Below are 576,716 nucleotides of genomic sequence, written 5' to 3'. Positions count from 1 at the left end.
TGAATGCTTTGGGTATTTTTTATTTTTAATCTTTTTTTATTTTTTAGAAAAACAATAAATTAAAACATTTATAAACTGATCATATGCTCTTTACATCAGTGTAGAAAACCTACAATTAACAAGTGTTTCCAGATAAACAGAATCACAGAATCACATAATCACAGACTGGTCGAAGCTGGAAGGGACTCCTGGAGGTCATCTGTTCCAATTGCCTTGCAGTCTGCAGCAGACTGCCCACATCTAGATGGCTTTGGAATATCTTGAAGAAGTGGAATTCCACCACCTCCATAAACCTCTGTGCCTGTGCTCAGTCACCTTCACAGTAAAAAAAAAAAAGTTTTCTGATATTTAGAGGGAAACTCTTGTATTTCAGGTTTTGTTTGGTTTTCCCATTGCCTCTTGTCCTATCACTGGTCACCTGTGACTCTGTCCTCCTCGTATTTTCCCTTCAGGTATTTCTATACCTTAATGAGATCCCCATGACCCCTTTTTTTCTAGGCTACATGGTTCCAGCTCTGTCAGTCTCTCACACTCTTCACCTTGATCATCATTGTGGCTCTTTGTTAGACTGTCTCTAGTTGTCCATGTCTCTGTTGTACTGGTGAGTCCAGAAGGAGAGACAGTACTCAAACTGTGACCTTACCAGTTCTGAGTGGAGAGGTAGGATCTACTTCCCCTACCTATGGGAAATACTTAGTCCAATGCAGTTCAGGATACCTTGAGCTTTCACAGCAGCAAGGGCAGACTGCTGGCTCATATTTAACTCAGTGTCCACCATTCTGAGTCCTTTTCTGCCTAACTGCTTACCAGTTGCCCCCAGCAATGGCTTTGTTCCTCCCTAGGTGCAGGACTTTGCACTTCTCCTTGTTGAATGTCATGAACTTCCTGTCAGTCCATTTCTCCAGCCTGCCATATCTCTTCTGGATGGCAGTGTTACCCTCTGGTACATCAGCCACTCCTCTGAGTTTTGTGTCATCAACAAACTTGCTGAGAGCACATCATCCAGCCAACTGGGTAATCACACAGCTTTGAAGAGTTCTGTGAGAAGAGATGAAGGAACATGTACTCTGGGTCCCATGGCAGAGTGCTCACTGTGAAAATCAGTGGATATAGTCAAGGGGTTTTTTTTGTTGTTTGTTTGTTTGTTTGTTTGTTTGTTTTTTCTCTCTCTTTATAAATGCCATAGATATTAAGTTGCAGATCATGTCAATGAGCTTCCTGGCCCAGTGGGTAATTTTGTATGTGATGCAAAATTTAGTAGATTGTAGAGCAGGAATGGATCCAGGGTTAAAATATTTTCAGGGTTATAATGATATATCAAAAAAAGTGCAAATGTTGTTTTCCATGGTAAATAGAGAGGCATACACACACAATTGCTTTTCATTCTGGGCAAAACACTAGAAAGCAGATAAACTGTTCCTCCCAGATTAGAAATAAGTGCATGCCATTCATTTATTGGGCTTTATTCAAAGGCATATAGCTAGTCATATGCCAGGAAAGAGAAGCTTAAGTCTGTTCAGACAAAAAAAGAAGCTGAATGCTTCTGCATTTCAGGAAGACCTGGAGCTGCGAGACTGTTACAATGGAAGGGACCACTGTTCTTAAAAATAAATAAATAAATAAAAGAAATAGTCAATGTTTAAAAGAATAGCCTGATTTCAGGAAAAGAATTAAGGCTCTTGGATGCCCACAATTATGTGCGGTATGCCGCAGGCTAATACGAGTCTCAACCTCTCTACTTAGAATCACCTAAAAGATGCAGGGCCCTGCCAGTCAGCGCTGAATACACTGAATTTCATAGATGACCCAGTGAGTATAGGCAGCACTGAAGATTTCTTAGCCATACAGATGAGGCCAGACATCTAACTTCCTTTGCAGACTTGATCAAAATTAATTATTTTCCATTCAGGAGCTCCTTTCAGAGCCACAGGTGCTCCTTACACCTGAAAAGTTATAGATGTCATCAAGAGAGTTGTGTAACAAGATAAAAAAACCTCAGGCCTTCAAATGACTCACATTTTTGTTCCCCTTTTTTGTTTCAAGGGTTCATCTTATTCATGTAATTAATTACTGGGGATTTGCCTTAAAAGAAATTAATAAATATTTGAAAATATCTTTCACCTTCTATATTTAGTTTTGCAGCTCTTGTGAACAGAAGTATTTTTAATGAGGAAAATGGGAGGATATGAGAGATGTATTATTCTCATTTCTTATAATTAATTCAATATGGATTTTCATGAGAGACATTAACAGTTTACCCCAATTCCTTGTGCAAACATGTGTTGACATGCCCTTGGGATACAGAATGCACTTACTCACAGACAGGAAAAAAATCTCATCTGGTTTATGAGATGCTCAAAATTCCAGATGGAAAAATATTTTTTCCTTGAAACTTGGCTCACTTGGAGGCATGAAACTTTGTACACCTTAAACATGCTTCTGCTGTCAAGCTTTTCCTGCCTGCAGATATTTAGGGAGGAGGGTTAGAAATTTATAATGGTGAAGGAGATGTGACTTTTGAATCTCTCTCTTGGTGCATAGGCATCTGATGCTGATAGAAGTTCTCTAAAAAGAGTGCAGCAGCAGTTTTCAGTAAATGACAAAAGTACAGTTTCACAGGCACACACAAGTGACTGTACAGAATTGACAATTTAACAACATCCCATCCCATTAAATGAGCTTCTGTAACTGGACACATATGTATTCTTGTCCTATCATGACTGCGCTATTAAAGCATATGAGTTTAATCCAATTTACTGAAAATTTGGCTAAAATATTTTACCTAGAAATTGGAGCATACTGAGAACACGCACAGTATGTTATAGTAGCTAATGGAGATAACTTGTGAAGTTGTCATATCTTAACGTATTCAATTAGTGCTCTTCTTCAGAGATGAGAATTCATATTTAGCCATGAGTTTTGCAAAGTATGTGGGGCTGCAGTTGTTTATTCCAGTGTAAGACTAATGAGTTTCATGCACAGCAGACTGAAAGAAACACCAAGTGTTGGTGGCATTATTTTCTAGCCTTCCAGAATCTGTCCAGCCATTCACAGTTACTTGTGACCTAAAAAATTAGCCCAAAGCACCACTGAATCAGTAGTGTCATTTTTCAACCTGTTCCCACTGTTGCCTGGGGTTGTCTCTGGAATGTCAAGGCCTTTTTCCCTCTGGCCTTGCAATTTGTGTCATCAGTGACATCTATGCAAAGGGAAATCCATCAGTCTCTTAGTGAATAACTCAGTACAATCAACAAGACATTTTGACTTAATCCTCTGATACCATTTTCTTACTTGCATCATAGGAAGGGTAAATGTGGAGATGTAGCTCAAACCATAGAGAGGGTGGTACTCACTCCCTCTGCCTTTATAGGGTGCAGGCTGTCTTCTTTCAGGATTTATCAAACTCCCCCTTCTTCTAGAACTTGCCGATCTTAAATAGGAAAAACAGCAGCTAAAGAGATTCAAGTCAGTTTGTTCTCATTTTGCATGCCTCATGTTAGGACTCTGTAGTGCTCTCTAGCTAGAAATGTAAGCTGGAGAGTAAAAGAAGACTTTCTATGGAAACTAAGAAAAAAGCTGTTAATAACTTTTTTTATTATCTTAAGGTCTGTGTGTAGTTGCAATTCTTCATCCTTGATCTTGGTTTAAACAAAAATAAAATTAAAAAGAATAAGCTCTTTTTCTTTAGAAAAAAAGAGACATTATATACCATTTATAATGCTTATACAGTGTATGAAAGTAAATTTGAAAGGGAGTGAAGGAGACTTTAACAATGCAGAACAGCTGAAGAAAAATATAACAATTCCTTGAGTGAATTATTGGATGATATTTAATAGCAGGGAGTTTGCTATAGTACACATTTATCCCCTGATAATTCTTCACTTCTGACTGTGAATGTTTGATAATCTCTGAAACTTCTAATCTGCAAGATCAGAATCCATAAAGAATGACCAAAAAACTTTACAATCAATTATAGTTACTGCCACAGAGCCATTAGTGAGCAGTTGAAAAAAGTTTGACCTTTTTAACTTCAAAGTCATGCCAGAAGGAAATATATATATATATACACCGAACCTCAATCTACTTGGAATTTAAAATAAAATTTTAACACTTTTTAAACTGAAGTTTATTGCTTGAACATTTTTTTTTTTTTTTTCCAAACAATCATGTTAACTTGAAGCCTACAACCAGAAATACTTAGTTTAATTGAAGAATGGCTGAATGAATTCTAGCAAGATGTTGGATGGTAGGAGGAAAGAGAATCTTTACCCTATGTTTTCAAATCCTGTCTAAAGTCACTTACCTCTGTCACTTTTCCCAAACTCACATTTAATCTTGCAAAACTTTCCTTGAGTTGATTGCTTTTCAGAGCATTCCTTCATTTATTTTATTTGCTTTCTTCTCCATTAAATGAATTGCTTTTGTTTTCTTGGTTTTAGTTTCATGATCTATGTTTGACCACATCAAAGTAACATGCTCTTCATGAGGCTCTGACAGTACAGATTATGCCTGAATAAAAACAATTTCTATGTGCAAGGAAGTGTCACTAAGATTCAAATGTGAAAAGGAAAACCCCTGTGAATGATGAAATTATGTTAAGTAATGATATTAAAGGCACTGGGGACTGGGGAAAGAGCTGTGAAAAAAAAAGGCAGATTAAAATATCCATTCTGATATAAAGTAGCTTCTGATATAGACACAAGGACAAAAAATGGGAGATCCAGATGTGATGAACAAACTGGTCACAAATCCTTTATAAATTTGAGGGGATCTGGCATTTGATGACTTACAAGCAAGTGGATCTAGTCTCAGGTTATAAACCTGAGTTATCAAGTTGGAGCAAATTACCCTGTATTTTACAGTAGCAAGTATTTACTGTTTTGGCTCTGTAACAGTGAAAATGGTGGAAAGGACCTTCTCTGTAGAAGATTTCAGAAAATAAATCTAGAGTCAGTAGACTGCAATTACTCCTACAGTTACTGTTCTCTGACTCGCTTTTCCACTTACACAATGCAGAGCCCTACTGGAGGTCGCAGCAAGGTATTATCAAAGGATTTAAGTTTAAGACTTTACTATGAGAACTGAAGTTTCAGTATTCAAGGATTTAGATAGAAGCATAATCTATGACTTCCTCAAAATGAGGATGCTACAAAACTATATGGTAAATTTATTTTAGCTAATTAATTTTTTTGTTGTTGTCTACCTTTGTTATATATTAATTGACAAACATCTAAATATAATTTTAAATAACCTATTTTTGAACAGAAATGCCAGTTTCACATGCAAACCTGGGCCATAATAAAGGACAACTTAAGATACTGAAAATTATTGGGAGATAGGCATTTACATAATGGCAGTAACTGGAGCTAGATGACTTTCTCCACGTCAAACAAGAGACCTATAGCAAGCAAATTAAAACCTTTATTTTTGAGGTCTCAGATGAGCATCACAAGAATCTTGATTCCACAGTGTGCAGGTACATCTAAACACAGCATCCCAGTACCTGGCTTAGAAACCCTCAGCTGTGGAGCATTTCATTTCACCTGTTAGCTGTCATAGTGAAAAGATTTGATTTTTTTCTCAGTCTTATTCTGGGAACTGGAAGTCTCATAAACTGACACTATGTGCTACCATGATTTGATTGTACCAATACTATACTCACTTCATTGTTACAAAGGACTCCGGTTTACTGTAGCTTGATACGGATACACACCAGAAAGATGATGGACATTTTGTCCAACACACTTCATTGCCTCGATTTGTATTCTGGCAGAGAATAAGCAAGAAACTGGAGCTGGAGGAAAAAGGACAAAGATAGAACAAAAGCTAACCCCTGGCCACCTTCCTGACAAGATGAGATAATCATGCTGTTCACAAGAAGAGCTTTTCAAATGAACAATAATTTAAGTGCATTTCCTCCTTGGAGTCACCCTGGCATACTGAAATATTTAACTTTAAGAAGAATGAGACATTAAAGGACACTCATTAGAAAATGTGTCTCTTGATGGATAATTTAAATGACAATGTAAAGTCAGGCATTTGAAGCAGAAAGGTCTTGTCAACATAATGTTTTTCACAGCTGCAATAACAGTGGAAACTGTTTTCTGGTAGCTGCAGAAACTTGTTTGCCAACAGTTTCAAATTTGGTTGATCAAATTCTCTGTGGAATGGCTGTTTTTAAGGAAAATATCCAGTCCTTCAGTTTAACAGGATCTGCACCCATTTGCAGGTATGCTGTACAGAAAGATATGTGTTAGGAAAAGAATAAAAACTTTGCCAGTGAGTTAGAGCTGTATTTTCATGAAATGATGCTCCATGGGATATAGACTGGATCAAAAAGAATAAAGTTATTCTTTAGAGCTTGCTGGTGCTACTAACACTTGATAATATGTTTAGTTCAATAGAGATTAAAGAGTTCCTTCTTTCAATTAAAAAAAAAAAAAAAGTAATAAACCCAAGGTTTATGTGGGATAACAGGTTTTTGTATAACAACTTTTTTGAAATATCTTTTAAGGTGGTAATATTTATTTCATCTGTAATTCTTGAAAATAAAAATTGTTTTATATGAGAAGGTTAAGTGAAAAAATAACATTCACAATGAATTTCATAGCTTATGTTTATATTATCATAGAATAATAGAATAATAGAATAATAGAATGTGTGGGGTTGGAAGGGACCTTTAAAAGTCATCTAGTCCAGCCCCTCCTGCAGTGCACAAGGACTTTTTAACTAGCTTAGATTGTTCAGAGCCCTGTCAAACCTGATCTTGAATGTTTCCAGAGAGGGTGCCTCCTCCACCTCTCTGGACTACCTGTTCCAGTATTTCACCACCTTCATGGTAAAGAATATCTTTCTAATGTCTAATCTAAATCTAACCTGCTCTAGTTTAAGATCACTGCCCCCTGTCCTATAGCAATACTGTCTTGTGAACAATCCCTCCCCAGCCCTCTGATCATTTTTGTGGCCCTTCTCTGGAGTCATTCCAACAGGTCCATGTCTCTCGTATTGAGAGCCTCAGAGCCAGACACAGTGCTTATATTAAAATAAGTAAAAGAAAAAATGGATTTATTCATGAGTATTCAATGACTCTTTAAATTGTAACAATAACATCTTTAAATCTGTTTGCATTTCAGATTAACTAAGCTCAGAAAATTTCTATGCCTCATTCCGAACATACTTTAACATGTTGAATTCCAAAGCTTAAAGTTGGTTTTAAAAATAAGATACAAGTTTGGGAAAAAAAAGAGGCTGACTAAATAGAAGAGAGAACTAAACAAATGAACAAACAAACAAACAAACAAAAGGAATAAGAAATGTGGAAGGAGTTTTTTTAAATACCTGCAGTTAAACTAATTTCATAAAACCTAAGTCAAAAGAAATATGCAGAGATACTTACTAGATGGGAGAGAAGACCAAACAAAAGAAAAACAACCTGCCAGAAAAAAAAAAATAATTAAAAAAATTGTTCCTAAATTATGTTGAAATGACTACTAGCACAGATACATAAAGAGCCAGCTTTAACATGTCAGCTGAACTGGAGAAAAATAAAGTCAAATAAGCCCTTCTATATCTGAGCAGAAAAATCTGAAACACTGTGCTAAGAATTTTTTCTTGAATTATTTTGAAATAAAAAGCAATAAATTCTGGGATTAAAAAATGAAATAAAATATGAGAACACTAGTGCTAATAAAATTTACAAACTTAAAAAAAGGATTTCTCCACCCCTTTAAATATCCTACAATAAACACTTAAAAACCTTGTTTCTTAAACCAAAAATAATGTGCTTTCATTTATCATTCTCACAATGTAAAACTCGTTGTTTCAGAAACTACACTCTTTGCTTCTGATAAGGTTATACTATTCCTTTGCAGCTCAAGTCTTACCTGAGGCCCACAGTAATGCTTATTACATATAGAGAGAAAGAATGAGTGAATCATCTCAGTGTATGCCTGAATGAACTAGCTCAAGCCTTTAGACAAACTTTCCTATACATTTCAAGCCACTGATTTTCTCCTTACTGAAACTTTTACAGTTCCAAATTCCAGCAAGCAGAAAATTTTAAAAGATGCTCTCCCAACTTGAAAACTGGACCATCTATATTTACTGCACTACCTTGATTTTTCCATGTAAACACATTTGCAAGAAAAAATGCCAAATGGTTCTTTAACTTAGCTGAAAAGACTAGAAGATGAACCAAAGGTAAAGCCAGGTAAATTCAAATAAAAAATAAGCATAAATTTTAAATTAATAAAGATAACTATCTCCAAAAATAGCTTATTCACCACTTTTTCAGGCCTTGAACCAATACTGCCTTTCAGGATAATATGCTTGAATCAAAGTCTTGTTATCAGGTTCAACACTGGAGTCAAGGGTGAAATTATCTGGCTGGTGCTACACAGAAGGTTAAGCTAGACTGCTGTAATTTATTTTGATGCAGATGATGACTGGATCAACTAAGAGAGGTGTTATACTGTATGAACTATTCAAATAGAGTATAACTGGTCATAAACATGGTAGTTGCAACCCTGACTGTGGTGACCATGAGGTAGTACTGAGGGGCACAGTGAGTTAATAGAAATGTAAAGATCCTGTGTTGCAGTACAGCAGGTTTCAGTTTGTTTGGAGGATTGATAGATAGGAACACTGTAGTAGAATAGAATAGAATAGAATAGAATAGAATAGAATAGAATAGAATAGAATAGAATAGAATAGAATAGAATAGAATAGAATAGAATGAGGATCATCAAGGACAGCCCCCTCAAAGCACTGGTTGCATAAAGAAGATTGTGGCCAGCAGGTCAAGGGAGGTCATTCTCCACATCTATCTGCCCTGGTGAGGCTGCAGCTGGAATACTCTATCCACTTTTGGGTTCCACAGTTCAAGAGATACAGGGAGCTACTGGAGAGAGTCCAGAGGAGGGTGACAAAGATGACTCGGGGATTGGAGCACCTCTCTTATGAGGAAATAGCTGGGACTCTTTAGCCTGGAGATGAGAAGGCTGAAGGGAGACCTTATCAATGTGTACAAGTATCTAATGGTGGGTGCAAGGAAAATGGAGACAGGCTCCTCTCAGTAGTTCTCAGTGTCAGAACAAGGGTCAGCAGTACAAGTTGGAATATAGGAAAATCCATTTAAATATGAGGAAAAACTTATTTACAGTGAGAGGTGATGGAGCACTGGAACAGGCTGCCTAGGGAGGTTGTGGAGTCTCCGTCTCTGGAGACATTCAAAACATGCCTGCATTCTGTCCTGTGCAAAGTGTTCTAGGTTATCCTACTTCAGTGAGAGAGTTGGAGTAGATGATCTCTAGAGGTCCCTTCTAACTCCAGCAATTCTGTGATTCTGTGGTTCTGTGAATTATCCATCTTGATCTACACAAAAACAGGCAGGCATGGCTGTAGCTCAGCTCAATGTGGAACTATAAGTAATATAAAGAAATACTGCCCAGGCATCTGAAGATTGAATTAAGAAGGCTGGATGCCTGCTAGAGTTAAAAATGGCGAAGGATCTCGAGGCCAACACTGTCAGCAAGTGAAAGGAATACTATCAATAAGAGAAAGGAATACTATGAGCAAGAAGAAGTCCACAGGAAAATGTGGACCTGCCGCTGACCATGGCAGGTGTTCTTGTGCTAAGACTACTGGATAAGCTTAGGTACACAATGTTTGCCTGAGTTGTTATTGGCAAAGACTACTCACAATTATTCCAGGTTTCTGTGGTTATTAGTAAAGTTTAGGAGAGAGAATTACTACCCACAGTAAAGTAGAGCTGAGATAGAAGCAAATTAAACAAATGGGTCACATAAAAGTCTATGAATTGTGACTGGATACATTAAAAGGGGCTGAGGGGACCTGGTTGATACTATTAGAAAGCTGCTCTCTAGCATCTTTCTTTTCTTTCAGATTATGGCTATGACTGGAAAAAGGCTAATGTCATACCTTTGAAAAGTGCAAGAAAGAGTACTCAAGGAACTGTAGCTTCACCTTCACCACAGGAAAAACTATAGAGCAAAATCCTCACAGAAACTACAGACAGTGATTTCAAGGACAAGAAGGTGATTGGGAGCAGCTAGCACATATCTATGATGGGCAAATCATGCTTGACCAACTTGATTGCTTTTTATGATGAAATTACTGGCTCCCTGGTCAAGAGGAGAGCAGTGAATGCTATTTACCTTATAGCAAAGCTTTTGAAATAATTTCACTAAGTTTCTCATTTAAATAATTTCCTTCTAACCAAATTACAAAATTATAGGTTGGATAGTTTCATTCCAAAGTGGGTGAAAAACTGACCAGACTATGGGAGATCAAAGACTGGTTGTCAAAAGTCTGAATTCTGACAGGCAGACAGAGGTGGACTTCCTCAGGGATTGATACTGGCAGTTTAACACCTTTGTAAGCAGTCTGAACTATAGGATAGACTGTGTGTCCTCATCAGAGTAACTGCTTAAACCACTGTTAGCTAGGTAGCAGTTCTGCTGTTACTCTCTACATGGCACTCATGATGTGCAATTAGAGTCTTGTGTTCAATTTTGGCCTTTCAGTACAAAAAAATAAAAAAAAAGTCGGTTCAGAAGATGACCAAAAAAGTTACAAGTTACTGCACATATATTAGTCTGGAAAAGAGAAGGCTAAGGGGGACTGTTATTCCAGCCTTCAGCTGCAGCCATGATATAGGTTATAGCAGCATATGTTTCCCAAAGATGCAGAGAGAAAAGACAAAAGGTAATGGCAATGGTCCTTATTTGCAGCAAGGGACATTGTCATTGGACAGAAAAAATAAAAATAAATAATTATAATAAAGTTGCTAAATACTGCAGCAGGTTGCTAAGAGAAGTGAGAAGGATTTTCATTCTTGATCACCTTCAAAATTTGTCCAGAAGAGAGGCTGAGTGATTTGATCTTCAATGGTTACTTCTAACCTATTTTTTTATACAATTCTGTGATATTTTTTTACTTTAAAATCCATGAATCTATGTATGTTTCTGATGGAATAACTGGGAGTTCTCCTAGTGAGACAGGAGCTAACAAGGAGAGGTGCTGTGTTGCATCTTGTTCTCACCATCAAGGAGGTGGGGAATTTGAAGTTCAAGGGTAGCCTTAGCTGCAGCGACCATGAGATGGTAGAGTTCAAGATCCTTAGGACATAGAGAAGCCAGAGGCCCTCAATGACTTTTTTTTGCTTCAGTCTTCACCAGTAAGTGCTCAAGCCACATCACTCAAGTCTCATAAGGGAAAACAGGAACTGGGAGTATGAATACCACCTGCAATAGTAGCAGAATAGAGTTGAGAAAATCTAAGGAATATAAAGGTGCACAAGTCCATGAGGCTTCTGAAGTAACTGGTGTATGATACTGCTAAACCACTCTTCATAATTTTTGAGAAGCTGTGGCAGTCTGGTGAAGTTTTCTTCAATGGAAAGAAGAGAAACAAATCCCCTTTTTTAAAAAGGAAATAAAAAAAAAATATGCAGAGAACTACAGGCCAGTCAGTGTCACTTCTGTGCCTTTCAAGATCATGGAGAAGTTCCACCCAGAAACTATGCTAAGGCACATGGAAATAAAAGGAAGTTTTTGGTGACAACTAAGATGACTTCTCCAAGAGCAAATTGTGCTTGAAAAATTTTGGTCGCCTTCTATGATGGGGCTACACTGTTGGTGGTTAAGTGAAGAGTGACTGACATCATCTACCTGGACTTGTGCAAAGCGTTCAGCACTGTCCTTCACAACATCTTTGTTTCTAAATTGGAGAGACAGGAATTTGACAGATAGACCACTTGAAGGATAAGGAATTAGCTGAGTGGTCACACTCAAAGAGTTGTGGTCAATGTTCACATGTTCAGTATTGAGACCGGCACTGTTTAACATTTTTTGGTGACATGGATAGTGGGACTGAGTGCACCCTCATCAAGTTTGCCAACTACACCAGACTGTGTGGTGTGGTCAACACACTGAAAGAGAGCTATGCCATCCAGAGGGACCTTGACAAGCTGGGCTCGTGCAAACTTTATGACGTTCAACAAGCCAAGTGCAAGGTCTTGCTCCTGGGTTAGGGTAATCCCAAGCACAGATACAGGCTGGGCAGAGAATGCATTGAGACTAGTCCTGAAGAAAAGGACTTACGGGTTTTGGTTGATGAGGACCTCACCATGAGCCAGCAGTGTGTGCCTGCAGCCCAGAAAGCCACCATGTCCTGGGCTGCATCAAAAGAAGTGTGGCCAGCACAGTGAGAGAGGGGATTCTTGCCATCTATTCTGCTGTTGTGAGACCCCTCCTGCAGTACAGTGTCCATCTCTGGAGTGTGCTATACAAGAAGGACATGGAACTGTTAGGGGAAGTCCAGATGAGAGCCCTGAAGATGATCAGAGGCTGGAGCACCTCTGCTTTGGAGGCAGGCAGAGACAGTTGAGGTTGTGTTCAGGAACACCTTATAGTATCTTCCAGTACATGAAAGAATGTTACAAGAAAGTTCGGCAGGGATTTTTTACAATGGTATATAATGATAGGACAATGGGGAATGTTTTCAAGATGAAAGAGTATGCATTAGGAAGAAACTCTTTCCTGTGAGGGTGGTGAGACATTGGGACAGGTTGTCCAGGGAAGTTGTGGATTCCCCCTCCCCGGAAATGTTCAAGACCAGGTTGGGTGAGGATTTGACCGACTTGGTCAAGTGGAAGGTGTACCTCCCCATGCAGTTTTTGGACCAGATGGCCCTTCCAACCCAAATGATTCTCTAAGTACTAACATTAAAAGCATGAGTCTCTATTCGGGATGTCATGAAGAGGTGTGCATTCTTCAAGGACTTCTTCTTACCTGGGAGTGATTTGAGTAAATATGTTTTTCACTGCTGTGCCTTAAAAAAATTTCAAAAGAATTTTTTTAGTAATGAAGCTAGATCCTTACTCTCTCTCCTTTGTCTTTGTTTTTTTGGCCACCAGTTAGTTAATATTGAATTCTTTAATAAAGAAGAAAATATTTAAAATTTGAGACTACATTACTCTCCTTGTGCATGTTGTTAGTTTGTTTTGTGTTTTGTTGTTTTGTTTTGGTTGGTTGGTTGTTTTCTTCCTCAGGAATACTGACTACATCTCAGAAGACAGACACAAAGGGAATCTTCAACCAAATCTCTGTATTACTGTCCTAAGAAAATTCAGTAAATATAAATCTCATTCTACATCTTGCTGATCCTATTGACTTTTTGGGTTTGAGAGTTCCTATTACAGCTGATATAAATCTAGTCACCAGAGTCAGAGAAGTCTGGAGAGATTCTCAAAAAACTGAATATGGACTTCTGCTTTTCCAGTGATGACTGGATGATGCAGAAAAATGCCATCATTTAAACCCATACTCATCCAGAGGGGAACAAGTGCCTTGTGAACATTTTTTCAGAAATCTAAAATAGCATAAAATTATTAGATATGTACATTTAGGCAGCTGTATCTAACCTTCAACCTGTAAGCTGGAACCCTACTTAGCATGCAATGTTCATTTATTTATTGAACTTTCCCACATTCTGTAATAATAATGTTAAGTATGGACCACAAGTTTCCATTACTACATAAGCAGTACAATCCCATGAAAACAGTTTGTAATAGAAGTATTCCACTATTTAGACAATCATACACTTTAGATGTGAATGACAGAACACCAGAATGGGAATTAGGAGATCTGGATTGTATTTATGGCTGTGATGCAACCTGTGGTATGATCCCTGATAAGGCACAAAACTTTTTTTTTTTTTTTAATTCTATTTCTTTATCCATATTTACCTGTCTACTTCATTCAGAAGACAAGCTTCTTATGCTGAGAATCTCCCTTGTTAATATTCTTCAATGCCTATTTAGATAGCTTATTAACTACTTTATTTTAATTATGTTAATGTTAAGAAATAATACCTGTGAACAGAGAGGTATTATGCTGTACATAGCCTATATAAATCTGAGACAGAGATAGGGCTTTTCATTTAGTTATGAGATGTAGGAATACAGAGAAAACTGAGAATAAAAGGGAATATTGTATTTCCAACTATAGTCTCAGAAATTACTAATACATCAATTAATTTTAGAATATACTGCAGTGATTGTAGTGAGCTTAATAGTCAGGTCAGGAAAAAGGAGATAATTTCACTTTGATTACAGTTTACTGATGAAGCCAGGGCCAACTAGGAAATTTTAACTGTATCTGAATTTCAAATGTCTCTAAATTTTAGATTTGATTCTACATAACATAAGCTTCAGCATGACCCCACCCTTAGTTTTATATTATCAAGCATTCTTTTGATTGGATTTTTTATTCCTATGTTGTTATGGGTATTTATGTAAGAAGAAAGTATACAGTGAATGAAAATCACGACCTAAGCATAAATATCTTGTATCTGAACCAATATTTATTTTACTTCAGGGCAAATGGCAGCCCAATATATGAAGAAAAGCATGAGTAGATCTAAAAGAAGCCAATGAAGTAAGCCAATGGAGCTCATTTTAAAAATCAGAAAAATTTGCCTAATTTTATCAACCCAATTTTCTGTTCAATTCGAGATAGCATATTACTAGGCTTTCACTTCTGGAAATACAAGATCTATTCCCTATGAAGTAGACCACACATTAAATATATATAATTAATCTTTCAGCCTTCTTCCTATTCTGCTCATCATAAAAACAACAGTACCCAGTCCAGTCTGAAAATGAAAACTATAATTCAAAAATAGCACTGAGTAGAGGGGTTGCAGATCAGGACTGATTTATATGGATTGATGTAAATAGACCTTCATCAGGTCCTGATTCAGCAAAGCACTTGAACATATGCAGAGCACTTAGTACTTGATCAGTCCCAATGTTTTTTCTGAAGTAGAGCTTTAGCTGCATTATAGCTGGTTCAGATCAGTTATGTTAGTCTCTTAGTAGCAAGAAAAGAGCCATTCATAAACATTAGCTGAAGTTTGCTCTTGTGCAGAAGTTGGACAGCAACTTTTGAAGTGCAAAACCAGAATGTAGACTCTAAATACATAATGGCTGATGAACAGAGGCTGTTGATAGGCTATTTTCTAAAAGGGATAAAATTGCAACATGTCAGGCAGTGCACTCTGCTAATCTGTCTGGCACTAGAAGTTAAAACAAACAAACAAACAAACAAACAAAAACAAATAAGAAATTATCATACTACAAGTGAAAGGAAAGAAAAAAAAAACCAACAACTCAAGAGATGAGATGCTCAATCAGAGCAATGTTTTTTGTTTAGGATTTTTGTTGGTTGGTTGGTTTTCCTCTAGAAAATTATTTTTTCATCATGTATCAGATTTCCCATATACCTACTGCCACAGGACCAAAATTTTCGAAAGCTCTCAAACAGTGGTGGAGTGGTGAGAGGTATTATCAGTTGAAATTTGGGATGAACACAGTATGTAGGTGTACCCAAAGTTATCATAGAATCAGAGAATGCTAGATAGGAAGGGACCTTAAGGATCATCTGGTCCAACCTTTCTAGGTACTACTATATTTTATATGAGATGGTTCAGCATGCTGTCAAACTGAGTCTTAAAACTGTCCAAGATGGGGCAATCCACCACTTTCCTTGGGAGATTATTCCCACATCTGATTGTCCTCATGATGAAAAGTTTTTCTCGGGAACCCAAGTGGAATCTCCCCAGGAGTAACTTTTACCCATTACGTCTTGTCTTTTCCATGTGACTCCTTGTAAACAGGGAGTCTCCAGCTTCTTGGTAACCACCCTTTATGTACTGGTACATGGTAATAGGGTATGGTCTCCCTGGAACCTTCTTTTATCAAGGCTGAACAAACCCAGTTGTCTCAGCCTCTCCTCATATGGCAGGTCCTCCAGTCCTCTGATCATCCTTGTGGCCCTTCCCTGGACCTTGTGCAGCTTGACTGGATCTATTTTGTATAGTGGGGACCAAAACTGATACTGAACCAGAGTTTTCCACAGTGTCACATGATGTCATTAGGATTATTAAGGAGATTAGTGAAAAGTAGTTCAGAATGGCTGTTTCTATATGGTAAGTGCCCTGGCCATATAGGTATTGATGACCTAGAGCTAGGCAGCTTTAATTCCTACATAGCACAACTAGTGTGTGAGCTACAAGCTACAAAGATGTTTCTTAAATTTCTTCTTCCAAAATGTTAATGCATTTATGACTTGTTTTTAAGGTTCTGAGAATGATTCCATAAAATATGCACAATCTTCCACATGGCTAAAGTGGGCATCTGAGACCCCTGGCTGTGGGGTGCATCACAATTGCATCTCTTTAGTAATGAAGACACAGATTCCCTCCTGCTTCTGCCAACCCTAAACATATGCACACAGTTAAGCGTTCTGCTGAACCCAGCCTGGAGCTAGGTTCTGAGAAGTACAGCAGGAGCTGGCTCTGCAGGTAACATGAACAATGAAGCTCACAGGTTCTCAGTAGTAATGTGCCATGAATACTGTCATTTGTTGGACAGCTGTGCAACAAATGTTAGCAGTGAAATCTTGGGATGTCTAAACGCACTGACTTACCTAGAGCTAACTGGTACATTTGATCAGTGCTGAACTGGATTGTGAACCTGTAACTAGACAACACAGGCAGCTGGTAGGGTTTGATAGCCACAGGATCTAATCATTAATTCTGGTGCATCTAGGATGCTGAAGCTGAGTTGCAAGGAGTGAGCTTTCTTTGTACTATTAAAAATTTTTAACTTTCAAAAAAGAGAGGCCGTATCCATACTACTTACTGGAATCTGTTTCTTGTCCAAGGTCTTCCCATTGTCAGGGAGAATGCTAATGGAGATACAACAAATCCATGAAAGAGAGAACATTACCAATTTAATAGTACAGAAAATTGAGTATTTGTGCTTGGGAAAATTCCCTGGAACAGTTTAATTTGCTAGTATAGATGTAATCAAAGTGGATGTATATAGAAGCCTTACTTGGATCACTAAAATTTCCACACAGTACTTCAGCTTTCTTGTCACTTTAGTCCTTCTTCTCTGCACACAGATCATGATGAAGAACAAACCTGTTGCTACCTTTATTGTTAACTCAAAGACAAATTCACCTCACGGTGAATACATTGGTCAGGAGCTAGGTCACTTGCTAGTATCTGTCTCAAGGTAGGTATTTAGCTATCTAAAATTAGACTAATTACTTGCTAAAATTCCTACCTCTCACCACAGATTCTAAGGAGGGGTTAAGATAATGAGCTTGCATATACACATTATTTTAATTTTGGTGAATGAAATTCAATCTACTGTGCTTAACTAGTATTGCTTTTTATCTTCTCTGTTGTTTTGGCAATGTGTCCCAGTCAGGGAAAATCTCTAAAGTGGACTCCAGCATTGCTGCTGCCAGATAGGATTAGTGAAAGTAGAGCTCCAGGATCTGAGTGACAGATATTCTACAGGCAGAAACAATACCATATACTGCACTTGGCTGAGATGGAGTTAATTTTCTTCAAAATTGCTTGTATGTTGCTGGTTTAGGTTTGTGGTCAAAATGACACTGATAACATACCAATGTTTTATACATTGGTGAACAGTACTTGCACAATGTCAAGGTCTTCTGGGTTTCTCATTCTACCTATCCAGTAAATTGATGGGTGGCATACAGGAGTCTGGGAGGGAACTCAACGAGGCAGATGACCCAAACTAACCAGAAAGGTATTCCACGCCATGTAAGACTATGCTCAGCAATAAAAAAGAGACTTGGGAGGTTTGAACAGGCCATCTTTTGCATGGGAACTGGCTGGACTTTGGTCTAAAGACTAACTGTCTTGCATCCCTTGCTTTGTTCTGTTTCCTTTTCTTTTCTTTCCTTTCTCCTTCCACTTCTCCACTTATTAAACTATTTTTATATTAACCCACGAGATTTCTTACTTTTACTCTTCCTTTCCTCTTGCTTCATCTTACTGAGAATTGGAAGGACTAATTGAGAGATGCTTAGCTGCCTGCTAGGGTTAATGCACAGCAGCCTGGAAGTGCTGAATTCTTAAACACCTTGGGCAGTATGGGCATTCCTTCTTGCACACCACATCTTGCACAACCATGACTTCTCAATAACTTAATGACATACTCCACTCTCACAATCTTCAGGTTCTCCCACAAATTTTGGTTATGGTGCAACTAGTTCCTATTTATGCCTTTCCTGTATTTAGCCTTTTATTGTAGATTATGTTCATGAACATACCAGATAATTATCCTCTCTTTACTCGTTCCATCCTTCCTTTCTATCTTTTTTTCTGTTTCCTTTTTTTTTTTTTTTTTTCTTCCTAAAGGGATGCTTGAATAGAACTATCTGGTTTGGAAGATGAGGCTGACTGATTACTGTAATTCATAGGGCCTTAATTAGCTGCACAAACCATTAGCTACAATTAGACTATTATAAAACACTTGATGCGCTGTGTCAACCATGGGGGCTCATTTATTCTTGTGGCAGGGAAGGGAGGGGGGAAAGGGAAAAGAGAGCACTGTACAGCCGAGCGTGCTAATAAAGAATGATTTTTGATTTAAGATGTTGCTGATAGTGCCTCAAAATTAATCTCAATAGCTGTCTAATTTGTGTCGGTGGATGGTATATTTATTGTAAAATGACACCAAAGCTAAATGAGTTACCTGAAGCAGGACTGCTAATGTCAGCGCCTGGAGACGCAACTCCATATGCCGTAATACAGCAAGGCACTGAGGCTGAATACTCCCAGTGGAGCACTTTGCTTCATCTGTCTCTGAAAATGCAGCAACCTGACTTCCACTTTATGATCCTTAAATAATAATAATAAAAAAAAAATAGATACGAGAAACAAATTCCAGAACAGCTTTCAAAGGTTAGGGGGCTTACAAGGGCATGGTAGAGCTGAAAACCTTATTTAAATTGGTTTGGGTGTTAGCATATGTAAAAGTGGAAACTATGAGATTCGTCTTTAAAGTGAAAAGAGAGGAAATAATACAGATGAGAAGGATTTTTTTTTTTTAACAGATTTAGCCCAGTGATAATATAAGAATGACATTCTTTAACTTAGAAAATGCCTTTTTTGTTTGTTTTCCTACTGTATTTTCTAATTATATTTTATTGATCTAACTTTCTTTCTTCAAATTGCTGGAAATACTTTTATAGATTTTTTACATTTTTATTCTTACCCTTGATTAATTTCCTGGTTAGTCCCTTTGCAACAGAAAGTGATGAACTTTAAAAAGGAGAGAATGGCTCAATAACACTTGGTCTTTTCTGTACCATGTATAAAAGTACAAAAGCACATAGAGGAAGAAAGCAGAATCTTTACCTAGTATGTTAGATTGGGACTCAGAGACCTGAAACCTGTTCCTGTTGTGTCTTACATGACCTTGGGCAAATCCTTTTCTCTGTGCTTTTATTCAGTGTGGAAGCAGTCATACTTTCTCTCCTATTATTGCTTTGGTGGATCAAGGTCTGAGCTGTCTGGGGCAAGGATTGCCTATTGGTTTGGGAAAATAGAGCACTTTGCATCTGGGACCAAACATTTAGAAACTCTAAATCTTCTTGGGGAAAAAAAAAATAATAAATAGAATTAAGAAATAATGCTAATAAGATGGAGTTGTTACACTGCATACACTGTGATTAACTAACTGATGATTTTCATTGATGCTGCAGCTGCCAATACATATTGTACTATCCTCAGCCATTAATATCTCTGCAGAAACAGACCTCAGATTGTCCAGCTCCAAAATTATAACCCTGTGTTGTTGGAGCCAAAGAAAGGCAAGTCACTGGTAATTGCAGTTTCGTGTCCTGTTTCTCACTTAGGATGCTAAGCACTATTTCTCCTCCAGGAATCAGAGACAAAGAATTGGGGCATGAACCTCATCTCTCTACTTACACATGAAATGCAAATGTGAGGTGACAGATAAGTCTTACTTACCTCTGATGTAAAGGTGACACCCACCATTTCCGACTTCTGGAAGCCCCCTAGAACAGTCTGAGACATCTTAAACTCTCTCTCTGTGTCTGGCCTGATTGTTCAAGGGCTGAGCAAGCATCGCTGAGTGCATCTGGCAAGTGGCAGCCCTAAGCTCTCTCCCTTTATTGCAGTAACGGAAAACAAGTTTTCTTCTCTCTCTGTCTAACTGTCGAAGAACAATATCAACATCATTTTAACATTACAGATTAAATGAATGTATACATTGTATACAGTAATCAACATGGCAATTTTCATTAAAACAAACAAATGAACAATCAAACAAATTCTCACAAGATAAACCATACATCCTACATGCATATGTGAGTGCATGTACACATATGCATACATGCATATAGTAGATATATACTTCTGTGTGGGTGTAGGCATTTATAATGAAAATTTTCATGTAAGTAATAAATTATCTTTCATCCAAAACTCTGTGAAAAAAACTGTTACACATTTCTGTCTATCTGTTCAAAATACAATAATTTATATATGAGCATAGAGCTCTGGTAAAGTTTAATGTCAGAGATAATTCAGTAATTAGTAGTTAATTGTTAAAGGGAACTTATTTAGATAGGGTTGCCATATTATAATTATGGTGGAAGATGAAAAAGGATTTTCTGGGTGATGAAGGAAGAATCAGTCAAGGATGACCAAGAGCTCAGTTCAATCTAGTAGCATGATTGCAATTAACAATCCTACTCCACTGGGATTTGAGGAAATACCCTAAACCACAAACAAAAACAAACAAACAAACAAACAAATCCAAACCACACAAAAAAACCTGAAACCAAAACCAAAAAAACCCACCAAAAACCAAAGGTTAAGTCCTGCTGCAGGTTGATGGGAAGGGACAGCTGGTATTTGCAAAAGGAAGAAATTAAGGCTTTTACTTTAGAACTAATTATCAACATCTCTTCAAAAGAATCTACAGTCTACACAAATGACTGCAGGGATATTAGAAATAAATTGACTTGCAGTTCTTTATTAGACAATGTCAGGAAACAGCCTGGAAGAAATAGGTGTGGTGGGTGGCTTCTCTGACAAAAAAAAAAAATAACTCCCATATGATAGAAAAGTATATTAAAGGTCTGTGGACTTATGAAATTTATTACGCATTTATTCAGTGATTATAGAAGAATCACTATTCAAGCAGCAGTTTGCTCAGTTTTCAAGAAGTCACCTTCTAATAATGGTGACAGAAGCTGTGGTTGCCTCAGGAGATGTCCCTTGGGGAGTTTTTCTCACGACCCCCAACACGAGGTTCTTAGGCAGATTACCAGTCCAGGAGGATGGCTTTCTGCTCTTAACAGTAACAGAAAACTAGGAAAAGTCAGAAACAATTTTAACCTACTATTTTTCATCCCCACATTAAATAACCAAATAGCTTATCTGAATATTTATATGACTCTCCATGATTTTTTGACTTTTGAATTTCCATTTCTGAAGCAGTGATTATTTGGCATGGATAACCCCTTCAACACAGTTTTTTACATTTTCCCTCTGTTCTTCATTCATCTCAAAGCGTATGCAGGCCTTCTATAACTTTGTTATGGCTATGGTACATTGACATGAAAAGGAGATGAAGGATTTCAGGACAATGTTTTCAAAGGCTCAAATGGAAGACTGGTTGAGATTCTTATTAAGGATTGTGTGCTGAGGGCCTTCAAAATCTTGCGTTTAATTTCCTGGCTTCTGGAGTTAGTATCACCCTACTTTCCATTTTCTTTCCTTTTTTTTTTTTTTTTCCTCCTAGCTTCCCATTCAATAGTTTAAACTTACGCTGTTTTGTTTGTTTGGTTGGTTTGGTCTTGGTTTTTTGGCTGTTTTTTTTTAGTATCCTTGAGATGTCAAAGTCATGTTGTTTACAATATTACTTAGTTTTTCATCTCTAGTTCCTTCTTGAACCAATTCCTGCTTGTTGCCTAAACTTGCAGATGTTTAATACAGATACTGCAAAAAAGCGAAGAGTTCTCAACTTCCAACAGTACAGATTTTAAAGTCATAAACTCTTCAGCTTCTGAGCAAAGAACGGAACACTCACACAAAGAGAGAAGGTAGGAGGGGGAAAGATGGAGACAGAAAAGTAGCACCTTTTTTATCTACTAGGCTTGGCTTAGATCTCATAAGATTTCCTTAATGTAATGTTGTAATTTTGTCCTGTTCCAAAGGAAAAAAAAAAAGCCCTCTCAGATAAAAATTTATCACAGTCAAAATAAAAAATGTAACGGATGAGCATAAAATATTTAACAGCAACAGTTAATAATGTATACAATAAAATATTGTACTAATATATTGACAAATACAGCAATAAAGTATTAATGTGATTATACTTCATCAGTGCAACAGCAATTCCTTTTTGCCTTTCAAACAGGTTGAATAAAGCCTTTTCCCCCAATCAACAATATCACCATAATCCTTTTAAAACAAACAAACAAACAAACAGAATAGAATTTAAAATAAAGATCCAAAACCTAATATAGCTATGACATGTTACACACATACAACATAAAGTAGTGGTAAATTATTCTTGGTTTTTGCCAGGGTAAATTAAATTAGAGCTTAATCCATAGCAACATAATTAAGAAGATACTGAACTGTAGTTCTTGTATATTTATTTTCCCCATGACTGTGAAAAAGACAGGTCACCATTTTTCAGATATTATCTGAAGCACTGGAAGAAGAAGGGTCCAACCCATAAATCTGACCCACTGTCAGTGTATGGCCAATTCCTTGCAGAAATGTCTGAAGGCAGCCACATACCTGAGATGGTCATGTTCAGGAAGGCTAGGCTCCCTTAAGATTACTGTTTCTTCAGTCCTACTTAGGATTGAGAAGATCCTGGTATGCTGTTTCAGATGGATGAACTAAATGGAATCTGGCATCGCAGCTGCAGGTATATGTGTGTTGTGGTGTGCATAACATACTTTTACTCATTCTAAAACTCAACTTGGCTTTCCAATATAGAAGGCCAGTTTTCAACCTGTATTTTATTAATATGTAGGAAAAAATTGCATTACCCCATGCTTTGTGGAAAAGACACATCAGAAATGGTCCTGAATGGTATATAATTTAAATTTGTGTTTCTGAAACCCCCGTGGCTGTTCAAACAATACAAAAGCTTCGCATAGCAAAAATGTTAGTCTTCTCTTGAAGTTTGTGAGACATGTTTGGTTAACATTTTTAGTGGCTTTTAGGTGTATTTGGAATTAATCCCTTGCATCTGTTAGTCATCTTTTTCAGATTTATTGACTTGATGATGTTCTGGGTTAGCAAAGAGGGTCTCTTACTTGTGCATGCTACTTATATCTGTGTGCATACTTGTAAAATGAAGAGGTGGCTACAGTAAAAACTGTATTTGCTATGAATTTGTTATGAAATTCTAGTTCAACATGAGTAATAGCAGCCTGATCTGCAGAGATACAGCTATTAAATCTGCTCCTGCACAACCCAGGAAAGAAAGCAGAATTCTTGTAGCTAAATGTAGACATCAACACTATAGATCTTCTATTTTAGCTACTCACTCAGTTTATACTCAGTGAAGACCAATGGACACGTCCATGTCACAATTCATCTGATATCATTTAAATGTCTCCTTTTGCATAAGATGAATTGCATCCTAGAAGTGCATACTGACCTTAAGGTGATATCTACTTTGTAGATATCTACAATTAATCATGTGAATTCCTCTGTAGGTGGAAAGTTATGTGGAAAGATGATGGAAAGCAAAAGCTAATCCTGGAAGTCACTCTCCCTTCCTTATTTTAAAGTTACTATAGACCTGCTGCTCCCTAAGGAAGAAAGCTTGCCCTCATAATTACAGCAGAGAACTCCTTTCATATGTATAGAAGACCATTTTAGTGGAAAAAAATAAATATTGTGAGACAGAACAAACACAGGAAACAAGACAAACTAAATTGATACTGATTTATATTGGTTTTACTCTTCTTCTGCTTGACATTGGCTGCTGGAATTTAGGTGTGATAGCAGATCTTTGGCCAAAATAACCAGAACTGGAAATTGTCTCAAATTACTTCTGTATTTCATAACACGGGAGATTTGTTCCACTTTTCTTTCACTGGAACCCTCAGAGAGAGGCAGGTTCATAAAACCTGACATTTTCTAACTCTGCCTCTTACAGAAACCTGCTATCAATGAATACCAGCAGTCATCGAGTTGGAAGTCTTTAGTGGCTTCTGATGTTGTGTGGGTAGCTTTCATGCATTATACATATATAGAAGTATTTGTATGTTGTTGCCTTTGCAGGTTCAGCGTGAAGACCTGGGTCAGTCTCTACGCAATGCCTTGGCTCAAAGTCTGGAGTTCTGCTGTTCATTTCCTAACTAACCAGAAGTTTCACAGGTTGTTCAAAGACCTTCTGCCTTATATTTCCAGCTTGTGTTCACATCCTCATTCAGGATGGAAAGAAAAAAATCTAGCTACAAAATCAAACTGAGAGAACATGTATACGAAGCAGAAAATACTGTCAGTGAGAATGAGAATATTCATTTTAGAGTGTAAAACCAGAAGGTTTTGACAATTTTGAATTTTCCATCCATATTGCCAAGAAGTGAAATGTCAAAATTGCCTTAAAAATAGTTGTTTCTTGAGCATGCTTCTGGTTTTAATGAATCAACATTTCAGTTGTCTGAGTTTTGTTGTTGGGTTTTGGTTTTTTGGATTTTTTGGGTTTACTTGTCAAACCATCTCTAACTCAGAATTAAAGGCTGTCCCACAGGACAAGGTAACAAAAGGATAAGAATCTTACTGGCTTCTGTACTTGCAGAAATAATTTTTATGTATCCCAAGCATGATAAAAAATATTGGCTACATTTGTTCGGTTCTATCAGGTAGATATGAATATGTGCAGTTTCTTTAAAGCATTTGATTATTTACTCAGGAGACCAGAACAGCTGTTCAGCCAGGTAAATACATTTTGAGGTAGCTGTTTAAAATGTGTATTATGTTAGATCTATTTCCACTTAAAGGTATTTTTTTATAATGCAAATTCTTTTAAAAGGCAATATCTATTACCTTCAAAACCATTCTCTTCTATCTTGTAAACATAGATTTGAGGGTCATGCTTTGCATAATAAAATGGTGCCAGCAAGATTCTTTGAGTTGCTCTTGCTTGATCTTGTGAGCCAGATTCTGATGCACTGATTTGTAAGAGGAACAACAGCCGTAACTGATTCTAATTTTACATACACAGCAAAGCAGTTTCCTGCACAGTTATGTAAAATACATTTTTGCATTAGCATAAGTAACATGAGTAGACATCTGGTACTTGAACCCTTATTTCAGAAAATGGTAGTGTGTGCTGAAACACTGGTCTATGTCTCAGCATTTAGTCTGCCTTCCAAGTAGAAAATTCAGAAAATGATTCCTTAATCAAAGCAAACTTTTACTACCTGTGGTAGAGCTGGGAATGGCTTCAGATCTAGGCATCTTCCATTTTGTGTTCATAGATCTACTAGGAACTTTTTGACTCTGCTTAGATGAGTTAGATTATCAAAAATGTTAGTAAGTTTGGCTTTTGAAGTAATTTTTTTCTTAATCGATTTGAAAAAAACACATTCTAAAATTTACCTTTCCTAAGTTACTTTCCTGTTAATTTTCTTTCTATAACCATAGGAATCAGTATTAAAACTTATACAACATTTTTAGGAGTAACAGTATTGTACTGTCGGTAGTCAAAGGTAAAGATTTATAGCAAAATAAATCAGCTTTGTTATACCAACAAATATTTTTCTCCTCCAGATCTCATGTGCTCAAATAATTATTGTTGATGTATTTTTTTCTTCTGAGTTTTTCTAGTAATTTTTTTTCAGTTTTCTTTTCCTACAATTCTCACCTCTCTAGTCCCAGTCATTTTCGTCTTACATTTACTTTATTAGATGTTGCACAAAAGGGTTTCCAAAAGGAGGAATCCAAAAGAGATTCACCTTGGAAGCACTAGTAACCTGATTCTGAATTTATACATTCATTATCAGATTAATTTGATGTATTAGAAGCTGTTGGAGTGATTAACCATTTTACACTAAACCAACCTTTGTAAGAAGAGAGAGTGTAATACAAGGATAAGGATACTTATTTAGGTGTGTTGCAGGTGATTGCTGAATAAAGTACTTTGATAGTTACCATGGGCAGAATTCCCAGAAACTATTTAATTTTAAAACTGTATGGAAAAGGTCTCAGAAAAATTGATTACCACTGGTTCTTGTTTTGACTAAATTAGAAGGGCTTTGTAGATAGCAGATAAAGCTGATGTAACTCCAGTAATGCTAGAGATGGTATCTGATATATATATGTTTTGATTGATGTAAGCATGTGTTTGTGACCGAGTAGGTGGATGTCAACAGATAAAAAAATTAAAATTGCTGAACTCTATAGTTAAAAATATTTTAAAATTAAAAAATATATATCTCCCTGATGCTATTCCACTTTTTCTAACCTCTCTCAGAATGTCTGCCTAAAAGCTGACCAATGATTGAGACATTCCTCTTTCCATTTGAACAACCTTAATAATAACTGAAATAGTGTATTTTATCATTCTCCTTGCACTTTCTCTCTTTTTTCTCTTGGGTTACTTGGAGAAGTTAAATGATCCAACAACTTTGTCTTTTGTCACCTGGGAGAGCTGCAAATTTTATTTGGTGGAATCAAGGTAATGGAAAGATAGTATAAGTGAAACACCAGGGTAAATTGATACTCCCCAAATATGTTATGTTCATATTGGCTTTCCCAAGCTATCAGTCTTTTCTCAAATAACAGGTATCTGATCAAGAAATCATTGCTTATCTACAGTGGGTGCAGTTTAAAACTTTCTGGTTTTTCAACAACATTCTGCTAAATCACTTAATGTGAGTTTGATCATTTGTTGTGATTTAACATGCTTTACAACTATGTAAACCATCCCATTACATTAGATCACAAAATTGGTCATTGTTATCCAGGCTTCTGTCTTTGACTTTAGCCTGTATCTGATGCTTCAGTAGAAAAGTTAAGAAACTGGTGGCTTTTTAATTATATAGCTGTGTGTTTCTGAGTTGTATTTCTTCTGAATCCCATCAGACAGAGATGCATTAGGCATTGAAATATAATAGTCTATCAAATTTGAAAATATATTTAGCTGTCCAAGCTTCCATTAATCTGAATAGAAGATTTAGTATGAAAATAGTTATGTGTGTAAGATCTTTTGTGGAATCTCTATTGCCACCACCTTCCTGACCCATTTTAATTTGAGTTTACTTAGTCCCTTTCTATATAAAATATCTAAAGGATCTGTTAGGTGAGGTCTACAAAACCTTGTTTCAGTTATATAAAAGACTACTGTCTTTTGCTGTCTTCTCCTTTAGCTGTCTTCCCGATTCCTAGACCTATCATAAAACTGGCAAAAGGCTTTATATGATTGTCAGCATTTGACTCAGGTCCGACAACAATGCTCTCAATCCCCTCCCACTCCCACCCAGGTAGGGAAGGAGAGAGAGAAAAAGAGAGAGACTTGGCTGGATTGAAAACTAAACTACACAGCTTTAATTAAACACTAATTATATAAGAAAATATCTACAATTATATACAGATATGCTCAGGTATGTGCAAGAGCCTCTCACCTCCCTCCACCCCCAGCATCTCCCACCACACTCCTCTGAGCTGGAGCAGTTCCAAGAAATCCTGGAGCTGCTGCTGGAGAAAGCGGAGAGTGGTGAGGGTCAGGAGAGCTCGAGCCTAAGGGTCGAAGCTGATGGATGGACGGAGTCCTCCCCGGACACCGGCCACAGACAGAAGAGAAGGGAAGAAGAAGAAGGAAGGAAGTTGTCTTCTGTAATCTCTGACCTTCCTCTGAGTTTACATAGATACATGGAATGGAATATCTCTGGCCAGTTTTGCTGTCTGTCTAACTCAGCCTCCTACGGCGGGGGTCATAGATCTCCCCGTAGTGTCTGAGCCGGCACAGTGAAGGTGCGATCTTGAAGACCCAGCAGTTAGAAAATGTCTTATCAGCCTAGCTAGAACAGAATGTTGCTAGATAAAAGAAAGCTCACTGAAGTAAAAAAAAATCAGTAAAAAGGAAAATTGGCTTAATCCTGGCTCAAACCAGGACAATGATTAAACAAAGCTCTATCATCAGGAAAACTAGCATCTTCATTTCAATTAGAAATACAACTTCCAATCTGGAACACCTCAGGGAAGAGTATTTTCTTTCACTAACAGCTCCAGGGTGATGTGACTCCCAGAACAGGGGTAAGGTGAACTACCAAGCAGGGCCATGCCATAAATACCAAGAAATTTGGCTGAGATAATTCGTCAGAATCCTAAGCCTTTTACAAAGTTTTGCTTCCCCAGCTATCTTGAGACAATGAGTGTCACAGAAGAGCTACCATTAGTTTTAAAATAAACATGTATAAGTACCTATATCTAGAGAGATTTTCTTCAAAATCCTTTCCTACGTAGGTATGGAAATCATAACAATACTCTTGAAATATTTTTTTTTTATGTCTAGAAAGTTGAATGAAAAGTACAGTGTTTACCTTACAAGAAAAAGAACACAAATTTGTAAACTTGAATTAATAAAAAAAAAATTAAAATAAGAGCAGAATCTTGTGGCTGATTTTTTGGTTTGGTTTTGTATATCTGTTGTTTGTCAGGTTTTTTTAAGGATTGAGTATAATTATGTTCAATATTATTTTTAAATACTCATGTTTTATTGTTCCTTATTTCTAGTGTTTTAAAATGCCTGTCACAAATTCTTAAATTCCTGTCCTTTAAAATGTTTATAATTTAAAAGAAAGTCATTCAAGATTGTTAAGACACAGTCTCTTAATTTGGGCAAGAACTGCTTTTGCAGAAACAAGAGCACTTTTTTATTATTTTTCCTTTTTAATTTTTTTTTCATACCAGAAGAATTCAGAATTAGACAATCACAAGTTAAAAGTATATTTTAAATCCAGCTACAGAAACTTGAGTGATCTATATAATTTCAATTCTTCCTGTGAATTTGTCCTTTGCTTTCATTTTTCTTATTTACATATAGCCTACTTTCAGAGCAGAGACCTTTTAAACACATCAATAGGTCAATAAATCTATGCTTTTAATAGGGATGTACTTTTGTTCATTCTTTGTTTTGGAGTATTCCATTATACACTGTCCTACATGACTATCCACTGCTGAACATGAAATGTTTACATCTAATTGATTCGTTCTTTCAACATATTTGATTATCAGAAAGTACAAAAAAGGATGTTTTCAAGTTTATAAAGGCATATGTTGACCTTTCTTTGTGAATGTAAACTCCTAATTATATTCCCCTTAAGGCCTCCAGTCAAGATCATCCAGTCAAGACGTCTTTGATTTTTTTTCAAGAGAATACATGTGGCTAAAAAGTCCTAGCTGTTAGTAACACAGCAATGCACATTACTGTATTTCTAAAACACCACTGAGTATTTGAAAGCTTCCATAAGTGAAAATCATAGTAATCTTTAGTACCTTGGACTGAAATAAGGAAATCAGTATTTGAATCATTTCATGTTGGATTTCAGTAAGCAAACCTACAAAATCAGATTCTAAACTCTGAAGCTGTACAAGTCCTAATCCTTTTCTAATTAGGGACAAAAAGCAAGCCAACAGACAATTCCTCTTTCCCCAGTTTGGGACAATAATTTGTTTTGCCTGCTGCATTGCAGGTCTTCTTAGCTGGGCTGACTTCCTCTCTCTCTCTCTCTCTCTACTTCTTTCAGTGTTCTGGCTGCTTGTACTACTAAAAGCTGGACAATTAAAAGCTGAGAAGCACTGTGCTGTAGCACGGTGGAACTTAATCCAGCCAAAGGAGTTCTGACGTCTTTTGTATCCTTGCCCAGTTTCTCTCACAGTGCCATATTTTTTGTTCTGGGATGCTTTTCCTCAGTCAACCTATTCTAGGTTTGTTTGTAAGGTTATCATCAAGTGGGCTCCCTTGTCCAAAGGACTTTCTCAAAAGTGGATATTACAATTCAGCATACAGTTATGAACAAAATTATGCTCATTTAAAAAAAAAGAAAAAAGAAAAAAAAACGAAAAAAACCCCCATCTGAACAAAGAAAGTCTTGGTAGAAAGGTCAGTTGGGTAAAGGGACAGTTGTTGAGAAAAAAAAAAAGACACTCAACTAAGCTGAAAGTGTTTAGGTCTAATAAAATATTAGTAGGCAATGCTCTTCAAAAGTCATTTTCTGATGCTTTTGGAGTAGAAGATGGAGACTGACAAGCTTTTAATGACTATATCTGTGTACAGGTGCGAAGGGACTTAAAAAAGACATTCAATTTAAAAGGACAAGTAATAATTTGGGTATTTCTTCAGCTCTGTTACTAGGGTAAATGTCTACATTTGGTGTGGAAACGCCAGTATCTTCATTTCACAGATGAGGAATAGATATGTGGTGTATGTGAGTTATCCACTGAAAGTTGCAAGGAAAGGTCTTTATATAAAGCCAGTGCTCAGATCACAGGATCTTATGTTTTCTCCTTTCCTAAGGGAAGTCAAACAGAAGTTTCAAATTGTAAATTGTAGAATGAGATGATGACTTCTTTACATTTGCTGCTGATATCCCTGTTGATGCAACTTAGCATCCTGTTGGCTTTCTTTGCCAGTGAAGCAACTGTTCATTCATTGCACTTGTCCATCAGGATCTCCAGGTCCCTTTCCCTAGAGGGGCTATTCAGCCAAGTATATCCCAGCCAGATTATGTTTTCCCAAGTGCAAGACCTTACACTTTTCCCCTCTGAGTTTCATAAGGCTCTTGTTAGCCCATTAGTCCAGCCTGTCCAGGTCTTCCTGGAGTATGGCTCTCCCTTCCAATGTGTTCACTTCCCCACTCAACATGGTGTCATCTGCAGACGTCATCAGGGTGAAGCTGATTCCATCTTCCAGATGACTTATGAAGACATAAACAGTGCTGGGCCCAATATCAATCCCTTGTGACTCGTTGCCAATTTTAAAAGGAAGTATTTATCACCACTCTCTGGGTGAAGCCTGTCAGTCAACTCCCCATTCACCACACAGGCCACTTTTCTAAACCACAATGCATATTTTTCTTGAAGAGGATGGAGAAAGACATCAAAGCATTGGAGAAATCCAGGTATAGGATGTCCACTGCTCGTCCGCATCAACCAAACAGGTTACTTTATTGTAGAAGGCAATCAGGGTTGTCAAGCACAATTTATTCCTGGTGAACCTGTGCTGGCTTTTCCCAATCATATGCTTCATTTGACTTTTGACAGTCCTCAGGACAATTCATTCCATAACTTTTGCATGGACTGAAGCAAGGCTGATGGGAGTATAATTACCTGGGTCTTTCTTTGAACCCTTCTTTTAAATAGGGGTGACATTAGCCTTCTTCCAGTCTCCTAGGACTTCCCTGATCTTGACTTCTCGGAGATTACAGAGAGCAGCCTTGCAATGACAAGGTGGAAATGTCAGCACGATATTCCCTTTACTGTGCTGTGCAGGGCTCAATGCTTCTCTATATAGACTGCAGAAAGTTTCTTTGTATATGAAAATGTCAGCAAATGTAAAATGTATGCAGAATTAGAAACCATGTTGATGAGAACAGAAAATGTGGTTGAGCATGGCTACAGCTTCCAAATCCACTCTGCGCTCATAAATTTAGTATTGCTATTTTTAAAGGTTGTTTATGCTCACACATTTTTTTTTAATTGGAACTTGACCAGATTGTGCATATTTTATGATGCCGTCACTTTCCAGAATATCATTCACAGTTTCTTTTTTTCTAACATTTACAAAATTTAATGACTTTCCTACTATAAAAGATACAGGCATCTGCATTTTTTTGAAATACAATCAGTTTAAGCTGTTTAAAACCAGGAGGGGGGAACATCCTGCTTGATAGTTTACCAATAAAAATGAGGAAAGATAAAATCAACAACAGGAAGAGACACCCTGTACTTCCAGCCTAAGAATTCTGCAGAACAGAATTCCCTGTGCTTTTCTGCTTTGAATGAAAATGCAGACATAAGAAAAAAGGATACAGCAGGCTAAAATTTTTCCAGTGAAAATGCCTTTACTTAAAAAAAATATTTAATTGAGCCCCATTATTCAAAACTCTTGGATTTGGTGAGTTTGGACAAGTTTTAGCTCTTCCCAGTTACAGAAAGAGGTAGTTCAGGCACTTACTAAAATGTAGATCTCCAGTCTGTCAGCGATTATTGAAGGGAAAGTTTTTATTCTTAGTGGAAAGGAAAGGATGACCCCTCTCGATGCATTTCCTTCCTCATTTCCTTCCTTCCTTACAGAAGTCCCAGAAATACTAAGGAGATATTTTGACTATAAAAAGAAATTTCAATCCTTTTCTGCAAATACCTTGAGCCTGAATTTTTGTTTTCTGCTGTTTCCAATGTTGTCAAGGATGTGGCAGTGAAGAACGAACTTTATTTACATAAATATAAACATTAAACATATATGAAGAAGACATTCCATAATGTGTCTTTTTTTCTCCTGTCATTTTTAACTCCATTTATGTTAACTGGGCATATTTCCTTGGTTTCTTGATTTAACAGCAACATTAAAAATAATTTTAAAAAGTACTAAAAAAATAATAAAATTAGACTAAGATTAAAATCCAATGAAGTAGCTGCTGGGAGTTGGTAGGATGTTACATAAGTGTCTGGTCAGATTTTCAGTTGATACACAACTGGTAGCAATTGGAATTTGATTTGGGTTGTAAATGGTCATTTATTCTTTTCCAGAGTATGTTAGTACCTCACCTCTGAAAAAAACTAAGCTGAAATACATGCAGTCTATAATTCAACACTTCTTTATAAATAATTTTGGCTGGCCCAGATTTTTATGCTCTGGCAAATCAGCTATTAATTAGAGAACTATTTGTCTCTCCTCTTGCCAAATAAAGTCAGTACATGCTTCACATTTCGTATCCATAGTGGATGAGAAGGACAAAGACAAAAACAAAGAAGTATGGACTGCTGAATACAAGCTGTTCTTAAGAAGATGAAAAATTACATCTTTTCAGCTTTCCCCAGACCTTTCTTTTAATTTTATTCCCTTTAACCTCATCACTTAACATACCATTTTGTCTTTCTATCCCCCTCTTAAATTGAAAGGATAAAAAAAGTCAGAGAACACAGCTAACCAAAAGATTTGTGTATATAACTAAATAAATGAAGATTCCAAAGAGAGCATGATAGGAAACACTGCAGCTCTCAGTGGTGCAGTGTTTTGCTGCCTCCTCACTTGATGAGAGAAATCACATTTTGAAGAATACTTTCCATACTAGACATTTTTCTTCCTATCCTCTTCATTCCTGCCACCTGCTTCAGGAAATATATATTTTCCACACACTGCTGAAATGAACTAATCTATTTTCACTATGTGTCCTTTTTGGCAAAATATCTACAGTATTTTCTTTCATAAAGACAAATTCTGTTCTTTTGGTATTTTTCCCCTTCCTTTTTCTTTTTTATTAATAATAATAATAAAAAAAAATGATCACTTGTTTCTTCCTCAGGAAAAAAAAAAATACAGGAGGGGAAAAAAGAAAAAAAAAAGAAAAAGAGAGAACAAGAAAAAGAACAAGGAAAAAATAAATTAAAAAACAACTGTACTGAAGCCTTGAGAAATTAAAAATCTACATCTAGGACCCAAACTGTCTTGAGATGGCATAGCTTCATTGAAAATCTATCTGTAATTTTTTTTTTTTTTTTTTGTCTTTTGCCCTGGCATTTCTGCAGATAATAATATGAAGGAAGAACTGCTATTTTTTTGTCATTTGGACTGAAACTGTCAATACTGTGTCAACTTGGAAAGATGAATTATTCCATTCAGCTTCCACTGAAGGTGCCTAAGTAAAACTAGGTCCATAGGAGACCTGATTTCCCAAACAAAACTACATTTCTTACCAATACAGAATGCATTTTTCAATAGGATTGTTACTATAATTTTTGTATCAGCCTGTGCACTTATATAGTCATCTTTACAAGAATTCATTGGGTTTTTTTCTGAGTATTTTTCTTTGTTTGTTTTTGGTTTTGTTTTGTTTGTTTGTGGTTTTGTTTGTTTCTTTGTTTGTTTTTGTTGTTTGTTTTTTGTTGTTGTTGTTGTTGTTGTTGTGCTTTTTTTTGTTTTTTGGTTGGTTGGTTTGTTGTTGTTGTTTTAAATTAGAGTTCCCAGCATAGGATCTAATTTTCCAGTACATGCGGTATGATTTGTTCATTGCTATTTTTTTTTTCTAATCCTGATTTCCCTATGCTCTAGATTATTTTTGGTGTCCTTTCCGCTCATTACTGGTCTTGCGTGACAGAAGACACCTAGTCTTGTGACACTTGTTTGATTTTCAGCTCTTTCCTATACTTTATGAGTTTCCTCTGAACATCTAAACCATATTTACTAAGGTCAATATTTAAAAGATCCATATATGAGGGTTTTGCTGTTGTTGTGGTGGTGATATTTTGAATATTATTATATTTTTATTTGTAGGGGGTTTTGTTTGTTTTGTTGCTGTGTTTTTTTTGTTAGGTTTGGGTTTTGTTTGTTTGTTTGTTAATTTAGCTATTCATATTCTGAAAAAGGAAATCAAGGTCTAGGAAGTCTTCTTGTCTAGTCCTGTTTTGCATAGTTCTCCCAAGGTACAAAAAGGGTCTCCAGTTCCTGTGTTCTGTTTGACTCATTACCTCTCTGTGAATGTTTCAAAATCTCCAACATTCATGTCAGGGTTTAAAAGACTCCTGTGTCACGTCCTGAGCTATTTTATTTGTTCATTATTAATCTGTGGATATTTAATATTTATTTTCAAAGGCTTGCACCTAGTATACTCTGTGTCAATACAGAGAAGACACAATAGGTGGAATTTGTTGTGGTCTGAAAATAGGCATGTGAAGGACAAAAAGGTGTAAGCTTTTCATTACTCAAGGAGAAATTGCATGCCATAATTACACTAAGCACGTCACCTGACATTAAAATGTCACATATATTAGCACAGAACCCAGAAAAGGAACTTCAATTAAGTTCTGGACTCATGATTTCATCTTTCAAGGACTAAACTGCCATATACTTGGGACTGTCATACAGTATTTCTTCAGTCTCCAGCTTTCTACTGTGTCACCGTTTGACTCAGGTCCGACAACAATGCTCTCGATCCCCTCTGCCGGCTCAGACGCTATGGGGAGATCTCTGACCCCCCCCGTGGGAGGCTGAGTTAGACAGACAGCAAAATTGGCTTAATCCTGGCTCAAACCAGGACATACTGGTGCCAGGACTTGATCTTGGGCAATTTCAGAAGCAAAAGTGAAGATTTCATCTTATTAACATTTTTTTCTCCTACCTTTATCTTAATTTAAGTCCTTCATTTTCTTCAAGCTTTCATTTGTTTTCTTTGTCCTCAAGTCAGCAACAGAGGGAAGACATAATTTGTAAATGTTTCTTGAATCTCTTTCTAAATATGTGGGTTCTCATAAGATGTTTCTGTTAAAATAGAAGCAGGGCAGACCAGCTTAGAAGATAAAAAAGCCCAAAGGCATAGGTATCTGTGTGGAATGGTCAACTGCTACAAGCCTGAATCTGTGATTTAATACATTTGAGTTAGGCATCTTTTTGAAAAAGCACTGGCAATACTTAATGTCTGAGCTGGATCCCGTTTAATACTTGCAGACAACTCTTCAGACAGCATTCATCTTCCTCTGCAGGATGCCAGTAAAACAGATAGACAGTCTCACTTCTAATGTAAAAGAACTACCTATTTGTTTTTACTGATGCCTTCAGATAGACAGATATTTCAATACTAGAATTTTCCCAGAGAAAAGGGCTACGGAAAAAAAATATGATTTTGTCCATCACTGAGCTTAATACTGTTTGGTCATGACTTTTGGTCATTACCAATGTCTGAGTACTTTCCATAGAAGAATAAAGATGCCAAGGGAACTTGAGGGTACTAATGCTTCTTCATTTGTTGACAAGTACAGTTACTCTGAAACCTTTTTGATGGATTAGAGTTGGTTACAGTTGTGGCTAGAATTTTGTATCTACATTTACAACGTATTTTTATTGGTTTCATTTTTTGGGGGTAGGACAGTTTCAAATGTTAAAGATGATGCTGTAGTACAGCTCTGTGAAGGCTACAATCAGGAACACATGTACCTGAAGGATCAAATTCTGTCTTTCGTTGTTGATGTGTTAAATAGAGAGGAGGAGACGAAGAACTCTGAATCTGATACGTTCCAACAATACAGGGAGAAACAAAGGTAAAGAGTCGCTGAGATGTAAGTGAGCATTCTCAATATACTGCACAAAGTTCACCTATGGACAGGAAAAGTTGGTTATCCTTGTTGGTTAAAAAGTAGTAAAAGTTGGAAGTAATGCTTTTAAAACTAATATTAGAGAAGTAAAGTATAAATAATTTCCATAAGCCAATTTTAACCCTGAGTCACGTACTAGATATTATCACTTCTGTTTGTCCAATGGTGGTATAAACACTAAAGCTGCAACACACACACACACACACACACGCACACAAAATTAAAAAAAAAAAAAAAAAAAAAAAAAAAGATTAAACAAAGCACAAAGTTCAACATGTCTAACATGAAACTCCTACTTAAGTTGAATTTTCTTCCTTGGAAATTAAGGGTGATGAAAACAGAAATAAGATCATAAAGGCAACGAGATTTGAAAAATCTGGGAATCTCTGTGTCCTTTCTATAAAAATAAAATCTGCGAAGTCATCCACAAAAACAACAAGGCTACAGAGATAGTGGATGGTGGCAGAGCAACTGACGTCATCTACCTGGATTTGTCTCACATGACATCCTGGTCTCCAAAGTGACAAGGCATGGATTTGACAGATGGACCACTCAGTGGAAAAGAGATTGGCTGGATGGCCACACCCAGAGAGTCGTGGACAATGGCTCAATGTCCAAATGGAGGCAGATGAAGAGTGGTGTCCCTCAGGGGTCAGTATTGGGACCAGTGCTGTTCAACATTTTTGTTGGAGACAAGTAGAGTGAGATCGAGTGTATCCTCAGCAAGTTTGCCCAGAAAGCCAATTGTACCCTGGTGTCCTACTTTAAGCCAGGATGAAACCATGGCTCAAACCAGGACACCTGGGCTGCATCAAAAGAAGCATGGCCAGCCAGTTGACAGAGGTGATTTTCCCCCTCTACTCGAGACCCCACCTGGAGTATTGTGTCCTGTTCTGGAGTCCTCAACATAAGAAGGACATAGAACTCCTTGAGTGTGTCCAGAGGAGAGCCACGAAGATGACCAGAAGGCCGGAGCACCTCCCCTGTGAAGATAGGCAGAGGAGGTTAGGGGTTTTTCAGCCTAGAGAAGAGGAGGCTCCATGATGACCTTATAGCAATCTTCCAATATCTGAAGGAAGCCTACAAGAAAGCTGGGGTAGGGCTTTTTATACAAGTGTGTAGTGAGAGGACAAGGGGCAGTGGTTGGAAGCTTAAAGAGGGGAGATTCAGGTTGGACATCAGGAAAAAGTTATTTCCTGTGAGGGTGGAGAGATGCTGGCATAGGTTGCCCAGGGAGGCTGTGGATGCCTCTTCCCTGGAAGTCTTCAAGGCCAGGATTAGATGGGCCCTTGAGCAACCTGTTCTAGTGGGAGGTGTCTCTGCCCACGCAGGGTGGTTGGAACTAGGTGATCTTTAAGGTCCTTTCCAGCCCAAACTATTCTATGATACCAAGCTGTGTGGTGTGGTGGTGTGATTGACACTCAAAAGGGAAGGGACACCATCCAGAGGGACCTTGACAGGCTGGAGAGGTGGGTCAGTGTCATCCTCGTGAAGTTCAACAAGGCCAAGTGCAGAGTCCTGCACCTGGATTGGCACAAGCCCAGGAACAAATACAGTCTAGGGGAAGAATGGCTGGAGAGCAGTCCTGAGGAAAAGGACTTGGGTGTGGTAGTTGATGAGAAGCTCGACATGAGTTGCCAGTGTGTGCTGGAGCCTAGAGAGCAACTGCATCCTGGGCTGCATCAAAAGAAGAGTGGCCAGCAGGGCCAGGGAGGTGATTCTGCCCCTCTACTCTGCTCTGGTGAGACCCCACCTGGAATACTGAGTACAGTTATGGTGCCCTCAGCACAAGAAAGATATGGACTTGCTGAAAAGGGTCTAGAGGAGAGCCACCAAGATGATCAAAGGCCTGGAGAAGCTCTGCTATGAAGACAGGCTGAGAGAGTTGGGGCTGTTCATCCTAGAGAAAAGAAGGCTCTGGGAGACCTTATAATGGCCTTCCAGTACTTGAAAAGGGCCTACAAGAAAGCTGGGGAGGGGCTTTTCTTAGAGAAGATAGTAATAGGACATGGGGTAATGGTTTTAAACTGAGAGAGGGAAGATTTAGGTTAGATATTAGGAAGAAATTGTCCACTCCAAAGGTGGTGAGGAACCGGAATGGGTTGCCCAGGGAGGTTTTTGATGCCCCATCCCTGGAGGTTTATAAGGACAGGCTGGACGAGTTTTTGTGCAACCTGGTCTAGTGGTAGGGTTCCCTGCTCATGGCAGGGGGTTGGAACTTGATGATCTTTCAGGTCCCTTCCAACCTTAATTATTCTATGATTCTATGATTCTATATTTGGCAGGTGTTGTAGGTTATTAATATCTTCCATTATCCAATGTAATTCACACCAGACTTCAATGCTACACAATTCATGTCCTTCTGAATGGACAAATGTCTCCCCCAAAATTTTCAATTGCTATTTGCTGTTGCTCATTTTTTGAAGGGTTTAGAAGGATCATTTTAAGTAAGCTTGGGAGTAAAAAAGAAAAATACTGATGCAGAGACTTTAATCTGCTGTGGATAACTTATGTATCTCAAGGTCCATATTTTAAATGAATGTTCACTGCACCAGTAAACTTGGGCATTTACAGTATACATCAAAAATAGAAACTTTGTTCAGTCTGAGAAGACAAAGATTTCCAGGGCAGAGTGTAAAATTACAGAATTCCATTGATTTCCATGAAGATGCAGCAATTTACATCTGCTGGGACCATGGCCCACTATCTCCTCAACAAAAAATAAAGTCAAACTGTGAATATGGAAAAGAAAGAATTGCCTAACTTATTTTGACTTTGAGAAGGTTACAGGCAAGGTTGACAGTGTCAATGCATACAGCATGATTTATCTAGAGTTTCATAAAGCCCTCAATAAAGTTCCACATGACAGGCATCTGTTTAAGTTAGCTACAGGGATCCAGTATAAGACAGGGAAGGGACTAAAGAAAAAGTTAAAAAAACAGAACACAAGGGCTACCTGCATGATGAGATGGACTCTTTCCTTGACAGGGTTGATAACAACAATGTTTTTGGAAAAAATGTCTTAGTTCCTGTAGTTGCAGAAAACATCTGTAAATATTTATTACAAAAGGATAAAGAAGAGAAAAAAAAAATAAAAAAAAAAAGAAGAAAGGCAAAGGGACAATGCTAAAAAAAAACTGAGCAAGATTATTTTCTATTTAAACTGTCTCTAGACATGCTATTGTTTCACAGATTATTGCAGCATGTGATCAAGAAGGGCAGTAGCAAATAAACACTTGCAGTGAAGTAGGAAACCAGTTCACCATCAGCTGAGTTGAGCGCAGCTGCTTAAATGTAGCTAAACCACAATCCGTTCCAAGTTAAGAGCTTGTTATAGTGGAGGGAGGGGGATACAATCAGGCTGGATCAGTAGGGTGAGCAGACTCCCCTTTGATCTTCCTTCTGCTTTCATGCATGTATAAAAAATGCAAATAAAATAGATCCACAGTTTTCTCTAAATTAAAGGAATCCTCCCCCCCCTCAAATTATCAAGTCATATTTTTTTTTCCATGTGCTTTCAAGCAAATTAAAACAGCTTGGGAAAAAAAAAAAAAAAAAAAAAAAAAGGAAAGAAAAAAAAAAACTTAAATACATCAAATGCATAAAAGTAGGAGTTCTGCATAATCAGCTTCCAAGAGTTCTTAAATCTCTCTATATAAACTGTTTAAAAGTAAATTAAAATTATTCCTTAATGAAATACAAATCTGAAGTCACTTGAATAACTAATCGTTTTATGACCCATGCAGTGAATTTTTAATGCCTGCCTCTACCTGATTATTTCAGATATGTCTGTGTTGTAAATTAAAAGCTACATAAATCATTAATGTGTTGATACAGATCAGTGAGCTGACTACACTGTATCTGATTCCTCAGGACATGTAGTGTCTGATTCACCTCACTCCAGCTTTATGGAGTTCAGATTTATTCCACATTTGTTCTTGGTTAAAACCTTATTTGAAGAATTTGGATGAACTTCATGTACAATTTACAACACTGTTGTTACCCACACCTTATAGACCTACAGTTTAAGAAAAAGTCTCCCACAGGGAAAGAGGCTATTATTTCTATGACAATTACTGTGTACTTGCAGAAAGTATTTTATCCATGGTACTCAAGTTGCTTTGCAACCATTAATTAAGTCTTACAGTTCACAAATCCCTTTGAGGTAGCTAACTAGTAGGATTTGTATCTACAACCTGATAAAGAAGGACAGAGCCGTTGACCACTTGAAATAGGAATAGATTTGGGAATAGAAACCAGGTGTCCTTACTTTTAATCGCATACTTCAATGACTAGAAAACAACAACAACAACAAACAGACAACAAACAACTCCCATAAGAATAAAAAGTACATTTTAAAAACATAATCTGAGTCACTGAACTCAAGAAGAAAAAATGAGAATTTTAAAATATTTAAAACTCATAGACTATTTAAGTTGGCACATTGTCAGAATTTGCTGGAAGGATAAAAACAAACTCATATATCTTTTTGCCTTTGCTGGACCAGTAACAGGGATTTGCCCTGTTTTACCTGGCCCATGATTCTCTTGCATTAATGAGTAATCAGATAGGTCCACAACTGCTGCAGTGGAAGTGCTGGTGCTGTTGTTTTGCTTTAACTGCTGCCACAATTGGTTGCCTTGAACTGTAAAAGCATAGTTTCTGAGTCATCTTTGCTTGTTTTTTTTTCTCTGATCTTTCTTTCCAACACCCATAAATGAACTTTGTTTCTTGACAAAAGTATTCCATTTGCTGAGTACAGTTGAAGAGCCATAGTTTAACTGAAAAACTGATGTTAGTATTCAGGTGCATTTTTGCCTTTTATCAGCTTGTGCCTCTGGGCTAAATTAGAGCCCAATATAATTAATGCTTGTGATGGAATAGGGCGTGCTATCGAACAATCCCATTGACGTGAGGGAGAGCATTTACTTGTGATCTTACTGCCAGATGAAGTTTTTACAAGAACAAACCCCTTGTCATTGAACTACATTCTGATTTTTACGGCAAAATAAATGAAAGTAAGTAATTTTACACCATATGAAGATATGGCTCATGAACAGTAAAAGATGCAGTCATACAGAAAATCCCACTCACATCATCTTTTGGCCTTTATACTGATAATTTAAAAATAAGGAGAGTATTTGTAGTAGAGAAGATGCCGCAGATATTTTAGTATGGATGAAAGGATGAAAACTGCAATAAGGTCAAAATATATTTACTCTCACACCTGGGTAAATCCAGAATTACTTCACTGGAATCAACAGCGTTACCTTGGACTTGAAGAGAATTATTGAGACTGGAATCAGCTCCATTATATTATCAATATGGAAACCTGCAATTACCTCTCTAAAAGATAACAAAGGGCCTGTCAATCCTCTTTCTTTATCCTTGTTTGATCTGGATTGTTGATATGCTGTTTTTTGCAGCATCTGATGTATGTTAATTTACGGAGCATGTTTGCAAGTTCTGTTGATAAGGACTAATTTATTTTTATTTGGTTCCTTGTAAACTGACCAAGGGGGAAACCAGTTTCTCTTTAACCCTTTTTACACAGGGGTTAATTTACACCTTCTTAATGATGGTATTGTAATAAAAAGCAAGCCATAGAGACTTGCAGACAGAATAAAGACTCCTTCATGTGTTTAAAGCAGAGGTTGTAAAGTATACCTTGACAGCTTATTTTTTGCCTAAATTAGTATCAGTGGTCTCCCAACCATTTAGTTTCATATAACTGTATGTGTCAGGTAATTATGCTGAAGTCCATAATACAAGTGTCCACTGATTTTCACAGAATGAATGAATTACTTTTAAAACCAGGAGGGATACTTACATGGTCTGCTTTCACCCCCTGGATAAAGTTAATTGTGGATTTTTACCCAGTGATCCTTGCAATGGGGAAAGCATGTTCAGCTTGGATTTATAAGTGAGTGCAGTCAAGCTGTGCAATACATGGTACAACCAAGACTTGTCTCAGCAAGAGCGCTTAGTAAAAACAGTATTAATTGTTCTGGCAGTCAATGGCTAGTGGAGCTCATTTAGTAAATACCATTAAAAATTTAATCTGTACTTCAGAATTTAAATACAAACAGACCAAAGTTTGAGTCTTATTACAAACTGGCCTGAAGCTAATATTCTGAACACATGTATGTGCTATCAAACTAGAAAATATTAAATTATTTTTATATTATACCTTTATATATATAATTTATTTTTCTTGGCATCCATTTTTCACTTTCTTCCTTTTTGTTTGGTTGATTTTTTGGGGTTGTTTGTTTTGTTGTTGTTCTTGATTTTTGTTGTGGATTTTTGGGGGTTTGTTTTGTGTGTGTGTGGTTGGGTTTTTTTAGGGGGTTTTTGGGGTTTTTTGAGGGGAAGGTTGGTTGTTTATTTTGGTTTGGGATTTTTTTTTTTTTTTTTTTCAGTTATTGGTATTGGTGCTATGTCTTCTTCTGGTCTAGAATATCTCAAACTCTTTTACAGTTCACCTCAAGACCCACAACTTTTTTTCTCTCCTGTCTATTTTTTATTGTGTTGGTTTGGTTTTTGGGAGGAAACAACATGCTTGATTTGTGGTTAGATATTTTTCTTAGTCACCTTCATCGTGTTTGTGTTCTTCCTAGTGTACTCTTTCAGGTGACAAATTTTTTCCAAGGACAGAGTGAAGTGGAGCTAATGATGTTTTCTTTTCTGTGGATTTGTGTCTAGCATTTGATTGACATTAATATCTAAAAGTAATGTATTTCGGTTCAAACTCTTGTTCTGATTGGAGTATTTACAAGATATCTCACATGTAGATTTCCTGATGTATCTGGTCTTCCTTGCTGGGAATTGCAGTTGAGACTGCCTTGTGTGTCTGCTGGTTCATTTTTATAAAACTTAAGCCCTCCTAATCATCTCCTTGCAGAGAACCTCTTCATTGCTTATAGAAGGAGCCTATGATGAGCAGGGAATTGAGTTAAAAATTTAAAGTTAGATAGGATGAATCCAAATCTCCCATTAATTAGTTAATGTAAAGAATGGAGATAATAGTGCTTCTCTTGGTCCCCAACAGGTGCAATGGTGGTAGGAGTTAAAGAACAGGAGTAAAGTTTTTAATTGATCTTATAGTTTTATTACCTGTATCTCTAGGGAATCCATCATCAAAACTAAAGAAACTTTATTTTATGCTAACATGAGTAACACCAAAAGGAGGAGAGTTTCCTAAGAAACTCATGACTCACATCCACACTCTCATCAGAAATTATATTTTTGGAGCAACATATTTACACTCCATATGTGCTTTCTCCCAGTTATATATGCGCATATATATTTTAAAAAAAAAATATTAAAAGAAAGATAGGACACTTTTCAAATAGTCTGCTTAATATCAGCTTCTAATTTACTTCTGACAAGGTTATTTTGCAATGTTTCCAGTGAAGATTGGAAGCAAGAGTGATTTATTTATTTTGTTGGTGTTTTGTTATGTTTTTTTTTGTTGTTTGATTTGGTTTATTTCTTTGTCCATTTGTTTGTGTGAATGATTTTTTGATATTTTTTTTTTTTGGGGGGGGGAGGTTGTTTTGTTTTGTTTGGTTGGTTGTTGGTTGGTTGTTGGTTGCTTTTTCCTTTTTACTATGTTTTTTTTCTTTTTATTTTTTGGAATAATCTAGATGTCCACAAGGATTTTCTCTCCCCTTCCACACACACACATACAGTTGCCCCAGGCACCAAGCTCTTATTCAATGGGAACATTCTGTAGTGCTTTCTTCCAGAGTGTAGCACTGGCAGTGCTATTAGAAGCAACATCACATAATGTTCTCTCACACAAGAAAGTGGCATTGAGGATCCTACAAAAGCAGAGCTGTATGTTTAAATGAGAGTTTTAAGAAAACAACTCTTGACAGAAATACATATTTCACAATACTAACAGAAACTTTGAAATTTTTTGTGTTGGTGACACAAATGCCATGATTTTTTTTTTTTTATATATTTTATTCACTCCATGTAAGCTAGAAACTTTCTGTGAATAAGACCAGTATTAATTCCCTCTTGAATTCAAAAGCCTTTCAAATGCATCTTTATGGTAATTTCAAGCATGTTTGTTGCTCGTACTACAGCATCTTCTTGGTGTTTTAAGGCCTTGATCTTGACAGATATCGTTGTAGCTCCATTGGAACAATTTGATTCCAGTTACAGAGTGAGCATCCACTCAATAGTACTTTTGAAAGCTCCTGGTGGATATTGGTGAAGTCTTTTATCAAACTTTTTGGGATAAGTGGCTGTTGGGGGAAATTTCTAAAAGGTGAATTTCCAACCCTAATTCCCCTTGACTTTTACTGAATGTCAATGGGACTTCAAGTCATAAATTAGGAAATAATTAGATGCTGAAATAAAATAAAAGACAGCTAGTGATATTCTGGAGGGAAAAAAAAAAAAAAAAAAAAAAAAGACTAAAGAAAGGAAGAAAGAGAGAGAAAAAAAAAATGAGAAAGAGAGAAAGAGTCAAGATCTTTCTGGATGGCAACCCTTCCCACCAGTGTGCTGCCCACACCACATCATTTGGTGTCATCAGCAAACTTTCTGAGGGAGCACTAAACGCCACTCTCCATGTCACCAACAAAGATGTTGAACAGCACTAGTCCTAGTACTGACCCTTGAGGAACACCACTTATTGCTGCTCTCTACATGGACATCAAGTCATTGACCACAACTCTTCAAATGCAACCATCCAGTTAAATCCTTCTTCACTGAGTGGTCCATTCATAAAATCCATATCTTTACCATATCTTTATTTAGTTACCAGGATCTTGTATGGCACAGTGTTGAATGCTTTGCACAAGTTCAGGTAGATTATGTCAGTTGTTCTTCCCTTTTCTGCTGACACTGTGGTCCCATCCTGAAAAATAAATTTGTCAAGCATGATTTGCCCCTAGTGAAGCCATGCTGGTTGCCACCAACCACCTCCTCATTTTCCTTGTGCCTTTAGTAGGGCCTTCAGAAAGATATATTCACTGAACTTGCCGGACACAGAGGTGAGACTGACCGGCCTGTAGATCCCTGGGTCTTTCTTTTTTCCCTTTTGGAAAATGAGGTCCACATTTTCACCTTTTCCAGACAGTGGGAACTTCACCAGACTGTCACAACTTCTCAAATATGATGGAAAGCTTCTTTGCAGCTTCATCTACCAGTTCCATCAGATGCCAAGGATGGATCTCATCAGGTCCCATGAGCTTGTGCACTTGATGGTCTTGAACCTGCTCTTCTCCTATAGTGTGCTGAGACTCAGACACTTTCTTAGACACTTTCTCAGACTCTAATCAGTGTGCCAGATATGAATGTCTATCTCAGATGAGTCAATCATGGCTTTCGGATGTTCAATAAAATTCCCCAGTCTTTCAGTTATGATTTATTTATACCCTGAGATACTCAGGTGTTCAAGATATATCGGGGCACAGAATAAACATATATTATCTGAAGCGGAGTTTTATCATGTTCTGGACTGGTTGGTTGACATGATTGCCTTCTCAGAAAAAGAAAGTCACAACAGTTATCTACTTATTCCTGTAGCTGCTTTGGCTAGGGGTTTTTCATTTTTTCCTGACCTATTGAATGCTGCAGTATGTTTTTTTAGAAACAGCCATCTGCCATATGTTTTCAAATGCCAGGACAGAGTTTCCGATCCAGCTGATGCAGATAAAGGAAGCTGAGAAGTTGTTGTCTTGATCAGAATCCAAACAGAGTGTCTGTTCTGGGACCTGGGTCAAGGGAACATGTCATGAGTTTATGGTCAAGACTACCTGAAAAGGCAGCTTTGTGAACAAACTGAATCATCCCGTGGAGAAAACAGAGAGCGCTCCCTTTAGTGAAGCATTCCATGAGAATTGTCGTGTCTGAATGGATAAAATATTCCAGCATGGATTGAGCTGTGACAAGACAACCTTTGACACAATATTGTGATCTGTGCAGAAGATCACCCAGAGCTACCTTCAGCTCCACAGTTGAGTTCAGGGGGTTCATACAGCACTAACAGAAGTAGTATGGCCAGTATGAGAAGAGGTGGCCTTTTCCTCAGAATGGCCATCCCCTTAACCACATGTAGTCCTGATTAGCAGTCCCTCCAAGGACCCTGTCCCACCATACAGTACCTCTTTTCTCGGCTGGGTGTAAGAGGTGGACAAATCTAAGCACCTGAATAGGCTGGTTTGGAGGCATTGTAGAAAGGAGGGAGAGAGATGTGAAACTGTGGTAGGGAGCACTGAAGACAGTTACAGGCTGGTGTTGGAGAGTCTTGGTGATGCTGTGCAGTGGTTGAGGTAATACGACTCCTCTATGTCTCTTCCTGGAGACTGAATATTGGTAGGGTAGACCAGTCTAATCCAGTAGATTATTTATATGTGTATAGATTGTTTACAATAATGCATTTGTAATTGCATTTCCACATATATTTTTTTGCATAATTTCACTTTTAAAAATTATTACAAAAATAATTTGAAAAGTTTTGTGTGAAATGCTAATTGAAATCTATTAAATTTTCTAAATATTTCACAAAACTTTTTTTTATTAGTTCAATATTTCCATTTCAAGATAGTACATTATCTATGGCATATGATTTTATTAATATCAGTGGTTGTAAACAGACTTAATTCTTCTTCATATGATTCAGAAGCTTTTATGTGCCGCATTTCTAAAACAAATTCAGATTCTGTCAAGGTGAGATAATATTTATTATGTTTCTACTATTAGATATGAATGACTTCTTAACAATTGTAAGCAATCAGGAAGATGAATTTCAGTTAAATTTTGTAAAAAATTACTGTCTTTCTAATTTAGGTGGGATTCCTGAAGAAATTTAAATTATAACTAATCAGGATCAGTAACAAAGAAATGGTAAAACAAATTTGAATTCTAAAGGGAATACAAATAATAATAATTATAATAATTATAATAACAACAACAATAATAAAAAAAAATAATAATAATAATAATAATAATAATAATAATAATAATAATAATAATAATATAAACTGCTGAATAAAATCCCTGATATTTAAGCACTAAATCTTGCCATAGAATGTTCAACATTGAGATAATTAAATGTAACATCAGTATATAGTCTAAATGAAAACCAAGATGTACAATGGCAACACATCTTTGTTCACAGTATTTGTTTCTCTCTTTCTTTCTTTTATGTTAGATGTGTGTTTGCCATGCTCTTTTTTCAAAGCCCTTCAAGTAAAGGGAAAGCTTTAACAATTTAAATAAATTTTAGACTAAGCTTTGATGAGGATAAGTGTCAAATTTATCTTTACAGGCTCAGTAAGTGGAAAAAAATCTAGAAAAAAAATGTGAGTAGGTTTATGTTCTTAAATATTAGATTGTAAACCTCTTAATCACCCTTACAGTAACTTCTTAGAAAAGAATACAGAAGTGCAAATAAGGAATTGATAGTTCATCCTTGTGGTTATTTTTTAGAATTACTTAATATTAAGTACGACTCCTCACAATAATGTTAACTGTTATATACAATGATTTAGATGACTAAAATAGCAAAGATGTGTCTTTAATATTCTACTTAAAATTCAGCAACAGTGGTAAATGTTAAAAGTATGAAATATACTTGAAGCTAGCATACAAATACTCAGAATTCAGTACTGTCTATGATAGACTTCATATCAATAGCATTTTCTTATAGCTACATAAAAAAATGTTTGTCAGCTCTGAATGGAGGTTTTGTTACTTGTTTTCTGATCTGTTGGGTATAAAGTATGCTCTTGCGAAGAGGAGCAGAAGCTGATTTGATTTGTGCTCTCAAGGGAAGCAGACGGATTGTGTATCTTTCATCCTAGTGGCTAGAATATGTCCCGTTTTTCTAGTGCCTTGACTTTGGGTTGTACTTAGTGAACAAACCACAAATGGCATGGTGACAATGACGACTGATATGAGTTCAAAGGCATGCATGTTGTCCTGATCTTTAGCCCTTAGAGAGCCTCTTTTATGTGGAAAAATCCTAACTGGTTGGTCAGAAATCAGAAGCATTTTTCAGTTTCCAGTTGTTGTTTATTAGTTACTGCTTAGAATAGAAACCTGTGTGTAGAGCTGCAGGGGCATGTTAACGCTCTGCAGACACAATGAGTACGGAGTATTCCAGTCAGCTAATAAATGTATTCAGATATTTATTCATTTAGCATATCTTCTTCCAATAAGATAACAACAAATAGCAAAAGGCTGGATAGTCTTAAAAAGGTTCTGACATGGTTTTCTTGACAGTAGAAAGTTAAATGACATCTAAGTAACATTTATTTTTCTTCATTTTGAAAAAAAAATAAATAAAATTAAAAACCCCAGGTAAAGATTATTCAATTTTGAATACATATTTCTTGTCTTTTTTCAAAGTGCTTTTAGTAACAACATTCATTTATTTTGTGTGTGCTTTTCAGTTTTATTTTTTTTTAAACAGAAGCACAGAATCATCAAGGTTGGAAAAAGCCTTCAAGATCTTCAAGTCTAACCACTCACCCTAAAATCACTAAGCACTAAACCATTTTTCAAAGCATCGCATGCACCCATTTTTTTAACAACTCCAGGAATGGTGCCTCCACTACCTCTCTGGGCAGCCTGTTCCAATGCCTCACCACTCTTTCTGGGAATAAATTTTTCCTAATATCCAATTTGAACCTCCCCTGGTGCAGCTTGACCTAATTTCCTGTTGTCTTATTGTTAGTCACTAGGAAGAAGAGGCCAACTCATGCCTCACTACAGACTCCTTTCAGGTAATTGTAGAGGGTGATGAGGTTGCTCCTCAGCCTCCTCTTCTCCAGGCTGAACAGCCCCAGCTGCCTCAACCTCTTCTCATAAGACCTGTTCTCAAGACACTTAAGCAGTCCAGTTGCCCTTCTCTGCACTCTCTCCAGCAACTCCTTGCTATACTTCAGCACCCAAAACTGCACACAGTGCTCAAGGTGTGGCCTCACCAAGGACAAGTAAAGGGGCAGGATCACCTCCTTGGTCCTGCTGGTCAGACTACTCCTGATGTAGGCCAGGATGGTGTTGGCCTTCTTGGCCACCTGGGCACACAGCTGGTTCAGCTTCATGCAGCTGTCAGTCAACACCCCCAGGTCCCTCTCTGCTGGGCAACTCTCCAGCCACTCCTCCTCAAGCCTGCAGCACTGCTGGGGCTTGCTGTGGCCAAAGAGCAGAACCTGACATTTTGCCTTATTGAAACTCCTTCAACTGGCCTTGGCCCATTGATTGATAATGTGATTATGCAATACAAAGGACAACTATTTTACGTTTTAGTGGAGCCATTGTTTTGTGAAAAATATGTCAAGGAAAAATGCTTGTTGGAAATGAAAATGTTTGCCAATTGAAATAGCAGATTTCATATTTTTTTTTTTTTTTTTCAAAATCTACTTAAGAAAACTAATAACATAACAAAAAAAAAGTTTAAAAGAAGATTTGATTTTGCTTTATTTCTTGTTTGAAAAATTGAAAAGTATACAGTTGGCATTTCCTGATCCATGTCAAAATTTCTGATCCTTTATACACTTATGTAGTGATGGTAATTTATTAATTTAAGCTGCATAGTTTTTATAGCCTTCTGGTTTATCACAGGAGAAGAGTATGTGTGTGAGTTGGAGACTGGTAGGAATAAAAAACAATAGAACATTTACTTCTACTCAGAAAAATGTGTAATATTCTCAAGAAGCAGCAAGTGAACATCATCTGGAAAATATGTAAAGGAAGTCAGGGTTTTATTTATCTTTCTGCTTTCTTGTCCCCTTTCCCACTTTCTAATCTTTTATCCAACGTGTTGTTCTTGAATGTACTATAAAATTTAAGCACTTTTAAAATCTCCAGAAAACTGTATGCATTAGTACACTTAAACCACTGAAAGGGAGAAGACCTTCAGAGGAAATATCTTTTCTGGACTAAGAAGCACTATCGGGAAACCACAGACAAACAAAATAATTACTCAATAGATTTGCAATTGGGACAAATAAGCTAGATGTTTGATAAATAAGTTGTAACAGAAGTTCAGAGAAGCAGAAATATCTTCTTTTAAGTGGTTTCAAATCTGATCTTGGAAAAACATTTTTATCTTTTTGTTTCCCCCCAAAAAAATGGTGTACCAAAATTTTGTATACTATAGATAAAATACAAATATTCTTAATGGGTAAATTTTGTGCTAATGCCAGTAACAAGTTAGTCCCCACTAACTTGTTACCACTTGGAAGTGCCATAATCCACAAATTGTTAGAAAAGTTCAGTTTTTATTCATAATAATTGAAATATTATTGATTTTTGTTACATGATTTTGTATGTAACTGTGTTCAGTTTTGCGCACCCCAATAGTGGAAAGATATTGAGGTGCTGCAGTGGGTCCAAAGAAAGGCAACAAAGCTGGTGAAGGGTCTGGAAAACAGATCTTATGAAGAGCAACTAAGAGAACTGGGGCTGTTTAGACTGAAGAAGAGGAGGCTGAAGGAAGACCCTTACCCTTAAAGGAGGTTGTTAGTTCTTAAAGTGGGATGTTAGTCTCTTCTCACTAGTAACCAGTGATAGAAGGAGAAGAAATGGCTTCAAGTTATGCCAGGGAAGCTTTAGGTTGGATGTTGTCAATTTTTTTTTTACAGAAATGTTTATTAAGTACTGTAATGGGGCTTCCCAGGGAAATGGTTGAATCACCATTCCTGAATGTCTTTAAAAATCATATGGATACAGTACTCAGGGATACAGTTTAGCAATGGGCCAGTAAGGCTAGGTTTGTACAGTTAGATTAGAGGTTAAACTGGATGATCTTGCAGGTCTTTTTCAACCTGAACAATTCTATAATTCTACGGCTTTAACTCTCAGTGATCTTGGTGATTTCCTGTCTCCTATAACATCCTCATTAGGAAACTGAGGAAGAGTGGGCTTGATGAGTGGACAGTGTGGTAGAATGAGAGCTGGCTGTTTGACAGATCTCAGAGGGTGGTGATCAACAGATAAGGGTTGAGTTGGAGGCCAGTAACCAATGGTGTCCCCCAGGGATCAATACTCCATCTGGTCTTGATCAGCATGTTCATTAGTGACCTGGATGAGGGGAGAGACTATATCCCCAGCAAGTTTGCTGATGATACAAAACTGAGAGGGGTAGTGACATTCCACAGGCTGTTCAGCATAACCTGGACAGGCTGAAGAGAAGAAGAACCTGCTGGGCAGAGAAGAACCTCATGAGGTTCAATAAGAGCAAGTGTAGGATCCTGCATGTGGGAAGGAAGAACCCCAGGTACCAATATAGGTTAGGGACCTTCTGGAAAGTAGTTCAGAAGAGAAAGATCTAAGAAGTCTTGATAGACAGTAAATTATCCATGAGTCAGCACTGAGCCCTTGCTGCCAAGAAGGCCAGTGGAATCCTTTCGTAAAGAAGAGTGTGGCCAGAAGGTCGAGGGAGGTAATTCTCCCTCTCTGCTCTGTCCTGGTGAGGCCACAGCTGGAATACTGCATCCAGTTCTGAGTTCCACGGTTCAAGAGAGACAGGGAGCTACTGAAGAATGTCCAGAGGAAGGTGACAAAGATGACTGGGGCACTGGAGCACCTTTCTTATGAGGAAAGGCTGAAAGAGCTGGGACTCTTTAGCCTGGAGATGAGAAGGCTGAAGGGAGACCTTATCAATGTATACAAGTATCTAATGGTGGGTGCAAGGAAGATGGAGACAGGCTCCTCTCAGTAGTTCCCAGTGTCAGAACAAAAGTACAAGTGAGCACAAGTGGGAACACAGGAAGTTCCATTTAAATATGAGATAAAAACTTCTTTATAGTGAGAGGTGACAGAGCACTGGAACAGGCTGCCCAGGGAGGTTGTGGAGTCTTCATCTCTGGAGATATTCAAAACACACCTGGATGCAGTCCTGTGTAAAGCGTTCTAGGTTATCCTACTTCAGTGGGAGAGTTGGACTAGATGATTTCTAGAGGTCCCTTCCAACTCCAGCAATTCCGTGATTCGGTGATTCTCTGATCTCAGTCTCTAATTAAATAAATTATTGCAATTTGGGAGAATAACAACTGTTCTGGTAGCTGAAAGCCTGAAAATTACAAAAAAAATATTTACACTCACCCTAGATGACTTTAAAGGATGTTACTGAGTTGTCTAAATATAAATCTAAATGTCATAGTCAACGGAGAGAGACTACTATGTCTCTATATTGATTTTTCCTATCATCTTAAATGTAGTTTTGCAGTTGTTTAACCCTCAGTGGCCACAATCAAGGAGACCCACAAAAATTATGCTCTGAACTTAAACTTCTTTTAGGTGCATAATGTTAGATAGGGTGAATTTGGATTCATTTCTGCCATTCAGTACCTTACTCATAATGACATTATCCAGGTAGTTCAGCAGGTGGTGGATGTAAAAAGTTTTTCCTTTTGTCATTCATTCTTCAGAGAAATAAAAATACATAATTTTGGAGGATGACTGGATTTATACGTTCTGCCAAAATCAAACAAACAAAAAAAAACGATTAAAAATTTTTAGAATTTCACCATATTATATATATGCAGACAATTCTAATATACTCTTTGCCCCCTGTACCAAGTTTGAGATGCTTCTTCTTGTACAATGAGGTTACACAAGTTTTGCTACACTTCTTTTTTTAAAATGTGGAGATAGCAAAATGTCAACCATTTGATTATAAAGAACTTGCCTTGGCTTCTCTTTCAAATTTTGTCTAATATTAGATAAAGCACATGACATGTTCAGATAGTGGCACAGGGTATTATGGCAGGATGTTATAGTGAACAAATGTAATTTTTTATTATCTGACCAACCTTGAGATAACTGGGACTTTCTGAATAAACTTTTCTTAAAAAAAAAAAAAAAAAAAAAAAAAAAAAAAGACGAGAGTGGTAGGAGAAATTGCATGGACCACTTTAAAATCTAATTCAAAAAAGGTCCCTGTGATTCATCCTTTCCAGCTCCAAGGCAAACGCTGAGATTGGTAGCACATTCATAATTCAACATGGTTAAATGCCAAGGGCCAAACAGAGAGCACCCTCACAGCCAGTACAAGCAGAATGACATTCATGGTTGATTCAGCTCCTTGCAGCAAGCTGTGTAATTGGAAAAGCCAAGGGAAATGACCTCAGTCTCTGTGCCCTGCTGATGTCAAAATACATTTGTGTCATTCTGACAAGTGGCCAGTTTGGAGGCTTCCTTAGAATAGGAGGCTGAAAGGAAAGGTAAGAGCTTATGAGTACCTGAAATAACTACAACACAGGTAGGGTATATACTATAGAGTAGATGCTTTGTAATATTTGTATCTGGGTTTTGAAAAGGATTGAGCAAAACAGGCTCAGAATAGGACACTTGTTTGGCATAATTTGCTTTCTCAGTTACACCAGATGATAGCCACCAATGTGCTTAATGACAGTTGCTGTACTTAATAAACATGTAGACAGTTACGTAAAGCTGATCAGTGTGATCAATAAAAATGGAAGGGATAATTCAAGATGCTGACACTACATTCAGTTATAAAGATTATGACCTGTAGTTGATGTGGACTGGGAGGAAGAGAAAATTATAGTAGGATAGGAGTGGGGGCAGAATCAGAAGTTCTGTATCAATTGGGACATTCAGATCCCTTTGAGGGGTGGAGAAGTGTCTCTGAATAAAGACCACCTATGGCAGGTATTTCTCCTGTCAGATCACAAAATATAATTTAGCTAAGTAGTGTTCAACCAGGGCTATAAAAGTAGGTAGTGTTACCTACTTAGCAGTAGTGCATTACACAGAAAACATTTTTAAGAATTAATACATGCACACCATCTTGCTCAGACGGATTTTTCCATCTGTTAAAATAAGAAAATGAACAGTGGCGAACAAATGAAGAAATTGGTTTCCATTCATTTCTTCTGAGCTATGTACTGTCACTTCTGCAGTGAACTCTGGAATGAGGGTCAGCTGCATTTATACACCACTTAAACTGTTCACATATTTTTTGAGGGAGAAGAGGATATCTAGCAAATTATCTGTGTTCTTTAGTATGTCCCTGCCATTCAGTATCAGTTCTTTCAGAAATTTATTACAAAATGCTTCCCTTACATGTAAAGGGAGTACATTCTTTTTACTGAGCTAGTCTCACTCTCAGTACATGAAAAATACAATATTTTTATTGATATTTTGTTTGATTTATTATAAGTTTGACTGTATGAAGAGCATGCAGACACTATAATTTTAGTATAATAATTGCAGATGTATGGTCTGCTGCTTAATTTACTTACATAATTTTTAACACTGATTGGAAACATGAAATGTTTAATATTTGTTCAGATTATTTCCCATCTCTCCTATATTAATTCAGGTGGATTATTTTTGCTTGTGCCATTAGTCAGAAATATAGAACTGAAAAAGTGTTTCACATTCTCTAAGTCCCTCATTAGAAATAATTTCCCTAAATAACTAAAGTAACATGTTTTCCATATTAAGCTACAGAGCCTTGACAAAACACATATAATTTCTGACAAATATCACTTTTTCTCTTTCACATAAATATTTAAGTTCACGTTATTATTTAATCTTCATCCTCAATAATGCTTGACCTGAATAATTTTTCTGCTTTGCTGTTAGTAACATCTGACAAGTCTTCATTTGTGTGTGCCTGAAGAGATATCTGATAGTAATAGTTGTTCAGTATTTTGTTTGTTGCTGTAATCGTTTTCTCATGTTTGTCTATATTTGCTTGCAAATATTTGGTGACTAATTAATGTCACATCTTTGACCTATGTTTTTCCTTCAGGCACGTCATGCACATATTCCTGCTGCCTGAATTATGATGGCCTAAGGAAATTGCAATTGAGTTGACAGCTATTCTCTATGCAGTGTGATGCTAAAAGATTAACTCCGCTCCAAGAAGTTATAAAATATGGAGATGAAATTCTGAAAGTTGCTGAAAAAAGATATTGTTCTGTTTTGGTTAATTTTGGTTTTGCCTTTTTCTATGCCAGAAGTTCAGAAAAGAGTTAAGATTTCTCTTCACTTTAAGAAAAACTGAGTTTTCCTCCCTAAGGGTGAAGACTTAGACCTGTTCGTGGACAGAATATTCCATAGGAGTAATGGTTAGAGTAGACTTGGGATTGGGAGTAAGGGAGAGCTCTGAAGAATTAAATACACTTAATAATTGCTTGTAGTGTCTTTTTCTGGCTTTAAAACTTGTGCTTTGGATCTCGACTGGTGTAAACTGAAACAATTGAATTTTAGCAAAACTAATGATTATACCAGCTGAATCCTATGATGTTTACACATTCTTGATAAGGACTACCCAAGGATAAGTTTTTGTGACCTTTAATTTTGCTAGATAAAATGTGAATCATAGAAAGCTCTGAGACAGTGAAAAAAGTGAGGTGGACCATAAAGTGGAAGAAGTGGGCATCCTGTAAATTTGTTATACCGACTACCATGTCTAACAAACCTTCATACTCTCACTGACATTTCTTAATCTCCTGTCTTTTTGTGTGCATGTGCATATCTGCCTGAACACACACGTGCATGTGGGCACACACACACACACATATGTATTCATCTGTGTGTACATTTCTATCTAATAAAATATTTCTGATGGGAGTTGCAGCATCTTCATGAGAAATTTAGCACCTAAGTTTGTGTGAAACATCAATTTATGGGGCATCTAATTCCTATAGATGCCTTTAAAAATCTAACTCTTCACTGGTTGAATGTGTAATTCACTACATATTTGCTCAGCTCTACTCTTAATAATGCTACTTAGCAGTAGCTGAACAGTATTTTTTATCTTCAAAGTGATTTTCATGTGTTAACTAATTCATTAGCCTTCTAGATCACAACGGTAAGTCTTCCATGATATGCAGTTTACCTTTTCTTTTTACTCCAGTTCTTTCCATGGCTTTCACAGTTACATTCCTTCAGACTTCCGTTAAGAGCTCCTTCATTCTCTCTTACTCTCATTCTTATGGCCAAATTCATCCCTGAGATAACAATACTGAAACTGACTTGAGTGAAGTTACACCATGGGTGTATCTGGTCTTTGGTGATGACAACATTCTTCAATTATAATTCTTGTAGGTGTTTATCCTGCTCTCCACCCACAGCCATCATTTGGCCAAGCTATACATATTTACTGTTGTTCTTTTTCTTCTTTCTGCATAAATCAATACCTCCAGCCCCTCAACCATGTTGGCTGATCTTGTCTTTATTAGCTCCAATTTGCTGACAATTATTTAGTGCTTAATAGCTTTTCTGAATAACTTTAAGTCAAGAATGACACACGGCAGGGGAACTGCAAAATTGTGAAATAATTGCAAGTGCTGGTGGTGCTCTGGAGAGGGGGACATTTTGCTATTGCCAGCTATATTGTTTTCTTAGTTCTGCTTAGATAGCAAGAAACAAAAGGCAAATATAATTTCTACTAAATATTTTCATTCAAAGACAAACAGAAAGAAAAATAACTTTTTTCCCCTAAAATAAATTTCAGAAATATAAGAATAAATATTTTTTTATTTGTTTATGAAAACCACTTATATGTATTCTATGAAACCACAGATTCCATAATTTTGGGGGAGTGAGAAATAGAAAATATTAATTTCCCTTGAACAGTTTTATATCAGATACATCAGTTTCTGATTTATTCTATTTTTCATGGAAATGCAGATAAATAAATTGATAAATTACATTTTAAATTACACTTGTCTACATTTCTATGTGTTCTCCTTATTTCATACAATACTTATCTGTCATCTCCTCACTCTCAGTTTTTTCCTATTATCTTTGTCTCCGTTAATCCAATAGAAATATTTCTAAAAGCTGATTGCTTTTCTTGTCTGACTCTGCTTCCAAACCATTTTACTAAGCCACATTTTACTTTTCTTCTCAAGGATATTACCTCATCTTTACCTTTTTCCTTCCCATCTTTGCCCTTCCTTACCTCATCCCTTCTCCCCCTGATCACTCCATCACCTGAAACAGTGACCTGAGACCCATGCTCCCTCTTAGCTTCTCAGGACCTTGACTGAGGCACATTTCGTCCCACAAAATGCAGGTTTCCACAATGGGAGGACCATGTTCTAGTACCACACCACAGTAAGATGAAACATCTCCCTTAACTCAGCCTATAATTGGGCAATAATTACCCAGGCAAAAAATGGCACTATAATTACTTATGGTTCTTGTAGACCTGTGTACTTTTACATCATACATAAGAATGGGAGTACAGGAAAGAGGAAAATTGAGAACACCTCTAAGGGAAGCTCTAGAAATAATTAATCATGTATAGCTTGATGTTTGTGTTACAATATAATTGTTCTGGTTACTAATAAAGAGAAACTGAGGGACTAAATTTAAGTTACAGAAAAATTAGTTTTTTTGTCATGAGCATAACTTTCTTTCTGTATGTGTATATGTGTTTCAGAATGTAGGGCAGAGTGTGTGTGGGGTGCATTACATTGTTTTAAAAGTGCGTGAGTTTGAATAGATTTCTTACACAAAGAATGCTGAATTGAAAAATATGTTCCTCCAAAGAAAACCAGGAGGACTGGCAGGTCTATCATATTGATAAATATGATACATGAACAATATTTTATCTACATACTAAAGTATTTACTTGAAATTGAATCTATGTGCTTAGACTACATGGTCTTCTTTTCTGTAATCTTGAGTTGTGTGAAGAATTTTTTTGATTATTTGCAAAACAGTGTGTTTGCAATAACAACTGGTATGGTACTACTTATGCATGAGAAAATTCAGTCATGACTCAACTTGTTTGGGTTGTTAATAACTTCTAAGTTAAAAATCCCAGTAGGATCAGATAGAAAACCTAAGTAGAAACTCATATTAATGTTGTTATTAATATTATTAAACTGAAAGTTTAAAGGCAGAACAGAAATTATTACACATACATTTAAAATATATGTCCCTCTGCAATATTTTATATTTACAAAGATGTCTATGATACCTGTATCCAGGAGGAATGTAAGTAGGGAAACTTTAATTTAATGTGAGCTGAAGCAAAATTCTGAAGATTTTATATAAAAGCCATTTCAGTCAATTAAGTATAAAGCTTTTGACTTGAGCCTAAACAACAGGATTTAAAATGAGTAACTTTGGAAAATGTTACTAAAACTTCTCGTATGATCTTGAACACAAAGGCAGTTTTCTAGATTTTGAAGATGTTCATATATACAGTCACTGGCATTATTAACGGATTTATTTTTTTTTATGTTTGGCTGATTTAATAAATGATATTCTGAACGAGACTTATTTCTGCAATCTGCACAGGATCTTTAGCTGAGAAAGATCCCTATATTGCTAAATGTACACTAAGAGGACCAAAGAAAAACAGCAATATTTTTTTTTTCTGCTTTTTATATACTTTCTTTGAGCATCAGCTATTGATCACAACTGGAAACAGGATGATGGGCTAATATGTTATATTACATTGTCCAGAAAGTCACCTCTAGGAGATTTTTTTTAATTATATTTTTTACCATGGTTTGGCTGGAGCAAGCCCAGAATAAGGGGGAAAAGTCAGTGCATTCATTAATTGGCTGTTACTAGAAATAACTGAGTGTTTGAAGAGAGGGGTAGACTGGTTCTGTAGAAACATGCTTTGCTAGTTTGATTTGTTGGCCAAGGTGCAGTATACAGTACTGAAACTGGTCTCTGCAAGGTGGAAATTAAAAGAGAAAGAAAGAAGTGGAAGGGAGAGTAGGACTCCAAGACTGATTACTGCTGCATAAGCATTTTGTCATAAGCAAAAAAGGAAGGCAGACCAGATAGGGGCCTTTAACAGTGACAAAGATAAAGAGGCTAAAGTTTAAAAGCACAGAAGTTTAACTGCCAGTGTTTATTTATAGCTTTGCACATACAAAGGCACTGCTATTCCAGGGAAACGGCACTATTTTTTATATGTGTCAGTTTTGAATAGTCCAGACACAGTAAAAGTAAAATAAAGTGAACCGCATGTGTTAAGGAACAAATTTAAATAGCAATGGCTCTGAGAATAAAGTATACATTAAAATAAGGGAAGAGGCTATAGCTCATTTAATTTGCAGAATAAATCTCTGACAAAGATTCCTGGCTTGGGTACAGAGATTTTATTAAAAGTTGAGAAAAAGATATAAGCCCCAGTCTAATATAATATATATGTTTCTATGCATGTGTGTAAAAATACCGGTGCTTATCTATCCCAGTACCTATCCATCAGTAATACGTGCATATTCAGAAACATACATGTTTATATTATTCGTTAATATACAAAACCTTACCTACTACTTATATCAATACTTTATTTGGTATTACATTCTCTGAGGAGAGAATTTTCCTTGTTTGTATACATTGCACATAAGCAACACGGAGTGATGATTGGTTGTATAACCATAAAGAAGTTGTACCTCCATGGCACCTTATTTCCTACAGACAGTATCACAGCTGTACAACAAATGCCAGTTCTTCAGCCTCTGATACACCTTTTTTTTACTCATTATATGCCACATAAATTAAAAAGGAAGAAAAAAGTGGATTAAACAGAAAAAATATTTTAAAAAATTCTAGAACTACATTGGAGTGTGTTTTAATTGCCTCTATATTTATAGAGATCACTTTCTAGCTAACCAACTCTAAATAATTTTAGCTGAATGAACTCTTTACTAGGATAAACTGTTTCGTTGTTTTTTATTATTAATTTTGTTTGATTGTTTTTGTTGTTTTGGTTTGGTTTTCAACATGAAAGTAACAAAGTCTGGAAAAAAAAAATTCAACTGATCCTCCTCATAATTTTTATCCTTCCTTATCTATTAACTAGTCCCTTTGACTTCAGTGGTTCTGCTCATAAAGTAAGAAGCAACCAGGTATTAACAAGGGTACATTAATAATTAATAATTATCTAAATTACTAAGGATCTCAATTTTACTTAGAATAGATTAGATTGTTTCTAAGATTATGTACTTATGAAGAAGCCAACAACACTGTAAGAACTCCCAAGACTAATCTATTTAAATCTTGGATATCTCACTTAGTACTTAATGGGCTAATCTGTGGTTTTCTACCTTCCTAGTGAGAGCAGCTAAACATTCACTTGTTACTCTCTCATTTTCCATCAGACATTATTATATGGGCACTAATTTGCTACATGTATGAAGCTTAACTCCTCTCTCCTGGGAAGAAATGGAAATAAATGAAATCACAGAGATTCAGAAAGACTTCAGCCCTTCTGGGCTATTTCTATAGTAGTTCACTGTGCATTCATCTTCCACTTTGCTTAGGACTCATTCCAAATTCAATCTGTAGCCTTTTACGTGTTTCTATAGCATTGTATTGGCACAGTTAAGTATTTAACAGCACCTTTTTCCCCCCATGGTGACTTGCAGCATCTTGCTGCAAAATGTATTTTGGGGATGAGATTGTGTTTGCCAGCTATTCTGGGGTGACTTTGCAAAGGTCAATTAAATTATTTTCAGTTTGTTCTAGTCAAAATTTGACACAATCACACAGGGGCAAATAAAAACCATGTGGATTATACTGACATTATAATAGTGATTTTTCCTTCCTGTTTATATAAAAATATGTGCATGTGTGTGGCTGTGTGTGCATTTCTCTCCTCCTCATCACTCTTAAAATCTCACCACAGCACGTCATAACTGAAGGGAGTAGACTGTTATCTCATGACCTGAAGGCATTAGCCAAATTATCATGGATCAGACATCCGCAAAACACAAAATGAGGTTTCATTTGACATAGACATTTACATCAAACATATACAGAATAATTATTTCCACTGGAGCATTGATGAAACAACCAATGGCAATTTAATGAGAATACTGTCTGTCCTTGTAAGTTATATTCCCCTTCAGTTGCAAAGGTGCTAGCCAAGCGCACTGTATCACTCAGTCTTGTCAGAGTAGATGTTCTGTCACTGATTAAAGAGCTGGATGTCCTCTTTAGTCACAAAAACATTTCATGGAATAACCTTGTTTCTATCTTAATGGATTCTCGCAGTGTAATGAAAGGCTCCAAACTGGACTTGAAGAAACCCTCAGAGAGACAGAGTGTCACTTCTCACTTAGTCACTGCTGGCAATTGCTGCCACTCTGCTCATAGCACACCTGAGAAGAGATGTACAAGTCATTTAAAAGGCACATTCCATCAAATGCATAACGGGTAAGAAAAGCATCAGAAGACTTTTTGCTTCCTCACCCCTCCACAGCTTCCTAAATTTTCAGATTTCTCAGATTTGTCATAGCTAAACTAAGGGGTCAGGTATAAGAAGGAATATTTGATGACATTCTATGAGCTGTGTGTGACATGCTGGTGGCACCTTGGTAATCTCTGCCAGGCACATGATTTCCCAGGGTTTTTGAGGAGGACAGAGGGAAAAGGAGAGGAGAACTGACAGTGCAGTTTTGTTCCACATCTGCTGCCAATATTAAGGAGCCACTAATTCACAAACTATATGGTAAGCACATTTAACTGTTCTAGCATTTTTCTCATGCTTCATGAAAACAGAGATAATAACTGGTAAACCAACTGTAAAATTAAAAGAACTAGATGTTGCCAATAAAGACCATAATTTCAGGAAAATAAATTTGTTTCTTGGAAGCTGCTCTCTAACGTACGTTTTAGGTGCCCACAAGAAAAAACAATTCAACCGGAGAGTAAATTGATCTTGCTCCACTGGTTTATATGAACAGAGCAAAAATATACAACAACAGGTTATCACTTAATAAGTCTTTGTTTCCCTAATATTGAATCAATAGCAGGATCACTTGGAGTCATCAAATCTTGAAGTGCAATGTAAAAAGTAATTCAAGGACACACACCCACAGACACACACACACACACGTAGGCACACTCACTACTGAAGGAATAAATACTTCCAAGACAAAATATTATTCTTCTAAACATAAGAAACAGTAGCTTAATATATTATCACAGAACTCATGGTACAAATAATCTGCTAGTATAACTCTTCTTGTTTCTGCAGGAGAACTGGTTGTATATGCAGCTAGAACTGGGTGTTAAAACACACTGGATGCCAGGTATGTGCAAGCTGAGCTCTTTTACCTTGTATCCAGTGATGGGACTCATGGGGATAGTTCAAAGCTGCACCAGGGGAAGTTTAGACTGGACATCAGGAAACATTTCTATACCCATAGGGTGGTCAAACACTGAAATAGGCTTCACAGAGAAGTGGTTGATGCCCTGTACCTTTCAGCATTTAAGGTCTTTGGGTAATGTCCTTCTGGTCAGCCCTGAACTGGTCAAATTTTTGGAATGGATTATCATTGTATGTCCCTTCCAACAGAAATTTCTATTCTATTCTATTCTATTCTATTCTATTCTATTCTATTCTATTCTATTCTATTCCATTCTATCCTATTCTATTCTATATTCTATTCTATTCTATTCTATTCAAGATAAGCACCAAACATTATGTAGTTGGGCTTAAAATCAGGAAATGTCGATATTGGATATGTTATTTTTACATCAGCCCCTGTTTGAGGCTTTTTCCCTTAGGAGAGAGAGGAGAGGCAGACTGCTCAGTTGGTCACTGACTAAACTGCAGTTTGTAGAAACATCCTTATCCTGAAATGTAGTCAGGCTCCATCAACATACCAGATGTTTTCAGGACCTAAACTACTGTATATGGTTTTCCTTTACTTTCACTAAAGAGAAATAGGCAGGTCTGCAGCAATTCTCATATGATCTAATTTAGATGACTGCAGTAGGATAAGCTAAATAGTACCTAAAATGATCTTATTTCTTCCTTTTGGCAATAAAATGCACCTAAGATGCTTAGCACAAAGACAGCTATCTACATTAAATAGATGCATCCTATGAAGGATTGGTATAAACCACAGACATGTTCATACACATATGGCCCATTAGAATGGGTTAAAGTACAATTTCTGGTATGCAAGAAGGAAATACATCTAGAAGAAAATCAAAGTACTTTAGTTTCCTTATTTGAAAGGCTAACTTTCTTGGGAAAGAGCCTCTCACTTAAATTGTGAAATTGCTCAAAGCAAGCTACAAAATATTAATATTCCCTCCTTTCCATGAAAACACAGTCTGAATACCTCTCCTAGGATGCCCTTCGTCTGTATGCATAAAGAAAAAAAAATAATTCATAAACTCTCTTATATCTCATTACCAGCTGCATCAATGTTAGCAATTCAGAGAATGAGAATATTTTTATTGTAAGAACCTAATCTAGACAAATGAATAAGATAATTTATTCTCCTACTGCTGACCTGTGAAAAAGCTCATCACTGTGAGCTGCAGATGACATCCAGTTGGTTATTGTTCCATACTAGGTAGTACTTAGTAGGTACTAAGACAGTGAATTGATTTAATGCTTCCACTACTAAACATAGCACCAGCTGCATTGTCATATCTATGGTCAAATTTCAGCTCCTGTTGAGAGAAAATAAGAAAAAGAAGTAGGGAAAAAAAGAAAAAAAAAAAAAAAAGAAAAAAAAAAGTTATATTTCAGGGGCATGATTTAATTGGAAAGCTGTATTTCCACTATAGTAGTTATTAAGTTTTTCTATTGACACCAGAGCTATGAAATATAGCTTACTCAAGGGGTAGGAAAATATAGGAGTATATTTTCCTGACAACTGACACATGGCCTGCTGTCTCTTTAAAGGGCTATTGGCTATCCACTCTGCTTCCTGGCTCCTGAAGGCCACCCTGGGTCTCAGCAGCAATGGGTGAGTTTCTGCAAAGTTTGGCTGCTAAACATAGAACATGGCAGCTAGGAAACAAGACTGGAAATCACAGATGATTGTTTCTGCTCACTGGGTTTTAAGCATCACCTGGTTTGGTTTGACATAAATCAAGGCCTCAATGTTTCTTAGTCTAGAAGGAAGCAAAAAAGACTGCAATCCACTTACACCAAAGCAATTTTTTATTCTTCTTTTTTTTTTTTTCCCCCTTTTTTCCTTTACAATTTCAAATAAGAGTCAGTGCTGGTTCTGATCCACATTGGTGAAAAAAGATGTCAGCTCTAAGTTTTCATCAAAACTACTTGCTTTATTCTCTCAGATACACTAGATTTAAGGATTAAAAAAAAACCAAAACCAAAAACAAAACCCTGATAATTCTAAAAGGATAGCATTCATGTTATGGCTTATATATTCTGGAACTGTAAATATTTCAGGAATCTTTTTCAACTGCCACGACTCTCTTACAACAGTCACTCCAGAGGAGAAGCAACTGAGTTTAAAAAGTCACTTTGTATGAGCTCTACACAGAGATAGATATGATCTAATCTTTCAGATATTCTGATCACCATCATTCATTCAGAAAAAAAAGATTAGTAATTAGTTTGTCTGCTTATAACGTGCATTGACAAAATTATGTGTGTGTGTGCGTGTGTGTAAGAAGCTTCCAATATCTCAAAAAAAGGGTGATGCTACCCTGTCTGGAAAGGCAACACCAGCCAGATTAAAAGATCTGTGATAAACACATTTATCCACCAGAGGATGCCTGGACAAGCTCTTCTCAGTAGAAAACCGGTTCTTCTTACACTGAAAACTTCAGTGACTGATTCTCAAAAGCACAAGTGTGTACTTAGGTTCCTAATTTGTGTGCCCCATTGTCGTTATCAGGACTGCCAGTAAAGCAGCAGCAAATGGGCAGCTATGTGCACCCACAGGCATTTTAGAAGGCACTTAGGAGATTTCCTGGTGCAACTGATGCCAGGCACACAAGGAGTTCTGAACCATGGGTCCAAAAAGCAAACAGTGAAATGAGGTGAGATGTGCTTTCACATTAAATGGATTCTTTACTGAGGCAAGAAGCTTAAGCACAAGTTTAGCAGCTGTTTGCACATAAAACAGCTCTGTTTTCCATGAGTTCCCTGCTCCTTACCTGGCTCTGCAGTTTTATTCATACAGCTCAGCCTCAACCAACAAAGGGCTCTAGATAACAGTGGGAGCTGCTTGCTCAGGAGAGAGGGACTTGGGAAACTGATTTTTGCAGGATTTAAGGTTACACTTACAGAAACTGCTGCAGTGATGAGCTGTACCATTTGTTTGGTACAAATCCCCATGACTTTATAGCTCTGTTTGAGCAATGTGGATTCACAGGAGCTCTGGCTTGTCAGGGTTAAGAAATAAGGCTCAGAACTTTTACCAAGCTGGCATTCTGCTGCTTTGCCAGAGTCAGTGCTTAAAGTACATACTAAGCAAAAAAAAAGATGATAAGCAGTCCAGAAATTTTACCCGTCTGTAACAGCTCTCCACATTTAGAATATTTTCACCTTAAACAACTGTACATTAACACGTGTGACTGCTATTGCTGATTCAATCAGCCTTTGCACACCATAAAACTTATTTGCTCATCCTCTGGTGTTGCTGAGAAGTTACTGTAAAATAAAAGAAACATGGAAAAACAAACAAACAAACCCCAACCACAACAAAAACCCACATCATAAAATTCCAAGCTGCAATAGATACTTTAAAGAAATTTGTACAATTATTTCTATTATTTGTGCCCAGTTCTGTATATTACCAAATGTTTAACGGGATAATGTTCAACAGTGGTAGATATTGAATTTACAATTGAACACAAAGTGGATGAGTCTATTATAAAGCTTGTCCAGGGAATGCATTTATGAGACATCCTCTTAATCAGGCAAAGAGAGGGGGCATGTTTGTCCTTTCTTTGTTGCATTGTGAATTAGTGTTACACTGAAAGACTGGCTTGTATCCAAGAAACAACAGATGTGGGTTGATAGAATATTTTTCCTTGTCTTTCACTTAAAATAGGTCAGTTTCCGAAATGTAATTATAAAAAGATCATCAGAATTGTTTTTTTTTAACAATTAAAATAATTATCAGTATAAGCTCAGAAGACTTCCCCTTCATCTCGCTATATCTTTCTTGGCACTGGCTCAATGCCACAGCTTTTAAAAGTGGGTTTTTTTTGCATGGATTGGAAAGCTCCTCATCCTTCCTTCCTTCCTTCCTTCCTTCCTTCCTTCCTTCCTTCCTTCCTTCCTTCCTTCCTTCCTTCCTTCCTTCCTTCCTTCCTTCCTTCCTTCCTTCCTTCCTTCCTTCCTTCCTTCCTTCCTTCCTTCCTTCCTTCCTTCCTTCCTTCCTTCCTTCCTTCCTTCCTTCCTTCCTTCCTTCCTTCCTTCCTTCCTTCCTTCCTTCCTTCCTTCCTTCCTTCCCTCCTTCCTTCCCTCCTTCCCTCCTTCCCTCCTTCCTCCCTCTCTGACTCTCTGACTCTATCTCTGACTCTTTTCTTTCTTCTTCTCCCTCTCTCTCTTCCTCTTCCTCTCTCTCTTCTTCTTGCTCTCTTCTTCTCCCTCTCTTTCTCTCTTTCTTTCTGTTTCTCTCTCCCTTTCTCTCTTTCTTACCTCTCCGTCACTCACCAATGTGGCAGATCAAGGTTAAGTTTTCCGTCTATATTTAGGACCATAACAAACTTGCCCATGTTATGGTCTTGATCTGTGAAAGTAAAGGTAAGTGACCATCTCGGGGAATTTATTTCATTGTCATTGGTGAAAGAAGGATTTTTTTTTCCAGATTTTTATTGTCATTTAGCTCTTTAACTTGAACTGGAGATACATACATTGCCTTATATTGGTTTGTGAATTAAATAAAAGTGAGGAAAGACACCTGACACAGCTCAGTTAATGTATTGATTTGGAGAATAAGAGACCACAATCAATTAAGAAGATAAAACATGTGACCAGCAATTTGTCTTGGTTCTGAACCAGTTAAAAGGGAGGTCAGCTCAGGAAGCCTTCATATGCTATTATATGTATTATTATATAAACATATGTTTAAATAGAAATTAATAGCCCCCATCTGCTTATCTTTAGAGTAGTTGTAGCAAAAATATCGTGTACCAGACACATAAATTATTATTACCAGTATCCATTTGTCAACGTTAAAAACAGAACATAAAATTAACCGAAAACCTTACAAGCCTAGTACAATGAAGAAAATGTTTGTATTTATATAACAGAACTAAAAGCTATATGAAGTTTAACAGGTCTCTTGATGTGGGTGTTTGAGGTCCAGTTCAGAATGTCACAAAAAGAATGTTCATGTAGACATTTAAAAATATTCCCGTCTTAACCGATGTTTGTGATAGTTGTGATTTCTAGACAGTGTCCTGTCCAAGTTCTCGATATGTCAAAAACTCTGTATAGCCTAACACTTGAAGTAAGGGAAGAGGCACAAATGAAAAAAGGAAGGGAGGGAGGGAGAGAGTGAGACATGAAGGCAGGCAGGCGGGAAGGCAGGCAGAAAGGTAGGAAGGAAAGGAGGGAGGTGACATAGGTTTGTTTCACAACTCATGACCTATTAGGCAAGGAAAAAAACTTCAAAGGCATTTGTATCATGACAGATGCAAATCTGAGAATGCTTGAAAAAAACAGTCAGACTGAACACTATCAGACAAAAGTGAAAGAGAAAAATGAAAAAGTAGCTTAAAGAATGGGCTCAGAATCCGGAAAGTTTTAGAATGTTAAATTCTCATTGAAATATGGGCTCTGGGTATCCCCATACCTTCACTGAAGTATTTGCTGTCATGAACACTCTCTGTTTTAAAATTAAATATAGATAAATGTAATTTTCTCTTGTGAAGTGGAACATAGAATCACTGTATCTTAAAGCTATGAAGGAGAGTAGCAGGAGGGGAAAGAATTGAACTGTAGCCAATAACAATGATGTTTTCAAGCTCTGAAGAAAGCTTTAAGATATATCTTCTCTCAACAGTCTTCTCTGTCATACAACCAGTGAGGATAATCAGAATTATTGTTCTTTAGTATATAGCATTTTTTTCTCCCAAGTGATCCTTAGGCATATAGAAGACATTGCCATGCCCACTCAACACACACACAGTCCTTACAACAGTCCATCATATAGGTCTTCCTCTTCTGCCATGTTTCAAAGAAACTGCCAGTCACTTGTGACTTAGTCCATGTCTTAGACACCTGGAGTAAGGAAAGATGCTGTTTCTGTGTTACAGAAGCAAAGGTCTCCACATTAAATTTTAGTATAAATGCCAGTCAGGATTTTCCCAGACTTTCCATAATAACTTTTTTTTTTTTTCTTGGTTGGTGTCTGTTATAAACCATGCATGTCTATGTTTTTCTAATAGTTGTATGCAGTATTTAGACGGCAGCATGATTGCTATGAACCCTAGGTACCTAATTTTTCATTACTGCAGTGTTAAGTGTCACAACATCCATTTTGGGAGGACATCTTAGTTTCAGATGTAATTCATGCTGCACTGGGAATTAAGAGCCGAGAGGGTTTTTAAAATCTGGTTTTAATATGCAGAAAAAAGGTGGATGTTTCCTTTTTCAGTGTTGCAGTGTTGATCTATCAGCCCCTTTTCTACCTGGTGAAAACTGTACACACATATGGGGAGAAAGAGCTAAGGGGATATTTGTTTACTAGTGCTTCAGATACAAATTTTACTTAAAAAAAAAAACAAACAAACAACAAACAAACAAACAAAACCACAAAAAAACCCCATATTTACATGACATTACAAAGTATTTCTGAAGTCTGTAGTAGATTTCAGGCTGTGGAGGAGGGTAGCCCAGGGGAAAACTTGTTACTTTATATCCTTCCTGAAGCATAAAATTCACAAAAATTCAATAGTGCTGTCAAATGCCAAATAGGCAGGTCGATATGTTAAACAGGAAGTAGTGACACTTTTAAAGAAATAGACCAAAGCTTACAGCCAGCCTGAGATATAAACTCTAATGATTTCACACCTTCATTCTTAGCCCACATGTGGAATAGCACTCTGACAAAGTAATGGATACTGCAAAATTTACAGCCCTCTCTGATGGGATATTCAGGTATACATTTCCATACTTCAGTTCTTTCACTCTGTTGTTATACTTGTTATGTTCATTTCAGTCTTATTAGAGATGAATGAAAAGCTAAAACCCTTTCTGACCCTACATCAGGGACGTGAATAGGCTAGGCAAGTTTCCTGAATTTTGAAATCAGAATCAGATGGCCAGCTCTACCTGTTTTTTCTCCTAAGTCATATATGAAAAATGTCTTTTTTTTTTTTTTTTTTTTTTTTTTTTTTTCTCCCCCCAGCATTCTTAAATTAACCACTTTTGGCCCAAACGTGAAATTCACAAAGTATCTCTATCCCCAGAATTCTTTTCATTCAGAAGGAATTCAGTAATTCTGAAAAGTTTAAAGTCTAAAGACTTATTTGAACATTTAAAATATAATAAAATATGCAGAATGAAGATACGAAAGCTTCTCTTTTTTTGCTCATTCCAGTCTTATATTTTGTTTATAGGTTATGCAAGTTATGGTTACAGTTATGGCAATGCAAGTACTGTCTCTTACAATGTTTATAGAGTGCAGGTCTGTAGGTTGAAATAGAAACAAGCAACTATTCCAAAGTACTGAAACATAAAATGAGACTATTCTTTGTAAAGACTTTGCCAGCCCAGTGCACTACAGAATATTAGGGGTTGGAAGGGACCCCTGAAGATCATCGAGTCCAACCCACCTGCCAGAGCAGGATCAAAAAAAAAAAAAAAAAAAGGAAAATTAAAACCCAACTAAATTAGGGCAGATCACTCAGAAAGGCATCCAAACAGGTCTTGAAAGTCTCCAGAGAAGGTGACTCCACCACCTGTCTGGGGAACCTGTTCCAGTGCTCTGTAAACCTCACAGTAAAGAAGTTCTTCCTGTGCTTGAGTTTGAATCCGTTGCTCCTCATCCTGTCACAGGACACAAGTGAAAAGAGCTTGTCACTGCCTTCCTGATGATCCTTCTCCATGGAGCTCTCTAGCAGATCACCTCCTAGCCTGTATTAGTGCATTTTGTTGTTCCTTCCCAAGTGCAGGAGTCTGATTTACAGATCCTCATTAGGTTCCTCTTTGCCCAGCTCTCCAGCCTGTCCAAATCTTGCTGAATGGCTGAATGGCTGCACAGCCATCAGGTGAATCAACCAATTCTCCCTGCTTCATGTCATCAGTAAGCTTGCTGAGAAGACACTGTCCTGTCATCAAGGTCATTGATAAAGATGTTAAACAGGACTGGACCCAGCTCTCATACCTGAGGGACTCTGCTAGTTACAGGTCTCCAGCTGGACTCTGCACCATTGACCACCACTTTCTGGGCTTTATTGTGTAGCCAATTCTTAATCCATCTCACTATCCATTCTTTTATCCCATATATTCTGACCTTGTTCACAGGGATGTTATAGGAGACTGTGTCAAAAGTCTTGCTAAGGTCAAGGTAGACCACATCCACTGGTCTCCCTGCATCTATCCATTTAGTCACAACATCATAGAAGGCTATCAGATTAGTCAAGCATGATTTATAAATAAACTCAGAAACAGCTCCATCCCAATCTCAAAGCTTTTAGATGGGGCACAAATCATCTGTACGAGACCAGTCTAAATATAGGCATGAATTGAAAACATGTAACTGTGTTCTGGGTTATTACTCCTTAGCCCTGCAGCTGATTTTTGCAGTAAAATGGAAACCATATGATCCCTTCCTCCATGTTCCATGGATGAGGTTAATTTTCCAAATGTGTAATATGCTACACTAGTGCTTTTCTTGAAAGGATGCTGCTAAACTAGATTGTAGCACCCCAGATATTTGGTAGACTAATAAGCCTCATCATATACCAGGTGTATAGTGCATTGATGCAGATTAACAATATAAAAAGTTAAGCTATGTTTTATCCTAACATTATTCTTCATGATAATGAAATGTCGAACCACTAAGGCACCATGGTTAGAGGGTTAGTACTGTAGATTGTAATGACAAAAGGAATTAGATGGGTTTTCTATGTTAAATCAATCATTAAGTGGTGGTATAATTATTTGCTGTTGGTAAAGATCCTTTTTCCCCCTATTGTAAAATTGACAGTTTACAAAAGTAATTGCACTGTTTTCATTGCAGCAGGGCTCCTTAAGATTAGAGTTTGGGAGGAAAGATTTGGCACTTCTAATCCTTTTGACATTTCAGGAGGAATGCATGAGTAATATTGCATAGCCATGTAATTAATCAGCCTGGGTATTTGTGGTCTACAAAACGTGTATTTCTACTTCCATTAAGATAGGAAGGGTGAACGGTGGGTGGGACAGTTTCTACTTTCTGCCCTTCCACTCTTTTAATTACAGTGAGACATTGTCTCCAATAATTTCCTTTGTCATGTTTGTGTGTGCCTTGCATGCTATGATCATGGTTAAAGAACTTACAATTGAAATATTTTAAATTGGAATAGAGGAGCCTTATAGTTAATAAACTTAGGTTTTATCTGTGAAATACCAATAATCACAAAGAATTTATAGAAACTAGATTTGTTTTTTATTTTTCCTATGATTTTTTAATTTTCTCTTGTTTGTGGCTGTATTTAGGAATAAAACAAGCCTGACGGTAGAGAAATACTGTGGCTTCTTTGGGGGTCAAGGGTGTTAGATAAATATTTTGTTTCTTCCTTTTGAGGTAAGGTAAAACTATCTTTTTTAAGTTATACAAGGGCATGAACACTCTTTTCTCTTTCCCTTTCCCTTTCCCTTACCCTTTTCTTTTTCCTTTCCCTTTTTCTTTCCGTTTTCCCTTCCCTATTTCTTCTGCTTTACATAAATTTATCTCAGTGATGAAACTGGCTATTAAAAGGTGGGAATGACTGAAAATACTTTGAGTTGCAAAGACAATGATACATTTCCCCCCAGATGAAGCAGTATTCCTTACCTGTTACTTCAGCTAATGTGTGGGAGATTATAAACTTTTCAGGTTAGGAAATCCCACCCCACAGGACAGTCCATCTGCCTTCTGAGGAATGAGTAAAGTCCACCAAGTATTGCACATTTCTACCAGTCCTAAAGACATGTTAACACTATTTTTTTGAGTCTGCTAGTACATAAGGTGTCACTATACTGCCTTTAAGACTGTACTTTCATTCTCAAGCTCCTATCAGGAATGAATACTTTTGACCAAAGTAGACTTCCTCAAGTTGGTAAGAAAATCTGAATTACAGCACTGACTAGTTTGATAATAATATTTCATTTTATATGACAGTTGTGGACAATTCTGGAGTCTCTTTCATAGGAGAGAAGCATAAATAACAGAATCACAAAATCACAGACTTACCAAGTCTGGAAAAGACCTTTAAGATCATCAAGTCCAGCTTATGACCAACACCACCACAACAGCCAGACCATTGCACTAAGTGCCACATCCAGTCTTTCTCTGAACACATCCAGGGATGGTGCCTGCACCACTTCCCTGGGAAGTCCATTCCAATGTCTAATCATCTCCTCTGTGAGGAAGTGCTTCCTAAATCCAACCTAAACCTTCCCTGGAGCAGCTTGAGGCCATGTCCTCTTGTCTTGTTGCTAGTTGCCTGGAAAAAGAGCCCAGCCCCCATCTGACTATAACCTCACTTCAGGTAGTTGAAGAGAGTGAGATGGTCCCCCCTGAGTCTCCTCCTCTCCAGGCTAAACAGCCTCCAGCTCCCTCAACCTATCCCTACAAGACTTTCCTTCTAGTGCCTTCACCAGCTTTGTTGCTCTCCTCTGGACCTGCTCCAGCACCTCAATCCCCTCCTTGAAGTGAGGGGACCAGAACTGGACAAGGTGAGGCCTCACCAGTGCTTTGTAAAGGGGAAGAATTACAGCCCTATTCCTGCTGGCCACATTGTTCCTGATACAAGCCAGGTTGCCATTGGCCTTGCGGACCACCTGGGCGCATTGCTGGCTCATGTTCACCTGGTTGTCAACCAGTACTCCCAGGTCCCTCTCTGCTGGGCTGCTATCCTGCCACTCTTCCCCCAGCCTGTAGTGCTGTCTGGGCTTATTGTGACCAAAGTGCAGGAGCCTGCACTTGGTCTTGTTGAATTTCATGCCATTGGCCTCAGCCCCTAAACCCAGCCTGTCCAGGTCCTCCTACATCTTCTTTTTACCCTCCAACAGATCGATACCCTCCCCATCTTGGTGTCATCTGTGAACTTATTGAGGGTGGACTCAATCCCCACATCCAGGTTGTCAATAAAGATGTTGAATAGGACTACACCCAGTACTGATGCCTGGGGGACACCGCTGGTCACCAGACGCCAGCTGGATGCAGCTCCATTCACCATCACTCTCTGGGCCCAGTCATCAAACCAGTTTTTGACCCATTGAAGGGTGCACCAGTTCAAGCCGTAGATTGCTAACTTCTCCAGGAGGATGCTGTGGGAGACTGTGTCAAAGGCCTAGTGGAAGCTGAGGTAGAACACATCCACAGCCTTTCCCTTATCCTCTAGGTGGGTCACCCAGTCATAGAAGGAGATGAGATCAGTGGGGCAGGACTTTTGTTTCCTAAACTCATGTTGGCTGGACCTGATCCCCTGGTTGTCTTCTACATGCAGCTTGACAGCACTCAGGATGATCTGTTTCATAATCTCACCAGGCACTGAGGTCAGGCTGACAGGCTTATAGTTCCCTGGATCCTGTTTCAGGCCCTTCTTGTGGATGGGCATCACACTGACCAACCTCCAGTCATCTAGGAACTCCCCAGTCAGCCAGGACTGGTGGTAAATGATTGAGAGCGGCTTAGCCAGTTCTTCCACCAGCTCCCTCAGCACCCTAGGATGAATCCCATCCAGACCCACAGACTGGTTTGGATCTAAGTGGCACAGCAGGTTCCTAACTACTTCCTCCTGGACTACAGGAGGGGGATTCTGCTCCCCATCCCTGTCTAACAACTCAGGAGCCCAGTTGCCCTGAGGGTAGCTATTCTTTTTTGGTAAAACACTGAGGCAAAGGTGTTAAGCACTTCAGCCTTTTCTTTGTCCTCTATTACTAAGTTCCCCCCCTCATCCAATAAGGAATGAAATATTGGAACTATTCTCCTGTGACTTCATTTTTCCCCTTGAATGTGCTGTTAGATATGGAGTCAAGAGTGAAGATGCATTGATCCACGGAAGTGGATAAGAATATGATTAAATGTGATTTAGGGATCAAAAGAAGCTCATAGTAAAAGGTTAGTATATGGACAGCCACAGCAGCAGGAGATACAAAGGCAAGTACATATGCAGCAGGCAGAACATTGAAGATCTGTCGTGTTAAAAAAAAAAATTAAAACACAAACAAAAACAACTGTAAAATTCTTCCGTCTTTTAAAACACTGAAAGAAGAAAATCTGGTTCAACTGTAAGTTGTCTGTGTTTACCAGACTATTATGGTGCTGTTGAAGTAGAGATCTGAACCAATCTCACAATTTGCAGACACCAAAAGATGCAAATATTCCATCTGCTTCTGCTTCCATACAGTGTTTCTCTGAGAAGTATTTCACCCTTTGATTAGCAAGTCCTGTTTTCCATTTGAAATTGCAATTGTTGGTTGGTTAATTTTCTGCAGAATTAGTGTGCTGAACTCGCTTATTGAACAGTTGGGTAAATGAACACCAGAGCAGACACAAAGAGAATGGAAGGAAAGCAGTGATAGAAGAGGAGGTAAAGCAGAACCAAACTATTTTGAACACAGCGAGTTAGGCTGTCTTAGTATTATCTGAGTGCACCTTTAAATATCAGAGAATACAGTCAGCTTCAATCTTGTTATTATGGTTTGGGGGACACTGGCACAGTGTGGACATCTATAGAGAGAGAGGGTCCTTAGGACCCTGAAAGACTGGAAGGGTCAGTATTCCTGACCACTTCCTGTCACAACCTATAAAAGCCAGGATAGCTGGAAGCTGGCCCCTTCTCCCTTCCTGCTCCTTTCTCCCTGATGGGCTTGCTGCTTATTCCTTTGGTTTCCCACATGCTTGCTCCAGAATCCAGCTGCATTGGGTACTGTGCGGAGCTGTGGACCTTTCCCCTGCAGCTGCCCTGCCTTTCCCATATCCCTGCCATCATAGAGATTGGTTTTGTATATATATATACTTACCTGATCTTCCCCCATGTTTTACCCTTTTATCTTGTGTTATAGTAAATTTGTTCCTAGTTTCAATTTCCAAAGTTTAAGTCTCTCTTTCTTAGTCTCCTAGTATCTTCCCTTGGGAGGTTGGAGGGCTGGTAATAAAGAGTAATTCTGTTGTCTGTTTTTTGGGATTCGCCTTTAATATATAAACCAGGACACTTGTAGTTCTGGCAGGAATCACAGAATCATAGAACTATTCAGGTTGAAAAAGACCCTTGGGACCACTGAGTCCAACTATCATCCCTACTCTACAAAGTTCTCCCTTAAACCATATCCAACAACACCACATCCAAATGACCCTTAAACACATCCAGGGATGGTGACTCAACCACCTCCCTGGGCAGCCTATTCCAGTGTCTAACCATTCTTTCTGTGAATTTTTTTTCCTAATGTGCAGTCTAAACCTCCCGTTGCAGCTTGAAGTAATTCCCTCTTGTTCTGTCGCTAATTATCTGTGAGAAGAGACCAGCACCAACCTCTCTAAAATGACCTTTCAGGTAGTTGTAGAGACTGATGAGGTCTCCCCTCAGCCTCCTCTTTCTCAAACTAAACATTCCCAGCTCCTTCAAGCAGTCTTCATATTTTTTCTAGGCCGTTCATCAGCTTTGCTGCCCTCCTGTGTACTTGCTCCAGCACCTTGATATCTCTCTTGCATTAAGGTGCCCAAAATGGGACACAACACTCCAGGTGTGGCCTCACCAGTGCTGAGTACAGGGGGAAAATCACCTCTCTACTTCTGCTGGTCACTCTATTTATAATACAGGCCAGGATGCCGTTGGGTTTCCTTGCCACCTGGGCACACTGCTGGCTCATATTCAGCTGCTTGTCAATTAGAACCCCCAGGTCCTTTTCTGCCACACAGCTTTCCAACCACACTTCCCCAAGCCTGCAGCGTTGCATGGGGTTGTTGCGGCCCAAGTGCAGGACCCAGCACTTGGCCTTGTTGAAGCCCAGACCATTAACATGAGCTCAACGATCTAATCTATCCAAGTCTCTCTGTAGAGCCTCCCTATCCTCATGCACATCAACACTTCTGCCTAGCTTGGAGTCATCTGCAAATTTACTGATAATACAGGCGATGTCCTTATCAAGATCATCAATAAAATGTTAAACAGGCCCACACTTTGGGCCTGTCTGTCCAGCCAGTGCTTGATCCAACAGATCATATGCTCATTGAGGCCATGAGCAGCCATTTTTTTTTATGAGAGTTCTATGAGGAACTGTGTCAAATTTTATGGGGGTCCAGTTAGACAATATGCACAGCCTTTCCCTTGTCCAGTAGTTGGGTCATCAGGTTATATAAGGAGATCAGACTCATCAGGCAGGACCTGCCTTTCATATACCCATGCTGACTGGGCCTGATCCCCTGGTTATCCTCTATATGTCTTCTAATAACACTCAAGATGATCTGATCCATGACCTTCCCTGGTATCGAGGTCAGAATGACAGGTCAATAGTTTCCTGGATCCTCCTTTCTGCCTTTCTTATAGATGGGTGTTACATTTGCTGCCCTCCAGTCCATTGGGACCCCCCCAGTTAGCCAGGACTTGAGGTAAATAATGGAAAGTGGCCTGGCGATCACATCTGCCAACTCTTTCAGCACCCTTGGATGTAGCCCATCCAGTCCCATAGACCGGTGTGTGTCTAAGTGGTGTAGCAAGTCTCTGACCACTTCCTCTTTAATTGTGATTACCTCATTCTGTAAATTTGCGTTCTACAAAATTCTGCAAAGGACTTGTGGAGAGCTAGGAATAACTAGATGATTGTCATTCAGAATGTGACCCTTGTATAAATCACTAATTTTATTTCCATCTGGATTTGAAAAGATGGGTTACTTGCATTAATATTACCTGATCTAGTGGACCAGATAATCTTAACAAAATTCACCTTGTATGAAGTTACATATTAATCTAAGGAGAAATAATTCAGATGACCCATATTGGCTCTATTAGACTGGTCCATATGTAAGCTCCATAGGCTTAAGAGGAGTCAAGCAGCAAGCATAGTGTATTTCTTCACAAGGTCCAAGTTTCTCCAAAGGCAAGTAATAGAGTACAATGCAATGACTCCATTCATTTCTGAAATCTCTAGGAATAGACTCACCAGGAAACTAAGGACTAGTCTACAAAGCACACATATTCCTATTCCTTACAGCATGGTGCTGGCTGTGCACAATCTCTCCTGCTGACACCAGGACTCCGTCAACCTTTGTTCTCATCTCCAGCTACATATGTTCGGATTTCATCCTAAAGAATCATCAGATTGCTAAAAGACCTCTGCTACTACTGTCAGAGATGATAAAGAAGAAAATGTGTAGAAGTCAGCTTCAGCTGACAATGTCCAGCATCTTCACCATTGGTGGGTGGTAGATCACAAGTTACTCTAAGTTTTATTTAAATGTGTGTCTATAAAGCATTATTTTCCATGAATGAGAATGCCAATTTTTGGTGAAGTTAGCACTATATTCACACAACAATTAAAATTCTCCAGGTCCATCCATAGCATTAAATTAAATTATTTCCAAGACTGTTCTCTGTAATTGAGGCTGTTGTATTAAACTTGGTTTAGGGATGGATTTAGGAGAGAATGACAGTTAACCTGAGGTGAGGTTCTGCAATGTTGAGTCCAGCTCTTTAGAAGCGTAGGTGGTGGTTTTCCAGTGTCCAGAGACATCCTTTAATTTACTAGTATGAGCAGAAAGGACAGTATTCACCAGGCCTACTGGTAGTGTGTAAATGGGAGAAAGGAGTATGAAGATAAATAATCTGATTTGCCCTCCAGAGATAGTTAACTCTTTCAGTTATAGGCTTTACTTTAAACTAACTCAACACAATAGTCATTGTAAATAACCATACATACATAGTAGTTTCCTAGTAGAAATGTCAATGCATCTACTAGAGAAACTAAAAAAGGGCTTGAGAATCTTGTGCTTTCTCAAAGTAATAAATCAGTATAGCTGCTAAAGATAAATAAATATGAAAATAAATTTTTTATTTAACATTTACACTATTTTAACTCTTAAATAAATAATGGTTATGAAGGGTATTAATGAAAGATGGTACAAATATAAATTATTAGTATTGTTCTGCAATAACACCACAGCTCTATCAAGAAAGGGCATAAAAAATTGGAACAAGCTTTGATGAAAACTACTCATAATCCTCAGAAAAAAACGATGCATTGATGTGTTACTACAGCTGAGCAATTTTCTTGGTTTGTTTGTGGTTTTAGGTTTGTTTTGATTTTGGTTTTTTTTTTTGGTTGTTGGTAGTTTTGTTTTAATGCCGATTAGTAATTAGTTTTTCTCCTTTAAAGAAGATAAGGTCTGCTTTGCATAAAAATGAATCATGAACAATTTCCAAAGTACTGAATAATTCTTTTTCTTAGTATCCTTCAATAAATAACCTGTGTTAGGATTTTCAGAAGAGACTTGATCAAAAAGGTAATTTGGTGACTATAGTTAGTTAACTTCTTATGGGATTTTGGGTTAGTTATTTGTTGGAGACTGAGGGAAGAATTTCACACAATTTCTAGCTAAAGTTAGGAGCCAAGAAATGTCCTGAGGCCAATAGTGAAAAATGTTTAACCTCAGGGCATATCAGTATAGCAGTTAGGCAGCAGTGAGGCTCTGTACTTAGGTATTTTGTTTTGACAAGCTCAATATCTACACAAAAAGTTCATCTTTGAGATCCTGGAATAAAAGGAAAACTCTGGAGTGAGGAAAACAGAATCCCTCTCTTGTCCCTGAAATTAGTGCATTGCATATGCATGTGTCTATAGTGAAATTCTTCACAAATTAACTGAGATCAGCTGGGATTTTGATTTGTCAGATTTAATCAAATATATATATATATATGTATATATATATATGTAATTGACATCAGCAACCAGATGGTTGTGAAAAACATTAAAAAGTGAGAAAGTTTTCTGTCAAAAATACATCAGTCCTTGGAGTAAAAATGCCAATGTACAGAATATGGGGTAATTTTGTTAATCCAAGGTAGAAAAGATGGGACAGTCTACCTTCTGACTTGGAAAGATTTCCTGCTAGTCAAGTTCACCTAAAGGACTTGATGGACTAAATGTATCCTCATCCTAGGGTATGCCTGGTGATATTTACAAATGCCCACCAGAGTTCAGAATGAGGTAGAACCATCCAACTCATTTTCATCTGTGACTTACTGGTATAATAAGCATGAGTTTGAATGGAGGTCTTGGAAATACAGTAGATAGTTTTTTACTTTCTGTTCTCTGTCACATCTGTTTTGTGACCTATAGCCTCCACTCCTCTGTTCTATTCTCAGACCAGTGCTCTTAACTATTATATTTTTTTCCCTTTACCACTTTCACTGGAAACTATAATAGGAACTTATTCTGAGATCTGCATGATCTAAGGAGGTCTTGGAAAATACAGAGAGGCACACACATACGTGTGTAGTGTTGAGGGAGGTTGCAGAACAGAAAGTAAAGTCATATCTGCATTCCTTGTATGCTTTCAATTTGATTTGATGAAGAATTATCAAGGAAAGTTATCCAACCTGTATTATGCAGGAGGAGTTACACAAGGTCCTTTTTGGACTCAAAATCTTTGAATCTATATCAGCAATGGAAAGCACATAAGAAACAACCTTCCCAGATTCAATGTGCTTCAGTCAAGAATTTCTTACTTAAGTACCCATTTAACAAGAAAAGGATTATAACCAATAATCTCAACATCACCTTAATGTATTTTAAAGGCAAGCAAGGTCATTTTTGATGATTCATCAGTTCACAGAAAGCATTTGAGATTTTTAGTTTGGGGTTTCTGTTATTTTTTAATTATTATTATTTTATTTTTGTGTATATTAAAACGTGGATTGAAAACAATTATTTTTAAAATGAACTGGGAAAAATTTCATGTCAAGGAGTATCCTGTCAAAGTTTTATATTTCTGTGCTGAAAGAACATCAGAACATAAAGAGATGATTGCTAGGACACCATTCTCTTGCTTTTACTCTCCTGCTTGACAATATCTGTAATTTATTTGAAAAAGCAGAAGAAACAGGTGGACTGAGCAATGCGTCCTTCAGATGTAACCTTAGTAGATACTTAATTCTTAGTTTGTTGACCAAAACAGAGTGGGTCAAATGCCCTTGTCTGGACTAAGCTATCTGAAATAAAGTGTATACTGTGATGACTTGGGACAGAGTAGCCTGAGGTCTTAGTATGACTGAGGGAAGGGTTCCTGGAGGTAGTAGGAGTTAGAACTTCACTGGAGGAAAGCAGAGAGAGAAGAATGTTGTTGTTCATTTCCTACCTCCTGGGCATAGACTGCAGGTGAGAAAATGGGATGGAGGAAGCCCTTGTACCCCATGGCTGATTTCATACCTTTCTTTTCCTCGTAGGCACAGGAGGTGCCTTGAAGAAATTCTACTGCTGATCACAGAGCTTAATGGATCTCAAAGAAAGAGCTACACTTTGTTGCATGTTTCATCTCAGCTTTCCTCCTCATGCATATATTAACCTTGTTTCAACGTTCCAGTGAAGTGTGAAGCATCTGGCTCTGCTGTCTAGGAAAGAAAAATCAACACACACACACACAAAACAACAAAACCAAAACCAAAAGCAACAAAACAAACCAAACCCAAACAAACCAAACCACAACACAACCCAAAAACAAACAATAAAATAAAAACACACAAAAAAAGAATACAAACAAAATTTGAGACAGTTTTCTTTATAGCCCAGTTTCCAAAATAATTGAAAATATGAACTAGTCCACCTCAGTTGGGCAGGGACCAGGGCTTACTCCCTGACATACATCACTAAATCAGTAAAAGAATGTTCTTTATCTCCTTCTCTGTTTGTCTTGTTCAAGGCCATGGTTTTGTTGCCTAAATCAATCAGCTGCCTTTCTCACCTACATTCTATGCTTGAAGTTATAGTTACCTGTACTTTTTTTCCGCAGAAAAGGTGTTTCCTGACATTAATAGGAATTATTCTTCTATACGGGGATGATTTATTACAGTATATTATAGAAGTCTATAGTATAATATATTATTCCTAGAATAATATTAATGTGTTTAAGCCTGAACATGTTACTAGACTGTCAACCTCACCCAAACACAGCAGAATGCATTAATAACTAGCCTCAAATATTAATATCCCTTAATCTTCTCTTTGTTGTTTTTTTTAAGCCCCTTCATAAGGACAGAAAGTCAATACTTAAGATAGGTATTGTGTGGGGCTGGAAAACCTAACTTGTAATTGAAAATGTCTTGAAGTACCCAGGGTACAAAAATTAGAGAAAATATGAAGGGTCTTCTACGGCATTCCACCTGGAATTCTGCTGCCTCTGATACTTTGGAAACATGTCAGGAATTCTGCCTATTATGTGCAGAGTTATGGAGACAGACTATTCTCCTTTCTTGCTCCTCTCATCACCTGAAAAGGAAAACTTACTGTCTTATATTCTTACGCAAGCCCTTAGTTTGGAAACAACTCAAGAGTAATCATAAGTGGGCTGATCATATAAAAATCTCTTCTATGCTTTCCTTATTAGAACAGGTTTTCATTTCTGTTTTATCCCCCAAACCATGTCCACAGTCACACATTTGTTTAAAATAATAATAATAAAAAAACCACACCAAAAACCTAATTGCAGTGTGTCTGTATCTGCTCTTTTTAAACATTTCCAGTGTCTTCCTATCAGTCTGTATGTCGGAGTCATATTCCTGATCCACACTTTCAAACTTGTATTCTTAATGTATTGCCCAATATAACATGCTGCAATTAGAATTTGTAATTATGGAAATTTTGAAGGTGACTTATTTCACCAACCCCCTCAAAAGTTGTGCATGTAAGCAAAACCAAAATGGAAGATGATCATACACTGGGGCATGATCACAGAGCAGGAGGGTCAGCAACCTACCAAAAATACTCTCTTCCCTACATTTTACCTTATCATTCCAAAATAGTGCTGGTGTACAAAATAGTTTTGTGTCTACCCATCTCCCTTTTTAATGAAATGTAATTACTGTGAGGTCTTTTTATTCCAAAGGGAAAATTCATTTATATAGAAAAGGAAAATCAAGATCTAGAAGACAAGTCAAGACACAGAAACCTGTAATTTCACAAAAACATAGAATCGTCACAGTTGGAAAATACTTTTAAGATCACCAAGTCCATCTGTCCACCTAGAAGGAGGAAAAAAACCCAACACAGTCCCCCAAAAAAACCCTCAACACAACCAACCAACCTACAATACAACACCCACAATGCCCACTAGAGTGTGTCCTGAAGTGCCTGCCATGTCTACATGTTTTTTTAAATATCTCCAGGGATCGTGGCTGTGACACCTCTCTGGCAACCTGTTCCAGTGCCTGACTACACTTTTGGCAAAGAAACAACATAGAAAAGAGACTACCATAAATGAGATAGTGATTTCTGAGATCAAAGATACTCTACATCAGTATCCTGCAGAGCAGGAACCTTGCTCCAAGAGAGACCAGTAGAAGATATTTAGAGAAAGAATGAGACAGATAGAACCACTATAGAGTGATTTCTCACAGATACAATTCCCAGCTCTTGGAAGCTCATGTTATTGGCACTTTCTGAACTGAAACTAAAATTCATTACACAGTATTTAATAGCCTCCCATGGACCAGCTCCTTTTGAATTTTTCTACTACCTTTTTTAATCCACCTGGGGCATCAAAACATCCTGTGGTGATGAGAAACCCAGTTTAATTGCCTTGTGTCAAAATGGCGTTCATGTCTTTTGATTATTTTTTTTGTCCAAGAACCTCTTAGATACCCCCCTGATTTAAACACATCCATTCTCCATCAACAGCATCAGAATTTACTTGGTTTTCATTTGTGCAGGGTGTATTTTGGACCTATGAACAGTGGAACAAACCCTCGAGATAAGTAACAGCTGAGGCAGCTGCTTGAGTGGATCCATCATTATCACTTGAATACTTTCTGTGGATAAACAGAGGCCTTCAGTCCCTGGGGCTGTTAATCTGACACCTTTCATGGAGAACTAAAATAATTCACTTAAAATTAAAAACAATGCACAGCTGTTTCAATGGATAAGTCATGCCATTTGCATGAGGATAATAGATAATCAATACACAATGGTGACACAAATTAAATGTGGATTAAACAGTCATTGTTCCACAGCTATGCTCTGTGTGATTTTTTCAGATATCATGTAATAGTCCTGTATTTTTTATTATTGCTTTAAAAAAAAATGCATCTTCTGGTTTTGGAAGATGCTGCTTCTTTATCAGCCACACTGATACAAAGTAAACAAATGAAAGTGTTAATTTCCCCCACTTGTCTACCATATCAAAGGTCACCTTTTGAAGAGTAGTAGACATTATACAGGGAAAATATCTCTTCTTACAGTCCTCAGATATTCTTGTGCAAGAGATTATGAGGATGGGACTGGATGAGTTTGTTGAATTTTAAAATTATTTCCAATAGGCCTTCTCTGTAGTTAATAGGGAGATATAGACACTTATCCTAAGAATAAGATTTAAAGCATAAAGGATGAATCATTCCCTAAAGACTTCTGTCTTTCCACTATGTATTGAGCCAAGACAAACTGCTTAGATTAGGTGTCCAAAATCTAGTTGGATACAATGATGTGAAATGAATCTTTCTCCTATTTGTTCTAACAGAATTGTCTAGTAATATTCAGATTTTTAAAATAAATAAATCAATAAAAATATTCTTATTTTCAGGATATCCATCTAATTATAATTAAATACTTCAGCATTGTTAATGTATATAAACATTACATGTTAACATATTTAAACAGATTTATGTTAAAGATCAGGAGGAAATTCTTTAGTATGAGTGTAGTAAGACAATGGAACAGGTTGCCAAGAAAATCTGTGGAAGCTCCAGCCCCGGAAGCATCCAAAGACAGGTTGGATGGGACTATGAGCAGCCTGATCTACAGGGAGGTGTTCCTGTGCAAGGGAGTTGGAACTCGGTGATCTTTAAAGTCCCTTCCAACTCTAACCATTCTATGATTCTATAAACTCAGAACATTTAGCCAAAATTAGGAAACACAGTTACTTCCAATGCAGATGAGTAACCTCAGTGATTTAAACAAAGTTACATAACTACTTTGAAGCAGAATATTTGGATTCATAAAAGTTTAAGCTTAGATCATTCTTCTCTTTAATCCAGTGGAGTTTAGGCACTGAACTCCTATAGTCTCCTCAGAAAGAATTATATTGCAGTGGCCAAAGTTTCACCAAGTCTCAGTGACAAGGAACGTCTAATAGAGGCAGCTGAAGGAAAAATTATGCACAGGACCAAAGGTGGAATTCATACTCTGAATAGAGCTCTTAATCATTTCAGATGAGTCAACCAAAAACCATAATTAATAACAAAAAGTAATAATGAACTTCTGCCTAATATACACTACTTAACTAACCTCAATTCAAATCACTGACCTAGAAGCATTAAACTTCTTTTCCTATTACTAATCAAATGAGAGAAACATCTAGTGCTCAGAATTTTTTTAATTTTTTTTCATTTTTTTCACTGAGACAATTTAAGCTCTTTTCAGTCTGTGTAGTGTTTTTTCACAGGCAGAGCTGATGGTAAAAAAGCACTTGTTTTTGTTTGTCAGTACATTTGGTGAAAGAAAAAAAGGCAGAAAGTGTTAAAAAATCAGAATTATTTTAGTCATAGTTCTTAAATTCTTAAGAAATATTCATCCATTTCACAGAGTTCTTTATCTTGTAACAAGAAATATTAGAAAATTCCATTCCCTTATATTAAACCCTGTCATTTTTGTTTCAAAATGGGACTTTTCTTGCAAAGAGTAATTAAGCATTGTATTTTATTATGGTGATAGGTCTGTTGAGTTCAGGACTTGTCCTTCAGTCAGGTTAGAATGCATTTATTCCATTAATCCCTGCTGCTCATGAGTACTTGAACATCAGCATTTGCAAAAGAAGACAGCCAGAGATTGAGACAAACCTCAGATTTGACATTAGATTTTAGAAACTATTTAGATTTTCATTAGCACTGTTTTTTTCTTTAAGTCATTAGTGTAATTTGCACCAAACTCTTGGGGAACAGAGGAAGGCCCAGACTGTGTACTTCTTAATGCCTCACCAGAACTCTTTCAAAAATATATGTTCTTGCTTGGCTTTCTGGTTTGCCTGTTTGATCTATGTTGTAATGTGACTTGGTTTCCCCTGCACTGCTCGTTGCCATCTCAGCTGTTCACCATTCGCCAGGAATTTTGCTTTCAAACTGGCTGCTTACTAATATTGCCTTTTTATAGTATATTTATCTGGATGTTTACTGGCAGAGGTGGGGAAAAATGCCAGTTATGTAAGTGCGAAAACCTGCTAAAAAATTGAAAATAACATCTACAATCTGGAAGATTTAAATGAGTCAGACGTTAGGACAGACATTTAAACTGAAACCCTGATGATATATTTGAATCCAACAAATGCTTGCACATGCACATAATCCTTGGGTAATCAGTGGAGAAATACTCACATGACTTAAGCTGTTCACAGGTATGAGACTATGCGTGACTGCTCCCCCAAGTGGGAATATTACAATTTCTGCAAGTGACGTTGCAAGCACAGGTTCTTACTGAGGGTCACTTGCTATTAACTGAAAAACCAATTGTAAGACACATCCTGCATAGCACACACCATCAGCTAAGCACAATTTCACTGTGATAAATTAGAAGTAGCCAAATAGCAAGGTTTTATACTAAGCATCTGTCAGAATTTCAGCTACATAGAAAATCAGGGTTAAGATCAACACCCATATATTAATATAGGGCCTAAAAATAAAATAAAATAAAATAAAATAAAATAAAATAAAATAAAATAAAATAAAATAAAATAAAATAAAATAAAATAAAGTAAAATAAAATAAAATAAAATAAAGTAAAATAAAATAAAATAAAATAAAATAAAATAAAATAAAATAAAATAAAATAAAATAAAATAAAATAAAATAATGATGTTTGGCTGTAGCAGCAAGCTAATTAGAAGTATTTATTGTAAGAAAATATCTGCAAGTTAAATTTGTTTTCAGCTTAAATCTTACCATTTCCGAGTATAGAAATGATATGTTAAGCAAGTTACTCTCCCTCTCAATATGATAGCAACTAAAGTGGCTTAAAATTAGATTCATTTATAAAGATGGACACCATTAATATCACCCCCTGCATGACAGTAATTCACTTCATTCTGGTTTGTCTGCACAGTGGTAGGGGCTCTGGTCCTTATGTTCAGATCAGAGTCCTAATTAATTATTCATTATAGACTACATTTTTTTCATTTAAGACAAAATGTCAAGCATTCATGCCTGATATTAAACTTGTTTACCATTGGACTATTGTTTTATTAATAAACACTCCCATACATGTCAGCACTAACTAGAGGGTCAAAAACAGAGCTGAGTTGAAACTCAATCCTTACTTACCAATTTCTTTGTACTTTTTGGAAGAAAAACTGCTAGTGCAACAGTCTTTACATTAGAGACAACCCCTCTGATTTCAAGAGGAACAATAAAATCTTGTGAGATTCTTTATTCTACTTTTCACATGACTTTACCTGAAATTTCAGGTTAAAAATCCTATTAGAACTTTGTGACGTCAAATAAAATTCTATGGTGGATATCTGGATTTAGTTTAATTTCAATTTTGTGCTCACAAACACCAAGCTGCGTTTCTGATACAGTTAATAAAGTCCCCCAATCAAGAAGTCTAAAGAACATTTCTCCACTTGGAGTCAGAATACTGATTTGGGAGCACCATGCAATAACCCTTAGCTTGGCCAAGCAGAAAAGCTGTGTTGTCTTGAATTTTCCAGCATGCATGGAAGGTATAGCTTTCCTGTGAGCTCCTTTTCCTGAAAAAATCAATATGAACAGTGAGGCTCTGCCTTCCAAAGATCTCATAGTCTTGGGGAACAGCTTTTCCAGAGGTAGAAGCAAGAAGCCACAGGTGCAAGTAATCTTACCTAACTTTGGAAATGCATAAAGTATATTCATAATGATGTTGCTTCAAAAAGCAAATGGAAAAAAAAAAAAGACCTCTACAGGAGAACAGTTCTTACCATTTTATATCTGTATCTTATAATGAGATGAATCAAGGAATAACCTAGCTACTCAAATATAAGATTATAATGTAATTAAGGGTGCTGTTGGATATCTGAGTCATTGTGAGAAGGAATAGCCCTTATATGGCAAAATCTGCCCCCCGATTTCTTTAAGCTATCTTTAGGAAATTCCTTGGGAACTCCAGGAGGCAAGACAGGATTGTCTCATATTTCACTCATTCTCTTAACTCAGTTCTGAATGGGCTGAGACCTATCAAGGTTATCAAGCTTTATTTTTCAGTGTTGTGGCACCGCTTGCTTCATTCTTAATTTAAAATAAAACTAGAAAGACAAGAAATGTCAAAAAACTCTCCAGTCAGCCTGAGCTATTTTCCTGAGTACTCCACAACACATTTCAGTCAAAAAAAGTACATTAGCACAGAACCAGGATTTATATGAAGTGAACCTAGTTTTTTTTTTTTAATTAAATAGTCTGGGGTGCACAGATGAGTGGTATTGTCAGGCAAAAAGACATTAATGGATGTCTAGTGGTCAGGTGAGGAGGAGGTGGCCTCTGAATCTGGATAATACGTGCTACAACTGAAGTGCTGTCAGACACTATGGGAGACATTGAGTTGAATGAGCAGATATCCATCATATAGATACCTCTAACCTAGTTACCCGAGAGCCCCTTTGCAGTCAAGAGGATGATTTTTTTCACCCTAAGATATGTACGTAAAGCATACTTTTTAAATAGCTTCCTGAAATCTCCTAGCACTCTCTGTGGAGTAAAAGAGAGTCCAGGGTGATGTGTGTCACGCCTTAGGTTGGGCAACCCAAGGAGATTCAGATTGGACCCCCTTGCTTTCTAAACTCCTCAGAGAGGAACCAAGGTGCAGCGGGATCCAGCCTTAGTCTCAGACCTGGCACTTCCAGGGACAGTGATTAAAATGTTACAGTCCGAGGAAATGCTCAACAGTGCAGTACACCTCGATCGGGTTAATGTGAAACAACACTCAAGAACTGTATTTTAATATTAGCTTTAATTAGAACTATAGAAGGAATACTGATACTTCAATTATTATCTCAGGCTGCATAATCATAAAGGCTGATTGCTTAGATCAAAAAAGTCACAATACATACATGTTCAAGCCACACAACTGCAGAAAAATAATCATGGCTAGTCCTTGAATTATTTAGTGAATTCAGGAAGGAAGTTAAGGAGATAGATAGTATAAAATAACCAGTGGATCCACCGTTGGGCCAGCCAATGGGTCAAAGTCGGTGTCATTGAGGCTCCCAAAGCCCACCATTGCAGCCCCCTCTTTTATAGTGCACCCAGTCCTGTCCCGTGTCTTGAGGGGTAGTCTCTCACCTATGTTCAAAGCGGAATGACCCACTGCATTTCTCCCATCGACAGTTAGTAGGATGAATCCGAGACTGTTACTCAGTTCCCTGGAGTGACAACTAGGGGGGACATACAAATTTGCCTCTTAATGTAGGTTGAATAGTGGGGTGAGCAGCAGGGTAACAAAGCTAGAAGGAAAAGAATAGTAATAGAAATGCTTTTATATTACACTGAGTTCAATACACTGAACACGCAGTGCTGTTTGCTACAAAGTCCAGCATGAGCAGGAAACCAGTGTACAGCAAGGTTGAAAATCAAAGCATAGAACCAGTTTAACAATGGTGTACCAATGAGAGATTCAAAAGTTTGTTCAGGAAACCACAGTTAATGCTTTTTTCTTCTGTGGGAAGAGATGTGGTCCATGGATCAGGAGAGCTGATGGGTTCTGCCCATATGAAAATTAGGCTATTAAACTCTTTGCAAATGGCAGGGACTTAACCTCTTTTGTTTCTCATTTTCCTCCTGCGTGAAAGAGTTACCATTCTGAACAGTTCTGTGCTTCTTTTTATAATTGCTTTTTTTTTTTTTTTAAGTGTCATATTTATTTAAAGGGAAAAAAAGGAAACTAGAAAATGACATCTAAAAAGTCAAACCGCATCATGGTAAAAATTATTCCAAATAGAAGTTAAATCCAGGAAATAATTTTGAACACAGTCAGGAGAAATGAGAATGTCAAATATTTTCCTGATTTTCAAAAAGAGCCATGAGACATCACAGATACCAGCTATAAAAACCAGCAAAACAATGTTATATCTCAACTTCTGTAAACTAATAGCATTTAAATCATACATCTTGGAATTAATTCTTTTACTGAACTTAAATGTGATTCAAATTTGTATGTCTTTCATTTGAAGCAACATGCCCTGCAGTGATGACTATCTATATATTCTAAAATGGGCTTCTTTCAATGTCAAGATAAATAGACAGCTATTGCATAACCAAAAAACCACATTTATTTCCTGTTGCTTCAGATAATATATTTAGAAATCTGATGCTTACATGGAAGTCTTTAACATGATTCTAGAAGAGGAAATATCTGTCCAAGATTTTTAGGAACAAATTCTTCCAGATTGTTTCTTTAATTCCCTTTACAAAAGAAGTACATAATTTCTAGTTTAGTTCCCTAGAAGTACTGAAAATCTGTAAAGGCACTTTTTGATTTTTTCAAGTACTTGAAAAAATACCAGGGTTTGGGGTTTTTTGTGGGTTTTTTTGTGTTTTGTTCTGTTTTTAAATAGCCACTATTAATCTAAAGTTCTTTAACATCAGCAGTTACAAATGACAAAATTCTGCATAAGGTCTGTTGAAAATCGAAGAAATAAAAAAAGTAAAAAAAAAAAAAAGCATAAACTTCCAATAAGAATGTGTCTTTTCAGTTAAATGTGTTCCTTAGATGAGTTGTTTCAGAACCCTGGTTCTTCTTGAAACAGTTGAATATGTGGAGCTCAGTTTATAGCTCACTCTTTATTGCCCAGTTAAGATCTGATAGTGGAAGGCCTCCTGTACAATGGCAGCAGAGAAATTTTTTTTGTCCTTCATCTGTTCCTTTAAACATGGGAGTAAGAAGGAAAATTTCCAGGCTATTCATTTATAACAGGCAGAATGAGCTAGAAAAATGTCCTAGTTATTGCAAACCTGTGAGAAAAGGATATGGTTTGAATATGACTGAATAAAAATGAGGGCACACAAACGCGGTGAAGAGAAGAGATGTTAGAGTGCTTAGCAATAATGGTTACAGTCTCATTTTCTGACAAACTGGTATAGAATATAATCACAATGTGAGCTCCATAATTAAAGCAAAGATAGCAGTGACATTTTTATTGTATATTTCAACTGCTGAATAACTTCCTTTAAAAAAAAAAAAAAAATCCTCATACAGAAACTATTCATTTTTGAAGGCTGGAACAACCCAGCTAGTGGAACTCTTAATTGCATGCAGTTCTGAGCCAAGAAAAACTCCAATTCAGTGAGTCTGTTTTGTTAAGTAGCAATGGTGAAACGCAGAGGTTTGGTTTTGAAGTGTGAATGTTTAACTACAAAAAAATGCATCCTTAAAAGTGCATTCAGAACATCAGGCACTGTCCCTTGTTGTGAATGGAATTTAGTTCCACCTTTAGCCAAAACATACTGTGTTTTGCTGTCTTTTCAAAACAAAATTAAATGTCCAATTTTGATAATGATGTAATCCTGAGAAGAGAAAAATATGGAGACATCATTTAACCAGAAGTCAAAGCAAGAATAACTAAAACTCAATCATCTCCATTTAGAAGTTGAAGAGTTCTTTGACTGTTCTACTAATTTATTCCAGTGTATGCCTTTCTAAATACTGAATTTAATCTCCTGCTCTGTCATTAATTCTTATTCTGCCTTTAGTAGACATGATAATAGCTAGTTTGTTCCTTTTTGCAGAAATATTTTTGTAAACTTGAAGACTTTCGATATATTCAGTGCATTGCATTTCTATGCTACCAATCATAGTGTTTTTACTTACTTTTCTCTGCTCACCTTGACCACATGACTATTCAAACAATTTTATCTTTTTTGGTGTTTGCATTAAAGAGTCATTTTTTTAAGATAAACCTGACACAAAAAAGATAGTCAATGCTAAGAGGTAAATACTGAAAGGCACAGATTTCTGACAGCAATATCACATCAAGGCATTTCACTGAAGAGTGAATGAATGAAGAATGAAGAAGCATGAGCAAAGACAGATTAAATGGCCTACATGGCATTATATGGAAAAGATGTAATAGAAGTGGAGAAAAGAAGCCCAGGCTTCTAAATATCAGACTCTCATAACAATGATTCATGTAAAATTTTCACTGACTCGTCACACATTGCTGAAACTTGATGAAGAGATCTCCAGGTTTTCTAAGCTCTAGTGGTTTGGAAACACCCTGAAAAAGACTTAAAATATCTTTTTTTTCCTTTTTTTTTTTTTTTTTATTGTCAGCTCAGCTGACAAGAAAAAGAAATTAATTACTCTACCAGAAAGTTTAACAAAGTTCTTTTCCTTCCAAAAGTAACTTCAGATTTTCTGTAGTAGATTTTTTTTTGTTTCTGATATTTCAGCTAGTTCTTATTTTATCTCAACTGGTTTTTCCTTTCTTAAAAAGCCTTGAGAAAACTCCCAATAAAATAATAAATCTATCACATGAATTGATTTACTGCACAGCAAGATCATGCTCTTAAAGATGTCTCTATTATAGGAAAATTAATTTCCCAAGCTACTTAACACAGTTTTAGTAAAAGCCTTCCACCCCAGGGAGTGCAGTGAGCAGCAGTACCTGTGCAGGCACAGTAGGATTTTTATCAGTCTGTACTTCGTTTACATTTTGTAGGGAATATCATTGGGTTGCAGAATGGAAAATAAAAATGCTTCCTTCTCAGAACTCTCCCACCCACAATTTCACTTTTTTTCTGTTCATGTTGCACAAAGTTAAATACTGCAGTGCAAGAGTAACAGCTTTCACTAATTTCTTTACTGTTTTTTGTTTGTTTGTTTGTGGGTTTCATTTTGTTTTGTTTTGTTTTTTTAATACAATCCAAACTTAGGCACTTTGTCTTCTTTGTCAGGCTTTCTGTATCAGGTGATCCCACAGGAGAAACAGTGTCACATATTCATAGAATGAATCACTGGTTGGAGAGAACTTCTGGAGGTCATTTAGTCCATAATTCCAGGCAGACTCTACTAGTCATCACTAGGTGAGAGAAAATGGGGCTATGTGGAGAATCCACAGCCTCTCTGGGTGACATGTTACAGTAATTAAGTTTTTTCTTAATCTCCAGTCTGAACATCCCAAATCAGCAGTCATTATGTCTTGATACATCACCTGCTGGAAAAAGCTTGACCATTTAATCTTTCTGTCCATCAAGCAGTTGCAGAGCATGGTTAGGTCAACTGCTACTTATATCTTTACCAGAAGAGTTGTGAAACAAGGTAATAAATTATCATTCATCACAAATCACAATTAAAAAAAAAAATACAATAAAATAATTTAAACATCTGCTATGGGAAAAAGTATATCACAACTGTAAGAAACTGATAGCAACTGCAACAGTCTTCATGGAGGCATGCTGACTCCTCTTGACCGGTCTCTATTTTCTATCTGAGTAAAATGTCTCTTTTTTTCCAAGATGCAATGAGAAACCTCAGGAGATCAAACCTCTTTCAGGACCTTTTCTAGTTGAGATGGAACTAGCTTAAATATAAACTATGGCAATTTCATAAATATTTCTGACAGTGTACAGCTTTTTCACACAATTTAGCTGGCATTTTACATTTGGCCAGCTCAGGAGCTGTCACTTGCAGATTCCAAAGTCCAAATTTAATGACTTTTTTTTTTTTTTTTTTTTAATAATCAATGACCTTAATCTTGAAAAGAGCCTGAACCCTTCAGTAATGGGTTTATCAAGGGAAATTCCATGGTCCATTTGTGTGCATTCAGACCAGTGCTAGTTGAGGAAAATTAGTAACCTTAAGTTTTGTGAAATGCTTAAATCATAGCTCTCACATGGATAGCCAGTGACATGCACATTGCCACTGGTCTACTACTGCCCACTTATCAGAGCCGTACCATGGATTCATCAGAATGATTTTTCAAGAAGCTATTAGCAGCCAGAAAAGATCTGTTGTTGGTGGGTAGCGGAAAATTTATCTTCAGAATGTCAACAACATGTTTTGTGTAATGATTTTAAAATATGGTCGGTGCTTTTTTGCTTTATGTTAATCCATATAAAATTAATAAGATATATTTCCACTGCTATTAAATTAGTGGTGCAGTTCACCTAATAAAATATGGTTTGCTGTCTTGGTTTTATAAGCAAAGTAAAAAACCACAGTTTTCCAAAGCAGATTGGTACAGTTGTAGAAAATTCTTTACAAGTTTCTGCTTGGATTCTTGTTGAAAATAATAAGGCACAGATTATTTCTAGATTAAAGACCATATGTTGGCCAATAGAAATTTTGAAAAACACTATAGTTTTCTTAGTTGCATTCAAGTGCTATTTTCATATTCTCCCGTACCAGCGCAAAATATAAACTTGTCAGTTATGGTGGGAAGAAGGAATAGATACACATAATGTGCAAAAAAATACGGAACTTTGTTAATCTGCTGTGATTTATTTAATTCTTGATCAGTTCTTATAACTCCCCCTTCCTCCACTTCTGAAACAGAAGAAGGTATTTCCTCTCGCTTGTTGTTTCTGCTGATTTTTCCACGTGTGCATTTAGGTTTTCCAGACAAAATGCAATGAATTAAAAAAGTAGAGGAGGAAAAAATATATTCTGATTTTTCATAAAAAATAGAAGTAAATCTATTGGGGTGAATTAAAAAAAAAAAAAAAAAAAAAAAAAAAGGAAAAAAGCATCCACATTTTCTACAAAGCTAAGATCTCCTTACAAAAGGAACCACAAAGAGCCAACTTGTGTCTACTTGGAAGTTTTACTATTTTTAAGAAAGTAGCTAGAAAAAGTAAATAATTCAAAATACATAGTGTCAACACATTGTCTGAGCTTTGTCTAGATTGAAATTAAAAAACTCAATAGCTTTCACAGCTATGTTCTTGGTTAGTCTTCTGAAAGTATATGTAAGAAAATGAAAGTAGTATTTTATTTCTTGCTAGTGTAAACACAATCAGCTTTCATGTGCTGAATCAAAAAATACCAGGGTAGACCAAACTTTAGCCATCTTTAAGTTAGGGACATTGTCTAAGTTCACAGTCTTCTGTCTTTTCCTGGTAAACGGAAAGCAATAGCTGTCTAAGGAGTATTTTATCACCTTCAAATATATGTGTTAATGATACTTCATATAAATCATGTTCTTAAGCACCCTCAACTGTGAACCCATGTTTTTTAGACAAGCATAGTTTAGCTTGGACATAGTTAACTCAGAGTTGTGTGAGGACAGGAAAAAAAAAAAAAGTATACTCTCTTTAACGTTTTTAAAATAGGTATATTCTTAAAATCCTTTGCAGTCTCCTAGGGGATTTAAAGGTTTTCAGTGGAATTCTTTACTGATACAATTGCAGTTAATCAACTCTTTAAACTAGTTTTGTGGAATTAACTGAAGCAGGTTTTGCTTTTTTTGCTGTTTTGTTTGTTTGTTTGTTTAGTTGACCCTATTTCAGCCAACAAATGGGAACATTTTCATCTTTCTCCAAAGTTTCTTTGAAAAATCTGAGTATCATCTAAAAGGTTGTGGTTTTTTTGTTTTGTTTTCTTTTGTTTGCTTGTTTTTTGTTTGTTTTTTTTTTTTTTTTACTAGCATTATGACAAGTGGGATCATCTGCAAAAAAGAAAAGTTGTGTGGTATAAAGAAGTTATTTTAAAATGACAACTTTTAGTTCAGGTTGAAAATGGACAGCATGAGGACAATCTACATTATCTTTTTCCTTTGGCTCACTCACCTCAATACCTTTTTCCTCAATCAGAATTTTGTGCAGTTGAGAAATTAAATTTAACTTGAATTGGTTTGGTAATTTAAGATTTTTTCCTTAAGATAAGTGTCAGTTTGCAGACTGGCTTTTCTTAGGCTTCAGAGCTTAGAAACAACTTCTTACATGGTGATAAAATCAAGTCTCCCATGATCATCACAATATAGAATACCTCCTTGTAATGATTTCTACATTTCTACAGCAACTTAAATAGCAGAGCAACGTCTTTAATCAGAAAACCCTTTAGCTTGCGACACTGGACTTCTCTGAAATATGGAGATATGATGACACAACTTTTTTAGAAAAAGTAAGGTTTTACTTAGTTTAATAAGGTACTGTACATGCATTTTAACAATTAGATTATTAGATAAGACTAGAATCAAGAGTTTCTACACATCTTGTAGGTATTTAATGTGGGCTAGATGGCTAACTAGATTTATGTGACTCTGGGCAACACAAAAAACCCATCTAGATTCATAATAGATACCAGTCAGAGAAGGAAAAAAATTAGTATTTAGGCTAAGATATTAGGGGACCTGTGTTTTGTTGATTGTTTTTTTTTGTTGCTGTTGCAAAAGCATGGCTGTTTTGTGTAACAATAATAGTATTTAAAGACATTTTATCCAGGCTAATAATATAATTCCAAATTCCTTTCCCAATAATTTGAAACTTAAATCTCTTTTCAGGACTGAGAATGACAAAATTATTTTAATGTAAATGAGGTTTATGAATAATGTTTATTTAGGTATACAATCCATAGAGTGCTGAGATGTATAGAAGGCAGCTGCCATACCAGAAACTCTGTAAGAATAGGAAATCACAGCTCTGTCATTGCCTGCTTTGCAAATAGCTTCTCAGTGCTGCTAAATCTGGTACTAAATGGCACCCAGACTGCACCAATATGAACATCCGCCAACAGCATTTCCCTTAAAAAACATTGCTGTTTCAGGCAACCTTACATTATGCTACATGCAAGATGGGTATGCGATGAAAGTACTTAATTAAACATCAGGAAATAAGATCATTACAGCACCACTTACCACCTGAATGGTGTGTTTGGATTAAATACCTATTTGTCAATAAAGCCAAGGTAAAAGATCAGGCCTTTTTTTTACAGATAGAGCTCAGTTTTCAGAAGGAGTATTCAAAGGACAGCTGTAGTACTCCTCAACACAGACCCTGAGGAGGAAAGAAAATGTATGGATTTTGACAAGAACAGAGTCAGTTTGCAAAAGGACCTTGCAAGTATCTTTTACTGGTTCTTTCCTTTGTGGATTCTGTTTTCAATTTTGTAAAGAGATATCTTAACCTGACCCTTACTGGAGTAAACTGGACTTACTATTCTTACTAAATCTTGTAAGTAATAAAAAGTGATCTCAAATTTATCTTTAAAAACATTAAGGACTCATATTCTTAGGAATCAGTGAACTGTGAAAATCTTTTTAAAAGTATGTCTTGAGATGCTTTAGTTCTTTTGTATGTATTACCACGCTATTATTTGGAAAGAAGGAAGTGAGAGGAAAATTAGGAGCTGGTAATAGTTACATATATTATAACCACTAACAAGACATTTAAAGATCTATATTCCTGTTTTTCGGTTCTGTGTAGAAAACATAAGCGAAGATTTGTTTTATGTTGTCCCCTTGAAACTTAGATCCATCAAGAAGATTTTCATTGATTTCATTCTCTTTGCACTTTACCACAGTCAGCTGTATTGATAGAACAGCTGTGTATAGCTTCAAATAACTCCTGCAATAAAACAAAAGAAATACTTTTTTGCTCCATCTAATTCTTCTCTCCCCATTTATGATTCTCAAAAGGTACACCTGGCTTCTATAAGGTGATCTGGGTGTTTTGAAGGGAAAGCTCCAATTATCAGGCAGGGAACGAGCAGTGGCGGCAATAAAGTGGATTAGTGAAAGAGTTAATACACTGTTTTTTTCCCCAAATAAAACAAATCGAATGGTAGAAAATTCATTCCTGCTTGTGAATATAGGTGCTGGACTCATTTAAGTTATAGATTATAAATTTGAAATTTCTTCAGGGTTTGCTAGCACCTGAATGTAACACAGGAACTGGAGGCAGAAAGAGGAGGCTGGAGGACATGCTGCAGCTGTAGCAATCACATTTCACAGCTTCAGAAGAGCAGCTCAGGTCTGGAAGCACTGGTATAATTATAACACAAAAAGGATCTGGACACAGGTTAATGAAAAATATTAATTCACCAGCCTGAGTCTCACTAAGTCACAATATCCACACAGTTTGGTATTTTGTTATGTGGACATACACTACACAAACTCCAGTGGATACACAGGCAATCAGTGGAGGTGTCATGATTTCCATAATGCACATACAAGAGAAGTAGCTCAAATACTTTCCTGGAAAATTATTTCAATGTGATATGTTAAAATGTATGTAAATCCTGTCCTTGTGAAAATGGTCCATTTCCTGAGATATTGTAGGATGGGATTATTACTGTAGAAAGTTTCTTGGCTCTAAAACTAATGTCAGGTTCTCTTGGTTTAAGTTCTCCTGGTCAAGTTCTCAAGTTTCTTAATGTCAAGTTAGATGTCTGTGAGGACACTTTTTTGTGTATTTGGTCATATAGAAATCCTGAGTGCATAACTCTGAGGCTTAAGCAGTAGAACACTGGGAACATGATACTGGATTTCACGCTGAAGCAATGCCTGATCACCTTTAAGAAACATCCTTATGTGATTTCAGAAATGTTTACCATTTGCTTTCCATAAAATATATGCATTTTCATTTATCTCACAGGCACTACTCAATCAAATCTACCCTCTTCCAGCTTAAAACCATTGATCCTTGTCCTATCACTAAATGCTCCTGAAAAAGTCCCTCCCTGGCTTTCCTGTAGCCCCCTTCAGGTACTGAAAGGCTTCTATAGCATTTACTCAGAGCCTTCTCTTCTCCAGGCTGAACAACCCTGGTACATAATGAACTGAATTTCTGTAGTCCTGAGAATATTGTGTATTTTCCACAAATTAATAACAGATCTTAGTGAGCCTTTGGTAAATATACCATTTATTAATCTAAGCTTGGTTTTGGAAGACTGCTTTCAAACATTCATTAAATCAAGCAGAAAACAAAACTATTGGTCAAAATTCTTCAGGTTTCTATTAAGTATTACCTATATCTTTGTGAAGAAATCCCAGATACTTCAAAATTTCACAAAAGAAAACAAATTTCAGAACATATTTAACATGCCTGACATTTTGTAGAGACAATACATTGCTAGCTTACTATTCATATACTCATTCCTATTTTTATGATAAAGGCTCAGTTGTCACATTAAGGAACAATATTTTGCCACAACTTAGCTGAATGCTGCACAATATGAATAGCAAATTGTTGCAAAGAACTATTAATATGCAAACCCTAGATGAAAAAATGCATCTAATTACTCACTGTAATAAGTAAAAGACTGACTTGGATGCATGATTGATTTGTGACTTTTTCACACGTACAAAATCTTTGTATCATAACATGGACATTCAAGTACTCAGATTCTATAAGACTGTGTAGACTGAATACAGAGATGAATAAAGAGGATATGAAAAAATCATTAAAATATTCTGGTTTACATATTTAAGAATCTCTATTGTTTTCTCAGTGTCATTTATGAATAATGAAAATCTGAATGACCATTCCTCTCAAAATATTATAGTGGGTGTGATTTGTGAAGACACCTTCAGAAAAGAGCAGAAAGGAATATTTCATCTACTCTGTCATTGCACTATATTTTCTTTTCCTCAAGGAAATGCAATAATAGTTATCACACTTAGCATGAAAGTGACCATGCTAATGAGATGATGTCATGTTTGTAATAAGATCATTATTCCAAGGACTATGTTAATTCATTCAACAAGCCCTCTGAGAACAGTGTGTGGTGGTTGCCCTCTTGGTTGGTACAGCAGCAATTTAACCAGGGACAGCCAAAGCTGAACACCTGACTTGTTCCTTTGTGACCTGGAGTTGCACTGCTGTGGATATAACAAGCAAGTCCCATGTAGGTCACTGGAGAGTGGGGTCTGTAACTAGAACTGAATGAGCATTTGCTTTTTCTACCCACGAAGGACTTCTAATATTTCAAAAAATAAATGTACGACAAGCAACAGGAGAAACCAAAACCTAAAAAAGAAAAAGGGTAAAAAAAAGTACGTGGAAAAAAAACAAAACAAGTCCCCTGAAGTAAACTTTTTGAGAGGTCTGTATTTTTTTATAGCATTTTTGCCTCTTTTTAAGTTTAACAAATGATAAATGCATACAAAAGAATATGCATATATGAAGATACTGTGGGCATCATCTTATTAAATAAGTTGAAAAATGTTCTTCTTGCAATTTCAATTTTATTTACTCCAACAAGATCTGGAAAAAAGTCTCAAGAAAACTAGAAACAGATTTATTCTGAAAAGAAGCATAATTCATAATTAATGAAACACATTTATTTAAAAATAACCTGACCAGCTCTACCTGTAAAACACACTCATCAGTGAGTTACTTAGCTAGCAATAATTTAATCCTAAAAAAAAATTATTAGATACTTTCTGAGATTTTTTCTGCCACTGACTCAGGCTTGGCACATCATGCTGTCCCAGAGTAAGTTCTGCTTCTTCTGCCTCTTTATGCAGGGTTATTGTCCTTCTGATTGATCTGTTATTCTTCCCCATGCCACTAGCCAGTAAAGAGGAGCAAGCTCCTTCATAACATCACTGAGTAAGTTGACACTTGACAGCAAATATCAAACTTTAGATACTTAACTTTGTGCTTAGTGATCTAATGTTACAGCCAACTGAGCTGCCAAAGTTAGGAGTACAGTTGTTCTCCTTAGCCAGTGACAACAGAGAAATTCCTCCAGAAGGTCATCACCCTGCATACCTTCAGCACAGGAGGCAATGAACAGCACATGGAAGTGTTTTTTTGGTTGGTTGTTTTTTTTGTTTGTTTGGGTTTTTTGTTTGTTTGTTTGTTTGTTTGGTTTGTTTGTTTGTTTTGTTTGTTTGTTTGTTGTTTGTTTTTTAAAAAACTAGGAGGAGTTACTGTAACTAGGCAAGCTTAAATTTCTAATTCTGAGGGAGCAGTATGGATGAGATTAAGTCAATGCCTTTAATTCTGCATTAACAAGAAAATCCTATCATGTTCTACAAACTGGAAGCTTGTATTATAAAGACAGGCTGAGAGAACTGGAGTTGTTCAGCCTGGAGCAGAGAAGGCTCCGGGAAGACTGTATAGTGCCTTCCAGTACCCAAAGGGTCTATAGGAAAGCTGGAGAGGGGCTTTTTACAAGGGTTTGTAGTGAGAAGACTAGGGGGAATGGCTTTAAATTAGAAGAGTAGAGATTTAGGCTAGATATTAGAAAGAAATCCTGCAGTGTGAGGATAAAAAGACACTGGAGCAAGTTGCCCAGGGGAGTTCTGGATGCCCCCTCCCTAGAGGCCAAGTTGAACAGAGATTTTGAGCAATCTGGTCTACAGAATCATCAGAGTTGGAAAGGACCTCTAGAGATTTTCCAGTCCAACTCTCCTGCTAAATCAAGATATGCCAGAGCATATTATTCAGGACTGAATCAAGGTGGGTTTTGGTTACCTCCAGAAAAGAGGGCACCACAACCTCCATTGATAGCCTGTTCCAGTGCTCTGTCACCCTCATAGTAAAGAAGATTTTCCCTCATATTTAAATGGAATTTTATTTTATGTTTCAGCTTGTGCCCATTGCCCCTTCTCCTGTCACTGGGACCTACTGAAAAGAGTCTGGTTCTATCCTCCTTGCACCCACCCTTTAGACACTTAGACGTATTAACAAGGTCTCAGCCTTCTAGTGGTAGGTGTCCTTAACCATTGCAGGGGGCTTGGAAGGAGACGATCTTTAACACCCCCTCCAACCCAGACATTCTGTGATTCTGTGATTCTATGATTCTACGATTATTAAGTTAATAGAATACTGTAAATAAAATATTAACAGGACAATTGACTGCAAAAGATCTTAATCTGTGATAAACACAAAAGCATCACAAGACATGGATGGAAAAAAGAAACTAAGAATTTCACATTCCACAATATTGGTTGCAAGAACAGCTTACTTCCCTGTTAGGAAAAAAACAACAATGGCTAGAGATCATCAGTAGGGAGGAAAGTAAGATTAAAATTGAAAAGCAAGGGGTCAAGCAAAGGCTTCACAAACTGAAAGAGCTTGAGAATCCTATCTAATGAAAACAACTCCTGTGAGGCTTAGGGTTGCATGGAATCAGGTCATGGAATCAAGGAATCAAGTGGAACTTTATTTTAGTTCTATCTGCCTGCTAAATATATTAATATATATAATTAAAGATGTATGTATGTATATAATTTTGAAGCAGGAACTTCCTGTATTGATTTGAAAAATATTTGTGGACAGTTATGGATGAAAATTGGAGGATAAGTAAAATCAGAGGGACCATAAAAATTTCATAAAAATTTTTTTGACAAAGGGATTGTGCTCAATCACCACAAGTAAGTCAGCACCTCAGAACCTTAACACAGTAGAACCTTATGTTGAGAACCTCAACATAAAACAAACTAACAAACCTAAATCAACAAAAATATACTTCTCACTTGAAGCAAAATGAGCTAGCAAAGGTAGCAGTTTTTACCTATATTAGCCCACAAATTTTCCTTTTATGTATTTTTTTCAATTATTTTCCTCTCTGATTTTTTGCTTTAGTGTTTTTGCTCCCCTCACCCTTCCCCAGCTTCTGTTCTACTTATTTAATTGTGACGCTTTGTTTCTTCATTCTAAATACAATAATACATCTTCATTCTAAATACAAGAAAAGTGTAAACCAGCATTTCCCTAGTGTAGAGGTGTGACTGCATGAATGGAGACTTTCAAGTTGTATTTAATAGACTGAATCTTAAATAAGGATAAAGGATAAGGAACGCAATACTGACTTACATCACCTGAGTCTCTAACCGCAAAGCTGAACAATGAGTAATTCTTTAAACTTTTGCACACTTATCTGAATTGAACATGTTACCATTAATTTGAGGACTTTAAATATAAAATACCTGTCAATACCTCTGAAACCAAGTCACAAGCCAGAGGATGCTTGGAACCCCATTAATTTGATGTCAAGAAACACTGTTTTATTCCCTGATCTGAAAAAATGATTAGTGGAAGTGTCTTCCTGATGTGGAAGACAGAAATCAAGGGCTTCTGAGCTGTGAAGGACCAGACCTTTCCGCACATGAATATAATATGATGCCATGAGGGCGGTAGCTAGCTGCTAGCTACTAGCTAGAGAGGGTCAGTGGCAGGAAAATCACAACAATGTTGCAAACCGCAAGTCCGCCTGGTAACAGCAGTGGTGGGAAAAAGTCCCTGCCTGATTGGCTGAGAAGCCCCAGAAACAAGAGACTGGCCAATTGGGAGGAAAGGAGACCCATAAAAGAGACAGCATGTCGCTTTGGGGCACGCTTTTGGACGGGCAGTGAAGCTGGTGCTGCTTGCTCTTGGGGGGTGACCTGCGCCTTGGGGGTGCTGGCCAGCCAGAGGTCCCTGCTCCTGTTTCGGCTCCCGCTTTACCTGCTAGTTCCTGCAGCCCGGCTCCCGGCTAATCCTTGCAGACCCAGCTCGTCCCGGCTCGCCTGCAGCTTTTGCAGACCCGGCTCCCAGCCTGCCAGTGGTCCTGCCAGCCTGCCTGCGGTACCTGCCTGCTGCTACTCACCTGCTGTACCTGCCTGCTGCTGAGCACGTGCAGTGAGACTTTTTCCTGCCACCCATGGTTCTAAGACCGGGTTGCAGGGGAAGTCATCTGCAGCTACTATAAAAGTACCTAGACCATCTCAGGAACAAAGCAAGGGATTGTATTCTGGGTATAATTCTCTCCCTGAGGTGTTCCTGTCTCACTTACGTGCACACAAACCGCGACCCTATACGGGACAAGCGTCGGGCATATCCCTCTTTCCTCTTCCCCTCTGTGTGATGATAATAATTAATCTGGGTGTGTAATAAGATTTACCTATATATAAGTATTACAGCATATGTAAGTTCTTGATATTCGGTGTTTTAAAGATACTTTACAGATCTATGTCTTTCAATTACCCTGAGTCTCCTGCCCCAAATTGTTTTATTTTTTCCCCTCAATAAACCGTGTATTCATAAATTCTAATTGGGGATTGGCTGCTGTTACTGGAAACACTAGTGAGCATTGAACAAGTGTCTCCCCTGAAAACTCAGTGCTGAAGTTCACTGCTCCTCTGTGAGAGGCGAGCGCTGCATGCAGACCTCTCGGCAGATCCCAATAAGTTAAATTCACTCCAAAGAGGAAATATAATAGGTCGCAGATTGCGACATGAGTGAAGAAAATAAAGCTGATTTTAGGAACAGCTTTATAACTATTTGAACTGAAAAAATGATGAACTGGGACCTCTGGTGCTGGAACTTCTTTGCTTTGCTAAAAACCCAATTCTTTTTAGAGGAAAGGAAAAGCTCCTTCCATGGGACAGGGGCAAAGCAACACATATGGGAGGTTCATTGTACAAGAGAGACATTACAGGAAAGAGCAAGGCCACAAATACTGGACCATACAGCATGATAAAAGGAGAACATATAAATAAAGCGCAGACTGCTGAAGGCAAAAGCTATGAACTAAGAAAAAACCCTCAATAAAATTACTAATTGACTTTGATAATAAAGGGAAGGAAAGAATACACCCATTTTGCAAGTATGAGTTACACTTTATTGGCTGCATTTAACAAAAAGATTCTTGTCCCAATTACATACTTTAAAAATTAATTGTGCACACCCAGTTTCTTATCCCACCGCTGTCACTGTATTGCACCTCTGTCACTCATGCATTGTTGCATGAGGCACCTGTTTGCAATTAAATGTCCCTTTTATCAAGGGCTTTAAGGTAACTTGTTTATAAATTTTAATAAAAGCTCTGAGAAGAACATGAAACAAACAAACCCCAGTCCTGGTGTTGGATTTTTGTTTGTTTGTTTAGTTTTATTTCTTTTTTGTTTGTTTGTTTGTTTTGTTGCGGGTTTTGTTTGTTTGTTTTTTGTTTTGTCTCTCATTTTTTAGTAATCTTTCTCTGTTTTAATAAAAAAAAAATCTACATTGAGAGTGGAGTCTTGGCAGTATGCAGTTAAACAAACAGAAGCAAAGACTTTTTGGAGAGAAAATTAACTGATGAAAATTTCTGTGGCAAAGTGTATGGCATAGAAGATACAGATTCTGGTCTCTGTGGTGTGACTTTATTAAATTTACTTGAGGAAAGACAGGAGTTCTTCCATCCAGGTTAAATAGGGCTCATTAGTTCTTGTACAAAAATGCAAACTCATGGCTATAGCGCTCCAGAGGGAAGTTGACTATAATCAAACCATCCATGTGGGCTGGTTTATACGGGCAGTGTTCAGTAAGTCCACATATACCCATGGCTGTAAAAATAGTTACTTATGTGGACTTTTGGGGTGGGACTCAGCTCCAGATTAGGACACCAACATAAGGTATCTGTGTGAGGAGTTTCCAAAGTCCATGATGTTCACAGATCTTCCAGTGAACTGGACACAATATTCCAGATGCGGACTCACCAAGATAGAATAGAGGGGGAGGACAACCTCTCTTGACCTACAACCCACACCCTTTCTAATACACCCCAGGATACTATTGGCCTTCTTGGCCACAAGGGCACATTGCTGGCTCATGGTCATCCTTTTGTCCACCATGACCCCCAGGTCCCTACACTGCTCTCCAGCACATCAGTCTGCAACTTGTACTGGTACATGGGGTTGTTCTTCCCCAGACGCAAAGCTCTACACTTGCCCTTGTTGAATTTCATCAAGTTTCTCCCCGCCCAACTCTCCAGCCTGTCCAGGTCTTGCTGAATGGCGGCACAGCCTTCTGGTGTGTCAGCCACTCCTCCCAGGTAAGTGTCATCAGCAAGCTTGCTGAGGGTACACTCTGTTCCCTCAGCCAGGTCGTTGATGAAAATATTGAATAGTACCGGTCCCAGTACCAACCCCTGAGGGACTCCACTAGTCACAGACCTCCAACTAGATTTTGTAACATTGACCACAACTCTCTGACTTCTTCCTTTCAACCAGTTCATGATCCACCTCACTGACTAACCCATCAAGAGCACACTTCCTCAGGTTATCTACAAGGAAGCTGTGGGAGACAGTGTCAGTTGCTTTACTGAAATCAAGATAAACCGCATCTACCAGCCTACAATCATCTACCCACCTAATTACTTCCTCATAGAAGGCTATAAGGTTGGTCAAACATGACTTTCCCTTGGTAAAACCATGTTGACTGCTCTTAATGACCCCCTCATCCTTGATATGCCTAGAGATAGTGTCAAGAACAAGTTGTTTCAACACCTTTCCAGGGATGGAGGTGATACTAACTGGTCTACAGTTACCCGGGTCCTCCTTCTTGCCCTTCTGTAGACTGGAGTGACATTTGTTATCCTCCAGTTATCCTCTCCTGTTGCCCACGACTTACTGAAGATGGTGGAGAGTGGCCTAGCAATGACCTCTGGCAGCTCCCTCAGCACCCATGGGTGTATTCCATCTGGACCCATCAATTTATGGATGTCTAGATTGCTTAAGTGATCCTTAACCCAGTCCTCATCTACAAAAGCAAACTCCTCCTTTATTCTGATGGAAGGAAGGAAGGAAGGAAGGAAGGAAGGAAGGAAGGAAGGAAGGAAGGAAGGAAGGAAGGAAGGAAGGAAGGAAGGAAGGAAGGAAGGAAGGAAGGAAGGAAGGAAGGAAGGAAGGAAGGAAGGAAGGAAGGAAGGAAGGAAGGAAGGAAGGAAGGAAGGAAGGAAGGAAGGGTAGAAACTTATTATTGGAACATAGGTATTTTATTAAAGATAAGTCAGCTCATTGAGTAATGGAACGGTCAAGAGAATTAATAAAGATTGATAAAAATCAAGGAAAGTTGGATATAAAACTGTCTCTTTGATTTAGTCAGGCTTTTAAGACTTCTTTTTCCCAACCCTTAGAAATATATAAATAAATATGGCAAAAATGCGGTACATTTTTACACTGGAAAAAAATAACAACTGAGATTCCAAATGTGATCTGGTTCAGGTGTTCAGTGAGAAAGGAAACAGAGGGCTGTTTCTTAAGGAATCATATGGATTATATAAGGATATGTCCTCAGACAAGTGTTAGAAAGGAAAAAAAACTACAACCCATAAAGAAAAGATCCATAATTTAGTGCTATTTTCTAGACTGATCAAAAGGAAAAGAGGCTGTGTAGAGTTTCACTGATTTCAATAAATGATTACAGAGCATGGGCTTCATTCAGGACCCAGGGAGTGATCCATAGCCTGTATTCTGCAGGAGGTCACAATGGAGATTAAAATGACCTTTCGTAGCCTCAAAATATATGAAGCCAGTTCTGCATCTGGGGTTCCAACAGAAACTACTTGACAATATGGAGTCTTTGGGGTAAGCTTACCTATGGTTGATATATCTTTCTACTTACTTATTTCCATAGAGTCCCCCACCACATTACTCACACAAAATAACTTTCTTGCTTGTGACATTCAAAATTTTTACAGAAAAAGGACCAATGGGTATACAAAATCACAACTGCCTCCAGGCTGGAAGTTAGAAAAAGTTTTGAAACTACTGAGCAATACAGTTTCTACAGCAACTTTCCAACAAAAATGAAGGGATATGAATGAATTTGAGGATGGAATTTCTGAAATCCATGGACAAGACTGAAAATAAAATATCTGCAGTAGAAGGTAACTGAAATAAGCAGTTGAGAAGATTTGTTCAAGCTTGTTGCATTTGTTCCTAAATCCTTGGAAATTACATTATAGATTTTCCAGGGTCACTTTATGGCTGAGACCCTGGAAACTAAGGTGAGCTGAATTCTGGAAGCACTGCCTTAATACCTGCGTATCAAAACACCTGGTGAAAGAGAGAAAGTGAGAGCTACAAGAGTTGTTTTGAAAAGGAAATCCCCACTTCAATAATTGTGTCCACTTTCCTCCCTCTCTTTCAAATTAGCTGTCTTCGTGGCCCTTTTTTTGCATGACACGCACTCACTGAGTGTCACCATTTGACTCAGGTCCGACAAAAATGCTCTCGAAACTAAACTACACAGCTTTAAATAAACTCTAATGATATAAGAAAATATATACAATTATATACAAATATGTTCAGGTATGAGTCTCCCCAGCACTCTCCTGAGCTGGAACAGTTCCAAGAAATCCCGGAGCTGCTGCTGGAGAAAGAAGAGAGTTTTGAAGGTCAGGAGAGCTCAAGCCTAAGGGTCGACAGTGATGGATGGACGGAGTCCTCCTTGAATGCCGGCCATGGTTGGATGAGAAGGGAAGAAGGAGCAGGAAGGAAGTTGTCTTCTGTGATCTCTGACCTTCCTCTGAGCTTACGTAGGTATATGGAATGGAATATCTCTGGCCAATTTTGCTGTCTGTCTAATTCAGCCTCCTACGAGGGGTCATAGATCTCCCCGTAGTGTCTGAGCCAGCAGAGTGAAGGTGCGACCTTGAAGCCCCAGCAGTTACAAAAACATTCCTCTCTTATCAGCTTTAGTAAGAACAGAGTATTGCTAGTTAAAAGAAAGCTCACTGAAGGGAAAAAAAAAAATCAGCAAAAAGAAAATTGGCTTAATCCTGGCTCAAACCAGGACACTGAGCTATCCACATCAGCCTCAATTTCTGTACTGAATCCACTTGTGTACTTTCACATTGGGGTAGACCAAGAGAATATTGGCATAGAGAGGGTTAATCCTGAAAGACTACAAGGGGAAAAAAAGACTGTGTAGAGCGGGAAATTAGTCAGCAGAGACCTGACAAAGTGGTTCCTACACATGCTGTTCTGTCAGGCTGCACAGCTTCTTCTGCTTCAGAGGTAATTACATAGATTTTCTGTCTTGTACTTGCAAAAACACAGCACAGCACTCCACCACTGCTTGTAGCTCAGTGCTTCAGGGCTCCAGCTGCATGGGGCTGGAAAATGTTTACACAATTTCTTTTAAGATTTTTAAATCACAATAAAGGATGTGGGTAACTCTTCATCTGAGGGGGGAATATAAGAGTCCCCTCTGAAGCTGGACTTGGGTGGAGAGAAAGACTTCCTTGTGAGGAGATACAATTACATCTTTCTCATTCAGATGGCTTCTACTATACTGTAAATCATCCTCTTTTCCAAATTTTTAAACTAGAAAGGAACTCAAAAGGATTTTGGACATGATGTAGATTTCAGATTCTCACTGTTTCAGACACAGAAACTCACTGTCAGTTTTAATAAGCAGTTTTCTGGGTGCTGTTGAGAAATCTGTTAATTCCTTTTAATTTGACAAGCACACACATATACATTCAGCATACAGACAATGTGTCTATCAGTAAAAATAATGCATGTGAATATGTATATTCCTCTTTCATTACTAGGATGTGCTTGAATAAATGCTTGGTAAATGAAGTACTGATACGGGTATTTAAAATAATATATAAATTGAAACAGAAGTATTCAAACCAGTATTTACAGCATGTATTTTCATTAGGGTTTGCGACAAATGGAATGTCCAAATTGTTTTAAAAAGACATTTCTATACTCAAGTATAAACATGAACATACTTATAGTGGTGTCATTTTCACTGGCAAATATGATACAGCAGCTTCTACATGCTCATCTCTATAGAGAAGACATGAGACAATTATGGAAGACATACCTTGAGATGGGAGAAATTCTCTTCTATTGCCTATGACTCACGGTTGACCAATCTCTACCTAAAAGTTTCCAGTGCTTCTCTATCTTCACAAATTCCTGTTGTTTTTACTACAGCTTTTTTTCAGTTAGCAAATGTAATTTGCTCTTACCTAAAAGGCAGAAGTCCCTTGTGCTGTGGCACCATCTTCAGAATAGCTGAACTACCCCTCACTCTTCCCTTATCTTTCTCTTTCTTTCTCTGCACAATCACTGGATTATTCAAGTCAAGATACTTGCCAGATTTTCCAGGCATCTAACAACTCTTGAGATCCTCAGGAAACTCCCTTAAAACCAGATTCCCATGCTGCAACACTTACATGAAGCAGATAAATAGAAGTATACCTTCATAAGATTACAGACAAAGGTAATTTTAAGTTTGTTTCAATTGTTTTATTCTGTTTAATATCTGCAACCCCATATGTTCTATAATTCTATGATTCCAGGGTTCTATTAATAAAAAGGAAAAATACAGTTATTTTGTGGCAATGGTTCATTTCTTGTGTGAACACAGCAGTAGATTATTGTAGATTTTTCTACATTGATACTTATATTTGATCTTCAACCCTAGAGGAGATAATATGAAACTAAAGGCATTACAAATGCCTGAAACAATGAAACCATAATGTGAATCATGTAGGACCTTGGCTTTGTATTTCAGTACTTGGTATGTTTTCTTTTTTACTTTCTTTGTGATGTTTTTGTTTTGTTTTGTTTTGTTTTGTTTTGAATTTCTATTACTTTTTTCTTCATCAGTATCATGACTTATGTATCCTTCTTATATTCCTTCAATCTGTCCTTTCCAATGGCAAACAGTTCCTTTTCCTTAGTGGCAGATATGTAACTCCTAAATGATTTCTCTTCTCCTTGTGACCTTGCTACAGCCTGGGAGAGAAGGAAAAAAATAAAGAGGTAAAGCAAAAAAAAAAAAATAGGAAAAGGGAAGAAGACAAAGAGAAACTCTACTAAGTGAGAAAGGTGATGGCAGACCTATCTAGAAAATGTTAGCTGATTTGAACAGGAATGGTACGAGGCATGAGGGAGGATCAAAGCATGGTTTAATGATTGCATTTCAGGATGAGTTTTTATCCAAGTTTCGTATTTTCAGGAGCTATTTCTCACCTTTTTTTTTCAGGTACACAGATTGTTCTGTGGGGGCAGAAGGCGAGAAGCTGACAGCATAACTCCTCTGGTAAATAGGAAACAATTTCTTTAACCAATAAGAGTTTATGTTGTGTCTATGTCATCCCAATGAACTTGTGTAGTAGATACTTTGAATGAGTAAATGTGCTCATCTTATTGCTTAGAAATAAAGACAACTCTACTAGATTAAATGAATTTGCATTCTGACTGATTAATAATTCCCTCTAAAATGAGATGAAGGTTGGTTTGCATTGGGTTTTATTTTCTTTGGTTGGTTGGTTGGTTTGGTTTGGTTTTTTGTGTGTGGAAACCATTTATTAGGGAGATTAGACATCATCTACCTGGACTTCTCCAAGGCTTTTGATGCAGTCCCCAGCTGCCTCCTCCTGGAGAAACTGACTCATTAGGGCCTTGAAAAATGGCCTGTGTGGTGGGTGGGGAACTGTCTGACAGACCATACCCAGAGGGTGATAGTAAATAGTTCCTCTTCAAACTGGCAGCTGGTCACAAGTGGAGTCCCCCTAGCATTGGGCCAAATACTGTTCAACATCTTCATAAGTGACCTGGATGTTGGGATCAAAAGCACCCTGATGAAGTTTGCCGATGACACCAAGATAAGTGGAAACGCTGACACTCAGGTGGGAGGGCCACCCTCCAGGATGACCTAGACAGGCGGGACAAGTGGGCTAGCAGGAATCTTATGAAGTTCAATGGGGAGAAGTGCAAAGTCTTGCATCTGGAAACACATAACCCAGGAGTACAGTTCACAATGGGATCCACCTGGCTGGAGAGCAGTTCTGTGGAAGGGGACCTGGAAGTCTTGGTTGACAACAGGCTCAACATGAGTGAACAGTGTGCTGCAGTGGCAAAGAAAGCCAACAGGCTTCTGGGCTGCATGAACTGTTGGCATCACAAGCAGAGATAAAGAAGTCATCATCCTGCTCTATTTGTTGCTTGTCAGACCACACCTGGAGTACTGTGTTCAGTTGTGGTCCCCGCTCTACAAAAAGGATGTGGCCAAGCTGGAGAGAGTCCAGAGAAGGGCCATGGTTAGAGGGTTATAGGACCTGCCATATGAGGAGAGGCTGAGACAACTGGGTTTGTTCAGCCTTGGGAAAAGAAGGCTTCAGGGGGACCATATTACAGTGTCTCAGTACTTAAAGGGTAGCTGCAAAGAAGATGGAGGCTCCCCATTTACAAGGAGTCACATGGAAAAGACAAAAGGTAATGAGTGCAAGTTTTTTCTTGGGAGATTCTGATTAGACTCAAGAAGTAAATTTTTCATCATGAGGACAGTCAAACATAGGAATAGTCTCCCAAGGGAAGTGGTAGATTCCCCCACATTGGACAGTTTTAAATCTCAGTTTGGCAGGGTGCTGAGCCATCTCATATGAACTATACTATTACCTAGAAAGTTAGACCAGATGGTACTTGAGATTCCTTCCAACATGGCATTCTATGATTCTATGATTCACTATGGATGGAGATAATAAGTGCACATAGATTCAGTTCCTACAACATGTGAAGCAATCATAATTCATGATAATGAATACAAATGTCTAAGTGAGGACAATGTGTTGCCTCATTAACTAAAAAAATAAAACCCAAGGAAAAAGGTTAGAAGAAAAAGCAGTTTAATGGAAATACAGTCTTTGTTATTCCATTAAAAATTATAATGTTCAGGCTATAACTCTCAGAGCTCAACTCCCTTTTACCCCCCAAAAATAATAATAAAATCAGTGGACATAGCTCCTTTAAGAGCCTGCAGGAAACGTAAGTGGCAAACACAGAGTCATAGGGGAAGAAAGTTCAAGCAAAAGTTATTATTCCTCCTCTCTTTGTGAGTTTAGGTCTAGATTGAATTGTGCTGTGTTTAAAGTTTTGTGTTAGAGGATATTAGACGTGTGCTTTTACTCCTTGTCAATAAGGTTAGTTTTTATTGTTAGAGTGCAAACCTTCTCTCTCTGTATTTCAGACCTTTTATATCTGCATAGTTCTTTGGTTTAATCATTTTGCTTTCATCAGGAAAGTATTCAAAACATGATCTGAGCAATGCATGTTTATTTGCTGAAAGCATATTGTCATGCAATGGGAGTTTAGAAGTGGTTGTCCCAGCCATGACTGGCAAAATTCTATGCACTTCTTTCTTGAACTATCTGTAATAATTTCCATCATAAGTTTTGGACAGGAGGTAGAATTCTGTGGCTTTGAAAATGTTCTCTGCAATATTTTAGAGGGGCTTTTTTTCACAAGCTTTGAGAGTTTCTCTTCATGAAAGCCAGTATCACAGATATTAGAAATCAGATTTTATTCACAAACTCAGCCATGGTTTGCTTGTTAGATACCTTTCTACCAGACTTTTACATTAGATTGTTTTTGAGATCTTGAAAAACAGACATTAGTTTAACCAAGATCTCAGTACTCCTCGCAGAAGACGGTTAACATCACTCAAGCCATCAACACAATTGCTATTAATTGGCTCCCTTGACATAGTTCAGAAGTGCAAGGGTCATAAATATCATGAGTCTCTTGAAAGATTTATAATCTGATGGGAAAATAACACCTTCTCAGCAAGCAGTCCAAAAATCTTCTTACTGTTTTTTTTTTGTTTTTTCTTCCTTTTTTTTTTTTTTAAGTTTTATATTGAAGTAATACAAAATATAATTAGCTATTGTCTAGGGGCTTGTTTCATAGAACTATAGAATCACAGATTCATTTAGGTTGGAAGGGACCTGAAAGATCATCAAGTTCCAACCCCCCTGCCATGAGCAGGGAACCCTACCACTAGACCAGGCTGCACAAAACCTCGTCCAACCTGGCCTTAAAAACCTCCAGGGATGGGGTATCAACAACCTCTCTAGACAACCCATTCCAGCTCCTCACCACCCTTAGAGTGAAGAATTTCTTCCTCATATCTAACCTAAATCTCCCCTCTCTCAGTTTAAAACCATTACCCTTGTCCTATCACTATCTTCTCTGATGAAAAGCCCCTCCCTAGCTTTCCTGTAGCCCCTTTTCAAGTACTGGAAGGTACTCTAAGGTCTCTCAGAGCCTTCTCTTCTCTACGATGAACAGCCCCAGTTCTCTTAGCCTGTCATCATAGCAGAAGTGTTCCAGGCCTTCGATCATCTTGGTGGCCCTTCTCTGGACCCTCTTCGGCAGGTCTATATCTTTCTTGAGCTGAGGGCACCAGAACTGTACTCAGTATTCCAGGTGGGGTCTCACCAGAGCAGAGCAGAGGGGCAGAATCACCTCCCTGGCCCAGCTGGCCATCCTTCTTTTGATGCAGCCCAGGACACAATTGGCTCTCTGGGCTCCAGCACACACTGGCGACTCATGTCGAGCTTCTCATCAACTGCCACCCTGACGTCCTCCTCAGGACCGCTCACTAGCCATTCTTCCCCCAGCCTGTATTTGTGCCTGGGGTTGTGCCAACCCAGGTGCAGGACCTTGCACTTAACCTTGTTGAACTTCATGAGGCTGGCACTGGCCCACCTCTCCAGCCTGTCAAGGTCCCGCTGAATGGCCTCCCTTCCCTCTTGGGTGTCAACCACACCACACAGCTTAGTGTCCATCGCCATCTCACTGTCCATGTCTCCAACAAAAATGTTAAACAGCACTGGTCCCAATACTGACCCCTGAGGGACACCACTTGTCACCTGCCTCCATTTGGACATTGAGCCATTGACAACTACTCTCCAGGTGCAGCCATCCAGCCAATCTCTTATCCACCAAGTGGTCTATCTGTCAAATCCATGCCTTGTCAGTTTGGAGACCAGGATGTCATGTGGGACAGTGTTTAATGCCTTGCACAAATCCAGGTAGATGACATCAGTTGCTCTGCCACCATCCTCCATCCCTGTAGCCTTGCTGTAGAAGGCCACCAGATTGGACAGGCATGGCCTGCCGTTCGTGAAGCCATGTTGGCTGTCACCAATCAGCTCTTTATTTTCCATGTGTCTTAGCAGACTTTCCAGGAGGATCTGCTCCATGACCTTGCCAGGCACAGAGGTGAAACTGACCAGCCTGTAGTTCTCTGGGTCTTCCTTTTTTCCCCTTTTTAACAATAGGGGCTACATTCCCTTTTTTCCAATCAGCAGGAACCTCACCAGGCCTCCATGACCTCTCAAATATGATGGATGGAGGCTTAGCAATTTCATCCGCCAGCTCCCTCAGGACCTGTGGGTGAATCCCATCAGGTCCCATAGATTTATACACCTTCAGTTCTTTAGATGGTCACCAACCTGCTACTCACCTGCGGTGGGGGGTAATTCACTCTCCCAACCCCTACTTTTAACCTTCTGTGGCCTTTGTGTTGAGGTTGGAGCACTTACCAGAGAAGACTGAAGCAAGGAAGTCATTGAGGACCTCAGCCTTCTCAATATCCTGTGTTCCTACCTCACTCGTTTCCTTCAGGAGAGGGCCTGCAGTCTCCTTGGTTGTCCTTTTCTCCCCAACATACCTAAATAAGCTTTTCTTATTGTTCTTAACATCCCTGGTGAGATTTAATTCTAGCAGGGATTTGGCTTTCCTCACCTGATCCCTAGCTGCTTGGACAACCTCTCTGTACTCCTCCTAGGATACTTGCTCTAACTTCCACCCCATGTATACTTCCTGCTGACATTTGAGCTTTTCTAGGAGCTGCTTATTCATCCATTTCGGCCTCTTGGAGTTTCTACTTGACTTCCTTTTAGTTGGAGTGCAACGCTCTTGGACCACGAGAAGGTGATCCTTAAATATCCGCCAGCTTTCATGGGCCTCTCTACCCTCCAGGATGTTATCCCAAGACACTCTCTTGAGGAGATCCCTGAAGAGGCTGAAATCTGCCCTTCTGAAGTCAAGGGTGGTAAGCTTGCTGTGAGCCCTCTTTGCTGCCCTAAGGATCTTGAACTCCTCCAGTTTGTAGCCACTACAACCTGGCTGTCCTTGAGCTTAACATCCCTCACCAACCCTTTGTTGTTGGTGAGGACAAGATCCAGTATAGCACCTCTCTTTGTTGGTTCCTCAATTACTTGAAAAAGGAATCCTTGCACTCTAGAAACCTCCTGGATTGTTTGCATTTAGCAGAGTTGTTCTCCCAACAGATGTCTGGGTGGTTGAAGTCTCCCATGAGGACCATGGCTTGTGAATGAGAAGCTGCTCCTATCTGTCTATATGGTGCCTCATCTATATTATCCTTCTGCTCAGGCGACCTATAGCAAATCCCCACCGTGATGTCACCTTGGCTTTTCTTTCCCTTAATTTTAACCCATAAGCTTTCTGTTGGCTCCTCATCTGTCCCCAGGGAGAGCTCCATGCACTCCAAGTGGACTTTGGCATATAGGGCAAGACCCCCACCCCGTCTCCCCTGTCTGTCCTTCCTAAAGATTTTGTAACCCTCCATTCTTACACTCCAATCACAGGAGCCATCCCACAAGGTCTCAGTGATGCCAATGAGATCATAGCCCTGCAGGCTCATCCTAATCTCTACTTCCTCCTGTTTATTCCCCATGTTGTGTGCATTTGTATAAAGGCATTTAAGCTGAGCCTTCAGCTCAGCCTTCAGTAGCTGACCTGACCACCACACCACTCCTAGGCTCATTTGTCATAAACCTGGCTTTATCCCGCACCCCCTTCCAACCTAGTGTAAAGCCCTATCAATGAGTCCCACTAATTCCTGCCCTAGTACCTTTTTTCCCCTGTGGGACAGGGTCTTTTCATTCAAGGTCATCAGACATGGTCTCCTGTAAACCAAACCATGATCAAAAAACTCAAAATCCTGCTGGTAGCACCAGTTTTTGAGCCAGGCATTGATCTGTGAGTTCTTCTTGTTAACCCACTCATAAATTCCCATGACTGGAGGGACAGAGGAGAACACAACTTGTGCATCCAAACCCTTGACCAGTTGTCCCAATGCCCTAAAATCTTTCTTTTTTACTTTCAAACCTCTTTTCTCCACCTCATCACCACCTACCTGAAAGATCAAAAGAGAATAATAGTCTGAGGGCCATATCAGATGAGGAATTTCTTTTTTATGTCCCTTACCCTGACTCCAGGGAGGCAGCATATTTCCCTGTGGTCTGACTGTCATGTGGGACCTTCAGTTCCCCTCCAAATGTTATCACCTATCACTGTCACCCTCCTCTTGCTTGTCTCAGAAGCAGTTCTAATCTGAGGAGCTGGTTGCTTTGGCATCTTCTTAGAAACAGTCGTATTGCATTGAGCTGGCTGCAGCTCCCTGGGTGGGACTGCTTCAGCACCATTGTTTGACTGACACCCTAATTCCAGAGCGCTGTATCTGTTCTGCAAATGCACCTGGAAATGTGGGGAGGGCTGGTGAGAACTCTTCTGCTACCCCAAGCAAGGACCTGCTTCCATTCCCCCCTGTCCTCTCATAGTTCCCATCCTTCCTCCTGATGACCAGAGGGCTGGGGATCTTCTGCCTCTTGTGAAGCTACCATCTGCTGCCTTTTCCCCAAGGATGGCAGGGTGCAGCATCACCTATCTATTTCCCTTTCACTTTCCCATATGGTCCTTAACATCTCTACTTCATGCTTAAGCTCAGCAACCAGACTAAGCAAATTGTTTACCTGGTTGCAGCTCACACAGATGTTGTCTTTACTGTCACCCTGCAAGAGTAACAGACTCAGACACTCCATGCAGCCTGCCACCTGGACAGCTGAAAGCCTCTGAGGCAGATGAGCCTGGGTTCCAACACTACTTTCAACAGATGCTTTTGAATGATCGGAGACCATCTTCAGCTCTGCCTTACCTGCTGAGCCCTCCCCAGTGCCTTCTCTCACTCTTGCCCATGTGGCCTTATTGCACTGCTCCCTGTGGTGGTTACCGCTGCCTCTGTTCGCTCTCCTCATGATCTGAGGGAGCCTCCATGTACAGCTGTGTTTAAATGCTGTGCAGTTGTCCTGGCGATACTCCCTGCCACGTCACTCTGTCTCGAAAGAGCTGCTGAGCCCTTGCGGGTCTCTCCGCACTCCCACAGGCTTCCCAGGCTTCGGGAACGCCCCTTTACATCTTAAATTGGTGAAGTTTGCTGTTAAGGCAGAGCACTAGCCGCAGCCGCTGCCTCTGTTCGCTCTCTGTTTTGTTGCTTGTTTTGAGAAAGAGTAAGAAAAAGGCATTAGACTAGGGAAAGGGACAAGATTTGCCCTATAAGCATCACTATTTGAGCACCTGCTCTCCCAAAGTTGCTAGAGAAGCTAATTTTTGACTCAACACTGTGTGGTGCTGAGGCACTGTCACCATTTGACTCAGGTTCGACAGCAATGCTCTCAATCCCCTCTCCCTCCTACCCAGGTAAGGAAGGAGAGAGAGAAAAAGAGAGAGACTTTACTAGATTGAAAACTAAACTACACAGCTTCAAACACTAAGAAAATATATACAAATATATACAAATGTGTTCAGGTATGTGCAAAAGCTACTTGCCTCCCCTCACCCCCAGCAACTCCCACAGCACTCCCCTGAGCTGGAGCAGTCCTGAAAAATCCTGGATTGTTGCCGGAGAAAGCACAGAGTGATGAGGGTCAGGAGAGCTCGAGCCCGGGGGTCAATGGTGATGGGTGTATGGAGTCCTCCCCAGATGCCGGCCATGGATGGAAGAGAAGGGAAGAAGAAGCAGGAAGGAAGTTGTCTTCTGTGATCTCTGACCTTCCTCTGAGCTCACATAGATATATGGAATGGAATATCTCTGGCCAATTTTGCTGTCTGTCTAACTCAGCCTCCTATGGTGGAGTCATAAATCTTCCCGTAGTGTCTGAAGTGGCAGAGTAAAGGTGTGATCTTGAAGACCCAGAAGTTAGAAAAACATTCCACTGTTTGTTATCATTCCTAGCTGGGACACTCTGCTACTAGTTAAAAAAAAAAGCTTACTGAAGGAAAAAAAAATCAGTAAAAGGAAAATTGGCTTAATCCTGGCTCAAACCAGGACAGGCATTCCTTGGATGTGTTGAGCATTATTATTATTATTATTATTATTATTATTATTATTATTATTATTATTATTATTATTATTATTTTTATTTTTATTTTTATTTTTATTTTTATTTTTATTTTTATTTTTATTTTGTCTGACACAAAGTTTTATGTCCTTTGCCAAAAGTAAGACTGGTTTCTACCATTTGGAACATGTAAGGCAAATACAAAAGCAGATGGCAACTGGATATATAGAAAGGTGACAAGTATTGTCCAAGCCAACACCTCAGATCATTGCTGAAGTGGGAATATAATGCCATTTTCTCAGACTCCCAGTTCACTCTTCTAACCGCTGGATCAAGTTGCCCACATAAACTTCTTTCTAGCCATATGTTACAGAAGAAAAATAATATCTTTACAATGAGAGAGAAGAAGAGAAGAGCTAAACTGGTAGAAAAATATTTGCTTTTCATGGTACTGATAAGAACATCACTCAAAAGGAGTAGGGTTTTTTGTTTTATTTTTTTTTGTTAACTGGTTGGCAATATCCATTTAAGAGGCTGAATTTTATTGGGATAGCTTGAACAACATCTAAGACAAAAAGAAATGTGACACAAAACAGTTATAAAAAGATTCACAGAAAAATAAAAGAAGCTGGTTTTGTTTAATTGTTTTTTTTATTTTTCTGCTAAGATTGCATGCCCTGTTACTTCCACTTGTAACTAAAATGAAGAAATAAAGAGATAACATATCTAAAGAAACATCAATTTCAGTATGCTTTCAATTCAAGTACAGAGTCTACCTTGAACAATGCAATTCATAAAAGAAATAAAAATGGCAGGGTTTTTTGCTTCTTAACTTTCCTTCTTTTGTTTATATAACCACAATCAGACAAACTATAATGCTAAGTAACTATACACATTAAGAAACAAGCATAGATTAATAGCTATAATTTGACACATGTACACTGTTCATTATGGAAACATAAATAGTACAAATTTTTCATAGCTATTTCTTGGAAAAATCTGTTTGTTAGATGATGTTGGCAGAAGATTAAATAACCACATGTCAGAATGAAGGAAAAAGTAATTCAATGAAACTCAGAGCATACTGGAGATGTACTATGAGCTGAACTGTTAAGACTAATAAGAAAATTATCTTTGTCTTCCAGTCATTCAGTTACTTAATGGACAAATATTTTGGCTTAGATTTCTGGTACTCAAATATATATTATCTTTCCAAAATATTACTATTGAAAGACATGAAAATGGGAAATAGCTTGCACGTTGGATGACAAAATCTTGAAATGCTATTGCTATTTAAAAAAACAGTGCTATAGGTGACTATCTTGTCCTGGTCCCTAACACTGTGATGGAGTAATGAGAGACAGACATAGCAATTATTTTACAAGGAAAAAAAAAAAGACATAAAGTTTATTCAAAGAAGATAACAGAAAATAGTACTGAGTTTCAGGGTTATATGACTATGTCCTATATATGGATGGTAAATCATCCAGTCCCATAATATTACCCTAGGATATACAGTTAAGTACATATTTGAAAATACTTACAATATGCCTTTCAATGTCTCAGCTATCCATTATTTGTTAAATTATTTAAATGTGTTAACTGATTTGTAAAACAAAATGAAGCTGGATATCATTTCAAAGACCAAAATAAAGTTTTTAACATCTCTTAACCAAGTAACTGCATTTTTTTTTTTTTTACCATTGTGCCTGCTCCATACAAATTTTCTTTTTCATTTGCTTCATGAGCCAGTTTTCCCTCTTCCTTCTTCATACAGTCTTAACTTCTGCTTTTTTGTTCGTCAGGTGATGGGAATTGTAACTCTTTTAATTTCTGTTGAAGTAATAACGACCTTGAACACTGATCCCATCACAATTCTCTCAAAAATGAAAATACAAAACATGTTGGAATGCCAGTTTACACTGGGAAGATTGTATGAAGGAAGCCCTCAAACTGAACTGATATTGTCAACAAAGGGAAATCCAGAAACAATAAGGAAAATTGTTTTGAAGCATAAAATATGTGTTATTTCTATATTCCTCCTGCCTGGTGGTTATATATGACAAATGGGCACTTCCACACATAAATTACCCTCCTAAAAGCTAGTTGTATGTTTGTGCACCTTGTGAAATTTCTGAATATGCACATCTATCTTATGTTTGCTACTGTGCTTTTAATTCTTCATTTCATTACATTAGAAGTAATGAAATTTTGTTGGTGGTATTTACATTTTTTAAGACTCATAGAGTGATTGGATTATATACAAATTCCAGGCTCTTATATTTGAGAGGATGCACTTTGAATCCTGAGTCTAAATACAAATATATATACAAAATAAATAAATTTAAAAATAATTTTAAAACCCCTGCAGATTCTTCAAAATCTTTTACTGAGGCCTTAATAGTTTTAGTAAGGTTTGATCCATGATATCTCAATGGATACAGCTAGCAATATAGAAATTTGGAAATGGATTAGTCTTTGCAGTTTAAGTTGCCTAGCTAAAGTGCTGAACTCAAGAACCTAGTTATTCTAGAATTTTTAGATTGATGCTGAGATTTCAGTATCTGCACAGGGTTATTCATCCACCACAGATCTTGGTTATCCTCTGAAGTGCCCAGTGGAATATTTAGGTTGATTGGACTCAGTATTAATGTCAATATCACAGTTAACATTTATTATACTAACTCAATTCAGTTCTACCTAAATTTTAAATTCACAAGATTGCAGACCTCAACAACCTAATTCTTAAACTTGTTTTTCTGTTTCCTGTATGTGTCCATAGTTTGGTCAATGTTGCCAAAGTACCAAGATATGTCTCTCTCACCTTTAGCTGATCCTTTCTCAAACACTTTATGAAATGAAATCTTAGTCCAACCATCATAAATCTAAAAACTGAAATCAATGAGCTTGTCGTCATCGATATTTCCTAGAAATAGGGTTTTGTCCTTGTCTTTTTTGTCAGTTTCTCATACTGGGTCCAAGAAATTGGGCTTTACTGATCTACAAGGAATGTTGCAGCACTTACCTGTTCTTTTATGTTTTTACCCAAGGATGATGGCTCAAGTGGGCAGTTTACTTCAAATGACAAATTAAGGGTTCGTTGGAGTCAGATGGTCCAGTTTCTAAGCTATACAAGATTTCTTTTTTGCTATTAAAAAATACATAATCTTCAAGTACCTGGATATAGAAAACTAAGAACAGTTACAATGTCAGCATTATTCAAGTGAGTCTGCTCTTGTTTAAACTGAGGACTGAACCAGTCCAACTGTTCAGAGAATTGAGTATGAAAAAGGCAGTTTAAAAGATTCAAGGCTACAGCTCCAGTGCTAAAGGCATTACCCTGAAAGTACAGGCAAAATAGTGCAGCAGGGCTTGCTCACATATTTCTTTATGCATTTGTCCTCTTCTAAAGACACAGTTTTAGTACTACTTAGGAGCTGGTTTGGCTTTCCTGATGCTTTATCTAGCACTCTTCTTGCCCTATATTTTTTTTCCCTTCCTCCTCTTTTTTTTTCTTTTTCTTTTTCTTTTTTCCTTTTTTTTTTTTTCTTTCTTTTTTTTCCCCCCTTCCCGCTTTTTTAAGTTCACTTAAAGTGCCTGGAAGAAGAGGAAGGCTGCACTGTGTCTCCTGTGAGTTACCAATACAAGTATCTGATATGTAAGATCAAGGTACTATATTGCCTGTCTCATTCACGGAACTGTTAATGGTGCAAGGTGTGATGGAATAGATATGGCAACACCTGTTCAAATGGGCAAAGGGAAGCATGGTAGAACCTCACATCTCCCACCTGCAGACATAAACTTACCACAGAAATACATCAGGATTTCCTTCCAGAGTAAAGCTATGGACTTCAAAGGATCACAGAATATTAGGGGTTAGAAGGCAACTTTGGAGATCATTGAGTCCAACCCCCCTGCGAAAGAAGGACCACCACAAAGTCTAGGACAGGTTACTCAGAAACACATCCAGATAGGTATTGAAAGTCTCCAGAGAAGGAGAATCCACTATTCCAGTGCTCTGTAACCCTTACAGTAAAGTTCTTCCTTATGCTAAGGTGGAACTTCTTATGCTCTGGCTTGCATCTATTGCCCCTCATCCTGTCAGAGGGCACTACTGAAAAGAGATGGGCCCCTCCTTCTTGACACCCACCCTTCAGATATGTATATACCTTAATAAGATCCACTCTCAGTCTTCTCTTCTCTAGACTAAAGAGCCCCAGGTCTCTTAGCCTTTCCTCATAAGACAGATATTACAGTCCCCTTATCATCCTAGTAGCCCACCATTGGATTCTCTCAAGTAAGTCCTCATTGCTCTTGTACTGGACAAAATACTCCTGGTGTGGTCTCACTAGGTCTCATGAACTTACCTCAACCTGCTGGATACACGCTTCTTAATGCGCCTCAGGATACCATTGGCCTCCTTAGCCACAAGGGCACAGTGCTGTCCTATGGATAACTTGTTGTACACCAAGACCCCAAGATTCTTTTCCACAGGGATGCTTTCTAGCAGGTCAACCCGTAATCTATATTGGTGCATGGTGTTTTTTCTCCCCAGGTGCAGGACTCCACGCTTGTTCTTGTTGAACCTCATTAGGTTTCTGTTTGCCCAGCTCTCGTCTTTCTAGATCTCACTAAATGGCTACACAGCCTTCTGGTGTATCAATCGATCCTTCCAGTTTCCTATCATCAGCATACTTGCTGAGGATACACTGTCCCCTCATCCAGGTCGTTGGTGAAGGCTTAGTTCTAAAAGGCTTATTAACAAACAAACCCAAGTATAATTAAGGAATAAGGAGCAAACCAATGACTTAATTAATTGACCATTTAAATTCATCCCAAAAGGATTGCTTCATTAATATTCCCCATGCAAGAATATGAGTAACTTAGAATCAAAACCATGTACTCTTTCAACAAATGGTTAATTTACATTGACAGCAGAGGAAGAGATGACTACATTAACCTGATCATTTTCTAGTGGCAAAGGACATTTGTATCTTACCTTCCACACTAGAGATATTTTAAAGCCCTATAGAATCTTGTTCAGAAAATTCCTCTAGTGTTGATAACGTCTGATTATTTTTATATCCTGAGAAATGTCTGCAGACCAACACTTTTTTTTTTTTTTTTCCCCATGTTAAGCTACTGTTCTGTGTTTTAATTACACCTGCTCCAAAGTCTATAGCATTATCAATATTTTTTGTGGTTTCGCTGCAATTTGTCAAATAACACATGCATATTTCTTCTTTTTTTTTATGTTACTTCTTTGATAAATCCTTCTTTCTTCTTTGGTCTATCCACTTAGACCTGTATTTCTTATGGGTGAAGTCACAGAGTGCTTTCAGATCAAAGGACTGAAAAAACAGTATTTAGGGACCTGAAAGGCTAGAGAAGGAAATCAGCATGGAATGATGAGATTTATCCTGGGATGCACCAGGAAGAAAAGGAAAAGTTAGGGGACCAAATATGAATTGTTAGATGCTCCTTGAAAAAGCAATATGAGACAGAGAAAAAAGAGAAGGATGCATACATGATGAGAGTCTGGTATTTCTGTCTGTGATATACAAATATCCCCTGTTCATGTCCAAGGAATGCCCACATCTACCACTCATAAGACAATTTTGCCCACAGACTGATTTAGAACTAATGACCCGATGAATATCAAGGCTTTGAAAAAGATTTGATTGAGGTCCCATTTCAATTTGAAAATAAAATACCTGGAAAGAAAAAGAACTGTTTTTAAAACAAAACGTAACAAATCAAAATAGGGGCTAGGAAATTCAAAATAACATCTAAAACTTATGAAGTATTCTAACTTTAACCAGAAAGATTCTTACAGTTTATTGCAAGATCTAATCTAAAATAAAACCATTAAATTATGTATAAAGCTGATGCCTCAGAATCAGCTATACTGAACCTTTCCTGCTGCATCATGCTTCTTGATGTATAGGTGCAACCACCATGAACACCAAGATAAGAAAGATATGAAATAGTGAAAATATCATGTTTAATATATGTTGTTTCTCCCATTCACTAAAAGAATATGTGCTCCTGAAAGGAGGACCAAAAAAACCATGATTATTTAATTGAAGACTATGTCATAATACATGCAAAGTTAATAACATATCAGGATGCAAAGCTAAAATTACAGGTGAAAGGGTGGTTTCTAATTTTTGATACCTCAATTATTTTTTCTTAAGAAAATTCTTTTAAAAAATTGGAGTTTTATTTTTGTGTGTAACTAAAGACATGAAATGATAGTTTGAAAAGACCAGAAGGGAGTTGCTCACCTACCTCTATAAACAGAGTTTAATTATTAATACAGTGCCCTTGAAAATCACAGCAACAAATAAAGGCTTCAGTTAATTTCTCCATCACTCTAGTCAATGCTGTTTTTGCTAATTCTTTCAACTGCTTTATTTTTCTGTGATTAAACTTAATTTCAATTTTTTGCCCTTCATTCCAGCAATACATAGCATGAAAACAATTTTTACTCAGTGTTGCCTTTAGGAAGCTCAACATTGTTCCTCCTAATTTGCTCTTGTCATCTTTGTACTTATTGTCATGCATGAGCTCTTTCATGTGTCTTCATAGTAGCGAGTCTTCATGTTTTTGTCCTCTTACATCTAATTTCAAATGTTAAGATGTGAGCTTCACAGTGTTCACATTTCATTGCTGTTACAGCTTTTATTATTTTGGAAAATATGGTGTTGCCATATAAATACTTGGATTACTTCAAAGTGTCTTTTCCTCTTCCAAAGCATTACATTTTTATATTTTCTTTTCTGTTTCTTCTTACTCTGTTGTCTTTTACCTCTAGAGAATGTATAGGATAATGTAAATATTAATGGCAAATGGGATTGATTTTATTTTTTTTTTTCTTACATTGACCAGAGCTTGCTCAAAGACAAAATAATATACATATTCATGTCCATTTTGATGTTCCTAGAGTCTCCCAGGCACATTGTAAGCAGACCTTCACTCTTGATGTTGAATTTAGGATGTTTGTGCTTAATACCTTAGAGACTGTTTTTTTTCTTTCCAAGTTTGGCCATGTTAAAATAACCTGTAATACTGGCAATGTCAGGGAAAAAATGTCATTTATTTGTTCTGTAGGTGCTGGGCAGGCAAGCTAAAACTCCTTAGAGGCTCTTTAACCTGTCTAATGAGATGTCTTTTTTCTTTCTTTCTTTCTTTCCTTCCTTTCTTTCTTTCTTTCTTTCTTTCTTTCTTTCTTTCTTTCTTTCTTTCTTTCTTTCTTTCTTTCTTTCTTTCTTTCTTTCTTTCTTTCTTTCTTTCTTTCTTTCTTTCTTTCTTTCTTTCTTTCTTTCTTTCTTTCTTTCTTTCTTTCTTTCTTTCTCTCTCTCTCTCTTTCTCTCTTTCTCTCTCTCTTCATTTCTCTCTTTCTTTCTCTATTTCTTTCATTTTCTCCTCATAAATCTGCAGACTCTGTGGTTCATGACATTCTGATCCTTGCCAGCTAGCAGGTCCTTGGCAGAATAAGGCACACTTAGGATTTGTGAGCTCTTTTTTCCCCTTCTGTATTATATATGTTTCTAATGAGAATCATATTTGCTTTTCAGAGCTAGGTGCCTGTAAGTCTTTAAACAAGTGAAAGCTGAGCACAACATAACCTGTGTGCTTTCTTTTCTGTTCTACCCACACAGCTTTGTTTGAACCTGATATAATAGTACAGATGTCCCCCATTTCCATTTTAAAAGCCAACAGAAAAGATCAAGCACTATTACCAGTCTGTTTCATGTTGGCCATATGCAGGGAGTGTTCAGTACTCGTCCCAGGTACTGAAGGAGAAGCAGCACACTTAAAGGAACAGATCTTCAAGGAGATTTGTATCCCCTGTTGTCTTTTCCTCCTAGTCCTCTCACTCTTTATATATTTTCCTTGGTTAAATAGAGATTTTAAACGTCCTGATTTAATGAAATAAATTCCAGAGGCAGTGGTCTGTCCAGGTTCAGGTATATTTTCCCTCTAACACCACCTTCCTCTCAATGACCAGCCTTTACATTTTCTTCTAACATTAACTCATTACCAAAACCATTCAGTTTTAAATAGAAACCCTCTTCCACCAAAGCTGCAGTAATTCATGTGTCTGTAGCTTTTACTGTAAAATTATACTCAAATAAATTATTCTTTCCTCAGTCCCCTCTTTCTGAATTTCTTTTCTTCATTATTGTCACTCAAGACAATTGTACTCTCCTCATAGACTCCTCTTACAGTCTGTCTCCGTGGATTTCATTGAGACCGTCTCATGTGATGTTACCCATTGTCAAGTGATGCCTGGTACATATAATCCTAGAAATAAAAGTTCTCAATTCTACTCTAATTTGGTTGGTTGGTTTAGTTTGTTTTTTTGTGGGATTTTTGTGTGTTTTGTTAGGGTTTTGTTTTGGTGTTGTTTGTTGTTTTTTTTTTGTTTGTTTGTTTGTTTGTTTTTTAAATCTGGTTATTTTTCCCTGGAAAGTAGAAGTGTTGTTGTTGGTTTTTTTTATAGGAGAAGTTATAAGGTTGAGTGAGGAATGTCTGAATTCCAGCTGGAGAGAATATTTAGAGTTTGTTTTTATGTGCTATCATCTGGAAAGAGAACTTGGAGGAGAGATGTGTATTCTTTCTACCATTTTTTGTTTTCAGAGGTAGGTATTCTTTCCTTGAACTGGTGAGTAAAATCTGAGAGGTACCAGGAATATCAGTTTATGTTATGTATAAGATAATATTTGGAAATATAATTACTTTTGAAAAATATGTCCTTGTATTTTCTTGAGATGATACAAAGGACAAAGAATTCCTGATGGTCACTGTATAACTCCTGTGTTATCTCAGACACAAGGCTTAAAATTATATTTGGAAAAAAGTTAACCACTTTTTCTTTCACTGTTTCTGATTTAAGGTTTGTTGGCATTTACAGGGCCAATGCTTTGAGGCTCAATGATGAAGAGTGATATATTAATGAGACAAAGGTAAGCATGTTAAACAGCAACAAAAAAAATCCAAAACCAAAGTGTTGAAGATAAAAATGTAAACAGTCACACCCTACTTCTTGGTTTCCATAGTGTTCTCTATGTGTGCTCAAAAAAGTGTATATTCTAGAACGTTAAAAAACAACAACAACAACAACAACAAGGAAACAAAAAGCTTAAATTCAAAAATCGTGTCAAGACACTTCTTTTCTTTTTTGGAGAAAGAATAGTACATGGTTGATGTTACTCAATTGATGCTACACAGTTCATGTCAAACACTGGAAAACACTGACAAATTTTAGACATAAGGTTGAGAGAATCTCAAATGGATTATTATTGTGATCTTTGTTTAACACCTAACACATTTTGCATGACAGATCATATAAATATTGCTATCAGTTCTTTATGGATAATAATAAAATATATATTTTTCTCTTTCATGAACACTTAAATATCCCACATATTTTTAACTGTCTAAATCTTACTTGAAGCTAATAATTTAAGCCACGCTTAACAGTGAGGACTTCTAAGTATGTTCAGAAACTTCTCCAGTCTATCTCTGTTGGACTTAAACTAGGAACAGAAAATTAACCATTTACAAGTAATTCTATTCCTGATGTCTGAAGAACAATCCTAGATGGCAAACTAAGACTAGAACTGAGTTATTTAGAGGTTAATGGATAACTTAAAAGACTTCCACATTGTTTAACTAATCTAACAGTCACTAAAATGTATTGAAATACACCCATTGTCTACAGCAGGTTTGTGTCCTATTCTTGCATCAGACTGACTATTCTAAGAACCTCAGTTAAAAGAAAGAATAACAATGCTTAAAGTCATGTGCAGACAGTTTGAATCACTGGACCATGGAAGTTACTACCATTTTGAAAAGCTGCAAACTTATCAGAAAAAAAAACAAAACAAAACAACAAAACAGAAAACAACTAGGAGATTAAAAGTACCATAACAAACATTGTCTTTCTACATTAGATACATAGATAGAATATAGATAGAAAAGATATAGATAGAATAGAGATAGAACTGACCTCAGTCCATTCATCCAGACTTTCTAGAATGCTCTGCATAGCTTTCTTACCCTCAGGCACATCGACACTCCTGCCCAACTTGGTGTTGTCCACAAACTTAGTTTAAGGGGCACTTAATCCTCTCATCTAGATCATTGATAAAGATAATAAAGAGAACTGGTCCCAATTTTGAGCCCCCTAGAACACCACTTACAAGTGGCAACAAACTGGGCTTAGCTCGATTCACCACAACTCTTTGGGCCTGTTTGTACAGCTGCTGTTTTACGCAGCAAAGAATGAATGTCTGGAAAGGGAATTGCACAAAATCTTCTAGTTAGCACCAGCACAAGACAATAGTACTGCAAATTTTAAATAGAAACCATTTGAACATATGCTATTACAGAAAGATAAATTTAGAAAGAATATTGTTCTAAAAAGAATTTAATTATTCTTACCTTTGGAATAGGAACAGTCAAATTTGGGAAGCTAGGACTTGCACTTCATGAATATGTCAAATTGTATGTAATGCCCTGCAAAATGTATTAGGGTCCCACTTGCTTCCAAAGTTCAATATTTGGAAATAATCAAGCATCCATAACTATAAAGGAGCCTATGGGAAGTGAGTTTCTGATTTTTATCTCAGTGTCAAAATGGTAATTCTCCACAACAGTGATGAAAGTATCATGACTGGCAGTGATTGGCACTCATTACTGATTTAGTAGCAAAGGCAGAGGCAACGGTGATTGAACTAACTAATATTATACCAAGAACTGATATCAGGAAAAGTCATGGTGCAGTTGCTAGAAGCAAAACACTGCCTGTCTTGTGGATAAATTGGGAAGTCTGGGTACTGGAAATGAAAAAAAGACCATACAGAAAACTCTGAGATAATGGATTGCTCTGGAAAGAGAAAAATATTGTGGCAAAAATCTCTCTCTAGCAAAAGGGGAAAAAAAAAAAAAAAAATCTTGTAGGTGTTCCAAAGTAATTTATAAAATTAGAGACTATTTAATTTTTCATGATCATGTATTATAATACTCTGAAATGGCTCAATCAGATCCATAGGAACATATATATGGAAATTTCTTGCTTTTCTATTGCTATTGCTTTGGAGACACAGATTTCATAGTTTTAAGGTGTCGCTTAGCTTCACACCATTAGTACTCCCATAATGTGTGCTTTCAGATACATCTTAGAATCGTAGTAGTCAGACTAAGTATGTATATGTAAGAAACTAGTTATCTAGACTGGTTTTAATACCAGTGGAGGGAAGTAAATGCTTCTAGTGCCCAATTGTTTCACTGTGTGGGTCTCTAATAGAAACAATTTTTCTCCATGTGATATGAATGGATCCTAAGATGATTATTAACTTCATTTCATAGATATTTAAAGTGAGGTGAAACAACTCTAATTCAGGCAACCTAGGAATCATATAAATCAGCTTTTGAACAATCAAACCAGTCAAAGTCTAATCTCTGTGTCTTTTACAATGAGTTTCTGGTCACATTGCTTAACCTTAAACACCCTGCTCTCTTGCATGGGAAAGTCTGGAATCAGAGCTTCCTCTGGTCCTTGAAAATGCGCTCTGGTTCACATCAAAGTCAAAGGAACCATTTCCATTGACTTTAATGAAAGGTGACTTACATTCTCCATGCACTTCAAAAATAAATATCTGAATTCAAGGTCCAATCTTTTTGGCTTGTTTTGCTATGTCCATTTTGAGCGCTATGGATCACTACATTCTCCATTATTAGCTAAGAGAACTCAAATAAATGGAGCACAGGGAATTTCTAACTTGGAGGTCACAGCTCTTTTGAGGACAAAGAGGAGAAGAAACTATGCATGGCTAATGCTGATAGTCTTCTGCAGACATCATGCTATCACCATGGATTCTATCAGAGCTATTGTGTGATGATGTGTTTGAGCTGTTGCCATGTTTAGCAGGGAGAACTTGTTACAAGCAGTGACTTGTTGCAAATAAGTGACTAGAGAAACTGTTGGTCACATTCTAGTATGTGGAAGCAAGTTTATCTTCCATATCTATATTACAGCTGTCTACAATTCATGCCCATTTCCACATTCCTGAAATGTTTCAGTCCATAGGAAATGGACTGTAAAGAACAGATAATCCTTCCTACATCAAGGGAGATTTGGTGAAGTTCTGGGCACTCCAAAATTCACTCTACACTGCTGTTTTTTGGGTTTTTTTGTTTGTTTTTACTTAAAGACAAGGTAAATAGTTGCAGTGCTTACATACCCTGAGACATTACTGCAGCATGAATTTTCATTTGTGCACTAAGTTGTAGTCTCTCATTTGACATACAAATCTTCATGGATATTAGACAAAGGGTAGTAGATCTGACAGCCTGCTTACTGTAGTTCAGGATATTACACACTGACAAACTTGAAAGTTTATATGGAGGCTGAGGTTTGTTTTCAAATAATAAGCAGTGGAACCAGGTATGTATCTTCCAGAAACTGGTGTTGCTCCAGTGAGTTTTGGAGGAAGGCTGATTTATGCCTACTGGGATCTAACCCGGACTCTTCACTGTGTGCTGGAGAACAAGTGTGGCAAAGCAGCCTTGTGACCCGCCTAAAGGAAGCTGCTTCAGAGAGTCAAAATCACCCACACAGCAGACACAGGAGTAGTGTAACTGCCTGGCAAAGTTGTCTTTTTTCACTGACTTAATCATTTGATTGTATTAAATATTCCCTAGGAAATACCAACATTTCTACCTGTTTCAAGCTTATTATATAATGGAGCATGTTGTTTGGCATACAGGTTTTGAAAATAAGAAAAAATATGAAATCACAAATTTGGTTGAGCACTGGAAGGGAGGAGGGAAGCACATTTATAATGTATTTTTTTGCTTTGAACACATAGATTTAGAAGAGAGGAAATGTCAGAACTCTCTTAAATTCGAAGAAAAAGTGAGATGGTTTGATGAGTACAGCCTAGTCCTCAGTGAATGTTCATCAACTTCATAAAACCTAGTTCCAAAGCCTCATGGCCATTCTTCATGTAGCAATCCTTTCAGTAAGTTTCCACTGAGGGTATTACTCTGGTGCTGCAGAGAGTGCCTTAGAGTTTGCTAAAAAACTGCAATGCATCAGTGCACACCTTCAAATGAACCCTGAGAGGTGAAGGGAAAGCTTAAAGCTGGAAGCTAGTTTATTACTTAAGTTTGACCCAGACAGCCCCTTAGAAATCAGTGAGAGAAGCACAAACTGAAGAACTCAATTGTCCCTTTTTACCAGGAATCGAGAAATAATTTCCAGTAATTAATATATTTGAGAAAAATATTTGACTCTTTTCTGTAGATAAGTAAAAATTAAAATAATAATAATAATAATAATAATAATAATAATAATAATAATAATAATAACAACAATAATAATAATCTCTATAACTATTCTAATTGGGGAAAAAAAATGCTACTTTGGATATTATGGTGGGTTACATTGGAAAGGTTTACATTAAACATGTGAATAGAACTATGTTGTATATCAGATAAGGGTTTGCCTTCTCAGGGCACAGATGTGATATATTTCTATGATCATATTTTCCTGAGATTATTGTCACAATTGTGTTTGGCTAGTAAGTTCCCAGTGAAAAGTGTTTTTTTACTCCTGATTGGCTTGGGTCATCGGCATTTCTTGCCTTAATGTCAGTGAATATTCAACAGGACATCAGATTCTCACAGATTATCTCTACATTGGAGGACTAGAAAGGTCACTGGACTGATTTAATCTTTTACCTCTACATTTTTCCTTCCCATGAAATACTCATCATGGTTTGAATATCAGGAAAATTTTTTTTACTGTAAGAGTGACAGAGCACTGGAACAGGCTGCCCAGAGAGGTTGTGGAGTCTCCTTCTCTGGAGACATTCAAAACCCGCCTGGATGCCTTCCTGTGTGATGTACTCTAGGTGACCCTGCTCTGGCAGGGGGGTTGGACTAGATGATCTTTCGAGGTCCCTTCCAACCCCTAGGATTCTATGATTCTATGATTCTATGAAACCTCATTATCCTCTGTGCATATGTATTGTGGTTATTAGACTCACTTCTAGCATTATTACTACTAGCATTTTATTATTGTTATTACCATAGTATTAAGGGTAGATACATAAGTAATGCACAAAATTTAAACAATTTTTTACCTCATTTTTCATAGGTTTCAAATCTATGCCACTCTGTAAAACAAACAAACAAACAAAAACAAAAACAAAAATTAAAAGAAAAAACAACAACAACAACAAACCAAACAACAACACAAAAATTAAAACCAAATAGGTAACTTTGAAAGGGATGAAAGCTATGTTTCAATAATGTAGCTTTCTTTAATTAAAACAGCCAAGAGAAATATATTGGAGAGGAAAAAAAAACAACAATGAAAAAAGACAACTCATCTTAGCTGCCAGCTTGGAGGAAACTTAAAACCTTCAAGCCAACTATACTAGTATGGCTACAGAGAGAAAGAGCTTTCCAGACAGGAATCTCTCCAGGGATCTGGAGGTGATGCAGTCTTTTTCTTTTCTGTGTGTCTCTATTTTTTTTTATTTGCCCTACAGTCTCACAAAGCGGGAACAGATGATGTTAAAAGGAATATGCTTGTCTAACATCTAATAAGAGAAGAATCAATCACTGCCAGTGATGTGAATGGGAATACAAAAGCTGTAGGCATGTATATTCCTTCAGCAGTGAAAGCACAACAAGGCAAAAGGTTAGCCTAAGATCTGCTCTCAGTTGCTTTGGAAGCTCTGTTTAATTGTTAGTCACGATGCACTGTAGGCAGAACAATTAGTTGTATCTCTATTAGATCTAAGCTGTAATTATTTGTTACATTAATCATGACTAGAGTGAGAATTTAATTAGTCACGAACATTATGTAATTTTCTCTCTCTCTTTTTTTTTTTCTCTTTTTTTTTTTCTCTTTTTTTTTTTTTTTTTTTTTTAATAGGGAGGAAATGTCCAGTTGTCTCATTAAATACCACTTATTAAAGTGAGTGCTAGCTGTCTGCGAGGCAGCATCATGCCCAGTGTCCACTGAACCTGCAGGATATCCATTCCAACAACAGAGCCTAGCGCTGACTGGGATTTAAAAGGGCAACTATGAGAGCTGGGGCTGAATCCAGACATTGTGGTCTGAGGAGTGGAGAAATTGATTTGCAGTGTTGTTTCAATGCTGTCTCATTACCTGAAGCCTATTAAAGTGTATAAAGGGAGGTGAGTTGCCTCTCACAGTCATGCTTGCTATGCTCCAGGTAAAATAGTTCTCAAACAGAACAATTTATGCCCCTCTTTGCATCCATTGTGGGATAGGCAGACTGTATTTTGTTCTTATATCCCTGTACTAGCAACATTCCTCACGGGGCACTACTGCTGCGAGACCTTCCCCAGTGCTGGGGCTCCCTTGTTGCCACATATGGCAGTATTTTGGCTCCTATGCTCCTCTGAGCAGCTGCCAATTGAGGAGGAAGCAAGGAATGCCCGGGGAACAGCTGGGACTGCTGCCTCGCTCATTGTAGCATGGGGATAGCTGAGCTTAAGGGGCAGTTTCTTGAACCACTCTTGGATCCCTGCTATTGCTATCATTCTTACCGTAGTACCTTGTTTCCTAATCACTTGCCAGCCCCCTGCGTGTGAGCTGCTGACAGCAAAGAGGCAGTATACCATCACCTCTGTCCCAAAGAACCAAGAAGGAAGTAAACAATGATCCTTGGGTCCAGGCAGGAGGGGAGGGACTATCAGAAAAGAGGATGTTACTGTCCCCAGTTGTGTGACAAGATCACTGTCTCCCTGCTTCTCGAACATAACTAGGCATTTTGTAGATTGCAGAGGGGAGAATTATGAAGCTTTGGGAAAAGGAAAGCAAGGTATATTTTTAGGTGTTTTTAGGGTGTTCCTTCTCTAGTGCCTTGCACTAGAGAAGTATAGGAAAATGCATAGTCAAAAGCCATTTTAGGCACTAGACAGTACAGGCAAAAGTGTGATGAAGCTGAGTTATTTTGAAAAGGTTACGGAAGAGAGGCTGGGATAATGTGCTGGTTGAAGAAGGAGCCATTTAACAGCAAAACAGAGATGACAGACAGTTTCTGCTCCTGGGATAGCTTGTGTGACTTGTCCTGAGGTTCACTTGCCTGTGTGCCCATGCACAGCTTACCCCATCCATATCCCTGCACCAACATCAGTAGGGCTTTGAGATCCTGTCTGAGTCAGACTCCTTTGTGCAGGAATGGGACCTACATTAAAAAAACATTGATTTTGATCTACAGAAACAGTGCCTCCACAGGGGTTGAAACTATTTGTGTGAGTAAGTGCTCTCTCTGACATGACAGAGTTTGCCTGAAGCTGCAGGATAATTTTCAGACATTGCTCCTTGCAGAAGGGACTTCTTCCACAGACCAGATTTCAGCATTTGGGAGTTCCTTCATTATGCTTTCTCAGATGAGTTCAGGTATTACAGTCCAGGCAGCAATTTGCCATGTTTTGGTGTCTGATGGCACTGAATAGAAATAATAGCATTCATGTAAAAGTTGTTTTCTCTTTATGTGGGTAAGGGTCTGTTCTTTCTTTCTGTTGCCAACTAAGAGCGCAAATAAAAGCTGAGACAATTCTACATCTTGGGTTTTAGGCATTAAAACAAGTGTTGTAACTGAGACCTGTCATCACTCTACCTAACACTGACGAAATCTGTTAATTTTAGCAGTGTATCTCTGTGGGATTTTTTAAATTATTATTTATTTGGCTTTTTTGTTTCTATTTTGTCTTTGGTTTGGTTTGGTTTTGTTCTCTTCCTGCTCCCTTCCCCTCCACTCCCCCCACCTGTGACTGTACTGCCAAAAAATAGTTGACTACTTTGGAGTTATTTTGCTATTATTCTTATTTATATGTGGATTTCTGCTATAGTACTCAAAGAAAGCTGAATTGTCAGGACAAGAACTACTCCCCAGTGTACCTCTCAAAGTGTTATAAGCAAAGTAACATCTTTTTCCTATTAACAACTCACGCCCGTTCATGAAAAATACTAAGATTGTCTTGAAAATCTATTCCGTAATATGCTTATGTAGAACATTTCTGGGGATTAAGAGCTGCATCTTACAGACATAGACTCCTTTGTGAACTGATCTTGGCATTGCTGCATGAACATAAGAAACACAAATTTGTGGGGAAAATTACTTTTTTTTTTTTTTTTTTTTTCTCCCAGTGCTGTTAGAGAACTGAGTAAGCCATCATGTTTCCATGAAGTGATATTTCCAATGAAGGAGCAGGTATATTTATTTCCTGTAACAACAGTGTCTTGATGCACTGACAGCTGGTTGAATATTTTATTTCTATTTATTTATATGATTACAGGTTTACTCTAATGTAAAATAAAACAAGAAAATAATAGATGAAAATTCATAAGTTCTTCTCTACATTTCAGTCAGCCCTAAATAAATTCCAGTGACTCAGACAAAGCTCTTAGTTGACAAATTTCCTACTAAGATATTTAATTTGAAAAGATTGTAAATGCCTCATTAGCACACCCTTTCTGTGCATTTATTAAAACATTTTGCTGTGTTTGCAAACAATGAGCAAAGGTTTAGCCACTGGGACATGAAGTACTAGCTCCAAGTACAAAGTAACAGTCAAATCTCTAAGAACTGTCGCCCAAGTTGAACACCATCACAGCCCTCGACACTTCTGACCTTTTTTTCTTCCTCTTAGACCTTCATTTGTTTCACCTCATATATGCAAGGCCTGTGGTTCCCTTTTGCAGAGAGATCAGTGTTCAAATAATACTTCTTATGCTTAAGATGAAGAAAGTGGATGTTAGTCCACATAATAGCACTATGCCATTTATCCAATCTATGACCTTTTATTCTCAAAGTTCAAAGCTTGAAAATCCTTGCTGAAGGATTTTTAGCAATTGGTACCAGCAGAGGGAGATACGGCTTCAGGGAGCGAATCACTCTAATACATAATTTGTCTACTAGAAAACCTGGTTATTTGTCTATTAGAAAACCTCCAGTATCATGTACTGGAGACCAGACATGCACAAGATTAATATATACCTAGGTCTGTTCCTCAGGAGGTATGCAGCACAGGAAATGGTGTTTGATTTAGCACTTAACACAGTTGTAAGTACAAATATATTAATGCCACATAAACAACAGGGTAGATTAGGTAATTACCTATTATTGTTGTCTATTAGAAGTGAACACAGGTGGCTGAGATCTCTTAGCTAACACTTTGGTAACTACCACAACAACTGAAGAGACTTCCCATTGCAGCAAGTAAATATGAGACTCTTAAAATTCCTGTACTCCAGTAGCTCCTGGGATCATACTGGCTGACTACATTCATAGCACTCATATGGCTGTGGATGGGTATGTCTTGCCTCTGTGTACGACTTGTTTTAAGGGTTATAACTGGTTAGTTGTCATTTCCATTCCCCATTGAACCAGTTAAAAAATGTGGCATATTCCCCTTCCAGGTTTCCAGGGGCTCTGTCCTAATGAAATTGAGTTTCCCTAGAATTCTGTAGTCATGATTCTGCAAGTGGAGCTGGGGTTTCATTTCTTTTGCATATATTTGTATTTCACTGCACATTTTTTTTTTATGACTGTCCCTTATATTGCCATATTTATATTAAATTTCCTTATTTATAATGGATTGACAGTATATATACCTCAATACAATTTTATTTGTCTGCATTTAGGATATTTCTGAAATATGTTCCACATTAAAGGTAACATTATTGCACTAAGAGGAATTCATCTGGCAATTGTTCATTAAGTCACCTCTTGACACAAAAACCCCATAGATTTCTACTTTCAAGCTAGTTTTCCAACAACAATCTTGATGAAAGCAACTCCTAATTTAAAGGCAACTAAGATATTGCTCTCGTCACCAACAGGACAAATCGCTCTTTTGGGCCAGATCATAGAAATTAGCTTCTCTAAGTACATTGCACCATAAAGCTGACGTTATTGCAAAAAAGCATATACAGCACGTTTTCAGCATGGAAAAACTGGGCACTGCCAAGTTGTCAATTCTGACAGTTTGACATAATGAGCAGGAGAGTGCTGAGATGGTTGGAAAGTTTTTTTCTTGTTGATGTGTTGGGTTTTTTTACCCGCATCAGCACAGTAGAGCTGTTTGGACTGATAAGACCACATATACGTGTCTCATTATGAGCTCTATATTATCAAGTTGTTGTCACCCACACTATCGCACTTAGCCACATTTATGCTTGGGATTCACTTTGTGCAGTTTCTTTACATTCCTAACCTGGGAACAGCAGAAAATCTGATCCTCTAGAGCTTGAGACATTAACTAGCAAGAACCTCCATGTGTTTTAAATCTACTTGCACTTGCAGAACCACTAATACTGAGAAGCACTAATTGGATCAGAATTTTTGTTCTGCAGTAGTACTTTCTAACAAGTTCTTAAGACATGTGTTTGCATTAGAAAGTATGGAAAAGAGGAAAAAATATGGAAAAAAAATAATGATTTAAATCCAATAAATGAGAAAAAGAAAGGAAGAAAGGAAGTCTTTCTTAATTATATTTCTAATGACTGATATTTTTGTTCAAATCCTACAAGGAAAGCAAAACAGCAGAATATATAGGGAAGATTCTCAGGAAAAGCTGGAATTTATTTCAACACTGTCTTGCCTGAGTTATTTTTGCATATGACCCTTCACTGCTCTGTGTCTGAGATCCCTAGCATGTCAAGTAAGAATAGTGTTTCCAGTATCCTTTGTAAGCATTTTAAGATGTACAGATGAGAAGCCCTTTATAGGACCTAGGGATTAGTAAAAGCACAACAATAAAAAAGATGAAAGGGATCAGAGGTTAGAATTTAAAACACTAATAATAATCACACTGGCACAGAATTAAGATCATAAAAAATCCTTTTGAGCTGCAGCTTGAATAGCTAGGGATGGAGAAGGGACAAGGAGAACAGAGAAATAAAACCTTATTTTAGTCAGTTGTCAATATCAGCAGTACAAACACACACATGCATACTTTGTGATGCCATTTGAATTATGGAAGAAAATTTGAAATAAAGCAGGAAATAGAAGCTATTCATGTGCAGAGAAAGATCAGATAAGTAAATTAAACTATATGTTGTATTCTGCTGTAAGCAGATATCCCTTAAGGCTACAAAAATAATGATTTGATTATCAAAGCTGTAGAATGTGTGGCTCATCTCCCTTTGTGTTACAAGGAACCTTTCCATTAAATTTGTTGTTAAGTAAAATGTCTACGGGAGACTCATTTTGGATACTGATTATGCACCTCTTAGGAGAGGAACTCATTGCCTTCCTTCCGCATGCTGGAGTTACATTCCAGCAAGGAGCTGCAAGGTCAAGCCATCATCCCCATGTCTTCAATGTATCTGGAATGAGTATATTCTGCCAGTATATTCAATAAAGCAATTACAATAGCAGTAGTGCAAATGACCAATGCATCAGACATAGTGCAGGGGTAGAAGATGAAAGCATTTTAGCATTTTCTGCCCCAAATTTTAGAAGCTAATTTATTTCACAGGGTTCCACATAAATGGACGTCACCAAATAGACAGCCCATGCCAGAAGTCTCTATGGGTGACATGGAGAGAAAAAGTGGTTAGTTAAGGTTATCTTGATTGCTCTGATTCAGCACTTGAAGACACTCTCCTTCATTTTCCAGGGCACTACATCACTGGGGGTGAGATGCTTAACAGTTCTCGTTTGGTGTGCAGTGCTTAAATAGAGACAAACTCCTTTCCTGTCCTAATGAACAGGCCACCCCTGATGAGAAAACAATAGTCCTTGTTCACATCTGGGTACTGGAGAAGGGATGGAGAATGCATGGCAAGGCTATAGTATCTGCTGGATGTATATTTTATAGGGAATACAGCAGGTCTTCCTAAGAACATTGCTCTTTAGAAACAGTTGGCAGCTCCTCTGCATCTGACACCCTTTTTGAAAGTGAAATGAAGTCTGCTGGATGCAAAGAGCAGCTGCCATGTAGAGGAAAAAAGTATTAAGGATATGCTTATGCCCAGTCAGATGCCTCCTGCTGCAGCACATCATATGTTACAAGGAGATTTGGACATGTTATCATTGATTCAGCAATATGGGTGGGCTTGCAACAGCTGCTGCTACAGTAACAAGGATGGAAACCTTGCAGGTAGGCTACTAAGATGGAACATAAGAGCTCAAGATCTCTCAGACTGAGGTATTTTGTCTTCCATGTTGTGCGGCTTTGTTTCCTTTCTTCATCCTAACTTCTTCCCCACCTGTTCCCATTAGAGGGGTTGAGGTAAAACCAGATCTCTGTCATTTCCTCCTTTGGAGCTCACATTTTATGTTTTACTAGGCACTCACGTCAACATTTTACATTGAAATCCTATGTATTACATATTACAGCTCTGATATTTTTTTATTATTATTTTTTTTTCCCCAGTAAGTAACACATGTGAAGAAGAGATACATTATTCATTCAGCACCAATCAAAAAAGAATACATGTTTAAATTAATAAACATATCTTCTCAAGTGTGTTAGACTGGGGGAAGCATTTGGTGATGGGTTTGTGGTGACTTGGCAGGACTACAGAGACTGCAGAGCATCCCACAACTGTACTAGTAAGACTTAAAAATTACTATATTCATGCTACACTAAATTTCAAAACTAACTCTTGACATCTGAATAATTTCTGGAAGGAATTAACTCCAGAGACAGATCTACCTTGAGTGTCCTTTATATCTTTATTTGCAGGGTTCTGGAGGAGGAAGGAAGTTGGCAGCATAGGCTATATGGCCATATTTCCACTGATACTCTGCAAGAAACTGGACAAATCTGATAATAAATCTGTTAAGATTCCAGATCCATTACCAATACTTGTTCAAATACTTCTGTCAGTTTCATCTACCAACTTCAAAGGAGTCCATAACCTAGTTTTCATAACCTAGATCTTTTCTTTCCTCTTCCTTTTCTTCCTTCCCTTCTTTCTTCACTCCAACTCAGCTGACTCCATCAAAAAAAAAAAAAAATCTATATTTGGATCATTAAAACTGAATAAATAGTATGCATGAAGAAATGCACAGAGAGAATTTGATCTGGTATAGGGTTGATCTGGGAAGAGATCACACCATAAATAAAAGTTACATCAATATGATGTTCTGCAGCTTACTAAGGGTCTTGACTGACTTTACTCCACAGCTGCATTGCAATTACCTTAGCACAAGTAAGCTTGAGCAGCAGTTTTCTTCTTACAGCCTATTCTCCACTGTGGCACCATTTGAGTAAGTGTCTTGTTGCAAAGTCCCTCAGACTAACTGCTCTGTCCCACCTCCTGCTTGCAAGACAACATGTCAAACAAGTAACATGAGGTGAAGTGGTAACAAAGAGCTGCTTCTTCTGACTTTTTACTTGTGCAGAACTCACCCCAAAGTGATTAGAGACATAAAAATCCCCCTCCCTCCCTCTCTCCACTCAGTGCATTATTGCAATTGCTAATTTAAGCAGGACGTGAGGTGAGTTCTTTCAAAGAGTGAACCTGACCCTTCACCTCTCCAGCACTACCCGTGGCTGTTGCAAAGCAATTGTGCCCGTCAATGGAGAACAGAGAGCAGTAAAAGTAATGAGAAAGGTAATAAGAGTTAAAACAAAGGTAGATGGACCTCACACAAAAACAGGAAGATTTAGGATACCTGGAGAAAGACAAGTCAGCATTATATAGAGACAAATTAATACTTTGGGATTAAACTGTGTGTGAAGGGTAGGGGCATAGTGCACTAAAAATAGGAACAGGGTAATTTAGAAGCTAATCAAGCTCTGTCACAGACAAAATTAATAAGTAAAAAAAAGTTTTAACAAGACATTAGCCATCTGAAGAACCTAGAAGGCCTGTGGAGGAGGATATTGTATCAGAAGGTGTTATTAACACTGCTATTATTAGATTGGGTATGATTAACAGGACTTGGTCAGAAAGAAGCAAGGTGAGGTTTAGAAGTGTAGTGGTGGATCACCCAGAATGTCATTACAGAGGTGAAAATTGTAAAAAGGAGCAGGAAATAAAGGAAATAGTTTTGGGAAATGATAGATGGAAAAGCAGTGAACTGTTCTGAACTCTTCTACACAGTATAATGATAAACTGAGTGAGAGAAACAAGTGAGGTGGTTGGTTTTTGTCCATGTTTTATTTGCCATAACACAAAGTTTAACACTTGCAAAGATGAGACTTCTTAGACAGAGGACCTTTACAGGCTCATTACAGGTTTGCATTGCTGTGTCTGGTTGGGTTTTTTTGCTTGGTTGGTTGTTGATTTTTGTTTGTTTGTTTTTAGTTGTTTGTTTGTTTTGTTGGGGTTTTTTTGTTTGGTTGGTTAGTTGTTTATTTCCTGTGATTTCTTACAATCATGTTTTCATAAGCATCAAGACCCAGATATTCAGCTGGTGTAAACTCACATCTGTGGAAAAAAACTGATTTTCACAGCTCTTGTGATTCAGCATTCATTTTGAGAGCAATGCGGAAAATATGAAAGACATGAATGAAAATATGGAAAAGGTGATTTTTTGAAGGACAGGTCTGGTTGTTATCACCAAATAAAGAAATAATTTGCTGAGTGTCAAAAGAGATGTGGACACACTGAGAAAAAGATCTCTGGCTCCAGGCATTGATTCCAAAGCATCTATACTGAACATCCCCAGTGGTAAGGTCCTGGTGTGATGTATATCTCTTATGTTCTTTTGTTTTAATTAAAAAAGATATTTATTCAAAAGCATACTGATTTCCAGGAGTTTTTATTGCAGGATTTACTGGCTTTGCTTATGTTTTGGCCTACAAGTATTTTGGATCAGAGGTTATCTTTTTCTGAGGCTTCATTCATGTTGGTGTTAAGAAGTACATATACATATCATCAGTTTCAAATGACCACTTCCTCTCACAGAGATCCCTCTTGATCTGTTACCAATTCTTCTTGCCATTAGTCCAACTCTTAAAAAACAAGATCTTACTAAGTCACGAGGTACCTTTTTTAAATTATTATTTTTTTATTTTTTATTATTATTATTTTTATTGCTTTGGTTCAGCATAGTAGAGCCTTAATTAATCAGAGCATCTAATGCCTACTCATTGCAGATTGTTGTTATTTTTAAAAAAACTGCATTTCAGAAGGGAAAGAGGACACATTGCAGCACTCCAGCACTGCTATATTTAATTCCCCACCTTCAGACAGATTCTTTAGTCTGTGGTGCCAATCAGGAGTGATTTCCCTGAATTAAGTGCCATTACATGGGGGATAAACCTGGCTGGGAGCTCAGGCTCTGCTTGCCTACACCTGCTAGGTTTTAACCATCCACTAATCACCAGGGCATTCAGTCACCATTATTCCTGCAGAGACAATTTGACAGGTGACACAGTGACAGTAACGTTGCTGCTGACCGCCAGCTAAGTCCCTGGCTCTAGAGCGACATGATCACTGGAAAACTCAGCAGATCATCTCTTCCCTGCCTGCATGTTCTTGCCACATTTCAGCTGAGCAAAGGCATCTTCCTCAGCTCACAAATCACATTACACTTTCTGTTTTCTGATGGAAAGCAGTAGTGAACCTGTAGAGCCCTGAAACACATAATATGCATGGCTGCTGTTTTACACTTGTAACATCTTGTATGCACTGAAATGTACAGCTGTTTACACTTGTAGCTCTGTCAAGTAAACAAGTGGTGATTTCTTATGATAGAGGGGAAATTGGCACAGGGCTGCTATTCACTCACCTACAGCCTGGCAACCCCTGGTGGTGGAAATCATTCCTTAGGCACCAAATTGCCTTCAAGTATACTGTAAAACCGGCTTCTCTGAGGCAGAGGGGAAGCAAGAGAAAATATGTTGGCTGTGTCTGCACCTCTAGAAAAGGCAGTCACCAAGTATCTGGTGGGCTCTGCCTCCTTCTGCAGCCACCCACAGAAGTGTCTTGCAAACAGCCTGCATAGTGGCTGTGCCAGAGTGTGCTGGCACTTCAGTCTATACGAGGCATTGCCAGGTACCTTTTCTTTAGGACCTGTAGTGCCTATTAACCAAATCTTTCTGAGTCTGCGCTGAGGTTGGAAATACCTTTGCCTCCTGCAGAAAGTTCCATCGTAACCCTTAGGGTTAGTGAAGATTTTTAGAAATCCTAAACCAGTGGAGTCTAAATGACCTTTTTGGAATAAACAAGAGGGAACAGCCAATGAAGATGGCGAGTTGCGAGATTGTAACAAACAAAAATAAGTTTTTATTTTACATGGTGAAAGATGACTTTGTTATTGCTTTACAACAGAAATCTAGTGTGTACTAAAGTTCAGCATGAGTTCTCAGAGAAGCTGGACATACTCAGGGAGATGAAATCCTCAAATTATTGAGAAAAACTAAGACATCTAAAATGATAGAACATAGAATAGAACATAACAATAACTGAGGTTGAAAAAGACCCTTAAGATCATCCAGACCAACCCTAAAACTAACACTGCCAAATCCAGCTGTAAGACATGTCCCTAAGCAGCACATCTACAAGTCTTTTAAATACCTTCAGGGCTGGAGGCTCCACTGCTTTTCTGGGCAGCCTGTTCCGATGTCTCATGACTATTTTGGTGAAGAAATTATTTCCTAAAATCCAAACTAAAACTCCCATGGCACAGCTAGAGGCCAATTTATCTTGTTCTACTGCTTGTTACTTGGGAGAAGAGACCAACCTCCACCTTGCTACAACATACTTTCAGGTGGTTGTAAAGAGCCAGAAAGTCTCCCCCTCAGCCCCCTTTTCTTCAGGCTAAACAACCCCAGTTCCCCCAGCTGCTCATCATAAGATTTGTTCTCCTTGTCCATTCCCAGCTCTGTTGCTTTTCTCTGGACTTCTTCCAGCAACTCAGTGTCCTTCATGTAGTGGAGATGCCAAAACTGAACACAAGATTTGAGGTGCAACCTCGTGACTCGGTGCTGAATACACAGGGATGATCTCTGCACTACTAATGCTCGCCACATTATTGCTGGTACAAGGTAGGAAGGGCTGGCCACCTGGGCACACTAGCTGCTCATATTCAGCTGCTGTCAACCAGAAATCCAAGGTCCTTTTCCTCTGTACAGCTCTCCAGCCACTCTTGTTCAAGCCTGTAGCATTGCATGGCATTGTTGTGCCCCAAGTGCGGGACTCAGCATTTGGCCTTGTTGATCAAAGAGACAATTTCTGTCTCAGAAAGTTGATCCGTAAACTGTTGGAAGCTAGTAGAATATCCAAGGATAGACATGCTTCCCCTGCTCTTACAGGCTTGTCCTTTCTGTATGTCTTCATACACTTGTCCTATTCCTCTCCTCATGCACCATCATTTACTTCTGATTGGAGCTGCAGAAAGGATGTGAGAACAAGCGGTGCTTTGCTTGACAAAAGTGTTTAAATTCCCTTCAGGTCTTCAGTGTACTAAAAAGAAATCTCTGTATAACAGTCTCTGTCCAAGAGAAATTTTATCTTAGCTTAAGAAACAACAAATTATTTTTTTTTCCTGGTCCACAGTTTTATTAACTGACCAAACAAGCAGAATAGCATGTGTTTTTTCATGTCAGCCTTTGTCTCAGCTAAAAATAAATAAATACATATTTAATTAAAAAAGAAACCTATCATCACAAAATAGGGACTATCAACACAGTATATCACAGCTCACATGTAGAGAAGTAAAAATAAAAGGAAATGTGAAAGATAATGAGTGCCAAAGCTGTATGAGTGAAGGAAAGGACATCCACAAAGTTGTTCTACCCATGTAAAAGGTGGGCAAGGGAGAAAGGAAGACATTTCCAGAAGTGTTGTGGAGAACTGAGATGCTCCATTATTTTTGATACAGCTCTCAGTTTTACCTGTGAGGAGTGACATTTTGTTTAACTCACACCTGCTGTTTTTTGTGATGGGAGGTTTCAGATTATATTCAACACAAGGGTAGTGGCTCAGGAGAGAGAATACTGGGGGTTTAAAGGAAGATGCATGAGGCCTTACACTGAACTCTGTGGAGAATGAAGACATTTTCTCATCTGGGGCCACATTGATTCTGTAATGGTTGATGGTGTTTTGTCTGAAACTTACTGAAAAGATTCACTGGATGTTTATTTTTTTCCCCAAAATGTATAAGAAGAAATAAAACTAAACAGAAAAGTGAAGCAATCAGCAATATTTGATTTCCAGTTTAATACTGAGGGGTGGTAGTCTGAAGGACTGCTCATGGCTTGGATGGGCATACACTTTGCTGGGTTAAAAACTTGTTGGATAGCTGGACCCAGAAAGTTGTGTTCAATGGAGTTAAATCCAGCTGGTGGCTGGTCATGAGTGGTGTTGTTCAGGGCTCAGTGCTGGGGCTGATTCTGTTTAACATCTTTATTGATAATTTGGATGAAGGAATAAAGTGCACACTCAGTAAGTTTCCAGATGACACTAAGTTGGGTAGGAGTGCTGATCTGGTTTGTAGGTGTTTCAATAAAGCCAAATGTTAGGTCCCACACTTCGACCACCAGAACCTCCAAGAGCGCTACAGGCCTGGGGAGGAGTGGCTGCCCAGCAGAGAGTGACCTGGGGGTGTTGGCTGACAGCCAGATGAGCATGAGCGGGCAGTGTGCCCAGGTGGCCGAGAAGGCCAACACCATCCTGGCCTGCATCAAGAATATTATGACCGTCAGGACCTAGGAGGTGATCCTGCCCCCCGACTTGACCTTGGTGAGGCCGGGCCTTGAGCACTGTGTGTAGTTCTAGGCACTGCAGTATAAGAAGGTCATTGAAGTGCTGGAGAGGGTGCAGAGAAGGGCAACTAGGCTGATTAAGTGTCTTGAGAACAGGTCTTATGAGGAGAGGTTGAGGGAGCTTGGGTTGTTCAGCCTAGAGAAGAGGAAGCTGAAGGGAGACATCATTGCTCTCTACAACTACCTGAAAGAAGGTTGTAGTGACGTGGGTGTTGGCCTCTTCTCCCTAATGACTAACAATAGGACAAGAGGAAATGGAATCAAGTTGTGCCAGGGAAGGTTCAGATTGGATATTAGGAAAAAAATCATTAATTGTAAGAGTAGGGAGGCATTGGAACAGGCTTCACAGAGAGGTGGTGGAGGCACCATCCCAGGAGGTGTTCAGAAAACAGGTGGACACAGTGTTTCAGGAAATGGTTTAGTGGTTAGAGGTTGTAGGGTGGATGGTTGGACTTGATGATCTTGAAGGTCTTTTCTGACCTTGATGATTCTACGATTCTATGATGCTATGAAAGAGTTTTAATTTTCCATAATTAAAGGGTTTGTCTTACATTGCATTTTTTGGGAGTGGGGAGTAGGGGCAGGATGGGAAATAGGGTTGAATGTAAATCACTTTGAATTGCAAGAAAAACTCAACTATGCTTATCACCTTTTTTCATAGCTGTTTTTTTCAGCTCTGTTTTAATGCCTATAATACTTACAAGGACTACTGCTGTAGCACAGAGAATTATGCAGCACCTGAGTCCTGCCAGGGTGTAACACTCCTTTCCTGGCACCAGAGGAACATACCCACAATATCCCATTTATAACCTGCACAGACATACATACTCGTATACATTTGCTTTATTTATGGCTAAATGTTTCTCTCATTTCATGTGGTTCAGAAGAAATCACTTGAAATTTGCATTTTTGTGACTCAAGTAGAATGGAGCAAATTGGTTTTAAATAAAACCTATGGAGGAAAAAAAAAAAAAAAAATCACTTTTTACATTTCATCCAATCCACATGTTTTTAAAATCCTGAAGTATTGATCACAGTAGTTAGGCATAATCAAAAAGACTCCAACAGGGTCATAAGCACAGCTCTGCCTGTATGGTTTTTTGTTCTCAGCATGAGGAACATCTCCCTTGAGTTTTTCTGGAGCTGTATTAATTGGATGATTAAAGCAAAAGCCAGATCAATCGGAATTTGAAGAGATGGTGAGTGTTATAATAAAACAAAATATAAAAAGTTGTATCTACACAGTTAAAAAAATCAATAAAGTTTAGAGGAATAATGCAAAGAAAGAAAATAAGAAAAGGCTAATTGCTCCATCTTTTTGCAGAGTTATTTCCTGAGTCACTTTCCAATCTTTTTTCTTTTTATGTCTCTGCAGCATGACCCTTGCTCTCCTTTTTCACACATATGCAAAATCGCAGCTGCATTAACAACTTCACTGCTTGCTTTCTTGATTCCTTTTCTCTCCTGCTTAAAATTGCCCTTTCTGGCCTTATTACACACAGTGGCAAACGCACTCAGCTGGGCTAGAGGAGATCTGGGTTCAACCCATAGTTCTACCCCTAAATAAGTGTATTATCTAGGGCACAATCTTTAATGAGTTCCTCACTTGTCAAATAGGACTCACTATTCACTTGTCTGTTCTAACTATTTAAATTGGCAGCCCATCTGGTAGGATCCTTTCCTTTTCAGAGTCAGAGTTCAGATCTCATTCTTAGTTCAGGTCTATTAGCACTACAGTAGTTGGTGAAAAAAAAAATTGTAATACAACTAAATTCAGTCCTACAGGGGGAAGTGGCAACATTTGCAGCTATATTAAGGATCTGTTTAAACACTCGTCTCAGCAGTGCCAAACTCAGAGGAAGAAAAAAAAAACCCCACACAAAAAAACCACAACAAAAACAGAGAGCAGCACGGTGATACTTTTGCTACTGGAAGTGGACCTTCATTAATTGGCAGGATGAAGGACAGGCTGTTAACTTTCCTGCTGGTGCTCCGTGTAGTGAAAAGATGAATCTTCTAAAAAAGACATTGTATCCTGTGGTTCAGTATCATTTATAGACACGAATTCTGCCTCTATTTCTTTTTGAAATTTGCGCAATGTTGTGTTCCACTCTGACAACTTGGAAGTGGACGTTTCAACACAAATTCCAATACCTAAAGAAATGTGTTGCCTTGGATAGACGCCACTTGCTCAAAATATCATTGGTGAAGATCAGGCTGCTTATTTAGCTGCCTAAACATGGACTTCAGCCTCAAACATTTAAGCATCTGACCTAAAAGTTCTTGGCGTAGACTTTTGCTGTCTCCAGCTATAGCATTGGATGCACTCCCAGAAGTCCAGGGTTATCAAAAGGTAAACATTGTTCCCCCTACTGTGAATAATAATTTTCATCATTTCTCACCAGCGACTTCCCTATATTAGTTGAAGGCCTTTCAAATATCTTGTAAGGATGACAAATGGTGCAAAAATAACACAAAACTGCTTAGCTGACCCTGCCACTATTGAGAAGTCAACAAAAAGACATATAGAACACTTTGAAACCTGGGAGACATCTAATGAGCTGGACACAAAATAAAACATAAACTAAAATTAACCATCTCCTGTGCTAAGAAAATGGCTGCATGCTCTGGGCCTCTCCTTTGCAACATGAAGAAAAAGGTGTTCCCAGCAATCTACTGGTATTTTAGCCTCTTCTGATGTCTCCTAGGCTCTTTAGTGTTGAGAGCCGTTATTATATGCCTTCAGATAATTTAGCTCCTGAATCACCAATTCATCCTGATGTTCTATCTACTCTCCCCTGTCTCCCCACCATGATTCCCTCCTTTTTCCTAGGGGCGCCCTTCCCTCCAGCAAGATCAGAAGACTGAAGACCAGGCCTTTCCATCTGGAAAATGCTGTTTATCTCTCCTGAAGACCATGTCACTAATGTTGGTGTGAGAAATGAGCTGCTGTGTTGTAAAGTGCCTTCTCATGATCCAGATTGCCCCTCCCCTCCTCAGAGGGATTTTATTGCCCCTGTAAAATGTCCCAGGAAAGTACCCTGACTCACATAGCAGTCAGTGTGCATATAGAGACATAAGAAAGCTGTGTGAGTCAAAAGTGTGCATTGGATTTCAAGTCAGGGGAGTGACACTGATTTGTAGTAGCAGAGGAGTTCATTACTTAAGACAAGATATAAAAACTTGACTTCTTAGAAGCCAATAGAAAATTTGTCATAGCATCCACCAAGGAGGTATTTAATTTTAGGAAGACTCACCTGTTCTTTTTTAAGGTAAAAAGTAAGGGCAGTTTTTAAGTAATTCTTACCTCCTTGTTTCTCCTTCTGGTGAGTGTTTCAAGGCTTATACTAAAACAAACAAAACCAATACCAAACCAAACCAAAAAACCCTCACCAAACAAAAAACAAACAAACAAACTTATTATTGTTATATTTAGTGTCTTAAAAATTTACTAGGCATATCTCTGTCAAACAAACAGAATTCATTCACCTTGCCCTGAATAATGAAAACTCCAAGGACAAGCCTATAGATAAAGATTAGAAGGAAAGGGAAGAAAAATTAAAAGAAGAAAGATATATTGCTTTTAATTAAAGTTCATATCCACTAGGCATGTGTGGGCCTTTAAGAAAGAGATTTTAACACAGAAAAAGTGAGACATCTGTGAATTGACCCAATAACCTTATTGTGAGTGTAGGGAAATTGACAAGAGGAAGAAAGTAAGAGTTTCTGAACTTGGAAAATAACATTAATAAAGGATGAGAATGAGACACCTAAACCATTAACAAAATTTCAGAATGCAGCTGAACTTAGCTGTGCTATGCTTTAAATGAAGCCATGACTGAAAGTTTGCCTTCACATCCTGCCCCTTCGTTTTATACAATGTGTCTAGTGCAGCAGGGGCCGTGAAACACTCTTCAGATATCCTTCCACACAATTATATTTTGCCTCCTCAAAGAGATGAAATTAATTGTGCCTCATGGTTGGATTTTCAGTTTGGTGTTGGTCTGGTTTGGCTTTTTTCTATTGTTATTAGTTTCCCATCCCCTTAAGGCACCATTCTGTTTTGTGCAAGTTTAAAAATACAAAATATTCAAGAAGGCAGCATTTACTAATAAAGAGTCCTGTTTCTCTCTACCTCTCTGTCTTAAAGGCTACCTTCCCCCTTCTTCTTAAACGCTACCAATTCTCACCCACCTTTCCAACTGCCATACTACATGCTGTTATTTTGCATTTTGCAGTTCCTCAGCTGGTACTTAAGCCTGTGACCTTAACCATACCTAGGTAGTCATTCTGTTGTTCTAGAAATAGCAACAGGGGAAATATGTGTGTGTGTGTATATATAGATACATACAGATGTATATAAAATTCTTTATCTCACAGTGTAAAAATGTAATATTCTTGTTACCTCCTATTCCACAGGAAGGATAGAGGTTTCCTTCACAGTTTTTACTTTGAGTGAGTGAGCAAATTAACTTCTTTTCCCCTGAAAAGATGGAACTTTTACTTGATGTTTAGATCAGGGATCTATCTTGAGCTTATGAGATTTGTAAGGCTTTAGTAGCAGCTGAGGGAAAAATGCCACATCTTCCTTATTGATGAGTGACTTTGAACTTACGGAGAAGCTAATTTGTATACATCTGGATAATCTATTTCTACAGTTAAAGCTACTCTGGAAAAATCTAACCTTGGAAAGCACAATAATAAAAATAATACAAAACCAGCTGTATAGAAAAATGTGTAAATATTAGTTGAACACAATGAGACATTTACCAAGGACTGAGGAACCAGAAAATTGCCAGCATTTAAGATAAATGCTTCTTACTTTAAATACACTTGCACATCCCATTGTACTATGCTTCACTATGGCAGACAGCTAGGCAGAGGGAAAAGAAGCCTTGCAAGTTCAATAGCTACCCACTGATAGTAAACATACAAAGGAATGTTGTAAACACAGTGCTGAAATATAGGGTAATATCCTCTGTATTAGAGTCCATGAACTCTGCTATGTTAATGTCTAGGCTCTGTATACAGTACATATAACAGAATTATACAGTTATTTTCAGCAGTGTTTTACTTGCCTTTTTAAGTTCCTTTAGAATTAAAAAAAAAAGAAGCAAAAAACGTGCAAAATATTCTGACTTTTAACTTTCTACTTCTCGTGATATTTTTTCACCCTTCATGTTAATATAGAGCACAAAATATTCTGACTGATGTCTCTGTGATACCCTACAATGATTTAATTGATTTTGAGGTGCATTTTACTTAAATAATGTACTCCAAGTCATCCTTGGTCATTACCCTTTAAGAAGAAGAAAGAGAAAGTTTTTGAGTTAGAAAAAACAATTAATCAGTTTATGGTGTAGTTAGTCTATGGTCTGGGTGGGCATTCTGACATGAGGTGTCTTCACCTCAGTTTGGCCATGAAGTCCCTAAGGCAACAGAGGTGCTGAAAGGGTGAGCACATCAGCATATTGTGGTTCCCAAATTTAGTTCTGGAAAATAGAAAGGAGCCATGGCCATTCCCATGGGTTGTTGAAGAAAATCTGGGCAGAACATGCAGTGGCACTGCCACTGCCACCTGACTCAAGTCCAACTGATCTTTGAGAAACAGTCTGATTCCCTGCTGCACAAATATAAGATTAGTTCTACAGGGGAAGTGTCAGCACCCTGAGTGTACTAATGGTCTTGAACAATCCTGATCAACCTCACCCAAGATCCCCAAGGTCCTTTTCAGCTCAATCCCGGGCACCAGTCTGTGCTCCAATGACACTGCAAGATGCTGTTCTACAGCCCTGCCTCCTGAGTGGACCTTGTACCTGCACTATGGTTTAATCAGCTCCTGGATAGATCCCTCAGACATATGTCATGGCTTTTCTCCAGTTCCATCTCTTTTTCATCCTGATGAGACATATGGGTAGACCCTGGATCCAATTCTTCCCTTCACAGTTGCTTCAAGTTTAGATGTTAATGATAAGACTAATGTTGATTTAAAATTGTGACGTATGGAGAAGAGATGTCCATGGCATGTTTGAAAAAGAAGGTGAGTAATCTCTACGTGTTGAGGGCTGATCTGTTCTTTCAGTTTCCTTCGCATGCCAGACGTTAACTAAGCCCTCATGCTTTACTCTGATATTTGGTTAAAAAGCAACCAAAAAACAAGGCTCAAGTGAAATGAAACAAAATTTGTGTCCTAGTGTAATGCAAAAGAGCATTAAAGGGTTGAGTTAACTTTAAATAAGTTAATTGTTGTTACTGATAATACTGCAATAATTTCTGATAGCACTATTTGCTATCTTGGCCGGTGTGCTAGGTTGACATAGAGAATATATTTTAGGCCTGGATTTTCATAATTTTAATCAATATTATTAGTAGCAAAAGAAATAACAAAAGACCTGAAGTAACCTAATTCCTTATTCTTTTATTTTCGGTCAGAGGTGATCTCAACTTCTTATTTTTTTTTAGCCTTTGTATTTTTTATTAAGAAATTTAAGTGAAGGCTCATCAGAAATATTTCTTCTGTTATCTGAGCTGCTTTCTTTATCATTCCTCCTTTCTCTTTGCCAATCCTGTGTTTGCAAAACAAGAAACCTGAATCCAAGTCCCTGCATCTGGTGTCAATTGAAATAAAACAAAGACAGGCTCATTTTAGCCACATAATTTAAGAAAGAAGACAGTATGCTAACATTTTGAACAAGCCTCGTACACACCAGCCAGCCATTATCCTTCAGAAGCAGGTGGCAGATGGCATGAAATAATCTTCGTCAGACCTCCAAAGCTTTGCTGCCACATTTGGGAGGATGGTTCTTGTAATGAATGCTTGCATATTTATACTGTGTGATGGGCACTTCTCGACTTCTTTGCACCTCATTTTGGAAAGAAGCTAATATGGCTACACATGTACTTTACTGCACCATTCACATTTGGCATCACTAAGAGGACGAATTTTCGTGGTGGGTTGTTTTGGTTTTTTGGGTTTTTTTCCTCTCATGCATCCTTCTCTGCTTGCATCAGAATGGCACAGGGAATCAAAACACAGGACAAGTTCTGGAGCACCAATACTTGCCTGAAGCTGTGGTGAGATAGGCCTGTGTGGAATGTCTCCTATGAGGTAATATCAGAACAATAGTTTCTCCTTCAATTCTAGACATCAATAATTGCTTTCCAGTTTTTCTAACATGGTTCTCAAAATAATTTTCAAAACTAGGTATACAAAGATACCCATAGTTTACAGGTTTGCATGGTGAGATATATTGCTTTCCTGACTGCCAGGAGAATCAATGGCAAATCTAGAAAATTTACTCTGGGTTATGAAAAAGTAGCATGGTCATACCTTACTTGTACTATGAGACTCTTCTGTTATTGGGAGTTCAGACAAGTCCCTGACAAAGCTTTGTGTAACTTCAGCAGGATATCACAGTATTGACAAATTTCAGGATTGTGCCATAAACATTGTAGTACTTTGTACTTCACTTAAACACCTTTGCAAGCTAGTGATAGTACAGAACTCAGCTATGTTACTCTTTAGTATTAAAGATACAGCTTCTGGTTCCTGCAAGTACTGAGAAGGGCAGAAAACTTGAATCCAGAAAGCTAAAAAATACAGCAAAAGAAAAGCATATTAATTACTTCAATCTGCTTCAGCATTAACCTCATCAGCTTCTAATCCTAAAGCCACAATTACAGAAAAAGAATTAAGAGAAATTTAACTGATTTTGATCTTCTAGCTGAGTGTTGCCCTATCTCTGGTCCACAAGGTGCCCTAGAGTTCCTGTAATAAAATATATGTGGCTGTTGAAAGTCAGTGCCAGTAACATTTCCATTGGCAAGCAAAGCAAATTGTAATGTTGCCTCCATCACTTTGTTTCTCAGACTAACTGCCTACAGGAGAACAAAAGACAAGGCCCACAGGGTCAAATGAAGTGTTCATGCTTTGCTCAGTCCCTGTGAATGCAAGGGTGCAAGCATATATAGAAAAGTAAATCAGACAAGTCTGAAGAAAACCCAGAAAATGAGTAAGCAGAAACTCATCTTGGTTCAGAGTAGTGTCCTACTGTGTCTTCATATTTTCCAAAACATTTCTTGTAATGGATCTTCACCAAATCCCCAGGTAGCAAAGTGCTTATGCACAACTTAAACACGTGCTTAATTTAAGCATGTAAAAAGTCCAATTTATGTTGAATCAAGCTCTAATTCTTCCTCATTAAAATGTTATTTTAAATACCTAACAATCCTGTTATGGTTTCTTTCATCCTCTTCATCTATGAGTAGCATTTTTTTTTTCCTTTTACCTTTTTTTGTTTTAATTTTGCTACATTAAAATGTTGCGTATTCAAATGGCAGCTACCATTTTTGTCTGAAAACAATTCATTGCATTCTAAGACTATTTTGCCCAGCCAGAAGATATTATTAAATACTAGAAACAAATACAGATACATATTGTGACATCTGGATGGAAATAGCCCTGTGGTCACATTTTATAAAGGAAGCTCAACTCAGAGGAAGAGCTCAGACATGTAAAATGAACATTAATGGCATCTTAATGTGTTTCAGCTGCCTCTAGGGGCTTCAAATATGTTGCATCACAGTCAGTTCTACCGGAGTTTTATCAGCAGATGGAGCATTGTGGGAACTCAGAATGCTTTATCAGATATGTTAATGCCCCAACCTGATACATTATGATATTCTAGTTTTGGGAAGGGAAGGATGTTTCTAATTAATTCTATATATTTTTGCTGTTGTTATTAAGCCTATCAGTATTTGCTCGCAGGCATGGAAAGTGAGTAATTTTTACCCTTTTTACCAAGAGTGGTTCATATGCATAGAACATTACAAGACTATTAAGAAGGGGAAGAAAGCTTGCTTTTTTTTTTTTTTTTCTTTACCTCAATTTTGTGTTCATTGGTTTCAGCAGATCTTTATAGTCCACCCACAACAAAATAAAAATTAACAGCAAAATAGCAAAACAATTTGAGATATTTATATGACTGTTTCTGTTCATTTTTCTACTGCTAGAAATACAGGGTTCATCCTGATATGATATATGAGTGCAAAGGATTCCAGTGGATGAGACAAAGCAGTTAAAGAAAACAGTTTCAGTTAAAAAGAAAACCCAACCAACAAAAATAAAAAGCCCAAAAAATGAAAATAAATGTTTGATACATTTTTTTTTACCAAGAATTATTGAGGCTACTTTTCTAAAAATTGTTGTTAGAAGCTCTTCAAGGCCTCTGTGCAGGTACCTCAATGCACATTAAACTGAAAGTTCTTCATGTACAAACGTCACCGGCCCTTGAAAAGAAAAAAAATCTTGCATGCCTTGCTTGTGTTCAGTTTTATGAGATCACAGAATCACAGAATCACGGAATACTAGAGGTTGGAAGGGACCTCCGAAGATCATCAAGTCCAAACCCCCTGCCAGAGCAGGACCTAAACAACTAGAGCAGATCACTCAGAAAGGCATCCAGACAGGCCTTGAAAGCCTCCAGAGAAGGACACTCCACAAGCTCTCTGGGGAGCCTGTTCCAGTGCTCTGTAACCCACACATAAAGAAGTTCTTCCTCATGTTGAGGTGAAACTTCCAATGCTTGAGTTTGAATCCATTGTCCTTTGGCCTGTCACAGGGCACAACAATGATGATATTGCAGATCATTGTGAAAGAGGAACTGTACAAGAAATTGCATTTTTTACTGTGTGACAAGACACTCAGGAATTAGTTCTTGAAGAGGAATTGCTTCTTAGAACAATTCTGTTGGTGTTAAACTTCTGTTCCTGGAAGACAGAATTGCATTTCCCATTCAGTTTTCTTAGTCCAGGACGAATAGTTTGTCTTTTAGTACAGAGAAAACATGGCTTATTGCTTATTTCTGATTTGGGGAAGTCACATTTATCTTTTGGAATTTTTTTTATTATTTTTTCTCTCCCATCCTTTATAAATTCTGTTTTTGCCATAAGCTTCTACAACAAATACTATGACCATATGTTTGAAGGGTCCCTGAAATGAGAAACATTAATTTCAGTCATTGCCTTCTGGAGTTACCATTAAACAAATACGTTGTGAATAGTGAATCCATTGCAAAGAAGAGTCTAGTAGACCTTTTTGGTTCCACACCAAAAACCATGTTATTGATTTGAAAGTCTTCAATAACTTCAGTAAATATCTTTTGAATGTTTCCTGTCTTTTTTCTCTGACTGTAGCAGGAACCTCAGGCAACTACAGTCTGATTTCAGATAACTTTTCTAAATGTTAAAAAATGGTTGAGACCAAACCATGTCTAAATATCTTAGATATGTATCTGAAACTGAGTGACCTTACCATGCACTTTACTGGTCTTTGGTCATCACCTCCACTCTTACTGGAATGAAGCCCTGCATCACGTAATCTCTTCTATGCTGCATTGCTGAGAAGGCACAGAGGTTAAAATGACAGATGTTAAGCAATGATTGGTATGTGCCATGAACCGAAGGGAAAGATTAAAAAAAAAAAAAAAAAAAAAAAAAAAAGTCCCTAGTGAGATAAACTTGAAGTTACAGGAATTAGTTCCACAGGAAGGTTGTTATTGCCCCCTTTAGCAGCTAAAAATTCACATGCAGACACATCTTAAGTAATGTGTTGAGCTGTCCAGAAAGTAATTTAAATGCTGTCAAGGCAAACAAGAATATGCTCACAAATTCAAGAGCAATATATGTGCAATTTGCACAACATCAATTTCTTTGGTTGTTTTTTGGATGGAGCCATCATCATCAATTAAGTTAGTGACTCTTTGATTCAAATTACTTTTTGACACATAGTGGACAGAATGGCTCACGAGAGCATTATTTTCCCCATTGTTCCGTAGACAGCCATAAAGTAAATGCAAACAGGTGGAAGTGTGGAATATCACTGCTGCTGAATTACATAACTGACCAACTAGGAGGCATTGGCATAATAAATATTTTTTGAGATGGGAGACAGTGGAAATGGATATTTACATCCTCCCTCTTGTTCAGCATTTGACATTAACAGCACAGTCAGCCAAAATGAGTTTAATAGAAACACTGAGCCAGATTCTCAGATGGTGAAATATTCTGTAACTCCACAGCATACCCAGAAGATCAAGCCAATATGGGAATCAGAACATAGGACTGTGAGTCTGGAATAGAGTAGTCTAAGGTGAAAATCTCATCTAAATAAAGTCCACAGATCCTCCAGTACTGAAGAGCATTTACATATGCACCAGTCATGAGATCAGAATCAGAGGACATTTTCTATTCAGTTAAGTGACAGCATAGACTTGCAATTAGTATAATATTTAACTAGTTTTTCAAAATAGGGCTTCACAAACCAAAAAGGACGTAAACAACAGAAACTCATATGAAGAACAAAATGAGGTTTTTCAGATTCAGATTCCATCTTCAGTCAATCCTCATTCTGTGCTTCTCTTTCTTTTTTGTTCCTTAGTACAACACAGACTTGTGATTACAGAGGAGTGTTCGTTTTTTTATACACCTTATACATCTCTGAACATACGGTCAAAGCTTACCATGTTCTTAGGAACGTTGTTAGTGTATAGAAGAAAAATCATATCAGACTGACACAAAAGATACTGAATGCTAAATTAAAGTCTAATAAACTGTTAAATAAAATGCCTTGGGCAACCATTTAAAGTGAGGTGGGAGGCAGCTGGTCTGGATCTCAGTCCAGTTCTCTGCTGCTGATTTTTAAACAGCCGAAGTGCAGAAAAATAATAGAATCGTAGAACGGTTAGATTTGGAAGGGACCACAGAGTTCCAAATCCTCTGGGACACCTCCTTCTAGATCAGGTTGCTCAGAGTGCCATCCAACCTGGCCTTGAACGCTTCCAGGGATGGAGCTTCCACACCTTCTCTGCAGCCTGTTCCAGTGTCTCACTACCGTCACAGTAAAGAATTTCCTCACGATCTCTAACACAAGACTCACTTCTTACATTTTAAAACCATTACCCCTTGTCCCCCCACTACAATCCGTTGTAAAAAGTCCCTCTCCAGTTTTCCTGTAGGCCCCCTTCAGGTACTGGAAGGCCACTATGAGGTCTCCCCAGCCTTCTCTTCTCCAGGCTGAATAACCCCAACTCCTTCCTGTCTTCGTAAGAGAGGTGCTCCAGCCCTCAGATAGTTTTTGTGGCCCTCCTCTGGACACATACTAACAGGTCCATATCCTTCTTGTGTTGGGGCCTCCAGATCTGGACACAGTACTCCAGGTGAGGTCTCTCAAGGACAGAGGAGAGGGGCAGCATCACCTCTGTTGATCTGTTAGCCATACTGCTTTTGATACAGGCCAGGATGCCGTTGGCCTTCTGGGCTGCAACTGCACATTGGTGGCTCATGTCCAGCTTTTGATCCATTAGTACTCCCAGGTCTTTTTCCACATTACTGCTCTTAAGTGTGATCTCCCCCAGCCTGCATTCATGTCTCTGGTTTCCTCAGCCCAGGTGCAGGACCCTCCATTTGGCCTGGTTCAACCTCATGAGGTTCACCTGAGCCCATTTCTCCAGCTTGTCCAGGTCCCTCTGGATGGCATCTCATCCCTCTAGCGTATCAACCGTACCCCACAGCTTGGTAACATCAGCAAACTTGCTGATGGTACTCTAAATGCCACTGACAATATAATCAATGAAGATATTAAACGACACTGGTCCCATTATGGACCCCTGAGGAACACCACTTGTCACCTTTTTTCATCTGGACTTAGAGCCATTGACCACTACCTTCTGGATGCCACCATCCAGCCAGTTCATTATCCACTGAATAGTCCAGCCATCAAACCCATATTTCTTCAACTTAGACAGAAGGATAATGGGGGGGACCTTGTCAAAGGCCTTGCAGTTGTCCAGATAGATAACATCCACTGTCTTTCCCTTGTCCACTGGTGTAGTCACTCCATTGTAGAAAGCCACTAGTTTGGCCAGGCAGGATTTGCCACTAGTAAAACCATGATGGCTGTCTTGGATCTTCTCCCTGTCCTTCATGTGCCTTAGCATGTCTTCTAGGACAAACTGTTCCATGATCTTCTCAGGCACAGAGGTAAGGCTGACAGGTTAGTAGTTCCCAGGGTCCTTCTTTCTACCTTTTTTAAATATGAGTGTAACATTTCCTTTCTTCAGGGCTTCCCCTGACTGTGATGACTTTTTAAATATCATGGACAGTGGCTTGGCAGTACCTCAGCCAATTCCCTCAGGACTCTGGGAGGCATCTCATCGGGTCCCATGGACTTGTATATCTTCAGATTCCTCAGATGATCACGAACCTTGTCTTCACTTACAGAGGGGGGGCCTTTGTCTCTCTGGTCTCCATCTTGTGGTCCATCAACATGAGCATTGTGAGGAGAAGGGTTGCCAGTGAATAATGAAGCATTGGTTGTTGAGAATTTCAGCCTTCTCCTCTTCCGTTGTTACCAGTTCGTCTTTGTGGCTCATCAAGGCGAGGGGCTACACTTTCTTTAACCTTTCTTTTCTGGTTTATGTACCTGTAAAAGTCCTTCTTTTTTTTTCTTTACATCTCTTGCCAAGTTCAGCTCCAGCTGCTCCTTGGCCTTCCTGACCTCATCACCTCATCCCTACACAACTGGGCAATGTCCCTATAGTCTTACCAGTATACCTGTTCTGTCCTCCACTGGTTGTGTAGGTCCATTTTGCCTTTTAGTTTAACCAGTAGGTCTTGTTCCAGCCATGCAGGTCTTTTGCCTTCCTTGCTCTGTTTCTTACAGCTGGAGATTGAGACCTCTTGTGTCTTATGGAAAACATCCTTAAAGATCTGCCAGCTCTCTTCTGCTCCCTTGTCCCTGAGAACTGTTTCCGCAGGGGTTCCTATTTACTAACTCCTTGAAGGGCTGGAAATTTTCTTTTCTACAATTCAGAGTCTTGACTAAGCTGCTCATCTGCCTCTTACCCCTTAGGACAGTGAACTGCACTAGGGCATGATCACTGCAGCCCAGGCTGCTTTCGACTTAGATATACCTGATGAGTTCTCTTGCATTAGTGACCATTGGGTCCAATAAAGCATCCTTCCCAGGTAGTCAATTTCTTGACTTAAGAAGTTGTCGTTGAAGCATTCCAGGAGTCTCCTGGATTGCCTACAGCTTGCTGTGCTACTTTTCCAACAGATGTTGGGGGGGTTGAAATCCCCCAGCAGCATGAGAGCCTGCAATCATGATGTTTCCTCGAGCTGGAGTAAAAAGGCTTCATCAATAGGCTGCACTAGATCAGACAGCCTGTAGTAGACTCCAGACACTAGACTCCCTTTCCTGTCTCGATCCCTAATGCCCACCCATAAACTTTCAACCTGCTCATAGCTATTCTCTAGGGACAACTCTTAACACTCTATCCAATTTTTTACATAGGGGGCAACACCTCCACCCCTTCTTCCTCTCCTGTCCCTTCTGAACAGCTTGTAGCCTTCAATAGACACACTCCAGCCATAGGATTCATTCCACCAAGTTTCCATAACTGCCACTATGACATAGCTTTTCTGTAACACAGTAGCTTCCAACTCCTCCTGTTTTTTGCCCATGCTGCATCCACTGGTGTAGGTGCACTTCAGCTGGCTGGCCATGTCACCTTCTTAGAGGGACAACCTTTTGTACCGCCAAGGTGTTTAATGGATGCTATCTTCCTATCTCCTGTTACTCCTATGACTTCCAGACTTGCAAACCCCATCATGCATACCTCGTATCTGTTTGCAGCAGGCTGTTTCCCTTTCCCCCTTTGCATATAATTTAAAATTCTCTCAATGAGGGCCACTAACTCCTGTGAGAAGATCCTTTTCCAGTGCTGAGACAGGTGTAACCCATCTCTTGCCAGTAGGCTCAATGATGTATATATATATTGGTCCATGGTCAAAGAATCCAAAATTTTGTCAGTGGCACCAGCCCTGGAGCCAGGTACTAACCTGTGAGATTTTTCAGTTTCTTTCTTCATAATTTCCTGCACCTGGCAGGATGGAAGAGAAGATAACTAGGGCTCCCAAGTCCCTTATTAGTCTCCCCAGTGCCCTAAAGTTGTTTTTGATTCCCCTTAGACTTTTTGTAGCAATTTCCTTACTGCTGACCTGAAAGATCTGTAATGGGTAGTAACTGGAGGGGTGTACCAGGTTAGAGATGTTCTTTTTAGTCTTTTATCAAGGCCCTACAGAGGCAGCATACTTCCCTATGTGTTGGGTCCTGTCGACAACTAGGACCCTCCATTCCTCTGAGGAGGGAGTCACCAACGACAACTGCTTTTCTCCTTTTCTTAACAGAAAGTGTTTTCATACAAGCAAGCCAACTCACCTCAGGCCACTCCTCCATCCCAGATGGTCTGTGATCTGTGTTGTTATTAGCCTCATACTTGTTGTGTAGACTTATCTGAGGGAGGGATGTAAGAAGGGAAGGGGGACACCTACAACCCTGATGAGCAGGTTAGTCTCATTGCCTGGAGATGTATCGGCTTGGGAAACGCTGACACCATCAATACCAATGCAGAAGGTTATGATGTCCATGCAAGGGCTTTCATGTTTTTATTTAAGCTTAATAACTTGCAGAGGAGAATGTCCATTTACAGAGGTCCTTGGTGGCTTCTAGCTGGTCTGTCTGTTATGAATGACTGACACACCATAAAACAGTAGTGATAATATACACTATACATAAGCTAACAATGACTGACTAAAGTAATAAAAGACAGAAGACGCCATGCATCAAGAGACAAATGATATAACCAGCTTGACTACCACTGTGGAGATAACTGAAATAAGAATAAATGTTGATAATGGATTATGTAAGTCACTGATGGCATCCAGATTTCTGAAAAAGATGCAGAAAATTAAAACATGAATAATTTAATTACATATGCCTTTTAGTTTTACTTCTCCATCTTTAGCTTTCTATTCCTCTCCATCCATTTGTTAGTGATAGGACAATACCTCAAGGGTCAGATAGGAGCAGTGTGTTCACCAGTTTGTACACCTCCTTTATCAATTGTACTTCACAGCAAGTGTAATCAGAAGCTATTTTGGACTTAGTCTCCGAAAATAAGCTGAAGTATGACATAAATGACAGAAATAGTTGACTAACCAAGGTCTGCTTTAGTGATCAGAATATATTAAGTTATGAAATATTCTTATGGGTATATGTGAAAACAGAATCTCAAAAGTTAATACAACTTTTTTTTCCTCCCCTTTTCTAAGTTTCATTTGGAGAGTCTAATATACAGAATAATATTCAGGAAATGTAATGATATCAACAGCAGTGCAGAAAATCAACCATTATGAGAACAAAACAAAACAAAACAACAAACAAACTGTGCAGCTCTGTATCTAACTGGCCGATATAGAGGATGGATACCAACTATATTCATCCCAGTAAAAAATATCAAAAATAAGACGACAGAGACAAGGATGTGGTTAGGCTAAGATAATAAGGAGAAGCAGAAGGCATTTGAAAAGTTCAAAGGATATGTTAAGTGGGAAGAATGGGCAGATTATAAGTGTAGATAAAGCAAGTAAGAAATAATTGGAGTGAAAATGAACACTGAACATGAAACAGGCCAAGACATCTCAGCCCCACAGGGTTTTGAGATATTTACACAATAGGCAACTGGAAAAAAGTGAAGACTTTGTAACTGTGATAATGAATTAATTTTTTTTAATATGTCAGCACCACAAAACATTCTGCTCCTCATTCCAGTGCTGCATACAAAACCTGCTGGAGTTAGTGGCACTCTTTCAGTAGCTCTTATATGATTAGATCAAGTCTTATTAAAATTGTATATCAGGTGGGTTGAACATTCATAACCTAGGAATTCAGGCTCAAATACTCAGCAGACAACTAGGTACCTGAGACCCTGGTCTCCAAAATGTCTTTGAAAATTCTATCAGTTTGTTTTTAAAGCAGGTTTCACTTCCATTCAAATATATTATTTTTTTTTTTGTTAATATATATGAAAATATAATATTCTAACAAAGGAAAAAAACAACAAACCAACAAACCCAGTTTGATGAAATTATTCATAAATTCACAATACATTGAAGAAAGCCAAGAGCACCTACTGTAAAATATACTAAAATAAAAATTAAATCTTGGGAAATAAAACAGTAAAGTAAGTATTTGTTATTTTCATGTTGCTGTTAAAACCATTAAACTATCTGGCAAACAAAAAAACAAAACAAAACAAAAACAAAAACAAAAAATGAGACTTTTATAAATTACAAGAATAATCTCAGACATTTTCAGTGGGATAGTTGCAAACAGAAAGACGGTTTTCAGCAGAGATAGTCACCTGGAAAATTTGTTTGGCCGAATCTTTCCCATGGCATATTTGTCCAGTGAAATGAATGACCAAACTGTGAGCAGAGCAGCAGCTTCTCAGTGCAGAGCATAGAATGTTAATAGAGGCAGGCATTCAGAACAAGCCAGATTAGGACAACTCAATTATGTTCATGTGAAACAATTTCTCAACTCAAGAGCAATAAATGCAAATAATTTCTCCAGTCCGTAGGATAGATACAAACACTCCTTCTTTTCAGGAGTGTTTAAAAGAGAAGAGAACATGAGAGAAGTAAAGCACCATGATTTCAAATAGTCTGCCATCAATAAACTACAGCCAAGACAAAAATAGATTACTGTTTTTTAAAAAATGTTCATGGACAGTAGTCTGTCCCCTAGGCCAAGTGAACATATTTAAAGATGTTCAAACAAATGTTTTTAAAGATGTTCAAACAAATGTTACCCATATGAGATCCAAAGAAGGGCAAAGGCGTTCTCTGCATGCACTCTACATAGACTGATTACATCAATTAGTAAAGGAATAGTTCAAAATATGTTTCAGGCTTATAACTCATGGTGAGGCTGATATGTTGGAGGGAAGGGATGCCATCTAGAGCGACCTTGACAGGCTTGAAAAATGGGCTTACGCAAACTGCATGAACTTCAACTGGGAGAAGTGCAAGGTCCTGCGCTTGGGTCAGGGCAAGCCCATGCACAAATACAGGCTGGGCGGAGAATGAAACAAAAACAATCCAGAGTAAAAGGACTTGGGAGTGATGGTGGACAAGAAGCTCAACATGAGTTGTCGATGTGTGCTTGCAGCCCAGAATGCCACCTGTGACCTGGGCTGCATTGAAAGAAACATGGCCAGTAAGGTGAGGGAAGCGATTCTGCCCCTTTACTCAGCTCTTGTGAGGCCTCACCTGGAGTATTGTGTCCAGTTCTGGAGCCACCAACATAAGAAGGACATGGAGCTCATGAAGAAAGTCCAGAGAAAGGCCACAAAGATGCTTTGAGCACTGACCACCCTCTCCTGTGAGGACAAGCTGAGAGAGTTGGGACCACTACATTTGCTAAGCTTTTGCACAACAAGGTTGGTTTTTTTTAATTATTATTTAATTTTAGTTAAGAGCATGATACTTCCAGGGGAAGAAAAGGTCAGCTTTACCTATGCCTGGCTAATAGGATGATAAAGATTTTAGTTCCTTCATTACCAGGCTATCTTTGTCTCATATGTCTGTTATTTTGTGTACCACAGAAGATGGTAATGTATATATAGTTACAGCTGAAATAAAAAAATTCAGAGTTACATGACTCAAGTTCTTGAGGCAGAATTGTGTCTCATTAGTGAACTGTGTTGTCATGCCGAAGTTGCTAAATAGTATTAACTCTAATTTGAAGGTGGGAAGAATGGGGCAAATATTAAAAGCAGAAAATGAAACTTCACAACTCAACAGTGAGTCAGGAGTAGAGCAGGAAAAGGTGTACACATTTTCTTTCCCTGGTACCCTCCTGTCACTGCTGCCTCTGTTTTCAACACTAAACATGACAACACGGCACTTTGTCATAGGAAGCAAAAGAGAGACAAATACAGACTCTTAAAAGTTTTATTTTTAGTTCAGTGTACAATGACTAGCAAATCACTTCAAAAAGAAAAGGAGACTGGGAGGCGGGGGTGGGGGTCGAAAGGAGAAAAAAAAAAAAAGAAAAATCAGTAAGTATACCTTATTAAACACTTAGTTCAGGTTATCTCCCTGTCAGCAAAAGGAGAAAACATGCATTTGGTGTATTGCTGCTGAGCATGCTTTCAGTTTCATCACAGTGCACACCTCAGCTGTACCCAGCATTTAATAAGCATTATATTCAGTGCCCTTTAAATAAATGAATGAATTATTGCTCTTTTTATGGTTCCATAAAAGCCTTTATTAATTTGGGGAAGCAGCTTCATCTTGCCTGCCTGGCCAGTCCTCAGCGAGTGATTAAATTATTCATGCAGCTTCTGCTTGTTTTTTGTTTACTGTGTCCAGACCATGTTGTCTTCAGTTTGGAAAATGGAAGCCAAGTAAGCGTATGTGTCTGGTGGTTTCTAGGTGTGAATGGTCTGCAGTGGGGATCGTGATGGGCTGTAAACAAGCAAGGGATCATGATAAAAAATAAATACACAAGCCCAAACACAAAACCACAGTATGCATAGAGAGAATTGATATATATTTCTTGTTACTAACAAAGCAGTTCGGCCTGGATCACACTGAGTGAAGGGAGAAACTCAAACAAGATTGCTTTGAGGCAAAATTTCAGAGCTTTGTTGTTTCACTGCTAAGCCTGACATTACAGAAGGAGCCATGGACCTCACTGAAGTCAAAGACAAGAACTTCACTGAAGGTTTAGGCTGGACTTAGGAATTTTATAGTTAGAATTTATAATACCGAAATAATTCTGTTTAATGTCCTGCAGCTCACTGAAACTCTATTATTTCCCTCAGAGAAAGAGAAAATGGGTTAATTTGCATAATTTACCAGCAATAATATTTAATTACATTAGTCAAAATAAAAGTAAACTTCCAAGATAAAACAACTCTATCCCATGATGTCACCGTAAGTGCCACACCGTATAAAATCATAGAATCAATAAGGTTGGAAGGGACCTCAAAGATCATCAAGTTCCAAACCTCCTGCCGTGAGCAGGGAACCCTATCACTAGATCAGGTTGCACAAAACCTCATCCAACCTGGCCTTAAAAAACCTCCAGGCACGGGGAATCAACAACCTCCCTTGGCAACCCATTCCAGTTCCTCACCACCCTTAGAGTGAAGAATTTCTTCCTCATATCTAACCTAAATCTCCCCTCTCTCAGTTTAAATCCAGTACCCCTTGTCCTATCACTATCTTCTCTGATGAAAAGCCCCTCCCTAGCTTTCCTGTATGTCCCTTTCAAGTACTGGAAGGCCACTCTAAGGTTTCTTTGGAGCCTTCTCTTCTCTAGGCTGAACAGCCCCAACTCTCATCCTGTTTTCATAGCAGAGGTGCTCCAGGCCTTTGATCGTCTTGGTGGCCCTTCTCTGGACCCTCTTCGGCAGGTCTACATCTTTCTTGTGCTGAGGGCACCAGAACTGTACTCAGTATTCCAGGTGGGGTCTCACCAGAGCAGAGCAGAGGGGCAGAATCACCTCCCTGGCTCAGCTGGCCACACACTTCTTTTGATGCAGCCCAGGACACAATTGGCTCTCTGGGCTCCAGCACACACTGGCGACTCATGTCGAGCTTCTCATCTACTACCACCCCCAAGTCCTCTGCAGGACCGCTCTCTAGCCATTCTTCCCCCAGCCTGTATTTGTGCCTGGGGTTGTGCCAACCCAGGTGCAGGACCTTGCACTTGGCCTTGTTGAACTTCATGAGGCTGGCACCGGCCCACTTCTCCAGCCTGTCAAGGTCCCTCTGAATGGCCTCCCTTCCCTCTTGGGTGTCAACCACATCACACAGCCTGGTATCATTAGCAAATTTGCTGAGGATACCCTCCATATCACTGTCCATGTCTCCAACAAAGATGTTAAGCAGCACTGGGACCCCTGAGGGACGCCACTTGTCACCTGCCTCCATTTGGACATTGAGCCATTGACAACTACTCTCCAGGTGCAGCCATCCAGCCAGTTTCTTATCCACCAAGTGGTCTATCTGTCAAATCCATGCCTTGTCAGTTTGGAGACCAGGATGTCATGTGGGACAGTGTTTAATGCCTTGCACAAATCCAGGTAGATGACATCAGTTGCTCTGCCACCATCCTCCATCCCTGTAGCCTTGCTGTAGAAGGCCACCAGATTGGACAGGCATGGCCTGCCGTTCGTGAAGCCATGTTGGCTGTCACCAATCACCTCTTTATTTTCCATGTGCCTTAGCAGACTTTCCAGGAGGATCTGCTCCATGACCTTGCCAGGCACAGAGGTGAAACTGACCAGCCTGTAGTTCCCCGGGTCTTCCTTTTTTTCCCCTTTTTAACAATAGGGGCTACATTCCTTTTTTTCCAATCAGCAGGAACCTCTCCAGACCACCATGACCTCTCAGATATGATGGACGGAGGCTTAGCAATTTCATCTGCCAGCTCCCTCAGGACCTGTGGGTGAATCCCATCAGGTCCCATAGATTTATACACCTTCAGGTTCTTTAGGTGGTCACCAACGTGCTACTGACCTACGGTGGGGGGTAATTCATTCTCTCAGTCCCTGCTTTCATCTTCTGTGGCCTTTGTGTTGAGGTTGGAGCACTTACCAGAGAAGACGGAAGCAAGGAAGTCATTGAGGACCTCAGCCTTCTCAATACCTTGTGTTACTATCTTGCCTGTTTCCTTCAGGAAAGGAATCTGTATCTGTTGTAACATAAGATCTACCCACACATCCTGAAAACCCCAGTCCTGCCTCAATCTACTTTGAGCTGCAGATTCCATTTTTGCATCCTTAACGTGTAACTTTTCTGAATTTACTGTAAATAGCTTGTAAAAGTATTCATTTAACAAAACATCTGAAGTCTTTATGGCTATCAGATCAATACAATCAAAAGTACCTGAGTAACTGATATGTAATTTTGCAGCAAAGGAGTCTCTAATTTCCTGATTGAGATTAAGATTTATTAAAAGTTAGTAAATTTATTCAACTGGCTTGTCCTGCTTTTTTGGATCTGAGAGACTGCCAGTTTTGTGTCCCTAATGGAAAAAAAAAACCCACAACATCACAAGACGAAACAGTGAATATTTGTCTGTTCTGTTGAAAATGGTAAAATTTATTTTATTTTCTTCTTTTATTTGTTTTGTTTTATTTAGTTTTATTTCATTTTATTTTGTTTTATTTTGTTTTATTTTCTTTTTAACAATTGTTTTGATTACCAGTAAACAGAAGTTTTGGGTTGGCAGCACTTCTGACTTTCTACAGCAGACACAGAACTGGAAGGGTGTTTTCATGGGATTTGATTTTTTGTTTCTTTTTTTTTTTCATCCTTTTTTTTTTTTTTTTATATGAGGTGTAACATTTTAAAAAGAAACCAAAGAAGGAGGGTACTGTTAGATGTAATCCTACTCTTCACCAGGGTCTAAGGGTTATGATCTGGTGGCAATTACAGAGACATGGTGGGACAGCTCACATGGCTGGAATGTGGTCATGGGTGGCTATGTCCTTTTTAGGAAAGACAGGTCAGCGAAGCGAGGTGGTGGAGTTGCTCTTTATGTGAGAGAGCAAGTAGAATGTCTTGAGTTCAGTCCAGGGGCCGATGAGGAGCAAGTGGAAAGTCTGTGGGTACGAATTAAGGGGCAGGCTGGCATGAGTGATACAGTTGTGGGGGTCTATTACAGATGTGATCAGGACAAGGGAGTTGATGAGGCTTTCTACAGGCAGCTGAAAGCAGCCTTGCAACTACAGACCTTAGTCCTCATTCGGGATTTTAACTAGCCAGGTATTTGCTGGAAGGCCTACACAGCCAGCCATTCACAGTCTACGAGGTTCCTCCAATGCATCGATGGTAACTTCTTGATACAAATGTTGCACAAACCAACTAGGAGAGGAGCGCTGCTGGATCTTGTACTCACCAACAAGGAGGGTCTGGTTGAAGCGGTGACAGTCAATGGCTGCCTTGGCTGCAGTGATCAGGAGATGGTGGAGTTCAGGATCCTGTGTGGGAGGAACAGAACACCTAGCAGGACTACAACCCCGGACTTCTGCAGGGCCAACTTTGGCCTCTTCAATCAAATATTAAGAGAAGTCCCATGGGCCAGGGTACTAGATGGTGAAGGGGCTCAAGATAGTTGGTCAACATTCAAGGACCACTTCCTTCAAGCTCAGGTTCAGAGCATCCCAATGGGCAGGAAATCAAGTAAGGGAGCTAGGAGGGCAGCATGGGTAAACAAGGAACTGCTGGGCAAACTCAAGTGGAAAAAGAGAATCTATGGATCATGGAAGGAGAGGCTGACCACTTGGGAGGAATATAGGACTGCTGTTAGAGGATGTAGGGAGGCAATAAGGAAAGCTAAGGACTCCTTGGAACTTAACCTTGCCAGTGAGGTAAAAGACAATAGAAAGGGCTTCTTCAAATACCTTGCAGATAGGACTAACATTAGAGGCAATATAGGCCCACTGCTGAATGAGGTGGGTGCCCTAGAGACAGAGGATATAAAGAAGGCAGAGGTGCTGAATGCCTTCTTTGCCTCTGTCTTTACTCCTGCAGGCTTTTCCTAGGAGCCCCAGGTCCCTAAGGCCCCAGAAGAAGTTAGGATGAAGGAGGAGTTTGCTTTGGTAGATGAGGATTGGGTTAGGGATCAGTTAAGCAATCAGGACATCCATAAATTGATGGGTCCAGATGGAATACACCCATGGGTGCTGAGGGAGCTGCTGGAGGTCGTTGCTAGGCCACTCTCCATCATCTTCGGTACGTTGTGGGCAACAGGATCAGTGCCTAAGGGCTGGAGGATAGCAAATGTCACTCCAGTCTACAAGAAAGGCAAGGAGGACCCAGGTAACTACAGATCAGTCAGCCTCACATCCATTCCTGGAAAGGCGATGGAAAAACTTGTTCTTGGCACTATCTCTAGGCATATCAAGGATGAGGGGGTCATTAAGAGCAGTCAACATGGTTTTACCAAGGAGAAAGTCATGTTTGACCAACCTTATAGCCTTCTATGAGGAAGTAACTAGGTGGGTAGATGATGGTAGAGTGGTAGATGTGGTTTATCTTGATTTCAGTAAAGCATTTGACACTGTCTCCCACAGCATCCTCATAAATAAAATGAGGAAGTGTGCTCTTGATGGTCAGTCAGTGAGGTGGATCATGAACTGGTTGAAAGGAAGAAGTCAGAGGGTTGTGGTCAGTGTTACAAAATCTAGTTGGAGGTCTGTGACTAGTGGAGTCCCTCAGGGGACAGTACTGGGACTGGTATTGTTCAGTATTTTCATCAACAACCTGGATGAGGGAACAGAGTGTGCCCCCAGCAAGTTTGCTGATGACACTAAACTGGGAGGAGTGGCTGACACACCAGAAGGCTGTGCTGCCATTCAGCAAGACCTGGACAGGCTGGAGAGTTGGGCGGGGAGAAACTTGATGAAATTCAGCAAGGGCAAGTGTAGAGTCTGGGAAAGAACAACCCCATGTCCCAGTACAGGTTGGGGGCTGACCTGCTGGAGAGCAGTGTAGGGACCTGGGGGTCCTGGTGGACAAAAGGATGACCATGAGGTATTCTTCAAATACCTTGCAGATAAAACTAAAACTAGAGGCAATATAGGTCCACTTGTGAATGAGGTGAGTGCCCTGGTGACAGAGTATATGAAGAAGGCAGAGGTACTGAATGCTTTCTTTGCTTCTCTCTTTACTGCTGGGGACTCTCTCCAGCAGCCCTACATCCCTTGTGTTACTATCTCACCCGTTACCTTCAGGAGAGGGAGTACGGTCTCCTTGGTTGTCCTTTTCTCCCCAACATACCTAAAAAAGCTTTTCTTATCGTTCTTAACATCCCTGATGGGATTTAATTCTAGCAGGGATTTGGCTCTCCTCACATTATCCGTAGCTGCTCGATCAACCTCTCTGTTATCCTCCTAGGATACCTGGCCTAACTTCCACCCCCCCTGTATGCTTCATTCTGACATTTGAGCTTTTCTAGGAGCTGCTTACTCATCTATTGCGGCCTCTTGGAGTCTCTACTAGACTTCCTTTTAGTTGGGATGCAATGCTCTTGGACCACGAGAAGATGATCCTTAAATATCTGATAGCTTTCATGGGCCTCTCTACTCTCCAGGATGTTATCTCAAGACACTCTCTTGAGGAGATCCCTGAAGAGGCTGAAATCTGCCCTTCTGAAGTCAAGGGTGGTAAGCTTGCTGTGAGCCCTCTTTGCTGCCCTAAGGATCTTGAACTCCTCCAGTTTGTAGCCACTACAACCTGGCTGTCCTTGAGCTTAACATCCCTCACCAACCCTTTGTTGTTGGTGAGGACAAGATCCAGTATAGCACCTCTCTTTGTTGGTTCCTCAATTACTTGAAAAAGGAATCCTTGCACTCTAGAAACCTCCTGGATTGTTTGCATTTAGCAGAGTTGTTCTCCCAACAGATGTCTGGGTGGTTGAAGTCTCCCATGAGGACCATGGCTTGTGAATGAGAAGCTGCTCCTATCTGTCTATATGGTGCCTCATCTATATTATCCTTCTGCTCAGGCGACCTGTAGCAAACCCCCACCGTGATGTCACCTTGGCTTTTCTTTCCCTTAATTTTAACCCATAAGCTTTCTGTTGGCTCCTCATCTGTCCCCAGGGAGAGCTCCATGCACTCCAACAGGACTTTGACATACAGGGCAAGATCCCCACCCCGTCTCCTCTGCCTGTCCTTCCTAAAGAGTTTGTAACCCTCCATTCTTACACTCCAATCACAAGAGCCATCCCACAAGGTCTCAGTGATACCAACAAGATTATAGCTGTGGAAGGACCTCTATTTTGCCACTTATTGATAGGACTGTTTGTACTACTATGAGACGAGATGATGTTTAACTCTAAGTTTAACTTTCTTTTCTACAGCTGATGTTGAAGTAAATTCTCCACATAATCTGTTTTTTCTTCTCAGTTCCCACTCTTCTGTGCCTCAGAATCAATGTTCAAAAATCCCCAATATGTTAGTTATTCATAAATCTGTAAACAATGATTCATAATTGACCTGGAAAGGGCATTGACTTACATTCATTTTAAGAAGTTAGAAGTGTGGGATATCAACAAAGCAATTGCTAAATGAAACAACTGGTTAACTTGCTATTAACAAAAAAAATTTCCAAGCCAAATCGAAACAAACCCAAAACACTGAGTCAATTTCAACAGAATATGTACTAATTCAACAAAAATAAGAATAAGCTTTTCAATTTTACAGAAATTCACCTTCTAACCACAGCTACAGAAAGAGACAAGCAGAATCTGAAGGAGGGAGAGGTATTATGCCAGTCAAAAAAATAACAAAGAAACACCAGGCAATGTTCCCATGCATCCTATAAAGGGACAAGGTTATTTTTAAAGAAAGTGGGTAGGCACTGCACTGGGAAGACTAGTCATGGAGTATAACAAAATTATAGTATCCACATTGTGCACAAAGACTAAAGTGTAGCAAAGACTCAGAAAAAATATTCTAAGGGCTGGAAAAAATGTCTTAAAATAGAAAATGTAGATATAGAGTGGAGAAAATAATGGAAATTTGGAATACTGTTTTGTTTAATGGACAATGGTGGCAAAGTCAGCGATTTAGCACTAAATTCAAATATATTCAAATGAGAAATGTGGCTCACATTTTTAACAAGCCTAGATAAATTTTAGAGCAAGCTATCAAAGGAGACTGCAGTGTTTCTTTGTGTGTTTAATTTAGCACCACAGACTTTTACAGACAATTCTTGATGTAATGTAAAGGCTGCTATACTAAATATAGGAACAAGCTGATAAAACACAGGGAACTTACTAATGCAGGATATGGGACTAGAAAATTGAATTATTCCATTGGGATCAAATTTTTATATTTTATGTCTACTACAGGATCAGAAGTTTTGAGAATATTAGTGAGGAACTAGGAAGGTTTGTTCTATTTACTTTAACAAAAAGAGTTTGCAATCTGTAAGAAAAAGAGTAAACAAACAAACAAACAAACAAAAAACAACAAAACAACCCCGTCAGTAGTTTGCTGGAAGCTTAAACTTTAATGTTTAGCATAGAAAAATGGATGAAAGGATAGAAAGGGAATTAAGGATAACTCGTCAAATGTCTGGTTTACTACAGTGGTGGAGTCTGCATTGATTGAATTCTTTATGCAGAGACTTTAATGTCGTTCTAAAAGATGTAAGAAAAAAATTGCCTTAACCCATGGCTCACAAGGGATCACATAATGATGTTAGATGTGTCCCTTTTGACATTTAAATGAGATAATTTTAAATATCTATACCTATTTAAAAAACACTGAAAAAATATGTGTAACAATTCCAGCCTGCTTTTTAAAAAATAACTGTTACTGTCAAAAAAAGTTTATGAACTATCAACCTTCTGACACACTGAGTAATACATTGACATATATTTCCATGTTGAATCTGAAATAGCAGTTTTACTTGCACCATTTAGTATAGTGTTGTAGGAGAAAACTCACAATACCACATTACACTTTTTGCTCTTCTATATCAATAAGCTTTCCTAGCCTTCAGGATTGGTTTCTATTTTTAATCTGTTGCTGAAATAAATAAACAATAGTTACTTGTGTTATGTTATTAACTTTAGCCCAAAGGGTTCTTGTTAATTTCCAGATAAATATCATTTTCTGTTGCTGATTATTTGGATATAGACATAAAGTGGATCCTGATAAGCTCCTATGTCACACAGTAATACAGCAGGATCATTGCTGGGGTTTATGCTGTAATAATTTCAAGTGCTTAGAGCAATGTTGTAAACATCAAAGGGCATAAAATGAACAGATTTTTCAAATCCACTACTCTATCAGCACCCAAATGCATAGTTTAGAGCAACATCTTGCTTTACAATCTCTGAATCCTCCTTTGGATTATGGTACAATATCTGTTGTCCTAATAACTGTGCTGGAATTTAAGCCAGATTTATCCAAAGTAAATTGCAACACGCCCACCTGTGATGATTAAACTAAAATATAATCCAGCTTAAATTCAATGTTTCTTACCTTAGAAAGTAAGAGGCTCAGTCCAGAGCCAAAGAAATTAAAGAAACAACTGGGAAGCTTAGGACCTGATTAATACAAGTTCCTAAATCAGATAACTAAAATTTAATGAAAAGGATACTCTTCCCTCTTTCCCTCCAACCCAAGTAATTTCTAATCTTCTGTAACAAACAGAAACATTAACTTTCTCTAGATTTAATGTGTGTGTTGGGAAAAAATCAGGGCAAAGTAGCTATTCCGTACAGTTGTAGTTTATTCTAACTAGTGCACTTTCTTAGTTTGGGACCAATGATGAAATTTCCCATCCTTATTAGTCAGTGGTCAAAAATAGTCAATAAATTATTTATTGCAAATATGGTAAGATTTTTCTTTGGCCAATTTCACGTTGTGAGTCTTCTATTCCTATGAACAATATGGAACTGAGGAACGTTTATGTGAAGTTGTTCTCCATCAGCCCATAGCACTGTTACTTTTAGTACCATTTCCCCAATGCTCATGTACGAAAAGATTATTTTAATATTTTTTCCACAGGCTGTCATCTATTAGTTTAATGCATTATGGTTGCCTTAACTTTTCTTGATAATTTGTGACATCACCTACATTTTTCTGTTTTTTCATATCTGTAAATAGCAAATAAAAAAAAAATAAATCTAATGTCAGCTCCTATAGAAATAATAAATAAATAAATATTTTTATTATTTTAAATTTCATTCACTTAAAAAATAATTAAAAAATAAGGAAAGGAAAATCAAAATCCAATTCATATTCACACTACATGTAGAGGGAAAATTACGTCCTTTACTGGGAGCTAGCTTTCACAATTATGATATCTTTGCCTCACTTGGCTTCCTAATATCAGAATCTTTTTCACTCTAAACAGACATGAGGGGAGGAGTAAAAAGACAAAGTTCAAGTAAAATTACCAGGGATTTTCCCTGCTGCAGTATGGACTTCTCAAAGAGTCACAGCCTCTTTCATGAACAGCCAACACCACTGGCACCAGTGTCTTCCAAAGCTGCGTAATCAGAGCCCACTGGCAGCAAATATACTGACCACAAAATCCAAGTCCACTGGCCAAGTCCACCCCTCCTGGCACCTTCAGGGAGTGTTCCATCACATTCCTCCACGAGGGCAGGGGGACAGCTGCCATCTCACCATGGGTTGCAGGGCAACTGCTGCTAGGGCACCCTCTTCCTCTTCTCCCTCACCAACCACCAGCACAGCTCTCCTTCCCCAGCACAACCCTTCTGCCCTAAATGCACTCTCCGCTCAGGTTTTATATCGGTTCTTCTATATGTTAATTGCTGAGGCACATCTATTGTTCCTCTAATGGTTCCTTGGCTGGGTTTGGAGCAGGGGGAGCTTCTCAGCTTGTTACCAGAGCCGCTCCTGGGGCCCTTTCCCCACTATCAAAAAACACACCAAACCAAACCAGAACAACCACAAAGGAAAGGTTTATTCTAGGTCATCTGTGGGTCAAACTCCAACCAAATCAACCAGTTTCTGTCTTGACTTTCTGATTTTAATAATAGAGAAAACTAGGCAGGTTGCTTAAAATCAGTCAAGTTAGGAAGAACTCAGAGCTGAAGTGTGCCTGTGAATCCAAGTTGAACTAAACATTATCAGATAAATTCATAGGGATGCAATTTGATTTGTTATTTATATACTGTTCTATTTATCTACTCTGTTGGAAGCACAGTACTATGGACAAAAGACCCCATCCTATCTACATTTGCATTAATCTACAGAACTCACTGGAGCTTAAATAGTTAAACCCTAAGTGGGGACTCAGCTACCCTATCTCTGTAAGCCAAGGTCTAGTTCAAAAGAGTTTTGCAAAGAGAAAAATTCTTGGTTCTCTCCTCCCTTCCCTTTCTGCCTTTCTAATACACACTGTCATGAAGCTAGGTTACCAAAGCCATATAGCAATGAATTATTTTTTTTTGTTTAATCTATACAAAATCCTTATGTATGCTTATGTCCTTATGAATCTTTATGATATACACATATACATATGCATGCATATGTCATATATACATGAAGAATATTTATAATATATAAAGTACATACATCTATTTAATATATACACCTTATAAGTATATATATTTTTTACAAAGAACTCACAGATATAAAATAAATGTATACATATGACAGTGTGTGTGTGTTTTTATATGTATGCTTATATTTTAAGAACATAAACTTCAAAGGAAGAGAAGAAGATGGGGACAGGAACAGGACCAAGAACACCCAAATGTTTTGGAAGGTTCTGGGATGAGAGAAGCTTAATTATTAAAATGTTTTTGTGACCTTATCTATCTTGGATGCAACTGATGCTCTCTTTAATATCCAGATAGATGTGTCTTGTTAACTGCCTCATCTTGTGGTGTCATCACTACTGTAATTAATGAATTACCATAGCAAACCTCAGTGACTATAAAGTTGTAGAGAATACGCAGCTGTTACCTGTGGCAATATGAGTTGGTGGACACCAATGGCATATATGTCATATTGGACTGCTTAGTGAAGATGACACCAGCAATGTCCTTAGCTAAAGGGGAAAAAGAAATAAACTTAGAAACCTCCTAAATGAAAAACTTTGCCCTTTTGCTGCCTTTCGTAATGGAAAACAAGTTAAAATGTACCATTGGGCAGGTTAATTGACTTACAAGTATGTCTTTTTAATAAGTGTCATAAAGTATGTCATGCAGTCAAAATTTGCTTTCAGTGCATTTTTTAAACTATTGTCAACCAGATTAAAGTTTATTGTTCGCATATAAGTTTCCCTTTTCAAAGCAGTAATGAAAGACATTAAATTGATTTGCCATGCTTAGATATGAAGTGGGTTATATCCTTTACTCTTTATCACAGAATCTCAGAATCACAGAATCTAAGGGGCTGGAAGGGACCTCGAAAGATTTCGTCCAACCCCCCTGACTGAGCAGGATCACCTAGAGCACATCAAACAACAATGCATCCAGGCAGGTTTTGAATGTGCTCAGTCACTCTCACAATAAATAAGTTTTTTCTGATGTTTACATGGAACCTCTTATGTTCCAGTTGGCACCCACTGCCCATTGTCCTGTCACTGGACATCACTGAAAAAAAGCCTGGCTCCGTCCTCCCGAAACTCCCCTTTAATGTATTTGTAAACTTTGAGGAAGTCGCCCCTCAGTCTCCTCTTCTCCAAGCTAAAGGGGCCCAGCTCCCTCAGCCTTTCCTCATGGGGGAGATATTCCCCTCCCCTAATCATCTTTGTGGCTCTGAACTGGACTCTTTCAAGCACTTCCCTGTCCTTCTGAGCTGAGGGGCCCAGAACTGGACACAATATTCCAGATGCAGACTCACCGAGGCGGAATAGAGGGGGAGGAGAACCTCCCTTGACCTACTAACCACACCCTTTCTAATGCACTCCAGGATGCCATTGGCCTTCTTGGCCACAAAGGCACATAGCTGACTGATGGTCATCCTTTTGTCCACCAGGACCCCCAGGTCCCTACACTGCTCTCCAGCAGGTCAGCCCCCAACCTGTACTGGGACATGGGGTTGTTCTTTCCCAGACTCTACACTTGCCCTTGCTGAATTTCATCAAGTTTCTCCCCGCCCAACTCTCCAGCCTGTCCAGGTCTTGCTGAATGGCAGCACAGCCTTCTGGTGTGTCAGCCACTCCTCCCAGTTTAGTGTCATCAGCAAACTTGCTGGGGGCACACTCTGTTCCCTCATCCAGGTTGTTGATGAAAATACTGAACAATACCAGTCCCAGTACTGTCCCCTGAGGGACTCCACTAGTCACAGACCTCCAACTAGATTTTGTAACACTGACCACAACCCTCTGACTTCTTCCTTTCAACCAGTTCATGATCCACCTCACTGACTGACCATCAAGAGCACACTTCCTCATTTTATTTATGAGGATGCTGTGGGAGACAGTGTCAAATGCTTTACTGAAATCAAGATAAACCACATCTACCAGCCTACCATCATCTACCCACCTAGTTACTTCCTCATAGAAGGCTATAAGGTTGGTCAAACATGACTTCCCCTTGGTAAAACCATGTTGACTGCTCTTAATGACCCCCTCATCCTTGATATGCCTAGAGATAGTGCCAAGAACAAGTTTTTCCATCGCCTTTCCAGGAATGGATGTGAGGCTGACTGATCTGTAGTTACCTGGGTCCTCCTTGCCTTTCTTGTAGACTGGAGTGACATTTGCTATCCTCCAGCCCTTAGGCACTGATCCTGTTGCCCACAACGTACCGAAGATGATGGAGAGTGGCCTAGCAACGACCTCCAGCAGCTCCCTCAGCACCCATGGGTGTATTCCATCTGGACCCATCAATTTATGGATGTCCTGATTGCTTAACTGATCCCTAACCCAATCCTCATCTACCAAAGCAAACTCCTCCTTCATCCTAACTTCTTCTGGGGCCTTAGGGACCTGGGGCTCCTAGGAAAAGCCTGCAGGAGTAAAGACAGAGGCAAAGAAGGCATTCAGCACCTCTGCCTTCTTTATATCCTCTGTCTCTAGGGCACCCACCTCATTCAGCAGTGGGCCTATATTGCCTCTAATGTTAGTCCTATCTGCAAGGTATTTGAAGAAGCCCTTTCTATTGTCTTTTACCTCACTGGCAAGGTTAAGTTCCAAGGAGTCCTTAGCTTTCCTTATTGCCTCCCTACATCCTCTAACAGCAGTCCTATATTCCTCCCAAGTGGTCAGCCTCTCCTTCCATGATCCATAGATTCTCTTTTTCCACTTGAGTTTGCCCAGCAGTTCCTTGTTTACCCATGCTGCCCTCCTAGCTCCCTTACTTGATTTCCTGCCCATTGGGATGCTCTGAACCTGAGCTTGAAGGAAGTGGTCCTTGAATGTTGACCAACTATCTTGAGCCCCTTCACCATCTAGTACCCTGGCCCATGGGACTTCTCTTAATATTTGATTGAAGAGGCCAAAGTTGGCCCTGCAGAAGTCCGGGGTTGTAGTCCTGCTAGGTGTTCTGTTCCTCCCACACAGGATCCTGAACTCCACCATCTCCTGATCACTGCAGCCAAGGCAGCCATTGACTGTCACCGCTTCAACCAGACCCTCCTTGTTGGTGAGTACAAGATCCAGCAGCGCTCCTCTCCTAGTTGGTTTGTGCAACATTTGTATCAAGAAGTTACCATCGATGCATTGGAGGAACCTCGTAGACTGTGAATGGCTGGCTGTGTAGGCCTTCCAGCAAATACCTGGCTAGTTAAAATCCCGAATGAGGACTAAGGTCTGTAGTTGCAAGGCTGCTTTCAGCTGCCTGTAGAAAGCCTCATCAACTCCCTTGTCCTGATCACATCTGTAATAGACCCCCACAACTGTATCACTCATGCCAGCCTGCCCCTTAATTCGTACCCACAGACTTTCCACTTGCTCCTCATCGGCCCCTGGACTGAACTCAAGACATTCTACTTGCTCTCTCACATAAAGAGCAACTCCACCACCTCGCTTCGCTGACCTGTCTTTCCTAAAAAGGACATAGCCACCCATGACCACATTCCAGCCATGTGAGCTGTCCCACCATGTCTCTGTAATTGCCACCAGATCATAACCCTTAGACCCTGGTGAAGAGTAGGATTACATCTAACAGTACCCTCCTTCTTTGGTTTCTTTTTAAAATGTTACACCTCATATAAAAAAAAAAAAAAAAAAGGATGAAAAAAAAAAAGAAACAAAAAATCAAATCCCATGAAAACACCCTTCCAGTTCTGTGTCTGCTGTAGAAAGTCAGAAGTGCTGCCAACCCAAAACTTCTGTTTACTGGTAATCAAAACAATTGTTAAAAAGAAAATAAAACAAAATAAAACAAAATAAAATGAAATAAAACTAAATAAAACAAAACAAATAAAAGAAGAAAATAAAATAAATTTTACCATTTTCAACAGAACAGACAAATATTCACTGTTTCGTCTTGTGATGTTGTGGGTTTTTTTTTTCCATTAGGGACACAAAACTGGCAGTCTCTCAGATCCAAAAAAGCAGGACAAGCCAGTTGAATAAATTTACTAACTTTTAATAAATCTTAATCTCAATCAGGAAATTAGAGACTCCTTTGCTGCAAAATTACATATCAGTTACTCAGGTACTTTTGATTGTATTGATCTGATAGCCATAAAGACTTCAGATGTTTTGTTAAATGAATACTTTTACAAGCTATTTACAGTAAATTCAGAAAAGTTACACGTTAAGGATGCAAAAATGGAATCTGCAGCTCAAAGTAGATTGAGGCAGGACTGGGGTTTTCAGGATGTGTGGGTAGATCTTATGTTACAACAGATACAGATTCCTTTCCTGAAGGAAACAGGCAAGATAGTAACACAAGGTATTGAGAAGGCTGAGGTCCTCAATGACTTCCTTGCTTCCGTCTTCTCTGGTAAGTGCTCCAACCTCAACACAAAGGCCACAGAAGATGAAAGCAGGGACTGAGAGAATGAATTACCCCCCACCGTAGGTCAGTAGCACGTTGGTGACCACCTAAAGAACCTGAAGGTGTATAAATCTATGGGACCTGATGGGATTCACCCACAGGTCCTGAGGGAGCTGGCAGATGAAATTGCTAAGCCTCCGTCCATCATATCTGAGAGGTCATGGTGGTCTGGAGAGGTTCCTGCTGATTGGAAAAAAAGGAATGTAGCCCCTATTGTTAAAAAGGGGAAAAAAAGGAAGACCCGGGGAACTACAGGCTGGTCAGTTTCACCTCTGTGCCTGGCAAGGTCATGGAGCAGATCCTCCTGGAAAGTCTGCTAAGGCACATGGAAAATAAAGAGGTGATTGGTGACAGCCAACATGGCTTCACGAACGGCAGGCCATGCCTGTCCAATCTGGTGGCCTTCTACAGCAAGGCTACAGGGATGGAGGATGGTGGCAGAGCAACTGATGTCATCTACCTGGATTTGTGCAAGGCATTAAACACTGTCCCACATGACATCCTGGTCTCCAAACTGACAAGGCATGGATTTGACAGATAGACCACTTGGTGGATAAGAAACTGGCTGGATGGCTGCACCTGGAGAGTAGTTGTCAATGGCTCAATGTCCAAATGGAGGCAGGTGACAAGTGGCGTCCCTCAGGGGTCCCAGTGCTGCTTAACATCTTTGTTGGAGACATGGACAGTGATATGGAGGGTATCCTCAGCAAATTTGCTAATGATACCAGGCTGTGTGATGTGGTTGACACCCAAGAGGGAAGGGAGGCCATTCAGAGGGACCTTGACAGGCTGGAGAAGTGGGCCGGTGCCAGCCTCATGAAGTTCAACAAGGCCAAGTGCAAGGTCCTGCACCTGGGTTGGCACAACCCCAGGCACAAATACAGGCTGGGGGAAGAATGGCTAGAGAGCGGTCCTGCAGAGGACTTGGGGGTGGTAGTAGATGAGAAGCTCGACATGAGTCGCCAGTGTGTGCTGGAGCCCAGAGAGCCAATTGTGTCCTGGGCTGCATCAAAAGAAGTGTGTGGCCAGCTGAGCCAGGGAGGTGATTCTGCCCCTCTGCTCTGCTCTGGTGAGACCCCACCTGGAATACTGAGTACAGTTCTGGTGCCCTCAGCACAAGAAAGATGTAGACCTGCCGAAGAGGGTCCAGAGAAGGGCCACCAAGACGATCAAAGGCCTGGAGCACCTCTGCTATGAAAACAGGATGAGAGTTGGGGCTGTTCAGCCTAGAGAAGAGAAGGCTCCAAAGAAACCTTAGAGTGGCCTTCCAGTACTTGAAAGGGACATACAGGAAAGCTAGGGAGGGGCTTTTCATCAGAGAAGATAGTGATAGGACAAGGGGTACTGGATTTAAACTGAGAGAGGGGAGATTTAGGTTAGATATGAGGAAGAAATTCTTCACTCTAAGGGTGGTGAGGAACTGGAATGGGTTGCCAAGGGAGGTTGTTGATTCCCCGTGCCTGGAGGTTTTTTAAGGCCAGGTTGGATGAGGTTTTGTGCAACCTGATCTAGTGATAGGGTTCCCTGCTCACGGCAGGAGGTTTGGAACTTGATGATCTTTGAGGTCCCTTCCAGCCTTAAAGATTCTATTATTCTATAAAAAGCGACAGGTACTGAAATGTGTAAGAGTGAATTTGCCCTCAAAATCATAGAATTATAGAGTAGCTGGGGTTGGAAGGGACCTTAATAATCTAGTTCCTCCACACCCTTCATTGGCAGGGACTCTTGCCACTATACCAGATTTCTAAAAGTCTCATCCAACCTGGCCTTGAATATTTACAACGATGGGGGCTTCACAGCTTCTCTGGGCAAACTGTTCCAACATATTACCACCTGTTAGAGTGAAGAGTTTCTTCCTAATACTTCATCTAAATCTTCCCTTTTCCGGGTTACAGCCATAACCTATTCTCTAATCACTACAAGCCCTTGGAAAAAGTCCCTCCCCAATGTTCATCCAGGCCCGCTTCAGGTACTGGGAGGTTTCTATAAGGTGTTCCTGGAGTCTTGTCTTTTCCAGGCTGAGCAAATTCATCTTTCCCAGCCTGTGTCTATAAGAGAGGTGCTACAGCCTTCTGATCATCTTTGTGGCCTCCTCTGGAGTCATTCCAACAGCTCCACTCTATGTTTTTCTTATGCTGGGGCCTCTGCCCTACTGCAGGTAGGGTCTCACAAGCGGAGAAAAGAGGGGGAGAATCACCTCCCTTGACCTGCTGGCCACGCTTCATTTGATGCGGCACAGAACATGACTGAATTTCTGGGCTGCAGGCACACATTGCTGGCTCATGGTGAGCTTCTCACCAACCAGCATGCAGAAGTCCTAGTCCAAGTAAGATTAAAGTACTTTCCCTGGTAAGGTACACATATGGATCAGGGACTCACTAAAGCATAAGCTTCTCCTGTCTCTGCCTGTAAAAAGAGAGTCTGATAGAGAACCTGGATATTCATTGCATTCTTAAATTCAGACTCTAATATCTGCAATTATCTTAGTAATAAATTGCCCCATGAGAAGTACCTTTCACTGGAAATGCCTCATTGAGTGTGCAACAAGCAGTATGAAGTCCCCTACCTTGCATAAAAGCCCAGTGTATATAGCATTGTTCTATGACATTACTGTAGGATTTTGTGCAGGCAGCACATATGTTTCAATACAAGTAAATTAGAATTATTTTTGCTGTTGTGTTAGGTGACGCTTTTCAGCAGTGCATTTTAAAATCATAATCACGACAAGCTCCACAGACAACATTAAGTAAGAAATCTTAGAATGATATCTGGGGCTTTTTCATGCCAAGCATAGGGCACCGCTGTGAAAAGTTGAATGTCATCTTTCTAAAAAGCAACAAGTGAGTTCTGAATTGATAATGAACTCATAATATCCAACTGTTGAGAACAAATCCAAAGCTCAATGACATCAATGGAGAAACCTCATGGATTTCATGGATCTGTGGATTGGATACTTAGGCATGTTCAGCAAAGCACTTACATATATACAGATGGTCCTCGTTCTCCAAATTGCTTAAGGACACACTGAACTTTCAGTAAGTGCTCAGAGCTCCACTGAAGTCAACTTAAGCATATTTTAAAGTGGCTTGTTGAACTGGGAGGAAATGATGAATCTGGGCCTCAGTGAATTTTATGGAAATGTGTGATGTACTTAAATTTAACATATTTATGTAGTAAACTCTCAGATTTTTCCACTGAGTCCAATAGAAAAATGAATAATACATAACCTCTGGCCCTGTGCTTCTTTTGAGCTATAGAGGCCAAGCAGTACAGAAGTTAAATGGTTACTTATTTCTACGAGTCTTTTCCTTAAATCCCAGTAGAAATTTTCTATTTAATGGAGAGACTAAACTTTCACATTCAGCTTTTTATTCACTCATGCCAAGAGTATGGAAAACAGCAAATGGAACTTGAGCTGGGGAAACAAGAATTAATGATTTGGGGTTTTTTATTTTATTTTATTTGTGCCATTTTTTACTAGATTAATTCATCTGACCTCAGATTATAATTGTCTTCGTGTAAGCTGGACTCAGAAGTTGACAACTTCCATAAACTCACTGTCAATGAAATATCAGTTATGTGTAAAATTTAGTGCTTAATACAGTGCTTATTTTATTGCTAAAGATTTCTGTGTAGCTGGGATGATTTAAGCAGTCAGTAAGTTTCAAGGTAAAGTACATAATAAAATGAAGAACAATGTCTTGCTTTTCTCTGTAGCTCCTACCTATGCCAAGAAATGTATTTCTACCAATGCTTGTTTTTGTAGCAGGAACTCAATACTGTGGTGTTGGAAAAAAACATAACATCTAACATCAATGTCTTAAGAAGCAAATTTGTATTTTATTTAAATATGCATGCAAGGAAAAAATATCATGCATTATTTCTCCCTGAATAAGATTTATGGGCTACTTCTGACAATTACCTATATGTTGAAATGTATTTAATTCTGTGAGTGATATCCAGAGCTCCAGGTTTGTTTTGAACCTTTTCATGTCTTAAGTTGCTAAATTCTATGACTCTGCTTGCCAGACAGCATTCAGTAAGGAAAACGAGATGGATTTATCTATTCCAAAACTATTCTGCGATCCTGCTACTGTTAAATCCTTAATATTTTAAACACTGACATATCGGATGCACCTATGGAAGTAAAATGGGATGGCTCACAAGAATGAAACGATATAGCTAAGTATTAGGTATATAGCTATAGGCATAAACTACTGCATTGTTCTGTGATAGACAATTGTACAGTCCAGACATAAAACTGTTGTTCCAGAAATGCATTTGTAGGCACTTTTAGTCTTACTATGTGTTGTCAGAGGCAGCGAAAATATCATTCTGAACACAATGAAAATAATAACACAAAGTAATTGATGCTATTAAAAGTGGCTTTCTTCTCACTTTGAAATTCAGAATTCCTGTAAATTAATAACTCAAGGAAGTGAATGGCTGAAATATGTGATACTGAAGGAGATAACTTTCTTTAGATCAGGATCTGAATGAGCAGAAAAAACATACAGATACACTGCAATTAAATGGATATTATTATTTATTTGCAAAGCCTAATAAAATATACAGGCAGTGAAGATGTGTAATTATGTGAACTTTTTCCTCACCATGACAGGAAGACAGATGAAAAGAAGTTAGAAAAGAAGGTTATGCTGGCAAAAGTTTTTCAGGAGTGCAACATGAGAGAGAATTACTTCAGAGGAATTATTATTTTTGCCATTTTAATAGCTCTACTAGCCTCACATGAAAGTGTGCTGAAAGTGACTCTTAGAGATATTTACCATAGTTACCTATCATTTGTGTATGCCAGGATCTAGGTAGGGTGTGGGAGATTTTCACTGAAGCCAAGTTTTTGCAAATATTTAGACAGAGACTTGAGATCCATACAAAATCTAGAACATAGACCTACTTTTAGACATATTCTAGCTTGGTTAGCCCTTGCACTCACCAGATTTTTTATGATACATTAATGCTCACAGCTGAATACTTATGTTGTCCATTCAAGACTTGTCTGAGCATTTTGGCATTATACATGAAATACACTCACTGTAATCCTAAACAAAAAATCAAAGTGGGGATGCTAATACCAGGTGATACTACTCCAGACTAACTAGCAAGTATCAGCTCCTGTGTCAGCTAACAAAAAAAAAAAAAAAAAAAAAAAAAAAAAAAAAAAAATTCTAAGAAATAAACAAACTTATTTACCAGATAAGATGCTATCCTGGAAGCAACTGTTGGAATGTATTTCAGCTCTCTACAGCTGCATAAATGTCAACAATGGTAATGCATCTCCAGGATATTTACATCTGTTAATCCTGAAGAGTAATAACACAGTTTAACCTAAGCTATAAAATAGTGATATCTTTATATATGGATTTCTATATGTGTATATATATATAAATGAGCAGAGAGACATGTATATGCAAATATATACTTGTGATTCTAGTAAAGAAATACTATTTTTCATCTCCAGATTATAAAACACTATAGAAGAAGGTAAGAGTGAGTCTTGCTGGTTTAGATGTGTAGAAATAAAAGACAAAACATGTGCAGCAAGTTACATAGCAAGTCACTTGCTAAACTGGGTAAAAAAAACCCTGTTTCTCAACTGCAGTCTCCATTTATCCACTTGGCACCACTGCTTCTCCTAATCCAGCTATGAACTGGGTTAGAAAAGCCTGGTAAAACTTTTAAATAGTGTTCAATTCCAGATTCTCGCTTGAACCAACCAACCAACCAAGAACTAAAACAAACAAACAAACAAAACAACAACAACCAAACTAAAAAAAATAAACCAAACCAAAATACCCCACCACACCATAAAACAAAGGCTAGTTATCAGCAAAAGACTAGAACACTAACCATAAGTGTCACAGCCACTCAGCCACTTGTACCATGGCTGCTTTCCTGCTCCTCACTCCCTAATAATGAACCATCATTTCCGCACTTCCTCATCTTCTTTGTATTGATCTTTCATCACATAATGGGTGCAAACAACAAAAGGAAGGCTTAATAACAAACATTAAAATGAATAAATAATTACAGCCACAAATCTTCCTCAACCAACTGATTATTTGTTCACTGACAATATTACAAGAAATTGGTTTTACATAATTTAAAAGAACACTAGCCAATAAGGATTTTTTTAATAGCATTTTTCCTCTCTATGCTCTAGGCTGGTGATCTTTTCTTTAAAAGAGTAGACGAGCTTAATTTTGTACTCACTTTCCCAGCATCTTTGTGATATTCAGCAAATTTCTAAGGAGGTAAATAATGGTTTATCAGTGGTCAGGAGTGAATTACCTTTCTCAAAGATCTACAAGATCATGGACTCAGGGTATATGTGTGCCTGATTTTCCTGTTCTGAACTTGGGTTTCTTACAGGTCTGAAAGAAGAGAGCTCTAAGTAGGCTGGTGAGCATAGGAAAAATGAAAAGACTGAGGGAGAGGTCAGGTGAAGAGATTGTGGGTGAGGATAAATCTTCCCATGTGGAATAAGTTGAATTATCCTCACTCTTCTCCCTGATGAGTAGTTCTACTGTGGCTCCTACAGTCTACAAGAGCAATGACCTTATTTCCTTCTCCTCTACAGGACAGAACTCAAGCCTGTGCCCTGGCCCTCATTTAGACACATCCTTCATTCTGTTCTTATTAGGATAGATAAGGCTTTTGTATATGTTGCTCAATATTAGTAAAAAGGGCTCAATATTCAATAGCTGAGTTGGGAATACAGCTCACAGTGTCATTTCAGAAGGTGAACATGAAGAAACATCTGCCTTCAGTGTAGGAATTCTGTGCCATCGTGACATGACAGGTCCCTGGTACAAGCTTGATGTATTACGTTTAGTTCATTCACCTTAATGTAATCACCCTTATCACAGAGACTACAAGCATCAGCATCATCAAGGGCATGTAAGTTTGCTGTTACCTCTGTCTTAAGTAGTCTCTGACCTAAGTGCACATCCTTAGCTATTTTAGAGCTGTCATCGATTGCCTGATAGGAACACCTACCTGTGAAATGAGAAGAATTATGAATGCTAGCTTGTTTTGAGCCAAGATTTTGAAAGTGAGAGGTCAAGTGTGCTTTATTCATTAATGTACCTCTAATTCAGAAAGCTCCTTAACTTGATGTCCACATGTTGAACAAGTAATGACCTGAAAAAGGCACAATTTACAGGATGATAGGCTGGCAGAAAGTTTTCTAACACCTCCCAGAAGTGCACTTTCCAGAAACCCACTGTACATAAACATAAAGGTCTGCAATCTGTCAGTTAATATTAATGTGGTCATTTTGCTGGTAAGTTGTAATAACATGATGCACATGGGACTTGCTATACTGACCTTTTTGGTGGAAGTGATTCATTAAATGGTCACTCATTTAGACAGCAGTAACTATTTGCACAGCTATTAACATTTTAGAATTTAACTAGGTATTTATTGCTTTGAAAAAGAAATTTTAACCAAGGTTAGCTGAAGACCAGATTTATCATTATTCAGTAAAGGAAAGAATTTGAAATTTGGGACCATCAGTTACAGAGGGGTGGGATATTTTTTTATTAAATGTCTAACTTGAGATTATCTAAACTGGTGAGCTATTATCTGTGCTCTCTTGAGCCCACGGCTACAAATCATCACTTTTACCATCAAAGGCTAAACCAAAATATTTCTTTCCTGAGCTGTTTTTTTCCTTCTTCATTCCCACCTGATTAGAGAGTATAGAGAAAGCACGGAAAGAAGTGAGAATTATTAAATCACTAATAATACATCCTTAAAGCAAGAGCCTCTAACTTCAATAGTTACCTGGTTCTGTCACCAGGTTTACTGGATTCTTCCAGTCCAGCAGAAATTTAGATTTTGCACAAAATCAAACTCAAATATAGATGTCTATAGGAATGTCTATAGGAACACATTGATTTTAGTAAAGTTCTAGCAGAAACAAAATAATTTTCCTTAATGTCTTCATGGGTACCAGGCACATATTCCTTCATTTTGCCTTCAAAATTTCTCAGAAGTGTTTCAAAGAGCTGGCAGAAAGTCCAAGCTAGCAGATCGCCTCACACATCTGTACTTTCTCCACTTCCTTGGCTTTCTGGCCCTACGTTAGTGCATTGGGGTTGTTATCTTCTATCTCTACTCATTTTAACATGACTGGGACTCCTCTGCCATCGACTGGTGGGACACTTTCTATTTTGTGAAAAAACTTGAAATGTAAGTGACATTGAGAGGATATTCTGGTCTTTACATGTGTGGGAGAGTCCCTGGCGAATGTAACAAGATTTAATCTGGCCATTGATTAAGTAGAATTTAGTACATGGGTTTGGCGAATAACATCTTAATTTCTCTTTCACTTAATGATTTTTTGGTCCATATTTGTAGATATGTGGCCATAGCTCAGTGACAAATACAGTGGCCATTTAAGCCTTGCATGGTACAGACTTACACGTGTTCTTTTTTTTTCTTTTCTTTTTTTTTTTTTCTCTTTTTCTCTAACTTTCAATTGTAGATGATAATTTAATAATCCTGAGAAGTTAAATAAAAACCTAGAAACATAGCCTCACCATTAAACTGGGAATAGCACCCTTCCTGCAGAGTAGCATGTTTGCAAATTTCCCAGTGCACTGCCTCCAGAGATGGTGTGATGAGGCATGCCATATATGATCAGCCATCAAATATTAAAAGAGACCATAGGAGTGACAAGATTGTTCAGCTGCACAGCTACAGCCAGCCTGGTTAGCAAGGGATCCTTCTTTGCTTACCAATGAACTATTATAGGGCTTAAATTTTTGCAAACCTCCCTTGTGTCTCCTCTGTTTGCAAAAAGCACTTGCATTCTAGCAAAGCTAGGAAAACTCAGCTCCACTGGGATGTAGAGCATCCATGGAAAATCATTATGTTAACAGCCCTAAATGCTCCAAACTAGACTGTTGTTTCATAACATGTTGATCACAGCAAGTCTGAGTGACATGTGATGGATATATACGGCACATTTGCTTATAAATGAAGTAGGGAGAATGGGCAGGGGAAAATAAGCTGTTTGGCCCATGGGAGAGCAGAGTTCAAGTTCTGATTTAACCACACAAACATCCATGGACTTATGTGACAAATTACTATCTCATGCCTCACTTTACTTTCGTAAAATGAATGTGATAGTCATTTTTTCATAGCATTATTATGAAGAGAAAACAAGCCTTTTAGCTACTTTCATTCACCATAGGACATATAGCAATGTGAAAACATACAGACTGACACTTCAACCTGAAAAAAACTTTAAATTACGTAGGCTCAATTATTTAATATGAATATTTAAGGACTCCCAACTATGTTAACATACAGCCCACAAATTACTTGTTTTATTACGCCAGCATAAAAAAAAAAAAGAAAAAGAAAATAGGAATTAAAAGAAATATAACATACTTCCTGCATAACACAAACATCACTATCTCAAATCTTCAGTGTTCTCACAACTGCTTTGCCTTCTTTTTTTTTAGTATTTAGCAACACTATTTCATGAGTACTTTACACTATGTTCAATATTAATGGCACAATTATCTGTGGAAAATATTTAGTTGTCGTCTTGTATTTATTTATGTTACTGGGATCATGTAAAGTTCTGCTACATTAAAATTTAATTTGAAAGAAAAAGAATTTTATTCATTTTTCAGTGTAATGACCATTTCTGCTGGCTTGTATGAATGATAAAATATTGTTTGAACACACTTTTCCATTTGTTTTCTGGGCATTTATGTAAACTCCTAAAGAAAACACCACAATGCTTTGCTGGCTGAGTATTTGACAAAAGAATTGTAGGCACATATTTTATTCTCAGCATCTTGTCAGGAAATGTTCACAGTCCCATCTATTATTTAGCACTTAATTTGTTAATCGATTGATTGATTGATTTGGGGTTATTTTATACTGGGAATAACAAGCACACACACAAAAATCTTGTCTCCATAGTTAATTCAAGAAAATTGTATCAGAATGTAAAATGTTCTGGTGTTTACAGATGTAGATTGAATCTGTCATGGGTTGGCAACTACTGATAATAATTCATTGCTTGCAACATAAATATTTTGGATTAAACCTTAAAACTCATTTGATTTGCTGAGATTACTCCTTCCATGTTCAAAAGAATGTGGGGGTATTTGATGGGAAGGAGACATCTGTTTATTACATCATTTCTTCTGAAGAAATTATTTCCAAGTCTAGAAACAAAAGAAAACTACTCTCAATCTCAGAAACACAATGTTCTTCACTGTTTAAAGTGTTTAAGGTCATCAGACCTTTACACTACATTTCTTTTCACAGTATTGGGCTAATTCTTTAGGAAGTCCTTTAATTCATAACTGTCAGAAATTGTACTCATTTATTCTTTATATGGAGCTAATCCCAGACAGGGCTACAGTCTGAGGCTTACTTATTGGTGACAGTGTTACTTAAGGCAGCTCCCTGTTCCCCACAAATTTCTGAATTGTACCAGGATGACTGTTTTTTTGAGACTACATGGTTTCTCTTGGTAATGGGGCAGGCAGACCTTAGGTAAGATGGAATATGAGTGCTGTTACGATCACAGAATTACAGAATCACAGAATCTTAGGGGTTGGAAGGGACCTCAAAAGATTTTCTAGTCCAAACCCCCTGACTGAGCAGGATCACCTAGAGCACATCACACAGGAAGGCGTCCAGGCAGGTTTTGGATGTCTCCAGTGAAGGAGACTCCACAACCTCTTTGGGCAGCCTGTTCCAGTGCTCTGTCACTCTCACAATAAAGAAGCATTTTCTGATGTTTACATGGAACCTCTTATGTTCCAGTTTGCACCCACTGCCCCTTGTCCTATTACTGGACATCACTGAAAGACATCTGGCTGCATCGTCCTGACACTCCCCCTTAACGTATTTGTAAACTTTGATGAGGTTTTCCCCTCAGTCTCCTCTTCAGCTCCCTCAGTCTCTCCTCATCAGGGAGATGTTCCACTCCCTTAATCATCTTTGTGGCTCTGCGCTGGACTCTTTCAAGCAGTTCCCTGAGGGGGCCAGAACCGGACACAATATTCCAGATGTGGCCTCACCAAGGAAGAATAGAGAGGGAGGAGAACCTCTCTTGACCTACCAACCACACCCTTTCTAATGCACCCCAGGATGCCATTGGCCTTCTTGGCCACAAGGGCACATTGCTGGCTCTTGGTCATCCTTTTGTCCACCAGGACCCCCAGGTCCCTACACTGCTCTCCAGCAGGTCAGCCCCCAACCTGTACTGGGACATGGGGTTGTTCTTCCCCAGATGCAAGACTCTACACTTGCCCTTGCTCAATTTCATCAAGTTTCTCCCCACCCAACTCTCCAACCTATCTAGGTCTCACTGAATGACAGCACAGCCTTCTGGTGTGTCAGCCATGCCTCCCAGTTTAATGTCATCAGCAAACTTGCTGGGGGCACACTCTGTTCCCTCAGCCAGGTCGTTGATGAAAATATTGAATAGTACCGGTCCCAGTAACAACCCCTGAGGGACTCCACTAGTCACAGACCTCCAACTAGATTTTGTAACATTGACCACAACCCTCTGACTTCTTCCTTTCAACCAGTTCATGATCCACCTCACTGACTGACCATCAAGAGCACACTTCCTCAGTTTATTTATGAGGATGCTGTGGGAGACAGTGTCAAATGCTTTACTGAAATCAAGATAAACCATATCTACCATCCTACCATCATCTACCCACCTAGTTACTTCCTCATAGAAGGCTATAAGGTTGGTCAAACATGACTTCCCCTTGGTAAAACTGGCTGACCGATCTATAGTTATCCAGGTCCTCTTTCTTGCCTTTCTCATAGACTGGAGTGACATTTGCTATCCCCCAGTCCTCAGGCACCTCTCCTGTTGCCTACAACTTACCAAAGATGATGGCCTAGCAATGACCTCTGGCAGCTCCCTCAGCACCTGTGGGTGTATTCCATCCAGACCCATCAATTTATGGATGTCCAGATTGCTTAGCTGATCCCTAACCCAATCCTCATCTAACAAAGCAAACTCCTCCTTTATCCTGACTCCTTCTGGGGATGTAGGGATCTGGGGATGCTGGGCAGAGTCTGCAGCAGTAAAGGCAGAGGCAAAGAAGGCATTCAGTACCTCCACCTTCTTTATATCCTCTGTCACCAGGGCACCAACCTGATTCAGCAGTGGACCTATATTGCCTCTAGTGTTAGTTTTATCTGCAATGTATTTGATCCCTAACTGATGAATTTTATGGTCTTCTTGGGACTGAGAATTTACAGATATTCAAGTCCCCATGCCTGGCTCTTGATGATTTAGACTCACTACTCCTCATACTGTATTGATGAATCTCCCTCAAAAATTAATTTGGGTAATATGGAGAAACTCAGTTGAGCTTCTGTGGTCCACTTCAAGTCACAATCTAGATACAGCCCACCCAATACATTAAACAGTCCAGTCTGTAACTCCAGAGATATGGGACTGTATGACTCTCTCAGTTCTCTTTGGTGCTACTTAGTCTTTAAATCTGCAGAATGTTGACAACTATGCCACTGAGTGTTTAAGGAGTATTCAAAATAAAATTACTTTTAACCAGTCCTTGGCTTGAGTAAACTATGTCCATATAGAGCAAAATAACAAAGTTTATCTGACCAAAAAGCCTCTGCACAGCTTTTGAACTTATGCAATGACAAGTACTAAGCCAGAGTTTTAACAGGGCAATTGCATATGGCTTTATTTTATCCATGTTTTCTTCACTTCCTAATTTTGATAATATTCCAGTTTTGTTTTCCATGTTCCTCTTTATTTTGAATGTGTGATTATGCACAAAGGCAAAGACTCTCTTTTCTGTGAATAGAGAAAAAGAAAGAAGAAGCTATTGTAAAATTGGGATGAAATTCAGACATGATGGGCCAAGTTTTGTGATCAGATGTGCTTGTAGGTCTCCAACTGCCTTTCACTGTGTTCCACATATCAGCATCCAAGACTGGAGTGAAGTCACTCATATCTGGATTTTTTAGTGGAGCAGGTTGTACATTGAGAATACTGGGACATGAACCAACATGGGAGGCAATCCAGAGTGTAAGAAATCTGCCACTGTGTTAACTGAACTGGCTGAATTAAATCCTAAAGTCCTCAGAATCAGATGTTTAAGTGATTTCCACTTCCATCTGAATGTGTTCCAGATTTATCACGAGGTTTACCTTTTAGTTTTGGAAGCCCTCTTTCCCCTGTTGATTTGACTGTGATAAAACAACTTGCATTCACACAAACATATGTAACTGAAAGGAAAAGGGTTAGGGGGTGGGAGTGTGGGGGAAGGGGAGGGAGTGATGGGGACCAACAACTTGTTTATCACATTCAAGTTGAACCATCTGTTGTTAATGATTAGATCCTCAGCTTCCAATTTTCATTTGAATGTTATTGCTCATTTCTAGCTGGGTACTGAAACGTCACTTACCGTTGCACAAAGGATCCTAAATAAGAGACTATTTAGATTGGAAATCTGTTGGAGGAGGAAACTATGTTCCCTATTATACAGCAAAATACCTTTTCTAACACTGACACTTTCTGGTATTGTGTTGTTGACTTTTTAGGGAAGGACACTCAAGGTCTGAGGCTGAAAAATGAATTTGCCAGTGGTGGAAATGACATTTGTGCTAGAGGGGTTTGGTGAATGTAAAGGGCCCAAGCTCTGACCTCATGCAAAATAGTCTAAAACAAGAAAAAAATTGTAGTCATTGAATATTTCTTGCAGATTTACAGCAAAAAGGAAAGTTTAAGATTATGTTTGCCATACCACAACGATAGAAGATGTAATTAAAAATAAAAATAATACAACTTGCACCTGCTTACACCTTTGGTATCGTTTTCACCCCTTCTAATTCCTTTTGTAAGCATAGCAACAAAAAAGTAACTCTCAGCCTGGAACCCAGCTGGATGCTTGCTCTGGTAGGGGGAGTAAGTAAAAATCAAATCACATATACCTAAAACTCAGATTTTAATTTTTTATTTATTAAACTGTGAATGGCTATCCACACCTACTCCAAGAACAGTAAGAATAATATTTTGTTTTTAAATAAAAAATGGCAAACATCATTGCACTTGATCTATTGTTAGAATAATTACTTTATTTCTTAGAATCATAGAATAGTTTTGGTTAAAAAAAAATCTTTAAGATTATCCAGTCCAACTGTTAACCCAGCACTGCCCAGTCCAGCACTAAGCCATGGCCCTAAGCACGACATATACAAGTCTTTTAAATGCATCCAGGGATTGTGACTTGATCACTTCCCTGAAGAGCCTGAGTTCCAGTGTCTGACAAACCTTCAGGGAAGAAATTGTTCCTAATATCCAATCAAAACCCTCCGGCACAACTTGAGGCCATTTACTCTTGTCCTCTCACTTGTCACTTGGGGGAAGAGGCTGACCCCCACCTCATTGCATCCTCCTTTCTGGTAGTTGCATAGAGCTAGAAGATGTCCCCTCAGCCTCCTTTTCTCCGAGATTAACAACCCGAGTTCCCTCATCTGCTCCTTGCCTTGTTCTCTAGATCCTTTACCAGCTCTGTTGCCCTGCTCTAGACACGCTTTCAGCACGTCAATGTCCTTCTTGTAGTGCGGGGCCAGAAACTGAACAGAGGATTCCAAGGGCAGCCTCACAAGTGCTAACTACAGGTGCATGATCCCAGTTCTAGTCCTGCTGGACACACTGTTTCTGATACAAGCCAGCATGATGTTGACCTTCTTGGCTACTTTGGTTGGTTCATATTCAGCTGCTGTTGATCAACAACCCCAGGCCCTTTCTCCTCTGGGTATCTTTCCAGCTACTCTTGCCCAAACCTGTCGACCCCAGGGCAGGACCTGACAATCGTTCTTGTTGATCCAGACTCTTCAACACCCTCTGCAGAGCCTTTTCACCCCCAGGTGCATCAACACTTCTGCCCAAGTTGGTGTTGTCTACCAACTTCATTGAGGATGCACTTGATCCCCTCCTCCAGATCACTGGAAAAGATACTAAGGAGAACTGTCTCCATAACTGGCTCTAGAGAGCACCACTGCCAGCCAGATTTAATTCTATTCACCACATGTCTTTAGGCCTGTACATCCAGCCAGTTTATTACCCAGTGAAGCATACACTTGTCCAAGCCATGAGCAGCCATTTTCTGCAAGAGAATGGTGTTGAAGGTGTTACTGAATTCCAGCTAGACAACATTCAGAACCTTTCCCTCATCCATTAAGTCAGTCACCTTGTCATAGAAGGAGATCAGGTTAGTTTGATCTATTTCTTATACCATAGACTTTATATTCCTAACATTTCTGAAAAGCAAAGATATAAGTTCTATTTAACAAGAAAAAAACACAGAAGAATATTTCTTCACACCATTGCTCAGTATTCAGCTCTTCTTCATTGCCAGTAAGAAATTAAAATATGGTTTGTAATATTTCTTGAAAGACTTAAAATAAAAATGAAAAGCATGAATACATGCATACACAAAGGCAGACAACAAAAATAATACAAATCAGTGAAATGAAGAATAGTATAAAGCCTAACCTCATTGTGCATTGATTATATATAAAAATTATTGTGACAGCCATGTGTAAGATGACCTATGTTTTGGTGGGTTAATCTTCCCAAAAAAGGTTAGATGATATTTTTGGCTAAAATTTTTCTTAACCAAGTGACAAGATGATTTATCAAAGGACACCCACAGCAGAAAAACCCAAAGTATTACTTGGGCACTGGAAAATGTTACAAAAATATGAGGTACTTTGTCCGCTTTTTAAGTTGGAAATGTGAAAAATCTAGAAGCATCATCCTTTGAAGTACCTAAGTGACTTCTCTATATGCATAAATCACACAGGTACTTTGGAGTATAGATCCCACTGGGATGCAAAATGTTTATATGATTTATGAAAATAGGACATATCAAGCTGTGTTACTCAGGTAATTTAGAAAAAAAACATATCCTAAAGGAAGAGCTGATCTGGTTGGGATTTGCAGTTACTTTGCTTGCTTTCCATTTCTATTTTACTTATGGAATCCTTGTCCTCTTACGTGACAGAGCTTTAATTTGCTATTTTTCACAGCTTGCATGCAGCATGTAGAATTTATTCTATTGATTGCAGACAATTAAATTGTATTTGTTTGTTTTAATCACTAATGTGGTTCATATAAGAGTCTGACTCACAATTGCCATGGTAAATATAATAGTATTTTTTCAGTGTACCTCAGTTTTAACATCAAACAGGACAGAAAGCACTTGGGCAAGTTGGTTGTTTGCATAAAAAGGTGAATTACTTGTACTACCTTATTGAAAAGCTGAATAATTAATATTTTACTCCTTTAACATCCTGTGGAAAAAGAAAAAGACATAGCAATTTATTTCTGGGTCAAATGTACTTTCTGTATCTCATGTGTGGTAAGAAGGGATACATCACTGCAAACTAATTTAAGTGCTTTGTGTATGTTAAAGTAACACTTTGCAAACCTGAGAAATGCAAATCCTTATGATTTCTGTGCAACACAACTAATGTAGAGATTAGAAGTATGACTGATATGCAGCTTGATAATAGACTAATGAATAGTATGTTTGCATTCCATCAAAAGAATAAAAAAAAAATCTATAATGTCACCTATGATACTGTATGTTGAACACTGTAGTCCTGCAAGTGTATAAATACAGTATTTAAAAGTATCCCTCTTGAACAGTAAATGTCATATTGGTAATGACTGGAGCTTGAGTCCTTTTTAATGTATGAGCCCAGCAATTAACTCATTAAAAAGCAAAAAATTGATAGGTACAGAGTGTAAGAATTGTGTGTGACAGGAGGCTCCATGATGCGGTTTAAGAGAGCTAAGTAATTGAACAGGAAGACAGTCATACCACATGGTCTTTAGATTCAGGTACTTAAAAAGTGTCATTAAGCTATGACTTTGCAAGAATACCTGATGATGTTCTCTACTTGCTCTTAGCTGGACAAGTATGCACTACAGGATTCAGTCTGAAATCAGACCCTAAAACAGTTACTTGTGACTAGCTGCACCCTGAACTGCCATTAACACAGGGGGATCCCTCAAGATCTTGAAGACCTGTATGTCTTGGGAAGGATATGTAGATAATATGATCTGTGGAAAAATCCAACACAGCAGAAAATTCTGAATTTCCTTGTCTCATAAGTGTATAAAAACATGAGTTTTTTTGTTGTTGTTTTTTTTTTCTAATTTTGTAAATGCTTTTTAAAGGCCACGACATGACTACTGACCTTCATCTGCTGACAGTGCCATTTTAGCTGAAACAATAGAAACACATGTTTTTAATTTCGAAGGATTTGGGCTCCATTTCAATAGATGGTGTGACTATGAGGACTGCTAGTAGATTAACACTGTGTGGATTGCAAATCAAGTAGCAATGTGGTGCTGTCTAATTTTCCTGTCCTTTACCTAAAGGATTATTTTAAAGATTTGGGTGTTCAATAAACTGTACATGCCTTAGATTAAAATAAATTTTAACAAAGAAACCTTACATTGCTACAGAAGCCCCTGTTTGTGGTTTGGCTAAAACTCACAGCCCTCAGGGCATAATGCTTGAATGTAAGTATAATGGATGCCATGATGGCCACTGCTTTGTTGCTTCAGTTGAGGTGATCTCTAGAGTTAAACACATCAGCAGTTCTGTGCTTTGGAGCCAGTCCTAAATAGCTGGAGGCTATAAAATGTCTGTGCTGTCTGTGAATTGGGAGAAACTGGATTGTGTGATTCCACTGTATTCTATGCATTTCTTAACACTGAGGTACACTTACTGTCTTCAGAAGAATAATATTCATTTATAACTTCTCTTTTGTGGATTTTGAAATATCAGGAGACCTTGAACTTTGATATCTTTGGGACCTAGACAGTACTCTTCACGCACTGTTCCTTTCAATGCAGAGACAAAATAAAGCAATTTGGAGAAGTTAAATTAATTTTTGAAATTGTTTCAATTTGGAAAGACAAAAAGAAAAAATGAAAAAGCATATGACACTCCTCACTTCAAATATTATATATATATATATTACACATATAAGGTTTTTGCTTCAGCATTTTCAAAATGTATTAAGCTTTAGAACAACTTATATTTAGAAGGCCATACAAATTTAGAAATATTTTTCTTTAAATAACAAGTTAAAAAAAAACATAAAAAAATTCACTTAAGACGTTATAAAATAAAATCCATTCTTATTCTCTAATAATGCTTGCAATGAACTGCAACTGAACAAAGCAAACTAGGTGAAGCCTGTAGCACTGTTCATATCACAACACTTAAACTGTGCTTGCATTCCATCAGGATTGCCTCTCCATACCCTTCCTCACCAAAAGCCCGTAGGCTGGGGGTGGGAAAAAACTGGGGAAGTGCATAGGTGGGATAGCTGACCAAAACTGAACAAATTATATTCCCTTCCATATGACATTATGCTAATCATATATCATTTTTAAACTTCAATTCCTGTATTATGAGAAGCATGTTTACCTCATTCCTCACTGACCACTCATCATCACAGACCCTACATCCTCTTGGATGGCTTTCTTGCCTCCCTAAAACTGCATCCTTCTTGAAGGAAAATACTATGGTTTATACAGACTTAGTCCCACGCCAGTGGCAGTTGCTCCCCCAGACAAGTTCCTTGTTGATAAAGGAGAGTAAGAAGGCCTCTAGATTCTGGTTGGTTGAACTACCTACTTATCTAAATGTTATTGCATCTATGGACAGTAGATGTATTTTGACTGCTTTCTATCACCACTATCAAATCAACTTCAACAAAAGCCAACTAACTACTGTAAATTATTCTACTTCAATTAAAAGAAACAGAAATTGTGATGGACTTTCATATATTAATTTTAATCCACAGACTTATGAAGTACCAAAAAGAAAAGCTGAATTATTTGTAAGAAATGAGAAATTATCTGGAAAGAATGTAATAAAAAATAAGGATCAGGCTAAGTGTCATTATCATTTTAACTTAATTTGTCAACAGAGTAATATATCTAGCTATATTACCCAGTTGACAAATCAATTACAGTTATAATGAAACTTTATACGATTTTACTTTCATTTAATTAGTTGCATCAATATGTGGGGCATTTTTATTTCAGTTGCACATGAATGCATCAAAGTATAAATGATGGAATAAGGTTAATTATAAGCCCTCAAAACATACATGTTTTAGAAACAAAAGAAATTTACAGTGCAAATTGTTATAAATAATGTCAGTTGCAAGATGGTTTGTTAAGCTGGCTAAAGGCAATATTCTTTAATAATAATAATAACAATAACAACAATATTCCATGTCTTTGTCATGATCTATTTGAATTTTACAGAACCATCTCAAATAATGGCTATGAAGTTATTCCATCAGATATTTTTGTCTTTGAATCTCTTTACTCCCAAGGGTTACACATTTTATTCTTCACAAGGGTATGTAACTTCAACATGAAGATAGTGAGTCACCTAAAAAAGTGTTATCCAGTTCGTTGATGCCAAATACATTTGATGCATTATGCATAGAGGGGCAAGTGGTAATTTAAGATAAATTTACACTGTGCTCTTATATATTTTTTTTTTCTTTTCTCTTTTCTTTTTTTAACACTGTTCAGTAGATATGTTACAATCTTAGCAACTGCTGCATCAAATTTCTATTATACTAACATTAAGCTATAGATCACTTCTTTAAACAGACACTGAGAATTACATTTCTGTGGTGCTACACAGAGCTTTTAAAATAGGCTGTTGCAATTTTGCCACACAATTACCTAAGTGGCCCCAGTTCAGGAATGTATTAGACATGTTCAAAATTAAATTAAAATGAAGCTTGTGCTTAAATACTGTAGTGAAGAAGCTGTCCTGTTTTTTGGTTGTTTTTTTGTTGTTGTTGTTCTTGTTTGGTTGCTTGTTTTTTTTTCTGTTAGGTACTTCAGATATTTATTTACTGTCATCTCCAACAACACTGTGCTGAAGCTTCAAACAGAGGGCAACCATTTCAGTTAAACCCAAGCACCCATCACTACATTTCTATCATAACAGTGTTTTCTCTCACCATGTGTGATGTACATTAGGGCAGATGGATGAATATGCATGGCTGCTTGGGGGGAGTGGGGGCAGTGGTCAGCAGTGTGATTTTTCACATGCTAAAACTCCTCAAAATGTCTCTTTTCAAAGTTACATTGGGCAGATACTGACCAGAGAAGATGGAGGTTTATTTATTCTGTAATAGCTCCCAGGAAATGTGCATTCAGGTCCTTCCTCCTCTGGAGAGGATCCAAGCCACATTTCTTAGTCCTAAATAAAGCACTATAATCACTACAGTGGTGGCCACTTAATGAGAGACCATGGTTGTTATTATTCTGAATATAAAATAATTAAAATTCATTGGGCTGACAAGAGAGAAAGAGGGAGAGTCAGAAAAACTTTGAAACCTCAAACTGCAATTCTTTGCTCTGTGAGTATGGCACTTACTTTGCTTCTCTCCCTCCTTTTAAAGATTATTTAATGTAGAAGTCACACATTGCCCAGAGCTGAACTCTACCCTTTCTCAAAGTAAGTGTCCTTAACACTGGTAGTAGAAATTCATACTGAGTCTCAGTCTCTGGGATTTCATTCTCAGGTGCTTGCCTCTACCTTTATGACTTGTGGAAGCCCCTTCTAAATGAGAACTGGGGAATAGAAAATTAAACTTACAAACCCTGATTATACTTGTTGGTTTCCAGAACCTATCTTGGGGAGATTGAAAGCAAAGTTGTGAGGAAAGTGTTCCTAAATTAACTCAGTGTGAGAAAAAAAACCTCAAATGAAACCAACCAACAAACCAGAAACAAACAAACAAAAAAACCACAACAAAAACAACCAGAAACAACAACAACCTGAAACAAAAACAAATACAGAAACAAACAAACAAACAAAAGGGGGGTTGCTTTATCTCACTGCAAGTCTGCCTGGGATAAGATATGCCAACAAACAACTCAGGGGTAGCACCATGTTCCCCAGGAGAGAAGGTTATGTGCAGTTGTAGGAGGTGATGCCCCTCTCCTAAAAACTACAAGGCTCACAAGGCAGTAGTAAGCACAAAATGGCTGCCCATAAACTGTATGGGGACTTTACCCATCCCCCCTCTCCTCCCTGCCACAAACTGCCGGCTGGACTACATGTTGGAGGCAGAGAATCCTGTGGTGGGAACCCACTGGAAACGTCGTGAAGTGCTACACACAGGACTGCTGCCAACCCCACAGTGATTGGGTTGTAGCCCGAGGAAGAGTGCAAAGCCCAATCCAGGACAGGGAAATATGTTGTAACAGCTTGTAAAAAGGACTACAACATCCAGGCTTGTGCTGCCTCCCTTGGAGTGCAGGGGGGGTGCTGCTGATCAGTGGACAGAGAGGTCTGCTGGCTCTCTGGAGAGACTAAGAGAGATATGGTCAGTCATCCTAAAGAAGTGAAATACTGCTTTTCCCTGGGAGTGCTGGAGAAGGCCTGCCAGTTCCTGTGAGCTCCTGGTGAACGCTGCCTGCCTGTGAGGAAGATGAGTGGCTGTCCACCTGGATCATAGACCAACAAAAGGCCTCTAGTGTCATTGCGCTTCCTGCCCTCACGGCGTGGTTAAACCTGTCCACCAGTGAGACAGGAAGACAGTGAAAACCTATAAAACAGCTGACCATCTCCAGACTTGGGTAAAGAAAAATATTTACTTGATCTTAATCCTTTCTTGCCCATTTACCCGTCCCCCATCCCTATTCCCTCTGCAATCCATATTCCCTTCTTTTCTCCTTATAGTTAATGCTATTGCTTAAATCAATAGGGTGTTGTTGCTGTTGTCTTTAATTGAAATTACCTTTGCATAGTATTATTTTCGTTTTCCATTATTCCTTATCATTATTATTGCTATTATTGTTTCCTGGTTACCATCTTTGAACCTCCTGCCCCAAATTGGTTTATTTATTCCATTAATAAACTGTATATTTGTAAATTACTATTGGGAGTCGTCTGCTTTTATTAGAAGCATTACTGAGTATCAGACAAGTGTCTCACCCAAAGCGTCACTGCTCCTCTGTGAGAGGTGAGTGCTGCGTGCTGACCTCTCAGCAGATCCCGATAAATTAAAATCCCTCCAAAAAGGGAGATAAGCAAGTAATGGATCACGACAGCAGTTATGTCAATAAAGCAGTTCAAAGTGGAGCAGAGATACGATTTCAGAACACCAAAGGTGTAACGGCTGCACAACTGAGCTTCTTCTGATTAAATTGTCACGGTATCATGTGGTGCCCCTTGATGAACTGGGTGTAGTGAATTCAGTTCCAGAATGAACTCCTGGAAGTCATTCTTTGTGACTTCACCTGCGGATCCCATTTCATATTCATGTCCCTCATTCTCAGTTTTTCATGTGGTAAATGAGTAACTAATTACAAGAATATTATTCCTCTTGTTACTGGGCTATATAGCACAACCTCTTCACTCAGCCTTTTATAACAAAAGACTTTTCACCTTATAAGTCAGTGGCTATTTATACAACTCTACTCCTCAGATATTTCTTTAAAGACTGGACTTTAACTCCTCTCCTGCAGAGCAGAGAGTTCTTAGGGTCTGTTTCTGCACTGACAAGAGGATTTAGAGAAGTGAAGGAACCAGGCCGTACCACAGCAGTCAGTCTAAGTGCCTGGACATCAAAGTAGACAATGTGACATTTATGCAATATGAATATTCAGGTATGAACTTGCTGTTCACAGAATCAGTACTACACTAAGGCTGCAATGCCCAAGTGAATGCTTGTTGCTTTTGTTGACTCCCTTCTGCAGTGTTTCCTCTGGCCACTTTCTGCAGATTGCAGTCCAAATTATCTCAGGGAGAAAAAAAAAAAAAAAAAAAAAAAAAGATAAAAAAAGAAGAAAAGAAAAATCCATTTTCTCTTGTATATTTTGGTTTTCTGACATCATTTTTGAAAATGGTAGGAGATAAGATTCAAATTTTGAATGATAGATATGGGAAAGGAAAAATATAGCAACAAACTCAATAACACATATATTGAGAACTGAAGATCCTCTTTGCCTGTAAACACAAGAATAGGTAGTTTTCTTCTTTCAGAATTTTTGAAGAATGCTTTCTGGAAATTGATTCTGAGACTTGTTTTAGTCCTGAAGGTTGGATTTTGTACAAATCCTAGTATAATATCAGATTAATCACCATTTTTAAAATTTCTGTAATAATAAAAGTTTCAATTTCTACCATTTCCTAATTGTTAGCATTTTTATTAAACACAAATAAATATGTTCTCTTCCCTTCTATTCTCTTCCCTTTTTTTCTTCAATTTTATATTTTACTTATTTGTTTCCCCGTTAAACTTTATTACTGAGAAAGAAAATAAATTTGTATCTAGGTGTCACAATCCAGTATTCGGATACGTGGCACTTTTTTATTAAAGGTGATCCCAAATGGTGAAATTAAGACGCAAACGAGGTCAGATGTCACACGCACAACAAACTTTTATTAGAGTAACACAGCAAAGTCCCTGAATAAGGGAGAAAATCCTGCTATTTTCTCCATGCTCCTCCGAGATAGCAGGGGGGTAGGTATGGCTCCAGGGCAATGTCCTGCAGATAGTCTTTGTTTGGCTAAGTGTTAAGACCAGCCATTTCAAAGAGGAGGTTGAGACAACTGGCACCACAGGATTAGTTTATTGCAGTGGAGTTTCAGTCCTAGGAAGTGGCTTGGGACCAGCACTCTTTGTATTGTCCTGCTAAGTTGGTGGTTTTCATGAGATATCATATCAAGGCCTGGTTATCACTGAATACTCTGTTCCCAGTGCCAGCTGTAGATCTCCTTTTTCTCCAAGCTCAGCATGTCCCACACTAAACTCCCCAGTTCTCAGGTACACATCGCAGGATGGGAAGCAAAACAGTTGAGTGGGTTGCTGAGACATCTCTTTAGTCCATCAACAAGTGTTGTTCACCTCTCAGATGCCACAAGACAGACAACAGATATCCTGAGTGCCAAAGTCCATCACTTGTCTCTTGGATTGTTCGAGACAAGCACTGTACATTCTGAATGCCACACTAGAAGACTACTTGAAATATAAAAATGCCAAGAATGAATGAGCTTTTGCATTACTAAGCCTTTCCAGTGTTGATCAAGTTCATTACTCTGAATGATTTGTCCAAAAGTTCCACAAGCTATATATTAAAAACCTTTTAAAAGAAAACTTAAACATTTTTTTATTTGCAATAAATTGTAGGTGCATTGAACAGGTAAAGTATAATTTCGAAGGTATATTGAACAGGTGGGTGTATTTATTTGCTTATATATGTAAATTCCAAGTTGAAGAAGATATTACTCTGATGCCATTATTTTTCTTACTTCTCAATTGCAATAACTGTTTTAAGTCAAAGCAATTGGTCTGAAATCAAATGACTGTGACTTAATGGGAGCTCAGGAATACTAGTAATGTTTTAGCAAAGGTGACACTGTATTTATGCATAGACCTGGCTCCTGAAAATACTCTTAGGTCTTTTAATTTCTTATTCGTTACTAGTTTCGTCAATCCCAAATGAGCTGACTTCAAATGTCTAGAATTAGACAAAGCAAATTTATGTGCAGACTTGGGGGGTAAGAGGGAGGAAGGGAGGAGAAATGTGAGCAGCAATAAGAAGCAGAGTCGTTTATTAAAATACATTTTGGGAATGCATTTTGATGTCTAGAGACTATATTTACAAGTCAGTTTATATCCAGTAGTGCAATCTTAACTTGAAACAACAAAACAAAGTGCATTGAAAACTATCCGGATTGTAATTATAACAGACTAATTTGTGTTACAAGGAAAACTTTTTCTCTAAATTGAGTTCTGGTTCTAAAAAGTCTTTGTGGTGCAATTCTGGAGTGTTAATAAGAAAGTTTTATTCTTCAAATATAATTACCTAACTTATTGTGTAGGTCCACAAAAATAAGAGATAAGCAGATCCCTATAATATACTTACCTCTGTGGGTATTGAAACTGTCTTCCCATAACTGTCACTGACAAAGGGCTAAGAAATTGTGCAATTACACAGCACCCAGGGGTCAGACCCTGCTAGCCTTAGTCTTTTCTGCTATCTGCACTTTTCCAGAACTTCTGTTGGAGGCAAGCTCTTGATTTGACCCAGAATCTTACAAAATAATGTTTAAAAAAATCACACAGCACGTTCAGCTTTTTCCCCTTCTTTGTTCTAAGCTTCTCCTCCCTACCCCATCAAGTCTCCAAATACCTCTTCACCTCGGTAAGATTTTGACATTTGGGAAAAACCGGCTTTAAAAAAAAAAAAAAAAAAAAGGCAAAAAAAAAAAAAAAGGCAGTTTTGCACAAGGGAACTGCAGCTCTTCAGTTCCCATTAGAATTTCTGAAACGACAATAGCTGAAAGGTTAGGGCAAAACCTATTAGAAAAGAAAAGTTGAGGTAAATCAGGTGAGCTCATCGAAGAAAATAGGGAAAGATTGGTTCCCTTTTGGGATTAGGTCTAATTAAGGTGAGCAAGCAGCTGTGCCTGTTTGGAATAACAATTGTGCTAGCATGTCACTTTTTTCTGCTTAGTTGAAATTTATATAGTTTGGGAATGGTGGATGTAAGAAAATTAGAGCTCATTTAGAATCTGTTGAAAGGACACTGCGCCTTCATTATTAGTTTTGCATCTGAATTTTCCTCGGGCTGTCCTCTCACTGTTATAGGTAATGGATTTTTCCCCAGATGTAATTGGATGAGTTTAATTTTTTCTTTCATTACCTGTCTAGAAGCCCTCTGCCCCTGTTTCCCTTTGTGTTTTATTAGGACTGTAACCCCTATTTAAATAAAGGCTTTGATTGTGATTATATATGTTCAATCAGCACTTTCTGATTGAACAGTTCTGGTCACACAACGCTCTTGCCTAGCATTTTTTACTAATTACATTTTAGCCATGGTTGTGTACTGTAGAACTTTAAAAGCCATATTTGTTTTATACCTTTAAAGTATGTCTAAATGTTTGTATCTCCCATGGGCCAGAGTTCTTGCAGCATTTTCTGATGCTAACATACATGAACTGATCTGTAGGTCATTCTACCAGGTTAAAGTAGTTGCCCACTGAAAGGATGTAGCACTCATTACATCCTCTCCAGAAGATATGCAAATGAAACTAGCTACTTTTGTAAAGTTTTTGGTAGGTTTGATTTTCAGAAGTTTCTTGTGGATTTTGAGGTTTTGTTAGGGGTTTTTTTGTTTGTTTGTTTTGGTGTTTTTGTTGGGTTTTTTTTGGTTGGTTGGAGTTTTCAGTTTCAATATATATATTTTTTGCATGTACATATTTTTAAATTATTATTACTGTGTAAAAACATATTTAGTTTTTTTCTCTCAGAAATGACCATGCAGTAACTGATTTGTGTCTTACAAACATCCAATTTATTCTGATGTATTTCTGGTATTCTAGTATTCTCAAACCAGAAAAATTACAGAAGGGTGAAAAAGAAACATTGTTTTACACTTCTGGGTTTTGCAAAGCTCGTCTGGAACAGAATGTCACCCTGTAAAACCTCCATAGTGTATTTAGCTGCTTTTAATTAGTATAATTAGTATAATTCCCTAAATTTTTTTTATTATTTTTTTTTTTTTTGAGTTGTTAGACCCAATTAAAAGTGCAACTTTGGAAATCTGAAGACTCACCTCTTTCCAGCCTCATACATTAATACATTAATTATATTTATTTCCATGGTGCTTCAAGTACCATGTCAGGTGAAGTCTGCTTGACTTAACAACACTCAACTGAAGATTTTGAGGCCATTTATATGTTTTTAAAATGAATACAAGGTGGGTTGAGCACGTGACCAAACCAAAATTGTAGTGTTTGGTATGATTCTGCACTACCCTTTCATAACTCAGGAAAAGTGATTACACAAAGAAACAAAAAATCCGTATCTACTCCGACACAACTTGCAGCTGCTCCTTACACTACATCTCCAGGTCTATAGCTAAGGCTAAGGAATCTGGTGCAAGGTTTAACAGTGGAGAATGTATAAAAAAAAAAATGCATCTTTTCTTGAAACTGAGAAAGGGACCACTTAGGTCTCCCAGTCTGAGTTAAATCAGGCTATCACCAGATGTTCAATACATCAGCCTTTTACTAGCTTAGAGAATCTGCTTTTTCAGAGGTTCAATGGTTAGACACTGAATGGATGCTTTATTATCTATAAATTTCCAGCATTATTTTGCTATCTGCAGATGCAAGTTGAGTGGATCTATCTGGCATTTCAGCTTTGAAATATTTTCATCCATCACATTATTACAAAATGACTAAACAGTGGGTGGTTATAAGAGATCACTATTGGAAGAAGCTTCTAGATTGCTTTTATTAGCAGTCTACTGTGCATACAAACAGCTTGTATCCCTCCATACATATTTATACAACTTAGATCTCAGGAATTCTTTTATCACAAATAATTTCAACACCACAGAAAAGCTGTTTCAAACCCAGTAGACAACCTCAATGTAAAATCATAGTAACAATAGAACCCTGTCCTGATAGATAGATAGATAGATAGGTAGGTAGATAGATAGATAGATAGACAGACAGACAGACAGACAGAGATAAGTAGAATGAAGTTTATTACCTTCAGGATGCATTAGCTACCACATTTCTTTGGAGAATTATCATCAAGCGTAACATGATGACTTTAAAACTTTAAAATTCTTGGTTTCAGAGCTCAAAACGCAAAGCATCAAGGATTTTGCTGACAAAACAAATGATGCCTCTAAAAAGAGGCAAAACAGAAGTCATGGAAAAATCATAACTTTGCAACATTCCCAAGAAATAATTTTAGAAACTTTTGTAACCATTTGACCAGTTTGCTTTCTCTACATATTTTGCTCCCTGGTTGTTCCTACTGCATATTTAGTATTTAAAAATCTGGTCTTTAGCAACAATAAGTACAGAGTTAAGCATTCACTATCAAATAATGGAGTGAGGGAATAAAGGAATATAAAGATCAATAATTTGTAAAAAGAAGGCAGAGGTGACCTCAGAACAACGAGTTCCATGAGTCAAATGCTGGCTTCATACCTTCCAGAGCAAGATCTGTCTCCTAATAGTTTGTACAGTGCACATACAAAAGCTTCATTGTTTCTGAAAACAATACATGAAGACTGTATTTAGGAGAATTATTTAAGAAGAAAATTTACTGAAGTTAAATAGAAGTTTTATTAGTGACTGCTGTGGAACATAATGATATTAATAGCAAGAAGTTTTGAAAATTGCAGCAAGAAACTGGCATTGACAACAGATTGCTCGCTGGTCTCTCCCCTGTTCTAAGTATTTTCATAGTTTATCTGTTTACATAAAGTGAGAAATATTGATGTCTTGTGTATCCAATACACATGTTGGAGGTATTCATGATTCATTTGCATTCAAAAATAATGAAAATAACCAATACCTTTTAACGTTATATTTATATTGCAAAAACCTTCCTAGACATCTAAGTAAAAGCTGTAATGAAGTTATATGAAACAAGTAACTAAAGAACTTTTAATTTTATTTTACTGAGAATGACATTTCACCATTCTTTCTATCTGTCCTCACCTTGAAAACAGCATCTGCTATGAGGCATGAGCTTCAGTTAAAAGTGAAATTAAAAATAAAAGACAAATGTTTTTCTCAGAGGAAATGAAACTAAAGTATGTATCTTTTTTCATATTGTTATTTTTTATCAATATCAAAAGAAACACATTTGGTTGTGGTTTTTTTTGGTTTTGTTTAATTTCATTTTTCTTTTTCCAGCAGATATTCTTTTTTATTGTGTTTTTAAGGAATCAGTCTCGAAAGTTCCAAATCTCATATGGCAGTGAAAGTTTGTTTGTTTGTTTGTTTTCCCCTTGAAGGCAAGTATTTTGAATGTCTTAACATTATTTTTAGCTTATTTGGTTGGTTACATCTCCTGGTAGCTCATAATGACATTGATATAGTATTTTAAGTGCATAAGCATTCCAGACTTCAATGCTTAATGCAAATGGGATCTGTTTTGTAGAAGGAATGAACAAATTTATTCATTACCAAGTTCTCAATGGAATTATACTCACCAATGGATAGCTAAAATTAGGGTGGTTATCTGACCTAAGTCTATAACATTTTCTACTATAAGAAAATTATCCTCTACATTCCAATAATCCTTTTGGGGAAAATTTAACTTTAGAAGAATATAATTACTAGGAATATGCAAATAATGGTTTTTTTCATGAATATTCATTCATATAGAAAGCAATCTCTGTGGCTATTTTGTGATCTTTTATGACAAACACTTGTGAGTTCTTGTTTTGCTGACACTAACACTTCCAAAACTGAAAATATATAGAGTTTACTTGCTGGACAAACTTTATTTTCCTATTCTGCACTGAGCAATTTATGCAAGTAGTCAGCCTAGATGGATGAACAGTGAGGTGGATTGAGAGCTGGCTGTGTGACAGAACTCAGAGATTTGTGAATAATGGATCAGGGTGGAGCTGGAGGCCTGTAAGCAGTGGAGTCCCCCAGGGGTCAATACTTGGTCCGGTCTTGTTCAATATACTCATCAATGACCCAGATGAGAGGAAAGAGTGTATCTTCAGCACATTCGCTAATTATAAAAAAAACTGGAAAGTGTTTCTTCCCAAACTGGGAAGTGCTTCTTCTCTGGCAAGTTGACGCTGTCCCACACAACATCCTAGTCTGCAAACTGACAAGACATGGACTTGGCAGATGGACTACTCAGTGGTTAAGTAATTGGCTAGATGGCTGCACCCAAAGAGTTGTGATCAATCTTTCAGTGTCCCAGTGGAAGCAAGTGATGAGTGGTGCTCCTCAGGGGTCAGTATTGGGACCAGTGCTGCTCAACATCTTTGTTGGATACATGGATGGTGGGATTGAGGGTATCCTCAGCAAGTTTGCTGATAATACCAAGCTGTGTGTTGTGGTTGACACCTGAGAGGGAAGAGACACCATCCAGAGGGACCTTGACAGGCTGTAGAGGTGGGCCAATGCCATCCATATGAGGTTCAACAGGGTCAAGTGGAAGGTTGTGCACCACCAGTTCCTTCAGGACTCCGGGATGTATCTCATCAGATCCCATGGAGTTGTATGTCTTCAGGTTCATCAAATGGTCACAAACCTTATCTTCACTTACAGTGAGGGTGACTTTGTCTCTCTGGTCTCCACCTTGTGGGCCATCAAAATGAGAGTTGTGGGGAGAGGGTTTCCTAGTGAAGACTGAGGCAAAAAAATTGATAGTAGATGAGATGCTTGACATGAGCCACCAGTGTGGCTCAAGAAGGCCAATCCCATCCTCAACTGCATCAAAAGAAGTGTGGCAATTAGGGCAAGGGAGATGATGCCCCTCTGCTCTGGTGAAGCCGCACTTGTAGTACTATATACAGCTCTAGAACCTTCATCACAGGTGTCACCATTTGATTCAGGTCTGACAACAATGCTCTCAATCCCCTCCCACTCCTAACCAGGTAGGGAAGGAGAGAGAGAAAAAGAGAGAGACTTGGCTGGATTAAAAAATAAACTACACAGCTTTAATTAAACACTAATGATATAAGAAAATATATACAATTATATACAGGTATGTTCAGGTATGTGCAAGAGCCTCTCGCCTCCCCCCACCCCCAGCAACTCCCACCACACTCCCCTGAGCTGGTACAGTCCTGAGAAATCCCAGAGCTGCTGCTGGAGAAAGCAGAGAGTGATGAGGGTCAGGAGAGCTCGAGCCTAAGGGTCGACGGTGCTGGATGGACGGAGTCCTCTCCGGATGATAGCCATGGACAAAGAGAAGGAAGAAGGAGCAGGAAAGAAGTTGTCTTCTGTGATCTCTGACCTTCCTCTGAGCTTACGTAGATATATGGAATGGAATATCTCTGGCCAATTTTGCTGTCTGTCTAACTCAGCCTCCTACGGGGGGGTCACAAATCTCCCCATAGTGTCTGAGCCGGCAGAGTGAAGGTGAGACCTTGAAGCCCCAGCAGTTAGAAAAACATTCCAATGTCTTATCAGCCTAGCTAGAACAGAGTGTTGCTAGCTAAAAGAAAGCTCACTGAAGGAAAAAAAAAAAAAAGGAAAATTGGCTTCATCCTCGCTCAAACCAGGACAACAGGAAGGACACAGAGCTGTTGGAAAGGGTCCAGAGAAGGGCCACCAAGATGATCAAGGGCCTGGAGCACCTCTGCTATGAAAACAGGCTGAGCAAGTTGGGGCATTTCAGCCTGGAGAAGAGAAGGCTCCAGGGAGACCTTATAACAGCCTTCCAGTACCTGAAGGGACATACAGGAAAGCTGGGGAGGGGCTTTTCACCAGAGAATGTAGTGATAGGACAAGGGGTAATATTTTTAAATTGAAAGAGGGTAGATTTAAGTTAGACATCAGGAAGAAATTCTTCACCATGGGGGTAGTAAGGTACTGGAATAGGTTGCCTGAGGAGGTTGTTGATGTCCCCTCCCTGGAAGTGTTTAAGATCAGGTTGGATGAAACTTTAACCTTGTCTAGTGTGTGGTGTCCCTACTTATAACAGGGAGATTGAAACCTGGAATTATTGGAGAAGGCTAAGAAAAGGGCCACAAAAGCCCAAAAGGGGCTGGAGCGTGTCCAGAGAAGGGCAAGGGAGCTGGGGAAGGGTCTGGATCACAAGTCTGATGAGAAGCAGCTGAGGGATCTGGGGTGTTCAGCCTGGAGACAAGGAGGCTGAGGGGAGACGACCTGGCTCTGCAACTGCCTGAGAGGAGGTTGGAGCCAGGGGAGTTGGGTCTCTTCTCCCGATGAACAAGTGACGGGACAAGAGGAAACAGCCTCAAGTTGCATCAGGGGAGGTTTAGGTTGGATATTAGGAACAGTTTCTTCCCTGAAATGTTTGTCAGGCCCTGGAACAGGCTGCTCAGAAAGTTTGTAGAGTCCCCATCCCTGGAGGGATTTAAAAGTCTTGTAGCTGTGGTGCTGAGGGACATGGTTTATTACTGCCCTAGGAACTGTTATGCTTATTGTTGGACTCAATGATCTTAAGCGTCTTTTTCAGCCTAAATGATTCTATGATTCTAAGATTTATCAGTCTGCAGCATCACATTGAGCTCAGTTTTGCTCTGCCGTGGCCCTGACATCAAGGAGGAGACCCAAAAGAGGTGGGGTTGGTGAAGATGGTGAAGGACCATAAGTGACCGCAGGTCCAAGCAAGAGGCTGTCCCCACACATAGCAGCAGGCTCTCCATGTCAGCCATTTTCCCAAGGGGCCAGAGTTATGGGGTCTGTCTATCACACTATGTTTAACAAGGCTGAAGAATGATAGCTCTTTTTCCCTGGGCAGCCAAAGTTTGGGCCTTCCATCAGCCCTGGCTCCACCAGGTGATTTGGTAGTGACAGGGTGTCTGTGTCAGAGGTGACAGTATGTTGAAGGTGGCCAAGTTGAATGTGGCAGCCCTGCAGAAAGGGACCTGGGGGTACTGGTTGACAAAAAGCTGGACATGAGATGACAATGCTCACTTGCAGCCCAGAGGGCCAATCGTATCCTGGGCTGCATCAAAAGAAGCTTGGTCAACAGATCAAGAGAGGTGATTCTTCCCCATGATCTACTCTGCTGAGACCTCAGCTGGAGTACTATGTCTAGCTCTGCAATCCCTCAACATAGGAAACACATGGACTTATTGGAGGAGGCTGAGAAAAGGGCCACAAAAGCCCAAAAGCTCTCCTTTGAAGACAGACTGAGACAGCATTGGTTGTTCAGCCTAGAGAGGAAAAAAAGGCTCTAGGGACACCTTATCATGGCCTTCCAGTACCTGAAGGGGGCCTACAAGAAAGCTGGGAAGGGGCTGTTTACAAAGGCATGTAGTGATAGGATAAGGACCAATGGTCTTAAAGTAGAGCAGGGTATATTTATAATACTCATTAGGCAGAAGTTCTTTACTATAAGGCAGTGAAACACAGGAACAGTTTGCCCAGAGAGTTGGTGGAGGCCCCATGCATAGAAATATTCAGGATCAGGCTTGATGGGGCTCTGAGCAACCTGATGTAGATAAAAAGGTTCCTGTGCACTTCAGGGGGGTTGGACTAGATGACCTTCAAAGGTCCCTCCCAACCCAATGCATTCTGGGATTCCAAGATTCCAAGGTTCCAAGATTCCAAGGTACTATGACTCTGAGTCGCAGAAGGTTTCTGGCACCACCCACCAGAACATTACAGGGACTGCTAGGTGAGCCAGCCCAAACTGGAGGTGAGCAGAGGAGTGAGCAAGGGCTGAGGTGGGAGGAGGCAGGCTTGGAGGTGGCCATGGCAAGACAGGTGGCAGCAGGTCCTCCTTTGTCTGCCAGAGCTGGAGGACACACAGAGACAAGACTAGACCATGGTACACTCTTGTAGTCAGCCACATTTCCTACTTGCTACAAGGACACACACAAAGAGTTTGTCCATGGCAAGTGAGAGTGGCTCCTGCTTGTGTTTGTTGATGCTATCCCGCCTTTCAGACACGCAGGTCTAAATGGGTCCAGGAAAAGGATCTTCTACACTCCTCTCCTCAGTAACTCTTGCCCTTAGAGGCAAAGCAGCACCAGAAATGGGTTGGAAGCTGGAGGAGACTCTGCTGCAGCACAAGAAGCTGCCTGGAACCTTAAAGAGACCCTGCTGCAGCAGCACCAGAAGCCGCCTGGAACATGGAGGAGACCCTGCTGCTACAGCACCAGAAGCCGCCTGGAACCTGAATGAGACCCTGCTGCAGTATCAGAAGCCATCTGCAACCTGAAGGAGACACCGTTGCAGCAGCACCAGAGGCCATCTGGAACCTTAAGGACACCCTGCTGCAGCAGCACCAGAAGATGCCTGGAACCTGGTGTAGACCCTTCAGCAGCATGAGAAGCTACCTGGAACCTGGAGGAGACCCTGCTGCAGCAGCACTGGAAGCTACCTGGAACATTCAGGAGACCCTGCTGCAGCAGCACCAGAATCTGCCTTGAACCTGGAGGACACCCTCCTGCAGCAGTACTGGAAGCCATGTGGAACCTAGTGTAGATGCTGCTGCAGCACCAGAAGCCACCTGAAACCTGGAGGAGACCCTGCTGCAGCACCACCAGAAACCACCTGGAACCTGGAGGACACCCTCCTGCAGCAGCACTGGAAGCCATGTGGAACCTAGTGTAGACACTGCAGCAGCACCAGAAGCCACCTGAAACCTGGAGGAGACCCTGCTGCAGCAGCACCAGAAGCCGCCTGGAACGTGGAATAGACCCTGCTGTAGCAGCACCGGAAGATGCCTGGAACCTGAATGAGACCGTGCTGCATCACGAGAAGCCGCCTGGAACCTAGAGGAAACCCTGTTGCAGTAACACCAGAAGCCACCTGGAACGTGGAGGAGACCCTGCTGTAGCAGGACCAGAATCTGCCTTGAACCTGGAGGACACCCTGCTGCTGCAGCACCAGAAGCCGCCTGGAAAGTGGAGGAGACCCTGCTGCAGTATCAGAAGCCACCTGCAACCTGAAGGAGACACCGTTGCAGCAGCGCCAGAAGCTGCCTGGAACCTGAATGAGACCATGCTGCATCACCAGAAGACACCTATAATCTGGGGAGACCCCGTTGCAGCTGCACCAGAAGCCACCTGGAACCTTGAGCCTCATTACAGACACCTGAGCCCTGCTCTGTTCGGCCAGGGCTGAGCCAACTGTCCATGTACAGAGACAGTGGACTCCTAAGCATTACAACAGGGTTTAAAATAAATATTTCATGCAGTGTGACATATCTGTGTGTATCTATCTTGTTTTATCTAGAGGGGCACACATTTCTCCAAGATCTCATATGCTACCTGCCAGTTTCATGTATAACCATAGGATATTAGTCTTTAAGATACCTGAAGTGGTGTAAGGTCAGTATGTTAAATACCTGAATTATTCCCCAACGTTTAGATACTATAGGTGCATCGGCAATAGTGTGTCCAGCAGGACCAGGGCAGGGACTGTCCCCCTATACAGGGCACTGATGAGGCTGCAGTTCAAATCCTTGGATTGTTTTGGGGCCCCTCAGAACAAGAAGGACATGGAGGGGCTGGAGCATGTCCAGAGAAGGACAAGGGAGCTGGGGAAGGGTCTGGAGCACAAGTGTGATGGGAAGCAGCTGAGGGAGCTGGGATGTTCAGCCTGGAGACAAGGAGGCTGAGGGGAGACATTCTGGCTCTGCAACTGCCTGAGAGGAGGTTGGAACCAGAGGGGGTCAGGCTCTGCTCCCCAGTAACAAACAACAAGAGGAAATGGGCTCAACGTAAGCTGGGTTTCTAAGTGTGAAGCAGGCGAAAGCTCTCAGCTTTTGGGAGTCTCGGGGCAGATGCTCAGCTTGAAGCCAGCCACCTCTGAAGTCACTCTCCAGGCAGCCTGGGTACACTCACATGGCTCTGCTTCCCGTGCTGTCACTGGATTGGGAACAGCTGCTCCTGTTTCTGGTCAGAAAGTCAACTCCTCTGGTAGAATGGAAGAAGAATTTATATATCTGGATTAACAGACTCTTTCTCCTTCAAACCCCTTCTAGTCACCAGCTGTAATTTCCCTTGTAGGTGTAAATAGCTTTAGCAGATATCATTGAGCAAATGTGTTCCAGCAGAGCTACCCAATAGGTTTCTGTAGCTCAAGGGAGTGAAAAGAGAGCTGAGGTTTCTGCAGATGCTGGTTCACTGAAGTCAGCAGTGCTATCAAAGCCACATACATACAGGTCTTTGCGCATGTGTGCAATTCCAGAAATCAATGCCTGTTCTGTAAATTGTTTTGTTGTTTTGTTTTACCTTACTCTACTTGAATAGCCAGCCCACAGACATGATAACGTTCATACAAGATCTCCTTGCTTCGAAGATACCTAAAACTAATAAATGGGGCTCCTCTGACAGAGTCAGTGCCATTTTTTTTCATTTGCTTGCTTGGTTTATTCTTTGCTGCAGAATAGCCTGTGCAACTTCAGGTGGGGTGGCAGAAAAAATAATTATGTCTCTAGAAACATTCTTGCATCTCTCTCAGTTAGACAGTGAAGTGCATATGCATGCAAACCCACTGGCTTTTGGTAATGAGTCAAGTTCTCCCTCTCTTGTCCAGGTAAGTACTACTAATTTTATTATGAAAATATAAAAAGGCCAGTAAAAATTACTCTTTTGACATAATTGGCAGAGAGAGGATGTGTGGTGTCTTCCCACCATCCCTCATTTTCCACTCTTACTATTTTTGTTATCTCTATCTTCCCTCATCTTTATTTGCAATTCTTGTTCTTCAATTAATTTAGATAAGGATGATTGTTCACTGCAATTACATGAAAGCAAAACTTTTTAGGATATAAAATTTTGTATCTCCTTAAAATTCCTGCACTGGTTTGTTTCAGAACTTCTTGACAAAGACAGCAAATTCGCAACCTGATCTGTAAAATCACTGTAGATCTCCACTGAGTCACGTATCATTAGAAGTAAAATACCTAAATGAGATTATTTGGATCCTTTTGTAATCCTTAGCCAGTAAAGAACATTGTTTGCCAAACCAGGATAATCAAAAAACTATAGCTAATTATAGTCCCCATTAAGAAACTTAATTTTATATAGTACATGTTGTATATATTAAAAAGCAAATAATTTTGAAACTGGTCAAGTAACACCATGACATAAGGACAGTATTAGAATGTATCTAGATAATATTAACACTTTTCTTCAACAGAATACCAAAGGTTTGATATTCTACCAAGCTCTTCTATGGACCTTCCCTATATCATAATGCTTTTACCTAAATCATTTTTATATTATATATATATATTAGTAATGACTTCACCCAAAATAACTGCAGAAGCTGGAGAATGGAAGCAAATATTCATTCTGTTTGCAAAGATTTCTGGTCCTCCAGGTGAAGCTTAGCTGTTTTATAATGGTCCAAATCAGGTACACTGAAACCAGTGATGTTCAGTGATAGGACAAGGGGCAATGACTGCAAACTGGAATGTAGGAGGTTTCATGTAACATCAGAAAAAACTTATTTCCTGCAAGAGTGACAGAGCACTCGAACAGGCTGCCCAGAGAGATTGTGGAGTCTCCTTTGCTGGAGACTTTCAAAACCTGCCTGGACACATTTCTGTGTGATGTGCTCTAGGTGATCCTGCTCTGGCAGGGGGGGTTGGACTGGGTGATCTGTTGAGGTCCCTTCCAACCCCTAAGTTTCTGTGATTCTGTGATTCAGTCTCCGGGACTATCAAAGGGCTGGACCAGGACAAGCATTTATTTCCATACATCTCACTTCATTTACAGGCTTAAATATAATCTTGTTCTTGGAAATGTTAGGCTGATTTCTATGATAGAAAGAGAAGGATCAGGTACTCCATGGATCAAACATGCCCTACATCCACAGTTCCTTATCTGGGTGGAAGGATGGGTAGAAACACAACATGGAGAAAATGGGTATGAAGCTGCCTGGGACCACAGCTGAGGGTAGAACATGGATACTCTGCTGGTCTTCTCCACTGCAATTTATAAAAAGGCAGGAAAAGTTTACAAAAACAGGCAGAAAACCTCTGCCTCATATCAGAACTAAGTTCTACTGTATATCAGGATCTAGGACTTGATACCAGTGTTCTGGAGAGGATATAACACCTAGCAACTCCCATGCTGCTTTTGATGAGATCTTACATGTAAGGTCCACTGTAGATAGATCATATTTGCAGCTCTTCTGTCCTTATAACTACCATTTTTTTTAATTTCCAGGACTCTAAATGAAAGTATGTCTCACTGGAAGAGCTTAATTTCATACCTAACAACCTGAATGGAAAAGGTTCAGCTGCTCAAGCCAGAGAAAGATTTCTCCCATCAAAGGGTGGGACTACGTTTTCATTGACATTTTTGTCTCCCATTCATATAATGTATTCATTGTAGTTTACATAAAATTATTCCATTCCATTAGAAGATCATATTCCTACACAGATGGCAGTACTGATTCAGACTGTACAGTTTCAAGAATGCAGATGGGAAGAGAAGCTCTTAAACCTCTGGAATTATCCCAAATATACTTTATGCCACAACTGGAAAAATAATAGATAGATAGATAGATAGATAGATAGATAGATAGATAGATAGATAGATAGATAGATATAGACTAAAGACTAATGTGACAGGCAGATAATGGAGGGCACAAGAGAAATTAATTTAGTCACAGAATGACTGAGCCAATGTAAAATCACCATGAAGATTAAAAATAAATAAGTTATAAAGCTCATACTCTTCTCTTTAACTTAAAGAAATTATGTTTTACAATGTTTAGCATGATCAGGAAATGAGAAAGTATAAGGAACCTTGGCTAATTTAAAAGATTGCTTATTTACAGTTAAGAAAGCACTTTACTAACAGAAGTGGTTAGAGGTTTCCTCTTGATTTGCTGAAATACTAATTCATCAAAAGCAAAACGTTTGGTGAGATCATGTTGGTGGCTCAGAAGAATCTCCCTGGTGTCACACCAGCTTGACCATCTGTCCTTGTGGCAACCCCTCAGGAGGGCTGCTGTAACCTCCAGGCATCCAAGTTCTTTGCCCTCAGTCCCCTAGAAGCATCGTGCTGCGTGGGACCCCCAAATCCTCAGGATTCTACCTGGCAGGGGATTGGAGATGACCCAAGAAGCCTCAGAACACTCTCAGTATTTCACAATAAAATGTCACTCTGACCTTCTCTAAGCAAAATGTCAGAATTTTCATTATGTGGAAAATTTCAAAATGTCATTTTTGTTGCAGTTCTGAATGGTACTATTTTTAATTTCCAGAGGATAGGAATTCCAGTATCTGTTTAGCTGTAGTCAGTACAAATTCTCCTTCCTAGAGAAATCTAGGCTTGTTAATCTATTGTCCAACGTTTTAATGACTTTTCTAAAGTAGAGAAAGAGTGGATCAGAAGTCAGACACACAATTCCTAGGTTTATGCTCAAAAAGCAGTCCACACTTTCTTTGTGTTCAGAATAATTTTCCAGAGAATTCCTAAAGTTGCCTAAGACTATCATAACTTTGTCGGTGCTACTATATTCATTTCAGAAGAGGTTAATTCTAGTAACAGCTCAAAATGTTACTAAAATTTTAATAATGGGAAAGGAGTTATACATCAGCCGTTTGCTCAGCTTATGGCTAGAAAACATATCACATCATTGCGTCTTGCCAGTTTGTAACCAAAATATGATGCCCAGCTCCTGTTAAAAATTGCCTATTTTAATCAAGTGAATTAATACAAAATTGGTCATTCCTGAGATATGCAAATAATTAATTTTCAGATTCAGGAGAAACAGCAATTTGATGAGAAGGCACAGAAAATGATAGTTTGACTTCTCTGGCCACACACATGCTGTCTACTTGATGCTGATCTTTAAGGTCCCTTCCAACCTTAACCAACAGGATAAGGGACAACGAGCACGAGCTGGAACATAGGGACTTTCATTTAAATATGAGAGGTTGTGGAGTTCCGTTATGCGGAGACGTATCTTGGGGTGCATTAAGAGGAGTGTCTCCAGCAGATTGAGGGAGGTTCTCCTTCCCCTCTACTCAGCCCTGGTGAGACCTCACTTGAAGTATTGTGTCCACCTCTGGGGTCCCCAGTTCAAGAGGGACAGATATGTACTTGAGAGAGTCCAACGGAGGTCTACAAGGATGTTTAAGGGACTGAAATACCTGTCTTATGAGGAAAAACTAAGAGACTTGGGGCTTTTCAGTCTAGAGAGGAGAAAACTAAGGGGGGATCTAATTAATGTCTGCAAATACATGAGGGCTGGGCATCAAGAAGGCAGGGACAAGTTCTTTTCACTTGTGCCTTGTGACAGGATGAGGAGCAATGGACTCAAACTTGAGTATAGGATGTTCAACCTTAACATGAGGAAGAACTTGATCCTGCTCCATCAGGGCGGTTGAACTCAGTGATCTTTGGAGGTCTCTTCCAACCCCTCACATTCTGTGATCCTGTGATTCTGAAATAAATGAATGAATGAATGAATGAATAAATATTCTTTGACTTGACAGAATTTAACCTGACTAGTAACACTCTCCAAGGAGTTGTCTTGATGTCTTAAGCAACGGATAACTGGACACTTTAAATTATGGTACACAATTGCAATAGAAGTTGTGCATTGTGAAAAAAATACAATCAATTCAATATTAAGGGAGGTAAAAGGGAAGAAGGAAAAAAAAAAAAAAAAAGAAATGGCTGCAGCATTATGGCTAGAGATCTCAGCTGAAATAAGATGTATCTATGTCTGTTTTGCATGAAGTTGGCCAATAATCTACTGTGAAATACATGAACAGCCTGAAGAACCACTGATAAAATGAAGCTGGATGATGAAATAATAGGAGCATTAGTAATAACAGCAGCATAATTGACGAGAACCATAGTAACTTTGCATTGATTTGAAATTTCCAAATCTATATTAACTAGCATGTAATACCTCCAGTACTAATAAAAGCTACAGCCCTAACGCATTATCCTTGTATAATCAAATAGAATGCACCTTCTGCTCCTGACTGTATTGTGTAGAGAATCCAGCTCACAGCAGATAAAACTCAGCTGACTTCCGATCATGACTTACAATGTCTTTGGCAAGAGCTTATCACTAGAAAAATGATGATGCCTTATTACAAGAACAGTAGATGTGAAACTGTTAATGAATATCACTTTAATTGGGAAAACCCAAGTAGAGATGCTAATCAGTTCTAGTATATGAATGATAGAGTCATAGAATAGTTTGACAAGGGAGGGACATTCAAAGACCATCAAGTCCGACCCCTTAGTAGTGAGCAGGGACATCTTCAACTAGATCAGGTTGTTAAGTGAAATGTCTAACCTGACCTGGAATGTTCCCAGGGATAGGGTTTCTATCACCTCCCTGGGCAACCTGTGCAGGTGTTTCACCACCCCCATGGTAAAAAATGTCTTCCTTATAACTAGTCTGAATCTACTCTGCTTTAGTTAAAAACCATTATCCTTTGTGTCCTATCACTTCAGGTCCTGCTAATATGTTTGTCTCAATCTTTCTTATAGACCCCTATAAGTATTGAAAGGCTGCAATAACGTCTCCCCAGAGCCTTCTCCTCTCCATACAGAACAACCCCAACTCTCTCAGACTGTCTTCAAAGGATAAATGTCTCAGCCCTGTGATGATGTGTATGGCCCTCCTCTGGACGTAATCCAACAGGTCCGTGTCCTTCTTACGCTAGGGACTCCAGATCAGATGCGATCTCAAGAGAGTGGAGAAGGAGAATCATCTCCCTCAACCTGCTGGCTATGTCTGTTTGGGTGCAGCCCAGAATGTGGTTGGCTTTTGGAGCTTTGAGTACACGTTGCTGTCTCATGTCCAGATTTTCACTCATCAGTACCTCTAATTCCTTCTCCACAGGGCTGTTCTCAATCCATTCATCCCTCAGCCTGTATTGATACCTGGGACTGCCCTAACCCAGGTGCAGGACCTTGTACTTGGCCTTGTTGAACCTCATTAATTTCACACAGGCCCACTTCTCAAGCCTGTCCAGTTACCAGGCACTTTGCCTGAATGTCATGACTTTTTAAACATCATGGGAAATGGATTGGCAACTGCTTCAGCCAGTTCCCTCAGAACTCTGGGGTGCATCTCATCAGGTCTCATAGGCTTATATAAGTTCATGTTCCTCAGGTGGTCACAAACCTGATCTACTCTTACAGTAGGAGATGGCTGTAAGACTCTCCCTGTTGTTATCTGTCATGAGAGGAAGAGAGCTTGCCAGTGAATATTGAAGCAAAAATTTACTTGAATACTTCAACTTTCTCCTCATCCATTGTTACCAGTTTGCCGGTCATGTTCAGTAGGGAGTGTATACTTTCTTTGACCTTCTTTTTCTGGCTGACATAGATGTAGTAGTCCTTCTTATTGTTCTTTGTCATCCTTGTTAAGTTTAGCTCAAGCTGTCCCTTGGCTTCCTGACTTTTTCTATGTAATACACTTAATTAAATTAATAATCATAATGGGCAGTTTATTTACACTGAAATAAAGGTATCTAACATTTCATTATTTCTCTGATAGGGAGATGCTGTAAATCATAATCTACTTTATAGATGACTTAAAAGATTATTTTTTTAATAGTATTTTCTTATTGACTTCCAGACATATAATAGATGATCCTCATGGTCTTGACCCTTGATGGAAAGCTTTCAAAGGAAGGAAAATGCAACACATGGCCATGACTTCCAGCTACCAAGAGCAGTAGCTATATCCCTGGAATCAAACATCTGGGGAATACTTTTATTTCAATATACCATCCTAACCCGTCTGTGGAGATTACAGTGCATCTTCTGGGGAGGAAAGTCAGCACCTCTATCTATGATTCATGGGTGGAATACAGCAGAAGCTCATGCAGTTGCAACTGCAATGGTAAGAAAGGTAAGAATTCTATATAAACACATAAACATTACTATATAATAAAGCCAGGATAATTTATTGTAACTGCCAGCTAATGGGGAAAGATGAAGTACAAAGTCTCTGAAGTCCCTTTCCACTCACATAAATGAATGCCAGTGTTGCAAATAGATTGACTGAAGGTGAGAAAGTTAGTAATCCAACCTCTATCTCTGACGTCCTAGATGTATACTTTTTACCAAAGTACATTTCTTCTCCTCAAACTGCATTTCTGGGCATATATAAGTCCAAATTGTTGTGCATTGCATGCTAACACTGAGACTTTATCAGTACTTAAAAAGGCTAAATATTTTCAAATTCTCAAAATGTGGATTAATGTGATTTGTTGGATTCTTCAGTGAAAAATTTTCTAAACAGGTTTTTACCAGTGGGAAGGAAATAACAACAACAATAACAAAAATAAAATAAAAAAATCTGCATTTCTGTCCTTGTAACAGACCATATGAAAATTTGATCTTTCAAGGTATTCTCCCCTGAAAACAGTACTGTCAGCTAAGGCAACAGGCCTGTACCTAATGAGAGAGTTTTCTCTTTTCTTCAGCATTCTTGGAAATGGTCAGAGAGTTCAGCAGGATAAGAACACTGGAATCAATTTCTAGTTCTTTCTTTCTACAGGTATGATTTCTGAAAGGCAATGTTGTTCAGAGATGGGAAAAAGATTACTCTACTAGTGCATATCATCATCTTATATCTAGGAACAAAGCTGGAAGTGACTTAGAGAGAAAGGAATTATGTTAACTTACTAATTTAATTGGAATGTTTATTAGTATCCTCTCTCAGTAATCTGATAGGAAAATCACTAATATGATACGACTGTAACCTTGTATTAGCAACAATATATTCTGATATGATATGAATGCTAATGTACTACAAAGGAATGTTGCTAATGTGCTAATTGGATAAGATATTGCTAATGAGAAATGAGAGACTCCACTAAAAATATTCTTATTACTTCCCTTAACTTTTTAAAAATAGCATTAGCCTTGCTCACAAGGGATATTGCAAAATGTCCTTTTTGCTCTTTCCCAGACATGTAGGGTTCTGTCTGCCATTTCAGGTTTGTAGGCACTATGTTTTTACTAACAGAGTATTCAGCCTCAATAATAAAGAGAATAAGCAACTGCAGAGTATTTTTGTAGGCTCAAAATAACATGCACTGATATGGTGGTTACTTAGGTTAATGTGCATATTTAGGTAACTCTCCTGTAGAAACATACAATGATTTTGGTTGGAAAAAACCCTTAAAGTCATTGAGTCCAGCCATTAACTTAAGACTACCAAGACCATCACTAAAACATATGCCTAAGCTTCACATGTTTTAAATACCTGTAGGGATGGTGGCTCAACCACTCCCCTAGGCATCCTATTTCAAAGCTTGATGTCCCTTTTGGTGATGAAATTTATGCTAAGATCCAATCTAAACTTCCCCTGGCACAACGTGAGGACATTTTCTCTTATCCTGTTACTTAGGAAAAGAGACAGATACCCACCTCACCACAACTTCCATTCAAGTAATTTTAGAGAGCAAGAAGGTCTCCCCAGAGCCTCCTTTTATCTCAAATCCCTCAGCTGCTCCTCATAAGACTTATTCTTTTGTGTCAAATGATCTCCAATAGTCTTGCAAAAGGCTAAAAATATTCAGGTGAAAGAGAATAGTGTAATTCCCCACACTACAGAAGAAAAAACGGAGGCGAAGAAAAAACTGAGGCTAAGAAAAATTAGTTAGGATGTGAACCTTCAAAGAACTGTAGAATTCCTGTAGACTGAGGTCTATTTCATTAATGAGAATTTTCTGTTGTAAGATTTCTTTTTCCTTTTTTCCTTTTTTCTTTTTTCCTTTTTTTCTTTTTTTGTTTCTTTTTTCTTCTTTTTCTCTTTTATTCTTTTCCTCTTTTCCTCTTGTCTTCTTTTCTTCCTTTTTCCTTTTCCTTTTTTTATTGCTGGTTGTGTTCTTAAGCAGGTCTGAAAGGTACCATGGTGGTATGAAGGTATTGGATTAGAGCTGTAGACATTGTCCTTCACTCCCCCATCTATCCCTCATCTTAGGTCAGAAATGGGAAAACTGTATTATATATGTTATGATTGTCATGAAGCACTGATGAGCTATCATATACAAAAAACATTGTGTCTGTTTTGTTTGGTTTCACAGTCTTATGTTCCAGGCTGATGAACGGACAAATGAATGGACAAATGAACGGAGAAATAGTTAATAAGTGCTGACAGGAAGTGCAGAAGACTTTGACTTAGTGTTAATCTAACTACTGGAAATCAGTTTAGTGGTTTTTTTCCTATACAGATTTCAATAGTCAGCCTTTTTTATGTAACTAGATTTAACAACAACAACAAAACCCAGTACCCTTTATGAATTTAAAACAGAAACTCTGAAAATTTTATATTTTTTGGTTACATAAATATTACCCATGTTTTGGAAAGATCAAGATATATAGTGGTTTTCTTTTTGTTTATCCATAACTGGGACAGAGTAGAACAGCTGACTTAACAGTTGCATTGAATTTGTATAATTATTGTTATTTAAAGCAAGAGGAGATTTATAAAGACCAAAGTCTAGCTTGGTAAATCAATGAGGTTTCAAGCTCTCTCAGACTAATCCTGTATTTGTCACTCTCAATGTAGATTGGAAAAATAGCTGTCTGCCCATTGAGTTTGCTCTCCTACATCTCACGACTATTTATTTTGGTCTGTTTAAGAGAGAACATCACAGCCACCTCCAAGAAAAGACCCATATTCTTCCTTGCTGTTCATCACTGGCAGTGACCTCAGATCACTATTTAGGTAGCACCTTTGTCATGTCAGCTGATAAACAGATCAAAACTTATTGCAAGTAATTTTTAACTTATAACCACACCATACTTCTGATAAAATTGCCAGACAGTTAAAACACAGGGTCACTCACACTCCCCAGGGGCATTTAAATCTCAATATTCGTAAAATTTCATAACATTTCAATATTCATAACAATTTCATCTCTTTTTAATGCCTGGCAGCTCCTAGGTGGAGTCTCTCTTCTGAAGAACCTGGCTTAAAACAGTAACAAGAGACAGGGACATAAAAGTTCATCTTCTTTTTCATTGTAGTTGCTTTTTTGTGCCATTTTGGCAAAGCTATATACTTATTTTGTGTTTTAGATTATCTGCGAAATGTGTGTATAAATAATTACCTTCTTGCAGAGGTAATTATAAACTGTTTAATACTGATTAATAATTAGAAATGTTTTAATCCCCTTACAGGAAAGGAATTAAATGCAAAGTACTGTTATTACTGTTAATAATGCACAGTGAACTTTCATGCTTATATGTAATGGTTTACTCTTTTATCCGCTTTCCAGCTTAACACTTACTTTTTAAATTGAAACTATATTAGGCAAGGTTATTCAGAAGAAAGTAGAACTGTGGATGCAAGGGTAAATTTGAGATAGGATGCGGGTTACTGAAGGGAAGTGAAGCCACTGGCTTCATTGTGTCTTACAACAGAATGGAAGAAAGAAGAAAAAAAACACAACACAATTATTTATACTAATGTGAATAATTACCTATAAATATTCCACTTGTTACGTATTCAATTCTCTAGTCTCAATGGACCTCTATCTTCCCTTTTGTCTACTTGTATATTATAATTTAAATATACATTATAATAACTTCTTTGGTTTCCTGGTTTAATGTATCAGAGATTATTTATTTTGCAGTCAGATATTTATTCCTTTATATGGGATTGAAATTGCAAAGTCCTTGCTTAGCAGATTTAGTACATTAAGTACTTAGTCCATCATGTAGTAAGGCTAAAAGTGGCAGTATGCAGGGGTTTCTAAAGCTGACAGAGGCATCTGGTGCTTAGCTTTGGCTACCGCTGGTAGACGTGTTGTTTAGATAGGTTTCAGACACAGTACCTCTTTTGGATCCTCTGTGTTGGATATGTGAGCTTCATGCCAGGAGAATATCCAGTAATTTTAAAATTGTAGCATGTTGATGCTCACTGAATACAGGCTGGCAGGTTAAAAATGAAGAGGTAGAACATTTATCACATTGTACTTGGTGACAGTATTAGGCAGAATTAAGTACAACAGAATCATTTCATCAGTATGAACTTTTCCTCATTTGTTTTGTCCAACAGCACATGTTATTTTTGTCCAACAATCTTGATTCACACCAGGTGGCCATTTAGTGTATAAGAGAAGTTTGGGGAAAAGGTTTGTGACAGTCACTGATGTATGAAATCTGATGCACCTAGCCTTGCTATTCCCTCTTCTCCTTTTTAATAGAAGCGGTGGTTTTACTCTGGTAGGTAGCCCACAAAGCTCACTAAGCGCTCCCCAGCCATTTGCTTACTCCTCCCACATGGGATGGGGAAGATAACTGGAAGGGTGAAAGTGTAAAAATCTGTGGGTTGTGATAAAGATAGTTTAAAAGCAAAAGCCATGCACATAAGCAAAGCAAAATAAGGAATTTGCTCACTACTTCCCATCAGAAGGCAGGTGTTCAGCCATCTCCAGGAAAGCAGGACTCCATCATGCATAACAGTTACTCGGGAAGACAAACACAATCAATCCAAATGTCCCCACCTTCTCCCTTCTTCCCTTACCTTTTATTACTGAGCATGATATCATATGGTATGGAATATCAGTTGTTGTCAGCTGTCCCAAGGATGTCCCCTCCCAATTTGTTTTTCACTGACAACTTACTTGCTAGGGGGAGAAAAGGCCTTGACTGTGTGTAAGCATTGCTCATTGATAGCTGAAATGTGCTATCAACACTGTTTTCATCATAAACACAGACCATAAACCCACACAAGCTACTTTGGAGACAAATGACTCTGCCCCAGCCTAAACCAGTGCAATAGGTACACTAAACACATACACATGGAATTAATTACCTTTTTATCTTCTTACAGGTAATTGGTTTTCCCAACTAATGGACCACATAAATCAGAACCACTTTCAAATGAGTAGTCTATGAATATATTTCCTTAAAAAGAAAAATTTTGAAACTGACAGTAAAAACACCTAAAAAAAGACGTTTCCACTTTCCTTTACCTCTTACAAGGCTGTTTTTTTTATACTACAGGTCTTCAGCTGTTACTATATTAAAAATATAACGATCCATCTACAGAGTGTATGTTGTATTCTGGATATCCTAGCTATCTAAAATGTCACCAGAGTTTTTTGGAAACTAATATTCAGTGAATAAAGGTTGATCAGAGTCAAAGACACTCACATCTTTGTGTAGATAGAAGAACAGGACAACATCTGCATAAACATCTGAAAGTCGACCAGCTGCTGACCCTTGCTCTCACAAAGATGTCTGTCTACTCTTCTGTCTCAAATACAGGTGTCTATATAGGAATAAATGGGAAGAAAGACCTATGGATAGCCACATGTTGATAAATGGTTCATTGGATAAAGCTGATGCTGGGCAAAGAGTTAATGAATAATTTTACTAGATATGAGAGCTAGTACTTTTTGAGCCTTGCCCATTCTGAAAGCTGGAACTCATTGCCGTAATCATTGCCATGATATCCCAGAAAGCATTTCAGGTTGACCTGTTACCAAGCTGTTATGGGACTGTTGATTTTTAGGTGCTCATTCAAGGCTTCAGCTTCTTTTCACTCAGAAAGAAAGACAAAGCTCCCACCAGTGTCCCACCTTCTGCACATTTCAGCTTGAAAAAAAAAAAAAAACAACCAATGTTTCAGTCTGGAATGGAACTTAATAATTTCACCTGTCACTCTGTCCAGATTTCTCACAGATTACCGTTACTGGCTGCTTTAATAATGTCTCTCACTCTCCCTCTTCCTTGCACGAACTTTGGTTCTATTTCTTTCTTTCTTTCTGATAAACTATACATCTGTTGATCCAAAGTCATAAATCCTCACTAGTAGGATACATAATAGAGATTTAGGGACTTTGTCTTTTGGGTCCAACAAAGACTTCAAAATCTCTTTTGGTAACATTATCTTCTACCTTTTTAATTTCTTAGCAGAAACATTTTCTGTAAAATTGAAAGCCTTTTTCTCAAAACCATAGATCTTAACTGTGAGCTTGTATACTTTAAATATTAATAAGAACTACTACTGAATGTTACCTTTCTGTTTTGCCTGATCAGCTAACAGTATTGTCTAGTGTTTTGTATTGCTTGAGAAACAGCCATCCTCTGTTTATCCAGAGTGGTTAATTTTCTTTTTGGCCCTAGGGAGCTTAAAAGAAATTTCTTCCACAAGTTCTTTTGTTTGTTTGATTGGCTGTTGTGTTTTTTTTGTTTTGTTTTGTTTTGTTATGTTTTTTTTTACTGAGTTGGGTTATCAAGTTTATTGGAATTACAGTTTGGATATGTTTCATGTCTTTTAGTTTAGACAGTATTATGGAGTTAAAAACTGTATTATGGAGTTAACAACCGTTGTTTAAAAAAATATTACTTCATGCTCTATTTCTACTGTTTTGTAGTATTTAATCAAAGGATTGCCAATGCCTGAGTATTTCCTTTAATATTCTACTTTTCAAACAAGCAGTATGTAAAACTTTTTTTTTTTTTAAGGGAATTAGAATAAACTATTAGGTAAACCACTAGAGGAGGAACAGGCAAGCAAAATATGAGATTTTAAAGCCACTTTACTTTGTTAAATTCTTGTATAAGACACCAAGCAGGTGGATGAGGCTTTACTCGTTTTTCAACTGCAAAAAAAAATTCCCCTTTACACAGTTTTATATAAATAAAAGAACAGAAATAAGAAAATTACCTATGAAAACAACATTTGGTGCACCATCAGATTTTGTTTTGCTGCTTTATTGTTGTTCTTGTTTGGTTGGGTTTTTCTGATTTTGTTTGTTTGTTTGTTTTGTTTTGTTTGTTGTTTTTTATTTATTTATTTTATTTTTCTGTGTGTCCTATATGTTATGTTAGGTATATGACATGGTTTCTTAGGATTTTTGTAGTTTTCAGATAGTTTTTCTTCTTCAAAATATACATCAGCCAACAGATTATATTCTCTCCTCCACTAGGTAATTTGATTTTAATGAAAAGGAGCAATAATGACACAATCTGCCAAGTTGTACAAGTGGATTTTATCACTACTTATCTTACTACTGCTTTTCCAGAATCTGACTCAAACAAATATTCACAGAAGTCCCAGTATCATTTTCAAGCAAACAGAAATGTTTTGCAGCCAAAATATTATCAGTCCACAGAGCATGCTCATCTGGGCTAGCACAAATTCTCCAGACATATTGTATTGAAATTAGGGTATCCTGCCCATTAATTGCTAACAGATCTCGTTGACTCTTTTTTCATTATTTTCTTAGGAAGGGGAGGACATGAGACCACTGAATAAGGATACCAGTCTGTTTTGCTCAACATACACAGCTAAACTGGCAGTAAGGCAGAATTTTGTATTTTTTAAGATAAAGAATTCAAAGGACTTGGAGACTGGTGGATTCAGAGTTTAAGGTGTGAGTCATTGGACTTTAAGTAGATATACACAGAGCAGACATTTTCACCCAAGCTAGTCACTCTATGCTCTCTCTGTAGTAAATGGAAAGAAGCAATCACATAAAAAGCATGTTTCCTCTCATTTTAAACTAGGGATCTGAAACATGCTGTGAAGCAAATAATTCTGTTCACTGGCTGTAGAGGAAGATTATCTAAGGTGCAGACATCATCATAAGGTGCAGGCCACGAAGAGAGCAGATAGAGGCAGCAGCCACCAAAAAGGGTGGCGTGAGCAGGGCACATGGGTGAGTGTGAGAACAGAGGTCGTTAAAATCAACTAGAAAAGAAGGAGGGTTAAGTATGGTTTCCACCCAGGCAAAAGTTTCTGCCAGGAGGACTGTGGCAACCCAAATGGAAGTTCCTCACAGACATGTGGGGCTCTAGGTCTCTGGCTGTAGGGAGTGCCAAAGCCTGCCGTTGTCCCTGGAGAATGACAGAGACATCAGCTGTGTGAGGTGTGAGCAGATAAGTGATCTGCTCGGCATGGCTGCACAGCTGAGGGAGGAAGCAGAGAGGCTTAGGAGTATCAGGGACTCTGAGAGGGAGGTAGACAGTTGGTGCCGTGACTTAGCCTCCCTGAACAAGTCCCAAAAGACAGGTGGGGCTCATGATACAGACCACTGCATATCTCCTGTCTGCCTGTCTGAGTGTGACAGCCTACAGGATGAGGAGCAATGGCGACAAGTTTCTGCACAATGCAAATGGTATGGCAAAGGGGTCCCTAGAATTCCCCCTCTCCAGGTGACTTTGCAAAATAGATGCGATACTCTACAAGTAGAATGAAATACTGATGTGGATGATGGTTCACTTGGAGGCATCACTGAGGCCAAGTCAGTCTGTACCTCGCATCAAAACCACCTCAGTTAAGAAAAAAAGGTGGATATTTTTCATAGGTAACTAACTTCTAATGGGAGTCGAAGGCCCTATACACAGGCAGGACCCACTTCTTAGGGAGGTCAGCTGCTTCCCTGAGGACAGGGTTAAGGATATACAGAGGAAGCTCCCTAGTGTAGTTCAGCCCTCAGGCTACTACTAGGGGTAATGAAGAGAGACTTCAGGACCCTGAGACAGCTGGTTAGGGGATTGGGAGCACAGGTGGTGTTCTCCTCTATCCCACCAGTAGCAGGGGTTGATGAGGGAATAAATGAGAAAAGCCAGAAGATTAACTCCTGGCTTTGGGACTGACACAGCCAACAGGACTTTGGCCTTTTTTGATCATGTATTGATCTACAGGACACCAGGCATGGCAACAGGTGGGGGAAGCCTAATCTGGAGGGGGAAAAAGATCCTGGGGCACAAGTTGACGGAACTCATTGAAAGGGCTTTAAACTAGGTTTGAAGGAGGATGGGGACAAAACCAGGCCCACCGGAGATGAGCCTAAGGTTGGTAGCCAGTCTGCCATTCCACTCAAGGTGGGAAATGGGGATAAATGTGGCAACAAAAACGTAGAGCTCACTAATAAGTTAGTAACCATGTAAGTGGTCAGGATATCTGTGCCGCAGCTCAAGTATATATATGTCAGTGTCCAAAGTATGGGAAATAAACAAAAGGAGTTAGAAGCTACTGTGCACCAGGGAGACCATGATATAATTGCCATCACAGAAACATGGTGGGATGATTCATATGGTTGGAGTGCTGCAATGGATGGCTACAGGCTCTTTAGAAGGGACAGGCAAGACAAGAGAGGTGGTGGGGTAGCATTATATGTTGAGTGCTTTGACTGCCTAGAATTCAATACTAGACACACCAAACCGGAATGTATATGAGTAAGGATAAAAGGAAAGCCTAATGAGGCTGATATCCTAGTGAAAGTCTGCTACAGACCACCCAACCAGGATAAAGAGACTGACAAGATGTTCTTTCAACAACTCAGAGATGTCTCCTGTTTGTTAGCCCTTGTTCTCATGGGAGAATTCAACTTACCAGATGTCTGCCGGAAGTATAACACAGCAGTAAGGGGCCAGTCCAGGAATTCTGGAATGTATGGAAGAGAATTTCCTGCTACAGCGGGTAAGTGAACCTACCAGGGGTAGTGCCATGCTGGACCTACTATTTACAAACAAGGAAAGGCTGGTGGAAGATGTAGTGGTTGGAGGTCATCTTGGGCACAGCCACCATGGTATGAGAATTTTCAATATGTGGTGAATTTAGGAGGGTGGTCAGCAAAGTCTCTACCTGGGAATTCCAGAGGGCTGACTTTAGTCTCTTCAGGACATTGGTTCATAGAGTCCCTTGGAAAGCAGTCCTCAAAAACAAAGGAGTCCAGGAAGGTTGGGCTTACTTTAAGAATGAAATTATGAAGGTGCAGGAGCAAGCTGTCTCTATGTGCCAAAAAAGGAAGCAGTGGGGAAGAAGACTGGCCTGGTTGAGCGGGGGACTTCTATAAGAACTCAGAAAAAAAGAGTGTATCAACTTTGGAAAAAGTGGCAGGTGAATCAGGAACTATTCAAGGCTATTGTAAGGGCATGTAGAAAGAGAATTGGAGATGCAAAAGCTCAGCTAGAACTTAAACTAGCCATCTCTGTAAAGGATAATAAAAAATGCTTTTATAAATACATTAATAACAAAAGAGGGTGAGCAAAAATCTTCATTCCTTATTGGATGAGGGGAGGAACTTAGTAATAGAGGACAAAGAAAAGGCTGAAGTACTTAACGCCTTCTTTGCCTCAGTCTTTAACAAAAAGAATAGCTATCCTCATGACAAGTGGACTCCTGAGTTGGTAGACAGGGACGGGGAGCAGAATCCCTCTCCTGTAATCCATGAGGAAGTAGTTAAGGACCTGCTGTGCCACTTAGATCACAAGAAGTCTGTGGGTCCGGATGGGATTCATTCTAGGGTGCTGAGGGAGCTGGTGGAAGAACTGGCTAAGCTGCTCTCAACCATTTATCACCAGTCCTGGCTGACTGGGGAGGTCCTAGATGACTGGAGGTTGGTCAATATGACACCCATCCACAAGAAGGGATGGAAGTAGGATCCAGGGAATTATAGACCTGTCAGCCTGACCTCAGTGCCTGGCAAGATTATGGAACAGATCATCCTGAGTGCCATCAAGCAGCATTTAGAAGACAACCAGGGGATCGAGTCCAGCCAATATGGGTTTAGGAAATGAAGGTCCTGCCTGACCAATCTCATCTCCTTTTACGACTGGGTGACTCACCTAGTGGATGAGGGAAAGGCTGTGGATGTGGTCTACCTCAACTTCAGCAAGGCCTTTGATAGAGTCTCCCACAGCATCCTCCTGGAGAAGTTAGCAATCCATGGCTTCAACAAGTGGACCCTTCACTGGGTTAAAAACTAGTTGGATGACTGGGCCCAGAGAGTGATGGTGAATGGAGCTGCATCCAGCTGGCATCTGGTGACCAGTGGAGTCCCCTAGGGATCAGTACTGGGTCCAGTCCTATTCAACATCTTTATTGACAATCTGGACGTGGGGATTGAGTCCACTCTCAGTAAGTTCGCAGATGACACCAAGATGGGGAGGGGGGTGTTGATCTGCTGGAGGGCAGGAAGAAGCTGCAGGAGGATCTGGACAGGCTGGGTCAATGGGCTGAGGCCAATGGCATGAAATTCAACAAGACCAAGGGCAGGCTCCTGCACTTTGGCCACAATAAGCCCAGACAGCACTACAGGCTGGGGGTAGAGTGGCAGGAGAGCAGCCCAGCAGAGAGGGGCCTGGAAATACTTGTTGACAACCAGGTGAACATGAACCAGCAGTGTGCGCAGGTGGTCCGCAAGGCCAGTGGCAACCTGGCTTGTATCAGGAACAGTGTGGCCAGCAGGAATAGGGCTGTAATTTTTTCCCTTTACGCAGCACTGTTGATGTCTCACCTTGTGTACTGTGTCCAGTTCTGGTCCCCTCACTTCAAGGAGGGGATTGAGGTGCTGGAGCAGGTCCAGAGGAGAGCAACAAGGCTAGTGAAGGGACTAGAGGGAAAGTCTTACAGGGATAGGTTGAGGCAGCTGGGGTTGTTTAGCCTAGAGAGGAGGAGACTCAGGGGGGACCTTATCACTTTCTTCAACTACCTGAAGGGAGGTTGTAGTCAGGTGGGGGCTGGGCTCTTTTTACAGGCAACTAGCAACAAGATAAGAAGGCATGGCCGCAAGCTGCGCCAGGGGTGATTTAGGTTAGATGTTAGGAAGCAATTCCTCACAGAGAGGGTAATTAGACATTGGAATGGACTTCCCAGGGGAGTTGTGGACAGTCCCTGGATGTGTTCAAGGAGACGCCAAATCTGGCATTTAGTGCCATGGTATTAAACGTCTTTCACATTCTTGGTGATTCTGTGATTCATTGTACAAGTTTGAAGCTAAATAAGAACTAACTCTTAATTAACTAAATATACAAAGATATTCTTACTCTATTTTTTTTTTAAACAGTATTTAGGCATGCCTCAAATTTCTATGAATATTAAAAATATTCATTCCTGTTTAGCCTCTGTTTAAGTAATTATATAAATTTCACAAAATACCTACCAGTCTTTGATTCTGTATCTATATATAATTCTATATGTCTCCCTTAAACTGGCTCAGAAATATTTTTCATAACCACCCCCATTTTGTGTATTAGGATTTGATATTGTTTAAAAGTTCAATCAGGCTGGGCAATATCTCTGGCTTAAAATATTGGGATTTATTCTCCAATGTAAGGGTATAGGGTTGTTTATACTAGCACACATTGACTTTGACAATACCACACTACTTCCATTACTGAGAAAACGAGAAAAATATTCTACCACATAATAAAAAAATCAAAGGTAAAGAATATAAGATTAAAAATAAAGAGCCTGAAATGCGCATTTTGAAAAACAAACAAACAAACCCCAAACCTAAGCAGTGCCTAGAATCCGAGCCTTTTTTTTTTTTTTTACATATCCCCCTATGTGAAGCTTTCTAAGTGTCCATTTGTTTGCTATGGTAATTTATGTCATTCTGTATTGTATTATACACCTAATGCACATCTGGTCTCCTAATATAGATTTCTTTATTCTTGCTTCCACATAACCCTTCTTAGCACTAAGTACTTACCTTTACAATTCTTTTCGATGGTTTCTGATTCTTTAGGAAGTGTAATACTTCTGATTGCCAAGCTGCTGGAGCAGCCTGGACACACTGAAATCCAAACATTAATATTTTCTACTTCCAACATAGGTAAAATGGGAATTTTACTTCTTTTAAGCATACGGCAGCTTCTTGTTCAATACTTCTAGGTACTGTAAAGAGCTGTATAAAAAATATTTTTAAAATAACTATACAGGGGTTTTGGGGTTTGTACTGTTTTTTATGAATCTGTGTTGCAAAACAGTGATGTTTAAAAAAGCAGTAATCATTACTTAACTATCTTCTTGGAACTGGATTATGCCATTTAAAAGTAATTAAAACAGTTTACAACAGCAGTCTGAACATTGTCCTGGACTTAGCTAGATATGGTCAAGCAGATAGTTGGAGAACTGGAGATGGCTACACATGACGATTATTATGAATTCACCTTTTGTTGATTTTGCAAAGATTTGAGAAGGAATTACTGTGACATGGAATGTACTGCAAGACTCATGGATAAGATTTTCTCTATGTTTTGTGTGTTACGTACATGTACTGGAGCTAAACTTAAAGTGCACTGAATTTATAGCAGATGTCAGAAAGAACTAAGTATCCAGGTATTACATAGCACTTCAGGTGGGTTAGTGAACTTGCCCTGACCACACAGCCTCAGTCACAGTGGCAGTGGCACAGGAGAGATCAGGAATAGTTTTTAAAGCTGGAGATAAGTCAGAGTGAATTGTCAGTTCAGCTATTCCAAAGGGAATCCTTCAGAGCTTCTCATGCCATAACACCATTTAAAGACTACAGAGTAGGTTCTGAATAAAAGAGCAGCAGTTTTTCTTTCTGCTGCATGAACCTTTGGAAGGTGTGGTAACTTCTTTTGGACTTCAAGAATGTCTCTTTGACAGCACTGTAGGAAGAAGGACCTGCACACTGAGAATTAGGACATGCACATCTTAGTGCATACAACTCACAAAACATATACCAAAGAAAGACATGAAAGAGACATCACACTTCTTCCTTTTATTTCCTTCTTCTAAGAGCTTGCATGGATCCTTATTACAGCTGGTCTTAGGTGGTTTGGATTCATGTCAGTTTTGTATGGGGACTTTCTTAGGGCTGCTTCAGAGCAGCAAAATAAACAGAAAGAAAGAGGGACCAGGGAATGTACCCAATACCAGTGCACTACCTAATGTGTTAATTCCCTCAGCAGGAGCCTTATATAAGACTGTTAGGATATTTTTTTAAATAAAACAACAACAACCAAAACCAAAACAAACCAGCAAAACAATAAAACTGAAAAATCAATACAAATCCCTTAAGAAGTTTCATTTCACCCTTGTTCTCTTAAGGTGATATAAAAGCCTAGGGGAAAAAAAAAAAAAAAAAAAAGTCCCTTTTAAATTTGATAAGCAATGGTGCATCTCCCACATGTGTACCCCAGTGGGTGAAGGAAAGCAAGAAATTCAAGACTTTGGTGTTTGTGCTGCTTTCTCCTTCTACCCTGATTTACTCTTCATTTCTGTAAAAATACTGTTGCTTGCTAAGATAATCACTAACTGAATTATTTTCCTCCATCTGTCTAAAAAGGCAAGAAAGGTAATGAATAGGTTAAGACATCCTCTCACCCCTAGAAAATGCCCATTCCAGGTTAAGGTTAGAGTCAGAATGGTAAGAGGTGTGTGTGATGGAAGCTTGTTTCTGTCGTAATTGCTAGCAGATTAAGCACACCCAAGCCTCCAGGGATGTTGGTCCATCAGCGATAAATTGATACAGAACATTCTTGAAAAGTTTGTTTTGCTGCCATTATGCTAATATTTGCTTAGTGGATATGAGTTTTGAGTGAAACGCCTGCAGTCCAGGGGAGAATGAGGCACTTTAAATTAATAAATAACAATAACAATTATGATATCAGGGTCAGGAGAAAGAATGGTTAATGAAAACCATCACCTGTGCTCAGACAGAACATGAGAGTGAATCCAGTTTGGTGTGCACTAGGGAATTCTGGGAATTTCACAATTTAAGGCTGTTTCTCCAGAGAAAAGAGGGCTCCATCTTCTTTGACATTGCTAATGAAGTGTAATTCATTTTACCTCTTCCTCACCTTTCAAAATCACAGTTCAAGAAGCCGTAGCAGACAAATTTCAAAGGAGAGACATGCATACCTCTTGCAATGCTTCTCATGCTCTTTAGGGAATATCCTCATGTTCTATTAATTATTGTACTTCTCTGGCATTATTATTCATGGACTCGCATCTCAAAATACTTGACTTAGCAGTCAAGTTCAAGATGTTTGTTCTTGAACTAATACTAATAAGTACAAGTACAAGGTTGTTCATTGGGTGAAACGTGTTTTTTGTTTTGTTTTGTTTTGTTTCTTTGTTTGTTTTTTAGTTGTTGTTGCTTTTGTTGCTGTTTGTTTTTTGTTTTTTTTTATGGGTACAATGAAGGGTAATACTTCTCTACACATTTCAGCCAGGTTTATTTTGTTGGGTTTCTTTGCATCTCTGAGCAGACGGCAGTAATTTGGTTAATTATAGTGGTTTCAATATTTAAGAGGCATTGTTGGGAACATATCATTAGGAACACTGGTGCAGCACCCATATACATGTAACTCCAAGTGGTATAGCTGCCATATAACCATCAGCATATCAGCAGACAGAAGTGTGAACTTACAGCTAAGTCCCACATAATTGTCAACAATATGAGCCAAGCTGCTTAATAAAGGTAACAAGCTGCTCGGTAGGTTTGTAGAGAGGTAACCATAGCTGCATGCAGGCTTTTTCAGGAGACGACTATCAAGCCTCCATCCCGCCACAGCTCTTCCTTGAACATAAGATCAAATTGCATTGGAGTATTGGTATCTCAGACAATGAAGATCACTGGGAAAAATAATTATTGAGTGGCTAGGAATTGATATTAAACTTTGCAATGAGATTTCAGACCTGTTAAAAGGAAAATGACATTAGTGACTTGGTTGGCTGGAAGAAATTCCTTTTTGAAAGTCCCTGGCACTAAACTAGTTTCCTCTACAGAAGTGAAAGGCCTAAGAATCAATGTTTTAAAGATGAATGAACAAATTAAAAGATACATAATTTTTCATGCTTTTAGGTAACTAAAGGTTTTCTAGGAAAAAAAAAAAAAAAAAACAACACAAAAATCCTAAAAAAACAGGCTCTCTATTTAACTTTATATTTAGTTTTGTCTGCCTCATTAAAGTCCCTTTAGGGACACAGGAATCCTGGAACTTCAGCCTAATTTTACCAAGCATTTCTAGTTACACTGGAGAGGTTTCCCACCTGGATTTTGGACATTTTAGATGTGTGTTCAAGCTGCAAACAAGGGTTTGAAATGAGCTCCAGCTCTTAGTTTTTCCATGATGTAAAGACATTTCTCTGTATAACAGGACATCAGACAGGATACTCTCTCTGCTATCAAGTGAATTAACTTACTAATGCTGGAATGTGTAATCTTATTTTAAATAGGGAAAAATTCAAATTTTTATGTATTTTAAAACAATTCAAATTACAGGAAAAATTTATAAGTAATTTTTTAATTTGAAAAATAGGCAAGAATTCTGCTATTAAGTAGCAAACTGGATATAATCTTAACATGGCACTTCTAGGAGAGAAAAATTAGTTCTTTCTTTTACAAGGGTGTGATTTCTTCCTCTGACTATACAATAAATACTTAAATATATATATACATAAAATTTTGACAAGAAAACAAGGAGGAAAAACTTTCTCAGCCTTTTACTGATGTTGGTACATTGCAATGTTTAAATATCTAATATATGTTGTGAAAGATTTTGCTGATGCTGTCATGCTGTATTGTTAGCCATTAAAAGCCTTTCATATGACATGCATTTCTATACATTGTTACTAGAGATTGCTTTGTACAGCAGTGCTTTATTAGGAGAAGGCAATTTGATGGACGTTAAACAATATGAAATATGTATTGCACTTTATATATACTTATTTTATATATATCTAAAATGAAATAAAAAATACAATTTTATGACATGTAATTACACACTGTGTATTTCTGAAATTATATGACAATTAGTACTATATTTGTAGAACAATGTATGGTGTTATAGCTTAAACTCAAAAAATATACACACTCTAATACCATAGTTGTCATTCCAGAAATACACATGCTGTGATAGTTGTAATTATAGAAACATATATACTGTGATAGCTGTCATTGTCAAATACATACTCAGTAATAGATGTCAGCAATGAAATAATAATAATTAATAATAATAACAACAACAACAATAATAATAATAATAATAATAATAATAATAATAATAATAATAATAATAATAATAATAATAATAATAATAATAATAATAATATCATCTCACAATTTTTCATCTTAGGTCCAAAAGGGCATACAAAATATAGTAGCATGCCCAATTTTCAGAGGGAGGAACTGCTGTCCAGAGAGGATAAGTGATTTACCCAAAGTCGTGCAGCAAACCCATGGTGGAGATGGGAATACAATGTAGATATCTTTTCCTCTAGCCTGGGCATTGTACCACATCTCATCAAAATCACGCTGTATGTGAAACAAGTGGAGATTCTCCCACAAGGGAACTCGAGACTGTTTAAAAACTAGCAGGACTAGTTTGGCTCCATCCAGAATCAAGGCTCATGCCCCCTAAACAGAGATAACAAAACAATTCACAACAAGATTGTTTATCTGACAAATTAGGTTTCTCTTACTTCCCAGAAGATCACAGCCTTCTCAGATTTATTTGCTATCTGAAATTATTTGACAGACTTTTATTCCTTGATTATTTTTTTTTCTATTATAAAGTCTGTGGGGATACTATAATTTCATTTTATTTATTTGCTTATCTACCTATTTAATTAATTAATTGTTCATTTCCTGTTTTGACAGGGTGTTTATTTGCAGTTGGTCAGAGAAATTTTCTAATGTAAAACAGTTTCTTGCCTGGGTAAAGGACTCATAGAATCACCAAATGTTTTGAATTGAAAGGGACCTTAAAAATCATCTAGTCCAAATCCCCCCACTTTGGCAGGGACTCCTCCCACTAAATCAAGTTGCTTAAAGCCCTGTCCAACCTGGCCTTGAACATTGATCAGGGAGGGCACATCCACAACTTTGCCTTTAAAACTACTACTACTACTACTTCTACTACTACTACTACTACTTCTACTACTACTACTACTACTACTACTACTACTAAGTGCTTGGTAAATACAGTCCTGACATGAAACCTGAGTGTCTTGAATGTTCCTAGAAAAGTGAGTATTAGAAATAGATTCATGTAGAAATTCAGATAGGATTTTTTTTAGTGTTTATTTGACTCTGGAAATGAGATATATTAACTAATAGGATTAGTCTGCACACAAAAACTGATGCAATTAAGATAATTCAGTACAAGAAATATTGGTAACAGAACACAGATATGTGAAAGGTGTTTGAAAAAATAATATAATTTATTAACAGTAATGCTGCCATTACAAGACTTGGTCATTGTGCAAGGCGTTGTACAAGCATAGTATGGAATGATACACTTACAATGACTTTTGAGATGTGGATGTTTTTAGTCAAGGATTTTTGTTTCTACACAGAATACTGCTGCCAGGTGAGTTATTTACAGAATGGGAGTGGAAGTCTTCCCCTCTTGGGATTTTAATAGTGTACATAAAAGACACTTTCAAAAGACCACAAATTTCTGATATGTAAATGTTATTCCCAGCAGGAAATGAACAGAATCACAGAATCACAGAATGATTTGGGTTGGAAGAGACCTTAACGATCAACTAGTTCCAACTCCCCTGCCATGAGCAGGAACACCTTCTGCAAGATCATGTTGGGATTAAGAATATGAAGTCTTTAAAAAAGAAGCAACATATCCTTCTGTCCTGGTTTGAGCCAGGATTAAGTAAATTTTCCTTTTGCTGATTTTTTTCCTTCAGTGAGCTTTCTTTTAACTAGCAACACTCTGTTCTAACTAAGACTGATAACAGCTGGAATGTTTTTTGTAACTGCTGGGGCTTCAAGGTCGCACATTCACTCTGCTGGCTCAGACACTACGGGGAGATCTATGACCCCCCGTAGGAGGCTGAGTTAGACAGACAACAAAATTGGCCAGAGATATTCCATTCCATATATCTACGTAAGCTCAGAGGAAGGTCAGAGATCACAGAAGACAACATCCTTCCTTCTTCTTCTTCCCTCCTCTTCCGTCCATGGCTGGCGTCCAGAGAAGACTCCGTCCATCCATCACTGTTGACCCTTAGGCTCAAGCTCTCCTGACCCTCATCACTCCGCTTTCTCCAGCAGCAGCTCCGGGATTTCTCGGGACTGTTCCAGCTCAGGGGAGTGTGGTGGGAGTTGCTGGGAGTGGGGGGAGGTGAGAGGCTCTTGCACATACCTGAACATATTTGTATATAATTGTATATATTTTCTTATATCATTAGAGTTTATTTAAAGCTGTGTAGTTTAGTTTTCAATCCAGCCAAGTCTCTCTCTTTTTCTCTCTCTCTTTCCCTACCTGGGTGGGAGGGGGAGGGGATTGAGAGCATTGTTGTCGGACCTGAGTCAAATGGTGACACCTTCTTACAAATACACAATTTAAATACATCTAGAAAAAGGAAAAAAAATCCACTCAAAATGGAAAATGAAACCACATCCCTTTATGCAGAAGAGATAAGTTAAAATCTACAACAACCCAAATAAAGAAGGAGAAAATTAAGGGATACTTTCCTGTGCTGTCTTTCTCCTAGGACCCCACAGAAAAGTCCTAACAGGCTGATAATACACCTATTTGGTCTTTGGAGACTAAGGGAACTGTGGGTAGCTCAGGAGACATTTTTGGAGAGCCGTGTAATTTTTTTAATTATTTTTTTTCCCAGCAATTCTTTGTTCAGACATGTTGATGTGTGAGGTCTAAAACCCTGGTTTTCTCTTAGACAAAGTCTATACGGCATACAAGTACTGGACAAGTGAACTAGACATCTTTCAGGTCTAATGGGAAAGAGAAAGAAAAAAGAGGGGAGGGGAAAAAGGTGGAGATCAGCTATTTTCTCAGATCTACTGTGAGTAATATTCATGCAAGGTTGTGCTAGCTTTGCACCTGGTTTTCTCATTTCCAAATCAGCTTGTCACATTTGTTTACAATTTGTCTTGATTTGTCACTTTCTTTGTTCCTTCTACCCTATGCCAAACACAATTGGAATATATTTGCAATTAAAGAAATCTATTGCTAGTGAAGTGGGACAGTTTTTGATGGGTAAGCCAAAGGGAGAAGAAGAGACTTCCTTGAGCACAACAGAAGTGAGAAATATAAGACAACATGTTGGCTAAAATAAAAATATTCTCCCTTGCTCTTCCATTGCACTAATGGGAAACCATGTATTGGTTAGAAGTTTGATACTCCTACTACAGGGAAGGGACAAATTAATTCAGGAGACAAAGAAGAATTATCAAATCCATACTCATTTGTTCATCCCTTTGACAATAATCTAGCATGGTCTTTCATGGAATTGGGAAGAACCTGGAACAGACCCTTATTTTTCTGTCTACGTAGCATGTAAGAAAAGAGCATAAACTCTCTAATAAAATATACATAAAACTAAATCCTTAGTGATATTAATTCGTCAGAAGTCAAAAGAAGTATTCCAATTCACACCAACTGTGGATCTGTGGATCAGGCCCTCAAGGTTTAGAATCATAGAATGTTTTGGGTTGGAAGGGAACCAATCCACCTGCATTGGCTGGTACACCTCCTGCCAGATCAGGTTTCCCAAGTCCCCATCCAACCTGGTCTTGAAGACCTCCAGGGAGGGGGCAACCACTACCTCCCTGGGCAACCTGTTCCAGCATCTCACCACCCTCACAGGAAAGAACTTTTTCCTAATGTCCAACCTGAATCTCCCCTCTTTCAGCTTCAAATCATTGCCCCTTGTCTTCTCACTACACACACATGTAAATAGCCATACCCCAGCTTTCTTGTAGGCCCCTTTCCGATATTGGAAAGTTGTTACAAGGTCACCATGGGGCCTCCTCTTTTCGAGGCTGAACAGGGTCAACTTCTTCAGCCTGTCTTCATAGGGGAGGTGCTCCAGCCCTCTGATCATCTTTGTGGCTCTCCTCTGGACAAGCTTGAGGAGTTCTATGTCCTTCTTCTATGTTGAGGACTCCAGAACTGGACACAGTACTCCCGGTGGGGTCTCACGAGAGCAAAGTAAAGGGGGAGAATCACCTCCCTCAGCTGTCTGGCTTTGTTTCTTTTGATGCATATCACTATGTTCCAAAATAATTTGGAAACTGCTTCCATTAACTTGCTTCTCTGGCATAAGCTAGATTTCAAAGAACTGCTTTGTTTTTAGAGTTTATTTTAGGAATTAGTCACAGATTTTATTATTGAATATAAAGGTTATCAGATCTATAACATAACACAGTAAATGAAGTGGTAAGTGAATTCATATTTGTAATGTCCCACTTTAATTAGTATGCACTAAAAAAGGTACTTTATTCCATAATACCTTTTTTTTTTCTTTTTTGCATACTGTAATAATATTGAATTTACACTAAAGCCTGTTTTGTTGTGTAATTGCATTGTTTTAACTGTTGCGTGTACATGATGCTTGAGGCTGGTGAATGGGTGATTTGAAAATTGTGGCCTTGGCTTCCTGCAATCATTCCTGTTCATCTTCTTTTAGGAGCTGGGGGGTTGGTCTCCTCCAGAGCCCATGGCTATGTGCCAGTGTGGCTCAGTCCATTCTGTCGGTCTGAATTCTTCTTCGCCTTTAGCTGGCTAGGTTATGCTTCCCTGATGTTATCTTGATCCAAACCTGCAGAAGTCAATGAAAAGACTTGCATCTATTTCAGAAAGGTCCAGGCCCCCAGTTCACTACTGGCAATTTCACCCCAGAATTGGCTTCTCTGTCTTATTCTGATTATATCACTTTTCAGAGTCTTTTGCATTCTTGGCAATTTATTCAAATTAAAAACACTGCAGTCTCTCTTCTCTTGCCATTTACATGTCTGTGAAAGTACTCCCATATCATGCTTTTTATAGAAACGTTAATTTGATTTTTAAAGACAGCACAGAAACTCTTCTCTGGCTCCTTCTGCCTCTTTGTGGTCACCTCGTAGCCCTAGTTTTAGGTAAACCATTGCGCTAAAGGAAATGCATTTTACTCAGAATTTCTTGAGTTACCTTTAGTACTGTTCTTAATACTGGACCTTGCAAACCAATTGTGTTTCAACCCAGTCTAAGCAGATACAGCACCAGTGCCTTAAGTGATAAGCTCTTCTGTGGAACCGAATGTGTCACAAAAAGACAGAACATGCATATGTTGTTGGGCAAAATTCTGATCTTACTAGAGGGTCTAAAGATATTCATCTGCTTCTGAACATGTGTGAGAGATCCAAAAAGTAAGGCTGGATTTCAAAACTATTCTCAAATAAATGTAGTGTTATTTAAACCTGTGGTTTTTTTTCCACAGAGTAGGTCAAGCTGAGTTAGGTATGTGTGTGTATATATATATATAAATATAATATATATACACATATATAGGCATACATGTATACATATTTAAACACAGGTTTATATTAAAATATCCTTAAACTAAAATATATATATCAGGAAAAACATGTGAAGCATCATACAATGTATTGTATGTTTATAATATCAGTTAGTATCTATTTAGCATAGTATAAACATTGAAAAGAATAGTGATCGCTTATCAATATTACCATTGGTTATTGTTATTGTGATGGTTGTTCTATTGCTGTTGCTGTTGTCATTAACATTATTACAGCATTGTTATAACATTTATTTTACGTCCTGATCCCAGAACAACTATTTTCAGCTCACTTAAATGAAGATATATGAAGCAGCTGAAGATTCATAAAGTTACAGAAGGATGAGCATGAAAGATTTGCAGTAGCAAAATAGTTTAACATTAACCAACAGAGAAATAAGAAACAGAGGTTCTGTGAGGCGAGTGGGAAATACGCTGTGGAAGTCACCAGTGCAGAGACCTGCAATTTGCCTCTTTAGTATAGAGAGCTGAGAAAAGCAGGACTGCAGAACAGAGCTCAATGTGAAATGGGAACAAATATTTGGCTGAATTTCATTTCTGTTTGTTTGTTTGTTTGTTGTTGTTTGTTTCTTTGCTTGGTTTTGTGGGGTTTTTAATTTTTTTTGTGTTTTTTTTCTACTAAAGTGTCAGGAATTAATTTAATAAGTCTGCATTTAGGAAAAAAGAAAAAAAAAAGCTACATAGAGGAAAATATCAAAATTGACAGTAGAGTTAGAAAAGTCAGGCCAATCCCTTGCCTCAGTTCTCTATCCCAATATACCATTTGGAGGCCTAGTAAACTCAAGAGAGAAGAAAGTAATCTAATGTAGAGTCAGTTTCTTGAGATTAAGTTTCCTTTAATAGTAAAGGAGACAGCAATGCAAGAGTTGCAACAAGTGACATTGTGCTACTGTTTGTTGTAACATTCAACTCACAGTTTAACACTAGATGTGCAGGGATAACGTGGTTTCAGCCTGCCCTTTTGTTTTTCTCCAAACACTAGGTTAAACCAGAAGCTGGGGAAGATTTCAATGTCATATTGAGATGCCTGGATGAACAAATGGGACTTTCTCTATGGTGCAAAATGGACTGCAGCACTGTCCAGAAACTTTTAAAACAGTAGTTCATCTAATGCAGAAAGGATTGTGCTGTTCTAAGTCTCTATTACACTGCAGGTCAGCAAAGATAATCATAATAGCTTCTACTAGTTTTAAAATACAAAATTCACCTGCTTATCTCTCTGCGTATATAAGCTTGCCATATTATGGGGATACTCTGGAGAATAACTATACAATCTCAAAAAGATCTATCTCCATTGACTTTTTTATTTAATAAAAAAAATATTTAATCTGTAATTCACAGTTATTTCAGTGATTCTATTATCGCCCCACAAAGCAAACTGAAATAGAAAAAAAAAAAAAAAAATAAATTTTTTCCAAAGCCCTCCCTAGCATTTTAAGTTAGGATTGTCTTTCTGGAAAAAAAGAAAACATCCCATTTTCTTCCTCCTGACCAGAGTATTTCTATCTGCTGTTCAGCTTGGACCTAGATATTTTCTACCGAGCTAACTGATGTTTTGTTAATTTCCTTTCCTGTCCCCCATATGATACTTATCATTTCAGCTGTACTTTATCTGCAATTTAAACTGCAGTTCCTTATTTGATTTCTCTTTAGCAAGCACATGTTAATTTCCTTCTCTTGTCCTCTGTGTCACTGTCTCTCCTTTTCTGCAGCAAATTCTTCAGGGCCAAAAGTTATGCCTATGCTCCTGAGCATTAGGATATTTTACAGAACGTTTTTTTTTTCTTTTTTTTTTTTCCCCTTCAGACCTATCCATCTTTATCTTTCAATAAACAACAGCACTGCAAAGTGAGAGTAAGACAACACAGCTGAATGATTGATGCTCTCCAAGTCCTGAGTTTCTTTTCCTCGTTTATTCACAGTCACCCTCCTGAGTTAAGGGTTTCGGTTGATACCTGCCATGGTGACTCGAAAAACAAGGGTAAGCTGCCAAATCCAGTGACTGTTTTCTTGTTCTCATATTGCATTTCCTTATCGGTTGTGACAATGTGCCACAATTAATGATAGCAGAAATACCTATGTTTGATACCATATGCATCATACTTAGTGGTGATGGATTAGCAATCAAGAAAATTAATTCTGCCTTTACAAAGTAACATCTGAACTTTGAAGTTAGGCAAAAGCTTTATAGAGTAGTGCAGATAAAAATCCTCTTGAAAATGGGATTGCTGTGTTTCCATTGTTCCTACATGATTTGTTCTGGACTGAAACCGAACAGAATAGTATGTTTCCCAAGAAAATGTGAGGATCAGTTATAAAAAAAATTGAGTTACATGTAACCCTGTGATTCTCAGGCAATACTTTAAATACGAAATGAGTCCCAGTGAGTAAAAGCAAGAAAAGGGCTTCAGGACAGCAAAATTTTATGCCAGGAGTATATCAAGATCTCCTGGATGACCTTGGATAAATAGCTGTAGTTATTCTAAGCCACAGATTTTAATCTATGAAGTAGATAATTTCTCAGTTCATAAATGAATTTTGTGAGTAACATTTGCTAATAATTTTGTAAAACTTTTATATTGGAGAGATAACTGTGTATGCACCTTGATTGCTAGAGTAACAAAAAGCCTATGTTGGAAAAACTATTCAGTCACTCAGGGTTTCCTCTTTACTTCATAGTCTGCAATGTTTCTCAAGAATCCCATTAAAACTGAGACAGAATATAATGTGCTGTTTGCCCCTGATTCATCTAGGTTCCATCAAACACAGATCTTTTACTTAGTGGAAAATGTAATTGTGGCCCAAAATTCTGTATAATATTTCTATTTCCAGATACCACAGTAATCTTACCAGCTTTAATTAAATTAATGACGGTTGTGAACATGTTTTGATCTCAAATCTCTCCAGAAAACAGAATAATACTCTTTGGAAGCTCATTGTCCAATCATGACAGTGGTATTGATTATGAAAAATGCTTTACTGCTTAGTGTGACCCTCCACCTTGTTGCTCTCTTCCTTTTGATGTTAGGAATGGGATTAATTTTTACCTTATTTCAGGTAGATGCAAGCCAGATATCACCATTGCAGGCAGCCATTTCTTATTGTCTTTGTTCTTAATGGGTAAGACAGTAGCTTGGGGACAGCATAAAGTAGATATTTGCCATGTTTTAAACATACACTTGATGTGAGGGATATCATCTTGTACTGCAATGAGAGGAATAATTAGAGATCCAATGGTTATAAATGCTGAGGGCTACTTCTACAATGAAAACATTCCCCTTTCAAATATTTGCACCAATGACATGAACCTCAATTGTTGTAACTTTATTCAGCTGTCTCTAAAATTAGAGCAAAGTCTTGTTTCATCAGGTTCAATAGGCAGAAACACATGCACACAAATATAACAAATAAATGGAATATGCAACATCCAGTATTTTCTCAGGATAAACAGCATTTTTCAAATAAACTGAAGCCTGTTTTCATGTTAGAAGTTCTGAGAAACATTCAAAAGAGTTCATATTGTGATACAAAGCTGGTGAGAGAGACAAGAAAGTTTTCCGCAAAGAAAAAGAAGTGCCTGAAGGTAGAAGATAAAACAAGAGGATGTGGTACTTTGGCAAACAAGAGGGCACCTCTTCTCTTTTGGATTAGAGTTTGGGAGTGGCATTACATGAAGGTACAATACCCTTTAGCAATCAATAACAAGAGAACTAAGGGGTTTTAATTTTTCATATGATGTGACCTCATGTATATATATATATATATATATATATATATATATTTATTTATTTAATAAAACATCATAAAATGTATGGGCCTTTAATAATGAAGTGTCTGTGAGGGGGTTGTTTTTTTGGGATTTGTGTATTTTGTGGGTTATTTTATGGGTTTTTTTTGGGGGGGGTTGTTTGTTTATTTGCTTTGGTTTTGTTTGGTTGGTTGGTTTTGTTTGTTTTTTCCTTTTCATATAAATGTTCTGTCCCTTTTCTCCTGACATATTTATTCAGTCAGAGATTGCTTTTATATTGACAGACTATGGTGATTAGAAGTTTCTAAAGGAGTTTCCATTCACCACAAATACTGATATTTTTAACCTACTGAAAGGTTGTTTATAGCAGTTTATTTTCATAACCGTAGTCCATAAGTCTGGCTTTTAGAAACAGCAGGGCTGATAAACCATGAAAGAACAATTTATAGAAGATACTGTAACCTGGACTGCTGGAAAGAAGGGGAAGTAAAGAATTTTAAGAAATGACCACTATTGATCGCCTCATACAGTGGATGGCATTTTGCCTTCATCTTCAGGATAATTGGACTGGGGGATTACAAATCCATAGCAATAGAAGGCTTTCCTTACTAGACAGTTAATGCACCATAAATCAGCTAGTAGGAATAGCTCCGATGTTGCAGTCTAAGTATGTTTTCATTCAGCTCATTTGCACTTCAAAGCTGAAGTCGATAATTCAGCTCCAAGTAGGTGCAATTGGGGGATATTTACCTTTTGTAGAATATGAATACAAGCTGAGAAAATCTCTAAATTCATTTGCACAGCACATTACTGGTCAGAGCCTGCAACTCAGACAAGCAGCCCAGCTTCCAACTGAAGTCAAGAGGTGATCTTGTAGCTGCTCATAAATCCCTCAAGTTCTGTGTGCTCTAGCTAAACAATGTTTACCCACTATTGGTGATCAATTTTTTTTTTTGTTTAAGAGGCAAGCATAGCTTTTGTTTTTTAAATGTTAAATAGGCGGTCCCTTCCCTATCTTATCTCTGGCAGGGTGACTTGAAGTAGGTGCCTTGAGCCCAGTTTGTGAAGTGTCCCTCAGGGGAGATAAAGGAAGACAGCTCTCAGAAAGCACAAACTAAGCTCCACAAATTATGTATCAATATTAGGTAAAGTTCAACTAGGTTTGAAATAAAGGAAAAACAATCATCATGGAGGGGAAAAAAAAACAACAAAAAAACCACGAAACAAACAAACAACAACTGAAGCTGATTCTTTGTTTTCACCCAGCATTTTATAACATTTCTTCCAAACAAAACTCTCATCATAGCAGCAATTAAGAAAATTCTTAATTTTACTTTCCTTCTTCCCTCCTTTCCACACATAGACACACTAGCACACATATATTAGATTATTTCGTCTTGTGCAGTACCTGGACAATATTATATTGCCAAACATGGTTTTGTGGGGTTTTTCCTACCTACATTATGTCTCAGAGCACAAAGAAATATGCATCCCTTTCAGTGCTGTTTGCAGCTTTGAATGAAGTGAAAGCATAGGCAGCTGTATCATTCCCATCTGGATTCATTTTCTACTGTGCTAAAATGTGGAATTGAACCCAGATAAGGTAGAAATTGTCTGAAATATCATCTCCAACAGAAGATGAGTTGGGATTTTTTTCCTTCATGGTGATGTTTTGCAACATTGGAATATTTCTCAGGTTTAATGAATTAGAAGGAAGATGAGAAATGAACTTTATTCCCTATTTTAGAGATGGGAAACTAAGCTCTTCAGTTCAAACATCATACCTTTTCCTCAGCACCACCATAATCTTAGGCTCACTTCAGTCATTACAACTGGTACCTAAACATGAGTTTTTAACAATCTGTTCTATTTACTGGTCTTTAAAACTTTTTCAGGAGAGCTTCAGCTCCTGGTGGCAAGAAATCTGACTTCATGACAACGAACTAGTTTTTCTTACCAACAATATAAAGGACACATTTTGAATAATCTTCTAAATCTCAAAGAGCTAATGGTCACAATAGAAAACCTCAATACTGAACTCCCATTACTCAAATAAACACATTCAAATTTATAATGAAGTGGAAGTATAGCCTGTATCTGGAAATTTCCCTTAAGAGACAAAAATGGAAAAGCAAAGGAGCCAAATTTTCTGCTAGCATGGCATCAGTACAGAGGGTCTTGCTAAGGAAGGTCATAAGTGTGGGTCAAGCACTCCTAGCTTGGCACAGAAGAAGGAATTTCAGCTTCGGAGGGGAGGGGAATCAACAGAAATTAACACTATCCATCTTTATCTGCTGAAGAAACTAATGCCTGCTGAGAAAACAATTTCAGTGCTATTTACTCTGACAGGGTATAGGTGGCATACTTAGACATCTCTGTGGAATCTGGACTTGAAAAGAAACCCTAGGAACTTTAAGGAGGCAGAGATGCTAAGTAATGCAGTACACTATGAATATGCACCCATTTGACTCAGTCTCTCTGCTGCATAATTTCCCTATACCTACAGAATGTGGAAATAAAAGCCCCATATTATACTAACCAAAATAAAATTAAAATAAAATGTAATCCATTCCCCTTTTGACAGAGACATCCACATAAAAATATTAATTTCCTATGTATTAAATGTTTGACGAGGGCACTCAGACTAACAGCTTCTTCACAGTCAAATGGAGGATCAACTAGTCTGTTATTCTTATAAACTTCTTGGCAGGGGGAATTTCTGAAGCAAAACTGAATGCAAATCCAGGAGCACTGGATATTGAAATGTATCATCTGGCTACTTATGATGGGTAGCAATTCACTGCTCATCAAGCATGTTGCCCAATGGTACTGTCACAAAGCTTGGAGGGAAGGATGGAATAAATTTAAGCTTGAGGGAAATTTGTTACTGATTTAAATAAGTATTCAGCCCCTGAAGTGTATTTTTACTAATCTTAACAATAATTGTCAGTGCATTGTTGTGCATTCTTTTAACCACCATTATCTCCCCTCACTGTGCTACATGCACAGGGCTCCAGATAAGAGCAGGTCCACCTCTTGTTCTCCAATACTTCTGATTGAAAAGGGTCTGTAACATGCAGTATTTGCTGTTCAGGCTTTGGGTAAGCCCTCTTCAGAATCAGCTGTGAGCTAGTTTGGTTGTCCTTAGAGCTTCAACCCTACCAACTCAGCCAAGAGTCCATGGCTGCTGTCTTGTAGCATTCTGATGGCCTCACAACGGCTTTCTGTGTTCAAAAGGACATGTAGCATGTTCCTCTTCTCTAAATCAAAACTGCCCCTCTGTGTTTTATTTTCTAAAAATTATTATGTGTCTCAAAAGTAAATCATATCTTGCTCAGTCTCCCTGTTATCCAACAGCAAACAGCTCACTCTATAAGGAACATATATCCATTTTATATAATCAGTTACTTTCTGGACTTCTCTCTGTGTTCACCAACCAGTCACAAAGATCTCTGCTTTTAATGTTCAGACTTGTAAAGGCTGACACTTAATAACTTGAAGGGAAGATAGCACCATCATTCTTGTAAAACCAAAGATTTCAAGGTCTTCTCTTTCCAAGACTATAACTTAATTCTTAGCTTCTTCTCCCCAGTCTCTATAGCATAGGTTAATTTTTGGATCTGTTCACATACGGAAGAAGATCCAGTGACTGAAAAAACAATTAAAAATTGAGCCTATGTGTGACTTTCTTAGTCCTCTGACACAGGATTTTTTTCAGTGCATAGTTCATTAATGTTGTATGTTTCTTGTTTTTTTTTCCAATGGCAATTGAGTATGAAGAAAAAATACATAGATACGGAACTGTAGCAGTAAGGGAGGTTATTTCCTCTATATATTTGGCTTTGTGTAGACTACATCTCATGTGAGACCTCACAACTTTATTTTTAGTGTTTTCATGTGTATAATGGATGACAAAGAACAGTAAGAGATACTGTTTTAAATCATAGGCTGTGGTCTCAACAAGAGTCTCAAAATGGAAGATTTTCACTTCTGTGAGACAATATTTCAAGACTTACAAGCCTAAATAATGAGGATCTTCTTCCCAACATCCCACTACAATTTTCCATTTTTTGTTGTGATGATTTAAGTATTGTCAGATTTTCTGATCATCAGTCTAATTATGGCTCCCCTCTTTGGTGTTTACAAACTTCGAATATTAAAAAAATCTGGTCAGAGCTCATATTGGTAAACTTGGACGAAATCCCTGAGGATGGGGCCGAGTTTTCTTTATGAAATACCACCAAAATAACTTGTGATTGGTTTAATAGAGGTGGAGAAAACTTTTTGAAAACTCCAGTGGCCAATAAGAAAGACTGCAAATATCTCTTTGGAGTAATTCTTCCAGTGATGTGGCTAAAATTTCTTGAATATTCACAAATGCTGATAAAAAAATAATCTTTAAAAATGCTTATCTTCTATAAGTAAAGGACACATAACTATTTGTTATACACACAGCTGTATTAGGATGGTTTAAATTATACAGAAGCTATTTTGTTTTAATAAAAAAACTTTAAAATTATTATGTAATCTAAGGACAGATCCTGAGAAGGAAGAATTTTTGAGGCTATGTAGTGGGAAACAATCCTTACTATTCACTAAGTCATTTTTAGTGCAAAAGTCAGTATTTGACAATTTTTTTATTATTATTTTTATTTTTAAACTTACATTTTAAGAAGCTGGAATACAGTTTTGGAAAGAGTTCTTTATTCCTAAGCAGCTGCTAGAACATGTATGTCCTTTTAAAATATTATTTCAGACATCTAGAAGAAAAAAAATCAATTTCCCCAAATAAAAAAAAAAAACCACAAAAAAAAGCAACCAAAAAAACCCAAACCAAAACCAAGCATCTGTTAAATATCTTTTGAATAAGCAGTAGAATCATTATGTCAGTATTCACTGAAGGGGATTTGCAAATAATGGAGACAAGATAAGGAGGTAATAGACTCCAGGGTCTTACATACTAGCCTTCAAGTCAGAAAACCTGACTTCTTGGCTAGACATTGTTACTGATCTACTCTGACACCATGACTCTATTTTATCTCCCACATTATTCCCAGTTTGATTGTAAATTCATTGGCTCAACAGCTATTTATCCATATATAGAGTGTCCAACAAGCCTCTGAGCTTGAATAAGGCCACTAGATACTGTTATAATAATCCATTACTCATTTGAGGTCAGATTGGTTGATCTACTGGACCTTCCAGCCACCAGCTAAATGAATAATGACTGCTTCATAACAATCAGTACCAGTTTTCAAAGGATTTTAAAGGAATAAAAGAGATTAAATTCGTAAGTAATGTAATCTACATAAAATGATGTGACCATCATTACCCTAATCATTTTTACAGCTTATCTCTCCAATGTACTGATGGAATCGTTATATTTACAAAACCATTGCTGGCCTTTCACTTTTCTCTCTCTGACAACCTTCTTTTTGTCAATACCATCGCTTTTCAGGATGCACAACCAGTGTTTCCTTTCACAGCAAACATGTTTCTAACATACGCTTTGATGTATCCCACGATAGTGTCATGCATACTGACACACACTGACAGTACTTCAGCAGCTGTGTCTGTCTTACAGTTTTGTCCATTTTTTTTTATTTTCTCACTTTTTCCTTTTGCTTTCTATACTATTATTATTAGCTGTAGTATTAGTATTATAGCTTTGTGTTTGCATGCCTTGGACAGATGAGAAAGGTGCTCTTATGGCTTATTCACAGCTTGGCTTCCCCCCCAGAAGTCTATCCCTGTCTAAGCAACTGGTGTACAAGATGAGGAATCACGGATGTATAGAGACTAAAATTAAATAACTTATACAGGCAGTATTATTATAAACAACCCAGTTTGTTTACAGTTTCTCTATAAATCAAGGGAACATTTTTCCTATGATCCAGTTCAGGATCTCCCAAAATGCTCATAGGAATAAGATGGAATATATATATATAAAAATATTTATATGCATGATACATACATGGCAATTATGTCTTTGTCAAATTAGCATTGTATTGGGAGCTTTTTTAAACCAGGAATCCCATTTCACTGGGTTGGGTTTTTTGTTAGTTTGGTTTTTGTGGTTTTTTGTTGTTTTTTTTTGTTTGTTTTGGTTTTGGTTTTGTTTGTTTGGGTTTTTTGTTTGTTTTTCTTTTTTTGTTTGTTTGTTTTTTTGTTTGTTTGGTTTTGGTTTTTTTGTTTTTGTTTTTCTTTTTTTAATGAGTGTTTCATATTTCTTTGATCAACTTTGTGCATAAAATAATAAGTAAAAGCAATGAAAGAAGAGAAAAAGAGAAGCAGTGATTATCTTAAACTGGTTTCGGTTCTCTGATCTTCAACTGATTTCCTCAGTGCCTAAGGAGCAGATAATTCCCTGTTTCTGCATCTCCAGAATTGACTAGCACTTCACTCATGTGAGGTTGAACCATATAAAAACTGAGACTTGCAAAAGAAAGACTCGAGTATCCATCTTCTTCATCACATGGAAAACCAATAGGGACAGTACCTCACATGTCTTAAGTGCTTGGTGCATACTCCCATGTGTCAACACAGATAGGCAGCCTGCCACTGAGCTGTGGTTTTGGTGGAGCCATACGTCACAGGGAAAGTTTATGGATTTATGTCCAAACAAAAGGAGAAACCTGTGTTATGGCCAGCCTCTGGCTGCAGATTAGTTTCATGCTTCTTCATTGATAACCTGCTAGGTCTCACAAGCTTGGAGATAAGAAAACTGGGATTTTTACTGAGATTTTTAGAATTTGTCAATAACAGTGTTTGCACATGCCTTAAAAAGTCTGGTAGAATAGATATTTTCAGTACTGTAGAAACAAGCAGCCCCTGAGCTTGGTATCACTGCTCCCTGGAAGGCTGAAGAATGTCCTAAAACTACTGATTTGCTGTACAGATAAATGCCATTCTAAAATGCATAATGAGGAAGTACACTAGAGAAAATGCACGTTTGTAGGCATATTGTCACTATAAACATGGCAGAGAGGGCTCAAAATTAGCTACCAGAGCTGACTATATCTGAAAGAAATCCTTGCTACTTAATCTATTGAAGAGAAAGAATTTATAACTCTTGTTGTACTAATTACTAATAACTATTGGTTTACTAATACAACTTCTAGGAGGCCACCAAATAGATGAGTTGCACTGCAACAGGCACGGGATCAATCTGTGCAAGGCTGCGTACCTTTACATCACACTCCCCGTGGCACAACAAAAACACGTCTTAGAAAACTGCTTCACCACAAAGTCTGCCCAATTATGAGAAACTTGCCCTACAGCTCCCCCAGAATGGTTCACTCTTGTGGTGTCAGTCACTGCTAAGCATCTCTCTGCAAGCCTGAACCACAAAGTATGTGATTTAGTCACAGTTCCTGATTGTGGTAATTGGTTCTTATTTTAATTTATAAAGCCTTGTGCTATTTTCTTTTCAATAGGCCATCCTGATTTAAATCTAGAATTACCCAAAATAGCAGGCAGACACCAGCAGTACTAAGGGATCAGAGCTGTCTGAAGGTTACTTTAAAATTTGTGCAAAAGCTGATTGCTTCTCTGAACCACCCTAGGACTTACAGGGTCTGTTCTATTAATCCTGTTCTAGACAGGGAATGGGATAACTAATAATTATGCTCTGTATTTAGAAACAATCCTGACTATGTAATTTCTGCCATTTTTCCCTCTCGTCCTTTTATCATTCACTGCATTTGCATGAAGACGGGATCTTCATTTCAGAGGAATCCATCTGCTCTGGTTGCTCATTCTCTTCCTGAAGTTATAAAGCTCTATTTGCAACATCATAATCCTCTCACCACGACAACCTGTAGTGAGGTCGCAAGTGGAGGTTTGTGTCTTCAGGTGGGAAAATGAGCAGCAGGAGCAGATGAACTGTTAAGCAGAGACCCCATTTTCATTGAAAATGTCCTTTGCATTAAAGAATGAGTCTATGAAAAGGCAGCCAAGGGAAGACACTGAAGCAGAAAACCATTCACACATAAAGCATAGTCAAATGTTTTAAACACTTGCATATGATGAACCAGCTCTTGGAAGAGAAATATCTTGATTCATATTCACTTCGCCTTCTCCTTCTCCTTCTCCCTCTCCATCCACCAAAATTGAAGAAAATATTTTTTTTACTTACCCACTGATTGTTAACTTATTTGTTCCTATGACATAAGGAAAAAGAAAATACTATAGAGATGCCACACTCTATAACAACATAAATAATAGGAATAGTTTAGGCAGAAGTAAGGGAAGGTCAGATTCACTTTAGCAAACAGGTAAGGAAAAAAAAAAAAAAAGGATCTAAACTTTACATTAAGAACTGCTGTGTTATTCCATTTTAAGTTGTTGCCATGTGGTATGGGTTATACAAATATATATATATATATATATATATATGTTTATACCGTATTTATAAGGTATAAAGAAAAACTTATGAAAAGGAAGACAGGTCTGATTACCTTCTTCAATGCCACATGTGATGTGCCTTCACAGTTACGAACTTGTATGGCTTGAAAAAAGGAAGACCTTTGGTCCAAGCCACTTTTGTCAATTACTGGTAGATGTAGGATCTTGCCATCACATTTTTTTTTCACCATGATACAAAGCTGTTCCAATGGTTAGGGACCTTAGAATATGAATCTTAAATTGCTAGTGATAGAGAAGGACTACATTATGCAGAAGCGTATTAAAACAACATTCAAAGGATGGTAGAAACTGTTGAGCTTTGATGTTGCTAGTCAGCCTGCATTTGACCTACTATTAATACTCTGAAATTAACACCTATGATGGTGAAATCTACATCTGTTTAAGAGGTAGATAACAAATGCTGTTTCTTGACTACAGCTTTCCAAATGCACTAATAAAGGCAATACTCCAGTGGTGTATGTTTTGAAGTTTGCAATTATGGGACGCTATACAATGAACAGCAGGAAATGTTGAGCTGAAAGAACAGTCTGAAGTCCTAGAGGCATTCACAAAGGTAGATTTGATCTCTTTATGCAACTTGAGTACATTAAAGAAGAAAAATGGAAGGAGAAATTACTTACTAAAGAAGCCACTAGGTAAAAAACCCTCCACTTTCAATAGAAAATATCTGGTAGAGGCTTGTCACAAGCTTAGCCTCAGTATATGGAGGTTCCAAAGAAATGAAGAAGAAGAAAGTAGATGATGTGGACAGACTGCCATTCAGCTTTTCACTGTGTCCAAATGTTTCTAAGAATTAAAAGAATGAAAGATGAAGCAGCTCAAATTGGTGTGAAGGCCCCCAAAGACACTAAATAGCTCTTAAATACCACGGGTATTAAAAATCCCTTTTTTCCTCTTCTTGTGGTCCATGGGCAAAAGGTGAAGCTCAGAATTTCAGTTGTCTTGTCAAAACTAAACAAGCAACACTTGTCATGTAAACAGTTCTCAAGATCTTCCCTGTTTGTTGGGTCCTTGCAGTAATGTACTTTTTAGTTTGTTTGTTTTTTTAACTTCAGAATAAAGAACCAACCCCTCCTCTTCTTCCCAACTTAAAATCTGCATTGTTTTGCAATAAAAATCACTTAAGTTTAGAAATAAAAATGAAGAAGTCTGAAATAGAATAGGAATAGGAATAGGAATAGGAATGGAAATTAGAAGGTCTGAAAAAGTGTTTCTGACATGCTGGTCCCTGCAAAGGAATCCCAAGTTGTTGAAAAAAAGCATTTCTCAATTTTTTTGAAAAGGCCACCAATGTAGCTTTTCCAAGGAAGGTTGTCATTGCTGTATCAACAGAAGCTTATTCCTTTTTTCCCTGACACATACATGCATATATATATATATATATATATATATATATATATATATATATGTATATAGTGTTTGGTATTGACAATGGCATTAGAAATGCTCTCTCTGTTTTCCTCAGCTGGTCACTTACTGGCAGTTCTTCCGGTTTTGCAGCAGCCTGATGAACGCCCTGTAAAATTTCTAATATTTTTTGACAGAGTCTGCAAGACACACACGCACACTCATGGATATCCATCTTTTATAATGAAGTTAGTTTGCCCACTTATTGATAAGTAAGTTACCTAAGTCAACATAATCTGAGGCACAAAGCAATAGTTATTGAGACACTCTCTTCTGCATCATCAAAGCCTCCTTTAACATGTAATTGATTTATTGTTTCTTTCCTGCCTGTTCTATGAATATATGTGAATATCAGGACATACTTGTATGCTTATATGTCCAACAGTACATACATCCCTTCTGGATTCATGCAAAAAGCATTTCGTACACAAAAAAGAAAGCAGACCATCATGCTTAGTATTATCACTTGAGATCCCAGAATATATCACTGATGGGAACAGAAGGTGGATTTTTAAAATGTATCAAAATATGAAAAAAAGAACCTGAAGGTGATCTAGAAATGTAGTTAGAAGAGTTAGGCTCCTAATTTCATTTGCTCTGCAAAAGTGGTTACATACTTTTGTAAATCTTATTAGGTGCCTCCCTGCACCTTTGGAACCTAAATGCAGTTGTAAATCTGACTGTCAAGCCCTGCTTCTAAAAGAAAGCTGGAAAACTGCCTTTTGTATTTTATAATTACTTCCATTCCAATCCATGAAACGAGAAACACAAGTCCCTAAATCTATCACTGATACAGATTAAACACATCCTGGCGTGTATGTCAGACTTGAGTGACACTTTAAGAGAAAATGAAGAAATGTCTTGGTAAGGGAAAAATAGGAAAAGAAGGAAAAAAAAAAAAAAAAAGGCAAAACAAAAAAAAACAACCAAAAAAACCCAACCAATAATAAAAAAACCCACAACAAAATGCATAAGCAAAAGTTGGACAGACATTTTACAAAATCTCCCTTCATGCCACCAACTGGGCAAGAGACTTTTCAAAGTGTTCTTGAATTAATTAACATTCAAGGAAGTGTATTGACGGCTATTAATCTATGCCTCTGAAATCTTTTGATTCGGAAATCATTATGGCTGTGAGACAGGGTAAACATGGCACCTAACTTTGTTCCCAGGTGGGTGAACTGTAAACCATGGCATATTAGGAATAGGTTTTGTTGTTACTGTTGTTCATTTCATATGCAGCTCAGTGTGCCTTTGAAGAACATCAATAGATTTCTTCATTTCTGTACCAGCACTGCTGAAATACTCAATAGATGATTGAATAGGATGGGTTGTAAGGAAAGTATTATCAGTGGAAGCCTCAAGCAAAATACAAAAATTATACCAGTAGATTTCAATAGATTTCCTCTATTTGCCTCTAAGACTCTCAACTTTGGGGGTCTTACATACAAGCATGAATTTGAGCCACCTCCTTATCTAAGGAATAGAACAAGAAAAATCAAGTACCACAGTATGACATTCTTTTCCAGTTTTAAAATATTTTATGTTCCACATGTTTTCTCATTCCTGCTTGACACTGTCAAATGAAAGGTTTTCATTTCAAGCCTGTTTAAATGTTCTTTATTATCAGACATTTTTAAATGCACACCCCAAAACCAATTCACACATGCACAAACACATAATAAGTACTTATCTTCATTTGCTGATCAGATTTTAGCTAAGGTTTTATCAAAGGAGAAACAACAAACCCATAAACTATTTTCTTTTCGCCTCTTCCTGTTTTATCATTCTGGGGACACAAAAGCATTTCTGACGTCAAAGGACTCTTCAATAGTCTTGAAAAGGATTTTTTTTTTCTTTTTCTTTTTTTTTTTTTCAGACTGTTCTACTTAAGCTTCTTTTTAGTTATTTGCAATTTCACAATCCCATTCACCAACTGTTGCCATGGTAAATAATTATATCACAGATGAATTGTGTATGTTCCCACTTCATGCCTGGAAGAGAAATTGTAAAAGAAGAGGTGAGAACGAGAGAGAGGGAGAGAGAGAGAGGGAGGAAAATAAATAATAATCCTTTTAAATTACAGGAGAGAGAGTTTAGAAATGATTGCCTCCTCGTTAACATAATTAACTCCATGAATTATAAATTGGTATTAGAACTTCTGACACAAGGAGTAATTATATTTACTCATGTAAATTTAAACAATTAAAAAAAAAATGGGATTCACCAGAAGCTCTGTTAATATTATCAAAAAATTTAGAGATCCAAATAATTCAGGTTCAGAAGTGATTTAAGCAGCATAAACTTAGGTCTTCTTATATTCGGATTGAGTGAATGTCTTTCCTCAGCAGTTAGTAATCAACTGTGGCAAAGAAAAACCAACAACAACTTTAAAACAACCCAGTCTTCAGACAAGGGAGTACTGATACACAGAGAGGGTTGCATTCTTCCTAAACAGGAACTGTTCACAGGTAACTTTGTTTTTGTAGAGAACTTGTACACAAGAACACAGAGAAAGCTATGTATACAGCTTTCAGTGTATACAGTATACAGCTACACAGATACCCCGCATGAGAAGAATAAATCCTGTAGCTGATCTCTCAACTCTGGGAAAACAAGGAGAATATAACAGCTGCAACTGTAAAGCAAGAGGTAATCTAAGCCACCGGTTTTCTTTTGATATTACCACTCCCATAAGTATCTATTTTGTTCTGTATAATGAACATTAACCTCATGAAAAGGATGCTTCTTGCTTAAATTCAGACTTACAAAACTCAGGGCTTAGTTTGACATGGTTTCTTTGTGCATCAATGTAGATAAGACAGCTCAAAACAGTGATTTGGTCCATTAAAAATGAGCTCTGTGTTTCATGTAGACATGTTTTTCTCTGAACTTAAAGAACAACTTTTTTATTTGCTTGTTTGTTTTTTTTTTTGTTTGCTTGTTTTTCATTTCCAAACTCCTGTCTAATTTTCCTGCTTTTCTTTGTCTTGTAAATATGCAGCAGCACTTCTTTTCCTCTTGATAACTCAAACTGTTGTCTATGCCCTGATACTTCAATGCTTCATATTTTCTATCTGGGTTTATCTATTCATGTATCTACCCTTTAAATTATTTATTTATTTGTTTGTTTGTTTATTTACTTATTTTTCACTATTGCCCTTACTGCTTTCCCAGCAGGAAGCAGTCACACAGTCTTACATGCGCTGTGATACGTCTTTCATGAGGTTTCAGCTCTAGGTCTATAAAGTAGTAATAGGATCTTTAGAGCTAAAGAAGCTTGTTCACTCAGTAATAGCCAGAGTGACTAGATTTGTCTGGGGGGGGAAACTAATAGATAATGTGCAATGTGCTAGTGTTAAGGCAGCTGCCCATTTTGCTTGTTCATGGGTTCAGTATTTACCCCTCTTTCAAAGTTACTTCCCTAAGTCTAACTCCAGCCCAGTGTCCATAGTCCCTTTAGCTCATTAACCCATGGAGATACTTTCAGCAATAGTTGAATGACCATATTTGAAATCTCCCTTCCCCTCCAAGATACTGCACTTGGGGACTGCATTTAACTTTAAACAGGTTTCTGTACCCTGCATGAATTTTTTGTTTACCATCCATTGTTTACCATTACCATTGGACACAAAGAAAAAAAGTAGTCATTTCACCCAAGGCTTGTCTGCATTCAGTATTTCACCTAGGGCATTAATTTCAATTTTCATGTTTCTACTATATTTTTTTCCCCTGCTCTCTCTTTCTCTCTTACAACTTTGTATATGCCAAAAGCCTTACCTGCCAACTGTTGGGGAGGAAAAAAAAAATAATAAAAAAAAATTATATCGAATGGTGCACTTTACAACAAAAGAAAACATTGTATAAATGAGGCTGAGGAACTCATTCACCTATGCCTATATTACTGTGAAATCAATTATGCAGGGCTCTTTCAAAAGTTACTGATTGTAGCAAATTGAATGGCCTCCATTTCAGCATAATTTGGAGAGGTTGATGTAATCAGAGACCTTACACCATGGTGAGATACAAGTTTTGTGGTATTCAGATGGGAAAAAAGCTACAATGGTTAAGCTTATTCTGTACTCTCTGCTTACTGGCTGTAATGCTTTCATAAGTACAAATGAAATTGTTTTGATGAAGGTGGAAATGGTTCTAAGCAACAGGAAAAGGGGAGAAAAAGAGACAGATAAGGGGAAAAAAAAAAACAACACCCAATGAACTTGTATGAAGTTGCTTGAAATCAAGGTACTGTACTGTTAAGTGAGGCAGCAGTGGAATCTGATTCTGAGCATAATTGGTTGCAAATGAAACACTTTAATATCAAATCTAGAGTTGTGCCCTGGAGCTGCAGTTCAGGTTTGTATGAGCTATATTTAAGTGCAGGTAAAATGTCTCTGCTGAAAATTTGTGAGGTAAAATAATTTATCTTCTCTTATATGAGAACATATTCTGCCCTGGGATGTTCTGTCCTTGTAAAAATATTAACAGATAAATAAATAATAAAATAAAAACCCACCTAAAGAAAAACAAAAATAAGGAAACTTCCAACAAAATGCATCTCATAATGTCATCCTGTGGCTCAGTGCTATGGAATGCTTGGCTATTTATTAAACCTATGGTGTGACTATTTAATGATATTTTATGTCTTTGACAGTCTTCTGGGTAAGTGCCACAAAAGAGACAGAAAGCAAAAGAAAATTATGTAATCTGGAAAAAAGAAGAAATATTATCACATTGTCTTCCTAATTCCTCCATGCACTCACAAACTGCATGTTCTAAACGTTGTCTGGAGATGAATTCCATAACTCAATTTTGTCTCTCTTAGTAACATGAAATCACACTAATTACATGCTCCAAGATATTTTTTGGAAAGCAAAAATGAAAGAGCTAGCGAGCTTTTGCAGTAAAATCTGGAGTGAATGGTACAAATCACTTCCTATAATGTTCAGGTCACCTAAAACTGGACTCCCCAGTACATCTTGTCACTTGAAAGGATGTGATCTCTGATTTTTCTCTCCCAGTCTGTAGGCTACAAATAATAAACACTTCCTTCATCAGGAGTAATTATCTACATTTTAAATTCTTTTGGAGGCATGAATTGGACGATACAATTTCCATATAAAACATTAAGCACATTGTGACATGTTCCTCTCCTTATTACTCAGACCACTTACAATGTTGTGAGAAATTAAACTTATCTCTAGATTTTCCCATTTACAGCACTAAGTTTTTTCAGACTTAATAAAATTTGAGTTTGAGTATAGACACGGTAAAATTGACAGAGAAACTATTGCAATACCACCTTAAGAATATTTTCCAGTTTAGATGATCTTAAATAAGGGTATGTATACATTTTTTTTTATTTTTCGGTGTTTAAAAAGATAAATAATTATTGTTTTGTTCCCTATGTTTAGGTTCATTCCTAAAGTAAAAAGAAAAAAAAAAAAAAAAAAAGGGAAGATATGAAGTTAACCATAAACATATAAAAAGAATAATTATATTTTTTTTAAGTTATCTGAAACTAGAAACCTGAATCTCACATGTCATGTGACTTTAGAAATTATCAATTCATGCAGAACAGAGAATCAAAGAATTATCAAAGTTCTATGTTGGAAAGGTTGGAAAAGACCTTCAAGATCATGAAGTCCAACCATCTGTCCAACAACCCCTAGCCCCTAAAACATCTCCTGAAACACTGTGTCCATTTTTTTTTTTTTGTACACCCCCAGGGACTGTGCCTCCAACACCTCCCAGTGCATCCTGGTCTAATGTCTCACCACTCTTTCTGTGAAGACATTTTTCCTAATATCTAATCTGAACCTACTCTGGTGCAACTTGACACCATGTCCTCTTGTCCTATCATTGGTCATTAGGGAGAAGAGGCCAAAACCCATCTCGCTACGACTTCCTTTCAGGCAACTACAAGCTCTTTTCAGAGTCTCCCTTCAGCCTTCTCTTCTCCAGGCTGAACAGCCCCAGCTCCCTCAGCCTCTCCTCATAAGACCTATTCTCCTGACCTCTCATCAGCCTAGTTTCTCTTCTCTGTACCTCTCCAGCATCTCAATGTCTTTCCTATACTCTAGTGCCCAAAACTGCACACAGTGCTGGAGGTGCAGCCTCATCAAGGCTGAGTATAGGTGCAGGATCACCTCCTTGGTCCTGCTGGTCACATTATTCCTGATGCACGCTAGCATGCTTGTAGAGGGCTTTTTAGCAAGCAATGGACATGTGAGCAATCCAGCCTTTACTGAAAACATCTGGGCCCCCAAGCAAGGACGTTTCCAAGGATACCAACTGAGAAAGTGAGCAGCTAAGCAAACAACTCCTGGATGTGCACAGCGGGAGGTGAAGGTGGAGAATCATGACTGTGCATTCGCATGCTATAAGGCTAGGAACCAATCACTGTTTAGGTCGTGGCAGGGCTTTATGACAATTAACCAATGACAAGAGTGGTTTGGACGCGTGTACATAGCAAGGGGCTGTAGAAGAAAGGTTGGTGCATTAAAAAAAAATGGCATTCACCTGATCATATTGATCCCTGTGTGTCTGTCCTTTATGATCTCCCACACATGCTGTTGGCCTCTGTCCAAGATTTCAACAATTGTAATCTTGGTATTCTGAGCAGTCTTGTTGTCTCCTTAGCTAAATTATTATTCAAACATCGCAAAATGCTCTCCGTTTTTTTCTTCTTTTCTACATTCTTCACTAAAAAGACAAAACCAGAAAGCTGTCAGTAACTTTCAAATGCAACTAGTTCTCCAGCTTCACTCTTAGTCTGTATTACATGTGAGAAAAAGCCAAAGTTCACAGCCTAACTTGTCAATTACATACAACAAATACAACTGAATGGTTACTGGACAATGAATTATTGACAATACAAAGCTCCTATTAACTTATTCAGCCGATAAACATGTACTAGTCCACATAGTTCTTAAATGGAGAAACAGCTAAACCATTCATCCCCACTGGCTGAAAAACTTCTTGGAAAACATTCCTCATTTGTCTGGATTTCACTTTGCTGTTAATGTGAAAGGAGATAGGAGTGGAGGGAGTAAAGGACAAAAAAAACGAAAAAACAAACAAAACCAAACAACAAACCTGCAGAGAAATATAAAAATTTTACAAGGGGGAAAATAATTGTAAAAAGGGGAATGTGTGTGGGGGGCACTGCTTGTGCAGGGGAAATGTAGTATTGCAGTATAACCTGAAAAGAAGCATGTATCTTGAAAATAAATATCTCCCAAGTTCATAAACAGTGAGGCCGATGGTCATGAATGTCGCAGATGTTTATTGCCTCATGGACCCTCTGTTATTTTGGGACAATCACTTAAATACCGCCAAATCCATTTTGAATTTAAATTAGATTCATATTTTCTTTCATGATTATTTCATTAAAAAATCATATGATTAGCCAATTAAACACAGAGGAAGAAGGGGAAAAAAACACAAAACAAAACAAAACAAAAACAACAGTAGGAGAGCAATAGCCTTTAATATTTTCAATTAAGATGCAGTGCCACCAATAAAAGAGGCTTACATTTTCATTTTATGGGCACCTATGGAGAGCATTATGACATAAATGACTCAGAGCAAGGCAATAATTTCAAAATATATTGTAGTGGAAGACTGTAAACAGTGCAGTGTATTAGCTTAGATGGCATGTGATGAAAATACCAAGTTTTCAGAAGCATATTCAGTATTGGTTTCAGTATTTCTTAGGGCATGCATTTGCAATGCATGTTTTCTTTTATGGGAACCAAAGCCATGTCCGTACAGAGAGCAGAGCCCACTGCCATGGAGAAGCCTGCTTCTGGGGCTGTGCTTGCATCTCACACTGGTTTTTGAACTCTATGCATCAGACTAAGGTACCAGGCTGTGGAAGGGGTTCCAAATGCTACATATCCCTATTAAATCATTTGAGGCTAATCTGAACAAGACATAGGCAAAAGGGGAAATATTATATTTATCAGTAAAATATCAGCTAGGAAACACTGCCCATACATAACTTGAAGAAAGCAAGATGAGTTTAGCAGAAATCCTTCCATGTCTGAAGCTGAGACAGAACTTCTGTTTTCTTTTTCATGGTGGCATCCAGGAAAGTATATCAATTCCAGAAGCACTAGGTTTGAGTTTTAGCAAGGGATAATCCCTCCATAAACCCCAGTGATTTGAAGTTTATTAAGGTATTTTCCCAATTTAAAAATATACACATGCCAAGCCTGTTACTTGTAAATTGTAATTTCACTTTGAGGTAGCTTCAGGTAGCATCAGTTTCAGCAGAGGTTTTAACTTGAATCTACCAGGCCACTTGTTTGATGTTGTCAGTCTCTTCTTTGTACTTAAAATGATGAAGTGGGTGTACAGTAATACGTAGGACGGCACCTCTGGGTGACTGCTTCCTGGTAGAGGAAAAAAAGGTGTCAAGTGAAGGAATGCAGAAAGCATTAGGAGTTTGGCTAAAGCAATAGCTGGGACTGAAGTCTGAAACAAAAGAATTGTTGGAGATGGATGAACTGGGGACTGAAGTGGATGAAGCAGTTCTGTTGTTATTTTGCACACATCTAATAACACTTACTCTTTCCTTCCTGTATCTGTAACCCTCTGCAGGGAAACTTTGAAGACTGACTTCCAACTACGAACTAGTCTCCACAACTTGCTTACTGAAATGTTGCTCTTCCTTTTAAAATGCAACCCAGAGGAAGTATATCTTGAACGTAAATGCAAGATGAAATTTAGAATTTGACCAATAAGACTCATCATACCTTTTTGCTATTTGGCCAAGAAGGTCACATTTATGGCCAGTATTTCTGAATCCCAAATATTTGAGTAAGAGATATGTTCGGGTTACTTAACTGAAAAGTAAAATGTCATCTTTTCAGTATAATGAGAAGACATTGTATGACTTTGGATAAAAAGGAAATTGTCATTATTAGGCTGGAACAACAGAGGAGAATTTCACAGTGTTCTGAATTATGCTGTCAGCTTGGCTGTTTTTTAACAAGTTATTCTTTAATGGGAGCAGTATTTTGCACTTCTTAGCAAAAGATTTTCCTGATTTCCTCTGATGATTTATTGCAGATTAGTTGTTCAGAGTGGCAACAGGTGAATGCAGGCATAAACAGTAGAGATATTGGCAAATGACACCAATGGAGCATAGGTGTTACTTTGCATGCTGTTAAATTGTCACTTCATTAAACTGCAGATGAGAGTTCATAATAAAATCTTTGGATGTTCTTTAATATTAAAATTTGCAGGAATAGATTAGTTTCAGTTTCAAATGAAAATGAAGTCCTTTCTGCCTTATATATGTATTTATTTATATGTAGCAAACAGGAATGCTGCTATGGGAAAGCTGACCTCGTATCTTGAAATTGGCAGCAGAACCATGTACAGAGACTCTGAGCAAATGAATTGGCTCTTTAGTCATCTTCAAAGTATGTTGAAAACTTCCACATCAACACTCCCGTCATTCAAACTGAAAGACATAGATTTTGGATATATTAAAATACAAGTCAATAGGCGTGCCTCTCAGATAGGTTATTTGAGGCAATAATGTAATGGTCAGGAAAATAATCAGAGCAAAGGACTTGCATGTAGCCAAGAATAAGGGGATTATTCACATTTTTTTAACCTGAGCTCAGGTAAACATGATCAGATGTTAACTTATTTGGTTTTGAGGGAAAGGGTTCAAGAAAGATGGTAAAACATGACTAGCAGTAGCAAAGACACATGCTTCTTAAGGGCATAATTCAGAAGTGGGCACTAGATATAATTAGGTAGTAACATGTTCACTGTTTCAGCACAGGGAATGAAAATAAAGAAGATACATTAATTAGAGTGATAATAAGTCAATGATGCAATAACAGTGATGTAGCTGTACTTAGTTAGAACACCTCAAGTTCAGGAAAATATCCAGGTAGTCACCATTTTAATACTCATTATATCATGAAAAATGAAGGTAATGATTCAGGTTTGGCAGCCACAGGGTTCTCCTGTGTGGAGAAACTAGTAAATGGACACTAAATCTTTATATACTTACCACACTGAGGCTGTCAGGAGTGCATAATCTTCTCCAAAAAAGTTTTCTTGATCATTCAGTGTACCAGAGTTTACTCTTCCCACTTCAGTAGCACTTTAACAGTACAAAAATACTTAGTACTACATAAACACTTTATTTTAATATTATTTTTCTGATACACTCAAATGGTACCTCGTTTCAGCAGCAGAGGGAACCTTAACTAAGAAGGGCCAGTGTCTAAACTGGGCAGTGTTACTTGCACTATAGGAATACACCGTAGTCTTTTATGAGTTCCTTGAATTTATATTTTGGCACAGGCATGCTGCTATTTGGATTGAATCTGGGTAGAATTTTTTATTCTCTCCATCTGCTCCACATACTGAGTGAGAAGAGGTACTATTTGCTGCTGCTGTAGAGTAGAATTAAACTACTTCACTACAAAGCAGAGTAGTTATTGCAGCTACAGAGAGTGCTTCCATTTTAGAAAGCTCACCTATGAGAAGCTAGAAGTACCTCAACTTTCCCTAAAAAAAATTGTTTTAATTTGAAAATATTTCTTTTCCCCAAACAGGAAATACAAAGCTGCAAATAAATGGTCATTCACAGGTGGTCATAAATGAAACAGTCATTTATAAGTTAGCCTATACATTTTTTTGAGAAAATACAGAAAATTTAAAGCTACCACCCCCCTAAGTAAAAGCCTAATATCTTTGGGTCATTTTTATGAGTCTGCTTTTCGTTACTTGGTTTTTGCTTTGGTTTGGGTTTAGTTGTTTGGTTGACTTTGTGGAACAGAAAGAGTATATGACAGGATGTCCCAAGTTTCTTGTTCATCCAGGAAAATAAAATTATCATATACCTCATCTATCACAACATCTAATATTCCGGATGTGTCCATTCTTATGCAGAGAGCCAGAGAAAAGTTCAGAGGCATTTTCTAGACTTTCCCTGCCTAAACTGTTCTGGAATGATAAAGCTAAGATTCTTGATTTAAGTAAGATTTGTGATGTTTCATATGACACTTTGAAACAACCTGGATCAAGAACTATTTCATTTTTCATTAAAAACCTGGATGAAAACAGAGAATTTTCCAATGCCAAGTTTCATGCTTTGCAACTAACCAGTCACAGGCATCAGAATGACTAGTCAGGAAGTAGTTCATGTTAAAGAGAAAAAAAAAAATAATGTTGAATCAGGAATATTTTCAAGGGGACACATGAAAATCATAAGGAATACTGAGTGTTAGTAAAGTATCTGGTAGATTTTTAGCTGGGTTGGTCTAGAAACTGTGAAGGAGTTTATCTATTTAAAGCTTTTTAAGGACATATTGTACATACACTTCCAGGACTTACTGTGTTATTTATATTAATACATGACCTGAGAAGGCATTAGGGGAAGGGAGGGAACTTTCAGGTTTATTTATTGTGATTTCTGATTTCTCTACCAATTCCAACCAGAAAGAATGCAATTGTATAAACAGTTGTCCCCACACACACCTGAAGTTATGTACCTCTGTACTGTACCTCTTAGATGTATATTAGATGTATTTTCCAGGTCACATCCATATGAATACTCCTGTACCATTACTTACTTACAGAATAATAAAATAATTCCATTGAAAAAGTCCCCAAGATCATCAAGTCCAACAGTTAACCCAGCACACTGCCAAATCCATCACTAAACCCTGTCCCTTATGGGCACCTATATACTTGGGTGAAATTAAACAAGTCCAGACATGCTCCTCTCTTCATGTGAATGCCATTGATGCATCCCACATCCACTCAGGACATGTATCACTGCTGTGAGGAAGCCATTGTCATCTACTTCTGTAAAGGTTTGTGCTTAATACACAGATTATATGTGTTTAATTATTTTCGTTTGGCAAACATTTCCAAATAGCACCAATTACATTGTGTAACATGAAAACTATTGCCTTTGAGTTGTATTTTCTTTCATTCTTTTCAGTTCCTACCTTAGAGCACCCGTTTTCCCTTTTTATAATCTCCATTTATCAACCGCTTAAATACCTTGTAAGAGAATGAAGGCAACTAATTTTCCATTTGATTTCTTGGTTCTCTCAGCTGCTTAAGGATGTCTTCTTTACATTGCATTTTTCATTATAGATGGAATATATTATTAACCACACACAAGTGTGGCATCTTCATCTCTGAAGCAATGGCACTTAAACCCACAAAATTTTAAAAGACTAGTCCACATTCAGCCTGTCACTTTTTTTTTTTTTTTAAAATATCTACTATGAATGAGCCTTCTCTTTCCTGCTGCTTAGAAACTGACAATAAAAAGGAATTCCACTTTGAGTAGTCCTGGGAACACATGGATGTTTCTGGGCTTGGAGGAGCCCAGATGTTGTCACCATTTGTTTTTATTTCTCACAATATAAAGGTTATTTTCTTTTGTGAAATCAATGTAAAATACAAAAAGAAAAAAATCTGGTAAAAATATATTGTTGATAATAATATAAGTTTAAAGAATGTTTAACCATGTGTTGCTAATCCAAACTTGAAACATTTACCATTCAGAAATTCAGTTCAACAAAGGGGCAAATTTGACTGCAGATGGATCTTGACAGAGTTCTTCAGATTTTCTCACATTACTTCTTCATTTTTCTACTACCATTTTATTCTCTTATTGAATTCCAGCAACTACTTCCTGTCTGCCCTTCCTGATGCAAAACCTATCAAAGTCAATGGAAGTGGTCATAATAACTTCACTGGGCTTTGGTCCAGGTCCTGAGCCATTTGGAGCTGGAACCAACCTTGACCTTAGAGGAGATGAAACAAGTCACCTCCTACATTGTATCAGTAGTTTTCTATAATCCATCAGTAAGATGTGTCGCATATGCAGCATGAGTGAATCCACCTGCTAAGAGTGATACTTTTGTGATACTGGCTGGTGGCCAGTTTGGTCAGTCATACTCTCCCTGTATAATACAAGAAGTTATGCATATTAGGCATTTTCTGCTCCTATTTGAAAATGATAGCCTAGGTCTTAACTTTGCATTAACTACTCATAAAGTTCGGTAAATTTCTCTCCTTCCTTTTGTGATTAGCACATTAATGATCTTCAGGTGGTTCAGAACAATGCTGCAGAAAGTTTGGATGACTAACAGACCTTTCTATTGTCACTACTGGGGAATTTTTTTTAAAAAGTGTTGCAATTAAGAAATATTCATGCAAATTATAAGAGGAAATGAATTGTGGTTTTGAGTTAAATGTCAAAGCATTAATATATTCCTCACAGTAGAATGTCCTTGCCTCTTTGGTACACTCAGGTCATAAGTATGCAGCTTAGGCTACCACTGAGCTGTGATTCACCTCAGTGGGTCAAGTGAATGGTGCCCTAAAACTGAGAAAGAACTTACTAATTGTGTATCACATGTGCAATGCAAAATGATCACAATCTTTTTATCATAATAATGAAAACTAGGAAATTTTGCCTAGCTTGTATCACCAAATAACCTGTTATTGAAGAGTTATTTTGTATTATTCATGAAATATAATAGTAGGCTTAGAGAAATTCAGGGTTGTTTTTTTTCTTCCCACAGGTATTTTCAGGGATTCATGATTTTTCCTTATTTGAAGTAACTCAGAAAATTTTTAAAAACCCCTCAAAATCTCAAAAATAATCCTGAAAATATCCTGCTCTTACAACAGCTACAGAAAAAATAGCAAGCTTAATCAGTTTGTGTCAGTTGAATGTTCTAAATACTTTCTCATCAGTATCAATATTTTTAACCCTAATTTATTTCACTTTCTTCTCTGGACAAAATGATTTGCTTAGGAGAAACAAAGTAAGTACACTTTTAAGCCTACTTCGAAGATTTTTAATGATCTTGCATAGGAAAACCTATACCCTTAACAAAGAAAAGTACTATTTTGAAAAGGGAAATTACAGGCCTGTGAGTTTGACTTAAGTGCTGGGAAAGCTGATGGAGCAGATCATCCTATTATACAACACATGCAGGATAGTTAGATTATCAGGTCTATTCAGCATGGATTTATGAAAGGCAAGTCCTGTTTGACAAACCTGATGTTTTGACAGGGTGACCCGCTTACTCAATGAGGGAAAGGCTCAACAAGAGAGATGTTGTCTCTTGATTTTGTAAGACATTTGACACCGTTTCCCATCACATTCTCCTAGAGAAATTGGCTGCTCGTGGCTTTGATGGGGCATACACTTTGCTGGGTTAAAAACTTGTTGGATAGCCAGACATAAAGAGTTGTGGTCAATGGAATTAAATACAGTTGGTTGTCAGTCACTGGTGTTCCCCAGGGCTCAGTATTGGGGCCACTGTTGTTTAACATCTTTATCAATGATCTAGACAAAGGGATAGAGTAAATTTACAGATGACACTAAGCTGGGTGGAAGTGTTGATCTGCCTGAAGGTAGGGAAGCTCTACAGAAGGACCTAGACAGGCTTGATTGAATATCCAAGGCCAATCATATGAGTTTCAACAAGGCCAAATGTCGGGTTCTGCACTTTGGCGACAACAACCCCGGCAGCGTTGCAGGCTCGGGGAGGAGTGGCTGGAGAGCTACCCAGCAGAGAGGGACCTGGGGTTCTTGATTGACAGCCAGCTGAACATTGACCAGCAGTGAGCAAAAAGGCCAATGACATCCTGGCCAGCATGAGGAATAGTGTGGTCAGCAGGGCCAGGAAGGTGATCTTATGATCTTACCCCTGTACTTGGCACTGGTGCGGTTGCACCTCAAGTACTGTGTTTAGCTTTGGGCCCTCACTACAAGAATGATGTTGAGATGCTGGAGTGGGTCCACAAAAAGGCAAAAGAGCTGGTGAAGGGTCTGGAGAACAAACCAGGAGCCTGGAGAAAGAGAGGCTGAGGGAGAACATATCACTACCTACAACAGTCTTAGAGGAGGCTGAAAAGAGGTGGGGATCAGTCTGTCCAATGAAATTACAAGTGATAAGATATGAGCTAATTGCCTCCGGTTGTTTCACAGGACATTTAGATTGGATATTAGGAAGAATTTCTGAAGGTATTTAAGAGTTGTATAGACAGAGTACTTAGGGATATGGTTTAGTTATGGACTTGCCAGTGTTAGGTTAATGGCTGGACTCAATGATCTCGTAGGTCTTTTCCAAGCAAGGTCATTCTGTGATTCTGTAAGCCAAGTGCATGTAAGTAAGGAAATTGAAGTAGAAGGCTGCAAAACCCAGGCTGTTGTACCAAAAGAACCCTAACTACATTTACTGAGCCATGCTGATGTTAGTTCCTGAGATGACATTTTTTCAAGAATAACTAGAATTTTCAGGTGCTGATTCTCTATTCAACAGACATTTTTGTTTGGATGTTTATTTTTAAATCAGTACTAAGCAGGTGTTACAGAATAGCAATAAATAAGTTCCATAATTTCAGTTTGTTTCTGCAGTTTCCTACAGCAAACAGAGACAACATCTTGTATCAGTGAGAGATTTTACATTAGCATCCAGGAGCTGCTGTTCTCATGCTTATTCTGTGCTGTTAATCTCTGAGATGATGCCTAATCAATCTTTAGTAGAGATACAGACCTTACAGTCCTTAGGAAACCCTTAGCATGGAATTACACCAATAATTATTACCTTGCTGGATTTCTCTACGTGCAATATTTTACAGTAAAACTGAGTGAAAGAGGTGTCTTGCAGATGAAAGGACATGAAAAAACTAACACCCCAGGGAGCCATTACTCACAGAGTATGGTGGACCTGTGGGCAGATTTCTACTCATTGGCAATAGGTCTTGAAACTCATAGTGTATATCTCCAATCTCAGAATTATTTCATGCTGACACAGTGCCCCATCTCTTTACTAATTATTATGCTTTTATCTCTGACTTTATTGGTTTATGTCAGACTGAATGTTACAGGCCTGTTAGCCGAATGATCCTGAAGAGCGTTGAAGAAGTATTGCTTTGGATCTCTGTGATACACACAGCACAGATGGTTATACTGATTTATTTATTTATTCCCCTTCAAAATATGAATTAGCCTTTTGCTCTAATTAAGTAGCCTGTGTTTGTACTCGCATCAGCCTATATTTTAGGTCACATCTAACAAATTGTTCACAATGCAGTAATTGTGCTTCATAGCCTCTATTTCCATCTTATTCTTATTGGTCATACAAGCATAGTTTCAACAAGGTTAATAGATGAGACCAAAATCAGAAATGAGGGAAGAGAAGCACAATAACTCTGTGAGATTTATGAACAACAGAAGATTATCATAAGCAGTTCTGAGATGGTGCATGAAAAACAGTATTTAATGTTTAGAGGGAGACTAGGGGCTAAATAATGAAAAACTTATAAACTCCATAGAAACACTTGGGATCTTGCAGCACTTACGTAAGTTCAGCGTGCAAGGGATGTGCTTATAAACAGGGATTGCACAGTCTGTGTTTGGGGGCTTCATCATAACAATAAGCTCACAAGAGAGAAATGTCTCCATTAAGTGAGCATCATTTAGATTTCTATGTTTTTGTCTTCCACTGTTTATTTTTTAGGAGCAAGGAGGGAGATTTTGTTGTGATATTCGGAAGGGGTCCCATATTTTCATCTGAGATTCATGCATCAACCAGAGACTATGTAAGAATTTTGAGGATTCCAACCTATTGCATGGATGCCATGATATTGTAATCTGATAAGCATGTGGGATATGCACATGATGAAGCTGACAACACAATGAGTGCACAAAGAATCAAGAGTTTCAGGACACATCATGTTCCTGGTGTATGTGCTGCACAGATGAAAGCTTTTGGACTTACAACACCTGTGCATTAAATCTTGTAGTGTTTGTGTGCCAAAGCTGGGTGCACCCGTATTGTGCAAGCTTCATAAAATTGATTACAGTGTCCACAGTGATGTTTTGGCCAGCACTCACTCCAGGTACCCAACAGTGTGTTCCAAGAATCACTCTGTCATAACAAAGTTTTTTTTGCTTGTTTTTTTTTTCCTTATTTGTTTCTTTCTCCCTCCTTGGAAATATGTCTGGGTAATTCAGTCAAATGGTAGCCTGACTTGAGGGGAATCTGGCACCAAAGGCTGAATTCACCATAGCTGTAAAGATCTTGTGTGACCTTGACTAAGTCACTTCTCTTTGTTCCTCAGCTTCTATCTGTAAAACGGAGATAAATGCATTTCCATACCTCATGGGGACCTGCTAAAATGCTTTCATTACCAAGAAGTACATTTTATCTCCAATTTACACATTTTTTCTCTTCTGTCCTTGTTAGAAATCTGATTGTCCAACCAGTCCCAATATAAACCCTCTTGCTTCTGAGTGAAAGCAAGGATCTACCTATTAAACTTTTTAGAGCTGCTTAATGCATATTTTTTCCTCTCTGAAACCACCAGTACTGCTCTTTTTATGTACAGAATTCTGGACAGAACAAGAAGCTTTTCTGACCCAGTCTAATGATTGTGGTATTGCTTGCTTTGTGTTGTGTATAGTTCAGGGAATAGTGTAAGTGTTTAAGAACAACTTCCTCTATGTAATGAAAATGTGGCTATTATTAAGGAGGAACTGGTGTTAAATCAAGAAGACATAGATTGGAGCACTTATGAAGATCACCTGGTCTTATATTTCCAGATTGCTAAAAGGAAGGGAAACAGATCCTGGACCAATATCCAATTGCATCAAAATAATATTTTTATGATATAATGAGTTCTGGGAAACACTATAACCTACTGTGTTCTTCTAGATGATAGACTTTATCTTGAATCTATGAAATCTAATCTAAAAGTACATACACACACACACACACCTGCATATATGCACATACATATGTACATATATAAAACAATACATATACACATATATATAGTTATAAATCTAGAGAAAGAAAGGCTGGTAAAACACTACTAATGAATTAGAAGTTGTCTGTTGAATAAAAATAAATGTTAAGATGTCAAACTGTCTTCAAATTCTACCCACAGTCGTTTTATTTTATTTTGGTTTTTTTCCCCCTAAAAAAAAAAACTTTTTCCCTTGCGCCTTTGTAGATTTTATAGCTGTGTTATATAGTACTAGTCAATCAGGTGTTACTTCAGCTTTGGTTAATGGAAGCTACCAGAAGAACACATGTTTATTTGAAACACATATTCTGGTAGATTCTGAAGAAAAGATTCAATTAATTGAGTGTTTCAAAGCAAAAAAAAAAAAAAAAAAAAAAAAAAAAAAAAAAAAAAAAAAGGATATAACTGAACAGGCCAAAAGCATTTGTATTTCTATGGTCCACTAGTCAGGACAAGAGTTTTTGATGCATTTTAGTAAGAGACCTCCTTTGCTTTCAGCAGTGAGGTCAGAAAGATCCGAGCAAAACAAGGAACAGAACAAAATAACTTTTTCCTAGATACCTGTTTGTGGCAAACATGAGCTGAGATCTTGTCTGCTACTGAGCACCTCCACCAAGATGATCAAAGGCCTGGAGCACCTCTGCTATGGAGACAGGCTAAGAGAATTCGGACTGTTCAGCCTAGAGAAGAGAAGGCTCCAGGGAGACCTTATAGCACCTTCCAGTACTTGAAAGGGGCTACAGGAAAGCTGGGGAGTGGCTTTTCATCAGAGAAGATAGTGATAGGACAAGGGGTAATGGATTTAAACTGAGAGAGGGGAGATTTAGGTTAGATATTGGGAAGAAATTCTTCACTATAAGGGTGATAAGGAGCTGGAATGGGTTGCCCAGGGAGGTTGTTGATGCCCCATCCCTGAAGGTTTTTAAGACCAGGTTGGACGGGGTTTTGTGCAACCTGATCTAGTGGCAGGGTTCCCTGCTCTTGGCAGGAGGGTTGGAACTTGATCATCTTGAAGATCATTTCCAACCTTAATGATTCTATGATTCTACAAAAAACGTGAAACACAGCAAATGTTGCTTTGAGCAGCGGTGAAGAGTTGAAGAGTGGCAGAGACACTAGCAAGAGAAGGAAGGAAATGGGGACAATGTGTCAAATACCACTAAGAACCTGGTTTACACAGACTTACTTAGCAAGCATAGGTCTGTAGGTAAGTTCACTACTACTAACACTTCTTTTGGTTATCCTTTAGTGTGAAGAAACTGACCTTTTCCAAAGATGAACTGCTTACAGTTTGGATAGAGAACTGTTACTACAGTATAAATAGCAAGGGAAACTAGATAGGGTAAATTTTCTCATCAATGACTAAAATCCAAAGCAGGACTGGATTTAAGACTGTGGCCCATGTATGAATAGAGAAAATACACTTCTAATTTTGTTATTGATCAGGTTTTCCTGAACTAGTTCTTTCACTTTATTTTCTTCCTTACTTACAATCAGGTAGCATTTTAGTTCATTATTAATATTCATACAATGCAAATTAGGTTTGCATTTTTAATATTTTTTAATACTACAGTTTTTCTCGTTTTACTTTCTTTCCAATAAGAAAATAAGAAACTACAAAACTTACCTTGTTTGTAACTGCCACACAGTACCCAGTAATAAGTAAATCCCATTAAGACCACATGACATATTTCTGCTATCTGCTTTAGTCATCTATGTACCATTTATGGTACAGAGTCTTTTAACAGCACTTATTCAGTTAAAATGTGGGAATTTCAGTTGAGCAGAACCAACTGTATGAAAAATTATAACAATCCAACATATTAGCATGAACCAGTTGTTAGCCTTAAAACTCTACCACACATGGAATATTGTTTAGTCATTCAGTTGAATTTGTCTACTAGTTAATTTTGCTCTGGTAGTCAAAATCGTACCATTGGCAGAGTTCTGTGCCAATATATTGTGGCAAATTGAGTATTATTTTCATGTCCATGCCCATTGGATAGCAGTGTGCATGTCTGCTGGTTTCTGTTACGATTAAATATATGGATCTGCCTTACATGATCTCCATTACTGTTAATTATTATTATCATTCATCCTTAGTTTTGCAGGATCTTTAGTCTTGTGTTTAAGTGGCCTTTGTGGATGGCGGATGTTTTGAATACATCTCACACTAAACTGCAGAGCCGCCATGAGCTTTACATTGCACAGATGCTAAGCTTAAAAAACAGAAACAAACACTCTTCCATCAATACATTATAAAGGACTTAAGGTAGAAGGGGCAATTGCATATTACCCTTGTATGAATGCCTAGATAAATTCTACCTAACATTTTAATACACAACTCAGGCACTACAGCTTTCAGGTTTGTGGCTCTAGTCTCTATACTCTATATTCACCTTCAAGGAAAGATGCAGTCCATTTTGGACCTGAAAACCCTTCAGATACCACACATTCTACCAGTTTTCTGGAACAGTAGCACAGGGATAAAATTGACTGGACTTGACTATACTAGAATAAAGTAGAATAGAATAAAACAGAATACGTCAATTGGATGGAACCTACAGTTTCATTTTTCTGTTTGGATATCTGGGTGTGTTAAAATGTGATGAAGTGAGCCTGGGCTGGAAAGTTGCAGCTGTCACAGTGTCACCCTCTGATTCTGAGAGGCTTAAAATCTCCAGCTTCAACCATGTGTCCCTTGACATGTCTTACTGGCCAGCAGTTTGTCAGTGCTTTAATAGAGACATAGGATTTTATCAGCAATTTGCTCTACGGAAAATGGCTTTTTGCCAATACCACTTATCTCATGAACTCCCAGTCGTAAGAATCCTACACTTCCACTGTGGATATAGGATAGATAATCCTGCAGTGAAGTCACAAAACTTTTGTATGCAAGCTTGGAGTTTATTTTCCAAGGTCAAAACCTCTCTCTACTCTGTGGGGTTGTAGGGCCACCATTCAAATAATCAGATGGGCCTCTGTTTCAAGACATATCTCCAGCATATACCAGAAAGAAAGTAACTCTGAATTGACTTAGCTTTTATGAGAAAACACTTGTCTTCAGCTCTGCATCCTTCATATACCATGGGCTCCTCTGCATTGTAGGCTGGCCTTCAGCTTCAAACCCTGTCTCCACATGAGAAATCCACACTGCCACTTTTTTATGGCAGTCAGAGAAGTGAAACTGCACACTAGATGCATATTAAACCATCTGTTCTGGGGCAGGTTCTTTCAAACCATACAGGGCAGGAACATCAGGTTGCTATTTGCAAAGCTAAACAGCAGCAGTGTTTATTACATTTTACAATCCACCGTACTTGTAACCTGAGCAAGCCCTAGCATAAACTTGAAGACTTGAACCGTATTTCTTTTAAATACAAAGACAGACGAAACAGAGGGAGAAGAAGGCACCAAAGCTCAGAACACAGGACTGAGCTATTTGATGACATCTTCTGAGCAAGGGCAATTCATAGCTGTACCTCTGAGGGAATGTGGTTAGGATGAGGAAATAGGAGTTATTGGACTATACCAGCAAAAATTTCTTTTGATTGTATTTGGTCTTCTGGCTAGACCTTAGGTGCTCTCTCATTTTTCAGCCACTTCCTGCAATAGCTGTGGCCTCTTTTTTTTTTATTATAATAGTTAGTCTCATGGCTTTACTTGAAAGCTGAACTTGCTACATCAAGACAATTGTTAATATCTTCAAAAGTAGAGCATCATAGAAGATAATATTTTTGGCATAACTTCCTTACATAAAAGCTAAATGCAGTCTTTTTCACACTGAACGTGGCAGCATAAGGAAACAGTAAGAACAATGACCGAGATGATTCACACTGAGTAACAGAAATCATCTTGATATTGAAAGACTATATCCTATTAAAAACACTGATTTAATATATTATATTTTAATTAAGAAATAGTTGCCTGGGTGGTTGGCTGGCTTTGCTGGCAATGCCATTTATTTATTTATTTATTTAGTTATAATATGTATGTATTTATTTATTTTATTTTAATTGGAACACTTCAAAATGGCATACAGATTTTTATGGGGCAGAGGGTTTGTGCAAGCACATAAAAAAGAAAAAAATAATAATATTGAGAAAAATTAAGCATTTTTTCCCCCTTGTTTCCCTTTTTAGGAAAAAAATTCCCAACAATATGCTTCTCAAACTATTAATATAACTCCTTAAAATGTTAAAAGACACACCCCAAATAAGCTGGCAATTTAAGAAAGAAAAGAATAAAACCAAGATAGTTGTGTTCCCCGAGGAGAGTCACAATAACTCAGACATCTAGTGCATTAAAACCTAAGGAAAGACTATTCAGCTAATTATGTTAATCCTCAGCAGTTTATATTCTCTATAATCTCACCTGATTTTTAACCATTTAGTCTCCCATGAATGATAAACTTTGGGGGATACCTGATCTGTGATGGGTCAGAGAAAAAACAATGGGAAAGCATCTTGTTTATTGCACAGTATAATGTTTCCAGCTAGGCAACTGTTGCATCATTTTCCATTCAATGAACACTTGAGTGTTAGCAGATTGCCTCCAGGTTGAGTGCACAAAATGCTGTAGGTGGTTTTTGTGGCTCACTGAAGGGAATGTAACAGACACTGATGCTATCTGGAGCTCAGACGACATGAGTACAATGAGACAGAAACAGGGTCAGGCCACGGAAAAGAGTTTGGCTTGAACACTGCCTACAGATACCTTTTCTCTTTTTCTTTCAGGAGCTGCCCATGTTTTACCCTAGAGGTGACTGCATTGGAGCAATATGTTTATCCTCAGATCCAGCAGATTGAATTCTCTTCTCAAATATACCTACAGAACTTTACTCTAGGAGCAGTATTTTATTCCTGCTTGGTAAATGTCTTCAGAAGCATGAAGGGTGAAAAATATATGGTAGCATGAGGCACTTTTTAATCACATTGTAATAGTAAATCCACATTTTTATAAAGGATCCTGTAGGAATATCTGTACAAATAAATTAAACTTGCTTACTGCCAGGGAATACATCTGGGCACAGGACCATGATCATCTACAGCTTTATATACTTAGCCCTTCCTGTGACATATTTTTGACCTAAGACATTTAGAACTCTTTGAATCAATTCTCAGACATGGATAAGGAGTTAGCCTAATCCAGAGATGACTTCTAATGAGTCGTTCACATGCAATTACTTTGTTTCAGAGGATAAGCAAATTAAGCCAATACAGGTCAGGGTCATTCTGCTGCTTTCAGTGCCCAAGAAGAATCCCAGGTGCTTTTCATTTATGAGGATAGATGTAGCCACTAATGTCCCACAGACTTGCTGAAAAGGTCTCACTGCACTGTTGTAAGGAAGAGGGCTTGATCACATCTGATTAAAATTATCTGATTAAAAATATTTCTTTTCCTTGAATGAAAACACTAAACAGCACACACAAGATCATATCACTTTTTCCAACCTGCTTCTCCTGGATGAGGCTCCCATTTTAAAGTCCTTGTGGCAAGAGTAATTTGAAAATAATGAGCAACAGATCAAAGTCCTCACATGGTTCACCAGAACAAAAAATAGATACGGAAGCAGCAGACCTATCTCTGAATTCACAGAAATTCATGGGTATGCCATAGATTCAATACCTGAATTAAAGTAAGGAAATAGCTAAAGTGTTTAATTCACAGAGGCAGCCACCAAGTTCACCTCACCTGTCAAAAATGAGACAGAAGAAAACAATTTTTGCCAGTGATGCGGACTGCTTTTGAGAACATAAGATTATTCTTTGTGACAAGGAGGTGAATCAAAAGGCTTTTGCTCACAAAAAGAAAAAAAATAAAAGAAAAAAGACCCTTCACCAGCTTTGTTACTCTCCTCTGGACACGCTCCAGCCCCTTAATGTCCTTGTTCTAGTGAGGGCCCTAAAACTGTACACAGGATTTCAGGCAGGGCCTCACTAGACGTAAGCACAGATGGACAACCCCTGCCCTAGTTCTGCTGGCCACACTATTGCTGATACAAGCCAGGATGCTGTTGGTCTTCTTGGCCACCTGGGCACACACACTGGCTCATATTCAGCTACAGTCAACCTTTCCAGGTCCTTCTCCTCTGGGCAGCTTTCCAGCCACTCTTCTCCAAGCCTGTAGCATTGCCTGGAGTTGTTGTGATCCAAGTGCAGGGCCTGGCACTTGACCTTTCTGAATCTCAAACAAGTGGCCTCAGCTCACTGATTCAGCCTGTCCAGAAGCCTCTGCAGAGCCTTTCTACCCTCAACCAGACCAACACTCCTGCCCAACTTAGTGTCATCTGCCAACTGAGGGTGCACTCAATCCTCTCATCCAAATAATTGATAAAAATATTAGACAGAATTGGCCTGAATACTGAACCCTGGTGAACATCACTTGTGACCAGCTACCAAATGGATTTAACTCCATTCACCACAATTATTTGGGCCCAGCCATCCATTCAGTTTTTTACCTAGCAAAGTGTACCCTTTTCTAAACCATGGGCAGCCATTTCCTTTTGGTCTGGGCCCACACGATTCTTCCTGTTTCATGACCTACCATTCTCTCCAGGTGTTGCAGCTCTTAGTCTCACATAAACTTCTTTTTCTCAGGAGACATCCAGGTTGACAATTACTGTGAGCTGTTCTGATACTTCTGAAGTGAAAAACCAAGTTTAAAAGTTTTGTGAAGAATTAAAAAACAAACTGAAAGAAAAAGTCTCTTTTTTTCCAGTCAAATAATTAAGAAAGGAAACAAAGAAGATAAATAAAACTAACATTTCCAGAATTGGGATTCACAAATAGCCTGTGTGTGTTAATTTGCTTTGTAGTTACTTTGGGTTAAATTTAATTAAAAAAAAAAATTAAAAAAATTATGCCATTTAAAGCATTTACTTGTTTCTAAGAAAAAAAAAACAGCAAAACACACACCAAACCAAACCCTGATTTTCTGTTTAGAAAATGCTGTTTTTCTGGCTGCAATGGACTTCCAAGTTTTCAGATGCTCTCTCAGTTTGCAAGGACATATTAATTAATATACATCTGAAAACTGTATGTTCAGTAACTTTAAATTTCTAAATGGATACGGTACTGCAAGTATTTTTAGGAAACGTTTACATGTAAGTGAAGAGTATTATGTTACATTATCACAAGGTCAGATTTTTCTCTGTACTGTGCTCAATGTCTTCAACCTCATTTCACACCTATATATTTTATTTTTTGTGGCACTTCAGAGAAATAAAATGAAATAGCATCAAATAATTCAATGCTGAAAAGTGCTTCTCTTTTAATAGGAAGAATAATAATATCTTTAACAGGATTCAAGTAAGTAGTCAGGGTGGAAAAGTTAGAGTGAGAGAAGCTGAAATCGTAAAGCTCTGACTGTTAAATTGAAATGAAAATAAGGAGAAAAACCCTTCCTTTTTAAAGTTATTTGTTTCTAGCATTAGTGATTTGTTATCGCTAGAGTGTCCTGGTGGTGTATTTTGTTTCATCTATATCTATTTTAACTTCATTATAATAATGTATTTCCTTAAAACAATTAATATGGAAACCACTGTATATTCATTATCTTTCTACATATCTTTAACCTGTTATGTCCTGTGAATGATTATCCCAAATGTATACGTCTATATATCTCCATCTGTAAAAATAAAATATTTAAATGCAAAATTTATTAAAAAATAAGAATCAAGGTTATTTAAGCAACATGACCACACGTGGAAATCCATGCTTACAATGTATTTGAAGTCCCCACTAACTAAACTTGTGTGAGTCACCATAATATTTCAGAAGCTGCAGCTCCAGCTCTTTCATGATCTTTTATTGAGCCCTGACTTTAATTTGTCTGCACCATATATGGTGCATTGATTCCTCTGTGTGTAGCTTTGGAGCAGAACTCCTACAGTAAAATATTTCCAATCTTCTGTCATCTGCAAACCCTTGCCCCAGATCCTCCCCCCCTTTCTGGTTGTTCCTCCTGATAAGATGGTCTACACCATGCTGCAGGAGTGCACTAGTAAAGTGCCAGTGGAAGGTACGTAAGAGTTTGCACAATTGTTTTGCTAAATTCAGAACACTTATTGTTATCCTCAGCAAATGAGCTAGAACACGTAATTTTTAAATGAAGGTATTAATATCTTAAAGAGCAGAATGGCAAGCTTTGGTTTTCCTTTGAATGGATTAGAGTGTAATATCCTTAGGGACTTTAAGGTGTCTTTTTTGACAGGAAAAAGAAATATGACCAAGGTTCCTCTTTTTATTTTTATTTTTTATTTTTTATTTTTTATTTTTTATTTTTTATTTTCTTATTAAGTGCTGGGACTATTTTGAATCCATGGGAATCCTTAGAGTCTGTTTCCAGTGACAGAGAAATGAGTTTTCCATGCTAATACTATGGGGTCCCAGGATCACAGGCCAGTCAAGAATGATCAAGAAATGACCTTTGCAGACTACAGCTGTCTCTTTCATTAAAAAGGAAGCATCAGTGGAGATATTAACAACTTGAAATCTCTGGTGACATTCACTATTCATTTATAAAAATTAAGGTAAGAATGCCAACATTTAAATTCCTCAAATTTCATTTCTATTGGAAGGTTTGCCAAGATGAATCCTGAGCAAAATATATTATAAATTAAACAGATTATGTAATATTTTTTTAATCCAAAAGTGACAACGCTTTTTGTTTTGTTTTCTTTTGTTTTGTTTTAATTAAACCTTATTTAAGTGTTTTTATGAAGTTAAATACTCAGTGTTGAAGTCTTTGGTGGATAAAAATTTTATTAAATTACAGATTCAATACCTGACATTGGTTCTAATCTTTTCCAGTGGCTTTCCACCAATGTGAGAATGTGTGTGAGTGTGAAAGAACTGAAGGAACATTACCACCTTTTCCTCATTTCATTCTGGAAAAGTAGAATAATTTGAAAAGAGTATCTTGAAATGGGGAGCCGTGGGAAATATTAAGGTCTTCTAACTAGCTGCATTTTAAAAGAAGCCAAAAAAACCTAAGGAAAGCAGAATAATTTCACAAAGGAAACATTATTTCTGTTTTCTATGCAGAAGCTATGGACTCTTTTACTAATCAAAGAACATATAAAAATCAGTTTGAATGTTATTATGCCAAAGTAGAAGAGCAAATTCAATCTTTCAGCTGTAAAAAAGAGATTTTACTCCTATATTAAATGCAAATCTCCAGATATCTTTGCATAGTGTCTCCACACACCCCTTATAATGAATGGATTCTTCACTGCTGAAATCTTGAAGTCTTTATCAAAACTAAGTACCTTTCACCAATTTGTGTTCTAGTTCAATGTTAGGGTTTAGGATTAGGTACAGGAATAGTGAAAGCCTATGTTGTGACTCATACAGGTCAGATTACTTATCCGCAAGGCCCTTTGTGCTTATAAACTCAAAGAATCTAATAATCATATATGAAGGTGGAAAAGCACATGCATGAGAAGGGAGGCAAAGTAGAAGAGGTGTAATTCAACAATTTTCTAAATTATCAAAGGAAATATATATATAAAAATAAAATGTCTTGCAAGGGGAAATGCAAAAGGTATTCTGATTTTCTTACGTATATGCACACACACATATCACACCTTGGAGATTATCTTAATTCGGAAGTTCAGAGCTGTGTAAACTATTTTTGTAAGAAGTCACTGCATTAATGCTCTTTATGTATTACCTGCCATAGCAATTGATGATCTGATTTAACCCTACCAAAAACTTGTTTCCCAAAACAAAATCATTGGAGCAGTGTAACTACATACCAAGAATGACTGCTACCATCCTGGACACTCTGCGAGTGGAAAGTGATTAATGAACTGTTGAAGGAAAGAAATGTTAAATTGACAAGATACAAATCACAGAATCACACAGAATCACATAATATTAGGGGTTTGAAGGGACCTCTGAAGATCATAGAGTCCAATCCCCCTGCCAGATCAGGACCAAAAAAAAAAAATAAAATCCACAACCTAATGTTGCCTTTTGTTTTTTAAAGCAAGATTTCTCATCCCAGTGGGTTATATGGGGACAAAAACCAATGAACAAACAATTTACTATATCTCAAAAGTCACCACTCACCAGCTGAGCTATAGTAATGGAAGCTAGACATATTCTAGCCTGCTGCAAGTGAAAATGTTTCACTTGCACCATTATAGTTACTCATTATGGAGAGCCTAGAACACAGGGAGTCCAGGCTGTGTCACTAGATCTTCTTTCATATAATCAATCATTTTACATATAGAACAGACTTTTGGAAAAGCTGTAACACATTTATCATTGATGATCTTATATAGAAAGGTGTCTTAGGAAGATATTTGTGGAGCAGAGAAACAAATCTCCAGAGAAAGAGCTGACATTCATCCCTGAACAGATAATAATTTCAAGACTTAGATCAAGTAATGAAAAAAAGTAGGGCTTCATCCAACTTTCTGTCTAGGGGCAAAATTTTAGGCATCACTCTATAGTCATGCAGTATAAGAGGCAGGAAACGCTTCAGATTTAATGATTTTTTTGTTTGTGTGTTTGTAAGTGTTTGGGGAAAGAGTAATATTACAATTCTTCTTTCTTTTTCTCTCATTTACTATTATATGTGGGTGAGTAGGGGATAGTGAACAATAAATTACACTACTTAGAGAGTAGGTTAAGGCTTTTCTTGTCAGTTGTGTCAATAAAGTACACACATAACATCAGTTTCCCATTACACACATCATTCAGACTCATATATTACTCAGTATAATGGGAAAAAGGGCCACTGAAATCTAAAATGAAAAGAGAAATTGAAGTACAACCAGCAAGCAGCAGCTGAGCCAAAAAGCAGCTGTGGCAGTGAAACATTTAGTCACTGCTGCTAGAAAAAAAGAAGAGCTATCAGCTTTGAGGGTGTACAGTGCCACATGCTGGGAATCTTTGCAGCAGATGGGCTTCTGTAGGACTGGAAGGTACTAATTTCTTAATCTTTTTTTCTTTTTTTCTTTTTTTTTTTTTTCCTAATGCATTTGCATTTCATTTAAAATAATTGAATACAAGCACAAAACACAACCCAGGTCATACTATTGGCCAAATCTTGCCAGCTGCCTTTATTGCTTGTTTATACTAAAGGGCAGATGCCACAATTTGTTCCTAGGCTAAATTCTTGTCTTATCAGTTGCACTACTGGGTTACTTTGCAATACTACCGTAAAGCCTCATATCTGGATCACCTTATGTTCAGAGTTAGTATTAGATCATGTAGCGATACAGTTCCCTCATATGAATCATAGAATCAATCTTCCTTTTTCAAGCAAATTCTACTCTGTGTATCATAGTAGTCAAACCAGTACCTTTCCATGTAACACTGTTTGTAACAATACACTTAGAAATGTGTGATGAATGGCTGCAGGTTGTTGATAACCTGTGCAAAGCCTCTATTATGGACTATCAAAAAAAGAATGTGCATTTTCCATAGACGTATGTACAAGTAGTATTTTAACATACATATCAGTTACTTCATAACAGCTGGAACGCAGAGGGTGTGCTACACATAGTCTAAGATTAAAAATGAGTAATTCTTGTTTCATCCGAAGCTATGTAAGACTCACTGGGAGCTCCTGTAATGCTCATTATTACTGTTGCTTGCATTGTGTTCTGTTTTCATAGAACCGTAAATTAAACAACAGTTTTGATTGGAAAGGAACCTTAAGGATTACAGAGTCCATCCCCCTTGCCATGGGTAGGGACATCTTTCACTATATCAGGTTGCTCAAAGCCCTGTCCAGCCTGACCTTCTTACAATGATAGCACATTCACAACTTTTCTCAGAAACCTGTTCCAGTGTCTCACCATCTACTGTTTCATGGTAGGACAAAAACAGATGCTACCCCCAGGATCAGTTTCTCTATTTGGATAACAAGTTACCTCTTCTCCCTATTTAGGAAGTGTTATAGCTTGTTCTGAAAGATGTATACAATAGAAAGCCCCCAAAAAAGAAAGTTTAGGTGTTATCATCTCTTTATCATATAAATGGGAAAAGTAAGAAAGTAGAGCCTGAAGCTTGCGCTATTATCTTAATACCTAAGTTGTCTTTCCATAAAATCGATGAAGTGCATGGAAGACAGAAAAGCAGCCTTGGTTCTGACTTCAAAGCTGTGAAAAGCTAAACAACGTTGAAGCTCATTATTAATTATAAAACACTAGAAAGGGAGGGAGAGAGGTGGTGGAATTAAAGTCTATTTTCTGAACTAATAATTATAAAACATGGATGGCATAGTCTGTGATTTCATAAATGTTCTGGAAGAAAGAGTAGTGATTGCATAATAGCCCCATCAAAAGGGTGGTTGATTAGTTTAGTCAATTTAGCATACATTTCAGCTATTATTTTCATTTGTGAAGCAGAGGCTGAATGACACAGTTGCTTTTATCCTGCGCACTTTGCAAATGAGCACCCTAAAGTGAAGTGGTTCTTTCTTACTTCTCCACAACTTGGGATATAACTGAGACAATACCGTTGGAAGATCACAGAGTCAAAAAATATTCAATACTTCAGGTTTGAAAGGAATTATGAATGTCCTATTTTCAACAACCCACTCAAAACAGAGCCAAAAATCTACATAACTTACATTACCTCCCATAAATGTTCAAAGTTATATTTTCCATTACTAGAGCACTGCAGCATCTATAAGAAGTTCGTAAGTACCAGCATGCAGTTATTCCCTGTGGCATTTGCCAAACACCAGGACATTTCAATCACCTTTCCTTCTCTCTTATTCATGATGGAGTCTTTTGTTTGCAGCTGGGTGCTCTCTGAAAAGTTTGCCCACACTCAGAAGAATATAATTAGTTTCAGAAGGTGAGATTTGTAACTGACTCTGTGCTGGAGAGTATGTTAACTGGCAAAATTATTCATTTTGCATGAAATAATTATTTTCTAAAAACACAGATTTTTTATGACAACAAAATAAGTTTTTCGGAAGTTCTGTTTCTCTCCTGATAAACTCTTCAGTTATGTCCACAGTCAGCATTTTATCCAAAACTGATCCCATCAATTCCTTCCTTTTTTGGGGTGTGGGAGGATTCTGTTTGTTCTGAATAATACCTCAATGTCATACCCTTCCTCACTCATCTCATCACTTTTACAGAAGAATTTACTAGCTCAAATGTGCTGCTATGGTAGTGTGTCTCTGTGGAAAACACGTAGGTGTTCTGGGCAGCTTAAATGGTGAAAAAAAGGAGCTTAATTCTGTTTTTACACACCTGAGTAGGCCTGTCCTGGATGAGACTAGATGAGACATAGGAACTGAAGCTACACTCTCTATATTTGAGGACCTTGGAGTATTTGTGTTTTCAAGTCCAAAGAACTGGGCATGTCCTAGGCCCCTATCCTGTACATTTGTTTCCACAGAAAAAAAGCCCTACTGTGGAACGTAGGATCTTGGGGTGTGTTCTTCTGCATGCTGCAGGCCACTCGAGACATAGTCAGAGACCTAAGCTATTAAAAATTTGAAAATGTTATAATAAATTTTTATTATTGTCTTTGTTGCACATATCTTCTGTACCAATGTTTGCTGTTATTCCAGAGCATTCTTCACTCTAGATAAAATTTCTAGATTTTCAGGACAGTGTCCCAGAAGTCTATGAAAGGATCAAAACCCGTTTAACCATCCTTGCTCATAATTGCATATATGCTTACAGATATATTGAGGTAAATAAAATGTAGAGCCAAGGTATGCACCACATGTCTATAAGAATCCCCAATCCTTCTGGAAGGAAATCTTGTGTTTTCTATAAATCCAGATAGAGAGCACCAGATGGAAAGCAGGAGAACATTTTTTCCATCACACCTCACCAGAGGAGAAAAGGAAAGTGAATTCTTTCAGACTTTTTTTTTTTTTTTTAATCCATTCTTGTTATCTCTGCCAGAACTTCCTTTGTGTTCCTCTCTTTTTCAACCTCTTTCTCTTGTTTCTAGTATATTGTTTACTCTCCCACTTTTAGTCTTTTTTCCCTCTTCTTTCTTTCCTCCTATAGCACTCTCTGTCAGTTTGCATCCATCCCCATCTCTATAATATAGAGCTTTTAAAGTTTATGTAGTTAGTGCATATTGCTTGCTCTGCGAGAACGAGGGACATAGAAAGTGGAGACTAATATCAGAATCATGAGTGAAGATATGTTTTATTCATAAACCCTGCATCTCCAGTGAAATTAAAAGCAAAGCAAGGGGTCGAAGCTCTGAACCCTCTTTCCTGGAGCCTGTAAACCAATAAAGGCTTTATATTAGCTATCGATATCTATCTCTGACTTGGCTTAATAACATCTTATTCCCTGTTTTCAGCAGCCATCAATAATATTTCTGCCTGCCCGCTCAGGTCCCCATCTCTGCGTGCAATTGCATTATAAGGGTCTATAAGCCCAATTTGCTTCACATTCTTATTTTTGGAAAAGGCTGGCTGGCTTTTGTAATGAGAGCAGCTGCCAAGAAGGCTTGACAGAATTTGTGGCCCATCTGGCTTATAATCTTCATTCAATATCGCAGGAGCCTAAACTCCCAGACCAACTGATAAGTCAGAGCACACAGGCAAGCGGTGGCAGTAATCTTCCTTGTGATTTCTCATTATGGGCAGGGACATCTCAGTGAATCTCTCATATCCTGGATATCATACAGTATTTTCTCTCTCCTTCTCTCTCTCTTTTTTTTTTTTTTTTTTTTTCTTCTTTTTCCCTAGCAAGACCAGTGTTGTTCTGTTTTAAAAGATTATGACAAAAAACCTTTAAAAGTATTTAGGTTTCCTTGTACCATGTTTAAGAAACTAGGAAACCAATGATCTGATTGTGTTTTTAAAAGCAACAGCATTTTGCCCTTGTTCACACCTAAAATGTGTGCTGTTGTCCTTTCTGAATCACAAAAAGTCAGGCAAAATACAATCCTGAGAAATCACCTAGAAAATTTCCCTTCCACAAAATGGGATCAGTTATACCTCCAGGATCCTCAGGCCTCAGTAATCTTTGTAGCATCCCCAAACTTTTTCTTTAGTGCTTTAAATTCTAACTCTTCAATTTTTTTTCCTGTTATCTCAAGTAGTCTACAACTTAGAGTTTCAACTCTGAACACAGAAACGAGTTGATTGTCTGTCATGCAGCAGTGTCTTGCACATACCTCATTTATTGAAAGTAAGGTATCTCCCTTCATTTACCCGGTCAGTCATGCCATCATAGAAGGCTATCAAATTGGTCGAGAATTACTTCTGTCTGGTGAACCCATGTAGACTACTCCTGATAACCTTATTATTCTCAACATGCTTAGAGATAGCAACCAGAATGAGTTGTTCCATCACTTTACTGGAGGTAGGGCTGACTGTCTTGTAGTTTCCTGGGTCATGCTTCTTGCCCTTTTTGAAGACAGGAGTGACAGTGGCTTTCCTCGAGTTCTCAGGCACCTCTCCTATTCACCCTCAATTTTCAAAGATGACAGACATATTAACCACCCTCGTGGTAAAAACTGAGCTCATGCAGTGGTTAAAGCTAATATGTTAGGGTTTTTCTAATATACATACTTTTTACAAGAGCCTCTGAGATCTCCTAGCCCTCTGCCACAGCTGATCAGAAATAACCCAGGAAATATTAAAGGAAGGAACATCAGGTGAACTGGAGAAACCTGGGAAGAAACATGCTTTCATACTTTTTTTAACACATTCTTATGACACATTTCTGTAATGTCGAAAACTTCTCTCAAAGCATAAATAAATAATAAAATTTAAAAAATAAACTAAATAAAATAAAATGAAACATTAAGGAATCTAGCTTTCCTGAGAAGACAATTTCATAACTATGAGGATAAAGAACATTCAAAAGGCGTATGACCAGACACTGGAAAAGGGAGCTAATAGTTCAGAAAATTTAGGAAATTATTTATCCATTCAGCTTTTTTCTTGGTCAGATATAATTACAAACATGTTAAATGGACACTTTGCTTATAACCCTTTCAACAGTGTGGTCATCTTCTGTTTCATAGCATGAGGTTCTATGGGGAAGAAGATAGTAAAAGGCTGTTATGAAACGCTATACAGCACAGCAAATTATTTACTTCACAGGGGGGGGTCTACTGATTTATTTTAGGGCTCACTGAAATTTGGATAAGGATCTTGTTTAAGCTCTGGCACCACTTACTGCACTGCAATCATGTATGAGAATTGGAGAACAAGAAAAATAGTTCAGGTGACCAAGTTTTCATTTTTTTTTGGCTAAACTGTGCTCTAACCTAGTATATTCCCATGGTCTCTGTTACACTGGATGGATATGGGGAAGATTCTCATACTAGTTTTCACATAGATGACAAGAACTCCATCATATTTGAGAGGTCATGGCAGTCTGGTGAGGTTCCTGCTGAATGGAAAGAAGGGAACATATTCCCTATTTTTAAAAAGGGGAAAAAAGAAGACCCAGGGAATAAAGGCCAGTCAGTCTCACCTCTGTGCCTGGCAAGGTCATGGAGCAGATCCTCCTGGAAAGTCTGCTAAGGCACATGGAAAATAACGAGGTGATTGGTGACAGCCAACACGGCTTCACTAAGGGCAAGTCATGCCTGACCAATCTGGTGGCCTTCTACAACAAGGCTACAGGGATGGAGGATGGTGGCAGAGCAATTGATGCCATCTACCTGGGTTTCTGCAAGGCATTTGACACTGTCCCACATGACATCCTGGTCTCCAAACTGACAAGGCATGGATTTGACAGATGGACCACTTGGTGGATAAGAGACTGGCTGGATGGCTGCACCCAGAGTGTTGTGATCAATGGCTCAATGTCCAACTGGAGGCAGATGACAAGTGGCGTCCCTCAGGGGTCATTACTGGGACCAGTGCTGTCTCAAATCTTTTAGAGACATGGACAGTGAGATGGAGTGTATCCTCAGCAAGTCTGCTGATGATACCAAGCTGTGTGGTGTGGTTGACACCCAAGAGGGAAGGGATGCCACCCAGAGAGACCTTAATAGGCTGGAGAGGTGGGCCAGTGCCAACCTCATCAAGTTCAACAAGGCCAAGTGCAGGGTCCTGCACCTGGTTTCGCACAACCCCAGGCACAAACACAGGCTGGGGGAAGAATGGCTGGAGGGCAGTCCTGCGGAGAAGGACCTGGGGTGGTAGTTGATGAGAAGCTCAACATGAGCTGCCAGTGTTTGCTGGAGCCCAGAGAGCCAATTGTGTCCTGGGCTGCATCAAAAGAAGTGTGGCCAGCTGAGCCAGGGAGGTGATTCTGCCCCTCTGCTCTGCTCTGGTGAGACCCCACCTGGAATACTGAGTACAGTTCTGGTGCCCTCAGCACAAGAAAGATGTAGACCTGCCGAAGAGGGTCCAGAGAAGGGCCACCAAGACGATCAAAGGCCTGGAGCACCTCTGCTATGAAAACAGGATGAGAGTTGGGGCTGTTCAGCCTAGAGAAGAGAAGGCTCCAAGGAGACCTTATAGCACCTTCCAGTACTTGAAAGGGGCTATAGGAAAGCTGGGGAGAGGCTTTTCATCAGACAAGATAATGATAGGACAAGGGGTAATGGATTTAAACTGAGAGAGGGGAGATTTAGGTTAGATATTAGGAAGAAATTCTTCACTCTAAGGGTGGTGAGAAGCTGGAATGGGTTGCCCAGGGAGGTTGTTGATGCCCCATCCCTGGAGGTTTTTAAGGCCAGGTTGGATGAGGTTTTGGGCAGCTTGATGTAGTGGTAGGGTTCCCTGCTCATGGCAGGGGGTTATAACTTGATGGTCTTTAAGATCCCTTCCAGCCTTAAAGATTCTATGATTCTATGATTCTATGATTTAATTAGCACAATTTGGGAAAAATGTTGCTAATGTTAGAAACCAGTAGGTGAAGATAAGCTACAACCTGGAAACTATATATTACTTGCTTGTAGCAGAGAACCTCAGCTCATTGGACTGCTAACTCAAAAACTCATTAGCTCTGCTCATTAAGTACTTAGCTCCATTTAGTTCGTTGCTCAGTCTTCTATTCAACTCTCATATATTATTTGCTCCATGTGCCATATCTGACTCAGAGTTGGTATAAAGCAGATTATTTCAGTAAAACTCAATGAGGTTTACCTGTGAAACTTGCCCCTCACTTTTTTTTTTTTTTTTTAATTGATATTGTTTAGAATTTATATGATGAGGACAATAAAATGAAAGCAAACAAAAACAGCAGTCAACAACCGTTAGCTTACTTGGAAAAAATAATACAGCAGAACAGACTTCTTTCCAAATTTAGGCTTTGTGTTTCTGTTCATCAAACTAGAAACCATATTTTCCTGAAATCTTTAAAACTGCAAATTAGCTAGTGTGTGAAGAGTTGATGCTTGGTCAGTTCCGGGATGCATGCTTCTCATTTGTAAAAGAACTTCAGCTCTTACTTACAATAAAAATGTGAGTATAGTCTTTGCAGTCAAAATGATTAGTCATGCACTAAAAGTAAAACAGAGCATGATGCAAAAAACATAAAATTGAAAGAAAAATCACAAGGTCTCAAAAGCTAAAATGAATTTGTTGAACTTGAATCTGAAGCACCAAAAATACAGACTTGTGGCAAATTGTGGCCTGGAAAACTAGCATGTGCTTCTGTATCTTCACCAAAGTGAGACAATCTGAAATGCATTATATTTCTTGAGACTCCAAGTAGAAAATGAGATCAATGTCCCACCATTTCTTGAAGGTCTTACTACTCTGAAGGACTGAAATTATTAAAAGTCAGGAAGGTAAATCAGAGGAAGGACAGATTTCCCTATCTCAGCAGACTCCCATTTGGAGTATGCATTTCAGAGTTCTGGGATGGAAACTTGCATGGACAATTTAAGACAGAGCAACCATTCACCAATCTTCAAGTTTCATTATCATGATTTCTTACAAAACAAGCCTTTTCTGTCCATCCTTTTCTGAAAAATAAATGTACTGAGTCCCTTTTCAATTTTTATTTGTTTGGTTGGTTTGTTTTGTTTATTTTTGCTTAGTGGTATCAAAGGATAAGAAAAAACTCTATTTGTCTGTAGTTATGTGTTTGATAATTAATTTTAGGTACAATTGTTTGCTAGAACAGCTATAGCTCCTTCTTCAAGGGGAAGGTACCATATTGATACTAATGCAACTCTAAACAGAATTAGGTTCAAAACACTTTTTTTCCTGAGCCCCAGTGAAGGACATTGTTATAACTTAGAGAAGAATCATGTTTCCACATTGTGGGGTGATGAGACTTCAGAAATTTCAGTATTCTGATTGTCTTTTCTAGAGCTGATTCTGCTGTTTATACTTGTCAGACAAGCAGAAAGGTAGAAAATAGTGGCAATGGTGAGAAAGAAATAAAAATAATACCAAATTAAGAATATATAAAATTATTCCCAAATCCTCCTCCCAGGGTCAGTAGTAGCTTATCTGTCTAACAATGCAAGAAGCAGAAAGAAACTGGGGGATGTGAGACGGGAAAAAAAAAAAAAAAAAAAAAAAGTCAGCTTCATTAATGGGAGATTGTGCAAGAGGGGAGTTCAGGGATTCATTATCTCAAAAATAGCAGTCCAAAATGACAGGAGAGGGTGAAAACTTCCTGACCCCATGGACTAGTGAATTTCATAGTTCCCTGTATAAGTCTTTTTAAAAGTTAGGAGGTGGGGGAAAGAAAAAGAAAAGGAATAGTCTATTCTCTGAAGCCTTGGGGCTTTTCTGCTACTGTGAAAAGGAAGTAAAGGGAAAAAGAAGCATAAACAAACCAGAGCTCCTGCCCGCAAATAACCAATAGAGACTAAAAATACTATTACAACTGTACATCAGTTTAAGGTCAATGTATTCTCTCTCCTAATCCTGTGAAAACCTGACCAACATAAGGTATTAGCAGTCATAACACAAGAAAATTAGGAACTCCTGGAAGCAGTTTCTCTGTAAGTACAAATTTTCACTGCCTATATCTAGCATTTAAAGGAAACCATCCAGATAATTAAAATGCCTATAAAGGAAATGTCAAAGTTAAATGTTTTTCTTCTTTTCTTTTTATTTTAAAAAAAAAAAAAAAAAAAAAGGTTCCAATGCTTCGGGAAAGTGAAGCCTTTATTCTAAAATAATATGTCTTAAATACCAGTATCTTTGTAAAAGAACAAAATAATTAAGGTTTGACAAGAAAAATGGGTCTATAGGTCTAACCATTTCACTGCTCAGTATGTAACCTTTATAAAGGAGGGGAGGTTTATAATAAGTGTATATATTGTTTTAAATACTACCATCATTTCATTATTTCAAACATGAGTCAGAGTCCATGTAGCTGTCAGTTCAGTGTTCTAGGAAGAAATTAATCATACACACAGAAAAAAGTAAATAATAAAAAGTCTGTATTTGGCAGCCTTCAGATTCTTTTTTCATAACATTCATTTTTCTCTGATAGATGGAGCTGATGAAACAAGGAAATAAATCATGCACAATTAAGATGAATAAAAGCTGAAAAGACTGTATCAGTGATTATGTTAAAGAAAATGGGAGGTGGAAGGAAGCTGTACCATTAAGAGAATTCAAACATGGATTGGATCCCCTCATTTGTCATTCATTGACACTGATATCAGAATTTTAATTGAAACCGCCCATGTAGTTGGCATCTGTCAAGATGAAGTAGCTCTTCATCAGGAAGAGGGGCAACCTTTGTCGTGAACTGGATTTCAAGAGTGTCAGGAAGCAGTAGGAGCCTGTCGTAACAGTTGCCGTCACAGCAACCTGGGAATGATTCTGGAGGTTTAGGTGGTTTATCTCCCCTTTTCATCATGAATGAAACTCAAGTAACACACAGCATTTTGTGTCTCCTTACTTTGTCAGTTAAATGGATACATATCCAGAGACCTGAAATCCATTCACAGAACCACAGCCATGATGAGGAATGGCAATGCAAGTCACCACGCAAACAATCTGTGAGTTGTCTTGTTACCATTTTAACAAAACAAACAAACAAAAAACAAAACAAAAACCACCACCACCACCAAAACACAACAACAACAACAACAACAAAACAACAACAACAACAAACCTGTATTTTTTTATTAGTATTTAAATACTGGGGAGTAAGGTGGGCAAATAAAAATGCTGCTAAAGCGTTTTTAACCACAGACCAGTTCCTTCTGCATTGATATTTCGGCTTATATACATAGTAATTTAATTGCTATTCATAAAGGATTATGTGCAAAGGAAAAAAGGGTTGGTGTTTAAAGGAGAATTCTTCTTGTTGCTAGTTAAAATAGAGACAGCAGTAGATTTATCAATGCTATGGTCGTCCACAAGGAAAACAAACAAACAAATTAAAACAAAATAAAACACAAAATAAACCACTGCAAGCATTTCTAAAGAACTAGGCAATCAAACAGACTGGTTTTTTTCTGTGGGTGAAGAATGATACTGATTGACCTCTTTTAATCCCTATAATTTTTCTCATAAGGAAATTTAATACCAAGAAATGACTTTGCTGGATTGATGAGCAATAAGAAGAGGACACACTATTTTCTTTGAGCTCTGAAACCCATCCATAGAGGAAGCTGCCCTAGAAGGCTACACTGGCAATAACGTGATAATATAAAAATATTGCAAAAATTATCAGAATTAGACATTTCTGATCAGCATCCCAGTATTTCCTGCTGTTCTTTTACCAGATAAAGGGACTAAGAACCAGAAAAATGAAGCCTTTATGAATAAAAGGTGAGAAGGAGCAGCCAGTTTGGCATCAACAGAGGAGTTGATGTGTCATGTCATATGTAGGACTTGGTCTTCACAGATTTGGCAAGGTCCTGCATATTGAATCATATATATTAGCATGGAGTAAAATAGTTTCTGCCTGTAAATCTCCACATTTTCAGGCTTTAGGATGCTTACCAGCTGTGAAGGACCAAACCTTTCCTCACATGAATATAATATGCCCTTTAGGTCAGCAGTCATAGATGACTTCAAGATGTCTACTCCATGTGGCACTTTAAACCCTCTCCTGCCTGCCTCCTCTGCCATAAAACAACAACTCAGATGCCATGAGAAGGTAGCTAGCTGCTAGCTGCTAGCTAGACAGGAGCAGTGGTGGGAAAACGGCAACAATATTGCAAACCGCAAGTCAGCCTGGTAACAGCAGTGGTGGAGAAAAAGTCCCTGCCTGATTGGCTGAGAAGCCCCAGAAACAAGAGACTGGCCAATTGGGAGGAAAGGAGACCCATAAAAGAGACAGCGTGTGTGGTGCTTTGGGGGGCGCTTTTGGACGGACAGTGAAGCTGCTGGTGCTTGCTCTTGGGGGGTGACCTGCGCCTTGGGGGTGCCTGCCAGCCTGAGGTCCCCGCTCCTGTTTCTGCTCCTGTTTACCTGCTAGTCCCAGCTCGTCCCTGCTACTCCCGGCTAGTTCTGCAGCCCGGCTCTCCTGGCTAGTCCCGGCTCCCACTTCACCTGCAGTCCTGGCTAATCCCTGCAGACCCGGCTCATCCCGTCTCACCCGTGGCTTTTGCAGTCCTGGCTCCGGCTTGTCTGCAGTCCTGCCAGCCTGCCTGCGGTCCTTGCTTGAAGGAACCCAGTTGCCTGCGGTACCTGCCTGCTGCTACCCACCTGCGGTACCTGCCTGCTGCTGAGCACATGTGGTGAGACTTCTTCCTGCCACCCGTGGTTCTAAGACCGGGTTGCAGGGGAAGTCATCCGCAGCTACTATATGAGTACCTAGACCATCTCAGGAACAAAGCAAGGGATTGTATTCTGGGTATAATTCTCTCCCTGAGGTGTTCCTGTCTCACTTACCTGCACACAAACCATGACCCTATACGGGACAAGCGTCGGGCATATCCCTCCTTCCTCTTCCCCTCTGTGTGATGATAATAATTAATCCGGGTGTGTAAATAAGGCCTATCTATATATAAGTATTAGAGCATATGTAAGTTCTTGATACTTGGTGTTTTAAAGATATTTTACAGATCTTGTGTCTTTTAATTGCTCTGAGTCTCCTGCCCCAAATTGTGGGGTTTTTTTCCCCTCAATAAACAGTGTATTCATAAATTCTTATTGGGGATTGGCTGCTGTTATTGGAAACACTAGTGAGCATTGAACAAGTGTCTCACCCGCAAGGTCAGTGCTGAAGTTCACTGCTCCTCTGTGAGAGGTGAGCGCTGTGTGCGGACCTTCGGCAGATCCCGATAAGTTAAATTCACTCCAAAAAGGAGATATAATAGGTCGCAGATTGCGACACCAGCACCTGAGAGTACGTTGCTTATGAATTACAACTTATTCTATTGGGTGCGTGGTATCTTACATCTGGACTTTGCACAATAGACATGGTTTGTATAGTCTGAGCATCATAATTAATTTAAATTCAGATTCCTGTGGATAGATTCACAGAGTAAGAAGTTGCTACAGGACTTTAAATTAAAGGTGATGATAAATGATGGAGTATTAAGTTACGGGAAAGAGTCTAATGATGTGCCTTAAGGACTAGTGCTGGGTCCAGCTTTATCTTCACTAATGATCTGTAAATGAGAGTCAACAGCACAGGTACTAAATTAATGGATGCAACCAAATTGGGAATTGTTGCAAAGTCAGGTAAGATGAGAGGAATAATACAAAAGGATATATGAGGCATGGTGATAAAAGAATATTCCACAATTAAAAGCTGTAGTGTATGCTGAAAATCAGCTGGAGAGTATAAATTGGAAGAGAAAGAGAAAAACACTTGGAAGGTAAATATTATTTCAGGAACAGGAAACTGCAGGCCAGTCAGTCTCATCTCTGTGCCCATCAAGATCATGGAGCAGATCCTTCTGTAGGCTCTGCTAACCTGTGTAAAAAACAAAGGGGTGGCTGATGACAGCCAACACAGCTTCACTAAGGAGATACCTTGCCTGACTCATTTGGTGGTCTTCTACATTGGGGTAACTGCATTGACAGACAAAGGAAGAGCAACTTACATCTTCTGCCTGGACCTGTGCAAAGCCTTTGACACTGCCCACATGACATCCTGGTATTGAAACCGGAATTATACAGATTTGATGGGTGAACCACTCATTGGGTAAAGAACTGGCTGGATGGTTGCACTTACAAGAGTTGTGATCAGCGACTCAATGTCCAGATGGAGATCTGTGAAGAGTGGTGTTCCCCAAGGGTCAGTACTTGGTCCAGTGTTATTTAACATCTTTGTTGGCGACATGGACAGTAGCATTGATCTCACCCTTAGCAAGTTTGCTGATGACACCAAAGTGTGTGGTGAGGTCAACGTGATGGAGGGGAGAGATGTCATCCAGAGGGATCTTGACTTGAAAGGTGGGCTTGTGAATTTCAACAAGGCCAAGTGCAAGGTTCTGCACCCAAACACAAATACAGTTTGAGTGAAGAACTGATTGAAAAAAACCCTGTGGAGAAGGACTTGGGAGTGTTGATGAACAAGAAGCTCAACATGAGCCAACAATGTTCTCTGGCAGCCCAGAAATCCAACTGCCTCCTGGGCTGCATCAAAAGAGGTGTGACCAGCAGGACAAGGGAAATTCTTCTCCCTTCTGCTTGGCTTTTGTGAGACCGTGCCTGCAGTACTGTGCCCAGTTCCAGGGACTCTAACACAAGAAGTACATGGGGCTCTTGGAGTGAGTCCAGGGGAGGGACATGATAATGATTAGAAGGCTGGAGCACCTCTCCCATGAAGACAGGTTGAGAGACTTTGGGTTGTTCAGCCTGGAGAAAAGAAGGCTTCAGGAGGACCTTATAAAAGCCTTCCAGTACCTGAACGGAGCCTTCAAGAAAGCTGGGGTGGGACTTTTTACAAGGGCTTGTAGTGAGAGTACAAGGGGTAATGGATTAAATATTGAATAAAGGAGATTTAGATTAGACATTAGGAGGAAATTCTTTAGTGTGAGGGTAGTGAGACACTTGAACATGTTGCCCAGGGAAGTTTTGGAAGTCCCATCCCTGGAAGTATTCAAGAGCAGGTTAGATGAGCAACTTGATCTAGTGAGAGGTGTCCTTGCCCATGCAGGGACACTGAATCTAGATTATTGCTAAGATCCCTTCCAACCCTAGACACTCTTATGATTTTATGACAAATTGTCTTTCTGTTGCATTGTAAAGACATTTTTTTTTACCTGTGTAAGTAAGAAAAATATATACCCAGGTGCCTAGTAAAATTTTTTTAACCATCTATGCACAGATTTTTATGGGAATTAGGCATATGTGAACAACTGGAATATTCATTTGATGTTTGTTTGCCTCTTTACACACGTTAGTAGCTATATAAGTGTTTAACCTATTTCTGAAAATGGATCTTAGCTATTTAAATTAATTGGGTCTTACCATGCTTAGGTTGAAAAAGATCTAATATTCTACGCATTAAAACCTGATTTCTGGTACTTCACTTAGAGACAAATGTACGAGTCAACTCCCATAACACTGGTTGTGTAAAATTTTGGCCTCCTGTCTAAACTAGATATCCAGACTTTTTATAAACAATGAAGGGAGTTAGATACCTCCAGAGGGAGATTTATCCTAAAATGGTGCCTAGGAGAGGTGACCCATTTCCATCTCCCTCCATTAACTACAGAGACAAGCTAGATAATTATCTTTTCCTAGAATTCAGACTGAACAACCCCAGCTCTGTCAGCCTGTCTGCATAGCAGATGTCCTCCAGCCCTCTGATCACCTTTGTGGCCCTTCTCTGGACATACTCCAGGAGCTCCGTATTCTTCTCACTTTGGGGACTCCAGAACTGGACACAGCACTGCAGGTAGGGTCTCACAAGAGTGGAGTAGAGGGGGAGAATAATGTCTTTCGACCTGTTGGCCATGCTTCTTTCAAAGGAAGCCAGCATACGGTTGGCTGTCCAGCTGTGAGTGCAACTTACTGGCTCATGTTCAGCTTTTCATCCACCAGTACCCTCAAGTCCTTCTCCACAGGGCTGCTCAATCCCTTCAGCTCCCAGCCTGTATTGATACCAGGTGTTGTACCAACCCATGTGTAGAACCTAGCACTTGGCCTTGTTGAACCTCATGAGGTTCACACAGGCCCACTTCTTGAGCTTGTTTATTGAGCTTGTCCAGAACCCTCTTGATGGCATCTTGTCCCTCAGGTATGTTAACCACACCACTCATCTTGGTGCAAACTGCAAACTTGCTGAGGGTGCACTCAATCTCACTGTCCCTGTCAATCATGGTTATTCTGTGTCATTGACAAACATAAGAAAACATAAACAAGCGAGTTTCAATCCTACTGCTATCATCCTCAAAGGTAAACTCTCAAAACATTGATTTCTTGTTAATGTTACCTATTAAAAAAAAAAAAAAAAAAAAAAGTTTTTATTTCAGCAGAGAGAGGGAGTATGCTAGTTAATAAGAGAAAAATTAGGAGGTTTTATGTGTCGTAGGTAGTTAAGAATACCGCTTATTTTAGATACTTATCTTTTGGCTGACACACCAGAAGGCTGTGCTGCCATTCAGCAAGACCTAGACAGGCTGGAGAGTCGGGCAGGGAGAAACTTAATGAAATTCAACAAGGACAAGTGTAGAGTCTTGCATCTGGGGAAGAATAACCCCATACACCAGTATAGGTTGGAGGCTGACCTGCTGGAGAACAGTGTAGGAGAAAGGGATCTGGGGATCCTAGTAGACAGGAGGATGACCATGAGACAGCAATGTGCCCTTGTGGCCAAGAAGGCCAATGGCATCCTGGAGTGCATTAGAAAGGGTGTGGTTAGTAGGTCAATGGAGGTTCTCCTCCCCCTCTATTCTGCCTTGGTGAGGCCACATCTGCAATATTGTGTCCAGTTCTGGGCCCCTCAGTTCAAGAAGGACAAGGATCTGCTTGAGAGAGTCCAGCACAGAGCCACAAAGATGATTAAGAGAGTGGAACATCTCCCTTGTGAGGAAAGGCTGAGGGAGCTGGGTCTCTTTAGCTTGTAGAAGAGGAGACTGAGGGGCGACCTCATCAATATTTATAAGTACATTAAGAGTGAGTGTCAGGAGGACAGAGCCAGGCTTTTTTCAGTGCTATCTAGTGACAGGACAAGGGGCAGTGGGTGCAAATAGAACATAAGAGGTTTCATGTAAACATCAGAAAAAACTTCTTTACTGTGAGGTTGACAGAGCACTGGAACAGGCTGTTCAGAGAGGTTGTGGAGTCTTCTTCGCTGGAGACATTCAAAACCTGCCTGGACATGTTCCTGTGTGATGTGCTCTAGGTGATCCTGCTCTGGCAGGGGGGTTGGACTGGATAATCTTTCGAGGTCCCTTCCAACCCCTAAGATTCTGTGATTCTGTGATCTTTTATATTTATTAAATTTACTTTTAAGTATTCAACTCCATATTTAATCTTCTTGGCAAGTACTAGATTCTGTTCTAAATTTTTGCTGAACTCAAGGTGCACTACATCTTTTCTTCATAATGAATTTCAGAATAACCTACGCGAATTATTTGCAAGCTATGTCTCTCTTTATCATATGAAGCAAAGAATACCCAGGGTTGTTCCGGATATTTGTTATTCAGCTTTCAGAAGATAATCCAGAGAAAGGAGGATCTTGTTTTTGGATAAAATAAGTTCCACAGGCAGATTTTGGAAAGGGGAGAGAAATGCATGTGACTGAAAGATGGTGCTGCCATGGTATTGTATGTTACCAGCCTACCAAGAATAACAGCAACAGTTTTCATTTTCTTTTTGAAGGAGCTGGTTATGAAGAACCTTTTATGTTTACTCAAGAAAAAAAAAAATCTATACTGAATTTTTTTTAACTTTGCAGCTTTGCTGTGTTTCTATAAGTTTATGTCCACAGGGAGATGCAGTGCCTGTGGTTTATGGAAGACGGCAATGGTAAGACTAAATTGTCTCCAATTTCAACAACATAAAAAAAAGTTGTCATAGTACAGTCAGGTCTTCCAATAGAATGTGATGGCAGATTTTTTTGCTTTTGTTGTTGTTGGTTTTTTTTGTTTTTATTTGTTTGTTTTTTTTAAAAATCATTATTCATTAACAATATTAATGCTTTCATACCAAAGAAGCATTTGGACAAAGAGCTCAAACTCTTTCATAAAGATACCAATGGCACCACTGTTTTATTTTCTGGATATGAATATTGAGGCATAAAAAAGACTGAGTTATCCAAGTTCCCAGAACTTTGCACAGAAATTCAGAGAAGAGGAAAGGCTTGGAAGTGACATATATGCACACTGACTTCAAGGAAGAAGGAAAGGCAGCAAAACCTAGTTTTTGGGAAACCAAAGTACATACTAAAACTCAGGCTTCATAGCAGCACAATGAAGACTTTTGCATGGACTCTTTCTATCTATCTATCTATCTATCTATCTATCTATCTATCTATCTATCTATCTATCTATCTGTCTGTCTGTCTGTCTGTCTGTCTGTCTGTCTGTCTGTCTATCTATCTATCTATCTATCTATCTGTCCACCCGTCCATCCATCCATTTATTTAGTTTTAATCCTGTGCATAGATTTTATTGCTGCTTTTTAAGAGGACTGTTTTGTTTTATTTTGGTTTGTTTTTCATGTAGCCATGCACTTTGATTTTTCTTTGCAAAGAAGAAATCTCATCATACCCTTCACTACTGCTACTCTTAAGAGCTAACATCTAGATGAGCAAGTAAGCCACAGAGCACTTTAAAAAGTAGCTGCAAACCTATATGAGGATTGAGGAGGTGCAAAGTCAAATCTATGCAGCATGAACCTTTGGAATTTTGAACACTGGACTTATGGTACTAATCTGCATTAAAATATAAAGTGACAATGGTTTATAAACAAACAAATTATTGAATAGTTCTTAAATGTTTTCATGTCTGATGTAACATCTAACTAGGCTTATCCATGGCCTAGATGTGGAAACTTCATGTGTTCACTAGCCCTTCTCTGATCCCTGGGAACAAACAGTCCTCTGAAGGTGTATGTCTATTTATATCTATATCAGGAACATTAATCTGAAGATTATACTGTTAGGCCATCTAAATTATTTGTTGCTCAAAGAGATGATACTGTCAGATACATGCACAATTACCCAATCAGTCTATGGAAATTCAGGTTCTAAATAATTATCTTGAGTAACTGAACCCCTATGGGTTAGTCTGGTCAGATTTAACAAACAAAAATAGTTTCTATAGTTTGAACAGCCTTACCTTTTTTTGTTCAATCTATCAATGGGAAATTAATTGTCTCTTAAATTTGGAGAGACTTCTCAAGTGTCTGTCTGGCTAGAAGAAAAAATTATTCCATCACACCCTTTCTTTATGTAATCCACAAGCAACCTTTGCATTTGATTAGTTTCTTACAATGGAAAGAAACCTGCATTTTGAGAAATGAAAGCCCAAAACATGCAAACATTTTTTGAAACGGGCAGTTCAATTCAGATATGAAAAACTATTGCCATTCCCTTAAGACATTAAAGGGCACTCAATTATTATTCTACTTGGCATAAATGTGCTTATTTGTAGTAAAACCAAATGAATTTATTATTATTTATATTAAACTTTATTTCTTCTGTCTGTACATGTGGTTTTATGAGGATATTATGTACTCTTTGTTAATGTATATGCAGCTTCCTTAGTTGTTTGAGTCTTTCATGTTCTCACAACTGAAAGAAGAAAAATGGAATCAAACAGTGAGAGCAAAGAGTGAGAAGGTAAAAACTGGAATTGAATTGTTATGTTCAGTTCTGAAATGGCTGTAGCCTGTTGTTGTTATTGCTGCTGCTGTGGTTGCTGTTATTAACTAGATTAAAAGTATCTCTCTTTAGATGACATACCTTTCCTTCATTATTGTATGTACAGAATAATTGTAGCAAAGAACATGTGTCCTTGGTTGTTAGACACTCTCATGGATTTCAGTTGCAGTTTAAGGCAGTCTATCTTCTGAAATCTAGACAGAATATTTGGACCAAAATAAGCACCCTAAGAAGATGAAAAAGCATGTATCAGATACTATTCTTGACAGGAAAGATGCAACACTTGAGATGACACTTCAAATGACAACTTTTATTAGGATCAAAAGATTTAATTGCTTTCACTGGATCTCTGTCTTTGAATTTTGGAGGTTTTGGAATAAGTGACTCAATTATATAGGTTACATATTCTTGTAAAATTTAAAACTAATTGAAGGAGGAAGAGGGAACACGTATTTGACCTACGCTTACTGTAGCTTCACTCAGAGAGTTAGAGTGAAATAATAGGAGTGAACAAGTAGAGGGGAATATCCATCAACCTCAGCATAGTACAGGATCTCTTACAGCCTGGTAGTGAGATTATTACTCTGCAGTACACTATACTACAAAGTATTGACAATTGTTATCACCTGATTCAGCTAGACAGAAGCTCATACAGGTATTTGATTCCATTTTTAAGTTAATGCTATTTTCAAAAAGCATCACTTAAAATGCTTTTGAAAATCTCAATCTGTATCATTAGGTAATAATCAAATCCAGTGCACACTTGAGTTAAGTTTAATAGATATTGGATTATTCCCTACAATACAATGCTGCACCCTCTACTTAGTTCATTAAGAGCATGATCCAATGCCCGGTGACATCAGTAATAGCTTTTGTATTGACTTCACTGTTTTTTTGATCAGATCGTAAATCCCTGATCCAAGCAAAGCTGTTAAGCATGCACTTATATTAATTGATGAATGAAGTCCTTGTTTGTCACAGAGTGTGGAGATTCCTCAAGGTGTGATACTGTGACCAGTGCTGTTTAACAGCTTTGTTGGTGTCATGGACAGTGGCATTGAGTGCACTCTCAGCAAGTTTGCTTATGACACTAGACTGTGCAGTGAAGTTGACACACAGGAGGGAAAGGGATGCCATCCAGAGGAACTTGACAGGCTTGACAGGTGGGCTTGTGCAAAGTTCATGGAGTTCAACAAGGCCAAGTGCAAGATCTGCACCTGGGTCAGGGCAATCCCAAGCACAGGTACAGACTGGGTGGAGAATGGATTGAAAGCTGCTCTGAAGAGAAGGACCTGGCAGTGTTGTTTGATGAGAAGCTCAGTATGAGCCAGCAGTGTGTGCCTACAGCTCAGAAAGCCTTAAGGGGAGTCTAGCGCAGAGCCACAAGGATGATTAAGGGAGTGGAACATCTCCCTTATGAGGAAAGGCTGAGGGAGCTGGGTCTCTTTAGTTTGGAGAAAAGGAGACTGAGGGGGGACCTCATCAATGTTTACAAATATGTAAAGGGTGAGTGTCAAGACGATGGAGTTAAGCTTTTTTCAGTGAAGACCAGTGATAGGACAAGGAGTAATGGATACAAGTTGGAGCATAGGAGGTTTAAGATGAATATCAGGAAAAATTTTTTTACTGTAAGAGTGACAGAGCACTGGAACAGGCTGCCCAGAGAGGTTGTGGAGTCTCCTTCACTGGAGACATTCAAAACCCGCCTGGACGCCTTCCTGTGTGATGTACTCTAGGTGACCCTGCTCTGGCAGGGGGTTGGACTAGATGATCTTTCGAGGTCCCTTCCAACCCCTAGGATTCTATGATTCTATGATTCTATGAGAAGGCTGGGGAGCAAATTTTTACAAGGGCATGTAGAGACAGGACAAGGGGTAATGCCTTTAAACTAGTAGAGGGGAGATTTAGATTAGATATTAGGAAGAAACTATTTCATCTGCTGCTGGGAAGACACTCGGACATGTTGTCCAGGGAAGCTGTAGACACCCCTCCCTGGTAGTGTTCAAGGCCAGATTGCATGGGGCTTGACGCAGCCTGGTTTAGTGGAAGGTGTTCTTACCCATGCAGAGGGGTCAGAATTAGTTGATCTTTAAGGTTGCTTCCAACCCAAATCACTCTCTGATTCCATTATTTTAAACTAAGCCCTGTTATCCTCTAAGTTATTTGTGCAGTTTCTCTTTAATTGCTGTGATTTAAATGGTGAATGTGTAAAATATTTTCACAAATTCTCTGATTTGTGATGAAAGTTACTTTCCTGACTGTTTTAATGCAGGAAAGAGCACAAGATAAATCATGGCAGATCTATGGACTCTCTAAGGTCACAGAAAAGTATCACTAAATATTTCATTATATCTGAATCTTATTTCATTGGTTTGTTTTCAGACCCCTAAAACGTTAAAAGAATTGTGGACTACCTATCCCTGAGTGAAAAAAAAAAAACACAACAAAACAACAACAACAGCAACAACAACAACCCAACCAACCAACAACAACAACAAAAAACCCACAAAAAACCTCCAAACAAAAACAAAACAAACAAACAAAACCAACAAAAAACCCTCATCACTAACCCACAAGTTGTAAGAGAGATTAGTCCAGGAAGAAAAAGCATTGGATCCAGGTTACAATAGAGCTGCAAATATCGACAGATGACAAAGCATGGACTCTGAGCAGAGTTAGACTCTTCTAATGTTATAGATGTTAACATAATTATCAATCCTTTCCTTTCAGCTATTATGCCATTTTAATTGCATGCAGCTTATTTCTACAGTTTACAGAGCTATATTTGCAACAAGAAAATGAAAGCAGCAAAATTAAAATGGAAGAATTATGCTAAAAAATCTTCTGAGTTTGAATCAGTGCTTTCTACTTTATATGTTTCTTTTTTTTTCTTTTTTTTTTTTGCCTTCATACTGACTGTTATTATAGGTCAATGATTCTCTAGGTGTTTTTTTTCTGTTAAAGAAGTCACTTTGTAAAATTGTCAAGCTCCAACCACTTGCCAAACTTACATTTTCCATTTCTTTGTTCTCTTAATTCCCCTAAATGGTCAGTAAAACTTTTCCATTGTCTTCTGTGTCCCTTTCATTAATATTGTGGTTTCTTTCCTGCTTTCAACTCCAGACACGTGTTCAACAAATAATCAGTTAACACAGACATGTCTCAAGTCCTGTAGGAAGAGCCTCATCCAATGCATTTATCTCTATTACTCCTCCACTCAATGGTGTTAGTCCATTCCTTTATACTCCATGGGCATACATTTCAAAAACAACTATGTCTCTATGCATTTTAAACTTGAGCTCATCATCTCTTTGGTTCTACTGATGCTGGGGCCTAAAGAGGACCTTACCTCCTTTTCTCTTGCCTTAACACCTTAGCAGCCTGGGAGTTTCATCATGATTAAAATTATTACAAAAATGGCCAAAGGAATTAATCATGATTAGATGCTTATTGCCAAGCTTTGTGGGGTGAAACCATCATTAGCAATGTGTGTACAAAGACTCCAGCTCAAGAAGAGCTGACCTTTGTCTGGAGTCTTTCCAGCACTGCAAGGCCGGGAAGTGATATTATCTAGCCATGACGTGTTCAAGAATTTCGACTGCCTCTGCTCCAAGCCATGCAGTTGCTGTTGATTTCTGTATGAAAAATAATAAGCTCTGGTGGGAGATTGAATTGTCTTGGGCTGAACGCCACAGTAACTCTGTCACAGCTTTTAAATTGGAGCTGGCTTGCATCTCACACCATGGTCAGAACTATCACATATCTGCCCTGATTCAGCTAAGTAGATTGATCCTAACACATACATAACTGTTAACAATAATGGTATTTTTCAATGCATTTATTACAACAACATTGTATTTACCCTCCAGGAACTGATATCAGAATCTTGTCCCTGCTTATACGTACATATATAAATATACTAACTGCCAGCAGGTGTACTGAAGAAAAATAAGAGGGTTAGGAAATGTCTTGCAGATAAGAATTTCTTTTTAAATGTTAATTTTTTAGTCTCCCCCTTCCTCCCCTTCCTGCTCCAGTACATCGGACTGTAAACTTCATCTTTAAACTTTTTATTATTATTATTATTATTGTTATTATCACTGTCATAGCTAGAGCACATACAGGCAGAACACCGGTTTAGTGTGACCTTTCTGAAATCATAAGCAATCCTTTCTCTTTGTCATAGCAATAATAGAATGGATCAGATACTTCCTGAAGACATTATAATAGAGTTCAACTGTCTACGCAGTACACTAATGAAAAATGTAAAATCCATCTCTTCTCTACAGTGGTCTCTAGTAAAACAGAAAAAACTGTCTTGCAGAGAGCTTTCCATATGGTATATTGGGACCTCTGATATTCCTTGTACTTTATGCTAGACGTCAGCATGGGCAAGACATCTTTTTTCTTATCCTTCTGTGTGTTATGTCTATAAAGACATTAATGTATTCACTAATAAGCTTTTATCTACTTTTACTCAGACTTTCCTAACTTCCCTTGCAAAAGCAAACGGGAGTGTAATGTATTTTCCATTTCAAAAAGATGAGATAATGAAGGAATGTGATAAATGCTTGACTCCTTTGACTTTTTATACTGAATCTAATCCTACAGCAGGTGTAAATCAGTGTAGCTCCACTTACTTCACCACACTTTTTCAGCCACAGTAGTTAAGCATCCATTGCAAACTGCTTAAGGAAATTACTGGTTTGGTTTTCTCATTATGTGAAACAAAAAGGGAAGTGTTTAAATATTTTAGGTGTAATTTGGGGGCACAAATAATAAAGGAAAAGACAGACTTTTTTAAACAGGATATTTGTGTCCATTTTTAAAACAAATATTATATTGCTGGTACAACAAAAACAAACCTAAAAAGAAACCAACATAAAAAATTAAAAAAAAAAACCCAGACAAACCAAACAACAACCAAAAAAACCCAAAACTAAACAAACAACAAAATCCAAACAAACAAACAAAAAAATCCAACAACAAAACCAAACCGCAGCCCCTTCTTTTTAACTTTTCAATTTTTTTTTTTTTAGCAGAGATGTTATCAGTATCACTTCCTCCTCCTTCTTCCCCTTTTAACCTCTTTATTTTCTTAGAAGATGGTGAAATGCAACATTCTGCTTGAATTGACAATTTTATGAAGACAAAATAATAAATGAGATGCTGCAGTTGGATTGAAAATACTGAATTTTGTGTTGTGACCTTTCCAAACAGATAGATTGTGGAAGTTTTTCTCTTGTAAAATTTTCATTAGTTTGACTTTTCTTTCTGCTTCAGAACAGAAATATATCCTGAAATACCAGAGATTTTACTGGACAGGCACTCTATTTTCAGGACAGTTCTAATTTTAGTTTCTGGCCTCTTCGGTAAGACAGACAATAAGACTGCTAATTAGTAACCATTTTGATAGTGACATTTTTTATCTATATCTTTATATATGAACTTTTAAAAAGGAGAGGACACTGTGTTCCTAGTTCACTTGTATACGTCTCTCATCTCTGGTTTATCAGTTGAGAAATTCTTTTGTACAGCACTTCGTAGGACATTCTCTGTAACTATGTAAGGTGCAGGTTCAGTCAGGAATTTTCACCTGCATTATTTTTTGATATTTCAGTTGGCTTACATTCCTTCTCATCAGGATATAAAAAAGAAATTACATCAGGTGTGATGATAGTGAAATTTAAACTTTTGTTTCAACAGTCTGAGGTAAACTACTAGGATTTTTTTTTTTTCCTTTGGTTTTAGAAAGCAGAACAACAGACAAGTAACAGTCCACTATGATCTGTATTTTGTGTGTTGTTTCCTCTGAAGGCTCAGCTCTGGTTGAGCAGCATTTCTATAATTTTAGCCAGATATGATGAGAAGGGAATATGGTGGAGTTCTGGTTATATAACTATGCATGAGATAAAAACAATCCATCTGTTACATTGCTTTGCATGGCTTTTCAGGAAAGAAACCATTGTCTTGCAAGGCTAAGGAACTAAAATTATGGAGGCTGAAAGACAAGATCTTGTTTTGTGAAAAATGACAACATATATATGGTCAATGCAAAGGTAAGGTAAAACCTACTTTCCACGAAACACAATGCTCTCTACAACTACCTGACTGGAGATCATATAGAGGTAGGACCTTTCCCTTATATATGCAAAGTGTGTTTCTTCATTTTCTTGCTGTAATAAACAAATTTTTTTTTTTTTTCTTGTTATGTTTTCTAGCCATCTAACATTTTAATTAACTCTTCTCTACACTTATGCAAGCTGATCTATGTATTTCCTCAAATGTGACACCTCAAACCAGCTCTACTACTTAGTTGAAAAAGGGCCAGTAGCAAGAAAAAAAGAAAGACCATGCTTGTGTCTTGCATGTGATAGTTTTGTGTATACATGCCAGTATTTTTGTGGAGGTTTTTGCTTTTTCTTTAAGTCTGAAACTATTGAGTCATGTTAGGAATGTGACTCACAAAAAGCTTCTTACTTTATTCAGAAATTTTCCCTGATCACTAGTTCCTCATCTTGTATTTGTGCAGTTAGTTATTTTTAAATGCATATGTCCTTTTTAAATGGCATCTTATTTTTCCAGACCATTTCTCCAATTTGTCAAGATCATTTTACATTCTAATCCTGTCCTCTAAAGTGCTTGCAGATCCTCCCTGCTTGGTATCCTCTGCGTATTTAATAACCATAATCTCTCTTCCATTATTCAACTGTTTAATGCGTCTTAAAAGACCAAGTACAGAAATTACCCTAAAGTATGTCTCAAAACTACATTATCTTCAGAACATCGCTTTTTTGTTTGTTTGTTTTTTTGAACATACATAGAGCAACAACTTTTCAGTAACCCTGTGGCAGTTTAGAGAAACAGTGAACACAAATCAGACTGCCAAAACTCGTTTGTCTAAAACAAACAGAGAAGTGTGATTACTAATATTAACTACTGATGCAATTATTAAATGGGCTGAAGGAAAAATTCTTAAGCCTAAAGAATCTGAGTGGCGGAACAAAACCAGGCCATATTTTCACTCAATGGCAAAAATCACATGAATGGCTAATAATTTTGTGGCAAGGAATGACAGGCAGTTCGCCAATAGGCTCTGAAAAGTGCCCAGAAAGCATAGAAGTAACTTTTTTAATTGTTATTATTTTATTTATTTTAAGACTGGTGTCTTCATTTTGAAACTAGTGAGTACCAAAATAATGCTTCAGAAATGCAGCTAACAGGACTATTATGTATATAGTGCAGCTCTTCCACATTTGCCAAGTTCCCTTTGTGTACTTGCAGTAATGACCTTCAGTTACCTTTACAGCTCAGATACCTTTCACTTGGCTTTAGATACTGAGCAGCTAACTAACCCTAACCCTACAGTACAGTAGCTCTGGCACTGGTGCTTTCTGGTTGATATTTTTTTAACCTTGAAACTCTCTCAGTGTATTTTTTTGCTAAAGACAGAAAAAGTTCATGGAGTATGAGGCTGTATTAATTTTATTTATTTCTTCAGGGTTTTTTCCCCAGGTGGTATTTTTTCCCTCTTAAAATATAAGAAAAGAAAACCATAGCAAGCAATCTTTCACACTTAAAAAATAAATAAACTAATCTATACTTCTTTGTGTAGGAAAGAAAAATAAACTCAATGTCCACAAGCAGTGTGAAATTCTCTTGCCCTTAGAAAAGGATGTTTCTTAGCTTTTTTAGCGTCCTTTATATTTCATAAACAAAACCCCATCTTTTTTTTTTTAATGCAGCAGTTATGATTTCAAGAAGAATAAACAATGAATAGGTTTAGTGATTTTTATAGTGGAGCTGGGAAAAAAGGAAAAGAAAAAAAAATCCACTGTCTGAAAGGGTAAACTACTAGGACACGACAACTGAGATTATCTGTTATAAATTCTCAATTAGAAATGCCACAGAAAATAAACTAATAAATACTTTATCAACCATTGCTGAAAGCTCTAACATTAGATTTCACCATGTTTGTTTCAGACTGACAGGCAGCACACAACAAGCACTAGTTGAAGGCCACCCAAGTAGAAAGGAGTTTGGCAGCAACGTTTGCAAGTCCTTGGTGGTTAACAAGTTGACATGGGTCACTAATGTGTTTTTGCAGCAAAGGAGTCAGACATATCCTAGGCTGCATGAGCAACAACATGGACAGAAACTCTTGTGAAGTGTTCATTCTCCTCTATTTGGCCCACCTGAGACTGCATCAAGAGCCTCACTGTGTCCAGCTTTGAGGTTTCCGAATATGGAAAGCACTGAGAGACTGGAGCAAGTCCAGAGTAGACTGCCAAGGCAGGCAAGGGGCTAAAGCACACCATGGACAATCAGCAGAATTATTTTTGTTTGTTTTTACATTGTGATTGTGCTGCAGTAAGATCCTCACAGTGTCTCATTCATGGTGGGGAAAAAAAATGCCCCTTATGAGTTGTGGCTCCCTAGTGCATCTCTACTTAGTAAGCACTTTAGTCTGAAAACCTTGGCCTCTGAGTAAGGTTTTCGAGACTATATATTTGACCTTGATGTCAGTGCATGCATTGCAATATATGCTATCACAGTTGTAATTTACATATTATGCCAATAAGATGCATGCATCTGCCTTTATAATTCTAAAAAAACCCAACAACAAAAAAAGGGAGCTTGGAATCCTAAATCAATAAATGTTACTCAAAGAGCTCCAAACTCCTGCAGACTGTAATGATCAAAAGTATTTAGGCACCATGCAGGGAGGCTCCTTTGGACTTGGCCTGAGGCACTTCAACAAATGATATTCAATTCCATGGCACATTTTATACTAGGGCCCCACCTATAAACAGTTTACAAACATGATTGCTAGAAGCTACAGATGTAAGAAAACTGTCTTACAGATGGCAGGAAGGACACGAGTGAAATGTGATCTAGTTTGTTATAAGTCAACTATTGACCTTTTAATCTCCAAAACCTCTATTTATCATTTATCAAAATGTCTATTAATCATATATTAACCATTTAGAAGCTGTACTTTAAACTATAATATAAAATGTGGCTTCTCTGTTTCTGCATCTCCTGCCAGGAGCAGCACAGTGTCAACAAGATGGATTGAATATGGCAAGGGTTCCTGTTTCCTGAAAAATCAAGAGGTATTAAGTCAGAGAGTTGTAGTCAATGGGGCAGAATCTAGTTGGAGGCCTGTGACTAGTGGAGTCCCTCAGGGGTTGGTACTGGGACCGGTGTTGTTCAACATCTTCATCAACCACCTGGATGAGGGTACAGAATGTACCCTCAGCAAGTTTGCTGATGACTCCAAGCTGGGACGTGTGGCTGACACACCAGAAGGCTGTGCTGCCATTCAGAGAGACCTAGACAGGCTGGAGACTTGGGCGGGGAAAAACCTGATGAAGTTCAACAAGGGCAAGTGTAGAGTTTCGCATTTGGGGAAGAAAAACGCCATGTACCAGTACAGGTTGGGGGCTGACCTGCTGGAGAGCAGTGTGGGTGAAAGGGACCTGGGGGTCCTGGTAGACAGGAGGATGATCATGAGCCAGCAATGTGCCCTTGTGGCCAAGAAGGCCAATGGCATCCTGGGGTGCATTAGAAAGGGTGTGGTTATTCGGTCAAGAGAAGTTCTCCTCCCCCTCTATTCTGCATCGGTGAGGCCGCATCTGGAGTATTGTGTTCAGTTCTGGGCCCCTCAGTTCAAGAAGGACAAGGATCTGCTTGAGAGAGTCCAGCACAGAGCCACAAAGATGATTAAGGGAGTGGAACATCTCCCTTATGAGGAAAGGCTGAGGGAGCTGGGTCTCTTTAGTTTGGAGAAAAGGAGACTGAGGGGTGACCTCATCAATGTTTACAAATACATAAAGGGTGAGTGTCAAGAAGATGGAGTTAAGCTTTTTTCAGTGATGACCAGTGATAGGACAAGGAGTAATGGATACAAACTGGAGCACAGGAGGTTTAAGGTGAATATCAGAAATTTTTTTTTTTACTGTGAGAGTGACAGAGCACTGGAACAGGCTGCCCAGAGAGGTTGTGGAGTCATCTTCACTGGAGACATTCAAAACCCGCCTGGACGCCTTCCTGTGTGATGTACTCTGGGTGACCCTGCTCTGGCAGGGGGGTTGGACTAGATGATCTTTTGAGGTCCCTTCCAACCCCTATGATTCTATGATTCTATGATTCTATGATTCCGAGCTCTTAGCTGAGATTTAGCTGTGAAAATAGGTATGTCTTCCTCTTGCTCCTTTTTAGCAATTGCAATTTGAAACTCAATGTGGGACAATTTTCCATATCTGAAGGTGGGAGAAGGAGACTTGAAGTAAAATCTCATTAAAATTAAAACCAGAAGAATATACCGAATTTTCACACAAGATGCTCAGAGAACAGCACTTCTGCAGTGCTTTCTAAATCCAGCCAGAAACTGAAGCCACAGTGGTTTTGCGGTTATTTTGCTCTTGCTGGTTGAAAAGGCCGTCTGTTTTCATGGTTGCAATAAGGATGTTGGGTGCCAGTAATCTGGGGAGGGTTGTCACAAGCGTGTGACACTGATGTACCCAAGAGTAATCAGATGGGATACCACAGAGCCAACAACCCAACTAAAGTGCAGTCTGTAATCTCACAGTAATTGAGTATCTCATAAATGTTAGCTTATTTAAGCTGAGAATGTTCCTGCCAGGTAAAGAAATGTTCATATCGCTCTATTTCAGATTTGGAAGCTGATATGAAAAATAATAAGAGCAAGAAAAATCAAAGCCACGTGCAAGGCATCTGTAACAGATCTGTGTAACAACTATGAAACCTAAAGATTTTGCCCAATGTCACACTGTCAATGGGTATGGTATGCATGACAAAGCCAGGTATCTTAGCTGAGTTAAAGCATATTTGTTTAAGTTTATATGGTTAAGTCTAATTCTGCATCACTTTTCTTTTGAACTTAGGCAATACATAGCTACAGCAGTAGATACACAAATCCATCACAAATAGTCTGATTTAAAAGCTGGATTATGTGTAACTGATGGACATAAGCAGTTTAATATAACAATTTTCCCAGTTTCCAGGTTAGCTATCAGCTCATCCTTCCTTCATGTTACACATAGAAGGAGTGAGAAAACTGTGCTATATAAAAAAATATTGGGATATGTTCATCTCTAAGAGGCTTTCTCAGTCACAGCTGCTTACATCTGGAGTAGATCTTTTGCAATCAGAATAAATTAGTGCCACTGTGGTTGCTGACACAGAAGGGGACAGAGGAAAAAAAAAAGGTCAAGGATTTTGAGAAAAGAGTGACACAAATACCTTAAAAATGCAACATCTCTAAATTTGAAATCCAGAATATTTTCATCTTTTCATGACTCTTTATGAGCTGAACACATGAGAGCTACCCATTTCAAATATAATCACTCCTTCTACTACATGTGTTTGTAAGACTGGAAGGCTCTTCCTGGACCATTAAAATCAAGCTGCCTCCTCCTGTAGGCAGCCATGGTGTATAATCTCATTTATAAATTTATCAGGCTCCATTTTTGAACTAGTTATGTTGTTTGATCTCGCTACTTCCACTGAAGGACTGTTCTAGAATTCCACTCCTCTGATGGTAAAAACCTCCTTCTAATTTCAGGGCTAAATTTATTCATAGGCTGTTTTTACGCATTTGTTCTTGTGCCAATGTTGGCCTTTAGTTTAAAAAGCTCTTCTCTCTCCCTGATGTACATTGAACTGTTAAAATATCTGTTAAGCTGGAAATACATTAGACATTGGGTGAAAATCCACCCCTTCAAAGATTAATAAATGTCAAAGACAAAGAAATTGCAATTCATAGTTGTGTTTTTAGCCTATAAGCTCTTTTACTGTGGGGACCAATGAAGCTTGTTTATTTATCCATCTCTTCTGAACCAAACCTATATAGTGTATACTGCTGTGCCCTTGTAGAACCGTATTAATAATAAATACTTCAGGTTTTGTCATGAAAATAAAGAGATCCTGCTAGTAATTCCTTTCTTTAGCCCTGTGAATCAAGATTTAAAATTTGGATCTTACAGTTGTGTTTTAATAAAAATATAAAAATGAATTATTCCCTGATGTGCAGATACCTATTGTCTTCAGTGGGAATTGGCTAAGGCCCTTATTCAGTTTTAATCAACATGATTTTTTTCTTCCCACTGACTTTTGTAACTCAAAGTCATTAACTGATATGGAAAATAAGTTTTCTTTTTGATTTTTTTTTCCTCCTTTTTTTTTTTTTTTTTTTTGGTAGTAGGAGCTATTGCATTGTATTCCCTTAATTACACCATGTCATGTCCCGTCGCAATGTAAAATGACACGGTGTAACACTTTGTGACATGTGATAACTATGATGAATTACATTCAGAACAAAGACCTGCTTTGAAAGGATATATCTGATCTGGGGAAAAGCAGGTATTTCAAGCAGTCCATGGATATTTTGGATTAACGGATAATTCGCCATCACATATAACAAATGTTTAATAATAAGATTATGAACATGCAGGCAGAGGATTTTTCCTGAGTTTTATCCTACATATCAATTTTTTATTTACTGTAGCAAATGAATAACTCCTATGCTTACAATGTGTTTGTATATATATATATAAACTAACTACTTTCAAAGACATAAGCCTCCTTTTTTATTTATTTGAATAATCATATTAAGCAATGAAATTACCATCAAGGAGGATAGAGGTATTCACCATAGCAGCAGTTTTCCCTTAATATTAAACAAACAAACAAACAAAAAAATTGCACTAGTATATCAAAAGGAAAATACTAAATAATAATAATAATAATAATTAAAAAAAAACCCAAACCCATCACTGGTAAAAGTTTAAGCATGAATTCTTTTATACTGTAGTTCTAAACTAAAAAAAAATAATAAAAAAAAATCTGAAAAGTGTCTAGAAAATGCCATTTTTAGACTTTCACAGTGATTTTCAGATCAAATGTGCCCGATTCATGTCAAAACATTATTTATTTATTTTTTTCCCCTGACTGCCAGCAGTACAGCTGCAACTTGGGATATGAAAATCAAACCGTGTTCTTCTGTCATTGCACCATCACCAGCAATGAGGATCTTGCAAAGAGAGCTTAGCTCCTGACAATTTTGTTGGTGATGCATGAGGCAGAGAAGAATCCAGCATTCTTGTCCAGACTTGTATTGATTCTGCAAAAGGAAGTTTATAAAAAAAACCTTTTTTTTTTTCTTCTTCTTTTTTTTTTTTTTCTGAGTAAAGTTGGCAGATATAACTGGAAAACAGGGAGCTGGGCTACAGAACCAGTAGCTATGTTTCATGTACATAATACAGAGGTATTTCTAGTTCTTGTTTGAAAAACCATTAAATAAAGAGTGGGTTGTAATCTTTTACTTTGCTTACTGAATTTACTATGTCTTAAAGGTAAATTATTTTAAAATCTCTCTTGATTTCTTAGAATTTGCTCTATTCAATCTGAAATAAACTTCGCAGCACCCTGCAATGCACTAGGAGTTTCAGATAAGAACAAGGTATGACTATCAAAACCTTTTACAAGGGTGTGTAATGATAGAACAAGGGTGATGGATTAAAACTGGAAGAGGAGAAATTTAGGTTAAACATTAAGAAGAAATTCTTCGGTGTGGTGGTGGTGGGACACTGGAACAGGTTTCCCAGGAAAGCTGAGAATGCTCCATCCCTGGAATTGTTCAAGGCCAGGATGGATGGGGCTTGGAGTAACCTCGTCTAGTAGGAAGTGTCCCTGCCCATGACAGAGGGGTTGCAAAGACTTGACCTATAACATTGCCTCCCAGCCCAGACAATTCTGTGATTCTATGATTCTATTAAAATGAGCTAAAAAATGTCCTTATATAAACTGATGAAAACAAATGGTGTAATAAAATTATAACACTGAATACAAAAATAATAAAACTAAGAGGAAATTAGTCTCATTTTTTTAAAGCCAGCTCAAATCTCCTGTGATTGTGCCTGAAACACACTCTCTTTTTAAAAGCACCATGGAAAACACGTGGCTGAACAACCCCTCTCCTCCTCAGTTCTTTCTTCCTCCTGGCATTTCTACCAGACTTTGTATCTATATAAAATCCATATGCTTTGTCAGACTGAAATTCGCTGTGCCTCTGGGGAAGCATTTCAGTACTCTGATATTTAGGATTTTAGAGTGGAAGTGCAGCCCTAGCATTTTATATCATCTGCTTCTTAGAAGGATTTTTTGAGATTGGGTTGGTTTGTGTTTTTCTCTGACATGTTTGAAACTCAAAATGATGGCTCCATTTCTGATTACTTTTCCATTTATCTCATCAAGAGTATAGGTCCTCCTATGAAGAAAAAAATATTGGGAAAATTATCATCTCTCTGTGTTCAGCTCTCTGTAAAAGTACATGCTGAATTTGCAAGACTAAGCATCAAGTTTGCTGACAGTTTGTGGTGACGACCATTTGGTGATTCCATAAGGCAGCTGATGTAATTGAAATCAAATCATATTCACACCCTGTTAGAAGAAACACAGCAGAGAAACCGTATTTTTTTCTACTACTGCCTTGCAGCTTACTGTCCAGAGGAAACCTCTGCTTTGCTTAAACCCCAGGGTTATCATACACACACTAAAAGTTTGAACCCTTTCTTTGGTAAAAATCTAAGAATCACCCATAGGCATGTTAAAATACGACTGAAAAGGAGCACATGAATTAATTAGGGCCATAATTCTTCACAAGGCAATATATTCTCTACTCAAGTTATTTCTTACTGCTGTTTCTCTTAAATGCTCTTAAGGTGCTCTTAGAGACCTCTAAAGATAGACATCTTACCTCCATGATCATGTCTGTCTCACAGAGGCTGCTTTTTTTTTCTCTTTTTTTTTTTTTTTTTAAAGGAGGAAAAAAGAAAAAGAAAAAAGGAAAAAAAAAATGAAAGAAGAAAAAAATGAGAACAACGGCAAAAAAAAACCCAAAACAACAAAACACTTTTGAAAGGTATTTTGCTAATTTTGTACAACTAATTTAGAAGAAGCTCTAACCATTCCTGAAATAAAGAAATTACACATTCTCAAGGCAGATATGTGAGAAAGGCTGCTGGACATGTTGCTCCTTTTCCACATGGGGAATTATTATAACAGAGAGCCAGCTCTGATTAACTAGAGGGGAAGATGAAAGACAGTAAGGATAATGTAATCATATTTGCTGAACATTGGACCCAAATGTGCTTAAGGTCAAGCATTGCTAATATGCAGTTCCTTGATAGGGAAAACACAACATTTTTGAACAGAATAACATTGGTTTTATATGAGTTATGAAGAAGAATATACTGGAATAAGGGTGGTTGGATAATTAAAGGTAGGCAGAAATACACTGTAAAATTAGAGGATGAAGACACTAGGGAGACAGTTACTAGAAGAGGAGGAGGAGTCAGGCCAAAAGCAATGAAAGGCAGTTGCAGTTCCTGGGTGCTGATAACAGACCGTGGGAATTATCTGTTTTCCAGATAAATTCAGTAAAGCTGTATTAAGTGGAGGAGAGATTAACCAGAGAAGCAAAGCAGATTTGCTTTTGTAGTCTGGGGATCTGTGAGTCCCACATTTTCCTACACCCCATGAGTATGTTAAATCCATACTTGAACGGATGTGGTCTGCTGAGTCATGACAGTAAAAAAAAATCCAAATGTTTCCTTCCTGCAGAGTAAGTCAGTAGTTAAAGACGCAACAGGATCCATGCACAGGTTTCATGAGGGTCATATAGAGACACCATGTCAAAAACAAGAACAAAGAGGAGATACTAAAGTATCTTGGGGGGCTGTGCAACTTTGGGTGGAGAAAGTAGAGAAAACTTGTTTTCAGTTCTTATACAGAAGTGTTACATTTTCTTAGCAGAAGGGTTTCATATCCCATCCTCCCCTTGCACACCCCGTTCCCTGATAGTTCTGCACTATCCAAAAAGGCAGAGAGTAAGTCTGTGCGTTATGAGTGTATTGGGTCATCGCTCAAGGAGGGAAGAATTAAGGTCAGATTGGCGTGTACCTTAACGCTTCATTACTTGGTTTTCAGAAGATTAATTTTAGGCACTCTTTACATTCTGGAAGGCCATTAGGTACCACTGGGCCACCTTAGCTCTTTAAATAATGAAGTCTAGGCAATTTTTATTTTTTTTAATTTTTTAGTGCAGAAACAGAAAACGCAGAAAAAAATTTCTCACAGTTTTAACTTCCATGGTGTTCCTTTGGATTTACAGTGATGTAATAGAGAGCTGATGAGGATCCAGTACAAATAATAGGCACAAACACACCACCATTGAATAGTCACAGTTTAAATTTGTTCAGAATTTAATTCAGTGAGTCTTATCCTATGGGATGACCAATTATTGGTGCCTAATGAAGTATCTTTAAATATAAAGGGATTTTTTTTGTTGTCTTTTAAGAGAGTTGGTTGAATAAATCCAGTGTTGAACATTTCCAGCTGCCATTGATATTGAAAAAGACTGACCCTACTGAAAGCCAAATTCTTTCTCACTGAAACTTGCCTTTAAAATAATTCAGATTGGTAGGAGTTATAGGCCTAAGACAGATATGTGACATTCCTCACATCTGCAGATTTACTTACTGCAGAAAATACAGAGTTGAATGCTGCTCCTGAATTCAAAATATCTATCTCTTTCACACAGTAATTCTATCGTTACAGATATAAATTATTTGCCTCTTTATATGAGAATGTCCTGTGTCCATTTTCTTAATGGCATAAATAGAAAGCATATCTGTAATTCACATTGCACAAAATTATCTACCTCACAACTCTAACAATTTGTGGCAGGTGTATATATTAACATGCAACTACAAACACAAGTGCAGGAAAAAAAAAAAAAAAAAAAAATCTGGAAGATAAGAAATAGGAGAGAACCAAAGACTCTGACTAAAATAAGAGGAAAAATGCCAATTAGAAAGGTAAAAATCATTGTGCTGATACTGGAATATACCAAAGATCTTGAAAAACATGAAGGTTTAGGGGTTTTTTCCTGTTTTTTTTTTTGTGTGTTTTTTTTTTGTATTTTCTTCTTTTTTTAAAATGTCTTCAGTTTAAGGAATATGTGTAGCTATTCCTTTAACATTTTATAATTACAAGAGAGGCAGAAAGTGTTGGAAGAAGGAAGTGTGTGTGAATGGGGATTAGCATGCTGAGACATTGTATTTCAGCTGTGAAAATCAATACATGCTCCAGAGATAGGGCACTTGATCAGAAAGGATATTGCAAGATACAAAAGAGCAGATATGAAATACCATTGCCTTGAAGTTCATTTCTTGCTCTTATTACATCAGTTGAGCAGAAAACACGGTGTGCATGAAACTATGGCAATGCCAGCAATTTCTTACTGCTCTTCCAAGATTTTAGAAGATTTGCATGAGATTTTAGGAGAATTGTGCTTGGTACTTCTTCTTTACCAATAATTCAAAATGTGGAGATTGAGATTATTTACTTGTGAAGAGCTTCTTGCGTACTAGCCTCTTTTTCTCTTGTTCCCAATTAATGCAAATGCATTTCTGTATGACTCTGCCTGACAAAAAAGGCCATTTTTTCATCAAAGGGGAAAAAAATACTAGGGTTTTTTTCTTTTCTTTCTAATTTTGCGAAGACCATTTTTTTTGTTTTGGGGTTTTGTTTGGTTGGTTTGGGTTGGATTTTTTGTTGCTTGTTTTTCATTGTTGTTGTGTGTTTGTTTGTTTGTTTGCTTGTTTTTAAGAAATTGATAAAAAAGAAAGAGATGTAGTGAAGAAAATTGACCCTGGGAATATGTAAGCTTGGGAGACTGTTTTCACATTGTGTTATTACAAATGGATGTTTGCCCTTTGTCTTTTTTACATGTTGTTTCTAGCCAGAAAATAGTATCCTGGGCCTGACAAAATTTCTCAAAATCACAAATATACAAACACTTATTTAAAGAATAAAAAAATAAAAAAAAGAACTGAAATACTGTTTTTTTTTTTTCCAGCTAAAGATGCTTGCTGTAGAAAAATCATGGCCTCTTATTACGCAGACTCTGCAATACAGAAAAACATTTCTTTGTTCCTGATATTGTTTCTTTGAATACTCATTCAAGCAAATTCGCATTTCTTTCTTCACAATTCTGTTGTCCTCTGTGATTTTTCAAATTGATAAAAAACTTAGCAAGCTATGCAGAATTATAAGAGGAATGCAACTCTGTGTGTATATACAAGTTCTGCTATTTATTCGTTGTCTAATTTATTAAAAAAATAAATAAATGTGGAAGTCGCTCAGCTTAACTCCATTTTGAAACTCCTAAAAAACCAAAAGTGTCTTAAGTGTTCTGTCAGTAAAAGGTAAATTTAAGACTGGTTGTTGTGGGGTTTTTTTCCTCTCTTTTGTGTTGTGTTTTTTCTGATTTTAGAGTGCTTTTTTGTTTGGATTTTTGTAGTGGTTTTCACCAGAATCTTCTTCAGACACCTGAAGTTAAAATAGAGCTCCTAAGAACATAATTAAATTAAGGTTTGGTGAAGGTCCAATTCAGTCAGGGCCTTTGTAGACCCACCCAGAGACACTTGTAACATGAATGCACCAGGGACTTACATACCATCTTGGTCTTTTCTGGCAAAGAATAAATCACTGCCAGCTTCGCCACAGGAGTGGAGCAAACTTTGAGAAGCATCAAAAACCCCTGTTTCAATTTGTGACTTTCAGTCTGTGCCTCAGCTGGGGAGTTTTCCTTTCATAGTGTTTGACTCTCCAAGTTCAGATGGAGCCCTACACCTGAAACCGGTTCGTGCAGCAATGCAAGTGGATGAAGCCCCAGGGGTGAAACACCTTACACTTCTAAAAGTGCATTTTCCTTCCTTTCCCCTTTTCTCAGTAAAATGGCTTCTCTGATACTCCTTCACTTACAGAGCTGTGCTGGCAGAAGGCTGTGTCATCGGCAGCTTTCAAATTGCAGCTGGTTGCTAGCCCACTCTTGCAGAAGAGCTGCGACACTGCTACTTCCATGCAGCTCAGAACGAAGGATATATTTAACTTAGAATAATATCCTGGTGCGAAGGTGGAAAAGACAAGTGAAATGGCCTGTTATGGCAATCATTCCAAAGCTGGTGTTAATGTTTTTGGACTGCAAAGTGGAGAAAAATAAATAGCTGAAGTGCTTTGCCGATTAATGCAAAGCAAATAACTCTCAACAGCCAGGGTCAATGACTGTCACTGCTGCAGCTGCGATCATCACGCAAACTGTCCTCACTTCATTCGTGTAATGTCCTACACCTGCATGCTGGCTGTAAAGAGTCCCCAAAGTGCCTGATGAGTCACAACAAATGGCACTGGAATGGGAGGAGACGTATCAGTTTAACTGCCCAGATAGCAATGCTTGTTGGGGCACATTTGGTTCTCATCCAGAAGGCACTAACAAAAGTTTTTCACAACCAATGCCATCCTGACAGCTTCTCCCTTCTCACCCATCCCAGGTTTCTGTAAGAGGGAAAAGAAATAGCTGACTAAATTAAATATAGCAAATGGGACATTTACTTTTAAAAAATGCTTATCAGTAACAATGTGTTTATTTCATGTTTCTGCTTGAACACAATTGTAGCGATCAGCAATTAGGAGGAAATAATAGGACCTGATCTTATGTGATAGAAAAAGCATTATTCCCTCCATATAGATGGTGAGAAAAGGAAAGGGTTCAGACAAAGAGTTAAAAGGATGTCATGCCTACTAAACATGGTTTATAAGCAACTCTATCTACCTAGATTATTAAAGAGAATTCTAAGAGGGGATTTGATTGTTGTTGATACATACAGAACATTTCTCACAGAGTCTGCTGTAAGCTAGAAATCATCTCACAATAAATTTCAGGGACTAGAAGACCTCCCTACTATAAAGCACATTTGTGTAAGCAAAACTAGAATAACTTTGAGTCATAATGGACTCACAATTACCTAATATCATTTCATCAAGATTTCATTTCCCTACACCCTAAAATGGACATGCTATAATTCATCTGGCAGATAAGTACAAGCTAATGAGTGAAATTCATTGGTTAAACTAGATCTTGATAATACCTGAATAATTCTGTTCTTATAAATCCATCAGCATCTCACAAATGAGTTACCCTCTTTTTGCTTCCACACCATGTAGAGGTTCCTATTTATTTTTTTTTTAATTTTATTTTATTTTTTCCAGAATATACTGCTATTCAAGATTTTTAAATTCCTAATTTTCATAGCAGCCACCTTCAAAGATTTCCATGAGTGTCTGGCCACCATATAGGGAGAACGGGGAAATACTTTGTCACATACAGCCATTAAGAACATTAACACGGATCTTCTGAAGTGGGAAGTTCTGAAGTATTTTCTGCCATACAGTCTGATATTTTTAGGTGATACAGAAGTTAAAATGCTTGTGAAATCCAGATTAAACACAGATAAACCTGAACTTCTTGGCATTTAATTTTAAAGGTGTGTGCCATTCAGCAATGTGTTACAAGGCACAATATAGAATAATAAAAAATAGTGTGTTTTGTTTGTTTGTATTTTATTTGGTTGGTTGGTTTGGGTTTTTGTTTTGGTTTTTTTTTTGTTTTGTTTTGTTTTTCTTATGCTACAACATCTTGTGCTTTTATTGGGAATTGGAAGTTCCTAGTTCAGAACTCAGTGTCTTGGCCAAGATAGCATCTATCACATTTAGATACAGAGGCTTAATTCAGTGCATGGTCAGTCAACCATGAAGTTCATATTTGGTTCTGGATATTAAGTTCCCAGGCATTCAAGAAGGCTTGTATCTGTGGAGCTGCTTTAGGTCCATGTCTAGAACAGGCTAAAAGAAAACACACTATACAAGTGCACAGGTAGGTATTTTTGATCTATAGGTCTGGCCCTCGCTGTACATAAATGGGTAGTATAAACCATAAAGACCAAAAGAGAATGGCAGCAAGAAATGTGGCTAGCACACAAATATTGTGAATTTTCACAGCAAACCAACATCAGTTTATTTAGCCTGGGTTTTCTGTAATTGTGATACAGTGGGAATCACAGTGTTCATCAGGTCTCTACCTTCTACCTTTGTGATGGGGTCATCTTCCACTTGATACATAGGGTGCAGGGGGCCATAATTCAAAACATGTAGAAATAACCACAGAATTGTAGAATCACATAATGACTTAGGTTGGAAAATACTTTTAAGATTATCGAGTGCAACCATTGACTCGACTCTACCAAGTCCAGCACTAAGCCATGTTCCCAAGTGTCACATCTAGATGACTTTTAAACATAAACATTAAAAAATAATGGTTCACTCTTGATCTGTTAAAGACAATTTTTGTTTCCAACACTGTAAGTGCTTCAGTTGTTTGTCTGTGGTTTTGCCTCAGTGTTTATAGAAAGGTTCACAGTTCTTTTACCACTCCTGCTGTGTTATTATCAACCATTAACTTTCCTTTGAAATCTCTGAAACATAGGAATGTACCTGGTTCATTCAGCACTGCAGGAGGTTGCAATGCACTGGGGCATTTTCAGACCAGTCAGAAGACAATCATATGCTGGTTGCCTAGGCAAATCATTAAAACTTTATTAAATGTCTAAATTATTTTGCATTAGTTTCAGCCATACTTGAATAGACAAGAATAAGATTGATAGATGTTAATTGGAAAAAGAAAAATACTATGGTTTCCAATAAGTGATTTGCACTTGTTAAGATTGTGAAAATTTAGGTCAAAGTGAGCTATGAAAATGGGAGAAAAGTTCTAGGCAACCCACTTTACTGGCAAGAAGAAATAAGGTTACAAAATACTGAATGAAAACTAGACAATGTCAGTAGAATGAACACAATAGCTGAAGAGTCCAGAGACCCAAGAAGTTTAAGGCAGCCTGGGCTGCAATGATCATGTACTAGTGCAGTTCACTATCCTAAGGAGGTAAGAGGCAGATGAAAAGCTTAGTCAGGTCTCTGAATTTTAGGAAAGTTTTAGGAAAGCAAAATTCCAGTTCTTCAAGGAGTTAGCAAGTAGGACCTCATGGAAACAGCCCTCAGGGACAAGGGAGCAGAAGAGAGCTGACAGTTCTTTAAAGATACTTTCCATAGGGACCAAGAGGTCTCAGTCCCCTGGAATAGGAAATCAGGCAAGGAAGGCAAGAGACCAGAATGGCTGAGCTGAGACCTGCTGGTCAAATTAAAAGGCAAGATGGACCTACACAGACAGTGGAAATGGGGACAGGTATCCTGGGTAGAGCATAGGGACACAGCGCGGTTATGCAGGGATGAGGCCAGAAAGGCAAAGGCGTAGCTAGAACTGAGCTTGGCAAGAGATTTTAAGAAAAACACGAAGGGCTTCTACAGGTAGTTCAACCAGAAAAGGAAGGTTAAAGAAAACGAACCCCCCTGATGAGCCACAATGGTGAAATGGTAACAACAGACAAGGAGAAGACTGAGGTTCTCAACAACTTTTTTTGCCTCAGTCTTCACTAGCAAACCGTCTTCTTGCAACTCTCAGGACTGCCCACAAGATGGAGACCAGAGAGACAAAGCCCACCCCCCCGGTAAGTGAAGATGAGGTTCGTGACCATCTAAGGAACCTGGAGATACACAAGTCCATGGGACCTGATGAGATACATCCCAGAGTCCTGAAGAAACTGGCAGATGTAGTTGCCAAGGCACTCTCCAAGATATTTCAAAAATCATGGCAGAAGTCCCTGGCTACTGGAAGAAAGGACATGTTACACCCATATTTAAAAAGGGCAGAAAGGAGAACCCTGGCAATTACCAACCTATCTGCCTCACCTCTGTGCCTGGGAAGATCATGGAATAGATCCTCCTAGAAGACATTCTAAGGTGTGCAGAGGACAAGAAGGTGATCCAAGACAGCCAGCACAGCTTTATCAGGGGCAAATCCTTCCTGACCAATCTCGTGGCTTTCTACAACAAAGTTACTACATCAGTTGACCAGGGAAAAGCAGTGGTTATCATCTACCTGGACTTTGACAAGGCCTTTGATACGGTCCCACACAACATCCTTCACTCGAAATTGGAGAGATATGGGTTTGATGGGTGGACTGTTCAGTGGATAAGGAATTGGCTGGATACATAAACAAGAAAAGATCATCAACTCTATACAGGACAGATTCATTGTAAGGGAGTTCATTTGCATTTAAGCTACCCCTGAGACCTCATTCCCTAAACAGAGAGACTCTGAAACCAGCACAAATTCAGACTTCCAGAAAAACCTTTAGCATCTTCCTTGTGTTGCCCAGAATGCTGGAAAGGCCAGTGTCATTCCAGTCTTAAAAAAGGGCAAGAAGGAGGACCCAAGGAGCTACAGGCCAGTTAGTCTTGCCTCCGACCATGGGAAGGTGGTGGAGTGGCTCGTTCTGGATGTCAACTCTAAACACATTGAAGAAAAAGAAGTTACTGGGAGTGGTCAACATGGATTTACCAATGGCAAATCATGGTTGACCAATCTGCTAGCCTTCTATAATTACATAACTGGTTGGCTGAATGAGCAGAGAGCAGCAGATGTCATCTACCTTGACTTCAGCAAGGCTTTCGACACTGTCTCCCATACATCCTCATTAGGAAACTGAGGGAGTCTGGGCTAGATGAGTGGACAGTGTGATGGACTGAGAGCTGGCTGTGTGACATAACTCAATAGGTTGTGCTTAATGGAGCAGGGTCAAGTTGGAGGTCTGCAGCCAGCAGTGTCTGTCACGCAGGGCTCAATACTCAGTCCAGTCTTGTTCAACATTTTCATCAATGACCTGGACAGGGGACAGAGTGTATCCTCAGCAAATTTCTTGATGTATCCAAACTGGGGGTGTGGCTGACACTCCAGAGGGCTGTGCTGCCATCCAGCATGACCTGGACAAGCTGGAGAGCTGGGCAGAGAAGAACCTAATAAGGTTCAACAAGGAGGTGAGGCCCTGGTGAGGTCACATCTGGAATACTGCCTCCAGTTCTGGGGTCCTCAGTTCAAGAGAGACAGAAAACTACTTGAGAGAGTGCAGCAGAGGCAAAAAGAGGTGACTGGAGGATTGGAGCATCCCCCTCATGGGGAAAGGTTGAGAGAGCTGGCACTGTTTAGCCTGGAGAAGGGAAGGCTGAGGGGAGACCTTATTAATGCCTACAAGTATCTAAAGGGTGGGTGCAAGGAGGATGGAGCCAGACTCTTTTCAGTAATTCCCAGTGACAGGATAAGGGGCACCGGGTATAATTTAAATATGAGGAAAAACTTCTTTACAGTGAGGGTGAGAAAGAACTGGAACAGGCTGCCCATGGATGTTGTGCAGTTCCTTTCTCTGGAGACTTTAAAGACATGCCTGTATGCAGCCTGAGTAATGCGTTCTAGGGGATCCTGCTTTGGGAGGGGAGTTTGACTAGATGATCTTTAGAGGTCCCTTCCAACTCTGACAATTCCGTGGTATGATTCCATGAAAGGTTTGCACTAGGAATATACAGAGGTGCTTCTAGAATGAATTATATTATTCTTGACTATTTACATCTGATACAAGTTGTATAGCTATGTGATTTCTCCATCTATCACTGTCACTGAATTTGAAACAACAGTGCCAGTCATCATTCTTGTCTGTGAGATGCCTTTTTCCAGCTTTGATCTTACCCAAGTTGTGTGCGATCCACTGTCCTGTTCTTTCCACAGAAGTCTGCAAAACTATCTGAATTATTTTAGTGAGTCAGAGTGGCTTTGCTTCTTTAGAGCATAGTGAGGGGTGTACACAGAATATTTCAAGGCCACACAACTAAATTTTGTTCTGACTGAAAAGTGATTAAAGACTGCCACACTGAAACTACACTAGGCATCTTAGAGAATTCAGTTCTCAGTTCCAAAACACAGCACTTTGATGAACAGGTAGAGATTACAGATATGTATCCACTTGAGGGCATTGTTATGGCCTAGTTAAACTGAAATAAATTGCATGCTTTTAGACTTGTAAGTTTTCTATAGGGAATACTTCTATGTAGAAACATGTTCTAAATATTGGCCTAAATGGTAGGGTAGGGCCCAAGTGAAAATTGTTGACCAGCTTTGGAATGAAACATTGTTCTTTAAATTTGAATGGGTTTACAAATGAGAATTCTACAATATGTAGCACAATATTTTTTAATTTATTTTTTTAATTGTTATTATCATCATAAGTAAACAAACGAAAAATACTAACTGAGCATGGTAATTGGAGTACACTTATTCCAGATCTGGAAATTAATCAGAATAAGGTAGAAGACACTGAATGAAGAAATACAGTTTTCATTTAAAGAGACATCTACAAATGTTTTGTCAATCTTATACTCAAGTACTACAGTCTGGAACAAGTAAGAGAAAGACAGCATGCATGGATGTGCATATACAGCTACAGGATATGCAGGCATATCTATCAGTATATTAGCTAATAATATGTTTTCTGTGATGAAAAAATATTAATTTTTAATGTATATTTCTTTTTTTTCCAGAACTGCAAAGGAGAGAGCAAAGGTGAAATTTTCATTTTGAAATTTAAATACTTGGGTTAAGATGCATTTTCCATTCCCCTCTAGCACTTTTCAGCTGAATGTCGAGTGCAGGGAGAAGTAGTTAAATTTTTATTTTAATTCTCAGTATTTTCTACCAAAAATATTTATACAAATCTATTACAATCTATATCAAACATGATATCTCTTCTCTTTCTTTCATAGTTAATCTTTTACTTGCACACTGATTTGAACCATAAGCATTATATATGTAAATTGTATATGACCAGTACTTTTACTATTCACCCCGTCTAGAAGTTGTGGTCTAAAACAGAGATTTGCTGGTAGTTTAATCACTTCCACTTAAAGGCTTTATATAGGGTGATAAATACTGACCTTTCAGTGTTGAACACTGGAAAACAGAATAACAGAAGTCATAGACATTAATTCAGCCATGTGTATCTGCTTATAAAGAGGGAAGTAATATCCTACCCCTTACACTTGGGCATATGAATGAACAGAAGTAAAGCACTGGAACATAAAGAAATAGAAAATAAAAAAATCACTAGAAATATTTAATATCTATTAACTTCCTTCCATTTTATTCTTTATTGAATTGTGTGATTTATTTCCTTGCTTTTGGAGAAAACCAGCTGCTAACAGGTTAATCCCTGGATACAGTCTCACACCTGCAATTGCTTTGCTCTAAGTTCCCAGCAGACAGCCTGCAGCTCCCCTGATGTAATGTTGTTTGGTTACACTTTAACTTTCCTCTTTGTGCTGTGTGTATATACCCACTTTATTACAAGGGAGAAAGAGAACCCATTTCCAATCCATCTATTCCTATACCATAAGAAGTTAAGGCAATAACAATTATCTCTGTCCTTACATTTTCTCTCTTCTCTGGCTAGTCCTTGCACAGTAATGAATTGTAACAGCTCCTTCACACCCATTTCTCTCACAATGTAATTAATGTCCTAAGATATTATATTTACTGGTGTAGCAGTTTGAATCAAGAAGTTATTACTTTTGAAGTAAACAGAACCACTAACTACATTCCATGAAGACAACAGCAGTTTCTCTTAAAAAAAAGAAAAAAAAAAAAAGAGAGAAAAAAAAAGGGCAAGAAAACAACAACAACAAAAAACAAATCTCAGAGAAATTTAAAAAAAAAAAAAAAAGAGGAAAAAAAGAAATCTTTGCAAAACCAGGCTCTTTGCCTTGCAATATTCTCCTTTCATGAGCACCCCATCATCACTCAACCATCACCACTTTTTTCTTTCCTTTTTTTTTTGTTCTGTAACTAGGCCAGGGAGTTTCTTAATCAGCAGACTATTTTTGAGCTCTGGATGTTCACAGGTTGAATTAGAATATGTTACTTTTCTGCATTAAATTAAAAATATAGTCAGATCCACAAACCAGCAGAAAGTGCTCTTTCTCTGAAAGACAACTTTCCAAGGCAACTTCAGAGTGAAATATTTTCAGTCTTGAATATGTGTAATGATATACTTAGTATTCTTATGGAATAATAGATACAAAATGAGCATGCACACAAAGTGAGATAAGCAGTGCTAACTGGAACGGGATTGATAGCCTGGAAGATCCCTTATAACTTAGCCCCTACAGCCTGAGCAAGTTCAAGGGAGACTTCTCATTACTGAGCAGAAGAGTTGCTTCTGGAAACATTGCTTAATTTCCCACCCAACCTGCTTCCTATCTCATGTTTTTGAGTCTTCTAGAAAGGGAATTTAATGTGTGTGAAAGAAAATGTTAAGCAAGAGATGTCCCACCTGTTTTAAACCAAACACAAAAGCCTTCTATTTAATTCCATGAATTTACAGCACAATGTAACTATGCTGCTTTGTTCTTTAGACACATGAAGTCCTAATCAGCTCTTTGAGAAGTTAAGAATGATGTTTATTCCCAAACTCTACCTGTGTTAAAGATATTTTCCTGGAAAATGGGAGCTGATTGTCTGTGATTCTCCCCATTGCCTGTCAGGAATTGAGGTATTTCACATTTTAGGATAAGCCGTAGCCACTAGGCTGTTGCAGTGTAAGTCATAACCACTCTGCCATTCACCTGAACAATTGCATCTGATCTGAATCCTAAAATTATTGCTGTGAAACTCTGAACAAGTAATCTTTTTCCCTGTCCTTATGCCTATGTTCCTCCTAGCAACTAGTTTGGCAGCTCAGATTAGGAAAACTCAGTGAGCAACCAAGAATGCTAAGGCTCCTACCCAGACAATGAAAAGAGAAGCATTTCACTAGTTATGCTATGCATCGCTCTTGAGAGGCACTGAACACTCCTCTGTTCTTTGTACCAAGAGCCTGTGCATCTAAATTACACTCCCAGAGGCACTCTTTTGGTGCCAGGCCTGGGCATTTCAGATGCTGGCAAATCTAAATTAGACCTCTCAAATAAACCATTGATGTGTGGTCTGAGTGTACTACCATGGTTAGTGCTTGCTTTCTTAGACATTATAGACACCACAACAGGCACCTAAATTAGCCTTCACAAACAAAAAGTGAGGTCAAAAGGAATTGAATCTGAGTTATCTATATTGCTATTAATTTTATTTGGTCTTTGTTTTGAACTCTTTAAATTTTCTAGGTCATATTCCATCATCTACAACTCATCAATGGATCTCTTTAGTAAGGACATGCCTGTGCTTGTAACAGAGGACATAATTTCACGTTCATGAGAAACAAAGCACCTAGTAAGTCTTGTAACATCAATAAGAGCTTGCAGTGCTGTGACTCCCTAATCTCCTTCCCACTCCATACCCTTCACTGCCTTTCCCTGCTTTGTTTGCCTTTGAGATGTTTGGAAATCCTTGGCACTCATATTTTAATATTAATCTCCATAGCTTAGTGGAAGATCTTCTTATTCGAGTAGGTGATTCATTAGGGAAGGACAACCAAGAGGAATAACTAATTAAATAGATGTTCCCATAGCGAAAAAGAGACTGTCTTCCAGCAATATTTTTGGTAAAGCTTTGCTAACAGCAAGTAGGTTACTTTTAGAAGAATCCTATGCAGCAGAATTACTCGTACCCAATGATGTGAAAATCTGCTCTTGATCTCCAGCTGAGAAGCCTCCACAAATGAAAAGTAGAACAAGCCTTCACAGGTGTCCAGTTTTCAGACTAATGGAAGGATAAAACCTCACAGTTTCTTAAAACCATTTCTCCTTTACAAAAACTTGGTCTAAACATTATCTAGTCTATAGAAATGCTCATAAATGCAGAACTGTCATATTTGGCATCTGTAACAGGACTCTCAAAATTAATGTTATGAACTGGTGCAGCCTAAGCCAAATACAGTGCAATTTCCACAGATGGTAGTGGTAGAAGACCCGTGTGTTTCCTTGCTTGCACATAAATGGAGTGTGTAATAGACACTGAATAGCTGAAGATCTTGTGTGAATGCTTGCACAGTTCCAGTAGCAAAAGCAATAGTGGTAAGGTGAATCTAGCCTTCATCAAAGAATAAAAACTAATCATGTCCCCACCCTAACAGGAAAAGCAACTCTTTTTTTATAACACCAATTATCTACCCATCCAAGGGTGCTGAGGGAGCTGCCGGAGGTCATTGCTAGTCCACGCTCCATCATCTTCAGTAAGTCATGGGTAACAGGAGAGGTGCCTGAGGACTGGAGGATAGCAAATGTCACTCCAGTCTACAGGAAGGGCAAGACCGGTCAGCCTCACCTCCATCCCTAGAAAGGTGATGGAACAACTTGTCCTTGGCACTATCTCTAGACATATCAAGGAGATGGGGGTCATCAAGAGCAGTCAACATGGTTTTACCAAGGGTAAGTCATGTTTGACTAACCTCATAGCCTTCTATGAGGAAATTACTAGGTGGATAGATGATGGTAGAGTGGTAGATGTGGTTTATCTTGATTTCAGTAGAGCATTTGACACCGTCTCCCACAGCATCCTTGTAGATAAGTTGATCAAGTATGGGTTTGATGATCAGGCAGTGAGGTGGATCAAGAACTGGTTGAAAGGAAGAAGTCAGAGAGTTGCAGTCAATGGGGCAAAATCTAGTTGGAGGCCTGTGACTAGTGGAGTCCCTCAGGGGTCGGTACTGGGACCGGTGTTGTTCAACATCTTCATCAACGACCTGGATGAGGGCACAGAATGTACCCTCAGCAAGTTTGCTGATGACACTAAGCTGGCAGGAGTGGCTGACACACCAGAAGGCTGTGCTGCCATTCAGAGAGACTTAGACAGGCTGGAGACTTGGGCGGGGAAAAACCTGATGAAGTTTAACAAGGGCAAGTGTAGAGTTTTGCATTTGGGGAAGAAAAATGTCATGCACCAGTACAGGTTGAGGGCTGACCTGCTGGAGAGCAGTGTAGGTGAAAGGGACCTGGGGGTCCTGGTAGACAGGAGGATGACCATGAGCAGCAATGTGCCCTTGTGGCTAAGAAGGCCAATGGCATCCTGGGGTATATTAGAAAGGGTGTGGTCCTCCCCCTCTATTCTGCATTGGTGAGGCCACATCTGGAGTATTGTGTCCAGTTCTGGGCCCCTCAGTTCAAGAAGGACAGGGAAGTGCTTGAAAGAGTCCAGCACAGAGCCACAAAGATGATTAAGGGAGTGGAACATCTCCCTTATGAGGAAAGGCTGAGGGAGCTGGGTCTCTTTAGTTTGAAGAAAAGGAGACTGAGGGGTGACTTCATCAATGTTTACAAATACGTAAAGGGTGAGTGTCAAGAAGATGGAGTTAAGCTTTTTTCAGTGATGACCAGTGATAGGACAAGGAGTAATGGATACAAACTGGAGCACAGGAGGTTTAAGGTGAATATCAGAAAAAAATTTTTTACTGTGAGAGTGACAGAGCACTGGAACAGGCTGCCCAGAGAGGTTGTGGAGTCTCCTTCTCTGGAGACATTCAAAACCCGCCTGGACGCCTTCCTGTGTGATGTACTCTAGGTGACCCTGCTCTGGCAGGGGGGTTGGACTAGATGATCTTTTGAGGTCCCTTCCAACCCCTATGATTCTATGATTCTATGATTCTATGATCCTGTATCCAATCAGTCTCAATAAAACGTGTCTTATTTTCTAAGGAGAAATGCCCTCTTCCTAATGTATAGCTAAATCTTCAATATAACTAAGTTTCTGCTAAGTTATATTTCACATTGAATTCTTCCTCATTGATAAGATTCAGTAATAGGATAAAGAAACCCTCTCATTAGTTGACATCAGTATTATCTATTTATACTTTTAAAGTACAGTGTACACCTACATATTTGCTTAATCATTTGTAATTGTAATTATTTTGGAAATAATTCTATTTCCCCCTAAAATATATTCTTAACTGTTTTTTTTCCAGCATATGTCCATAAGAAATCTGGAATCTTTTAAAATTATGTTCTGTGCAAGGTGCTATAAAGCCATATTTTGTCTGTGATTATCCCTGTGTACTGACTGCCTGAGTAGTGCTCTTACTACCTCTGATATTCATGAACCACTACATAGAATGGTTGACCATTTATTCCAATTGCCTCTAAATAGTTTGGTACATCATATGTAATCTTGGGTTTTAAGAAAAATAAAATTCTTTTGAACGGATTTAAAAAATTCAGTTCATATGTCTTATTGTTAATTTCAAAGCGTAGGGAGTTGTTTTTTGGGTTTGTTTGTTTTTTTCTACTTTAATAACATGGAGATGTAGATTGTCTTGCTAGATGGAATACACTATTCTGTCCTGTAAAGTAGTGGAGAATTGTCTTCTCGGTAGTTACGACATACAAAAAAAGATGTGGAATGTCTAAAGCCCTTTGAATTCAAGCAGAAGGTTAGATTTTTGTTTAGCAGCTGACTGATCGTATTACTTTTTCCTTTTCAGATGACAAAGCACTCCATTTTGTATTTAATTTGATTGTTAATAAATGCATGTGCCATGTTCAGAATTACTATTCTGTGCTGTTATTTGCTTGTTTCCATTTGAAAAACATTTGAGTTCAAAGATGAGACAAGAGGTGAGAAAGAAGCGTATCTGTGTGCTTTTCTTTACTTCAAAATTCGATTCTTCCTTTTTTTTTTTTTTTTAACACAATCTTATATTAATCATGAGCAAATAAGTATTGAAAAAAATAGAGCAATGTAAGTGATTCTTAACGCTTGAGGTCTTTGCTCAACTATGTGTAGAAAATTTCCTATCAAAAAAAGTAACATTTTTAATAATATAATTTTCCCAGTTTATCAAAAATGTTGTATTAGTTAAGTGTCCACAGAACAGAAGTGTTTTCAGACCTTTGTGCTGTAAAAACTCAATGGAGAGTTTTGATGAAATATTTGGTAGATGTAAAATACTGATTTCTGTAACACCTGTGTGAAGAATGCAGACTTTTTTGTACAACGAAGTTGATGAGAAGAAAAACCTTCCTCACTCCCTATCCTTATGAGAAGCCTCCCGGGCTTCACAACAGAAGCCTTTCACTATTGGACCTTTAGCTTCCTACTTGCAAGTAAACCATAGTATTCTTTCATTTTTCCGTCTTCCATTACACAGAGATATCTTTCAAACACTGCTTAGATAAATGTTTATATGGTGCTGAAGAATTGGGACTATGGTATTCCTTGGACAGTTATTTCACCTGCAAAACAAATAATTAACAGCGAAACCTACTTGGTAACTTGGCGTGCCTAGGGAAACATGCTCTGCAGACTTAGCAATATAGAAGGGATCCCTAAGTTCTCTATTAGCCTGTTCAAACCTCCCCCACATAAGACTATATAAAATGCCTTTTGAGCCGGCAGGTGCTATAGGCAAAATGGCTGCTGCCCCCTGCCTTCTTGCTGATTGTTCAAGGACATACACAACGGTGAACATGCCTATTTGATTGACAGATCCAAAGGTGAGGGAAAAAAGATACAAAGTTGGAAACTACACCTGGCAGTCTCTGCCCTGGCTCTGGACTCATGGATACAGAACTCTAATTGGCTAAGGCCTATATATTTAACAAGAAAACAAAATGCAGCACCAATACGGATAGTGGGCCTCAGACTACAAAAGATAGTGGCTCTTACTGGTTCTTTGGTCTCTTGCTGATGGTCTCTTGCTGAGGAGCCGCTTGCTGAGGACCACCTGCTGGCAACCGTCTGCTGGGAACCAGCTGCTGAGAACTGCCTACTAGGTGCCACCTGATAGGAGCCACATGGAAGATTTGCAGTCACCAGAGAGACGTTGCTTGCCATCAGCTACCTGTCTGATGGAGGTTTGCTTGCTTTGGCTTATTGCTGTTGGGGATTTCATTGATTGGACTCCAACGTGCTTGCTGGGAGTCGTGCTGCCCACGAATGCCAGACAAGCTACATGAGGACCCCAAGGAGATCATCGTGGCGAGGAACAAAACTACTTCTGCAAATGAACTAAGGCACAGCACAGCCCTCTGCCTCAGCATGTGAGGCTGGTAGCCATGATGAAGGAGTGATTGCCTGGATAAACCTCCTCATGCTGGACGGTCTCAGAACTAGAGTAAGGCTTGAGAGCAACCCTGTGGAAAGGTACCTGGGAGGTCTCAGTGGACAACAAGCTCCATATGAGAGAACAGTGTACTGAAGCGGCAGAGAAAGCCAACAGGATGATGGGCTGCATCAACAAGAGTGTCACCAGCAGAGATAAAGAAGTCATCATCCTGCTCTATTCAGCAGTTGTCAGATGACAGCTGGAGTATTGCATTCAGTTTTGGTCCCTGCTCTACAAAAAGGATGTGGCCAGGCTGAAGAGGGTTCAGAGGACTACAAAAATGATCAGAGGACTGGAGAACCTGCCATATGAGTAAGGGCTGAGAAAACTGGGTTTGTTCAACCTTGAGAAAAGAAGGTTGACAAAGGGTAGACATTACCATGTTCCAGTACTTAAAGGGTGGCTACCAAGAAGATGAAGAGTCCCTATTTACAAGGAGTGACATGGAAAAGACAAGGGGTAATGGGCACACGTTGACCCTGGGGAGATTCTGATTGGACACAAGTAGTAAATTTTTCACCATGAGGACAAACATTGGAATAGTCTCCTGATGTGCGGAATGACTTTACAACCAGTAAGGTTATAAAGAAGGTATGTTTATTCAGCTCTGAGTGCATGGGGGATCACTCCTCCACAAGCCTGCACACCCTAGAGCTGTTGGCAAGCTCATTATATGACACAAAGTAATACATATTCATCCATGTTGTTGCATATACATTAGGTGTCTGAGGATAGGGAGGGGTTATTACAATTAGTTCCCAGAAATCATTATCATAGTTGCCCATCCCCCACCCCGAGCTCCTCCTTGTTGCACCTGTGCAGTGTCTTCTGGTGGTCGTGGGCAGGGGTCTCTGGGATGAAGGCTGTATGTCTTCCTCGCTGTGCACTTTTCACCTCTTGGCATTCCTTTCTGGGGTCTGCACCACATGCTTGCTTTCTCAGCAAGTTTCTGGGGGAACATCCTCTTACACAACAGCCTCCCTCACAATCCAAACCTTATCTATACATTCTAAGCCTTATCTATACATTCCAAGCCTTATCAATGCTAAACAATGCTATCCTGTTTACTCCTTATGTGTTAGTCCTTTTTACCAAGGGAGGCCATTTGGATTCCTCAGATCAGTTCCCCCCTTTTCTATATAATTATAAATTCTTTTACTTTACACGAATACATAGATTCTTTGTCAAGCATCTTTTGAAAATATTTGTAAGATTCCAACTTTTGACACAAGTGATGCTTTTTCCAATTACTATAAGTATCTCCAGTGCTCTGAGAGCACAGAGAAAACATTTTAACAGTACACAGGTTAGAGTTCCTAAAATTAATAGCCCTGCTAATGCCATAAACAGTTGTCTTAGCCAAGCAAAGTCAGGAAGCCATGAAGTAAGTTTCTCCCATAATTCTGTAAATCCCCAAGAAGTATTGTCCTGGGCCACCAGGTGTAATACATGAGCCTTTTCCCATCTTTTGTATGTCTGTCTGTACCTGTTGCTTTTCATCAACATATGCATAGTAGGACTGATTGATGACTGTGCATACCCCCCCTTCTTTGGCCAACAACAGATCCAAGGCTATTCTATTCTGCACGACTACTTCTTGGAGGGAGGTTACTTCCTTCTGTAATCTTAAAAGAGCATCTGCTGTGAGGTTTAATGCATCCTCCATGGTGGCTGAAATATTTATTATAGCCTTTTACAATTCGCTCACTCCTAGCCAGGGAAGGAACCACCGGACAAAGCTATGAAAACCCGTTCCCCTTTCCACTAGTGGATTCATTACTCTTTTTACTATTCTCCAAGGTGTACATAAGATTCCCTGTAAGGCTGAATGGTTAAATATATTCCCTTGTGGGATGAGGTATCCTACTCCACATTCCCCCTTCCATTTCAAAGGCAATGCCTTTCTGGTGACTCTGTCTCCACAAAGCCACCACACTCCCTGGGGTAGACAATCAAAAAGTATTTCCAATAACAATGCCTATAGTAATGTCCTTACAGGGATCCCGCTTCCCTATACCCGTGCGCTTTGATGGTTTACATATTGTCCAGTTCCAGCTTGTGACATTTAGTTGGAATTTACCCACATCAAGTGCAGAGGGCATTTGTAAACCTTGGCCCCTTAACCTCTGTATCATCGTGGCTGTTACAGTGGTACCCTACACCATATCCTGTGTCATTAAAGGGCCACTTCCACTTAGACCGGCTTGCCATGTATCCATAGTACGGCATCTCATGCTGCCTTGAGGCAGCACAGTACATATACAACAATCACTAATATTCAATGTCCTTGCCACCCTATTGATTACTGTAATATATTGATTGTGATCCCAAGCCTCTATGAGGATCAGCAGCATGTAAAATACAGTTTTCCAGGCTGCACCTGAGTAACCTTCCATGGGGTTTTGTGTGCCCTTTTTACCCTAGAGTGATGGATCCAGGCACTCTGTTCCTTGATCTTGATGGCTGTGAAGGAGGTCAGCTGCACTTGGAATGGTCCTTCCCACTGCGGTTCCAGAGTCTTGTCTGCAAGAGACTACATATACAAAATCGCCAGGAGTTATCTTATGTACTGGTCCATCAAGTCCCCTGCCCCTTGTGCTGTATACATATTTTTCAATCTTTCTAAGTTCTTTGCTCAGCTCTATGAGGTACCCATTCAATTGCTCTTCCCATGTTTGTGATGATGTTCCCATCCTTACAGAATATGGCCTTCCATACAGAATTTCAAAAGAACTCACTCCCTCCTTGGCTCTAGGCCTTGTTCTGATTCACAAAAGAGCCAGAGGCAGGGATTGTGGCCAAGGCAAGCTTGTTTTCTGCCCCAGTTTTACAATCTGTTGTTTGATCAAGTGATTCATTTTCTCTACCTGGCCACTCGATTGAGGCTGGTAGGGAGTATGCAGTTGCCAGTCAATCCCCAGTTATAAGCTCACTTGTTGAACTATTTTTTATATAAAGTGTGGTCCCCTATCCGAGGACATTGCTGAGGGTACACCAAACCTTGGAATGATTTCTTGTAACAAGACTGTGGTAACCTCCCGAGCTTTTGCCGTCCTGCAAGGAAATGCTTCTGGCCATCCTGAAAAAGTATCAGTTAATACCAACAAATACCAGTACCCCCCTTTTCTTGGGAGTTCCGAGAAATCAATTTGCCATTGTTGTCCAGGCAGCTTACCTATCTGGCCCATTTCCAGTTTTGTGCCTCCTTTGGGGGTAGTCTGAAGGCAAAGATCACACTGTTGTGTCATCTGTCGCACTGTTGTGTACAGGTTTCTGGCAATGATTTTCCCAATCAAATATTTGTACAGTGCTTCTGCTCCCCAATGACCTTTCCTATGTTCCTCTTGAACTACTAACCATATCATGTGTGAGGGGACTATCATTTTCTGCTGTGGAGTAACTGCCCATCCATCCTGGTTATATTCCTCATCTAAATCCACTATAAGTTTAAGGTCTTCCTTATTATAGTGAGGTTTTCCCTCCAGTATGACCTTACCATCTGGGATTAGCGCTCCCTTGGTTACCTGTTCCACCCGCGCCACTTGTTTTGCCTCTCTGTCTGTGAACTCATCGCCTTTTTCTGTGGCCAACCGTACTTTCTGGTGTGCCTTTACAGACATGATAGCCACTTTTTCTGGTAATTGGACATGTTTCAGGAGTTTCAAAATTTCTGTGGCATGCTTAATTGTTTTTCCCTGAGCGTTCAAGAGTCCTCGCTCTTTCCAAATGGCTCCGTGAGCATGCACCACTCCAAATGCATATTTAGAATCAGTCCATATGTTGACTTGCAGTTCTTTAGCTTTCTCAAGGGCCTTTGTCAAGACAATTATTTCTGCTTTCTGAGCCGAGGTTGAAGCAGGTAGCGGTCCAGAGTCCAGGACCCTGTTAGTTGTTGTAACAGCATATCCTGAGTATCGGGTGCCGCTCACCATATAACTGCTTCCATCTGTGAACCAGTCTTCGGCTCCCTCCAATGGAGTGTCCTTTAGGTCTGGACGGCTGGAGTATACTGCTTCAATAGTCTCTAAGAAGTCATGTTCCACAATCTCCCCTTGGTTGCCATCTAAGAAAGAAGCTGGGTTGACAATATTAGTCACCACTATCTCTATGTCATCTTGTTCTGCCATGATAGCCTGGTATTTCAGGAACCTCTGTAGTGATAACCAATGACCGCCTTTAGCTTCCAAGACTGCCAACAATGTGTGAGAGACAAGCACAGTCATTTTCTGGCCCAAGGTGAACTTACGAGCTTCCTGGATATTCAAGATAGTAGCTGCCACTGCTCTGAGGCACCCTAACCACCCTTTTGCAGTCTCATCCAATTGTTTGGAGAAATAGGCCACAGCCCTTCGATAGGGCCCGAGGTCCTGGGCTAGGATTCCCAAGGCGATTCCCTGTTTCTCATGCGAGAATAAAAGGAAAGGTTTACTCATGTCCGGAAGTCCGAGCGCGGGTGCTGACATTAAGGCTCTTTTTAAACCTGTGTAGGCCCTGATTGCTTCTGGGGTCCACTTCAGTTCGCTCTCGCATACCTTGATAAGGTCATACAAAGGTTTCATCAGGAGCCCATAGTTGTAAATCCAGAGCCTGCACCATCCAGTCATGCCCAAAAAGGTGCATAGTTCTTTCACAGTTCTGGGCCGTGGTGTCTGGCAAATTGCCTCCTTTCGGCTTTGTCCTAGGGTACAGACCCCTGCACTGATTTCATAGCCCAAATAAACAACCTGCTGTTGAACTACTTGTGCCTTCTTCTGGGAGACCTGGTACTCCTGTAAGCCCAAAAAGTTTAAGAGACTCACAGTCCAGGCTGTACAATCTTCTCTAGTTTCTGTGGCTACAAGCAAGTCATCCTTGAGCCAACACTGTCCAGGTTAATTGGGTTTTACGGCCACTTGTAGGGTTTTCCCATTCAAAGGCAAATAGCCTGTGGCTAGACCGTGGAGACAGAGGCAAAGAAGGCATCCTTTAAATCTAGAACAGTAAACCAAGTTAGTTCATGGGTCAGGGTATTAAGCAAGGTATAGGGGTTAGCTACTAAGGGCAGTTATTTTGTTAATTGCCCTCACGTCTTGTACAATTCAGTAAGATCCATCTGGTTTCTTTACTGGAAGGACAGGAGTATTTAAGTCAGATTCACATTCCTTTAATAATCCCTGGTTTAAAAAATTGTCAATAATGGGCTGAATACCTTCCCAAGCCTCCTGCTTTAGAGGATACTGTTTTATTTTTACCCATCTTTGTCCCTCTTTCAATTTCACAGTGACTGGTATGGCATTTTTAGCTCAGCCTGGTATGCTTGTTGCCAATACTCCTGGGTATACCTGGTTGCTAATTTCCTCACTCATCTTTCCTTCTCTTGGAAGATCTGCTAAAAGTAGACTCATTATTTGTACATATTGTTGATCATCTACTTCCAGAGTAACTGCCCCATTCTTAAATTTAATAATGGCTCCCAATTGTTCCAGGAGGTCCCTCCCCAAAAGAGATTTAGGGGAGTCAGGCAAATATAGAAATTTGTGGACCCCCATCTGTTTTCCCAATTTATATTTTAATGGTTTACAAAAATATGCTTTTTCACTTTGGCCAGTAGCTCCTTTTACAATAACATATTCTTCTCCCAAAGGCATCAGAGCTTGATTCAGAACTGAGTAAGTTGCTCCCATATCCACGAGAAATTCTCCTTCCCTTTGTTCTCTCCCTAGCTCTGTTATAACCAGTGGATCCGCCAGGGTAGATTCCCCAAGTCTCTGTCAGTCCTCATCTGCAAATGCCACTACCTTCTCCTTTTGACCACTTTGTTTACGCCTCAGGCAATCAGCCTTCCAATGTCCCCTTTCTCTACAAAACATACACTGATTCTTAGCTAGAGGTGGTCTCTTTTCTCAAATTTCTTTTCTCGTTCTTCAGTCACAACTGCCACCACTTTCCTTTGTCCCTTCCTAGGAACAATATTAATTGTAGAAGGGTATTATAGTCTAAGGTCCCATTTAGTGGCCATTTTGCCTCATTTTCTAGTCTATAAAGTGGCCACCACTGATTGCAGTACTTAATAAGGGCCTTTATATTTTTGGTGCCCTTGGACCCAGCAATATCTTTCCAATGTGCTAATATGCATCCTAAACGCCTTCTCCTTAGGATTTCTTTTTCCTGGGTATTTCCCATTTTTGTTTCTTCATTTTAGTTCCTCACTTCTCTGCGTTTGGAACCCTCCCCAGTTGTATCCCAAAGTTCAACAACTTATTCCAATTGCAACAACTGCCAATAACAGTATCACTCACAAAACAGTAATTCCACAACAATAGTATTCATAATTCATACTATACATGGTGTTGATATGTTACTGCTAAGACAGTCCAAACTTTGTTTTGGGGTTTTTTCTTCTTTTTTTTTTTTTTAAACAGAGATCTCTTTTCTTTAACAACCCACGTTACACACTCACACAGAGATCTCTTAACGCTTTTCACTTCATTCGTCTCCAGCCACGCCCTTTGCGGAGCTACGAAACCGCGAATCAGAACTCCACACTCGCTCCGTGCTTAATTGCACGTCTCAGCCATGCTTCACTCACACATATGCACACCGAGATCTCTCATTCACTCCGGGCCATCTTAGAGTATGAGTGCCCCTGCAGGAGGCATTTGCCAGCAGCAACCCTAATGCAAACCCCCCTTATACAGTCATCAGAAGTATGCATGTCTTGTCCTTTACTCGTGTCACACTCTTAACTACGCGGTAGAGCAGTGGTGCTCAGGCAGGAAGCATTGCAGACAGCAACCCTACCACAAAACCCCCTCTTATACAGTTATTGGAAGTGTGCACGTCCTCCGTCACACCTCGTTTGTCCCTCTACCCGCATACGGCGGCCCGTACCTGGGTACCCCACCTAGGACTACGATGTGCACCAGATGTCTCTGCATGTCTTACCAGCAGCCCATGCTGCAGCTACTTACTCAGTAAACATAAATTTGTACGCAATGTAGATGGTCCTTGTCTGCTCCCGTAGTGAATGGCTGGGAGCGGAGCCCCGACCGAGAAGATCCCAGGGTGCACCTAGGGTGTCTGTTCCTCAGTCGTTCCCACAGCCGAGCAGAGAGGGTCCCATGTGGGTTGCCAAAATGATGTGCGGAATAATGACTTTACAACCAGTAAGGTTATAAAGAAGGTATGTTTATTCAGCGCTGAGTGCACGGGGGATCACTCCTCCACAAGCCTGCACACCCTAGAGCTGTTGGCAAGCTCATTATATGACACAAAGTAATACATATTCATCCATGTTGTTGCATATACATTAGGTGTCTGAGGATAGGGAGGGGTTATTACAATTAGTTCCCAGAAATCATTATCATAGTTGCCCCCCCCCACCCCGAGCTCCTTCTTGTTGCACCTGTGCAGTGTCTTCTGGTGGTCGTGGGCAGGGGTCTCTGGGATGAAGGCTGTATGTCTTCCTTGCTGTGCACTTTTCACCTCTTGGCATTCCTTTCTGGGGTCTGCACCACGTGCTTGCTGTCTCAGCAAGTTTCTGGGGGAATATCCTCTTACACAACAGCCTCCCTCAGAATCCAAACCTTATCTATACATTCTAAGCCTTATCTATACATTCCAAGCCTTATCAATGCTAAGCAATGCCATCCTGTTTACTCCTTATGTTAGTCCTTTTTACCAAGGGAGGCCATCTGGTTTCTTCAGATCACTCCCAAGGGCAGTGGTAGATTCCCCCATACTGGACAGTTTTAAGTCTCAGCTAGTCAGTGTGCTGAGTCATCTCATTTAAACAGTAGTACCTAGAAAGGCTGGACCAGATGATCCTTGAGTTCCCTTCCAACCTTGCATTCTATGATTTTATGATTCTATGATTCTATGATCACCTAAGCAACAAGAAAACAAACAATCTTCATCATGATACTCTGTGGTTCTTCACTCAGATTATGCTGAGCTCATATGGTTAGATATGGTAGACTTTTAAAGGTCTCAAAGTTGTTTTCTAAGGAAGAAAATGTAGAAAAGAGAGGACAATCCTGATTTTTTCATAGTAGCCAGTGGAGCTAGTGTAGAGAAAGTGCTGTGCAGTTTTCTCTGCTAGTCAGACTTTCTTGCAAGCAGACAAGTCCATGTCTACAGGTATTTTTTTTTTTTTTAATAGAATCATAGAATCATAAAAACATAGAACTACTCAGGTCGGAAAAGACCCTTGAGATCACTGAGTCCAACCATCATCCCTACTCTACAAAGTTCTCCCCTAAATAATGTCCACCAACACCACATCCAAACAACCCCTAAACACATCGAGGGATGGTGACTCAACCACCTCCCTGGGCAGCCTATTCCAGTGTCTAACCACTCTTTCTGTGATTTTTTTTTTCCTAATGTCCAGTCTAAACCAATCCTGTTGCAGCTTGAAGCCATTCCTCTTGTTCTGTCGCTAAATACCTATGAGAAGAGACCAGCACCAACCTCTCTACAATGACCACTCAGGTAGTTGTAGAGACTGATGTTGTCTCCCCTCAGCCTCCTCTTCCTCAGACTAAATATTCCCAGCTCCTTCAAGCCTCCGTCATAAGATTTATTCTCTGGGCCCATCGCCAGCTTTGTTGCCCTCCTCTGTACTTGCTCCAGCACCTCCATATCTCTCTTGTATTGAAGTGCCCAAAACTGGACTGGAGACAGCAGTTCTTTGAAGTGGTGCTAAATCTATCAATTATGAAGTTTTTTAGCCAACTATCAGCTCAGCTACTCAAATTTACTGATATACATGAGCCATGAGCTCCACCATGAAATGGAACTGAGCAGCAGTTTTAGATCCATTTAACCAGTAAGTGCTGCATAAATGCCTGCTAAAAATCTGCAGGTGAGACTGGGATACAAGATCTTACTTGCAGATTTTGTAGACTATCTTTGTTACAGCTATTTCCTGAGAAAGACCAGCGTCAATTTTCCAAAAGGAGCTTCTGCCATGCTCCCTAAACACGGCTCGTGTCACATTAAAACAGGCTCTATTCCTGCACAGGAAAGGAGCAGCACCAATGTCATGTTAGAAACACTGCACATAATCTAGAGTTATAATGTATTTTGACTGTTGTAATTTAATGTGCCATATCAAGTTTCATCAAGCAAATTGGCACATAGACACTGGAGCATATCCATTGAATTATTTGAATGCTGTGTCTGATAATGTCCTAGCCCAGTTCAGTCACTGGGACAGGTAAATGTCAATGCAATAGGAGCTTCATCCAAAACCATAGACATACATGTATGTATCTATAGGCAGATTTCTGCACATCACTAGAGACAAACATTCATTGCAGATTCCTATCTTTCCAAAGGGCTCTTCAAGCCCTGCCAAATGGGACCTTTCTTGTGGCTGTGCCAGTAAGCACCATGCTGAGACTGTCTCAGCTGGAAGCCACCCTCAGCATCCATTACAACACTGCAGCTGTGTTAATAATATTTGGTGACTCCTTTGTTTCCAATTTGAAGCTGAAATGTGCAATCTGTACAGGATATGAGCTTATTTCTAAATCCCGATGGATAAATGTTCTGTATCTTAATAAATTATTTGTGGAATATAAAAGTGAGTTGTAAATTAAGGCGTCTGTTCTGATGTGAGTTTATCTTGGATAATGCTGACACTTGCTGGAGGGCTCAGATAGTTTGTAAGCTGTATTCGATTTGTCCCTTCCCTCCTCCAAACAGAACAGTCAAAAACTGTCAAGTTTGATTTTGGGTAATCTGAAAGAATCATTAAAATCTTGATATCAGGATAGAGAAGAAAAAAAAAAAGTAATCTTCTAAAATATATTTTCTAAATATTTTCTGAAGTACCTGTGTTGCAAAGAAGCAGAGATTCTTTTTTTTATTGTGAAATAGGGCAGCAAAAAGGACAGTTCAAATGACTGTAATTTCCTTTTTTATTGTTCAATAAGTATAGGAACTGTAGAAAGAATCAGCCCAGCACTTACAGTGTGATTAAAAACTTACAGAAGTTCAAAGAAGCTTTACTTATCACTTGAAAATATTCTGGATCGAACTAGGTTTAGACAAAAAGATCTGTCTGCATACCACAAGAAGAAAATAAGTTCATAGGATTAGTTTCTTTTAGAGGAAGAGGCAAAAACATCATCACAATGGTCACTGAAGAAAGACAAAAGAAATAATTGAAAAGGAACTGTAGTATTCACTGTAGTATTTTGTTGTTTGTTTTTTTTAAGAAAAAAGAAAATGCCTTCTATTATCTCATTATCTAATAATACCGTTATTGTTAATAGCAGTTCCAATGTTCAGAATTCTGTTTCTCACAGGATTTGGGAATTTCCCATTCTGTCCTGCTTGAGATCTTAAAGTGCAAATGTACTCTATAAAATGGGCATGAAGTAATAAAACACCCATTACAGCAGGCTTTTTAGCCTACTCAAATGAGATATTGATAGTACAGTTTATATTCAAATGTCCTTATTGGCATCTGAAATACAACATCTGACCAGACTCTGCAACCTATATTTAGGCTTCAAATCTTCCCACCTTCTGGTGTTTACAAGTGCAACTGGAAACTTAGCTATAAATATTGAACAGCATCTAAATGTTCAGAAAAATAAAAGGCTCAGGGGAGAGCTTTAACTATTCTCACTTCATGGGAAAGATGATTTTATCAATAGAATTAGAGGTTACTGTAAGAGTTAGATGTAGGATATCCTCAAAGCTTACTTTAATATTATTCAAGTGGCAATATCTAGGGATGAATTTTCAAGTGGTGAATCTCAAAGGGCTGGGAATCATCCCATGCAGCTTTTGCTGCTCAATACAGAGACAGTTGACTATGCCATCTCTACAGATAAAAAAGAAAATTAGACACCTCTGGGGAAACAATTCATCCGATCTTACAACTGATTTAGAGTACACAGATGGCTGAAGTTAGGGAAAATGTGTATCTTTTCAAAGGGTAAATACGCTTACAAATAAAGGAATACAGAAGTTTTACTTCATAAGTAAATATATGGGAGGACAGTTAAATTCAACAGAAAAGTCTCTGACAAGTTAATATCCTGCTCCCTTGTTATGTTTAGGAGCTATATTTAATAAAATGCTATTAAGTTTCTGGGCTCCAAAAACCTTGCTTCCCATCTCTGCAGAGTGGAGGCACCCATAGTTCAATGTTTTCAGGGTCTCACTGAAGTTCTTCCCTGACCTGCAAGGAGAGAACAGCCAGGCCCCTCCACTATGACTGCCTTTGGCACAGTCCCCTGACCAATTTTTCCTCTTTCAGGTGACCAGAGATGCATGCCAGGTGATGCTGTTGCCAGGGCAACCACTTCCATGACAACCCACATGTTCTCATCAGGAGAAAACTTATTCTATGTTTCTATTTGAATGGAGGGCCATCTCCACTGAATGTTCCACAGCTATTAAGTCCATTGTTCCTCCTCTCCCATTCTCAGTCCAAAATGGAAAAGAGGGAGTGGGGAAATGACAGAAGTAGAAGGCTTTGCATCCACATGGTGCTATCATTTTAAGATCCATATAAGAACTCATAGCCATCAGGCAGCATTCATAGATTATACAGATGGGTAACACAAATTATGACTTCTCTCTTACCAAAAGTAGCACAACAAAATTTTTCAAAAGGATTTACACAGTGCACAATTAGTCTGCATACCTACTACCCAAAAAATATCTTTGGGACCATGAGTTCAACAGCATTCAACTCAAGGTGTAATATTACATATCAGACATTATACTTTAAATATTGCAAAATACATATAATGAAGGAAATTAGAGAAGAAACATACATAAAACTGGCTGCGTGCAACTGAGAAGTTATTAGGAAGTAAATTTCCCTGTGGGAAGTCTGCCTCTCTTTGGCCTCTTAATACTTTTCAGGTATCTTTGTCTGAAGCCTCTAGTATTTGTCATTTTTAGATTAAAAATTGTGGACAAGGAAGACTCTGAAAGACATAATGTTGGTCCTTATGTTTGTATAACAAGCAAATGCAAGAATTTCTCATTTCCTTCAAATAAATTTCATCCCAGTGGAAAAGAAACACTGAATCAGTGAAGAAGGAAGTATGTGACGCAATCCTATTTTCTCATTTACTGAAGATACATATGTTCATTTTCTATCCAGTTTCTTTATGTTTATTGGTACTTATAATGTTCCTGTTTGCCTCTTGCAGGAGGCAGAAAAATGTGTCATACTTTCTTTTCTGCACTCACCTGAAGAAATAAAATTAGGTTTAAATGCAAAGTCTTTTATAGGCAAAATAAGTTACAAGCAAAGTGTTGTGGATAGTGCCAAGGTAAATAGATTCCTGTGTACAAAATGTCCTTTTTGTGATTTGCTGTAAAAATGTTAATGTTATACATGTTAGAACTTTTACACACATTATCAGGATGTGGAAGATTTATTCCTTTAACTGTTTCATCCTTTTATCACTTTGTGTTTAAAAACAATTTCTCGTATAATATTAGAAATAGTATCCTTAGCCATTATTAAAAGTACATTACAGCACAGTGCAAACTTTCATATCTCAGCTATTGCATGCTTGGAAATCTGGTTATCTTACAATCGGGATGAAGAAGAATAGAAGTAAAAATTAGTACTAAAGCTGGGAGAAAAAAGCAAACAGCAAACAACAGGAAAAAAAAAACAAAAAAAAAACAAAACACGTTCAAAACAAGACACGTTCATTTAAGTATTTTTTGAAATAGCAGAGTAAAAACCAAATTAACTCTTAAATTTAGAATTTAAGAAGTCCCAACAGATGGAGCGTATTCAAATCTGCAGACCGATATGCACAAAGGTAGAGTAGAAGGGAATGCTGTGTCACCATATGGAATGGACAGCTTCCAGGAAAGATTAGTCGAAGTTTTGCAGAAAGTAGCAGAAAGAGAGACCAATTCCACATCAGAGACTACTTGTGAGAATAAGAAATACTCAAAATAATAGATATACACACATTGTAAGTAATTTCAGAGATAAGCCACTGAGTGCTTGAAAAAAAGGAAGGCTCTTGTGCTTATTTTCTACAATAATACCACACAGTCTGAAAAATATTTAAGATCCAATACAGAAACATTGTACATGGACTTTTTTTTTTTTTTTTTTTTTATTCTGCATTTTGTGAAATCAAAGCAGTTGAAGCATGGAAGAAAATAACTTTAAAAAGTTCCTGCATAAAACAGAAATGCAGGGTTAATCATCTTGTTTAAATTATAGAAGTCTTAACAGGTTTAGTCAGGATGATAATCACAACAAAATTATTTTAACTTTTTGAAAGCAATTTTGTCAAAACTTTGAGTCAAATCTAAGAGTTCCTTCCCTCCTTCCTTACTTCTTCCTCTATCTCTCTTTCTTTCTTTCTTTCTTTCTTTCTTTCTTTCTTTCTTTCTTTCTTTCTTTCTTTCTTTCTTTCTTTCTTTCTTTCTTTCTTTCTTTCTTTCTTTCTTTCTTTCTTTCTTTCTTTCTTTCTTTCTTTCTTTCTTTCTTTCTTTCTTTCTTTCTTTCTTTCTTTCTTTCTTTCTTTCTTTCTTTCTTTTCTTTTCTTTTCTTTTCTTTTCTTTTCTTTTCTTTTCTTTCTTTCCCTCTTTCCTTCTTTCTCTCTTTCTATCCAGAGATAGGCTGAAGAGTATTGTTCTAAAGCAAGTGAAGTCAACAAGGAACTTTTCAACATATCCTAAATTTCAAAAAAGTGGATTTTAAGAAGGAACAGTTCATATAACAAGAGCAGTAGGTAGTGAATAACTGAAACAGAAAGTAGAGAAAATACTTTTGAGAAAGAAGGGCAAGAATTTTTAACATCTTCTGGAGACATACAGGATTCACTTTGTGTCTAGTGATAAATCCCTAATGCTTTGTAGAATCTTATTTTAAATTACTCAAGCAACTGGACTTACACTTTTTCCCTCATTCAGCTTCATCCCATTGTTTTTAATTGTAGTCCCTTGAACCACCCTAAAGGATTTCTGTCTCTTTTTTTTCCACCTTTGAAATGTCCTTGTTATATAGCTTGTTCTCCCATTCCTAGGTCCTTGTTTACCCCGGCTAAATAAATTCCACTCCTTACATCTGATAACTTCTGAATGTGAAAGAGGGGAATGGTGACTCTAGAATTGTTTCATTCAGAGAACAAGGTTAAAAATATATTTCTGGCTGAGTATCCTGTTTTATTAATAGTGCTCAATTGATCATGGTGGAAAGGCTGTTATAGTCAAGTGGAGGAGGGTGTTACCTTCCAAAGCATTTTCCAGCAAATTTACTTAATTGTTTCTGTTTACTGCATACCCATTAGTGCTCTATCATGCATTAAAAGCAATGGGCAAGATTAATAACAGCCTGCTCACCCCCAAAATATCAGACCCACTCTATGTATTGATGGCAAGTGACTCATTAAGTTTAAATGGGTGTAAGCGATAATTTTCATCACATTCCTGTCTTTTTTTTTTTTCTTTCGTCTTGAAACTCAACATAACTCTAGTGATTTAATACTTTATAGAAATATGAAAATCAGAAGATTTGCCAACTCAAATAATGAGAAAGGATAAATAGTTGGTAATATCAATGTGAAACACAGCAACAGTTAATTAACATATTTAGCATGTTTGCTGCATTTTTTATTTACAGATTACAGGGCACTTTTTGAAAGGGATAAAGCCATGTCTAACACAAACAGTAAGAAAAACATTCTCTGTGCTGCTTTGAAGGCCTCACAGAGCACAGAAAATTACTTCTGCTCTGTAAAATGTACCCGCTGCTTTAGACTTTTAGGTAAAAGGTTTTCTACAAATCTATGACAGAAATAAAGGACATGGGCTCAAAGAGGTCTGTAACAATCTTTGCATATCTTCTACATATTATAATAACACACATTCCCCATGTCTGTCCAGCTATTCTTTTTCTTTAACAAGGTAAGTGACATATGGCAAAGCTAGTTTATGCTTCCACATTCCTGGTCCTCTCTGGTCATACACCTGTAAAAGTTTAACTGAGCTAGCAAATGAATGAAAGATGTTCTCTATTAACCACTCTCCCAGTAATTCACATCACCACTGAGGTCAAGCCCCAGGTTAAGTCCCAGTCTGGACTCCTATAGTCACCAGCAGATAGGAGCTGGATTCAGGAACACATGGATCCAGGAACACATGGACTAGGACCAGTGACAGGAGAATGGATGGAGTCCTCCCAGGACACCGGCCATGGACAAAGAGAGCTTAACCTTCATGATCCCTCAGATTTACAGTGAGTATAACACAAATAGGATGGAATACTTTTTGAATGGGATGGCCAGTTTTGGATCACCTGTCCCACACACACAGTTGCACGTGTGACCCTTTTCCCTCCCTTTCATTTTTGGCACACGAAGCTTAGCAGAACCAAGCAGTGACCTTAGTTATCTATAGGAATAAATACAGACCAGAGCTGTGTTGTTACAAAACAGTGTTCTACTTTTTTTTTTTTTTTTTTTTTTTTTTTTTTTTTTTTTTTTTTTGGACACATAATAATAATGATTGCCTGCATCTGCCCTAAAAGTGCAAAATTCCCAGATATTTCTCAGGAAATAAAATGTTATTTTTTCCTGTTTACAAATCTTGGAATCAGATTCATGCTAGTACTCAGCTACATTGAAAATAACTGGGGACTTGTTGCAAGCTCCTTCCAGCACTGCAGGATTCTCTGCAGGCAATATGGAGCACTTCCAAAGTAAGACTTTAGAAAATCAGAGTCTTTTTATACACATAAATCTAGTCACCAGTTCAGCACTGTTTTTTTAAGAATCACCAATATTACTTACTTTAAAAGTGTAAAATGTAGAAAAAAAAAATAAACAAAACCCCAAATGGTTTATATGCACCTGTGATCTGCGCAGTAACAAAGTGAGCTTTGTTTTTTTTTTCATCTCTCACTGTTCAAGGGAGGAAAGAAGCCATAAGACGTTCTTCCCTGTTTGTTCTCCATTTACTGGTAGCTCTGCATATCTCTATTTCTGCTTATAAGGCTGACTTTCTTACACACAGCATTGAAATTTCTATGTCCAGTGTTTATTTTTTCTTATAAACTCAGCAGTTTTACTGACTTAAATGGGGTTAATCCTAATGTAATTTCATGTTACAAAAGAGAATGCAGTACATATTAATACAGCTATGCACTGGGTTGCCCTCAGCAACGTGTTTCAATACTTATAGTGTAAAAACACCACTGAAAATCCTGCTTCGTTTTTTTATTCTTCTGCTATTCTTCCTGCACTGTGGATTTGTCCCTAACGCAAGACTGCAAAATGTATTTGCACAGAGTGAAAGCAGCAGATTTCTATTTATCATCTGTTTAAGTCAGATAAGATCCTCATTGTGTACATATTTTCTCTTTATCTGAAGACTCCTTGTGCCTCTCATTTTTTCTTTCATTTTCATGACTTTATTTTCAGCTTTGATTTCATTCTCAGTATCTTTCTTAGTTACAGGATCGTTTGGGACTGTTTACCCCTTGGAAAGCCAGCTGATTAATTTTAAGACACACAGAGACAGATTATCAAATTATTTTTGTTATGATCACCATTATTCAAGTTTATTTTTTAACAATACGTTAACAGAATAAGTATCAACTGTATCACAATTACATTTAATGCAATACCCAGTGAAGCTCCTGAAACTCTTCCCAGTGATTTGAAGATAAGTCCTTTTGCAAAAAAATAAACCTTCCTTTGTTGTTGTTGTTGATACACCTTTTGTTTTTGATGGTGTATTACAGGTCTAATTATAGGACATCGCACTGCAAATAATTTTATCAAAATCTTCCTTAAAGAGGTTGAACTAATTGGAGTGTTGAACTTCATGCTTAGTAACATCTGTACAAGATAGCTTTATCCCTTGAATTGTTTTTCCTAAGTTACTGTCAATTCACAGGAAAGGCTATGTCCTTCACATATGTCCCTCAGGGTTCATAACCATACATTTGTACTTGCAGACTGAGTAGATACGCTGCTTGATAGCATTTAAAAAATTGCCCTTTGCAAGAAGCAGATTCATGTGTGAACACAGCTGGTTGAACTGTTGATCCAGATTTTTTTTCATTTTCAAATAATCCTCTCCATTGCAAAAAATCTCTTATTTTGAATGCCTAATAAAATATGGCATACATCCCTGAATGCTGGAGAAATTTTAACAAAAACTAAGGATGAAATTTAAAGAAACTTATCTAAGAAAACAGACAACACATCAGTATTTCACTGTAATTAGTACAGCTTGAGTTTTGAGTGGTCTGAATGTGTTAAGTAAGAAAAAACAACAAAACAAAACAGAAATGCAGCCAGCTATGGGAAGGTTTGTGAACCATCAGATCCTTTTGGATAATAAACCTCCTTTTATATACTTACAGGCTTGTTTCTGGAGCCGTGAAGACCACTTGGATAACCTGCCAATTTTTGCAACTGGTGACTCCTGCAGCTTCTTTTCTAGGCAGACAGTATTTAATAGTTTTGTGAATGTCCTACAACACCCATTCAGCATAACACAAGCTGCAATTTATATCCCTTACCTATTCCTATCTAGCTACCTTCCCCGTGCAATGTCTTATGTTGAAATGCTCTCTGTCTGAATAGCATGGTTGGCATCACCTATCTTGCAGTTAAGCTGCTTTCTTTCACTTCCTAAATAAATCTTCCATTTACCTTAGCACTGGACAGCAGTTGTTGGCAGCCCACGCTGCTACACTGACACCTCCCTGGAGTTTGTGCAACAGGAGCTAACTGGGACACATTGATGTCAGAGGTTTAAATTATCTACCTCCCTATTTCATCAAGTCCTAAATAAAGGCTATGAGACATTTCACCCAAAGCTTTTTAGCATCAGCTATTTGCTGTCCATACTACAGCTTTTCCCTGATATGTTTGCCAAATTATCCTTTAATGAAAGAAATAATGTGAGAGACAGACATTTATGGAGATTATCACACAACTAAAAGTTTCTGCAGCTATGCTGTACTGATTAGCTGTGAATGATTTCTTTATATATTGACTAATCTAAATATTCAGAAAGAAATTGTGATGTTGTTGTGTAGCATTGCTAACTGCATGCTGCTAAAAACAATGAGTTAATATTTTCCAAAATCATGAAGTTTTCAATAAAAATCTGTCCATGTATGATGTGCAGATATTATTATAGGTATTTTCCTCTGCTTTCTTCATGTACTAAGGTCTTTAATACTGTTATCCAGAAATATGGGCTAAAACCAATTTAATAAAAATTAAAACTTTTTTTTTTTTTTTTTTTAATTAGCAATATCTGAGAGTGGGTGCCTTAATAACATGTTAAGTACTATTAAAAAATGTGGGTCGGTGGAAAGAATTGACAAGTGCAAAGAAGGCTAGAGAACAGAAGAATTTTTTTGGGATGCTGCCCTTAAACATGATAATGTGACCTGTCTTCAGTCACAACATTGCTCATTACTGCCATTTCTTCCTTTCCTCATTAAGTTCTGAAACTTGCCTTACAAATACTGTTACAATTAATAACGAAAGACATTTTTCAGAAAAAAAAAAAATATAAAAAAACCCTGTAAGATCTTCTTAAAAAAGGATGAAATAATTAAATTTTGATTCATATAAATTAAGTGTCCTTGCTATAGTAATCTATGAAACATGAAATTATATTTATCTAACCTATGTTAATCTTCCTACATAAAATTATGAAGGTTCTTTTCTGACTGAATACATAATTAAAAATCAAAATAATAAGAATTGTGTTATTTTGTTTATTAATTTTGTAAATCTATAGGCCTTTTTGCTAGCAAATTCTGGAGTAGAAAGATCCAAGATATATTGATTTTTTTTCTTCTTCATGACTATTTAATTGGTTAAAATGTGCACCATTCTCACGAGCCAGCAAGTTGATGCTGGTTACATTTTAATAAATGTACTCCTCACCTAATCAATACATCCCTGTGAAAAGAGTGCTGCTCTATCATATTTTAATGGGAAGAAAATCTTTTTACTATAGTCAGTCATCATGACAAACAAGAATATGAAAACTGTTAATGAAATGACCAGCTGTCTATAAAATGAAAGACTCAGAAGACAGCTTCCTTTCTTCTTTTAATTCAATGAAACAAAGTGGAAAATTACACTGGAGCTTGTTGAACAGGAGGTAATGTTCACAGTCAGAAATAAAATGCCATAAAGACAGTCAGAATTAAACTTAGTATGTTTATAAGCCAAAGACTGGGATCCACTATAGCTGTGTCAACATAGAATTATGTTTGAGCACCCATAATGGAGCAATTCAGGCCCACTCCCAAAGATGGATTTGTAGTTCTGACTCCTATTTGGGTTTCAAGATGCCTATTGATTTAATTGATTTAAGGAAATCAATCTGAGGTTAGGACAGTTATAAGCAGTATCTGAGAGCCTAAATGTGTTGATAGATGTTATACGTAGAACCGTTTATTGGTTGTTTTTTTTTTCCCCTTCATCTCTCTTATCTCATTAATATTTCCAATGAGGCAGTGGGACTACCTGAACCATGTCATCTCTTGCCTGTATAACTCATGAGTCTAACCTCAACAGATCAGATGTCATCTCCTGGATTTCATAGCTTTAAAGTGTTTAACATCAGCAGAACCATTAGATTATCCAGTCTGATATCACAGTGTCCTGGTATTTGTCAGTTGATCCTGCTGAGTTACATTTGCCTAATAAAAACTTCAGTGGCTGCAAAAATAGGGTGTTTAATTTAGTTATGCATTTACATTACATTATAACCTTGTTTTGATTACGAAATAGAGCATGTTTGTGCAAAACATTATCACTGTCTGATTTAAGATCCAAAAAGAGTATTTAGGTAACTCATAACTTTGAATAAGTTGGCCAGTGGAAGACAACTGTTACGTAACTGAGCAGGTTAAGGCTAACGCTACCTATATACCAGCCAAAAAAAAGAAGCATAAGATAATAGCAGAAACTCCTTCTCTTAAGATCTTCAAGAACCTTCTTTCAGACTTCTATTGTAAACCACTGAAAATTTCACACGTAAAATAGTTTAGTCCCTATATTCAAGGATAATTACAAAGGCAATAGCTCCTCTTCTTTTGATCCCACACTCCTGCAAAAATCCGTTGTTAATCATGGGTTCACATCAAACTGTTGTTCTTTTCTTTTCCTAGAGTTGTATCAGAAACTTCCTTCCAACTCAAATAAAAGCACCTTTCTTCAAACACCATAATTCTGTGCTCAAACTAGAATGTATTTCAGAATCACTTACATTTCCCAACACAAGCATCTCCTCCACATTTTTTAACAGAACAATGTTATTGCTTTACAGCAGTAATTTGAAGTTTCCTGCTTTATTATTCAAACCGAGTGGGAAAAAATAAGTTCATTTTTAAAAGTTGTGGGTTTTTTTACTTTCTTACTGCTCTTCTTACACTGACTTTCTTCCAACCCTTCTCCAGTAATGTACTTATGTTAGCTATTTAAATAGGAAAGAAACATGAAATACACTTTATCAGTAATTTCGATTAATAAATTAAATTGGCCAGGTACTTTTCCACCAGTGTGAATAACTTCAGCTATCTGAAAAGTTTTGCATCTAGCTATCCTAGTTAAATAGCACAGAAAAAAACTTCAGGTGAAAATCTGTTAGGGATACTGGAAGTGCCTGCCTCTAGGTTTTGACTGAAGTCTGTCCAAAGTGCAGTTGAAATACAGACTTATTCTTTTCAAGTAAATTACTATTGTAGCCTTTATCAGAATATGTATTTATGTTAATGTTAAAATGTTTTGGTTTACTTAGAACCAACCAAGCCAAAACCCCATGTAGTCAGGTTTGTCTCCTCTTACTTCTATGATCCTAACAGATGAATGCACCAGTAGCTCATTTTGGTCCTAACTCAGCTCTGACTGGTTTACTGCAATAAATTTTGCAGATACAGTTTTGCATCTGGAACCTAACTTCAGTGAATGCTTTAAACATGTCTAAGGTCTAGATCCCATTCTCACTGAAGACACTCACTGAATGTGAATCTTCCCGCTCATCAGGCCGTAACTGATAAGTTACATCAAGACATTCGGTAAATTTAGGTCCAAATTCATAGTGTCCGTTAATTTACAATTCATAAAAAAAGAACTTGGGTAAGAAGGGAGAAAGAGCAGTCTAAACAAGGGATTATTTGCAAAACATAATGAGCCAAGTTGTTTAAAGCTGACCTGGCGAAAGACCTTAAGAAGTTGAGGTAATGGAGAAAAATTTGTGGGAACTCTCAAGGAAGATATTTTATTGAGAAGTGTTGTGTTTTGTTTTGTTTTGTTTTTAATTATACTTTAAATTCTGTCTATATTAGGAGCATTATACCCTATATTATGTATTTTGAGAAGATGCTCCTGGCTTGGATGTGCATAAAGTTTGCTGGATAAAAAAACTGGTTGGACAGCTGGGTCACAGAATCACAGAATCCTAAGGGTTGGAAGGGACCCCGAAAGATCATCTAGTCCAACCCCCCTGCCAGAGCAGGATCACACAGAGCACATCACACAGGAATGCATCCAGGCGGGTTTTGAATGTCTCCAGTAAAGGAGACTCCACAACTTCTCTGGGCAGCCTGTTCCAGTGCTCTGTCACTCTCACAGTAAAGAAGTTCTTCCTGATATTCACATGGAACCTCCTATGCTCCAGTTTGCATCCATTGCCCCTTGTCCTATTACTGGTCATCACTGAAAAAAGCTTGGCTCCATCATCCTGACACTCACTCTTTACGTATTTGTAAACATGAATGAGGTCACCCCTCAGTCTCCTCTTCTACAAGTTAAAGAGACCCAGCCACCTCAGCCTTTCCTCGTAAGGGAGATGTTCCACTCCCTTAATCATCTTTGTGGCTCTGTGCTGGACTCTTTCAAGCAGTTCCCTATCCTTCTTGAACTGTGGGGCCCAGAACTGGACACAATACTCCAGATGTGGCCTCACCAATGCAGAATAGAGGGGTAGGAGAACTTCTCTTGACCTACTAACCACACCCTTTCTAATGTACCCCAGGATGCCACTGGCTTTGTTGGCCACAAGGGCACATTGCTGGCTCATGGTCATTCTCCTGTCCACCAGGACCCCCAGGTCCCTTTCTCCTGCACTGCTCTCCAGCAGGTCAGCCCCCAACCTGTACTGGTACATGGTGTTGTTCTTTCCCAAATGCAAAACTCTACATTTGTCCTTGTTGAATTTCATTAAGTTTCTCCCTGCCCAACTCTCCAGCCTGTCAAGGTCTCACTGAATAGCAGCACAGCCTTCTGGCGTGTCAGTCTGTCCTGCCAGCTTAGTGTCATCAGCAAACTTGCTGAGGGTACATTTTATACCCTCATCCAGGTCGTTGACAAAGATATTGAACAACACCGGTGCCAGTCCCGACCCCTGAGGGACTCCACTAGTCACAGACCTCCAGCTAGATTCTGTCCCATTGATTACAACTCTCTGACTTCTTCCCTTCAACCAGTTTATGATCCATCTCACTACCTGATCACCAAGCCCATACTTTATCAGCTTATTTACAAGGATGCTGTGGGAGACAGTGTCAAATGCTTTACTGAAATCAAGATAAACCACATCTACTGCACTACTATCATCTATCCACCTAGTTATTTCCTCATAAAAGGCAATAAGGTTGGTCAAACATGACTTACCCTTGGTAAAACCATGTTGACTGCTCTTAATGACCCCCTGATCCTTGATATGCCTAGAGATAGTGCCAAGAACAAGTTTTTCCATCGCCTTTCCAGGAATGGAGGTGAGGCTGACCGGTCTATAGTTATTTGGGTCCTCCTTCTTGCCCTTCTTGTAGACTGGAGTGACATTTGCTATCCTCCAGTCCTCAGGCACCTCTCCTGTTACCCATGACTTACCGAGATGATGGAGAGTGGCCTAGCAACAACCTCCAGCAGTTCCTTCAGCACCCTTGGGTACATTCCATCGGGACTCATCGATTTATGGATGTCCTGATTGCTCAACTGATCCCTAACCCAATCATCTACCAAGGCAAACTCCTCCTTTATCCTGACTTCTTCTGTGGCTATAGGGATCTGGGGCTCCTAGGGAAAGCCTGCAGGAGTAAAGACAGAGGCAAAGAAGGCATTCAGTACCTCTGCCTTCTTTATATCCTCTGTCTCTAGGGCACCCACCTCATTCAGCAGTGGGCCTATATTGCCTCTAATGTTAGTCCTATCTGCAAGGTATTTGAAGAAGCCCTTTCTATTGTCTTTGACCTCACTGGCAAGGTTATGTTCCAAGGAGTCCTCAGCTTTCCGTATTGCCTCCCTACATCCTCTAACAGCAGTCCTATATTACTCCCAAGTGGCCAGCCCCTCCTTCCATGATCCACAGATTCTCTTTTCCACTTGAGTTTGCCCAGCAGTTCCTTGTTTAAGCATGCTGCCCTCCTAGCTCCCTTACTTGATTTCCTGCCCATTGGGATGCTCTGAACCTGAGCTTGAAGGAAGTGGTCCTTGAATGTTGACCAACTATCTTGAGCCCCTTTACCATCTAGTACCCTGGCCCATGGGACTTCTCTTAATATTTGATTGAAGAGGCCAAAATTGGCCCTGCAGAAGTCCGGGGTTGTAGTCCTGCTAGGTGTTCTGTTCCTCCCACACAGGATCCTGAACTCCACCATCTCCTGATCACTGCAGCCAAGGTAGCCATTGACTGTCACCGCTTCAACCAGACCCTCCTTGTTGGTGAGTACAAGATCCAGCAGCGCTCCTCTCCTAGTTGGTTTGTCCAACATTTGTATCAAGAAGTTACCATCGATGCATTGGAGGAACCTCGTAGACTGTGAATGGCTGGCTGTGTGGGCCTTCCAGCAAATACCTGGCTAGTTAAAATCCCCCATGAAGACCAAGGCCTGTATTTGCGAGGCTACTTTCAGCTGCCTGTAGAAAGCCTCATCAACTCCTTCGTCCTGATCAGGAGGTCTGTAATAGACCCCCACAACTGTATCACACATGCCAGCCTGCCCCTTAATTCTCACCCACAGAGTTTTACTTGTTCCTCATCAGCCCCTGGACAGAACTCAAGACATTCTAGTTGCTTGCTCACATAAAGGGCAACTCCACTGCTTCACTTTGCTGACCTGTATTTCCTAAAAAGCACATAGCCATCCATGACCACATTCCAGTCATGTGAGCTGTCCCACCATGTCTCTGTAATTGCCACCAGATCATAACCTTTAGACCGCACACAGACCTCTAACTCCTCCTGTTTACTCTCCATGCTGCATGCATTGGTGTACAGGCATTTCAGGAAGCAAGCAGAGCACACTGGTGGGGCCCCTGGGAGGCAGGAGGCCTTGTGGCCAGGGCCTAAACATCTATCCCTTCTCTTCAATGACTGAAAATCCTCCCTAGACCACCTTCCTTCAGGCCTTAGCATATTGCTCTTGGGCTTGTCCCTAAGAGACCCAATTGTCTCCCCTTCTCCCTTCACATCTAGTTTAAAGGCCTCTGAATGAGCCCTGCTAACTCCTGCCCCAAAAGCCTTTTCCCCCTCTGGGACAAATGCATTCCACCTGCCACCATCAGGCCAGGTGTCTCATATAGCAGCCCATGATCAAAGAATCCAAAGCCCTGCCTTTGGCACCAGTCACGTAGCCATTCATTGATCTGTAAACTTTTCCTGTTTACCTCTTCACCCATTCTTGCAGGAGGTATGGAGGCAAACACTACTTGTGCTCCAGACCCTCTAACCAGCTATCCCAGGGCCCTGAAGTCACTCTTCATTGCCTTTGCACTTCTTGTAATAATTTTGCCACTGCCAACCTGAAAAATCAGCAGTGCGTAGTAATCAGTGGTCTTTACAAGATCAGAAAGTTTCCTTTTAATATCTCTAATCTGAGCCCCAGGGAGGCAGCAGACTTCCCTGTGGGATGGGTCCGGTCGACAGATGGGCCCTTCTGTTCCCCGCAGAAGAGAGTCACCCACCACAATTACTTTCCTTTTCTTCTTAATTGAAGAAGTCCTAAGGCATCGGGGTGACTGACAAGCTCTAGGTGATTCACTAGATAGATCTACCCCTCCAGCTTCATTTACCTGTCCCTGAAGTTCCAAGGCCTCATATCTATTCTTCAAGGGCAATTCGGAGGGTGAAGGGGGTTGGGAGGGTTTTCGCTTGCATCTCCAAGGACGGACCTCCCTCCATTCCTCCCTATCTCTTGAGTCCTCTCCTTCTGTCTGATGACAGGAGGGGAGGGGATCCATCACTTGCTCAACCTCTTCCATCTGCCCTTGCCTCAGGGTGTAGCTCCACCAATCTATTTCACTTTCGTATTCTCTAATAGTTCTTAGCCTTTCTACCTCCTCTGTCAGTTTAACCACCTGCCTGAGGAGATAATTTATTTGCTCCCACTGCACACACACGGTGTCACTGGCTCCCTCTGGTACCAGTTCCAGGCTCAGGCATTCGCTGCAGCCAGAGACCTGCACGGCTGCATGTCTGCTCAAAAGCTCCGTCTGACTTCCCACATTCTTTTTCACTACGGTTTTTGGCGCGTTGTGACCATGATCTATCTGGCTAATCTGTCCGTCTTGCTAGAGAAAGCAACCAGTGTTCTCTGCTCCTTGCCTCGCCTCGCGCCGCTCTCCGCGTGCCCTCTCTCCTCTCCCTGCGATGGCTGCTGCCGTTCTCCGCTCCGCGCTGCCGCGTGCTCTGAGGGAGCTGCCGAGATGGCCACTTTTAAACTTTGCCTCCATTCTCAGCCATGCCCCCCACCACGTCAGCCTTCCTGTTCCTCGCAGGATTCCCGCTCAGACTCGGGTCTCCTCGCTCTGCTGTGGCTTCACAGTCTCCAGGAAGCCCAGCCCCTTCTCTAATCCTCAGGAATTAAAGGAGCAGCTCTCACTGCTGCCAGTGCCGCTGCCACTCTCCGCTCCGTGCTGCCACATATTCAATGGAGTTAAATCCAGTTGGTGGCTGGTCATGAGTGGTGATCCCCAGAGCTCAGTGCTGGGGCTGCTCCTGTTTCACATCTTTATTGATGACTTGGATGAAGTGACAGAGTGCACCCTCCATAAGTTTGCAGATGATACTAAGCTAGGTGGAACTGTTGATCTGCTTGAGGGCAGGGAGGCTCTGCAGAGGGACCTAGACAGGCGTGACTGTTGGGCCAAGGCAAATGGCATGAATTTCAATAGGCCAAAAGTCACGTCCTACACTTTGACCGCAACAACCTGCAGCAGAACTACAGGCTTGGGGAGGAGTGGCTGGAGAGCTGCCCAGCAGAGAGGGACCTGGAGGTGCTGGCTGACAAGCAGCTGAACATGAGCTGGCAGTGTGCCCAGGTGGCCAAAGAGGCCAATACCATCCTGGCCTGCATCAGGAATAGTGCGACCAGCAGGATCAGGGAGGTGATCCTCACCCTTGGTGAGACTGCACCTTGAGCAGTGTCTGCAGTTTTGGGCACCACAGTATAAAAAGGACATTGAGGTGCTAGAGAGGGTGCAGAGAAGGGCAAGTAGGTTGATCATGAGTCTGAAGAACAGGTCTTGTGAGGAGAGGCTGAGGGAGCTGGGGCTGTTCAGCCTGGAAGAGGAGGCTGAGGGGAGACCTCATTGCACTCTACAACTACCTGAGAGGAGATTGTAGTGAGGTGGGTGTTGGCCTCTTCTTCCTAGTGAGTAGTGATGTGTATTGGGTCAGCCTGCTGGACCTGAATGTTGGTCAGCACTCTCTTCCCATGGACACTTCAGTAATTAGTAAATTTGAGAAAATTTATTATTTCAATTTTAAAAATGAAATAACACATATTTCTGCAGAATATGCTCATACCCAGAGAGCCGAAGCATTGCAGAGAGATAAACTTTAGTCTTTATTAAAAGAATGAAGTAGCAAAAGGGAATATAAGAATTTTTGGTGGGTTTTTTGTTGTGTTTTTTTTTTTGAGATGTAGATTTTGGCATGAGGTGGTTTTCTTTTATTATTTTTTGGTGGTGGTGGTGTTTTTTTTAAAATTCTGTTTTGTTTCCTTAAACAAGAAACCAAGTATCAAACCAACTATGAATTTTGAGCAAGAACAAAGAAAAAAAATAGCCTACATTTTTTTCCTTTTGTAGAAGAGAAAAGCAAATGACAAAAATAAAGTTTCAATTAATACTGGACATTCTGTAACATAATGACAAAAGTCATGCTTTTATTTTTATTGCAGTTTCTTTGCAATTACACCATAGTAACCAAAATATCCCAAGTCTAGTGAAAGAGAGCTGATAGCATGCATGAGGTAGAATATTCTAAGAGATGTGAAAAATATTATTACTTTAACAAATAGCCAACACTATGGAAGAAATAATCTGTTCTGTAATTGGAGTATTATACACACACACCCTGTTGTCTACTTGTCAGCTGATAGAGTATCAAACCTGTCTTTCAGTCTTTATACATCTTGTAGTAAGTATTTTATCTGAATTAATGTTTATATTGTAGTCTAAATAAATAAAGTCAACTGTATAAATACGTTAAATCCTATTTTTGAAAGATATGTTTATTTATGTCTATTCTTTTACAGTACATGACTGGAAAGTATTTGATTTGAGAAGGAGAGAGCAGACTGCAAAAAACTAGAATTAACTCAAAATATCATTTTAATAAAATGTTTTTGTTTTTTTTTTTTTTTTTTTTTTTGCAAACACTTGTGCATTTGTGTGAGTGCTCTGTGCAGCCAGGAAATGTCACTGCAGATGAATTTTAAGTAAAGTGTTCATATTTCTTTGGGGACTTTCAGATCAGAAAAGGAAATAGAATATTTACAATTTGGTGCATAATTCATTTTCTGTGGGTAACTACCAGTTTTATTTCTACCCCTAGCCTGAATGCATTGAAATCTTGTTTAAAAATAAAAATAATATTCAGCTATAAACATGGATGCTGGGAGGTAGCAACAGTAATAACAGAAACAATTATTATTAGTTTAATTATTTTTTCCTTAGCTATCTCCATAAACCAAAAGAAAGCAATACAAATTTCTGTGAGATTTTTTGCATTATTCTTTGAGGAAGATTTATGGTTAAGTAAAATGCTACCACTCGGACACTGTTCAAGTAGTTCTGTACATGTGTAGATTGTGCATCTGTCTCTCTTCCTATCACAAATTTTACTTTATCTTAGTACCACTGACTTCAGCAGAGCTGGCTCAGACTTACATCTGTGTAACTGCATCATAATTAGGCCAAGCAATTATTCTACCACAGCATTGGCACTGCACTGCACAGAAACAGTCCTGTTTTGTGAGTGGTTGGTAACATGCCCAGTGGAGCAGAGCCTTAATTTCTGTTCTGTATGCCACCTCAACAGTGATAATGTAGTAAGAATTAATTACTTTTATATTTACACATTTCTTTAAGATGAAAGATGAAAAGTGTGGCATGTCTGCAAAGTGCTCTTTTTTTTTTTTTTTTTTTTTTTGGGGGGGGGGGTAAAAAAAATCTATCAGAGGTCATCGCATCTCACTTCTAACTTGATATACAGCAGATAAAAAGTTTCAGTCTGATTTCATGCCTGTCATAGCCGCTATATCACTCTGCATTTATGGAATATTTCAAAGTTGCATTCATTTCTATCTCAGTCAGATCTCAGAGAGGGCTTTGCACTTGTAACAGAATGAGGCTGCCAAGTTCCTTACAAAGAAGGAAATGGCAAGAGTAAATTTAACCAATTTTGAACAAATTGCCTTGGCTGACAGTCAAATATCATATTGATTTTAACACTGCTCATGTTATAATTTGCTACATGTTTCTAGTGCAGCATCTCTCGCTGACCTTATACCCCTATGTTAGATACGGCTTCAAGTTTACTGAGGTAAATTTCTAACTTGTTTTAATGACGGAATACACAATGCTGTGGCTTCTGGTTCTGCTGTTTGTTTTTTTTCCACAGAGACCTTCCTTTATTTAAACTGTGTTGGCACCAGTATTGGACATATTCATGATTCTGGAGCCTAAACTTTTGATGTAGGTGGCTCAGTTTTCTGTTTTAGGACTGTGAGTAATTTAAACAGTTAAGTTTTTGTCCATTCAAAAGTCTGATTGGATGCTTCTGGTTTGTAACTCCAGTATCAAACAAATCTTGTACCCAGCATTTAGGTTCACTGAGCAATCACACTGTTAGCAGAATTTAAAATACTTTTTCAGGTAATAAACAGTGGATTGGAACAGTGCATTTGAAGAAATTAATCTTGCCTAGCTTCAGGCATCTAAAATTTAGCTGTGTAGTCTAAGCTACCAAAACAGATACTTTCTACTTTAGTCCATGGAGGGATATCAAGACTCAAGAAGGCAATTCGTACCTTCTCAGAAATTTAAGATGAGAGAAACAGTGGTCTCTGCCTGCCTCTCCCTCATTCTTCAGGTCTGTTTCAGACTATGTGGTTGAACTTAAGAGACATGATTCTCCTCTTTCAAACACACAAGCATCCAACGGCAAACCATTCTATCTCTTTAAAATTAAACTCATTGCAGTTCTTTTTTTCTTATTTGTACAGATCTCATATTTTTAAGGATGCATTTCTTCAAAAGCTATTCTTATTTATTGAATTAAGAGTAAGCCAATACGTAAAAGGTCAGCATGTCTTTGTAATTTTATAAAAGCAAAACAAAACAAAAACAAACAAAATAATAAACCTTTCATGGTTTGGGCCTAACAACAAAGAACCACATGACTGCTTGACTGACAACCAAGAACCAGGCATCCATTCACTCCTCACCACAGCATGGGATGGGGAGGACAAAAAACAACCAGAAGCTTCTGGGTGAAGGCACAGAAAGGGAGAGTTCACTCACCAGTTAAGGTCATAGGCAAAACAGGCTCAACTTGCAGTAATGAAGTGCAAACAGGACAGAGACAAAACAAAAAATAGAGGTTAAATACTTTACCCCACCCCACCCTTCTTCACTGGCTCAAGTTACTGTGTTTCAAATATCTCTACCTCCTTCCTCTCAGTGACACAGCTGGACAGTGAATGGGGTTTAGAGTCAGTTTGTCATATGTTGTTTTCAGCTGCTTCTTCATCCTCAGGGGGATGACTTCTCACAGCCTTTCTCCACTGCAACACAGAGTCCCTCCCATGGGAGAGAGTCCTTTACGAACCACTCCAACATGAGTCCCTCTCATGAGGTGCAGTCTCTCAGGAACAGACTGCTCCAACACTTATGGCACACAGAATTACAGCCCACTTCAGGCACATTCACTTCCCCTGGCTCGGAATCCTCCACAGTTGCAAGTCTACATCTGCTCCACCATGGTCCTTCACGGGCTGCTATACTGTGCTCCTCTATGGCTTGCAGGGGGACAGCTGTTATCTCACTGTGGGCTGTAGAAGAACCCCTGCTCAGGCACTTCCTCCCCTTCTTTTTTTGCTAACCTTTGTACCTCTATTCTGGCACTGCTCTCATACCTGTTCTCCCCCTACCCCTCCTCTCAGCTCTCAGTACTTGTATCAGTTATTTTCCCCTTCTTTCATATATTAATTGCAGAAGTGCATCCATTGTGTGTGATGGACTCCACCTTAGCCAGAGGTGTGACCACATTTTGGAGCTGAGGGAACTTTCAGTAGCTTCTTACAGGAGCCACTCCTGGGACCCCATGATTAAAACCACACCAAAGGCAAACCAGCACACCTGAAACAAGAAACCACAGTCCTGTCTGCAAAACTACACGTGCTACAGCTCTTTCCCTTCTCCTCTCACAGCTGGCAGCATACAAGTTTAACACAGGGAGCTTTACTTTTCCTATGTGTGGTCAGAAACTGTATGCTTTTCACTGTATCCTTGGTCTTTTTTAAACTTACTGTACAGAACAACTCTTTGCATTACTAGGAGAACTGGCAGATTGACCTCCTAGGCCTTTGATAGCTCTAATTTCCTGCCTTCCAATATGTCAGGTTGCCTGGAGGCTCTTGGAAACTTGCTAACCTGGAGCATTAACTCTTATTAGTCAATGACTATGTTACAACTCAAGGAAGATGCTGAGGGCTCATGTAACAGTATGTCACATGCCTTCACTGATGACTGTGTCATTTGGCTCATTCCTCTTGGACAGAGGTTTTTTTAGTAGGCTATATATTATTAGGCTACTTGATATGAACAAGGCCATTTTCCCTGTTGTATTTCTTTGTGAACTTAAATGATTAAATATGAAAACTAACTCACCCATTTCAGATTAATTAATTTATTTATTTTGCATGTGTCCTCCAAGGGAAAAAGCTATGGGTAGTTCCAGAGATTAATTACTGAATTGCCCTTCTATGAGGGCACATATTTTTTAAAAAAGAATCCTGCTACTTGCTATTCATCTCTTCATTCCTAAACACTTGCTTTTCATTTGAATATAATGATACTTTCTATTTGCAGAAATCACTACAGGCCACTAAAGAGACATGTTTCTGATATGCAGAAAGCCTTGTGTCATAAGGTCACCTGTGTTTTATCTTGGTTGTGGGGTCTGTTTTTTTGGGAGGGGAGGGTTGTGTTTTGTTTTATGTTACCATTTCTGTCTGAACATAATTGTTTTTTTGATTGGTTGGTTTGCTTTGTTTGTTTTTGTTTCATTGTGTGTGGTTTTTTCCACCTTTCTTTATGTTATATGTTATTTGATTTAGATCATACCTTGCCTTTTGATCTTTTTTCAAACATCACAATGATATTCTGATACATAAGAGCTGTTCTTAAATATTGCCATAACTGTTACTGAGAAGGCATCATGACCATATTAATTTCTTAAACAACTAATCAAAATACTTGCCATGGAAATTATTATCTTAGACTCCCTCTCCAGTCATTCAAAGAGTACATGTCTTGTGTGTCTTCTTTACTGGTGGAATGTCTACTGAATCTAAGACATTAATGTTCCCCAAATAGGTGTTTTGTTTAGATGTCCTGAGGTTAGACCTTTGTTTTCTCCCTAAGATATTTTACTGCAGTTTCTCTTCAATAGGTAGTACCTGTAAATGGGTATTAAAATAACACTATTGATTGAAGAGGCTTTTTAATGAAAACAGGAAGATTCTGTAGTGCTTTTTTACATTTACTTATACCCTATGTTATTTGCTTTGTGAATGTGCCTCCGTTCCTTTATGTGCTGAGAAAGGTTTCTTGTGCTAATAAACATAGAATAAGGAGGAACACAGAGCAGAATATTTTAGCTTAAAATTGTAATTAACAGAAATTTTATGCTGATCAAATATAGGATCCACCTGATGTGGAAACACTTGGTTAACTCTAGAAGATGTATTGTCTTAATAACAGGCAGATTGGGAAAATTAGCCTTATTGTTGACATAGGTAAATTAAATTAATAACAATTTTATTTATTTATTTATTAAGTATTTGCACTGAGGAAAGTATTTTGTTTCATGTCTTCTTCAGTATACTTTAAAGTCTCAGGTCTAAATGTTTCTTCTTAGAGTGGCCTTAGGAATTCTGAAAATAATTCTGTAATCAGACAAAGCACTTTTGTTGATTTTTTAAAGGGAAGGACTGATTTCAAATCACTAAATTTGATTATTCACAAAACTAATTTTTTTCCCATTATTTATTGGATGAGGGCAGGGGTAAATCTTTCATGGACTCAAACAGAAGTTTTGAGGAACAAAAATAATCAAAGAAACCAAAACATGAAAAGTATTTTGGGACTTCAAACCCTCTTTTTTGGTTGTGTTTGAGAATAGTCCTTTTCTTCATTTGCGACTGAAGGACCTGAAGGAGCACAAGTCCATGGAATCTGATAGAATTCATCCATAGCTTCTAAATGAACTGGCTGTAGAAGTTGCAAAGCCATTGTCTATCATATCTAAAAATTCTTGGAAGTGTGGCAAAATTCCCAGTGACTGGAAAAGGGGAAACATAACACCCATTTTCAAATAGGAAAAAAAAAGGAAGACACAGAAATGCAGGCTGTCAATCTCACCCCTGTGCCCAGCAAGATCATGGAGCAGATCCTCCTGAAAGCTCTCCTAAGGCATGTGGAAAACGAAGGGGTGATTTGTGACAGCCAACATAGCTTCACTAAGGACAAATCCTGCCTGACTAATTTGGTGGTCTTTTACAATGGGGTTACAGCCTCAGTAGACAAAGACAGAGCAACAGACGTCATCTACCTGTACCTGTGCAAATCATGCCACACTGTCCCACATGGCATTCTGGTAGCAAAACTGGAACAGTACAGATTAGATGAATGAATCATTCATTGGGTAAAGAACTGGCTGGATGGTAACACACAAAGAGTTGTGATTAATATCTTGATGTCCAGATGGAGACCTGTGACAGGTAGGCTGTCGCCCTGCAAACCATGGAGGATCAGATTGGAGTAGCCCATGGAGGACCATGGGGAAGCAGATGTGGACCTACAGCTGTGGAGGACCCAGCACCATGGGAAATGAATGTGCCTGAAGAAGGCTGTGACTCTGTGGGCAGTGCATGCTGGATGGAGCAATCTGTTCCTGAGGGACTGCACCTCATGGGAGGGACTCATGTTGGAGACATTTGTGAAGAACTCTCTCCCATGGGAGGGACCATGTGGGGAAACATGGAAGACTGTGAGGAATCTTTATCCCTGAGGATGAAGAAGCAGCTGACAACATGTGACAAACTGACTCTAAACCCTGTTCTATGTCCCCCTGTGTTACTGGGGGGAAGAGGTAGAGCAATTGGAAAGAAAATAATTGGGCTTGGGAAGAAGGAAGGGGTGGAGTAAAGTATTTAAGCTCTGCTTCTTGTTTTGTCTCTGTCCTATTTGTATCTGATTACTGATAAATTAAATTAATTCTTTTTTTTTTTTTTTTTTTTTTTTTTTGCAATTTGAGTCTGTTTTGCCCATGACCACAATTGGTGAGTGAACCCTTCTTGTCTTTGTCTTGACCCACAAGCTTCTAGTTGCTTTTTGTCCTGCCCATCCCACAATGGGGAGTGAGATGGGGGTTAGTGAGAGACTGCCTCGTTCTTTATTGTGAGTTAGGTTCAGAACACAACTATAATGGATCAATAACAGCCCTGAGGAGAAGAACTTGGGGGTGATGATGTACAAGAAGATCATCGTGTGCTGGCAATATGTGCTGGCAACCCAGAAAGCCAACCAAATCCTGAGCTGCATCAAAAGAAGTGTGGCCAGGAGGCCAAGAGAAGGGATTATTCCCCTCTACTCTGCTCTTGTGAGACTTCCCTGCCAAGCTGTGTCCAGTTGTGGACCCGCCAATACAAGGAGGACATGGAACTCCTGGAATGAATCCAGAGGAGGGCCACAAAGATGATCGGGGGCTGGAGCACCTCTCCTGTGAAGACAGACTGAGAGTTGGTGTTGCTCGGTCTGAAGAAGAAAAGGTTTTGGAGAGACCTTAGAGTACTCTCCAGTGTCTGAAGACTCTACAGGAAAGCTGAAGAGGACTTAATACTAGGGCATGTAGCAAGAGCATAAGGGGTAATGGATTGAAACTTGAATAGGGAAGACTTAGGTTAGACATTAAGAGGAAATTCTTCACTGTGAGTGGAGAGTCACTGAACAGGTTGTCCACTGAAATTGTGGAAACACCATCCCTGGAAATGTTCAAGACCAGGTTGGATGGGTCTTGGCTGGGAGGTGTCCCTGCCAATGCAGGAGGGTTGGATCTAGATGATTTTTAAAGTCCTTTCCAACTAAATCCATATTATGATTCTATGATTCTTCAATTCAAATAGAAAAGGCTTTAAAATTAAATACATAAATACAACATATTTTCAACACTCTGCCAAGGCACTGAGTTTGAGTTACTGTTACATTAGTCTGACAATCAGAAAAAAAAAAATAAAATATATATATATAAGGAATTAAATCACACTTACTAGCTATAGTAGGGGTATTTTAAAATAATCAGAATAATCAGTATCTGCCACTTAAATCATAGAAAAAAAAATAAAATTAAATGTGATTAGCATATTTGCAGAGTCAGGGAGCACTACTGACTCCTTTAAGTTTTGTTATTGCAGAACCCTTAAGTATATGTTTAATTGCTTCCCTGAACCAGGGCCTGAATCATGCCTGGCCACCTATTCTTTCTCTACCTGCATCAGCACTAAAACATCAACTCAATTTCTAGTTACAATTTGTTTGTGACACAGCCGACACAGCAACAAGATCTTTGCACGTATTTTTTCCCCTTGCCTGCAAATAGTTTTCATCAAAAAGACTGAATCAAATAACTACCTAAAATAATGCAGATATTTATTTTACCCTATGAGCTAAAACACACACACACGCTGAGATACACACAGTTGTGTTAAGGGGACGAAGTGTTGCCTTCATTGCAAATAACAAAGAAACCAAATGGATCGCTAAAAGCAACAAAGCCTTTTCTCCCCCTGCAAGGGGGAATGACTGCTGCTTCTTTGTGTTAGCTGTTTAGAAAAAAAAACAACAAACACTTTATTATGCTTTCTCTGTCTTGCTCTTTCCCCTTCTCTCTCTCCCCCTTTTTTTACCACTTTATCAGTTCATCATATAGCAAATGTGACATCTCCTCAGTATATCTCCCTTTCAGTTTTCATTGACCTATGACCTATAATGTCCCAATTACCTTCAAGTACTTTTATTTGTGCCATTCCTAGGACCTACACATTTTAATCTAAGAAACACTATTCTTTCCTCAGTGCCTATGGAGCACACTTTGCAGGTACCATCAGTTCAGAAAAAGCAGTCACCCAGTATATGAGATTGTGACAAGGTATAATGTAATGGTAGTTATGTGAACCTCCAATAAACTAGTGGTACTTCACAGATTACTTGGAGAGAAAGTCTTTTAGCGTGCTTGAAGAAGTATGAAATGAATTTCATTTCCTTCTCATTTGCCTTGCTTTTGAAGGGTTTCATGCAAGATATGTGACCAACTATTATAGTACTAATCCATCCATGACAGAGCTCAATTTTCCCTGAGAATTTACTTCTGAATGGGCTGCAGAAAAACTTGAAAGCTCAAAATTAAAGTACACTGAACAGAGCAACCACTGAGCTGTTGGCAGCAGCCTGTCAAGAAAACCAGTTGGAAAAAAAAATGTAAATTAGATTTTATTTTTATTTATGTTTTAAAGCAATCTGCAGAGATAAAGTTTTACAGCCCTGTGTGTAAACATGAGCAATGAGATGGAAGTGATAACAAGCTGCTGTTGTTCTGTTTTATTGTGATTAAAGTAAATATATATAGAGAGAGAAAAAAAAAGGACTAAGGGTTACTGACAATTTTAAAACCAAGCACAGTAGTCACCTATTATGAGCAGAAACTCTGTGGTAATTCAGGCACTGATTTTTTTTTTTTTTTTTCCATGTTACTAGCCAGATAACTTTGGTATTTTATACCCACAATACTTGAATAATATACTGAGACTGGCTAAAATGGATTTTAAAATTCATAGTGCAGTTTAAGATAATACTATATAAATATGATGCTCAAAAGAGTGAAGTAAGCCTGTTATTGATAAGGCACAGACACGGCTGTGATGATGCAGTGATGTGGTACTCACCTGCCCCATGATGGAGAACGAGTACGTCACACTGTGTGGTACAGGCAGGAAGCATGTGGTCCTTCCCACTATTGCATCTTGTCAGAGGAATAGGGGTGAGAAGGGACATGGATGGGGAAGGTGGCATGTTATATGAATAGGAGGCTGATTTTTACACACCTTCTTCATCCAGGAACAACTCATAGTGGCCTTCCAGTATCTGAAGGGCGCTAAAGGAAACCTAGGGAGGGACATTTTACAAAGGCAAGTAGTGATAGGACAACGGTAATGGCTTAAAACTGGAGGAGGGCAGATTTAGATTACATATTAGAGGAAATTCTTTACTATGAGGATGATAAGGCACTGAAATTAGGTTGCTCAGGGAAGTTGTGGTTGCCCAGTCCCTGGAAGTGTTCAGAGCCAGGCTGGATGGGGCTTAGAGCAGCCTGGTCTAGTGGGAGGTGTCCCTGCCAAAGCAGGCGATTTGGATCTAGATGATCTTTAAGGTCCCTTCCAACCCAAACTTTTCTTTGATTCTGTGATCTACACAGACACTCAGGGTAAGATTTTGAGATGGTGGATGCTGGAACATAGATTGTTTCTATATGAGGTAGTCACCATGGACTGCCCAAGGTGGAAAATCAGAAGTTTTCAGAGGATACTTCTTTTGACTCTGTAAGAGACTGAACTGTTGTTACCACAAGACTTGCAGGACATGGAGCAAACTGCAAGACTTGAGCAAAGAGACTGAGCTGTTGTTATGTTTTAACATTGTTCTGAAGCAAACTAGAAGACTTAAGGATATGGAGCAAACTGCAAGGCCTGAGAAAACTCTGTATGCAGGCTTGCTGCTATAGCTTAACAATAACACATCTTGGAGGATGTACTGGGCCTGTTAGCCACAATATCTGCCAGGTGTGGCTCCTCTCAGAGCGTGCTCTCTGAGTAAGAGGAAACGGCTTGTCATGTCCCACAAAGTGGGCAGAGCTATGGCTCCCCAGAGGTGGGAGTCCACCCAGGGAGATTCAGATTCAGTCCTCCTCTCTTAATTAATCTCTTTTAGCAACCCATTCATTGAGATTAAGCTCAGGAATTCTCTGTTCATTACTCTAAGAGTAAGACCATTACCCAGGATGCTTTCACAAAACACACCTATACTTATAATCGAGTAAGACTATGAAGCTTGTCAAAAGGAAATACACAACAATATCACTCTCAAAGCAACAGATTATAATAAGCAGAATTTAGCAAAATGGTATTCTCAAAACAAAAGGTTACAACTGGAAAAACTTAGTGAATCAGAAATGACGTTACCCCTATGTGCCGAGAATAAAGTTAGAAACAGAGAGAGAGAGACAGAGATGAAAGAGTGGATAAGAAAGATATCTTGACCCTTGGATACAGCGATGATCTCAGCATGACACTGTGGTCCTTGGATGGTGGGCAAGCACCCCAAACATTTTGAGTCTGCCTCTTTTATGGCACCTGGCCCTGCCTCTCCTGATGAGGCTTGGCCTACTTTGTGCAGACTTTGTGTTGGACTCGAGAATGTTCTGGAAATGGGTCGGTGGGGCATAGAGGTCCCCCCCAATGCTGGTTGACCGAGCAGTTACCTTTATTTTCACATATGCGCTCTGTCCTTAAACAGGAAACTGTTCTTTCGCAAGATGGCACTGTGCCTCCGTGGGGCTTCTCTTGCCAGCCACTGCTTCTTATCAAGTCAGGACAGTGCCCCATTTATCAGGGTGATTGCCAAAAGGGGGGCCTCCCCTTGCAAAAACAGTGTCCAGTTTATCAGGGTGGTTACCAAATGAGGGGCTCTCCTTGCAAGACCAGGGTCCAGGTGGTTATGGCATGAGGTCCCCACCCGAGCATAAGGATATGTATATCCTTCCATTAACAGTAAAGTGGTTCTCACTTTACAACTGACTTTACAAGTAAATTAATTTCTTCACAAATATTGCCAAATTCATCCTTGGCCTAAAAAAGCTCTCTTGTTTGACTGTGAAAATAACTATTTTTGTGGCACATACGATTACATTCTACCTCTGCCCTGCAGCAAAACTGCAAACATTTGTGAATTTGCCAGAGGCAAAAAGTCACTGTTTCCCAAATTACATGTTGTCTCCAACATCTGATAATCACTGCCCTGGAGACTGGAAGGTGAAAGAGAAGGATACTTGGTGAAGCCAGAAAAACATGAGATTCCTTCCTCTCAAAAGGAATTAAAAGTAATAGGAAGGAAGAGTAATATTGAAGAAATTTATGCCAGTTGACAATATGAACAAAAGCTCATTTCTTTTTTTCTTTTTTTCTTCCCCCCAGTAAATGTTACAGCTAGTATGAGCTAGAATAGGAAAATATGTCCATACCATTGCTATTGTATGGCATTGAAGAAATATTCCTGAAAATATTTTTAAATGCTTTGACATGTACATTGTTCTCGGATTCCTACAGAAAATTTTCAAGGTGTTGGCCACGGGGAAGCTCACAGCATCTATTAATATCTGTCCATAAAGATGGCCAGAAATGCAAGATCTTTATTAGGAGTGGAATTATTGTCAAGATGATCTATACATCAAAAGACATTTGGTTTGCACTGGTCATATTGAACTTTTTCACACTCATTTGAAATAATAACTGCCAGCCCCAAAATATCTAGATTTCTAGAAAACACTGTGTTTTTTATTTATTTATTTTTTTCCCCCACAAGTGATTTACATGCTGTCCAGTACATGGTTTCACTTTTCTGTGTTTACTTCTAGACACTTTTCTGTACCTAAATTCATTCCATCACAGTTTCACCCCCATACATACAGGCATCATGTTGTATGTGAGAAAAACTTTCTTTTTTTTACTGATTAAGTATTTTTATGAAGATATTTTAAAAATACATATTTCTATTTGAATTTGAAAAGTTTTCCTGAAATATTTTAATATTGTATTGGAAAAGCATCTGCATTAAACAGAAGACAAAAATCCCATTTTTTTTAAAGACACTGATGTCCTGGAAAATATATACTATCTCTTTTTGCTTGCAGATACGTTAAAACATTGTCAATAAAGAGTTTTTTCATTATGTGGTGAGGTATGATATTATTAAAAGGAAGTATAGTTTGCCTGAATAAAACCCTTCAAAGCTCAAAATGTTTGCTCTCCTTGAAGGGAAGATACTTCCTGCTACTTCCCCTTTCAGGATTTACATTTAACATGTGTTGCAGGATATGAGCTACCAGCATGTATCAAATTTATCATTGTTTTTGATGAAAAGGAGGAGAACTGGCCAGTTATCTAGCAGCAACTATGTTTTAAGGTTTTACTGGCAAATGACAGTTTTAGGAGCTGCCGTGCTGGATCTGTGTTAGTTACTCCAGCCCAGTATCTTGCCTTCATGAGGGACTAGTGCCCAAAACTAAAAACGTGGTAGAAGATACCTTGCTCCTGGAGGGGTCTCTGTACGAAAAGTGCTTCTGACTTCTCAGATTCTCTACCTGCAGTTCAGGGAATGACAGGCTTGAATATAGTCTCTCTTTTTCTATTCGTAATACAGGCTGTGGAATTTCATCCAGGAATTTCTGTTTTTGGTGAATTTAAGTACCTGAAAACAGAGGAAGCCAGAAAAGAAAGCAGCTCTGTTAAAAAACAAACAATCAATCAAACAAACAAACCCAAAACACACCACAAAACAAACAAACAAAACCCACCACCACAAAAAACCACCAACACCAAAAAAAACCAAAACCCAACAACCCAACCAAACACCAACAAACAAGCAAAAACAACAACTAAGCATAAGAAGGAAAATATTACTGTCTAAAATTCCATTAATTTTAATACAGAACTAAAACTACACTGTTTCCTCACAGAAGCAAACAAACAAGAATTCTAACACTTGGCTTTCTGTCATTTAATGTTACTGACACGTACAAGTTTCTTGGGTGATAGGTCATAGAGTGTTGGAATTTATGCCAATTCTAAGAGACAACACATGCTTTGCAGAGTTCAAACTCCAGCTGTTTTGAAAATATTTCTTCTACCTTCTGCCACACCTGTTTTTGTTACATGCTTTTCATGCAGTGAAAGAAGATTTTTGGCAACAGCATTTTGCACTTCTTTAGATTATTGTTTTTTCCAATTGCTGGTCTAAACTAGACATTTGCAGCCACTTAGGGGCAAGAAGGATAATTAAAATCATAGGAGACAGACAGTATATGTGCTGAATAGGTAGATCATATGATAAAGTCTTGATCCTCCTTAGTATCAAGTGCCTATTGCAAGTCCTTGAGCTATTCCAGCTCTTTTTTAACATTTGCCAACACTAATTTTCTTAACTTTATCCTGTCGATTCAGATTCTTCCAGTATCATGAATCAGTGTTTGACATAGTCACAATGAAATACACTTTCGTTTTCTTCTGAGGTGGTTTCTCATGTTGGATTATAATTTTTCTAATTTTGCATTAACTTTTTTTTTTTTTTAAGGGATTTTTAATTAAAATTTAAGACCTTCCCTTTGCAGGTTTTGTTCTAATTTCTGTATTTCTCCCTGCTTCTTCACAGAAAAGGAGTTGTTCATTTCACTGGAAAATAATTATCAATTTCAAATTCATCTAAATTTCATGGGGAATCATTCATATCATTAGCCCTTTCTTTTATTCCATGACTAAGGAAAACTCAGTCCTTCTTAGACTGCAAAACAGAGTGCTTACCAGTGCTGGATAGTGATTAATTAGCTACCAATGGTAAAGCATTTTTTAGTGCATCAGTTAATGGAGCATCTACAACAGCAGTGTGGTGCATTTTCCCTTTTCCAAAAGAGTGGTTCCATGTTTACCTACACACAAACATAAGGGGTAAATGGATGAAACATGATGTGTTGAGATTTTGAGGAATCTCATCATAAACTAGAAGAGAGTAGATTTAGATTAGACATTAGGAAGAAATTCTTCACTTTGAGGATAGTGAGACATTGCCATAGGTTGTCCAGAGAAGCTGTGCATTCTCCATCCCTGGAAGTGTTCAAGACCAGGTTGGATAGGGCTTGGAGTCAACCTGATCTACTGGAAGGTGTCCCTGCCTATGGCAGGAGAGTTGGAATGAGACCGTCCTTAAGGTCTCTTCCAATCCAAACCATTCTATGACTCTATAATAAATTACTCAAGGTCCAACAACAGACAACCCATTATATTGTAGGCACCAAAAGTGATAAAATTTTAAAAGTCTCCCTTTAGAGCATAAAAAAGCTTCATTTGAAGCTGAATCACTGAGCCAGGATATGACAGAAGTGTATTAATTTCCAACTCTGCCATAAAATTTAGTGTCAGCAGAACTGGAAGAAAATACAAATAGGTGAAGATTCAGTTAAGATGCTTAATAGGATTTCCATTTTACCTGCACAATGCACAAAGATGGTCAAGTTTTACCATGGATGATCAGTATGGTTTTCTTCATAATGGCTCTTCAGAGTTAGTGACAGTGTATGTATCATAATGCCTTAGCTCCAAACACAAGTTTGTCACTAATTTTGAAACAAACTGCTTTCAAACCATGTATTGTAAGACTCATGATTTGGAAACTTCCATAGGAAACAACTTCTATACTACACCCAATAAATGAGCTCTGGGAGAAAAAAAAAAAAAATTCTGAGGGTTTATGCCATTTAATTAAATCTCACATTTCTTATTACGAAGAACAAACACAATTTTATATGTTGCTTTTTTTTTTTTTTTTTTTTTTTTTTTTTTTTTGTGTGTGTGTGTGAAATACATTCCCATAAGGAAAGAGAAAGTGTCAGCACATTATTTTTCACGTAAAATTAAAAAATGTAATTGAGGGGAAAAACAACAACAACAACAAAAAGCTAGGAAATGCAATGTGAATTTTGTCTGACATTATACTAGTTGATAATTATTTTGATATGGCTGGAAACTGAGGCGGAAAGTAATGACATACAGAACACCCAGGTATGTGTATTTCTAAGATTTTTAAGGCAAACAAACACAGAAACCAAGCCAAATAATAGTTATTTCACTTGTGTGTGTGAGCGCCTTTGAAAATTTATTTTTTAAATCTCTTTATATATTGTTTCGTTGTGTCCTGTGAAATGGTAATGTTGTCTCTCTCAGCTTTGTTTTCTAGTAGAATACTTTCTGTGTTTAAGGAACACTTAGAACCTGTGACTCTGAATTTAAGACCTTGAGCTACTACTATGATGAAAATAATTTGTAAGTAAATCCAGGTGGGAATCTGCAATATCCATTGTCTGTCTCCCTACCTTTGATTTGAATGGAGAAGCAGGATTATTTATCTTCCAGTAGAAACTTTGAAAGATTTTTAATTTTTTTTTCAATATATTTGCATATTTTTGCTCATATGTCAAAGCTAAGACCAGAATATTTGTATTAATTGTAAGAATTCATTGAAGTCTTCCAATACCAGATGTACTACAGAAAGAAAAGCTATTTAATTTTCTTCGATGTAACTATTCTTTGGTGGAAGTTTGATGCAAGTGGTTAAACTTTCCCAGCATGGAAAAAAGAGATATTTACAGAAACGTATTTTCAGAATCTTTTAAAAGTATAGTTCCTGCCTCCTTGCAGTTTTGAAGCCCATATTGGTGCTATATCCAGAAATCTATTGATAATAATCTATTGAAATTACCTTAAAAATACAAGGAAGAGCCTAAACCCCAAATATGATAGAAGCAGGGAAGCAGGAAGAGGACTACAAAATATTAACATAGAAAACAGCAATAAAGAGAAAGGACCAGGGGAAACAGGCAGCTTGTATGAACTCATGCTGGGGCTTTTGTTGCTGAAGGAAGAGACTGGAAAACAAACAGAAACATAAACTGTGTGCTCAGTGTGTGCCTGTAAGCCATTGGCATTAATTAAGATTCTATGGCTCACAAACAATTATGACATAATTAAAGTGAGATTCTTCCTACAGTAAAACAATAAGAAATGACTTTTAGAAACTGTGGGAACTATTAAAACGGCACATCAGTACCAAAATGAGCAATATTTACTAGTATTAGCACTATTAAAATGCCTTTTGAAGACAAATTGGGCAATTATTACTCAGAAGAAACTCATACTTTGAGATATAGAACACTGATAATTAAATGCCGTTCTCTATATATCTCTGGTTTAGGTGTTTGACAGAATTGAGTCTTTAAGAGAATCTATTTTAATGGTCTTGAATTAGAGCAAGATTTTCAAACAAAGAGAATGCACTTAGCAGGAGGTTGATATCTACTGAAAGCTTTATTCTTGATATTATTGTATAGGTTAGGAAGCTGTTTTAAGGGCCCATGCTACAGGCAGACACCCATGATGTCTCAGAACTGTAATATCTTGCAAAGTTTCAGAGGCTGGATATCGTGCATTTAGGCTATGTCCCCACTTACTGCAGTTAGTTTGGACCACAGTATGATTTCATCTTATATTGATTAAGATTACAGGGGGAAAATGTTTTACCTCTACCTTAAAATAAAGTCTTATGTTACTTAACATTGTAGATGGCAAATGAAGAAAACAAACCAGTGCAGCATGAGCTAAAGAAAATTTTAGGAAATCAAATAAACAATAACAGCAACAACAAAACCCCACATTAAAAAAAAAAAAAAATCAGATAAAGGAAGCAGCAAAGACTGAAACAGTGATTTGACTTGGAATGAATGGACTGCTGAAGCCAGTGTTCAGGACCAGAAAAGATCATGTGTCTTGGTCAATATCCTTTGCATTTTTCTTTATACCATAATGCTCACCTTTGGAATATACTTGTATTAGAAGAGAGAAAGTACTATTCATTCCTATGTAATATATATATATATATATTTAAGATTTTTGAAATGGCATGGCATTTAAAAAAAAAAAAAAAAAATCAGTCCCTGATGCTGTTTATTCATTCTGCATCAATTTAATTAAAGAGATGTGTAATAATATTTAAGTAGATAATGCAAATATGGGTTATATAGAAAAGAAAAGGTCAAAGTTTGGTATGAATAGTAATTTTTTTTATCATGCTTAAGCATAAATGAGAATGCAAACTGTAGATAAGAATAATTATAATAACAATTATAATACAAAAATATGCTTCAGAAATTAAACTTGATGGAATTTCTCTACCAAAAATATTTTTATTAATAAGCATGATTTATGGAAAATAATAATAAAAAATGGTCATGGACAATTATTTGGGTCTCACTAATTTAAATATTCCTGTTTCTCCAAACAAAGATGAAATTATTCATTTCATCTCAGTGCAAAGTCAGAAACTGTTTGTGTGAGCTGCCCTGGAAGCAGTTATAAAGTTCTTTTAATCTTGGTTTGGATGAGTTGGCTTCTTCTGCTGAATTTTAATTCCCATTATACATTTTGAACCTGTACTCCCAGTTGTGGGAGATTTACTCCAGATGCAGACCTTATTCATCCCTTTTGAAAATCTCATTAGAAATTACCTGGGCTCAAGTGGATTCTGGTCAGTTTTGAACAAATTGACAATTTGAGAGGTTACATACCATTTTAGTAGTTTGACTGTTTCAACACAGGAACAGATATGAACATGATAAACAAGTATTCCAAATCTCAGTCATGTATATGCTACAGTATTTCAGGAACAGTGTCTTTGTCAAGAGAACCCCACTCAGCTCAGATCAGTATAGTACAAGGTAATACTCTCAAGCTGTTAGAGCTTTACTGTCTAATCCTGAGAGCACATTCTCCTGCAAAATCAGCTGTCTGAAACAGACTGAATTTAATCAAAAGATCCTTCTTCATCAAAAAAGGATAGATCTGCTGTGCAAATACCCCAGATGAGATTGCTGGCCCCATCAGCCTAGCATTTCAGCTGAGCAAGGCTGAGTAAAGCCCTCTTTGAAATTCATGGCTAGATAACCTCAATATTAGTTAGATACATGCTATTTCATAGAAGCTAAGTCAAGCACTTATTGACTTGGCTGGATCCTTTTGTTTTGATCATCCAGGCAATAACATATCACACCTGGACTATTTTTTTAGGTCAGCCCTATTCTTGTTCAGAGACCAGTTTCCTGAGAGGTATTCCAGTACCAGCAATTATGTGTTTGGCTTCACAGATATGATGAGTTTTAATTTCAGCTCTGTCCCATATCTGTGATACATGGAACTTCCTTAACCCATCAAGGAACTTGATTTACTAAAATATTATTATTTAGCACTAGGTCTTACTTATCCATTGTAATTCCTTCTTGACTAAAGAGTTAATCTGGAAAAAGTAGTGGACATAGTATTTGTAAAATTTTAGAGTTAGGAAATTTGAGAAGTTAGCAAAAATACAATTGCTTACATATAAATTGATCTAAAGACTAAAAGTTGGTCTTATCTTCTTATGAGCAGACTAGAAAATGTATTAAGCTTAAATTATTTATTTTTTTTAGTCTTTACCCCACTTCCCCAGCTGAAATAAGAAAGTCTTGAAACATTCCTTAGATAGCTGGATAATTTCACTGATAGTGTCCTTTCTTATTGTAGAAGGGGAAAAAAGGGCATCTTGCACAGAGTTCTTTATGAAATAAGGCATTTCTGGAAAAAATCCATATTAGCGAAGACAGTAATTTTGGCTTGTGAGAGTGCATAGTGTCTGGATATAAAATAAATTAATTTACAAATTCAGATAGGTGGTAATTTTTAAAGCAATGGCTATTGTTAGTAGATTAAGCATAGAGCCTTTTCTGAAATACAGACTGCATTAGTGGGCTACCGTTAATTTTGCATACCATAAATACATGTCTAACATCACACATACTCCTTAGATTTACTAAACTTGAGGTCTGCTGTCTCCTCCTTCTTCACAGCGAGGCTGTTCATTCTTTCCTCTGACCTAATGCAAGGAGTTTTTTTCAGGAATTGTCTTAAAAACACATGTAATCACCAAAGAAATCAAATTATGTCCCAAGGCAGCTGATCTTGGGACTAGAATAGGATGTCACAGCCATAGAAAGGATTGAGATGATTCCAATGCACTAAGAAAAATACAATTCAAAGATGACATCTTTCCCACCTCTGCAACAGCATAGGAGCTAGGACTTTGACATTTACAATATTACGCAGAGTCACATCTGGGTACAAAATTTCCCTGTTCTTTTCCTGATCACATTTTCTATCTGAACTCCACTTGCCAAGAGGATGAATTTTCCTGAGAAGTGTCCATTTGGTCTCACAGCCAAATAATAGTGTAAACAATTCATGCTGAAACTCTTCTTACATCTCTCCCTTTATTTGGTGCCTAGAAAATAATCTGCCAGGGAATTTCTGCCCTTGGCTTCTGAACTTCATTCAGTACCTGGCCCATCATTCCTGTAAAAGAGTATACACATACAGGAGTACATTAGCATTCATAATTTCTTTCAGGTACTAATGGCAGTTCATTCTGTTGGTGCAAAAAGCCACAGGTGTTAGGTAGGTGGTATAGAAGCTTGAAGAGGAACCCATAAATAATTAAAAAATAATAATTAGGCATAGCTACATGGTTTAGAAGTAATTTCCATAAATGGACACACTGTATACTGGGTTGGCTGATGTGAGTTTTTTTCTTATGATAAACCATAAAACCTCAGATTCAACCATTTTCATAGCTAATGTTGTGCATATCCTGTAGTATAATGTATTTTTAAAAAAAATCACTACATATGGGGAAATGCAATGGCTCATGACATTGATGAGGGAATCGAAGGACTTTGGATCAAATCTGCTCTTACACAAGTACGAATCTGTAGCTATTAGACTTCTAAATCCAGTCCTCTGGAACAAGGCAAACCTTAAACCTTAAAGCTTAAATCTTGCACAAAGGTCAACAGGAAAAATAAAAGAGAAATACACTTTCTGCTGACCCTTTCTGCTCCAGTAAGCAGCAGAGCCTCGGCCATTTCCTGCACAATCAGTATCCAGGTGAGAACTCTCTTTAGGTTCCCTGTCAGAGCTCTCTGAGATGCAGCACTGACAGAGGTTTCTTGCACATGGTTGACTTCTTTCTTGCCTGTTCTACTTATGGTGGGAGTAAGGTTTGGACAGATAAGAGTTACATGTCAGCTTGGCACAGCCTGTGTTTATAGTCTCAGCTTTAGGTTGAATTGAGTTACCTTCACTCTGCCTTTGAAGTACCAAATGTACTTACTGCAGACCAGGATCTGGCTCAAACACTAGAAGCAGATTTTTTAATGCTGGTTTGTATCTCAATACAGATGTGTCTGCTGGCACCAAAAGGATTTTTTTATTATTATTATTTTTTTATTATTTTTTTTTTTTAAGGAAAAGAGGTGACATTGGACACCATGTATTTTTTCCAAAACTTATATCACACTGGAGTACTTCTGATATCTTGTTTTTCCCCATGAGAGCTAACAGAGCTTAAGGCCTATAAGAATTCCTTCATTAGCAGAATTAAAATCTACATATAAAGGGCAAATATTAATTGTTACCATTATTTTGCTTTACTTATGTAATATTATCTTTTGAAAGCATTTCTAGACATTAGAGAAAGTAGTTTAGTAACTTAACAGTGGCAACTGAGTGCCTTTATGAAATCCTTTTCACAGTCCTTTGGCTTGCAGGCATATATTCATGTTAAGAAAAAAACATGTTGCTTTAATTAGGTCTAATTGGAGTCCTCTAACATTATGGGACTGACTGAGTTCCTTTGAAGTCAAAGGGAGTCAGCTGAATGAGAGATTTCAGGTCATGTTGAAACTCAACAGATAATTTGGTCTGCAAGCCTTCCCATGCATTGGTTTGCAAGCCTTTAATTCCCCATTAATGGGAAAATCTCCACCAGCTCTGAGGAATGAAGAAAACAAATCAGTAAATAAGAAAGAATTGTGAAAATAGAGTGAGAGAAGGGAGATGGAGGTGATTATGTCAAAGATTAATGCACTGCTTCTTACCCATTTAAAAATACAGTCTGAAAACCTTCTCAGGTTGTCCTAGACGAAATAAAAGCTGCAGCATTCCTACCACATTTTTGCATAAAGCAGTTTAGCATCGTGCAGCTATCTGTAATGCACTGTTTATAATGTTCCATTTGGAGAAGGAAAAAAAAATTAAAGAGTGGGAAATGTAGTGGTATACAACTGCATCTGTCATCCCAAAACAAACAGGTCTTTCTAGAGGAGGAGACAGAAATTTGTAGTTGGAGGAAAGCCACAGGTCACTTCCTTCAGATGTACAGATCAACATGAACCTTGCTACTGCAGGAGCAGGCATTCATCATCTGTTTAAAAAAGTGAACAAGGGGAAAATACAAAAAGAATATCTGAAAAGTGAAACAAACCAGAGTCTGGAAAATGTTGGTAATGTCACCGACTTGATTAACTTAAAAGGAAAATCACAGAATCACAGAATCTTAAGGGTTGGAAGGGACCTTGAAAGATCATCTAGTCCAACCCCCCTGCCAGAGCAGGATCACCTAGAGCACATCACACAGGAATGTGTCCAGGCGGGTTTTGCATGTTTCCAGTGAAGAAGACTCCACAACCTCTCTGGGCAGCCTGTTAAAGTGCTCTGTCACTCTCACAGTAAAGAAGTTTTTTCTGATGTTTACATGGAACCTCCTATGTTCCAGTTTGCACCCACTGCTCCTTGTCCTTTCACTAGATAGCATTGAAAAAAGCCTGGCTTCATCCTCCTGACACTCACTCTTAACGTGTTTGTAAACATTGATGAGGTCACACCTCAGTGTCCTCTTCTCCAAGCTAAAAAGACCCAGCTCCCTCAGCCTTTCCTCATAAGTGAAATATTCCACTCCCTTAATCATCTTTGTGGCTCTATGTTGGACTCTTTCAAGCAGCTTTCTGTCCTTGAACTGAGGGGCCCAGAACTGGACATAATATTCCAGATGTGGCCTCACCAAGGCAGAACAGAGGGGGAGGAGAACCTCTCTTGACTTACTAACCACACCCTTTCTAATACACCCCAGGATGCCATTGGCCTTCTTGGCCGCAAGGTCACATTGCTGGCTCATGGTCATCCTCCTGTCCACCAGGACCCCCAGGTCCCTTTCTCGTACACTGCTCTCCAGCAGGTCAGCCACAACCTGTACTGGTACATGGTGTTGTTCTTCCCCAAATGCAAAACTCTACATTTGTCCTTGTTGAATTTCATTAAGTTTCTCCCTGCCCAACTCTCCAGCCTGTCCAGGTCTCACTGAATGGCAGCACAGCCTTCTGGTGTGTCAGTCTGTCATGCCAGCTTGGTGTCATCAGCAAACTTGCTGAGGGCACACTCTATTCCCTCATCCAGGTTGTTGATGAAAATATTGAATATTATGGGTCCCAGTCCCTGAGGGACTCCACTAGTCACAGACCTCCAACTAGATTCTGTCCCATTGACCACAACTCTCTGACTTCTTCCCTTCAACCAGTTTATGATCCATCTCACTACCTGATCACCAAGCCCATACTTTATCAGCTTATTTACAAGGATGCTGTGGGAGACAGTGTCAAATGCTTTACTGAAATCAAGATAAACCATATCTACCAGCCTACCATCATCTACCCACCTAGTTACTTCCTCATGGAAGGCTATAAGGTTGGTCAAACATGACTTTCCCTTAGTAAAACCATGTTGACTGCTCTTAATGACCCCCTGATCCTTGATATGCCTAGAGATAGTGCCAAGAACAAGTTTTTCCATCACCTTTCCAGGGATGGAGGTGAGGCTGACTGATCTGTGTTACCTGGGTGGGTCCTCCTTCTTGCCCTTCTTGTAGACTGGAGTGACATTTGCTATCCTCCAGCCCTTAGGCACCCTCCTGTTGCCCATGACTTACCAAAGATGATGGAGAGTGGCCTAGCAATGACCTCCAGCAGTTCCTTTAGCACCCGCGGGTGTATTCCATCTGGACCCATCAATTTATGGATGTCCTGATTGCTTAACTGATCCCTAACCCAATCCTCATCTACCAAAGCAAACTCCTCCTTCATCCTAACTTCTGGGGTTTTAGGGAACTGGGTCTGCTGGGGAGAGTCTGCAGCAATAAAGACAGAGGCAAAGAAGGCATTCAGTACCTCTGCCTTCTTTATATCCTCTGTCTCTAGGGCACCCACCTCATTCAGCAGTGGGCCTATATTACCTCTAATGTTAGTCCTATCTGCAAGGTATTTGAAGAAGCCCTTTCTATTGTCTTTGACCTCACTGGCAAGGTTATGTTCCAAGGAGTCCTCAGCTTTCCGTATTACCTCCCTACATCCTCTAACAGCAGTCCTATATTACTCCCAAGTGGCCAGCCCCTCCTTCCATGATCCACAGATTCTCTTTTCCACTTGAGTTTGCCCAGCAGTTCCTTGTTTACCCATGCTGCCCTCCTAGCTCCCTTACTTGATTTCCTCCCATTGGGATGCTCTGATCCTGAGCTTGAAGGAAGTGGTCCTTGAATGTTGACCAACTATCTTGAGCCCCTTTACCATCTAGCACCCTGGCCCATGGGACTTCTCTTAATATTTGATTGAAAAGGCCAAAATTGGCCCTGCAGAAGTCCAGGGTTCTGGTCCTGCTAGGTGTTCTGTTCCTCCCACACAGGATCCTGAACTCCACCATCTCATGATCATTGCAGCCAAGGCAGCCATTGACTGTCACCGCTTCAACCAGACCCTCCTTGTTGGTGAGTACAAGATCCAGCAGCGCTCCTCTCCTAGTTGGTTTGTCCAACATTTGTATCAAGAAGTTATAATTGATGCATTGGAGGAACCTCCTGGACTGTGAATGGCTGGCTGTGTGGGCCTTTCAGGAAATATCTGGGTAGTTAAAATCTCCCATGAGAAATCAGGCCTGTAGTTGCAAGGCTGCTTCCAGCTGCCTGTAGAAAGCCTCATCAACTCCCTCATCCTGATCAGGAGGTCTGTAATAGACCCCCACAACTGTATCACACATGCCAGCCTGCCCCTTAATTCGTACCCACAGACTTTCCACTTGCTCCTCATCAGCCCCGGGACAGAACTCAGTACATTCTAGTTGCTCTCTCACATAAAGAGCAACTCCACCACCTCACTTTGCTGACCTGTCTTTCCTAAAAAGGACATAGCCATCCATGACCACATTCCAGTCATGTGAGCTGTCCCACCATGTCTCTGTAATTGCCACCAGATCACCCTTAGAGCACACACAGACTTCAAACTCTTCCTGTTTATTCCCCATGCTGCCTGCATGGGTGTGCAGGCCTTTCAGGGAGCGAACTGAGCACGCTGGTCGCACCCTTGGGAGGTGGGAGGCCTTATGGTCTTCATTAATGCTAGAACAATGCCCCACTAGTTCAAGTCCAGTTAAACCCCCCTCCCACTTCCAGTCTAGTTTAAAGCTCTATGAATAAGCCCTGCTAACTCCTGCCCTAGGAGCCTTTGTCGCCTTGCGGGACAGGGTCTTCCCATCCAATGCCAGCAGGCCTGGTGTCCTGGAAATCAAACCATTCAAGAGTTTTGTACCTACCCCCTTCAAGTCTAATTTAGAGCCCTCTCAATGAGCCCTGCTAACTCCTGGCCAAGAATACTTTTCCCTCTTGTTGATAGCTCTATGCCATTATTTGCTAGCACACCTGGTGCCCTGTAAACATCCCTATGATCCAAAAACCCCAAGGTTCATACGACAGCACCAGCCTCTAAGCCATTCATTAATCAGTTGTGTTTTCCTAGTCCTTTCAGCTTTTCATGCCACTGAAGGAACTGAGAAAAAGATCACCTATGCTCGTGATCTCACAAACCTAGAACCCCGGTATTCTGCTCTGACTGGCTAGGAAGAAGCTGGAGGATCATTCTTGAGTTTCCACTTGAAATAATGAGGTACAGCAATAAAAAACAAAACACCAAATTGGGAGAGGGGGGAGAGAAGAAAAAGGAAAAAGCTTTCTTTATCTTGGTTTTAGCACAATAAAAAGTTATTCTATGAGACTACCATGCAGTCCATGCTGTAGTCCTAAAAGATGGCAGAGATTGTTTCCACCCATCTTCAGGTTACTGGAGGGTGCCTGAATACTAATACTAGATTTCTAGTTCCCATTTCTCTGAACTCTTGTTAGACTGAACCAGTTGCTCAAATCTATGATATAACCAATGTTTTTTACAGAAATATGAGGTATTAGTTCAGATGCTGCAAGCTGTGTGTGTACCCCAGCACTAAACCATGGAAGATCTTATGTCCGCTTTGTGTCTGAATACACACAAAAAAGTAGCCCGCATTTAAATTTCAGCTTCTGTGAGCGCTATTGCAGTCATTTCTGGAATGTGTTGATTTAAAGCTAATATATGCTTGAAACAGGATTATGGCTGATAAAGGAATATCTACTGGAAAAGTGTAGCTTCACCAGGACTATTCCTAACTGTTTTGTCCAAGTACAGCTGGTGGAAGAGTGAAAAGTTTGCTCTGGAATCATGCAGAATCACATGCATCTTCAGGCTGCACAGTGAGCTGAAAGAAAACTGTGAGCTTCATAACAGTGTCCACAGTACAACCTACCGTTACCAACCTCCACTGTGCACAGAGTCACCCTCATCTACCCCCTGAGGAATACAGAGACCATAAACTTCACCAGTGTAATTTCATTCTGCTTGTTTGTCAGAAAATTAATCCAACCAGGCTACTGCACGTACTTGAAATCCAAAGTCCTACTTAGCATCACACGAGGATATTCAAATAAGAGGTATTTTAAGGTGCTGAAATATAAGGTTTGCCCACGTCTTTCTATGAATGGGTGTACTTTATGTGTATGTATATATATATATATATATATATGCACATATACACACACATATAAATTCCATAAATATGTGTGGCATGCACATGCATATTGACATAGAGACAAATAAAAAATTATAGATACAGATATAAAATGTGAAGAGGAAAGAAGGACATATTTACAAGAGGGGGAAGATCCAGCCTTGACTGCTCAAACAGAAGCTCTTACTGAAGACATGCTGGTGTGAAAGGTTTCTACGATTCCTGGGCATGCACTCAGGAGTATGTTGTAACCACCACTAGTGAGGCTTGTCCTGGAATTTTTCACTCTGTTGCAGTACCAAATCTTGTCAGACAGTGGAAAGCGATGTAAGAAATGTAAGGTGGAAAAAATTATACGTATTGCTACTCCAAAGACTCAGATTGTTAAACTTATAAGTGGATCAAGATGGGTCTTACTTGCAATGTATAAATACTGCCATGAGAAGGTATGTGAAGAACTAAGTGCTCTAAGAGGAAAGAAGCTGGATCAGTGCAGGGTGAACAGGCCTGGAACAGTACAGCCCATATTTTTTTCCTAAACCTAAGAAAGAATCCTAGAAAATTGGACTCAAAAATTTATATCAAGCCAATCAATACCGGTGGAATGTGATAGAAAATATGCATCCTCCACTTCTTAGTGAAATGCAGATGACAGCTTGTTTCTGCTACCCCTTAGTTATTTTCCTCAGTAGCAGAGCTATGAGGAAAACGAACGTAACTTCTCAGCTTAACCTGATATTTCCATCTTTGCCAAAGAGCTAACTGGCTGTCAGTATGAGAACATGGGATGACTATCACCTTTTAAATGTTTTCTTAACATATAGAAATACATGCACACCTGCCCCTTCACCCTTCCTCTTCTGTCTCTCCCTCATACACAAGTAGAAAAACATACCCTATGTTAAAATAACATCATTAAGGTTGCAAAGTCAAGCCTGCAGAAATTAGAGGATGTGAAAATTAAGTTTTCTTGTGAACCTTAATTAGCTGGAGGTGGCAGGTGCCCTGTGGAAAAAATAGCATGTGATCATGTAATTACAGACTGTGCCATAATGCCCCCACACAAGGGTGCCAAATTAATGTTGCGCGGGCAAACTTAATTCAAGCATTCCTAACTTGTATTGAGTGCTTGACTTTGCAGCTTTAATAATGTTCCTTTAATGCAGTTTTGTATAATTTTAGAGAGAACTATCTTAAAGAAGCTTTTTGTCTTAAATATTAGTGTCACTGAATCATATGTAGTCTCAGATTGTCATGATTTCTTGGCATTTTATTTTATATTGTATTATTGGACTGTTAACTTACTTCCACTACTCAATTAAGCCGGCAATATTGTTTCACTTCTAATAATGCTTTTCTTGCTTTTCAACTTATTGCAATTATTAGAAGACTATTTATATTTACCTAATGCCAGATAAACAATATTCTGTTGAGTGTCACCATGTTAGCTACAGACCTTGAAAGGAAGGAAATTATCTTCATAAAGTCATATGAATATGTTTATAAACTTCTCAAACTTATATTCAGAACATAATAGTACAAATAAAAATAATGAAAAGGAAGGAAGTGTAAGACTGTGTTTAAAATAAATAGAATCTGACGTCGATTATATCTTTGATTATTTGACGGCATACACTTGGGAATATTGCATGCATGCTTTTATTGGTATCTCTTATAATGTCTCATAATGCCATGACCATTTAATACATTTTTGTATATTGAATACTCTGTATAATACATGTTCTTATAATTACACTTTTAACTAATATCTCCTTATTGTTTGAAGTAACAACTCTAAATCTAGAAGGCCAGAAAAATCTGAACTCACTGATACATAAACCCAGAAAGCTGCATTTGCGTTAGTGCTGTGCTTACTTTGAGATGTTGTGAGCTGGAGATACCTAAAACAACCTTCACTAACATTTTGGTCTTGAAATGCCTGTTTCTCTCTAATGATTACATATGATACCAATACGATAAGTTAGCTAGTAATAACTGATGCTATCCAATCTAATCAGTCATCTTCTGAAGATTGATTCCTAATGGACATCATATAGTAAAAGAAAATACTGAGGATGGCACCTTCCCATTTAAACTTTACTCAATGTTTTAGATAGTGAGCAGTCCTGTCACTAGCATTTTTTCAGTTTGGGTAAGGATTACAAGTAATGGACTATTTTACACACACACAAAACAAAAACAAAAACGAAAACCAAAACAACAACAATAAAATCCCACAACAACAACAAACACAACCAGAAAAAAAAAGATGAAACAACAAAAATGCTTTGTCCATCTTGGATGGCTCTCTTATGAAGGTGGACAGTTTTCCAGAGCAACTTATCTTAAAGCTCCATATTTAATACAAGTTAAATAGTTGGAAAATACACTACTGTCAGGGCAACACCAGCAATTTCGTCTAGGCCCTGCTTATGTGCAATTAACTTTATGCAGGCACAAAATTTTGGAGCGGATGGTCCAAACTTTCTGCACCATGTTGCAACATTTAATTCTGTCATTTTTAATATTACCTTTAGTAATGCCTTCAGGAACAAACAAGTTATTCAGTCCCTCTCTGGAGTTTAAAACATACTCTGCACATATAAGTAATATCAGATGGTCTCCTCAGTAATCAGTTAGCAAAGCTGTACCTATGTGTGGATGTGTCTGAGAGGCAGCTTAACTCACCTAATTTTGCAGTAGAAGTTAATAGCTTTCTTCCTCTAATTAATTTTGCTGCAAGTCTGAACTCACTGTAATTGGTATATTCAAAAGCAAGGATTAGCAGAGTGGACCAGACCATAGGGTTATTCTTTTCAGCAGCTTTCTTTTGATAGCGGATAATTCTAAGAATTCAGGAAGATGGTGCATGAAACCCTGTAATGAACAGCTGTCATATAATTTCCTTTAAAGCTCAAGTTTTTTGTGTTTGTTTGTATAATGTTTTGGAGGCAAAAGAGAGCTTGGACTTGTAGTAGTCTATATATAACCAGTTCCTCATCTGAATCCCAATAAACAGGTTTTTTGCAAGCTTATGCATCTTGAATGTACATCTGTGCTGAACATGGCTACACAACAGATCTATCAAACCTGGGTAATTTAAAGAGACTAATTTAAATTTTAGGCATTTGTTCTTATGTTTCTTCTACAATATTGGCACATGGTACTTATGGATTGCCTATTACCTGACAATGGTAACCATTATTTCCCCTCCTCCACCAGTATTTACATTGAGAACACTACTACAGTGTCTTCTCAACCCCTATTTGAGGCAAAGCCTACTGTACCTTCTGGCACCACTGTTTGATACCAGTTTGACAATAAAGTCTTAATACCATGTTTTAAGAAGTCTTGAAAAGCCTAAAGAGCTGGCCTGAACTCCACACAGAGAAGAAAGAGAGTAGAAGAAAGATCCACAGCTCCTGATTTGATTTCCGCCCCCCCCCCCCCCAGCTTTATTGCGTTCCTCCTTCTCAATCCCATCCCATGATGGCAATAGAGGAAGTCTTCCATTCTTTCCTACTAATCATCTTTGACAAGTGCTTAGCCATTTTGTCTATGAGAATATGCCTGTAATATTCTAGGCCACTCTCAAGGGGAAAAAGCCCAGACAGAGACCTTTAAATAGTAAGATCTAAAAGAGTTTTTCCAAATTGTTGTGCAATGTTCTAAACACGGACAGAATGAAGGTCAAAATCATGGGATAAGAAAGATTCTTTGGTGTGAGGCAGGGCACATTGATCTGTAATAAGGAAAAAATAAATTAAAAATCCTCTGTTATTTCTTAACAGTAGGAGGGAGTCTCAGCTTAAAGCTATGTGCTTCCTTTTATGACAGGGCTCTCATCAGCACTCTGTAAACTGCTGGACCAAATTCTCCAGTGTGATTTCAGTGAGGTTGTGAGAAAGGAGAATTTAGCTCCCTGTTGATAGATGGCCGGCTGTGCATGTGGGAGGGGGCTGAGGGGAAAGCTGTTAATTAAATTTGAAGGCAAGATTCTGCTCTTTGCAGCTGAATTAAAAATAAAATACCAATTGAAGTTTAATTACTGTCTTTGCTTACTTGTGCATTCAAACTTGAAAGATGACTTCACACTCCATTTTTAACCTCCTGTGGCTCAGAGATGATTATGGAGTTTGAGTGCTGTGTGACACACAGTCTTATCAAATACCCCATGCTACCACTAAGGCATTTATGCAGCTGATAAGGTAGGCAGCAAGTGAAGTCTCTGGGCCAAACTGAGAGGGATGTTACTGTGCAGCATGCAAATAGGAAGCGGGACTTCTTTAGGAAACCCCAGGCACCCATTGGCTTCTGTTGTGTTAATGATTACTCATTAACCAGTAGCAGTTATTCATTACTGGTTAACTATAACTGTTGCTGTCCTGCAGCAGAAAGAAAGATTTAATTAAGGCTAAATAAGAGGAAGAAAACCTGAAAGGACTTCAGAAATCGTGCTTTCTGTACTTTCTGTCTGTGAAACAAGGATATTTTACACAGTGAGGACTGCAAGACTAAAGAGTGGATTGGTATTGTTTCTATTCAGAAAGGGAGAATGTACAACTATACTTTTTAGAATAACATTTGCCAACTAGTAACGTTTCTGGTGGTGTACTTTTGTGTTCCCTCTTCTTTTTCCCAAAACATAGGACTTCTGTTATTTTTAACATCCCTGACCATTATTCTGGAAGTATCTTACACAGACTCTATCTCGAATAAAGCATAGGAGTTTTTAGGAGTCTGAAAGAGTTTTAAGCACTCAAGTAAGGAAAATAAATAAATAAATACATAAAAGCAAGTGCTAAACCCTTCTGAGTCTTATTTATGAAAATCTTATCCGAGGATACTGCGATTTTTGAGTAAGGGTGTCAGTTCTGGTTTCACATACTTCTTTACTTACCCAACTGCTTTTGGCTTTCTGCCTTTCTTTTTTAGTAATGCATTGGAAGCCTAGGTGGAGTTGGTGGCCTATAGCTATAGTAAATCAAACTAATTACACTTGCACTAAAACTGAAGATGTCTGCAGTGGATTTATTTATTTATTTATTTTAATTTAAAGTACAGGCTGTTTATGTGTCTTTACTTAATCTGAATTATTCCTTTGATGTAAAACTAAGCTGAAACAACTGCAGTTGTTCAGCTGCAACAACAGCAAATTCCAAATGCCATTTACAATGCTGAATTGCTAGGATACCTCTTCATCATGGAAACACAGAATTGTCAAGTTGGAAGGCACCTCTAAAGATCATCTGGTCCAACTTGCCATGTAAAGCAGGATCCCCTAGAGCACATTACTCAGGCTGCATCCAGGCAGGTCTTGAAAGTCTCCAGAGAAGGAGACTCCACAACTCACCTGAGCAGCCTGCTCCATTTCTTTCTCACCCTCACTGTAAGGAAGTTTTTCCTCATATTTAAATGCAACTTCCCATGTTCTGGCTTGTGCCCGTTGCCCCTTGTCCTGCCACTGGGAACTACTGAAAAGAGTCTGGCTTCATCCTCCTTGCACACCCCCTTTAGATACCTACAGGTATTAATAAGGTCACCCCTCAGCTTTCTCTTCTCAATGCTGAAGAGTTCCAGTTCTCAGCCTTTCTTCATAAGAGGTGCACCAGTACCTCAATCATCTTTGTCGCCCTCCACTGGACTGTCTCTAGTAGTTCCCTGTCTCTCTTGAACTGAGGAGCCCAGAACTGGAGGCAGTATTCCAGATGTCACTTCACCAGTGCAGAGGAGAGGGGGAGAATGACCTCTCTCCACCTATGGCCACACACTTCATTATACACCCCAGGATTCCATTGGTATTTTGGGCAACAAGGGCACCTCTGTAAAAACAGAGGTTGATGTCAAGGAAGATAAGCATATGATGCTGAAAAACATGATGCGGAAGATCCATAACCTTCTAGAAAGTCAGCTAGAAGCAAGGCAAGATCCATTGGGTTGTCTAACATAACAACAGATATCTATGTTTATCCATATAAATCAGGCCCATGAGGACTATTCAGTTTATCCTAAAGTTCACACATATTTAGCAAGCAGAACAGATTTCCAGCATCCATTGACTCTGTTGCCCTTGGTTCAGCTGCACACAGGCTGATGTTTTGTACCATTTTAGATGTGGCGGAGTGTTTTTTTCTGTTCACAGCTGCCATTCCAGGAAATCACAGCTGCTATATTGTAGTTGTCACAGGAGCTGCACATCATCTGTCAGCCACTTGGTCAGCCCTTAATACCTGGGATGCTCCTAGCAATGCCAGGCATCTATTCATGGACAAAAGACTTGAATTCGTTATTGACTTCTGCAAAAAACATAGACACAGAACCTTACACTGTCGAGCATTTTAAGATATTTAAGACTCAGCCACTGGCTGCCTCTGTGGTAACAGCGTGTTCTTGCAGCTGGATTTCTCATCTTTAAGAGAACTGGGTTCCCCTTTTCAGGGCAAAAACACGCTCTGTATATCCAAAGTTCATCTCCAAGAATCATCTCTACTGAGAGATGTAGCATCCTGCTACACAAACAACTTCTAATGTTGTACAAGTAGTGGTAGTAAGGGTCAGATAAAGGAAAAGATAATGTAGTTTTTCAATATTTTCATTTTAAATGGCATTGTTTCATTGGCAAAATATACAGGTCACTCAGGGGTAGACACAGGCCTTTTAGTGTGTCAGATTACTCAAACCCAAACATTTATTTCTGTGAAATAGTTAACATTTGAAGCAGGGAAGATAATGCAAATAAAAACTATTATGCAGAGTTAGTTTAACAATAAGCAATTTAAAACTGTAGCAATTGTTTTTGGTCAGTTTCTTGCAATCTGCAAGGTAATTTTTTTCAATTTATTTGGAATTAGTCAAGTGCAGTCTTGAAAAGGCGGAATGAATTGATGTTAAATAGTTTTTGGAAGATGTAATTGTCTGATGATTTGTAAATAGCCAAGCTTATAAAAAAGTAATTTAAATGTTATGCTGACAACTTTGTCCAGTGTGGTGTACTCCGTAAATTTGTGAAACCAATGTTTAGCCCTCATTAACATCAGAATTCTGTTTACACTGCTAATTTATTTCAGGTATTTCATGTGTGCGCAGAGCAACTGGTGCTGAACTTTTCCTGATCCTTAACCAGCACAGCAAGCATATAGTCTAGTTGTAATCAAATATATGCCTGTTTTCTAGTCACCATAAACTAGATACTCTGTTAGCAGAGAGAATGTAACCAGTACTCATCATTTATAGTCATACATCTTAAGCCACTGTGATGAGTTGAATTAAAAAACGAATGCAGTTTTTTTAATGGTTCCTTTCATTCAGATATAATTGCCTAGCACTTTTTTTTTTCACAGTTTTCTCTGAACTGTAGGATTTGAAAATGTCCCTGCCTTCTGTTTCCCTTCCCTGTAACAGTAAAAGAAAAATTATTTTAAAAAGTAAAAAAATGCACAGTTCTACACAAAACTCATAAGCAAAAATATGTTGACACTCCAGTTATAATAGAGTCTCATGAAACCACGAGTAATGGAGATTTCTTCCTTAAAATTATCCAGACTAAGTGCTAACAACCATTTAATTTTGTCTGATACATTTGTATTTACACATTCCTGCATGCATTCCAGTGATTTATTATATCCAGCAGTACGTCTTAAAACAACACCTTATATTGTTTATTTTACTATATCTCTCTATTACTATGAAGATACCTTAAGTCTCATACTCTTCAGTTTTTTTGGTGGATGTGTTTGTATGCTAAAGCTTTAAAGTAAAAAGAATGTCTGTACCCTTACCAAATTAAAGAATAATTTTAAACTGATAACCATTTAGATAAGCTTAGCATATGAAAAAGGAAAGAGGGACAGAGGGAGAGAGACATTGGGGTAGTTTCATTGCAATCCATGCATACCTTGACATGAAAAATATTAACTAGTAAAGTGCACTTTCTTTTAGCAGAAAAAGCCCTAAAAAAGGGAGTGAAAGACTGAACAAGGAGTTGCACTTGGATTTCTAGTTTCTCCGTTACAGGTGTCTCCACATTAGGAGTGCAAACCTTCTTGGAAAAATGCTAAACTTATACAAATGGTTAAAAACAGGAACAACTGTGTTGTACAAGAGTCCAGAGAGTCTGATTTGGCAATTTCTCATAATTTAGAAAAAAAAAATTATCTATTTCTTACCCTTTTTCTGCACATTATTTCCTTTTATAATATACTAAGTTGGTGTGCAACTGTTCATTGTTACACATACACAACAGAGGTCTGAAAGTCCCTACAGATATGTATTGAGGACACATATCCAAACACAGGAGGAAAAAAAAAAAAAAAGGTCTTTCCCTCACCAGGCCTGAACCTGGTACACTGTCTCTTAAGCTCACACTGTGTCTATCCAAACAGATGCCACTGCTTCTGGACAGCACTAAGAACACAAAGAAAATCAGTTTATTTTAGTGTTTAGGCCTGTATTTTATTACAGTTGGATAAGTCTTCCATTCTACCCCTTCTTTCTGTTTGTCCCTGTTTCTCCACTTCCTCCTCCTGATGTACCAGAAAGAGAGCATGTGAACCACATGTGTATATATATATATGTATACATATACACTGCAGGCACCACTGCTAAGCTGTTATGTTCTACTGCATTGAAGAAAATGAATCTTTTCAACCAGGTCAATTATCCAACAGAAATGGACCAAATAGATTCAGTTCATTGAATAGAAAATGTAATGGTGATCTAAACCTATTACCTTCAATGGAGTCTGTGACATTTTCTTCAAGCATATTGATCTGCTGGAGAGAGAGGTGGGAGACCGAGGGAGAAAAGGAACTTTATTTTTTTACTTACTGTGTTGCATCAGTCATTGTAATGCTAGTCACAATATATAAAAGACTCATAGAATCAACAGGGCTAATCCTTTTGTAGAAGCTGTAATAAACTGTTCTAAGAGGCAGAATTAAAAAGCTGCTTTAGAATCAACTCTCTCTATATATTTAAATGGCTAAGAATAAACCTCATTTTCCTCTGATCCTGTTCAAAATTTTCACTTGCACAATAGCCAAACTGATTTCAGCTAAACACACCCAGTGCCTGTCCAATGGTCCATTCTTCTTTTGTAATTTGTAATAACTTTCAGCTAGTTAATCACATTTCTCCCCATGCATATCTCTTTCTACTAGGCTGTTAATAGAGACCAAACTAATTTCAAATCTTATTTAACCTAATTTGAATTGGCAACATGTCCTTTAGGAAGGAAAAAAGAAAAACACCACAACTGTTTCTTGTATAATTTCTAGATGTTTTGTTCAGTTTGGAGTTTTTTTCGTTGTTGTTTGTTGTTGGTTTTGTTTGTTTGTTTTAATATATGTATAATTTTTGTTGTTGTAAAATCATGTCTCTAGAGATTAGCAAAGCAACAGAGATTTCTGCCTCACTGCAGAAATGATAGTCGTGGTGTTGTAGTCAGGGATATGTCAGTGTTTCTATCATATAATTCTGCAGCTTTACTGAATAAAATAGTCTTCTATTGGGATTTTTTTACTTACCAACGTGAATTCAGGTTTTGTTTCTATGCTTGTGACAACAGATATACCATCTTCCCATTGTGTAGATTTGCTTTTAAATATGCTGCAAATATTTTTATATTTAGAGAATATTAGTAAGAACTTCAAGCTAGTACTTTTCAGCCAACATCACTAGTAGAGACAGAAGACATATTCAAAATTCCTTGGCAGGAACAAAATGCTAGTAAAGTTCTTTAATATTAACATAATATTGAGTCCGTTTATTTGGGCATTATCTTAATTTGATCCATTTTGCACCTTGTCCATGGTATATATATATTTTAATTTGTGCCAGCTCATGAAGTTATTGCATTTTGTTGTAATCTGAATTTTATAATCTTGCCTATTACTTACAAGCAATCTGCTGCTACAGTTGTTCCTAGGTGTTTTTATAAACTAATTTAACATCTGTTTGTACTATGTAATGGTATCAACTTACAAATGGGCAATAGAACTTAGCATTGTTGAGAATTACCATACAGATAGATGGAGTTACATTAGTAAAAGTAAAAAAAACACTCAGTATTTCATTGTAAATTCCTAAATAAATTTTGTTATCAAGATTGTTTTATTTTCAGTAGAGCTTCTGCATTGAATGACTAGGCTATTTACAATAAAGTATCAGCCAATGTTTTATTTATAAATAAATAACTATTTTAAATCATAGTTAAATTGAATTTTAAAGATCCAAACCGCTCTTTATCCATAATGTCATTTTGGGATCTGAAGGCTATAAGCTAGTTGTGAACAACTGTAAAGTGGGAGTTAAAAAATTGTTCTGAATCGTTAGAGAGATTTAATTAAGATACAAAGCCTGTAAACTTGTCTGGGCTGAACTGAGAGTAGAATTTATCCCCCAAAAAGTAGCAGCCCAGAGCACTGACCATACATGCTACAAACACCTCCATTGCAGTCTGTTTACTTACCTCAGGATATTTAACAGGAAAAAATATTGTCTAGAGCTGCTTATTTCCTTTGGGTCCCTACCATAAAGTGCTACTCTTTAAATATTTGCCAAAGCTTCTCCTGCTACATAAGTTAAGAATTGTATCATTAGTGGAAGCTTTATAGGAGCTCCTACTTATCTACTAAGATTGAGGTCTTGTTTACCAATGTGTTGCATGTCTCAAAAGAATAAGGGTCTGGCCAAAGAGATGAGAGAGGAAATTATTCCTGGTTTTTTTTTGTATGTAGGATTTGATGCACAAAGACAGGTAGGTCTACAGGGCAAGTGTAATCCCTAAAATCAGGGGTACTCAAAGTCTACAGACCATGACATGAAGCCTCCAGAAAGCTAAGCTCAGCATACCACATTTCCATGATCCTATATCCTGGCTAGTGAGGATTGCCTGACATCAGGAGTTAACAGTGCAAGATGACAGAATCATAGAGTCATAGAATCATCAGTGTTGGAAATGACCTTCAAGATCATCAAGTCCAACCCCTAACCACTAAACCATCTCCTGAAACACCATGTCTATCCAGTTCTTGCACACCTCCAGGGACTTGAACACCTCCACCACCTCCCCGGGCATCCTATTCCAATGCCTCACCACTCTTTCTGTGAGTAAGTTTTTCCTAATATCCAATCTGAACCTCTTCATGACCCCGTTTGCTCTTACCTTGTCACTAGTCAGTAAAGAGAAGAAGTCAACACCTGCCTCACTAAAACCTCCTCTTAGGTACTTGTAGAAAGAAATGAGGCCTTCCCTCAGCCTCCTCTTCTCCAGGCTGAACAGCCCCAGCTCCCTCAGCCTCTCCTAGTAAGGCTTGTTCTCCAGACCCCTAATTAGCTTAGTTGCCCTTGTCTGCACACTCTCCAGCATGCCGATGTCCTTATTATACTGTGGTGATCAAAACTGCACACAGGGCTAAAGATGTAGCCTGACCAAGGCCAAGTAGAAGAGCAGGATCACTTCCCTGGTCCTGCTGGTCACTCTATTCCTGATGCAGGCCAGGATGGTGTTGGCCTTTTTGGCCACCTGGGCACACTGCTGGATCATGCTCAACTGTCTGTCAGTCAGCAACCTCACAACAAAGATGCTAAAGGCATCAAGGCTAGAATGCTTCTGGAGCCAAGAAGGGGCAGTTAGCTGGATTAGCTCACAGACCTACCACAGAGACAAAAAAAACATATGTTGTCCTCAGGTTCATCTCTAACAGTCAGTGTGAAAACCTACTATAAGTTCTTAGCAGAAAATGCCTAGGCTGTGGTATTTTCTCAGATAAATGTATTTTCTATGTTGAAGCACTTTATCATCATTGACCAAGTACAGACATTTTGGGGGGTATAAAAAAAGAACACACCCAAGACGTAGAGAAGCCTGAGGTACTAAATGACTACTTTGCCTCAGTCTTGAATAGCAAGAAGTCTTGTCCCACACACCAAGTTAAAGAAGCTAAAGGCAGGGACAGGGAAAAGGAAGATCTCCTACTGTAGATGAAGAGGGTCATGACCATCTGAAGGACCTGAAGGTGAACAAGTCCATGGGACCTGATCTGATTCACCTACAGCTCATGAAAGAACTGGCAGATGAAGTAGCAAACCCACTTTCCATCATATTTCAAAAGTCTTGGTGAAGTTCTTGCTGATTGGAAAAGAAGAAATATAACCCCCATTTAAAAAAATAAAATAAAAATTCCAAAAGAAGACCCAGGGAACTACAGGCATAGTCTCGCCTCTGTACCTGGCAAGATCAAGGAGCAGATCCTCCTGAAGGCTCTTCTAAGGTAAGAAGATAACCAAGGGGTGACTGGTGACAACCAGCACAGCTTCACTAAGGGCAAGTCCTGCATGACTAATTTGGTGGCCTTTTCCGATGGGGTCACAGCATTGGTGGACAAAGCCAGAGCAACAGACGTCATCTACCTGGACCTGTGAAAAGCATTCAAGGCTGTTTCACACAACATTCTGGTTTCAAAATTGGAAAGTTACTGTTTTGATGGATGGACCACTCATTAGATAAGGAACTGGCTGGATGGTCACACCCAAAATGTTATGGCTCAATATCCAAATGGAGACATGTGACAAGCGGTATTCCTCAAGGGTCAGTACTTGGACCAGTGCTGTTTAACTTCTTTGTTGCCGACATGGACAGTGGCATTGAGTGCACCCTCAGCAAGTTTGCTGATGACGCCGAACTGTGTGGTGAAGTCAACACACTGGAGGGAAGGAATGAAGTCCAGAGGGACCTTGACAGGCTCTAGAAGTGGGCTTATGCTAGCTACATGAAGTTCAACAAGGCCAAGTGCAAGTTTCTACACCTGGGTCAAGGCAATCCCAGGCACAAATACTTGTTGGGAGGAAAAAGGATTCAGAGTAGCCCTGTGGAGAAGGACTATGGGGTGATGGTGGATGAGAAGCTTAACATGAGCTGGCAATGTGAACTGGCAGCCCAGAAAGCCAACTGTATCCTGGGCTGCACCAAAAGTTTGGCCAGCCACTCAAGGGAGGTGATTCTCCCCCTCTAATCTGCTCCTGTGAAATCCCGCCTGGAATACTGTGTCCAGCCCCCAACACAAAAAGGACACAGAGCTCCTTGAGCAAGTCCAGAGGAGGGCAACAAAAATGATCAGAGGACTGTAGCAGTTCCCCTGTAAAGATAGGTTAAGAAAGTTGGGGTTATTCAGCCTGGAGAAGAGGAGGCTCCAAGGTGACCTTATAGTGGCTTACCAATACCAGAAGAGGGCTTACAAGAATGCTGTGACAGGACTTTTTGCACAGGCATGTAGCGAAAGGACAAGGGATGATGGTTTAAAGGGAGATTTATATTAGATATTCAGAGAAAATCCTTGACTATGAGGGTGGTGAGGTACTGGAACAAGTTGCTCAGGGAAGTCGTGGAAGCCATATCCCTGGCAATATTCAAGGCCAGGTTGGATGGGGCTCTAAGCAACCTGATCTAGTGCTAGGAGTTCCTGCCCATGCAGGGGGGTTGGATCTAGATGATCTTTAAAGTTCCTTCCAACCCTAAACTTTCTATGATATGATATGGTTATTTTCCTGAATTTTGCCTTTGACATTTCATTGTTGACTACTGCCAGAATGACAATGGAATTGTAGCTCAGCATTTGTTTTAATGTTGTGGTTGAAGTTTAAGAAATAGAAAGGAAGGTTGTTGTTGTTGTTTTTGGTTTGTTTGTTTGTTTGTTTGTTTTTCACTCCTTGCAACTGAAGAGAGATAACATAGAGGAACTGGAAAGGAACAATGTGGCAGATTTGACACACACACACACAAAATGGGGTTTTGAGGGGTGTTGATCCTTTGCTTTCTGTTTGTAAGGATGGGTACACACATCTTTTTATTTTATGGGGAGATACATGTATACATGTATTCAAGTAATCTGTGTGATAAAGATAAAAATAGCTGTTGTAGAATGGGAAAGATGTCTAATGCTATTACTCATGTAAAATGCATGAACTTCCTGAAAGTACACTTAAATAAATCGTAAATTAAATGCCTTGAGACAATAGAAAATATTCTTAATATCTTCAGCAGAGGGAATACCCCCCTTCGGAGAACTAAACATGAGATGAATACCACCAGAATCACTTTAGAAGGATCATCAAAGAAATAATACTCAAGAAGTGGGAAAAACAGGAACAATAGCTAAAAATTTGTACAGATACCCAACCATTTCATACAAAGGTGTTTCCTTCCCCCCCGCTCCTCTTTGTCCTGACATATTCTCAAGCTATGAGAGAAGTATAACGCCACATTATGAGAGAAGCACATCTACAAAGGAGTACAGGGAAATACAGGATTAGAAAGAACAACAAAGTAAATGATTGCTAGTAACTGTCACAATTTTAATACATCACAACTCTTCTTTGCTTCTCCATCTAGAGATGTGACTGTAAAGCATGAGCCCTGTACAACCTCATCTAACAGTAGTCCTGCTATTGACAGGGGTTGGATGGCCTCCTGAGGCTTTTTCCATCACAATTTTTTCCATGAGACTAGAAGTGCCTGATACTCTCAGTTGTCTCCAGGATGGGTAGTAATGCCAGTGAAGATGATGTGACAGACTTTAGCAAGAACTATCAGTCTAAATACTGACATTAAGGTCAAGGGGACTTGACTGGTGTATACAGCCTTGTCTGATGTCTGTGCTGCTTCAAAGACACTAATTAGAATAAAGACAGCATGTGTTTGCTACATGTTATTTTCATGTAGACATATGATTTTTCTTCTGCTTTCTCAATGTTTTTTTTCAGTTCAGAGAGTAATGTTAATAACGAAAACCAGTAAAAAAAAACATAACAAAAAAACAAAACGGTAAACTAAATAGTTTCTTAGAGAAGGATGTGGTCTGATATTTTACTATAATTGCCCAGGCTGACATACACCTGTAAAACACACTGTGAGATGGCTCACTCTACAGTTCTAGAGAGTAAAGGCTTCATTTGTCACTTTGCTCTCTATTACTCATAGTGCAATAGCTTGTGCGACTCCTAATCATGGACCTGAGCCCAGCTGTAGTAGATGTCTCATATTTCTGTAGACATTATTTAACTGTTTTTACATGGGAACTCACAAATAAAGTATTTGTCATTGTTAATGAAATACTAAAAATCTGACTGATACATGAATAATGTTATTAAAAATACCACCTAAATAATGACTGCTTATAGAAGGTATTTGCAAATTTGAAAAACATTGAAGCCTCTGTTAAAACATTGTTGGATTAAATTGTCCATTTTTAAAATATAGAATATTTTATTTGGAATGGATTCTAATTTGATGGTATTTACTCAGGGAATGTTAAAGCAAATGATTTTGACTTTTCCATTTTGTTCTAATAGTTTAGAAACATTCAGTTTTCCTAAAGGAGAAATATTTTCATAAATGTTAACAAATAAATATGTGTTCATACTGAGCTTTTTTATGGTGTTTTTTGTTTCTGTTGAAATATTCATGCTAATGCCACATGATACAGATTTTATTTGATAACAGCAGGTATGTAAATATAATTACTATGTGAGTATACACATAAAAATAATCTAAGCAGGGGAAACAAAAAACTAAATACATTAACATTAAAAAGTAGAAATAATATTCTTCAACCAGCTGAAACATAAGTATTTGACTATATGGAAACAAAATGTTTCCACATTATAAAACAACGACAACAACAAGAAAAGACACTTCCCCTACGCTGAGGAAACCCAACTTTTTGTTCTAAACAGATTGCTTTACACATTTTTCTGTCTTATTTCCACTTTACAGGAAAATAGCTGCATTCATCTCAGTAAATTCCTAAAAGATCTTGGGATATTCTATAAATGTCCCCATGATTAAATAACTGCTTACCAGATTATGTAAAAAAGAGATAGATGCTCACATTATGATACTCTAATTAATCTACTGTGTGAGAGAACTTGTTGCCACAGAGCCCTCAGCTGCCAGCATCTTTTACTACACTGTAAGTATGGTGCCATGTCCAATGTCTTTTGCAGGACAGTCATATTTAGATGTCCATGCAGTGAAGTTGGTAAAAACCTAAAAATATTATAGCAAGATGGCACTGCATGGTGTTGTCACGGATCATGCCCCATTACCCATAACATAGGGTTGTAACTTAGTGAGGACCTGTACATGTAAACTTTGGCTCCATCAACACTCCTTTTACATTTAGAAAGCCTGCTTAAACTCCCATGAGACTACTGAGCTGGAACTGCAACAACATCTCCTCCAGTTTCTTATCTATGTGGAATTACAGTGAAGTCAAATGAACAAAGAAAGAATCAGTCACAGGAACAGTGTACATGAGTGAAATAGCATTGAACTTTTTTCAGACGATCTTGATTCATTGAATTAACATCCAATTTAAAAATATTTGGATGGATGTGCGCCAGGATTTTTATTTGCCTGCATTATACATAAGGAAAGCTCTGAAATAAGGCCAGAAACTTTAATATAAATGATCATAAGCAAGGTTCAAATGAAGAAATATGGGAGGAAGCTTCATTGTTTCAGAGATGTGCACTTCTATTGTGAAAGAAAAAGAAATGGTTCTGAAAGCTTGTGGGAATTAGAAGGAAAGAATAACAGAACACACGCTGGCTTTACGCAACGTATTCAGAGTAATAAACAACAGTGTTATTAGCAAATATAAAACCTGTGACAAACAATGCCATGATGTTTCATTTACTCTAATTGTCAGGAACAGATAATTGGGACAAATAAAGTATTGAAAACTATCTCTAACACCTTTCTGAGCTGCTCTTAAACAAGTGAATCAGGTCCTGGCATGCTATAGAACTCAGCAGTAGCTTTGGAAACCAGCTTTTGTATTTCAGTAAAAGGGTATGTTCCCATTGCTAATAGAAAACAACAGAAGCTAAAGATGATAGCTTGAATTGTCAGATATTCTTTTTTTTTTTCTTCTTTTTTTCTTTTTTTCCTAGTGGTAACAAGAAGACAAGGAGACAATTCCATACACTCATCAAAGAGCTTGCAGAACTCTTTGGAATTTCTTTCCCATTGAAGTCCCAAACATTTCTAACTATGGATATTTTTAAAACTAAAATAAAATTATTTGGTTCATCTTGCAAGACTCCTTTCCCTCGGTCCCCACTTAGCAGTTAGTGTATGGAATAGGTAATATTGTTTTACTTTCATCCCGTCTGTCCTTATTTTTCTTCTTCCTTATTCCAGTCCTTTTTCCATCATTGCTTGAGAACCAGCTAGAGATTTATCTGGTACTAAGGGTGCTAAGGGAAATGCTGGAGTTGTTCTAACGCATTTGTGTCTGGGCTATCCTCAGACAGCAGGGGGGCTTTGTCATGTCAGCCATATTTTAAAGTTATGACAACATTAATCCTGACATTGAATCATAATTACTCCTCACCTGGGGTTTGATGTACCCAGAATTGCCACTTGCTGCTGCGAGCAAGTGTTTCACATTAGTGATATAAGCCTAGGTGATGCTTAAAGTGGGAGGACAGGGGAAATAGGTCTTGGCAATTTGCTAAAGCTTTTTACTTAGTCTTAATAATGTAAAATGCCAGCCTAGATTTCAGCAAACGGCACACACTGAAATGCTACTGTCACACATACAGGGGCCTGGCAGAAACAGCTGACTTTCAGATAGAATAAATAGCGATACTTTGCAACTTTTAAATGAAAGAAAATCTTTTTTGGCTGTACTGTCAACTCAGATCAAGTGATAAAAGCTGTACTGTGAACAGCGTTTTTGCATGTGTGTGGAATATGTTTTGTCACTCTTCATTCACACACTATCCTATCATTCAAGAGTTGTGCTAGTTTTACTTTACTAACAAAAACTCTGAGTATTCCTGTTGTATAAGCACAGCTATGAATAATGTAAATTGAGGGTGGGACATACTGAAAAAGTGCTTGTGTGTATAGGGATAGGTTAAAGCACTGGGCTTTAAACTCTGTGAGCTGACTTTGAGTTCCTGTTCATCATAAAGTTCCTCTGTGACTGTCAACACTAAGTTACTGATGCTTTGGCACATTCCATCTAACTTTTAAGTATAAAATCATGCCTAAGGAACACCTACATCTGAAAGCTTGATCTCCCTGGGTTTCTCCTGTAGTCAATTGACAAAAATGGAGAACTCAAAGGAGTGATTCAGATTATAGGTGGCCTGACTCTCCCTATCAGGAGCTTAAACTGACAAAGCATGTCAGCTAAATGCTTCAGCTTAGCACGATACATCAGAGACTTAGGACCCAATGGGATATAAGGACTTGAGTATCTAATCTAGGACTTACACAAAATGTACAATAAGCACTTAAACTGACATCCTTAGCTGACCCCTAATGTCTGAGAACCTTAAAATCCTTTGCCACCTGACTTCTATAGTTTAAAGTTCTCCAGTTAGCTATAACTGCATTAAGGTTTGGCAGGGATGAGCAGCCTAACTCATACCTATTACTGATTGCAATGCAAAAACTAGGTTTTCATCTACTCAAGTCTCCTTGGGCATCTAATTCTGGAAGACTATCTTAAAAAAGCCTGATAAGCATATATAGTAATAGGGATACCTATGTGCTGCAGTGGTTCCCACCTCTCTTTCCAAGCAGATTAATGGTTGTCATATTTTCTTTAAGTTAACATCTTAGTAGTTTAAGCACTTTACAAAGTGCACTTCCACACTTTAACAAGGCCTAAACCTTTCCCTATCAAGCATTTACCAAATAACAGGATACATGTGAATCCATCTGAAGACAAAAGATACAGAACAGGATTTCAATCTATCTGCCCAAGTTACAGTATTTAATACTCTGAATTGGGGGGGTGGAGGAAGGAGGAGGATGAACACAGGTGGAGAGAGGTGGAGAGAAAAAGAGGCAGAAGGAACACTGTAACAGGAAAATTAAGGCACTCAGTGGAAAAAGGAATAAACTGCTTTGCTCTTCCTATGCAGGCACAGTATATATTCAAAAAATGTCTAGGAGTTAATATATAAATATGTGTTTTAATTCTATTTTATTCTGCAGTACTTTTTTGTGTGCTTTGTTTTGTTTTCCAAAGGATCTGAAAAGTTAACCATAGATCCTATAAGAGAAGTGCCTATATACTATGTGTTCTGTTCAGAATCTTGAGTTATGTTCTTAGGCTTATTTATTTGACACTTAAATAAGATGCTTGAGAACATACTCAGTTTTGTATCTTATTGTAAGTCAGCACTGTGTCCAAGCCCTGAATCTCCAGCTGTACCCAAATGGTGTTAGCATTTTCACACCTCAGAGAATAAAGGATGCATTAAAAGATGTATCTTGCTCAGATACGAAGAGTAAGTATTAAAATGCCTAGAAGAATAGCTGCACAACATCATGATTACATTCATAAGCCTTAATGACAGCTAAATCTGCAGAGATGCTCTCTTAACCTTACAGGTCTTTGTATCTGCCATATTTTTAAAGGGGAAGCTCTACTCAGTGTCTGTTAATCTAAACCAATCAATAGTTTGGGTCCACTTGCTACTGAATGCATGCTCACACTGCATCTGGCAGTATCAGCTAAGGGGTGAGTGAGCATTAACTCTAGGTTTATTTCCATGATGACAAACAGCCTACCTGTATTACTCTTAAGAAACATTGATGAGATGTGCAGAAAGGTCTTACTACAACCGATGGAAATCCAAGTCAATGTAGTCAATGTTAATATAGACCAGTAGTAAAACCATATATATATATACACAATTAGGTTTCATGCATGTGTGCGCTTGTGTGTATGTATAGACGCACATACACATGTACACAGTTGCTGCTCTCTTAAACTGCCCCCTGCATTTCTTTTTATGCCAGTAATACATAGATGTAAAATAACATTCTGCTTAGGAAACCAGATAAATCAGAGTACAAACACTGAGGAAAGCTGTTGATAGTTGGGATGAATTATAAACCATATTAGCTTCTTGAAACATTAGTACCTATGTCTTGCAGAGAAGGATAAATTCACTAAAAGCTTTGAAGTAATATATCTAATGAGTATCATTATAAACATAATAATAAAAGAAATCTCTGAGAAATTTGGTTTGATATTTAAAGATTTCTGTGATCTCTATGTTTACTTTATTAACCAATCTTACTCTGTTTCTTATGAGAAAACCCTTTATTTACATGTCAAGTTTTCAATGAAAGACACATTTCACATATAGCCACTTTTGAGAAAAATGAGTGCAAATTGTCTGAAAAGGTTGCCTTATACAGGGGACTTCCTGAGGGGAGACAAGTTACAAATCAGAAAAGGTGGCAAAGAATTGGACTCATGGATTTTTCTGTGCTTACGTGAAAGGTGCCGGTCTGGAAAAAGGCAGGTGAGTTTTTTGCTGGGAAGTAACTTTACCCTTCTCAGATTCACACTGGTACTCATTAGCTTATTGGCTGCAAAGTTTTGTTTGTTTGTTTTGTTTTGTAAATATCACACTTAAAAAGAAAAGAAACATTGCAGAACATCTCCATGGAGTACAAAGTTTTTTTTCTCTTCAAAACAATATGTTTGTATTTTAAAAAGTATCATAAAGCTTTCAAATCCCATAAGATACCTAAAGAAAACAAGCTTGCAGGTGTACTATGACACATAGACAAGATCTCCCTCATCATTATCTCAGATCTGCACCACTACAATGCATCACATGAACCATCACCTTATCTTCGCAAAATTTACCATAAATTCCTGCAGGCGATGAACAAGATGGATATCAGCAAACCTTTGTATTTTAAACTATGCACCATTGTATTACTTTAACCAGATATTTCTATTCTGTTTCTGTTATATTAAAACTTCAAAAGCACAGTTACATTTCTTCACAAATTGGATGAGATGTGGAATTATTGTGATGGCAGCTGAGACATCAGAGCTTGTTATACTTGTCTCAGTCAATATAAAATGCCACTCTCTCGCACACATACTTTCAATGTACAATCTGCAGGAGAATGAAAGTACTAAAAACAATAGCCACATACGTATCTGATGAATGTTTATTTATGAAAAATCCCCAAGGTTATTCAGCAGAAACACAAACATTTGACATTTTCTATATAGTTAACAATAAGTTGACAGTTATTTCATATGTTAACTGCAGAGGTGCATCTATTGTCTCTCTAATGGCTTGGCCTTGGTCACCTGAGCCTGGGGAGTTTTTAGTATTTTCTTAGAGGAGCCACCCCTGGACCCCTCCCCCACTACCAAAATCACACCAGAACCAGACAGGTTCTGAAATACTTAAGTCACTTAAAACACTAAATCCCTATGACTTTAAATTAAACAGTAATTGGATAAAAAATGTTAAACACCTATGAAGAAAGGCTGGAAATCTGACCTTACTCAGGCAAGAGTTCCAATCACTACTCTAGGTAATCATATTCATAATCTCAGTGGCCAAAGAAAATTAATTTAAGGGAATAGAAAGTTGTCAGAAAGTTGTGCCTGGAGTTATTTGCAATGGCCAGAGTGACAAGGTTATTATTTCCCTAACAAAAGTGGATTTTAATTATTTTTTTTTTTCTATATTTGATTGCAATTTTGAGAAGATAACATAGTTCAGTCATCTCTGGTTTTCTTTAATCACTAAACTTAAAGCTTCTGCTTTCAGAACTTGTATGTTGCTGTTTTTCATGTGTATTAAATTAACTTAAATAGAACATCATATATAGGTTGGTGATGATTCTTCCTTAGTAAAAAAAAACATGAAAAAATCTCAAGATCAGTGAACCTAAATAGTTTTCAGAACAGAGAAGCCACAATTTCTCTTCTCTTGATTTTTTTGACAAATTGAGAATTTTTCAAAAACACACATTTTGTTCTGATGCCCTCATTTTTTGGGTGCTTAATATGAGGCAAAATAGAAACTGTGATCTGCTCTAAAAAAATGAGACACGGCTTTTATCTCAGACATCTGTTCACTTAGTTTTGACCAGATAACTGTAAGTACCCCCATGGGCGTTATGCATAGATGACCTCAAATCTGACACCTACATCTTAGAAGATGAGTACCTCTCCAGTCTCAATTATCCATATTGGCTGGTTTGCCATAGACCATAATAGAAGCTTCAGCACATGCTTCACACAAGTACTAAAATTTAGCTATCTAAAGTCTCCAGATGCTTTGGAATCTAATAGCAATATTCAGCTGTCCAAGAAACACAGACTAGCTCTGGCTGGAAGGAACCAGCAGAGATCACATGCTGTAAACCCCTGCTTCAAACCCGGCTCAAAGCCTGTTTCAATCTTCTGCTATGACAGGTTACTCAGGGTTGTGATCATTGAGTTTTCAGCACAAAGTAATAAACTTGAAGAATCTCAGTAGAAGTTCAGAAGATTTTTTGTTTTTCTGACATGTCAATCATATAGAAAATGTAGAGGTAGTGACTCATCCAATTCGGAGCTGGCTTGGGAGCCCATCACAGTAAGCAGGGCATAGGGAACTGCTGAGCAGATAATTTTGCCTAAAGTAAATTATGGGTTTAAATAGTAAGAAATATGGGGAAATGTGACTTTACAATGTATTGAATGATATAATAAGCAGACTAATACAAACCCTTCAGCCTTTGGAAAAGGGTGACAGCATCTTCCTTCTAGGCAAACTACTAGTTCACTAAGTGATCCTCTCTTCACAGATGCAGAAAACAGTTTTCTCGGTTTCTACATGGTCTGCTTATGATTAAAGAGCAGTGACATTAACAACACCTTACCATCAGTTGTCAGAATACCTACACAAAGGAAAAGGCTTCCTATACATTCTTTATTAGTGCTGGACCAACCAAGCACCAGCACCAGTCAGAAAATGACTGAGGTCTGCAATACTATACTACATCTCAGGAAGTCTCAACACAGTGAGGAAATAAGTCTTGACAGGGCATTGTAGATTGAAGAAGGATCTGAGGCCCACAGTTGGATTTTGGTATTTTATTTGTCATTGAAACTCTATTGTCTACTTTATGAATACATATAATTTATTGTGCACTGTTTTTTATGTTTTGTTTGTTTATTTGTTTTAAGGTAGAATCCATGTCACTTTAATAATAAACAGCCTAATTTTTTTTTCTTTCTATCTTAAGATAAGAAAGTGCAAAAGGTGATGAGAGCCAAAATCAGTGCTAAAATACGTGCCTTCTTTGGAGATGAAAATTGTTCCGGTTTCTACTGAGGGAGAGTAGACACCTGGTTTAGAAAAGATACTAAAGTTTTAGAAAATTAAAACTAGAGTAGATTGATCCAGTCACTCATGTTTGCTATTATTAATTTATGATGTATGATAGGAAAATAAATCACACATTATTGATTCTGGATTATGAGTAGGTTGTGTTTAATTACTTCTACAGCATCCTTTATATCTTTTCCAACCCTGGAGAACAACAATTGTAATTACATGTTGCCTTCTCATTGTCAGGAATCCAATGATGCTTAGGTTTCAAGTATAAGGATTCTCCTGACCAGAGAGTAAAACAGGTACTTGAAATTCTTTTAAAAGTTTAAAATAACCCAGGTTTATCTATCTCTGATACAGGTCTTTTTCTTCATAATTGTGTTAATAATACTTCTCTGCTGGTTCAAAATAAAAATAATCTACCTTTTGAATAAACATCTCAGTATTTTTTTCCCTATGAATGAATATAGCCTCTTCTGACAAACTTATTTTCCATTACAGTCATCACTTAACTTACTGCTTTTCACAACACCACACAGGAAAATCATACAACAACCTTCACAATTCCTACAAAGCTGCAGCAAAGTTCCTAATAAGTGAAGTCTAGTTCTGCAAAACAGTTAGACTTTATTATCCTGCAGAATTTGTTTCAAACTATAGTATGAAAAGTAAAGGTGAAAAAAATAGTGATTACAAATGAGGTCTCCAAAGAAAAAGGTCAAAATATTTAATGTAGATAATTATGCGGACAAGATTTTAATATCCTAATTTTTAACAAATTAGATTTAACAAAGCTCTCCAAGGAGGTGGCCCCTAGGAGTTTATCAAGATGAGCATTCTTAACTGAAAAAAAAAAAAAGAAAAAAAAAAAAAAGTGCTTAAGGCTAAATTGAATTAAAGGTGAAGAACTAAAAAAAATATCACTGATGTACTGGACAAGAGTTATGTACAACTTCAGCCTTTTTTAGAATAATATTTCTATAGTGTAGAATACAGAAAAAGAATTAGAGAAAAAAGGGGACAGAATAAAATTAGTCTTCTTGGCCATTTCTAAGTATGTTTCCACCATAGTGGAACTGGGACAACTTAAAAGTGAAATCAGATACACTGAATTGGTCAAAGTTAAATTAAATTAAATTTTTCAAAAGTGAAATCTTAAGGGACTTTTGCTCCCATATACTTATGTTCCATTTTAAATTGACATTTTGTATCTTAAGCTGTCTAGATGCTTGTGAAAACATTGCTGTGGGTGAGTCTAATTAATAATTAGGTTTTAAACTACTGGCTGTACTGGGAAGATCAGACAAAATTCAAATTTGCTCCAACTCTGCTAGAAACCCTCAAGGACTGTTATTAAAAATAAAATAAAATAAAATAAAATAAAATAAAATAAAATAAAATAAAATAAAATAAAATAAAATAAAATAAAATAAAAATAATAAAAATTATATATATATATATATATTACAAGGTACAGTAACTATCCTGTTTAATGTCAAGTGGAATCAGCGAAATCAAGGGTTGTGCACCTTTTGACTCCTGCCCATCTTCCCATTGCTCTTCAAGATAGTCCGTGTTCACCTCACAGAGAGCCTGAACTGCTTGCTAAGTTTTGCTGGCTTTCAAGCAATAGCAAAACTAGTAAGAGTCCCTTGTTTTTCTGTCTTGTGTCTCTTTCATAGTTAAACCACACCAATAACAGCATTAATAATAATTACATAAACACACAGGATCAGGTAATGTAGCATTCAACCTCCCAAGTAAATAATATTTTTATTCCTCAGTTACCCTCTTGTTGTTTAGTCTTTTGACTAGATATAATTTTATCTGTGTGTGGGTATATGCCTCTTTCTCCATTATGTCACTGTTTCCAAAGCTGCTCTCTACAGTGCACGGATATGTAAAGCACTGCCATTCAAATCCAGCTGCATATTGCTTGGTCTAGCTGTCAAGAGAAAATCTAGTCCTACTTGATAGTTTAATGTGAAACCCACCTTAGCTGCAGAGTGATGGCTGACAGATAGAACAGCATAAAATCTACACCTGGTGATATGCATAAGATACACTGCTCTGCTCTTTATTATGAAAGGATCATACAGATTCTTTTTAGTCTTAAAACCTATGACCTTAAAATGGCTTAAAATATTTTAGATTTGATAGATCTTCCTGGTCTGGAGTAGATTTTACTACAGTATATGGTTTTATGTGTTCATATTTCTATAAATATTTCTTATCAAATGCAATTTTCTATTATATATACTAAAATATATTATATGGCCCTGCATTTTATAATCCTACAGCATGAACTTCATGGTTTCTTTGTGTCTGATCTCTTTGATGCAATTACCAATAGGGAGTTGCTGTTAAAATGCCATTTCTTTCCTGCCTAAACATAATCAATACAAAGAAAAAGAAATAAAGGAAGAAATTATATTTCCCCCATGTAGAATGATATCATTTTTGTCCAGAGGGACAACTTTGATTATGTTATCTTAATTCCTGGATGACATGTAGGACAGAATTTCACCCAGTTCTTTTCTGCTTAGAGATTTTATCTTCTAGTTGTTCTAAAATATGCAAGTGTACATCAGAAAGAGGAAAGAGAGACTTGATCTGAATGATGGAGAAATTCCAGAGAAAAATATGAAAGAACATACAATAAATCAAGCACATTCTGAATATATCATACATACTGCACATGCACACATTGAGTCAGTGGCGCATGGATGTGGCACAGAGATCATAAGTCTTCTCTGATGAGGCTTCTGTGTGTTCATAAATCCTGGACAAACTACACTTCAGTGAGTGGAGCTAATGGAGTAGGGAGGTAAATTCCCTTAAGCCAACCTAGTCAATCTGTGCTTTCACTCAGATATAACTCATTCACTTCTGTATTGCTGTTTTACAATGTAACTTGTGACAGAAATGTTGAAAAGGCCTTTAGCCCCTGACGTGGTTGGCTGTGGGATATAAGGTGGCTTTTTCCAATGTTGGCTAGTTCCAATGTTCTCTCCAGAAGATTATGTGCAACCTGATACAGAAAGGGTCTGAAAAAAAATATCTTCCACTCAAGTCTTGAACAAAGCTGTTGAATTAACCTTAACCAACTATAAGGACCTTAAACATTTATAATTCTAGATGCAACTCAACAACTAAGGAAATGCAGTTCTCAGGCAGAATCCTACCTAAAGATTTATGACTGGCCATGAGCAGATACCATTCAAAACAAGGAAGTTCCTCCTTTTGACCCAGCAAAAGCTACATTTTCTTACACCACCTTGCTTTTATTTCATCTAGATATTTGTTCATACCTATATACATTTTCCCTTCTGAAAAAAAAAAAATACAGTATTGTCCCACCACACAAAGGTGTTCATACTGTGAAGTACTTAAAAAAAGTGTTACTGTAAACCAATCTTGAATTGTTTTCACATAAAGTTGTCATAGGTACATTTTACATGGAAATCACATAACTACCCCAGAGATGAGAATAATGTACAACTTTAACAGATGGGAATCAAATACTTTGATACTGATGTTACAGGTGGCCTTGAGACTTAGAAATGAATAATTTCTGTGGATTGCAAGGAAGTTCAGTTTTAAATCTCTTGCACTCAGTTTGCCCCTGGAATGTTAGGTTCATATCAGACCAACTCTTAAAAGAAACATTATTCTCTATATTGTTTAAAGTTTCAGGAATCTGTGAACTGATCAGTTAATACCTGCAGCTCCACAAGAAATGCTCACAAGACATGAATTAACCACACCACCCCAACACTTATTTCACCTTGAGTCACTTGAAAAATGGAGCTGGCAAAAACCAAGAGCTGGATTTGGTGTTGTGTTTGCTACAGATGCCTTATTAGGCATCATGAAAGTTACACTGGGCACAGTTCAGAAGGTTAACTTGGTAGTGACTACTGGACTTGATTGTTAATGCAGGAAACCAGGGTCTGCCATGCACAGATATCCTGAATCATAGATTTGGATGAAACTCTAACTTAGATGAGTCACAGTGACTAATTTAGTCATCTGTACTGGAGAGCCAGAATATTTTTATTAATCTTGTAAAATTTCCATTTCCCAAATGAAAAGTGGAATGATAGTATCTTCCCTAACTAACAGGCCTAGTACAAAATTTACTATATTAAACTTGCTGAGTGGTTGAGAAATGCAATAATCATTAACAATTTCTAAAATTCTGAAAGACTTAACTAGAGTCTTATTGTGAAACCTCTTATGTAAAAAGTTTCTTGTTTAAGCAATGAATATTAGTAATTTATTCTTACCTCCTTGTTATTTTCTTGGCATTAAACAGAGAGGAGGAGAGAGGAGAAGAGAGGGGAGGAGAGGAGAATGGCAGCACATTTGTCTTTGTTTTTTATTGTAGCTTGTTTTCAAGCAGGAATATTTTATTTTTATTATTGGATACTGTTCTATTTTTACACATTTTAATGCCTCCATTGTATGAAATTATCTATTCTAGGCTCAGAAGCAATGTTAGGTTTTTATATTTGCAGATGGAGCTGGCTTGCCAAAAGGGTATTTTCTTAATGGATTTCCTTACAAAGGCAACCAGAGATCTTTGTAGAAGATAGGTGTATATCATTTGGGGGAGCTGGAAGGGAATAGCTCATGACAAAGCCACTGGCAAATTCAATTCTTACCCATTATGGGAAGCAGTGGGCAAAGAAAGCAGAATATGTTATACAAGTAGTTATGATTGCATTGTGGAAAACATTTTCTTCAAATAGATGCAAGGGGCGGGATTCATTTACAATGCACACATCTATATCTGAATTAGTCACACAACTCCTGAGTGAGGAGAAATAAACAAATTTAGGATTTAATTCATCTGGCCTCTTATGGATATTATATTGAAGATAAGACTTTGCACAAAAAATATCTATTTTTCTCACTTCATTTTCTGAATTGTTATTACTAGGTGGGAACTGAGGTGATTAGTTAGTCAGATGAAACTTTCTCCAACGGTCAGAAAAGTACTAACATTAAATGAAAAAATAAGAGGAGAAAAAGAGTTTTTCGGAGAGCGTATTTGGAGCCTAGTGACCTCGGTATATCTTTTCAGATTGTGTATATGCGTGCTTGTCATAACAGGTGGTCTTTCTTGACATTCTATGACTTTGTGTACCTAAGGAGCTATTTCTTTACTGTGGGATTATAATGAGTATGGCAGCTGTATCTTGCAAATGTACTTTGGAATTCACATTTGGTCTTGTTTCCATTGTTTTTATGCTTATTTATATTTTAGGCTCTTTGATAGTCCTAAGAGAAATTTATACAACTAAAATAATAAAACATTTAGTCCTTTTGCTGATTTTTGATACCCTGCAAGACAGAAAACCCTCAAAAACCCAGCCTCCTTGTTATCTCAGCTGCAGAAATTACCACTTGAGGCAAAGAGAAAAGCCTGTGAAAAAATGGGAAAACAGATACAAATGATAAGATCTTGAGGTTTGTTTGGGTTCCTGGGGAATGAAGACACTCAGCCAGATAGTAAAGAAATAAAAGGAATAATAATAAAAACAATTTAAACCTTCACCATCTTACAGACAGAAACTCTTTTCCCTGTTCACAATAACTGATATTTAGTATTGTGCATTTAAGTCACTTTTTGTTTCATTTTAATCTGGTAATTAGTTTTTCCATGAATCAAATACTTTTTAAGGAGATCAAACTGAAATAGCATTTAGCTTAATTCTGATGAGGCTGAAGCTATGCTTCATTTGACCAAGGGTGTTTAAGAGTTGAACAATAATGTGTAATATAGAAAGTCTTTAGCAGCAACCTTTTCCATTCTAACTAGTACATAATATTGGTTTTGCAATCATTTAGTAATTATATAAGGAGGACATATTTATTACGAATTATTGATTTTATAATTACTGCTGCTGGTGTTCACATTATTACACAATGAAAATCTTTTAATATACAATGTTCTTCACCCTCAGTGGGCAAGCAGATAGTGCAATGCAATTTACTGAGTAGCCAAGAGTAGATTTTTATCGGCACTTTTTTTGCCAACTACCTAAGTGTCTCAGTTTCTGAAAAAAAAATATATTGCTAATGACACTTAAACCTAGAAGAAAGCCCAATCTCTCAAGGTCATTCCTGGATGATTATTATAGTCATTCAATGAAGGAAGAGATAGTGAGAGAGAGGGAGAAAGAGAGAAATTTGTTTAATTGTTAAGTTATTTTACTGCTAATATCACCAGGAATTAAAAGTTATAGCTTTAAATTTGCTGTAAGCTAAATAGACGTAAAAGGCCACTATCATACACTGGATCATGACACATGAAGATATATCTCTTATGAAATTGATTTTTCTATGTGTGCAGGCTGACTACTCAGTGCAGCTAACCTGCCTGTAGAACTGCAAGGAAAAGTTATATTTGGGGCTAGTGTATAATTGTCAATATGTTTTGTATTCTTGAGCAAGGGATTTTTCTTCAAGACATGTACAAAAGAGATTGTCCAAGATCACTATTTGATTGGGTCTGCAGCTGCTCACTAATAGCTGTTGCTAAGAAACTGTCACCCCAAACAAAGAGGAGTTCTGCACCATCAGAAATCTTTGAAAATAGGGGTCTCCATTACTGGCTTCAGAATTTAATATCCTGGTTACACAATTTAGACCTGGCAGGTACAGCAAAGAGGATGCAAGTGCCTTTCTCAACTTCTGCACTTGGCAGGACTGAAACTTTGAGAGGAATTGTGCAAGACTGGATCTCTATTACCTCCAGACACAAGCACACACACACACACACGCATGCACACACACTTATATATAGGCAGATTTGACAATGGGCCCAAGGTTGGATGTGAGTCTGAATTTCCGTGTTTTGTTTTTTTTGGTTTGGTTTGGGTTTTTTTGTAGTTGTTTGGTTTTTTTTTCCCAAAAAGAAAAAATACTACTAAAATGCATCACAATCAGATCAGTCTGTTCAATGAGAAGTATTCTCGTTTTATTGTCATTTCATTTCAGTTTAGGCTCCAGATCATCACATTTCCCTGACATCCTGCTCAATGTCTCAACACTTACATATGCACACACACACAAACATGTAAAAGAAGAGTAAAAAAAAATAATTTGAAATGATACAAACAAGTTGCTGCTATATGGCACACCTAATACAGTCTGGGAAGGAGAAGACTTGCGGTTTTACTCCAAAATGAACATGCGTGCAAGAAACCTAAATAGAGGAAGCAGAAATGCACATAAGTTCTTCATAGGCTTTTGACTCCTCAAGATGGGAAGAAATGTTTATTTTATTTTTCTAAAGAAAGAAACCTGAAATAATATCATGCCTCTGGTAATTCATGGAAAACAACATACACACAAATATAGAGAACACAGAGAATAGGAATAGAATAATTAACTTCTGTTTTTATATGGGATACATTGTGAAAAAATTATAAATTAGTTGCTTCTCTGAGCATATCTCTGAGGTTCATGAAATATAAAGGGATTATTGCTAAAGTACTATTTTTGTCATTTAGTATATGGGATTTGGGCTCAAAATTTTAAGTTGGAGTATTTTAAGCTTTGTCTGGTATATCCCCAGGTTGACACAACATTTTTCTAACACCTTTCAGGTAATTGTGTCTATAGTTAAAATGGAAGAGTCAGGAGTATGTCAGGACAATGTGATTCCATAGCAATATGGCATCAACACACAGCACTTCACCTTGTTCCCTCTTACTCTACATTTTAGTTTCCAAAAGAATAAAGCAAGCTATGGACTTTGTAACTCTGGTCAGAAACACTCTGGGATTGTTTTGCTTTTACCAAGTAAAAATCTGGTGTTATAAACAATCACAGGAGTATATGCAATGTATCATAATGATTGTGATATTCTGGCCATGGCAAGTTTCACAACTGGGTGTGCTTCATCATGACAAATGCCTGAGCATTGTAATGTAAGGATCAATCAATCTTGACACAGTGTTAAGACAAACTGGATGGTCTAATGAGTCTTTTCTGTCTACTATGGTAAGAGAAGATCAATCAATGCAGAAGATCAGATCAGTGATTTAAAAATAATGGTTTTTTTCAGTGTTTATACCCAGAAGATTTAAACTTAGAAAAGTCTGTGATCTATAAGAGCAATAACAATAAGTATAAATCTGCTACTCTCTTATATTTTTTTTTTCCCAACAAAATAAGCAGTAGGCAAACAAACACTAGGACTTTCTCACTGTGTTATATTCCACAGAAGTTTTTGAAACATCTGAAATCTTAAAAGTGTATTAACCAGAAATTTAACACAACTTTTGTTAAAATATCTCTGATAAATTTTTTCATGTAAGAGCCAATCTCTGAAGTGTGTCTTTTTCTCTTTCTTGCGTTTTTGTCACTCCCTTGATAATAGAATAAGCAGAGGAGGGTAAGTTTTAAAATACAACCATTTAAAACCTAAAGATGGGTACGTCTGAGTTGTGGATGTTCTGTGATGTGCGGGCGCGATCACAACAACTTGTGAATTAGTGCAGTAACTTGAGCATTTAAAAATTATTTTATCAATATTGAGCAACAAAAAACATTCCTGCATCAAAATATTTTCTATTTCAGCTGAATAATATTACATAATTTTCAGAAACTAGTAGCCAAGAACAAACTATTTAAAGGTAAAGTTTAAAAGGAAATTAAATTTCCCTAAGTCTAGACTACCAAAACTAAAAATGTAGTCTATGCATATAATGTCAGCTGTAGTCAACAGAGATGAAGTGTCTGATTCAGAGTGTGATTTGCTGATGATACTGAAGTGGGAGGGATGGTTGACACTCCAGAGGGCTGTGCTGCCACCCAGAGTGACCTGGACAGGCTGAGGAGCTGATCAGAGAGGAGCCTAAAGAGGTTGAACAAAGGCAAGTACAGGGTCCTGCATCTGGGGAGGAAGAACTCTATCCACCAATTTTGGCTAGGAGTGAACCTGCTGGAAATAAATTCTGAGGAGAAGAAGCTGGGAGTCCTGGTACTTAGTAAATTATCCATGTGTCAGAGATGTGCCCTTGTTGCCAAAAAGGCCAATGGAATCCCAGGGTGCATTAGGAAGAGTGTGGCAAGTAGATGGAGGGAGGTTATTCTCCCCCTCTACTCTGCCCTGGTGAGACCACATCTGAAATACTGCATCCAGTTCTGGGCTCCCCAGTTCAAAAGAAACAGGGAACTACTAGAGAGAGTCCAGTGGAGGGCAACAAAAAATATTAGGGGATTGGAGCATCTCCCTTATGAGGAAAGGTTGAGAGAGTTGGGACTAAAGCCTGGAGATGAGAAGGCTGAGGGGAGACTTTATCAATGCCTACAAGGTGGGTGCAAGGAGGATGCAGAAAAAAGGAAGAGGAAGAGGAAGAGAGGAAGAGCATTTTTACTGCCTCAGAGATGCTGCAAGTTATGCAAAAGATAAGAAACAACAGGACTTACATGCAAATGGAAAGTGGACACCTGATGTGTGTAAGTTTTCTATTTATTTTTATGTTTGCTTATTGTAAGTAACAAAAGTGAAAGCAGCATCCTTGTCTAAACGTGACCAGCTATGGTTCTCATGAAATCCTTTGTGGCTTCTTTATTTTCTTAGAAGTGTCAGGGAGTGCAATAACAACAGTTAATGATAATGATTGTTGCTTTAAAGCCGAGACTGTGACTTTAATAGGTTCAAGAGTAATTTCTTTGCTGTGGAAGTTGATTTGTGATATCCTGTCATAGCCCTGTCAGGCATTTTGTTAGTGCTGGCACAGAAATATTTTATTTTCCCTGCAAGAAAAATAAAAATAATAAAAGGTATAAGCACCATTTAAAGTATTCTTCAACATTCCATTCAGAGGTTGGGAAGAGGGTGTTAAAATTTATTTTGTAAGAAAAAATAGTTAAGTGTAAATATATTTTATCAAAACACAAAAATGCAATACTGTTTGCAAAGGTAAATATAATAACAAAAAATAAACAAAAAAAGAACTTTTCCACAAAAGGCTTGTGGAAACAACTCATCTTCATTGGAAAAATAAGAAATTTACAGAAACTGTCATGTAATTCTGAGAACACATTGAAATTTTTTCTCTGTTAGTTTGCTTCAATGCTATACTAAGTGCCAACTAGTCACTTATCTGTCCATCTTTAAAGCTGTTTTCATGCTATCAGCTGTATTTCCCTTACGAAAAATATATATTTTTTTTTTATGTTTCTCCTGCATTAGCCAAAGACTGTAGAATGTAGTTGCGTAAAGGAAGATGAGCTGACACTACTATCATTGACCTGAAGGCCTCAATGATTTGCAAACTTCTTATAAGCTTAGCTATTAAAGAGACAGAATAATTGCAATCTGTCACTACAAAGAGAGCCAAGTGTTTTTAAGTGGTTTTGGTTTGGTTTTGTTAAGCATCTTCCTCTAGTTAATCCTGAAACTACCTTTTCAGATAACAAAGCTAACCATATTTAAACATTGATTCATCTCACCTGAAGGTTACAAGCCAGGCTTAAGAGATATACTTGTTTCTCCATCAGTTACCAAGGTAAGCCAATAAGGCTGATGAGAAACCTCAAAATTCAATAGTAATATTGCAGTGAAATGGATATCCTTCTCTACAAGCACTTGTTAATTTAATGGAAATAATATAAAAAAAAAAAATAAATCCAACATACCATTTCAGCAGTCTGTAAATCAGTATGATATATCAGTTGCTGTTTAAATTGAGTTTTCAGAGTTTTCTTTACTTTTAAGTCTAAAAATAAAAGCTTGATTAGTTCTTCAGTTTTATCTAAAGAAGAAGCGTCAGCTGGTACATCATAAAATCAATATATGTAGGAATAATTAGAATAATTACACAATATTTATACATTGTTAATTATATTTTTTATTTAATGAAAATGGACTTTAATTCCACAAAAAAAAAAAAAGACAAATATTATTTTTTCTCTGATGAAATTATAATTTACTGTTTTATTATCAATATATTTCTATAAAAGAAGGAATTTTACCTTTCATGGCATCAGACAAGAAATTAAATAACCTAGAACGAAGCCTGTATTTTTCTAGAGACCAAATCACAGGTTGTTTGAGGGCAGTTCTGTATGTCATTTATTTTTAGCTTTACTTAATTGGAAAGGCAAATAAAGGTTTACAGTGCTCAGTGTCACCATTATAATGCTTATGACTTCTTTCAGAGAATGCAGTCTCTGCTTTTCTCATTAGCTACCTGCTTTTTGTCAACTACATAATGGCAGATGAATCACTGGTGAAACTTTCCAGGGATCTTAGATTTTGAAGTTAGAAGGTATCACTGGGCTTATTTAGTTTATCCTTATTCATAGCACAGAATGCAGGATTTTTAATTCCTGCTTCAAGTTAATGCAGTGTTTTGTATAAAATAGTATTTTAGATAAAAGCAAATCTTCTTAAAAAAAAATTCTGTGATGGAGATTCCAGGGTAAATCTTGTCATTCTAACTGTTAATTACTTTCACAAAAAAATTAAATGTGTCTACTTTAAATTTCCCCTCATTATTTTTTTAATCTTGTCCACTCATTCAGTGGTATTCTGTGGTATATACCACTTGTTCTGAGGTGTTGTTACCTTTTTTTTTAGTTTTCATATTTCTACTGTGATGTTTTCCTATTTTGTATATGTGTGAAATATACTCTGCTGTGAATATATTACCTCTTATTAGTCACAATAAAAATATACACCAAGCATAGATACAAAACTTGTCATTGCATGTCAGCTGATCTCTACTGTCTGCTCCATTGTGTACAACAAATCTGGGTTAAATATAAGATAAGCTGAGTTTGCTTAGCCCTCCTTTCACTGAGCTAAACTAATTTGAACAGCCTTGATTTTTTGCAGGGTAGACTACTCCCATGGATAGTTATCATGAATCAGCTGACTTGTTATATGTGATACCAGAATAACTTCTTCTTATATCTCAGTGTAATAGTATCCTTGTCCCCAGATTATTTGAGACAGAGAGCACTATGTATCAGTGGCCTGTATTCATTATTTATTATTCCTTTAGCTTTTGTATCAACTCCAAGCTTTACTGGTAATGATTTTATGTTTTCTTCCACCTTGTTGATAAAATGTTTCCTAGCATATAGCCAAAAATCAATTCCAGGGAGACCCCAGTCAGAACACAACTTATTAGTATTAATTCCCAATTTACAACTATATTGTGGGACATAGTTATCAGCCATTTCTTGAATAATTCAATGTGATTTGGAAAAAAACCATGTTGTTTTAATTTGTTTGGTTTGTTGGTTTGTTTTTTTTTTCTTGTATACAAGTCAACTTCTTTAAAGGAGTTACATTATTATTCAACATTATTACTTTATTGAATTTAATCAGTCCTCTTATCCAAGCATTGACATAAACTGGTTTGAAAAGATTTATTTCTAACTTGTGCATATTTACAGGCATTAACACATTACTTTTCTGTAATTCATTGTTAATTCAGGTTTGTCTCAAGTGGTCCATCCTTTTGCTTCAAATCTCAATAAGACTTGTAATTGCTTGGATTACCTTATTTATTCTTCCTTAAAAGGTTTAGTACTATACTTTATTTCCTTATGCTCCTGGCATGTCCTGAAGTTTTAAAGACCAGATTAAAGCTACTTTAATGGTTTGGATAGCTCCTGAGCCAGCTCTTTAATTTTTTTTTTTTCCTACAAAATTACTGAGTCCTAATGATTTAAAAGGCAATCTCATGTCAACCCAATACAATCTGAATGGGAAGTATTTCATCATGATGTGACAACCATTTCACTCATAATTTTGGGGGTTTATGTTTCCATTGTAGGTATTTCTACTAGTACCACATGCTACCAACCCAGTGTCCTGTTGTCACAGGCAATATATACGATTTTGAATGATGTATTTTCACGCACTTTGAAGTGGTAATTATTCAGGCATTTTTTTATTAGCAGTTACAAACCAAAGTGTCTTCACCCAAAGAATTTACCCTTCATGTGAGCTACATAAGTGAGTTGCACTATGCCCTGGAAGACAGATGTAGAAAGGGCTCCTAGATTTGTTGATAATTAACACAAAAAATGAGATCAAGACATTGCCCCAGCAGAATCTAATCTCTACTTCCAGACTTGGGCGACCAGCTATTTCCTTTAACAGTGTAGAAAAAGAAAGGGAAGGCAAAAAATTGAATGAAAAGGAACCTGTCTTAAACACCATCCATGGTAACAAAGAGATCATATCATTACATCTTCAGTCACATCTGATCAAGCCACTGTAATGATATTCCCTACTGTTACTCCCATCTTTCGCTCATCATTTTTACAGCAATGGTAGTTATGCTACCTCTGGTGCTGTTTGCCATCTAGAATTACTGTTGGGGCTGCTTCTATCTCTGTTATGCTGTTAATAGTAAATTCAGCCATCTGAGTAGATCCTCATATTGGTACTTAACAGCTTCTGAACTAGTTCCCACTGCAATAGAATTGCTTTGTTGCTGTCTAAGGATATGGAGAACAAACACACATACACATCACTTCCAGGGAGAGCAGCCAGGGACCATTTGCAAGATCACCCTTTGCTAACCAGCCAAGGAGCAATAACTCTGTAATCAACATGAAACTAGTTGGTTGTTAGATGCTTAAATGTTTAGAACCATTAGTGGGCAAGGACAAGCCTTAACTTCTGGTCTTTCGCTGGAATTCTATGGTATCTATATCAGCAATTTGCACATTCAAAGTATTTTATTTTAGGTGAGGCACCAGATGATAGTAATTCAGAAGGTCTGGGTTCAATACAGACTTCCAGCTGCAATTTTGCTGCTCACTAAAAAATGCCCGTCAATAAAATGGAGAAAATTATGCCTTCTCTATTTCCCTTATCTATTTATATCATAAACTTCATTAGAGAATGCTGGGGGCAAGTGGGTTTGGTCTGTTTGTTTTGTGTTAGTGCTTTGAGTATATACACCACAACAAAACTCTGATCAGTTTAACAGGTAACTGTACTCTGCTAAGAATATTAATGTCATTACATAGCTTCATCATTCCTTTGTCTTTCTCTGGAGTCTGCAGTACTGTATGCATGCAAAATAACTTATATATTCCTCTCTTCTTACCTTCCCAAGGCAAGAGATCTTTAAAAGTGTTTTGATTTCATTGATTTTGTTTGAACATTTCTATTGGACAAATATCTGAAATCATGAACTTCAAACTTACTGAGGGGATGGCAGGCAATAAGTATAGTCAGGTATTCATTATGATTTTCCCACTGACTGCACACGTTGAAAGCCAGAAGCATACCTCAGTTTTAGAGAGTAAATATTATTTAAAATGACTTATAAGTTTAATCAAGAATTACTCAGTAATCAAATCAAGCCAGTCATTCCAGATTCTTATTTGTGTTGTATATATTTTGTCCTGTGACTCTTGACTGAGTTTATCTGAAAATATTCAAATTAAAATAATCAATTCATTTTTAGATTAAGTAGAGAAGGAAAAAAGGAACTCTCATGCTATACTGTGTTTACCTATCACTTTAAAGGATTGTCTATGAAATGCATTTATATTTTTTTTTCAATTAATACAGAGTCCTCTGCCTTAACAGTAGCCAATTAAAAAAATTACAGCTTCTTCAGCATTTGATACTATGCATTTATTGTTTTTTTTTCCAGTCTTCGTTTCTACAACAACTTGATCTGCCCTGAATGGCATCACATACAATATTTCACATTACATAAACTGTGCTTCTCTCAACAGTTTTCTTATATAAGAGAAACAAGTATAAATCTTGTCATCTTCTTAAATGTGATTTAATGAATAAAGCTATATACTGGACACAGCTCAGCCTGATTTTCTGTAGGACAACAAATTAGTTTATTTGAAAGAAAAAAAAAAAAAAGTGATTTCACTATAGAAACATTTTGAGTACTGGTCTACATGGTTAGGTTGTTCTTACATTATTCTAATTGTTATTTTCTTATAGGTCTGTCTTTAGTCCTGCTAAGAACACATGAACAAATTGACCAGTTGAATTTAAGCTGAAAAAGAGGTAGCCAGTTCAAAGACTCTAATTTTTAAGTCTTGTGAGGGGGGAAACCAGATAAAAATGAAGACTGGTGAAAAAAAAAAATTAGTTGTACCTTACCTGTGGCTGTTAGCAAAATAGTAGAAGATATTTGATCTTAATATCATAGAATCACAGATTCACAGACTGGTTTGGGTTGGGAGGGACCCTAAATATCATCTTGTTCCAACCCCCCTGCCAAGGGTAGGGACACCTCCCACAACATCAGGTTGCTCCAAACCCCATCCAACTTGGCCTTCAATACTTTGAGGGTGGGGGCATCCACAGTTTCCCTGGGCAAGCTGTGCTAGTGTCTCACCACCCTCACACTAAAGAATTTATTTCTATTATGTAACCTAAATCTCCCCTCTTCCAGTTTAAAACTATTCTACCTTGTGCTATCATTACGTGCCCTTGTAAAAACTCCCTCCCTAGCTTTCCTCTAGACCCTTCAGGGACAACAAAGCCCCTATAAGATCTCTCTGGAGCCTTCTCTTCTCCAGGCTGAAAAAACTCCAACTTCCTCAGCCTGTCTTCACAGCCAAAGTGCTCCAGCTCTCTAATAATCTTTGTAGCCTCCTCTGGACTCATTCCAACATCTCCTTTTCTTTCTTAGAATCATAGAATCATTAAGGTTGGAAGGGACCTCAAAGATCATCAAGTTCCAACCCCCCTGTCATGAGCAGGGAATCCCACCACTAGACCAGGTTGTAAATAATCTTGTCCAACCTGGCCTTAAAAAACTCCAGCAATGGGGCGTCAACAACCTCCCTGGGCAACCTATTCCAGCTCCTCAGCACCCTTATAGTGAAGAATTTCTTCCTAATATCTAACCTAAATCTCCCCTCTCTCAGTTACCCCTTGTCCTATCACTATCTTCTCTGATGAAAAGCCCCTCCCCAGCTTTCCTGTAGGCCCCTTTCAAGTACGGAAAGGTGCTATAAGGTTTCCTTAGAGCCTTCTCTTCTCTAGGCTGAACAGCCCAAATTCTCTTAGCCTGTCTTCATAGCAGAGGTGCTCCAGGCCTTTGATCATCTTGGTGGCCTTTCTCTAGACCCTCTCCAACAGTTCTATAACTTTCTTGTGCTGAGACCACCAGAACTGTACACAGTACTCCAGGTGTGGCCTCACCAGAGCAGAGTAGAGGGTCAGAATCAGCTGCCTGGCCCTGCTGGCCACATTTCTTTCGATGCAGCCCAGGATGCAGTTGGGTCTCTGGGCTCCTGCACACACTGGTGGCTCATGTCACACACTGGTGGTTAGCAGTGTGCCCATGTGGCCAGCAAAGACAACAGCATCCTGGTATGTATCAGGAATAATGTGGCCAGCAAGAGTAGGGAAAAGATCATCCCACTGTACTCAGCACTGGTGAGGTCATATCACAAATCCTGTGTTCAGCTTTGGGCTCATCACTACAAAAAGGACATCGAGCTGCTCAAGCAAATCCAGAGGAAAGTAACCAAGATGTCAAAGGGTCTAGAGTACAAGTTCTGTGAGGACACGCTGAGAGAACTAGGATTGTTTAGTTTGGAAAACAACAGACTGAGGGCAGACCTCATCGCTCTCTACAGTTACCTGACAGGAGGTTGTAGTGTGGTAGGTGTTGACATCTTCTTCCAAGTAACCAGCAATAGGATGAAAATAAATGGTCTCAAGTTGCACCACGGGAGGTTTGATTTGATATTAGGAAAAAAAAAATTCTATACTGAAAGAGTTGTCAAACTTAGGAACAGGATGCCCAGGGAAATGGTGGAGTCACCATTCTTGGAGGTATTCAGAAAACATGTAGATGTGACACTTTGGGACATGACTTCTTCGGCATAGTGGTATTGACAGTTGGACTTGATGATCTGAGAAGTCCAACTTTATGCTTTTTTTTTTTTTTTTTTTCTTTTGCAGCCTTCTGGATTCTATGATTCTATGATGCATTGAGCAAAATCTTTGCAAATACATGAAGTTCCAGGAAAGTGAATCTCACATTCCCTCTATTAGATGACACTTTTTTTCATTATAATGAAAGCAGTATAAAAAGTCATGATCAAGAGTGTAGCTGCAAAATTCAATAGAAGCCAGTCATTTAACTTCTTTAGGCACCTTTGAAAATCCCAGCCTGACATAAGTACAAATTAGCTGAACCAGAGCCGGGTTTTTCTTGGTAAGTAGTGTGAAAGTCACAAAGCACTTCTACTTAACAAATGTTTCTTTTTCGTTACAGAACTTTCCGACTTTTTTGAGCTTGATTCTCAGCATGAATTTTTCATATGGAACAATAGTTAGCACTCTGGCATTTAACACAGTAATGAATGATTAGGCAGTAATTTATCTGCTACAGTGTAAAGCTCCAATGAGATGAGACAACTTTTCTCAAGATTTCTGGCAGGGGTTTTTTTGGGTCTTTGTCAGTTAATTTTTATTCACACCTGTCTGTAGTTAGACTGGACTACTGAGTTATGCAGAATGAGCAAATCTCATCAACTTAAAGAAATGCATCCATTCCTTATTTTTTTTTCTCCAAATATTATTTATCTGAAACCCACTACCAGAGTATCCAGTATACATTTTTTTAGATATTGTTATTTAATAAAAGGCAGAATTAGGTTTTTAGGTAATGTATCTAATGCACAGAATGAATCAGCCACCAAGAAAGCAGTACATTAAGCTGAGAAGCTAAAGTAGGAGATACACAGGGTGAAATGAAATGCTGATTTCATAACTATGGTGAAAACATTTTCTTCTGGTTTGATAGAAATGTCTGTTAGGACTGCAGCTCATTTTCATCTCACTGTTTAAAAAAAAAATGTAAAAATCTTATGATAGACATTGAAAGCTGATAAAATCTGAGCAGGACAGCCACTCTTATAAGCAAAACAAGAGTACATTTCTTTTGACCTATATTGTTTGCCTATCATACAATAGGATGAATAAGTCTCTTGAGCCTCTTTCCATTGACTTTACAGGATGACTATGCTATTTTTAAATTCATAAATCTGGTCATACGAATGCCCCCTTAGTTGTCCACTTCTGTGTTAGTTGACTAAATTTGTCCGTGGTATTTCTAGGAGATGACTTAGAAAACCTTAAAATAACTGCCAAAGGTAGATGCAATCAGTTGCCCTCCAGTAGTATCTGTCACAGATTGTGGAAAGAGTCTACAAGACTCATTCATTGAAGAATTCTAGAGAAAAAAAAGATTAAACTTCATCCAGTTAGCACGAGTACACTGGTCAAGGTCTTTCTAGATCGCCACCCTTCACTTCAGTACATCAACAGTACCACACAGCTTTGTGCTGTCAGCAAACTTTCTGAGGGTACACTCAATCCTGCTGTCTGTGTCACTGAAAAAGACGTTAAATAGCACTGATCCTGGTAATGATCCCTGAGGAACACCACTTGCCACTACTCTACATTTGGACATCAAGACATTCATCACAACTCTTTCGAGTGCAACCATCCAACCAGTTCCTTACCCAATGAGTGGTTTATCCATCTAATCCATGTTGTTCTGGTTTAGATACCAGGATGTAACACAGAACAGTTTCAAATGCTTTGCACAGGTCCAGGTAGATGATGTAAGCTGTCCAGGCAGAGACGTTTAATGATTTCTTCATTTCTGTCTTCAACACTGATGAGCCCTGGACTAGAGGACAGTGACTGTGCAAATCATGATCTCCCAAACAGCCCTGAACTTTTGGGAGATTTGCTGTACCAGCGGGGCATGATGAGATTAATCCGAGAATGCTTAAAGAGGTAGCTGAGGTCACAGCAAGACATCTCTCAATGATTTTTTCAGTGCTCCTGTAAATCTGGAGAGCTACCAGTTGACTGGAAACTGGCAAATGTTTTCCCAAGCTTTAAGAATGGCAGCAGGACTGGCCCCAGTAATTACAGGCCTGTTAGTCTCATTTCAGTGCCTGGCAAGATTATGAAGAAGATTATACAGGGAGCTATTGAAAAACACCTAAAAGACAACACAGTCATTAGTCCCAGCCAACATGGGTACTTTAGGGGAAGGTCCTGCTTGACTAACTTGATTTCTTTCTATGACAAGGTTACCCACCTGGGTGACCAAGGGAAGCAAGTTGATGTAATCTTTCTAGATTTCAGAAAGGTCTTTGGTACTGTCAATGGGGTTACATCAGGCAGGCGACGAGTCACTAGCAGGATTCCACAGGGATCCATCTTAGGGCCAGTACTCTTTAATATGTTCATAGTTAATTTAGATGCAGGACTCAAAGGCCTACCTATTAGTTTCATGGATGACAACAAATTGGGATGAGTGGTTGACATTTGAGGGCAGAGAGGCCCTACAGAGGGATCTAGACAAATTAGAGAATTGCGCAATCACCAATAGTATGAAGCTTAATATGGATAAGTGCTGGATTTTGCAGCTGGGACATGTTAACCCTGGATATTCAAACAGTCTGGGGAGTGAGATGCTGGAGAGCAGCCCTGTGGAGAGGGATCTGGTGGTTCTGGTCAACAACAAGTTGAACATGAGCCAACATCGTGCCCTGGCAGCCAGGAGAACCAACCAAGTCCTGGGGTGCATGAAGCACAGCATAGCCAGCTGGTCAAGGGAGATGACTGTCCCAATTTACTCTGCACTGTTGCGGCCTCATCTTGAGTACTGTGTGCAGTTTTGGGTGCCACAGTACAAAAAGGACATAAAGCTACTAGAGAGTGTCCAGATGAGGACCATGAGGTTGGTGAAGGGTTTAGAGGGGATGCCATATGAGGAGTGACTAAAGGCACTTGCTCTGTTCAGCCTGGAGAAGAGGAGACTGAGGGGAGATTTAATTGCAGCTTATTGCTTCCTCATTAGGGAAAGAGAAGGAGTAGGTTCTGAGCTCTTCTCTTTGGTGGCCAATGACAGGACCCAAGGGAATACTAGAAAGATGTGCAGGGGGGCATTAGGAAGAGATTCTTCACCCAGAGGATGATGGAGCACTGGAATAGGGTCCCAAGGGAAGCAGTGATGGCATTGAGCCTGACAGTATTCAAGAAACCTTTGGACAATGCCCTCAGAGACATGGTGTGAACTTTTGGGGTTGTCCTGTTCTGGAGCTGGAGTTGGACTTAGTGATCCAGGCTGTCCAAGGAGCTGGTTGGGCCACCGTCCCTGGAGACATCTAAAAAGACAGATGTAGTTCCAGGGGACAGAGTTTAGTAGTTTTGGGTGTTGGTTGGACTCGATGATCTTGAAGGTCTTTTCCAACCAGAATGATGCTGTGATACCACGATACCGTGTCCAACAATGCTGTGACCTCACCATAAATGGCTACCAAATTAATATATACCACAGAAGAAATGCAGATGTTCTTTGTAGAATTCTAAGAAATTTTGGTTCCACAGTGTGAATGTCTAATTAACATGTTCTGAAGAATGAAACTTTGGGCTTGGGTATCTTAAACATCAATTTTAGTACTTAGTAAAAGGATCAAACAACTCTTCAGTTTTACATCTTACTTGTATCAACAGCCCTTTCACACATACATGCTCTTACAATTCTAATTGCTTATAGAAAATAACACTGAGAAGATGACAAACAATACGAATTTATGTTATTATTAATTAGTTCAAGATCTACTTCTGTTAAAGAAGCATTTACCCTTCTATGATCCTGGTCCCAAAAAGACAGATGTAGTTCCAGGGGACAGAGTTTAGTAGTTTTGGGTGTTGGTTGGACTCGATGATCTTGAAGGTCTTTTCCAACCAGAATGATACTGTGATACCACGATACCGTGTCCAACAATGCTGTGACCTCACCATAAATGGCTACCAAATTAATATATACCACAGAAGAAATGCAGATGTTCTTTGTAGAATTCTAAGAAATTTTGGTTCCACAGTGTGAATGTCTAATTAACATGTTCTGAAGAATGAAACTTTGGGCTTGGGTATCTTAAACATCAATTTTAGTACTTAGTAAAAGGATCAAACAACTCTTCAGTTTTACATCTTACTTGTATCAACAGCCCTTTCACACATACATGCTCTTACAATTCTAATTGCTTATAGAAAATAACACTGAGAAGATGACAAACAATACGAATTTATGTTATTATTAATTAGTTCAAGATCTACTTCTGTTAAAGAAGCATTTACCCTTCTATGATCCTGGTCCCAAAAGTAATCTTTTTTAAGAAAAAACAACAACAACAAAAATCTTCTGCAAGCACCCTTTAATGATGGATAAGGGACAAAGTCATTCACTCAGCTGTTTTATTACTTGTCTTTAAGTCTGATGAGTTCAAAGAAGATGTGCATCACTAAATTCTCAATAAAAGCCCACTGCTTGTCCTGCTGAATAATAAGAACTGCTAATGACACCAATTAAGAGCTGTAAATGTCATTTAACTTGTTTGTTATTTTTCAAGTCAATAAGGCTATGGAAGGCAGAGGAGCCTGAGATCACTTAGACTGGAGCAGTCTGAGGGGACATTTTATTTGAAATATTGAATAGAGTAATAATAATAAAAAAGAATAATGAAGCAATTAAATTTGTGATTGGGTCAGTTGCAGAAGATGCTTCAGTCTTGTAGGGTTTTTTTGGTTTTTTTTCATTAATTATGAGATATAAAGAAACAAAAGTACAAAAGTGGATGGGAATTGAAAAAAGCTGAACAACTCAAACTCAAAATCCATACTAAAAAACAAACCAAAACAACAAAACATGAAACAAAAGAAAAAACCCTACTAATTTCAGAGGATTTAAAATATGTAGGTTCTGAAACTGACTTCCTGCTATATGCTACATTAGTCCACAGGTGCCAGGTTTGACATACATGTTCAAACAAACAGCTAGGATCTAGACAAAAAGAATCTTAGTGCACTATCAGGGCAACAAAGGCTGATGACTGCACTAAAGCTATATTTATTTTATATTATGTTCTGGAATATTGATAACAGTTATTCTGAATAGAAACAAATCTTTTGGGATCTGATGGATAGTAACAGATTGAGTTCCAGATCTCAGGCTCAGAGAAATCTTATTCATAGGGACTTTCATTGAAGTATGCTTAAATCACTTTTGAAATTGACTTCCAGGAAACAGGAAGAAAATTAGTAAAACTGGAAAAAACTGAAACTTCATGTCCCAAATATGAATAGCTAGGATAACAAGGACTTGTCAGCTTGTGTAAGCACCTAACCTTATTAATTATATGTCACAGATGCACTCAGAACTATTTCTCAAGTGTCTCAAAGGCTACTTGCATTCTCAAGGAACTTGAATTTCTTCTGTTGGTCCTGTGCAAAGACTCCAAAACATATATCTCTATTAACTGTTCCATGAGGTGCAAAGTGCTGCCTTTACAGTCGTGACCCTCTGACAAGGAACAGCTTCTTTATCTGTCTTGCATAAGGATCCCAGGGCTGGGGTCATGGATCCTGTTCACAGAAAATGTATAGGACAAGAACTGCATCTGTGTCCTCACGTCAAAGGTCAATGAAAGACTTTAACCTGCTGTATGAGAAACATTGGCTAAAATAACTTTCTAGAAACAGAAAAATATACTTAAATATCTTATCATTCAATTGACTGTCCTCTCCGCTAATTAATACAATTAAACTCTCTTTTCTTTTCACTCCCCGTCTCTTTGTTATGGACATTAAGACATGAATATGAATCTGACATAAGAAACACAAACTAGAAATAGACTGAGGATTCAGACCTTTACTAAAGATATCTAAAAAGAAATTCCCTAGCTAATAGTGGGCTAATTAATTTGGAGTGGAATTTATATTTATTTTCTCCTGTTTTCAGGAGATCAAAATGTTTTGCTGTGGCCAATAAGTAACATGTGCCTTCCAATCTTTCTTCTCGTCCCACTCAAACAAAGCTGTCTGTACACCTAGCTGAAGTATGCTTTTAAGAGTTTTATCACTTCCAAGTGCCTGAATTTATATTGAAATTGCTTCTGAATATCTAGGAAGCTTGGGAGAATCTAAGTGTTCTTTGTTTATTAAGAATACCTTTCAAATATATTAAAAAATCTTTAAAGGATTTGTCCTCAGTAATAGAGAAAGCTGTATGTACAAAAATAGTAAATGGCATAGGGAAGGCTAAATAGAAAATTATTGTTCCCTGGGAGCAATAATAGACATTTTGGAGGCACCAGCTGAAATAGTTATAGCAATTCATAAATATAAATATAAATATAAATATAAATATAAATATATATATAAATATAAATATATACATAAAGGAAAAGGAAAAAGGAAAATGGAAAAGGGAAAAGAGGAAAGAAAAAGGAAAAAAAAAAGGAGAAGAGGGAAACATGTTTACATGATTCCAAACTAAACTGTGGCACGTTACACTATGACATTCACTGCTTCAGGATAGAGTGGATTAAAAATGTTCACATGAGCTCTCAACCACCCTGAAAATGGTAGACTCAGCCATCATAGGCTGCTGAGCTAGAGAAGCATAGCTGTAACCTTGCCTATATTTGTACTCTTCCCTAAGTACTGCTCCTAGCTAATTTCAGGGCAGGGTACTGGTCTACATTAAATTATTTTCTCACTTGATATAGCACAACAGGATTATGTTCCTGAGTATCTGGAAGCATAAACCTGTATAGAGTATTTTTTAATTATTTTTTATTTTTTTAAATTATTATTATTTATTTATTTCCCAATGTTTTTCTTGGAGGACGGGGGAGAGAGAAGAAGGAGGGAAGGGAAAAAAAAAAAACCAAACAACCAACCAGATAAACAAAGCACTTCTGCTTTTGCAGGCTGCCAGTCCATCTATATGTGTTCAGTTTTGTTGTTTTGGGATTTTTTTTGTACTCTGACCAACGAGCAGTTATTGAGTGGTTTTCAATTGACATTTATAACTGCCTCTAATGGCTTGCTTGTACATGAGGCTTGCATATCCTGACTAAATATTCAGTGATTTTTCCGTATTCTAATGTCCTTAATTAGATTTATGAACTCTTTACTATGTTTTATGTTGATGAGGGACTGAGAATAAAATCCCAAAATGCTCACCCTAATGAAATATCACAGCTAACCAACTTGTGCTTTTGCATGTGTTATTTCAGTGAATAATGAGCTTTAAATAATGGTCTGAATATGTTACCAAGGATAGTCTAAAGAAATATAGACTAATGATCTACTACAATACATTAATAAATACACTGGTACATATAGTTCACTATCCATAAGGAGTAATGGATCATGCTGCAAGAACAAGTTAAAGGATCAGGGACTTGAGGCTTTTTTGGAAAGTCCTGTATAAAACTACATGTTTTATACAGAATAAATTAATGTTTTGCCATTCCTATGCTACTTTGGATTATTTTATATTTTTTTTTAGTTGATTGAAGATCAAGTAAATTATTGAGTGAGGTAAAAAAACCCGATTGTAGTGTAAGATAGCTTTGCCTTACATTTTCATACTTGGAACTTATTAGCTTCTTTTTCTAGATTACATAGTGACAATATTTAAGCAACATAAACCATGGTAGTTGTCAGGAGGTAGCACTCTAGTTAGATTGACATAAAACTTTTCTAAAAAGCTGTTACCTAGTAATAATTACACAAAAACTTACTATACTTTGTCCAGGACATGAAGACTATGATGAATATTTCTTAGTGGTATCAGATCACTCCAGTGTGAATTCTCTGGGTACTGAGCCTGTCATTGCACTGTGTAAGTAATAATGACTTCTATTTGGAGGGGAAAATACTTTTTTTTTTTTCTTTTTTTTAGAACTGTGTCTGGAGATAATGTATATCAATGCAGTGTTTTAGACTTCAGTAATTCTGCTGTGACTGACATCAGCCCAGTTAAATAAGCAAAAGCATATTCTGCTGCGTTTTATCCTTCTATGAGTCCTTGCTACTGTAAAAAAGACCACAACAGTTACTCTGTTTTGTGATGTCTTTGTGTAAGCAGGTAGTTATATAATTCCTTATTCCACCAAACAGAATTATTTTGTTAATGCTTTCCATCATTCCTCCTTTGTTCTTTTGTATGACTCTTGCTGGCTCTGCCAACAGACTTGAAACAAGTATGAATTTCCACCAGCTCCCTTGTGCTTTGTATAAGATTCCGTAATGATGTACTCTTTCTGTCAGAAACCATTTTTCACTGTTTTTTGAATAACCAAGTGGATTCTGAATGTTGATTAAGGTATGTTGATGTTCCTTAACCTGCTACTGCAACCAAAATGATGTTGCATGGGGGGGGAGGTGAAACCAAAAATCTTAAAAGAGCAGCTGATAAAAAAACCTATACAGAGTGACATGCTTCTTTCCAGTGTTGTTACTAACTTACATGGGTTTTCATTAACTGATATATAGAAAATCAAACATTAAAAGCTTGGAAAGTTGCATTCATGTGTATGTAAATACCTGTGTATTTAAACTACAAAGGAAGACCAATATAAATCAAGTGGGTAAACCATAGCTCAAGGATTCAGTTGCGTGATATCCAAGTCATACCTTGATTTACAAGTCTGATGTTAGTTCATTTTCACACAGAAATGTTGTTTTAAAATGTTAAAAGGTTAAAACAGAGTCAGAGTGTAATTGCTAGGAGAAGAAAAATTATGTAAGGATTGAAGGAGAAAGATGTTTACATAGGAAGCTAAAAAAACTCTAGGTAAAACACCAAAAAATCAAGAGGTGGCCACCTAATATTGTTGAAGGACTCAAAAAGCGGTGGATTCCACTTCCCTGTGAAGCTTATTCCAGCATCTAATTGACTGCAAAAAACTTTTCCACTTCCCTTCATGAATCAGGTTTTACAAAGCTGTAAGCATCTTCATTGATGGTCTGGACTCTGTATTTTCAGAGCGAAAATTAGGGCAAGGAGCAAACTGAAACTGAACATAGTGTTCCAGGCATATCCAAACCAGTGCTGATCAGAGTGGAATAGTCACCTCCCTCCACCTGCTGTCTATGTGCTTGCTCATGCAGCTCAGGCAACAATTTGCCTTCATAGCTGCAAGAGCTGTCTGTTGATTTAAGTTAGTGATCCTCAGGACCCCAAGGTCCTTCCAGCAGAGATAAAACTAATTGAGGCAGATCCCAGCCTCTACTACTGCTGCTTCTGTCCTAGCAGCAGGATTTTACATTTATGTAATGCAATATTACAAAAATGCATCATGTGCAGCTCTTTTTGACCCAGCCTTGTTTGTATTTTACTTTAAAAGTTTCTTTTTTCAAAGCAGCAGTTTTCCAAATCCATGTGACCTGGGAAGTGAAGGTGCTTACAAATTAGATCACAATGAGTTAAAGTGACATTTAATACAGTCTATTTGTCACATATCCAGTTTGAGACACTTTTTAAGGATTCTTAACAAATTCTGAAGTTTGCCATAGATTTAAGGAGTAAAATACAGACTGTAGTCTGTGAAGACCCCATATATGAAATGGCTTACAGTTTTTTACTGTACCCACTTTCCATTCAGAAACACAAGTGTGGAACTCCTCAGCCAGTTACTACCTCTTTCTATCTTTGCTACACACAGCTATCTTCAACTTAACCAATTACATAATTATTTCATATTTTGTCCTACATCAATCTCACCTAGTGTTCACCAGTTCAAACTGATCACTGCTTCCAACTTGTATTATGTAGTTGGGAGGCAAGAATATGATGAGGATGACTGAGCTGTCAGCCCCGTAGGGCAATCTGTCAGCTTGAAGAAGCTTGCCCTACCTGTGAGAAGTGCAGGGAGTGTAAAATTTCATCCTGAAGTTCATCCTGGCTTACACAGAAACCCACATTTTCCCTTCATATGTGTGTTGGCATGAAAATATAGCAAAAAAAACAGGCCCCAGAAGTAAAAATCTTGTCAACTGCAACAGTTTTATTTAGAAATAAATAATTTACAAGTAGAAATGCATTTTGGTCACCATTGTCTTTTTGACAATTTTTCTTTTCTTTTCCCAAATGACATTTCAGACCAAAGAAGCACCACATGTTGAGAGTCACATTAAAATATTGCATTTCAAAATGTCCACTTGACTTCAAATGGCATGTAAAATCGAGAATTATTTCACAATACTTTGCAATTTGGCACATCAGAGTTAGGCTGAAATATTGAAAAATGTTTTACTTGCTGCATTTGCTTTTCATTTAAATATGGAATTCTTCTTTTTGGAAGGTGTTGCTTTAATTTGATTAAAAAATCACAAAAATAACATTCTTCTCTGTATAAATTTTCAGTGATTTCATCTGCCCCAAATTGGATTGAAAGTAAATGTCAAAGTACTGAAATATCAAAATATTTGGACAGAGATTTTGGGTTTTGATCAGTTCTAATATGCACATTTACAAAAGTGTTTTAAAGCAACAGTTTGTAATTTTTAAAACCTCAGCTTAACCTGCAAAGACTGTTGGGAAAATGCAGAATGCATAAGACTTCATCTTTAAGGATTCTGTCATGATAAGATGCTTAAGGTTGTTTGTTTTTTTTTTTTGTCTCTATTGATAGTGGCTGGAGTGGCATCAATTGTTTTGCTGAGGAATCCACATTTTATTCCTTGTGAAGATTTCAGGACTGAGCACAGAGGTATAAACAAAACCTTTGGAATATATGCTGCTTATATGAGGCCTGTACTGCTCTCAAAGCACCAACTCTGTATTTATATGTATATAATTGTCACGATCTGGTTTTCGGATACATGGTAATTTTTTATGATCTTGCCAGGACAGAACAAAGATAACACAACCTTGGGTGCACAAACGGGCACCGGGGCTGGCGTGCGGTCTTACGAGAGATGGGGCAGAACCCCCTTGCTTTCTAACCCTCCTCACTGCAGTGGGAGGCTGGGGCAGCTGGACTCTGCCTTCCCTCTCCTGGGATGAGCCACACGGCAGCTGCACCCTTTGTTGCCCGGCAGGACCTGAGAAGTTTAAAGGTGATCCCAAATGGTGAAATTAAGACGCAAAGGACATCAGATGTCACACGCACAACAAACTTTTATTAGAGTAACACAGCAAATTCCCTAGAGCAGATAGGACAGGGAGGAAAACAGAGACAGAAAAGAAAGGAGAAAGCAGAGATACAGAGGACAGCAAGTGAGAGCATAATTACCACCACGGTCCAGCGATGTCGTCGGTGGGGAAGTGGTTCCTGGCGGGGAAGTGCTTCAAATGCACCTATAGTGTCCCAGATTTTTATACAGTTCTTGCCCACTGCACCCCCACTTTTCTCTCTGAATAAGGGAGAAAATCCTGCTGTCTTCTCCGTGCTCCTCCAAGATAGCAGGGGGTAGGTAGGGCTCCAGGGTTATGTCCTGCAGATAGTCTTTGTTTGGCTAAGTGTTAAGACCAGCCATTTCAAAGAGGAGGTTGAGACAACTGGCACCACAGGATTAGTTTATTGCAGTGGAGTTTCGGTCCTAGGAAGTGGCTTGAGACCGGCACTCTTTGTCTTGTCCTGCTAAGTTGGTGGTTTTCATGAGACATCATATCAAGGCCTGGTTATCACTGGATGTTCTGTTCCCAGCGCCAGCTGCAGATCTCCTTTTTCTCCAATCTCAGCATGTCCCACACTGAACTCCCCAGTTCTCAGGTACACATCGCAGGAGGGGAAGCAAAACGGTTGGGTGGGTTGCTGAGACATCTCTTTAGTTCATCAACAAATGTTGTTCAACTCTCAGATGCCACAAGACAGACAACATATATCCTGAGTGCCAAAGTCCATGACTTATCTCTTGGATTGTTCGAGACAAGCTCTATACATCCTGAATGTCATAATAATATTAGAGTAATAGTCTTTGAATCAATATTTTAAAATTAATGTTAATCTTTTATAGAGGATTCAGTAACAAAATCAGAATTTATTACACCATACCAATTAGCCCTGTGATACTGTATTAACCAATCTCACAGTCCTAATTGAATAGATCTACAGTGCAGATCTGTTACTACAGCCTGCATAAATATCCAGAAAATGTTGTGTTTTCTCTGTTTACTTTTCCTAGGATAAACAGTGAAACAGTAAAAAGAGGCTAAGACGCAACAGGGGACGCAAAACAGACAAGCTGCAACAGCTTACATGGGAGGATATTACAGCATTACAGTTGTTGTTGCAATGGCTACCAGCTGTGCATCTGGAATGAGCACGTTTGGAGGATAGGAGTTTTTAATGCAGGAAAAAGTTTGCCTCAAATACTCACTCCTTCACATTTTTATTTTAGTTTTAAATCCAATTTTTTAAAATAAAAATATTCCAACAACTCCAGTTATTTCTGTTGTTCTTTTTGTTAACTACTCTGACAACAGCCACAGGCAGGTAGAAGCATATTAACATTTGTGTTACTAATATTTCAGATCACTGCCTTTGGTTACTGAGTGTTATCTGGCTGCTTGCTGTGCGCTGCTTTTGCAATGACAGGGAAGGTAAATTTTTGAATGCATGAGGTCCATAATAGTGTCTTTAATGGTATTGATCCTTGCCCCAGTCACACAAATGAGGCATTTCACCAAACCAGATTTCACGTGCCCTAATTCTAGAAGTTACAGAAATTTTCTGGGTTTTTATTGAGAGTGTTTATCCGTGTGGACACCCCCCCGTTAAGACCTAATCATCCTCCAAACCATCATCCCTTTTTGCAGTTGGAGACTGTGACCACTGTGAAAACAAGAACTTTCTTTTTAAGAACCATCTTCAGGAGACATCTCCATACATATGATAGAAAGGGACAGCAAACTCAGACAGCATAACAACTGCAATTTTGGCATTTTATTTCTTCTGAGGACAACATATGCATTCATTGCAGGGAATGAAAAAGAGTTCTGAAAAAGGAGAGGGGAAAAAAACAAACACCAAAAACACTTCTATGCTGTGCTTATGCTGACAATCTCATGGCTCACACCACCCTTAACACTTGATGTAAAGGAATAAAGTCAGAACAGATTAGGAAGTTATTCTTTATTTGACTTTATTTATTCACTGATAGCTTTTGACTTTTTATTCGGTATTCATGCAGATGTTTCATAGAATCATAGAATCATAGAATCATAGGGGTTGGAAGGGACCTCAAAAGATCATCTAGTCCAACCCCCCCACCAGAGCAGGGTCACCTAGAGTACATCACATAGGAATGCGTCCAGGCGGGTCTTGAATGTCTCCAGTGAAGAAGACTCCACAACCTCTCTGGGCATCCTGTTCCAGTGCTCTGTCACTCTCACAGTAAAAAAGTTTTTTCTGATATTCACCTTAAACCTCCTATGCTCCAATTTGTATCCATTATTCCTTGTCCTATCACTGGTCATCACTGAGAAAAGCTTAACTCCATCTTCTTGACACTCACCCTTTACGTATTTGTAAACATTGATGAAGTCACCCCCCAGTCTCCTTTTCTCCAAACTAAAGAGACCCAGCTCTCTCAGCCTTTCCTCATAAGGGAGATGTTCCACTCCCTTAATCATCTTTGTGGCTCTGCACTGGACTCTTTCCAGCAGTTTCCTGTCCTTCCTGAACTGAGGGGCCCAGAACTGGACACAATACTCCAGATGTGGCCTCACCAATGCAGAATAGAGGGGGAGGAGAACTTCTCTTGACCGAATAACCACACCCTTTCTAATACACCCCAGGATGCCATTGGCCTTCTTAGCCACAAGGGCACACTGCTGACTCATGGTCATCCTCCTGTCTACCAGGACCCCCAGGTCCCTTTCACCTACACTGCTCTCCAGCAGGTCAGCCCCCAACCTGTACTGGTACATGGCGTTTTTCTTCCCCAAATGCAAAACTCTACACTTGCCCTTGTTAAACTTCATCAGGTTTTTCCCCACCTAAGTCTCCAGCCTGTCTAGGTCTCTCTGAATGGCAGCACAGCTTTCTGGTGTGTCAGCCACACGTCCCAGCTTGGTGTCATCAGCAAACTTGCTGAGGGTACATTCTGTACCCTCATCCAGGTGGTTGATGAAGATGTTGAACAACACCGGTCCCAGTACCGACCCCTGAGGGACTCCACTAGTCACAGGCCTCCAACTAGATTCTGCCCCATTGACTACAACTCTCTGACTTCTTCCTTTCAACCAGTTCTTTATCCATCTCACTGTCTGATCATCAAACCCATACTTGATCAACTTATCTACAAGGATGCTGTGGGAGACAGTGTCAAATGCTTTACTGAAATCAAGATAGACCACATCAACCGCTCTACCATCAACTATCCACCTAGTAATTTCCTCACAGAAGGCTATAAGGTTAGTCAAACATGACTTGGTAAAACCATGTTGACTGCTCTTAATGACCCCCATGTCCTTGATATGCCTAGAGATAGTGCCAAGGACAAGTTGTTCCATCACCTTTCCAGGGATGGAGGTGAGGCTGACCGGTCTATAGTTACCTGGGTCCTCCTTCTTGCCCTTCTTATAGACTGGTGTGACATTTGCTATCCTCCAGTCCTCAGGCACCTCTCCTGTTACCCATGACTTACCGAGATGATGGAGAGTGGACTAGCAATGACCTCCAGCAGTTCCTTCAGCACCCTTGGGTACATTCCATCGGGACTCATCGATTTATGGATGACCTGATTGCTCAACTGATCCCTAACCCAATCCTCATCTACCAAGGCAAACTCCTCCTTTATCCTGACTTCTTCTGTGGCTATAGGGATCTGGGGCTCCTAGGGAAAGCCTGCAGGAGTAAAGACAGAGGCAAAGAAGGCATTCAGCACCTCTGCCTTCTTTAAATCCTCTGTCTCTAGGGCACCCACCTCATTCAGCAGTGGGCCTATATTGCCTCTGGTATTAGTTTTGTTGGCTATGTATTTGAAAAAGCCCTTTCTATTATCCTTAACTCGACTTGCAAGGTTAAGTTCCAAGGAGGCCTTAGCTTTCCTAGTTGCCTCCCTACATTCTCTGACAACAGCCCTATATTCCTCCCAAGTAACCAGCTCCTCCTTCCATGATCTATAGATTTTCCTTGTCCACTTGAGTTTGCCCAGCAGTTCCTTTTTTAACCACGCTGGTCTCCTAGCTCCCTTACGAGGTTTTCTACCTATTGGGACACACTGATCCTGTGCTTGCAAGAAGTGGTCCTTGAATGTTGACCAGCTATCTTGAGCCCCTTTACCTTCTAGCACTGTGTCCCATGGGACTTCCCTTAACAATTGATTGAGGAGGCCGAAGTTTGCTCTGTGGAAGTCCAGGGTTCTGGTCCTGCTGGGTATTCTGTTCCTCCCACACAGGATCCTGAACTCCACCATCTCATGGTCACTGCAGCCAAGGCTGCCATTGACCACCACTGCTTCAACAAGGCCCTCCTTGTTGGTGAGCACAAGATCCAACAGTGCTCCTCTCCTAGTCGGCTTGTCCACCATTTGCATTAAGAAGTTGTCATCAATGCATTGGAGGAACGTCCTAGACTGTGAAAGGCTGGCTGTGTAAGTCTTCCAGCAGATATCGGGATAGTTAAAATCTCCCATGAAGACCAAGGACTGTAGTTGTGAGGCTGCTTTCAGCTGCATATAGAAAGCCTCATCAACTTCCTCATCTTGATCAGGAGGTCTGTAGTAGACCCCCACAAACTGTATGTTTACTTGGCCAGAGTGCACCCCAAGTTCCAAGACCAAGTTTTTGCTTGGAAAATAGAATGTTTTGGCAGAAATACCCAGAAATACCCAATACCCAGACAGAACACACATTCCAACCCAAGAACTTGGAAGCATCTTGAGTTTCCTGAGACATCACTGTCCTTGAAAGACAGAATGACCCAAAAATGTGACAATTCATCCATTGTTTGCTATCAGAAAACTAATGGAAGAAAATTAAAATTTTATGCTCCTTTATGTTCTGTCTCTGAATATGAGCATATTCCAGTGGACAGTATCTTTTTTTACCATTTTTTTGTCAGTTGGACAGGTCTATCCTGAACCTCATATGAAAAAGATTACTACATCTTAAAATGTTATCACAATAACAATATTAATTCTAATATATATATATATATATATTTTAAGTAACAACCTAAAAAGCTGGGATATTAATATTTTATCCACTTTCACCAAATTTCCTTATTCCAAGATGGTGAGTCTTTCAGGACTGTATTATTTTCAGGACATAAGATGAATCAAATAACATTGAATTTATCAGAATCAGATGGGTTTTAAAGTTATTCTCAGAAGCAAGGCTGGAGAACCAATACCGGACTTCTAAACCAATCTGACTACTTTAGATGTGGTCTGGTCTTATTCTACAAGCCATCAGTTCTGTGTCCTCCATCTGGTGTTGGTTATCACTTTCAGTGATTCCTGGAAGCAACCAGTGAAAACAGCAATTCTCTGGTACTTTCCCTTCCTCTCCTTAAAAACTCGGACATCTCAAATAATCTTCCTGGTATTTTCCAGTAGCCCTTTCTTTAATGAGAAGATCTGCTGGCTGTATAACTTTCTTCAGTGTATACTGCCGGCTAATGGCAACTTTATTAGGTACCTGCAGTGAGATGATGAGCCACCTGGGAGTATTAACACCTGGATTTACAGTCACAATGGTAGAGCATATTGAAGTCCTTCACTACACTGAATTACTCAATAATAGCTTTTGGAAACATAAATAATCAAGAAGCATCATTTTTGAAGATAAAAGCCAGGAACATGTCTGGCTAATTGACCATGATGGAGTTATAATAGTGAAATACTGCACACTTTTGGAGTAAAGTTCTCTGTCGGGCTGCCTATATCTAAAGCATTGAGGGTTGGCAACTCTACAGAACTTTATGGATAGCGACTCTTACACAGTGCTCCTGCCAATAAGATGCTCATCAGATTTTACATTGGTCTAATCTGTCACATTAAACTGTGGCAGTCTAAGAACTACAGAGACAATATAAAACAAGAGGAACAGAGATAAGAATAGCTCATGGAAAACACCATCAAGATTGCTAATTCAGTTTGCATGAAAATCCAGGAAAGGGCAGTTCCTGGTAACAAAGGAGTGTTACATCCTGTTTTCTATATTCAGTTAAGAAAGTGTTGAAATCTATTTGGGTTTTTAAATCCTTTTTAATCCAGTTGATTAGGAAAATGCTCAAAGTTACATGCAGATATAACTGCTTTCTTGGAAAGAATAAAATTAAGTGTGAGTTGGCTGAATTGAGAACTATGTTTGCTCAAGTTACTTGAGGATTCACAGCAGTGAATAAATGCAAAATATAAAATTATAGAGGTCTGTATGAATACATGAATGAATTTTAGTTTAAAATTTTATGTACCTGTGCAATAGTTTGAAAATGGAGGGTTTTTATTGCTTGCTTATTCTTGCTGGTTTGAGTTGGTTTGATTTTTTGGGGGGTGAGGGCATGAGTTGTTGTAATTTTGATTTTGCTTCTCATTTGCAAAAATTCCAGAGGAAAAAACTTGTAAACATGTCAATAGACTACCTATTCACCCATAAAATTTGTAAGTTCACCTCTATTTTATTTTTTAATAAAAACCCAACAAAACCAAAAAAACCCACAGACTTATTTTTATTTGTATTCAATTTGATTTTCTTGTGATATTTTATTGTCAAAATTATAAAACAAAAATAATCCTCTACCTTCTCTTTACCAACATCCAAATATTTTATAGATATTTTTTCTCTTAATACCATGATTTTGGAATAAAAAAAAAAAAAAAATCACATAACCAGTAACTATTTCGAAATTTGAGTAGTGTAACAAATTTTAGTGTAACAAAATTTTAGACTGAACATAAGGAATTTTTTTTTCACAGAAAGACTGGTTAGGTACTGGAATGGGCTGCCCAGGGAGGTGGTTGAGTCGCCATCCCTGGATGTGTTTAAGGGTTTCTCGGATGTGGTGTTGGCAGATGTGATTTAGAGGAGAACTTTGTAGAGTAGGGATGATGGTTGGACTTGATGATCCCAAGGGTCTTTTCCAACTTGAATAGTTCTATGATTCTAGAAATGCTTCAACATATGTTAACCAGTATTGGATAATATATTTAGTAACTATTTGAGAGTATAAACCACAACATTTTACTTACTTCCTCATGTAATTAACTGGTAAGGTACAGAATCACTATTCTTCCTCTCCTCAGCCCGATGAGTATTAATTATTCATACAAAGTGGAAATGTTTCAATAAGAAACACAGGCTGAAGTATCTCATGGTCTGATGGTTAACATGCAGATTCACAAATTCCCATTTCTCCTCCTCTGCACTAAAGAGGAGGAAGACTAACTGAGGTGTATCACAATGAGGTGAACACCCCAGGAGATTGTGGGGGTCCCTGTGCCTCGTGCATGTTCCTGTGACCCAGCACTCTCCTGATCTCATACAGGCACCTGGGCCCCTTCTCAACTTGATCGTAGGGCTTAACACAGAAGAAGTAGCTGCTGCTCTGTATCTTCATCAGAAAATCTGATTCCAGTGGACAGAAGCTCATTTATTGTGCAAGGATCATTCAGTAAGCCAAGTGTGATTTGATCTTCCTTCCCCCTAAGAAGCTCCTGCTGCCTGCCTGTGATGGTGCAGCAGAGGACAGGGGATCCCTGAGGGCTACAGGAGCTCACCAGGGCTGCACGGCAGGACAGAGCAGTCAGCATCTTTCCCACCATCCTGGCCAGAAGAAAAGTAACCAAGGGGTAGATGGGGCAACCCAAGGCATCAGACACCTCTGTCATGACCCAAGTAAAGTGACCTATGGAGATTCAGGTCGGACCCCCTTGCTTTCTAAACTCCTTCTCAGAGAGGAGCCTAGGTGTAGCTGGATCCAACCTTTGTCTCAGTTCTGACTCTTCCAGGGAGAGTGATTAAAATGTCAGGGTCCAAGGAAATGTTTGACTGTCCAATACCCCTTGATCAGATTAAGGTGAAATGACACTCAAGGTCTGTATTTGAATATTAGGTTTACTTAAAGCTATAGAAGGCATACAGATACTTCAATTATTATCTTAGGCTGCACAATCATAAAGGCTGACAATTAGATCACAAGAGTACAATACATATAGGTTTAAGCTGCACAACCTGAGAAAACATTGTGGTTAGACTTTGAGTTATTTAATGACTTTAGGAAGGTAGAGAGAGAGAGCAGAGGAAAAGTTTATAGAGAGATAACAGAAAATCACTAGTCCTGGGTCCAGCGTTGGGCCAGCCAATGGGCGAGATTTGGTGTCAGTGAGGCTCCCAGAGCCCAACTTTGCAGCCCCATTTTATAGGCAGTTTCATTGTTTCACAAGGATGAGCAAACGTGTTTAAGTCACAAGCCTGAGCAGCTGGAGTGGACCTGCCCCTTCTGCCCCTCCATCCTTATCTCAATCACTCTTCATGCAGCCTCAGGCCATATGCAGACCATCAGTGCAGTCTCCATCCTCTCAGGCAGGCCTTTTGGGATGCAAATAAGACTTTGTTCAGGGGTTACAATGGGGTTTTGACACCAATTCCAGCAAGTATAGTTCCTGAGGGCTGGTCCCTCACAACCTCTCTGAAGCTGGGCCAGGCTCTCAGGCCATAGTTGGGTCTGGCTTGGCAGGACCCATGGCTGGGCTGGACACAGCTGTGGGAAGCTGGATACTAGCATCCTACAGCCTCCCTAAGGCAGGGAGATCTTACCCGGGACTGGAATGAGGTCCTGGGCAGTGGGAAGAGGAGGGGAATGCCACAGGAGTCTGGGCAGGGACAGTGAAGTCTGTGGGTGTCTTAGGACATCAATCTGTAGCAGAAAGCAACAGTTAGGTATGTTTTAGAAGTGGAAAATTAAAGTAATTCTGTAACTTCAGGCAGGACTGAACAGGATACAGAGCTTATTCTCAAAACATTTATGTAAATTCACCCTCACCCTTGCAAGCCCTTGTTGGTGTTTTCTCTACAGCTCCCAGGGTTGCAGGCTGCTCCACAGCCCTCTTTCCCAGGAAGACCATACCATCACCTAGACACATACTCATGGCATAACATCTAGCTTGAAACATTTATGAAAAACTTATGCCTTAAATCCTTAAGAAGAGGTGGTATTTAAAATTGCATCTTCTAAGTGCACTGCACTGCAGTATTCTAGACTTCTTCATCTGTCAACATTCCTTACAACATCCATTTAATCACAAGTATATCACCTGAGGGGAGAAAGAGTGTAGTGTACTAATTAAACTAACTAGGTAAATGGATATTCTCCCATACACATGCAAGTGTAAACCGGGTATGCCACACTGTCTTGGGAGCCAGAATTTGGTTAAATCCTAGAATAATAAAATGGTTTGAGTTGGAAGGGACCTTAAAGATCATCTAGTTCCAAACCCCTTGCATGGTCAGGGACACCTCCCACTACACCAGATTGCTCCCTTTCCATCTTCCTTTCTGGGATGCTTGATTTGAGCAATCTTGGGAGGCTTGTCCCCAGAAGAGAATGTATGGACATGTTCAGAGCCACAGGGCTAGAAGAGGAGAAACCTTCCCTAGACTTTGGTGAGTATGAACTTTTTGCCAAAACATCTTTCAGCTGCTGCCAGCTATCTCTGCTTCTGCAAAGTTTCTCACTAAGGGTTTATTTGCTGTCTTGTATCTTCTTACTCTTGGGTACCCAGCTACCAGGCCTGTACAGGGTGGGTACCTGCAGTGGCACAGAAACAAGAAGATCTCACTTGTGAATCAAACTGCATCAGCCACCCTATTTTTATCCCCTATTTTGCATGTAAATAATTCTTTACAGACTTTTCCCTTTAAGGCTCCCAGGGCCGTCTCTGTTCTGCAGGAATGCAACACCTCAGCAAACCCTTTATCTATCTATCTATCTATCTATCTATCTATCTATCTATCTATCTATCTATCTATCTATCTATCTATCTATCTATCTATCTGTCTGTCTGTCTGTCTGTCTGTCTGTCTGTCTGTCTGTCTGTCTGTCTGTCTGTCTGTCTGACTGTCTGTCTGTCTGTCTGTCTGTCTGTCTATCTATCTATCTATCTATCTATCTATCTACCTATCCTGAATAAAAACAAGCTTGTATCTCAGCCTCTTCTAAAGATCAGATGGAAAAGATCAGGAAAGCCTGAGGACTGACTGGAGACTGGAGTGCTGGTCACTTAGCTCTAACCTTCCCCTTTATTTGATGACAGGTTTTTGGTAGCAGTATCCCCCTTTCACTCTGAGTCTGGAGCCAGAGGTGAGGCCACCCATTGCTATACTGACACCATCTCCTCTGTTCCCTCCTGGCAGCTGGGTCTGGCCCCTATGCCAAAGCCACCACATCTATGGCACAGCTGGATGGGGAAGTGAGAGGGAGAAACACAGCTTCAAAGTGCTCATGCACACCATGAGTGCAATGATGCTTCTAAACCTCACACTTCTGGTTTTCTGTTTTTATATTAATCCTATTTTTCCCTCCTTCTCCCCTCCTGTAGATCCCTAACTTTAGCTTCTGGACTTTTTGCCATATCCCAGTCCAACTGGGGGCACGTCTGCTCCTTAGACAATGGGGTAAGGATGGGCCAGTGCCATATTCAATGGGCATCTTCATGGACTATTCATGTCAGAGGGTACACAAGAGATTAGACCACTCACTTCTCAGGCATTGACTACCTTTAGGTCTGGCAGTGCAGAGGTTGAGATCATCCCTTGCTCTATCATGGGTCAGGTCTTCATCTCCAAGACCACCCACACCTTCCCCAAGGGCACTCACAAATGATGTCCACCTGACTAAGGTTTGGATGGACAATTACATGGAGATCTTCTATAGGAGGAAGAAGCTAGCTGCCCAGGTGGCCAGAGAGATACTGGCCACACTGGTGGGCTTCTTCTTCTCCTGCAGGGGTGGAGGTGATGGGGGCAGATGCTGCTGGGAAGCTCCAGCCTGAGCAAAAGGAGGGGGTGGGCTCAGCCTGGAGCTGGGAAAGTAAATGCAGGTGGAAAGATGTACCCAGAGCCTTTTTGGCTGTAACAATTTGTAGTTCAAAAACATAGACTGACTATCTATCTATCTATCTATCTATCTATCTATCTATCTATCTATTTATTTTCCTTTTACACCTCCTAAACGTTGTGTTGTGATGCCAAAATGTCCCAGCCCTATCAGTGAGTGGTGAAGCCTGAAGGTGCCTATCAAGGACTGAGAGTGTCTTGCAAGACCCCACCATCAGTTTTTTGTCCCAGGCACACCTTGACAGACAATGGCAAAGCCAGGAGGAGCCCCAGTGACTGCATTTTGGTTAACCTGTTAGGGCATTCCAATTTCAAAAAGGCAACTGGGACATGAGAAAGACAAGTAAGATAGAAATTGCTGAAAGGAATTATTAGTGAATTACGAATACAGGGCATGAAGCATTTTAGAGTTGGTGCCATTTTCTTCCTTTCGCTGCCAACTAGTCAGATAAAAGTTTTCTTAGATGAAGGCATCCAAGTTTAGACTCAAGGGACATAAGTGTCTATTGGAATCAAGACAATCTAAAACCAGCTTTGTTCTGCTTCAAAAAGGTAAATGAACCTTCTGTGGAATGCAGAAGTGTGAAAGGTTCAGAAGAAACCCATTACAAGCTTCAGCACACACTTGTGGCAAGAACTGTGACTCTGTATTTCAGAATACAGTTTCCCCTAGGGATGCCAACTAAGTTGCAAAGTTAAAACATGGCATTCACTTCATCTGCATACCAGCTTATCTCAAATGGTGGTCTAATTGTTCCCTAAAATGTTGTTCCTGAAACAAAATATTTTTATTTTTTTTTAATTATTCTTAAGAGGAGATTTGTTAAAAGTTGCTGGTCAGAACATATTATATTAAGTTAAATTTTACCCTATCATGCTGTTTTGTCAAAATGGAAGTATTATACTCAACTGCCTTGGTTGCAATGAAGTTTTCTTCAGGGTAAGTTCTATTTTTCATTTAATCCATTTTTTTTTACTTCAAGGGAAGTACTTTACTTTAATACCTATGTTCCTTTGGATAGGATTCTGAAACCCAAACCATTCATTAGAAAAACAGATGTTTCAAATTCGAAAAAGAATGTTTCAAAATCTTGAAAGTTACCTCAAAATGGAAGTATAATTCTGATGACTGCTTGAATTCTTTAAATTGTGTTGCCTGACACTTAGTAGAGCTACCAGTTAGTTAACTTCTTTGATAATACCTGAAGAATTATATGTTAAAATCATGACGCTTCTTGTTCACTTTTAATCTAATTTTCTGTCTTCCTAAATAAACCTTTGTAGCTTAAGGTTTTATGTTTCTTATATCAGTAAAGAAAATGGACATTACAAGAATCAACACTGCAAATAAGTTGAAATAATATTTCAATTGCTACCAGAATTTTATTATAAATCCATACACACACACATTAACATAATGAGCAATATTATGTGTTTTCCCTGTCTAGGTTCTTTTAGCAACCATTTGCCACTACTGGGGTTAACCCACAATACTAATCCAGTCAGTCATTAAACATGTTTCTGAAGTGCTGTTTTTGCTCAACAGTACCTCCTGTATATCAGACCCTGGGATTTTTTCAGGCTTCACATCTTTCACAGACTTTGGAGAGGGTTCCCAGAAAGCAAATTCCAGGAGTTTATTTTAAATGCTAAGCATGGGAAGCTGCTGGCAAAATTCAACTATTTAAGAAAAACTAGACATTTATAGGTTACAAATTCTTACACAGAGGTAGGAATTATTCCTTTTAAGGAGAATATATACAAACTATTTTCTTTCAGAAAGTGATCTCTTCTGGCCTTCACTAAAGGCCCAGGAGTAGAAGAATAATTAGTGTAAAGCAGTTGGTGATGTCTCAGACTTCTAAAACAACATCTGGATGAAGATATTCCTAGATTTTCCCAGGAGTCAAAAAATTTCCACACTAGGCAAGAGAGAAGGTGGTTATTGATTTTTATATACATGGCATTTAAAGTAAAAAGAAGACACAATTCTGTCTTTTAATGTAAAAAGTCAGTTATTGAGTCAGCAGCAGCAGCAGCAAGGGCTGAGGTAAGCCTGAGGAACAGGTTCAATGGCACTGTGCAGTGGGGTTTCTGAGCTCGGGGACCCCAGCACTCACAGCCAGAGCCTCTGTGGGACCAGGAAGCCCACATTCGTCCATAAGGCTCAGAAGAGGCATGGTGAGGAGCTGTGCAGGAGATTTAAATGCCCCTGGGATTGCCAGACTGGACAAAGAGGAGTGTGGTGTGACAGTTTGCAAGGGACAGTTTGTGCAGGCAGTGTGCTGAGGAGCTGTGACCTAGGGAAGGGAGAGAAGAGCTGAGGTGTGGCAGTGGGATTCATTAGGCAGGTAGCAGTTAGGACCTAGCAGTTAGTTAGTTAAATATCAGCTGATGAGGCAGTTTATTTTCAGTCAGTTATATATATTTGAGGCAGTGTATATATATCTATATGTCATGGTGACCAGGCTGTCAAAAACCATTGCTAGGAAGAATGTGGGAACCAAAATGGAACTCCTTCAGAAACATGTAGCTGTCCAAGTGTTTGGCTGCAGGGAGCGCCTGAGCCTGGCTCTGGTACCAGAGGACAGCAGAGACGATGCCTGTGTGCAGTGTGAGCAGGTGAACGATCTGCTCAGCTGAGTGGCAGAACTGGAGGAGAAACTGGAAAGGTGGAGAAGTACCAGTGAGTATGAGAGGGAGACAGACTGATGGAGCCACACTCTGGGCCAAAGCCAGCAGACAGAGGCTCCCCATGAAGCTGAGGATGCCCTCCCCTCCTGTTACCAGGCAGCAGAAGAGTGAAGAGACAGGGGACAGTGGAAGCAGGTCCCTGCTCCAGGGGGCAGGCAAACATCCTTCCAGCCTCCCTCAACTTAACAGCTGCCCTTGCACAACAGGTATGGAGCTCTGGAACTGGAGGGCCAGACAAAGGAGGAAACAGATGAAGGTCCGTCCAGGGGGTTGTCTGGGGTGACTCAGTCAGCGCTATGCATTAAGACTACTCACATTAGAAAAAAAAAACAGGGTAATTGTAGTAGGCGATTCCCTTCTAAAGGGAGCAGAGGGTCCCATTTGCAAACCAGACCCATAAAATAGGGAGGTCTGCTGCCTCCCTGGGGCCTGGGTCAGAGATGTTACCAAGAAACTCCCTAGTCTAGTACAGCCCTCTGATTATTATCCATTATTAGTCATACAGGTTGGAAGCGATGAGGTTGAGGACAAAAGTGCTAAAGCAATTAAAAAGGACTTCAAGGCACTGGGGCGATTGGTTGAAGGACTGGGAGCACAGGCAGTGTTTTTCTCAGTCCCTTCAGTGGTGGGGAAGACTACACTGAACACTGAGAGAAATAGAAAAAACACAGATGCTTAACATGTGGCTCAGGGGCTCATGCCACAAGCAGATTTTTGGTTTCTTTGATCATAGGGACATTTATGTGACACCAGGCCAGCTGAGGACAAAGTTCAGTTGTCACAAAAGGGAAGAAGCATTCTCATGCAGGAGTTGGCAGGGCTCATTGATAGAGCTTTAAACTAGGTTGGAGGGGGGGCAGAGAATAAAACCAGGCTTACTAGAGATGAGCCTAAGGGTGGTGTGTCCTTGTCAGGGGTGAAACCTATGACCCAGCTCAAGTGCATTTACACCAATGTGCACAGCATGGGAAATAAACAGGAAGAGCTAGAAACCCTTGTGCAGCAAGATATCTATGACCTAATTGCCCTCACAGAAACATGGCAGGATGGAATTCAGGACTGGAAAGTTTCAGTAGATTGTTACAAGCTCTTCAGAAGCTGGATGCTCTTATTGAAGGAAGTCTTAAAAACACAGGAGCAGACTGCTCCCGTGTGTCATTAAACAAACTGTCAGGGAAGATGATCAGCCTGGCTGAACAGGGAGCTTTTGTTGGGACTCAGGGAGAAAAAGAGTCTACCATCTTTGGAAGGAAGGGTGGGCAACTCAAGAAGACTACAGGGAGCTTGTGAGGACATACAGAGATAAGATTAGAAAGGCAGAAACCCACCTAGAGCTCATTCTGACCACTACTTTACAGGACAATAAAAATAGGTTTTACAAACACATTAACAGCAAGAAGAGAACCAGGAAGAATCTCTATCCCCTACTGGATGAGGGGAAGAACATGACAACCAGGGATGATGAAAAGGTTGAGATAATGTCTTCTTCACCTCCAACTGTAGTAGTCAAACCAACTGCCCTCACGATATTTGACCTCCTGAGACAGAATACAAGGATAGAGAGTAGAACAACCCCTCCAACGTCTATGAGGATGCATTCAGAGACCTGCTAGATACACAAAAGTCCATGGGGGCAGATGGGATTCACCCAAGGGTACTGGGAGAGCCAGCAGAGGAGATCACTATGCCTCTCTCTATCATCTACCAACATTTCTGGATAACAGGGGAGGTCCCAGGTGACTGGAGGCTTGCCAGTGTCTTGCCTATCTACAAGAAAGTCCTGAAGAAGAATCCTGGAAACTAAAGGCCTGACAGCCTGACCTCAGTACCAGGAAAAATCATGGAGAGGCTCATCTTGAGTGTGTTCACATGGCAAGTACAGGACCTCCATGAGATCAGGCCCAGCAAACATGGATTCAGGAAGGGCAGGTTCTGCTTGACTAATCTGATTTATTTCTATGGCCAGGTGACCTGCCTGGTGGATGAGGGAAGAGCTGTGGACATTGTCTATCTGGACTTTGGAAAGGCCTTTGACACTGTCTCTCCCAGTATTCTCCTAGAGAAACTGGTGGCTCATGGCATAGACTTGTACACTGTCCATTGGGTAAAAAAAAGGCTGGCTGGCAAGCGGAGCCCAGAGAGTTGTAGTGAATGGGATTGGATCCAGCTGGTGACTGGTCACCAGGGGTGTCCCCCAGGGCTCAGTTTTGGGTCCAGCATTGTTCAATATCTTTATTATCTTCCCTCACTACAGGAAGGATGTCGAGTTGCTGAAGTGCATCCAGAGAAGGGTTACCAAGCTGGTGAAAGGTCTGGAGACCAAGCCCTGTAAGGAGAGACAGATGGAACTGGGATTGTTTAGCTTGAAGAAGAGGAGGCTGAGGGGGGACCTCATTGCTCTCTACAACTACCTGAAAGGAGGTTGTAGGGAGGTGGGAGTTGGCTTCTTCACCCAAATGAGTAATGACAGAACAAGAGGAAATGGGCTGAAGATGCACCAGGGGAGGTTTACATTGGATATTAGAAAGAATTTCTTTACTGAAGAGTGGTTGGACAGTGGAACAGTCAGCCCAGAGAAATGGTGGAATCACTTTTCCTGGAAGTATTGAAAAGAAATATAGATGTGGTGCTTAGCAACATGATTTAAACACTAAACGGGTACATTAGTTTATGGGAAGGGGATTAAGGTTATGGTTGCACTTAGTGGTCTTAAGGTCCCTTTTAACCAGGATGATTCAATGATTCTGTTATTCTATCCATACTCAGATTAAAAAAAAAAAAAGAAGTTAAGAATGGAAATAATTGAAAGCATTGGCATTTCACTCGCTTGATTTTTGTTTAGTTCTGCAGTGTGAAGTTTGAAATAAGCATTAACAACTCACTAATTTTGTCATAAAACTTCATGTTAAGCTTTTTACACTTCCTTTAGCCTCAGGATTCCTTATTTGGAGTTTGCCTGGCATGGATTGCAACTCACTTTGCCTGCAGCACTGGTTAATGAGCGGTACTTTTATTCTAGAAAAAAGTAAAGGAGTCATTATTGTACAAATTGTTTTCTATTAGGGAGCCAGGGTCTCGACAAGCCAGGGAATTTGTTTGTTACGTTTCCAGTGCTTAAATTTCAAGTATTCTATTAATCATATACAAAGGAAGAAGTAGAGGTATTTTTTGCTTTTGATTGCTTCTCATTCATATGGAAGTGAACATGCAAATTCTGCAAAGCTTTTGTTCTGTCCACATTTTATATTCATAAACAGTCATTTGAAGGTATGGAGTGACCTATTCACTTTAAGTGTTTAGTTTTCATGGCATACCTCATCTTTCAAAAAAGGAACAGATCTGCATATAAATCCTAGTGCAAACCTGACAATGAAGTTCACAAATGCCATGGGAACCAACTTCCCAGTTGTAGATACTTTTTCTTTTCTGTTTTGCTTTATTGGTTTTTTTTGTTGTTTTTATTATTATTGTTGTTGTTGTTGTTTTTGCTTGTTTGGGGTTTTTTTTGGGGGTTTGGTGTAGTTGGTTGGTTATTTTGTTGGGTTTTTTTAGGTCTTTGGTTTGGTTTGGTTTTGAGGGTTTTTTGGGGGGGTTGTTTTTTTATTTGTCTGTTTGTTTTCCATGCAGTACAAAGTTAAATGAATCCAAACCCAACAACAACATACTTAAAATGTCCTAGTGCCAAAACTTTGCCTCTCTCCTGTCTAAAATACTTAAACCAAACAACTGAACTCTCAGACTATTTATCTAGTAATATAAAGTCATCATTTTGTTATATTAGATATAAACTGTTTTCTTCCCCTTAGCAGATTTTCTTTCATTATATAGTGTCTCAGAGCCAGGATAAGTGTGACTAGTTTCCTTTCAGAAGGTAACAGGAACTGCAGGATGCAAGATACTCCACATCTTGATGCCACAAACATTCAAGCTTTATTTATTCTTTTACTTTAAAAAATAAATGGAAACTTGTAAAGTTTCTAACCATTTCCAATATAGACATTAACGGCCCATCACTCTCTCAATGCTCTTATCTTGAATCTATGCAGTTGCAGAATTTTAAAAGAGCAGTCAAGTTGAAGAGTGTAGCAGTACAGCCAAGGGAGTGATAATGGAGAAAAAGAGAAAGAGAAGTAATAAGACTGGGTTTGAAAATGAAGAGGAAAAGGGAAATGCTTAGTCCAGCAAGTTGAAAAAAGGCTCAGTGAGGACAACTCCACCCATATTGGCATGGATAATATAGCTGACTGACTTGCCACTTTATATGTACCAGCTTTCAATCTGTGAATCTCTTTGGAGCCATAATGCTTAGCACTGCAAATAAGCCACCAAAAGAACCTTCAGATCTTCAGAACTTATTGATACAATTACTTTTGTGCTGCTGAACTGAATGCATTGGTTTTCTGTAAACTTTGTCTAAAACTGCAAGAAAAAGAAATAAAAAAAATAGTATTAATCTGTGCAGCAAGTACCATGTGCTTAGTCTTCTTCTTTGGATCAAGCTAAGCTTAGAAATTCATTTAACCTTTTAGTGTCAAGTTTGATGGACCCAAGGTGACACTGCATTTTTAAATTGTGCAGTACAGTTTATGATTGCAATAAACCTCACAGAAAAATTTATGTTGTCAAAGATTATATTTATACACTTTTTCATCTGTTGGTAAGACAGGAAAGTGACAAGTGGCACTTTTAAAAAGCATTAGCCTCACGTACAATATAAGGACAAGTTTAGTAATCAGTCATGTCTTTTTTGTAAGTCTTCACTGGTGAGTTTGATTTTGGACCTACAATCTTTGAACCTTGTTTCAACTTTTGTCCCAGAATCACAGAATCATACATTCATTCACAGATTCATGGATTTTTAAGGCCTAAAAGAACAATTACAATCATCTTATGTGGCCTTTTACATTACACAGGCCACAGATCCCAAGCTTTATTCTTCCTACTCCTACTTTTTTCCCAGATATTTTCACATTGTTCTTTCATTGTGCTTACTTGCTTACTAAACTCACCGTGATGCTTAAACCTTGTTCAGTACTGCCTATGCCTCCATTTCTTGTTTAAGATATATTCTTGCCATGAATCTCTCACAGAGTAACTCTTACTTAAAACTTGTTAGTAACAACCTGCAGCAACTGCTTATTACACACAGATATGTTTAACCTTAAAAAATGTCTCTTAAAAAGTGCACACCATCTACTAGATTTCATAAGCAGAGACTGCCTTACCTAACCCTCAATGTCTCAAAACATAGGTATTTTAAATTTTGTTGTTGATGTTGTTTTTGTTGTTGTTGTTGTTTTGTTGTTGTTATTTTCCAGAAAAAAAACTTTGTCTTAGGAAATGCAGTGGAATTACAAGTATCATTTAGATTCATAGCCGTATCTGACACTTCTCTGCCTCAGTCTTCCATTTCCCTTTTTTCCCTCCCCATTTCTAAAATCTACCTGAACCTGGCTCTTCCCTTCTCTATCTGCCTCATAAAAGTTTGAACACAAAGGACTTCTTAGTTCACAAGTAAAACAAATTGTCAATGCGTGTCTAGTAACAGTTCATAGCCTTTTATTCCCCCACCTCTCATACAAAAATTAATAGGATGCACCAATCTGCCATTATTTCCTTGACGTGTAATTTGTTATAAATAATAATACAAATTATTACAGGGAAAGCTACTACTTCTCAGAGTGTATCAGTTTGCCAGCATGGGGATAAATAAGACAGCTCTCTCTGTGGGTGATTCTGTCATCAAGTTTTGTACTGGAGCTACCCAGCAGGCTTAACAACATGAGTCCTGTCATGCCTAATCTCAAAGTTTCTTCAGAGAGAAGCTCTAGGGCTAAAGCCCTTTTTAAATAGAAATAACTAAAAGGACTTAAAAATAACTGGCTCTCTGATGGACCACTGTGTCAAATGTATTTAATTGCCCACGAGTAACATATCTTCCCTTCTTCAACTTATTGCACAAACCTGCCGCATTTCCATGGTACAGCAGTTATTCAGGTTATATCTTCTACAGAGACAAGCTGTAATTTTTTTATAGGGAAAAGTGAAAAAAAGATTCATAACAATTCCAGGATGGCAAGGATGGAAAAAAAGGTTGCAGCATTAGTATTATTTTATTTGTTTTTTTAATTTGTGTTTGAACACAAAACATATTTTCTATGAAAACATCTATGAATTTGGCACCTCTCTTTGACGATCTGCCATAAGAAATATGTTACAGAATCAGATGAGTTGAGCAAAAGATTTGATGACTCACAGAAATCACTGGAACATGGAGTTCCAGGCAGCTGAGGGTTGTACTTCATGCATTTCCTGCTGATTTGGGTTATTATTTTTCCTAAAAGAAGCTTTCTTATTGTGCTTCATAGCATATTGGAAAGTCTAATTCTGATTATGTCATACTCTCTTATGGGTGGATGAACTATGCCACTCATAATGAGCCAAGTCTTTGAGTGGTGTAATTTTTCAGCATTAATGTATCATTTAGTACTTTATAGAATGCTGAATGAATACATGTTGTTGGAAATGTACTCTAGGTGATTGGAAATTGTATTCTAGGTGATCCTATTCTGGCAGGGGACTGGACTAGATGATCTTTCAAGGTCCCTTCCAACCCCTAAGATTCTGTGATTCTGTGAAATGAGCACCAGTTACCTGAATGGTTCAGACTGCAGTAAGTGAAAGCAAGCAACAGGAAAACCTACATTTCAGATTTGATAACAAAAAAATAATTAAAAATAAAATCATAAAGTGTCTCAACAAATACCTCATTCTAAAGAAATCTTGTTGGAAAATTATGTTCCATGAGAGTTTTTTGTGTTTCAGGGCTTTTTAAAAATTTTCATTAATGAAAAATAAATGAAATGGAAATTCTTGCATTTCCTCACAACATTGTTTTTTCATGTTATTATTGTCTTTTGCATCATTAAAAGTCCTCAGAGCATCAATTATTATAGCACTTATATAGCTGTGGATAATAGTCTGCTTTTTCAACCAGTGGTTTGCTATTTAAATAGGTAGTATTATTAGGCTAGATTATCTCCCCCAAAAGTTCAAACCCAGAACTCTTTTCCCTTACAGGTATTTTTAAGAATAGTGCATCATGCACTGTTCTACCAGGTCTCCCATTTCCTACTCATACAGACTCACATCCTAATAGATATTGAGAACATGATTTTCTGGGTTCAGAAAATTTTTCCCCAAAAGTAGGAATGTATAGATTTTGGTGAGGTTTGCAAGGCAGGATCAATGTCATGAATTACCTTTAACCACCCCATAATGGAACATTCCCATTAGACAAATGAAGGAAATATCTCACGGGGAGTGACAGAGTTGGTAAAGTGAAGGCATCAAATAAATTACATTCATTAGTAGAGGTAGCTAAAGGAATATATTAAAAACAAACAAACAAACAAAAACCCAACAACAAACCAAACAAAAAACAAGAACAAAAACCCAAACAAAAACAACAACAACAAAACCCAAACAAACAAACAAAAGATCAGAAAAAAAAACCTGAAAAATTAACATTGCAAGAAAACTGGCAAAATATTTTGAAATACCAAAAGAATGAGTAAGCATCTCTCCCTAATGTTCTAAAACCACAAAGTCCACTGTCAGAACCCCAAACTGTTATTATGTATTAACAGAAAGAAGAACACATTTTCTGAGGAAACATTATGTCCTCCCAGTTTGGATCAATATAACCAGGAGCCACAGGTGCTTAGCCTTTTCAAATTGTAAGTTTAATTCAATTGATTATCTCATTTTGACACCTACCTTTAAATCCTTACATCAAAAAATCTTGATCTTCATTTATATACAACTGTTGTTTATACTTTTACTTCCAATTTGATTTGCAGCACAGAGAAGAATTCTAAAATAAAGCTAGCATGTGATGACAAGTTTTATGACACTGTTTTAAATATTGCTGTACAAAACAAGACTTAGAGACAAAAAAACCCTGGAAAACATAGTCAACCACAACCCAAATCCTTAAAAAATAGACAATAGCTATCGGTATTACAAATCTGTTTCACTGAATTTCAGCATCCTACTTATTGAATTCTTCAGGTTTCTCTTCAGTGTCTAGGAATAACCTCTGATAATTTAATTCATTTCGACTTCCAAACCTGTTTCCTCTCTATGAATGGGGAATGGTTTCATAAGTTTTTAAAAAGTCAGAAGCTTTTCTGAATTGACTTACCTGAAAGCTTTGAACTGCATGCTCCAGATTGTTGTAATTCTAGTAACTGGATGTTCTTTCAGGTACCCTTATCAGAGCTCTGAGTTTTTGGAGAAAATATTAGTAATATTACAACCAGATTATAGAGTACAATGCTCTAAAGTAGCCAAGACACATCTTTGTGTTGTCATATAGCAGTAGGGTACTTTGTTTAAGTTGCCATCAGGGACATTACGGGGAATACTGTTGTGGGAGAGAACATACATACACAATGATTTTCGTCTAAAGAATAGTCACTGCAAATACTGAGGTGGAATGAAAAAAAACATCTTTGAACATGTGTTTGCTTCATAACATAATATTAGAAATAATGTAAATGTAACTGTATGATTAATCTTCTCTTTTCCCTGTTTTCTTATATTTATATGCACCAAAATTAATTCCTTTAAGAAAACAGTCCTTCTATTGTTTTCTTGTTTTCCCCAGATTTTTTTCATTTGTGTCATTCTTCTAGGCAAAGTACCCACTCCCTCCAGTTAATTTTCGAAATAAATCCGTTATCTTTCAAAAGTGTAAGACATGTGCACTCAATGAAAATAGCAAAAAAAACCAACTTGACAGTGGACAAGTCAATGTTAAAGCATAAAATAAAAAAAGGGACAAAAAGATTAGTGTAAGAAAGAAGCTGCCAAACTTTCAAAGATAAAAGAAGTAATAATAATTTATTTTTTTTATCCATCAAAAGCAATAAACTTTCCGGAGAGTTTATGGGATTTACAAATGACCAAGATGTTAAAGAATCATACAAAGAAGATAATGTCATGACAGAAAAGAAAAATAAATTCCTCATATCCATTTTCGCTGTGAAGATGGGAAATTCTATCGCTTCTCTGTGTCTGAATGCCATTCTCAAAATGAAGTGTCAGTAGACATGATTTTAGGCACATTGATAAAAAGTGACAAATCATCAGGACCGATATTATTTACCTAAGAGTTTGAAATGAATTCAAGCACAGAATTACTGAATTGACTATTTTTCAAACTATATTCCTACAAGATAAGAGGTAAGGGGACAAAGGGGAGAGAGGCTAAAGTAAAGGAATGGGGAACAGAGAATAGAAAATGGGGAAAGAGAAAGTGGGAAAAAAGAAGGAAGAGGGAAGAAAGACGGAAGAGGGAAGGTGAGCTGGGTGAGGGGAAAGAGGGCAGATAAGATTCATTGCTTGTAAATAAGGTTTTTTTGAGAACTGAAGTCATAAACCAAATCAGAATTCCTGCTTTTTTCTGTGTCCGCAACTCAACATTGCATGAAGTTTTCATACAGAGCTTCTACTAGTAGATATTTGGTGATTTTAATTTGAAAAAAGGAGTTCTATTATTTGGAAAATGACCTTAGCAATTTCATTAATGAGGAATGACATTTTAATTATTCTGAACATTTAACATATTTTTGAGATCAAAAGTTTAGATATTCTTATTTTCTTCCATTTACTCCACAATGTGGCAGCTATCGCATCCAACTTCTTGCTCTGCTCATTAACAAGACAAATCAGAACAACAGTAACAACAAAAGCTCTCCAAAACTATGTTCAATTATTTTTCTTTTGAGGAAATGCAAAATTCATTGCTGACAACATGGCAACTTTCCAGTAAAATTTTTCTTTTGGTGGCAAAGACAGAAAGCATGTGACAATAGCATATTGGCAATAACAGCTTTAACAAAGATCACTACACAGTGGCTACCACCATTGTGAAATACCAGTCTTTGAAAGATAATACTAATTCAAATAACATAGCACTGCATACAGGTAAGGAGTTCAAAGACCTTGAATGTTGAAAAGAACTACAGATCTCACACACAAACCAACAAAAAAAGGTAGTATGTAATGGAGACCTGAATAATGTAAAAGGTTTTGCCTGTGACGAAGGGAGGTGAATGGAAGGGAGAAATAGACAAGGAGGGGAGGAAAAAGCGAGGGAAGTGGAATGTGAATTTTAAGTATTGTAATCAGAAGATGTGAGTTGTCACCTCCTACCAAGATTTTTCAAACAGCAATATCCAGAATAAATGGGCAGCTGAGCATCAGTGCTGGCCAGATAGTCAGTAAGGTAAGTACACCAAATCAACCACAAGGGGAGGTTTTTTGATAGGAAAAAAAAGTGTGTTTTCGGTGTTTAGTTTCTAATAGAAAGGTATAAAAAAATAATTATAAGTTGCAGAAAGTTGTTTGATTGTTGGCAAGAATGTCTGGTCAAAATTTGAAACAAAAAGAAAAAAACTATTGAATTTAGGAAACTAAACAGATGCATAGATGTCTAGTGACATAAGAAAAAAAAAAATAAAAATTGGAAAGACTATGCAAAGTAAGACAGAAGAAAGGCCCAAAGGTAAGAGAAGAAACTGAGATGGCCAATTATGCAAATGCATGTACTCTCCTTGTTTTGGTTTGTTGTTGGTTTTTTTTGTTTGTTTTTGTGTTTTTTTCCTTCATCTTTATGATGATAATATAATTCAGTATTCCTCCTCCATAAATCCAATGACATATTTCACTTTCATTTTAATAATTTCCATCCACCAAATAAATTTTTTAGCCTGGCTCCAAATTTAATTCACTTTTTTAAAAACTTGTTGACAGCCAAAAGAAAAAAACACAAAACAATCCAAAACTTATGAAGTGATAGTGATGATAAACTGGTGAGCCAAGGCCTATGACTCACATATTAGTGTTTCCAGGGGAATTCAATCCGCATTTAGAGTCCTTCATAAGGTTTTTTAAATGATCAGGCAAATGAAGCTTGTATCAAAGTTACTCATGTTTTGTAATTAAAAAAATACTTTGAGTAAATACTGAAACCTGGAGGTCCAACCAGATTAGAAATTAATTTTATACACATTCTTTGACTCTGTTTACCACTTAGTAATGCTAGAGCTGAAAAGAACCTTTCTCTCCATACTTTGGTAGAGATTAGGGGTAAATAGGTCACTGCTCTGGAAGGCAGTAAGCAAATGTTTTGGATTAAGGTGTTAATTCAGCAGCATGGTTGATTCAGTGGTTGGAGCCTGCCTCCAGTCATACTGATGGCAGACTTTTCAGACAGTGATTTTCATCAATCTTTCTTCCTCTTGGAACTGACCATCTTCAACACATTAAAAACTAGCTGAGAGAGGGGAATTTTTAAAAATTGTGGTTTTATAGGATACCTATATTTTAGTTACTTGAACAAAAGGAATGAACAGAGCAAAAGAAGTAGGCAGATCTTTCCCAGCTATCCAGGAGATTAAAATTTTGAAACATTAGTTTAAGAGGTGAGCTATATTGCTCAAATGTTGTCAAAGAGTGAAGTGAGTTGAAGCTGTTCTAGTCACTGAGCTTTTGGGTAAAAGAGGAAAGCAGCTTCAAGAAAATTGCTCTTCATGTCCTGAACTCTACTACCAAGTGTCTGACATGTACTTTCAAATCAAATATAGCATTTCAGTTGGAGAAAAAAAAGACAGGAAAAAAAAACAACAAAATAACACAACTCCCCCCCACACACTTTCATATTTAGTTTTGTCTAAGCCTTTTTGCTTGTTTGTCTTTCACTTATTTTTCCTGCAACTGAGTCAGAAAGTAATTTTCATAAGCCTGTTTGTAGTGGTTTTATTTTCTAATACTCCCTTTGATTTAAACTTTTTTATTAAGATATGAAGTTTGAAGTGTATCAAGAAGCCTACTTGTATCAGAGAGGGTTTGAGATATAATTTTCCTGCTCCATAGTTAAAAGCAAAGATTTCTCTTTAATGTACTTATTAATCTAAACTATAACTAAGTTGTTTTTTTTTTCCTTAAAATTATTATTTCTTCATTTTAATTGATGCAAAAATTAGTAGAAGTAAATCCTTTCCACAGGAATATGAAGACCAAATACATTTACAGGAACCAAGGAATTTAAAAATTAGCTAAATGGCCCTTACTTTTCTCAGCAGATTTTAATTTGCAATATGTATTATCTTTCTGTTGTATTTTCTTTGGATTTTTGTTTCTAATTTTGTTAGATTAAAAAAACAAAACAGAAACAAACTAAAAAAAAATAATCAAAAAACCCGCAAACAACTAAAAACAAACTCCCAAAAACTCCCACCAAACGAAAACCAAACCAAAACCAAAAAATCCATAAAATTAAGAGTAAGATACAACAGAATTCAAAGAGTAAAACAGATTAAATAATCATATTAGAATACATGAAGGCAAGGCTGTGTTTCATATTGTAAAAAAATATATTATTTGTATTGAGGGAACTGCATTTCTATGTTGAATCACCGGGAGAACCTTTAAGATTATGCTCGCTGAACCTCAGTTCACCTGTTGTGATTAGTATTAAGTTTCATTACAGAAGTCATCTTAAAAGCAAATCAGAATTCCTGGCAGGCAATGTTTTCTCTTGATCTAGTCCATATCTGGTGGGATTTTAATTCTGCTGCTAGGATCTGTCATTGCCAGGGGACATGCTTCCAAGCTCAAAACGACAACTGATGAAACTTGTCCTTTTTTTTTTTTTTTTTTTTTTTTTTATTCAGTGGCAGCTAAGATCTCCTGACCAACAGGAAATATCCAGACTGAAAGTTATTGAATTTTTAGAGTGTTGATGAAAACATCCATATATTTAAGTGAAATTCTGATAAAACAGAGGCAGACAGACAGGCAGATAGCAGACACAGCATTGTTTATGTGTTTTGTATTTAAACAGCATACATATGTAGAATGCCATACCAGCTCATAACTCAGACTTACTGATACTCATCTAACAAATTTAGTACTGCCCTCTACAGATCAAGAATTTTGGGACATAAACTATGAAAAGTAAAGGGAAAACTGATACTTTAAAATACTTGCTATTCCTCCTTGGTGAATGTCTAAAATTTCTGTCATCCTGGGAGGCTGATTCTGTTCCCATGTATTTTAATTTTATATGGCAGTATACCTCCACCAGCTTTATCAAAAGTCCTAACATATACTAGTGGAACTGATGACAAGTGTGATTATCCATTTCACAAAATATCTGTAACCTATCTTTAGGGACTTCCAAAGATCCTGTCCCCACCCCTTATCCCAGTGTTTCACACCTTAGCGTATACTTTTGACTGCTTTCAACTAGTTAAAATCTGTCTTGGTAACATGTTATTCCTGGTAACTTGGAGAATTCATCAAACACCAGGAGTTTAAACTAACCGTATTGAACAAATGGCTTCCTTTAAAATTGACTGATTAAACTTGATAGAAAGTGTCAGAACAACAAAACCCATGAACAATTTAAGAACTTAAGGCGACTTTACAAAGTTGATTAGGAACCAAACTGTGGATATATTTAAAATCAATTAATCAGAAAAATATTTCTTAATATATTTTGAATCTGGTCCTCACAGATCTGCAAATCATTGCAAGAGGATAAACCTATGATGAGATGCATGAGACTTGCCATGGCTCAGCAGGGAACTTCTGACCAAACTAAAGTGGAAGAAAGAAGTTTGTAGATCATGGAAGAAGGGATTGACCATTTGGGAAGAATGCATGAATGTGGTCAGAGGGTGTAGGGATACAACAAAAAAAGCTAAGGCCTCCTTACAATTAAAACTGGCAAGGGAAGTCAAGGACAATAACAAAGGCTTCTTCACGTACATTGGAGGTAAAAGGAAGACCAGAGGAAAGGTGAGCCCACTGCTGAATGAAGTGGGTGCCCTGGTTATGGAGATATGGAGAACACAGAGTTATTGAATGCCTTCTGTGCCTCAGTCTGTACTGCTAAGGCCAATCGTCAGGATTCCCAAATCTTCCAGATCACAGAAATAGTCAGGAGTGAAGAAGACTTTACCTTGATTGAAGAAGATTGGGTTAAAGATCAGTTAAGGAAGCTGGACATCTACAAATCCATAGATCCTGATGGGAAGCACCCATATGTGCTGAGGGAGCAGGCAGAAGTCATTGCTAGACCACTCTCCATCATCTTGGAAAAGTCCTGGAAAACGGGAGAGATGCCTGAGGACTGGATGAGCTAATGCCACTCCAGTCTTCAATAAGGACAAGAAACAGGACCGGGGTGACTACAGACTGGTCAGCCTCACCTCCATCCCTTGAAAGATGCTGGAGAAACTCATTCTGGGGGTCATCTCTAAGGACTTAGAAGAAAAGGTTATCAGGAGTAGCCAGCATGGATTCACGAAGAGGTAATCATGTTTGACTAATCTGATAGCCTTCTATGATGGTGTGACAGAATGGATAGATGCAGACCAGTGGATGTTGTCTTCCTTGACTTTAACAAGGCTTTTGACACTGTCTCCCATAATATCATTGTGGATAACCTCAGGAGGGATGAGTTAGAAGAGTGGAGAGTGAGATTGATTGAGAACTGGCTAAACGATAGAGCCAAGAGGATTGCGATCAATGGTGCAGAGTCCAGTTGGAGATCTGTGACTAGGGGTGTTCCCCAGGGGTCAGTACTAGGTGGAGTCTTATTGAACATCTTAATCAATGACCTCCATGAGGGGATAGAGTGTATCCTCAGCAAGCTTGTGGATGATACAAAGCTGAGAGGACTGGCTGATACATTGAAGGCTGTGCAGCCATTCAATGAGATCTAGAGAGATAGGAGAGCTGAGCAAAGAGGGTCCTAATGAGGTTCAACAAGATTAAGTGTAGAGTCCTGCACCTGGGAAGAAAAAACACCATGCACCAATTAGATTAGGGGTTGACCTGCTAGAAGCCAGCCCCATGGCAAGGACCTTGTGACCCTGGTGGACAACAAGTTCTCCATGTGACACCAATGTGTCCTTGTGGCCAAGAGAGCCAATAGCATCTTGGGATATATTAAGAACAGTATGGCCAGCAGGTCAAAAGAGGTTCTCCTCACTTTCTGCTCTGCCCTAGTAAGACCATATCTGGAGTATTGTGTCCAGTTCTTGGCTCCCCAGTCAAGATAGATAGGGATATACTGGAAAGAGTCCAATGGAGAGCTACAAGGTTGATCAAGGAACTGGAACAGGTCACACGAAAGGCTAAGAAACCTGTGGCAGTTAGTCTTGAGAAGACTGAGATGGGACCTTATTGATTTCTCTAAATATCTGAAGGGTGGATGTCAAGAATGGGACAGCATCTTTTCAGTGGTGCCCTTTAATACGATAAGGAGAAATGGCACCAAGCTACAATACAGGAAGTTCTACCTCAACATGAGGAAAAACTTCTTTACTGTTTGAGTGACGGAGCACTGCAACAAGCTGACCAAGGAGGTTGTGGAGTCTCCATCTCTGGAGACTTTCAAGACATGTCTGGATGTGTTCCTCTGTGATCTGCCCTAGGTGTTCCTGCTGCAGGAAAGGGGTTGTACTTGATGATCTTCAGAGGCCCCTTCCAACCCTTAAGATTCTATGGTTCTATGATTCTATGATAAACTCAGAGGCATAATTCTATACTGATGGGACTTCCAAATTTACCTTCTATTATATTCTTCTATTATGGAACCTCTGTGAAGACTACAAAAGTCTTTTCTGATATTGTGTACATATATTTAATATAGATTGTTTGTTAGAGAATACTTTATGAGGAACATTCTAGACATACAGTAATTGAGTATTATCACTAGAATTCTAAGCAAAGGCATAACATTAAACAGATGGTAAGATTTATTTTTCCTGTTTACTCCACATCCTGTTTAGCACCACTATGAAAATTATTACCTAGCGCCTTTAAATCATGCATTCAAAACTGATTGTGACTATTATGATGACTATGGTGATAATAATAGCAATCATAGCAAGAATCTTGGTTCTCTTTACTTCCACTCAAACATCTCAGGCAAATTAAGACTCTACATGTCCCATTTTCAAAGCTTTTCACAAATATATAGAGGCAAAAGAAGGTTAAAATGAAATATATTTGCGTTCTTCCTTTTCACATTTTGTTTTATTCTTTATTGCAAGGACAACCTTCATTCAAAATAATTTTGTAAACTATTATCCAAAATAAGGCATTTCAGTCCTACGGCAGTTAATGATTACATTGATTAGTTGTTTATGTACATAAAGGGATATTTCACTGTCTTTACTGCCTTACATTTTGGTTTCTTAATCTCTTAGGTATGAAGACCTATCAATCTCATTTTTCTTATTTCATTCTCACTCTCTTCTTTATTCTTGTATTTTTAGTTTGTTGGGGTTTTTTCCATCTTCACTTGTCTCTGTTACTGTGTCATGCTTGTCCACATTGTGAGCTCATTTTTAATCTAGCATGTGGAGATCTTTTCTCCTTTTCTTGACACATATAAGACTGTAGACCCGTATTCAAAGCCAGCTCCTGGGCAGAACAGGTGGGATATTGAAGTTCCATCTCCAGAATAATGATTGAGCTGAACAAGAGGTTTTTCACTCTCTCTCAGTTATACATATATGATATATGTAATACGGTTGTATAGATTAAAAAAGTGTAGTGCAGCTTTTCAGCTTCTGAGTCCTGATATAGTATGTGTGACAAACTTAAGCAACTTACATCAAGGAAAGAAAAAGATTTTATTGACAACCTTATCTTTTGTAGCCCATCTGCCCTAGGTGTCACCACTCTAAAAGTGCTGACACCTGTGAACAAAGCACTACGGACAGAAATGTCCCCATCCTCTGTCCAGGAAACAGATATTTATCTCAGCATTGATATTTCCACTGCTGGATCTGGGTGCCTACTCCCAGACAATTTAGTACTGAGGATCACCATGTCTAGGGTCCTTCTTCTGCCCTTCACTGTTACGCTAAAGGTCTTTGAAACAGGTAGATCTGATTCTGAAAATAGGAGTGTGGTAGATTTTCTCTAAGAAAGATGCTAGTGAAACCAGCATGATTTACTGCTTTATAACGCTGGTTATTGCTACTTATTGCATGACCTAGCCTTATGTTTGACAGTCAAAAGAAAGCCTGGTAGGCTGTAAAAAAAATCAGATACAAAATGAATTGAAATGCTGTTATAGTTGACTCCCCACTGTGATTCAATTCCCCCTAAGCTTTCGGACTGCAATGTCCTAAGAACATGTGCAAGGTTAAAAGTTAAGTTACTCCTGAAAGACATTCACCTGAGTATTATACTGATGGTATCATTTCACCATCTCCCCATCAGAGGTTTCTTTACACAATCTGCTCCTCCTGGGAATGAGGAATTTGGATGTTTGAACCTGTTTGAATCCCTAAGTGACCCCAACCTCTTATGTTGCAGCCCAGTTCCAGATGTGTCTTGCCTGGTCACCTGTCCCAGACAGGAGAACAGCTGAATGGCTGATCACCTCCAGAGCACTTGTTTTTCCCTCAAGTGAGCAACAAGTCCTTCAGGAAGCAGCAAGTACAAGGCCTTCACCACAACACACTTGTCCCATTAGACCCATTCCTCCTTCTGCTATCTCAGCTAATTGTCTTGGAAACGGTTCAGAGGATGGAATCTAAGGAGAGCAAGCAGAAAACAACAAAATATACCAAAAAAAGGAAAGAAAATAGGCTCCTCAGCTAAATGGGGAGCAAAATTACCTTATATTAAACAGCTTTTCATCTAGTAGCTCTCACAAAGCTACTAGTTAGTATTCAATTTCTAACCACTGGTAAGAGCTCCATCCCATTATGAGAGAATATAATTTTCTTTTTGCTTCATTGCTTGTTTTTAATAAATCACATGCAGAGCTTTTATACCATAAGCCTCCAAAATAAAACTTGTGTGCACACATTTCACATAATAAAATAATAAACACGCATGCATACAAACACAAGTAGAAGCCAAATAATTACTGAGTTGCCAGGGTCCTAAATGCTGGATTGTAAATTATAGATTGGTTTGGGAATTTTGCCCTGTTTGACTCAGTTTTGATAAATATGCTTTAAAATGTAAACTGTGTGATGCTGATATGCTGTGGGTATGTTCACAGAGAGTCTGGGTTCCTCTGATATATTATGCTGTCTTCTACAAAAAGGTCAGCATTTTGCCTTCTGGAGCAAAGAAAAGCTCTTGTAGGTCTGGTCAATATAATGAGTTTTCTTTGGCAACTTTATCTGTTTCCATATGTTAAAAGTGAGAGCACTAATTTCATGCTTAGCCAGAATGAGGGCTATAATTCAATTGTCTCAATAGGCACAGGCATAAATTCTAGATATGCACAGTAAAACCCTATAAAATTATACAAAATTATTATTTATTTTAATAAAATATATTTTGTTTTGCCTGCTAATTTTATGTCTGTGGGTACTGTTAGTGCATGTTTTGTTGTGGTTTTTTTTTTTCCAGCCTGTTCCTGTAATAGTAATGAATACAACCAAGAGGAAAAGTTCTGCTGTAAGAAAATCACACAAGTCTGAGAAGTACAGATCTAAAAACTAAAGGTATTTTGTGAGACATCACAAATTCATATCACTGAGTAGTGTCTACAGTAACCTAAACTTGAAATTAACACAAAATTAGCTTACTTCCATTCAAGCCTGCATTTCAAATAATTGCTGCCCCAAGCTTCAACAAGGTGACATTTCCATGAATTTCTTCCAATGTACCTGTGTAGATGTGTTGATAGTGAACAAGCATGATGCTCCAACACGTTCTGCTCCATGTTGAATGATAAAAGAATAACATTTCAAATAGAAACTAACAAAACCCAACCAAAGCAGTGAGGTGGATGAAGCTTTTTATAAGCAGCTGGGAGAAATCTCCCAGTCACTTATTGTTGTTCTTGTGGGGGACTTTATCCTCCCAGACATCTGCTGAGAATCCAGCACAGCAGAGAGGGAACACTCCAAGAGGTTTCTGGAATGTGTGAAAGGTAACTTCCTCACACAGCTGATAACTGAGCTGAGGAAAGGTGCCCTCCTGGACCTGCTTCTGGTGAATAAGGAAGATCTTGTGGGGGAAATAAAAGTTGGAGACCATCTAGGGCACAGTGATCATGAGATGATTGAGTTTTTGATCCTTGAAGAAACAAGGAGAGGGGTTAGTAAAACTGCGACTTTAGACTTCTGGAGGGCAAATTTTGACGTGCTTAGAAAAAAAGATTGACAAAGTCCCTTGGGAGGCTGACTTGAAAGATAAAGGAGTCCAGGAAGCCTGGACATACTTGAAGAAATAAGTTTTAAAGGCACAGGAGCAGGCTGTCCCCATGAGGCGAAAAACCAGTAAGTGGGGTAGGACACCAGCCTGGATAAATAGGGACCTTTGGCTGGACCTTAGGGTCAAAAGGACAGTCTATGAGCTTTGGAAGAGGGGACAGGTCACTCATGAATTCTATAAAGATGAACTGAACATATGCAGGGTGAAAATTAGGAGAAGCAAAGCACAGCCAGAGCTCAAACTAGCTACAACTGTTAGGGATAATAAAAAATGTTTCTGTAAGTTCACAAATAGCAAAAAGAGGATTAGGAAAAATCTGAATATCCTTTTATAACCTGATGACCCAGCTATTGGAAGAGGGAAAGGCTGTGGATATTGTCTATCTGGACCTCCAAAAAGCATTTGACACGGTTCTCCATAAAACTCTCATAAAAAAACCCACAACAACAACTGGTTGCTCATGGCCTGGATGAGCACACGATCTCTTGGATCAAACACTGGCTGGACAGTTGTGCCCAAAGAGTGGTGATCAGTGGAGTCAAATCCAGCTGGGGCCAGTCACAAGCGGTGTTCCTCAGGGCTCAGTGTTGGGACTGTTTCTGTTTAACATCTTTGTTGATGATCTTGATAAGGACATAGAGTGTATCATCAGTAAGTTTGCAGCTGACACCAAGTTAGGCGGGAGCGATGATCTGCATGAGGATAGGGAGGCTCTACAGGGAGGCTTGGATAGATTAGATTATTGGGCTAATGTCAATGGTATGGGCTTCCAGAAGGCCAAATGCCAGGTCCTGCACTTGGGCCACAACAACCCCATGCAACCCTACAGGCTTGGGGAAGTGTGGTTGGAAAGCTGTGTGGCAGAAAAGGACCTGGGGGTTCTAATTGACAAGCAGCTGAATATGAGCCAGCAGTGTGCCCAGGTGGCAAGGAAACCCAATGGCATTCTGGCTTGTATTAGAAATAGTGTGACCAGCAGAAGCGGGGAGGTGATTGTTCCCCTGTGCTCAGCACTGGTGAAGCCACACCTGGAGTGTTGTGTCCAGTTTTGGGCACCTCAATTCAAGAGAGGTATTGAGGTGCTGGAGCAAGTACAGAGGAGGGCAATGAAGCTGGTGAAGGGCCTAGAGAAAAAAATTATGATGAACGTTTGAAGGAGCTGGGAAGGATTAGTTTGAGAAAGAGGAGGCTGAGGGGAGACCTCATCAGTCTCTACGACTACCTGAAAGGTCATTGTAGAGAGGCTGGTGCTGGTCTCTTTCACAGGTAATTAGTGACAGAACAAGAAGGAATGTCTTCAAGCTGCAACAGGGGAGGTTTAAACTGGACCTTAGGAAAAAAAAAAATCACAGAAAAAGTGACTAGACACTGGAACAGGCTGCCCAGGGAGGTGGTTGAGTCACCATTCCTGGATGTGTTTAAGGATCATTTGGATGTGGTGTTGGTGGACATGATTTAGGAGAGAACTTTGTAGAGTAGGGATGATGGTTGGACTCGGTGATCCCAAGGGTCTTCTCCAACCTGAATAGTTCTATGAATTTATAATTCTATGAAAATTAAAAAAAAAACAACTAATAAATAAATCTAAGAGAGACTATGACTTACACGTTTATTTCCTTTGTTTTGAGTTAGTTTTGTTCAAGAGTTTATGGCAGGCTGTTTTGCGTTCATACTGAGAGGAGATATATGGACATCCTTGAGACTATGCATCATGGGTGAGAATGTTCACTCAGTTAGTTTCTGGATGACATTAAATTGGAGAGACATGGCTATCACTGCAACTAAGAAATGACCTTTCATAAACCTCATGAAGCTAAATAAATAAATAAATTCTAGGTTTTCTAAAAGGAACAGAGAACACCATGCAATAGCAGTGACTGATGACCATCTGGAAAGAATAAAGCTTTGCTTTGTACTTCATAATTCTAACTTCTGATTTTTGTTCTCTAAAGGCTGGGAAGGGCAGGGACATTGGTGGAGTTGTGTTTTTAAAGGGTTGCTTGCTATACTTTTTATGTGTTTGTGTGAAACTTTGCTCCACCAGCAATTTTGCCATGGGCAACTGCACCAGAAAACAAGAAAAAGAAGAAATTGTCAGATAAGTTCACAAGAACAAATGCCAAAATAGGTAACATTCCTTGATCCTTGTACATATTTTTTCATCATTTAGAGATTGCTTATATTCTAGATTGTGAGCCTAGATCACTGATTTTAATGGCCTTTAACAAAAGTTTTCTGTGTCACCATAAAATAAGTCAAGCTTTGAAATGCAATAGATACAATCAACAATACTCTGCATGGCTCTGAGTAGGAGGAGGAGGGGAAGGGAAAGAGGGAGGGAAAGGGAAGAGAGAAAGAGGAAAGGAAGACAAGCAGAGGGAAGAGAGAAGGGAACACAAACCTAAGCATAACTGCTGGTCTAAAAGGATTGTCTTGCAGCTGAGTTATTTCATAAGGAAGAAACAAAAAATCTTAAGCTGCTTTTGCGGTTTGGGTCCAACACGACAAAAAAGGAACAGCCCCATGACTGCTCACTCAACTCCCCCACCCCCCACACTCACTCTGGAATGAGGAGAACAAAGCTCATGGGTTGAGACAAAAGACAAGGGGGATTCTTCACCAATTAAAGTCCCAGGCAAAAGACACTCAACTTGGGGAAAAAATAATTATTTAATTTCACACTAATCAAACACACACAGGACACAGACAACACAAAGAACAGTGTTTGCACATGTTCCCCGGCACAAATCACTTTGTTCCCAGTTTGTCTCCCTCCTTCCCTCCAGTGGCACAGGGGGTTAGAGATGGGGTTTAGAGACTGATGGTTCCTGCTGCTACTTCCTCAAGAAGAATGATTTATTACAGTCCTTCCCCGTTTCCCTATGGGGTCCCTCCCATGGGAGAGGAACCTCTCCTTCATGAGTCCTTCCCATGAGGTCCAGAGCAAGTTGCTCCAGTGTGGGCTTCTCACAGAGTCATGGGCTCCTTCAGGAACAGCCAAATCCCCTGGCATCAGGGTCTTCCAAAGCTGCCTAATCAGAACCCACTGGCAGCAAATCCAAGACAACAAAATCGAAGTTCAGTGTCCAAATTCACCCCTCCTGGTGCCTCCAGGGAATGCTCCACCACATTCTTCCATGAGTGCAGGGGGACAGCTGCCATCTTGCCATGGGTTGCAGGGAAACTTCTGCTAGGGCACCTTCTTCCCCTTCTTCCTCACCAACCACCAGCATCACTCTCCTTCCCCAGCACAGCTCTTCTCCTCCAGCACAACTCTTCTCTTGCCAGGTGCTTCTCTGCTCCATGTGTTATCTCAGTTCTTTCATGTGTTAAATGCTGAGTTGCATCTATTGTCCCTCTAAGGGCTCCTTGGCTGGGTTTGGAGCAGGGGGACCTTCTCAGCTTCTCTCTGGAGCCACTTCTGGATCCCTTCCCCCACTAGCAAAAAACCCACCAAACCAAAACAGAACAGAGGCATAAATTATATGTTTCTGTAAAGGTATGCTAAGCATTTTTTATATATTTATATATATATATTTTATATATTTATATATTTTATATATATATATATATATTATATATTAGACATGTAGATAAGATTGTAAAAGGCATGGAGCAATCATTGGACCCTGAGCTGCTTCAGGTACGCCAATCTACAGCTGCTAGCATACTACCGTTACAACAACCAGACTGAATTACAGCTACCCAGCAGAGATGTAATAACAGTATGAATTATTGACTTGGCATCATCCTGAGACAGCTTTGGTCACAGACTTGCTATGTTTTGGAGATGATAGAATTAGATTAGTGTGATGTAAAATTACAATCAAAGACAGTTCAGGATGAAAGATGACCACCAAGGTTATGAACCTTGGTGGGAGGCTGCATACTCTGATGAAAGAGGAACTGCAAGGGAAAAAGTATTGATCACTTGGGTACATGCACTCAGCATCAGGCTCCAGTCACAATTTAACTTCAGATTTAATTTCAGAATTAACTTTATAATATAATTGAGCAGCACATATTTCTCAGGGGGTTAATTGTATCAGAGGGGACAAGGATGGGAACACACATACCAAACAACTGCTCCAAAATCCAGTTTGCTACTGGAAAGAAAAGAAGGTGGCAGGAAAGCAGCACTGATTCTTGGTTAAAGATGTGGAGAACACAGTCTCAAGGACTAAGATTTACAAAATCTTTACAAAAACTTTGTGAAGTAGAATTACGGCCCTGATTCTATATCTTATAGCTTTTGCTTATGGTTTTTTAACTTCTTGCCCTATGTGGCTGCTGTTTTGTCTCTGAAATAGTTAAAATCTCATGGCACTCAAAAAGGGAAACTTGAGAGAAGATTGTATGAAACTGTGCTGCACATGAGGACTGGAACAAACAGATAAACATCTGCAGACATTCATAAATTACAAACTCTGTGCTTTCTGAAATAGGACTTGAGAACAGCTTAAGGAGTCTGTCATTCTCCAATATGGCTGCTGAAGCAACACCCGTGGGGTGGCTCCTGTTGAATATAGTGGGTGTGTAAAATGTAACACGGGGTAAAGAGCTTTACTATGGTTGAAAAGTCTTTTGTACACTTGTAAGAGACTGAGATGGGGTGGCTGGATTTGTATGTCTTGAGAGAATTAATATGAATATCTAAAAAAATATCAAAGCAACTACATAATGACAGCAACACTAGCAATGTACTGAAAGAAGTTGAGTTTGAGAGCAAGGTTAGTACAACACTACTCACAATTTATTACTTTCTCTCAAGCAACCTGATCTATTGGGAAGTGTCCCTGCCATGCAGGGGCTTTGGAACTACATGATCTTTAAGGTGCCTTCTGACCAAAATCATTCTATGATACTGTCCTCTCCTCTCTCTCAGCTCCGGTTTCTGTTTTTTCCTGGACATCTGTAGACTAAGTTAGCTTTCAGTTTTAAGAAACTTGAAAAACAGAAATCCTGGCAATAAAGAACAAGGAATTCCTGAAATGAAAAATAAAAATGTATGGTAACATGAATGTAGAGTCTTTGTCAGATCTGAACATCAAATCTTTATACTCGAAATTTCCCTCCTCATTCTTTGTTTGTACTTTCTCACAGATTTTAATATTTATAAACTACTCATGCATTCACTGTTACTTCAAAAATTTTTGCTGGAAACACAACTTTTAATCAGATTTCTTACCAATGACTATTTATTTTAGTCTCATTCTGGTAAGTGATCTTTCTTTTTCCTTTGTTAACATAGATTTATATGAAATTGTATTTGAAAGTGTCAAGCTCCCAGTAATAAGTAATTTTTACTTTAATGTAATAAAAACTAACTTCAGAACATATTGATGTAATCAGAGAACATCTAACCTATCACAACATGTCATATATGCTTTAGCATACATTTTTTACTGATCATATGAAAGTTCTAACACAGAATACACCAAGATTGAAAACGTTAAGGTAGCTGATGGCTGCTAGCATTCCATGCAATAATGAGCCAATTACCTAAGAAATAATAAAAAAACGTTTATAGTGGAAGTCTCAAAGTAGTTTTGATTTCTCAAAGAACAATATTAGTTGAATGAAAAAATGCTGTACCAATCTTTGAATATACAATAACAAGGGAAAAAAGGGGGAGTGGTGAGCTGATAGATTTATTCTGGTATTTATTTTTCCAATTCCTCTTTTCTTTTTTTTCATTTTGTTTCTAAAAGTGATTATGAAATAATCAAGTGTGAGTAAAGGGGGAAAATGGGGAAAACTGAATAAACAAATGGGAAATTTTAGTATTTGGACATTGTCCAGAAAATAGAAAACTTATAAAACAATAAAAAAGACATAGATAAAAAACATTATATGCTTTTAATGTATTTAAAATTTTGTTAGAATGTATATTTCCTATAAAAGTACATGATTTTAAAATGTTCACTTAAAATATACTTTATATGTTATAGCTATATAAATATATAAACATAGTTATATGTTTATATGCTATATATGTTATAGTTCATCTGTATCTCCATCTGGTACTCTTACAACTCACCCTGTTATTTCACCCATTCTGTATGTTTCCCTTCTTTTTTTCTTCCATATATCTGCAGAGGAAGATGAAGCAAAAGGCAATTTCTCTCTTAGAAATAACACTTCTTTTTAAGGGATCATTAATTGTCTGTCTCTCACTGGATTATTCTGTCCTCAGTAAAGTCCTTTTTGTTATAACTAAATGATCATTTTTATGGACTACAATTTTTGCTTTTTTTTTTTCTTTTTATGTTTTTGTCTTATTTTTTCTAATCTTAGATCCTGCCAATGCTTAGAGGAGTAAAGGTGAATATCTGTAATCCAGTATCTCACATCTCTGGAATCTGAGGTATTATAATTCAGCACGCTCCACTTCATCAGACTCTTCCAGATATTTAGACATTTGGGCCAAATTTTTCTTTTCAGCCCTTCTTGATAATAATTTTTTAATTTAAAATAATGAAACTCTAATTCACAGATTTACACTGTGCCACAGGATAGTTTTATGTCTTTACATAATATAAAATTATATATGAAAATACAGTAGCTTATATTAATGTGTTTCTACAAAATGATCAATTACATTGTATTTCCAAGCTATTGAAGTACAGTTTTATAGCATCAATAACAAATGTAACAAAATTGCATTTCCTTATTAAACTTTTTTAAAGGAAAATGAACCCACAAAAACAAACACAATAACAAAATTGTTTTCTTCATAGTTACTTTCTTTTAAAAATTGTTTTAATTTTTCTTATATTGCATAATAAGTGAACCAACAGTATTGACAAAATGAATTCTAGAAAAGATGGGTTTTATTTGTTTGTTTTTCTTTTTTTATCTTTCAGTAAAGCAAAATGCTTGACTGGAAGTTGAAAATGGCCTAATAAAAATAAATCATTTACTGACAAAAACATAAGTATTGGTAAAAGAATTGATTTACTTCTTGTAATTCAGTAGGTGATTTTAAGAACTGTAAACTAATGTAAATATTTTTATCTGATTTTGATTTGGAATAATCTTATCTGCAGTTATTCTAATTTAAAAACAGAAAGTGTACCAGAATGCGGGAGGTTTTTTTGTGTATACTTGATACATATTGCTTTTCACCAGACATTCTCATCTTTCCTCTCCACTTGCTGCACAAAGGCTTTTATCTTCAAAACTTTTCTTTCCTGCTGATACATAGGTTGGGAGAGAAGGGAAACTTACTTACTCAGGAAGGGGGTAAATTAGCCTGTAGAACTTCTTTTATGAGGTCTGAGAGATTTTCACTGACCTTTGACTGACAGAGGAAGTTGATGTTTGTATGGATCACAGACATCAATAATTCTGTGCTTCTTTTGTCCTGGGTCTTTGAAATAAAACTCAGTCTAGTCCTAGAACTTGTCTGCGTCAGTACATCACCTAACAAGGAGACTGTGGAAGCAAGTCACCATAACAGGCTGCCTGACTCTCCTGTCATGCACGGAGTGGCAGGGAGTGCCTCATACTTATGAGCACTTTAATTTCCTGATCTCACACAGGTTTGTAGACCATAGGAAGTAATTAACATTCCTTACACATTTCTGAAAATTCTTTTTTAGCTCAATTTTCAAAATTCTTCCGGAGACAAACTGAATGTGATCAGTCTGTATAACCTCGTGCTCTCACAAGTGGCACTGTTGGTCTTTTTGAGACTGAACACTTCCTGTTTCTTCTGTACCTATTCTGAAGAAAAGATTGAGTCTAGCAGATGTTAATGAATACATAAAAGAACACTGCATAAAAAGCAAAGAGGTGGTATGGTTTATTGCTTAATTTTGCCATGTATTAATTTTCTAATATCACAGTGATATATTATAAAGTTTAGTAAAAATATGTCAGACAACTGGGTAAAGTTGGAATGTTATCCTAATGATGTCCAATATCAAGAAAAACTTATTTTATTAGGGTCACTTTATTATGCTTTCAGTGCAAGTATTAAAAAGAAGCAACTTATATTTCCTTGATGTTATTTTATATCAGAACATTTTGAAAGTGGACACCTGTAACTCTTTCAGAGTAGGGAAGTGATTTGCAAGTTCTTTCCCTGTTCTTGCCAGCATTTTCCATTGGAAACTAAGATCTCCTAGAAGACTGAAGAAAGTTTATGTGTGCAGACTTCCTCTGGCTATAAGCTTCTGCAGTGTTAGTTCATAGAATCCTAGGAGCCCCACAGTGAAGCCTGAAAACCTCTGTATTTACATGGTGACTACCATTCAGGATTGTTGTAATACTTGCAGCAAAAGCAATTTTAAGGACCTTGGTTTTCTTAAAAAATCCAAAGAGTTCAACATGTTCAGTGGGCTTAGACTGAGCTGTTGCATGAGCATGTGTGAAAATCAGCTCTTCAGAAGTCAAAACAAGAGTAGGTCTCATAAGTTAGGGATAGATATTCACACTCCTTTCTCAAATTTTCATTTGTTTCCGTACTGATATATAGGTACCTCAGTATATGGTACCGGCAAGCTCAGTTTAGAAACCAACTGCAGATTTATATTTTATTTGAGATAAAAATGTAAAAACAATATGAACAATGCTATTTTTACATAATTTTCTCTTTCTCTCTTTCTCTTTTCTTTGTTTTTCTCTTTCTCTCTTTATTTGGCTCTTTTGTTCTTTTTTTTCACTCTCATTTTATTTTTTAATTTCAAGATCAGTGAAGTCTACAATTGGAAGAAAAAAAAAATGGAGCTATAAACCTGAATTATAGCCAATCAGATTGTACTCACAACTGAACTGCTAGATAAATTGCAGCTCATGAAATTTGCCATGGGTCAGGAAACTGAGTAATTTCATTTTAATCAGTCTTATTTGAAGCAGAGATGCCACTGCAGCTAAAGATTCGTAGCAAGTGAAACCTGGCAGAGAAAATGCATCAAGGGATATAAAGCGGTAGTCTCTTTATTATTTGTTTATTTATTTGTTTGTTTGATTGATTGTTTATTTATTTATTTATTAAACTGTGAGTAGTTTCCATTCTTAAGATGAGTGTGAAATATTAGCAGAGATTTTGGAACTTTCATCTAGCCTGAAATGTATCGTCATTTGAAGCTTTCAATTTACCAAGGCCTTTATTACTGGTACAGTTAAACTGCTCCTAATTTTATCCCAAGAATGTGTTTACCTGATGTTAACTCTGGCTGAATCAGTACATTTTTACACACAAGGTCTTCATACATCCACAGTTTTCTCTTTTATTCTCTTCCTCTCTGTTTTAAAAACTTCTGCAATACGCAGTGTTGTTGCATGCTTCACAAGCAAAATAAAATCTCTTCTGCACAGAAGAGAAAAACAGTATTTTATATTTTTTAAAGGACCATCTTAGACTCTTTAGCCAGTAACTAAAATTACTAATGTAAATTACATTAAGATTTTTCTCAAATTGGTAGTATTTAATAATCAGAACTCTGCATGGTGGTTAGGTTATAGCTGTAGGGAAGAGCTGATCTTACCACATGAGGAATTACTGTGCATAAAACAAGAAAATTTATTTTTAAAATTAATATCTAATTTATTGAGGAAAGAAATAATGAGGTTTCACACATATTTAATTTTAAAATACAGATCTTTAAGTGTTCAAGACAAACAATAAAGACACCAAAATACTATTTTACCCTATCTAAAATTTAGAAACAAGGTCAGGTATATATCATTCCTGAAACACTTCTTAGCAAAGAAAAAAAACAACAATAAAGTCATTCCATCTTAATCGTACTCAGCAGATAAAAGCCTAGAATTTGTGGAAATGGTTTGAAAGGCTCTTATCTACATTTTATTAAAGATAAGATAATATGGAACAGGATAAAATAAAATAAAATAAAATAAAATAAAATAAAATAAAATAAAATAAAATACTGTTTAGAACCTTCATCTTAACAAAACTAATTTAAATGTTCTTTCAGTGCTTGCCTTTAGTAAGTTATCAGACTTTGTAAAAAAATTTGATCAAGATCCTATATGATTGCTTTTAACAATATCGTTATACCAGTATCAGTCATCATATATTTATGCAAGTGATTAAGTACAGTGATGAATGACACCTTCTGCTGGTATTATATTTTCCCTTCCCTGTATGATAGTGTCAAGGCACTGAGATATTATGTAAGAACAAACAAACAAACAAAATAAGAAGACAAGGAATCAACAGCAAAATCCCCAAACCACAAACTCCTTAAAAAAACTAAACAAGCCCCTAAAACATCATACCCAACTAATCTGATGATCTAAAGGCAAAGAGGAACTCAAGAAGTGTGGATAAAAACAGCATGGAGCTAAATGTTACCATGACATCTCAGCTGGAGGGTTTATTCAACCTACCTGTGTAAACCTAAACCCGTTGTATACCCATTTTGGTGATTACATCAGGAGGCCTCATTGGGAAACTGCATTTGTCAGTAGAATGTGTGGTTGGTGACTCACCAGCAGGATGAATGGGGCTGACAATAGAGAGAGCTTGTCAGCTGAACAGAGAGTTCTCAACATGATTTGTGTTACCATGCCCAGGTACCAGATTGCATATCAACTAGTCTAGCAAATGTATTGATTTCTTTCTTTGAGTTTAGAAGCAGGACAGTTTACCACATGTAGGAGCCCTGAAGGTTGTTGCCAGAAGGAGATTTCTTCTGTTAAGCATGGCACTGTCAGTCTTTCCATGCTAGAAATAGTTAGTATGACCAGAATGATTGATTGTGAAACATGAGTTCCAAGACCAAACTTGTGAACAATTGTACATTTTTAAGAGAAAAACCTATGTCTACAGAGAAAGAAATTTCTCAATTATGGAGTATGAAAAATTTGTGGATCATACAGTACTTCATTGTATGAATGATCAATAGCATACAAATTAAATTAAAGCAAAAACATATTTACCTTTTTTTATGTTGCCTCTTTCCACTAGGTTCCTTACCTCAGTGGTGAATTTACAAACAGTTATTAATTTATTTTTATATCTCTAGTTATTGAATTTTATTTATTCCGGGTTAGAGTTGCTAACTAGAAAACAAGAGGCATGTACTTTGTCAGTCTTTATCTGTGGCTAGGCTCCCAGGTATGGCATAGAGGTAAGTGGAGACCCTCATTCTTTTAGGAATGGTAGCTGGAATTCCAAACGGACACTAGACATCTGTGTTACAAGCAACTATGTAAACAGGATTATTTGAAGACAGACTACTTTTTAGGATCCTGGAAAATATGTAGCCTTATGAACAACGGCAGATTATCTACCCAGATAAAGAATCAAGACTGTCACTATGTCAGTAAAAACACAGCTAAGACAGGTGAGAACCAGACCAGTTGAGGAAAAGGACCACTTGATCCAGTATATATCCTGTGGAAAACAGTACTAAACATGGAAAATAAAACAGAAAAGAAGTCAAATCTACACAGACATAAAAGCATGAGCTGTGAAAAACAGAATCACTTATGATCCATAACTGTAGCTCAACCAGCCTGCAGTCTGTATAACAATTAAAACTTAAGAGATCGGGATCTTTGTACTGTGACTGCAATACATTCAAAGAGCTTCACCACCTTCATATTGTTCTATTAAACTGTGATATTACAGTTGCTTTTTTAAATCAATGACCATTTGATTCTTATTGTTTTGTAGTCAGTAGCAATATATTCCCAGAAAAAATAATGGGCAATAGTTGAAGACAAAGGTAATATAGCTAAGAATGTACTAAAAAAGTAAATTTGAAATAGAGGGAAAAATTAGACTTTTGCTTAAAAAAAACCCCAACAAAACACAACAAACAAACAAATAAACAAAACCAAAACCAAACCAAAACAAAACAAAAAAACACAGGAAAAAAAATCAAAAAAGATCCCACAAACTCTAACAAAAAAACCCCATAACAATAACAAACAAAACAAAACAAAACAAAAGAGAAAAGAAAAAACTAAACCTGAAATTATAATATTACTTGCTTTTCAAAGCAGTTTGCATGAGTAGTATCACACACTGCTAGGCAACTGTACAGGTTAATCAGTGATCCAGTCATGATGCGGCATCTGAATAGTGTAGAAATGTCAGCTTATTTTTGTCCCACTGTCCAGAAAGATACAGGGACAAATTTGAGAGAGATGAGCACTTGGAAGGTAAGCTAAATGTGGAAATACATCTATCTCAAACAAGCTACCATGCTAAATTAATTAGTTAGCAAAGAGTCTCAGAAGTCTTTGCCCTTCTATACATTTTCTGTGGGAATGTAGATACAGTGTAACTGTATCTACAAGGAGAAAGGTAGATTCATATTATATAAAAAGAGTTGTCTGTAGTTACAAGTCTATATCTAGTCATTCCTCATAGTCAAATTAGCAAAAAACCCCCACATGCTTCCAGGGTTAGACTCATATGACGCACTTTAATTCTAGTATGAGATTAGGTTTACTCTAGAAATCCTTGTTTCTTCCTGTTAACAAATCAGTCTGTCTAGGCAACTGGCTCTGTTTACATGGCTCTATATTAGATTTCAACTCTTGGACAGATTAGACCCAATGAAAATGAGTTAAGAACCATAACAAAATAGGAAAAAAAAAAGAAGCAGAAACAAACAAGCAAAAAAGCTGTGACTCATAGTGTCCTTTATGCCTGATAGTGTCCTTGAAGTTCTTGATTATGGAGAACATTTTTTTCCCCTTTTTTCCTATATATTTTTTCCTCCCCTGCAGTATAACAATATTAATTCTCAGCTATGAGGCTTCAAAAAATATGCTTGAACATTTACAAACTACTTCAAGTAGCTATAGCACTAGATAAGCAAATAGTGGAATTAAAGAAATCCTGTTTGTGTTTAGCAAAAACATTGTTTCAAAGCTGTGATGGATATCATTAATAAAAAATATTAGTCATTGAGGAGGGTTAAGTTCGAGGGATAGGTCAGTGATGCTTGTTTTGCCAAAGCTGATTTCTCTGTTGTTGGCAAAAGCATAATCATTGTGCTGTGGCTGACTATGTAATCACATCTACCCTACATACTTGTTAGCACTTTATGTAACTAACACCCCTGTGATGGAACAGAACTGATGTTCTCAAGCTTCCCACAAGATATAATCCTGGAATTACCTGTGCTCAAATGGTCTACAAGGAAGTTAAAAGTAAGTTCAAAAGTAACACACAGTAAACATGAGCCACTGGTGTCAACACTCACACTTTGTTTTGTAGAATTTCTTGGCTGTAATTCTTCCTTCCAAAGAGTTTCTTACCAGCACTTCCTAAACTGTTCCAAGGTGACCTTTCACAAAATTCTTGATTCACAGCATCTTCTCTCACTCTGTCTTTGGCTTCCAAGTCACAGTTTGCTCAGAGATCTATCTTATTGCAGTGGAGAACTTAGGTAGTAACTTGAAAAAGTCACTGAAGTGTTCTCTTCCACTTCTAATACTGGAAAACAAAATGAAAGAAACACAATTTTGGAACTGCTGTATGTCAAAGCTTAATGCTGGGCTGACAATTAAATGAATGACACATGCTCTCTATTTACTCCTCTCCCTTCCCAGAGAGGGAAAGGAAAGAGAATAAGGGAGCGAAACTTAAGTGTTGGAAACTAAACTACACAGCTTTAATGAAAGAATAGTGAAGAAGAAGAAAATAATTCAATATATACAAAATAACGCTCACCTCACCACTGAGGCTGCAAGACAGGCTCTGGAAATGTCCCAGACTTGACTCCTGGAGTCAATGGCAGACAGGAGGTGGGTGCAGGAATGCAGGGATTCAGGAGCACACATATCAGGATCAAAGGCAAATGGATAGAGTCCTCTCAGGCACCAGTCATGGATTAAAGTGCTTGACCCTTGTGATCCCTCAAATTTGTACTGAGTGTGACATGTATGGCATGGAATACTTTTTTTGGACAATTTTAGTCACGTGTCTGGTTCGCTTCTCCCCAAGGAGGGCTTGCAGGTGTGACCTCTCTTCTCCCTTCTCTTTCTGGAGTATAAGGTGTTTTGCAGAACCAATCAGTGTCTTTGGTTCTGCACACCATTCTCCAGCAGTAACTATAAACATTGAGCACTATCAGTCCTAGAAGCAGATATTAATAAACCAAACTAAATTTCAAAAATAAAAACACCAGAAAATGTACTGGAAATGCACAATTCGATTTTCCATTATTTAATGTTAAAAAGATTTGCTTATAACCCAAATTGTATCAAAACATATATAACTTAAAATAAAAAGCTATTTTTGAAGTTTTTTTTTTTAAAAAAAAAAAATTCTGCTAGATAAATATTTATGGGCATTTTTTTGTTTTATTGTTACACTTTTTATTAACAGCTATAGGCATGTCCTGGTTTGAGCCAGGATTAAGCCAATTTTTCTTTTCACTGATTTTTTTTTCCTTCAGTAAGCTTTCTTTTAACTAGCAACTGTGTGTTCTGCTAGGCTGATAAGACAGCGGAATGTTTTTCTAACTACTGAGGTTTCAAGGTTACACCTTCACTCCGCCGGCTCAAACACTATGGGGACATCTCTGACCCCCCCGTGGGAGGCTGAGTTAGACAGACAGCAAAATTGGCCAAAGATATTCCATTCCATATATCTACGTAAGCTCAAAGGAAGGTCAGAGATCTTAGAAGACAGCTTCCTTCTTCTTCTCGCCTTCTCTTCCGTCCATGGCCGGCGTCCAGGGAGGACTCTGTTCATCCATCACCATCGACCCTTAGGCTCGAGCTCTCCTGACCCTCATAACTCTGCGTTCTCCAGCAGCAGCTCCGGGATTCCTCGGGACTCCTCCCAGTTCAGGGGAGTGCTGTGGGAGTTGCTGGGGGTGGGGGGAGGCGAGAGGCTTTTGCCCATATCTGAATATATCTGTATATAATTGTATATATTTTCTTGTATGATTCATTGGTGTTTTAATTAAAACTGTGTAGTTTAGTTTTCAATCCAGCCAAGTCTCTCTCTTTTTCTCTCTCTCCTTCCCTACCTGGGTGGGGGGAGGAGGGGATCGAGAGCATTGTTGTCGGACCTGAGTCAAATGGTGACAACAATTAATTGGCGCCCAACGTGGGGCCCGATTTTAAGCCCAGGTTACATATTTTTCATCAATTGGGAGTGTCCAAAATTCCATCTCTGATGGGAGGAATCCCTCAGATAGCAATGAGCAATAATTCTGCTGAGTTTCCTGACAGATTGAAAACTGAACAGACACTTACTGCAATGAATCTACTGGATCTTTTTCCAAACCTGCAATTGTACATGTGGTATGTAGCCGAGGGCATTCTGCTCTTCGTAGCTGCTCTTGTGATTCTTTTGTGGTTTATTGACAGAACTGTAGCCATAATCAACCGTATCATTACCAGCCTAGTGATCCTAGGGATGATGATACTGTTCTCTATGGGGGCACTGTATGTGTACAGTTACACTGCAAGTCCTAGTGGTACAACTCCTAAAGTGAATGGAACGGTCCATGTTGGTAACAGCAATAGCTGGTTCAATTTTACCTCTCCATATTCTCTCAAGCTGAATCTCCCAGCTCTTGATGTGAATAGCATGGTTGCAGTGGGGATGTTTTTGCTGAATGTTTATAATATATTGTGGATGCGTAGGGCCAGATGCTGTTCTGCTCACTGCCATTCCCCCACAGGCAATGTTGCTGCCACTGCTGCTGCCAACACTACTGCTGCCAATACCACCACTCCTACTGCTACAAAAACAACTGCTCCTACAAAGATAAAGTCCAATCCCTTGCATATCAAGCTAGTTGACCCTGTGACTAGGAGCAAGACAAAGACAAAAACAGAGGCTGACAGTGAGGAAGGGAAGGATTCTAAATCAGAAGGTGAGGGGGACGAAGAGGAAGAGGATTCTAATACAGTTGATGGAGCGGGTGCCTCTCAGACAGATAAAAAACCAGGCCACTCTCAAAAGGATAAAAGAACAGCAGGCCCTCCTCAATCAGATGACGGTGACCTCACCCAGCCTTTCTCTATGAAAGAACTGCGCCTCATGAGAAAGGACTTCACCCGCATTGATGGTGAGGGAATCCTTCCTTGGCTGCTCCGATGCTTTGATAGTGGTGCTGAGACCTACAATGTGGATGAGAGAGAAGCCAAGCAGTTGGGATCCCTGGCCAGAGATGCTGGTATTGACAGAGCACTTAGTAGTAAGACAGGAACTACTACCCTGTGGGACCGACTTCTTTCAGCTGTGAGAGAGAGATACCCCCACACAGGTGACATCGGATGGCGCCGAAGCAGAACATCCACTCTCGAGAAAGCCATCACCTAACTGAGAGAGATTGCTGTGCGAGAAGTGATCTATAATAAAGATGGAATCACAGATCCTGACGATGTTGAGTGTGACATACAAATGTTCCGGAAGTTTGTTCAGGCTGTACCAGCAACGCATGCCCATATATTCTCCTTCATGGGATGTTTTGAAGGTTACGAAAGACCAACTGTACGTGAGGTAACTTTTAAAGCACGACAGTATGGAGACATCCTCTCTTATTCCCTTTACTTCCACACCTCAGCCATTGAAAAAATGACTGACAGGAAGAATAAGATGCCAAATGGTTGGAGAAGTAAACTCCAGATTCTTCCTAGAGACAACTGGTCACGTGTTGCAACCATTAAGAAGAGACGTCCTGCTACGAGACAGCAGCGAGAGGGACAAGACCCACTGAGACGCCACCTGTGGTCTCTCTTGAAAAATTATTTTAAAGAGGACATGAGAGTCTGGGACAAGAAACCCACTGATGTTCTCCAGTTACGTGTGCAAGAGCTACTAAACAGAACAAAGCCAGGAGATGGTTCTTCCAAGAAGAAGGTAGCACCAGTCAACAACCAGGATGGTTCATCGAGCTCTAGTGCTCAACCCTAGAGATGCTCTGCCTCCAGCCAGGAGGAGGAGAGGGACAACCGAGTTTATTGGACTGTGTGAATTTGGTGGCCTGGCACATTAGAACCACAAAGATATAAAGCTTTGGTGGACACTGGTGCATAGTGCACTCTAATGCCATCGAATCATGAAGGGACAGACTCTGTCACTATCTCTGGAGTGACAGGAGGTTCTCAACAACTGACTGTTGTGGAGGCCAGTGTGAGCCTCACTGGTAAGGAGTGGCAAATGCACCCTATAGTGACTGGCCCAGGTGCTCCGTGCATCCTTGGCATAGACTATCTCAGGAAAGGATACTTCCGTGACCCGAAAGGGTACCCGTGGGCCTTTGGTATAGCAGCTGTAGAGACTGAGGACACTGAACAGCTGCGTACTTTGGCCTTTCAGATGACCCTTCTGTAGTAGGGTTGCTGAAGGTTGAAGACCAACAGGTGCCAATTGCCACTTCAACAGTGCATAGACGACAGTATCGCACCAACAGAGACTCTGTGATCCCCATTCATAAGCTGATTTGGCAACTGGAAAGCCAAGGTGTGATTAGCAGGACTCATTCACCCTTCAACAGTCCTATCTGGCCAGTGCGAAAGCCTGATGGCGAGTGGAGGCTGACAGTGGACTATCGTGGCCTGAATGAGGTGACACCACCACTTAGTGCTGCTGTACCGGACATGCTAGAGCTTCAGTACGAGTTGGAGTCAAAAGCAGCTAGGTGGTATGCCACTATTGACATTGCTCATGCATTCTTCTCTATTCCCATAGCACCAGAGTGCAGGCCACAGTTTGCTTTCACCTGGAGGGGAGTCCAGTACACCTGGAATCGACTGCCCCAGGGGTGGAAACACAGCTCAACCATTTGCCATGGACTGATCCATGCTGCACTGGAGAAGGGTGGAGCTCCAGAACACCTGCAGTACATTGATGACATCATTGTGTGGGGTGACACATCAGAAGAAGTTTTTGAGAAAGGTAAAAAGATCATCCAAATTCTTCTGGATGCTGGTTTTGCTGTAAAAAGAAGCAAGGTCAAGGGACCTTCGCGAGAGATCCAGTTCCTGGGAATCAAGTGGCAAGATGGTCGTCGCCAGATCCCAATGGATGTGATTAACAAAGTAACAGCTATGGCCCCACCATCAACTAAAAAGGACACTCAAACCTTTTTAGGGACTGTTGGTTTCTGGAGAATGCATATTCCATGTTACAGTGAAATTGTGAAACCTCTCTATGAGGTGACCAGAAAGAAGAATGATTTCAAATGGGGTCCTGACCAACAGAAAGCTTTTGAGCAGATTAAAAAGGAGATTGTGCAGGCAATGGCCCTTGGACCGGTTCGACCAGGGCCAGACATCAAGAACGTGCTCTACACTGCAGCCGGACACAATGGTCCCAACTGGAGCCTCTGGCAGAAAGCACCAGGGGAAACTCGAGGTCGACCCCTGGGATTCTGGAGCCGGAGCTACAGAGGTTCCGAGGCCAACTACACAACAACTGAGAAGGAGATACTTGCAGCATATGAAGGAGTTAGAGCCGCTTCAGAAGTGATTGGCACTGAAGCACAGCTCTTTCTGGTTGGCTAAAACAGTGGCAGCAGAATAACTGGCAGCGAAAGGGTAAACCTATTTGGGTTGCTGACCTGTGGAAAGACATTGCAGCTCGGATAGAGAAACTGGAGGTAAAAGTGCGTCATGTGGATGGACATTATGGCTTTCTTGAATACAGGGAAAAATCTTCAGAGAATGTGTATTGTTTTCCTCTTGAAAATGGTCTGAATCACATCAAGTTTCTATCACTCATATCATTTTCCATTATGTTCCATGACACACACTGAAAACACAAAGAAAAACTACTGTTTCTGTTTTCTGGGGTTGTTTGGTTTGGTTTGGTTTGTTGTTTTTTTAAGTCCCAGCCACCTGCCAGAATTTTTTATCCTCAAGAGCACTGAAAGAACAGTTTTCTTTAAAAACATGATTAAAAGAGTCATAGAATGTCAAAGAGTAAAATAAAAGAGGGAAGCACATGGGCTGCTAATTACTGTTTTACATCCAAATAATTAGATTTAGCAGTTGATTAACTTTTCTTCCAATATCCACTGATACAAAGTAATCTCAATGTAATCACAGTTTATATTTCTAAGACACTGATTACTGTTTATACACTTATATGTCTGATAAATAAAACAGTCTTAGAATCATAGAATTAACAAGGTTGGAAAAGACCTTTAAGGTCACCAAGTCCAACTGTCTGCTCTATGGTCCCTAACCACTAAACCATCTCCCGAAACACCATATCCAGCCATTTTTTAACACCTCCAGGGACAGAACCTCCACCACCTCCCTGGGCAGCCTGTTCCAATGCCTCACCACTCTTTCAGTAAATATTTTTTTTTCCTAATATCCAATCTGAACCTCCCCTAGAGCAACTTGACCCTATTTCTTCTTGTCCTATCACTAGTCACTAGGAAGAAGAGGCCAATACCCACCTCACCACAACCTCCTTTCAGGTGGTTGTAGAGAGCAATGAAGTCTGGGGTTTATTAGAAAGGGTGTGGTTAGCAGGTCAAGAGAGGTTCTCCTCCCCCTCTATTCTGCATTGGTGAGGCCGCATCTGGAGTATTGTGTCCAGTTCTGGGCCCCTCAGTTCAAGAAGGACAGGGAACTGCTTGAAAGAGTCCAGCGCAGAGCCACAAAGATGATGAAGGGAGTGGAACATCTCCCTTATGAGGAAAGGCTGAGGGAGCTGGGTCTCTTTAGTTTGGAGAAAAGGAGACTGAGGGGTGACCTCATCAATGTTTACAAATACGTAAAGGGTGAGTGTCAAGAAGATGGAGTTAAGCTTTTCTCAGTGATGACCAGTGATAGGACAAGGAGTAATGGATACAAATTGGAGCATAGGAGGTTTAAGGTGAATATCAGAAAAATTTTTTTTACTGTGAGAGTGACAGAGCACTGGAACAGGCTGCCCAGAGAGGTTGTGGAGTCTCCTTCTCTGGAGACATTCAAGACCCGCCTGGACGCCTTCCTGTGTGATGTACTCTAGGTGACCCTGCTCTGGTGGGGGGGTTGGACTAGATGATCTTTCGAGGTCCCTTCCAACCCCTATGATTCTATGATTCTATGATTCTCCCCTCAGCCTCCTCTTCTCCAGGCTGAACAACCCCAGCTCCCTCAGCCCCTCCTCATAAGAAAATATAGTATAAATGCAGTCTCCCTGCTGTGAAACTGACAATTATTTACCTTGTACAATTAAAACATTTTTATTTGACTATGAGATACAGACAAATATATTTCTTCAACATATTCTACAGGAAAAAAAAATAAACAAAAATCTTTATTGACTCCAAGGAGTTTTTTGTAGCATTTTGAAATAGCTGTGTCAATGTAAAATCACATTAAAAAATGATGTAGATGTTCCTTAGGTTACTTTGACCACTCAAGGTCAACACTGAATTCCCTTCTTAGGGTTGACTTTGAATACATACATCTGGGTCAGAACAACAACACCCAAACTTCACACAGTCTGACATCTACGCTGAGAGAGTTATTGTAAAAAGCTAATATTTTTTTTTTACTGAAGACTTACTTTTGAGAAACTTTGTATGAAAGTTACGTCTGCTAAGAAAATCATCGGTATTCTGTCTACAGGCAGTGTAATAATTGGTTTCTCCCTGGGGGAATTTTATTGCATCCTAAAATAAGATGTCTCACAGACATCTTTAGATATTTAATAATAGGGGATATGAATTCTACTTTGAGCAATTCTATTCAGAGCAAATAGATTGGACACCACTGAATTAATTTTCCCCTATGCTCTTTATCTAAGCAATCTATTATTAGAAATCTTCGTGTATTTAAAAAAAATTCTAAAGCTACAGGTGAAAATTCAGGGGTGCATTCTGATTCAGTAATGAAATTTCAGATGCCTAGAAAGAAGCTCAGTAGCCAAATGTTTCCAGGGAAAAACAAAACAAAACAAAACAAAAACAAACAAACAAAACCCAAAACAAATCAGCAAACAAACTAACAAAAACAACAACAAAAAACCCAAACAAAAACAAAAATCCCCACAAACCCACAACACAACAAAAACCCAACAAACCAAACAAACAAAAAGGAAAAATAATTAAAGAAACCCCAATCAAACCCCCCAAAAAACCCACTAAGTATGAAGTCAGTGGATAAAAACACTTTTAGTATTTTTTCAAAAACAAAAATGTGGAATTGCTTTCTCTCATCTTTTGTCATTTAATGATTAAACCTCAGAGATGAGACTTACTTGTTTAGTGCAAACACACAAGATTTTTAGAGAGTCAGATGAAACAGTAGTGAATGTCACACACAGATAAAAAATGAAGACTCTTTTCGTAGTATCAAACTTTTGGTCAAATGGACCACATAAATATAAAGACACACTATCTAGTCAAACCCAGTTTTTTTTAAAGAAACTAGGAGAAAAATGAAGAATGATACAGCATTCATTTCTACAACTATGTGCTGGATCCAGAACAAAAAGACCCATGTGAAGCCTACTGCATGAAGGTTCGCTGGAGGTTGTTCAACTGGTGCATGCAAAAGTCACACCAGCACTCATAAAACAACAGCTGAACGAGCAGACAATAAAAGCCTAACTGAAAGAGGCAGTTAAATGATGAGGAGATGCTGCAGCACTGAAGTTGCTTAGGTAAGAACTTTCTGCCCAGTGCCACTCCATTGTGATTAATGTGTGCACATACAAACTTTATGAAAAAGATAATGAATTGATTGTGTTCCTAAATGATGCAATTTTAGACCTGTTTGGCTTCCTGCTTTCCCCAGGGAGAAGATGACCACAGTCTGTTAGCTTAAACAAATGAATGTTTAATGGTCATCTTTCTGCCAGGCAAGTGGAAAAGGGGAAACATTTATCAAGGGAAGGGATGAAAAAACTGATCAAGCTGCCTATTCATCTGGGATATAGGTGCTGCAAAGTGGCTATTGAGAAGGGAAAACTGCATCAGTTACCATGCCAAAATCACCTCAGGCATTGTTCAAAATATGGAGGTCACAGAATCCACAGCTGAGGAGAATTTTACATCCTGGTTTTCTGAGAACAAAAAAGTCAGGAAATGTTAGTTTAATTACTTAACCACAAGAAAATTCAAGCACAGAAAGATCTTGCTGTTGATGTTATTGTTCTGCAATGTTTTTATTTTTTATATCCAGTGCTCATTGAAACTGGGAAAACCCACAAAAGGTTTTGACTGTGTTTTGATTTGTTTTTTTACATCTGTTTTTGTTTTACATATTTTTTTAACCACACTTAAATTTATTTTTCTGAGTCAATTCCTTTATTCTTAATCATAGAATCAAAGAATCACAGAATGTTAGGGGTTGGGAGGGACCTTGAAAGATCATCCAGTACAACCCTTCTGCCAGAACAGAATCCCCTAGAGTAGGTCACAAAGGAACATGTCCAAACGGATCTTGAATGTCTCCAGAGAAGGAGACTCCTATAACCTCTCTGGGAAGCTTGTTCCACTGTTCTCTCACCCTCATTGTCAAAAAGGTTTTCCTCACTTTTAAATGGAACCTCCTACGATCCAGCTTGCACTCATTGCCCCTTGTCCTACCATTGGACATCGCTGAGAAGACCCTGGCTCCATGCTCCTGACACTCACCTTTTACATATTTGTAAACATTAATGAATTAGCCCCTCAGTTTCCGCTTCTCCAAGCTAAAGAGACCCAGCCCCCTCAGCCTTTCCTCATAAGGGAGATGTTCCACTCCCTTAATCACCTTTGTGGCTCTGTGCTGGACTCTTTCAAGCTGTCACCTATCCTTCTCGAATTGAGGGCCTTGGACTGGACACAACATTCCAGATATGGCCTCACCAGGACAGAGAAGAGGATGAGGAGTACCTTTCTTGACCTACTAAAAACACCTTTTCTAATAAGGCCTAGGATGCCATTGGCCTTCTTGACCTCAAGGGCACATTGCTGGGCACATCCTTCTGTCTACCAGGACTCTCATGTCCCTTTCCTCTGTGCTGCTCTGCAACACGCCAGTCCCCAATCTATACTGGTACATGGGGTTGTTCTTTTCCCAGATGCAAGATGTGCCCTTGTTGTATTTCATTAAGTTTCTCCCTGTTCAACTCTCCAGCCATTACAGGTCTTGCTGAATGGCAACCAAGCCTTCTGGTGTGTCAGCCACTCCTCCCAGCTTAGTATCATCAGCAAACTTGCTGACAGTGCACTCTGTTCCCTCATTCAGGTTATTGATTAATATATTGCATGTACTGGTCCCAGTACCAACCCCTGAGGGATGCCACTAAAAACAGCTCTCCAAGTAGTCTCTGTCCCATTGACCACAAGTCTCTGACTTCTCTCCTTCAACCAGTTCAGAATCCTCCTCATTACCTCATCATCCACACCACACTTCCTCAGTTTAGCTGCAAGGATGCTGAGGAAGACAGTGCCAAATGTTTTACTGAAATCAAGATAAACTACATTCACTGCTCTACAATCTATTCACCCAGTTATGTCCTCATAAAAGGCTATCAGGTTGGTTAAATATGACTTTCTCTTGTTAAAACCATGTTGACTGCTCTTAATGACCCTCTTATCCTTGCTATGCCTAGAGACAGTGCTGAGGATAAGTGGTTCCATCACCTTTCCAGGGCTGGAGGTGAGGCTGTCCAGTCTAAAGTTACCCGGGTCCTCCTTCTTACACTTTTTGAAGAATGGAGTGACATTTGCTTTTCTTCAGTCCTCAGGCACCTCTCCTGTTCCCCATGACTTAGTAAAGATGATGGAGAGCACCCTAGCAATGACTTCCACCAACTCCCTCAGCACCCTTGGGTGTATCCCATCAGGACCCATGGACTTATGGATGTCCAGATTGCTTAATTGATCCCTAACCCAGTCCTTATCAAACAAGGCAAACTCCCTCTTTTTATTGATTTTCTCTGGAGCCTCAGGGGTCTAGGGCTCCTGAGGAGAGTCTGCAGCACTAAAGACAGACACAAAGAAAGCATTCAGTAACTCCATCTTTTTTGTATCCTCTGTTACTAGGGGACCCACGTCATTCAGCAGTAGGCCTGTATTGCATCTTGTGTTAGGTTTGTCTGCAATGTATTTGAAGAAGCCCTATCTGCTGGTCTCAGCCTCTCTTACAAGGTTTAATTCCAAGGAGGGCTTAGCTTTCCTAGTTGCCTCCCTACATTCTCTGACAGTGGTCTTATATTCTGCTTAACTGGCCATCCCCTCCTTCCGTGATCTGTAAACCCTGTTCTTCCACTTGAGTTTGCTTAGCAATTCCCTCTTTAACCAAGTGTATCTCCTGGCTCCATTTCTTGATTTCCCACCCTTTGGGATGCTCTGATCTTGAGCTTGGAATAAGTGGTTCTTGAAAGTCAACCAACTATCTTGGGCCCTTTTAACTTCTAGTACCCTGTCCTGTGGGATTTCCCCTCACAATTGCTTGAAAAAGCCAAATTTGGCCCTGCTGAATTCCAGGCTCATGATCCTGTTTGGCATTCTGTTCCTACTACATGAGATCCCGAATTCCACCATCTCATGGTTGCTGCAGCCAAGGCTGCTCTCAGCCTTCACTGATTCATGGATGGGTTTCTTAAGCAAAACAAATAATCTAAAAATTCATTGTCTATCCATGTGTTGGATTTAATTCACTAGTTTCTAGATGTCTATTTTCATTGAGAAAAACTAGAACAGATAAGAGTTTAAATCGAACACCTAACTATGATAATTCAAGTGATACAAATAATTTTCCAGGGTCATAGAATCATAGGAAAGCTTGGGTTAGAAGCAACCTTAAAGATAATCTAGTTTCAAACACTCTGCTATGGGCAGGGACACCTCCCATTAGACCAGGTTGCTCAAAGTCCCATTCAACCTGACCTTGAACACTTCCAGGGAGGGGGCATCTACAACCTCCCTTGACAACCAGCTTTACACCACGTTCACAGGGAAGAATTTCTTCCTAATATCTAACCTAAATCTACCCTTTCTCAGCTTGAAACCATTACCCTTCATCCTCTAGTTACATGCCCTCATAAGAAGTCCCTCCCCAGCTTTCCTGTAGCCCCTTCAGGTACTGGAAGGCTGCTATAAGGTTTCCACAGAGCCTGAGAATCATAGAATCATAGAATCATAGAAACCATTCAGGTTTCTATGGGCGACCTGGGCAACATGTTCCAGTGCCCCATCACCCTACCAGTAAAGAATTTCTTCCAAATGTCTAACCTAAATGTCCACTCTTCCAGTTTTAAAACATTACCCCTTCATCCTATCACTACACACCCTAGTAAGAAGTGCCTCCCCAGCTTTCCTGTAGGCCCTCTTCAGGTATAGGAGGGCTGCTATAATGTCTCCTTGGAGCTTTCTCCAGACTGAAGAGACCTAACTGTCTCCTCCTGTCTTCACAGAAGTGCTCCTGCCCGTGGATCATCTTCATGGCCCTTTTGTCAGCAGTGCTCTCTTGTAGAGAAAACTAACTGCACATGGACCTGCATTTGCATTAACACATTCAAAACACTAAGAGATTTTATTATTTTCCTCTATGCTATACTTATTAAACTGTGTATGTGGGACTGTGCATACTTTTGGTCCTTCGGTACAAGAAAGAGTTTGGCAGACTAGAACAAGTGAGGACCATCAAGACACTTAGCAGGGCAAAGCATGAGGTGCATGAAAAGACACTGGGACATTCAGGTTTTTTTCAGCCTGGAGAATAAAATGTCAGAGAGTAGGAAGGGTAATGGCTGCTTAGGAGCTGAAACAGAAAATTTCTGCTAGGTAATAGGATTTTTTTTTACTTTTTTTTTTTTTTTTTTTTTTTTTTCTCCCCATCTTGGAGGTGATAAGGCACTGAACTAGGAGCCAAGAGAAGTCATGGAAAATCCACTCTTCAAAATATTAGAAACCTGACTGGACCAAGCCCTAAGCTATTTGATCTAACATTGGATTTAACTATAAATTTGAAGTTGGAGCAGATGACTTGAAGAGGTCTCTTCCAGGCTAAATAATTCCATGCCTGTTTGATTATGTGATCCTAAAGCAATGATACATGAACTGTCATTTACTATTAAAGATAAGACAGGGAACAACTACAGAAGAAAGATTTACAAGGCATAGAGTAGCACCTACATTTTTACTGAGGTATCGTATTGACTACATATGAAAAATAGATCAAAATTTTAATAGGCCCGTTTGTGGGGTTTTTTTAATGAGTTGTCATGTAATGAAAAGAACAATTCAAAGTTTCTCAGTCCTTAAAATCAAAGAGTTGGTATTTAAAACAAACAAACAACAACCAACACCTAAATTAAGCTCCATCTTTGTCCAAGAATAATGGTTAATTGTTTATTAAATCTTTGTCTCCTTGAGACACAATGCCATAAGCAACTGTCCTGATTGTGCAGTACTTGTCTTCTTTTCATCATCACTCAACTATGTGCAGTGTTTCATCTCCAGTTTACAGCTCTTCCACTCTGAAAACTTTCTTGTTCCAGAGACAGCTTTCCAGTACGTCTATGTACCATAATAATAAACTTTTTTTTCATGCAAATGGTAAATTTATTTCCATGTGTTGTAAACATGGTTTAGAAATACTAGACATTCATACACAGAACTCTAGTTAATGCTGAACAAGAGGCTGACAAGTATAGAGTAACAGCTAGACAGTACCTTAATTTTAAATTACTTGGGCAATTTATGTCTCATTCAAAAAAATACTACTTCCCATATCAGAGCACTGTTCTAGTACAGTACTGAGATACTGGCTGAAAAATGCTTTAAAGAGTATTGCATATTGAAGAAGTCACCCCTTATGTTAAGGAACAAAGATGATTTTCCCAAAAGTGTTAGGCTAATGTTTTTTTTTAAATTAGTATAGTCCCTTTGCTAGGACTGTTCATAAATGTTAGATGTCCAGCTGAAAGTATTTATGGCTTTATTTGCAGAAAATTTTAATCAGCAGACGTACTTCTTGATTTCAACATCTCCAGAGTGAAGTATAAGTGAACACTGAAATTTTAATTAACTTCAACTTAATTAAATCAACTTTCTCTGAAGTTGACTTACAGTTTCCCACAAATTAGCTCGATAGTAAATGCGAGTAGTCATGAATTTAAGACTGAGCTTTATACTTTAAGCTCATGTCTGTCAGAGATGTTCTGTCAACAAACATTCTCAAGGTCTATATTAAACAATGGCATTTTGTTCTTCTGTCAGCTTCCTCTTTTCAGACTACCCAGAGAAACACAATTCCAGTTAGCGATGTAAACCACATGCTTAGCTCATCTGTTCTGCTAACTAAATTTTGTCTTTGTAAATTATAGACATGCAATCCTATTTAAAACATAACTCAGGTGGCTGGTGAACCACAACGCCTGCCAGATCCACAAATAAAGAGGATTCACTTACTCATTTGCTCCGTCTCCATCTGCCAGCTAAATTTGGATTGACTGCTCACTGTCCAAACTGATAGTGTAAGTATATGTTTGAGGAGAAAAATTCCTCTTAACAATTTTTTCCCCCTCTTTTTCCTCTGCATTAACATCTCCTTTTGTAAAACAGGTTTGTTACTTTGCATTAATGGGACATGATGTAAAATGAATTGTCACCATATATCAGAAATTAGAAAGGAAACATTTTTCCAGACCAGGATTCTTTATGTGATTTTTATTTCCTTTGCCTTTTATCAGAGTATTGAGTTCTAGTGCAAATTACAGACACATTTGACTTGTTTGACACAGCCCTGAACATATTCCCATTTCATGGGAATCTTGTAAATATTGATAGATGAAATGCAAGAGCAACCTCTTTTAACAAACCTGCTTTTAAAAAACATATACCAAAAAAAAAGAGGAGACTAGCCTTTACCATTTCCATCTGCTCCAATGTACAGACACTGAGTGATTCTCAGGTGATGTAAATCAGCACAGAGCCACTGACTTCAGTAGAGCACAGTTCATTTTCACTACCAGATATACTTGCTCCTCTTAAAATTGTTTAACGTTTGGAAATTTTGAGAGAGGTCACAAGTTTATAAAAGTTACTTAAACCATATTTTCCTCTTAGTTTGATCAGTGTATAACTGCAGTAAACATAAGTCAAATACAAGAAATTACTTCAAAGAAAGTCATCACAGTGGGAGGAGAATCAAGATGACTATATTTGCACCACCTTCAGGTGAATGAAAGATTCCCACTTTCAGTATGGGAAAATAAAGCTGTGCAAAATTATGTTTATCTTATAAAACTTTATCCATCTGCAGGGAAAGCTAATTCATCTCAGTAATCAGGTGTTTGTCTATATGCAGACAAATGACTCTTTGGAGGTGCTTTGTCTTTTCTAGACCACGACAGCAGCTTATACTCCAGATGTATATTAGCCCCTGGAACAAGCTGTCAGGTGATGTGGTTGCATCACCATCGCTGGAGGTGTTTAACAGACATGTAAATGTGCTGCTGATAGAAATGGTTTAGCAGTGAACTCAGCATAGATAAGCTGGACTTGATGATCTGAAAGGTCCTTTCCAACCAGAAAAATTCTGTGATTCTGTGATCCTGTTATGTGGTTAACATAAGATGAGATTAATCCAACCTCGGCTTGACCATCAAAACAAATGAACAAAAAAATCAAAGAGAAAAATCCACTGTTACCATGTAAAAATATATTTAGGAAGTATTTTACATTTTTTTCTTTTGCATAAGACACTCTGTGTCCTGGTTTGAGCCAGGATGAAGCCAATTTTCCTTTTTACTGATTTTTTTTTTTTCCTTCACTGAGCTTTCTTTTAACTAGCAACACTTTGTTCTAGCTAAGGCTGATAAGACAGTGGAATGTCTTTGTAACTGCTGGGTCTTCAAGGTTGCACCTTTACTCTGCTGGCTTAGACACTACGGGGAGATCTATGACACCCCCCTACCCCTCCCATAGGAGGCTGAGTTAGACAGACAGCAAAATTGGCCAGAGATATTCCATTTCATAAATCTACGTAAGCTCAGAGGAAGGTCAGAGATCACAGAAGACAACATCCTTCCTTTCTTCTTCTTCCCTTCTCTTCCGTCCATGGCTGGCATCTGGGGAGGACTCCATCCATCCAGCACCGTTGACCCTTAGACTTGAGCTCTCCTGACCCTCGTAACTCTCTGCTTTCTCCAGCAGCAGCTCTGGAGTTTCTTGGGACTGTTCCAGCTCAGGGGAGTGTGGTGGGAGTTGCTGGGTAGGGGGGAGCTGAGAGGCTTTTGCACATATCTGAACATATTTGTATATAATTGTATATATATTTTCTTATATAATTTAGTATTTAATTAAAGCTGTGTAGTTTAGTTTTCAATCCAGTCAAGTCTCTCTCTTTTTCTCTTTCTCCTTCCCTACCTGGGTGGGAGGGGGAGAGGATCGAGAGCATTGTTGTCGGACCTGAGCCAAATAGTGACACTCTTTTAAGAAAAAGATTAAGCTAATTCTTCAATATAACTACACTTAGAGATCATAAGTAAGCAACAGTTATTCACTATTTTGAACTATATGAACAGTTGAGAATATAAAGAATTCTTTATTCAGTAAAGAAGTAGTTGGTGGTGATTGATTTTTATTTTTTTTTAATTACTTTTTATGAAGTATACACATTCTAAATTGAAAATGGTTACATGAAAATTCTCACATAAATTTCTTAGGATGTGGCATTTTTCTCAGGTGTCCTAGAGAGAAAATATACCATAACATAATGTATAAAGGAGGGGTGAAAAACATATTTTCAATATAAAATGGGAATCAGGAGATTTGACTTATACAGCTAAATACTGGTAATTACTTTGAACAAGTGAAATAGTTCCCAGCACTCTTTTGACTATACAAATTAGTTCTCCACTAACTACAGTACAAGCCAGGTAATTGCTTTTATTCAGCTAATTCAGTCACACCCAGGGACAGAATAACTTTGACCAAAAGTGGCATTTATAAATGTATATTTTATCTCCTCTTTAAATAAGGCCAAATATGAGATGAAAACAGTATTTTCAGAGTGCTTACTTTTCTTTGCTGACTATAAAGGGAGCCAAAGCTGTCTAGCTCTGAAGAATCTGGTCGATGCAGATATTTACAATTCAAGGAAATTAATAATATTCCAAATTGATTTGGAAACTCAGCTTTGGATTCTAACTATCAAAGCTATCAAATTCCAAAGGAAATCATTAGGAAAGGAAAAGAAGGAAGTGAACAACAGAGAAGTTGTGTCAGGACACTGTTTGTGGCTGCTAAGAAATACAGATGCTTTTCAAGAGACATTAAGAAAGCAAAACCTAAGTTTATTTATTTGGAGAGAAACAGAAAACCTTTAAGGATGAGAGAGGCCAACCATGAAAGTTGGGATAAGAAAACTTTTGTTCCCCAAGTGAAAAAGTATGGATTCTGTGGGGTAAATTTTTATATAATTGTTTTATATATTTTTATGTGTATATTTATTTATCTGCTGTAGTGATAATTCAGTTGAAAATCCATCTTAAAGTGTCTTCCCTCATCGATTTCTTTTTTCTTTTTTTTTTTTACATTTTGAATGTATTAATCTAAAATCCTACAAAGATTTAAAAATACAGATTCTTTCCTTGCAGTTGGGGTGAATTAAAATGTGGAAAACTAAAAAAAAATGCCAGTAAAATAATAAATTAAAAAAAATATTATAGGTGTATTTATGTGTGTGTTTGACTGAAACGACTTTCCCCTTATTTTTCTTTTTCTCTTCTAATAACTTTTTTATTGATTTAATTTAAGCTTAATCTAGTTAAGTAAGTAAGCAATTGGATCAAAAATAATGAAGCAGAAGGAACATGTAGTTTATGTTGTAATTTTGAAGTTTCAGCTAATTCCAAAACTTGTGTTAGTGCAAATGTCAGTGGTAGATTTGTATTTCCTGAAAAAGAAAACCACAGCACGACAAGCTGAGTTTCTAAAGTGAATTTAAGAAGGCAAAAATACTTTATTTTATATCTTTTATTCATGAAAATACTGCGTATAGAACAGTAGCAGAAGACTATGTGGAAGGATTAAAAAGTGAAGAGTGAGTAAAAAATCTAGGCTAGTTCCTAGAACTAAATGCTAGAGAAGTTGGTTAGAAAAAAGAGGGGGTTTTATTGTCTGTTTGTTTTTCTCTTAAATGGGAAATATTATTTAAACACCCTAGAAATATGAAGACATCCATCTGAAAAACAATATTTAAAAAGATCGAGAACTCCTCCATCAGTCCTAACTGTCATTCTAAAAATAGCTGACATAAAATGAAAAAGCTACCAGACAAGAATTTCTGACAAAAATCAAATAATAATATTGTTTGTGTCCTGATAAATGAATTAATCTCATCATGAAAGGCAGAATCTGTAGGCTAAATCTGTCAACCACAAACGTCTTTGATTTCAAGGAGTGAGTTTACAACATCTGAAATAGCAGCTAATGAAACCTGAATTGGTGCACTATAGATATATTATGCAAATTATTAAAAAAATATAAGGTGCTAGCTTTTCACAGTCTCAAGGCATTTGATATGGTCTTGATTACATAAGTTTATAAAACATCTTCAGAAAAAATAAGAAAGTGGAAAGACACACTGCTTCACTCCTTGAGCTAATGGGTAGCAAGATTATGCTGTAGGTCTGTACCACAGAGAAGGCAACATTTTTCTATCTTAAAAATATTTCACTTGTGGGTTGTTGTTTCTTTCCATGAAAACTTTCACAAAAAAATATATACATTATGTAAGAATGTGTCAATTTGCACAGAAAATTTTGCAGAAATGGTTAAAATGCATACAGAATCAAAGTACAGAAATGTAAGCAAGTCACCTAGTCCTTGTCACTTTGTGTCCTAAGGTTCAACTCTACCAATGTCACTCCTAAGAAATATACTGTTGAAATCCTCTAAATCTCGCTACTTCACAAATTTTCCAGCCAAAATGTTCCACATTATTTCAACATCTGGAAATTCTTTTCCTTAAATCCAATCTGAATTTGTCCTAAAAATTACAAACTTGGAAAATAAGTGTGTTCCATTTTTTCAACAGGCATTTACTTATTTGAAGGATTTTACCAGTTACTCTGGTAGTCTTCTCTACTTTAACAAAATCACAGAATCACAGAATCACAGAACGTCTTTGGCTGGAAGAGACCTCCAAAATCATCTAGATCTGACAGTGCAAGCTCACCATTAAACCATGTTCATAAGCACCAAGTCCACATGCCATTTAAATTCCTTCAGAGATGGTGACTGCATCACTGCCCTGGGCAAACTATTCTGATGCTTGACAATCCTTTCTTTCAGTGAAGAAATGCTTCCTAATATCTAACCTAAATCTTTTCTGGCACAACTTGCATCCATTTCCTCTGGTCCTACCACATGTCAACAGCGAGAAGAGACTGTCCCCTTCATCACTCCAGCCTCCTTTCAGGTACTTGTAAAAAGCCATAAGGTCTCCTCTCAGTCTCCTCTTCTCTAGACTAAACAACCCCAATTCTCTCAACCTCTCCTCATAGGACTTCTGTTCCAGACCCTTCACCAGCTTGTTTGCTCTTCTCTGAACTCACTCCAGCACCTCCATATCCTTCTTATTGTGAGGGGCTCAAGATTACAGGTGCCGCCTCACCAGTGCCAAGCAGAGAGGAGCAGTCCTTGCCCTACTCCTGCTGACCACACTATTGTTTTTACAAGCCAGGATGCTGTTGGCCTTTTTGGATACGTGGGTACATGCAGGCTCATATTCAGCCACTGTTGACCAACACCCCAAAGTCCTTTTCCTCTGGGCGACATTCCAGTCACTCTTCCACAAGCTTGTAGCATTGCCTGGGGTTGACGTGACCCCAGTGCAGGCCTCAGCACTTGGCCTTGTTGAACCTCATACTGTTGGCCTCTGCCCATTGATTCAACCTGTCCAGGTCTCTCTTCAGAGTCTTCCTACCCTCAAGAAGACCCAACATTCCTGCCCAATTAGGTGTTGGCTTGCCCACCTCTAAACTCACCCTTAATCTTTCAAAACACTACACACTAATACATATGGAGATAAAAAACATGTCTTCTTAGGGTGTTCTGTTATGTTTGCATGGTGCTCCCTCTTCGCTAGGGTGTCCATCTCTCCCTCTAGCTGCAAGTCAGAGCTCTCTTTCCCTAATTCAACAATTGTCTAACAACAAGCTCCCAGCCCAGAGCTTCACGTCACAGTATGTATATCTCTTTGAACTGCTAACAACCATTTCTCCTATACACTGTCATAGAAGCAAACTCACTATTTTTGCACCATGATGTTAAGCACCAGCTGAGAAAAATTATGCAGATTGAGCAAGGGCTCTAGCCATAATTTTCAGTGTGTAGAGATACTGATGATATCTCTCTGCAGGAAACTGCCCATAATCACTGATCACCAAACCACTTACTCTGATATTAAGAGAGATGGAAGGCAATTTTGGTTTTAGCTATTCCAAAAACTCAGAGAAGGAGACATACTGGATTTGGATTAAAAATGGTGTGAACTTCTGATCTTCAGAACAACAGTTTCTGATACTTACAGACTTCACTTCAAGGTTGTGAAATTATTCTACTGTGGATATAAAATGCCACAAGCCAGAATATTGTACAAATCAACCAATTACTTGAGTGAAGTAAATCTTCCAGGCCAAACAAAGAGATAACTTGCTGTCTAGAGTTTTAAGACTTGTATCAAAAAGGTGTGTAAACAATAAAATAAAAAATTATCATTAAATATTATTTTTCTCTGAAGGATGTGATCTCACATTTTGATTTAATACACTGTTATGAAAACTTTTTGAGTATGATCAGTAAATAAGGTTGGTTGCATGAAAAGTCAAGACACTGACTTGTATTACTGTAATAAATATGTAAGGGTTTAGTTTTTGCAATCAAATTTCTGGACATACCCAGTACAAATAGAGCTTGTGCATTTTACATGGTCACTTATGATACTGTGGTATGAGTGCCCGTATCTGAAACCATTTCTATATTCTCAGTGTCACCATCTGGCTCAGGTCCGACAACAATGCTCTCGATCCTCTCCCCCTCCCACCCAGGTAGGGAAGGAGAGAGAGAAAAAGAGAGAGACTTGACTGGATTGAAAACTAAACTACACAGCTTTAATTAAATACTAAATTATATAAGAAAATATATATACAATTATATACAAATATGTTCAGATATGTGCAAAAGCCTCTCAGCTCCCCCCTACCCAGCAACTCCCACCACACTCCCCTGAGCTGGAACAGTCCCAAGAAACTCCAGAGCTGCTGCTGGAGAAAGCAGAGAGTTACGAGGGTCAGGAGAGCTCAAGTCTAAGGGTCATCTCGGCAGCTCCCTCAGAGCACGTGGCAGCGGTGAGAGCGCAGAGCGGCAGCGGCCGTCACAGGAAGTGAAGTGGCGCGAGGGCAGGGAGCGAGAGGGCAGGGGGAGAGCAGCGTGAGTGGAGGCAGGAAGCAGAGAACACCAGTAAATTTCTCTAGCATGGTGGCAACACGCCCTAAAACTGTATTGAAGGAGGATATGGGAACTCAGACGGAGGTTCTGAGCAGGCACGCAGCCGTGCAGGTCTCTGGCTGCAGCGAGTGCCTGAGCCTGGCACTGGTGCCAGAGGGAGCCAGTGGCACCGCGTGTGTGCGGTGCGAGCAAATCGATGATCTCCTCAGGCAGGTGGTTAGACTGACAGAGGAGGTTGAAAGACTGAGAATTATCAGAGAATGTGAGAACGAAATAGATTGGTGGAGTCAAACCCTGAGGCAAGGGCAGGAGGAAGAGATGCTAGAACAAGTGATGGATCCCCTCCCCTCCTGTTCTCAGACAGAAGGAGAGAACTTTAGGAACATGGAGGAATGGAGGGAGGTCCGTCCTCGGAGAGGCAAGAAAAAACCCTCCCAACTCCGTCCATCCTCCGAATTGCCCTTGAAGAATAGGTACGAGGTCTTGGAACTTCAGGGAAAGGAAAATGAAGCTGGAGTGACAGATTTGTCTAGTGAACCGCCTATGACTTGTCGCTCAGCTCCACGACTTAGGACTTCTTCAACTAAGAAGGATAGGAGGGTAATTGTGGTGGGTGACTCCCTTCTGAGGGGAACAGAAGGGCCCATCTGTAGACCTGACCCATCCCACAGGGAGGTCTGCTGCCTCCCTGGGGCTCGCATTAGAGATGTTAAAAGGAAACTCTCTAGTATGGTAAATCCATCTGATTACTACCCACTGCTGATTTTTCAGGTTGGCAGTGACGAAATTACTACAAGAAATGTAAGGGCAATGAAGAGAGACTTCAGGGCCCTGGGACGGCTAGTTAGGGGGTCTGGAGCACAAGTCGTCTTTGCCTCCATTCCTCCTGCAAGAATGGGTGGAGAGATAAGCAGGAAGAGTTTAATGATGAACGAATGGCTAAGAGACTGGTGCCAAAGGCAGGGCTTTGGCTTTTTTGATCATGGGCTGCTCTATGAGACACCTGGCCTGATGGTGGCAGGTGGGATGCACTTGTCCCAGAGGGGGAAAAGGCTTTTGGGGCAGGACTTAGCAGGCCTCATTGAAAGAGCTTTAAACTAGATGTGAAGGGGGAAGTGGAGAAAACTGGGTCTGTTAGGGACAAGCCCAAGAGGAAGATACCAGGGCCTGTAGGAGGATGGGCTAAGGAGGATTTAGTCCCACCGATGTGCTCTACTTGCTTCCTGAAATGCCTGTACACCAATGCACGCAGCATGGGGAATAAACAGGAAGAGTTAGAGGTCTGTGTGCGGGCTAAGGGTTATGATCTGGTAGCAATAACAGAGACATGGTGGGACAGCTCACACGACTGGAATGTGGCCATGGATGGCTATGTGCTTTTTAGGAAAGATCGGTCGGTGAAGCGAGGTGGTGGAGTTGCTCTTTATGTGAGAGAGCAACTAGAATGTATTGAGTTTTGTACAGGGGCTGATGAGGGGCGAGTTGAAATTCTGTGGGTAAGAATTAAAGGACAGGGTAGTATGGGTGACACAGTTGTGGGGGTCTACTACAGACCTCCTGATCAAGATGAGGAAGTTGATGAGGCTTTCTACAGGCAGCTGAAAGCAGCCTCACAACTGCAGTCCTTGGTCCTCATGGGAGATTTTAACTATCCTGATATCTGCTGGAAGACTTATACAGCCAGCCTTTCACAGTCTAGGAGGTTCCTCCAATGCATTGATGACAACTTCTTAATGCAAATGGTGGATGAGCCGACTAGAAGAGGAGCGCTGCTGGATCTTGTGCTCACCAACAAGGAGGGCCTTATTGAAGCAGTGGTGGTCAATGGCAACCTTGGCTGCAGTGACCATGAGATGGTGGAGTTCAGGATCCTGTGTGGGAGGAACAGAATTTCCAACAGGACCAGAACCCTGGACTTCTACAGAGCAAACTTCGGCCTCCTCAACCAATTGTTAAGGGAAGTCCCATGGGACAGAGTGCTAGAAGGTAAAGGGGCTCAAGATAGCTGGACAATATTCAAGGACCACTTCTTGCAAGCACAGCATCAGTGTGTCCCAATGGGTAGAAAATCTAGTAAGGGAGCTAGGAGACCAGCGTGGTTAAAAAAGGAACTGCTGGGGAAACTCAAGTGGAAGAGGAAAATCTATAGATCATGGAAGGAGGGACTGGTCACTTGGGAGGAATATAGGAATGTTGTCAGGGAATGTAGGGAGGCAACTAGGAAAGCTAAGGCCTCCTTGGAACTTAACCTTGCAAGTCGAGTTAAGGACAATAGAAAGGGCTTTTTCAAATACATAGCCAACAAAGCTAATACCAGAGGCAATATAGGCCCACTGCTGAATGAGGTGGGTGCCCTGGTGACAGAGGATATGAAGAAGGCAGAGGTGCTGAATGCCTTCTTTGCCTCTGTCTTTACTCCTGCAGGCTTTTCCCATGAGCCCCAGATTCATATAACCCCAGAAGTAGTCAAGATAGGTGAGGACATAGTAGATGAGGATTGGGTTAGGGATCAGTTGCATAATCTGGACATCCATAAATCGATGGGTCCGGATGAAATGCATCCAAGGGTGCTGAGGGAGCTGGCGGAGGTCATTGCTAGTCCACTCTCCATCATCTTCGGTAAGTCATGGGTAACTGGAGAGGTGCGTGAGGACTGGAGGATAGCAAACGTCACTCCAGTCTACAAGAAGGGCAAGAAGGAGGACCCGGGTAACTATAGACCGGTCAGCCTCACCTCCATCCCTGGAAAGGTGATGGAACAACTTGTCCTTGGCACTATCTCTAGACATATCAAGGAGATGGGGGTCATCAAGAGCAGTCAACATGGTTTTACCAAGGGTAAGTCATGTTTGACTAACCTCATAGCCTTCTATGAGGAAATTACTAGGTGGATAGATGATGGTAGAGCGGTAGATGTGGTCTATCTTGATTTCAGTAAAGCATTTGACACCGTCTCCCACAGCATCCTTGTAGATAAGTTGATTAAGTATGGGTTTGATGATCAGGCAGTGAGGTGGATCAAGAACTGGTTGAAAGGAAGAAGTCAGAGAGTTGTAGTCAATGGGGCAGAATCTAGTTGGAGGCCTGTGACTAGTGGAGTCCCTCAGGGGTCGGTACTGGGACCGGTGTTGTTCAATATCTTCATCAACGACCTGGATGAGGGCACAGAATGTACCCTCAGCAAGTTTGCTGATGACACTAAGCTGGGAGGAGTGGCTGACACACCAGAAGGCTGTGCTGCCATTCAGAGAGACTTAGACAGGCTGGAGACTTGGGCGGGGAAAAACCTGATGAAGTTCAACAAGGGCAAGTGTAGAGTTTTGCATTTGGGGAAGAAAAACGCCATGTACCAGTACAGGTTGGGGGCTGACCTGCTGGAGAGCAGTGTAGGTGAAAGGGACCTGGGGGTCATGGTAGACAGGAGGATGACCATGAGTCAGCAGTGTGCCCTTGTGGCTAAGAAGGCCAATGGCATCCTGGGGTGTATTAGAAAGGGTGTGGTTAGTAGGTCAAGAGAGGTTCTCCTACCTCTTTATTCTGCATTGGTGAGGCCGCATCTGGAATATTGTGTCCAGTTCTGGGCCCCTCAGTTCAAGAAGGACAGGGAAGTGCTTGAAAGAGTCCAGCACAGAGCCACAAGGATGATTAAGGGAGTGGAACATCTCCCTTATGAGGAAAGGCTGAGGGAGCTGGGTCTCTTTAGTTTGGAGAAAAGGAGACTGAGGGGGGACCTCATCAATGTTTACAAATATGTAAAGGGTGAGTGTCAAGACGATGGAGTTAAGCTTTTTTCAGTGAAGACCAGTGATAGGACAAGGAGTAATGGATACAAGTTGGAGCATAGGAGGTTTAAGATGAATATCAGGAAAAATTTTTTTACTGTAAGAGTGACAGAGCACTGGAACAGGCTGCCCAGAGAGGTTGTGGAGTCTCCTTCGCTGGAGACATTCAAAACCCGCCTGGACGCCTTCCTGTGTGATGTACTCTAGGTGACCCTGCTCTGGAAGGGGGGTTGGACTAGATGATCTTTCGAGGTCCCTTCCAACCCCTAGGATTCTATGATTCTATGATTCTATGAACGGTGCTGGATGGATGGAGTCCTCCCCAGATGCCAGCCATGGACGGAAGAGAAGGGAAGAAGAAGAAAGGAAGGATGTTGTCTTCTGTGATCTCTGACCTTCCTCTGCGCTTACGTAGATTTATGAAATGGAATATCTCTGGCCAATTTTGCTGTCTGTCTAACTCAGCCTCCTATGGGAGGGGTAGGGGGGTGTCATAGATCTCCCCGTAGTGTCTAAGCCAGCGGAGTAAAGGTGCAACCTTGAAGACCCAGCAGTTACAAAGACATTCCACTGTCTTATCAGCCTTAGCTAGAACAAAGTGTTGCTAGTTAAAAGAAAGCTCAGTGAAGGAAAAAAAAAAAATCAGTAAAAAGGAAAATTGGCTTCATCCTGGCTCAAACCAGGACACTCAGTTAATGTGAGCCGGTTGTGAATAGTTTTGTTTCACTTTTACATTATATACATTATTGTATTATTCTGCTTTCTTTCTTTCTGATTTTCAGTATAACACAAATGCTTCATAGATGTTTGTTCTTTTTTGTTGTCATCTGTGATGGACATGATTCCCATCTAATAATTCTATTAACCAAATACATACTGAGGAAAAAATGTATTCATAAAGTAGAAAGTGTATTTATTCCCCTAAATCCTGCCACATGTACATCTCTATGTTCTGTTCTGACATCACACAGATTTATTTATTTTTTTAAATGGTTATGCACCAGGATCTTGTGCAAGACTGGAGGAATCCAGGGAGGAAATGTATCTATAATTATTAGGTAAATAACTGAGTAGATAGGTGTTAAAACAGAGTTTAAGGTCAATGTATAATATTGAAACTCAGTTGGAACATATGCATTCTACTCCCTCTGAAATGCATTGCATCAGGTAGAAAACAAGGAACAATTAACCACATTTATCTATTTTCCCTTGAAGTGTTAGGTAACCAAGGTGAGTGTTGCAACATGCAAAATTGTACTATCCATTAAGTCCACCATGATCTGGAAGATAAATGCAAAGTCACTGAATTCCTTGCTTTTTTCACCGTTGTCCTGGTTTGAGCCAGGATGAAGACAGTTTTCCTTTTACAGATTTTTTTTTCCTTCAGTAAGCTTTCTTTTGACTAGGACCAGAGCTTTCCAATTAGGACTGATAACAGTGGAATGTTCTTCTAACTGCTGGGTCTTCAAGGTCACACCTTTACTCTGTCAGCTCAGACACTATGGGGAGATCTATGACCCCCCCGTAGGAGGATGAGTCAGACAGACAGCAAAACTGGCCAGAGATATTCCATTCCATATATCTACATAAGCTCAGAGGAAGGTCAGAGATCACAGAAGACAACTTCCTTCTGTCTTCTTGCCTTATCTTCCATTCATGGCCAGCATCTGGGGAGGACCCTCATCACTCTGTGCTTTCTCCAGCAGCAGTCTGGAATCCTTCGAGACTGTTCACAGCTAAGGAGAGTGCGGTGGGAGTTGCTGGGGATGGGGGGACACGAGAAGCTTTTGCACATACCTGAACACATTTGTATATAATTGTATATCTTTTCTTATATTATTAGTGTTTAATTAAAGCTGTATAGTTTAGATTTCAATCCAGCAAAATCTCTCTTTTTCTCTCTGTCTTTCCCTACCTGGGTGGGAGGGAATCGAGAGCATTGCTATGAAGCCCAAGTCAAACGCTGACAACCATCTACCTAGAACGTCTATTTACACAGGACTGCAGCTTATTATATACTGTTAGAAGAAATATTAGCCATTGTTGCAATGTGTCCAATGATATGTTCTTCCTTTCACACTAAATTTTTCTGCACAAACGTACAGACAAACTTGCATAGAGCAGTAAAGCACAATGAGTTTTGTTGTCACTAGCATGTTTTCTGTGTGCTGCTGTTTCCTTTTACTTCTCTGAGAAGAAATTTTCTGAAGAATGCCCTCATGAAATGAGTAGTGTTGGCCTGCTCTGTTGTATCGGAAATGATGCAGGCAATCCATCCACAGCCTTCATCTTTACACTTCAGCAAGATTTATTAATTAATAGGATGTATTTTCCACAGAGGGCCAAGGGGACTCTAGTCCCCCATCAGCAGTAGCTTGTAGAGGCTCACGTTCCCCGTTACATTACAAGGGTGATGCTGTATGCCTGTTTTGTCCTCTCATCAGATCGTGGCTGTGTCCAATCCTGACTGCTATTTCTGCTATAATTGCAAACAGTTTGAGTTCTCAAACAATCTGAGCTCTTACTATGCTCCCCTGGTCCTCTTACAGAAAAATAATTTGTTTTTCTTTCTCTGCCTGCAGATTGCATAAATACCAGATACATTTTAAAGTGTTCCCTCCACCTCTCAACCACTATTTATGGAACCTACAGTGATTGATAGGATCTTGAGGTGCTTGTTATTGGGAGGATATTTTAATAGGCAGGGAGTTTTAGTGCTCAGGCACAAGCTCCTGGAGCAACCTTAACTCATTTGCTCAGTCTTCCCTATACTCCAGTTCAAAAAAAGAGTATTCTCACCTTCCTTGAAAATGGTACAAGATGTTTGCATAGTACTGTCCTCTTTAATCACCTATGTGAACTTTGATTGTGTTGCAATTGTCCACATTGTCAATTTATTTGTTTTGGGTTTTTTGTGGTTTTTTTGTTGTTTGTTTGTTTTAAATAAATAACTAAATAGTATGAAAGATTCTTAGATTCCTAGATTCTATTTCCATTACAGATACCTATATAACTTAGCTTTGATATTATGGGTTATGTGTTTCTATATAATGGCAAGAAAGTGTTTTGAAAAGCTTAGCCACTTAATTTTTATACTGTTGATGATGCTTATGTTGTGTCTTTTTACTTCAAATGAGAGAGGGATGTAATAAAAAAAATATCCTATGCTTCTAGGAAATTACCATCTTAGCATGTGTTTTACTGTCAGACTTTTGAAAGAGTTGTTCTTGATGCCAAATGCCAAAACATCTTTTCTATAGAAATTATTAAGGAAGAGCATTGAATGTATTTTGCACCAGGTAAATTATGCACCCATTTTAATCTAGACAAGAAATAAGGAATTCCTATTCCACCACACAACTGAATTTTGTATGGAATTTTGCACATGCTGTGATATTGAGCGAAATATTTTATGCATTAGCTTATCTCATGTTTTCTTTATAAACTCCAGAGAATCTGAGTTATGTATTTCATAAAAGGGCAGAAATAATCCAAAATTAAAATTATGTAATCAAACAAGGTGGCGGGTTTATTATTTAGGTTTTCCTCCTTTATCCTGTTTCTTTCTTCTCTTTGTACCTTTTCCCATTATATTTTGTATCATTTTGAGTATCTTCAGTCACATGCAATTTCACAAATTAATTTCTCAGTAACAGCCTGAAGAAACAAATATAAAACATACCAAATCTGATAATTTAAATGCTGTTTTACCTTTGCTCTCCAGCCACAAACTTTTCAAACTCCTGCGCATCTGAATTAAACTCAAGCTAACTTTTTCCCATGTATTTATTTATTTGTTTATTTATTTAACGTGTTAAATAATGTGGTTACCTTATTAATTTTCACCATGTTTTTAGTCCTGCCAAGACTGCAAGATTGCCTTTAGCAAGGGATATTGATAGGGAAAGATGAGAAACATAAAAGGTTAACACAGAAGGGCAGATAAACAAATAGGTTTTGATCCAAAGCCTGTTTGAGTCAATGATAGATTTTTCCATTGAGTACAGGAGACTTTGGATCTGACCCACTGGGCATTTATATATCGATATGCTGAAATGCTGAGCAGCCTCTATGAAATGTGTGTTGTCCTCAGCTCTCATCTGTGTCAGAAAAAGTTAAGGGGGATAAGTGCCCTAGAGATTTGGAGCATTTAAAGTTAATAAGAAACACATGGCTGAAACAGGAACAAGTGGACAGAGACCATATACTTTATTTACAGCTTCTGAGAAATCCTGTTGAAGTCAATCAGATCAGCCACAATCACTTCAGCAAATTAAACAGAGTGAAGAGGCATGGGGAGACAATAGCTAAAGTAGAGGAGGGAAAAGACAAAAACCCAAACTGAGTTTAACAGGAGAATGGACAATGGAGGAAAGTATAGAGGAGAGCTGTGATTAAACATGAAGCAGAAAGAAGAATACTTGGTTATGTTTGATTTTTCTCAGAAACACTTAATATATAATGAGAGTTAAAACATTTTATTTTTTCTCTCTCTTCTTAGCCCTATTTTTTTTTCATTTCTGATTTTGAACAAGCCCTAAAATTGTATAAGGTCTTTGGGACATTTACAAACTTCTATTTCACACACCACTCCTCAGATCTTTCCTAGGGTCTATATTTGAGAGGCAAATGAATTTTGTTCACAGATGGTGGCAGGACATGAAGACTTTTTTCCTTTGCAAATGTAACCCTTTACTATTTATTTATTTATTTATTTATTTTATTTATTTCTGTTCTGTTTACTTCAGTACCAGAAGTGTTTTGCAGTTCTGTTATGTGAGTTTTATAGAGAAATAGCTTAGCATAACTGATGCATTATTAACAGATCACTAGCAAAATGGAAAAACCTGGGAAAAGGTAGAAGACTTGATTTGTGTTAAGTTATATCTTCTAGATCACTAAACTTAAAAAGAGGCAAGAGTAGGATTCAGCGATTTTCATAAATCACTCTAGAAGGGACCTCCACAGGTCATATAAGCATCTGCCTGATTAAAGTCAGGTTCAAAATTTCCTAAATTATGTTGTAATCCTGCTCATACAGACAAAACAGACACACACAGAGCATTTGATAAAGAACTACAGCGAGTTAAATAATCTTAACAACCCAGCATTTTATTTTTTTTTAAATTATAAATAGGAAAAAATTGTATATGACTAGCTAAGCATTTAAAGGAATAGCAATAAGAAAATAATAACAATATTGAAATTTGACTTTATAAATTATTTTACTATAGTGCCAGCTTTCCTCACAACATCCTCACATATGCACCAAGTGGTATTTTAATCTCCAATGCATATGCTTTGATGACTTTTTGAGGCTGAGTAATTTTTTTTTTTTCCCTCGGTCAAAGGAAGCTTTGTGTGCCTATTATGCTACCTGGCAGTCATGAGAATAACTATAGAACCACAGAATCACAGACTGGGTTGGAAGGGACCTTAAAGATCATTGAGTTCCAACATCCCTGCCATTGACAGGGACACCTCCCAAAGAGACCCTGTTGCTCTAAGCACCATCCAACCTAGCCTGGAACATTTCCAGGGGTGGGACTTCCACAGTTTCTGTGGGCAGTCTGTGCCACTGTCTCACCACCCTCACAGTAAAGAATTCCTTCCTAATATCTAACTGGAATCTCCTCTGGAATCTTCTCTCTTCCAATTTAAAGCCATTCCCCCTTGTCCTATTGTTGCACGCCCTTGCACAAAGTCCCTCCCCAGGTTTCTTGAAAGCCTTCTTCAGGTGCTTGAATGCCAACATTCTGAAATTTCCCTTAATTGTGCATTGGTTTTGTTTGTATTTTACTACCACTGTCTGAGTTTAAAAGTTTAAATTAACATGAGAAACATGGACTGTTGAACTGGTATTTTTTGGGGGGGAACAGAGAAAGGAAAGTAATTCTAAGAATCTGGTATGAATGACATGCTTAATGAAGGAAAGAAATACAAGAGTAATTTTGCAATGTTTCATTGCATTTTTCAAGACTTCTCAAAAACAGATTTAGCAGAACAATTAAAAAAAAAAAAGAGAAGAACAAAAAATATAATTTTCTTATTCTTATTTGAAAACACTGCAGTGAATGAGCAGATAACATATGGTTCTCTAGCACTTCAGAAGACATATCCTTCATTGCAAATATTTGTAAGATCAAGTTGGTTTTGAGGTAATTTTATTTAAAAAAAAAATATTTCATTGTAAGTGATGTTTCTTCCCAAATTCATATTAGCTATTAAAGTATATAAGGGAAGTTAAAACTTTCACAAGGAGTCATAGCTGAGACCATTTGATGACTGAGGAGTTCAACAGTTAGTCACTACAAATGTTTTTGTTTTTTTTTTTTCCACTGATTTCAGAATTTTAGCTATTGATGAGAGAAAAACCTAGAAAGGACAACTGAATAATTGTTATATTAAATAAATAATATTTTGGACTTACCTTTCTTCTTTCTCTCTCTTTCTGCCTTTCTCTTTCCCTCTTCCTTTCTCTTCATCATTTTTCAAAATCTTTCTCTTTCTCATCCAATTCCTTGTTCTCTACAAAAAGAATATAAATTACTACTTAGGATACTTGTTTAACATTAAAAGTGATAAAAGCAGCTTGAGTTCTTCTTCAGTAGTATCATAAGGTTATAAGAGCACATACTGATCTTTGGGTTTTGCTGTGATGTAAACTGGAAATTTTCTTTTTTATGTATATATATATATATATATATATATATATATATATAAAATCTACTCAAGAATCAACACTGAGATCATAAGACACCAGTAAATTTTTTTAATCTCTAGTGGGTTTCCATTTCCATTAAAGGAAATCAATCTGAAAAGTATTCTCACAGTTTGGTAAATTAATATATTAAAGAAATACTCATAATTAAAAAAAAAAAAAAAATAGAAAAAATACTACAAGTAATCTCAGAAGAACACTTAAAACAGCAGATTTCTATGGCAGTTGTGTTTATACCTAGCAGACACTGTGTTTTAGCAGATCTAGATGTGTTCCTCACTTGGAGCACGCTGATGTATTATCAGTGTACTTGTGCTGTTTTTACTCAAGAGCTTGGCACTATTTGTGGAAAGGAAAATTAACTCTGGTTTTCCTTAAACCCCCTCATATTTACTAGAACAACAATTTTTTTGTTTGTTTGTTTGTTTCATTTGTTTGTTTGGGGTTTTTTTTGTTCTGGTTTATTACTATTGCACTTGTTGTCTAAGGAGGTCTGTTATGGAGGTCATTATGACATCTCTATTTTTGAGACATTAAGGAGTCCATTTTAAGTCAGTAAAGAACCTTTGCTAATATTGTTGTGCAGTATGATTAAGAGTGTTCAGGTTTCTTCTCCATTTCCCTCCTTCCCATTTGTTATGTTAGCAGAAAACTTTGACCTTGAAGTGAAAGATAACAGCAAAATATATCTGTGGTATCCATGTGATTGATACAGCAGTCCATGAGTCACAAGGAGACTTATGGAATACAACTAAGGAGCTTGAATACACCAATGATCTTTTTGTGTTGTTCACCTTCTTATTAAATAATTTATCAGCTTAATGATAATGACATTCAAATATCATAATTACAGCCAACTCTTTAAAAAAACATCAATTCAAAAGCTGAAAATGTAGTAGTTCTTTCTCCCTCCCTCTGCACTTTCCACCATTAGCTATTAATGCCGAAATACAGTTTTTATTCACTCTACTGACATAATAAAAAACTAACGTAGCTTTCCCATTTTTCATAAAATTTCCATCTGCACTATTAGTTTCACTGATAGCAGGCTGGGAAATGTTGTTAGGCTACAAGATGGACGACACTGCAAAACCTCAGCATGTTAAGAAGCCATAAAATTTTATTCAGTTCATTTGCTGTTACAGTCCAGTAACCCTATAGTAACAGTGTGCTATTTTTATTGTGTATTTATTTAAAGGTTGAATATTCCCTCTACCAGGCCATCTAATCAAACTACGCTGTTTTCCTAAAGAACTCTATTGTAGGAAGTCAAGTGTGTGCATCTGATCCACTGGTCCTCTTTCTTTCAGGTAATCTTGTGGAGTAGTCTATTGCTTCAGAAAAGATGGGTGAAAAAGAAAGGAAATGAAAAGTGCAAAGCAGCAAGCCATGAGTGAAAGGAGTTTGCCTTGAGGAGGTATATAAGGAATGTAAAAGAAAAATAAAGACTTTTACTGAGATATTTAGAAACATTATTCTCACAAGAAAAGTATCTTCACCCTTTTATAGTGGTATCAGTAATTTATCTTCCAACAGTCTGAATTGTCCTCTGGAAGTGGCCTATATCTCTTTCTGTTCACTGCAGAAACAACCTAGATGACTATTCAAAACTCTGTGCCTAGCTTCTGTCATGTAGCTGTCTTCTCTTCTCACTTCACTTGAACAACAGAATTTTCTTTTGTCAATGAAGATGAGCTTCTTCATAAAGACAGACACATGAAAACAGGGTGTCTACGTTACTTTGTTTATCTGGGCTCTCTATTGGGCCAAAAAAGAGAGAGCAATTTATTCCAACTATCAGTCATTTATCTTAGCAGCAGGCTAAATTGTCCTCTGGAAGTGCCACATATCTCATTCTGCTGACTGCAGAAAGAAACTAGATGACTATTTTAAACTGGGTGCCTAGCTTCCAGATGGCCATATTTACAAGATATGATCTTAATGCATGACTAGATGTTGACAACTATACTTAAGTAATGAGAAAGAATCTGTTTAACATAGAGTAAAGTAGATGTTCATAAATAAATTATAAAAGCCTCATAAGGAGCAGGCACAGCTGTGCCTACAAAGGCAAATCCTTTGCTGGAGAAGGTGGCAAGCTGCCCTTTAAATATTCCTGTCCTTATGAGCAAGCAGGACCAGCTGTAAGATGTTGTTAATAACATGCTATACACGATCTGTGACTCAGCAACTCTTAATACCACTGACTACTGGGAACCGAAAATGTAGCAGGATAAAAATAACTTTAAATTTCTCAATATATCTCAAATAATTGCTGTTGGCACCTACAACCTAAGTCAGAAGCTAGAAGAAGGGTGAAATGGTGTGTAGGGACACACACACCAATATACTAAAGAAAAACCCACAACCATGAAACAACCACATTAATAGCTCTCCCATTTGTGAATTTTCTCTTCTATGTTGCACAAACTGTAAGTTCCTCCCAGGAGCTGCATTGGAGTACATTTTTCATTAAGATATCTGATTTTTTTCCTAAGAATTTCCACTAACAGTGAGTCCACTGGTTTTCTTTGTGAACTGATATATCTTTTGAGTTGTTCAGAAGTGAATGTCTATTTCATAGGATCAAGACAAAAATGAAAAACAGACTCTTACATTTGAAAACATGTCTCTGAACACAATGATTTTAAGAAATAAAGCATCAGACTTTTGAAGTTTCACACTGATTAGCTGAATTATGTTTATACCAAAGCATCATAGTGGCATAATTTAAAACATAGTAATTAATTTGGAATATTATAAATACAATTTTAATTAAAACTAATATAACAGAAAAATCCAAACAAAAGTATTTTCAAAGGTTAGATAAACATGGTATTTTTACTTTTTCAAATGAGACAGTTTGAGATTATGATGACAAACTAAATTCAAAATGATGCAATGAGAGTTTTTCTCCATGACAAAAGTTTTTTGAATGACACTTTCCCACAAAGCATTTCAATTTGACTGTTTCAGCATTTTCTCATGTAGAATTATTGTCTTTTTTTGTTATTCCTGCTGATTTTCCTCGGATTTTGAGTAGTGTTATGAACATTTTCAATGACACTGTACACTGAAAGCTTCTCAACACTTTCTTCTGGGTATGCAATTTTGCGGTGAGCATAAGTTTCTTTCTGGAATTAAGGCAGGGAGGCTGTACAAAGAAGAGGAAACACAAAGTACAGAAGCAAAATAATAGTAATAATAATAAGAAATATAATGAAAAACAAACTGCAGCATTTCATTCTCTTGCATTTTAATCATATTAGAAAACAAAATTGGAGACTCACTTCTGCTACAACTGGGAAGATAATGATTACAGGTAGTATTATAAGATGTGGCTTTCTACTAGAAATGAAACTAATTGCACTGGTAAAAGCATGCGTTTATTCATCCCTGCTCCTAGGCCAAAACAGAAAGGGAACAAGATGCACCTATCTACATTAGTGTAAAAGGTTTTGAATTTATTTATCTAAAGTCTAAGAGTTACTTATCTGAGTTAAAGCCTATGGGCTCATGAGGAATATGCAAGTGACATTTCCCAGGGGAAGGGGAACATACTGTAAAATGAGAAGAGAAACATATACCAACTAATCAAATAGTGACTATGGGTTCTTTCAGCATCTTTAACACTGGTTGGGGAACATTTGAGAATCAATATGTGTAGTTAACAATAGCCTCGTAAAGCAAAACGTCACACATGTTTCCCAGAATGGCTAATATCATGATCCAAACTGATCTACTGACCAAAGCAAAATGAAGCAAATCCAAATAAGCAATCCAGACTGTGTGATTAACTGTGATTGAATACAGCATTTTTGAAAGGGATCATTTCCCCAATCAAGAAGCAAGACGCTGCTTTTCACAGGAGAGGAATACCAGGCAATTTTCAGTGCAGCATTTCCAGACTCAAATAACTTCATGAGATTGTGAATAGTTGCTCATGAAGGCTGAAATGTTATACTACAATGAAATAGCAGTTCCAGTGTGAAATGAGAAAACCCCAGATTTCCCTTTTGACTGGGAATGTAAGAGATAAATAAGGAAAACAAGGATTAGAACACAGACTTCCTTTCTCTCAATGGAGTATCACAGGCATTCAGCTTCCAAATTATGTTTTCTTTTTCATGCTCTCTCCCTATGAATATTGATGAGCCAGTATGTAGCCAGGAATGGCCCAACAGGAGTCATGAATTTACGTTTATTTGGTGATGGGCCTGTCCTTGGATAACAGAAGATGTAGAATTAAACGTATTCAGGCTCAGTAAGGCTTATTCTTAAGTAAGTGTTTAAGCACTTGTTTATACAGAAGGAAACATGAAAACTGTGAATAAATAAAAAATATTGCATAAAATGTTACCTCTTGTCTCTTAACAAAATTCCCAGACCTACATGGTATTCACTTTTCTAAGTGTTGGTTTAAGTAATGAAATGTGGCATGTAATGTCCCAGTAAAAATCCTTTATGTATGAAAACTGAATATCTGGGAAGCCAGGTGGCAAATGTTTACTCTGATCTTACATCAGTTTAAGAAAAGTAAAACACATAATGGATATCTAGAGCTATCAGAGCCATCATAATAGACAAAAAATCATGATGTGGATTCTGGGGGAAAAAAAAAATATATAAAAATATGATCATTCTGTAAACTTATAACAGGGTAAGGGAAAAACGAAAAAGTCATAAAATTAAAAAGGGGACAAGTGCAAAGCTCAGAAGTGCCTTTTAAAAATCAACATGTCCAAGATACATTGCAGGGAAAAAGAAAATAAAACAAAACCATATGACTATTACTCAAAAAGAAGATTCTTTGCCCCAGGGCTGCAGCTGAGGCTGGGGCTCATCAACCCTTACTCCCTGCTGACTTAAATAAAAGAATTTCAAATAAGAGAGTTGGAAGAACAGAAGATGGGAATCAAAGCAAGTTATGAAAGAAAAGGAAGAGCAAGCTCCACCTCCTACCCTAAGCTAACTCAAGAAATAAGAAAAAAAAAATAATAAAAAAAAAATGGGCAGAGCTTTTAGGTTTTTTTCTTTTCTTTTGTAAACTCTTGAGGGGAAAAAAAGAAGAGCCAGAACATTCCTGGATGGAAACTTCAAACATACAAAGTAAAAAATAAAACTTCAATAGGCAGAAAAATCTCCTTGAATATATCCTTTTATGCATGCATGTGTGCAAGACCTTTTTATTTTTTGTCTCTAAAGATATTTCAGGAAATGTCTTCTGAAAAAAAAGAATCTTAAAGAATCTTAAGAATCTTAACTTTGCTTCTGCTTCTATATTTCTTTCATCAAATGTTACCTATACAAAAGTCATAATTATGTATTTTTTTCAAACAGTGTCCTTACAAACTATGAAGTTTTTTTAGGTTATATGTGATTCCTGCAGCACTTTTTTTGATATCAGGCTGTGTCTCTTTTTCTAGAGCAAACTTTTACTTTAAGAAATACTGCTTTCATTAGTAGATGCTTATCTGAGTTAGCAAGGAATGTATAGTTCAGTCTTCAATGTGATGATGAATTACAGTGTGGAGTGATGAGGAAAATCAAACCTTTTCAGACACTACCAAAGCTGCTGTTTTGATCCATTAATGGCAGTGTTCCATGAGAAAATATATAGTTCAGAAACTTACTGGGAAAAAAACCAGCATTTTTTACTTTTATTTTACTTTGAGAAATAGAAAAACATTCTGTCATGATAAACCAGAAATGTCACTGTGGTTTATGTACATTTCAAAAGTGTTCTTTATTTCACAAGTTTCTTTTTTAAATGGACTTTTTTATTATTCTAATTTTAAAACTGTTAGTTTGCTTTGTTGATTTTTTCCCCAGCATACAAAATCCTTAATTAATACCAAAATTAGTATAAAACTTTGGAGAGCTAGCTAACAAGCTAACACTTGAAGTCTAATATTATTTTAAGAGGCTGCAGAGATGTGACTTTCATACAATGCTCAGGGAAACGGTGCAACTATGACAGTTCAGACAGTAGTAGTGAGCAACAGAACCTTTGCTAACTCTGTCCTGACTTTAAATCAGCTGTGGAGCTGTCAACAAGATATTTGACAAAGAGCTGTAGTATTTTGACATTGTTAGGTATGCCTGTGCTGTACAACCCAATGCCAAGTCAAATTGCCAGGTCATTTGTCCCTATGTCTTCAGCAATATTCTGATTATGTGCTGGGATGAACAGTTGTGTGTACAACTAGTAGAGATGTAAAACATTTGTTTTCTTCTTAATAATCAAAGGATGAAGACTTCAGAGAATATTTTCCTTACAACACAGTCAGTTAATATTACACAAAGTCAGGTAAACACTTGACGTGTCATGGGAAAGATTTACCTCTTCTTCACTTCTTGATGGACTCCTGTGTTTCACAGGGTCTCAAGCCCATCTTTTTGTTCCAACTCTTAAACTTATTAAGAGAGTCAGGAGAAAGGTAGGCCTTACAAAATACAAAAAAAAATTGCAAATTATGTGTTCCTGGCTGTAGCTCGATTTTCAACAAACCCAGAAACTACTGTATTATTTGCTGAAAAACTTTTACAAGGTTTTTAATGTTGCCCTTCTTTATCACTTAGTTTCTAACCCAGAGCAGACTGCATTTGCAAAGTCTTATGTCTTCATTAAACTATGCATAATTAATATATCTTAGAAAAAGCTCGAAGCACTCAGATTCTATGGCAATGGTATGAAAACTCTGTGCACACAATTATCAAAGCAATTATTGCTTTAATTCAACACAACAGACGTTGATTTGAAATGTTCCTCCAGCCAAACCACAGAGACAACCAGACACAAAACTTTAAAGAGAATAAGGGTCAAATTAACGCTTGTCAATATTGTGCCTACTTTTGTCAAACAATAGCACTTGACAACATGATAACCCCATCACTTTGATTTCAGAAGGAGAACATGGAAAGTGAAAAAAGCTTTTCTGAATTCCCTGTAGCTCATATTTGATCAAAGAACTGTAGATAAAAGACTGAAAAATTGTTTAAAATATATATTTAAAATCCTCTGTTTTTTAGCTGTCATCAAAGTTACTACTAAAAATACAACAGCAGTCTTCTTCAAGATGATATAAGTTTTCTGAAACTAAAGAGAGTTTCTTATCGGATTGTTAACTCTTTAAGAAAAGGCTAGGTATATTTTTGTTTAAAATTTTATTGTCCGCAAAATTATCACAGGAAATACGTGAATGCATGACAAAACCTGAGATGTATTCAGTATATTAGACCAATTAATAATTTAAGTCTAGGGAATAAATTATCTTTTTCTCAAGCCCTCTCTTGCAGGGGATTGTTGTAGGCTGCATAGCATTATCTATACCTTTCCTACACGATATGTAGAAACTTGGGTATGTAACTTATTTTCACACTACTTTTGTCAATGATCAAAAAATATCCTTTCTTCCTTATGACTCTTGGCATGGCTGCTGGGAAATAAAAGCTAAAAATGCTTGAATAAATAAAATATAGAAGATTTATTCAACAAATGGATTATTTAAATCTACATAAGGAATGAGACCTGTAAAGCAAAACTTCTGTTTGCAATTCTGCAGGTTTTTTGGGACTTATTTGATATATAATTTCTTTAACTGCTTACTGTGGTATTTGAATCTTATTATTTATTTTTCTTGAAATTGCTGTTGCAAGATGACTTCTGTAGAAAAATCTACACTGAGGCAGGTTTTGCTGATCAATTAAAGCCCCATTTTCTCTCAGCTTCATAAGTGTAAATCAGGAATAACTATTGACTACAGCAGTTGCAGTGAAGTTATTCTAGATTTACCGACATAAGTTAAAGTAGAGTGGAGTCCCTGAGGTTCTTTTTGCTCAGGTAGTAATATTAGATGTATTGAAGTGCCAAATGGATATTCGCCAGTGTTTGAATTGTGTTTTTTCATTTTGTCCTTCACAGTAAATTTAAAATTTTTGAATGTTGTTATCCTTAAGGGAGGCAAATGAGAAGGCAAAGGAACTTTAAATATAAATGTATTGCCTGGTTCTATGCTTCAATTACTCCTCCTGAATTTGTTGCATGTTTTTATATCTGCAGATGAAAATTGCAAGAAGGAGAAATCATTAATCAGATAACTTGATGTTAAAAGGCTTGTGATTGTCGGATAGCTCTGTTTGTGACTCACCATGTTTCACCTAATTTTACCTTGTTTACCTCTGTCTTGGTTTCTGCATCTACCTAAATGGTATAAAAAAATGTGAAAAAGAATGAACGACTTAATAGAATTTGAGTAAATGAATTTTTACAGCTGCATTGTGGAGACTCAGTCTTTGCAAGATGCTCAAAATATACAGCCTTCTGGGACATATAGTTCTCTGTACTTTTTTTGAAGACTTTTAGAGTTACAATAGTTGAGTTGTTATTCTGTTGTCTTTTGTTTTTTTTTTTTAAGAAGAAGCAATGGATTAATATTTGTTATGACTCAGATAGTTAACCAGTTTTAAAATACTAAGGCTGAACAGAAGATACCCTTACTGGGGAGTTATTCCTTATTAAATCCATGGACAGTTTAAAATTTCTAGGCTGTTTGATACAGCAGGATGTCCTGTAGTCATCCTTATTCATGGGGTGCATGAATTTGACAGTATCCTTGTAGGTAAGGGTGGAGGAATTTCTGAGACCATAATTTTTTCTTTTTTTTTTTTTTTTGCATAAATAATACAGTAACAAATCCATATACATACCTATATAATTATCCAGGTGGGTATTCAGACAACTATGTGGGTTATAGGAGAGATACCTTGAAAAAAGAACCTGGTTCAGCCATGTGATAAATTTGAATGTCTAGCTTAATATCAGCATATACTTATTTCATGCTTAATGTTCAGGCAAAATATTACAGCACTACATTTGATACTACCATTTAAAGATATACACAGTCTAAAGTCAGCTAAAACTGAGAGGAAAGATGGAGAACAATACAAGGACTTAAAACAAGATACTCGATTGCAGGGCAAAGTAGTTTGTTTGCACAGAACAGGCTAGCTCTGTTTGTTTTGCATAACGCCTCACAGGAATGCTAATGAAGACAACAGGTCTCATTAGAGTAATACATAACATAATTGCTTTAATTTATTTTCCTTTTCTTTTTTTTTTTTTTTTTTTTTTTAGAACTGAAGCAGTTTTCTGTAGCTTGAATAGCATTATGGATGTGGCAACCAGCTTGGGAAATTGATGACACTCAACCCTTTTAGTTAAAGCTAACCTACACCAAATCTATTCAGTGTTTGATCACTATTACTTCTGTTCCTCTTATTTTTTCAGGGGCTAGGTGGATGTTGCAAACATGAATGGAATGCATCTCAGTCAAAGAGAGGACCACCAATAAACTTTCTTGAGGTAGAATAGTAATTTGACAGCATTAGTGATATAGATCATTCAAAGAACCACAGTCGAAGGCGTTAGCAAAAAGGGTTTTAATATGATGTTATAAAAGTGTGACTTAAAGTTCAATGACAAGGTTCTCTCCATTAACTACTACAATGAAGAAAGATGCAAAGGAAAATTTAGTTATACCCAAGTTAGAATGATCCACAGAGATTGGAGATTAAAAGGGTAAGGAAGACCTCCTCTTGAGTTGTAAGTTTCAGAAGGGACCCTTGCTTCCTGCACTCCTTAGGAATTTATGTGCAGCTAGATTCAGACTGTCCCAGAATGGTCAATGATTTATGCCTATAAACCATATATGATCATATATGGAAAGTTCACGTAATGTAGGCTCACCTGGGCTGTCATGTTTACTGGATTGGCTCACAGTCAAATTAAATACCATGGAAAATATATGCATGAGACTACTTGTATTTACAGCTGTCTTTGATCCTTAAAAAAGACTCTTGGAAAAGCCACCTTCTACTCATGTATTGGTGCGTGATCGGTGATACAAGCTCATATGCATCAATGCTCATGGTGTCACTCTAGCCTTTTGTGGGTTTTCAGAGAACAGGTTGAAAACAGGAGAAGTCATGAGCTGGCCACAGCTCAGGTCTTGATCTCCTTTGGAGTCTGTACCAAACTACTGCTAACTTGAGTAAGGAATCAAGAGCATCTGTCACAGCGGGTGACAGGAAACAACAAAGTTAATTCCTTCAGTGTTACTTCCATTTTGATTGGAAACTAAGAATCTCAACATGCTTTGAAGAGAAACTTGAAAATATATCTAGTTGTCTTGTGTTCGTACACCAGAGTTTTCATGCCATGTTCAATCTAAGTATAAACATTTATAGGAACATAAACCCTGGGAAACCTTTTTGGCCATGGCTTCAGAGTCTGCCATGACTGATATGAATTAGTTTTAAATCTTTAGCAAAAAAACATCCAGACACAGAGCCAAAGTTCACTTCATCCTTACAAGACGTATAGCTTTGCTTATTATAGAGCTCTGCGGACTATATTAAATAGCTAGACAGAATTTTAAGTGATACCCGTGCAAGTGCATCAAAATTGGATTTTTGGGTGTGTGTGAAAACAATTATTTTGACAAAAGTGATGAATTTTTCCTAAGTCCAACACTAAATTCCGATCTCATAGAGTCACACTGACTGAGATAATAACTAGGATGTCAGAATATGCACAGGGAAGATAGGAAAATAGTTATAGATCATGGATCTCATTAGGATTTTTCCACCTACATAGTAAGAAATCAAAGAGATTAAATTTTAATTTTGCATTAGAACAAAAACTAATTTTGAAACAATTTTTTTTGTCACAAAATTGAAATGTTGTTTTCCATACAGCCTTAATGAGCTGTCATAATAATAACAAATCCTGTGCTCATGAGATTTTCCACCATACATTGTAACATACAGAGATTTATATCAGACTCAAAATATCATCTAGAGTTTGGACATACATCCAAATGGCCTGACTTCACTTCCACTTTAGTTAAGTTTTTCAGTCTAGGCATTGATCTGAGGAAACCAGATGGCGTCCCTTGGTAAAAAAGGACTAACACATAAGGAGTAAACAGGATGGCATTACTTAGCATAGAAAAGGCTTAGAATGTATAGATAAGACTTAGAATGCATCGATAAGGCTTGGATTGTGAGGGAGGGTGTTGTGTAAGAGGCTGTTCCCTCAGAAACTTGCTGAGAAGGCAAGAATGTGGAGCAGACCCCAGAAAGGAATGCCGAGAGGTGAAAAGTACACAGTGAGGAAGACATACAGCCTTCATCCCACAGAACCCTGCCCGCGACCACCAGAAGACACTGCACAGGTGCAACAAGGAGGAGCTTGGGGCAGGGGGGACAACTATGATAAAGATTTCAGGGGACTAATTGTAATAATCCCTCCCTGGCCTCGGACACCTAATGTATATGTAACAACATGGATGAATATGTATTACTTTGTGTCATATAATGAGCTTGCCAACAGCTCTAGGGTGTGCAGGCTTGTGGAGGAGCGATACCTGTACACCCAGTGCTGAATAAACATACCTTTTTTATAACCTTACTGGTTGTAAAGTCGTTATTCTGCACATCAGCATGACGTAAATGAAGGACGAGTACAACAGGTTTTTACCTCTGCTCATCCATCCAAAGCAATTTTAGAATAAATTATTTGTTTCACTATACTCTGTAACATAAGGATTACAGTAGAATTAGTCAGGATAATGGGTTGCCGGTAATAGGGATGGATCTAATGCATATAACATGAGATAACACTTGAGATATATATATCCATATATCTATATTTCCATTCCTCAAAATACATATTCATAGGTGAAAACAATTGGTGACAGATTTAAACATGAAATTTCTTTTTAATTATTGTGCTTTTTTTTTCTCAAATCAGTTTTGAAAAACTTGAGTAAAAGTATCTTTATTATTAAGTTACTGAGGTAGCATTCAGGGAACAGCACTTTATTACCTCTGTCAGATTTTCTATACAATTAAAGAAAATCCCTCAGATATCAGCATATAAAGACCCTGATGGCAAAACAAAGACAGCAATTTTTTCTCTACACCTCTTATTCTTATTCCTGTTCCTTTAGATTATGTTCATTAAGTACAGAAAGCAAGTGTGAAAAGATGATTCAGTACCTCCATGATATAATGTGGGAATATGGAGGTTAAGTTCTGTGTCCTATCTAAATGAATATTATTTATACAGAAAAACAAAACAACAAAAAAAACACCAGTGATTATCCTGGAGAAAACAAAAACTGTCTCATGCACATTTAATGACTGTCATGCTTATAACCGAACGGCAAGACCTACAGCTTGCCAGCCTATCTGTGCTTCTTGATGTAACCCAGTATATACAATTTCTGCTTTGACTACTAATAGCTAAAAGGCTTTGTGCTGACCTATCTGAGCAAGGTATCAGGAATATTCCAGGCTTCTGTTGACCTGAGATGATCTCAGCTGCTTTGGCTGTTAACAACAATCTTTTGGTCAAGTTCCCATTGCTAAATTGTTTCAGCTGAGCTCTACTAATACTATACATAGTAAAGGCCTGACAACCTCTGCAATCAATGGACAACAAACATTAACCCTCTATTGTAATTGGGCTGAGGAAAGTCAATAACTTTAGCTAATAGCTAGCAGGTGAATTAAGTTTGGTAAGAATCAGTGAAGAAAGGACAGGCAAGAAACTATTAGAAATCTTATAAAAACATCCCAGAGAAAACCCACAATGAAGAAGGTTGAAATAAAAGTCATAATTATATTGTCACTGATTCACTGTTTTATTAGGAAGCTGATTATAGGGTAACCCCTTTAACTCCCATTGTTCAGGAAAACCGAACTAGTTGACTTTACAAGAATATGAGAGTAACCTAAGAAAAACAGTAGAAACTGTAAAGTGTGTGTGTGTCCCTCTTAACTGCATTATTAAATGGAAATGTTCTTTACAATCTCATTGAAATAATAGCTACTGTTTGGTTGTTTTGTTTGGGTTTTTTTGAGACTGGACTCAATATAAACTAACAATAAATTCTTAGCTGCACATACTAATTGTGTTTCAATTTGGCTGTGTGATTTTTAGTGTGACACCAGGAAGAATGTGAAACAAATCTTTGAGCTATGTCCAGTTATGAAGGGCATAAAAATGTGAAGTGACCAACATGGACTTAACAATGGAAAATTTTGTCTAATGAACTAGATTACCTTTGGAATGAGTTGAGTGGCTTGGGAGATAGTGGAAGGCAGTGGAAACTGTTTAACTTATCTTTAGCTTTTGCGTTAGTCTCCTAGAGTGTCTTTGCAGTAAAAGTAGAAGGGGAAAAAAAAAAAACAAACCAAAAAAACCCACAATTTTTCTTGAAAACCTGGCTAAGCTCTAACTTTGAATTTGACTCTCCTACACAGCTCTGAGAAATGTGTCAGAAGAGGTCCCTAAGTTACTCAGAAGAGAGCCTAAATTACTGCACAATATTATGAGTATGCCACCCTCAGAACATTCAGCAGAATGGGTGTTTAAGCACTCCTTGAAAAAAATATGTCTCAAATACATTTGAGTCCAGAAAGAATTTGGAAACTATCTCAATGAAGAAATATAGCAGGAAAATTATTTCCAGGTCAGTATAAGAGCACAATTATATATCCATATCCCTGAATAATTATATAAAGTGTGTTTACATTCTCTCTTCAGGAGATAGATGTATGACTCTAAACTGTCAAAGAAGCAAAGCAGCTTCTTTATGAAGACTGGTTCTTAATTGCTTGGGAACTCAGAGACACCTTCAGTAGAGCCCAGCTGTCTTAAATTCAAGAACAGATATTTGTCTTGTCTTATTTTGAGACAATTAGTTATCAAATCAAAAATAAACCACCATTGTTTTCAGATAAGGAAAAATATTACAGGTCTGCAAAACAAATGCTGGGACTGTTCTGTAATTTAGACTTGACTATACTTGTTTTTGCTTCTTTTTTGCTTTCAATGATAAAATTATTTGAAGGATATTAAAATGTAATGTGAATATCTACTGAGAAAAATCTCATGAGAGCTCCAAAGCCAGGTTTTTGAGCACCTTGAAATTGCCCTCTCCTTCCCTTGTATTGTTGCATTACTTATCCTGTGTCGGCTTCATGCTGTTCTGCGCAAATCAAAGAAACATCTTTAACAATCAGCCAGGAAACCTGTTTTCCTATCAATCTTTCTGGTTTCTTGCCTTGTCAGGAGGAGAATGTAAATTATCATATGCATAGCAATACAAAAGCAGTGTGGTTCAGAACTCTTCTGCAGGTTACATTTCTCTTTAACATAAAAGACAGCTAAAAGTCCTTTCCAAATCTAGTACCATAAAAAGAAAAAAAAAAAAAATCTTACATTAAAATCTTCCTTTAAAATCAATGATATTTGAAAGTAATTGAAGAAATAGAATGTAAGATATTGCTTAAGTTTATTTCTGGTGCTGGAAATAGGAACCTAGGTTTACTCCACTGAGACAAAGATTGGAACAGACACAACCTCACTTAGAGAAATGGTATTGTCTGACCTCCTAATTTTAGAAGTTATTCAGTTTGACCACAAACGTCTATTGGGAAAGGATTTTAAAACAGCAACTAATGCTGTTTTATCAGTCTCTTGCTGTGAATTTTACAATCAGGTGAAGAAAAATATAGTAGATGTTAATTCTGACTGCTGTATTTTCTGGAGCTTCAAATGGTAATTCATAATAAACTAGAAAGATTCAGGCTCATTTTAAATTGATTAAATTGGTCTCCTTTTGTGAAATGAGAGAAGATACCCTGCCCACACCTTTCTGTATGTCAAAGGAGACTAAGAAGTTGGTTAAGAATAATCTAGTGACCTTGTGTAGACCTCTCACAAACAGTTTAACAGTTTAAATGAGAACCAGAATAGACCTAAATCCTTTTGAAGTCAAGCAGCAACTTGTCCAGTCTGGTAATCTCACTTTCTTCATTTTCGGTAACATTTCTGAAATGCTGTTGTTGCTAATTGTGTGAAATAGAAATACAATCCTTTTCTTTGTCGATATTATTAAGATTTCATATTCCATTATACAATTATAATGTTGAAGGAAGGTTGCTGATGGAAATATTACATCCCACTTTTTAGTACATGAAAAGGCCACGGATACTCTAAGGACCTGCCAGTGCAGGATCTCAGTCCTAATCCAGGTTTGTACTGACCTGAGATAGTTGTAGCTTCCTTTAGCTCTGATAGTATATGTCATTTAATCAAGTGGCTATTATCCAGCTGGTTTTCACTTTAGTTTGTAACTGCCATCTACAGTAGAAGTCTAACAAACCTCTGTAGTCATTGAGTAACAAATGATTACTCTTTGTGCTAATGGGCTGGGGAAGATTGGTGTACATTATGCAAATCTTAGGTGGATAAAAATGTACAGAAAGTAGAATGTGCATGATGCGTGTTTGTGTAAAGTGGATCCAAGCAGATCAAGGATCAGAGTGGAGGGAACACGCACCATGAGCACCATGTTCCTTCCAACTCAGGACATGGAGGACCCCATTGTAAGCCCTCTCCTACTTGCCAGCACTTCTTCTTAGGGAAAATTGATGTTGACTTCAGGACTCATGGAAGTACAGAAGTGTAAGTCCAGAGGAAAGGGCTGGATAAAGGACCATTTTGAACTTCAGCTAAAAATAAACAAACAAAAAACCAAACAAACAATTTACAAGAACTCCATAAGCCTCCAAACATTTTCAAGTGCTCTTGTTGAAATGTGTTTGAATTGATTGATTGATTGATTGATTGATTGGTACTGGGACCGGTGTTGTTCAACATCTTCATCAACGACCTGGATGAGGGTATAGAAGGTACCCTCGGCAAGTTTGCTGATGACACCAAGCTGGGAGGAGTGGCTGACACACCAGAAGGCTGTGCTGCCATTCAGAGAGACCTAGGCAGGCTGGAGACTTGGGTGGGGAAAAACCTGATGAAGTTCAACAAGGGCAAGTGTAGAGTTTTGCATTTGGGGAAGAAAAACGCCATGTACCAGTACAGGTTGGGGGCTGACCTGCTGGAGAGCAGTGTAGGTGAAAGGGACCTGGGGGTCCTGGTAGACAAGAGGATGAACATGAGCCAGCAGTGTGCCCTTGTGGCCAAGAAGGCCAATGGCATCCTGGGGTGCATTAGAAAGGGTGTGGTTATTCGGTCAAGAGAAGTTCTCCTCCCCCTCTATTCTGCATTGGTGAGGCCGCATGTGGAGTATTGTGTCCAGTTCTGGGCCCCTCAGTTCAAGAAGGACAGGGAACTGCTTGAAAGAGTCCAGTGCAGAGCCACAAAGATGATTAAGGGAGTGGAACATTTCCCTTATGAGGAAAGGCTGAGGGAGCTGGGTCTCTTTAACTTGTAGAAGAGGAGACTGAGGGGTGACCTCATCAATGTTTACAAATACATAAAGAGTGAGTGTCAGGAATATGGAGTTAAGCTTTTTTCAGTGATGAACAGTGATAGGAGAAGGAGTAATGGATACAAATTGGAGCATAGGAGGTTTAAGGTGAATATCAGATTTTTTTTTTTTTCCTGTGAGAGTGACAGAGCACTGGAACAGGCTGCTCAGAGAGGTTGTGGAGTCTTCTTCACTGGAGACATTCAAGACCCGCCTGGACGCCTTCCTGTGTGATGTACTCTAGGTGACCCTGCTCTGGCAGGGGGGTTGGACTAGATGATCTTTCGAGGTCCCTTCCAACCCCTATGATTCTATGATTCTATGATTCTATGATTCTATGATTCTATGATTCTATGATTGATTCTATGATATGGGAAATGCAGAGCACAAGCTGTAATTCTCATGCTTTTGCTTCCATGCAGCTTCCTGAACTCATCACATCAGTAATTCCATTTCTCCAGTGTCACACCTCAGCTAGGTATGTTTCATACTGTCTCTATGGAATTACAAAACGTGAAAGGTTTGACATATATAGTGGTAAATGCACATAGTAGTGAAATTAAAAGGTAAAATGGAGTCCTGAGATTCATAAATTCCTTTGAGGCACCACAGTTATAATTTTCATATTTTTTTGTTTTATATTATTATCAAAACCTGTTAATTCCATTTTCTTTAGGTATTTCTTCTATCCATCACAACTTATAAGCTTATTTTATTCAAAAAGCAACCTACCATATCCAGTTTTAGGCAAACAAGGGGATTCCTCCTGTTGCCTCTTACAGAATCTTCTGCAATTTGACATATCTCTACACAAATGTTTTCTGATGTATAGTCTAAAAATTCACTGCTTAATTTCCTCCCACTAATTGTGATTCCGTCCCTTTGGAATTATTTAAATAAAGGTTGTCTTTTTCTGGTTTTTACTTCTTGAATTAATTACAAACCATGATCAAATCTTCTCAAATCTGTCACTTGGTCAATATATATTTAGTTCTAAGCTACACAGAAGAAGCCCTTGTGAGTACAGGGTTGACCATCTGAGGGTTATCCTCTATTTGTTCTTTTTAGTGAGTATCAGTGCAGAAATACATTCCAGATTTGATCAAAGGTGTCTAGTATCTTACTCTGTTCAAAGGCTGCTCATTCATATTTTACAGTTTCAAGAACAGCATTGACCTATGAATCAATATGAGATGTTCAGATTTACAGTTGTTGTTTTTTGGGTTTTTTTTCCCCTGTCCTTACCTGTAGATGCTTCAAGGGAACATTTATGTTTATAAGCTGTTGCCACAGATTTTATTTTTTTATATAGTTAGGCAAGCAATTATCATGATTCAATCCTAAAGAAAACTTTTTAAAAGTTAGGTAATATTGTTACTGTAGATTATAGAAGATTATTTTAGATACAAATCAGGTGTATGGAAGACAAAAATGATTGCAGTACCTAAGCCTTTGAAAAATAAATGTAGAACAAAAAATCTCAGCTACAAATTTCAGGAAAATATTCGGCACTATTCAGTATATCCCATGATGCTTAAAACTGAACTATTTACCATTTCTCATCATATGCATCTAAGCTTTGTCGAAAACTAGAGTAATAGTTGTGGGTTTTTTTACACTTAGCAAATACCTCACAGAATCATGATAGTCTGTCACATAAGCAAATTCTTACATAGAGTATTTTACATAAAAACAGCAGAATATAATCTATCCATCAAAATAGTCAATATTTTCTTCTGTTTATTTTAGACTATTTTTCCTTGAGAGATATACAGTTCTACCATTCTATTTCTCTTCATGAGTTTAAAGGGCAGAAATTGTAAGGGCGCAAGACTCTGAATACCTTCGGATATTTTTAGGAAATACAGAAACTATAAATCCCAGATTCTAATTTTATGCTGCAGCAAATCACTTGTATCCATGTGGGGATCTTCCCTTTGCTTCTCACTTGCATCTAAGGTGAATGATGCATTCCCTGCATTCAAACTTTGTGTAAAAGTAATGAAATATTTACCTGGCCAGATTAAATATACAACTGGTTTTGCATAGCCCTGGGGCTAGAGCACTCATTGGAGGGGAAGGAAATACCATCTGTAGTGCTGAACGCAGTATAGGAATTTGAAACCAACTTTCTTGCATCTAAGAGGAGAAGGATCACCAAAGGCTAGACCTGAATTTTATGACTCACTTCCGAGCCTCTTTGGGAGCACATTGATCTTCTTGGCTCATATTCTACCTTCCAAAAACTGTGCCCTCCTAGTATCTTCCTGAAGAGAGCCATAATGTTGATGAAAAACCTTTTGGGAAGTGTCATGGGACACCGTCAGAGGAAAAATATATCTGCATGTACAGCTAGATAGTTAATGATAATAAATGCTTATTGACAAATAAAAATAAGGTAGCATCAATCAGTAAAGTTTTTGTTTTCATTACCTTTCTTTTTAATATTTTTAAAAACATTGTACATGCATGAATCACGTCATTAATGAAGTTGGAGATGACGTTTAACATGTTGTTGTTAGATGGTCATTGTCACACTTAAAATAATGATATTACGTGAAAAAAGCAGCTTTGTTTTATATTTTTCCTGTCGAGCTTTTAGCGTGTGCCTATACTGCTGCCATCTACTGAAGAAAACAGGTCATTCTTGTTCAGGAACACCAGTGATCCAGCAAGGAAAATGCCGCAGCCTGTGCCTTTGTTTTTTTGAATTGCAAATCTTATATCAGATGCAGCATGTATGAAGTTAACTGAGTGCACAATAGTAGCCACTCACTTCTTATAAAGCAAGACCAGAGAGTACATTTTTGGAGATGTTGTTATGCTGTCACCAAGTGAAACTCAACAGGTGATAGCCTCAGCATCTGCCTCTGGGAGAATCTGAAATTATAGAAGTTTATTGCATTTCATTTATCATGTTGTGCTTGTTAGCATGCTGTTTTATAGGCACATTGCTCCACAGTGTAACCATTTTAGTGAGCAAACTCTATGTTTTTAGTTTAATTTGCAATAGATATGATATAAAGATAAACGAGATTATGTTTCTTACCCACCAACCAGAGTTGTCCCCAGCAGTTTTCTAGGCATCAATCACAACAGGGATAGAAGACCTTCTGCAACAGACATTAAGAAGTCCTTATTTGCAAAGACAAAAATGAAGTGAAGAGGAATCACTACTTACAATTTCACTCAGCTCTATATATTACGGATTACAACTATGCACAGATTTCATAAACCGGAAAATGAATATGGAGACAAAAAAAGATTCAGTGAAGAGCATACATATCTGCATTATGTCTCTTAAAAGTGAATGTGTGGTTTGTAATAATGATTTATTGACATTGTTCAACCAAGGCCCATACCCATTTCAGTTAAATTTTGCCACTTAGATGAGATGCTTAGGCATTTTGCTCCTCTCAGCAGAAACACCCTCCAGCAGTAACTAATAACAGAAACACAATTTTGAGCTTTAGCTAGGCAAGGCATCTACAGAAACTATCATCTTCTCTCAGGTGTTTCACCGAGCTGTCTAAAATCAAGACCATAAGGTGATACATAGAGTGGTTTGGAAACATGATGAAAATTGAATGTTGCTTGATGTGCTGCATTCATAGATGTACCATGTTTTCTTTTGCCAATATGTCACTTTTCAACTCTGTTTGAAAGGTAACATTTTATTAGACTGCATGTCTTTGCTGTTTATAACTTTCAGAGAAATTCTGTCTCCTGTTACGAACAGGCAAAGATGATGCTTAAGGTGATGAAGGCTGTGTTTTGATTTTTGATTTTGTAACTTTTGCTCAAGTCATGTATCATTATGAAAGTTACTTTAGTTCTAAATAGAACTTTTACTTGTCTTGAAAAAAGGTATGTTTATTACATGAACAGAAACTGTAAAACTCATTCTTTTTTAGTTAATGAACCATAATGGATATTCAGTGTAATTTATTGATAAACTTCACTTAATGGAAAGTGCTTCACAATTATTTTATTACTTTATTAAAGATAGATTTTATATGAAAATAAATCCTTCTAGCATCATAAGTGAGTTGTGGTAGAGAACGTATTTTACTTGCGGGTTAAATGTTTAATTTTTAAGAATTTTCAAGCAATAAAAGTTTCATAAAGTTCTAAATGTATTTAGTACAGATGTTGTTGTTGCTATTGCAATTATTATAATTATGAATGGCTGAAATATTTATTTTGCTTTCTTGTAAGTATTTCAGAATTTTCCCCACTTCCAATAAGAAAAATCTTATTATTAATAAAAATTTTGAAAACTAAGATAAATTAATGAGTTGCGGTTTGTTTTTTTTTGTTTCCTTTCTCTTTCTTAAACTTAAATTCCTAATTAAGATTGAATCCTAAAAAAAAAAAGCCAACAAAATGATAATTTTTAAAATCAAAACATTTCCTAATAATAAGTTGGAAAGCAGCTTTCCTAGAGCTTTCAATTTAAAGATTAAAAAGATAAAAACAAAACAAAAAGTAGCAGCATTTTTCAATGGACTGAGTGTTACAGGAGAGGTAAAACAAGCTTGAAATAACTTTTCGGTGTAAAATAATGGTTAGAAAATAAATCTTGCAGGTTTGAATAAGACTGTGAAGCTCAAAGAAACTTAATTAGCCTTCCATTCTTTTTCTCAAATAGACCTGTTGGCACTGGGTAGGGTGGGTCATTTTGTCCAAATCAGGGTTTCACTATCATGTGCTACTTACAAATGAACACTGTTGATTTATTTACTTTCCTCAAACCTTAAACAACCTCATGCTGAGTGTGAAAAGTTACAGTCTGAATCAGTTAGTGGTGAGAATATGCTAGTTGATTTGAAAATGTCAAATTAAGAGAACTGGCAGTGTACATCCGGACTCTATCAGTTTTAATAACTAATTAAGAATAATACAAGACACTTTTACATCATGACCATGTACATTATACCTTTTACATGACATGAACCAGTTACCTTAGAGGATATATAATTTTATAGGTTTGGGATCAACTTTTGGATATACTCTAAGTTACTGGAACTGAATAAACTGGTATGACTAGGGGCGCTGGTTTTCTAATTCCTGTCCAATCTTCTTAACTTCAGACAGTACAAGACATGGGCAAATTTATAAAAATGACAAAAGCCATCAGGATGGCCTACTGGCTGTCTCATGGTTGATTCTGAGAATACTTCCTCTTTGGCACTATATTCAGCATCACAGAACTTTCCATTTCTCCAAAAGACTTAAACCCCTATTCTAGTATCTTCTATTAGAGAATTAAAATAGTTTCCTTTTATAAAAGTCTGGGTGTCTTCTATTCAGTATATTTTCTGTATTCCCAAATTGCTTAGCTAAATAATACTACTTGATTATAAGTTTGTGTTAGCTCTAAGTAATACGAAATGTCTCAAAGTGTACCCCTCAAGATTTAACTGGCTTGCAAAAAACAGCTGCAGCTAAAACACATTCTGTTAACACAGGACCTGGCTGGATTGGAAACCTCTGGAGCAGAGCAAAATATCAGGGAAGATTAGTCAAAAACGTGAGTCCTTACAGTGGGTAGGCCAGAAAAGGCAACAAAAGTCAATTTACAGTGACAAGAAAAAACAAGCCATTTCTTCCACTGGATAGATCTAGTCTCCTGGGGAATTCTGGTCTACAAAGTTAAAAGGTATATATTGTCCTGCAGTGATTTTTGTAAACATGTCTTATAATTCAACATGGAAACAAAAAAAAAACAAAAAACCCAAACCAAACCGAAAACAAAACTAAACCAAACTGAAACAAAGCAACCATACTGACACGTTATAATTCTAAAAAAGAGACAACAAGAACAAAAAAAAAAAAAGATGGAAAAAAAAAGATTTAAAAAAACCCCACCAAGTAGATAAACCAGTAAGTAGATATTTGCCCATACACAATGCTGTTTGCCTTTTCTGTCCTTTTATCCTTGAAGATTTTATAACACTATAGAAGTACACATGCATAAATATATAAATGGTAAATGCAAATATATAATGCAAGAGAAGAGAAAATTGCCAAATATTCAGAGCAGAACTAGGTCTTAGAGGGATCCTGCTAAGGCCATTGTATTTCACCTGAAATACATTCAAACACCTTGAGGACTACTGTAAAGTACCTGAAAAAGGCTAAATGTTTTACAATACTTCTCATCGGGTTTTATGTTATGAAGTCACTGGAGAGGGAGATTCTTTTTCCAAGCAGATAACACAAAAAGGGACAAATCTTGATATGACTCTCTCTGCATAACCATTCAAAAGCAGCAATAATTTATAGACATATTATTTGAGGCACCATTTTTGGTCTCCACATGCTCACTTTAAAATGCAGCTGGGAGAAAGAAAAAAGCCTTGAAACATAGCTGCAATGTACAAAATAAAGTCAGTTCTATCTAAGCATCCACCTGCATACCCTGAAAATGAGAGTATGCAAGTCAAAACTGGGAAAGAAAAGGAAAACAGAAAACAAAATTAAACCACTGAAGCTAACACGATGTAGAAAAGGTTCTCCACTTGCTTAATTTGACCATTTTAATGGACCATGTTGTGTTTATGTTCTGACTGTTTATGTGAAGAACTAATGAAGCTGTTTTTCCCTTTAAGGTGCCAGAGGGATTTGGGGAGTCATTGCGAGGTTAGCACTCAGGCTAGTGGTCTGTTCAGCCAGAGAAGCTGCCGGGCGATGCCTGCGACTCGTGCTGTGCAGCAAGGATCTGCCCAACTGCATTTCCAAAGGGACGTGTGTGTTTTATGTATGCAACAGCTGTTCCATTACCTCCCTTAGAATGACTTCATAAAGCAAAGAACCTTTTCACAATTTATTTCAGTTGCTCTCACTGAACAGCTTATCTGGTTGTTGATCCAAAGCCCATGGAATTCGATTGAGAGACTTTTCATTAACTTTTTTAGAGCAGGAATTAGATTAATTAGAGAAAAAGACTTTGGGTTATTTCTGGTTTCCTCTGACAAAAGTCCCAAGTGTCTTCAGCACTGAGCATATTATACCCTCTCTTTACATAGAATTAATTTCAAAGGGGAAATTTCCATAGGTTCATAGCTTTTGTTCTATTCATGTATATGTTGTGATTATTATCCAAAGTTTCATCTTATATTTTTGTTCTTTAATTTGGGTTAAAAATCTTGAAAGAACACTTACCTTTATAGTAATTTTTTTCTATTTTTATTAAACTTTACAGATTCCACCTCAGATTGTTAATTGCAGTTTTCTTTCAATACCACTGCAATAGGTAGCTCCTGGAAAGATCAGGAATTGAAATCAAATGCACTGCTTTCTCACACTATTTGTGTAATTTTGCCAGACCAACCAAATTGTGGCTGACTGCCAGGATACTTAAAAACACTTTGAAAAGTCAATTACCAGTGGTTGGAAGACCCATTTTATTATTTTTGTTTTGGTTGTGTTTCATTTGTTTGTTTGTGTTGGGTTCTTGCATTTACTTTTAGGGTTGAACTCGTTTATCTTAAGGGTCATTTTCAACCTAAACTATTCTGTGATTCTACTTGGGCCACGTGGTAAAAAAAAAAAAAAAAAAAAAAAAAAAATAGTGTTCACTTCAGCTTTGTGGCCTTATTAGAGCTGGTTCATACGTGTGCAACTGAGGCCATAAGCACCATGTATGACACGTCCTTTCCATTGAATTTTAAAATAATTTTTCAAAGATTTAGAGATTGAAATAGGAGTTGAATTATGTCTCTGCTGAAAGACCATGGTGATTCTGCAAGTGTTTGCCTGTCTTTCTCCTAGAACTTCATCTCCATGCATGAATATTTTCTGCAGAACCTAAACAAAATAAATGTCCCCAGTGACTGAAACATAGAATCTGAGAGAGGATGCAGTGAGAGTATGGTGCAGTTTCCCTTTGGAAAGAGCCAGGGTTTGAAAATCTGCCAGGGGCTTTTGTGTCAGAAGGAATTTGAGAATACAACCAGGATTTGCTGGAGGGACAACAAAAGACAGACAATACAGAAGAACAGAAGGTGCCATAGTGTACATAAGCACCTGATATCATGCAAAGGGGCATTTTCATTTACATTGGTTTAACTATTCTATTGAGCACATTAATCTGTTTTCTTACTGTGTTGTTCTACCCTCTTGGCTTCTCTTTGCCATTTAATCTTTTTCTTTCCTCCCTGCTGCCAGAATATAGTCCTCTCTGAGGTTCATTAGGATGCAGTTATGAGAGATTGTAGCTTTGTTTTGTGGCTGAATCCTGCAGACCTTACTTGGACAAAACTGTCATCGCGGCCTGGTATGATTTGTGCCTGAAAGCAGACATCAGTATCAGCTTCTGTCAGTTGCTACTAGGGTCACAGCAGTGCCTGTAAGAGCTGGGAGTGGGGATCCATCTGTGCTGGATATTGTGCATATCTACCAGGAGCCACTATCTTACAATTTGATAGCATTCTAAATAGTGCTGATTTCCTCCAATGATGGTAATGTAAAGCAGATGAATTCCATGAAGGATGAGAGTGGAGTTATTACTCACACCATCACAGGATAAACAATCTGCCCCTTCTAACTCCTGTCTGAAGACGAAATGAACCTTCTTCTTAACATGCCCATGAGAAGTGTTGTCTGATGTAATAGTATTTGGCACCAAACTGGTTGATATCTATGATGGGGCAGATATATACCTCCATGTATACTAGGTTAAAGTTTGAACTTGATATTATTAAAGGCCTTTTCTAACCAAAACAATTATAAAATTTTATTATTTTGTCTGTGTGGGAAGTGACCAGTAGCTTCTAATGAATGACTGAATTGGGGCAGGGGCATGAAGGCCTGAGCACCTAGAAAAGTCAGTTTTGACTGCATGTAGTTTATGTCTTGCTAGAGCTAGTAAGTTATTAAGACCTATGAAGAAATAAAACATTAGACTAAAACAATTAAGGAGCTTCATGAGAAAAAGATGAGTATAACTGTGTTGAATGTAGTAACATTTCATGATTGAAGTTGTTGATCTCAGAGGTCCTTTGCAATTCCAATAATGACAAATTAAAGTAACATTAGTACCTCAAAGAGATTAAACTTTTATTTTTTTTATTTTTTATTTTTTTTTTCCCTGTGCAGATCTTTCCCTATAAGAGGCTGAGGGAAGAAGTGCCAGTGAAACAGATCCAGAAAGTCACTTCTGAGACCTCGGAGATACTGTGGATGATGTCTAGAGAGAGTGGCATCTGTAAGGGTTAAAAAACACAAGAACGCAGTTTTGAGCGTTTAATGCCTCCTGTTTAGGCTTTACTTGGTACCTGTCAAAACCCCCTGCATGGGTAGTACGCACTTCCACTCAAAAAGGGAATACGGACACTGAGTGAGGGGTTTACATGTGCTGAGATTTTATGAACAAAACAGAGGTGTACAAATATGTAAGTGTAATACAAGCCACTGATGGGGTGCAAGGACAGGAAGGAGATTGTTACAATAAAGGCAGGTGATTTAGTGCGTGTCGCAGTTCTCCCCTGTTGGGTTGGCCATTGTGCATGTGAGAATGGGGAATTAACTCTATAGAGAGATAGGAAAGCAGGGAAGATTTGTGGATGGGGTTCTAACACTCCTGACAAACTGAAGGTAGCAGAAGGTAGTGGTAGCGACTATAAAGCAAAAATTATTTTAAAAATAATCTGCTTTTATTTATTTAGGCTTCTGGTCTGGTGGTCAGCAGGCATGTACTGGCTCAGCACTGTGCTGTCCTCGCTTGGCTAGGCAGAGGCTCAATGCGGTCCTTGTCTCGGTTTGGCTGGGATCAGCGGGGCTCCTGCACTGTGCTGCTCCTGGTTTGGCTCAGCTCTGTCTTGGCTGCAGGCAGAGGTGTGGTGCAGTCCTGGTGCGGCCCTGGCTTGGCTACAGGCAGCAGCCCAGTGTGGCAGCAACAGCTCTTCCTTTCTTCTTTAGAAGCAAGCAGGGCTCTCCGCTTTTTCTTCTTAAAAGAAGAGCTAGATTTCAGCCTTGATTTGTCCTCTCCACTCTCACAAAGATCTGGCAGGCCACAGCAGACTAGCATGTCCATAGGTACCAGGGATTTTCAGTCTCATTTCAACAGAGGCAGAATCCCTCATATGCTGTCCGCTGAATCCTCTTTAGATTACAGTGACCTAGCGGCACAGTTTCAGGTGCTGCAATGCATTATCTCATCTGCATGTCAGCCTTGACTCAGCCAATCTTGAGTCCCAGAGCAGTACAGACCAGCCATAGGCAGGCAAAGAGACCCCTTCTGCAAAGAAGAAGCCAGCGCCTCAGATCTTGAATGGTGCCTGGTGCCAGAGGCACCGTGCAAGAGCAGTGTCAATATGATGAAACAGTTTTATGAGAGACATGTATTTTTTGTGGTAAGGGGCATAACCCTCACAGCATCAAAAAAATACTGATAAGAGCTAAGGGTCAGTCAGAACAAACTGCCAAAAGCATTCCACACCCTCTGTAAAAAGAACATGAAAACCTTTCGAAGGGCACCTTGCACCCTCAGCTGTTTTAGATTTTCCAAGTACTCTACAGAGGTGCAAGAGACTTCTGATGTGCATCACACTGCAAGGTTAAGATCAAAACTATCAGCCTGGTACTGGTGCTATTTTAGCTCAATTAAAATATAATTTAAATAAAACCAGATTCTTTTAAAAATAATATTTATAATTTGTATTGTCTTGTTTTTTTCAGTTACTATTGATAACACTTAAATAGAGGTAGACTGCTGCAAGCTGTCTACAAAGCGAGTTGCCTTGAGATTTCTGTCAATGTAGGAGTTTGCAGATATGGCTCATGCTAAGAAGTTTCTACACCTCTCCAGAGTGAATTCATAGAAGATACCTTCAACTGTTTTACAGCTTGGGCATGCAAAAGAGGTTCTGAAATGTTTAAATGTATTTATGATTAGGTAGTTTCCTCCATGTGAGTGAAAAATCTTCAAATTATTTCAAAGATTTGCTGTTTTTCTTCTGATGATTAACATTGTTCCAGAGGAAATGTTGCAATATAATGTTGTTATTAACATGGGAAGAAATATAGAAAAATCAATTAATTTAACCCTACCAAATTCTGATGTAGGTTTATCTTCTCAGTCATATGTATTTCAGTTTTATCTTTTGATATGCCTGTCAGTATTTTATTTTTTTAAATCACTTTAGAAAAGATATCATAGTTATTTCTTAGTTTAAACATAAGACTTCGCTAACATTTATTATATATTCAACACTTCGCACTCCTGTTATCTACTAGGCATGCGGGTTAAGGCAAGAAAAAGGAAATTGTTTTGTTTTGCTATTCCATGTAATGCTTTATCAGAAAAGGTAATTCAATTGTGGGATTTGCTGCCACAGAATGCAGTATGGGCTAAAGCTACAAGTAAGTTAAATTGTGTTTAGGTAAAGTCATTTGCAGGAATGGTCCCAGGAAAAGTCCATTAAAAATTGTTAAGTAAAATAATATAGATGCAAAGTTTAGCTCTGGAAATCCTTAGGAATTTGTCTTCGATATAGCCAGAAACTGAAAGGGTAACAGAGGAAAGTAGTATTGTCATCTTGTTTTTCTCTTCCATCCAAATCTGCTACTGTTCACTGTCAGAGAGGAGACTCTGAAACAACTGAACCTATGTGTGACCTGTTTAGCTATTTTTATGTTATGTGTTTACAGTGGAAGTGCAGAATTATCATTATTCTTATTTTACAGGAGATAAAGAACAAACAGAAAATTATTCACCCAAGGTCACCTGATATGTCACCTGTATTAGATGGACAAGTCAATTTGGTCTGCACTGTATTCCATGGACAACCATTTGCAGGAGCTGACTTTGCTCTCAGGATTCAGTTTGGAACAAAATTTCACTTCTTCAGAGAGGAAATCCAGGTGTAGGCCAGAGAAGACTGCTATGTGAATAGGAGCACAGAAGGATCATTTTGCTTGGACACCAGCCTCCATGTTGAAGTAGTTCCATATGGCCTAAAAATCCAGATACAATTGCATATAAATATAGGAGAATTAAATTAATAATCCAGTTTTTGGATTTGAGTGCCTAAAACTTCATCAAAGTTAAAATCAAGTTTAAATTCTGAATTTCAAAATCTCTGTTCCAGTTCTTGTGGTTTTAGTATGGAAAGCTGAATTTGAATGTAGAAGAAACTGTTTTGTATAAGAATTTTATAATTAAGTTGTAGCATAAACCAAAATGTTAAAGTAAAAAATTGGTTACAAAAATTCCATAGGCAGCTATTGTAGTCTTTCTGGTTTCGTTTTTCCTAAGAAAGCATTTTTTAGGTTTTTTTGTGGGGTTTGTTGTTGCTCAGACAGAGGTAAGATCCCTGGAGAGACTGTAGTAAGCAAATTGTGTACACAAAGTACAATATATATATGTGAAAGTTATCGTCCTCTTAAAATTGGAACTTAGTGACTTTTACATTAGAACAAATGCCCTTGTCTTCTAAGACATAATGAGGGACAGGTTAATACTATTTTTTCATCTAAATAACACGTATCTGATTTTTTATACTAATTCATAAGAAAATAAAATAGATTAAAGAAAATTAGTTTGTTTTTTTTTTAAAGCAGAAAAATATAAATTTGTGTGGGTTGTTTTTTTGTTTTAATTGTTTGTTTGATTATTTGCTTTTTTGAGAAAATATTTGATGAATTTCTGAAGAGTTTTTAAATGGACCAATGGTTGTGTTACCTTACTGGTACAATGGTACTAAACCATCAGTGAAGTTCACAGTTTTAAATTATTCACTCAGTTTATAAAAGCAACAACAACAATCCCAAAACAAACAAACAGTTGAAAATTATTACTGCATTTGAAAAATTTAAACAAACATGGCATCCTATATGATAATGTTACATTATCAGAAATGAGCAAAGTAAAAACCATCACTGAAGTGAGATTTTGAGAGTCATCTGTTGCATTGTGATTGCATTGTTGCATGTGATGCTTATGTTTGCTGGGCTCTTAAGATGAAACATGAAGATAACTATGCTAATTTCTAGGGGTTGGAAGTTGAGATAGAACCTGTGCGCTTCAAAGTTTTGACAGTTATTGGAGACTTTTTGCTATTGAAGAGTGTATGTGAAGGGGGAGAGAATAATTAATTCTATTTCCCATGCTGCATGTCTTCACATTAACAGCTAACTGCTGTGTCTGTGTATATAAATACAGCCAAAGATCATTACTGAACAGTCCTGGAGCATAAAATTTCCACCTGTCCTGCCAGAAGGAAGTGCCTTTCTATTTTATGCTATTCAATTGAACTGACCCTCTAGGAGAAGAAATTTCCCCAAAACAGAAGAAACAATATAATTACTACAGGACTTCATGTCTCTTCAAACATCGGAAAAACAGTTTCCATAATATTAACATTTAAGGGAAGATTTAAATGCTCGAAAGTTAGGAAATTTGTCATAAATACTCCCAGGCACCCTGAAACTCATTTTTCTATGTCAAAAAGAAGAGGACATGATGTTATTTGCCATATATGTTGCTATATCATAGCCTGGCGAGCTGAGGTTAGTCTTGCCATGGGAACCTCCTTAATTCTGTGGACTTAAATCGGACTTATAAGTCACTAGTGTCCTCAATGTACAATTTGATTTGATGTGAGATTCTCTGTGAGTTGTTGCTAAGGGAGACTATAACAATTTCTACAGAAAAGGATTCTGTTTGCATATTTTAAAATATACACAGATGGAACAGATACACATAAACCCACACACAAATACATATGCATTTGTGCATGCATATATAGACATTTATGTCTATTTTTATATTTGCATTTATATAAGTTGTCCATAAGAAAAACAGTGCTTGGCTGGACCATAGTTATTGACGCATCTTTATAAATCGGAAAGAAAAAAGTGTGTTGGGTGGGGTTTTATTCCATTCAAAGACTGAATCCTAGCAGACAGTGCAGTCTGGAGAAGAGCTCATTAAACCTGGACTGTAATTGTTGCAGTAAAGTACTCTCTTTGCTATATTTTCCCCTTTTCCACAATGGGAAAGCCTTTACAAAGAACTCAGCATATTGGCTGCTGAGGGCTTTTGACAGTCAAGGTCCATCTGCTCAGTCTTGTGCAAGATGAAAAATACATACAGTCCGAGCTTTGGAGAGTGCATAATAAGACCTGTTCTAGGTAGGTATTTCACTGATTATCCATTTGACACATGCAGTGATCAGATCTGGGCATAGAAATGCAGTATTTAGATAAATTTCCTGTCATATGCTAGAATAAGATTCAGAAACCCTTAAACATATCACAACTGAATTTTCTCATTGATTTCTGGACTAGAGAAACCACTCTTAGTGGTAGAGAAGCAGCAGAGATAGTGTATAACAGGAATACTTCTAAAGTGTGTTCTATGTATATAAGTAGCTAATTGCAATTGAAATTGGAGGAAATCCAGATCTTGTGCATCTTTAGGGACTAAAACTTGTTTTTAATTTCAAGCTCCTGTTGAAATAAATGCATATAAATAAAAACCTTCTGCACTCATCATTTTGGAAATGAGACTAAAGTTTTTCCTCTCCTTTTTATGTTCTTTTCAGAGAAGGGTTTAAGGACATTACTTCCCAGGATCCAAATTTGGGTAAAAACATTCTGGCTACCCTTCAACTGAAGGCTTATAAACACTACTTCAGATAAAACATTTTCTTATATTGACCTAGTGGTTGAGTTTACAAAATGGGTCCTTTATTTACATGTGGGTAAGCACATGGAAAGATACCTGTGCAACAGAGAAAAAAACATGGGTAACATGGTGATGAAACAGTACTATACAATGCATGAGCAACTGGCTCACAGGTTGAGCACAAAGAGTGATGGTGAATGGGGTAACATCAGGCTGGTGACTTGTCACTTGTGGAGTCCCACAAAGCTCCATCCTTGGACAGGGCATCCGTGATGGTGAGTACAGACTAGGGAATAAGTGGCTGGTGGGCAGTGTGGTGGAGAGTGACCTGAGGGTCTTGGTTGATGGCAAACTGAAGATGATCCACCAGTGTGCCCTAGCAGCCAGGAGGGCCAACCATGCCCTGGAGTGCATCAAGTGCAGCATTGCCAGTCAGACAAGGGAGGTGATTGTCCTACTCTGCACTGGTGTGCCCTTGTGTACTGTGTGCAATTTTGGGCACAACATAAAAAAGACATCAAGCTATTGGAGAAGGTCTAAAGGAGAGCCATGAGGATAGTGAAGGGGTCTGGAAGGGATGACTTATGAGGAGTGGCTGAAGTCACTTGGATTATTCAGCTTGGAGAAGGGGAGGCTGACCTTACTGCAGTCTACGGCTTCCTCACAAGGGGAAGAGATGGAGCAGTGTAAAGGTTCAGCAACAGAACAAGGAAGGGTTCGAGCAGTTAACCCCTCCCCCTTGCTTTAGTTGATACCTGCTAAACGCCCCCCCAAATGGGTAGTACACATTTCTGCTCAAAAAGGAAATGAGGACACAGAGTGGGGGGGTTATACATGTTGATACTTTATCAACATGTGCAAATGTTGAGATGTAAAACTATATAACTGCAGTACAAGCCACTGATAAGGTGAAGATTCTTATGGTAAAGGGAGGTGGTTTACAATGTGTTGCACTTCCCTCCTGTTGGGGCTGCCGTTGTGCACATGAGTATGGGGAATGAATTCTAGAGAGAGAAAAGCAGGAAAGATTCACAGATGGGATTTTTCCACATTGAAAGTAGCAGAAGTGACGCCTCCTGGGCTGGAGGGCAGCAGGCACATACTGCCTGGGCAGCACATGGGCAGCAGGCAGCACCACGTGGGCAGCCGCACGTGTTGCGTAGGTGGTGGCTCCCTGAGGGTGGTGATCTCAGCTGGGCTTGGCTCTGCGCTGTCCTTGCCTTGGTGTGGTTCCAGCTCAGCTACTGCTGCGGCGGCTCCTGGCTTGGCTCAGTGCTGTCCTCCACTGCAGGCAGGGGTCTCAGCTCTCTGTTCTTAAAAGAACAGTTAGATTTCAGCCATTATTCCGCCTCTGGGATCCCACAAAGATCTGGCAGGCTGCAGCACAATAGTGTGCCCATAAACTACCAGCGAGTTTCTGTCTCTTCTTTCACAGAGGCAGGAGCCCCCCTGTGCTGCTGTTGGGTGACTTCTCTTTAGGTTAGCATGAGTTTCAAGTGCCACAATGCATTATCTTATCTGCCTGCCAGCCCTGGCCTAGCCAATCTTGAGTCCCGGGGCAGGACAGAGCACCCACAGGCAGCAGGGTAGACCCCTTCAGCAAGGAGCCAGCATCTTGGGTCTTGATGGTTCCAGGTGCCAGAGGCACCATGCAGGAGTGGTGTCCATTTAGTTGTCCTTATATGTTGAAATAGTTTTATGGGAGACGTATCTTTTTTGTGGTAAGGGACATAACCCTTACAGGCAGGTACTGATCTCTTCACTCCTGTGACGCATGACAGGACGCAGGGAAATAAATAGCAGGAAACTGAATCATGGGAGGCTTAGGTAGGATATCAAGATAATGTTTTTCACTTAGAGGGTGCTTGAGCATTGGAACAAGCTCCCCAGGGGAGTGGTCACAGCACCAAGCCTGCCTGAGTTCAAGAAGCATTTGGATGATACTCTCAGGCACATAGTGTTATATTTGGGGTGCTGTACACAGGGCTGTTAAAGCCTGGTGATCTTCCTCACTGTACAAATAAATAGAGGGATTTCCCAACACACCTGCTGGTAACACCCACTGAAAGCCAATTTACTTTACAATAAATAAATATGAAATATATATTAAAAGCAACAATGTCTTCCTGGAAGGGTCACTTTTCCTTCAAAGGATTAGCACCGTAAAAAAAAAAAAAAAAAAAAAAAAAAAAAAAGTAACTCTCCTCAGTTCAGAAGAGGCATGTTGTGACATCATTAGACTTGCATTTTCAAAGAATCACAGAATGGCTGATGTTGGAAGTGACCTCTGGAGTTTATCTGGTCCAACCCAGCTGCCACCTAGAGCCAGTTTCCCAGGACCATGCTTGGAGAGATACAATAGAGTTTTTTTATAAAATTGACTCATTTTCATCCAATGAAATAATTAGCAACAATATAAATCTTTTGTTGAATCTGTTTGGGATCTGGTCTAAATGTGGAAAACAAGGAAATGTATAGTACTGTCTATGAAATCCTGACATTATACTTAATTTATACAGCCCAAATCCAACGCAACCTTAAACTGCAGCCAGAATGTTCTGTTATTCAACTTCAATCTTAGTTATTAAAGCATTCATCAATACAGTATGTAGGAGGTATTAGGGGGAAGGGGTGGCATTGCTAATGCATGGATCTAGCTCTAGGTGATATCTGTTCTTAACTAATTTAAGGATGTATGTGACATTTAGATGAAGTGCAATCTTTGTGCTGATTCTTCACACAAAATTGTGTGACTTCCATGAGTTTTTCCTAAGTGTTTATTTTCATCATAATTTAAAATTTTGTAAGAAACGCAGCAGACACTGAAAATAATGTATGTAGATAGCATTACGTGGATAGCTATATAGCTAGACACATATTTATTTTTTTTTTCATATAATAGATCAATGAAAACATTAATTCAGTTGTAAGTCTTGATCTTCAGGTAATGATAATTGGAGTAGATTAATTACAGCTAATGGGCCTATGTCAGTTTATGCCAGCTGAGAATCAGTCTCACTTTTTTTTTTTTTCCTTTTCAAATATATTGAACGTACTTTGTGCTTAAAAGATGAATACTTGTTCATTGTGTGGTTTTTTTCGTTTTGGTTGGTTTGGGTTTTTTGTTGTTTTTTTGGGTTTTTTTGTTCATTAGTAAAGAATGAAAAAACATGCTGTTAACAACAATTTACAAAAAAGTGGTAAGGTGGACAAATCAGCTAAGTCAGTTTTTTCAATGACATCCTTTTTCCCAGAGTATTTTTAACTTACTGATAACCTATTTGTTTACTAATTTTTTTACTTATTTTTTTAGGGATATTCACACCATGCATCACCATTTATATAATCACTGAACACTCCAATCCCATATCTTGTGTTAGAACAATATCCAAATATTATCCTTCTGCTAGCTCCTCTCAGTGTCCTGGTTTCTCCTTGTTGATGGAGTTTTCCTTCACAAACTGATGAATCAGATTCTTCCCAGACTGTGACATGGAAGAAATCTTGCTCTTGTAATAACAAATCAATTTATCTCCAAAGTAGACAAAAACTTTCATAAAACTAGGAAGTACTTATAGGCAGTGCTTCCACCTCTCAGTGTTAACAAGATACAGAGCTCTGTTTCTGAATCATTCCTATTGTCAGGACATAATGTCACAAATCCAGACTGACATTCAGAAAAATATTAAAAGGTATATTTAGCTAAAAGCACATACCTGATTTAGCTGCAGTGTAATTCCATTTCAAGCTCTTCTAAAGATCTCTTTTGAACTTGAACACCCACGTCTGTTGAGATTTCCAAAAGAAAACATGGTATTAAAAAACTGGTAAAACTTAATATGAAGTAACATGACATAATGTAGCGTAATGTACTGAAACATAATATAATGTGTAATGATATAAGGCAAACTTTGGCTTTTCCAGCAGGCAATAGTATTTTAACAAGTTGAAAAATAGCATTCCCAAGGAAAGAAGCATTTTATACCAATCATTAGGAAACAAATTCATACAGTGAATAGCAGCCCAGAAGAACTTGAGCTCTAACAATGGTCTTTGAGTCATCTACTCAGCTCCTCTTTGTGACTTGATGTTATGAAAGTTTTTATAGCAATCTTGTTAAAATTTTGAAAGGTCCACACACTCAGAGACTTAATAACAGAGACCATGTATAATACTTGTACTAAAGTTCCATATTCTAAAAGAAAAAAACAAAACCAAAACACAACTTTTAAATATTTATATATATATTTATTTATTATTTTTTTTTTAGTTAAAGGTTTGAAACATCAATAATAATTAAGTGTTTCTTTTATCCCTATTTCCACTATCTGTAGCTAACATACACTATGGTAAAGTGTCATGATTGCACTCCACCTCCTTGCCTTTTGATAAACTAGCAATTCTGGCTGGCCACCAAAATGGTGCTTGAGTTTTTCAAAGCAATCTCTAATGTTGGAAATCCCCATTTTGATTGTGCTCAGCAATACCGCCTCTTCCTTAATTTCAGAGAATCTGAGCAATAATTCCTAAAGAGAACTGGGTGTTGCAGGTGCTCAACATTTAAGATACAGGTCAACAGCTGAAACCTGGTGACAGGTAACATTGTGGCCATTGCCTTCACTGTGCCTCATATCAGCAGTTAAATGCATATACTACTATGCCCAAGTAGGATGTAAAGTAATAAAAAGCACAAAACTGTGATATCAATAAGTAGTGTTTTCTGTGGCAATATCTCTACCCTATAATATATTCAGTTTGTATCATTTAGCAAAAACACAGGACAAAGAACCCCATACATCAAGATCCAACAAAGGAAACAAACACGAGGAAAACTTTCTAATGTATATAGAAATTTTGGATCACAGAAGACTTAGCACATACAACAAACTTCAGCTAGGATAACAATTGTAATTAATGCTTCTGTTCACAATTTAACACCAGGCATTACACATAATAGTTTTAGGTTCTTCGGAGAAAGAGGCTGTTACCACATTTATATTTTCATATAAGTGTGTCAAAGTGGACAGGAGAGTAGCTGATGCACCGCTCTCATAACCTTTGTCTGTTTTACCACGTATGTGTGTAATATTATGTTGTATAAACAACTCTTTTCTCATTGACTCAGGTTAGTGTGGTGATTTTCACTTTAAACTCTGATTGCTCTTTACCTTTTATATTATGTTTTCATATATGACATGGAAAAATCAGTAGATTTAATGTCAGAGATAACCCAAGGGATTAAGAAAGTCTGTGGTCTGTAATTAATTGTTCTTTCTCTTTATACCAGTACCTCTCAAAACCATTAAAATGTATGGCTAAATGCAACTAATGTATGTCACAGACTAGAAAATAAAGACACAAAGAGGAACGCAGGGGTAGATCCACTTCTTCCAGGTACTGAGGCAGTTGCTGTCACCACAGCCACACTATCAGTGAAGTCCCATTTGGTATGTTTAAAGGCAATCCCATAACATGAATTATGAGCATATTTAAAATCCTTCTTTCTGAGATGAGGGCATGAGTTCATTTACTTGTTTTCATAGTGTCCATTTCAAACTCCAGAGTCTAGACTCACTGGATGTTTTACAGTACATCCATTAACCTTGTTTGGCTGATAGGAGGTTTTTTTCCCTGTGTTTTATATTTGAACATTTTTAATTGAATTTGGCATTGTTGTGACAATAGCTCAGCTTAATCTATTTTTAGTCTGTCTGCTGTGTAATACTTGGGGATTTTAATTAATTTCAACAACTGAGTTTTGAGACTTCCACTTTTTGGTGAAAGGTTATGTATTAAGAGCAGAACAAATAACTTGACAAGGCAACAACCTTCTGGATTTTTTTTTTTTTTTTTTAAGTGTCTGACATGACTTGCAATAAATTTAAATCAAATGCTGAAAACTTTTGGTGTTTAAAGGCAAACTTCAGCTATCTGAATTCAGCCTCAGTAACACAGAGCCAGAAGGGCAGAAAGCTTTGTGAAGAAATTTCCCCATGCTTTTCTGAAGCATACATAAAATGGGTCCTCTCTCAGAAAATGTCTAACAAAGTTTTTAAAGCATTGGGTAACTTGCTGATTGATTACATAGAAGAAGAAAAAGTCTGTTTCCCTGTTTTATGCATGCCATCCAAGAGTATAGATATTAAAATACGTTAATATTTCTATGTTGGTGAAAAGTAACGAGCTGCTGTAATTAATAACTATTAAAGATGTTTGACTGATCATATCTTCTGGATTGCAAAATCTTTTATGTGCAGATGTGTGCATTAATGGAATCCATTAAATTCATATATTTCAACAGATAGTAATTTACGATCTTTTATAAGATCTGTCATGAAACACAGTCAGAGATATAGAATTGTCTCAGTGCATTACATAGCAAATTGTACTCCCCTTTCCTCTGAAATGACTTGACTTTAGAGACTAAATATGAATGTCAGTGCACTGGACAGCCACATTAGGTATAGTTTTTGCCATTGCCTGGGAGTATGTGGAATAAACCCTTTATCACTGGCAAAGCTGAGAAAAAGAGTGAAAAATATTCAAAGTGGCTGGAGGAAAAAATGTGTGGGAGTTCTATCTATTTCACTTTATACATAAAAAGAGAAAGAGATTGAGTGTGTAACCCCCATTTATAAATTGCAATGGCTCTCCTATGAGTTGCTAACAATTTTTTTCGACTTGCACTTGTGACTTTTTTTTTTAGCTCCTGGTCCTTTCATAGCAACTAAGGATATGAAGCAACAAGACATTTTTTTAGCCACTCCACATGAAATTCAGCAGTGTGTTCAGCCCTGAGTAGGTATAAAAATCGCTCATTAATGTCAATAATAAGGGCTCTTTCTTTTGTTCTGGGGAAACACAAACTGTAATATGTGAAGTATAAAAAGTGAAATAGGGGCTGATTAAAACAGAAAAGAGAGGGAAAAAGTAGTCTTATGCTCAGACTTTAATGAGTTAGTAGAGGATTATAGGTAAACTATATCAGCTTTTAAAATACCACTGACAAATCTCTCAGGGAGGCTTTTGTCTTGCTTGTCTGTTTAATAGCACATTGAGATTATCATAATTAAGTATAGATGGTCAACATATTAACCAGATTATTATCTGCTGTTTATACAATCTTTATATACTTACCTTATGCATTTATTAGGGAGGAGCTATAGTGCTATCACATAAATCTTGAATTTTCAACTCTTTTTTAGTAAATTAATTCACATTTAAAAAATAAAAAAGTCATACTTCAGCTGTTCAATATGACAGGTCATTATCCTGGGAAAATCCCATCTCATTGTGTTTGTGTCCATCATCCTGAATGTAGAACAACAAGCTAAAACCCTAAAAAAACCCACAAAAAAAAACAGAGAAAAAAACCTCTTTGGTCACTCTTGTATCATGATTAAGGGAGTGGAACATCTCCCTTATGAGGAAAGGCTGAGAGAGCTGGGGCTCTTTAGTTTGGAGAAAAAGAGACTGAGGGGTGACCTCATCAATGTTTATAAATATGTAAAGGGTGAGTGTCAAGAAGATGGAGTTAAGCTTTTTTCAGTGATGACCAGTGATAGGACAAGGAGTAATGGATGCAAATTGGAGCATAGGAGGTTTAAGGTGAATATCAGAAAAAAATTTTTTACTGTGAGAGTGACAGAGCACTGGAACAGGCTGCCCAGAGAGGTTGTGGAGTCTTCTTCACTGGAGACATTCAAAACCCGCCTGGACGCCTTCCTGTGTGATGTGCTGTAGATGACCCTGCTCTGGCGAGAGGGTTGGACTAGATGATCTTTCGAGGTCCCTTCCAATCCCTATGATTCTATGATTCTATGATTCTATGATTATTTCTTTGGACCTGGAACAATTTCATCTGTAGGATGCTTGCCTGCGATTGGATGCCACATAATTATTGGTATTTCGTGACTCTGCTACTTTCTTTTTTAAAGGAAAATAAAGGGATATGATTGAACAGACAGGAAAATGGAATTGAAATACATCAGACAGAATTCATGAAAGGGACAGAAAGACAAGACAAAAGAGCTCACAAGTAGAGACCTAGAAGTAATGTACAAGAAGGTAAATGTTGTTCTTCCACCTTGTGAATTGTTCTAGAGAACGCAAAGAAGGAAAGCGTTATGTGAGATGCACAAACTTTGATATATTTCATAACAAAGTAAACAAAATGATCATGGAGTTGTAGGCAATGAATCATGAGGAGAGCTGAAAAAGGATAAATCTGTGTTGCTTGGCTATTGGTGGCTAAGAAGCAATCTGGAAACTTTTTCAAGAGTTTAAAAAAAGGGTTATTTAATTTATCTGGCTAGATTTTTAAGGACATGCTACAAAAGGGAATTGAGATGCCTTCAGGATCAGTTAAAAAAAATCTGCGTTTAACTGAAACTAACACCTTAACAACCAAATAAGCATAGGAGAAATGGCTGTTTTAGAAAACTGCAGTGTTACAGAATCACAGAATGACAGGATTACAGAATATTAGGGCTTGGAAGGTACCTCCAAAGGTCATTGAGTCCAAACCCTGTGTCAGATAAGGACCCAAAAAAAAAAAAACAAACCCACAGAATAACAAACAGTTACATAAAAAACAGTTACGGGCCAGAAAGATAGTCTCCTTAACACAGAGTGCAGCTGGATTCTGAAAAAAATTAGAGAAGTGATGAAAGCTTTCAGCTTTGGGAGCAATTGACAGGGATTATATGCAGAAGGAAAGACTCCTGTGCTGGCCATAATGATCCTGAAGATCCAAAGCCATATCCTCAGGTAGTGGATGTCAATTTAATTATTTTTGTGCAACTAGAATAGATTATTATTACATTTGATTTATTTATTTGTTTTAAATACAGATATTGTAAGAGAGATAACTGGCCAGAGTAGCATGATCATTTAAAGAGAATGCATTTCATCAGTCCTTCTATATCTCTTACATGTGTGCATGTTTATGCCCATATATATACATTTATTTATAATGTTATCAAAGGATTGAGATAAGGTTTCTGGATTCAGGAATTTTTATTTTTTTTTTTTTGTCCACAGTTTATGTTGCAAGAAAAGCTGTTGTTATAGCTAGAACAAAGAAAGGGCTTCAAAATTGCTTTAAAACAAAAAGACACAATGGTAGCTGTGCATGCCGTAAATTACTCTCCCTCTGAGTCTCACAAGTACATATAATGGGGGAAGCAGCTGCTGGTATTTCTGGTATCTGGTAGGGAAACAAAGAGTAATATCTGTGAGAAAGAAGCACAGATTTTCTCATATGTTTCTATCATTCCTCTATCTTCTATACCACAAGTATCTAAGATTTTCAGAGATGCCTTAGGTAAGTGATTCAGTCTGCAGAGTTGACAGTAAGGAGTTCTGAAGAGCTGTAATTGTGAAAATAAGAATGAAAGACAGTTTAACTTTGGACTGACACTGAGAGCTGCCTTAAAAGAAGCTTGATAAGGTCAAACTAATAAACTTGGGAGCTGCTCAAGGGGAAACCAAATTCTGGAGCTGTGAGACATTTTGACAGAATAATTAGCATAAAACAGGGCAAGTACCCCACCACAGACAAAGCAGAATCACAAATAGAACAGTGACAAATAGAACTGAACAATAATTAGTCAAAATTATAGACCATTTTTTTTCCTTGAACCCAAAAAAAAGCCAAGGACCAAATATTTGCCTTTGAACACACACACATACACACAAAAAGTACTGAGGACAGATTTAGGTCTATAATTCTTAAATGAATGGAGATTTACTCGTTAATATATGAGACAATGACAATGAAATACATGCACCTGGTGATAGCTGCTGTATTTTGGCTTCTGTGTAAGGACGGCGAGATTTTGGTAAGCAGCACGTCTGATACATCTGTACAAACTGAAATCTTTAGTTTTATGTGGTACATTGTAGGTTTGCTTACCTAGACATACGGGTTTCTGATAATTTCCTTTCCATAGATTTGCCTGCTGCATGCTCAGCTGCTAGCAGTTCATTTCATACAAGCTCCTATTCAACAGATAGCGATGATTTACTGCTTATACCCAAATAATTATTGCAGTGTCCTGCTCACACACCTAAACTTTTCTCAGTCTCCCTTTTCATTTTCCTGGGTATATTTCTCAGATTTCAGACCTTATGTCTTTACCTCCTTTAGATTGTCTAAGGCTCTTTACTCTTGGAGTAAGCTCACAATATCACAGATTCATTCTGGTTGGAAAAGACCTTTATGATCGTTGGTTCCAAGACTTAAGCTAAGTCTACTCAGTCCGGTGTTAAACTATGTTAAGCACTGCATCTACCCTTCTTTTAAATACCTCCAGGGACAATGATTCAACCACCTCCCTGGGCAGCCTATTGCAGTGTTTGGTAACCCTTTCAGTCAAGAAGTTTATTCTAATATCCAACCTGACACAACTTGAGGCCATTTCCTCTTGTCCTATCTCTTGTTACTTGGGAGAAGAGACCAGCCCTCACCTTGCTACAACGTTCTTTCAGGTAGTTGTAGAAAGCAATAAGGTCTCCTCTCAGCCTCCTTTTCTCCAGGCTAAGCAACTCCAATTCTCTCAGCATCTCATAACACAGAAAGTGTTCCAAAAAAAGGGGTGTTTAGAAAGTACAGAAGAAACCTCACAAAGCAGCTATGGTAGTTTGCACGACCTCTTTCTAGTCCAGTTCTCTATGAAGATAGCCTGTGTCATGAAACATTTCAACTTTACACCCTATTTAATTAATGCAGAGGTATTAAGTTATGTTTATGCATTTAATTTTGCCTATATATTTATCTGTAACACATGATTTAATTTACCTCTGTCAGATTTTCCTTTGCAAATTCATAGAACCATAGAATGGTTTGTGTTCGAAGGGACCTCAAAGATCAACAAGCTCCATCCCCCCTGCATGGGCAGGGACAACTCCCACTCCATCAGGTTGCTCACAGCCCCACCCAATATTGCCTTGAACACTTCCAGGGATGGGGCTTCCACAGCTTCCTTGGGTAACCTGTTCCTGTGTCTCGCCACCCTCACACTGAAGAATTTCATCCTAATGTCTAATCTAAATCTCCCCTCTTCCAGTTTTAATCCATTACCCCTCCGCCTCTCACTACATATGCTTGTAAAAGTCCCTCCCCAGCTTTTCTGCAGGCTCCCTTCAGATACTTGAAGGCTACTATGAGGTCTCCCCAGAGCTTTCTCTTCTCCAGGCTGAACAACCCCAACTCCCTCAGCCTGTCTTCATAGCAGAGGTGCTCCAGTCCACTTATCTTTGTGGCCCTTCTCTGGACTCTCTCTGGGAGCTCCAGGTCCTTCTTATGTTGGGGACTCCAGAATTGGGCACAGCACTGCCTGTGGGGTCTCACAAGAGACAAGTAAAGGGGAAGAATTGTCTCCCCTGACCAGCTGGCCACACTTCTTTTGATGAAGCCTAGGACATGGTTGACTTTCTGGGCAAGTGCACATAAAAATTAAACTATTCCAAACCCCAAATGGGACACAGAGGAATTTCTTCTTAACCTGATTTGTTAAAAATCTCTCGTACCTTTGGCTTAAGACATTGGTAATAGACAAAGTGCTTGCCGTGCTTGCCTGAGTGGCAAATCAAGACTCCAGCCTTGCTATTCCTGAAGTAAGTATCAGTCTCATGAAGCATACATCTTTCTGAAAACTTGATGATAGAGAAATTATATGTTACTCTTAGAGCAGCATGGACAATCCAGGGCTTGATCCATATGAGGAGGGTTGTTAACTGAGCACTTCAAATTTTTTAGCAAGAACTGGGATCTAGTTTCCTCCTGTATTCTTTTTGGATTTCACTTGTTTTCTAATCTTAAAACCTAAAGTTTTTGGTACATTTCAAAGCTCCACACAGCTTTTTGAAACTTAGCCTTAAGCTTTATTAAAAAACACCATGAAGAAATATAGAGTTTATGTCTCATTCACCAAGAGTTTTGGAGCTCACACATTGGTTTGAAGTTTCTTGTAAAAACATTAGAGTGGCCACACAATGTTAACCTAAAGCTCCATCTATCCCAGGATCCATCCAATAATATTAATCTTGATGACAGTAGAAGAACCATTATATGTACATAATTACACTTCTCTGGCATATGCTTTTTCAACAGCCTGCAGATCGAGGTTTTCCTGAGGTAGAGATGGTGCCAGTTTTTCGGTTGGACTTTTTAATGAGTCCAAATTGTCCATCATCTTATACAAAGTGGAAGTAAAACACTGTCATTCTGTTTGGGGTGCACTTTACACTCATTTTTTAACTGCGACAAATTACAACATCAGAGGTAAGGAAATGGCATAAGAAGGAGTCACCCTGAATGTGCTTCTCTGTTTGATTACCCTTCTGATAAGCATTTCCTTTGAGCCATGTTGTGTTAGAGAAATCTTTTAAAAGGAGGGGATGTAGGCTTATTAATATTAAATATTTTTTACCTTTAGATGAGTAGCGCAGCATAAGATCTTTGCAAAACTCTTGCAAGAATTTTCTGTGTGCAAGCTAGACACAGTATTTGTAATACTTCTGTTAATCTGTGTATCTCCCAGTAGACCTCTTTGTAAGTCTGCTTCTGTGCACATTTCTTTGTGTATATCAGTCCGGTTTTTTTCCTGCTGCCTCTTTGTCTTTCATTTGTTATGTATGTGCTGTCTCCTTCCCAAATCCCTTATGCTTATTTTCCAGACGCATTTATTTATGTTCCCTCGCTAATTGAAAATCTCATATTTGAAGTTATTATTCTGATTGATGTCTGTCATTTTGATCAAGCAGTTGCTCACAGATGCTTTGTTAGAACAATTTTGCTTGTTAGTTTATCACCATCCATCTCCCTCCTGACCTTCTGGGATGTTTGGTAGCAAAACCATTAAACATCCCCCACAAAGATCCAATTGGCCATCCTCTCACGTGCACATGGCTGTAGTTACAACTGCAAAACCCTGGACATTCAGCTGCGTGGGCAGGTTCCATCTCAGACTATAATGTAGATTTCTTCCTTGACAAGTGTAACAGGGAAAAGTGCTTGTCATAATACAATAATGTTGCTGTTCTTCCTTCCGGTTACATGCTATGGACATTTGAGAAGTAGAAAGGTGGTTATATATTCTACCAGGTTTTAGCTCAATTGCTGGCAGTTCAGCTCCTCAATCCAACACAAACTTTGTGTGTCTTCTGAGAAAATAATGTTAATAAAAATAATAGAAAATGAAAACAACACTTAGGCTTAAGTGTACTAAGATCTCAGATTCCCATTTTTAAAGCACAGATTTCAAAGCTGCTACACTGCGAACTCATGAGTATTTCTGACAGAAAGGTTCCCTTGGTATCAGAGCATGACAAGAACTCCAGTCTTGACAGAGTGAGATATCTATTTTATGCCCACATCCTCCAGAGATTCACAAAACAAGCATGTGTCTACCTGTCTTCTGTGAAGGACTTGCTCCCAGAGTTATACACTGATAAGTATTAAGTATTTATTGGAGCGGGGACCAGAACCTATGTGTTCTTCTCCCACATGACTACCCAACCCAGTAGACAAAGGAATCTTGCTTTTTCATTCCTTCTGTCTGGCTTAATGAATATTTCATTTTATCTTGCAAAGTAGAATAACTTCAAAAAAGAAACTCAAAGAATATATGTCCAAGAATACCCAATAATACAATAGTTAGAATTACCTCCTAGGAAAGAGGACATGTGAATTCAAACCCTCAAGCCAAACAGGTAAAACCACCCCTCTGCTCATGTTGTTGTGTTATTAGAGACAGCGATACTTCCTACTGTGTACTACTTGGAAGTAAATCTTATTAACTATGTTTCAGGAACATCCAGAGACTCTACCAGGAGTTTGCAGACTGAGTATTTCATGGGAATGTTCTTTTAAACCCATGAAGTTCATTTATAAAGTAACTTCCAGCTTTTCCTACTAAATGGCCTTTAGACAAAATGGGCAAGATCATGAAGTGATCTTACTAGGTCTTTTTATTTCTGTATTTAAGATGCAGTCTTCTGATTGGGTGCTTTTGTTCAAAGCAGTCACATATCCCTAGTGTTTGGGCTTACTTGTTCTTAATGAGATTTTTTTGTTACTTATTCTTAATTAGATTGGCTTGAATCCTTGCAGAAGAAAGCAAGAAAGTTTGAGCCTTCCACATCCTGTTCAGGCCTTTGATCTTGACTATTCACTAAAATGTTTAGCTGTTCTGCAGGATCTATATTTAATTCACCCACCTTTCATTTTGGAATAACATAATTTTAGAAAGGGGCTGGATGTCTAAATACTGAGTGAAGGCTGGAAGTCTTCTGTAGCCATGATGCAAGTGCCTTTGCCTTTGCAGAAATACAAGTTTCACCTGACTAACTCCAGTCACCACTTTCAGTCAGAAATATGTATTTTAACTTCTTTTCGTGTTACAGCTGTTGTGGATCTGGCTTTGCAAGGGCTGTTGTTTTGTAATCACAAAGAAAGAGCAAAGAGAAACCCTGGAAGATTAAAAAGCAGGAGAAAGGCTAAAGCAAATAAAATTTCATGGAACAAGTAAAGAAATTAAGAATAAAATATCCCTCTGGGAATACTGTTCAATATATTTCTTGAGTGGTTTATGACAGTTGAATAATAATAAAGACAACAGATGCAATATATTTGTAGTAAAAAATTTTAAGGATCTTAGTTTAGTTATATACTATGAGGTTATAAATACTTTTTTTAATGCTTTCTTCAAACCCAAAGCTTTCTGAAAGTGACAAGACAGAAATATTCCTTGTATGAGGTTTTGTTTACAACAAAGCATCAGTAAGTTTAAGTTGTCTTTCCTGATATTTTATTTATCCTCATTGAGTTGTTAACATTTTCTGAGGACCCAAAATCCAATACTTGAGCCAAATATTCCTTGAAATATTCCTTTCCGAATGTACCACAAATTTCTGATAGAAAGCTTGAACTTTTCCTCATCAAAACTGTCCACCTCATTTAAGAAGTAATTGTGGTTTCTTGCATTAAATTGAATATAAAAGTACATGAGACAGTAATCATTTTTATTTTTTTTTTTTTTTAGCTGCCATGGCTACATGTATTTCATAATAATTCTGCCACTCTATGCATTATACACATCTAGCCAGATTTGTAAAAATGCCTGCTAACATTATGATTTTTTTTGCTAGACTCTGGGCTCTAATTCTCTACCTTGGATATACTTTCTGTCTCATATTCAACAAAATTCATGTGAAGAACCTGTTCCTGTGTCGATCTAATTAAATCTTTAGTTTTCCTTTTTAACTCTTCACATATACACTCCTTTTTTCTCCCTTTTCTGATTGCATCTTTGTTTGTTTGTTGGTTTGTTTTTTTGTTTGTTTTCTTCCCCAGCCATTAACTATTTCTCAGTAATAGCTCATTCCTTATTTAGATTTGAAGTTTAATCCAGCATCCAGTTAGTCTAACTTCTTTTCCTCATACTGTCTATTTTATTATGTGTTCCTCTTCCATTATATGCCCTCTCTGTGCTCAAGTCCTTTACTGCAGTGCACTTACTAACATTCAAAGGAATTTTCAACTGTATATAGTGTTCAAAGCTTATGCCGAAAGCATCAAGATGGCAGACACATCATCATAACCTCAAATTCAGTGTTTATATGTATTGAGGGAGTACAAACATTTTTCTCAAATAGTGACTTCAGAGGATCAGAGCTTTCTGTTGCAGAATTGGTCTAGCACTATAGTGTGTGTGCATTCGTTCTCTGGGTTTGGTCCAAAAGGCATTCATCTCTATTATAGCTACAGTAAGGTCATCTTGGCTCTCAAGACCATGCTGACATCTTGATTTATCTTGACTCATGCATTTACTTTTAGAATTTTTCTTTTACAAATAAAAGAGAAAAAAAATAATGAAATAGGACAGACCTCAAACAAATAAGAAATGTATATCTAATACAAGACTCTGCCCTTCTGCTTGTTTGATTTTTCTTTTTTGTTTTGTTATTTTTTAAAGTCAGTATTCAGTCAAAGGTGTTTTTCAAGATGATACACACCCACAGGTCTATTTTTCTTGAAGTACATTTTGATGCCATGTCTTTTTAGTCCAAGAATGGACTCTGTTTTCATAGGAGGTATTTTTACAGTTGCATTCTTCTAAAGGCTTCAGGAATATGTGAAGGTATTGTAATGTGTTTATCCTTGAGATACTTTTTGGTGGTGGTAACTTCAGTATCAAATATAGATTTAGTCTGCACAATCACTGGAGATTAATTTTTTGATCCTAAAAATTTTCAAGATGGAATTCTACATTGTACCCAAAAAGCTCTATTTGCTTTCTAAAAGCATGACTCTTTGACACTGGAAACAGAAAACATAGAGTGACAAACAGATAACTTTACTGGGAGAAGAAATCTATAGTATTTTTCTTCTACAACCTTGTTTTTGCAGTTGTGACATCATTTATCCTCTCCAAATATATGGCTAAATGAGAAACAGATAATACACTGTACCTAAATTATTATGGAATCAAATAATTATTGATAATGTTTGCAGCTGTTTTTAACTAGAAACCAAATCTTTGAGTGATACTTCCTGCCTTCCTGCCTGCCTTCTTTCCTGCCTGCCTGCCTTCCTGCCTGCCTTCCAGCCTCCCTCCTTTCCTCCCTCTCTTCATTTCTTTCCTCTTCTTTCCTCTCTTCCTTCCCTTCCTCTTCTTCCCTCCCTACTTCCCCTTCCTTCTCTTCCTCCCCTTCCTTCCTCCTCTTCCTGCCTACCTTTCTTCCTGCCTTCCTTCCTTCCTCCCTTCCTCACTTGATTTTGTTCCTTTCGTTTCTTTCCTTTCTTAGACTCATATCATAGAATCATATAATTATTATGGTTGGAAGGGACCCTAAAGATCATCAAGTTCCAATCCCCCTGCCATGAGCAGAGAACCCAACCAATAGACCAGACTGCATAAAACCTCGTCCAACCTGGCCTTAAAAACCTCCAGGGCTGGAGCATCAACAACCTCCCTGGGCAACCCATTCCAGCTCCTCACCACCCTTATAGTGAAGAATTTCTTCCTAATATCTAACCTAAATCTCCCCTCTCTCAGTTTAAAACCGCTACCCTTTGTCCTATCACTATCTTCTCTGATGAAAAGCCCCTCCCCAGCTTTCCTGTAGGCCCCTTTCAAGTACTGGAAGGCTGCTATAAGGTCTCCTTGGAGCTTTCCCTTCTCCAGGCTGAATGTTCCCAACTCTCTCAGCCTGTCTTCATAGCAGAGGTGCTCCAGGCCTTTGATCATCTTAGTGGCCCTTCTCTGGACTCTCTCCAAGAGTTCCATTCTTTCCTGTGCTGAGGGCTCCAGAGCTATATGCAGTATTTCAGGTAGGGTCTCACCAGAGCAGAGTAAAGGGGCAGAATCACCTTCCTGGCCCATCTGACTACACTTCTTTTGATGCAGTCCAGGATGCAGTTAGTTCACAGAATCCTAGGGGTTGGAAGGGACCTCAAAAGATCATCTAGTCCAACCCCCCTGCCAGAGCAGGGTCACCTAGATTACATCACACAGCAATGCATCCGGGCGGGTTTTGAAAGTCTCCAGTGAAGGAGACTCCACAACCTCTCTGGGCAGCCTGTTCCAGTGCTTTGTCACTCTCACAGTAAAGAAGTTCTCTGGGCTCCAGAGCACACTGGCAGGTCATGTCGAGTTTGCCATCAACTAACACCCCCAAGTTCTTTTCCTTGGGACTGCTCTCTAGTCTTTCTCCCCCAGACTGTATTTGTGCCTGGCATTGTATTGCCCAGGACCTTGCATTTGGCCTTGTTGAACTTCATTAGGTTGGCACTGGCCCACCTCTTCAGCCTGTCAGGGTCCCTCTGGATGGCAACACTTCCCTCTTGGGTGTCAACCACACCACACAGCTTGGTATCATCAGCAAGCTTTCTGAGGGTATGCTCAATTTCATTGCTTATGTCTCCAACAAAGATACTAAACAGCACTGGTCCCAACACTGATCCCTGGGGAACATCACTCATCTCTTGCTTCCCCTTGGACATGAAGCCCTTGATCACAACTCTCTGGGTGTGGCCACCCAGCCAATTACTTACTGCCTCCAAAATCCATGTCTTACCAGTTTAGAGACCAGGATGTCATGTGGAATACTGTTAAATGCTTTGCTCTTATCCAGTTAGGTAAAATCAGTTGCTCTTCCACTGTCTACCATCTCTGTAGCCTTGTCATAGGAAGCCACCAAATTAGTCAGGAATGATTTGCTCTTAGCAAGGTCATGTTGGCTGTAACTAATCATGTATGTGTATTTGTATTATATAAACATAAACGTATACAGCTGATATTAATGTTTTTCCTGTTCTTTTCTAATAATAGAATTATAGAATAGTTCGTGTTGGAAGTGATCTTAAAGATCATCTAGTTCACAAGCTACTGCATGGGCAGGGAAATCTCTCATTAGACCATGTTGCTCAAAGCTCCGTTCAACCTGGTTTTGAACACTTGCAAGGAGGGGGCATTCACATTTCCATGCAATAGATCTCTTTAGATTTCCTTGTAAGAAGAGCATATCACCAACAACATTGAACTCTCTGCCTATTGTGTGTTACACTTATTGGTACAGCTGCCTGATACACTTGGACAATGCATTCCAGTGTCTCATCACTTTTTTACAGTGAAGATTTTTTTTTCTAATATCTAACCTAAATCTCTCATAAATCTCTTCCAGTTTTAAACCAACCACCTCTCTCCTGCCTCTACATTCCCTTTTAAAAAGTCCTTCCCCACCTTCAGGTCTGCAAAAGCAGTCTAGAGCCTTCTCTTCTCCATACTGAACAACCCCAACTCTCCGGCTGCTCATGGCCTGGATGAGTACACGATCTGTTGGATCAAGCACTGGCTGGACAGCTGGGCCCAAAGAGTGGTGATCAGTGGAGTCAAATCCAGCTGGGGCCAGTCACAAGTGGTGTTCCTCAGGACTCAGTGTTGGGACTGTTTCTGTTTAACACCGTTGTTGATGATCTTGATAAGGACATTGGGTGTATCATCAGCAAGTTTGCAGATGACACCAAGCTGGGAGGGAGTGTTGATCTGCAGGAGGATAGGGAGGCTCTATGGAGAGACTTGGATAGATTAGATTGTTGGGCTAATGTCAGTGCTATGGGCTTCCAGAAGGCCAAGTGCTGGGTCCTACACTTGGGCCACAGCAAACCCAGGCAATGCTCCAGGCTTGGGGAAGTGTCGCTGGAAAGCTGTGTGGCAGAAAAGGACCTGGCGGTTCTAATTGACAAGCGGCTGAATATGAGCCAGCAGTGTGCCCAGGTGGCAAAGAAAGCCAATGGCTTCCTGGCCTGTATTATAAATAGTGTGACCAGCAGAAGTTGAGAAGTGATTGTCCCCCTGTACTCAGCACTGTCGAGGCCACACCTGGAGTGTTGTGTCCAGTTTTGGGCACCTCAATTCAAGAGACATACCGAGGTGCTGGAGCAAGTACAGAGGAGGGCAATGAAGCTGGTGAAGGGCCTAGAGAAAAAATCTTATGTTGGAGGCCTGTGACTAGTGGACTCCTTCAGGGGTCGGTGCTAGGACCGGTGTTGTTCAAAATCTTCATCAGAGACCTGGATGAGGGTATAGAATGTACCCTCAGCAAGTTTGCTGATGACACCAAGCTGGGAGGAGTGGCTGACACACCAGAAGGCTGTGCTGCCATTCAGCAAGACCTACATAGGTTGGAGGGTTGGGTGGGGAAAAACCTGATGAAGTTCAACAAGGGCAAGTGTAGTTTTGCATCTGGGGAAGAAAAATGCCATGTACCAGTACAGGTTGGGGGCTGACCTGCTGGAGAGCAGTGTAGGTGAAAGGGACCTGGGGGTCCTGGTAGACAGGAGGATGACCATGAGCCAGCAATGTGCCCTTGTGGCCAAGAAGGCCAATGGCATCCTGGGGTGCATTAGAAAGGGTGTGGTTATTCGGTCAAGAGAAGTTCTCCTCCCCTGGTATTCTGCATTGGTGAGGCCACATCTGGAGTATTGTGTCCAGTTCTGGGCCCCTCAGTTCAAGAAGGACAGGGAAGTGCTTGAAAGAGTCCAGCGCAGAGCCACAAAGATGATTAAGGGAGTGGAACATTTCCCTTATGAGGAAAGGCTGAGGGAGCTGGGTTTCTTTAGTTTGGAGAAAAGGAGACTGAGGGGTGACCTCATCAATGTTTACAAATACATAAAGAGTGAGTGTCAGGAATATGGAGTTAAGCTTTTTTCAGTGATGAACAGTGATAGGACAAGGAGTAATGGATGCAAATTGGAGCATAGGAGGTTCAAGGTGAATATCAGAAATTTTTTTTTTACTGTAAGAGTGACAGAGCACTGGAACAGGCTGCCCAGAGAGGTTGTGAAGTCTCCTTCACTGGAGACATTCAAAACCCGCCTGGACACATTCCTGTGTGATGTGCTCTGGGAGACCCTGCTCTGGCAGGGGGGTTGGACTAGATGATCTTTCAAGGTTCCTTCCAACCCCTAGGATTCTATGATTCTATGATCTTTAGGGTCCCTTCCAATCTTAGCCATTCTATAATTCTAAGATTCTATGATTCTATACATATATGTGCATTGTCTTTGTATTACATACTTCCTGTGCAATATTGGATGGCTTTTTATAATTCCTGAGATGTTTGTCAGTTACACTTTGTGCTGCAGCTGCCCAAGCAAGGAGTCAAGCAATTATCCTGGTCTTCATAGGGAAAATCAATTAATCTCACCAACTCTTTCCTATTTTAACACCATATTGAAAAAGAGACTTAGCTAAAATTTTGATGGTTTAGAGTGCTGGAGAAATCAGAACTCTGGAAAAATTGGAAAAATAAATTATTCCCAGGGTTAAAATGAATGAAAAATTGTTTTCTTGCTTATTTAAGCTTTTGCTAGTTCAGCTTACAGTTTTAAGAACGTTGGTGTAGTTTACCATGATCTTTTCAACATGACAGTTTATGAGATATGATGACAAAACTTCCTGTTTCTTATTTTAAAATTGAAAACATAAGTAATATATCTCTACTATAAATAAATAAATAAATAATAATTAAAAAACAGTTTTTTTCTACTGTTACTGATTTTATTTTTTTCCCAATCAAATTTGTAAGACTGCACAAAAGAATGAACCAATATTACTACTATAATATGTCTTCTAAATATCCTCAGGATTAGGACATTTTCCCTTGAACTTCAGTACCAGAACACCCCTGTCATTTCTTTGATAAACACTTCCACTGTTGATTTTTGGTGTGGAGGGGGAAGCACGGGATTGGGAAAAATTCCTTATCTTTTCCTCTGCAAGGAAATAAGTAATTTATGCTTGTAAAGCCACACATGTAGGAAGCTACAAGTACTTTCCAGGCTGACCTGGCCTTGTATATGCTAGTTCTGCTTCTAAGGCCCTCAACATGTATTTAACCTTGGTACCCAGCCTAGCAATCATCGTAGTTAAGGGCATGTCAAGAATCTCAAGGAAGAGACAGACAGACAGAATAATTTTCTATGTGACTTTTCTTCACAGAATGTGGATTTTTGGAAAGTTGCAATCTGTTGTCCAAAGGAAAATAAATTTCAGGTAAACAGCCATTCTGTGATTCCCAGCAGTATTAATCAGTTTAGCAACATAATGACTTCAGCCCCTGTCCTGTTCTGCAGGACAGACCAAATTCTATCATTTCACTGTTAAATAGAAATTAACACAGAAATACACAGACTCTCCTTTGCTTCTTTCTTAAACCCTTCTGTGATGAAAAATCCAGCAGGAGTTTTCCACATTGTAAATGCTGAGGCTAGAAATATAATAATTACTCTCATCACATAAAAAATGTGCACACCAAGCCTGAGCACAAGAAATCTAATTCTCCAACTGAGAGATGTAATCTCCTAATACATAGCCAATTGTCATAGTTCTTGCTCATGCCAAATAAAGTTGACAGTCTTCTTGTTCCACTGATTTCCATGGGCAAATAATGGGAGTAAATTGATGCACAAGGAAATAGTGATAAAAAATCAATCACAGAATAGCCTTTGATATTAACAGCTTTCTTTCATCAACTCTGAAAAATGACTGCCCATCAACAATACAGTGAATTTGGCCTGAGGAAAAAATTACAAATTACCCATTTTCTCCAAATAGGAAAGAAAAATAGTATTCTCTCACTAAAGTTTACAGAAAAATAAAACAAAACAACAAAACTACATCCTGTTAGCTTGAGAAAAAATTATGACATAGCTAACCAAAAATCTCCAAAGCCAGTACTGAAATCATAATGACAAGTGAAAAAAAAGTAAATAAATGCACCTATTTTTAAAGGGCAAGAGCAAACAAATCATTTATTTAGAGTATAAAAATCTGCAGAACATCCTGCTGATCACTCTGTCTGTATGCAAAGCCAGTCCCATGTAAATAGTTTTATTTTCTTCTGTAGAAAACAATTCAGTTGCTGTGGACTTTTTTCTTCCTAACTAGCTGTCAGCTGTTACTGTCAGCAGTGATTAAACATACACAGGAATTGTGATTCATCAACGGCAGATAGAATCATCATGGATGTAAAGTATTCTTTGTTCCAAGGTCAGATCTAGTATGAAGCTAGGACAACTTTATGCACTAATCCCTGTGTCTAGTTTATTTATGGTAATTCATTTACTGTCATATCATTACAGAACAAGGATAAAATTTATATGCAATTGGAGAAATATGTTCAGAAAGCATGGGGAGGATGAAATGTGTATATATGTATATGTGTTTTATGGACAATAAGATATGCTGGATCTATGCCTATGCACATACAATCTGGTGAGCATATTAATGCTTTGTATCTATAGAGAACCTGGTGTAGTTAGAGACCTCAGAACAGCTTGAAAGTATTACAGTATCCCTTCCCTGGGCATTGCCTTGCCATGTTTCTTATTCAGTGAACGCAGAAAGTGTCCTTTAAAAAATCTTTGTACATTACTACCTAAGACAACAGGACTCATTCCAGGATCAGCAACTCTGGGCATTTTGAATACCTGCTTAATAATAATAATTACATATGGTTAAAATGAGGTATAGAGAGTTTAAGTTATTTTTTAGGACCGTACAGTGTAAGCAAAGAACTTAAGTAAGGAATATACCCTGGGATCCTGTCTTCTGAATCCTATGTCTCAGCTCAGCAATTTGTAATTCCAAAGAAGCTGTGAAGATTATTTGGTCTTTATGTCTCAGAATCTCATCCATCAATCACAATCTCCAGCAAGCAAAAACTAGCTGAAACAGTAATATTTATTTTCCCCTGTTATTAGTGCTTTCAGAATGTTCTTTGCATACTCCTAAGTATTCCACATTCTACTTGGAAAGGATAAAGAGCGTGAAATATAGAGAGATATAAAGATGCTTCATTAATGCAGCTGAAAAGTAGATTGGACAGCCTGAAATTGTCAAGACATTTTGAAACTAAACTAAAACCAATGAGTAATAGGAACTAAATTTTGTTTTAATTTTTAATACTAATTTCATAGTCTGATAATTTCCAAATTGAGGCAGATTTATACTTCTTTCTTATATACTCTTTCTAATTGTTTCTATCAAAGAAAGTTTTTGAAAACAAATAATTGAGGAATGGAGTTTATTTCACCTTAATTCCTATGTTTTCATGATTCATGGGCTTTTCTGCATAGAAAGATAGGTTATGATTATAAAATCTTACCTCTTTTGTGATATGTCTTAGAGAAATTACTTTTCTAATTCTTATAGAAATTATTCTTTTTCTCCTGTAAATCATCATTACTATGGCCAGTAGCTGGAATCCAATAATAACTAAATAGGATTATCTATTTATCTTTAATTTCTCATTTAGTAAAAAGAAATAATAATAAAAAAGAAACAAAGAACTTGAACTGGCAGCTTCAAACTTATAAACATATGAGGAATAATCAGTGACTTTGACTATCCATGGTCTTAGCTACAGACAGTGAAAAAGCAAAGAGAATGAGACATTGGCAGCCACTGTTTTCTTTTCCAAACAGCTGAAATTTGATCATCTGATGCATACATGCGGTAGCTAGATAAAAATGTTTATAATAGTAAGGGCAATTTTATGCATAATTCATGGAAAGGAAGAAGGGCTATATCTTCAGGGAATATTATGTTCATCAAATAACTCAGCAATCTTTAATCAAGAGTCAGAAGAAGAGATATAAATGACCCTCATATGTTTGGTTTTTAAATAAACCAAAAACCCAGAGAAGTCAGAAAAATGCTGGCAGAAAGGATAAAGGGCAGAGAAAAGCTAAAACTGGATGATGATAAGTTGGATTGAGACAACGTATTACGTTCTGGGGTCCCAAAGCCTTTCTCAGGCTTCAGTTCACAAGACTCGTTGAAGAAGTAAAGTATCATTATAAGGGATAATCAAACTGATATACAAAATGTCATCATTCATTTATACTATGCAGTAGCACTCAGGAGAATAAAACAGAATCCGAAACTTAGGGTCTTCAATACCTTTTGTAGTAGATTGAAAAAGTCCAGCGCAGAGCCACAAAGATGATCAAGGGAGTGGAACATCTCCCTTATGAGGAAAGGCTGAAAGAGCTGGGTCTCTTTAGCTTGGAGAAGAGGAGACTGAGGGGCAACCTCATTAATGTTTACAAATACATTAAGGGAGAGTGTCTGGAGGATGGAGCCAGGCTTTTTTCAGTGATGTCTACTGATAGGACAAGGGGCAATGGGTGCAAACTGGAACACAGGAGGTTCCACATAAACATCAGAAAAAAACATCTTTCCTGTGAGAGTGACAGAGCACTGGAACAGGCTGCCCAGAAAGGTTGTGGAGTCTCCTTTGCTGGAGACATTCAAAACCTGCCTGGACACGTTCCTGTGTGATGTGCTCTAGGTGAGCAAAATGGGGAGCAATACAGGAATTTGTTTAGTTTTATTTCTATTCTTTCAATGAACCTCGAGGAAACTGTCTTTGTGTTCTTTTGAGATGCTCTCCGTGTGGCTGTGATGGTACCTTATCTGTTTCAGATAAACAACTATGAATGCTTTCTTACCTTTACCACAGCATGCCGGATGCAGATTATTGACAAGGTGTTTCTTGAAATGGTACCAAAACTCCTTCTTCAATCTGGTGACCAATGTTACACCTACTATAATGTGATTCTCTGAAAATTAAATACAAGGTTTCCCAGAGCTCCAGTTATGCAGTCAATATCTTTCTCTTACGATAGAACTTGCTTTCTGATTCTTAA

This window comes from Apus apus, chromosome Z (assembly GCF_020740795.1).
Source record: "Apus apus isolate bApuApu2 chromosome Z, bApuApu2.pri.cur, whole genome shotgun sequence".
Taxonomy (NCBI): Eukaryota; Metazoa; Chordata; class Aves; order Apodiformes; family Apodidae; genus Apus; species Apus apus.
This window is presented reverse-complemented; position numbering follows the sequence as displayed.